General features: G+C 51.4%; 9 protein-coding genes across 33 annotated transcripts; 4 read left to right on the top strand and 5 right to left on the bottom strand.

The window, feature by feature from the left end:
- The first annotated feature begins 20,188 nt into the window (after window positions 1-20,188).
- On the top strand, window positions 20,189-41,454 carry PLA2G4D (phospholipase A2 group IVD). Its single transcript, XM_062206633.1, has 20 exons — window positions 20,189-20,251; window positions 22,666-22,738; window positions 22,929-23,065; window positions 23,678-23,809; window positions 24,736-24,776; window positions 25,131-25,173; window positions 26,188-26,251; window positions 26,520-26,656; window positions 27,327-27,437; window positions 27,563-27,600; window positions 27,754-27,889; window positions 28,176-28,312; window positions 32,048-32,270; window positions 38,007-38,124; window positions 38,446-38,583; window positions 38,804-38,911; window positions 39,056-39,253; window positions 39,524-39,690; window positions 40,191-40,377; window positions 41,228-41,454. The coding sequence occupies exons 1-20, from the start codon at window positions 20,207-20,209 to the stop codon at window positions 41,452-41,454; spliced, it is 2,460 nt and encodes an 819-aa protein (XP_062062617.1). The 5' UTR covers window positions 20,189-20,206.
- Window positions 41,455-88,888: 47,434 nt separating this feature from the next.
- PLA2G4E (phospholipase A2 group IVE) lies at window positions 88,889-126,175 on the top strand. Its single transcript, XM_062206631.1, has 20 exons — window positions 88,889-88,984; window positions 96,043-96,115; window positions 101,635-101,771; window positions 103,296-103,427; window positions 104,309-104,349; window positions 108,341-108,383; window positions 109,124-109,187; window positions 109,935-110,095; window positions 110,200-110,286; window positions 110,625-110,662; window positions 112,436-112,571; window positions 113,952-114,088; window positions 119,035-119,257; window positions 120,824-120,938; window positions 121,470-121,607; window positions 123,131-123,238; window positions 124,017-124,220; window positions 124,977-125,143; window positions 125,441-125,624; window positions 125,955-126,175. Exons 1-20 carry the CDS (start codon window positions 88,889-88,891, stop codon window positions 126,173-126,175), a joined length of 2,505 nt encoding a protein of 834 aa, XP_062062615.1.
- Window positions 126,176-135,243: 9,068 nt separating this feature from the next.
- EHD4 (EH domain containing 4) lies at window positions 135,244-212,167 on the top strand. The gene is made up of 6 exons (XM_062205708.1): window positions 135,244-135,494; window positions 158,977-159,153; window positions 165,030-165,127; window positions 194,742-195,154; window positions 203,962-204,126; window positions 209,362-212,167. The coding sequence occupies exons 1-6, from the start codon at window positions 135,259-135,261 to the stop codon at window positions 209,896-209,898; spliced, it is 1,626 nt and encodes a 541-aa protein (XP_062061692.1). The 5' UTR covers window positions 135,244-135,258; the 3' UTR covers window positions 209,899-212,167.
- A 3,261-nt stretch (window positions 212,168-215,428) lies between these two features.
- On the top strand, window positions 215,429-256,079 carry SPTBN5 (spectrin beta, non-erythrocytic 5). The gene is made up of 67 exons (XM_062205706.1): window positions 215,429-215,622; window positions 215,785-215,952; window positions 218,313-218,429; window positions 220,119-220,276; window positions 220,680-220,908; window positions 221,627-222,258; window positions 223,982-224,120; window positions 224,210-224,442; window positions 224,651-224,804; window positions 224,899-225,099; window positions 225,190-225,396; window positions 226,787-226,871; window positions 227,975-228,087; window positions 228,167-228,343; window positions 228,940-229,092; window positions 229,610-229,740; window positions 229,944-230,174; window positions 230,498-230,776; window positions 231,717-231,957; window positions 232,092-232,231; window positions 232,376-232,475; window positions 233,408-233,578; window positions 233,881-234,045; window positions 234,378-234,592; window positions 234,936-235,113; window positions 235,308-235,508; window positions 235,662-235,778; window positions 236,650-236,807; window positions 237,114-237,249; window positions 237,447-237,592; window positions 238,197-238,311; window positions 238,404-238,514; window positions 238,704-238,883; window positions 239,933-240,136; window positions 240,264-240,413; window positions 240,801-240,905; window positions 241,261-241,431; window positions 241,754-241,903; window positions 242,012-242,203; window positions 242,356-242,451; window positions 243,967-244,082; window positions 244,161-244,275; window positions 244,687-244,803; window positions 244,916-245,037; window positions 245,248-245,410; window positions 245,584-245,772; window positions 245,993-246,070; window positions 246,557-246,729; window positions 247,185-247,275; window positions 247,390-247,506; window positions 248,605-248,742; window positions 248,823-249,079; window positions 249,223-249,409; window positions 249,539-249,751; window positions 250,319-250,515; window positions 250,619-250,823; window positions 250,971-251,165; window positions 251,713-251,868; window positions 252,039-252,256; window positions 252,370-252,571; window positions 252,679-252,855; window positions 252,963-253,067; window positions 254,094-254,185; window positions 254,297-254,379; window positions 254,962-255,025; window positions 255,177-255,301; window positions 255,771-256,079. Exons 1-66 carry the CDS (start codon window positions 215,512-215,514, stop codon window positions 255,298-255,300), a joined length of 10,854 nt encoding a protein of 3,617 aa, XP_062061690.1. The 5' UTR covers window positions 215,429-215,511; the 3' UTR covers window position 255,301; window positions 255,771-256,079.
- A 185-nt stretch (window positions 256,080-256,264) lies between these two features.
- On the bottom strand, window positions 256,265-264,046 carry PLA2G4B (phospholipase A2 group IVB). Its single transcript, XM_062205707.1, has 20 exons — window positions 263,970-264,046; window positions 262,929-263,001; window positions 262,567-262,703; window positions 262,327-262,458; window positions 261,991-262,031; window positions 261,853-261,895; window positions 261,576-261,630; window positions 261,144-261,274; window positions 260,913-260,996; window positions 260,643-260,680; window positions 259,986-260,121; window positions 258,831-258,967; window positions 258,493-258,715; window positions 258,263-258,380; window positions 258,046-258,183; window positions 257,827-257,931; window positions 257,550-257,729; window positions 257,209-257,375; window positions 256,588-256,774; window positions 256,265-256,512 (listed from the first exon to the last, which is right to left on the bottom strand). The coding sequence occupies exons 1-20, from the start codon at window positions 263,976-263,978 to the stop codon at window positions 256,301-256,303; spliced, it is 2,346 nt and encodes a 781-aa protein (XP_062061691.1). The 5' UTR covers window positions 263,979-264,046; the 3' UTR covers window positions 256,265-256,300.
- Window positions 262,996-270,604, bottom strand: JMJD7 (jumonji domain containing 7). Its single transcript, XM_062205710.1, has 9 exons — window positions 270,536-270,604; window positions 267,280-267,433; window positions 266,939-267,192; window positions 266,638-266,694; window positions 266,112-266,207; window positions 265,806-265,882; window positions 265,452-265,611; window positions 265,225-265,349; window positions 262,996-264,046 (listed from the first exon to the last, which is right to left on the bottom strand). Exons 1-8 carry the CDS (start codon window positions 270,597-270,599, stop codon window positions 265,261-265,263), a joined length of 951 nt encoding a protein of 316 aa, XP_062061694.1. The 5' UTR covers window positions 270,600-270,604; the 3' UTR covers window positions 262,996-264,046; window positions 265,225-265,260.
- Window positions 270,605-270,676: 72 nt separating this feature from the next.
- MAPKBP1 (mitogen-activated protein kinase binding protein 1) lies at window positions 270,677-323,530 on the bottom strand. 3 transcript variants are annotated; one of them, XM_062205703.1, is made up of 31 exons: window positions 323,426-323,530; window positions 322,705-322,904; window positions 298,634-298,725; window positions 287,790-287,852; window positions 286,993-287,050; window positions 285,035-285,205; window positions 284,514-284,651; window positions 284,108-284,290; window positions 283,403-283,563; window positions 282,504-282,693; window positions 281,871-282,017; window positions 281,473-281,648; window positions 280,593-280,684; window positions 280,271-280,396; window positions 279,886-279,956; window positions 279,607-279,728; window positions 279,326-279,401; window positions 279,103-279,214; window positions 278,866-278,929; window positions 278,530-278,664; window positions 278,194-278,330; window positions 277,959-278,014; window positions 276,844-277,080; window positions 276,217-276,383; window positions 275,855-276,000; window positions 275,546-275,743; window positions 275,289-275,373; window positions 274,735-275,027; window positions 273,978-274,535; window positions 273,521-273,606; window positions 270,677-272,924 (listed from the first exon to the last, which is right to left on the bottom strand). In XM_062205703.1, the coding sequence occupies exons 2-31, from the start codon at window positions 322,819-322,821 to the stop codon at window positions 272,697-272,699; spliced, it is 4,485 nt and encodes a 1,494-aa protein (XP_062061687.1). In that variant the 5' UTR covers window positions 322,822-322,904; window positions 323,426-323,530; the 3' UTR covers window positions 270,677-272,696. The 3 variants fall into 3 exon arrangements, with proteins under 3 accessions (XP_062061687.1, XP_062061689.1, XP_062061688.1); XM_062205705.1 differs by having other exon boundaries at window positions 274,242-274,535; XM_062205704.1 differs by having other exon boundaries at window positions 275,546-275,698.
- Window positions 323,531-325,594: 2,064 nt separating this feature from the next.
- On the bottom strand, window positions 325,595-480,861 carry MGA (MAX dimerization protein MGA). 22 transcript variants are annotated; one of them, XM_062205682.1, is made up of 24 exons: window positions 480,823-480,861; window positions 411,134-412,259; window positions 391,839-392,784; window positions 389,990-390,068; window positions 389,780-389,875; window positions 380,931-381,062; window positions 380,626-380,730; window positions 377,769-378,436; window positions 376,675-377,020; window positions 365,015-365,241; window positions 363,777-363,959; window positions 363,059-363,125; window positions 360,466-360,983; window positions 356,324-356,621; window positions 354,212-354,838; window positions 349,954-350,244; window positions 348,352-349,775; window positions 342,968-343,098; window positions 339,452-339,503; window positions 336,853-337,059; window positions 335,215-335,326; window positions 334,706-334,939; window positions 332,814-332,990; window positions 325,595-330,962 (listed from the first exon to the last, which is right to left on the bottom strand). In XM_062205682.1, exons 2-24 carry the CDS (start codon window positions 412,192-412,194, stop codon window positions 329,686-329,688), a joined length of 9,258 nt encoding a protein of 3,085 aa, XP_062061666.1. In that variant the 5' UTR covers window positions 412,195-412,259; window positions 480,823-480,861; the 3' UTR covers window positions 325,595-329,685. The 22 variants fall into 22 exon arrangements, 21 of the variants coding, with proteins under 21 accessions (XP_062061666.1, XP_062061664.1, XP_062061667.1 ...); XM_062205680.1 differs by lacking the exon at window positions 480,823-480,861 and adding an exon at window positions 421,765-421,878; XM_062205683.1 differs by lacking the exon at window positions 480,823-480,861 and adding an exon at window positions 421,765-421,878 and having other exon boundaries at window positions 348,355-349,775.
- Window positions 480,862-533,503: 52,642 nt separating this feature from the next.
- TYRO3 (TYRO3 protein tyrosine kinase) lies at window positions 533,504-549,155 on the bottom strand. 2 transcript variants are annotated; one of them, XM_062205679.1, is made up of 19 exons: window positions 548,984-549,155; window positions 547,050-547,233; window positions 546,766-546,866; window positions 545,965-546,135; window positions 544,536-544,622; window positions 543,686-543,801; window positions 542,191-542,368; window positions 541,507-541,652; window positions 540,944-541,088; window positions 540,462-540,591; window positions 540,276-540,376; window positions 539,615-539,710; window positions 539,234-539,314; window positions 538,656-538,748; window positions 538,123-538,244; window positions 537,632-537,741; window positions 537,280-537,439; window positions 536,977-537,113; window positions 533,504-534,913 (listed from the first exon to the last, which is right to left on the bottom strand). In XM_062205679.1, the coding sequence occupies exons 1-19, from the start codon at window positions 549,114-549,116 to the stop codon at window positions 534,529-534,531; spliced, it is 2,676 nt and encodes an 891-aa protein (XP_062061663.1). In that variant the 5' UTR covers window positions 549,117-549,155; the 3' UTR covers window positions 533,504-534,528. The 2 variants fall into 2 exon arrangements, with proteins under 2 accessions (XP_062061663.1, XP_062061662.1); XM_062205678.1 differs by lacking the exons at window positions 541,507-541,652; window positions 542,191-542,368; window positions 548,984-549,155.
- Between the last annotated feature and the right edge of the window lie 4,730 nt (window positions 549,156-553,885).

Genomic DNA, 553,885 nt, shown 5'->3' with positions numbered 1-553,885 from the left:
CACATAATTTTTGGAAGTCATTTAAGGTTTTAAGTCCTGCGGTGGGTGTGACAAAATCTAAAGGAGCCACAGTAGTTGGTGTTAACCTTAGTCCTAGGTACTGGACCACAGTGCCCTTTTGAATCTTTTCTAGTGCAATTTGTAACCCCGCCGTCTGCAAGCATGAGGTTAGCATGGTAAACACTCTTTCTAGGGTGTCTTCTCTCGCAGCTGCCAACAACAGGTTTGCAAATGAAGTTGCTCTAAGACATCCTTCTCCCATAAAGTTATAAGGATAGCACACACGTAAGGTTGTACTTTGCCTGTGGTGCCTTCTTGATCTTTCCAGTCTAGCACTTGCACGCTTCGAGATGGGGCAACAGCGGTGCCTAATCCAAGGTGTTATCTCCTTCCTGGAGGGGCCATGAAGGAGGCCAGTCTTGGAGATAATACTAACATCTGTGCCCGTATCTAACAGCCCCTTGATTGCCTTTCTTTTGATAACAAGAGTCCATAGTGGGCGCTCGCCAAGAGTCATAGTGAGGGTTGCAAAATGCTTTCCTTGATTACCTCTAGTGTCCTTTACAGGGCTTATTAGCAGCTGAGCAATGGGCTGCAATGGCAACAGCTGCACTATCCCCTTCGTAGATTGGAACATTACTTTGAGCTGTGAGCAAGGCAACTGAATAAGCCCCGTTATAACCACTAACCCCTTTAATGAATTTGTAGGCCTTCCTATAGTAACGCCTAAACCGTGGCTATCATCCATGGGCTCCCGAGGTTCCACATTTATTGCCTGGATTCCCATTTGAGGGTGTTAATACTAAATAGTTGGTGGCTCGCAGCTCTGTGCAGTAAACGCTTGCTGGTCCTACTCCCATGGTTTGTCCTTTCACCCATTGAGTTTTTGGGCCCCTGGGTGTGGGGGCCCACCACTCGTTTTTGGAATGTACTATTCTGGTCACTTGATCTGGTGAGTGATAGAAGCAGATTGCCTGCTTTATCTTGCTTGGAATAGCACTCATTTGCCCAATGGTTGCCTTTACCGCATCGAGGACACAGTCCTAATTGGCGTCCCGATTGTCTGTTCTGTACATTCCCTTTTCACGTGACCTTTTCTACACTTAAAACATTTTCGTCCTAGCCCGTTCCTTGGTATGGCCTTCCATGCCCTCCGGGCTAGTTCTCTCACTTGCATCAAAACCTCATTAGGGCATCTAGCCTGGGCCTGTTCGTCATTAAAAGCTCCTTCCCCGTTTAGTATATCCTCATTCCAGGCTGGCTGACCGTTCCTAGCGTTTATCATGGGCCTGAGCCCTCGCGAGCTCTCTGTAAGCCACAGACCAGAGGAGGAAGTCTCCTCCACCTAGCACTGCCTTAGCTAGGTTCCTCCAGTCCTCTGGGACTAGTCCATTGGTGCCTATGTTATCTAGGACCGCTTTAGTAAAGTTAGCATATGGTCCATGTAGTTGTACTGATTGTTGTAACTCCTTCAATTTATGGTCCAGGGGGGTCCATCCCCGGTTGCCCTGCGTGTCCACTATCACAGGGAAAGCCTGATTTATGTGGTGATATTCTTCCCACTTAGGGGGAGTGCCTCGTCCTCCTGCCCGTTTTTCTTGAGGTTCTGGGGAGAAGCCCCCGCCTTTTGTCTCTCTCGTGGAGGAGTCCTACGGAGGGGGGAGAGTCTTGGTTTGAATAGGGGGGCGCAGAAGGAAAGGGTCTCTCATCCTCCCTCTGTCCCAACCCATGTTGGTCCTGTCTCTGTCCTCTTTGTCTCCGTCTAGGCTCCCAGATTGAGATTCTCTTTGCGTTTCCTCTAATAAATCAGCCCCTTCATCTAAGAGGGCTGCTGTTTCCTCCGAGTCATTACGGAGAGCTTCGTCGATCAGTTGCCATAACCTAAGGACTTCAGGCGATTTCTCTGCTGCCCTTGTCTTCCGACCCTACGCCATTGTTCCTGTTCTAACTCACCGCTTTACAGCGGCCGCTTTCATGGGCGTCCCCGCTTTTTTTTAAAAGACAACTTGGTTGTCAAGGAACTCCTTTTCTCTGCGGTACCAACCCTAGACTTTACCGCCTAGATTCCCGTGTTTCCCACACGTTCTAATTTCTTTTCCTGCTTCCAGTGACCGGTCCGACTATCCAAGTCACAGCACCATTTGTCAGACCCTCGCCAGCGAGGGTCCAACGCAGTCACGACACGGTCACTGTTCATCGGTTCTCAAGGAACTTTTACTTGTGGGGGCAGAAGGAAAGCAGGGAGAGGAGAAAAGAAGAGGAGGGGCTGCAGCCGCCCACCCAGATCCCAATGTCCCTTTATGCTGATATCGTCCAATCAGATGAAAGGGCGCGTACAGCCTCAGGTCAAAAGTTCATCTGCTTCACCTGGTTCTTCCTAGTTGTTTATGCAGAGTCCATTCTGTTTCATCTATTTCACCTGGCTGTTTTCGTAGGCCTTGTGGTCGACCTATTGCTGCAAACCATTTAGAGGAGGTTCCCACAGGTGGCCAGCCTGCGGTTCCCCACATGAGGGGTCTTGACACCTGAGAGTGACCCTTCCATCGTAACTCCAATTTCTTGATACTGAACTCGCCTTGTTCTCGGGTCCGACTCCGACTGCAGCTCTTTCCCTCTGCGGTCAGTCAGGATTTTGCTCATTTGATTAAAACAAGAACGTTTCTGGGAGATCCTGAGCCCCTCCCATCTCTCCCCCTTCAGATGGGCACCTGGCGCCTCTGCAAGGCGGAAACACCGCCATGGAAGAAAGCAGATTGCGAAGCCAGTCCCCCTACTGGGCTAGGGGATCGCAGGGAAACACCTCTCTGGGCACAGAAACCGGGGACGAGCCCTTTCTTCAGCTCTGACCCAGCCCCGAGCCCTAGCACCAGTTTAATGACTGGCGCAAGAAGCTTCCCTCACCCCCAGACTGGGTGCCTTGGAGCAGGGCACTGGCAGACGCATGCGACTGAAAGAGTGGGGAGAAGGGAGACTGGTAAGGAGCCAGGGCTAGGGCAGAGGTATGCCGGTGAAGCTATGGGAGTGGGTCCTCGGGACAAGGCCTACCAGTTGCAGAGGAGCAGGGGGCTCGTCCCGTTGTCAGTCAGCGCCTGTCCTCTGCCTTCCCAGTGCTGTGCAGGGTGCTCCTGCAGGGGACAGCAGTGGTGGCAGAGGTGGAAGCCATGCATGGTTTTGTGGGCATTTGGGGAGTAAACCAGTGGACAGAAGAGGAAGATTCCCCACCCCTCACAGCCGCCGCCCTTGCTCTGTCACTCTGCCTTTCAAATTAGTGAAAATATATTCAAACAAGCAGGCGAGAGCCCCCTCAGCAGACTGCTTGAAGACTATCCGTGAAGGGGCCGGCACTGTGGCTCAGTGGGTTAATGACCTGGCCTGAAGCATTGGCATCCCATAAGGGCACCGGTTCTAGTCCAGGCTGCTCCTCTTCTGATCCAGCTCTCTGCTATGGCCTGGGAAAGCAGTGGAAGATGGCCCAAGCCCTTGGGCCCCTGCACCCGCGTGGGAGACCCGGAAGAGGCTTCTGGCTCCTGGTTTTGGATCCGGCCATTGCAGCCATCTGGAGAGTGAACCATCGGATGAAAGACCTCTCTCTCTCTGCCTATCCTCTCTCTGTGTAACTCTATCTTTCAAATAAATAAATCTTAAAAAAATTAAAAGACTACCAGTGGCCCTGGCTCTCGGGGGTGCCCACAGGTGACGCACACTGCAGTGTCAGGGCCTCGTTACCGCACCAGCCGCCAGCGCTGCTGCGTGAGCCAGCTCCTCGCCGTCCTTCTCCGTGCGTGCACTGGCCCTGTTTCTCTGCAGAGCCCTAACACATACGGACACCAGCTGTTGACAGAGACCTGGGCTCGGGGAGGGGTCACAAGCATGGTTCCCCGAGCTCTCTCCACGCACATCCAAAGCACACAGGGCACTGCGGGGACCCTCAGCGGCTTCGGAAGGGGGCTCATCTCTGGGGTTCGCCAGTCCATCCGCCGCCCATGCTCCTCATCATTAACCCAGCCCAGGGAAGCACCTGCTACTCGACTCGTGGTTTTGGTGGTGACCTTGATCCTCTTCCTTGCACACCCTGACTGGGTCTCTGTGGCTCCTGGAATCCCGCCAGATGTTTTTGTGGCTTGGGACTGGTCTGCCTTTTCAAGTGGAGTCTCTTTTTGTTTTCCTCTTGCTGTTTTTTGGAAGCCATCCAAGAGGAGAAAGGAAATTGCCGAGTTTGCTCCACCGCTTTAAAATCGGAAATCTTGTGACACTTTTGAACCTTTGCAAATCTGATTGTCTGACTGTGTGGACTTCCTTCGTGAGGTGGAGCGGATGTTTTGTGCTTCGTGTCTGTGCTGCTTTGTTCGCTGGTGGAACGCCTGTCCGTGGACACTGCCATTGTTCTACTCAGTTATTTGTCTTTCTCCGACTGATTTGCAAACACTTGAAAATACTGTTTATTCTAACACATGTTGGCGAACTATTTTGCAAATAAATTCGTGCAGTCTGTAGCTTGTTTTTCCAACTTGAAAAGTCTTGTTACAAAGTTTTATATTTTCATGCAATTAAATGTATTATTTTGTTCCTTTTGTGCTTTGTGGCTTTTGTTTCTTGTTGAACATATCCTTCCTTATCCTGCTGTTACAGATACCATGCCTTTTCTTCTACAAGTTTTAACTTTCTGCTTTTGAAATATAGGACTTGGGGGCTGGTGCTGTGGCGCAGCAGGCTAAAGCCCTGGCCTGAAGCGCCAACATCCCATATGGGCACCGGTTCTGGTCCTGGATGCTCCTCTTCCAATCCAGCTCTCTGCTATGGCCTGGGAAGGCATTGAAGGATGGCCCAAGTGCTTGGGCCCCTGCACCCACATAGGAGACCAGGAGGAAGCACCTGGCTCCTGGCTTCAGATCAGGGCAGCTCTGGCCATTGCAGCCATCTGGGGAGTGAACCAGTGGATGGAAGACCTCTATCTCTGTCTCTCCCTCTCTCTGTAACTCTGTCTTTCAAATAAATAAAATAAAAGAAATATAGGACTTGGATTGATTTCGTGTTCCCCAGCACCACCACGTAATGACTGGTTTGTCTTTGCTCTTCTGGTCTACACCACCACTGTTATCATTATAACAAGTTCCAAATGTGTGTGATCCACCTCTGGATTTTGCTTTTGTCTAGTCCTGCACCAAGACACAGCCGCTTTAACCAATTTATAGGAAGACAAGCCCCCTTTCTTGCCAGTCATTTGGCAGTTTTCATTTTGGGGATCTTCCACACAAATTTTAGATTCTGCTTGCCAGGTTTCATTGAAAACCCTTGTGGTATTCCATTTGAAATTGCCTTAAATGTATAAATTATTTGTGGAGAGAATTGACATCTTTATACATGGAGTCTTTCTGTCTAAGGAACAGGGCATAGTTTTGCCGGTTTTAGATCCTTGTTGATGTTTTCATATGCACACTTACAATTGTGTCTGTTCCTCAATGCTTCGTAAAGCTTGTCTGTAAAACACACTGGCTTGGGGCCAGCACTGTGGCCCAGCAGGAAAGCTGCTGCCTGTGATGCTGGCGTCCCTTATGAGCACCAGTTTGAGTCCCGGATGTTCCGCTTCTGATCCAGCTCCCTGCTAATGTGCCTGGGAAAGCCGTGGAGGATGACCCAAGTCCTTCGGCCCCTGCATCCATGCAGAAGAATTGGATGGAGCTCCAGGCTTCAGCCTGGTCCAGCCCATTCCAGATTGTCACAGCCATTTGGGGAGTGAACCAGTGGATGGAAGACTTCTCTCTCTCTCTCCTCCCCTCTCTATGTAACTCTACCTTTCAAATAAATAAATCTTAAAAAAGAAGAGATGGGACCTTGATTGTGGCAACTTCTGGAGAGGAAAAATGCTGCATCCTCAGATGGTAGAAAAGATGGAGGGGCCGAGGGGACCTGGCTAGTTCTCTCCAGCCATTGCATATATTTGCAAGCCCCCTTCCTGAGGGCTCCACCCTCCTAACTTAATCATCTCCTAATGTTCCCACCTCTCAATACTGCTGCATGGGGATTAAGTTCCAGCATGAATTCTGGAGGGGATACAAACATTCAAACACTAGTAGAGGATCTTTTAACTTCTGGATTGGCCAGCTCCCTTTTTAAAACTTTATTATGAAAACACTCAAGCATATAGTAAATTAAAGTTACCTTTCTAATTGATGGCTTTGGCACCTTAATACTTATTGAGATTATTGACATAAAGGGTTCATTACTACCAGGTTATTTTGTTTTCTGTTCATCCTGCTTTTTGCAATCTCTTTCCCTGAATTCTTTTGCATTGTTTTTGTTTTCTGTCCCTCTTTGTTGTCTCGGGAATTATTTCTAATCTTTTTGGAAGCACCTCGACATTTTAATAAAATGTAAAGTAATCCATTTCTTTATCCTGCTGTAGAGCAGCAGGGCCTTTGGATGCTTTGCTCCGTGTGCCTTCCCATTTCACTTGTTGGTTGGGGCTTTCTTTCCTTCTTTCAGTTTTTATCCCTCATATTAGTCATGAGAGTGATGACTATTTGCAGAGTCAGTATTCCGGTTTAATAACTTACTGTCTATTGGGACATCTGACATTTCAACATTTGTTCTTAGTTCTATTTCCTTCTTCCTGGAGTAAATCTTTAGAAGGGCTTGGCGAGACCTGTGAGAGCCAAACCTTCAGTTGTCAATCTGCTAAACGCTTCATTTAAGGCTCAGCCCTAAACAAACGTTAGACTAGTCAGGAACTCCTCCGCTGACACGGTCTTTCATCTCATTATTTTGAAAACAGTCACTTTCTTCGGGCTTTGTGACTGCTGTTGAGACTTGCCCAGACTAATTGTCACTCCTTTGTATGCAACATAGCTCTTGATATTTGTTCTTCATGATTCGTGTCCTGCAGTTACATGCCAGCGTGTCCAGGGTAAATTCTATCCTCCAGATTTGTTTTGAATCCTGAATTATGCTTATAAAAACAATAGCTAATATCCATTGAGTGTTAGCTACGCACCAGGCACTGTTCTAAGTACTTGACGATGTTAACTCCTTTCATATTCACAACAACATTTCTGTCATCCTTGCTTATGGGCAATTTAATTAAGCTCCTTTTCCGAGTCACGTGGTTGAATGTTGAAGGTAGGATTTGAACTTTTCTTGTGGCTGCCCCTAGGCTTCATGAAATTCTGTTGCTTTCCTGCCTAAGCCAGTTTGAGTTTGGTTCCCGGTACTGCAGCTGAAAACTTGCTGGCTAAGCTACTGGGCACTGAGCATTTGTCGCTGCTGACTTACTGAAATCAGGAAGGAGAACAGCAGCTGCAGTGTGGCAGGTGGTCTTTACAGTCTCCTCCAGGAGCAGGCTGAGTGTCCCCTGCATATACAGAAGTCTCAGCACCGTCCCGAACTTGCTGTTGGCCTTCACCTGGTGATTCCTGCCCAGGGGCCTCTGTTGGAAGGGAGCATGGGAAGGGTGTGAGCTGCCTCTGAGCTGCACTTTGCAGCTGTGGGTCCTGCAACACTGGAGGATGGAAACTGGTTGTCATGTGTAAATGGTTTCTGCTTTTTTCCAAGATTAATTAATTTATTTAAAGGGCAGCATCACTCACACACACACACACACACACACAAACGGGTGGGAGGGAGAGAGGGAGAGAATATCTTCCATCTTTTGGTTCACTCCTCAGATGGCCATATCCACCAGGGTTAGGCCAAGCTAAAGCCAGGAGCCAGGAACTCCATCGGGGTCTCCCACATGAGTGACAGGGACCTGAGTCCTTGGATCATCATCTGCTGCCTTCCCAGGTGCATTAGCAGGGAGCTGGATCAGAAGCAGAGCAGCCAGGACTCAAACTGGCCCTGTGATATGGGATGGCAGCGGTGGCTTAAGCTGTTGTGCCACGGAGCCCTCCCAGTGGTTCCTTTCCACCATAGCAGGGAATCATGGCTGCATAATTATCTCCTCTCCAACCTCCAACCCCCACCCACCCCCACCCCACCCCCACACACTGAGCCTGGTTTCCTTTTCAGCAGAGGCCTGGGGCTTCCCGGCAGCACTGTTCTGGATACTCCCTTTAACTTGCTTTTGATGGATCCTGTTCTTTCCCCATTCTTGGCGCTGCCTCATCGTGGGAGGGCACATCCTCTCAGACCTCCCTTTTCAGTGTGGGCCATGCATCAGCAGTACCGGCATCAGCTGCGAGCTTGTTAGAACTACTGCGTGTGGGTCTCTCCACCCACCCAGACCCGCTGAATCAGAATCTTCAGGGTAACAGCGACCCATGGCACTTCAAAGTTTATAAAGCATTGCGTGGGTAGCTCATGGGAAAGGTCAAAACAATTTTTTTTTTGAGATTTTGCATTTCTGCATATGCTTAGTTTTGAGTGGGAATAAAATACTGAGTCAGAAGCCATTTTCCATCAGAATTTCCAAGACATTTTGCTACTGCCTTCTAACCTCCTGCATCGCTGTTGGCGACTTCAATCCCATTACGATTTCCAGTCCTCTGTGTGCTTTTTCCTCCAGATGCTCTTTTTTCTAGGCTTCTGGAATGCACGCCTCTGTGGAGGACCTTGGTTTGCTCTGTCCTCAGGCTTACACCTGGAGAGTCTCCTGTTAGGACTCTTTTGTACTACTTCTTTCATGATTTGCTCTAATTGTTTCCTCTGTTAACCACTCCTGGAACTCCTGATGGGAAAATATTGGGCTTCCAGGCACAATCCTTCACATTTTCCTATTTTAAAACTCCTATTTCCATTGCTTTGTCTTTGGGGTTTTGTTTCTCAGAGCTTTTCAACTTTATCATTCTTCTATCGATTTTTTCTCACTTCTACCCTCATGCTTCTAGTGTGCAGGGGTCCTTTATATTCCCCAAATGTTCCATTTCATGGCATTTCCCCTCCCTTTTTTCATAGGTACATTATCTTTATATCTCGAAGAGATTAATTACAGGTAATTAAACGTTTTCTCATGCTTCCTGCATCTCTGCTTTCTCAAAGTCTCTTTATTTGGTTTGTAGTGTTTTTTTTAAAGATTTATTTTATTTATTTGAATGGCAGAGTGACAGAGAGAGAAGGAGAGACACAGAGAGATCTTTCACCCACTGGTTCATTCCCCAAAGGGCTGCAACCATCAGCGCTGGGCCAGGCCGAAGACAAGAGGCAGGAACCCCATCTGGATCCCCCACGTGGTGGCAGGGACCCAAGTACTTGGGCTGTGTCTTGCTGCTTTCTCAGGTGCATTATCAGGGAGCTGGATCGGAAGCCAAGCGCCCGGGACTCAAACCAGTGCTCTGATGTGAGGTGTGCCACCACATCGCTGCACCTGCTGCGTGACCACACTGGCTCCTGGCTTGTAGCTTTACTGTTCCGTCACATTAGAGGATCTATGCAAGTGTGTGGTGACCCCCAGCTGCCGGCTCACGGTCACTAGTGGGGCACTGCAGCCATTGCTGAAGCCACGCACACAGCCGGAGCTTGCAGAATGGGGACTTCCTTCTAGGTTGATCAGACAAGAACCCGGGACTCTCCCGCACTGGTGTCTTTTCTGTTTGCTTTTTTCCTCTTGTGCTGGCCAGCTTCCTGGCAAGGGAGTCTTTGGTTCTCTTCCCGGTGGGGGCGGCAGTGCTGGTGCAAGGGGAGCTGAGAAGTTGGCTGAGTGGGGAAGGAGGTGGGGGATTCACATTTCAGCGTGAGGACTCTCGCCACAGGTGTCAGTTCACAGCTGTGCTCTGTGCCCTCCACCGACAGGAAACCTTTCATCTTCCGCTGGGGCTGGGCAGGTCAAGGTGGTCCATTAGTCTCCTATTTTCCCTTTCACCTGCACCTTTGCCTTTAAAGTTGTCTGAGTTTTTCTAGGGTTTGAACCAGAAGTCAGATGGCTTTTTAGCTCCCTGCCCCCAACTCCCAAGTATGGAATCCTAGTGTTTTTCTTGTAATTTTCTATTGAATGTAACATAGACAGTACCGTGTCACAGAGGTAGAGTTGGAAGCATGGTTACGGCTGTATATATCTGTATGCATCCGAGTCAGCAACACTCTAACCAAGACACAGAACATTTCCATCCTGCGTGAAGATCCCTGTGCCTCTTTCCAGAGAAGGCTCCCAGCCGAGGGGAGCAGCAGCTTTAACCTCTGTCACCGCAGATGAATTTTGTCTGTTCCGGGTCTTGGCATCCCGGGAATCGTGCACGGTGCACACTTCTTTGTCTTCTTCCGGGCCTCATTGCGTCTTGATGGCTGTTTTGCTTTGGTTGCTGCTCTCAGTTTCTGCTTCACCATCCTTTCTCTGCTTCCCCTACGCTCTCCAGCTGCCCCGCCCCCTGCCCACGACTCGGTGCCTTCTCTGATCAGCCTCCTCCTGGCTGCGGGCTGATGGGCCTGAGCTCCTTCTCCCCACTCAGCTCCTTGAACTTGGGCCAGGCATGTTAACTGCAAACAGGGCCCGTTACTCCTGGCAGCTGAGCCCCATGCAAGAGCTGGTGCCTGCAGGTGTGAGCCTGGTCTTTCACAAACCCGTCTTCTGATGACCAAGTCTGTTCCTCACTCCCAAACCCCTTGGATCCACCAAATAGTCCACACCTCTCCAGGGTCGACAGATTTTAGGTTGCTGACCAGGAGGCTCATTCTGACCTGGCCTGCTGGTCTCATCCCTCCTCCACCCTTTTAAACACAGCGGCAGCAGGGCTCAGGCTGAGCAGCCGCCTGGCTGTGGGGTGAGCGGTTGGGGAGGGATAAGCAGGGTGAGAAGCACCCTTGTGGGGTGCGGGGGAAGGGTGGTGTTCAAAATGTTCATGGAAAATGCATAGTATGAAAAAACGATACCAGGATTCCAATTGTGTGTGTGTGTGTGTGCAAAGACACACTTGTCTGTTAATCCCATTTTTCACAAATTATTTGGTATACCCTTGTGTTTGATAGTTTCAGAAACTCTGATCTCAATAAATTAAGTGTGGCCAAGATGTTATCCTGGAGTCAGGAGCCAATCATCACAGCCGCCGTAAAGCCCTCTGTACGAGCCGGGGGCGTGGTCAGGGGCTGTGCTTCCGGGTCCTTTGCCTCAGGTGAGGCACCTGCTTCTTACTTACTGACTTTGAGGCCATAACTTTCCTGAAACATGCCAGAGAAATGCGAGTGCAATTTCAAACTTGTCTAGTGTTTTTTTTTTTTTTTTTAAGTAGATGTAAGGGGCTGGTGCTGTGGCACAGCAGGTTAACGCCCTGACCTGCAGGGCTGGCATCCCATATGGGCACCGGTTCAAGACCTCGATGCTCCACTTCTGATGCAGCTCTCTGCTATGGCCTGGGAAAGCAGTGGAAGATGGCCCAAGTCCCCGGGCCCCTGCACCCATGTGGGAGACCTGGAAGAAGCTCCTGGCTCCTGGCTTCGGATCGGCGCAGCTCCGGCCGTTGCAGCCAGTTGGGGTGTGATCCATCAGATAGAAGACCTCTCTCTCTCTCTCTCTCTTTCTCTGCCTCTACTCTCTCTGTGTAACTCTGACTTTCAAATAAATAAATAAATCTTTAAAAAAAAGTAGATGTGAGAGGGATAATTTTTTTCAAGAAAAAAAAATTCAATTTATTTTTAATTGCCAAAAAAAGTCGTGTATATTTATGGGGTACAATGTTACGTTTTGATCTATGTCTACCTTATGGGACTATTTAATTAAACAGACATATCCATCACCTCACTTATTTATCATTTTTGTATATGTGTGATGAGAATACCGAAAATCTGCTTTAGCAATCTTGAACTATATAATGTCCCCTATTATTCTGACTGTGACACCTCTGAATTTAGTGCCCTCCTTCCCATGTCCTCATGGGGCAGCCCCTGAGGGAACCAGTCCCCTGCCTTCCATCCACGGCTTCCAGGAGTGGGCCATGCAGCATGATACCCACGAAAACTTATTCCTCCAGTCTAATGAGACTTTGTCCCTTTGATCAGCGATTATCTTCTTTTATCCCCATATTTGTTCATTTACTATTTTTTGAGACAACACTTGCAAAAATTTACATTATAGTGGAAAGCTTATTGGCTCCACTGAATAAAGAGTTGAACAGATAAAAATTCAAAAAGACCACAGTCCAGGAGAGGCCAGGCATGGGCTGCATGAGCTGTGTATAACAAAAGGAAAAAATGTTCAACTTCACTCATTTAAAGTAAATTTTAAAATAGTCACAGAATCAGTAAAACTATAGCAGTAAATGATTCTTACCAATTTGTTGGCCAAATATTTTAAACAAAGTTAGACAGAACACTGTGTTTGCAGCAAAACTCACACACTTGGCATTTGAGGACATCTTTTTCTTTTGAAAGATTTATTTATTTATTTATTTCAAAGAGTCACAGAGAGAGAGAGAGAGAGAGAGAGATTCCACTGGCTGGTTCACTCCCCAGATGGCCTCAATGACTGGAGCCGGGCTGATCTGAAGCCAGGAACATAGAACTCCATCCAGGTCACCCACGTAGGTGCAGGGGCCTAAGAACTTGGGCCATCTGCTGCTGCTTTCCCAGACCATAGCAGAGAGCTGGATGGGAAGGTATCCCAGGCGGTGCTGTATCTTAAAAGATTGCAACCTCTACAAAAAGATGCTAAATAGATCTCGTTAAGAAGATATCCTAGGGCTGGTGTTGTGGTGCAGCAGGTAAAGCCGCCACCTGCAACACCAGCACGTTCTATATAGGCACCTGTTCAAGTCCCAGGTGCTGCACTTCCACCCATGTGGGAGACCCAGAGGAAGCTCCTGGCTCCTGGCTCCTGGCTCCAGCCCGGCCCAGTTCCACCCTTTGCAGCCATTTGGGGAATGAGTCACTAGATAGGAGATATCTCTCTCTCTCTCTCTCTCCCTCTCTCTGTAACTCTGACTTTCAGATAAATAAATAAATCTTTAAAAAGAAAAATCTAGCTGTGTGTTTTTGGTTCAAAGAAAGCACTTGCTCTCTTGGACTGGAGAGTTATCTCATGCACATAGCACCTTCTGTTTGGGGTTGTCTTAACTAACTGCAGTACTGCTGCATTTATAGTCCAGGTATTCAAGAAAAAATAGAACTAGAGTATGCATTGTTCTTGCAATAGAAATGTTGCCTTGGTGATTATAACTATTCATTTCCTTAAAGATTAAGGAACTATAGAGAAGTGTTTTTTAGGTAGAATGTACCTTGGTGTGGTTGAAAATGTAGTATAGTGGCTGGCACTATGGCCTAGTGGGTTAAGTTGCCGCCTGGGACACTGGCATCCCATTTGGGCACAGGTTCAAGTCCCAGCTGCTCCAGTTCCTATACAGCTCCCTGCCAATGTGCCTGAGAAAGCAGCAGAAGATGGCCCAAGTACTTGGCCCCTGCACCCATGTGGGAGATATGGATGAAGGCTCCTGGCTCCTGGCTTCAGCCTGGCACAGCCCTGGCTATTGCAGTCATTTGGGGAGTGAACCAGTGGATAGAAAATCAATCAATCTGTGTAACTCTGCCTTTCAAATAGTCTTTTTTAAAAGTGCAGTTACATTGCTTCTCAGCCTTTATGCTAAGATCAAGTGTAAAAATGGAGTTACAGTGCCTGCCTCTGTGCAGGGAGGAGTTGTATTCAGTGGGTATTTTCAGTATAAACGGGATAATAGGGTCACTGACCTTGGCCTCATGATGCACTTGCTAGGGTTTCCTATTTTAAATGCTGGAAGGAAGGTTTATAGGGCTCTGCCCCCTATCATCCTGGCTGTGACACCTCTGATTGTAGTGCCCTCCTCCCCATATTCTCACGGGCCAGCCCTGAGGGAACCAGTCCCCTGCCTTCCATCCACGGCTTCCAGGAGTGGGCCTCCCAGGACTTCTGCTTCTGGACCACTCCTCTCCCTGGAGGGGTCCTGATAGGTGCCCAGCCCCCCACACCTCGGGGGACACCTGCTGGGGAGGGCTCCTCTGCTCAGCCTTTGTTTTTGGAAGCGTGGCAGTGGAATATGGGTAGAGACTGGCTGTGTAGGAGCTGAGTGCCAAAGACAGGATGGATTGTGGGAAGGGGCAGGGAAGCGGGGAGGCGTTCCCAGCAGCCACATGGGCTGAATTTGGGTGCCGAATGATGCCACAGCAGCATCTCACACAATACAAATGACAGTGCTCCTCTTTCTATTTCCATGTTTATTTATCTGCCTCATTTGAAAGGCAGAGGGAGAGAGAGACAGAAATCTTCCATCCATTGTTTTACTCCCCAAAACCTACAATAGCCAGGGCTGGGTCAAGCCGAAGCCAGGAGCCAGGAACTCAGTCTGGGTCTCCCACGTGGGTGGCAGGAGCCCAAGCTCTTGAGACGTCACCTGCTCCCTCCCAGGGTCTGGAATCAGGAGCAGAGCTGGGACTTGAACCCAGACACTCTGATATGGGAGGTGGGCATCAAAGGGGCATCAAAACTGCTGGGCCAAACGCCTCCCCCAGTACTGCATTTTTAAATAGCATGGAATACTGGAAATGTGTAGCAATACCCGGGAAGCACCGGCCCCTCGTCCAAGCCTCCCCTCTGAATCTTTCCCCACGTGCCATGTACCCTGTTTGGGTTTTCTTCTCTTCTGTAGGTCGAGGTGTCTTATTTCTCAGTGCCAGACCTTGGGATATTGTGTAAGGGTAGGATACAGAGGTCTGGGAAGTTTAGCTTTGAGTAAACTCCGCTTATTTCAGAGACGCCTGTTCCATGTAGCCAGGCTGGCCGCCAAGCACAGGGGACGCCTTGATGGCCTTGTGTCTGGTGGTGGGGTTGTGGTCTAGAACCTGCTTGTGGTCTTCTGAGATAGGCCTGCACTAGCCTCTGGCCTCCTGCTTGCACTCATGGCTGAAACCCCAGCCAGCGGGACCACTGTTCTGTTCTAAGCTGGCCAGGTCAGGGCTGGCCTTGGCTCAGGCTGGCCACTCCATAGCTTGACAACACCTACCCCTCTCTGTGGCAGCCCTGGGCAAGCCTCTGGTTCCCAGCTTAGCCATGGCTATACCCCAATGGGAGCTCAAGAAGACTTCTAGATCCTTCCATACCACAAGGGGCCTAGGGATATGAGGAGCACTGGTTCCTGCCCTACCTGGACCCTTTCTTTCTTTCCTTCCTTCTTTCTTTCTTTTTTCTTTCTCTCTTTCTCTCTTTCTTTCTCTCTTTCTCTTTTTCTCTTTCTTTCTCTCTTTCTCTTTTTCTCTTTCTTTCTCTCTTTCTCTCTTTTCTCTCTCTTTCTCTTTCTCTCTCTTTCTCTCTCTCTTTCCCTCCCTCCCTCCCTCCCTCCTTCCTTCCTTCCTTCTTTCCTTCCTTTTTTTAAAGATTGATTTATTTATTTGAAAGGCAGACTTACAGACAGGGAGAGAGAGACAGATCTTCCATTCGCTGGTTCACTCCCCAGATGGCCGTTAACAGCCAGGGCTGGGCCAGGCTGAAGCCAGGAGCTTCATCCAGGTCTCCATGAGGGTTCAGGGATCCTAACACTGGGCCATCCTCTGCTGCCCTCCCAGGTGCATCAGCTTGGAGCTAGAACAGAAGTGGAGCAGCCGGGGCCCAAACTGGCCCTCATACGGGATGTCAGGATGCCGGGATGCCGGCATCACAGGCTGGGTGCAACACCCTTAGCCTCTTCGGATGAGGGGCTCCTCCCAGGGACACGACTGTCCCCAGGGCATAGACCCAGCCCGCGCTTACAGGATTTCACCCAGATCTTTTGCTTGTGTGGAAATTGTGCTTGAGGTATGGGGCTGGGAGGAGGAGCTACTCGGACGCCTGGGATCCATGTCCTTCTCCCACTGTTCCCACACTGGGGCGTCCTCCTCTCCTCTCCTGCTGCGTGCGGCCTCCTGAGGTGCCCTGTATTCGCTGGACCCCCAGTTCAAAGCTTTGCTCAAACAGGTGCAAGGCAATGAGTGCGGCCTGGAAGGCCTTTCTTCTCCTCGGTGCTCAGGCCTCCTCTCTGGAGTGCTGGCTCTGAGCCTTGCAGCACAAGGGGCCTGAAGTGCCCTCCTCGCTCGCGCCTCTGGCTTCAGCCGCAGCTGCCATTTGCTTTAGGCAGGAATAGGACGTGGCAGGGCTCAAAACCGTGCAGGCACATTTACACTGGAACCCTGCGGCGGGAGGCGAGGCCAGCAGTTGCCGGGGGAATGTGATGACGAGGACTGGGCTCCACGCTGGCCCCAGTGTGGTGCCAGAGGAGGGAGGTCTCAGGCGCTGCTTCCTTGGGCACAGGAAAGGAGCAGGCTGGCTCGCAGGTGGCACAGGTGTGCCCACAGCCAGACTCCAGGCAAGCAGCTCGCTGGCCCCCAGACTGCCTCTGGGGTTGTTGCTTTGTTAGGAATATACAGGAAGTCTCTTTCACTTTTTGGTGAGTAGTAGGAGGAGAGTGCTGCTGACCCTCTGGATGTGGGGGCTGGCAAGGGGCTTCTGCCACGCCCATGGTGGGTAGAGGTCATTGCTGGAGTTGAGGTGGGGGTGAGGGTGAGGATCCCATTGAGATTTGCTGGCCACCAAAGTCAGGCTCGCAACAGCTCAGGTTTGGCTTATGTTTTCAGAGTGTATAAAAATCTCTGTCTTAAAATTAGAAGATCGAATACAAAAACACAAGACATTTAAATCACGTAAGTTTCCGGTGTATGGAAGGTTTGTGGAAAGATCAAGGAGAGAAAAACACTGGGGTGGAGCGAGGGTGGGGACAGCTCCCAGGGCTGGGAGAGCCACTGGGGAGAGGCGCGGGAGTCGGGGGCAGGCTGGTCCAGGCACGTCAGGAGCTCTTGAGACACGCTCTGGTTTCCTGACTCACCCGGAAGATCACGTACCTGCTGCTGTCGGCTCCACGCAGACATAATTAGCTGGGTGACGTTTGTTTACAGCTCCTCCACGCTGTTCCCTGAGATTCCAGGGGCTCTGCTCTGGAACGGATACCTGTCCCAGCACTCCAGAGCCTGCCGAGTGAGGTTCCAAAACACAGAAGGGCTCCATCAGCCAAGAAACATGGAGTGGAAGGAGGCTGGTACACGGGTCGGAGCTCCGCGAGTGGGCGTCAGGCCTGTTTCCACTGGGCTGGCTCTCCAGTGCCTGGTACGCTGGGTGAGCACTTGTCAGGTGAAGAGACAGATCGGCAGAGGGGTAGCCTGCCCCTCGCTTAGAGGGAGACTCATCCTTTCGACTGGCCCCAGAGTGTGGGGAGAAGCTTGAGGTCCCTTCCCAGCTTGGTCCTGAGCAGTCCTGGCCAGGAACTGGTCCTTTTTCACTCGTCAGCAGAGTGTCACCTCTCCCTCATGAGCCAAGTGCACAGACCCACCCATGCCTTGCTCTCGACAGGGTAATTGGTGCCCAGTGCTGGAGCGCACATCATCCCTACCCCACACCATACATCTTGCCAGCTGTGCCACTTCCTGCTTCGGGACTTTTGCTGGGGTTTGAGACTCGGCTGGGCATTAGCCCCGTGTCTTCCTCCACCCCTGTCAGCTGCCTCCTGCCTTCCACGGCACCGTCACTGAGTGCCATTCCAGGGGAGGGACGGGAGAGGAAGGGGCATGACTGAGTCTTTCCCAGAGTTAAAGGGAGGAGATGCTGAGACTCAACTGAAAAATCAAACCAGGCAGCTTCCCTCTAGTCAGGCAAGGCTTGATCCGGGGACTCTCTGGCTCTCTGCCTGCACTGCCTCTGGGGCAGACCATCATGCAGGTGGTCACGAGGACTGCCTCTGGGCTGCACTCCCAGGGTGACCGGCGGAACGTTCCCCAGCCAATTCCTGCCTCAGGTAACATGAGGATACCCAGGTACCTGCCTGTGCCTCCCAGGCCTTGGGGGACGGTGCCGTCTACAGACAGTGCTTTGGATGGTGTGACACAAGGGCTACGTCCTATGGAGCCTGAAGGTCTTACAAGTTGATTCAAAATTAGGAACAAAAGTGAATGTTTATGTAGAACAATAAAATAAGCTCTCAAAAATACAAATTTTGAAAAGCTGACAAATGTGAAGACATCACCAGCATTTTCATGATGTCATGATATTTGTCATAATCGCCTGCAAGGGGCACCTTCCCCACTGTTCCCTCCACTGTCTGGGTGCCTACTCCTAGACTCTCTCTCTAGTCAACCCCAGACGTATAATGTGTAATGTGATTTTCTTTAGTGCAAATGGGTGGTAATTTTTCCTCTAGTCTGGTTGGTTGAGTTAAAAAAAAATATTGGTAGTTTTTTTGCTTCTCAACTCTTCATTGATAATATCATGGAAAGCTTTTAGGATTGTAGATAATTTGCCAAAAGCTCTGATTTACTCAGTATGACGATGTAACAGAACATCCCAAATCTAATGACATAAAACAGAAACCATGGGGCCAACATAGTGGTGTAGCGAGTAAAGCCAGCATCCCATATGGGCACCAGTTCAAGTCCCGGCTGCTCCATTTCCAATCCAGTTTCCTGCTAATGCACCTGGGAAAGTATTGGAGGAAGGCCCAAGTGCTTGGGTCCCTGCACACATGTGGGAGACCCGGAAGAAGCTCCTGGCTCCTGGCTTCCACCTGGCCCAGCCCCAGCCGTTGTGGCCATTTGGGGAGTGGACCAGAAGATGGAAGATCTCTCTCTCCCTCTCTTTCATTCTCTCCCTCTCTCTCTGTAATTTTGACTTATAAATAAATCAATTAATTAAAAAAGTGGTTTAGTTTTTGCAAACTTTGCTAAAACATACCCTGAGAACCCATGCTGGGGCTCCTTTCAGAGCCTGGGAGGGGCAAGCCCCAGAGGGAGACCCGGCTTCTGTGTCGTCTGCGCCGCCGCCAACCCGCCTCTGCTAGCACGCAGTGAGAGCTGGCAGGGCCGGCCCAGGGTGGCAGCCTGCGTCATTCTTGGCTCCACTTTCTGGCACAATTTCCGCTTGTGGCAGGCAAGACGGCCACACTCTGCAGCTCCAGCTGCAGCTCCTCCTGGCTCCCAGCGCCGGAGTTCTGGAAGACACTTGGTCCTTCCAGCTGGACTTTGTCCATTGCGTCACCTATGACCTGCTTTGGGATAAAATATTCCTGCATTTTATATTTATGTCTCATTGGATTGTCCATCTTGCTCGTGCAAAGTAGAAGCACTTCCCTTTCAATGGATTTTCACTTGTTCATAAACCGTCCTTAATTTTCTGGTTCAGCTGATTCTGTAATAACAAACTTGTCAGAATTTACTGTTCATTCGGGTTCATTTACCTTGAAGGCCAAATCATTTCTATTCAGTTATAGGAGGCACTGCCACAAAGTGACCGAGTTGCCATTCCAAGAGAGCAGTAAGGTGGCTTCACCAAGTTTCCTTCTTCCTCCTCCTCCTCCTCCTCCCCCTCCCCCTCTTCTTCTTCTTCTTCTTCCTTTCTTCTTCTTTTTTTTTTTTTTAAAGATTTATTTATTTGAGAGGCAGAGTTACAGACAGAGAGAGGGAGGTCTTCCATCTGCTGGTTCACTCCCCCAATGGCCACAATGGCCAGAGCTGAGCTGATCCAAAGCCAGGAGCCAGGAGCTTCTTCTGGGTCTCCCACATGCGTGCAGGGACCCGAGCACTTGAGCTGTCTTCCACTGCTTTCCCAGGTGCATTAGCAGCGAGCTGGATTGGAAGAGGAGCAGCTGGGACATGAACTAGCGCCCATATGGGATGTCGGCGCTGCAGGTGGAAGCTTACCCTACTAAGCCACTGCACCAGCCCCACAAAATTTCCTTCTACAGTTTCCTGAACCTAGGAGTTTCCTGACTGGGCTTTTATCTTTGCTACAAAGTCTGCTGTTCGATTCCAATAAAAATACTACCAACTCCCAGGGCCAGCCTTACCAGAGGGTGTGAGGGCGGAGCTGAGCACACGTGGCCGTGATCAGGGGTCACTAGACCCTTCTGCAGCTGTCTAGGGTCTGCTGGGGTGGGGGCCAGGCAGGTGAGGAGGAGGCACTAGCGCAGGGCTGAACGGATGCCCAGGTGTCTGGCTGCCCGTTGGTCTCTGAGGCTGAGCCCAGCTCAGGCGGGGCTGGGCTGCCTGATGCTCCAGGTCTGGAAGGGGCACTTGCTGTGGAGCCTGGAGCCTTGCCAGGGTTTCTGCAGATGCTGCCTAACCCAGCTTCTTAGGGAACAGGGAAGGTGCTGGGCTGACAGAGCCAGCCGAGGGTGGAGTCCTGGCCTGTTTATAGGAGCCTCTCACATTCACAGCAGTCCCATCCCACTGGGACAGTCGCTGCCACCAGCCTAGGAGCCAGCACTTTGCCGGGGGCTAGGCCTGGAGTGGAGCCGGAAAGGTCGGCATGGAGAGCCTGTCCCCTGAGGGACCGCCTGGCCATCCTCAGCAGGTAACAGGGTCTGCTGGGCCCGTGGGCACTGTCAGGGCTGGGGGCTGGGTTGTCAGGAGCTGAAGTTCTGGAGGTTCTAGTCTCTGGAGAGGGCTGGGGTGCCACACCTGGGATCTCTGTGGAGACTAAGAGCAGAGGGAGCCTGTGCTTGGTAACATGGAGCGAGTGGTGTGGAAGAGCAGCAGGGGCTCGGGTCTGTGAGTCTGGGCAGCAGAGCCTCCCTGGCACCCACAGCGAGCAGGCAGCAGCACCCTTAGGGGCCCTCCCTCCTCCCCAAACTATGCCAACCCCCCATCAGAGAACATCACGGCTGCCTATCTGAGGGGAGATTGGGCAGGCCCGCAGTCCCCCACCACAGGCCAGGGGGCTCCCTGGCACTGGCTGGGTCCCAGGGCTCACCCCATGTACCTAAGTGCTCACCCTCTGCTAACTGGCGACTGGACCCAGGAGCTGAGGCTGCGCCCAGCCAGGGAGGCCAACAAGCTGCTGGCCCCACACCTGCCATGGGCTTCTCCTCAGCCCAGACCTCGTCTCCATTGCTGGAGACCAAGGCTAGAAGACTGGCCCCTGAGGTCTCCCCTGGTGCCCAGATGGTGGAGCTGAGACAGGCTCAGTGTGCTGGGGCTGCTGTCCCAAAGTCTTCAGCCTCGTTCTTAGCCTGTGCCAGCTTCCAGAGCTGCAGCCCAGGCACCCAGGCCTGAGCCTTGCCTGGGATGCACTGGACAGTGTAGGGGCAGTGGAGCCGTCCTCATCAACAGCCTGCACCTGCTACCCGAGCCTGAGCCAGCCTGGAGTTGAGAGGACCCACCCCCAAGGCAGACACCCATGGAAACATCCTGAGGTCTCCATCACTGCTCACATCAGGAGCTGGGGGCCTCGGAACAGCCAGCTGTGGTTGTTTCTGAAGTATCCCCCGTTCCAGCCCATCGGCATGGTCAGGGCTGCACGTCCTTCCCTTCCTCCATCTGCCTGCTCTGGGTCCCACACAGGCTCAGTACCTTGGGAGCCTGTGTCTGCCCCACGCCTGGGAAGCATCTCACCACCAGCTCGTGTCCCCAAGTGCAGGTGCCCAGGGCCAGGTTCTCAACTTGGCAAGTGAACCTGAGCACTTGCCTTCTGAGCCCAGCCTCCTGACTGCGGGGTCAGGGACTTGGAGCCTGCCCTGGTAGCAAGAGCCTGGCTGGCACAGCAGGCTGGGCACCCAGGGCTGTTTGGGATGTGTCCACTGTGTGGCTCCTGCACAGCAGCTCAGCCTGGTTCACGGAGGAGCAGGGCTCTAGGCGGCGCCCACAGCTTCCTCCCCTCTCCACCCACACCCCCACCGCGGGTCACTGGGGAAGGGGCAGGCTGCTCATTCTCTTTTCCTGCCAAAGACCCAGGATCTTGGTCACAGAGACTCAGGACCCTGGTCTGGGGCTCAGCCCAACCAAGATCCCTCGGGCCCCATCCCCTCCCCTGGGCTGGGGCTGGTATTGAGCCTTTCACAAAACTTCCTGGCAAATGCAAGCCCTGGGCCTCTCCACAGACAGGGTGCAGAGAGAGGTGCTCCCAGGACCCTGCAGGCTGCTGGGCTGCACACCTGGGGCAGACAGGAGGATCTTTCAAAAAGGGAGATGCAGTGCCGGCGCTCTTGGGAGAGAAGAGTCGCTGTATCAGTTAGCTCAGTGATCATGTTGGTCAAAACCAAATCCGGCCTAGGCTTTTCCTGCTAGGGCCACCCCTAAGGGCTCCCTTTCAAGGGGCCAGCCTCAGAAAAATCACCCCTTAGCCCTGCCGGACCCGGGGACATCTCAGGTCGCACCGACACAGTTTTAAGAAGCCGGTGCAGGGGTCCAGAAAATGCTGTACAGTTGCGCCCCAAGAAGAATGGTGACTTTCGGGCCCCCCGGAGCCCTGGGATATGCCCCCAGGCTGGACTCATGCTGTCTGTGGCCCCACCTGGCCTGGGCCACCTGGCCTCGCCAGCGTCCTAACCCACAGGGACCTTTCACCCACAGCACCCGCTGTGCCGGTCGAGCCTGACGCATTTGCTGTCACTCAGCTCACACCCCGGGCAGAACAGCAGGGCCAGGCCTGTGGGTACCACAGCGCCCTGGGCTCTGGGGCCCAGCCTCCCTGGGGACCTACGCCCACTTCCTCATTCTCCCTACTGTGCCTGAGGGAAAGGGGTCCCACTCATTTCACCCTGGATGGTTTGCCGGTACCTGATTGCTGCAGCCCGGAGCTGGGACCCGAAGGACAACAGTGAGCAAAAGCTGTGTGGCCCATGGGGGCCAGCCTGTCCCCAGGGGCCAGCCCCGAAGGCCTGGTGTCAGGAGACCATCAGGGTGCAGCCAGGGACCAGTGGAGTAAGCAGCCCGGATTTGGGTGAGGGACCGAGCAGGAGGGACCTGGAATTGGATGTTTCTTTCCAGGGGGAGACCTCTGCCTGCTGGCGGCTCACCGTGAAAGTGCTGAGGGCGCGGAGCCTGCGCCGGGCAGACCTGTGTGAGTCCCTGCTCCTGGGCTCCCGGGGTGGGGAGGAGCACTGGTCCCATGGGACAGGCCCAGATGAGTGCCTTGGGGCTGGTCTGGGCCACCCTGATGGCCACCAGGGTCTTGGCAGGAGTCTGGTGAGGCCCCTGGAGAGGCCTGGGAGTGGTTCTTTCCCAACAAAGGACTCTCTTGACTTTGGCAGTGAGTGAGGCTGACGCGTACGTGCTCCTGCAGCTGCCAACCGCACCTGGAATGAAGTTCAGGACCAGAACCGTCGCCAACTCCAGTCATCCTGTGTGGAATGAGACCTTCAGTTTCCCAGTCCAGAGACAGGTCAAGGTAAAGACCAGGCTGCCCCCAGCTGCTCACCTCTAGACAGGCTGTACCCCACAGTGAGGGCTTCCTGGGGCGCGCCCACTGCCTCCAGGGCTCAGCCGGAGAAATTGGGGAGGAGGGTGACTGCCCAGCCCGCACGTGCTGTGTGCACGAGGGAATGTGAGGTCCAGTGAACGCAGGCCTTGCACCAGCTGGCCACAGTGCCCCCACACGGCAAGCTGCCCAGGAATGGAGCCCATGAGTCCCCGCCTGGGTGGGCTGCTGCGGGGTCCCAGGGGGCAATACAGGGGCGAGTACTGACACCACACCCCACACAGCTCAGCTTTGCCTTAGGAACTGGCAAAGTTAGGGAGGGACACTGGGAGGGAGAGAGGGAGAGAATATTTAGTGAAATTCTATTTTTGATAAGCATAAAAATTAGGAGGGGGAAACTAGAACCTTTGCTGGATTTCCTTCTACTTGTTTGGTAAGTTTTGTAGTTACTTTTATGTTGAAGTAGATGAACAGGGGTCATCATTATCCTTTCTGACTTTGGCCGTCAAGCCAACATTCCTCAGAGCTGTGCTGCTGTGCTGTGGTAAGGTGATGTGCTCCGTTGCTGTCCTGGGTCCCTAGAATGTTCTAGAGCTGAGCATCTATGATGAGGACTCAGCGACGGAGGATGACATCTGCTTCAAGTGTCTCTACGATGTCTCAGAAGTCCTCCCTGGCCAGCGGCTCCAGAAGACCTTCTCCCAGAGTCCCCAGGTGCATGGGGGGCGTCCCTGGGCCTCACCTCTTCCTGCTGCTGGAGGAGGAAACTGCTCTCCCTTCGGCTGGGACGCTGCTAGGCTGAGCTGATTCACAGACAAATGGAAGCCCCTCCCGGAGATGCTTGCATTTCAGTAGGAAAGAAAAAGGGTTGTGTTTGCAGTTACCCAAGGACTCACCCACAGGAGGACCCTGGGTCACCTGTTGCGGGAAGATTTGGGAGATGGAGAACTAATGTCTATGAGTCCAGGAAGCCACAGTGTCCCTGGGAGTGCTATAGGGCAATGAAGGTGTTCTTGGCTCTTGTCTCACATCCAAGAATTTCCACACGGACAGGCAGCATTTATTGGAGAAACCTCCTCCCGCAACAGTTGGGAGCAGGGCTCCAAGAGTGGAGTTGTCCAAGAAGCCTGTGGGTACTGGCTCTTTTATGCACAAAAGTAGCTACCTGGATTTAACCAATAAGGGGAGATTTAACCAATCAGAAGGCTAGAATAACAACCAATCAGAGGGCTGGGATATCAACCAATCAGAGGCAGGGATAAAAACCCATCAGGTAGCTGGAATTTGTAATCCTGTCTAGCCTATTCTCACGATAAAACGAACTAAAGGCAGCCTGTGAGAAGCAGCAAGCACTTTGTCCACTCGTAAAGGGACCCTGCCCCTTTTCTCATTCCGTCAGAGGCTGACCTAGCAGCCTATGAGCCCATCCAGCTCCTCGGGCATCCCTTGCCTGTGTTCCTTGTCATCCCCGCCTTGCCCTGAGTTTGGGGGCCCAGGAGGAAGGCAGGTGCTCTCTGCACACTGCTGGTGCAGAGTAACCCTGTTCCCTGACACGCCGCTGAGGCTGGGGATGGTGAGACGCCATGGGAAAGGCCTGCGGCTGGACAAGCCCACCACCCACTCCTCCTCTTTCTTCTCAGGCCCAGGAAGAGCTGGACGTGGAGTTCCTGATGGAAAAAGCGTGAGTGACATCGTGCAGCACGGGGAGTGGCTGGGCCGGCAGGATTCGGTGAATGGCCCCGACCCAGGTGCCACGTGCATCTGTCCAGGCCGGAGTCGCTGCCCCAAGAGGCCTGGGAGGGTCCACCGGGAGAAGAGGGACATCCATGAGGGCTCCGCCCTGTGCCCTTCCTCTTCCTCCCTCCCCCCACCCCATCCTCCCCCTCTTCCTGGTGAATCTTCTTAAGGCCTCCGAGGGCCCTCGCGTTTTCCCGGGGAGACCACAGGTGGGCAGGAGCGTGGGTGTGTGGGGGCAGAGCCATGGCAGAAGCCTTTGCCTTGGCAGGGCGAGACTCAGGGGCTCTGCTGTTTCCAGGTTAGACCGTCCGGAAAACCTCGTCACCAACCAAGTGCTTGTGGTGAGTGCCTTCCCCGGGCTCACTCGGGCAAGAGGTCCCGGGCGCTCCCTGGGGCGGCTGTGGGGCTCCCAAGGGCCTGGAGCTAAAGGGCTGGGAGAGGGGACCCTGCGGGGAGGTCTAGGGGCTGCCTGCTGGTGTTGTCATGTGTGACAGACTGTTAGTTCTGAGTTCTTCTCTGGGAGCCATGGCAGAGCCCTGCCAGCCAGGCACACCTTCGGGGTGTTACTATTGAGGTCACGGAGGCTCGGAACGAGTTTGCAGTGGGATGTGCGGGTCCGGGAGACAGGGTTAGAGTCTGAAGGCGCATCCACAGGTTCAGGATGCTGCAGTGGACAGGGGCGGCCACAAGGTGGCGAGCGAGGCATAAAGTGTGGGCCTCGAACTGACCCGCAGCAGCTCAGGTGCACTTGGGAGCCAGCGGACCTGGGGTGGGAAGAGAAGGCACTGAGAGCTCAGATGGAAATGCGCACTGTTAGGGCCCTCCCGAGCCTGGTTGAGGGGCTGGTATTTTAAAAATCTGCATTACAATAAAGTCCTGCCCAGTGGCCTCTTCTGTGGGATTAGATAAATTCTTCAGCAAGGGCAGCGTGCATCAGCGGGCTGCTTTACAGAGGGCCGCCGGTAGGGGGCGTTCTACCATGCTGAGTGTTCCTGACACCCCAAGGGCTGAGATGTACATACACCATTTGAGTGTTGTACGGTAGAAAGACGTCCCCCAGCCACGGCTGCAGAGCCGTACGGAGAGGGAAGAACTGCCTTGGGGAGCTGGGGGCAGTTCAGCAGAGCGAGGAGAGCTGGAGTGGGGGCGGAGATGGGGCTCCCCGGGGCAGTCTGGAGGAGCAGGTGCAGCCGCCGCCGCAGATCAGAGGCGTGGTGAAGGTTTCTGCTTCCAAGCCTCATTTGGCACCCACACATCCTGTGGTGGTACGTCTGGTCCCGGAGGGGCTCAGAGGGATGAGGTTGGGGCCTCAGCATACCCCGCAGAGCCTCCTCCCACGATGCAGTCTGCCGCAGGCCCGGGAGCTGTCCTGCCTGGATGTGCGTCTGGACAGAGCAGGCAGCGCTTCAGCGGTGGCAGGTGAGGCCTCTGGAGGATAGACTGGGGTGGCTGGGAAACCTGTGCAGGGCGGTAGGTGAGCAGAGGGCAGACAGGAGGGGGTCACCTGATCTGGAGGAGAGCACATGCGCAGACGGGAATCCTGTGAGGGCTGTGGAGTGTGGCACACGGGGGAGGGTCCTGTCCAGCTTCCTGGGCCACCTCCATGTCCAGCAAGTACTGCTGGGTTCCAGGTCTGAGAGCGGCTTCCACGTGTTGGCCTCATGCAGCCCGACCCCTCTCTCCCCAGGTCAGGATCAGCTGGAGCTGGAGCTGGTGCTGCAGGGGTCCTATGAGGACACGCAGACGTCTGTCCTGGGCACAGCCTCTGCCGTCCGCTTCCACTACCTGGCGGCTCAAGAGACGGAGCTGAGTGGGCGCCTGAGGGTGGGTCTCGGCTCTGGAGCTCCGTCCGTGACCCACCTTCCCTGTGTGAGGCCGGGTCTCCTGTGGCCCCGTTGATCTCCCCCGGTCAGGCACTGACCCTCTGTGGGCTGGAGGCTACGGTGTCATGCCTGCCTTCCCATGTGCTGTCCAGGGGCTCCTCCAGGGGCGCTCTTGGCCTGACCTGCTGCCCGTGTCCACAAGGCCCTGCACAGCCACGCCACCTCTGCCTCCCCCTGGGTCACAATGCTCCAACCATCCTTGCCTTCTTTTGCTTTTTGCAACATGCCGAGTGCTTCCTGTCTTCTTCTTCCTCCTCAGCTCACATGACGCTGCTTCAGAGGAGCCCCCCTTGACTTTCCATACCCCATCTTGGTCACTCTATCACATTCCACTGCTTGTTTTCATCACAGCAATTTAACAGTCCATTAACTGTTCCTTTATACACTGAGACATGTGATTCTGTGAGAGCGATGCCTTTGCACTAAATAAGTATAGGCTATTATTATCTCCTGAGTATTAACAAGTACAATGACTGCTGTCCCCATTGCAGTAACTGTCATGGATGTATTTGGTTCTGTATTACCCAGGGAGGGTAATACAAATGGTCTTGTTTGCCGTCCAGAGACTTGGTAAACATTTGTTCCATGCATGAATGCAGAATTCCCTCCAGGGCTCCACGAGCAATGGCTGGAACTCCCACGGCTCAGCTGGACACCTCACTCTGCCCCTGAAGTCCCTGGCCACGGGGAAGGAGGTGACTGTGGATGTTCCTGCTACAAACGTGAGTGGCCCCCACTGGACAGGATGTGCCAGTGAGAGTGAGGCTGGGGGAACGCAAGGCCCTGGGGTACCACACTCCCTCAAGGTCTAGGACGTTCCAGGCAGGGTCTCTTGCTTTGATTTCAGGGCCCAGGAGTGAGGCTGCAGCTCAAGGCAGGGGCCTGGTAAGGAACATTCCTGTCTGATCGGGGGAGGGGAATGTCGGGAGAAGGGTGGTCTTGGGGTTGGAAAGAGGTTATAGGGCAGCTTGTCATGAGCTTCAGCCATGGCTGAGCCAGGGCTGGAACCCCCGACCCCCGGATTCTTCGTTGCTGCAGCCCCGAGGAGCTGGCCGTGCGGCTGGGCTTCGACCTCTGCGCGGAGGAGCAGGCCTTCCTGAGCAGGCGGAAGCAGGTGGTGGCCAAGGCCCTGAAGCAGGCCCTGCAGCTGGACAGAGACCTGCAGGAGGACGAGGTCTGGGCTCCAGGGGGGCGTGCGGACAGACACCCGGGGCTGACCTTACGGGAGCACGTGATTTCCACGCCCTCTGCAGCCGCCAGGGGACTTATGGGGCGTGGGTGGACTGCAGGTTGTTAGCCCCCTTTGGAGCACTGTCCTGGACTGAAGCTGTCACTTTATGGGGAGGGGCTGGGCCCTGGCGCTAACCTTGCCCTAGAGGCCCCTCCCCTGGAGGCAGGCCGTGGCACGAGGCTGCTTGTTCCTGTCCATGTGAGGCAGCCTGTGTCCGTATGCGGTGCAGGTTCCCGTCGTGGGCATTGCGGCCACAGGAGGTGGCGCCAGGGCCATGACCTCACTCTACGGCCACCTCTTGGGCCTGCAGAAGCTCGGCCTCCTGGACTGTGTGACCTACTTCAGTGGCGTTTCAGGCTCAACCTGGTGAGAGCAGAGACGACCAGAACTGGGGGAGGGGGCAGGAGTGCCAGAGGGACTGTTTATGCAGTGTGTGTGTATATACACGTGTGTGTGTGCATGTGTGTGTGTGAGCAGTGGGGTCTGATGGCTGCAAGTGGCCCACTCAAAGGGGAGCAGCCGCCTGGGGAGGGCCTGCCTCAGTGAGGTGGGGGTGAGTTCCCAGAAGTCCTTGAGGAGCTGCACCCCAGGGGGATGCAGAAGGAGCTGGGTCGGAGGCCCGGCAACACCACGTACAAGCCGGGGTGGCCTGGAACAGCCTATCCCTCAGGGCCTCAGTCAACACATCTCCAAAATGGGTGTAATGAGAGTCCACAGTCCACAGGACCCGAGTGGGCTCGCCCACAGAAGCCACTCGCACACACCAGGGACTCACGGGCTCATGCAAGGTGGAGCTAAGAGACTTGTGTATTTTCCTGAACTTCAGAACGTTCACCGGGAGTATGCATTACGAAGAATCTATACATGTTTTTTTGTTTTTGTTTTTTTTTTTGACAGGCAGAGTTAGACAGTGAGAGAGAGAGAGACAGATAGAAAGGTCTTCCTTCCGTTGGTTCACCCTCCAAATGGCTGCTACAGCTGGCGTGCTGTGCCGATCCGAAACCAGGAGCCAGGTGCTTCCTCCTGGTCTCCCACGCGGGTGCAGGGCCCAAGCACTTGGGCCATCCTCCACTGCTTTCCCAGACCATAACAGAGAGCTGGACTGGAAGAGGAGCAACCGGGACAGAATCTGGCACCCCAACCAGGACTAGAACCTGGTGTGCCGGCGCTGCAGGCAGAGAGTGAGCCGTGGTACCAGCCTACATGTTTTTTTTTTTTTTAATTGATTAATTTATTTGAAAGTCAGAGATTTTAAATATATATATATATATATATATATATATATATATATATATATATATATGGAGAGAGAGAAAGAGAGGTCTTCCATCCATTGCTTTACTGCCCAGATGGCCACAATGGCCGGAGCTGTGTTGATCCGAATCCAGGAGCCAGGAGATTCTTCCGGGTCTCTCACGCGGGTCCAGTGGCCCAAGGACTTGGGCCATCTTCTACTGCTTTCCCAGGCCACAGCAGAGAGCTGGATCAGAAGTGGAGCAGCCGGGACTAGAACTGGCAACTGGTGCTCACATGGGATACTGGCACTGCAGGTGGTGGCTTTACTTGTCACGCCACAGCGCTGGTCCCAATACATGAGTTTCAAGAAAGTGTTTTGGCCAAAAAGAGATGTCTCTTAATTCCATTTCCCATGAGCTGCCTGAAGTGTGTTTGTACCGGGAGCTCCACGTTGGAAGCTTTTTGTGTTTTCATTATTGTTACCTCCTTTAGTCTGGGGTCACAAGAGGGCATGTTACCTAAGGACAGCACTGCCTCCCCACACACCCGCCCAGCCCTGACGCTGTAAAACGCTTCACTGTTGGGGTTTCATTCCTTTGAGCCGCCTTGAGACATGACTGGAAGAGTACAAGAGGAGTCAGCCCCTCGGAAGGGTCTAGGCGCCAGCTGTTGACGAGCACAGCGGGCCCAGGAAGGTGGGAGTAGGGTCCAGCGCTGTCTCCAGTGGTGGCCACTAGCTGTGGGGGGTGACTAACCATTTGAAATGTGGCTCGTCCACACTGGGGTGTGCTCTCAACGTGAAATTCACAGTGCATTTGGAAGGCTTGGTTTGAAAAACAATACACGTTAGGTCAGTAACTTTTTATGCCAGTTCCCTGTTTAAAAAATAATTTTTAGATATATTTAAAATTAATTTTTAGTGGCTTGCCTATAGACTTTTTGTGAATATAATCCTTTTTTGAATATTTATTTATTTATTTGAGAGGCAGAGTTATAGACAGAGGGAAGGAGAGACAGAAAGAGATCTTCTGGTTCATTTCCCAGATGGCCACAACAGCCAGAGCTGGGCCTATCTGAAGCCAGGAACCAGGAGCTTCCTCCAATTCTCCCTGGTTGGTGCAGGGGCCCAAGCACCCGGGCCATCCTCTGCTGCTTTCCCAGGTCATTAGCAGGTAGCTGGATCAGAAGTGGAGCAGCTGGAACTCGAACCAGCACCCATACAGGATGCCGGCACCGCAGACGGAAGCTTAACCTTCTATGCCACAGCACCGGACCCTATAGACTTTTTGTTTTTTTTAAAGATTTATTTGTTTATTTGAAAGAGTTACACAGAGAGGTGGGGGGGAGAGATAGAGAGAGGGAGGAGAGGTCTTCCATCCGCTGGTTCACTCCCCAGTTGGCCACAACAGTCGGAGCTGTGCTGATCTGAAGCCAGGAGCCAGGAACTTCTTCCAGGTCTCCCACATGGGTGCAGGGGCCCAAGGACTTGGGCCATCTTCTACTGCTTTCCCAGGCCACAGCAGAGAGCTGGATTGGAAGTGGAGCAGCCAGGACTCGAACCAGCGCCCATATGGGATGCCAGCACTATAGGCAGGAGCCTTACCAGCTACACCACAGTGCCGGCCCCCCTATAGACTTTTAAAATATGACTAATAGGAAATTTGCAGGTGTACATGTGGCTCACATTCTACTAAAAGTGAATGGCACTGGAGCCAGCATTATAGCATAGTGGGTTAAGCCACTGCCTGTGTCACCCGCATCCCAAGTCCCGGTTGCTCCATTTCTGATCCAGCTCTCTGCTAATGCAGCTGAGAAAGCAGCAGAAGATGGCCTAGGTGCTTGGGCCCATGCATCCATGTGGAAAATCTAGAAGAAGCTCCTGGTTCCTGACTTTGGCCTGGCTCAACTTTGGCCATTGCAGCCATCTGTGAGGTGAACTGTCTCTACCTCTCTCTTTTTGCAACTCTGCCTTTCAAGTAAATAAATAAATATTAAATAATTTTTAAAGGTTTATTTATTTGAAAGTCAGAATTGGGGCAAGGTAGGAGAGAGAAAGAGAGGTCTTCCATTCACTGGTTCACACCCTAGATGGCTGCAACACTCAGGACTGGGCCGGCCAAAGCCAGAAGCCAGGAGCCAGGAGCTTCCTCCAGGTCTCCCATGTGGGTGGCAGAAGCCCAAGCACCTGGGCCATCCTCCGCTAAGTGAAACAGCCAGCACTTGAACCAGCGCCCATATGTGTGCTAGCATCAAAGGGTATATATATATATATATATATATATATATATACATATATATATCCCCGCTGTGCTACAATGCCAGCCCCAATAAATAAATTTTAAAAACAAACAAGCGGCCAGCGCCGTGGCTTAACAGGCTAATCCTCCGCCTTGCGGCGCCGGCACACCGGGTTCTAGTCCCAGTTGGGGCGGATTCTATCCCAGTTGCCCCTCTTCCAGGCCAGCTCTCTGTTGTGGCCCGGGAAGGCAGTGGAGGATGGCCCAAGTGCTTGGGCCCTGCACCCGCATGGGAGACCAGGAGAAGCACCTGGCTCCTGGCTTCGGATCAGCGAGATGCGCCAGCCGCAGCGGCCATTGGAGAGTGAACCAACGGCAAAAAGGAAGACCTTTCTCTTTGTCTCTCTCTCTCACTATCTACTCTGCCTGTCAAAAACAAACAAACAAACAAACAAACAAACAAGCGAGTAGCAGTGATATGGGAGAAGAGCCCTGTGGCTCATTTTCCAGACAGGCAGAGCCTCCGTGGCAGGAGCCTCATGCTGGGGGGAGCTGGAGGGCAGGAGGCAGGATTGCAATGCCCCAAGCTGGGCCTCGCATCCTACAAACCTGTCCCCTGTTCCCCCAGGGCAATGTCCCACCTGTACGGGGACCCTGAGTGGTCACAGAAGGACCTTAAGGGACCCATCAGCCACGCCCGGGAGCACCTGGCCAAGAGCAAGCTGGACGCCTTCTCCCTGGTGCGCCTGGCGAGCTACAAGCAGGAGCTGGAGCTGAGGGCTGAGCGGGGCCACCCCACAACCTTTGTGGACCTGTGGGCCCTGGTGCTGGAGTTCATGCTGCATGGTCAGGTAGGCCCCAGGGCATGCAGGACAGAGCAGGTAGTGTTTCTGGCAGGGTGCGAGACACTGGGCCCATTGTAAAAGGAGATGGGCAGCTCCATGGCTCAGGGTCTCCAGCCTGTCTGAGTCAGGCTGTTCAGAGTCTAGTTTCTGGATCTCCCAAGAGCCAGGGATCAGCCAGCACCAGTGAAGCAAGAGAGGCTCGGTGAGCTTCTGAGAGCTGCTTTGGGTTTATTCCCGCCGGATTCCCGTGGTTCTAATCCCAGAACCTCTTAGCTTGCATCCTCAGCTAAGTGACTTAAACTCTGTGCTTCAGCTGTCTCTCGTGTCCGATGGGGACAAGGATTGCACTTGCCTGAGAGGCTTGCTGTGAGAACTCAGTGGCGCCTTGGTATAGAGTGAGCACTACCCACTTCCCAGCTATTGTTTTTCCTTACTGTTATTCTGCCATCAAGAAAAAACTGGTATATTAATATTTTTCTGATGCTGGTGCTGGTTCAAGTCCTGGCTGCTCCACTTCTGATCTAGTCCCCTGCTAATGCACCTGAGAAAGCAATGGAAGATGGCCAAAGTGCTTGGGTCCCTGGCAACCATGTGGGAGACCTGGAAGAAGCTCCTGGCTCCTAGCTTTGTCATAGGATGGCCCTGGCCATTGGGGTCATTTGGGAAGTAAGTGAACCAACAATCTCTGTATTTCTCTTCCTCTCTCACTGTAACTTGCCTTTTGAATAAATAAATAAATCTTCTTAAAATTTTATTTATTTGAAAGGCAGAGAGACAGAGAAAGAGAGGAAAGAAATACCTTCCACTCTCTGGTTCACTCCCAAATGGCTACAACAGCCAGGTCTGGGCCAAGCTGAAACTAGAAGCCTAGAACCCCATTGGGGCTCCCACGTGGTTGGCAGGGATGAAGGCACTTCTGTGGCCCTCTCAGGTGCAGCAGCAGGGAGCTGGACCGGAAGCAAAGCAGACGGGACTCTGATATGGGACACTGGCTTTGTGGGTGGTGGCTTAACAGACTGTGCCACAAAGCCAGCCCCATGGCATATACATTTTTTTTTTTTATTACAGTGCTCCTTTAAGGAAGCTAAGAAAATTAACTGCTAACCCTTACACTAATGGAGATAATTATCAAAATGGTGATTTTTTTTTTCTCTATACTATTGTTTTGCCAGCAAGAATTATCTGAACAAAGTTTCAAAAGCATTTGAGGCCGGCACCGTGGCTCAATAGGCTAATCCTCCCCCTTGTGGCGCCGGCACACCGGGTTCTTGTCCCAGTCGGGGCACCGGATTCTGTCCCGATTGCCCCTCTTCCAGGCCAGCTCTCTGCTGTGGCCTGGGAGTGCAGTGGAGGATGGCCCAAGTCCTTGGGCCCTACACCCCATGGGAGACCAGGAGAAGCACCTGGCTCCTGGCTTCAGATCAGCACGATGCGCCGGCCGCGGCGGCCATTGGAGGGTGAACCAACGGCAAAGGAAGACCTTTCTCTCTCTCTCACTATCCACTCTGCCTGTCAAAAAAAAAAAAAAAAAAAAATTGAAACAAGTACAGGACAAGAAGTATCTAACACAGGTAACAAAAACAGTGGCCATGCGGTGTGTTAGTGCACAGGGCTTCTTGATCTTCAAGTACGAGGTGTTTGAGAATGATTATCGTGCAAGCTAACCAGAGAGAATTCCTCCATGAATGCTTTTCTTAGAATTTTTTCTTTAAATTTTATCTTCACTGGCAAGTGCAGTGCTGCTGAGAAACTACCAGCCATCCTTACTTTTTGTTTATTAGTTTGCAAATATTTATTATGCAAATCTCAACATTTATTGAACATTTTTTATGAAAATATTTACACCTAAGAAAATGAATAAATAATGAAGATGCATGACCTCACCAACGAGCCCAAGGAATGAAATGCTATGGGTGCCATTGAAGCCTCCTGTGCACCCCTCCCAGTCCCAGGGCCTGCCTACCCCCAGGGGTAACCAGCATCCCAAACTCAGGTTTATTACCTCAGGCATATCCAGAGCTGTTTTATTATATGATAAATAATATGTCATTGCATATAATATATATTTTATATAGCTTTATTATATATACCTTTGTTACACATCCTTAAGAAAAACATAATATTGTTTCTATAAACAATTTTATTTGAGAGGCACACAGAGAGCTCCCTTGTGCTGGTTCACTCACTCTCTTTCTCTTTTTTAAATATTTATTTGAGAGGCAGAGTTACAGACAGAGAGAGGGAGAGATAGAGAGGTCTTCCACCCACTGGTTCACTCCCTAAATGGCCACAACGGCCAGAGCTGGGCCAATCCAAAGCCAGGAGCCAGGAGCTTTTGCTGGGTCTCGCATGTGAGTACAGGGGCCCAAGCCCTTGGGCCATCTTCTCCTGCTTTTCCAGGCTCATTAGCAGGGAGCTGGATTGGAAGTAGAGCAGCAAGGACTCAAACCGGCACCCACATGGGATGCCAGCATTGCAGGCTTAACCTGCTATGTCACAACGCCAGTTCCCAGCCCCCACCTTACCCCCCTCCATATATTCTCATGAAAGTTTTAAAGACTTTTTTCTTGATGCATGCGTCTGGGTGCAGTAGTTAAGATGCTGCTCGGGATACCAGCATCTCCTATCAGAGGGCCTGGTTTGAGTCCTGATCCAGCTCACCCTGGGAGGCAGCAGTGATGTCCCAAGTGGTTGGATCCCTGCTACCCATGTGTGGACCCTGGGTTGAGTTCCCTCCTGCCTTCTGTCTTCAGCCTGGCCCAGGCCTGGCTGTGAGGGCATTTGGGGAGGGAACCAGCAGATGGGAGATATTTCTATCCGTCTCTCTCTGTCTCTTTGCCTTTCAAATAAATCATCATTTTTAAGAAGAATTATTTCTTACAAATAGGACTTTAATGCTTTCAGAATTTATCTCTATGTATAATGTAAATAGAGATAAATGATTGTTTTCTCCAATGGATACCAAAATCCCCCAGTTCACTTACTTTTTATTTTTATTTGAAGGTATTTATTTGAAAGGCAGAGTTAAGAGAGAGGGAAAGACAGATAAATTTTCCATGTACTGGCTTACTCCCCAAATGGCCACAACAGGTGAAGCTGGGCCAGACCAAAGCCAGGAGCCTGGAACTCCATCCTGGTCTCCCAAAGTGGGTGCAGGAGCCCAAAGACTTTGGGCCATCTTCTACTGCTTTCCCAGGCACATTCGTGGGGAACTGGATCAGAAGTGGAGCAGCTGGGACTTGAACCTGGAATCATTATGGGATGCCAGTGTTGTAGGCAGCACCAGTTCATGTGGTGAACCGGCGCCCACATGCGACCCATGGTGCCACAGGGCCAGCCCCTTCCCAGTTCATTTGGTGAAGATTCTCTCCAGGGATCTGCACTGCTACTTCTGTCCTGTATCAGGTTCCGTCCATGCCTGGGACTCTTCCTGAGCGCTCTCTGCTGTCCTAACAGGCCTGCTTCTCTACCCCTATGCCACAGCACACTGCCTGTGTAATAAATCTCCATTATCTGTGGGCGGGTTTGCCCCATTGCCACCTTGGTTCTTCCTGTGAATTCTCATGGCTCCTCTTGGCCCGTGGTCCTTCCCGTTCCATAGTAGTCAGCCAGTCCGTTTTCATGATCAGCAGTGGGATTTTGGTTGACATGGCGTTGAATTTATAAAACTAGCACAACCACTTGAAATATGTTATTTTTAAATAAGAATGCATTCCTTTTTTTTTAATAATTGGTTTATTTTATTTGAAAGGTAGAGTTACAGAGAGAGGGAGAGACACAGAGAGATCTTCCATCTGTCAATTGACTGTCCAGATGGCTGTAACCACTGGGGCTGTGCACCCTCCGCTGCTTTCCTGGGCACATTAGCAGGGAGCTGGATTGGAAGCAGAGTGGCCGGGACTTGAACCGGTGCTCTGATATTGGGTCCTGAGTCTCTGGCTTATGTATCTGTTGCATCTACTGTTTCAGTTCATGTTCAGTGGCTGAGTTTTCTGCCTGGAGGCAGCAACCACTTACTGTAGGTAGGAGAAGTGGTCTTAACAGTTCAGTTTACAAGGTGCTTGAAAGTGCGGTTTGAACCCGGGCTATAAAAATAAATTTTTACTTAATTACGTTTGATCCTCTAGTAATGAGTTAATGAATGATTTTATGTATTAGGTTTATAGTCATTTTTATTGATTGATTTTTTTTTTTAAGAAATTTCTTTGACAGTCCAAGGGAGGGAGAGAAGGAGGGAGAGAGGGAGAGAGAGGGAGAGAGGGAGAGAGAGAGGGAAAGAGGGAGAGAGGGAAAGAGGGAGAGAGAGAGAGGGAGAGGTTTTCCATTCTCTGGTTCACGCCCCAAATGCCCGAGATGCCCAGAACAAGGCCAGGCCAGAGCCAGGAGCTGGGCACTCTGTGCGGGTCTCTCACATGGACAGCAGGAGCCCAATTACTTGAGCCATTGCTGCTGCCTCAAGAATCTTCTTCATTAGCAAGAAGGTGGAATCAGGAGCCTAAGCCAGGAATGAAACTCATGCTCTCCAGTGTGGGGCACAGGCATCTTAACCAGTGTCTTACCTGCTTAGCTAAACACTTGCCCCTGTAGTCATTTTTTAGGTTTTTTTTTTGTTGTTTTTTTTGTTTTGTTTTGTTTTGTTTTTTTTGCCAGGCAGAGTGGATAGTGAGAGAGAGAGACAGAAAGGTATTCCTTTTTGCTGTTGGTTCACCCTCCAATGGCCACTGCGGCCGGCGCATTGTGCTGATCCGAAGCCAGGAGCCAGGTGCTTCTCCTGGTCTCCCATGCGGGTGCAGGACCCAAGTACTTGGGCCATCCTCCACTGCCTTCCCGGGCCATAGCAGAGAGTTGGACAGGAAGAGGAGCAACCGGGACAAAATCCGGTGCCCCGACCGGGACTAGAACCCGGTGTGCCGGCGCCGCAAGGTGGAGGATTAAAAGGCAAATTTCAAAGTGACTTCTGATAGGCTGATTCTCTGGAGAGACCCCAAATCTGTGGGTTTAACATGCTCTGGAAGTAAAGGGCTGACGATAGGGCTGGTTGGGAGCACTGTGACCAGACTCCTTTCCAGCTTGGAGAACCTGAGAGGGAGGTGCAGGTCCCTGACCCTGCAGGAGCTGGAGCTGAGCCTTCTTTGCACGCCTGACCCGGGACAGAAGACAGCCTTTCTGTGCCCCTAGGACCCAGGGGACCTGGGGAGGCTCCCTAAAAAGACAGGCCATTAAAGACAGCGTGGGGTTTTCTGAAGAGGCAATGGAGAAGAGAATGCAAGAAGAAACAACCGGTACAACCTCACAGTGTGTGAGACCCGGAAGGCAGGATGTCAGGAGAGCACTGGGGAGGGGCTGAGACTTGGACTGCATTGAGGGGAACCTGGAAGGGGCAGCCCCTCTGCTGGCATCGCTCACACTGTATCCTGGAGCGGCTCGCTGGTCCTTTGTGGAGAGCTGTGTGTGTGTGTGTGTGTGCACGTGCTTGTGTGCACACGCATGCCCTTTGTGTCTGTTGTGTCAGAATCCCTACCTGCTCCACCTGTAAACTCACAGATGGGGCCACTGGAAGCACAAGATGCAGGGGCAGGGGCTGGCAACAGGGTCAGGAGCAGGCACAGTCAGTGCCCACCCACCCAGGCCCTCCGATTCCCACTGGAGGAGCTGCCTCCCCTCCCCAGACCCTGTCCTTGCAGAGTTGTTGCCCCCGGGTGCCCCCAGCCTCCCTGAGGCCCTCACACCCTCCCACCCCAGGTGATGGACCAGAAGCTGTCAGGACAGAGAGCTGCACTGGAGCGGGGGCAGAACCCCCTGCCCCTCTACTTGAGCCTCAATGTCAAAGAGAACAATCTGGAGACCCTCGACTTCAAAGGTACAGCCCCGTCCACTCCACCCTCCAACACCCGAGCTCCCCAAATCCTCCACACCCAGGGCCCCCAAACTGGACACTTCCGCCCGTGCACAGTCTTCCACAGGGGTGTGGGTGTGATGGAGTTAGAGGCCAGCCAGGGGAGTGCCCTGTGCTCAGAGCGGGCACAGGGTACCAGGTGGAGGGCGGGGCACGGTCAGCCCAGGAGCGTGCCTTCCTCCCATGTGCAGAGTGGATGCCAGGCTGGAGGGAGGCTGAGGCCCTTGCCCGAGCTGGGCTCCCCAGGCCACTCCCCTCACGCCCAATCTCTGTCCACCCCATCAGAGTGGGTGGAGTTCTCCCCCTACGAGGCCGGGTTCCTCAAGTATGGCGCCTTCGTCCCCCCTGAGCTCTTCGGCTCCGAGTTCTTCATGGGGCGGCTGATGAGGAGGCTGCCTGAGCCCCGCGTCTGCTTTCTGGAAGGTGACGGCGGTGGGGGGGGTCCCCTGAGTCCTGTGGCTCAGATGTGGGAGAGCCCCAGGGCGAGGGGGCAGGGCTGGGCGGTGGGAAGAGCTGTTGCGGCACAGCCCTGTCTCCACCCCCATTGCCATCAGCACCCAAGGCTGGGACCTCTGGCCTCCGCGTGGGGGAGGCAGGGCACTGGGACCTCAGGGCTGACCTCTCTCGGGGGGTTGGCCTCCAGGTATCTGGAGCAACATTTTCTCCCTGAACTTGCTGGATGCTTGGTATGACCTCGGCAGCTCTGGCGAGGCCTGGACACACCACCTCAAGGACAAGATCAGGAACATGGGTAGGAGTGGAAGCACCAGCAGGACGCTGGCATGCATGAAGCTGTTTCCCTTTAGACGCCGGCTGGGGGGCGGAGCATCTGCGGGGAGGAAGGGCAGGCGTCTCCAGGCCCTCACTGGACCGACGTGTGTTTCTCGGGCTGTAGAGAAGGAGCGCCCCCCTGCCTCCCCACAGCCCTCCTCCTGGAGGGAGGCGTCGTGGCTGCAGCCTGGCACGGCCCTGGCCCAGGCATTTAAGGGCTTCCTGACGGGCAGGCCACTCCACCAGCACAGCACCAACTTCCTCCAGGGCCTGCAGCTGCACCAGGACTACTACAGCCAGAGGGACTTCTCCACCTGGGCAGGTAAGGGCCGTGGCCAGGAGTCGCCATGTTAGAACAAGCATGTATCCCTGGGTGGCAGTGGCCCATGGCTGCTGACTGACTGGGGCCTTGAGGGTCACGACATCTGCTTCTCGGGTGTGGCTTTGAGAAGATCCCACTGGAAGGTCTGGGGGAGGGTCTGGGATGTCCACGGGGAAGGAAGGGACCCGGAGCTGAATGTGGTCAGGAGGGGGCAGCTGGGCCACCTGTGGCAGGGTGGCCACCTCCAGCTGCCCCTGCCTGTCCTGCCAGACAGTCCGCTGGATTCCACCCCTGGCCAGCTGACTCCCCAGGAGCCCCAGCTCTGCCTGGTGGACGCCGGCTACTTCATCAACACCAGCTGCCCCTGCATGTTCCGACCAGGCCGCAAGCTGGACCTCATTCTCTCCTTTGACTACTCCCTGTCCTCGCACTTCGAGGTGCTGCTGGTCACCCCTAGCCAGGCCAAGCCCCAGGGGCGAGAAGCAGGATCACTGAGCCACTATCCCACACCTGCTGGGTCCTCATGGGCGGGAGGGGAGGCCCACGGCTCCGGCCAGGGTCCTGCATCGGGAAGGGCTGAGGTGGTCCGGGAGGAGCCTCACCACAGCCTGCCTGGAAGGGGCACAGGGGCACCGAGCTGGGAGGCAGGGCTGGGGTACAGATGGAGCTCCCCTACGCAGGCCCTCTAGGCTCTGGGCCTTGAATAATGTGGGAAGAGCAACCCAAAGTGGAAAGGAGGCCGCCGGGTCTGAACCCACCTAAAGATGTTAAGCCAGCAGCCGTGTACGCGCCCGAACCCTTGGCCTCCCTCTGAGGCACTGCACGACTGAGCAAGGCCAGGGATGGGCCAGACCTGCTTGTTGTCTTGAACCTGAGGGAGAAGCTGGGGCGTGCTGGTCTGGGGTGACCTGGCTCGTGTGGTCGCCCCTGCCAACAGGCGCTGCAGCAGATGGAGCTGTACTGCCGAGCCCGCGGGCTGCCCTTCCCCCGCGTGCAGCCCAGCCCCCAGGACCAGCGCCAGCCGGGCGAGTGCCACCTCTTCTCAGACCCCACCTGCCCCGAGGCCCCTGTCCTGCTGCACTTCCCGCTGGTCAACGCCTCCTTCAAGGACCACTCGGCCCCTGGTGAGGCGGCCCCTCCCCCTCCCCTGACAGCCAGGCAGCCTGGCCTCTCCCTGTCCTGGGCCCCTCACCTGCTGCCCCTTCAGAGGGAGGACGGTCTGCCCTGAGCATGGCCCAAGGCTCCCTCCACCCAGGCAGGGCCCTGCGTTTGCCACTTCGTTGGGCTGGCGTCCTCTGCATTACCACAGCAGGGCTCCTTTGGCCGCTTGGTTGCTCCTTGGCCACTTTGCTCACCTGCTCAGTGTGGGGTGTTCAGTGGCCTCTCCATCAACCAAATCAAGCTCAGGCCGGGCTCCTACTCTCTGCTCCAGGGATCCCGAAATTTGAACCCTCTCTACCTTCCTTCCTCTTCCCTCCTCTCACCAGCTTGTCAGAATTCTACCTGTTTTGGGTGGGAAAAACAAACCGCCTTGGAGCATGGATTCCCAGCTTCCTAGCTCTCACTAGAATTCTCCCTGCCTCACTCTTAACGTGCTTAGCCCACATCCTAGAATTCTAAAGAAGTCTTCACTCTCAACAAAGACTGGTTCTTGAACACTAAAAAGCCCCCTTGTTTCAACCATGAGCTGTAAGAATCCATTCACAACATAATTGACTTGCTTGTTCTGGCCGTTTATGCCTGACCCGGAAGTGATAGATATGTTGGGGTTGCCCCAGTAGTAGAACTGCTACAAGGAAATATGCAAGCAAGGGACCCTTCAGACCTCCAAACAGTGTCCTATTGCCTGCATTTGTATTTCTGGGCAAAGGACACAGAACTGGGAGAAAATGGGGACCTGAGTGGGGGGCAGCCCCTCCCTGCGCCCCATTGGGATGCTTGATCCTGCTCCTGACCCTCTCCCACCCTGGGCAGGTGTCCGGCGCAGCCCCGCAGAGCTCCAGGCTGGCCAAGTGGACCTCACTGGGCCTACCTCCCCCTATGCCCTCTTCAACATGACCTACAAGGAGGAAGACTTTGACCACCTGCTGCAGCTCAGTGACTACAACGTGCGCTACAGCCAGGATGCCATCCTGCAGGCCTTGAGGGCCGCTCTGAAGCACCGGGCCTCAGGGCTGCAGCCTCCAGGGACACAGCTCTGAGGCTGCCCAGGGACCCCAGAACTGTGAGGCCACACGCTGACCATTCAGAGGCTGGGGGCTGACCCCAGGTCTGTGCTGGGCACAGCCACTGTCCTCCTGGGCTGGAGTTCCCTGGCTCTCCCATGCCGGCGTCTGGTCTCTCAGACGAGCTTCTGCGGCACCACGTTGGTCCCCGAGCAGAATGGATCTGGGGTGGCTTCAGGCATGGAGAACCCCAGCACGTCCTGCTCACCCCCTTCCCTTTCTCCTCCTTCACCTTGCCCCTCCTCGTCTCAGGATATGAGACTTGCACTTGCGTAGGTTTATTTCCTAAGTATCTTACTCTTCTTGATGGTAATGTAAATGGAATTACTTTCTCAATCACATTGTCAGATTGTTCATTGCTATCTTATGGAAAAAATTGACTTTTGTATATTGATCACGTATTCTGCAATCATACTGAACTGCTTTATTAGCTCTGGTGCTTGGAATTGACTATACACAGATCACATTATCTGTAAGTCGAGATGGCTTGACTTCCTCCTTCTGATCTGAATGTCATTTTCTTGCCTAATCGCCTTGACTGGGACCTCCAGAACAACACTAAATAGATATGGCAAGTGCTGACAGTTTTGGTCTCATTCCTGGTATGGGGAGAAAGCATTAAGTATTTCACCATTCAGTGTTAACATTCCTTAAGTGTTCTTTATTAGTTTGAGGAAGTTCCCTTCTCTTCTTTGTTTGTTGATTGTTCTCTTATTTGAAAGGGAAGTATTTTTCTATGCTTACTGAGACAATGCTATAGGTTCTGTCCAATATTCTATGTGTTTTACCCTCGTTGATTTTGGATGTTAAACCACCCTTGCATTCCTGGGACAAATCCTTCTTGATCGTGGCACTGGAACCCTTTTCATATATTGCTGGCACACTTAGCTCCCACACCCAAAGGTGCACACTCTTATTTGAACACACACAATCTCACATACAAGGACGGCTGCCCTGGCCCAGGGCAGTCACAGTAGGAGCCTCAGGAGAGACCTGGGGTCCGGATGTCCTCTCTCAGCACTCCTCTTCCCTCCTGTTCCCTCTGCCTCTGTTGGATTTGGCCTTGACTCTCCACTTTCCCCATTTTATCCCAAGCTTACTTTTCCACCATGCTAAAGACGGTACTTACTGCTGTCATGTTTTATTTTGAGGTGGGCATTTGACATTGTTTCCCTAATCCGCACAGCGGCCTCGTGTGTTGGGCAGTGTCATTTTCTCCCTGTTGTTGATGATGAGACTCAAGGCTGAAGATGGACAAGGAGCAGCCCCTACTCTGTCTGCTGGAGCAGATCCAGCCCTGGCTGCAGGGCTGTGGTGAACACAAATCCCTGGCAGGGTGACCGCAGCTGGGAGGCCACAGGACAGGAACAAGATGACTCCACAAATGTGTCTAAATGTGGACGAAGACAAGTTCACTATGAAACTGCAAAAAAAAAAAAAAAAATGTGCAGGCCTTTCCCTCTCCTGAGTCGTGATTACCATTTCTTTACTAATTACCCGGTGTTTTTTCAGCCTTACCCTGTTCTCCCACCTCCTAGGTAAAAATGACAATGATGCCCAGTTGGGGGCATTCCATATGGGCACCAGTCCGTGTCCTGTGTCCCAGCTGCTCCTCTTCCCATCTAACTCCCTGCTAATGCACTGTTTTCCGGCTGGGAAAACAGTGAAAGATGGCCCACGTGCTTGGGCCCCTGCACCCACGTGGGAGACCCAAAAGAAGCTCCTGGCTCCTGGCTTCAGATCAGCCCAGCTCCAGCCATTGAAGCCATCTGGGGAGTGAACCAGCGAATGGAAGACCTCTTTCTCTGTCTCTCCTTCTCTCTGTACCTCTACCTCTCAAATAAAATCTTAAAAAAAAAAAAAGAGAGAGATGCTCAGTTGTAGAATTGTAGAATTGCCTCCACTTTCAGGGCCAGCGCCACGGCTCACTTGGCTAATCCTCCGCCTGTGGCGCCGGCACCCTGGGTTCTAGTCCGGGTTGGGACACCGGGTACTAGTCCTCGTTGCTCCTCTTCCAGTCCAGCTCTCTGCTGTGGCCCAGGAAGGCAGTGGAGGATGGCCCAAGTGCTTGGGTCCCTGCACCCGCATGGGAGACCAGGAGGAAGCACCTGGCTCCTGGCTTCGGATCAGCACAGCGCCAGCCGTGGCGGCCATTAGGGGAGTGAACGAACGGAAGGAAGACCTTTCTCTCTGTCTCTCTCTCATTAACTATAACTCTACCTGTCAAAAAAAAGAAAAAAAAAAATTGCCTCCACTTTCTGACAGTACCAAATCCAGCGCAAAATTTCATTTCCTTGAACATTCCCTAAAATCACCTCATAGAAGCCCCAAATCTGCAGTAAGGACTCCCCAACACACACACCCAAGTCACTGAAACACTCCACTGTTCTCCCATCACCTTGATCTTTGCTTTCTTTAAGAGTGACATAGAAGGGAAGAGGGAGAGTGATCTTCCAACTGCTGGTTCACTCCCCAGATGTATGCAGTGGCTGGGTACCCAGGTTGAAGGCAAGAATCTAGAACGCCATCTCATGTGGGGGACAAGGACCTAAACACTCAGACTATCTCTTTCTGCTTTCCCAGGTGCATTAGCCAGGAGCTGGATGGGAAGTAGAGCAACAGGGACTCGAATCGGTGCTTCTATACGGGATGCAAGCCGTGGCTTAACCTGCTGCGCCACATCACCTGCCCTAAGTGTGCAGTCTTTTCAGTTGCAGCAAGTACCAATAAGCCCACATCTGTCCAGCTCCTGGGATGTTCCTGATGGCCTTTGGCTGGGGAGCATCGACAGGACAAGCAAACTAGATCACTAATTTGCAAAGTGGGAAAGCCAGGACAGGGACCAGAGGCTTGTAAACTCAGTGCCCAGGCTTCTCACTGCTTCACTACTCTGCATTGTTGGATGCTGGCTTTGTAGCATGCCCTATTTGCAATGAGGAATTAACCTCACTGGAAAGAGTTCTGGCTGTTGCTCTTGGCCACTGGGGTGGGGGTGATCTCCAGGCCCTGGGCCGTCCTGCCTGATGGAAGTGTCACCATGTGCTGGGGGGCTCTGGCCATGTGGAGGAACCAGAGATCAGCAGTCAGCCACGTGGGCTCCCACAGTAACTGACACCAAAGGCTTGGGTAGCCGTCCAGTGAATGCTCTGTGAAGACCGTCACCCATTATGGTTGGAGCCAGGAGCACTGTCCACAACTCTCCAGGGAGAGGATGCCTGGATCACTGTGTTTGGACCCCTCCAGACTCTGCCCAAGGACATTCCTCCCTTGGCTGATGGTGATTCGTATCTTTCTGCTGGAATAAAACTGCACCTAAGCCTAGTACAACCTGATACAAACTATCTCTGATGGTCCATTTTATTGGGCCACAGGGCCCAATATTTGATTCTGCTATGGCATAGGCTTTTTTTTTTTTTTTAAGAGATTAGCATTTAATTTAGACCGAGGGCCAGGAGTGTGGTGTCACAGTTAAGATGCAGCTTGGCACCTGCATCCCATCCTGGGAGCCTGGGTTTGAGTTCCTGGCTGCACTCCTGCTTCCAGATTCCTAATAATGTCCATCGGGGGCGGGGGCAGCAGCTGATGGCTCAAATGGCTGGGTCCCTACCACCAATGTGGGAGACCTGGATTGAGTTCCCAGGCCCTGGCTGTGGTCTGGCCCAGTGCTGGCCATTTTGAGCTTTTGGGGAGTGAGCCAGGAGATGGGAGATCTCTCTCACACAAATAAGTAAATAAAAATCTTAAAAATAAACAGACTGAGTCATGTGGGTGGGCCTCGCCCCATCAGTTGAAGGCCTTCCTAGAATAAAGACCTACCCTTCCCCAAGCAAGAAGGCCCCCAAGCAAGATGGCGCTTGGCCTCTGGACTGGACGACAGCTCTTCCCAGATCTCTCTCACACAAATAAGTAAATAAAAATCTTAAAAATAGACAGACTGAGTCATGTGAGTGGGCCTCGCCCCATCTGTTGAAGGCCTTCCTAGAACAAAGACCGACCCTTCCCCAAGCAAGAAGGCGCTCGGCCATCAGACCGCCTCTGGACTGGACAACAGCTCTTCCCTGGGTCTCCAGCCCCACAGCCTACCCCATCAGATTTATTTTAGACTTGCAGGCTTCCAGAATTGTGTAAACCAATTTCTTAAATAAATCTCTCTCTCTTGATTAGATGGTTTCTCCGTAGAACACTGACTAATACAGTATCTGTTGTAAGAAAAAAGCTGTCACCCTGAACAGTGAAATCGGAGATTAATTTCCTTAAAGTTCAGGAACAAGGTCAGGACCGTCCCCCTTTCCTAACAGTGGCTTCCTGGAGCTCACGGTGTTTCTGTAGGTCAGGGACTGAGGTGCGAGCTCAACGCTGCTCTCCTAGCCTGGAGTTGGGGGGGCCGCAGGCATCTCGGGGTTCACACGCGGCGGGAGGGAGGCTGCCCGCAGGGTTCAGTTCCTCACCGGCTGCTGGTGTGCAGGAACCAGGGACCGGGTGAGTCTGTGAAGGGGCAATGACCCCCGTTCTGTGTCGGATCCGAGGAAGGTGAGGACCCACAGAGGCCTCTGAAGATGTCTCGGGCTGTGGGTGTGAGACGTCTGTCCCACGTGTGGTCCGCAAGAGGAGAGTGCTCACAGGGAGCGCACAATGGCGGGTTTTTGAGGATAAATTAGGGAAATGCAAAGCCCTCAGCTCCAGCTCTGAAAGTGAGAAAAGCCCAGGAGCGGCCAGGAGGAGAGCGTCTCGGCAGGCAGGGCCCGCGCAGTCAGAGTTCAAGGCGAGACCCTATCAGGCCCTCAGGGTCAGGACCTTCAGGTTGTCACTCGCAAACGGACGCCCGGGTGTGTGAGGTACCTCGCCCAGGGCGCAACGGCCCCGCGTGGTTTGGGGCTGAAGGTGGTTATCACCCTTCATCTGGAAACAGCGCCCCCATTGCCTATGAGGAGCCCCCAGCCCACCCCAGCCCCAACCCGGGGCTCCGGCTGACTCCATTCAAGAGGTGGGCTTGTGGCTCAGGCCTGACCAATCAGAGCAGTACGCTGCATGGCCCTGGCCACAGGGATTGGCTTAGGGATAAGCAGGTGACCAGGCACAGCCAATGAGATGCCAGGAGACTTTTTAAAACGGGTCCCCGAGGCCGGGCGTGGTTTGTGGCTGGCCTCGAACCTGGGCCCATGTGAACCTGAGGAGACTTCGGCCCTCTGGTTCTGAGGAGAGAGGAGCCTGTCTGAGGATGGAGGTAAGACAGAGAGGGCCAAGTCCAGAGAGACGGTGGCCGTGACAAAAGAACCAGTTCCCCAGCGGGCCGCTGGGATCTCCTGCGCCGCCCCCTTCCTCTCTCCTTTTTGGCCTAATCTCCTTTGTGCCAGACTTGTCTGTCACTCACAATCATAAAGCTGGTATAAAATACAGGAAGACAGAGTTTAAATGGAGAGGAGAGTGTTGGACTCAGAATTCCAAGGCGGAAGAAAAACCAAACCGGAGAGCAGGCTTTTCGCCATGGGGCCCTCAATAAGGATGTTGAGGTTAGACCAATGTTGAGGTTAGACCGACACCCTCCAGTAATTTGGGCACAAGTGCCCCGGGAGAGCTAAGTCTGTGGCAGCACTGTGTGTGTCAGCAAGACACTAGCAACCACCCAGTGTCCCGGCGTCGGGGAGTGGACGCTGAATCACAGTACATTCTAACGGTGGCATGCTGTACATCAAGGGACAGCAATGGACCAACCATGGCCTCACGCACGAATCTCAGAGTGAAAAGACAAAGTAAGAGTGATTGTGTTTGGATCGGCACCCCAGGAGCCAAATCTTAACACAGTATTATTTGGGGAGACGTGGAATCTGTAGTAAACATAGCAGAAGTGAGGAGGTGATAAACACAAAATTCGGATTAGCTAGGACCCGCACGGGACAGGTGATGACTGATAGGGGGCACACGGGAACTTCAAAAGCGTTGGTACTATCTTACTTTAAGCTGAGGCAGAGGGGCTGGTACATGTGGAGGACATGACTTGTTCCTCCTCATATTGTATGTGTGATGTATTTGCTTGTACCGGGAAGCATTTCCTACTAAGTTTAAAACTTAGAATACCCCGGAAGCGGTGTGACCACCCTGGGTACCAGGGTCAGAGGGAAATGCCAATGGCTGTCCTTTATTGCACTCCCCCTATGGACTGACCGCTTGTAAACTTTTGCATTTTCTCATTTAATTTCCACCACAGCCCAGAGAGATCAGTACTAACCCAAGAGTTAGGTTCTGAGGTTGGAGTCAGTGAAAGAGCTTGCCAAATGCCACAGAGCCAGTGAGAGGTGGAGCTGGGATCGCCGCCCGCCTGCGGAACACAAGGGATGCGCCACCCCACGTGCTGCCAGGCAAGGCAGGCCCCTGAGAACCCTGGGCCCAGTGCAGACTGGCAATGGCTGGATGGACCAGCAGGTCAGAGGCGCGGAGGCTGAAGGGATGTCTCGTGCTCTCTCGGGATCTGGGGCAGCTGGGGCCTGCGTGCCCAGGATTGGGAGGACATCAGCTTCCTGAGACGGAGGGGTTTCTGAGACAGGAGAATTTCAGTGCGAACGTGGAAAAGGTTCCTGTCGCCCTGGAGCCGCTCATCCTCCGGCCTCAGTGGTCCTGACGCTGGCCAGGTCAGGAAGATGGCGGAAACACCACGTGGCTCCTGGCCTTCAGGTGTATTAACCTCACCAACCAGTGCAGGACCCACCCAGTGTCTTGGGCTCCTACTCGTCAGAAAGCCAGCTCGTCCGCCTCTGGGAATGGATGTGGAGAGAAGGGCTACAGGGACTTGTCCCCAAGGGAAGACTCCGGGAGGGAGGGCAAGTTCTTGTTTGGCTCCAGCACTCCTTGGCGGGGATGGGGGTGGGGCTCCTGCCAGAAGGAACCTTGAGGGAGCACTGCAGAGCTGGGCACGTCCTGTCAGAGAGAGAATGACTGTGGGAGAGCTGAGTTCAAATCCTGCCTCTGTGTACCTGCAGGTGATCACTGAACTTGAAGCCTCTGTTTCTGCGTCTCTGAGAGCAGACAACACTAGAGGCTTCACAGCATTGCTGGAAGGATTACCCAGAATCCCTGATGGGAAGACTCTGGAATAACACCTGACACGGCATAGTTACTTGAAAAATGGTAGGCATCACTTTAAATTTTTAAAGATTTATTTATTTATTTGAAAGAGTTACACAGAGAGAGGAGAGGCGGGGAGGGGGGGAAGGGGTTTCATCCGCTGATTCACTCTCCAATTGGCTGCAATGGCCGAAACTGCGCTGATCCGAAGCCAGGAACCAGGAGCTTCTTCTGGGTCTCCCACGTGGGTGCAGGAGTCTAAGCACTTGGGCCATCTTCTACTGCTTTCCCAGGCCATAGCAGAGAGCTGGATCTGGAGTGGAGCAGCCAGGTCTCAAACCGGCACCCATATGGGATGCTGGCGCTTCAGGCCAGGGCGTTAACCCACTGCACCACAGCGCTGACCCCCATCACTTTAAATTTTTCATCTTAATTTTAGAGATGGATGTGTATCCTGAGTCAGTACAACTTCATGGAGATGGAACATTTTTATATTTAAACTTTTTAAAAAATTATTTGAGAGATAATCTGAGAGGGGAAGAGACAGACACACACACACAACACACAACACACACACACACACGAGAGCGAATGCTCCCATCCACCGGTTCACTGCCCAAATGGTCACAAGGGCTGAGGCTGGGCTGGTACTGAAGGCAGGAGCCAGAAGCTCAGTGCAGGTCTCCCGTGTGAGTGTTAGGAGCCCAGCTATTCGAACTCTCACCGCTGCCTCACAGGGTCTGCATTAGCAGGAATCTAGGTATCCAATCCAGGCACTCCGTTGTGGGAAGTGGGCTTCCTAGCTGGCCTCTTAACCACTAGGTCAGATGTCCTCCCTGAAGTGCAGCTCTTTTATTTGCACAAATGATTACTGGTTCAAATATAACAAGTTTTGCCCGTGACACTTGAAATGCCTTGTTTGAAAAGCCAGGAACATGCAATTCAGGTGGCTGCCACCAGGGGGCTGTGTTGCCTAGTGACTTGTCTGGCTGGCCCTGCGTGTAAAGGGTGGTGGGCCCCAAGAGCATGGAGCGCTTTATCACGATGTAAACCTCCTAATAAAATATACATTTCTTTAAAAAAGGATTCATTTATTTATTGCAAAGACAGAGTTACAGAGAGATTTCCGACCATTGGGTCACTGTCCAAATGGCTACAACAGCTAGGGCTGGGCCAGGCTGAAGCCTGAAACTCCATCTGGGTCTCCCATATGGATGCAGGGAGCACTTGGGCCATCCTCTGCTGCTTTCCCAGGAGCATTAGCAGGGAGCTGGATTAGAAGTGGAGCAGCTGGGACTCAAACTGGTGCCCATATGGGATGCCAATGTTACAGGTAGTGACAACTCACTGCGCCACCATGCTGGCCCCATCATAAAATCCATTTTTAAATTCATGTGACAGCTTTATATATTAATTATTAATATGAATTGACATGTGTATTCAAAGGAGGACATAATAAAGCATAAAATTCTAAGATTTAAATGCCTAGGATGGCTGGTGCCATGGCTCACCAGGCTAATCCTCCACCTGCGGCACCGGCACCCCGGGTTCTAGTCCTGGTTGGGGTGCCGGATTCTGTCCCGGTTGCTCCTCTTCCAGGCCAGCTCTCTGCTGTGGCCCAGGAAGGCAGTGGAGGATGGCCCAAGTGCTTGGGCCCTGCACCCGCATGGGAGACCAGGAGGAAGCACCTGGCTCCTGGCTTCGGATCAGTGCAGTGTGCCGCCCGTAGCGGCCATTTGTGGGGTGAACCAACGGAAGGAAGACCTTTCTCGCTGTCTCTCTCACTGTCTAATGCTGCCTGTAAAAAAAAAAAATGCCTAGGTAAGACATCGGTGTTGTGGTGTAGCAGGCTGAGCTGCTACTTTGACACCAGCATTCCATACCAGAGTGCCAGTTCGAGTCCCAGCTGCTCCGCTTCTGTCCTAGTTTCCTCCTAATGCATCTGGGAAAGTAGTGGAAGATGGCCCACGTGGGAGACCAGGATGGAGTTCCTGAATCCTGGCTTTGGCTTGGCCCAGACCGAGCTATTGCAGCCACTGGGGGAGTGAACCTGTGGATGGAAGATCTCTGACTCTCCATTGCTCTCTGTCACTCTACCTTTCAAATACATACATACATACATACATACATTTTTAAAAAAATGCCTAGGTTAAGTCTCATAGTACTAGCACACTTGGATTTTCCTCTTCATAGTAAGGATGTCCATCTACACTAAAACACTCTCAGTGTATTTGTGCATCAGAACGCTGACAGCAAACACTGCAGGACACAACGCAGATGAATCTCACAAACACGATGCTGCGTGTAAGAAGTCAGGTGTTAACAATACTGAATGGCTGCGCTTCTGTAAAGTACCAACATCGATCCAGCTGCCCGTGGCTTAGGCATCAGGCCAGTGTTTATGCTGGAGGGAGGAGTGCCAGGGACGCGGGGGAGTAGCACGATGGATTCTGGGGTGCTGGCCGCGTTCTGCTTCTCCATCAGGGTGCTGGCTGCGCAGGTGTGTTCAGCAGCATCTTAGGCTGTCTCCTGTGGTGATAACTGAGCACCTGAGACTGAGTCATTCGTAAAGGGAAGTTTATTTTGTACGGTTCTGAGGGGCAGAAGTCCAAGCTTGAGGGGCCGCGTGGTGAGAGCCTCCTTGCCAGCAGGGGATCTCTGCAGAGTCTCAGGCATCACAAGGTCACAAATGTCACTAATATGTGGCTTTGCATGTTAAATCTCCAACACGTGGACTCTGGGGAAGCAGTGTTGAAGCCACCGCAATTGGGGAGACTCTGTCCAGCCCCACGCTTAGGATTCGTCTACTTTCCTGTGTGTCTGAGAGTCCTCAAAAAAGTTGACAGCAAATACACATCGTGAAGTACCTATGCATGGATTTCAGAATTTTTTTGCACCAAAGTAAACTTGTCCTTTAATTCCACTTTTTAAAAAGTGTCCCTCAGGGCCGGTGCCGTGGCTCACTTGGCTAATCCTCTGCCTATGATGCCAGCACTCCGGGTTCTAGTCCCGGTTGGGGCGCCGGATTCTGTCCCGGTTGCTCCTCTTTCAGTCTAGCTCTCTGCTGTGGCCCGGGAGTGCAGTGGAGGATGGCCCAAGTGCTTGGACCCTGCACCCACATGGGAGACCAGGAGGAAGCACCTGGTTCCTGGCTTCAGATCGGTGCAGCGCCGGCCGTGGCGGGCATTTGGGGGGTGAACCAACTGAAGGAAGACCTTTCTCTGCCTCTGTCTATAACTCTACCTGTCAAATTAAAAAAAAAAAAAAGTGTCCTTCAATTAAGAGTTTACTAAAACAAAACAGAAACCGCCAGCACCTGCAGGATGGACTGTGGTAACCTTTAATGTGTTCCTGCCAAGTAAGCATCCCCTCCGTCTTGTCTCCTCAGCACTCCTGGCCAGCGGCCTCAGGGGCCAGGGTGTGACTGGCAGGGGCCTAGCTCAGGATGTCACCTCCCTGGCACCAGGCACCAGCCCAGGAGCACACACCCAGCTTGAGCAAGCTGGTCAGCACCCTTCCCCAGGATGGAGAAAACGGCTCCCCTGGCGTCGGGGATGCTGAGCGTGGGCTGCCAGACCGTAGCCCCTGCAGGTGGAGGATGAGGCCGCTGGGGATGAGACTAGAGCAGGACCATCCTGACTGGTTCACATCCCAGCTGGGCCCTTCCCCAGCTTGCCAGGATCTTCATTTCTGTAAGTTCGTTCGGCATCTTTCCAGCGAGGTGAGGCAATTGCTTCTTAGGCTTAAGCTTGCCTCGTTTGGCTCCTGACAGCCGTGACGGAGTCTTGACTAACCCATAGTGCAACAGGTGGATGGCAGGGCCACTTCCTGAACTGGCGTCACAGGGAGGTGAGGAGCCTTCCCTGCTCCAGCAAGCGTGAGCATCGTCCATCCACCCAGGAAGGGGTGTGCACTCTCGCGAGGTCTTTCCTGCGACTAGCCCCGAGGCAGTGCTGGGTCACCACTCCCTAGGCTGGAATTCAGACTAACAGGATACGTTTTTATATGATGGTATTGGCATCAAGCCTTCAACTGGCCTGGCTTGGAAATATTTATTTTCTCCCTGGATTTCTCTCATCAGTGATGATCACAAAGTCCCCAGGGAGGCTAACTTATTCCAAGGGGCAGGGCCTGGCCAGTAAAGACCTGAGAGAAGGGAACTGGACAACCTCCCCACGCATGAGCCAAGGTTGTCAGCGCACTTTCCGGCTGTTTTTGCTCTCTGTGCCACAAGGTGTCAGTGTTGGAACACAAACTATCGCCCTGGTGTTGCCCCTGCTGAGCGTGCAGCCTCCAGGAGGCCCACTTGGGTTGATCTGTCTGCTGCTGGCGCCCTGGACAGCCTGGCCCTGGTCCCCCGCCAGCACCTGATACCTGGCGTGCCCCCTGACCCCCTCTCAGGGAATGAAGCTGCCAGGGCTTTGCAGGGCTCACACCCACAGGACCTGGGGGCAGGTGGTCTCGCTGGCTAAGACCCACTGGATATTGGCACCAGCCTCACAGCTCTCCCCAGGGCCTGCCATGCCAGGGTGCCAGGGCCCAGAAGGGATTCCTGCACTGCCACTTGAACTACACTGCGCCTTGCGTCACCCTTCTTCCCTTGTTTCTCTATTCTGCCCCTGCAATGAAGGAAATTCTTGTGGAGGCCAGCCCTGTCCTTGTTCCCTACTCTGATGAAGAACCGGGGCGGGGGGAGGCAGGGAGGTGCCAATGCTGCTGCCTTTAAAAATGGTTCTTGAAGGAAAGTTAGAAAATGCCCACCCTGCCCTTCACGGGCTACAAAAATGACAATAAGTCTTGTTTTTGTAAAAATGATGGTTTCATTGCGATCACTTTAGGAGTTGCAGTATAGCTGTAACACTCACATGACTCAGCAGGGTCACTCAAGCCACACTTTCTGCAATGGGGATTGGGCAGAAGAGGAGGGCGCGGCCTGTGGCCTCCAGTTTGCCGGCAGTAGTCCTTGTCTTTCAACAAGGTCAGTGTCATCATTATGACCCCTGTTTACAAATAAGACTCCTGGGGGCCGGCACTGTGGCTCACTTGGTTAACCCTCCGCCTGCGGCACCGGCATCCCATATGGGTGCCGGGTTCTAGTCCTGGTTGTTCCTCTTCCAGTCCAGCTCTCTGTTGTGGCCTGGGAAGGCAGTGGAGGATGGCCCAGGTGCTTGGGCCCCTGCACCTGCATGGGAGACCAGGAAGAAGTACCTGGCTCCTGGCTTCAGATCAGCGTAGCTCCAGCCGTGGCAGCCATTTGGGGGTAAACCAATGGAAGGAAGACCTTTCTCTCTAACTCTGTCAAAAAAAAAGACTCCTAAGTTCAGGAGGACTGGCAGCTTGCTGAGCACATGCTGGAGAGCTGTTCATCCCCTTTCCACAGCCCTGCCCTCCCCGGGAGGCTGCGCACCCCTACTTTGGAGTCAGGGACCCTGGGAGAAGCGGGAGCCCAGCCTGACTCTCCTGGACCTGTAAGGAGATTACTGCCTCCCTGGATCGACGGCTGAAGATAAGTCAGCTCCTTTCCACACATCTGTTCCCTGTTTGGAGCAAATTAAGTGGGCTTTTGTTTGCTGAAACTGGAACGCCTTGGGCACAGCCAGCCTGATCCTAACCACAGTGGCAGCAGCTGCTGCCCCCTAGGGCTCTACTCCTGAGCCCTTTTCAAACTGAACCAGTGTATTGGACTCTCAGCCTACTCTGCGATAAACAAGAGCCGGTTTTATTTTTCCTAGTAATTGTCCCCAGCTGTATTCCATCAAATCTTCCTTTGCTGCCATATGCAGATATTTCAGAAAACAGGTTCTCCCAACACCGTGAGGCCACAAGCCCTGTTCATTTACACAACACACGATATCCTCATGTGTATTCTTTTTATATTTATGGACTTTTTTTTCACTTCCCTACAATTGAAGGTATGCTGGTGGAGGAAGGCTAATTAAGTCTTCAGCTTCCCAAACCTAGATACACACCGGTACCTGGTACCATTAATGAGCTCAATGGGCAGCAGCTGATTCCAGCAGCCGGCTATCACCAGTCTACCCGTCAGCCCCTTTACCATATTCTCCGCTTCTCAGCCCAGGCCTTTCTTTTTGGAGAACATTCTTCCTTAACCACTCAGTTCCTCCCCCACCTCCAGGAAGGATTTCCCACATTGTAACATTGTGTGTAATTATTTTAACCAGGCCATGGAAATTCCCTTTATTTATCATGTTTTTAAACGAATGCAAATTATTTGTCCTTTATCCAGTTTTTGGTGTTACTTTAAAAAAAATCTTATTTGAAAGGCAGAATGACAGAGAGGAGAGATCTTCCTTTGGTTGATTCACTCCCGAAGTGACTGCCACTGCTGGAGCTAGGGTAGGCCAGAGCCAGGCGTCCAGAACTCTGTCCGGCCTCCTGTGTGGGTGGCAGGGGTCCAAGAACTTGGGCCATCCTCCATTGCTTTCCTAGGTATGTCAGCAGGGAGCTGGATCAGAAGTGAAGCGGTGGGAACTCAAACCAGCACTCCAGTATGGGATGCTGGCATTGCAACTGTAGCTTAACCTGTTGTGCCTGAGCGAGTGCAAACAAAGGAGCACCACACATGGATAAAATCTGATGGTCCTTTATTGCTGGCCGTGGAGAGCGGGCTCATGCCCTAAAGAACTCTCAACCCCGAAACCCAAAGCAATAGGATTTATAAAGGCAAAAACCACAAAATTGGGAGGGGAATACATGGTTACCAAGGCCAAGGTGACCTAAAACCTATGCGAAACTAATATCAATTATAATATTGACAATACCAGTTACAATCTTAACAATTTCAATTATAATCTTGACATTAATCCAGGTATTAACTTAAATCATATGTAGGACATAGACAAACAACACTTTCATCGTTAGCCCAGGTGCAGCCTATCTGCTTCCAAGCTTGAGCAATTATACTAGGGGTTTCTTTTCTTTTTTCTTTTTTTTGACAGGCAGAGTGGACAGTGAGAGAGAGAGAGAGAGACAGAGAGAAAGGTCTTCCTTTTTGCCGTTGGTTCACCCTCCAATGGCCGCTGCGGCCGGCGCATCTCGCTGATCCGAAGGCAGGAGCCAGGTGCTTCTCCTGGTCTCCCATGTGGGTGCAGGGCCCAAGCACTTGGGCCATCCTCCACTGCCTTCCCGGGCCACAGCAGAGAGCTGGCCTGGAAGAGGGGCAACCTGGATAGAATCCGGCGCCCCAACCAGGACTAGAACCTGGTGTGCCGGCGCCGCAAGGCAGAGGATTAGCCTGTTAAGCCACGGCGCCGGCCTATACTAGGGGTTTCTATGCTCTGCCAAGAGTGAGGCAGGTGCCCAGGTGTGAGGTAGTGGACTGCCGTTGTATAAGTGTTTTAGATCATAGCTTCAGATCAGAGTCTTACGGTGGAGGGTGTGTGGTGCTTTCTCAAGATGGAGTCCCAGGTGCTCCAACATGGAGTCCCTACTGTCAAGGTGTTACTTCAAACCCACTGTGTCACAATGCCAGGCCCATGAGCGTTTAATGAATAACTGGTAGAAAATGAAACCAATGCAGCTAAAATTTCCCATGGTCAATTTTAGCAGAATCACATCTTTTTTTTTTTAATATTTATTTTTATTTATTTGAAAGACAGATTTACAGAGAAAGAGGTAGAGACAGAGAGGTCTTCCATCCGCTGGTTTACTCCGTAGGTGGCCACAACGGCCAGAGCTGTGCCGATCCGAAGCTGGGAGCCAGGAGCTTCTTCCAGGTCTCCCACACGAGTGCAGGGGCCCAAGGACTTGGGCCATCCTCTACTGCTATCCCAGGCCATAGCAGAGAGCTGGATCAGAAGAGGAGCAGCTGGGACTCGAAGCGGCGCCCATATGGGATGCTGGCTCCGCAGGCCAGGGCATTAACCCACTGTGCCACAGTGCCGGCCCCCAGAATCACATCTTGAGAATAAAATATTGACCTGGCAAAAACTAGACCTGTTAAGAAATAGTAACCACAGGAGAAAATTCACAAAAGTAAAGCTATGATGGGTAAAATTTCATGATATGTGAAAAAGACTTGATCCCAATGAAAATAATTGTAAAAACTGAGCAACCCTAATTACTCTATTAAAAACTGATCAAGAAATGAATTGGCTTAAATTTACTCCAGAAAATCATTTTCTACCTTTTGTTTTATTTAGAATGTTGTCCATTTAAAACTACTTCCTGGGTCTGGCGTTGTGGAGCAGTGGGTTAAGCCATCACCTGCAACACCATATGAGCAGGGGGTTGACAAGTCCCAGCTGCTCCGCTTTCAATCCAGCTCCCGGCTAATGCACCTGGGGAAGCAGTGCAAGCTGGCCAAAGTGCTTGGGCCCCTGCCACAGACCAGAGTGGAGTTCCTGCCCTCTGCCTTTGGCCTGACCCAGCCCGGAGTTGCTGCAGCCATTTGGGGAGTGACCCAGCACATGGACGATATCTCTCCCCCAACCCCCTCTCTGTCACTCTCTTTTGAATACATAAAACAAGTCTTTAAAGAGAAACCAAACAACTGCTTTCCTGGTAGGAACAATTTCAATGAAATAAGAACGTTGGTCTGCCTGTATCCAGCCGAGTCCCCACTCTCCTCCCCAGTGAACTTTAGGAATTTTTCACAAAGTATTTTCTAGATAAAAATTCATTAAATTGGGCTAATTCCCATGAAAATGTTTAAGGTAAACTTCCCCAAGGTTGAAAAAAGGGAGATGTTGGCCGGCGCCGTGGCTTAACAGGCTAATCCTCCGCCTTGCGGCACCGGCACACTGGGTCCTAGTCCTGGTTGGGGCGCCGGATTCTATCCCGGTTGCCCCTCTTCCAGGCCAGCTCTCTGCTGTGGCCCGGGAAGGCAGTGGAGGATGGCCCAAGTGCTTGGGCCCTGCACCCGCATGGGAGACCAGGAGAAGCACCTGGCTCCTGGCTTCAAATCAGCGCTATGCGCCGGCCGCAGCGGCCATTGGAGGGTGAACCAACGGCAAGGGAAGACCTTTCTCTCTGTCTCTCTCTCTCTCACTGTCCACTCTGCCTGTCAAAAAAAAAAAAAAAGGGGGGGGGGTAGATGTTAACACACACCAGGACCAGGACCAGTACCAGGGTGGCTCAGGGGCCCGGTCTCAGCTTGCTCTCTGTCACTTCTCACCATCAAGGGCTGCTGCCATCTCCACAGATCGTCCCTCACTCCCCCCGCCACCCCTCCATCCTTCCCTCATTGTCGGTGTTAGCCAAAGCTGCTGGCCGGTGTCAGGCACCTTCTCCACCATTTCCTGCCTCCCTCCGAGAGGCACAGGGCACCAGGACAGAAATGAGCAGGGCAGGAGGAGCACTCTCGTGGGGAGGGAGTCTCTCTTCTACATAGTTGATTGTGTAGATGCTTAACCTCAGAACTCACTTTCTGTTGGAACAATGCTGACTTAATCCATCCCGGGCCAGCACTGCCAAGAATCCTACGGAGTCACTTCTAGGAGTGACCACCTGTGCTGGCCCCCGAGCTCTGGCTGGGCCCAGTCATGCAGGGAATGGGGTCTTTGGCAAGACCAGTGGCCAGGTGCGCTGGGGGTGGGGGGCAGTTCCGGGCACATGGTGCTCCGTCTGAAGAACATTTGTTGGAGCTGCTGTCTGGCTGAGGTTGAAATCCTCATGCTTGGTTTTTAATATGTAGGAGAGGAATTGTACAGGGAACTAAGCTAGATGCAGCTTGGAGACGTCCCTTACAGACATTCCTAACGTGTGAACACAAGACCTGGAAAGGACACGAAGGCTCCTCTCTGCTCCTTCCACAGGTCGGGATGGGAACCCACCGCCCAGCTCCACGTCTCTGGGGGTCTGCAGGGAAGGGGCGCCTCTCACCCCCTTCTGCATCATCACTGCAGTTCCTGCCCTGGAGCAGCCCTGGGGTCTGGACCACGGTAGGAGAACTGACCCAAGCAATGAGAGGGCCTTCGGGGGCAGGAAGAAAGGAGGGAGGGACACCCCAAAAGGCAGGGGGAGGAAGCCTTGGCTCCCCGCTCCCTGGCACCACTCCTGGCCCATGGCAAAGCTGCTAACTCTGCAGTCTGCCCCAGCCTCTCTGCAGCCTCTCTCAGCTCTGGCTGCCGCCCACTGGCACCAGGTTAGATTCTTGACCAAGGATCTCTCTGGCCGGCTGTCCAGAACCAGCGCCATCTGGCTCTCACCTGGGTGGCCATGGGCAGGCCCTGAGTGCACTGGATGGGCAGAACGCACTGAGTGCTTTGTGCCAGAGCACCTGGCCCATCACACAGCTCGTCTCGACTAAGCCCCCAAAATATTTCCCAAAAGAAATCTTCATGTTCTCATCTCTATTATTATTATTATTATTATTATTATTATTTTTGACAGGCAGAGTGGACAGTGAGAGAGAGAGAGACAGAGAGAAAGGTCTTCCTTTGCCGTTGGTTCACCCTCCAATGGCTGCCGCGGCTGGTGCGCTGTGGCCGGCACACCGCGCTGATCCGAAGGCAGGAGCCAGGTGCTTCTCCTGGTCTCCCATGGGGTGCAGGGCCCAAGCACTTGGGCCATCCTCCACTGCACTCCCGGGCCACAGCAGAGAGCTGGCCTGGAAGAGGGGCAACCGGGACAGAATCCGGTGCCCTGACTGGGACTAGAACCCAGTGTGCCGGCGCCACAAGACGGAGGATTAGCCTATTGAGCCTTGGTGCCGGCCTCTATTTTTAAATTGTGATCAGGGTAAGATTTAGAGAAGGGAATGCCTCAGTACAAGTAGGTATTGAATTCTCCCAGGTTCAGCTGTCACCAGTCAACAGTTCTGGTGGCGGTCTCCCCTCGCATTCTGGAAGCTCACTTAGAATTAAGTTGCCCTGGGTCTTACACGTGACTTCCTTTCACTTCAAAGAAGCATGGTTGCAGATGCCCTCGTGGATTGGATGTCTCCATCCGCAGAACTTTTCTTCCAAGTTCAAGGTTCCTCTTTCCCTTGTGGCAAAATATTACAGCCAGCATCTGCACACTTACCCCCAAATCCCTGGCCAGCCTGGCGGCTTCTAAAGATCTCCAGAAACGAGGCCTCTAAAAGAGGGAAGATGTAAATGGTGGGCTTTGAAAACTGCTGAGAGTCACCCTGGGAAGAGAGCTGGCAGCGCAGGCGAGCCAGATCTCTTGCAGACCGCGTTTGCTTTCTAAGTGGGTGCCTGGAAGACCGTCGGCTCTCCTTACCGTAATGAATGCTGCCGTTCAAGTTATCAGTTCCCTCAAATCGACCAACCAAAAACTGACACCTCACCACACCTCCGACCCAAACATGTGAGAATGCTCAGTCTGAGGGTGGGCCGGACTCTTGCTCGTTTCTGAAGGTGCTGTGTAGGCCAGAGGCAGACCACCAAAACTCACAGCCTCAGGGAGTCTGGAAATGGGGTGCTAGCTGAGAGGCAGCACAGGGGAGGCAGAATGGTGTGTATTTGGTTTTTGTTTTGTTCTTAAAGATTTATCTATTTATTTGAAAATCAGAGTTACACAAAGAGAGAGGAGAGGCAGAGAGAGAGAGAGATGGTTCCATCCGATGGTTCACTCCCCTATTGACCGCAATGGCCGGAGCTGCGCCGATCCGAAGCCAGGAGCCAGGAGCTTCTTCCGGGTCTCCCATGTGGGTGCAGGGGCCCAAGGACTTGGGCCATCTTCTACTGCTTTCCCAGGCCATACCAGAGAGCTGGATCGGAAGTGGAGCAGCCAGGACTAGAACTGGCACCCATAGGGGATGCTGGCACTTCAGGCCAGGGCGTTAACCCACTGCACTACAGCGCCAGCCCCATGAAAGGTGTGTATTTTGAATGTACATTTAAAAACTTGTACACAGGGCTGGCGCCGCGGCTCACTAAGCTAATCCTCCGCTTGTGGCGCTGGCACTCTGGGTTCTAGTCCCAGTCGGGCCGCCGGATTCTGTCCCAGTTGCTCCTCTTCCAGGCCAGCTCTCTGCTGTGGCCCGGGAGTGCAGTGGAGGATGGTCCAAGTGCTTGGGCCCTGCACTCGCATGGGAGACCAGGAGGAGGCACCTGGCTCCTGGCTTCGGATCAGTGCAGCACTCTGGCTATAGCAGCCATTTTGGGAGTGAACCAACAGAAGGAAGACCTTTCTCTCTCTTTCTCACTGTCTAACTCTGCCTGTCAAAAAACAAACAAAAAAACAAAAACTTGTATACAGAACACAGGGGAGGTTTGCTTTTTGTGTTTATTTTTGTATTAAAAATTTTTTTAAGTTTTTAAATGTTTTATTTATTTGACAAAGTTACAGAGAGGGAGAGACAGAGACAGAGGTCTTCCACCCATTGGTCACTCCCCATAGACCATAATGGCAAAGCTGGGCCAGGCTAAAGCCAGGAGCCTGGAGCTCTGTCCAGGTCTCCCACATGGGTGGCAGGGGCCCAGGTACTTGGGTCATCTGCTGCTGCCTTCTCAGGCACTTTACCAGGGAACTGGATCAGAAGTGGAACAGCTGGGACTCGAACCAGAGCTCCAGTATGGGATACTGGCAGTGCTGTGCCACAACATTGGCCCCTATTTTTGTATTTTTTAATGTATTTATTTTTTGTTTAATTTAATTTATTTATTTATTTATTTGACAGGCAGAGTGGACAGTGAGAGAGAGAGAGACAGAGAGAAAGGTCTTCCTTTGCCATTGGTTCACCCTCCAATGGCCGCCGCGGCTGGCGCGCTGCGGCCAGCGCACCGCGCTGATCCGATGGCAGGAGCCAGGTGCTTCTCCTGGTCTCCCATGGGGTGCAGGGCCCAAGTACTTGGGCCATCCTCCACTGCACTCCGTGGCCACAGCAGAGAGCTGGCCTGGAAGAGGGGCAACCGGGACAGAATCCGGTGCCCCAATCGGGACTAGAACCCGGTGTGCCGGCGCTGCAAGGTGGAGGATTAGCCTAGTGAGCCGCAGCGCCAGCTTAATGTATTTATTTTTAACATGGAGTTGGGATGATGCAGTCTCCTTAAGCTGCCAGACACATCATTTAAGCCAAAGAAAGTGCTGGAATGACGGGTAGATTAGATCATTAAGTTCTGTTCTGGCCCTTGGGCTTCACCAGCAGCTTTGAACGCAAGGCCAGGTATTTACTTTCAGGACTCAACTAGAGATGTGGGGGTGTCAGGTAGGAGCCCAGGGAGTAGCTTCACCTCCCAGGAAAGTGGGTTCTTCTTCAGGGGCCTGCATGGCCTCAGCCACTCCGCCTCCAGCCCTCTTGGCTACCCTCCTACTGGCATATTGAGTTTCACACTTTAAAAACTAGCTTCTGTGCAGTGAGGAGCTGTGTCCGAGCCTGGATCCCAGCCCTGCTGGTGCAGGCCTCCCGCTGTGAGAGCAGCCCTGGCTCCCTGCTTGCCCTCCGCAATGCGCAGGAGCTGTCTGTCCAGCGAAGCAGACTGATTGGAATATTCGCAGAGAGGGAGATGGGGGCTCTGCTAGCTGTGCGCTGCCTTCTTTCCGTCCTTTAATAATTCATGTGGCTTCTCTTCAAGAGGAATCGATGGCCTCACTTCCACTCTCCTGTGAAACCCCCAGGGGATGGCCCCGCAACGACAGGGCCGCCCCGCTCTGAAGGACCAGCCCCAGCTCCACGCTGCGATGAGTCCTGGGAGCCGAGATGTTTGTCCCAGAGAGGCCACAGGGGACGCAGAGGACAGCGGATCAGGAGGGCAGTGTGGGAAGGCTGAGGATGCAGGGCGCCTGGATGCACCTCATCTCCCACCTCTACTTCCTGCGACCCCCCGGGGCTCCCAGGTAGGAGTGCTTCTCTGGCCATGGGGCATTCACCCCCACTTCCCTGACCAAGATCACTGTACGTAGTGCCCCACCCCCACACCGTCCCCTTCGGCCCTCACCTCCCTCCGTGTCCCTCACACTCTGCTAGGGAGGGGTTGTGTCTGATGTAGGAACCGGAAGCTCAGAGAGGTCGAGCGCTTTCCCCAGGGTGCCCGCCCGTCTCCATGGCAGTGTGACTGGAAGGTACTTCCTGAACAGGAGACTGAGAGGTGTGCCCCGACCCTGCGTGTGAGGGACCTCACAGCGCCCCGGCAGTGACAGATGCTCATCCGTGTGACCCAGCACAGCGTCATAGCAGGGACATGGATGTGACCGCGTGCAGCCCAGCAGGAGCTGCAGGGGATGTCCTGATTTGCCTGCCTCACAAACCCCTCCCACTGGGTAGTGACGATAGCAGATGCTATCTTCACTTCGCCCAACAGCGTCCCTAGGTGATTATCAGCTTACCCAGATCGGCCTCTCCCGGCTTCTCTGGATGGGTGTGTGAGCTCCTAGGAGCTTTTAGCAATTCGGGGGCAGGGTTGGGGGGACAGTGTTCTTACGCCTGTGTGTAGGCCTGACCTGAGGCCTTGCACACAGGGAACACTACCCGTGGTCCCTTTGCCTCCTTTGGACCCCACTGCTCTCGGCCTCCCTCTCTCTGGCCCCTGGCTTGGTGAGTCCATCCTGAGCTTCAGCCACAGGCTCATCTTGCCTGGCCCCAGAGGGTCCAGTGGCGTCCACCACACACGTAACTGAAGGGATGACCCAGTCCTCCAGAACACTGCTCCCCTTCCCCTTTTCCCCAAGATCTGTTTGTTTGAAAGATAGAATGTCAGAGGGAGAGGAAGAGACAAATCTTCCATCCACTGTTTCACTCCCATTTGGCCCACAACAGTCAGGGCTGGGCCAGGCCCAAGCCAGGAGCCAGGAACTCCATCTATGTTTCTGGCACAGGTGGCAGGAACCCAAGTACTTTGGCCATCACCTGCTGCCTCCCAGGTGCACCAGCAGGGAGCTGGATCAGAGGCACAGAGTAGCCAGGACTCACACACCATCACTCCGATAATGGGATGCAGGCGTCCCAAGTGGCACAGTGCCTGCCCTGCTCCCTGCCTTAGCCAGGCTGGCTGCCTCGTGTTGGAGCGGGGCCTGTGCGGTGACCCTCCCCAGAGTCCCACCCCATGGCGTTTCCCTAAGCTGTTGTGCCCCACGTCTATCCCACCCTTCCCAAAGAACAAAGATCAGCCTGCCGTCTGCCTGGTGCCCGTGAGCAGGCTCCGCTCCCCTTTCTCTGCCTCCACTGCCTCCTCTCCAGCGTGGCTCCTCAGCCCCACCTGCTGCTGGTACGCTGAAAGGGGAGATAGCCGTCGGGATGAGCTCTGTCCACGCTGCCTCGATGCCGAGGTCAAGGGGCTGCTCTTGCCCATCCAGGCATCCTCCGCTGCCTGACTCACACTGAGAAGTGGGAGCTGGCAGGTTAGGGGAGCAATTAGAACACAGTGGTTTGGATGTGTAAAAGTGCCGGCCTCGTTGGAGTGGTTAAGAGCATGGGCTCTGGAATCAGAGTTCATCCCAGGCTGTGTCATGTATGGGCCTGTTCCCACATACGCATTGCTTCCTCTCCGCACTCCTCCAGACCTCTCTGGGGAGAACTATGGGAGTGCTGCAGTGTGCCAGGGCACAGCCTGTGGGTCGTCGCCGTCGCTGTTTTTGTGGTTTCATTCCTCTTCCCTCTGCTCCTGTCATCGCCAGCCTGCTAGGGCACAGGAAGGAGGCAGCACCCTGCCGCCTTCATGCTTCCAGCTCCTCGAGGGGTGAGCAGAAAGGCCACACGGTGGGGATGTAGGCCCCCAACAACCACAAGATGTATTTGATGCGAATATTTTTCATTTTTATAGAAGTAAAAGTCATTCCTTTAAATGCTTGGACAGCACAAAGGGAGAATCCAATGTAATACCACTAACCCAATACTATAACTCTTCTCTTTCAGTCTGTCTTCTCCTTAGAGAATGTTGGTAGAGTTGTTGTGCTTTGATAATGTGATATGTTTGTTATTCCACATCCATATGCATAGCCATGACGGGATGGGTATTTTCTAGGTTGCTCCCTACAGTTCTGCACTAGCATGTTAGTGTGTGCTTGTAGGTCATTCATTAGGATTCGTGGTGAAATGTCACAGTCCGTCTAGGTGCTTTAGTTTTGTACATTTCTACGGGATTTCCCAGAGACTCACTGGTTGGTCATTGCCCAGTTCCTCTGTGAAATATCTGAATAAGCTAAAGAGTCACAGTTAGGTCTGCAGGAGTGGGTGCAGGAATGTGGGGGGGCGGGGGTGTAGGACTGGGGGACGTTTGTACATTCAGCCACAGTAGAGTCCTTGGTTACTGACATGGCGGGTTTCATTTTGTTTTATGAAAGTACCCATATCTTTTTTTTTTTTTTCATTTTATCTGAAAGAGAAACACACACACACACACATCCTCCATCCACCAGTTCACTGCACACATGCCTGCAGCAGCCAGGCTGGGCTAGGCCAAAGCCAGAAGCCCAGAATTCCATCTGGGTCTCTCCCATGGGTGGCAGGGACCCAGGTACTTGAGTCATCACCTACTGCCTCCAGCATGTGGGAAGCTGGAGCAGAAGTAGAGTAGCCAGGACTCAAACCAGGCACTCGGGTACAGGATTCAAGTGTCCCAAGTGACAACTTGACCGCTGTGCCAGCCGCCCGCCCCACTTGGCCGGTTTGAAAGAACCACAAAGAGCTCCGTGCCAGCTCTCCATCTCATCCTTGGGCTCTTCCCTCCAGGACGACCCCTGAGAAGCAGACTTTTTTGTCTTTGCAGCGTCTGCCAGAGGCTCCCTTTCCTGGGTAGTGCATTGTTGGCCAGCAACACTGGAGCAAATACCAGCCTGTCAGATGAGCTGTGAGTCACTTCTCGGAGTGACCACGTGCTGCCCTGTACTCTTAGGTAGTAGGTGTGGCTTCCCACACTGCCCCAGCGAGGCCTGCAGCCACACCTCAGTCATTTTTTCATTCACTGAACAAATATTTACTGAGCTCCCACCATGTGCCTAGCGTGGTTCTAGGAGTGGGAGACGGAACACTGAGCAGGTCGGGCAAGATCCAGCCCGCATGGAACTTACATTCTAAGGCAGGAGCTAGGCAATAAGTAAATATATGACTATTTCTGATGTCAAAAGAAAAATATGGGGCTGGGGCTGTGGTGTTGTAGGTTAAATCTCTGCCTCTGGTACTGGCATCCCATATGGGTGCTAGTTTGTGTCTTGGCTGCTCCTCTTCCAATCCACCTCTCTGGTTATGGCCTGGGAAAACAGTGGAAGATGGCTCAAGTGCTTGGGTCTCCACACCCACCTGGGAGACACAGAGGAAGCTCCTGGCTCCTGGCTTCGGATCGGCCCAGCTCTGGCCATTATGGCCATTTGGAGAGCGAACCAGCAGATGGAAGACCTCTCTCTGTGTCTCTCCCTGTCTATCTATAACTCTGCCTCTCAAATTAATAGATAAATCTTAAAAAAAAAAAAAAAGCAGATGATCATGAGAGCAGGGAGGGGCCCTCAGGCAGGGTGGAGACATTTAAACTAAGCTCTGAACCGTGAGAAGATGAGCCGAGAAGTGCTGCAGAGAGATCAGATCCTGAGTGCAAGGGCCCTGTGGTGAGAAACAGGGGAAACCACGGTGTCTGGAGTGCAGAGAGCAGGGGGAGCGGGGAGGAGGTCAGTGCAGAGATGGAGTCAGAGCCTTGGGCTGGGCCAGGTGCCGAACAAAGCAGCCTTGGCCTTGCACTGAAGGGAGCCAGTGAGCGTTTGAATCTAAGGATGGGCCTGATAGAGCCTGTGTTTTACACAGGTCACCTGGGCTGGTCTATGCTTGAAGTTGGGAGGGAGACAAGTGAGGCAGCTTTCACTATAGCCCAGAGAGAAATGGTGGTGGCTTGATTTGGAATGGTTGTAATGGAGGGTAGTAATAAACAGACTGTGTGGGCAGGTGTAGCCCAGCACTTAGGATGTCCACACCCCCATCAGAGTACCTGGTCGATTCCCAGCTCCAGCTTTGGCTGGGTGACCTGGATTGATCTGGCCAGCCCCATCCATTTTGGGATTTGTGGAGTGAACCAGGGAATGAGAGGGCTGGCGCTCTCTCGCTCGCTCTCTCTTCTCCCTCCCTCCCTCCCTCTCCCCTTCCCTCTCTCTCTGTCTCTCAAATAAATAAACATGTATTAATTTATTTTAAGAAGCAGTAGACTCTGGATTTTTCTGGAGGTAGAATTTGAAGGACTCGTGGATAGGTTGAATATGGGATGAGAAATCACAGATACCTCCTGGATTTTTTGTCTTAATAATTGGGAGTTACCCCTTTTACATCTGGGGAACACTAGGGTTAAAAAGGGGTTGGTTTGGAGGTTTCTATCTTGGACATTTTAAATTGGGGTTCCAAGTCCACATGGAGATGAAGACACGTGTCTGCAACCCAGGAGACAAATGGTTTGAATACAGAAAGCAGGATATAGATGGTTTCTAAAGTCATAGAGCCAACTTTTTAAAAGGCTAGGGTGAAGATACGGAAGGAAGGGGCCAACTCTACACTTTTCAGTCACCTGGCCAAGGAAGCAACATCCCAGGGGACTGAGAAGGAGTAGCCAGTGAGGAAGGAACCCAGTGTTATGTGTGTGACCCAGAGTAGGTGATCAGTAAATAATGTCAGAAGGCCCAAGCCCTGTGGCTGTTTGGCCGTGTCTTTTCATCCCCTGGCACACACCTGCTCAGGTCACAGGTGGCCATCTGGCTCGCTGGCTAGTGGTCTAAGCCTCCCACAATATCTGACAGCGAGGCTAAGGCCTCCCCCAGGCTCTCGAGGCCCCAGCCCAGGTCCAGCCCACCTGGTTTCACACCTTGGTCCACAGCTCACACCCAACCCAACCCAAGCCCTCTCTCTGTGTGACCACAGGCCATGAGGCAAACTCATTCCTCCTCTTCACTGGAAACCTGCTGCTTCCACCCCTGGAGCGCTCTCCCTGCCAGCGCCCTCCCTGCCAGCGCCCTGCTGCCGCCCAAACTTTGTCCCCATTTCAAGACCCAGCTCAAGGCCCAGCTCCCCAGAGTCATCTTATCTGCCTGCTTGTTGGTTCTTAACCATTTCCCTTCAGGGCCCACCTCTGGGTTATACCTTTGTCCACATATCCCTGAAGCTCTGCAGCCACTTGCCTCACCCTTCCACACAACCATCCCATCCTATGTGGGTTCTCACAGGAAACCCCTTTGGCATCTGGCACTTCTCTCTGTCTTTGGCCCAAGCCACTGTTTGCTTCCTGCCTGAGCTACTGCAACCCATCTTCCCACCTGTACTCCCCCTAAGTCCTGTCCTCACCCAGCAGCCAGAGTGCTCTTATCTACACCTCTTCTTTACTTCATACCCTTCAATGGCTTCCAGTCCCCTTAGAGAAAATGCTCAATCCGGAGACAGCCATTAGGCACTGTGATTAAAATGCCACTTTTAATGGAACAAAGACATAAGCCTCTGCCATTTTAGCTCCTTGCTGAAAGTAGATAAAATCCTATTTTACCCTTTACCCCTACCGCCTTTTTTTGTGTTGTTGTTGTTTGTTTAAAGATTTATTTATTTATTTGAAAGGCAGAGTTACGTAGAGACAGGAGCAGAGAGAGAAGCCCTCCACTGGTTCATTCCCCAAATAGGCACAAAGGCGACAGAGCTGGGCCAGTCCATGTGCAGCAAGCCCAGATGGATGCTGGCCCTGTAGGCCCAACCCCTCCCTCCTTCCCTTCCTCCCTCCCTCCCTTCCTTCCACTCTTTCTCTCCTTCTCTCTCTCTCTCTCTTTTTTAAATAGATTTATTTATTTGAAAGACAGAGTTACAGAGACAGAGAGAGAGGTCTTCCATCTGCTGGTTCACTCCCCAGATGGCCTCAACGGCTAGAGCTGTGCCAATCCAAAGCCAGGAGTCAGGAGCTTCTTCCAGGTCTCCCATGTGGGTGCAGGGGCCCAAGCACTTGGGCCATCTTCTGCTGCTATCCCAGTCCATAGCAGAGAGCTGGATCAGATGTGGAGCAACCAGGTCTCAAACCAGTGCCCATATGGGATGCCAGTGCTTCAGGCCAGGGCTTTAACCCACTGCGCCACACTGCCGGCCCTTCTTTCTTTATTTTTAAAATTTAAATGCACTTTTTATTCTTTCATAGTTTTTTTTTTTTTTTAACAATTATACACAACTTTTAACATAAAGAGTGAAATCTCAAGAATAAGCAGGCAATGCGTATATATCTTCTCTCCGTTCTTCAGGAAGGAAGGAAATTTCTGAAGGGTACAGTGTGTGAGATTTAACACTGGAAAAATACATATGAAACTTGTTTAACTGGCTCCTGTTTTGGACCAGGCACAGCACAATAAATATAAAACGACATCATCTTTTTAAAAGAGAGCTGTAATTTAACACATTCTTACTAAAGGAATATGATCAGCGACCAGTCTGGGATCCTACAACATACAGGTGAAGGGACACTTACAGTGAATATCTGAGCAGTTTCTCTGGCATCTTCACACTCTACATCAGCATTCTTAAAGGAGTGAGAATGGACATCTCAAATTAAGAACAACAAATAACAAACTTGGCAAACGTTCTTTGCATCGTTCACTACTATCATCATCCTAGTTTGTTGGTAAGTTTAAGGTAGCAGTGGAATGTTTTTGAAATCCTTTAAATTTCCACTAGTCCTAGGCCACATTGGAAGCGAACTGATTATGCAGAACCATTTAATCTGCATTTCAACAACACCATTGCATAATTTTTATCTGGAAATATTCTGAAAGGTTAGAAAAACACCTTTCCTGACTAGCAGGCCACTACAAAAATATGTGATCTGCAAGGATTTAAACAAAACTGTATCTGAATTCTTTACTGATTGTACCTTTCCTTAACAGACTAAAAGAAATGCATTATACCCCTGCCTTCTTTTAAGAGACCAGCTCAGCCCCACGCCCTGCATTATTTTCCAGGTTTGAAAGCCTGTGAGAAACCGGAAAAGCCTGCATGGAAAGATTCACCTCTGCCTACTGCCCCCCACCCCCTGCAGACCCTTAGGCACCCCGAGATATGTAAGGCCCGGCCCACTGAGGACTGTGCCCTCTGCCACGCGTTGGATCTTCCCGCCTCTGCGAATTTATTTTTCTTGAATAGATCCATTCTGGCTGTGAGGCCATAAGGTCATAAGGTCTTCTCTCTGTTCTGCTCCTTTTCCTTCCAGATGCCCATGTCCCATATTGCAGTTCTAGGCCTGACTCTGCTCTCAGATTCCAGCTTCCTGCTAATGTACACCCTGAGAGGCAGTAGGTGATGGCTCAAGTACTTGGGTCCCTGCCACCCACATGGGAGACCTGCATTGAGTTCCAGGCTTCTGGCTTCAGCCTGACCCAGTCCCAGCTGTTGAGGGCTTTGAGGAGTGAGCCAGTGGATTGGAGGTCCCTATCTGCCTGTCTGTCCCTGTATCTCTGCCTTTCAAAGAAGCAGACACATCCTTACTGTGGTTTTCATGGCCTCATGGGACTCAACTTCCCAGGCACTTCTCACCTCTTGCCTCATTTCTCAGCATGCCAGCCCTTCCCACCTGTCAGCCTTGCACCTGTTGGTCCCGGCAGCCCACGCGGAGCTAACTCCTAATCTTCCTTTAGGCTTTAGCTCAGAGGCTCCTTCCTCTGGGAGGTCATCCATGACTCCTCCCCCAGCCCAAATCAGGTCACTTCCATTGCTGTTTCCCATAGCACCCTGCTCTTTTCCTTATTCTCAGCACAGTTGGTAATTGATAGTTTTTCTTTGTTCATTATCTGTCAAATATTTTGGACTAGAAGCTCCACCACAGCAGGTACCACAGATATTTTTGTCCACAACCTCTCTGGTCTGTTTTTTGGTGTCCTCCACCACCACACTTCAGGGGCTCCCTAAATACCTGGCATTCATGAGGGTGTGTCACTCAGCAGGTGAGATCCACGCTGGACCCAAGGTTCCCTGTTTGCAAAGTCAAAGTTGCCTCAAGAGATGGGTTCCAGGGCTGGTTCTGAGAGAGGATAAGCACCCACAAACCCTGACTTACAGGGGCCCAAAGGCCTGCCTTCCCAAGTAGCTCCCTCGCCAGGCCAGGCTGACCCCGCCCTGCCCTCTGCACTGCCCAGTGTGATTCCCGCCATTAGAGTCACAGATGAAGCCACAAAGGTTGCCCCCGCCTCCTGGGGGCTCTCCCACAGGTGCTTTAGGCAGCTGACGGGCTTAGCAAGCTGTCCCCTGGATCCGGAGCATGGCGAGAGACAGGCAGGCAGGCAGGCTAGCAGAAGCTCAAGGCTGAGACAGGTCATCTGGAAACCAGAGTGACCCCCTTACCCAGCACAGCCATCTCCTCTGTCCCTCCCAGGTAGATAGCCCTTGCTTAATTCCAGGAAGGAAGATCATTATTTCCCAAGTGGCCGAGTTCTTCCTGGCACAGAGGTCAAACTTGCACACCCACAGAGGCCCTGTGTCCACTGGCAGGGGCGGCTCCCCAGTCTAGTCCTTCCCTATGTCCTTCTCCTATCTCAGGTGAGCTCCCAGGCTCCTGCGTCTGCTTCAGTCAAGTTTGCCATGAGCCATGGTTTGCCCTGCCTTGCCATGCTTGGTAGATATTGTTTCTGGGGGAAGAAGGAGGATCCAGACCATGGAGGGTGGGACAGCTGCTTGAGAAACAGTTCCTTCCCTGGGTGGACCTGCCTGCCCCCATCCTTGAGCAGTATCTCCTGCTGCTGTCAGAGCGAGGGCAAGGGAGAAATGCCTGCATGTGTGTTATAGAGTGGAAGCCCTCGGGTGCTTCAAATACTTCATGGGACAATGGAAACCAAAGCGAGTATGCTGGCAGGGATGTCTGGTAGAGAAGCTAAGACGCTGTTTAGGACATCTGCATCTCACAGCAGAGGGCCTGGTTCAGTTTCTAGCTCTGCTCAGATTTTTGCTTCCTGCTAATGTGCACTCTGGGAGGCATGGCTCACGTAGCTGAGTCCCTGTCCCCCACACAGGAGACTTGAAGAGTTGCTAGCTCCCGGCTGCAGGCCCCCGCTCAGCCACTGAGGGTACCTGGGGGAGTGAACCAGTAGATGGAAGTGCGCTCGCTCTCTCTCTCAAATAAAAAATTGTAAAAAGAAGGTGAACATTTTCCACAGACTTTAAAAACATTTTTAAAAAATATTTACTACACTTTATTTGAAAGGCAGAATGACTGAGAGAGCGAGCAACAGAGAGAAAGAGGTCTTTCGTCAGCTGGTTCACTCCCCAAATGGCCAAAATGGCCAGGACTGAGCCAGGCCAAAGCCTGGAGCCTAGAACTCCATCCTGGTCTCACACATAGGTGGCAGGGGCCCAAGTATTTGGACCATCTTCTGCTGCTTTCTCGGGCACATTAGCAGGGAGCTGAATTAAAAGTGGAGCTGCCAGGACTTGCACTGACACGCCACTGTGGGATGCTAAACTGCTGTGCCACAATGCTGGCCCCTCCACAAACTTTTGAAGACCGTGGATATATAAATATCTGGTGTGGTGGTCTGGAACATGATAGGCGTGAAAAAGTGACTTAAAATGTTACTTTTCTTTCTCTGTCTCTAAATTTGTTTTCCATTGTTTAACATATAATATTTTTAAAAAAGATTTTATTTATTTATTTGAGAGGTACAGTTACAGACAGTGAAAGGGAGAGACAGAGAGAAAGGTCTTCCATCTGCTGGTTCACTCCCCAGATGGCCGCAATGGCCAGAGCTGAGCTGATACAAATCCAGGAGCCAGGAGCTTCTTCTGGGTCTTCTACAGGGGTGCAGGGGCCCAAGAACTAGGGCCATCTTCCACTGCTATCCCAGGCCATTGCAGAGAGCTGGATTGGAAGAGGGGTAGCCGGGACTAGAACCAGCGCCCATATGGGATACCAGTGCCATAGGCAGAGGATTAACCTACTGAACTACAGAGCAGGCCCCCAACGTATAATAATTTAAAAAATTCTTTCTTGACTAGATAATATGTAGCATATATTCAGTACAAATATAAGAAAAATTAAAATTCAATAAACATTCCCAATATTCTCATCATCTAGAGATAATTTCTTTCTTTCTTTCTTTTTTTTTTTTGACAGGCAGAGTGGATAGTGAGAGAGAGAAAGACAGAGAGAAAGGTCTTCCTTTTTGCCGTTGGTTCACCCTCCAATGGCCGCTGCGGCCGGCGCATCGTGCTGATCCGAAGCCAGGAGCCAGGTGCTTCTCCTGGTCTCCCATGTGGGTGCAGGGCCCAAGGACTTGGACCATCCTCCACTGCCTTCCTGGGCCATAGCAGAGAGCTGGCCTGGAAGAGGGGCAACCGGGATAGAATCCGGCGCCCCAACCGGGACTAGAACCTGGTGTGCTGGCGCCGCAAGGCAGAGGATTAGCCTGTTAAGCCACGGCACCGGCCATAGAGATAATTTCTTGACCCCTTAATATGTTTCCTTCCAGTCTTTTTTCTAGCCACACATATACATATAAATTGACTTTGTGTGTATAGACACATATTTATATATGTAAAATGAAACTCATGTTGTAAGACTTGTCCTTTTTTAATAGCAAATAGTGATAATTTTTCTGTGCCATTAATTTTTTAAAAAAGATTATTTGAAAGGCAGAGTCACAGAGAGGGAGAGACGCTCATTCACTTCCACTCTTTTTTATTTTTTTAAAGATTTATTTTATTTATTTGAAAGACAGAGTTACAGAGAGAGGTCTTCCATCCACTGCTTCACTCCCCAGATGGCAGCAAAGGCTAGAGCTCTGTTGATCCAAATCCAGGAGCCAGGAGCTTCTTCTGGGCCTTCTGCAGGGGTGCAGGGGTCCAAGGACTTGGGCTATCTTCTACTACTTTCCCAGGCCATAGCAGAGATCTGGAGTGAAAGAGGAGCAGCCGGGACTCGAACTGGCGCTCATGTGGGATGCCAGCGTTTCAGGCCAGGGCTTTAAACCACTGCACCACAGTTCCGGCCCAACTTCCACTCTTTTGTAAACAAAAAAAGATAATATATCAGGTAATCCATTTTTCCCATATTATTTTTTTAAGATATGATTTTCTTTTTTAAAAATTTCTTTTTTTTTTTTTAAGATTTATTTATTTAAAAGTCACAGTTACAGAGAGAGCAGGAGAGATAGAGATCTTCCATCTGCTGGTTCATTTCCCAATGGCCACAATGGCCAGGGCTGGGCCAAGCCAAAGCCAGAAGCCAGGAGCTCACACACCCATCCCTAGGAGAGGCTGGGAGAGGCAGGTCTGGGTAAGCTGATAATCACTTAGGGACGCTGTTGGGCAAAGTGAAGATAGTATCTCCATTTACCCAATAGGTGGGGTTTATGAGGCAGGCAAATCAGGACATCCCCTCCGGCTCCCTCTGGGCTGCATGCGATCACTTTCATGACCCTGCTATGACACGGGATTGAGCATCTGTCACATGTCAGGGGCGCTGTGAGGTCCCTCACATGCAGGCTCATGGCCACACTTCTCATTCGATATTAAAGAAGTACTTTCCATCTCACACTGCCCTTCAAGACTGGCCACAATGTCAGCCCCCAGAATGATTTCTCTCTCTCTTTCTCGCTCTCTTTCTCTCTTTCTCGCTCTCTTTCTCTCTTTCTTGCTCTTTCTCGCTCTCTTTCTCTTTCTCGCTCGCTTTCTTTCTCTCTTTCTCACTTGCTTGCTTGCTTTCTCCTTCCTTCCTTCCTTCCTTCCATCTTTCAAGATTTTTTTATTCATTTATTTGAGAGGTAGAGTTATAGACAGTGAGAGGGAGACACAGAAAGAAAGCTCTTCCATCTACCGGTTTGCTCCCCAAATGGCCCCAATGGCTGGAGCTGAGCTGATCCAAAGCCAGGAGCCAGGAGCTTCTTCGAGTGCAGGGGCCAAGTGCTTGGGCCATCTTCCACTGCTTTTCCAGGCCACAGTAGAGAGCTGGATTTGAAGAGAAGCAGCCGGGACTAGAACTGGTGCCCACATGGGATGCCAGCTCTGCAGGTGGAGGATTAACCTACTGTGCCACAGCGTCAGCCCCTATTTATGTCTTTGAAAGGCAGAGTTACAGAGGTGGGGGGGGCTTCTCTCTCTACTACTGGTTCACTCCTCAAATGACTGCAACAGCAGACTGGACCAGGCCAAAGCCAGGAAATTCTTCCAGGTCTCCCACATGGGTGAAAGGGGCCCAAGCACTAGGTGCATCTTCTGCTTTCTCAGGCCATTATCAGGGAGCTGGATCAGAAGTGGAGCAGCAGCCCATCAAACTGGTGCCCATTTAGGACGCCAGCACTGAAAGCAGTGACTTAACCCACTCTACCACAATGCCAGCCCCTCCCTTGTGAAGTTTTAATGCCATCATTTTCACGTGTAAATTACCTGTGTGCACTTGGATTCACTTCTGGGTTCCAAGACTTTAAATACTGAGGTTTGAGAATACATTTACTGAATAGAACTGGTTTTTCTCCTTCATTGTATCTGTTTTATAAGTTCACTGAATATTTTTTTCATTATCATTCTGCATAGATTTTCAAAACTTTTGGTCAAATTCTCCAAAAATTTCTGATTGGAAACTTGGTTATTGTACTACATCTGTGGATTTATTTAGGAATAATTGATAGTTTTATTTTCCAGTTGAAGAACAAGGTGCTTCTCTCCATTTTTCAAGCTGTTTTATGTTTCACGGGATAGTTTTATGGCTTTCTATATATGACAATTTCTTATTTTCCCCTCAAGTGTATTCGTTTTATTTTTATTGCTATTGTTTTTTCTTATGTTTATGATTGTTATAGAAAAATTAATAGTTTTTGCAGGATTCTATTCAGAGAAATTAGTTCTGTTCCATTGATCAATCTGCTAATTTTTATGCCAATACCAATTATTTTCCATATTGATACATTCTCTTTGTAACTCAGCAAATGCATCGAATTCAGTCATAAGAATGTGCACGTAGATGATTTGCAATTCATCAGCATCAAAAATTTAGATGGAGTTCCTGTGTTTGTTCATGAGACACTTTCCTTCAGTGTAAGTTTCTGGGAGTGGAGTTACTTGAACATAACTGGCTCCATGGATTTGACAATGACCGGTGTGTGTTGGGGAGTATCAGTGGTGGTTAGACTTGACCGTGACAAAGGAAGACCAGAAGCTTGAGGCCAGGGGTTCATGGATTGGAGAAAGTGACAGATCTGAAAAGATGCACACGTCACTAATAATTAGGAAAAGGTGTTTAAACCCTTAGTGTACCCCACTGGAACTCTCTCACATTACAGTTTGTGTCACCAGTACACAGTGCTTTGGTGAACAACTTAGTGGTATTTAGTAAAATTGTCTATAAGATTCCTCATAACCCAGCAATTTCTACTCCCTGCAGCGTATTTGCTAAAGAAATCCAGCATGTATAAGGAAGTTGGCAGTAGCATTGTTTGTACCGTTTTTCATTGAATCAAATGACATAATTCATTGAGGGAAAGTGCTGCCAGTTATATCATTTAAAAATCTTTAATTTATTTTATGTGAAAGAGAAATCTTCCATCCTCTGGTTCACTCTCCAAATGCCCACAATAGCCAGAACTGGGCCAGACTGAAGCCAGGAGCCAGGAACTCCATGTGGATGGCAGGGACACAACTCCTTGAAACGTCACCTGCTGCCTCCCAGGTGCACGCTGGCAGGAAGCTAGAATGGAGGACAGAGTCAGCACTCTAACCCAGGCACACCGTTATGGGATGCAGGCATGCCAAACCGTGGTTGACCCACTGTACCAAATACCCACCCCTATATATCATTCCTTCAGAAATACTCCTGGGGGCCAACGCTGTGGAGTAGCGGGTAGAGCTGCCGCCTGCAGCACTGGTATCCCATATGGGCACTGGTTCCAATCCTGGCTGCTCCACTTTTGATCTGGCTCTCTGCTGTAGCCTGGGAAAGCAGTGGAAGATGACCCAAGTGCTTGGGCCCCTGCACCCACGTGGGAGACCTGGAGGAAGCTTCTGGCTCCTGGCTTCAGGTCAGCCCAGCTTCGGCCATTTAGGGAGTAGGCCAGCGGATAGAAGACCTCTCTCTCTCTCTCTCTCTCTCTCTCTCTCTCTCTCTCTCTCTGCCTCTCTGTAACTCTGCCTTTCAAATAAATAAATAAATCTTTAAAAGGAAGAAGTGTTTCTTATTTCAGATATTTTAAAATGAGGGGAAATGTGTATTTTAGAATTGACTTAATATAGCAATAGCAAAAACTTAGAAACAGCTTAAATGTCCATCACCCAAAGACAGATAAACAACTTATAGAATAGTTCATAGCTATGAAAATGAATGCACCAGATTTATACTTATTAACATAGGTGAATCTTACAAACATAATGTCAAGCGGAGAAAAAAACCTGTTTACAGCAGAATGCAAATTTGTTGTATGGTATAACCTGTATAAAGCTTTAAAACATATGCAATAATCCTGAATATAGTTGAGGAATACACACACATGTAGAGGAAGATTAAAGAAATGTGTGGAAATGATAGATGGAATTCAAGTTAGAGATTACCCCTAGGAAGAGGAAGAGGGAAAGTAATTGAGTGAGGGGCACACAGGGAAGGGTCTTCAGCTGTTACTAATGTGACTTTTTAAGTGTTCCTTTGATTATTCTCTGTATGTTTTGTACATCAACATTTTTTTAAAAATTATTTAATTGATTGAAAGGCAGGGTTATAGAGAGAGAAAGGGAAAGAAATAGAGATTTTCCATCTGCTGGTTCATTCCCCACACGGCCATAACGGCCTGGCCCAGCCAAAGCCAGGAACCAGGAGCTTTATCCGGGTCTCCCATATGGTTGCAGGGGCCCAAGCACCTGGGCCATCCTCTGCTGTCTTCCCAGGGACATCAGCAAGGAGCTGGGTGGGAAGTGGAGCAGCCAAGACTCAAACCAGCGCTCATATGAGATGCTGGCGGTGGCTTAACTGCTATGCCCCAACGCCAGCCCCTCTCTCATGTTTTTTACAGAGGAGAAATTCAGATTAGAAGATAGGTATGCTTATCTGGGAGGCTGCTTTATTTGTTGGGGCAATCTCTTTGCTCCTGAGTTGCCCCGCCCCCTTCCCTCCTCTGGCCTTTCTGTGGCCCCTCCCTGGTAGACGCCTTTGGATTGAGAGCCCATCCTGAAGCCCAGGTGCTGGGCTCATATGTGGATTCCTCTGACTTGCCTAGGACCCAATTTCCATTTCCTGTGGTTGCTCTGCCATCTGCTTCTTCCCGCGCCTCACCTCCTGGGCCTGCCCTGTCCTGCCTGCCTTTCCTTCCTCCAGCTCACCTTACCAGCCGGGAAACGGTGCTTGCCTCCCCCACCCCAGCAGGCGAGCAGCAGTGAGATTCCCTCTGGAGGCAGGGACAGCAACCAATGCTCTTGCTCCACCTCAGTGGCCGCATGTTGAAATGGAGTGATTCAAGCCTTGCTCAGCCCTCCCATGACCAGGAAGCCTTCCTGTACTTCCATGTACTGGGGATGTCACAAGGAGCAAGCTTGGTGTGAGGGTGGTGGGTGGGTATATGATTGTGCTGATTTCTAGAGTCAAGGACAAACCAGAGCCCAAGCAGATCCTCAGAAGAAGTGGAGCAGGGGAGAGAAGGGTCCTGGAAGAGTTCTTGCTCCATAATCCCCATGTACCTTCATTTAAAGGCACTAGAGGGGCCGGCACTATGGCGCAGTGGGTTAAAGCCCTGGCCTGAAGCACCGGCATCCCATATGGGCGCCAGTTTGAGTCCTGGCCGCTTCTCTTTCACTCCAGCTCTCTGCTATGGCCTGGGAAAGCAGTAGAGGATGGCCCAAGTCCTTGGGCCCCTGCACCCCACGTGGGAGACCCAGAAGGAGCTCCTGGCTCTTGGCTTTGAATCGGTGCAGCTCCGACTGTTGCAGCCATCTGGGGAGTGAACCAGCAGATGGAAGACCTCTCTCTGTCTCTACCTCTCTCCATAACTCTCTTTCAAATAAATTAAATAAATATTTAAAAAAATAAAGGTATTAGGGACCCAGTTCAAGGGAGTCCCCCTATCTGTAGAGCCCTGCCACAGATGTGGAGGCCAAGTGTATCAGAACTCCTACAGTGGCTAGGGGAATAGCTAAAGCCAAGTTCAAATACACTTTAGCAAACAAGTACCTTTGTTGTCTCATGGAACTGCAAAGTCCGAAGCACATGTGGGATTCAGGCATAGCTGAAGCTGAGTGGTCCATGGTCCAGACTGTAGCCTTTGAACTTCCTGTTTTTCTTTCTGTCTCTCCACTTTTTAAGGCTGAGATCTTCCACATGGGCAGAGATGACCCAGGTGCTCCATGTTTACCACTTCCTTAGAGTTCTCTTTTTCTCTCTTCCTCCCTCTCCTTTCCACCCCCCCTTCCAAAAAAAAAAAAAAAAAAGGTGTTCTATCAGAGGAAGGGAAAACATACTCCAGGGGTCCTGTGTACACTCTAATAGATCCCACCTTGACCTTGACCTCAGAGATGTTCTAAAGAGCTGTCCCATGTAGACTTTGCCCATATTCTCCAAAATAAAATCAGAAAACAATTAAATAATTACAAAGGCTAGGCATCCCCCAGGTCTAGCATCCAGGCATGCCTGTGCTTCCAGTAAATCCTCCAGGGGCAGGCGTTTGGCCTACAGTTCAGACACCTGCAGCCCATAGCAGAGCGCCCAGACTCAATAGCTGGCTCTGCCCCTGACTCCAGCTGCCTGCTAATGTGCACCCTGGGAGGCAGCAGGGCATGGCTCAGGTTCTCGGTCCCTGCCACCCGCATGGGGGATCTGGATTAAGTTCCTGGCTCCCAGCTTTGGCCGTGGCCCAGTCCAGGATAGTGCAGGGATTTGAGGATTGAATCAGAGGATGAAAGATGACTGTCTCTGTCTCTCTCTCTCTTTGTAGGTATGTGTATGTGTCTGCCTCTCAAATAAATGCACAGACAACTTTTAAAATAATCATTCAAGGAAAGGTAGAAACGAGGACTCTTCTCCCAGTTTGCTAGGTACCTTCTGGTTTTGGCACCAAAGTCCCAAGTCCCAGGGAGGCCAGATGCTCCAGGCAGAGCAGAGTGGTTGGTCACCCTCAGAGGAGGCTTGGCTGTTGCTTGCAGCAAACATTTGCTGGGGACTCCAGGCCGATACAATAGGGGGTTGGGCCACATTCTTGGAGTCCAGAGCCCCTCACTCTGAATTTCTACATCAACAGAAAGAGGACCTGAAATCCCTACTCTTACCCCCCCATCCCCTCCCCCACCACCAAACACAACCACCAGGGGAGACAGTGGCAGGAAGGAGTTGTGTCATGAGCATCTTGGCGAGGGAGCCCAGCAGTGCCACCGTTGCCCGTGCACAGGACACGAGGCCTGAGCTGGCTGGAGGGCCCAGCTAGTAGCCCACGGCAGGCAGAACGCTCCGAGCTGTGGCTCCTTTTCCTCTCCTGCTGCTCACAGATCCAAGCCACCCTCCTTCTAGGTGTTGTGCTTTAGCCTCACCCAGGTGCCGCCTACTTTACAACAACCTGTGCTGTAGAGTCTGTGAGAAGGACAGCCCCACCCACCACACCTGTCCCAGGATGCCCTCTGCCTCAGTGCCCTTTGCTTCCCATGGACGTGGGCATCTCGGCTTTGCAGGCCCTGGTTAGTCCCGGGCCTCAGAGCCCACAGTCACTGTGCTGGGGACAGGGAGGGCCCGGGCAGCCAGGTGGGGCACACCTTTTCCAGAAGCCCTCACTGTGTCATAAAAGCCAACTCAGCCACTCCTCCAGTTTCTGGTGAAATCCCTTTGGCCTAAATCCTAAAGCCAACTAAATATCATTTTTAAAAGTCCTTGGGGGAATTTTGCCAGGACCAGTTATGGGTTCATACATGTCTCAAGTCTGGCAGTGCAGGCAAGCAGGACTGGGGCTTGCTGGGCCATAGCAGTGGCCTGGGGGATACCAGGGATGGATGACTCCACGCAGTTTGGAGCAGCAGGAGTTTGTTCTGCAGTGGGGTCTTGGGATCAGTTCTCCTCCAAGAGGCCTGCGCTGCTGGGAGGAGCCCAAGCACCCCTCCCCCATACACACACAGCCTGTCTCCCTTAGGGAACAACAGCTGTTTGTGGTGACCAGTAGTCCTTTCGTGGCTGTGTCCTTGTGGCCATCTTTTCTGGCATGCAACATGCTACGTTTACAGTTCGGTGCCTTTGTCAGCTCTTATCCCCATGGACCCTGTGGATCTTTCCCCATCCCCAACTTGTTTTCATCCTGTGCTGCTGCATGGTGTGGCCTCACTGGGCAGCAAGGGACAAGCCAGACCCTGAAAGTCTGTGGTGAGGAAGGATTCTGCGGCCGCCCGGCTTGGTGGCCTGAGCCCTGGCTGTGTCCCAGATGCTCCTGAGATGATGAAAGTGCCCTCTGCCAATCAGTGTGCCCTGTTCCAGATTCCTGCCCTTCTCCACGTACCTGCAAAACCCCATGCCCTGGGGTTGCAGAGGCCCAGCTGGAGACCCCAAGCCAGGTGAGCCCTGCACTGGGAGCCTACAGTGCACCGAGACCTAGAGGAAAAGGCACGGACCAGGGGCCTTGTGTGGGCCATGGCTTGCCCTGGGGAGCCACACTGATGGATAGAAGGAGTCACACTTGCCTTGCAGCTCACTGACCCGCACACAGCTCATGGGCACCTGCCCTCCCTGTAGGAGCAGGATTTGCTCTCTTTCTTAAACACTCTCTACTCCGTGAGTCACTGCTGCCAACACAAAGAAAAAATCACAATTCCTTCACTTGCTGTCCATGAGTCGCTAACCTTTCCAAGCCTTCACGCCTTGGCTCATGCTACCACACCTCACAGACAGGCTCTTTCCCCTTCTCTGCATTCACTGGGTCCCTGCTCTTCCTTCAAGGGTGAGTTCAAGTTCTTCCTTCCTCTTCTGACCTTCCCAGTCACGGATGGCCATGCTGTCTGCACAGCTGGTTTTGCTTCCTCATATGTGATGTGACTGCCATGAGGCCACTTGCTTGGCCTTCTGTCTCATTCAGCCTAGTTTATGAGATCAGTGGGAAGGGACCAACATCTGAGTCCCTTGTGCACCACCGTCATCCATGCTGCACCATGAGCATCAAGTCCATCCCCAAGGACCAGCCCTGTGCTAAGTCTAATAGCATTTAGTCAATTATGCTTCCTCTGTTACTGATGGAGAAAATCGGCCTAGAGGGACAAACTTACCCAAGTTAGTGAGTCTAATGTGAGCATAACTGAGCTTCCAACTTGGGTCCATTAAATTTGAAAGTCTAGGCCTTTGAGACAATGCCAATGCCATCCTCAATGAGGTGACAGAGTAAACTCAGTGTACTAAAGGCTCTTAACAGTCTTACTATGGGAGCAGAAGAGTCAGGAGCAAAAAAATAGATCCTAGCATCTCGGTGAGACCAGAGGTCATGAGGAGCCTCACAAGGTTGAGAAATGTTGAGCTGTGGACACAGGTGCTCAGCTGGCTCTTCACATTTTGTTACAAAGGAGAAGCATGCAAATGCCAGTGCATTCTGACACTGAATATACACATCACCCACATGGGGGTGAAGGTCCCCTGGTCACAGTCATCCTTGTTTTGTTTCTTGTTATCAGGTAACAGAATGACATCGAGATTGTTGGCCAGAAGCTCTGAGACATCTCTGTGTGTTAACTTTAATGGTCAGTTTTCTTTTCTTTAATCTTCCATGACCTGGAGAGACTTTAATAGCATGTTTGACTTCATGTTGTGAAATTGCGTGTCTGTTTTAGGAAATCAAGGAACACAGGTGCATAGAAGGGGCCTTTAAAACACACAGCGCAGTTCCCCAGGAGAGTTGCTTTCTCCAGGATATCTGTGCGTCTTCCAAGAGGCAGCACTTGTGGGGGTTGAAGCCAGAAGTTCTGGGGACAGACTGACTCATGTCACAACTCTGTCACTTACCATGGTGACTGTGATCTCAGTCTGTGGTCTCAGTTCTCCTTTGACGTGAGATAATAGAAGTCTCTACTTCATAGGTAGTGTAAAATGCTTGAGCAGTCTCCACCAGTTGTAATCATCTGTGAGCGTGAGCCTCTCTGTCCTTGTTGACACCATGTGTGTCCCCGTGAGGAAATGTGCGATGAGTGTGAATCGGCCAAACCATTTCTGATGGGCTTTACATGCTTCCGGAAGGTGAACAGAACACGCAGTGTACGTGCCTTGCAAAGGGCTGCAGCCTTTGTGGTTTTGTTTGTTTGTTTGTTTAAGACCTACTTATTTAATTATTTATTTGAAAGGCAGAGTAACAGAGTGAGAGATGGATCTTCCATCCACTGGTTCATTCCCCAAATGGCCATAATAGCCGGGACTGGGCTAGGCTGAAGTCGGGGTCCCAGAACCCCATCCAGGTCTTCCACATGGATGGCAGGGGCCTAAGCACTTGAGCCAGCATTTGCTGCTGTCCCAGGCACATTAACAGGGAGCTGGATTGGAAGTGGAGCATCCAGGACTCAAACCAGTGTTTGAGGCACTCGGACATGATGGCAGGAATAAAATGATCCTGGGCAGCCAAACCATACAGGAGCTTACATAGCCATGGCAAGAAATCAGAGCAACCAGAAGCTCTGGACAGATTTTAATCAGGGCAGTCACATCATCCAGCATATGTTTTTAGGAGATCCTTCTTGCTCTTCTGTAGAGGATGGTTTATAGGGAGGCAAAGTAGAAACCGGCTGACTAGTTAGGCTAATGCAGGAGTTGAGATGAGTGAAGGTAATGGCTTGGACTAGAGCAGGAACATTGACAACTGGAAAACAGCTGGAGAAAGCAAGACTTCACCTAAGGCACAGAGGCCTGCACTGGCCTGACGCTGATGGCCCAGGACAGGGCCCATCAGCATCGTTGGTCCCTGGAGGCCTCAACTGGGTGTGAGGTCTTGACAGATGACTATGTCCCTGTATCCACATGACCGTCCCCATTCTCACCCTGCAGGAAGACAACTATTTTATTATGTTCAATACAGATTTTATTTGAAGAAATTATAAAACCACATTTTAATTTTGTCAATATATTTGATACGGATACCTCTGTTTCCTACCTTTTTCCTGTCTAGATCCATCCATGCACTGACAGGTGCATCTAATTTGTCACTGTGAACTACCATGTCATCCTCGGGCTTGCACATCCTTCACCTCTTCCTATTCACTCTTCCACTGATGGACACATGGTTTGCTTCAAGATTTCTGAAACCATAGCGATACGGTGTGTGTTAGTAAAATGGTGCCATCTTACCTGTGGCTCCATCTAAGCCCCAGACACCATTTAGGCTCTTTGCCCTGTTGCCATTTTGCACAATAAGCATCAATCCTAAGCCCAGCCTGGCTTGCTAGAAGTTAGGTGCCCAAATGTCCCAACCGCCAGCATCAGCTCCACCCCCACCCTAACAGGATTCATTGCTCCCACTTCCCTACCCCTGCAAGATTATAACAGGACCTGCTTCCCGCACACATGCTCTCCTGACCTCTCTCTCTCAACCCTTCTCCCCTTTGGCCCTCTGTTCACTCTCCCCCTCTTTTAACTACGGTGTTTGGTGGTGGCCTTCCAGTATGAGTGCCCTCACAATACCTCGCTGTAGGCTGTGGAAGAATTCCCCTGGAGTGTACATAGCTGACTCAGAATTGCTGTGTGCACTTCCTTCCTCTGGCTCAGCAGTGACAGAGGCCCGGAATGTCACTGCCCTCTCCCACAGCACAGCACGATGGTCCTCTGCTCCCACCTCCCTGCCAGCATCAGTCCTTCACTAGCTTTCTTCCAGCAAAATCCCACTGTTGCTTAAATTCACATTTGCCTGATTAATTTGTACTTCCTTGATGTTTGCCTATGTTGATTTCTTTCTTCTTTTTTTAAAGATTTTATTTATTTACTTGAGAGATACAGCTACAGACAGAGAGAGGGAGAGACAGAGACAGAGACAGAGAGAGGTCTTTATCTGCTGGTTCACTCCCCAAATGGCTGCAACAGCCAGACCTGGGCCAATCTGAAGCCAGGAGCCAGGAGCTTCTTCTGGGTCTCCCATGTGGGTGCAGGGGCCCAAGGATTTGGGTCATCTTCTACTGCTTTCCCAGCCCATAGCAGAGAGCTGGATATGAAAAGTAGCAGCCAGGACATGAACTGGCACCCATGTGGGATGCTAGTGCCACGGGCGGAGGCTTAGCCCACCACACCATAGTGCCGGCCCCTATGTGGATTTCTTTTATAGCCTATTTTTTTTAAAGATTTATTTGAAAGACAGAGTTACAGAGAGAGGTAGATACAGAGAGAGAGAGAGGTCTTTATCTGCTGGTTAACTCCCCAAATGGCTGCAACAGCCAGACCTGGGCCAATCTGAAGCCAGGAGCCAGGAGCTTCTTCCGGGTCTCCCACGTGGGTGCAGGGGCCCAAGGACTGGGGCCATCTTCTACTGTTATCCCATGCCATAGCAGAGAGCTGGAGTGGAAGAGGAGCAGCTGGGACTAGAACCAGCACCCATAGGGGATGCCAGTGCTTCAGGCCAGGACTTTAAACTGCTGTGCCACAGCACCGATATAGCCTATTTTTAAATATGGCATTAAGTGGGCATACACTGTTTTCTTTTACTCCATATATTATGTTGCCTTTGCCTGTGTCATCTGTTGAACAGTTTGGTATTTTTCTGTTGATTTGTGGTGCCTATTTTATCATAAAGTAAGCTCTCTTAAGTAGCAAGCTCTCTTAAGTAGCAGAAATCTATCTCTGATTCCTCTATTTTGTCCCTACTGGTACTATTATTCTTTTTTTATTATTATTATTTGGCATATAGAGTTAGACAGTGAGAGAAAGAGATGGAGAGAAAGGTCTTCTTTCCATTGGTTCAGCCCCCACAAATGGCCACTACGGCTGGAGCTACACCGATCTGAAGCCAGGAGCCAGGTGCTTCCTCCTGGTCTCCCATGCAGGTGCAGGACCCAAGCACTTGGGCCATCCTCCACTGCCTTCCTGGGCCACAGCAGAGAGCTGGACTGGAAGAGGAGCAACTGGGACTAGAACCCAGCGCCCATATGGGATGCTGGCACCCGCAGGTGGAGGATTAACCAAGTGAGCCATGGTGCATGGTCGTATTATTCTTGTGCTGTTTGAATTTGTATGGCTTTATAACATATCTTAACATCCGTAGGACAAGACTCTCTCCTTCACTGTATATTTTCAAGGTTTTGTTACTCATGGATGTTTGTTAAGAGGAGGAAAGTTTAAGTTTGTTTTGCAGGTGGGACTATGCTGGCCTCTTTGGCTTTACTGAGGTTTGAATTTCTACACCTTCCAATTTGGCAATTCTTCCCTAGGTTTTCAGGTCTTTGTACCTTGTCTAGGAAAATCCTCCTCACCCCAGTATTATGTAAAAATACTTCAATATTTTATTTTAAATCATACAGAGTTTAATGCTCAGATAATTGATCTGTTATTTATTTTTGTGTAGTGATGAAAGTGGCCTCCGACTTTATTTTATGCCAATGCCAGGTTAGTTTTTTCACTACTGGATAGCCTGTTCTTTCGCTGCTGATGGGAAATTCCTTACCACCTTTACCTACATTACATGTGGACACAGGGCTCTTCCTGGCTCTGCTTCCTCGGTGGAAGGCACTGGAACGCAGGGCCTGCAGGGCAAGACTGGAAACACTAGAGGCGTTTGAGCAGGTGAGGCGGAAGCTGCAGGCGGGCAGTTACAAAGCTCACGAGCTGCGTGAGTGGGTGTGAGTCCGGGACGAGGTGGATGCTGCTGAGAGGTGCAAAGGCAAAGAGGCACCAGGGGCGGTGTCCTTACAGGCCTGGCGGGGGAGCAGTGTTGTCCAGCTGCTGAGAGCTTGGGTCACCTAAGGCCAAGGGGCCGCTGGCCAGAGGCAGCTCTTGGTCACCCTATCAGTGGGAGTCAGAACAAGCCCTGAGGATATCAATGCAGACAGCAACCTCGGCCGGCCAGGCAGGATGGGGATCTCCAAGAAGATCCTGGGGCTCCCTGCCCATGAGGAAGGAGGGGTGATGGATTGGAGGGAACCCCGCCCTGCCATCATTTCCCAGAGACGACTCCAGAATTTCCACCCAGAAGGGAAGCTAGGGGACTTGCCTTTGCAAGCCCAGAGGGCTGACTTGGCTTCCCTGTGTGTCCACTTAGAGAGCTGGAATAGAGGAGGGGCCCAGGTACTCCTCACTGTGGCCTGATTTTTGCTTGGCATCCCTAAGTCACCTACCCAGCCCACTTCTGCCTTGCCCAGGGTCCTCTGTTGCCCTGCAGCCCCCTTAGTGCAACACTGGACAACTGACTGTCACCTTCAGCACTGTCTTCTCCCCTCCCAGGTTACATGGTCCTTATCTCTGCCTTCCAGACCCCACCCTGAGCAGTGGGCTTGGGGGCAGGTGTGCAGGAATACTTGCCAGCCGGTCGGCCTGTTTAGTCCCAGGTTGCGCCAGCTCTGAGAGGTGAGGAGGAAGCAGCCCACCTGACCTCCCTTAGCCGCCTATGCAGTGTGATTTCGTGGGACTACAGTGAGGGAGGCAAGGCCCTGAGGAGGGGGCAGATGTGAGGAACATGGGGGCTGGAGACCGAGATTTCCCGGAGGAGGGAAGGGGGACAGGGTATGTGCCCCTCCCTTGAGGAGAGCAAATGCCAGGCCCTGAGGAGCGCCCTGGTGTTTAGGGCTTGGTCTGGGCCTGCCTATAGGGAAAGGTGGAAGAGTGGAGGGAATGGGGGACAGCAGGATGCCACCATTTTGGAAAACATATAGTGCAGTGGGTTGTACGGCCACAGCGTTCGTGGACTCATTTCCTACCAATCTGGCCTTCTGTCCCCCTTCATTCCACATCTGTCCCCTGTCCCAGGTAGTCTGTCCCCCTCCTCCTAGCAAATCTCCTGCTTCAGCTGTGGCTTCTTAAAGTTCAGCTTTGATCTCGTTGCTGTCCAGCTCAGCAGCCATCAGTGGCTGCCCGTCACCTAGAGAAGTTAAAGCTCAGCCTTTGTGGGTCATGATGTCGGTCCCTAACCTGTCCTTCCAAGTCTGTTGCTTCCTGGTGCCTGCCTCTCTCAGGGTCTCACTCTACCCCACATCTCCCGCCATGTGACTCCCTGCCACTGAGTCTGGAGCATTTGCATGCCTAAGCGTCCCCACTCTCTGGCCTCCCCGTCCTTCTTCATGCTGTTCCTTCCTTCTAGGATGCGTTTCCCTCCTGAGTTGCTGAAATCCTATCCAGCCTCCAAGGCTCAATTCGGATGCCACCTCCTCCATGAAGCCTTCTCCAGCCCAGTCTTTCCCTCCCCAGCCAGAATCCACTTTCCATCTCCTGTGCTCCGCAGCCAGGGCTTAGCTGTGGGACGGAGCTCTGGGACCCAAGGATCTTTACTTGTGAAGGATTTGCATTGCTCCTTCCAGGGTGCTCCCTGTCATCACAGGGGCACTCGGACCCCAGAGCCTCCGAGGGTTGCATGCATGTGGCTCCCCGGCCTTGAGCCTGGAGTTTCCTCTCAGCAGCATGTATACAGTAGGTGCTTCCTAAGTACATGAGCTAAACTGAATCTCGTTTCTGCGCAGGGGTGTGGCCGTGGCAGTGGGTTGGATGCAGGGCCGGGAAGGAGACTGCAGGGCACCAGGCCCAGGCCCCAGCCTCTCTCTGGAGGGTGATGTGTGTGAAGCAGTCGCATTGGTAGCACCGCCGGGCTCCAGCCCCGTGCCCAGGCCCCGTCTGCCCTGCATCCAGAGCTCATCCTCAGTTTCGTGAAATCACTCCTATCTGCGGGCCAGAAGAGCCGGTTGTGGGGCCCCAGGCAAGAGCTGGAGCAGGAAACTCCCATGTACAGAGCCGGGCAGCCGAGCAGGCAAAGCCGCCCTTGCCAGGCCCCCAAGTGGGCCAAGGAGCAGAGCAGAGATAAGAATCATGTGGGCAGGGCCAGCACATCTCCCAGCTGCCCCGACACCGGCAGAGGCCGGCACACCCTCTTTGCACCTGTTCTTCCGGTGGGTGGTGTGCAGGGGCTGCTCGCCCTGGACTTTTCTCTCCAAGGATTTGCACAGTTATCTTCTTTCTGCACTTGTTGACTCTGGGAGCCTTGTCCATGGCTCATGCCTCCCTTGAGACCCCTGCCACAGCCCCCGGAGCACTGAGTGCTGGCACTGCAGTGGAGTCGGGAGGAGGGGCTCTGTCCCCCAGAGGGGCACCTGTGAGCCTTGACCTCTGTGAGTTTAAGAGCTGGGACTTTCCCAAATTGTGGCTGGGCCAATCCTAAAGTGGCGAGAGCCCTGCGTCCTCTTCTTAGACGACTCCCCTTGCCCGTGGATGACCTGGCTCCAGGGCCAAAGCCCCTGCTGCTCCCTGCACTTAAGAGCTGGAGACCTGCGAGGCCCTTGTTGCTGAGAGTCCCAGGCCGCAGCACCCACTCTGCCCACCTGAACCCCTCCCTGGGCAATCCCAGCCACTGCCGAGAGGCGGCCAGGAGGCGGGGCTCTGAGTCAGAGTATAAGTTGCTGAGCTTGCCAGCCTGCTGGAGAGCCACCACGATGCTCCAGAGGCAGATGCCCGCCTGGATCTCACACGACCTGCCGGACCCGTGCCAAGCAGAAGATGTCAGGCCCTGGGCCACCTGTGCATCGAAGGTGAGGGAGCCGTGCTGGTGGCTGGGCCAGAGGCTGAGGGCCAGGGAGATGTGGTCCAGGGGTGCAGGGCAGGGGCTGGGGTCTATGGGCAGGAGGAGGCCCCCAGGGAGGACCAGTGGACATCACACACTCCAGAGATTTCAGCTTTGGAACCTGTCCCAAGCACCCTGGGGGAAGTGGTTGAGCCCTGCTGAGGCCTGGGATGCTGGGTGGATGGTCCAGCCTAGAGCACCCACAAACTTTACAGCCCCGTGCAGCGACTCAGGGCCATCTGGGGCCAGCCAGCACCCAGGATAGATCATGCTGAGTACTGCTGGAGGAGCCACATTTGGCCTGTGCTTGTGCTGAGTGGGTATTGGCTATACATGTCCTAGAGGGCTTTGTTGTGAGTCTGGCACAGTGTGTGGCGAGACCAGTAGCATTGCCAGTCTCTGCGTCAGCCACAGTTCTGCCCACTTGGGTTTACAGTCAAGGCTCCTTGGTCCGTCCACCTCCTCACAACCCGGTGAGACCTCTGGGCTGGTGAATCAGGTTGCCTGTGCTCTGCCTTGGTTTTCCCATCTAGACAATGGGGAGGAGACCTGGAGCTTGCAGCTTCCCACAGACATGTGATGGCATTGTTAGTGGGGGAGGGTCGATAGCTCCCCCAGCCCACACTAAGTCACAGAAGGAACTCGGTAATGCCATGAGAGGGTCTTGGCTTTTGAGGTGAGAACTGGAGACCTTGTCCAAGGAGCCCAAGAAGGGGAGCTCCATACTGCTCGGCAACCGGAGCCCCTGCTGCCCTACGGGACACACGCTGCCCCCAGAGTGTGCCCAGGGACCCCCAGCACTCGGGTGGCTGAAAGGACCTCTGAAAAGTGCCTGTTCCTGCCTCTCCAATCTTATTAAGCTTCCGGCAGATCTACTGAGGGCACATTGCTGACCTTGGAGGGAACAGTGAAGCAACTGGGAACTGAGGGCCCAGAGTGCGGCTCCAGGAGCCCTCCTGGAGCTGCGCTTGTTCCTCGCAGGTCCTGGAGGGTGCTAGTCACTCAGTGCTGGAACTTCTTGCCCTAACCACTCACATAGCCTGAGAGTAAGAAGGAGAACAGCTGCGGGGGCATCCCCCTGGTACTGTCCTGGCTGGTTAGGACACGATCTGGGGTTCCATGTGTCCCTGTCCCAATGCCTCACTCGTGGGGAGGGCTCTTTCCTCCTGGAAGCTGTCACCGGGCTGATATGAGCTCTGACACAGGTGTTGCAAGGGCTGGATGACTACACCCAGCTCTGCCGGGAGGGGCAGGTGGTATCACCTGCTGGCCCGTCTTGACAAGTCCTGGGAAGGGAGCTGTCTTCCTCTCCCCAGGCACACTGGTTATGGTTTGGTGAAGTGGTCCAAGGATGAGGATCAGACCTGCCCCTCTGCACCCAGATTGTCTGACCTACCCGGCCCCCTTATCCCACCCAGGAGCCTGGCCCCAGGAGCCCGTCTGTAGCTAAGTATGCTTTTGACTTCCCTGTGTTAACAACTGGCCTCTTGAGGTATAGGGAGAGTCCCAGTTTGGGAGCTGAGGGTCTTACCCCTGCTTCTGCTATTGCCTAGTGGAGTGTGTGACCTAGGGCTGGCTGTGGGCTGGTCTGTGTTAATTCCTGGTGAGAGCCAGTCTCCCCTGGAAAAGTGCATCTGCAAGGCAGGCCACCCGGCACCTGAGCTGTGGTTCTGCCCCTTGTCTGCGTGAGGGTGTGTGAGATAGAATCTGCCAAAACCCCGTCCTCTCCAGTAGAAGGCAGGGCTGAAGACGCCTTCCTCAGTGGGCGGCTGCACGGCAGATCAGCACCTATGCAGAGCACCCAGTGCAGAGCCAGGGCCTGGCACGCCAGAGAGCGTTATCGGTTTTGTTCCCCAGCTCCACCAAAGGTCCTCTAAAACTAGATCCCTGTCTGAAAAATAGGGAAGCATTGCACTCATGATAGCCAGCCTCTTCTCCGTGTGAGCTGGGAAGCCCCCGCCTTCCAACACTGAATAGATCTTGAGGGGAAAGTGCAGTGCTGGCAAGACCAACCCCCAAGGCCGAGGCCAGGGCTGACTACGTGTGCAGCCTGAGCAGCAGCTCGCTCTCTCGCACGTGGCAGCCCAGAAGGCTGCTGCCCAGCCTTGCTCCCCGTGCAGCTGCACTGGGTGCAGAAGTGGCTGCATACAGCTCGGAAGTGCTGGCCAAATAGTTCCTGCCTTGACCCCCAAGTCCCTGGTCCCTGCCCAGGACCCTCCCAGCGCCCTCACAAACTGAAGGGTGAATCCTGTCCCTGCTCCAGGGCTGCAGCCCAGCAGGCACAGCATCTGGCCGTGCCCACTGCGAAGTATTCTGACTTTCCCTTGACTACCTGATCCCAGCCAGGACATCCTGCTCTCGGGATGGGCTTGTCCAAGTCCCTGAGGGTTTGACCCTTACCATAGCACAGGAGACTCCAGAAACTTGGATTCCACAGCCTCCCTGGACCCTCTTTTCCATTTGCCCATTATAGACACTGTGGTTTGTTCTACCAAAGATCAATGACCTTTGGGGCCATGAATTTTTGTGCCTCTCTAGCACCACTCCAAATGAGCTGTGACATCAGGAGCAATTTGTACATTTGTGTTAACCCCAGGTCATTTGTTCATAGACTGAGTCCCGGAACGCACCTGGGCCATAGACCAAAGCCCCGTCGCCCTGTGTCTTAGTCCATTTTCTGTTGCTATAACAGAATATCTGAAACTGGGACCTGTTTTAGCCTACAGTTCTGGAGGCTGGAAAGCCCTAGAGCATGGAGTTGACATCCTGCTCATCTTCTGGAACGGGCCTCTTTCAGTTTCAACTCATGGCAGAAGGCAAAAGGGCAAGCAGGTGTGTGTGAAAGAGGAAAAAAACAACAGGAGGGACAGCCTTATTCTATAAAACCCCCTCTCGCAGTGAATTATCCAGTCCCTGGAGAGCTGTGTTCCCTGAACAGTGCATCACCTCTTAGAGGGCTTGCCTTCCAGCCCTGCCCCAGCAGCAGTGAATTCCAACATGAGTTTCTGAGGGGACAAACCGTGTTCAAACCATAGCATCTACTTCCTTCTCCCAGCCTGGTCCGTCTGAGGTTTCTCTCAAACACCGTTCCAGGCTGTGTCTCTGCTGGCCAAATATAGGAGCGCTTTGTGGAGTACTTTGCAACTGGGTCACTCCTAAAAATTCCTGGTCCCTAAGAGGGGCCACAGCAGACCATGAAGGAGAACCCTTGTGCTTACTAGAAAAATGAGAACTTCTCCAAGGACCCTGGTGGCTGTGCTGTGGCCTGGATTTTTAGAAAACGAGAGCAATCATGGAGTGTGTCTGTAGAAACATAGCTGATAGGAGCACAGCCACAGAAGGACTGTCAATGCTTGGGGCGTGGTTTAGGCTTTGGGCGAATTCAAGGTGAAGGAAAGGACTCTGTCGGGAAATGGGGGTCCTAAGAGAAGAAGTCGAAGGAGGAAAAGCAAGAGTGGAGTCCAAGGAGAGCAGTGGTCACGAACACAGATTTGAGAATTAGGGTTGGATTCAGTTTTTGGGTTCCTCTGATTCCAGCTGAGAGCCCCACATCAAAGGATTTAGCCCCAAATTCCCCATCTGTAAATTGAAATAATAGCGACTGCTTCGTGGAGTGGTTACGGAGATTAAGCAAGAAGATACATGAAGCATGAGCACACAGTTTGTGGCATGTGGCCGGGCACTCAGTACATGGTAACTGATGTGGCCGCTGCTGCTCCCGAGTTAGAGCAGGAAGAACCAGGCACCCTCAGTGGAAGGCACTGGGGTTAGATGACAGGAGAGAACTTTTCCTGGAAGGCAGGGAAACCTTGAGTGAGGTCCTGGGGAAGCCAGGGAGGCTCCTTCCTGTACAGAGTGGGCCCTAAAGGAGCTGGGCTGGGCCTTGGCAAGCCCCACCCAGAAGCAGGAGAAAGGGCCGGGATGGCAGAGAGGCCCACAGCCCTGGGTTCAGAGCCCTGCTACTGTAGAGAACATGGATCTAGTTGCCCTCTGAGAAAGTGGCCTTTGTGGGGACTGCTCCCCTGGTACAAGTCAACTCCTGCTGCCTCACCAGGCCAGACCAGGAGTCACTCTGCCCAGTGCAGGTGGGAAATAAGGAGTCCACCATGCCCAGGGCGAGGACACAGCCATGGGTCCAGAACCGGAAACCCTGGATGTGGGCTTTGATCCAGCTCACCATGCTCACAACAGAATGCTGTGAGTTCAAGTTGTTGATTATGAAAATATTCAACACTTGAGAGTTAAAATCTCCTAAAAAGGGCCCTTCGACCTAGAATTGACTGTCAGCTTGACTTTGAGGCAGCTGTTGGGGAGACAGAGGAAGACTACCCTAAAATCTACTTACTTGTCTAGCTCAGGGAATAAATTACTTTGCCTTCTCAGAGTCTTTGTTCTATTGTTGCTGGTTAGGATTAAGCCCAGGAAGGTCCAAACAGACATCAAAATGGTAACTGACTGATTCTGAGTGTTAGATTATGGGGACTCTTTTTTGGGGGGTCATACTTTGTTTTCCCCCAAACCTCAATGTTATTTAAAGAGAGAAGAATTGCATTTTTTTAGATTTATATATTTTATTTGAAAGGCAGAGTTAGAGAGAGAGAGAGAAAGAGAGAGATCTTTCATCTGGTTCACTTCACAAATGGCTGTAACCACTGGGGCTAGGCCAAGACAAAGCCAGGAGCCAGCAGTTTTATCCAGGTCTCCCAGGTGGATGGCATGGGCCCAAGTACTTGAGCCATCCTTTACTGCCTTCCCAGGTACATCAGCAGGGAGCTGAATCAGAAACAGAGCAGCCAGGACTTGAACCAGCACCCACAGGGAATGCCAGTGTTGCAGGTGCAGCTTAATCTGCTATGCCACAAAGCTGGCCCCTGTATCATCTTAAGGCACTAAGTGGTCCTAGTGGCAGACCAGCACAGGTAGGGTGACGTGTCAAGTGTTCTAGTTCAGAAGCCTCTATTAACACAGGTATTTGGTTGGCATTTGCTATGGGCACAGGCTGGGGGTGGACAGTAACAGAAACTGCTGTAATCCTGGGTGAAACTTTGAGGGAAAGGACTTCAGGTCCTTTCAAACAGGAAGGGTATGAACTGCAAAGAACAGAGCCAGGACACCTGCAGATCAGGCACAAGGTGGCCCCCTTCTGTGGATTGCTGCCTCCACGAGGTACAGGAGGAAAACGCTTTGCTCAGCAGCCTTGGTCCCAAAGGAGCAGAAGAAGGGTCTTCCCAAGTCCAGAAACGTGATAGACTGTGGGGAGGCTTCTGGATCCAGGGAGAGGCCCCAAGCCCAGCCAGTGGGAGCCTGTGGCCGACTTGACCTGCTTCCCCCTCAAGACCACACACCATCCTTGCCTTCCACTCCCTCTTCTCTGCCTAATATTTACCCCTGACTCCTAAGCATCTGGCACAGGGCCTAGCAAGCCAGGCGGAAGAGAGCAGGATGGAACTGAGGCCCCCATGGACTGCTGGGTTGGGGCAAGATCAGTAGGCAGGGGAGGGACTGCAGAGAGAGAAGGGGGGAAAGGTGGGTCCTTGGTGGATAGGAAAGTTGGAGGGGAGGCTGGTAGAGATGGTTCAGGCTGTCTGGGAGGCTGAGCGTCTGTGGCGGACAAAAGCGGGCCAGTGGCTAATGTGTGATTCACAGAGTACAAGGGAGGGAGGTGGGCAGGGCCCCTCCCACTACCCCGGACACCATGGCCAAGGGACTTGAGATAATGCCAGGGCCCCCAAGAAATGGAAGATATCCAACAGGAGCTGGAAGAAGGAGAAACATCACAGCCAAACACACGGCCCCGGGCATGTGCACACGGGTAGGGGTCAGCAGGAGGGTCGCTGGCACAGGCAGAGGCCGCAGGGCTCCCTGGGGTTGCAGTTACCGACAGTGGCTTCTGGCAGGCACCAGTGGTGGGATCAAGGATGACTTGAGCTTTTGCCAGCATGAAACAGAAGTCATGGCAGCCCAGCTGAGATGCCACAGGTAGCTCTCACAAGAGCAGTGTAGGGGAGAGAGGCACACTGCCCACTGGCAAGGGCCAACAGAGTGACAGCAGAGACTTGGGGGACAATGCCCTGGGTAAGGAGGCTTGTAGACAGGGGAGAAACAGATGTCCCTGGGCTGGAGCTAAGCCACTCTGCCCAGGGGGAGAGCACCAGCCATGCCATCTCCTGGTGAGTATGTGTCCCTCCCTGATTGGTGTCTGTCACCACCACCTGCCCAAGCCATCCATGCCTGCCTCCCAAGCAAACTGCCACCTTGGGCCAGGAAGAGCAGTGTTTGTCTCTGCATGGGGTGGGAGGAGGGACGTGCCAGTGAGCAGCTACTTATGGAGATAAAAATGAGAACGGAAACATCGCCGCTAGCATTCATTCTGTGCTTGGGCAGAAACTCTCATCCATTGGTTCATTCAGTTTTTGTTTTAAGATTTATGTATGTATTTGAAAAGCAAAGTGACAGAGATAACATCCATCTACTGGTTTACTATCTAAATGACCTCAATGGCTGGGGCTGGGCCAGGCTGAAGCCGGGCCAGGCTGAAGCCAGGTCTCCCTCACGAGTGATAGGGTCCTAAGCACCTAGGCTATCTTCTGCTGCTTTCCCAGATGCCTTGGCAAAGAGCTGGATCAGAAGCAGAGCAGCTGAGATTCAAACTGATGTTCCCATATGGGATGCTGGCATCACAACTGGAGGCTTAACCCACTGCACCACAAAGCCAGCCCCGTGATTCACCTATTTAGCAAGCGTTTACTGAACACCTTCCATCCATCAGCATGCTGCTGGGACTAGAGGAACAACGATGAGAAACCAGGCAGGGCCCCAGGCTCTCTGCAGTGTCAGACCCTCCAGGCAGGAGAGAAGATAGATGCTCAAGCAATGACAAGCACTGAGGGGTGCTTGTATGTGACTGGACAGAACCCGGCGGGCCTGGTGGGAAAATCTGCACCCCCACTCCACCCCTCCCCCCACTGAGGGCCTGGGCCTTGTGATGATGCTTGCAGAGTGAGTCTGTGTCCTCTCAACCCACAGGAGGGGCTGTCTCCGTGCCACCTGTTGACAGTGAGGGTCATCCGGATGAAAAACGTGCGGCAGGCCGATGTAGGTGAGTGCCCTCCTCTGCTCGCGGGGCCTGCATGGACAGAGGGCCTGGCTGGGGAAGTGGGCAGGTGCATGTGTGTGGGTTCTGCTCTGCACTCCAGACTTGGAGATTTATGAGTTTTCCAGGCCCCTCTCAGCCGCACCAGCCGTTGTGCCTGCATCCATCCGAGAGCTCTGTTTGCCCACCCCCTCCCTCTCCCCCTCTCCCCCTCCTCCCCACTGTCTCCTGGAATCCATTTTCAGGAGCACTGGCCTCTCTCATGCGACACCTCGTGGATGTGGTTTGATAGCCAGGGCTGTTTGTGTAGTGTTTTCTTACATCCTAACCTCCCCTCTATCCCAGCTCTCGCTGAACTCCCAGCCCATGGGGCCCAGGGAAGCCCTCAGCTTCAGGAAGAAGTGAAGGCATCCTAGTGGGCACAGTACCAAAGACCTCTCCCCATGCTGGGCCTTGCCTTGTTCCCACCCAGAGAGGACACTTGTGTCCCCAAGAGGAGAAACTCCGTACCCACGCTCCACAGCTGTGGGCAGTGTGCATGCACTGGTGACCACGCAGGATTGGTTCAAAGGCCACAGGGTTCACCCAGGCTAGGGAAGTCATAAGAGGGCCTCATAGCCAGGTACTGAGTGTGCATTTTAGCAGGTGAGACATTTCTGTCTAAAGGAGTTGATAGACTAGAAGATAGCAGTCCAACCTTGTCACCCCAGGATTTAGGGCCAGAGGAAGACCCTGAGAGCTGGGAGGGCTCAGGAAGGCTGCACTGAGGGCCTGGTGTCTGAGAGAGACAAGATGTGAGCATCGGGGCCCACGTTGTGGTGTAGCAGGTAAAGCCTCCACGTGTGGCGCTGGCATCCCGTATGGGCATTGGTTCGAATCCCAGCTGCTCCACTTCCAGTCCAGCTCTCTGCTAATGCACCTGGGAAAGCAGTAGAAGATGACCCAAGTGCTTGGGCCCCTACAGCCATGTGGGAGGCCCAGAAAAAGATTCAGGTTTGGGTCTGGCCCAGCCTCAACCATTGTGACCATTTGGGGAGCAAACCAGCAGATAGAAGAACCCTTGTAAAAATAAATATTAAAAAAAAGAAGTAGTACAGTAGTTTAAAAAAAGAAAAGAAAATGCCAGGGAGCAGGAGCTGGGGACAGGCTAGCCTGAGAGTGGAGCAGCCAGCCTGGGCCACTCCCAACCCCATCTGACCCTGCCAACTACCTGAGGGCAGTCCTGGGAGGCCCGTTTTGCAGATGTGGGGTTAATGATGACCTAAGGTAGAGGCAGTGTTAGGTCTGGAGGAGCCTGGGCAGTCCCAGAACAGGGGGCGGAGCCAGAGGGTAGAGAGCCCGGAAGCTGGAGCCCGGAAGCCGGAATCTGGAAGCCTGGCAGAGAAGGCATCGGTGCATTCTAAGTGAGGGGTGCCTAAGCACTTGAGGAAGGGATTGAGTCACTTCCTGCAGGCTCAACGCAGGTTGTGCTGCAGCATAGTGTGGGAGAGGCTGGAAACTGGCAACGCAGGGATGAGTGTGGAGGGCAGAGGCAGGCGGGCCCTGCAACACAGAAATGGCAAAGGGACCCAGCAGGAGTGAGACGGAGTCTCGTTGCCAGTGGAAGCATTTCCAGCCGTCCTCGTGCTTGAGCTTGTGTCTGCTTGGTGACTGGCCGGAGGGCCCAGACCTCACCACTGGCTTCTTGGGGCTCCTGCAGCCCACCAATGAGTGACTTAAGGAGCTAGGACGCACCCCCGGGCCTGCATTGCAGCCGCTTCCTTTGCCCTTCTTGTCCCTGCTGTGGTGGGTCACTCAGACACTTCACCCCTTCTTGGGCAGAGGTCACCCCCTCCCCTCAGCGACCACCCCAGCTCCTGTAAGCCCACAGCAGTGCTCCCCTTCCTGCAATTCCTCTTGGGTTGTGTACGCGCCAGCCCTTGGAGTCACCCGTGCCATAGACTCTCACTCTACATGCCTGCATTACATACTTAGACCTCCTCATTGTCCAGGCCCTTTCTTCTGTCCTCTCCCTGCCACAGCTGTCACCCAGAGAAACATACAGGTTTGGTGTTACCAGGCTCCTCTCCCCCTCCTCCTTCCCCCGTGTAGCCCCCTGGCATGAAGGCTGCTGACGGGGGTACCTGGTCCTCTGTGAGAACCCACTGTCTAGCAAAGTGAAGGACATGTATGAGGGAGCCACGCCGGTCACGTCATGTCAACTCCTCGGTTGTCACAGCCCTGTTGTTGCTGAACTATCCCAATGCCTTTTGGGTCCTGGGTTACAAATGCTTGAAATTGTTCCCTTCTAGCTTGAATCCAAATGAACCGCTCTTGTTAGTTCTTCAAGCTGTGTCTGAATTTCCCAAGGCTTCAAAGAGGCCAAAACACACAGGAAACACTGGATAATACCCTTACCAAGAACTAAAACGGTGCTCCACCGAGACCTGGGCCAGGACCCAGAACCTCCCAGCCATCAGGAGTTTCTATTCCTCTTGGGAAAGTAAATTGAAACCCAAACCAGCACCCCAAGGGTTGTCAGGCAGGTGTCTCCAGAGGGAGACATGTTCTGAGCATCCGTGGAGACAATTGAGTCATCTCTCCCACCCACGATCCAGGAAAGGAAACTTGTCATTCAAATGACCAAGCCCTCTGTCACTGTGAGACGAACGGGGACTGGAGTCTTTGTGTGCTTAGGCAATCCCCTGTAGTCCACAAAGCTCTGTGAACTGCCTCAACACTGCTTAACCATTCTTCATGACCAATGTGACGGTCACTGTCCTCACTCAGCTTAAGGTGCCTGCCCCACTGTCGTCCGCCCTGGCTCACCTTCCCCACCCTCACCTTCCCCAGAGTCACCCTCTCCTTGGGCTGTACCCTCTTTCTTCCCGACACAGGGGTGTGGGTGGCAGGGGTGGGGACAGAGAGGAAACAGCTCTCTGCACAAGAACTGAAAAACAAATCACTTGGAATGTGGGTGTCTAATCGGTCTTCTTTTTTTTTTTCTTCCAGGAGTATCTTTAGCTTAACTAGACATGTAAACCTGAGTGCAAACATACTGAGATTTTGCTTAATGGGCTTAATGAGAGGATTCTAGGCATTGACAGTGGACAGAAAAATGATTTTAGAAGGAAAGAGACTTTTAAAGCATCCATCAAATCATGCATGCTAAGCAAAAGTTGTAAAGACAATGGATTTAGAGTGCTTTGTGCCTGCCTATGGGCTCCTACTGCGCAGACCCAAGGGGAATGTTCCAGACCTAGGAGGAGAAGCTGGTGTCAGGGAGAAGTCAGGGGAGGGGTCCACGTGGACTGAGCAGGTCCCTTGTGAGTCTCTCTATTGGCAGAGCAATTAGACATGCTAACTGGCTTACCTGTATCTGCAGTGACTCAGCCCAGAATTTCTTGGGGACTGATAGGGTCTTTAGCAGGAGGTTCTGTTTTTCCATTCAACTCATTCATTCAGTAAATATTTAGGCAGTGCCTGCTATGTTCCAAAACATGGTCTCCCAGCCCGTGCAGTGTTCACAGTGTAACAGAGACAGATGAGTCCACCTACCCTTGCAGCACTGTGTAGCAAGTGCTCTGCTGGGCAGGAACAAAGGACTCGGGGCTAGGGTGGCACCTGGCCCAGGCTTAGCTCAGGGACGTCTTCCAGAGGTGACTCTCTCCAAAAACTGCAGGGGCTAGCATGGAGAAGAAGGGGTGAAAGTAGAAGGGAAGGGTGTTCCAGGCAGAAGGAACAGCTTGTGCAAAGGCCTGGAGGCAAGACAGCATGGCACCTTTGAAGATACCTGAGTAGTCGGGTTTGGCAGTAGTCAGGAACATGTGTGGGAGTGTGCACCTAAGTGTGTGCTTGCATGCAGGGTCGGGGAGCGATTAGGGAGGTTGGGAGAGGAGACAGGGGCAGCCATGTTCAGTGGAAGCTGTTAAAGAATCTTCAACCAGGAAGGCTCCTATCTAAAAATCTCCCTCTGGCTTCTCTTGGGACAAAAGATTGGAGTAGGGCAGGACAGGGGACAGGAGCCCATTTGGGACGCGGCCCCAGAGATAATGGTGGCCTTCACCAAGGCCGTGGCAGTGCAGATGAGGAGAGGGTGAGCCTGAGAGACGGGAAGAGCTGAACCAATTCAGTGTGGAGGTCAAGAACGATGCTTGGTTTCTGGCCTGGACACCCAGGTGGATGGTGAGGAGGAGCAGGTTGGGCATGGAGAGATGGGCGGGGATGATGGAGTCATCATTTTCCATTGATTCTGTTTGGTTTTGGTTATTCTTTAGCCTGGATTAGATGATCATTATGCCTTCTAAAGGACAGTGTCATCTTGCCTTTTTTCTATGGGAGGAGGGCTGTGAATTCCAGTTCACTGAATGGTAAACCCTCTAAGATGAACCAGAAACCACAGGTGAAGTCAGAGGCCAGGAGCACTTGATTGCAAACCATGACACTGATAAAGCTTTCAGCCTGGTAACAATGCAGGACTAAGTCCCAGAGGGTAGCCCTGCTTCCTCTTTCATTAGCAATCATTAGTAATTACGAACCAGTTTGGATCAGTCCTACCAGTACAGAACTGCCATCCTCATACCAACGTTACCACCTCGAGGGCTCTGACACTAGAAGTGGTTTTGACTCTTCCCGCTTTCCAAGGATCTCGTGTGCATCCTGAAATTTATTTTTGTAGATTGCCAAGGGCGTGATACAGGCAATTGTGGCCCCTCCTCTTCCCTCCTCTGCTCCCCAGGAGCCAGCCTGGGCTACTGTTTTTCACCCTATCCCTCTTGCTTTTCCAACCAGAAGATGCAGAAGGTCTTCCTCCACCGTGGGAGAAACCTGGGGAGTCAAAGCCTTTGTCCCTTCTCCAGAACAAGTCCAGCAGCGTCACATTTGGGTCATTCATTTACAATGAAAAAGAACGTGTGAGCCCCGTATGTGAGGGTTTTGGGTCATAAACGTCATGCTGGAGGCCCAGGACAGGTCCAGAGGGCCTGGCTAGTAGCAGTTGAGGCATTAAGCCATGTGGAGACACCGGTCCCTGCTCATCCATCCTGCCAATACCTTGCTCCATCTAAGCCCTTCCTGGGCTGACTCATCCTGCTATGCTCCCTTCCAATCCTCACTTCTCCTCAGCTCAGAGGAGGAGCTTGACCCTACTTTCTGGCTAAGGCCAGAAGTAAGCTGGACCCTTTGGGGATGGCCTTCTAGATCTTTCCATGGCTGAGGGAAAGCTGTGTGGCCATACCTTGTCCTACACTGGCAGCTGTTTAAAGACCAAGGTACTTCTGATGAGAGCCAGAGGTTGTTTGTGTCCATGAGAATGGTCCGTGGGACCTGGGCCCTGCCCTGGGCCAGCCTGCTGTCTGTGATCTTCTCAGAATTCTAGGACAGAGGCCTCTGGAGGGTTAGATTCCTGGGTCAGAGGGGACTGGAGCCGAGAGGGGACCTTGCTCTGGAAGAGACTTGCCTGAGAGTCCCTTCTGTCACCACACTCTTTCTTCTTCAAACCTGAGCTGTTCCTCACCCTGCCGTCCACCCCTGTCTCCCTCGGACAGTGAGCCAGACTGACTGCTATGTGAGCCTCTGGCTTCCCACTGCCTCTCACGAGAAGCTGAGGACCAGGACCATCTCCAACTGCCCAAACCCAGAGTGGAATGAAGCCTTCAACTTCCAGATCCAGAGCCAAGTAAAGGTGAGACATGAGGCCTGCCCCTGTCCGCCCTGCCTGCGTTTCTAGTCCCCTCTTGCCTCCTCGTCCTTTGCTTGCTTGTGTGTCCTTTGGCCTGTTTCCTCTTCCTTCTGCCTACTTGTCCTACCCACTGTCTTCCCACTCATCCACTACTTCCTCCTGCCTGGCTCGTGCTTATCTCTCTCTGTCTACTCATCCTTCCACCTTCCTCCTGGTCTCAGTTGTCTTTCTATCCAATCGCTGCTGGTACTGGTGTCTTTTGCCCCCAAAACATGGTTTCTGGTACCTTCCAGAGCATGCTTTGGGTACAATACACAGAGGGAAAAAGCCATTCTATATACTAGCTCCAAGGCCAGTCAAGATTCCACCCAAAGGGTTCCGTCTTCCTTGAACCCTTTGTAGATTCATCTTCTTTCTATTTCTGTGGGTGTGTGTTCCTGGGCCTTCATTCGTTGAATTCTTGTTCCACGTGGGAAGCCTTTTTCAGATATATGGTGACCTAAGTCAAGTTCACATCTCTGCTGGGAGAATGGCCCCTCGAACATCCTGAGTTGTAACATCCTCTGCAGAAAACTTTTAAGACCAATGTGGCCTCACCGTGGAGACATCAACCCATTGTGAGGCCTTGGCTCAACAGCGCCAGCTTGCTGCTGTGTGGATGCTTTCCCGTTTCTAGGGCATGAAGTCCTTTTTGTTTTCCTTTTTGTATTTCTTATTTTAAAAACATCTTTTCTACCGTACGAATCAGTTTGGAGAAGGAGGAGGATTTCCATGTAGGCCTGTCTGCCACCTTGAATTCAGCATTGGGGCTTCCTTTTTCTGAAGGATTATGGGGCCGCTGTGTTGGCTCTGGGGCACCCTGGGTTTCTGTTCATTACGAGGTCGACAGAACTCATCTGGTTGGGAACCCCAGAACCACCTTAGGTTTGCTAGATAGGGAGCTAAGAAGCAAACCCAGCCGCAGCCCCGTATCTCCCAGGATCCTTGCAACAACTTGAGGCCACTGACCTCAGAGTTCAGCCAGATTGGGGGGTGGGGGTGGGGGGGAGAGGCTGCCTGCCTCGCTGCTTTGGAAACATTCATGAGGCCTTCTTAGGGGTGGATGAGCCAGTTGTCAGAAACTCCCGTCTTTCTGCCTCCCTCCCTGGAGTGTCGAGGTGTTAGCTTCCTGATCCGGGCTTTGCAGCTCCACAGGGCCCACGGCTGGATACCCTCTACATCTTGACGGGGGTCTTGCTTGCTCTCTCCTTCTGTCCTCTCCCAGGTGAAGTGAAATCCCTCCGCACTTCACTCTCTGCAGAATTCTCCAGCAGGGGGCCAGGGCAGAGGCGGAGGAAGGCTTCCGAGAGCTGGACAGGAGGGAGCAGAGGCTTCCTCCCCTTGGTTCCTTTCCCCTCCTGGGTCTCTCTCAGCTGAGCAGGGCCTCTGTGCTGGCTTCGCATCCCTGAGAGCCAGCTCCTTGCTGGGACGGAAGTCAGGGTCAGTGCAACCATGGCAACCAGACACACACTCTCCCTTCTCCCTTAGAATGTGCTAGAGCTGAACGTCTGCGATGAAGACAGGGTGACACCGGATGACCATCTCTTGACAGTTCTCTATGACCTTGGCAAACTCTGCTTCAGGAAGAAAACCCACGTGAAGTTCCCACTCAACCCAGAGGTAGGTGTGGGGGTCCAGGACCCCTGTCTCCTGCCTCACGGTCTGTGGGCCCCCTGCTGTGTACGCAGCCCAGCTGGGGGAAGGTGGTGCTGCTTGTGCAGGTCCCAGTGCTAACTGTGTGATTGCACAAAACTCACTGAATTGCTCTGCGTTCCTGTTTCCTGGTCAATACGCAGGCAGTAATAACACCTACCCACAGCGCTGCTGTGAGGCTCACCCGAGACAGCGTGGAAGACACCTAGTGTGTTCACAGTTCCAAAGGGAAAGGTAGTCAGTGTGGGCTCCCTTTGCTCCTTCCTCCATGTCCTCTCTCTAGGACAGCAGAGGGGAGGGGAGGGCAAATCCACCAGAGGAGGTCCGGGCTGAAGAGCACCAAGATGTTCTGGCATCAACCATCATACAAGTACTGGAGCACCTGCTGTGGGCCTAGGGAACCGTCAGGGAGCAGGCATTCCGGCCCTCACCTGGCTTCTATCCAGTGGGGAAACTGAGGCCGAGGGAGGCCAGAGGTGTGCAGGTAGTGCAGGAGGGAGTCCCACCTCTCAGCACTCAGGGCTTCCTTGCCCTAGGCCCCAGGCCCTGGGCCTCTGCTTGGGTAGGAGAGCAGTGGGATGCTGGGGCAGGGATGAAGAACAAGTTGTTTGGGCACTGAGGAATGTACACGTTAGGACTGGGGTTAGCTCCACACCCTGGGTTGTCGGCCATGCTCCTATATCAAAGACTTGGGGACAGAGAGAGGCAGAGGGAGCTGTCCGGAATGCCTGCCACGTGGCAGCAGGAAGTGCGTGGGACGGGCAGGCAGCTCCATGGCAGCTCCTTCTCAGCAGGCTTTGCAGACTTGCCTCACAGTTGTCTTACCTTTCCCTCTCCTCCCCACCCAGGGCATGGAAGAGCTGGAGGTGGAGTTCTTGCTGGAGGAGATGTGAGTAGGCCCAGCCCCTAGCGTCTGCCAAGGTCCTGGCCTTCTAGTGACTTCCAGAGCTGTCTGCCTCTGCCATCCTCTCTCTCCTTTCTCACTCCTGACACTCACCCTGCGCTCCTCACTGTGCATCAGAATCACTTGGAGCCTGGGCCCCAGCCCTATGCATTCAATTCCCCTGACGTCGTATTACTTTAAAGATTGGTTCTCGGACCACGTGACCTGTCTCGGTCGCCCAGCATTCGGGTGGCCTATGGAAAGAATTCCTACCACCAGGACCAGTATTGTGGTGCAGCAGGTTAAGCCATCTGTGCCTGTGGTTCTGGAAATCCCACATGAACACCAGCTCGAGTCCTGGCTGCTTCACTTCCGATCCAGCTCCTGCTAATGTGCCTGGGAAGGCAGCAGAAGATGGCCCAAGTACTTGGGCCCCAGTCACCCACCTAGGAGACCCAAATGAATGTCCAGGCTCCTGACTTTGGCTTGGCCCAGGCCTAGCCATTGCAGCCATTTGTAGAGTGAACCAGAGATGAAAAATCTCTCTCACTCCCTCTCTCTAACTGTGCCTTTTAAAGACATGAATGAATGAATGAATGAATGAGTGAATAAATAAAATGACTTCCTGCCACGTGGAGTGGAGGCTCTATTGAGGCCCAGCTGAGAAAGAGGGCAAGACCCAGGAGTCTCTTCCTTGAACCAGCACTGCTAGAGCAAACAGCTCAACCCTGGCACGAAGCAGAGGCCGTCCCCCTCTGCAGCCAACTCTGAAACTCTGTCAGGCAGTATGTGTGTGTTTGTGTGTGTGTCAGGGTGTGTGTGGCTTGAACCTAACATGCAGGGTTGATTCCAGTCATTTGCAATTAGGAAGACAACTCAGGGTCCTGTAGGTGTGACTGGGCCATGCGCCTGGAGCTAGAGGACAGGAAGGGAAGAGGCCCCTGGAGGGGCCAAGCCCCCACCTGAAGATGCAAGTGCCTTGGTGCCTTGTGACCAGGCAACCTGCTCCTTCCCTGTTTTAAGTTTTGTTTTTAAAATTTACTTACTTATGGCCGGTGCCGCGGCTCACTAGGCTAATCCTCTGCCTTGCGGCGCCGGCACACCGGGTTCTAGTCCCGGTCGGGGCACTGATCCTGTCCCGGTTGCCCCTCTTCCCAGGCCAGCTCTCTGCTGTGGCCAGGGAGTGCAGTGGAGGATGGCCCGAGTCCTTGGGCCCTGCACCCCATGGGAGACCAGGAGAAGCACCTGGCTCCTGCCATGGGATCAGCACAGTGCGCCGGCCGCAGCACGCCTACCGCAGCGGCCATTGGAGGGTGAACCAACGGCAAAAGGAAGACCTTTCTCTCTGTCTCTCTCTCACTGTCCACTCTGCCTGTCAAAAATTAAAGAAAAAAAAATTTACTTATTTGAAAGGCAAAGTTACAGAGAGAGAGAAGCAGGGCTTCTATCTGCTGCTTCTATCTCCTGTTTGCTATCTTCCCAAATAGCCACAACACCTGGGGCTGGGCCAGACTGAAGTCAGCAGCTTCTTCCGTGTCTCCCACATGGGTGCAGGGGCCCAAGCACTTGGTGCATCTTCCATTGCTTTCCCAGGCACATCAGCAGGGAGCTGGATGAGAAGTGGGACAGCGGGGACATGAACTAGTGCCCAAATGGCAGGTCAAACTGTTATGCCACATACTACCCCACCTCCCCTGTTTTTAACCTTGGTGGAGATGAGCCCCCTTTATTTAAGATCCACCCAAGGTCAGGAGAGGAAAAGAGGCATGAGAGAGGACAAGAGGACTTGTGAGTTACACGTGGAGGACCCTCTGCGGCGGGGGGTGGGGTGGGGGGTGGGGGGTTTGTGAAACTATTAGAGGCACTCCATTTCCCACCAACAGCTTGTTGACCAATAAAATCAACTTTGTCCATTTCACATGAAAGAAAATCTAGGCTCTTTTCTCCAATTCTTGGTTTTGTAGGACTTGTAGAGGGAAAAAGTCCTTGGTTCAATTAGAATGTGATTTGCCAAATGAGATATGTCAAAGTTGGTAATGAGTTGATCTGGATACTCATCTTTTTTTTTTTTTTTTTTTTATTAAACTTTTATTTAATGAATATAAATTTCCAAAGTATAGCTTGTGGGTTACAATGGCTTCCCCCCTCCCATAACTTCCCTCCCGCCCGCAACCCTCCCCCCTCCCGCTCCCTTTCCCCTTCGATTCATGTAAAGATTCATTTTCAATTCTCTTTGTATACAGAAGATCAATTTAGTATATACTAGGTAAAGGTTTCAACATTTTGCCCATATAGCAACATCGAGTGAAAAAACTACCATTGGATTACTAATTATAGCATTAAATAGCAATGTACAGCACATTAAAGACAGAGATCCTACATAATTTTTTTTTTCAAAATAATTAATTTTCTATGCCATTTCCATTTTTGACAGGCAGAGTGGACAGTGAGAGAGAGACAGAGAAAGGTCTTCCTTTTTGCCGTTGGTTCACCCTCCAATGGCTGCTGCGGCCGGCGCATTGTGCTGATCCAAAGCCAGGAGCCAGGTGTTTTCCCTGGTCTCCCATGCAAGTGCAGGGCCCAAGCACTTGGGCCATCCTCCACTGCCTTCCCGGGCCATAGCAGAGAGCTGGCCTGGAAGAGGGGCAACTGGGATAGAATCCGGCGCCCCAACCAGGACTAGAACCCGGTGTGCTGGTGCCACAGGCGGAGGATTAGCCTGTTAAGCCACGGCACCAGCCTGGATAGTCATCTTTAAAAAACATTTATTTATTTATTTATTTGCAAGTCAGTTATCAACAGAGAAAGAGAGACAGAGATCTTACATCTGCTGGTTCAGTCCCCAGATGGTCCCAAATGCCAAGACTAGGCCAGGCCAAAGCCAGGAGCTTCTTCCAGGTCTCCCATTTGAATGCAGGAGCCCAATCACTTGGACCATCCTCCATTGGTTTTTCCAGGCCATTAACAGGAAGCTGGATCAGAAGTGAACCAGCTGGGACATGAACTGGTGCCCAAATGGGATGCTGGCATCACAGGTGGTGGCTTTTACCTGCTACACCACAATGCCGGTGCCAGCAATCATCTTTTTAATTTTTTAAAATTTATTTGAAGTGCCAAGTTACAGAGAGTGTGAGAGAGAGAGAGGGAGAGAGAGAGAGAGAGAGAGGGAGAGAGAGATCGAGCTTCCATCCACTAGTTCACTTCCCAAATGGCCACAACAGCTAGGGCTGGGCCAGGCCAAAGCCAGGAGCTAGGAACTCCATTTGGGCCTCCCACCTGAATGCCAGGGCCCAAGGCCTGGGGCCCATGCTCCACTGCTTTCCCAGGTGCATTAGCAGTGAGGTTGGTCATAAGTGGAGCAGCCAGGACTCAAATGGGTGCCCATATGGGATGCCAGCTTCACAGGTGGCAGTTCAGCCTGCACAGTGCCAGCCCCTGAAGACAGTCACCTTATATTTAATTTTGGACTTATATTTAAAAAGTGGACTGCCCTAAACCAAGTGTCACCTTCAAGGCTCAAGTTCGGAACCTTGTGACACAGGAACACTCGACAGTCACCAGAACCCTCTGTGACTGGCTCAGCATGCTCTGTGAAATGCACCTGTCGAGTGAGGCACAGAATGGGGAATGGTCCATGCCGGCTCAAGTTAGTGGGCTGCAGCCCCTTCTTGCAACCTCTTTCTAGCCGCACACACTTGCACCTGGCTGGACAAAAAAAAAAAAAAAAACTACAACAGCAACAGTTGTCCTTTTGGTTAAAAAGAAGAACTCCTAGCCCTTCTGTGCTATCCCTCTGTTTCTCTCTGGACATTTTGTTCAAAGTGGATCCTGGTCTCCTCCTTGGCAAGTTCCCTGTCTCGGGTTACGGCTGAGCTTTCCCTGGGGACGGAGGAGGCCCTGCCGCTTTGCTGCTGGCCCCAGCTGTATCTGTGTCACAGTCGCGAGCTATTGCTCACAAATGACGCCGCTTATCTCCGGTTCTCATTTTGTTTTCCAGTCCCTCTCCACCTGAGACTCTCATCACCAATGGCGTGCTGGTGGTAATTGTCCTTCTGGGTTCCCTAGCCACCCTGGGCTGCTGTAGTTCTCAAAGGAGAGAGCCTTGGGCCCAGCGTGGATCTTTGTCCCATCCAGGGCCCAGCAGAATCAGACTGAAGCCAGCCAGATAGGGTACAGGCAGGCGTGGGGCACAGCCAGAGCTCCTGCATCCGGGGAAGTGGTAGCTGGGATGTCACGTAGGCCCAATGCCTCATATCCCACCGAGACAAGCCCTACTCTTAGCAACCTTGCACCTAAAGGAAGCTGCTGGAGTTAGCTTCTGTTCCTCCCATCCCTAATCCCTCCGCAAGCACAATGTCAGTTCTAGAGTTATTTCATAATCCAGCTGTTGGCACAGCTGTTTTGCTTCAATGCATCTGATGGTCCTGGGGGTTCAAGGAGACCCCTCCCTCAGTGGCTCAGAACTCCGGCCTGCCCTCTCCTCTCGGGGCTGTTCTGTTGGAAGCTCTCATTTTCCGACCCCAGAGCGGAACATTCTGTCAGGTTGGGCCCCTCCCCAGCTTCCAAAACTGTGACCTGGTAACTGTGTGTGTGGGTCCCAGGGCTCGGGGAGCAGCTCCGTTCTCAGGCAGCCTGTCTCTTAGCCAGGTGGCAGGCCGTGATGAGGTTCAGAGAGCGGGCTCAGCATGCGGTTGCCTCAACCTGCTTGGCCCCTGAGGCCTCGGGGAGGGAGGAGAGGGCTTTGCTCAGCGTCTCGGTGACGCCCCTGACTCTGTTACAGTCTCGGCAAGTCTCCTGCCTGGAGGTCCACGCGGAGTCCAGGAGGCGGAGGAAGAGAAAGAAAAGTGAGCCTTGGACCTGCTCTGCCTGCTGTGGGGACAGAGCGCAGCTTCAGGCACAGCCTGGGCCAGGACTTGCCTGGAACCCATGGCTTGGCCGAATGGCCTCCGGATCGTCTCTCCCAGGAGGCTGTGACTGCCTGTCCTCCCCAGCCTGCTCCATCAAGGACGTGTTCTTCTAGGCCCCTCACGTGACCCTGTCAGTTCCCCAGGCTTGGCCAGCGTCCTGAGCCTGGGTCCCAGGGCTGCCTACGCCAGTGTGCTACATCCCTGCCAGGCCCTTCGGTTTCCTGCAGTGGGGGAGGCCAACAACCCTCGGGGGCCCCTCCAGCTGTGCCCCTTCTAGGCACAAACCCTGAGTTTCCACCCCCTTCCCACCATTCAAGGCTTCCATCCTTGTCCTATAGATATGAGGGAAGGAGACAGGAAGAGGCCCCTGCTCCCACACTGACAATAAGTTAAGCATCTGTGTTCTGTGCGGTGAGCAAGTGACCTGGGGAACCAAGGAGGCCTGTGGGTGTCTCAGAAGAGCTTTCTGAGGAGCACAAGGGCCAGCGTCCCTCACCAACCTTGTTACAGTGCGGTTTCCTGGGCCAGCCCTGCATACAGAGTGGGGACCTCTGGGGCATTGTACCGGTGCCCAGGTGACTCCAGACCCCACCTGGGCCCCTCCAGAGAGCTTTACGCTGGGCTAGGTGGGGGTGGGGAGCAAGAGGCTTCCCTGGGACCTCACCCTCATGTCTTGTCTCCCAGTGAAGGACCTCTGGGTGATGGTGAGCGAATCCTTCGAGAACACCCAGCGCATCTCACCCTGCCGGGAACCCTGCAGCCCGAACCCTGCCTGCTTCCACTACCCCAAGTACTTCCAGCCACAGTTGCATGTGGAGGTGCCCAAGAGTCACTGGAGCTGTGGGGTACAAGGCGGCTGCTGTGGGGGGAGGCCTAGGGGAGGAGGCAAGGTCGGGGCTCCCAGAGGGGTCCCTGACCTCTCACAGAGCCCACCCACCTTTCCTTCTAGCTTTGCTGCTGCAACACGTGCAACAATGGCCCTGTGTGCCAGCCCCTCGACTGCCTTTGCGACGGCCAGGCGGTGACCCTACCCGTGGTGAGGCCTGGGCCTGGGAAGCATCCTGACCATTTAGCCTGGAACTCCCGAGGCAGGGAGATGGGGAGCTGCTGGGGGCATGGGGGGCAGGTGACTGTGGGGGGCTCAGGCAGGACAGAGGGGTCCTGCGGGCTAGCAGCCAGAGAGGAGCTGAGGCTGAGATGAAGACGGAGGGGAGGGTCACATCCAGAAGAGGGGCACGGGCCGGAGTGTGTGGCCGCGCATGTGCGTTCGTACTGAGTCACGCCGGGGCGGGGACAGGCTTACCACGTCTGTGATTAGCAGCTCTGGGCCCTGCCTCGTCTTCTCTGACAAGTTTTTCATCTTGCGCTTCCCAGGGTGAGAATTACGAGTTACACATGAAGACCACGCCCTGGTAAAGTACCCTCTTTCGGTCCTCCCTCTGGCGAGTTCGTGCCAGCGGCGGGGAGGTGTCGTCTCGCCCTGGCTTTGACTTGCGCCTCGCTGATGGCTGAGGGTGCTGAGCTCCTTCCGTAGCTTGCTGGCCGCTGTGTTTCCTCTTTGCCTCTGGGTCTGTTCACATCCCTCACCCGCTGCCTCGTTACTGTTAAGGTGTAAGCAAGCCTTTGTATATCCCAGAGACATCCCTGCCTGATACCCAATTTGAAAACACCTCCTGGTCTGTGGCTTGGCTTTTCATGTTCTTGGTGCTGTCCATTGAGAAGCAAAGATTTTTAACTTTGTCACTTGTGCTTTTGGTGTTGTATCTAAGAAACTGTCGCCTAATGCAGGGTCGTGATGTTTTCTCCCAAGACTTTCCTAGTTTTAGGTCTCACTTTGAAGTTTATGGTTGATTTTGAATTAATTTGTGGATGCAGTGCGTGAAATCAGGGAGCCACCATCACTCTCTCGCATGTGGGGACCCAGTCGTCCCAGCACCATTTGTTGAAAACACTGTTCTTTCTCCATTGAGTTATCTGGACAGCTTCACCGAAAATCAGTATTTATTTATAAATAAATAAATTTATCAGTATTCTATTTATAGCCTGATTAGCTGTTTGGCCTTGGACAAGTGGTTTAATCTTGTTGAGTTTGTTTACCTCATCTCTAAATTGGGAGGAATAACAAAAGCCCCACACATCAGTGGGCTGTGTTGCTGATCCAGTGAGATAGCACAGGAGAAATACTCGGTCCCTAGTCAATTAAAGACCCAGCAGTGCTATTGTTACTCGCACTGTATTATTATTCGTTATTTGTGGAGGCCCAGGAAAGAAGTATTTCCTTACAGCTGTGCCTACAGTCTTGTGCTAGCTGTGAAGGAGATGAAACGGCCCTGCCTTCCAAGAGATGGGGCATTGTTAGTGAGCCAAGTCTCAGGTCCGCTCACCTGGGCTCCCTGGGGAGCTGTGGTGGTGCTTCTGGGGAAGGCAAGGGTCTGGACAAAGGCTCAGAACTCTCACTGCTCCTGGGGAGCCGGGGAGCCTGATTGGTGGCTTGAAATGAGGTTGGACAGGGCAGGTGGGGTCGTGGTGCCAGGCCAGGAGGTGGGGCTTGTTCAGGACAGGGATCAGAAGAGGACAGGCCCTGGGCGTATCCTGGAGGCCCCTGGGGCGGACTCTGTGGGATGAGGCGTATGCAGTTTGTATCAGCTGCACAGACATTCAGCAAGGTGATTATTCTGTGAGCAGGAAGAGCTCAGTGAGGGATGTGAGCTCGGAGGGACGGGCGCTTGGTTGCCTCAATCAGAAGAGTCTACACTCCTGGCCCTTGTCCGGAAGGACGTGCCCAGCAGCTCTCAGGGCCCCTTGGCACCCACGTCTGGCTGCTGTGGGTAGGAAGGGCACCTGCGGAAGCCTCTGTGGGCTTCGCAGCCCTTGCCAAGGAGGCAGGGAGTTCGAAGAGTCGCTAAACTGAGAACCAGCAGTGGTCTTTGCCCAAGGACTGGCTTAAAGCATCTTGCTAAGGCTCTAAGTGTTTGACATTGGTCACCTCATTGATTGCCGAAGATAATGCTGAAGTTAAGCATCATCCAGCCCATTTCATAGATGAGAACATGGAGGCCCAAGGTCGCAGAGGTGGTACATGGCAGAACTGGGCTTCAAACCTAGGTTCTACTGACCCTAAAGCCATGTCTGCTCCTTCACCTGGAGATGACAGGCCCGCTCTGCCCTGCCTTCTCTCCTCACAGCCCCGAGACCTTGGACGTGAGGCTGGGCTTCAGCTTGTGCCCAGAGGAGCAGGAGTTCGTGCAGAAGCGGAAGGTGGTGGTGGCCGAGGCGCTGAAGCAGGTGCTGCAGCTGGAGGAGGACCTGCAGGCGGATGAGGTAGGTGTGGCCAGGCCCGGGGCCGCTGGGGGCCGAGCTGCTCCTTCCGCTGCCAAGGCTCATCCCTATGCGGGCACCGCCCAGCCCTGCGGCAGCCTGGCCCCAGCTCTGCTCCGTGGTTGCTCCTACGTGGGGGTGCAGGGGTGAGGGCCGTGGGTGCCGTGACTCATGCCCCCACCAGGGGAAGTAGAGCAGGGTGGAGAGGGAGGAAGGGGCTCCCTGCTTGTCCGGGTGCTAGCAGAGGCTGGCTGGGTGCTTCGCTTATGCACACGTGGGGTGACTGCCTCACCCCAGCCAGGAAGCATTTTCAGCTCCACCACCTCCAGCAGCTGACACCTCCACCCAAAAGGCCATAGGTCCTCCCACCTGCAGTTCTCTTGAATATGCACACACAGACACACCCCCAGAAATCACAGCAGCAGCCGGCAGCTGGGGGTGGGGGAGGCAGCATCCCCCAGTGCCTCCCCCAGGCCCAGTCGCTCCTTCCCAGGGAGCGGACACCAGGCCCTCATCAGAGCCCTCGCTGTCCCCTGGCGTGTGCCTGGGCAGCAGCTAAGCCCTCGGAGCGCCCACCTTCCCGGCTGGCCTTAGCAGGCTGTGTCTGCCTGAGGAGGCCTTGTGACTGGGCTTCAGCTGAGAGAAGGATCTTCCAGTGCCTACCCCCAGGAAAACAGCGCTCCTTCTCCCTACCACCTGTGGGAAGCTTACCCAGGGCATCGTAAACTTGTGGCAGCCCGGCGGTAACCACTGTTTGGGCCTCTCATCCAAACATTCATCTACTCCTGTTCTCACAAATACAGTATGTAGGGCGAGGGTGGGCTGCAGGGGCCAAGATGCTACCCGGGGCTCCACCTCCCATATCTGAGTGCTTCTGGCTCCTCCCTCCAACCTCCTGCTAATACTCACCATGGGAGGCAGTAGCTGATGGCTCAAGTACATGGAAGACCTGGATGGAGTTCCAGGCTCCTGGCTGCTGCCTGACCCAGCTCTGGCTGTTGTGGGCATTTGGGGAGTGAACCAGCACATGGAAGATCTCTCTCTGTCTGCCTCTGTCTCTGTCTCTCTGCTTTTCAACCACGGGGTGTACTGAGCACATCCCACGTGCCAGGCCTGGGCCTGGGCCCTAGTACAGTTCCATCCACAGAAGACGCGGCATTAGGGAATCACACATGAGCTGGGTCCTTGAGTGAGCCTCCCACACCCTGGGCCCAGGTGGATCATCTGTTAGCCGAGGGCTGCACTAAGAGTACTGAGAGCTTTTCGGGTCACTTAGCACCCCCCTCCCCTTTACTGCTCTCCACAGCCAACTCTCCCTCCTCCCCCATCCTCCCTGAGCTGCCATCCCAAGTAGTCCCTGACATTCTGCCTCTGTGCCGCCAGGTACCGCTGATAGCCATCATGGCCACTGGGGGCGGAGCAAGATCCATGACCTCCATGTACGGCCACCTGCTGGGGCTGCAGAAGCTAAACCTCCTGAACTGTGCCACCTACATCACCGGCCTGTCAGGGGCCACCTGGTAAGGCACTGGGAGCCCAGAGCAAGGACTGCACGGGCCGGCCTGGGTCCCTGGTGATGCCCGTCCCCTGCCACCCCAGGCTGAAGTGGGCGCTCTTCCACAAAGGCACAGCTGTGTGGCTTTGTGCTTACAGCCGGATTCCGTGGGGACTCGGGTTCTGGATCTGTAAAGTAGGGGTAACAAAAGTGCTGGGCTCGGGCTGGTGTGTGAGACCGGCCCAGTACCAGGCACATGACAGGCACTGTGCATGCTGGCCATCGCCAGTGCTGCCATTTCCCTGAGGCTTTGGCAGGGACCCGGAGTGTGACAGCCAACAGAGAGTGAACCCCTGGCGCCACCTTGCTGGGAGGGGCAGCCTCCTCTCTCTGTGCTGTGCCAAGTCTCCTGGTGCAGTGCCCTGGTTTCCCTGTGTTGGGACTCACCACCCTTACCCTGCCAAGCCACCTCCTGCCAGGCTTCCTCAGGCAGCCTGGAGAACGGCAGGCCCCGCCCTGGGCTCTCACCTCCTCACTGTGCCCTGAGCATTGGACTCCCCACAGGTGCCCAGTGCACCTGCAGGAGCCATAGTGCTTGGGATAGAGGCACAAAAAATGGGTTCATTTCTTCAGTCAGCAGAGAGCAAAGGGGCTTCTGGGCTAAAGGAAATGCTTTACTAGATAACCTAGATATAGTTGCCTTTCTACAACACAGTCGGAAATTTAATGTTTCACTTTTTTTTACGATGAAAGAGGCCCACCAGAGTCGTCATGTGGCCCTCTGACCACCCAAGGCCCATCAGCCAGAGCTGCATCTTATTCCATCTATGACGGTGGGCCTGCGGGTCCCACATGGGCCATCTCGTTTGAGTGGAGGAGGACTGATCCTAGGAACACTAAGAGCTCCTGTGTCCCTGCTCCTTGTTGGGGCCCAGAGATACCAGGCCAGATGGTTCAGAAGGGACAACCAACAGTAGGTGGCTTTGGCTCCCCACCAAGCCCTGGGCCACTGCGTCCTGTAGAGCCTCTCATTTCTCCCTCACAACAAAACCAGGAGGAAGGTGCTGTCATTATTTCACAAGGGAGGAACAAAGTATTTGCTATCTGCGGATGCTCCAGTTGCATCACTTGGATAAATCAGTATAGTCTTTTATATAACCTATGCACACTGCCCCACAGAGCTGAAATCATCTCCAGATTACATTTAATATCCAACCCAATGCAAATGCAATAGAAACAGTCCTTATGCTGTTCTTTGTGGGGGGAATAATAGCAAGAAAAAAAGTCTGCATGTTCAGTAGGGACAGAATCTATTTTCAACAATTTTTTCAAAAAGCAGTTTTAAGTATATTTTTAAAAAAAATACGTTTACTGTATTTGAAAAGCTGAGTTACAGAGAGAGAGAGAGAGAGAGAGAGAGAGATCTTCCATCTGCTGGCTCTCTTCCCAAATGGCCACAATGGCCAGGGCTGGGCCAGGCCAAAGATTGGAACTCCATCTGGGCCACCCCTGAGGGTGGCAGGGACTCAAGTATTTGAGCCATCATCTACTGCCTCTCAGGCACATTAGTAGGGAGCTGGATCAGAAATGGAGTAGCCAGGACTCGAACCAGGTACTCTGGCATGGGATGTGAGCTCCCAAGTGGTGGCTTAACCCACCGCACCACAACATCCACCCCTATTTTCAAATATGTTTGCAGCTAATTGAATCCATGAGTGCAGCACCCATGGATATGGAGGACAACTGACAGCTGGAGAAACAGATTTGCCCAGGGTCACTCAGCTAATGAATGGTAGAGCTGGAATTTCAACCCAGTCCAGGGTCCAGATTCTTTTTTTTCTTTTCTTTTTAAGATTTATTTATTTATTTATTTGAAAGGCAGAGTTACACAGAGAGAGAGGCAGAGGCAGAGAGAGGTCTTCCATTCTGCTGGTTCACTCTTCAGATGGCTGCAATAGCCAGAGCTGACCCTTTCTGAAGCCAGGAACTAACTTCTTCCGGGTCTCCCACATGTGTGCCAGGGCTCAAGCTCTTGGTCCATCTTCTACTGCTTTCCCAGGCCATAGCAGAGAGCTGGATGGGAAATGGAGCAGCCAGGACTTGAACTGGCACCCATATGGAATACTGGCACTGTAGGTGGTGGCTTTACCTGCTATGCCACCAGGCTGGCCCCAAGACCCAGATTCTTTTTATTTTATTTTTTTAATTTTTTGACAGGCAGAGTGGACAGTGAGAGAGAGAGACAGAGAGAAAGGTCTTCCTTTGCCGTTGATTCACCCTCCAATGGCTGCCATTGCCGGCGTGCTGCGGCCGGCGCACCGCGCTGATCCGAAGGCAGGAGCCAGGTGCTTCTCCTGGTCTCCCATGGGGTGCAGGGCCCAAGCACTTGGGCCATCCTCCACTGCACTCCCGGGCCATAGCAGAGAGCTGGCCTGGAAGAGGGGCAACCGGGACAGAATCTGGCACCCCGACTGGGACTAGAACCCGGTGTGCTGGCGCCGCTAGGCGGAGGATTAGCCTGTTGAGCCACGGCACTGGCCAAGACCCAGATTCTTAACCACCACATTAAACGGATGCCCACGTCTAGTGGGTTAAGAAGGCAACTGGCTTCCAGCATGGTCAAGGGGCATCTGTGTCTGCCTGGACTTCCATGGGCCAGGCAGGAAGCAGGGAGGACCAGGGAGGGTACAGGGGGGAGGCTGGATGATCCATGGCCTAGGAAAAACACTGAAAAAATTCTTTAAAAAAAAAATTTGCAATTTTTTTTTGACAGGTAGAGTTATAGACAGTGAGAGAGAAAGAGAGACAGAGAGAAAGGTCTTCCTTCCGTTGGTTCACTCCCCAAGTGGCTGCCACAGCCGGCGCTGCAGTGATCTGAAGCCAGGAGCAGGTGCTTCTCCTGGTCTCCCATGCGGGTGCAGGGCCCAAGCACTTGGGCCATCCTCCACTGCCCTCCTGGGCCATAGCAGAGAACTGGACTGGAAGAGGAGCAACCGGGACTAGAACCGGGCGCCCACACGGGATGCTGGTGCCACAGGCAGAGGATTAACCAAGTGAGCCATGGCGCCAGCCCCTGCAATTTTTTAAACCTTTTTAAAACTAGAAAAGTTTGGGAGGCGAGGTGCTTTCTGTTGAAGAAATCTGACCTACACCACCTTGCCTGTAGCCAGGTGCGTGAGGGAAGAGGCTGCTGATGTCCTCCCTGCAAGGGGACCCTGCCCTGCCCCGCCCTGTCCTGGATCCAGGGCAAGAAGAGAGAAAGGCGGGGGCCAGAGGCAGGGCTGGGGACATCCTCCTTTCCCTCCCTCTGCCCTCTGACCACTTTTTTTTTTTTTTTTTTGACAGGCAGAGTGGACAGTGAGAGAGAGAGAGACAGAGAGAAAGGTCTTCCTTTTGCCGTTGGTTCACCCTCCAATGGCCGCCGCGGTAGGCGCGCTGCGGCCGGCGCACCGCGCTGATCCGATGGCAGGAGCCAGGTGCTTCTCCTGGTCTCCCATGGGGTGCAGGGCCCAAGCACTTGGGGCATCCTCCACTGCACTCCCTGGCCACAGCAGAGAGCTGGCCTGGAAGAGGGGCAACCGGGACAGGATCGGTGCCCCGACCGGGACTAGAACCCGGTGTGCCAGCGCCGCAAGGCGGAGGATTAGCCTAGTGAGCCGCGGCGCCGGCCTCTGACCACTTTTAAGTTAAGAAGAAGGAGATACAACCTTCAGCCTGCATCACAACAATGGGAACGAATGTGGCAAAGTAGAAACAGCCAGGGTCTGGAATCAGCAGGCCTGGGTTCAGAGGTCGGCTCCAGCCCTTTGTGCTTTGTGGCAGGCACTGTCCCAACCTCTGTGGCTCACATTAGCTCCTGTAATCTTCCAGTACCCCCAGGAGGTAGATGCAGTGAGCACAGATCTCCCCATTCCACAGGTGGAAAACGGGGAATATGCAGGTGAACAGCATTCACACTGCTAGTGAGTGGAAGAGCCTGCTCTAAAAAAAAAATAAAAGATTTTTTTACGAGTGACAGAGAGCAGAGAGAGAGAATATCTCCCATTGGTTCACTCCCCAAATGTCCACAACAGCCAGGGCTAGGCGAGGCCAAAGCCAGGAGCCAGGAACTCCATCCAGGTCTTCCGTGTGGGTGACAGGAACCCAAGTACTTGGGCCATCATCTGCTGCCTCCTAGGCACATTAGCAGGGAGGTGGATCAGAAGCACAGAGTAGCCAGGATTTGATGTGGGTTGTAGGAATCTGATACAGGAGGCAGGCATCACAAGTGGCTGCTTAACCTGCTGTGCCACAGTGCCCACCCCCAGAGCCTGGTTTTGAACTCAGAGAGATCAAGTCCAGATTCCTAAGCAGCACACTACATCTGGCACATAGTAGACATTTAAGACATGGGTGATAGGGTTTGCACTGTGGCATAGTGGATTAAGCCTTGTCCTGTAGTCCTGGCATCTCATATGGGCACTAGTTTGATTCCTGGCTGCTCCACTTCTGATCTAGCTCCCTGCTAACGTACCTGGGAAGGCAGCGGAAGATGACCCAAGTGCTTGGGGCCTTGACACACAAGTGGGAGATCTGGAAGAAGCTCCTGGCTCCTGGCTTTGATCTGGCTGAGCCTCAGCCATTGTGGCCATTTAGGGGATGAACTAGCAGATGGAAGATTCTCTCTTTCTCTCTCTCCCTCTCTCTCTCTCCCTCTCTCTCTCTCCCTCTCTCTTTTTCTCTCCCTCCCTCCCTCTCTCTCTGTAAGTCTGCTTTTCAAATAAATAAATCTAGAAAAAAAAATGGGTGATCACACACACACACACACACACCAGCCAGGCCTCTGCCCCATTCCCTTCCCTCCAGGCTGCTCTTCTGGCAGCTTTAGGGTTCAAAAGACCTTTAGGGTTCACCTCCTCTGCTGCCCCGATAGGTGGAGTTGGTCAGAGCAGGGCTGGGTCCACTCTGATAGCTACGCTCTTCTCTCTCCAGGACCATGGCTACCTTGTACCGTGACCCTGAGTGGTCCTCCAAAAACCTGGAGACTGCCATCTTCGAGGCCCGGAGACACGTGGTCAAAGACAAGATGCCCTCCCTGTTCCCGGAGCAGCTCTTCAAATTCCGGGAGGAGCTCCGGCAGCGGAGCCAGCAGGGCTACAAGGTCACCTTCACAGACTTCTGGGGCCTGCTGGTAGAGTCGTGTCTGGGGGACGAGGTAGGCGCACAGGCATCCAGCTCTCTTGCTTCATGGGTGTGTGTGTGTGGGTTTGGGGGGAGCCTGGACATCTATCATGGCAGAGGGAGTCCCAGGGGACCTGCAGGTACATCCTGGCTGGAAGAACCATGGGTGCTGACATGCACCGTGGAGGAAGACAGAGGGATTGGCTTCCCACATAGCATCTGGAGGACGACGCAGACTCTCACGCTGAGAGCAGCTTGGGTGGAACCCAGCGTAGGGCAGCGAGTCCTCTGAGAGCCACGCCAGGACACCTGTGAGACAAAGGGGCGGCAGCGGGGAAGCTGGGGAAGCACCGACTGGGAGTGCATCTCACCCTGAGCGGGGTGAGAGGAAGAAAAGTGGAGTGGAAGCTTCCTCGACAGCTGTCATCCTGGAGGTGTGGGAAGACCGCCGGCGGGGCCCTCTCACTGAAGCTGGCTGTGCCCCGGGAGGGGGCTGCCTCAGTATCCCCAACACACTCAGCCGTGGACATGACAGCACGGTGGCTCTCTGCAGGCTCACTCTCATGGCCACTGTCCAGGGACCGGCCCAGAGTGCTGCTTCCCGCTCTGAGACCCCACGATCCGAGCCATAGTGCCAAAAAGAGAACAGCCTGTGTTGGGACGCAGCTGCTGCGAGGGCTCCCCAGGGCATGGAATGGTCCTGAACGCGGGGGGGGGGGGGGGGGCTCAGTGAACACCTCAGCCCTTCAGGCTGCACAGCCCCAGAGACGAACCAGCGGCGGCTGTGTGTCCGCCCAGACGCATGGCCCTGTGCCTCCCTCCCAACCATATCTGGGAGGTTCTGAGTGCAAATCAGGAGGACTGGCAACAAATTATTATCCAGTAGGCCCCCACTTCCAGAAAGCCCGCAACTGAGGACGATCTGCACTTGACCTTGAGTGTTCACGCAGCCCTCCTTTGTCCTTTCAACTGAGCGCCTCCTGCAGGAACCATGTCAGCCAGCGAGGACTCAGAAAGGAGTCAGACGGGGCTCCAGACTCGCCATCCCACCTGCCACCACGAACCCACCCTCGTGATGGGCGGGGCAGGCGGAGCCAAGGGCGCTGGCTTTTGGCTTCCGGCAGGATGGGGTTGGGATGCCTGCTCTGCTGTTCCTGAGGTGGGGATGACCTCAGTTAGTGGCAGCTGATACTTTTTGACAGCGTTTTCACGACAGTTGGTGCCCATGTGATGAGGAGGAAAGCACCTCAGCGTTTGAGGGTTGTGATGAGTGGGAGGGGCTGGGGTTCTCAGGAAAGCCAAGCTGAGAGGGATGGCAGGAGGAGGCCCTCCAACAGTGAGCTCGGCCTGAGCTGCCCTCCCCCGGCCTGCAGAAGCAGCCCCCTCTGTCTGCCGTCTGTGGTGTGATGGCCCAAGCAGGCCGTGCCCATTCTGCAGGTGCATTGTAAGAGCAGGTTTGCTCCTGTCCACTCTGGTCTCACAGCAGCCTGGTGGCTCAGCAGCTGGGGGTGGTGCTGGCGGCCCAGGGTGTCCTCCTACCCTAGGCTGTCCCCAGGGGTTCCTGTTGGTGGCTTCTCCTTACGCATTTACTTCCCTGCAGAAAAATGAGTGCAAACTGTCAGAGCAGCGTGCTGCTTTGTGCCGGGGCCAGAACCCCCTGCCCATCTACCTCACCATCAATGTCAAGGACGATGTAAGCAACCAGGACTTCCGAGGTAACACTGGTGGCTGGCCACTGAGGACGGGGTCCCTTCTTGGGGGCAGAGGCACCCAGCACCTCCAGGTCTCCCCACCCCAACCCCTTTGCCAACCTCCACGTCAAATGAGGGTGCCCACAGCTGAACCAATCAGCTATGCCCCCCAGTCTTCCTGGCACACGAGTAGGGCTGGTGGCATGGTCCTTGGCTTCCCTGGGTGCACACTTGATGTATGGGGACCGTGTAAAAGCCCTAAAAGGAAGCTGCCCAGAGGGAAGGACCTTAGAGACCTGCCCTGTGTCCAGGTCCACTTCAGTCCCCATTTATGTAGCTTTGAGGTGCCCCTGAGCCATGCAGCTTGCAAAGTTCAGGCTTTCCCAACCTGTAGAAGCCGGCCAAGGGCGTCCCCATGTGCCGTGTGGGGGAACTGCAGCCTCCCTGTCCCAGACTCCACACTGCCCGGGAGGCCAGTGCAGGAGGGCGGGCAGGCAGGCAGGGCTGGGCTCCTGGGCCTGAGTCCGACGCCCCACCCTGCTGCTTCCTGTGCAGAGTGGTGCGAGTTCTCCCCCTACGAGGTGGGCCTGCAGAAGTACGGCGCCTACGTCCCCAGCGAGCTCTTCGGCTCCAAGTTCTTCATGGGACGGCTGATGAAGAGGCTCCCTGAGTCCCCGATGTGCTACATGCTAGGTGACTCCGGGCAGGGCTCCCCTTGGTACCCCTGCCCGACCCAGTGGGCCCCACCTTGGGATTTGAGGAATGATGGGGTGGCTCTTCCCCGTGCCTTGGGTCAGCCCTGAGCAGGGAACCTACTGGCACTTGCCAGCATCACCTTCCCCAGAGGAGGCTCGTGAACCCACCCCAGACCTCCAGAACTGCCCTGATCTTCGGGCCCCGAAGGACCTGACTGCGGACCAGAGGGGACTCCCCTCCATGTCCGGATCTCCAGTGGGCTCCCTGGGATCTGCTCAGAACCAGACTGGGAGTGGAGTTTGGGATGGAAACTTCTGTAACTCCCTCTCCCTCCCTCTGTGGTTTCCAGGCAGCAGTGTGCCGGCTTATGGGGGCGGGAGGGAGGGCTCAGCCCTGAGGATCCAAGAGGCCAGAGAAAATGGTCGGGTGAAGGACAGAGGACAGAGACCAAGGCCGGGCCCAGCTCCCCACCCTCAGCTCCCTGATCTGTCAGAGGCCAGGTCCCCTGCAAGCAAGGCTCTGACTGTGTCATCCACTCTTACAGCCACCCATCCAAGGTGACCTCAAAACAGACTTATCTTTACAGCACCTAGGAGTGAGGTCCTTCATCTAGACTGTGTCTCTGCTCCTTCCATCTGTCCAAGGCCACTTCAGAGAGTCCCCCCTCTTCTTAGAAGCCCGCCCAGAAGCCCCGCGCCCACGGTGGCCTCTCCTTCCCCTGACCTGTGCCTGGGGGTACATGAGTCACAGGGATATAGTTAAAGACACTTGGGCTTGGCCGGTGCCGGGGCTCAATAGGCTAATCCTCCACCTGCAGCACCGGCACACCGGGTTCTAGTCCTGGTCGGGGCCCCAGGTTCTGTCCTGGTTGCTCCTCTTCCAGGCAAGCTCTCTGCTGTGGCCCAGGAAGGCAGTGGAGGATGGCCCAAGTGCTTGGGCCCTGCACCTGCATGGGAGAACAGGAGAAGCACCTGGCTTCTGGCTTCGGATTGGCACGGTGCGCTGGCTGCAGCTTGCCGGCCGCAGTGGCCATTAGGGGGTGAACCAATGAAAAAAGAAGACCTTTCTCTCCATCTCTCTCTCTCACTGTCCACTCTGCCTGTCCAAAAAAAAAAAAAAAAAAAAAGACACTTGGGCTTTAGCTGTACAAAGCTGGCTAAGTTAGCTAACCTCTGTGAGCCTTCGTTTTCTCACTGTAAATTGGGCTGAAGAGTAAACCCTACCTGGTGGAGGATCCCAGTGGTTCAATGTATGTGAAAGATTTAGTGTTACACTTTCAGACTTGAATGTTACACTTTTAAAATCATCATAGTAAGATGTAAGAGGGAGTTTTACATCGTCCGAGCGAGCGCCGGGCGCTGTCCTCACCTTTAGGTGTATGCACTGAGGCGAGGCATAGCACCTGGACTTGAACTCAAGGTTCACACCTGTCAGCACTGTGTCCCGGCTGGGGCTGCGCACGCGGGTCTGGGTGGGCCCAGGAGTCTGCACAGCTGCTCACGGTGGCCCTGAATCCCTAGGTCTGTGGAGCAGCATCTTCTCCCTGAACCTGCTTGACGCCTGGAATCTGTCCCACACCTCGGAGGAGTTTTTCCACAAGTGGACAAGGAGGACAGTGCAGGACATCGGTGGGTCCTCCTGGCTTCCCTTATGGTGGGTGGGGGGGGGGGTGGAGCAGGAATCCTGAGCTGAGGGCCAATCCGCCTGCCATGTGTTTCCACGGTGTCCCCGGGGCCCACAGACACAGAAGGCAGCCAGGGCTGGAGCACCCCCTTGAAGGCAGGTGATTGTAGGTGACACCTGTGCCAAGGTCCTCGGCCTCCCAGCGCCCAGGAGAACTGATGAGGGAGGCATCAGTGAGCGCAGTTACAGGTCACTCCTCCAGACTCCCTGGCCTCTCGGGGACCCTTAACTTTTTTTCTTTGTTAATTTAATTGAAAGGCCGACAGAGAGCTCCCATCCACCGGTTCACTCCCCCCAATGCCCTTGGCTGGACCAAGCCAAAGCCAGCAGCCAGAAGCCAACCCAGGTTTCATTCATGGGTGGCAGGACTCAACCACTTGAGCCATCACCTGCTGCCTCCCGGCGTGCATGCTAGCAGGACACTGGAGTTGAGCGTGGAGTTGGGATTCAAGCCTAGGTACTCCAGAATGAGATGAAGGGTCTGAACCTCTGTGCCAAATGCCACCCCTCTGGGACCCCTCTCACCCATCACCCTCTGTCTCCTTCTCCACTCCCCCACCCCCTTCAGTGTCTCTTACCTGAGTGCTCCTGGCACCAGTGACAAGGGAGGCTGTACTGCTGTCACAGCGGCTCACCCGCAGGGCAAGGCAAGCAGACAGCGCCTCACCTGGGCAGTCTGGGGACCCCAAGTTTTGTGACCCGCCCCCTCACCCTCCCCTGCAGAGGATGAGCCGCTCCTGCCTGACATCCCCAAATGTGACCCCCACGTGCTGGAGACTGCGGTGGTGGTCCCGGGGTCGTGGCTGTCCAACACTTTCCGAGACATCCTCACCTATCGGGCCTTCGTGTCTGAGTTCAACAACTTCCTGTCTGGCCTGCAGCTGCACACCAGCTACCTCCAAAACGAGGAGTTCTCCAAGTGGAAAGGTATAACCCTGCCTGGACACTGCTGGGAGGAGGGAGAAGCGGGTGTGGAGGAAGAATGAGAAAACCCCTTCACTGGGTAGAAGGTGGCCAATTTCCGCCCCCCAACCCCCACCTAGGGGGATTCCTCCTTCTGCAGTGTGGACTTGAACAGTGCATAGCTCTGCCAGCAGGGGGCGGTGTGGGCATTTAGTTAATTGTACAACTCTACACTGACCGCACAGCAGCCCTGCAGAGTGGGCTTCCCTGCACAGCCAGGGAACCGTGGGCCCTTACTGCTGGGCTCTAGGGGTGCCCCCTTGGAGTTGGGCAGGGGCAGCCCAGTCTAGAACCCCCCCAAAGGTAAGGAGCAGGGTCAGCCTTCAACTGTGGTCTTGCAGCTTCAGCTCAGCGCCTCCCCGCACCCAAGGTGCCAAGGTTGACTTTCCAGTTTGTTTGATACTTTATTTGGCCACACCCTGCTATTGGCTGCTTGAGCCTGGCCTTTACCACCTGGGGCAGAAGGGGCAGCTGGCTTGGGCCCAGGGTTGGCACTAATTTATAGGATGATCTCAAGCTGCAGCTGGGTTATAGCAGACTTCCTGTGCGTAGCCCATGCAAGGTGTGCTGAAACCCCAAGGTCATGCTGTTGCTCGTGAGCCCACCCCGAGGAGCTGGGGTGCTCGGCCCGCTCCTCCAACGTGGGGCCTGGGGCAGGAAGCTGCCAGCCGTACGGCCACCGCCCGAGATGTGTCGCTAACTGGAAGCCTCGGCTTTCAGACACCGTGCTGGATGGTTTCCCAAACCAGCTGACGACATCTGCAAATCACCTGTGCCTCCTGGACACCGCCTTCTTCGTCAACTCCAGCTACCCGCCCCTGCTCAGGCCCGAGAGAAAGGCCGACCTCATCATCCACCTCAACTACTGCGCCGGCTCCCAGACAAAGGCAAGTGCGGCAGCCCCGGGTCCGCACAGTGAGCCTGGGAGGAAGCCCGACGCTTGGCGTCCTCTCGCTCAGACATTGCTCACACCTGCCGGGGCCTGTGTGCCAGCGAAGCGAGGGCACCTGGGCAGCGCACTTGGGGAAGGAGCCTGCCGCTGGCCATGCACCTTGGGTTCAGCCTAGCACGTGGGGGCGGGGGTCGCTAGCCGGGGAGGTGGGGAAGCGGCTCCTGAGCAGTGTGTGTTTCTCAGCCTGCCTCGCCTTCCCCACACTCACGCGCGCCTTCCTGCGCTGTTGCAGCCCCTGAGACAAACCTGTGAGTACTGCAGCACGCAGGGCATCCCCTTCCCCAGCTACGAGATCCAAGAGGCTGACGACGGGCTCAAGGAGTGCTACCTGCTGGAGAGCCCCCAGGACACCGACGCCCCCACCGTGGTCTTCTTTCCGCTCATCAACGACACCTTCCAGAAGTACAAGGCGCCAGGTGAGGGCCCGGCAGCCCCTGGCCTCGGCACCCACGAAGCAGCCTGGCCTGGCCACAGTTTGAGCTGCCTGGGCTTTTGCAAGGCAGTGCCGAGCCCCCCGCTGCCAGCTGCCAGTGTCACCCTGCTCTTCCAGTCCACAGCATGTCCTGCCTCCCACCACGGGCCCAGCTTAGAGGAGTGTGTGTGTGCACGCGCGCGTGTGAGGGCGCAGGCGTAGTGTGTGTGTGTGTGTGTGTGTGCGAGCAGGGGAGCCGCAGGGAGGGATGCGGGAACAAGCCCCCCGCAGTCTTGTCTGAAGTGTCTTGAGCGGTGCCCTCTGCCGCCCCCAGGTGTGGAGCGGAGCCCTGAGGAGCTAGAGCTGGGCCAGGTTGACATCTACGGCCCCGACACGCCCTATGCCACCAAGGAGCTCACCTACACGGAGGAGGCCTTCGACAAGCTGGTGAAGCTCTCCGAGTACAACATCCTGAACAACCAGGACAAGCTCCTGCAGGCGCTGCGGCTGGCGGTGCAGAAGAAGAGGCGGCTGAAGGGCCGGTGTCCCTGCTAAGCCCCAGTGGGCTGGCCGCCCACGCAGCCATCCGGCCCTGCTCTCTGGCAAAGGGTGCAGCAGGCCGGCCTGGGCCATCTACCAAAAACTTACCAGAAAAGGAGACAGAAAAGAAGCCGACGAGGAGCCGTGTTGTTTTACACTCTTGGGGGTTTCCTTCAGCGCATCCTCGCAGGAACGTTGCTTCAAGCGCAGGGTGCTAAAGCCGAGCTGAGACCCGGGAAAGCAAGGGTGGAGCTTGTGTCCCCACCTCCCACCCCAAGCCTCCAGTGGTGGCCCAGGGAAAGTGCAGGAGGTCTGACAGGCACTCCGGTTTCTCCAGAAAAGCACTTTTTCAATTCTGAGTCCATTGTGCTCCTACGATTTTCCTGGGCAGTTATGTTCTCTGACTCAGGGTATCACAGGGAAGCACGTGCGGGGAGATCCAGGTGTAGCACCAGAGTCCCCCGGGCTCTGCCACATAGGTGACCAGCATCAGCGGCACTCAGAGCCCCAGGGCTGGTGGCTCACGTGGCCCTTCCCGGCAGCCACGGCTAGGCATGCGGCTCCAGTGAAACGCAAGGCAGAGCTCACAGACCAGGGCCCCAGGCTGCAGGCAGGGAGGGCTGGGAGAAGGAGCCAGGCGCCAGGTTGGGGGAGCCCAAGGGCTCTCTCAGCACCCTATCTCTGGTTTCTGGAAGGGACTATTTATATCTAAACGGGACCCCAGCTCTTGGAGAGCCCCTCAGACAGTGAAAGCAGGAGGCAGCAGCACAGAGGCCGAGGACAGCCCCGCGACAAAGGAGCTGCCGCTGGCCGCCGGTTTTCCAGGCCGTGCGCGAGGCAGCCGGCAGCGCCAGCAGGTCTCCCTTCCGGCTGGGGACTTGCAGAATTGTTCTTCCAGATGTCCCAGTTGCCAGTGAAGCCAGAAAGGCAGAACGGTACATGACCCTCTTGAGCTCGGCCAGCCATGTTTTGGGGTCACCAGGCCCCCTAAGCAGCCCTCCGCTTGTAGGGGGCTAACAGCGATGAGTCCGAAAGTTGGGCAAAATCGGCTTCCAACTACGTCCTGGCCGCTCTGGCTGGGGGCGGGGGACTGGCCACACCCACGCAAGGTCTGCACCCCTCTCCCCACCCACCCCAGCCCAGGTGGCTCCTGTTCTCACTGAAGTTGGAGGGGTGGTTTGTGGAGAGCTCGGGTGAATTGGCTTCCTGGAGCCACCCATCACTGGGCTTCTTCGGTCTCTGCCAGCTAGCGCTAACCTGGGTGTCACCTGTCCTGTGACTCCTGTCCAAGTGCAGCCGGCGGCCTCGGCCTTCATTTTACTTTCTAACAACACGAGCTCTCCTGCAATTACCCGAGAGAGAGCCCAGCAGCAGGAGCTGGGGCCCCTCAGTCACGCAAAGTGCAGCTTATAAAAGCAGTGGATCTTGGAGCCCAGAATAAAGCAGCCACGTGGGTAACTGTGGTCAACTCCTCTGCTTTCATTACCTGAAGCCGCCTCCCCGCGCCGGCTCCCATTCTCCCTCCTCCCCCAGGCTTCCCATGGCCACCTGCCGCCCCTCCCTCCTCTCCTGGCAGCTTCTGTGGTGAGACCACCTCTGTTTCCAAGATTTAGTGCCCTGGCCCATCCGGGTCCCTGCTGGGCCGAGCTCGGATGTTTTTCAGGAAACGTGGACTGGGAGGACGGGAAGGCACTCAGCACCCATGGAGCGTGTGCTTTGGGCCAAGAAGGCGCTCCTGCTGTGGCTGGGGGCGGCGGGGCGTGCAGAGAGCCTGGGACATGCTTGAGAGGCTACGTAGTGAGTGCAGCTGCTGAACTGGTGGAGTGTCCCCAGCTTGGCAGGGCGAGGGCTGCCACCTCCCCGTCCCCTGCCCCCTGCTCTCTGCTATCGGCCTGCTCAGACAGGAAAGGTAAAGGCCTGTGTCCCTCCATCTTGGTCCCCACCTTTCCTTCCCAAGGCAGCAGCCCACACAAAAGCCACTGCCATCCAGCCCAGCTACTCCATCTCATGGCCAATGTTTCCTGCCCCTACCTCCCCATGAGAACGCCCTGCCCAAGGTCACGGCGTACCAGCCGCCAGGTGCACAGAGCCAAAGGCCCCCAGCCCTTTCCCGGCCTTCTATTACTTGATTGTTCCCAACATTCAGCACTTCAGACCACTCCCTGCTTCCTGACCCCCTCCCTTCCCGTGGAAGCCTTGCCAGCCGCAGTGCAGTGTGGTTCAGCTTGCAAACACCCGCCGCCGGCCCACTGCATGCCAGTCACTGTGGCAGTGCTGATCCGGGGCTGCAGACTGCTCACAGGAGCCCACGTGGAGCCGGGGGAGCACCAGGGCCACACAGGAGGGCACCCAGCCCAGCCACACAGGGGAGGGCCTGCTTCTGCCCACACCTTCCTCCCGGATTTCTTCCACCACAGTGTGGGAGCCCTCCAGGCGCCTCCCCTCTGCTGCTCTAACTGCTGGTGTTCCTCGAGGTGCCTCAGTTCTCCCCTCTTCTCAATATTTTCTCCTGCGCGTCTCTACCCAGGACTTCAGCTACTACTTCCGTTTTGAATACTCTCAAACTCTTCTGTCCAAGGTCTATAGCTGAGAGCATTATTTTCTCAATATAACCTGAAGACCTAAAGTTACGATGGCTTAAACAAGCAGGAATGTACTTTTTTTTTTTTAAATCAGAGAAGTTCAGGCTTTTTTCAGCTGTCTTCTGCCTTGTAGTCCAGCATTGCTGCTGGAGCTCCACCCATCATGTCCACATTCCAGGTTAAACTTCTACCTTAAAAAGGAAGATAGCCCCTTCAGGTATCTTTTGTTGGGTAACAAAATACCTTAATGAGTAATGCACAAAACAGCCGTCATTGTACCGGGCCTGGACAATAGGGTTCAGGAGTTTGGAACAAGCACAGCAAGGACAGCTTTTTCCTTTGTGAGTTTGGGGCCTCGGCTCTGTCCCCTGTGCTGCCCAGGAGAGTGGAGGGGCTACGGCTAGAACAGCTGCGGTGGGCCGAAGGCACAACCCCCTGTGCCTCCTCGCTCCAGCCGTGGGTGGAGGAGCAGCTGCCCATGGCCTCTCCATCGTGGAGGGCCTGCGGTAGTTGGCCTTCCTCAGTGGCCCTCAGGGCTCCCGGAGCAAGCGGTACACTGCACGATGCAGGGCCCATTGAGCCTAGCCTCGGGCCTCACCCAGCTCCACTTCCGTGGCAGTCTGTTGGGGCCACAAGGCCACCCAGGGTCCAGGACAGAGGGCAACAACCCCTACCTCTGGATGGGAGGCCTTGCTTTTGCCTTTTTTTTTTTTTAATGATGTATTTATTTGAAAGAGTGATAGGGAGAGACAGAGACAGAAAGATCTTCGATCCGCTGGTTCTCTCCCCAATGGCCAGGGCTGGGCCAGGCCAAAGCCAAGAGCTTCATCCAGGTCTCTCACGTGGGTGCAGGGGCCCACTTGGCTATCTTCCACTGCTTTCCCAGGCATGTAGCAGGGAGCTGGATCGGAAGTGGAGCAGCTGGGACTGAACCAGCGCCCATATGGAATGCCGGGTAGCAGGTGGCAGCTTAACTTGCTGTGCTACAGTGCCGACCCTGCAGCCATGCTTTAAGCCCCAGCTTGCAACACTAAGTGCTGCCCCTCACCCACATCCTCTCAGCGAGGGTCATGTTTTAGGCTCTGTTATGGGCAGACTCCATTTCTGCTAACAAATCAGTTGCTGCTTAGGAGTTGCTTTCTCGTCTCTGAGAAATCGTGGCTTAACCACACTTATGTGAAACCAGACCACAGGCGGGGGTCCTAGGCCCCTCTGGGGCTCTCGGGGGCCCCACTACTCCTGACTCCCCGCTTTCCCACGTCTTGTGCGGTCCTTGGCCTCGTGCTCTGGGGTGGGCCCCCGAGCGCCAGCTGTCACACCGCATGCCAGGCCACAGGAAGGAAGGAGGAGAAGAGACAGAAGGAGACTTCAGCTGATGCAGCGCCAGCCAAACACGGCCTCGTGATGGCGCCAGCAAGGAGGCCGGGGAATGTCCGCCCTCACCGCGGGCGCGGGGTGCCCAGCTGCACACGGGGGCTCTGCCAGTGCAGGGGGCCGGCTCGGAAGCAGCGGGCAGTCTCACTGCCAGGACCCACTGCCATCTCAGCCGCGCGTCTGCTCCTGCCTGCTCATGGGTGCGGGGACCTGGTAAGTAGCCATGGAGGAGGGAGCCAGTGGCAGGGGGCTCCTGTAGGGCTGGATGTTTGGCGGAGCGGTTAGGATGAGCCACTTGGGGCACCTGCATCACCTTGGGAAGAAGCAGCCCTGGCACCGCTGTGGGAGACCCAGGTTGAGTTTCTGGCTCCTGGCTTCAGCCTGGATCAGGTCTGGTGCTTGCAGCCACGCGGGGACTGAACCAATGGATGGAAAAATCTCCTCTGTCTCTGTGTTTCAACTAAAATGAAAATAAATGAGTAGGTGTGTTAAACGAAAATAGCAAAGAACTTCCTCAACATGGGTAGCCGTTGGCTTGGCTGGTATCTGGAGCCAATCCGTGACATAATCTAGAATGAACCTTGTGACCAGCAAGTTATCAAGAGGAAAAAATCTTCCTTACAATAAAAATCCCCATACAGCGAAGAGACGCCCGAGTCTGCGTGCCCAGATACTTACTGTCAAGATTATTAAATGCATTGGGACTTGGGTCAGCTGGTGGCGTTCCCTGCAGTTCTGTCTGGGTTAGGAGCTACCCTGGAAAATGACTGGATTCGATGAAAAAGTGACTGAAATTCTATCAGCTGAGGCTGGGCCAGGCAGAAGCCCGGAGCCCAGGGCTCAGTAGGGGTCTCCCATGTGGGCAGCAGGGTGCCAACCACCTGAGCCATCGCTGCTGCCTCCCGGGGTGCACATTAGTAGGAAGCTGGAATCAGGAGTGGAGCCCGGGCTCAAGCCGCGTCCTGTGCGCTGCCAAATGCCCGCCCCTGACTTCTGTTCTTTTTTGTAAGGATCAAAGGCAATGCATTTTTTTCCTTCCTTAAAATCTTTTTCTGCTTACAAAAAAAGGATTATGTGTAAAACTTGAAAAATGCCAAAGCACATCAAGAGGAAGCTGAAGCTTCTCATAGCACTCAGGGACTGAGACTGTTACTATTCGCGGCTTTATCCTTCCCATCTTGTTCTTGGATACTTTACTTTTTTTAAAAAATGAAAGTACAAACATCTCTTACATTCACTTTTTTAAAAGTTGTGGTTAAGGGTGGCATTCAGCCTCGTGGTTGAGATGCCACGTCCCACAACAGAACACCTGCTTGGATACCCAGCGTCAACTCCCGTCTCCACCTTCCTGCCAAAGCAGCTGGGGATGGCGCAGGGACTTGGGTCTCTTCCTGCCTCCCACGTGGGAGACCCAGATGGAGTTCCCAAATCCCAGCTCTGGCTGGAGAGTGAGCCAGGGGGTGGGAGCTGTCTCTGTATCTGTCTGCCTCTCTCTTTCCATGTCTCTCTGCCTCTCAGATTAAAAAAGAAAATTAACCGTGGTTACAAAAGTGTACATACAGCTCAGCCATGTTAAGCTTGTTCACAACGGTGTGCGGCAGATCTCCATAACTTTCTCGTTTTGCAAAACTGAAACTGCACCAGTAGGCCAACAGCGCCCTACTTCCTCCTCCCTGCAGTTCCTCGTAATTCCCTCTCTGCTTTCTGTTTCTTCCAGTTTTACTGCCGCAGAGACTTTGTATGGCTGAAATCATGCAGGAGTCATCATTTTATGACTGCTTGATTTCACTTAGCACGACGTCCCCAGAGTTCGCCCATGCTGTAGCGTGTGCCAGGCTCCTTCCTTTCCAAGCTGGATACCCACAGCTAACATTTTGCTCCTATCTGGCATTAGATTGTCCATACCCATCGCTAACGTTTTGGTCATCCGTTTCCCCGGGGGTGGATGTTCAAACACTTCCTTTGTGACCCTGCTTTCCATTCTGTTGGATATTTGCTCAGAAGTGGAATTACTGGATCATATGGTAATTCTACTTTTAATTTTTTGAGGAATCACGATTCTATTTACCTTAGCAATTGCATATACATTCACTCTTGTAATCTAGTCTTTTTCTGCTTAAAAATATGTTCTGAACATTTTTTCGCAGGTTATTCATATTCTCAGATGACAATTTTTGGTGACTATGTAGGAATCCATCATTTGCTTAACTAATCCTCCACAAGGAGACATCTGGTTAAGTTTTCCGTGGTTATAAATGATGTGCTGATAAATAACATTAGATAGAGCTTTAACATTTATTATTTTTTCAGAATGAAATTCCTGAGTCAGTGGGGCTGGCACTGTGATGCAGCAGGTTAAAGCCCCAGTCAGCAGTGCCAGCATCCCATATGAGTGCCAGTTCAAGTCCCAGCTGTTCCACTTCTGATCCAGCTCCCTGCTAATGTGCCTGAGAAAGCAGCAGAAGATGGCCCAAGTCCTTGGCCCCTGCACCCACGTGGGAGACCCGGAAGAAGCTCCTGGCTCCTGGCTTCAGATCGGCTCAGTTCCTTCTTCTTTTTTTTTTTTTTTTTGACAGGCAGAGTGGATAGTGAGAGAGAGAGAGACAGAGAGAAAGGTCTTCCTTTTTGCCGTTGGTTCACCCTCCAATGGCCGCTGCGGTCAGCGCATCTTGCTGATCCGAAGCCAGGAGCCAGGTGCTTCTCCTGGTCTCCCATGTGGTGCAGGGCCATCCTCCACTGCCTTCCTGGGCCATAGCAGAGAGCTGGCCTGGAAGAGGGGCAACCAGGATAGAATCCGGTGCCCCAACCGGGACTAGAACCCGATGTGCCGGCACCGCAAGGCAGAGGATTAGCCTGTTAAGCCACGGCGCCGGCCAATATTTTTTAATGTATTTATTATTTATGACCCTCAATATCTTTTGCAAATTTCTTTACCTTTATTATAGGTTTGCTTGGTTTTTATATAATTGCTTTAAAAATATACTTGATTTTTGTTTAGCACAGTCTTAGGTTCACAGTAAAATGGGCACACATTAGAGTCCCCATCTATACTCTTCTTCCCCCCTCCACGCAGGCCCTCCCCAGTACAGCATCCCACACCAGCTGTAGGCTTGTTGCAGCTGATGAGCCTACCCTACAGAGACACATCATGATCACCCAAAGCCCACAGCTCCCATTCAGGTTCACGGCTGGTGGTGTACATCCTACTGGTTTGGACAAAGGACATGTGTCCATCATGACGTCATTAGACAGTGTCGGTTCACTACCGTACAAATCCTGTCCTCTGCTCGTTCATCACTTCCTCTCCTCAAACACTGGGCGACTGCTGGTCTTTTTTTTTTTTTTTTCGTTGCTTCCACAGTTCTGCCTTTCCCAGAACCACATGAAGCTGAAATCCCACGGCGTGTTCCCTCTCACGTTGACTTCTTTCACTTAGCAATGTGCATGTAAAGCTCCTCTGGATCCTGTCTTTAGTGCGGACAATCTCCTGTTGCCTGGGTATGCCACAACTTGCAGATCCATTCACCTACTGGAGGGCACCTTGGTTGCTTCCAAGGTTGGGCAGTTCTGCGTGAAGCTGCTATCCACACCCACGTGCAGGTTTTTGTGTAGATGTGAATTTTCAGTTCATTCAGTAAGTGCTGAGGAAAGAGCTCACCGTTTGGTGAGAGTATATTTATGTAGGGTTTGCTTTATCTGTGTTTTTAAAAACACTTAGAAACTTTCTGCTTTTTTGTTGTCCAATCCATTGGCCTTTTCTTCCATAATTCTCGTCTTTGGCATTGAGTAGAAAGGCTTTTCCTGCCCCAGGTTTTATAAATCTTCTCGTGTATCTTCTATAGTTCTCTGGTTTCATTTTATTTTTACATTTCCATCTTTGTTCTGACATCAGACAAATGTGTAACTTCATTTCCCCTTCCCTCGTTACACACAGCTCTCTCTGAAAATCTGACCCACAAAATAACTCCACAGGCGTTCTCTTGTAAAAGGAACTCTCCTCCTTGTAACCGGGAGGGGAGAGGACTCATTGCATTTAAAGCCACACAACCATGCATTTACGCGGCCAGCATTCAAATTCAGCTCTTTTGATGCCACGCCCTGAACTCTTGCCTACAGAGGTGACACTCAGTGTCCGGACCACGGACAGCAGCACTGGCGACACCCGGGCTTGTTAAAAATGCAGCCTTCCCTGCCGGTCTCTCCTCTGCAGGCCCGGCATGAGCACCAGGGCTCTGCACTGTGCCAGCACCCCAGGTGGCCCGGAACACACCTGAGACACGTCTAATGCAACTGGGAAATATTCTAAAGCTAGCCCATCGCAGGCCGCGGCCGAACTCTCTCCCGTATCCCTGACCATACATGCGTTTAGTCTGGAGAAGGGACAGGCGGTGACGAAGCTCCCCTGAGTGTCAACAGGTGGGAACTCGGCTGTGACGACGGGAATACGGATGTCAGGAGGCTGATGACCAAACTTTCAGTTCTACCGAAAACCAAGTAGAGAAAAGCCAGGCGAAAGGGCTGACCCAGAAGTGAGTGGAGGCGGCGTGGAGAAGGGGTTTTGTCACTTATGTCCGCGACTCCAGCTCTCCACGCCACCCGTTCCCTGGGAAAAGGAACCTGTCTGTCCGCTTTCTCAAGTTTTCCTCCCTAGCATCGCCGTCCATAGGCAGGGAGTGAGTAAACGTTCCGGGAGGCTGGTTCTTGCCAGCCCAGATTTGCCCGGAAGCCGACGCCACCTGGCCAGAGAGGGCGCCCGGGTGACCACAGCAGGGCCCCGGGGAGCCTGGGCCACGCCGCCCCGCCGGGACACACCCGCTCCGCGCCCAGCCTTCCAGAAGCACTCCGTCATCAATAATTCATTAAGAGCCTCCTCCCCATTGGCTGACACCGCCCCCTCTCGCCGGCAGAGGCCCAATAAGGAAGGACCCGAGAGAGCCCTCCTGAATAGTGAACGAGCGCCCGTGACGTGGCGGCCAGGGGTTGGCTGCAGCCGCGCGAGGCGGGACCGGGCACGGGCGGCGGCGAGCGGGGCAGCAGTGCCCGCCGGGGAGGGTCGAGCCCGGAGCGGGGTCGGAGCGCGGAGCGCGGAGCGCGGAGCGGCGAGCGGCGAGCGGCGAGCGGCGAGCGGCGAGCGGCGCCAGGATGTTCAGCTGGATGGGGCGGCAGGCGGGCGGGCGCGAGCGCACGGGCGGCGCGGACGCCGTGCAGACGGTGACCGGCGGCCTGCGCTCGCTCTACCTGCGCAAGGTGCTGCCGCTGGAGGAGGCGTACCGCTTCCACGAGTTCCACTCGCCGGCGCTGGAGGACGCCGACTTCGAGAACAAGCCCATGATCCTGCTGGTGGGCCAGTACAGCACGGGCAAGACCACCTTCATCAGGTACCCCCGGCGCCTGGGCGGGTCCTCCCCACGTTTGCGCCTGCGATCCCCGCAGCCTCCCGTCTTCCTCCACGACGCGCGGCGCGGCTTCCCCTCCAGTTTCGACGTGGCCTTCGGGCCCCCTCCGAGGCCGGGCAGGGGTCCCTGAACCCTGCGCCCTCGGAGCCCCGCTCGCCGCTGAGCGCGTGAATGGCAGCCGTGGAGGGCATTGGCCGTGCCGCTTCCCTCGGGGTCCTGACCTGCGCGCCGGGGAAGGGCCAGGAGGCCGCCGGGGGTCCGCCGGGGGTCCGCCGTGGCTCAGCCTGGCCGAGCCCGGTGCTGGGGGTTCCTGTGCGCTGCGGCGCTCCAGCCCGCGGACCAGGGAGTGTCGCGTTACCGTTTGTTAGTTTCCGTCTCTTAGGTGGGTCCTTCCCTCCTCCCTCGCCCTTGACAACTGAAAATATTTGTCCTGCTCGCCGGGTCTCTGGGCATGCCCCGTGCTTCCAATCGGAGGGCGTCCTCCGAAAATGACTTCGGAGGAGCAGGAACTTGCGGGGAGGCAGGCTGCTGGATTGCCAAAGCAGTCCGCAGTGCAGGCCCCCTTTTCTTTCGGGGGAGGAGACCGGCTTTTCTGGGTTACAATTAAAACAAAGTGATCATTTACGAGCTTGTGAGCCAGGGCTTGGCAACTGTAGCAGCGCCTCCCGCGTGGATGTTCAACAGGTGTTAAGAAGACTGCGTCTATATTTGGATACATGCCATTTCTGTTAAGTAGCGACCTCTTTTTCCCCACTCCAGTGACCTAAATAGTTCCTGCAGATCGAGAGTTGGCACTACAGGAAATATGTGAACGCCAGGCCTCAGATATGCGGTGAATGAGCCCAGCAAAGCAAGGGCACTGTGTATTCAGAAGTAGTCCTAGACGGGAGACTGCAGAACTTTTAAATTGCTTTATTTGGTGTTTATTTCAGACACCAAAAATAGTATTACATATATCACCCCAGGTGCTCAGGATGAACCGTAGATGTGTTAAGGTAGCTGGCACTTTGAAAGATGACAAATAGACGGTGTTTCCGGTCTCAGTATTACTGACCAATTGCTAAGAACTTGGGGTGAGCAAGTATTGTGACCTGGTGGTGTAGGAAGGGTCATAGCACTGTTGCAATGTAGTGGTGGCATGTTCACATTTCCGCCGGCATTTCTTCCTGTCTGTGACACGAGGGCCTTGCTGTGCCCCTGTATAATTAGGGACCAACCTGGAGAGAATGGGACCCTCTCTCTGCTCCCATAGCCTGGATAACAACCAGTCCTGAGTAGGAGAACTCAACTCACAGCCACAGGAATCAGTCTTTTTTTCCCTCCAGATCACTATTTCCTATATTCCCCTCTCTCTCACTGTAGGGGAGGCTTTGTGGAAGAGCTAAGCCTGGTTTGCCAGAAGGGTGCTGAGACTTGATGCTGGTCCCCGCGTCCACTGGGGCCATGAGTAATCCGGGGGTGGGGGTGGGGATCATCCTAGCAGGAACTTGCTTGTTCTGGAGGCCTCCCTGGAGCTAAGTGGCTTTGTGCTAGGCACGAGGTGAACCTGTGAGGTTAGAAGAAAATGAGTGTGATGGGAGGCTTGGGGAAGCCCCGGGAGACCTGGATTTCAAAGAGGAGCTAGGAGGAAGTCAAAGCCCCAGATGGAGAGCAGTTCCCCAGGAGACTGCCGCCCTTGGGATGCTGGGCAGAAGGGCTGGGCCAGGACGCTCCCCATGCCTTAGCCCAATCCTGCCAAGTACTGGGTGTTTGTGTCCAGCCACTGAACACGGGAAGCTCAGACTTCGCTATGGGGGGACTGATCTATCTAGTCACAGATCCTTTTTAACTTTTATTTATTTGCTTGTTTGAAAGGCAGAGAGACAGAAAGAGACAGAGATCTCACACCTGCTGGTTCACTCCTCATATGCCCACAGGAGCCAGTCCTGGGCCAGGTCAAAGCCAGGAGCTGAGAACTCAGTCTGGGTTTCCCATGTGAGTGGTAGGGCCCAAGTACATGAGCCGTCACCTGCTGCACGTTAGCAGGAAGCAGGAATTATGAGTGGAGCTGGGACTTGAACCCAGCACTCTGATACGGGATGTGGGCATCCCATGTAGTGTCTTAACCACTGCGCCAGAAGCCTGCCCCAGTGGTCATAGATGCCTATCCACTGGGCTTCCTGTACTTCCCAGGAGGTGGTGTCACGAATCTGCTGACATGGGGGGACCTTCTGTCCTCATCGGAAAGCCTCTGGCAGAGCGCTTGGCATGCACGCCACCCCGCTAATAGAACTGTGTTCCTCCCTCCTTTCACCCCGTGGCTCGGAGGAACCAGGAGCTCCACCAACACACAGGGCTGGGACGTTCGTCACAAGCTAAGCAGTTAAGCGTGCAGCTGACTGGAATGAGAAGGTCTCCGAGGGGCAGAATGAAAAGCCTGTTTGCTGAGAAAATATGTTCACTCCTGTGTGGACGGCCTCCACAAGGGGCCCGAGAGCGAGGACGAGGGTGGCTTCGAAGTGGGAGCCGGTGACTTTGCTGCAGCTCCCAAACAGGCCCTGAAGCCAGCTCAGCTGTGTTGAAGATCTGTGTTCTAGTCTCTGTCCTAACAGCAGACACCTGATGAACCCATCGTCTCACTGATCCGTCTTTTCTTTGTAGGCTTGTTTATTTGACAGGCAGAGCAACAGAGAGAGGGGGACACACACACACACACAGCACGCTTTCCTCCACTGGTTCATTCCCACATGGCTACAACAGCCAGACCAAAGCTAGGAGCTGAGAATTCCATCCAAGTCTCCCACTTGGGTGGTAGGGTCCCAAGCACTTGGACCATCTTCTACTGCTTTCCCAAGCACATTAGCGGGAAGCTGGATCGGAAGTGGAGCAGTCAGAACTTGAACCTGTGCTCTGATATGGGATGCTGGTGTTGTAAGGGACAGCCTAGCCTGCCGCCTCATCATCGCCTGTGGGCCCCATCACTGACAGTCTGTTGTCTCAGAAGACAGGGTGTGATGGTAGGAACCACTGGCTGCTCCATCTCGCTGGCCTGGAGGAACTGGCCTGAGAAGGAGCAGAGAGCGGCACTGCGGAAAGTGGCTGCATCGTTTAGACTGCACCAGCTAAGGAAGGCTGGGCGCTGGGCTCGGCCAGGCTCGTGCCCAGACATGAGGGAAACAGACGGCAGGTTCCTCCAGAAAATTCCAGGGCCCAGGTGCTGTGAAGGAAGGGTGCGAGGCCCCCGGAAGTCAGTGCCCAATGCACAGGGCAACTTCCTGCTTTTAAGTGCTCCACTTCTCTGTCTTCCTCCTATTCCCTGTCCCCTTCCCCCAGAACACGTTTTCCAATGAGGAGAAAAGGGGCAAGTCACCCAGGAAACTGTGTAAGCTTCAAAGGGCAGGGACCGGGAAATTAGCAAGTATGGAAGTAAAAGATTGAGAAGAAAGAAAGAAAACTATTTTTTAAAAGATTTTATTTATTTATATATTTATTTGAGAGGTAGAGTTACAGAGAGAGAGAGACAGAGAGAGAAGTCTTCTATCCACTGGTTCATTCCCCAAATGGCCACAATGGCCGGAGCTGGGCTGATCCAAAGCCAGGAGCCAGGAGCCTCTTCTGTTCTCCCACGTGGGTGCAGGGACCCAAGCACCTGGACCATCCTCCACTGCTTCCCCAGGCCATAGCAGAGAGCTGACTTGAAAAAGGAGCAGCTGGGATATGAACTGACGCCCATGTGGGATGCTGGCACACAGGCGGAGGCTTAGTCTACTACACCTTGGTGTCTACCCAGAAAAAAACTATTTGTAGATGACATCTTATATATAGGAAATCCTAAGGAACCCACTAAAAAACTGTAGAACCAAGCCCGTACTGTGGTGTAGTGAGTAAAGCCGCCACCTGCAGTGTTACTGGATCAAAACCTGGCTGCTCCACTTCCGATCTAGCTCTCTGCTAATGGCCTGGGAAAGCAGTAGAAGATGGCCAAAGTGGTTGGACCCTTGTATCGCGTGGAGACCCAGAAGAAGCTCCTGGCTCCTGACTTTGGATTGGCACAGCTCCGGCCATTGCAGCCATCTAGGCAGTGAACCAGTGGATGGAAGACCCCTCTCTCTCTCTCTCTCTCTCTCTCTCTCTCTCTCTCTCTCTCACACACACACACACACACACACACTTGCTTCTTTCTCTAACTCTGCCTCTCCGTAACTCTGGCTTTCAAATGAATAAATCTTTAAAAAAAAAAAAAAAAAGGAATTCTGTTTACAAATGCATCCAAAAGAGTAAAAATACCTAGGAATAAACTTAACAAAAAAAGTGCAAGGGGCGGGCGCTCAATAGGCTAATCCTCCGCCTGCGGCGCTGGATTCTGGTTGCTCCTCTTCCAGTCCAGCTCTCGCCGTGGCCCAGGAAGGCAGTGGAGGATGCCCCAAGTGCTTGGGCCCTGCACCTGCATGGGAGACCAGGAGAAGCACCTAGCTCCTGGCTTCGGATCAGCGCGGTGTGTCAGACGCAGCGGCCACTTGGGGGTGAACCAACGGAAAAGGAAGACCTTTCTCTCTGTTTCTCTCCCTCTCACTGTCCACTCCGCCTGTCAAAAAAAAAAAAAAAAAAAAAGTGCAAGGGGCAAGTGTTTTGCATAGTGGTTAAGAGACCTGTGTCCCACATTGGCATACTTGGGTTTGAAACCTGGCTCTGGCTCCTGACAGCTTCCAGCTAATATGCACCCTGAAAGGCTGGCAGAATGGATCAAATAATTGGGTTCAGGCCACCCATGTGGGGACTTGGATTGAGTTCCCAGATCCCAGCTGCAGCATGGTCAGGGACTGTGGCAGGCATTTGGGTAGGGAACCAGCAGGTGGATGTGATTTCTGTGTCTTATCAGTCTGTCTGTCTCTCAAATTAAAAATAAGGTGCAAGCCTTCTACATTGAAAACTACATTAATATGAAATATTCTTGCAAGTAATTCAGGCAAACCTAAATAAGTGGAAAACCTTCTGTGTCTAGGGTTTGGAGACGACATTCTATTAAGAGGCTAACACTCTCCAAATTGATTTATAGATGGAAAAATCCCTGTCAAAATCAAAAATTGCATTTTTGTTTTTTAAATGTATGTTTATTTATTTATTTGAAAGCCAGAGTTACAGGGGCCAGCACTGTAGCTCAGTGGGTTAAAGCCCCAGCCTGCATTGCCAGTAACCCATACGGGTACCAATTCGAGTCCTGGCTGCTCCACTTCTGATCCAGCCTGCTGCTGGTGTGCCTAGGAGAGCAGTAGAAGATGGCCCAAGTCCTTGAGTCCCTGCACCCACGCAGGTGAACAGAAAGAAGCTCCTGGCTCCTAGCTTTGAAGTGGTCCAGCTCTGGCCATTGTGGCCATTTAGGGAGTAAACCAGCGGATGGAAGACCTCTCTTTCCATCCCTCTCTCTCTGTAACTCTGTCTTTCAAATAAATCTTTAAAAAAAAAAAAAGTCACAGAGAGAGGCAGACACGCACATACACACACACACACACACAGAGAAATCTCCCGTCTGCTGGTTCACTTCTCAGAGGGCCATAACAGCAGGGGCTGGACCAGGGGCTTCATCCGGGTCTCCCACATGGGTGGCAGGACCCCAGTCCTTGGACCATTCTTCACTGCTCTTCCAGGCCATTTGCAGGGAGCTGGATTGCAAGTAGACCAGCCAGGACTCAAACCGGTGCCCATGTGGGATGCCAGTATTGAAGGCCGTGGCTTTACCTACTACGCCACAATGCTGGCTCCTGTTTTGTTTGTGAAGTGATAAAAATCTGAAATGGGATTGTGGTATTGGTGACACACAACCACAGATTATACCCTTTAAAGGGATGAATTTTCTTTCTCTTTTTTTCTTTTGTTATAAGTTTATGTATTTGAAAGGCAGAGTTAAAGAGAGGCAGAGGCAGAGAAAGAGAAAAAGGCCTTCCGGCTTCTGGTTTGCTCCCCAGGTGGCTGCAACAGCCAAGGCTGTGCCAGGCAGAAGCCAGGAACTCCAACCAGGTCTCCCACGTGGGTGCAGGGGCCCAAACACTTGGGCCACCTCTGCTATGTTCCCAGGCCATAGCAGGGAGCTGGGATCGGAAGTGGAGCAGCCAGATATCGAACCAGCACCCATATGGGATGCCGGCTTCAGAGGTGGCAGCTTTAACCTGCTACACCACAATACAGGCCCCAAAGGGGTGAATTTTTTAGCATGTGAATTATATTCCAGTAAGAAATAAACAATCCAGGCTTCCACCACTAAGCATCCTATGATTTATTTAATTTCCAGAACTCTGTGATGAGTTCGTTATTCTGCAACTGTGTGCAATAACAGAAGAAAAACAGACGCCTGCAAGGAGACAAAGTGGAAAAAGCTGAAGGAAGAGGCCTGAGCAGTCAGGAGGGACAAGAGTCCCAACAGGCGTGTGGGGAGGGAACCAGTGGATAGGATCTCCCCCCCCCCCCCCCCCATGTGTCTGTCTGGCTTTGAAATAACTAAAATGGTCAGAACAGAAATTACGACCTTGCAGATGCAGGTGTTCACAGTGCAGAAGGGGCGGCTTGAAGGGTCAGGAGCTTGGCACACGCAGAATGCCTCTTGACAGGTGGCCAGGACAAGAAGGACCAGGAAGTGACAGGCCCCCTGCCTGAGGCCTTCCTGCCATCGTAGCAGAAAGCAGAACTACTCCGCCATGCCTTGCTTCCTCCTTGCTTCTCAAAGAAAACGACCCATTGTGGCGGTGGGGAGCCCGGCTGGGTTTCAGAGGGGATCTCAACCCCAGGGCCGGCGAGCTCTCTGGGGCCTCTGCAGGCCAGGCTCTCGCAGATCTGGGCGTCGCATGGATGGGAGGATTGCAGAGAAAGAAGCTGCAGCTGTGCTCAGAGAGCCGGCGGCGAATTTTGAGACACTATGAAAAGAAATTGCACAGGGTATTGGAAAACTAGAAGTGGACAAATATTCTAGTTTGTAAAAAAGGCCAGGAAATGGATTTTGAATGGGAACAAAGGCCCACTAGATTCTCTCTGAGCCTCCAGATCAGTGATTAAAGAGCTGGCCCCGGAGGCTTTCCAGCAGGCAGCCCAGCTCAGGCATTGAAAAAAGGGATACAGGATGGCCTGGCAGCGGAGCCGCCACTGCCACTAGGGAGGCCCACACCCCTCGCTGCAGGGCCTGGTTCCGTCCGTAGTCCCAGCTTCCTGCTGTCCTACTCCCTGTGAGACACCAGGTGAGGGCTCAAGTCCCTGGGGCCCTACCAGCTATGGGGGAAACGCACAGAGTTCCCAGCTCCTGACTTCCACCTGGCCCAGCCCTGGCTGTTGCAATGTTGCAAGCATTTGCGGGAGTGAACCAGCAGATGGGAGATCTCTGTCTCTGCTCATCTGCCTTTCAAATAAATCAATAGCTAGGTAAATGTTTTTAAAGAAGAAATCCTGGGGCTGATGCTGTGGCGTAGCGGGTAAAGCCACTGCCTGCAGTGCCAGGATCCCATATGGGTGCCAGTTCGAGATCCGGATTCTCCACTTCCGATCCAGCTCTCTGGTATGGCCTGGGAAAGCAGTAGAAGATGGCCCAAGCCCTTGGGCCCCTGCACCCCCGTCAGGGACCCGGAAGAAGCTCCTGGCTCCTGGCTTCAGGTTGGCACAGCTCCGGCCGTTATGGCCAATTGGGGAGTGAACCAGTGGATGGAAGACCCTCCCACCCCACCTCTCCTGCTATCTCTGTGTAACTCTACCTTACTCTACCTTTCTTTTCTTTTCTTTTCTTTTTTTAAAGCTGTATTTACTTATTCAAAAGTCAGAGTTACACAGAGAGAGGAGAGGCGGGGGGGGGGGGGGGGGGGTCTTGATCACTCCCCTATTAGCCGCAATAGCCAGAGCTGCACCGATTCGAAGCCAGGAACCAGGAGCTTCTTCTGGATCTCCCATGCGGGTGCAGGGGCACAAGGACCTGGGTCACCTTCTACTGCTTTCCCAGGCCATAGCAGAGAGCTGGATTGGAAGTGGAGCAGCTGGGTCTCGAACCGGAACCCATATGGGATGCCGGAGCCTCAGGCCAGGGTGTTAACCTGCTGCGACACAGTGCCAACCCCTCTACCTTTCAAATAAATAAATAAATCTTAAAAAAAAGAAGAAGAAATCCTTTTCTGGAAGCCCTGGGGCCAGGTTGGTTGTTCTCGCACTTATTGAGGTGCCAGAGCCCTGAAAATCGTTGCCTTCTGTGCAAATGCCGTGTCTGACCGCTGTCTGGGAAGGGGTGAGCTCTGAGCTTAGTGGAAGAATGGACTGTGTTTACGATGCACGACACAAGGTCCCACCTGCAGGCCCTGCAGGTCATCTATTCAAGTAAGATTGGTTCTGGGCTGGACCCAGCCTTCCCGGAACTCAGATTCGGGGGAATGGGAGGGAATCCACAGGCCACCATGGCAGTGGTGACAACAGAAGCCTGGAGGGGTCCCGAGGACGCCCAAGCCTGAGCTCTGAGGGATGGGCCGGAATTAGCTGCCCGAAGAGGGCCACGAGGGAGGTGGGCAGTTGTGAATGCCCAGGCCCAGGATTCTGGGGGAACCGGGCGCAGCCATTCCCTGAGGTGGGGACCCGAGAAGAGGAAGAATGGGCCCAGTTGTGAGTTTGGATTTAAAGCTGTCACATTTAAGCAGCACTCAGTGGGGCGTCTGGGCTGACACAAGGATTTACCGATGCCTCCACTGGCCAACATCTGGTGAACAGACATTCTCAAACGGGACTCGAGGGAACAGCAGCGTTTGAGAGGGGGGTGTGTGAAGGCCTGGGTGCGAGTCACCAGAGCTGTGGAGGTGGCTCAGGGCTGTCTGAGGCCCTCCAGGTCACAGGTGACAGTCACCAGCTGAAAGTGGCCTACGTAAAAAGATGGAATCTGGAGCCAGTGTTGTGGCGCTGCCGGTTAAGCTGTGCTGACGCCAGCATGCCATATCAGAGTGCCGGTTCCAGTCCCAGCCGCCCTGCTTCCGGTCCGGCTCCCTGCTGACGTGCCTGGGAAGGCACTGGATGATGGCCCAAGAGCTTGGGACCTCATTACCCATGTGGCAGACCCAGGTGGAGCTCCAGGCTCCTGGCTTCAGCTTGGCCCAGCCCTGGCTGTTGCAGCCATCTGGGGAGTGAACCAGCCAATGGAAGATCTGTCTCTCCCTTCCCTCTCTGTCACTCTGTCTTTCAAATAAATAATAAATCTCTTTTAAAAGAAATAAGTAAATAAATTACTGTGACTGCTGAAACAGGCCTAGGCTAGCTTCCGGCATAGCCTGGGACTCTGGCCGTGGGCTCTGCTGCTGCGTGGTGCTGTCCCCCGTGGGGCGGGGGCGGGTGCACAGCCCTCTCCCCTTCCACACTCACATTCCACAAACCTAGGCCCCCAGCTGCCCAGCCTGAGTCGCTGGTCAGCCCCAAAGCACAGGGCCCTGGCACCCCAGAAGGGGGCCGAGATGCCAGACAGGTGACACGGCGACCCCTCGCGAAGCCAGGGGCAGTCAGCCGCATCAGCCGCTTCTGGGAAAAGCATGGGAACAGGAGCAGTGGATTAGCCCCTGGCAGGAGCCGCGTCACTAAGTGGCCGCGATGGAAGCCAGATGGCCGTGTGCTGAGGAGTGGGTGGGAGGTGAGGCGTCAGAGAAACCTCGAAGCAGCTGGGCAGTGACGGGGAGGAGCTGTGCCCGGGTCCAGGTGAGGATGAGGCTGCCCTTGCGAGAGGTAGACGTGGCAGGCAGGGGTGCCTCAGAGAGGGGGCAGCTGGTGTCTTCAGAAGCTGGGGGGCCTGCAGGGCGGGCTGGGGGTGGCAGCAGCCGCAGTGGGCACACAGGGGGACCTGCGAGTCGGCCGCTTGTGGCTCATGACGTCATCTGCCTGACAGCCAGCCGTGCCAGAGCGTTAGGAGAAACAGGTCTGGAGAGTGGAGTGTTTTTTTGTTTTTTGTTTTTTTTTCCAGTTGAAGGTTTTCTTCCTTAACTCATATCTTTAGTTCTCTCGCTGACGTACTTCCCAGAGGCATGCAGTGTCCTTGTCGGTCCTGGGAAGTTCCGGCCAGGGGAGCCAGGGGAGCCAGGGGAGCCAGGGTCGCTGGGTCTGGCTGCGCATGCGTCCCTGGCGCCGCCCCCTCCGCGGTCCGAGCCCCACCTCAGAACTCCTCAGTCGGAATCTCCTGGGAGGCACCGGCTCCAAAATCTGTTTCCGTTTCTCTCTTTCTAAACAGAACAGATTTTTTGTTTTGTTTTTACAAAAGTTTGTTCTTTTTTTAAAATTCACTTATTTTTAGATGTATTTATTTGAAAGGCAGAGTTATAGAGAGAGAAGGAAAGAGAGATCTTCCATCTGCTGGTTCAGTCCCGAGATGGCCACCATGACCAGGGCTAGGCCAGGCTGAAACCAGAAGCCAGGAGCTTTTTCGGGGTCTCATGTGGGAAGCAGGGGCCCAAACACTTGGGCCATCCTCCGCTGCTCTTCTAGGTGCATTAGCAGGGAGCTGTATAGGAAGTGGAGCAGCCCAGACTCGAACTGGCATCCATATGGGATGCTGGTGCTGCGGATGGCAGCTCAACCCACTACCCACAGAGTCAGCCCCACAGAAGTTTACTCTTGAATGTACAACAGTCTCCGAGATAAGGCTTTCTTCTAGCTATGTGGGTGGTGATGATTTACAGCCAGAAATACAGGTGTTTCCAGGCTGGCACTGAGGTATAGCAGGAAAGGTGCCACCTGCAGTGCCAGCATCCCATGTGGGCGCTGGTTCAAGACCCGGCTGTTCCACTTCTGATCCAGCTCTCTGCTATGGTCTGGGAAAGCAGTGGAGGATGGCCCAAGTCCTTGGGCCCCTGCACCCGCATGGGAGACCTGGAAGAAGCTCTTGTTTGCCTCTGCCTTTCTGTAACTCTACCTTTCAAATAGGTGAATGAATCTTTAAAAAAATAAATTAATTAAAATATGAGGGCTGGCATTGTGGCATAGTGGGTAAAGCCACCACCTGCAGTGCTGACATCCCATATGGGTGCCAGTTCTACTCCTGGCTGCTCCACTTCTGATCAAGCTCTCCGCTATGGCCTGCGAAAGCAGTAGAAGATGGCCCAAGTCCTTGGGCCCCTGCACCCACATGGGAGACCCAGAAGAAGCTCCTGGCTCCTGGCTTCAGATTGGCGCAGCTCTGGCCGTTGCAGCCATGTGGGGAGTGAGCCAGCAGATGGAAGACCTCTCTCTCTCTCTCTCTCTCTCTCTCTCTGCCTCTCCTTCTCTCTCTGTGTAACTCTTGACTTTGAAATAAATAAATAAATCTTTAAAAAAAATACGGATGTTTCAGCAGGAAGGCAGGCAAAGGATGAGCCTGATCTCAGGCACGAGAACAGCTGATTTTTTGCCAGATGTCTTCATTGCCCTGGTGGCCATGGGCACCGTCCCTGGGTATGTCCTTCCAGCTGCGGGAGGTTTTTTTTGCTCCTTTTCCTGTTTCTGCCTGAACTGCCTCTCTTCTTCTTCTTCTTCCTCCTCCCTGGCCTGCTTCCTGGGCAGCTGCAGGGTCTCCTTTTTGCTGTCTTTGCTGCTGGACGAGCTGTCCATGTCCCCGTGCCCGCCATCAGAATCCTAAGGCAGCAGTAGCAGGAGGCAGCTGGCTCCAGGATGTTCTGCTTGCCTTGAATCTGTGCTGGTGGGCGACAGTGACCACGTGCACACAGACAGCACATTGGGCGGGGTGTGGCCTGGAGATTCAGTCTGAGATGAGGTGGCCCCCGGGGTTTGGCTCCTGGAGGGAGTGATGGGTGGCAGTGGCAGTGGCAGAGCCACGCCCAGAGGAGGGAGCCCGTGGCAAGCACGCAGGATTCCAGAGCTCGGAGTGATTCTTACACAGCTTCCCCAGGAAACTTTTGGGAACCATTGATAGATGAAGGCTGAGTGACTGGAATAAAGACAACCAAATCAGCCTGCACCCGGGAGAGGGAGGCTAACGTGGGTGAACCTTCCACCTGTCCCAAGCGCCATCTGTTCGCACTGCAGCGGGGGCTGAGAGGTAGGCGTAGAAGTCAGGCCCACAAAGCTGGGGATTATATGATACATACAGTTTAGTAATGTGGCTTTTCCACTCAAACAATGAGCGTCATTCATCTTCAAAAATAACTTAATGACTGCTTCATATTCTCTAGTACAGCTTGGAGTGGTTATGTTTTTCTAATTTTATGCAATTACGCATAATGTTGCAACGAACATTTTTGGTCATGTCTTTATTTATTTTTCTTAGAATAGCCTGAGCATAAATTACTGCATAAAAATTATAAATTATTTTCAGGCTTACATGTTTTCCTAAACCTGTGTATCCACCTATCCTTTTTAAAAAAGTTACTCTGAGTAACTTTTTTATGTGAGTCATTATTTGACCAAACTGTCAATAAAACCAAGTATTAATGTACAAAATAAATTTTAGAGGGAAGCATTATTTAGCTTGCTCTTTTTTTAGTAGTGAAGTTGGATTTATAAACTATGTACTCATCATCTGTATTGCTTTGTGAATTATCTGTGAGCTTTGCCCAATTTTTACTTGAAATAGTAATCTTTTTCTTATAGATAAATTTGACTATTAAGCTAAATGTTCTTTTCTTTTTAAGATAGGTTTAATTTTGTGTATGTTCAGCTGTCTTATTCACCCTGGTAAAATCTGTCTCAATGGCATTAGTATTTTTGACTTTTGCCAATTTTGAAGAATTTTAAAGATTTTTTTAAAGATTTATTTATTTATTTGAAAGTCAAAGTTACACAGAGAGAGAGGAGAGGCAGAGAGAGAGAGAGGTCTTCCATCCAACGGTTCACTCCCCAAATTGGCCACAACGGCCAGAGCTGCACCCATCCGAAGCCAGGATCCAGGAGCTTCTTCCGGGTCTCCCACATGGGTGCAGGGGCCCAAGGACCCGAACTGTCACCTGCCACCTTGCAGGGAGCACATTGGCAAGGAGCTGGGATCTGGAGTGGCGGGGCCAGGGCCAAAGGCAGCACCCTGGCTGCACTGGGGTGTGGGCATGAGTGGCATCTCAGCCACCTTGCCAAAGGCCTGCCCTTGCTCGCTGTTTTTTGACAACTATATTGAATAATCCTGTCTGTTCCCACTGTCACATGAGGCTTCCTCACAGGCTGTTACTGAATACCGGCTCTGTGCGCACCTTTCCCTGCTGTTACTCAGTTTGTAGATTCTTACACTGCACCACACTGTCTGAACTAGCATCGTTCTGCAACCCCTTTTACAAAATGGCAGCTGCATCTCTTCGGAGCCTTAACAGGCTCTTTGTTTTCCAAATGCTATCAATCAGCATTTTCCATTATCCTTGGAGAAGAACTTTAAAATTACTTTTTTAGGTGCTTAAAAAAAAAAAAAAAAAGAACAACTTCCCACCGGAGCCCCTTACCTTGGAATCAGCATGTCTCTACATTACATTTCATATTGGCCGTCCCAGCAGGAACTCCGCGTTGCTCTGGCTCAGACCTGTCGGCAGACGTCAGGAAGGGGACTGATTTACTGATCCCATCTATCTCTTGTTCATGTCGTCCTCGGGGATTTTGCACTCTGTGCTCTTGTAAATGAGATCTTGTTTTCTTCATAGGTTTTGGCTGAGTATGGCTAGCATGTGAGGCACTAGTGAGCTTTGCATTCTTGTTTTGTATCTAGTCATTTGACTCATAAGTTACTCTGACAGCCTGTCAATGTTTCTGTCGGGTTTTCTTTTTTTCTCTTGTTCTTAAATTGTTCATATTTATTTATATTAAGGCCAGAGGCCCCATCCTGGGCCTTTCCTTTCAGTTGCTAGAGTTTCTGCTCCATAAATATAAAGATTTATTTATTTGAAAGGCGGGGTTATAGAGGCGGGGGAACAGGAGAGAGAAAGAGATCTTCTATCTATTGGTCCGTTCCCCAGATGACCACAATGGCCAGGGCTCCAGGCACATCAGCAAGGAGCTGGAGCCGAAGTGGTGCAGCAAGTGTCCGAACCAGCGTCTCTGATACAGGATGTCGGCATCACCAGCCTTGCTTAAAGCTCAGAGGTTTCTAAAGAGAGTGTGTTTGGTGGTTTGTATTCCACTTTAGTGGGGAGCGGGCACCACGTCCAGCAGCCTTTGTTATTTCACCCTAAGACACCCTATTAGAATTTGTACAATGTTTTATAAATTTATCACATGAAGAAATGATTGTTCTGCTGCTAATTGTAAAGGATTTCATTTAAGTTCTTCTATTTGACAAAAAGAGAGTGGATGTTGAGTTGGATGCCTTTTCTTGTTTTCCTTGGCCCTGTGTACTGTGGACTGGAGGCGTAGGGGATTATCTGTACGTATTCAAAGGGAAAAAGGGGGTTCCACGGTCAGGGACCTTGGAAAATGCTGTCTCTCTCTCCTTGCCAAGGCCTCCAGGGCTCCCCGATCATGGGCTCACCCCTAGGGCTGTGTCACAGTCCTGAGTTACAAGTTGCAGTGTTGAAGATGGTAACTATTCATTGGGTGGATGCAGGAAAGACTGGGGACCACAAACAGGACTGAAAGAAGGGGATTTGATTCCAGGAGGCTTCCTCTCCCTTTCTCCCTCCCAAGCAGCCTGGAAGGTGGAGCAACCCAGGCAGTGGCAGGAAGCTGGCAGGCAGTGGGCTTTGAGCACTGTCCACTCTGAGCAGCGTACAGTCCATCGGCGCTGGGAAAGAGAGGCGAAGACGTCGCCCGCCACGTTCCGGGTTTGGGCTCCACAGGCCCGTGTCCCTTCCCCGAGTGGCGCAGCAGCTTCACCTGCACGGCAGTTCTGCGATGCTGTCAGGTCTTCTCTAGATGAAAAGGAAAACTTAGGGGTCACTCTTAAGGAAGACAAAGATTTTAAATGAAAAAAAAAAAAAAAGCAATAAATAAAATGGATATGAATATAAAACTTATTTTTTCAGTAATTCAAAGATTTTTTAAAGATTTATGTATTTATTTGAAATGCAGAGTTACAGAGATCTTCCATTCACTGGTTCACTCCCCAAATGGCTGCAACGTCCAGGACTTGGCCAGGTCAAAACCAGGAGCCAGGAGCTTCTTCCTGGTCTCCCACGTGGGTGCTGGGGCCCAAGCACTTGGGCCATCTTCCACTGCTTTCCTAGGCACACCAGCAGGGAGCTGGATTGGAAGTGGAGCAGCTGGGACTCCAGCTGGCACTCATATGGGATGCCAGTGCTGCAGGCCATGGCTCCAACCTGGTGAGCTCCAGTGCCAGCCCCTAACCTGGCTCTGCCTTGGGATCAGCGCAGTACGCCGGCCGCAGCGCGCCTACCGCGGCAGCCATTGGAGGGTGAACCAAGGGCAAAAAGGAAGACCTTTCTCTCTATCTCTCTCTCTCACTGTCCACTCTGCCTGTCAAAAATTAAAAAAAAAAAAAAAAGATTATTTATTTGAAGGTCAGAGTTAGAGAGAGGGAGAGAAAGAGAGAGAGATTTCCATCTGCTGGTTCACTCCCCAGATGGCCACAGCAGCCAGGGCTGGGCAAGGCTGAAGCCAAGAGCCAGAAGCTTCATCCAGGTCTCCCACGTGGTGGCAGAGACCCAACACTTGGGCCATCTTCCACTGCTTTCCCAGGCACATTAATAAGGAGCTGGATTGGAAATGGAGCAGCCGGGACACAAATGGATACCCATATGAGATGCTAGCATTGCAGGCGACAGCTTTACCAGCTACGCCACAGCGCCAGCCCCCAAAGATAAAACTTTAAAACAGAGGAGATGTTTGTCTCAGCATTATCTATAATAGCAAGAAACGGAAGCTGTTTAAGTAGCTGACAGGAAATAGCAACCTCAATGCTATTCACCATAGAATAGTGTGCAGCTACTAAAAATTATGTTTTCAAATAATTTTTAATTGCTTAAGGAAAAGTGAAAAATTTAGATGCAAAATTGTTTAAATACATTGAATCCAATTTTACAAAGAAAACAATCCACTGAAGAACAACAGGATGGGTATATAGCACGATGTTATTAGTAGGAGTTACCCTGTCTCCGATGGGGACTGTCCAGCCCACGGGCTATCCAAGGCCCATGAAAGCACTCGGTCTGGCCCCACCAAGGCAAGTGCGGGAGGCACTCAGCGTTCAGTCAGTCTGTAGCAGGCCAGTTTTTAAACTGATCATTTTGTGTGGCCCGCAGGTGATGTTGGAAATATCCTCATGGCCCTGGGCAGAAAAGCTCTCCCACCCCTGCCCTGTACCAGTGTCTGTACCCGTGTGGCCGCATGGAAGCTACTTAACTTGCCCAGAGCATTTCTGTTCCCTGTGAGCTAGTGACGGAGAGAATGGCATGAGGTGCCTGCGTGCAGTGTGCGAAAGTGTGAGGGATGGTTTCTGTTTGGTGGCATCCAGAAGTGACAGTGACAGAGACGGTAGTAGTTGTGGGAAACAGCTACGTGTCCTGGACCATCTCCCAAGACTTGCATAAGAATGCTGTTCGGCTCTTCTCCCACTTCCGTAAGGAGGAACCCTTTCTGTTCAGTGCCTCTCCTGATAAGACCATGGAGTAGGTATTATCAATACAAAAGTTAGGTCAAAGTTGCAGACACTTCTTTTTTTAAAAAAAAAAAAAGATTATTTGAAAAGCAGAGAGAGAGAGAGAGATCTTCTATCTGCTGGTTCACTCCCCAAACTGCTGTAACAGCCAGAGCTGGGCCAATCTGAAACCAGGAGCTTTTTCCTGGTCTCCCACATGGGTGCAGGGGCCCAAGTACTTGGGCCATCTTCTACTGTTCTTGCAAGTGCATTAATAGGGAGCTGGATTGGAAGTGGAGCAACCAGGAATTGAACCAGCACTCATATGGGATGCCAGCGCTGCACACTGTGGCTTAACCCACTGCACCACAGCGCTGGCCCCTAGCACACACTTACAAACTGAAGTGTGTGTTTAAACTCATGGGCCTGATAGTAAAATAAAGAAATAAGAGTACTTTCCCCTGAATTCAAAAGTTGTATTTCTGTTACATTTCTTCCCTGTATATATGACTTAAAACCTTGGAAATATTCAAGGAAATAAGGCAGTGTGGGGGTTGGTTTAATGCTCTCTCAATGTTTCAGGCCGTAGCAGTGACCCGAGCCCTGCAGCTGCAGGCAGGGGAGCCCTGCATGCACAGGCCTGCTTTTAACATCCCGTCTGTGTCCCATGGGTGACTTCTCTACATTTGGGTTTACGTCTAAGAATAGCATCCAAACATATGTACACTGTATTACATTTATATTCATTACAGAATTCCTACTAAAATATCTGGGCCAGCACTGGGGGGCAGCGGGGAAAGCCGCCGCCTACAGTGCCAGCAGCCCGTGTGGGCACCGGTTTGGGTCCTAACTGCTCCAGTTCTGATGTTCCTCCCTGCTAATGCTCCTGGGAAAACAGCAGAAGAGAGCCCAACGTGGGAGACCCGGAAGAAGCTCCTGGCTCCTGGCTCCTGGCTCCTGGCTTCCAGCCGTGTGGCCATCTGGGGAGTGAACCAGTAGATGGACGATCTCTCTGTCTTTTCTTCTCTCTGTCTGTAACTCTGCCTTTCAAGTAAATAAAGTAAATCTTTTTTTAAAAAAATCCTATGTTTGTGTACATGTTCTGATTCCTGGAATGAGGCCCTGTAAACGCTGCCCCCGGAGGCTGGCTCTGAGTCGGGGCAGGCAGCGTCCTCCCAGGATGTGTGAGAGATCCCGCTGTTAATCTTTTAAAAATCTTATTTTCATTTTTTATTTGAAAGAGGAAGAGAGAAAGAGAGAGCAGGATCTCCCCAAATGCCCACAATAGCCAGGGCTGGGCCAGGCCAAAGCTGAGAGTCTGGAGCTCAGTCCGGGTCTCCCATGCAGGTAGTAAGTACCTGAGCCGTCACCTGTTGCCTTCCTGGTGTGCATTCGCAGGAAGCTGGAGCCAGACTGGACCTGGGCACTCTGATGCGGGGTGCAGGCGGCCTGACCGGTGTCCCTCCCTAGTGCCCAACATTCACCCCTGTTGGTCATTCTGAAGCCCATCTTTGGCGTGTTGAGGGGCTTCTCACAGTCTTGAGCTTTTCTCTTTCCCTTGTCCTAAGACCTGGTCTGTGCGAAGTTGAAGATCATTTTTCCTAGTCTAAGCAGTGAAGGAAAGAGACACCGTGCACCTGTCCCCGTGTGTTGCGGCAGCTCCTTGAGCCAGGCCACCTGCAGCTGCCTGCGTGCCCAGGAGGAGAGAGGCCTCCGATGCCGCCCCCACCCCTTCCGCCCGGCTGTTTGGAAGCCAAATGTCTGTACCTTTCTCTGTCACTGGATTGGCTCGAGAGCCTTGGAGCAGTCCCGCTGGACTTGGCGGGCCCCTCTGAGAACACAGGAAGGGGTGCGAGGGGGAGCCAAGGACAGCCATCACGCTTGTCACCCAGCACAGGATGCCTGCGGGGCAGGCTGTGGGTGTGGGATCACGGCGGGTAGTTTTCTGGCGACTTCCCGTGGCCTCTTGTTACTGCAGAGAGCCGCAGCGTCCTCGGGACTCCTTGCTCTGGGGAAACCTCCAAGGGGTCCAGAAAGAAAGTTCCACACGGTTGACCAGGCTCGTCCAGCGGCTGCGCAGTTCATCGGCTGTGCGCGTCACACTCCGGAATCCGCCTGCACCCTCCCCTCCCAGGCTGCTCATCACGTCCTTCTATCTTGTTCCACGTCAGAAGCTCAGCGTCCTGGTTCCTGTTAGTTCCACTGAGTTGCCCTGTGCCTGCCCGCCTGGCGGTGTGGCATCAATGTCCACTCAGCTCCCTGTCCACGGGGGGATGCATCCCAAGACCCAGCGTGTGCCCAAAACCATAGGTGATGCCCACGGAGTCTCCGTATCTGCCGTGTTCTTTCCTGTATGCACATACCTGCGATATGGTTCCACTTAAATTAGGCACAGTAAGAGATTACCAACAATAACCAGTAATCAGATTGAGCAACTATAACAATACATCATAGTGGACCTTATTTACAACGTATGAATCGTTTCTGGAATTTTCCATGTACTGTTTCCAGACCATGTTGACCCTGCAGAGCTGGACCATAGCTGAGGGAGGACTGGTATATCTCATTTTGACCAGCAACTGGCTACTTTTCTGCTCTCCTCCAGAGAGATGGCCCTGGGGCTCTGAAGTTCTGAGTTTATAGACCGAGCCCTGCGGGCACAGACCACCTCAGGAAAGGAGAGAACAGGCGAGAAAGGACCCTAGTGCTAGGTGTGAATGTGCAGGCTCCGCACGAGCCTGGACCTGGAAGACTGTGATGCCCGGAGTTGGGAGCCTGTGCCCGCTCGCTCTGCCCCACACGGAGGGCGTTCCATCCGCAGCACTGAGCGGGATTGGGCGCTGTGACTCAGCTGACCTGCTGTGTCTGTACTTGGCATTACTTTGACCGTGAAATTGAACATTGATATTTGACTTTGTATCATCCATGGGAGAAAGTGCCACGGAACAAATTCCACCGTACCTTAATTCTTCCCAGTGCTCGCTCTGTCCCTGGGACTGTCTGAATGACTTCCTGAGGTCAGAGGTGAAGAGGCACCTTTTATTTCAGATGGCTTCACATTTTGGCATACTTTTAAAAATAGCCAGTGGTTAGAAGTTCTCCCTGGCACAGCCGCTGCTGAGGAAATTCTTGCTTCTGCTTGCAGTACAAAGTTGAACGGAGGAAACACCTGCTCTTCAACTTTGTAATTTATGATTTTTCTCAAAACCCCTGTTACTCCAAAATTAGTGGGATTTGCCATGTGTTTATATAAATGAAACATCAGAAAGTAATTCAGGCGCTCACGGCAGTGTATCCAACTTAGCCCCTCTATGTACGTGTAGGCTGCCATCCATCTGGGGACTTCCTTCTTTTATATGGCTGAGTAGTAGTCCATCGTGTATATGTACCACATTTTCTTTATCCAGTCATCAGTTGATTGATTCCATATGTCAGCTGTTGTGAATTGAGCTGCTGTACACGTGGGGGTACAGATAACTCGTCTATATACTGATTTTATTTCCTTTGGGAATATTTCCAGGAGGGGTTGGCTGGATCGGGTGATAGGTCTGTTTTCACATCTGAGGACTGTCCACGCTGTCTTCACGATGGCCGTCGTAGTTCACAGTCCACCAACAGTGGATTAGGGTTCCTTCTTTCATCTACTTCCTGGATCCATTTGGCTTCCACTAGGTCATCTCAGCCGGCCATTGCTGTTAACACGGGTTCTATGGAAAAGTGAAAAGTGTCTATCAAGTTGTCCACCAGCACTTGGCCTTGGCCTATTTGTGAGTTGAGAACTATGTGTGCCATGGGGAACCTACAACACTGCCTACTGCCCTTCTGCCGAATCCCGGCCCCTCACCCTGGTGGTCTCCCCTTCCTCAGTCTCCCCTACAAGCTTCCTGGCATAGCTCAACAAGCCGCAGCTCAGGGAAATCAAGCAGCACATGCTCGCACGGAGGGCAGGCGTGTGACCCGGCTCCGAGCTCTAGCCGTGCTGCTGAGGGCCTGCAGACTTGACACCCTAGAGTGCTGTAAACCCAGCATCCAGTCCTGGGAGTATAGGAAACCCACACACACTAGACACACGGTAACTTTGATAAGTTTGTAAAACTGGAATTAAGATGTAAGGAAAGTGGCTTTTTTTTGTTGTTGTTCTTTAAGATTATTTTTACCTATTTTAAAGATAAAGTTACAGAGAGAGATAGAGCCAGAGGTCTTCCATCCACTGGTTCACTCCCCAAATGACCACAACAGCTTGAGCTGAGCTGATCCAAAGCCAGGAGCCAGGAGCTTCTTCTGGGTCTCCCACGCAGGTGCAGGGGCCCAAGGATTTGGGCCATCTTCTACTGCTTCCCCAAGCCATAGCAGAGAACTGGATCAGAAGTGGAGCAGCGGGACTCAAACTGGTGCCCAAATGGGATGCTGGTGCTGCAGGCTGGGGCTTTAACCCACTGTGCCATAGCACCAGCCCCGCAAAGCATTTTAAAATCCATGCATAAATGTGCCTTCAGAAGGTTCACATAAATACATATTATTAAAAAGCAATACATGAATTTCAAAAATTTCCTGCACCAAAATAAACATGTTTTATTTCCATTTTCCATGAACTTCCTGAACTCCCCCCCAGCCGGGGGGGGGGGGGGATTACTCTATAAATGCTGGTGTTTCACAAAATGTGAGATGGTCTTACCATAACTTATTGCAGTATTTCTAGGATTTGGATAGAATTTCCTAAGAACAGATACATATGAACATTTCTGTTTGAGGGCTATTTCCTAAGCTATTCAGTACACTAGGTTTAGATGGAAAAAGTTTTGAGAAAAATTTTAAAACAAAAAGTGCATGCATTGTGATCTCACCCTGTCTGGGGAGGTTGGGGAGCGCTGGTCCCTGAGGGCTGGAGTGCTGTGTGGGAGGATGGTCTACAGACGGGTGCTGAGGCACCTGATGTCCAGCCACACACCCTGCAGCCAGGGCCCTGAACGCCCTCCTCGCCATCTCTGATCAAGGCCAAGTTTAAACATCCGGAGACGGCGCCAGCTCTGAGTCTGTCTGCCTGCCTTCTGTTTCCACGCCAGTCCTTCATTGTGACCCTGGCCAAGTTGCCAGGCCTCCCCAATGCCTCAGTTTCCCCACCTGTACAATGGGGAAGATGTTGTCTCCTAGCTTGGAATCTTGTGGGGGTCAAATGCGGTGTCGTAGAAGGCTTTGTGCCTTACCAGGCAGCGAGCAGGCACTAGGTGGTACCAGGCTGTTTTCACACTCTGATTTAGGAGCTCTGTTTAAGTGATGTGTCCCTTTGGAGCCCCACAACTCCACAGAAATGCAGGAACTTTGGAAGGAGTTAATTGAAGGTTTACCTAAGATTGCAAAATAATTTCAGTTTATTTACATAGAAAACATAAGTTTATTTATTTTTTGAGAGATTTCTTTACTTATTTGGAAAGCAGAGAGAGAAAAGAGAGAGTGTTATCTTCCATCCACTGGTTCATTCCCCAAATGGCTGCAATGGCTGAGGCTGGTCCAGGCTGAACCTCCATCCAGGTCTCTAACGTGGTGTTCTTGGCCATCATCCTCCTTCTTCCCAGGTGCATTAGCAGGAAGCTGTATTGAACACAGAGCAGCAGGGACTCAACTGGCACTCTGATACGTGATGTAGGCATTGCAGACAGTGGCTTTACCCACTGTGCCACAATGCCAGCCCCAGAAAGCGTGGGTTTAAAAGTCAACTTCTGCCGGCGCCGTGGCTTAACAGGCTAATCCTCCGCCTTGCAGCGCCAGCACACCGGGTTCTAGTCCTGGTTGGGGCGCCGGATTCTATCCCGGTTGCCCCTCTTCCAGTCCAGCTCTCTGCTGTGGCCCGGGAGTGCAGTGGAGGATGGTCCAGGTCCTTGGATCCTGCACCCGCATGGGAGACCAGGAGAAGCACCTGGCTCCTGGCTTCGGATCAGTGAGATGCGCTGGCCGCAGTGGCCATTGGAGGGTGAACCAACGGCAAAAGGAAGACCTTTCTCTCTGTCTCTCTCTCTCACTATCCACTCTGCCAGTCCAAAAAAAAAAAAAAGTCAACTTCTTGGGGCTAACATTGTTGTGTAGTGGGTTAAGCCACTATCTGTGATGCCAACATCCCATATGGGTGCTGGTTTAAGACTGGCTGTTCCACTTCCAATCCAGCTCCCTGCTATGGCCTGGGAAAGCAATGGAAAATGACCCAAGTGTTTGAGCCTCTGTACCCACGTGGGAGACCTGAATGAAGCTCCTGGCTTCTGGCTTTAGCCTGGCCCAGCCCCGGCCATTGTGGGGAGTCAACCAAAGGATGGAAGATCTCTCTGTCTCTCCCTCTCTCTGTAACTTTGATTTTCAAAACAAATAAGTAAATCTTCTTTTAAAAAATGTTGATTTCTCATAAAGAAGGCAAAATTGTATTTCACCTTTGCTAGCTCAGTTCTTTCCTTCTACTCCTGGAAATGGAGGCATGGGTTCTGCGCTTACCTTTGGTCAGAAACAAACAGTTCAGGAGCAAATAGATGAGTCGCTGTGCAAGTCAGGAGCCGGAGGTTTCTTCCCCTGCAGGGTCATTCCCATGGCAGGGTTGGGACGTGAGACACTAGGTAGGGCCCACGGACAGGAAGGGACAGTAAGCACTGAGATGGTTGCAGGCTCAGGGCGCCCGGGGACCGCCGAGGAGGTGTCAGGGCAGCTTCCCTAGGAGGGGAGCCTGGGCGGGGCGGCCAGGGTGGACAGGGGCTCGTGGAGTTCCGTTCTCAAGGGAACCGCGGATGAGAACCTCCGTGCTGAGCTGGCGTTGCTTCCAGGGGGCCCAGCGACTGTCCCGCTGCCACCTTCTCACCCTTAGAGCCTCGGGTGCTCTTTACCAGCGGGAGTCAGCGGCCAGCTGTTCTGCCTTTGCCTGTGGTTGTATTTCTGAGACGTTACAGGACTGTGTAAAACAGGGTGACGCAGCGGCTCCGTGACGGTGTGCTAAGCCTCCTTTCCCTCTCCTCCTCCCAGGTACCTACTGGAGCAGGATTTCCCTGGCATGAGGATTGGCCCGGAGCCCACCACTGACTCCTTCATCGCCGTGATGTACGGGGACACCGAGGGCAGCACCCCTGGAAATGCCTTGGTCGTGGACCCCAAAAAGCCGTTTCGAAAGCTCAGTCGTTTCGGAAACGCTTTCCTGAATCGGTAAGGCCCGGCGACCCCGCGTCCCCGGTCGTGGTGTTTAGACCCTGTCTTTGGGTTGTTGCCAATCCTTTGTGAAGGTTCAAACCAGAACAGACGGCGACTGGGTCAGGCTAGCACGGATGTGATCTGTTGGCTTCAGAGGGCAGGGCCGAGGCCCTAGACTGGGCCTTAGAAGGCTGCGCAGTGGAAGGAATGAATTTCCACTACTTGGAGCTGCACACAAATGACTCAGGGTGCCCTGTGAGGTAGTGAGCGCCCCGTCACTGTCACCGGAGACAGCTGCCGCACGGTTCTTGTCTTCCCATAAAAGCAGAATTTTGGACGTGAGGCAGAGATGGGCAGTAACCAAGCTAGTGAGGTTTGATGACAAGGACACATCGGGCAGGCCAGGCGGGTGTCTCACAGAGCGGGGGGAGGGGCAAGCCACACCCAGACTAGGCCACTGGCTCCACCACCCCCATCCCCACTCCCTCTTCTTCTGGGCTCTCACTGGTCCCTCTGGGCGTGGAACTTGTGAAATTCCTCCCGGAGCTTTATCAGCAGGATTCTCTGGGATGAGGTGTCCAGACCGGGTGGGGACCACCCACGAGCTGATGGGACATGGGCAGGACTTCATGTGTAAATTCTCGGCAGCTTCCACATTTCCTCCCTCATCAACTACACCAACTTCCCGTTTCTGTCCTGTGGCTGGTCTCACACACAGAGGCCAGCGTCTCCTTGACATCGCCAGCCACTTTAAGTGGCCCCTGGATGGCCACTATCCAGGCATGCTGTGCCCGGGCCGCCTGCAGTCAGGGAGCTCAGCCCGGAGGTGGCACCCAGTGCGGGCTGTGGACTGTGGGCTGTGGACTCAATGTACTGGCCATCCTTTTTTTTTTTTTTAATATTTATTTATTTATTTGAAAATAAAAGTTACACAGAGAGAGGAGAGGCAGAGCCAGAGAGAGGTCTATCATCCACTGGTTCACTCCCCAATTGGGTGCGATGGCCGGAGCTGCGCTGATCTGAAGCCAGGAGCCAGGAGCCTCCTCCAGGAGGAGGACTTGGGCCATCTTCCACTGCTTTCCCAGGCCTCAGCAGAGAGCTGGCCCAGAAGTGGAGCAGCCGGGACTCAAATCGGCACTCACATGGGATGCCAGCACTGCAGGTGGTGCCGTACCCACCACACCACGGTGCCAGCCCCCCAGACCATCCTTTCTGCTTCTCATTGCCATGCCCTGAGCCACTTGCTTCTTCATCAGGGCATAGAGCCCAAACCCAGAAAGCTCGTTGGTTACCTGGCCACGTTTTATGCAGGCTTCGCTGGGTGTGTGCTTCGTTTGTGTTGCCTGGGTGTGTGGGAGTTGGGGGAATGAGCCGGCCCCTTCCACGGCTGCACTCTGCGGCCTGCTGCTCCCCCGCCCCCGCCTCCTCCCCATCCTCTCTGCTACTCCTGGCTGCTTTTCTTTCCAAGAACCTTTTCTCTTCCTTCTTCCGGTCACCCTGCTCTTGTGAGCCTGGCTTTAGAATGGTTGCTTGGGGGAGGGGGTGCGGGGTGGCAGTGGCAGGGGGAGGGGAGGCAGTGAGAGCGCTGAGGCAGGTGTCCTGGGCTGCACTTCACCCTTCTAGATGTTTTCAGACACAGTCGTCCTTCCTGGCCGAACGTAGCGGCTCTGTGAGGGGTTGGCACCCTCCACGGGCGCCTTCTGTGGAAGTCTGCCCTCTGTGGAGGCCCGAGATTTCCCTTAAGGACGTTTAGTGCCCCACTGCAAATCCCAGCAGGCACCCAAGGGTAGCAGGGAGCTTGGCTGGGGACCGGGGCGATGGAGGCCAGGAGGCCAGCCCTTGTCTGCCACTTGTTTGCAGCACACTGTCTAGATTCTGTACGACCCCCAGGATTCTCTTCCCCGTGGGGAGTTTGCCCCTCAGCTCGAGGAGGGGGCGCCTGGGCTGGCCCCACGTGAGAGGGGGAGGCAGGGCTGAGCCAGCTCCCTGCATCCCTCAGGGTGGGGCACGAAGCTGTGAGCCGCACAGGCAGGGCAGACCAGAGCCAGAATTCCTGTCCCAGGACTGGCCTGCAGGGTCCACGTGGACTGCACTGGAGTCCTGGCTCGTGCTCTTGGTGCCAGCAAGGCTCCGTGGAGAAGGAGCTGCCATGTCTGTCAGTCGCATTGTGTGAGTCCACGCTCGCAGGGAGCTCCAGAAAAGTGTGGGGTGGAATCTTTGATTTGGGTAAATGATTCGCTTTCCTGGCAATTTTTTTTTTCCTCAAATCCCAAACACACAGCAGGTGGGTATAGAAAAGAGGTATTCAGTAGAGAGTCTGAATTGCAAGGCTCGGTATAGTAGATTTTTTTTTAAGATTTATTTATTTATTTGAAAGGCAGAGTTTCAGAGAGGCAGAAGCAGAGAGAGAGGTCTTCCCTCCACTGGCATTCCCCAGATGGCCACAATAGGCTAATCCGAAGCCAGGAGCCAGGAGCTTCTTCCAGGTCTCCCACACAGGTGCAGGGGCCCAAAGACTTGGACCATCTTCTACTGGTTTCCCAGGCCATAGCAGAGAGCTGGATCAGAAGTGGAACAGCAGAACTTGAACCGGCACCCATATGGGATACTGGCAATGCAGGCGGCAGCTTTACCTGCTACACCACAGCGCTGGCCCCAGTGTATTAGAATTTAAAACTTGCCAAAAATAATCCATGCAATATATAGTCAGGTTCATTGAATTCCAAGTAATAACACAGGAAATGACAGCAAATAATGACAGAGTATTTCCTGCGTGCCGGGGACCGCGCCACACTTTACTTGGGGATTAACTCTAAATTCAGCCCGCAGGGGAAGGATTGAGGTGTGGAGCAGTTAATTTATCTTCTTCCAGATCATACAGCCCACAGGCAGTCGTGCTGGGATCAGAACCCATGCCCACTGGCCACAGAGTCCTGCTGGTGACTGCTACACTGCCCTGCCAGATGGTGTGGCGTTTGGGCTAAGAATCCTTGCCCGTTGCCCCCAGGGTAACTTCTTTTTTTTTTTTTTTTAAGATTTATTTATTATTTATTTGAAAGAGTTACACAGAGAGAGGAGAGGCACTGGTTCATCCCCAGTTGGCTGCAATGGCCAGAGCTGCGCTGATCCGAAGCCAGGAGCCAGGAGCTTCTTTGGGTCTCCCACGTGGGTGCAGGGCCCGAGGACTTGGGCCATCCTCCACCACTTTCCCAGGCCACAGCAGAGAGCTGGATGGGAAGTGGAGCAGCCAGTTCTCGAACCAGCGCCCATATGGGATGCCGGCACTTCAGGCCAGGGCATTAACCCGCTGCGCCACAGCGCCGGCCCCAGACACCCAGAGTTTGTTGGCAGTCCCGAGCTGAGCAGGAGATGGGCAAGGCAGACGGGCGGGCCAAGCGTCAGTCACTCCAGGAGGGAGTGGGAACCCCACCCTGGGGCACAGGCTGTGGTCGAAGACAGCTCAGCAGAAGCAGTTGACCTGAGGCTACTGCAGTGCACCCAGCGACACCAGGGCTTTCTCTGACTGTGTGCTCGTGGCCACACCTGTAGGGGCTCTGGCCTAACGGTGTGAGGGGTGAGGCCTGGCGGGGTCTGAGGGCCCTGCCCGCCTTGACCCCCATCTGCCCTAGGGAGAGTCTGGCTCTGCACACACACTCCAGCCACCCTCGGCCCTCTCCTCCCCTCTCCCTCGCAGTCATCCCTGGGTGGGGTGACGTCAGCTCGTTCACCCAGCCAGCTCCTCTGCTGTGGGGGGGTCGGAGCTGGCGACCCCGGGGAGCAAGCCGTGCGCCCACTGTGAAGGCCTCTGCTGGCCTTGCGCTGGAGTCCAGGGCTTGAGGCTGGAGGAAAGTCGCTGTGGATGGTGAGTTCGTGGGTGAGGTTGTTCCTGCGGGTTCGACCTGCTCCGTGCCACCACCTGACAGAGAGGACGAGCCTGGACTGAGGGCTGAGGAGAAACATGGTCCCGCCGACACCCTCGGAACTCCATTCCACCCTGTTCTAGGACCTCAATCGTGGTGTTTCTCTGTGAACTTGGCAAGAGCCTCGGGGACGTGGGACGGGGCTACAGGAAGGGCAGGAGAGGGGCAGAAATGAGGGTCCCACCTAAATTAACTCAACCTTTTTTCCCCCCCAAAGATGTATTAATTTATTTGAAAGGCAGAAATACAGAGAGTGGGAGAGACAGAGAGAGAGCTTCCACCCACTGGTTCAGTGCCCCAAATACCTACAATGACCAAGGCTGGACCAGGCTGAAGCCAAGAGCCTAGAACTCCATCCGGGTCTCCCACACGGGTGCAGGGACCCAAGCGCTTGGTCCATCCTTCACTGCTATCCCAGGCACATTAGCAGGGAGCTGGATTGGGAGTAGGGCAGCCAGGATTCGGCGAACTGCTGCCCATGTGTGATACTGGTGTCGCTTAACCAGCTGAGCCACAACATAGACCTGGACCCTTCATTTTCAGCGTTAGGGGTGTGCCAGCCATGCTTTAGGGGCGTGGCCTCGGGGTGTCGCAAGTGCTTTGTGTTCTGCTTCTCCACCTGCACAAGGACCATGATAGTGTTCTCTGGGCCGATGGAACTGCAGGCTAGAGTGTGTGAAAAACTTGTCCTAGCTCCCAGAGAAAGTTGCCTGGAAATGTCGGTGATGGCTCCTTGGGCTGAGGGCCGCTGGCGCCTGCCGGGGGCTGTGCCGTGCCGCGGCACCAAGTAGGCTGGGCAGCCTCCCTGCCCCTCGGTACTGGCACGCTTGCTTTCTGGCTGATCCTACCACGTCCACCAGAGGGGAGGACCGAGCTGGCACCATACGTCTTCAAGCTTTCTGCCCACGCAGATACTGAAGGCAGCCGCTGTCAGGACGGGAAAAGGAGAGGCACCCACAGTATCCGCAGCCTTCAGCTGTACATGGAGCCTCAGAGAGACCCAAGCCAGGCTCTGTTCCCCAACGGGGTGGGCGGGGTGACAAAGCGCTCGCTCCTGCCACTCAGAGACTACAGAGGATGACGCCTATCTCCGTCCAGAACCTCCATTTATACACGAGAAGGCCCCGAGGGGGAGGCCCTTGTCCAGAGTTCCATGGAAAATTCCTGGGCCAGGCCGAGCTGAACTCCAGCCCAGGCCCACTGACCCCCAGGCCAGAGTTTTCCTCCCACCCTGCTTGGCTTCCGGGACCGAGGCAGCGAGCTGGGACTGTTGTGGGCAGGAGGGGGTAGGCGGGGGTGGGGTCAGAAGGGGATGGAGTCCAAAGGGGATGGCACCAGGTGAGCAGGAAGTGAGGAAGGAGGCTTGGGATGCTCGGCCAGGGCCTTCTCCAGCCTGGCCCATCACTCGCTCTCCGGGCACCCCTGGGGGACTTGGGGTGTTGCCCACAGGTGCCCGCTCTTCCCTGGGTCTGAGGCTGCATGCCAGGTCCCCAGGGCATCAGATAGAAACAGGGCCTGGGACCTCCTTCAGCTGTCAGGCTGGTGAGTGGGCAGGAAGCTCAGGTGCCATGGTGCAATGTGGCCATGGGCCCTGGTGGTGTGTGGGATTCCCGGGCAGTGACAGGTGCGGATGCTTGGGCGTGGAGGAGGGGAGGGGAGGCTCATGGACTTTGGGGTCAGACTGACCCAGGTTTCACCAGCCCAGGTGACCATGAGCAAGTTACCTGACCTCCATGAGCTTGCTGGTAAATTCTTCCTCGTTGGTTAATATAAGAATCATATTGCATGAGATAGCTTTTGTACATTAGCTAAGATACAAATGAACAGCACGGGGTCGGCTGGCAGCCAGCAGAGGTGCTGCGCGCCCAGGTCACCTCTCTAAGCCTCTGCTTTGCAGATGGCATCGGGGGCCCCAGTTAGAGCCCTCTGCTGGGCCCGGTTCTGACCCCGTCTCCAACCCGTCTCTTCCAGATTCATGTGCTCCCAGCTGCCCAACCAGGTCCTGAAGAGCATCAGCATCATTGACAGCCCTGGCATCCTGTCTGGGGAGAAGCAGCGCATCAGCCGAGGTCAGTGCCCGCCCTGCCTGGTCCCGGGCCCGCTCGTGCACTGAGCACTGCAGACCCCCAGCGTCCCTGGGTGGCAGCGGCGGCAGGGGCCCCAGGGAGGCACCAGGAGGTCACACACCATAGGTTCTGCCACTCAACCACACACCCTGCTGGAATCTCAGCCATGACCCCTGAGTGCCTTTCGACGCTGTCATCCGCTGCCTGTACCCAGCTCAGATGACTCTGACGTGCTTAAGGGAGGGGGAGCCTTGGGCGCTGGGGTCGATGCACAGGAGGAAGCTGTTCAGAGGAGGGGAGAGGCCCTCACAGCCCCCGCTCACGTCCCTCCCATGCAGTAAGCCTTCACAGGGCACCTGCCTGGGGCAGGACGGCTGGGCAGCCCCTGCCTGGGAGGAGCTGCTGTTCTAGTGAGGAAGGCAGGCACTGACCAGGGAACCACAAAGGAGGGGCGGGCCTCGGGGCAGGGCTGCCTGAAGGAAGCGACACTGAGCCGGGCTCTGGAGGGTGAGTGGGAATTGCCCAAGGGAAGCTCTGACTGGGGGAGGAGAGACTGGACAGCCCTCCCAAGGGATCTGTGAAGAGTAGAAAATGCTGGAACCATGCAGCCTAGGCTGCTTCAGCCGTCAGAAGACAAGGCTTCGAGCAGCAGGTGGTCCCAGAACTGCGCCTTCAGATGGGGTCACAGGGCAGGGGCCAGGACACAGGACAGGGGCCAGGACAGAGCTGGCTTCCAGAGGAAAAGCCTGGCCTGGCCTGGCCTGTGGGGTGTGAGGATGGAGCCAGTGGTCACAGTCAGGGAGGGCTATTGCCCCCACCCTGGGCCTTCAAACACAGCCTGGTTCTGGAAGGCTTTGGTGGGAGGGAGGCGATGGGGCAGAGGGGTGGCTGCTGTCACTCCTGCCAGTTACCCTCCCAGCGCCTTGAACAGCAAGTCAGGGTTCTGTTGGGACACACTGCATGCCAAGGCTGCGCAGCACCTGTCTGGGGTCACAGTGGCCCCGTCCTCAGCTCACAGAGCAGAAGTGCAGTTAGAGCAGGTGAGGGGCTCTGAGCCCCGGGAGCCCTGCTTTCTTGGGCGTTGCAGAAATGGCCACCCTGCGGCCCGCGTGCAGTCTCGGAGAGCTCGGGGCCGCCCTGAGCAGAGGCCCCCCCTGACTCCGTCGGGGTCTCAGCCGTCAGGCCACGCCGGGGCCTCCGAGCACCTGGCAGTGAGTGACAGCCGTCCCTCAGGACCCATGGGGTCCGGATCCAGGCCCTTGTCAGGTACCAATCTCTGCAGGTGCTCAGAGTCCTCGATAAAACAGTGTGGTGTTTGCGCCTAAGGTTCGCACGTCCTCCGTGTTCCTTAAATCGTTGCTCGCGGCACGTGAGACCCTGTGTCGACGCCATGTACATAGATGTCGAACGGTGTTGCGTGGGGAATGATGCCAAGAAGACAGTTCTGGGCGTGTGCAGCACACAGTTTGTTCCCAGATGTTTTCTATCCGTGCTTGGTTGGGTCTGCAGAAGGGGCCCCCGCAGCTGTGGAGGACCAGCTGAACAGAAAAGGCCAGGCTCTTACGATTCTTCTCTCACAAATACCTTTGTTGGCTCCATGCTCCGTTGCAAAAGCAATAGATGTTGTTATCAAGGACCCTAACGTGAAGGACGGTGTAAGAAAGTCTCGCTGTCATGAACAATAGCTCATGGATTTCCCCCGGCTCCTTAGAGACTCCTGCGCACACGCAAATGCACCATTTTCACCAGAAGTGGGGTTGACTTGGGTGTTTGTTTGTTTTTTAATTTTTACCACACATATTTTATGCAACTTGACTTTTTACCACTGCAATCTATCTCTGACATCATTCCGTGCCAATGTATTCAGGTCTTTCCATTTCATTTTTTTTTAAAGATTTATTTATTTATTTGAAAGGCAGAGTTACAGAGAGGCAGAGAGACAGAGAGAGAGGTCTTCCATCTGCTGGTTCATTCCCCAAATGGCCCTGATGGCCGGAGCTGGGCCTATCCGAAGCCAGGAGCCAGGAGCTTCTTCCAGGTCTCCCACACGGGTACAGGGGCCCAAACACTTGGGCCATCTTCTACTGCTTTCCCAGGCCATAGCAGAGAGCTGGATCGGAAGTGGAGCAGCCAGGACTTGAACTGGCACCCATATGGAATGCTGGCGCTGCAGGCGGTGGCTTTACCCGCTACGCCACAGCACCGGCCTTCCCATTGTTGTTTTTAAGGACCAGGTTAAGATGCTTAATTTGGCCCCAAAAAAGTTGTTCTTCAGGTTAAAAAAACCAAACAAACAAAAAAACAGGACAATAAAGCAAAGCCCGTTGCACAGCTTTTCTGAGCTGTCTGTATTATTTCCTTCCTTCTGCCTCATCTGACCAAAGAGAGCTCTGTGGTCCTGGTCAATCTTTCTTTTCATCTCCAGAGTTTAAGGCCTCTGGCATCTGGACTCCGCGGTGTCTGTTTCTCTTGTTGAGGGGCTCTGGCCACGCTCACCGTCCGTGTTCAGCGCCGCTCCTGTGCTTGGTCGTCTCAGTGTCCTTTAACCCACAGCTCCTGCTCAATCGGTCGGTCGTGCTGCGGCGTGGCATAATGCCTTCAGAATGCTTTGAAGATGGGCTCCTTTCAACGCTTTCTAATGTAATCTGACTCACATCCTGCAGTGACTGACTGTGGCGGGGGCTTGCTCACATCCTATGCACAGAAATAGCACATGTAGCTCGAGCCAGTCCGCTGGTCCCTGCTGCTCTGACGGACACAGCAACTGCTGGGGGAGGGGCGACGCCGCAGGTCATGCCAGCTCTGTAGACCACAGCCGGTTCCCCGGCCTGGTGGCCACACAGCACTGAAGCAGACTCGGCGGCTGGAGTCAGCTGACCCGCTCTGCTCCAGCAGATGAGCCGTGTTTCAGAGCTGCTGCTGCCCCAGCCCCCGCACATGGCGCCACCTGCTCTCACACGCTTGCCCCTCCATCCTCGCCAGTGTCACCGCTGCACAGGAGACTAGGTACACGGTGGCCCCATGGGCATGGAGGATGCCCCCGAGAACTTGGCGGGTGTTGTGCAGTCCTCCCCGCCTGTCCCTGTGCAGCCGATGGATGACCCCCCACCCCCCGCACCAAGTCCTTCTCAGCAAGTGCGTGCCTCCTCCAAGTGGAGGTGTGGGTTGATAGCAGTGTAACAGCCCCCAGGTACTGGGCATCCCTCCTCTGTGTCTACACTGCTAGTTGTTGGACATGTAATATCTCATTTAAAGCTGAACTCATTCATGAGCCTACAGAAGCCAGCGCTGGCCAATCATGCCTCCGGAAAAGCAGGGTCTGGTGGCGGTGGTAAGAATTTTCCGCCACCCCTGGGCACATGGGTGGCCAGGTTCGACACCTGGGGAGTGGACACGGTGGACTTTTTGACGAGGTGCTACATGTGGAGAACGGGCAGCTTCCCAGGGGTAGCTGCCGGCTGAAGCCTCTAGTCCTCAGGAAGACCGAGCAGATCCTGGCCTCTGAGCCGGCAGGGGAGAGGCGTCGCTGTGGGAGGAGGTGGCTGCCGAGCGCCTGCCAAACTCTCCAGATGGCCGCTACGGCTGGAGCTGGAGCTGGGCCGATCTGAAGCCAGGAGCTAGGAGCTTCTTCCGGGTCTCCCACGTTGGTGCAGAGGCCCAAGCACTTGGGCCATCTTCTACTGCTTTCCCGGGCCATAGCAGAGAGCGGGATTGGAAGTGGAGCAGCTGGGTCTTGAACCAGCACCTGTTTAGGATACCAAAAGTGCAGACGGCAGACTTACCTGCTATGCCACACTGCCGGCCTCACCCTTTTTTTTTTTTAAGATTTATTTATTTATTTGAAAGTCAAGAGTTGGAGATCTTCCATCAGCTGGTTCACTCCTCAGATGGCTGCAATGGCTGAGGCTAAGCCAGACTCAAGCCAGGAGCCAGGAGCTTCATCCAAGTCTCTCACACAGGTGGCAGAGGCCCAAGCACTTGGGCCATCTTTCACTGCTTTCCCAGGCTGTAGCAGAGAGCTGGATCAGAAGTGGAGCAGCCGGGACTTGAACCAGCGCCCACATGGGATGCTGGCACTGCAGGCTGGGGCTTTAACCTGCTATGTCACAGCGCCAGCCCCCCCCCCCCTTTTTCCCTGTTAAAAGTGTAAGTAACTCTAGAAGAAAACAAACAAACAAACCTGGATTTGAACTTTTCACCAGATCTACTCGCTCTCCCTGCAAGACAGCTTGTCAGATGAAAATCTGAGAGAGTGTGTTCCTGAGGTCTGAGCCCTGTCTCTGTTAGTCCCGGCCTATCCATCACAAGTCAGTGAAGAGAACTGGCAAGATGGTGAAAATGAAAAGGCAGAGACTGTGCCGCTAATAAAAGCAATAAACGACAGTCTGTGAAGCCAGGAAGACCTAGCACATCTCACGGATAACAGACAATAACAGAAGAATCCGAATCACTGGTGAACCTTCCCACCGCTGCATACACACATCCCCAAGTCTCCTAGGCTTGGCAGTGCCAAGGAAAGGCCTGGGAATGCGGGAATGTGACCGAGCTGTGTGGACAGGCTGCTGGCAGATCTGCTGGCAATCACCAGACCTCAGAAGAGCTGGCCGAGGGGGAAGTGGGGCCTGGAACCCATGCTCTGATGAATGCGGGAGCTGTCGCCAGGGAAGTGCCGACACATCGACTCGACAGGCTTGATGAGCTGTAGAGACAAAAGACCGGATTTTAAAGCCCGGGCAGGAAGGAAGAGAGGACGTTTAGAGATGTCCAGATAAGACTGACTTCCCCTCTCGGGCCTTAGGAACGTCAGACGGATTTGAGAGGAAAACACTCACATACACGGTGTGTGTTTGCTCCTGCAGGTCGAGGCCTGAAGCAAGCTGCCAGCCAGGCTCCAACCAGTGGAGACCCTTTGGAAAGCCCAGGGAGAGCTGCAGGCAGCCAGGGGTCCCGGCTCCTGGGCGGGGCTGTGGTGGGAGGCAGGTGCAGCCCAGGGCTGTAGGTGCAGGCACTGAGTTTCTCTGAGTTGCTGAGAGGGGCCTGCCCCGTACCCCCGGGGAACAAGGATGTCCGTAACTTCCTCTGGCAGTATTACCCGTAAGAGTAGGAAATAATACTAAAATTAAAGCCAGGGCCAAGGGCTTGGATCGCAAAGCAGCACTGTCCACACCCTCATTCTGCTCGCCCCGCAGTTACCGCTGCGGCACAGGGCCTGCCCAGCTCCTCCACAGCACTGCACACTGTGGTCGCCTGAGTTCACCGGACCCCGGCCCTCATCACAGGTGCTGCCGCTACCTCTGGCTCCCAGCCTGTGGTTGGGCCGGGGCTTCCTGATCTTCTGTTTTATGTCTTGGTCTTTTGACCTGACAGCAGTTACGACTCTCTTGGCTCCTCCCCCTGTCCACTGGCTCCTCCCAGCTTCAAGGCATCGCTGGGCTTCATCCTTGTGTCTTCTCTCTGGGATGCAGCAGTTGAGCAAGCTGGGCCAAAGGCAGAGCCTGGAGGCACACCTGTAGGAACTACTCTCCAGGTTGTTTGTGGTCATGAACAAGTGCAGTCAAGGAGTGATGAGCTCCTGGGAGCCAGGTCCCAAGGCAGGAACTGGGAGCGTGCAGGTGAGCACGGGACTGTCCCTGTCCTGGGCTTGCTGCAGCCAGTGTGGCATCCAGGCCGTCACCGCCACACCCGTAGTTCCACAGGGAAGCTCTTGCCTACACAGACACGGACTCAGTCAGCAGTTACTGAGCCCACGAGGTGGACACAGCCAAGCCACCGCCGGCATTGCCAGCATGCCGGATCAGAGCACTTGTTCCGGGCCTGGCTGCTCAGCTTCCCATCCAGCTCCTCGCTAAGGAGCCTAGCAGAGCAGCCCAAGTACTTGGGCTCCTGCACCCACATGGGACACCCAGATGGAGTTCCCAGCTCCTGGCTCCAGCCTGGCTCAGCCCAGGCTGTTGTAGCCATTTGGATAATGAACCAACAGACAGATGATCTCTTCTGTCTCTCCCTCTCTATCCCTCTGCCTTTCAAATAAAGAAAATAAATCTGGAAAAAAACCCACATTTAGAAAATGCAAAATAGTACCCAGCTTAAAACGTAGTAAGTTCTCAATTAAGCTTAGCTGTTTCTACCTTCAGCGCCGTTGTGTTGTTGTTGCTGAAGGTCAGAGAGTTTTCGAGGGCTCAGTTTTGTGTTCATAATATGAAATTAAAGTTCTCTCTGGAAGTAGAAAAGAGCTAAATCTTTAATTGACCGGTTTTTAAAATATATGATTGGCAAGCATTTTTGACATATCAGGTAGACATGTGTGTGAGAGAGAACTTGGCATCCCTTCATTTTCGCAGTTTGCTATAAAAAGATGTGGGCACTCTTAGGGACGTGGTGGAGGTGACCCGTTCAACACACATGTACGCCATTTGCCTGGTGCCAGGCATGGTTCTGGACGCCAGGATTTAAAATGAGTGAGGGGGCCGGTGTTGTGGCTCAGAGTAAGGTTAAGCAGCGGCTTGCAATGCTAGCATCCTTTCCTATCCAGCTTCCTGCTACTGACCCTGAGAAGCAGCAGATGATGGTCCAAGTACTTGGGCTCCTGCCATCCATGTGAGAGACCAGCATGGAGTTTGGATTCCTGGCTTTGGCTTCCCCCAGACCTGGCTTTTGTGGCCAGTTGGGGAGTGAACCAGCAGATGGAAAAGCTCTCTCTCCTTCTCTCACTCTTTCTGTCACTCTGCCTTTCAAATAAAATAAAAGTGAGTGATGGCCGGCGCCACAGCTCACTAGGCTAATCCTCTGCCTGCGGTGCCAGCACACCAGGTTCTAGTCCCGGTCAGGGTGCCGGATTCTGTCCCGGTTGCCCCTCTTCCAGGCCAGCTCTCTGCTATGGCCCGGGAGTGCAGTAGAGGATGGCCCAAGTGCTTGGGCCCTGCACCCGCATGGGAGACCAGGAGAAGCACCTGGCTCCTGGCTTCGGATCAGCACGATATGCTGGCCACAGCGCGCCGGCTGCAGCGGCCATTGGAGGGTGAACCAACGGTAAAGGAAGACTTTTCTCTCTGTCTCTCTCTCTCTCTCAATGTCCACTCTGCCTGTCAAAAAATAAAAATAAAAAAAAAAAGTGAGTGAGACACACAGACCGTGCACAGGGTGCTCACGCTCAGGTGCCGTGGATGCACGGCACAGATAAACCGCTCCACACCCAGTGCATCCTGAGAGCCCGCCCACCACGTGTAGGGGCCAGAGAAGCCAAGCCCATCAGCTCCCCACAGGGGCATGAAGTGAGCTGCTAAGGGCTCTTTGTTCTTTTTTTTTTTTTTTTCAACTTTGCATTCTCTCTCTTTAAACATTCTCAGAACTTTGCAGCACCTGAATCACAGTTAATGTTAGAACGTTTCCTCACCCAGAAAGAAGCCCTAGACACATTAGCAGCCACTCCCCCTTCTCTCACCCCAGCCCTAGGCGGCCACTTGTCTGCTCTCTGTGTCGGGATTTGCCGATCCTGGACGTTTCACATAAACAGACCCAGACAGTGTGTGGCCTTTGGTGTCTGGCCTTCTTCACGTGACACCACGTGCTCAAGGTTTGCCTGCGTTGTAGTGGCAAAGCTTCTTTCTCTTTTCTGGCTGGATAATAATATTCCACTAAACGCACGTAACGGATTTTATCTGCTCGCTAGCTGATGGTTTTGGTTGTTTCGACTTCGTTTGACTATTATGAATACTACAGTAGGAACATTTGTAAGTTTTTGTATATATATACATTTCCATCTCGCTAGGAGTGCGATTGCCAAGTCAGAACGTGACTCATTGTTTAACCCTTGGAGCAGCCGCCGGGCTGTTCTCCATGGTGGCTGCCCCAATTTACCTTCTTAGCAGCAGTGTGTGAGGGTTCCAGTTTTTCCACACCCTCATCCAGACTTGTTCTTTCTGTCTTTTTTATTCTAGCCACTGTTACTGGTATCTCAGTGTGCATGTGCATGTTTTAAGATCAATTTATTTATTTGAAAGGCAGAGTTACAGTAAGAAGAGAGAGAGGCATCATCCATCCACTGGTTCACTTCCCAAATGGCTGCAATAGCTGGGATTGGGCCAGGCAGAGGCCAGGAGCCAGGAACTCCACCTGTCTCCCATGTGGGCAGTAGTGGTTCCAGTGCTGGGTCCATTCTCTGCTGCCTTTCCCAGGCACACTAGCAGGGAGCTGGGTCAGAAGGGGAGCAGCAGGGACTCAGACTGGCACCCATATGGGATGCTGGCATCACAGGTGGTGGCCCGACCTGCTCTGCCACAGTGCTGACCCTCATCAGGGTGGTTTGATTTGCATTTCCCTGAGGTCTAAAGGTGCAGAGTTTCTTGTCATGTACTGCGGCCTCTGTTTATCTTCTTTGGAGATGTATCTTTGCAGCTCTTTTGCCCATTTTTAAAATAGGTTGTCTTTTTTATTTTGGGTTGTACCAGGTCTTTGTATATTCTGTATACTACTCAGATACCTGATTTGCAAATATTTCCTTCCTTTTGTAGGTTTTTTTCTCTCACTTTCTTGATGATGTCCTCTGAAGTACAATTTTTTTATGAAATTCAGATTATTTTTTTCTGTTGTCACTTTTTTACTTTAAAGACTTTTTAAAAAAGATTTATTTATTTACTTGAGAGGCAGTTACAGAGAGGCAGAGAGAGAGAGAGACCTTCTATCCGTTGGTTCATTCCCCAGATGGCCACAACAGCCAGGGCTGGACCAGGCCAAAGCCAGGAGCTTATTCCAGGTCTCCCACGTGGGTAGCAGGGATCCAAGTACTTGTGCTATCTCCTGCTGCTTTTCCAGGCGCATTTGCAGGCAGTTGGATTGGAAGTAGAGCAGCCAGGACTGGAATAGGTGCCCACATGGAAGACTTTGCCTAACCCAAGGTCATGAAGATTTCCTCATTTTTTTTTCTGAAGAGGTTTCATGGTTTTAGTTCTTCCTTCTTAAGTCAGCTTTTGTATATGGTGTGAGAGAGGGGTCCAGCTTAATTCTTTTGCACGTGGAATTCCAGGTCCCAATACCATTGGTTGGAAAGACAAGTCTTTGCCCATTGGATTGTCTCGGCACCTTTTCTCAACACTGAGTGGGGCTATAAATGTGAGGGTTGATTTCTGAACTCTGAGTTCTAGCCCACTGATGTGTCATTCTGTCCTTATAAAGGCTTCCTCGTGCTCGGAGGTGGGCAGGAGGACCGGGCGAGCTCACAGAGCAGCAGAGCTGGGGTGTCACGGGCCAGCGTGGGGAGGAAGGGAGAAGGTGACGTGAGGCTCTTACCGCGGTGTCTGCCTGACACCTAGCATGGGAGAGGCAACCATGACTGTCCTCCCCGTTCTCTCTGCTGGACACCGGACTGCGTGCAAGAACCAGAAGGATGCAGGACACGTTAGAGGGATGAGATGTACCTGCGGGGCTGGGATGTGGGTGCACGTGCAGGAGGCTGGCTGTCATCAGGAAGATTGTGTGGAATACTAAGGGGCCAGAGGGGGGCTGTGGAGCTGTTTCCATACTGAGAGATTAACCTCAGTGATGGTCACTGTGCCTTGTTTGGAGCTGGCAACAACAGGAAAGCCATGGCGGGGGTCCCTGGTGATTCGGTGGCTGGATAATAATATTCCACTAAATGCACATAACCGATTTTATCTGCTCGCTAGCTGATGGGCATTTTGGTTGTTTCTAACTTTGTTTGACTGTTATGAATGCTACCGTAGGAACATTTGCTAGCCAGCGCTAAGCCGGGCTGAGGCGGGGCTGGGAGGCGCTGGCCGCCACCCGCTGCTTGAGCCTCTGGCAGGAAATCCTGGTCTCAGGGAAGTTTGCTGACTCCGTTCCCGCCGGTGCCACGGGAAATTCCACACCATGAGCGTCGCTGCGTCTCCCCGAATGTGCGCGCCTCACAGCCGGGACGCAGGCGGCGCTCGCCGGGCCCTGTTTTCAGTTTCTGTTCATCTTTCAAAGGCATGAATGATCATGAGGAATGCACACTTAAGATCTAGACTTCTAAATGAAAAACAGAACTAGAATGGGCAGCGGGGGGTCTGCCCACAGAGCAGCGTGACCGGCCGGCGTTCCCAGGCCTCAGGAAGCCCAGACAGAGCCCAGAGAGGACATTCGCTGCTTACCCTGCCGAGTACTAGTCGTAGCTGATGCTTGCCTGTGTGTTGTTCCATGCTTTCCATATATTGTTGACTCATTTGCTCGTCCCCAAAACTCTGTGAGCTAGGAACAGTTATCCCGTTTTATAGAAAAGACCTGCACAGCGGGGTTAAGTAATTCACCCACAGTCACGTAGCAAGGCCGGTAGCTAGTCCCAGAATATGCCACTGGGGACGTCCTTTCCCGTATTGGAGTGCCAGAGTGCAAGTCCGGGCTCCGCTCCCTATTCCAGCTTCCTGCTGGAGGCAGCAAAGATGGCTCAAGGGCTTGGATCCCTGCCACCTACATGGGACACTTAGATGGAATTCCTGGCTTCTGGCTTCAGCCTGGCCCAGCCCTGGCTGTGACAGTCATTTAGGGAATGAACCAGTGGGAGCAAGATCAATCAATCCCTCTCTCTCTCTCTCTCTCTCTCTCTCTACCTTTCAAAGAAGTTTTTAAGAAACGACCCATGGGGGCCAGCGCTGTGGCACAGTAGGTTAATCCTCTATCTGCAGTGCTGGCATCCCATGTGGTTTGATTCCCAGCTGCTCCTCTTCCAATCCAGCTCCCTGCTATGGCCCGGGAAAGCAGCAGGAGATGGCCTAAATGCTAGGGCCCCTGCACCCACATGGGAGACCAGAAGAAGCACCTGGCTCCTGGCTTCAGATCAGCGCAGCTTCAGCCGTTGCAGCCATTTGGGAGTGAACCAGAAGCAGGTGGAAGACCTTTCTCTGTCTCTCCCTCCCACTGTCTGTAACTCTACCTCTCAAAAAAAGAAAGAAATGACCCATGTTGCTCTGTACTCATGCCCTTTTGCAAACATTTTCCTCCTCAGTTTGCATTGATCCTATAACTTAGTTTCAAAAAAAAAGGTTTATTTATTTGAAAGGCAGAGCTACACAGAGAGAGAGAGGGAGAAACAGGGAGAGAAAGAGATCTTCCAGCTGCTGGTTCACTCCCCAAATAGCTGCAACAGCTGACGCTGGGCCGTACCAAAGCCAGGATCCCCAAACTCTGTCCAGGTCTCCCAGGTGAGTGGTAGGGGCCCAAGTACTTAGGCCATAATCTGCCACTTTCCTAGGTGCATTAGCAGGGAGCTGGATCAGAAGTGGAGCAGCCAGGACTCCAACCAGTGCTCACATGGGACGCCGGTGTTGCAGGCGGTAGCTTACCCTGCTGCACCACAACTCCAGCCCACCTAACTTACTTTTTGATTCTGATTCGACAGTCAGGTCCTAAGAAAATTTTTTTGAGACATCCCTACTGAAGGAAGCCAACTGCCACCTAAAAAGCCCAGTGACCCTGAAGCCACCACATGGTGAGGGCAGCCTGGGCGAGCCACCTGGAGAGGCCGTGAGTCCTGGGCAGCCTTTAGCTTTGGGGTGTTCTGGCTGAGACCTGAATGAAGGAGGCGCCGTGGGCGGCCTGCACGGTTGAGCCATCTGACGACTTCAGCCTCCATTGCTGTGTGACTCTTACCTCATAACCTCAAGCAAGAACGGCCTGGCTGAGCCCGGTCAACCCTCAAAACTGCTGGAGAAAATACAAGCCATTGCTAGCACCACTGAGATTTAGCGTGGCTAATAAGCAAAACCGCCAATATGTGGCTGTGGCACAAACCAAGGCCAGGCAGCCGGCCAGCCACGCTCCCCGAGAAGGCGGCTCTGGGGAAGGACCCACACGCAGCAGCGTGTGATAGACCCTCCCCTACGGACCCAGCCCTCCTGGGTTCTCTGCTTTGGCAGTTATTGAAGGTGATCTCTTGGGGAGACACTGCACGCCACCCGGCACTCTTGTCCAGAGGACAGTGGAAAGGGGGAGTTTCTGATGCTGAATGGCGGCCGTGCGCCTCGCTCCGCTGGGAGCTGCCGGGCGACTTCTTAAGCACCGGCTGGCAGCACCTGTGCCCCACGCCTTACCCTCATGGGGCATACAGGACAAATGCACCTGCAACAGACTTACGGGCCACTGTGGCCACGCCCTACAGCCAGGGGTGTCCCTGCACTCGGTGGCTCATCGGGGAGGGCCCCCTGAGGGGGTGGCACTTGGGCTGGACGTAAACGCTGGCAGGTTCTCCTGGCAGAGAGCTGGAGGAGGGTCCCCCTGGAGAAGGAGCTCCTAGGCAAGGCCAGAGGGTGCCTCAGAGCTGGCCAGCTGGGGGAGGCTCGGGGCTGGCGAGAAGCCAGGGAGCGGCGGGTGCTGAGGTCTGGGGCTTGCAGGTGGCGCTGTGGGCCCTGAGGTGGTACGGCAGCTGGGTTCCGAGCAGAGCAGGAAGCCATCGAAGGTCGTCATTGTTAACCTCCTGATTACCCGGGTTCCACTATGAACCTCCGGGGGTCCTTGAACTGGGCAGGAGCAGAGCCGCCCCGGGCCAGCCGCTCTCTGCGGGTCCGTGTGGTTGGTTTTCTCTTCCCTCAGCGTGGGACTATCGGCGTCATTTTCTTGTTTGGTACCAGCTCCCTCTGCTCAGGAGCCCATGCGCAGGGACCCCCGGGGAGCTTGTTGAAGCTGCCTCCTGCCCCGGGTTGGGTGCCAGGCCAGAGCCCAGAGCTGCCTGTGCAGGGTCCTGCTGTAGGAGCCCCTTGAGGAGATGGGGCAGTGCCGAGCCTCTGTTCCTGGTGGACTCCAACACAGCCTGACCCCCAGGCCAAGTGACAGGAGATGATGGCAGGCTGGGAGACCCAGCACAGCAGAGGTGACTGCCCCGCAGGCGTCCCCGGGTGCCCGCTGTCATGAACCTCGGAGCCCTTGGTGGGCAGGGAGCCATGGCTGGGGCTGCTGCCCACCATAACCCAGATACACGGGCCAGCTGGAGTTTTCGGGACCACTAGTGCAAATAAGAAGGGGTTGTCTATAAAGTTCCTCCTTTGCACTTTCATACGTTCAACCTCACTCACCTTGTGTGAGGTAAACTCCTCACTGCCAGCCCTTCCCACGGGCTGAAGGGCAGAGTGTCTGTGCAGAGAGGAATGGCATAGGCAGAGAGGAGCTGCACAGGGAGAGAGGGGAGCTGCACAGGACCTGGAGTCAGAACGCCACTGGGAATGTGGAACACTTAGAGAGACATGGTTGTGGGTGAGAGAGGGGGTGGGGGAGATCGTCTATAAGCTGATTTCTCCCGAAATGGCCACAACAGCCAGGTCTGGGCCAGGCTGACGTCAGGAGCCAGGAGCTCCGTCCTGGTCTGCCACACGGTGGTAGGAGCCCGAGGACCGGGGCTGTAACTGGTCACCCTAATAGGCAGGAAGTGTCCTCAGCACTAAACACACACACATGTGCAGTCATGCATGTGTGAATTAGCTTGACAGAGGCATGCTGACACAACATATACGGTTTTTATTTTGGTAATTTTTTAAAAAACAGACGAAACAGGAGCCAGTAAAAATACGTGCCACTGTCAGGGCAGGTCTTGGGCCGGGCGAGTAAGACTGTGCAGTATTGGAGCGACTGGGTTCTTGTCCAGTTCTTCCAGTTCCAGCTCCGTGCTCTGGTGCACCCTGAGAGGCAGTGGTGATGGTGCAAGTCCTTGAGTCCCTGCCACCCAAGGGGGAGACCAGGATTGAGTTCCAGGCTCCCAGCTCATTGGCCCGGCCCAGCCTCAGCAGTTGTGGACATCTGGGGAGTGATCTGGCGGATGGAGCTGACTGTTCTGGAAGCGGAATTGCTGGTGCTAAAACTCCCTCTGGAAAGTGCAGTATCCACACCCCTTGGCGGTGCGCAGCCTGTCTGTCCCCATACAGCCGCCCCGGCCCAGGCATCCCCAGCTGCTTTCTTCTTCACAAATCTGAGAGGTGGCATCTCACTGTCGTTCTAGTTTTCATCTCTCACTCTCAGTGGTGGAGCGCCTTTCCACGTTCACAAGCCTTTTAAAAGGATTGCCTTTCCGGGGCTGGCGCTGTGGCATAGCAGGTAAAGCTGCCACCTGCAGTGCCGGCATCCCATATGGGTGCTGGTTTGAGTCCTGGCTGCTACACTTCCAATCCAGCTCTCTGCTATGGACTGGGAAAGCAGTAGAAGATGGCCCAAGTCCTTGGGCCCCTGTACCCGCATGGGAGACCAGCAAGAGGCTCCTGGCTTCAGATTGGCACAGCTCTGGCCATTGTGGCCATCTGGGGAGTGAACCAGTGGAGGAAGAGAGGAAGAGACCTCTCTCTCTCTCTCTCTCTCTCTCTCTCTTTGCCTCTCTGTAACTCTGCCTTTTAAATAAATAAATCTTAAAAAAAAATGCCTTTCCAAGTCGCCTGACCATTTTGAAACTCGGTTGGTAGCTACGTGGCCTTTGGGAGCTCGGAGTGGACTCCCACAGTCCCCACTGACTTGATCTGTCTGTCCATCTGTGAGGGATGGTCTGGCTGCAGGAGCGCGGGAGCTGCTGGCGCTGACTTCACAGCCAGCTGTCGTCCAGATGCTCGGCTGGGGTGCTGAAGAGGAGGGCCAGGCCAGGGCGGGGCGGCCGGGGTCCGAAGTGCTGATCCCACGGCTGTCACTCTGGATGACTTCCTGCCCTCCTGAACCGCAGGCTGACAAGATGCATGGTCAGGGTCGAAGCCTCGCCTGGCCTCGCGCTCGGGTGGAGTCCGATTGTCGCTGGCAGCCTGCCTCAAACAACTGCAGTCCGGGCGGTGCTCGCCAAGCTCACTCTGCCTGATTTATGGACGCATTGTGTGATGTTCTCGCCTGACGTACACAAAGCCCTCTCGGAAAGTGAGGAATGGGCAGTTTCCCTGTGCGTGACACAGGTTCCGTTCATTCTAATGCAGCAGGAGGTTGAATTTGATGTCGTCTTAAACATCTTGAGAGTCTGGAATTCTGTCTTTCCTCTAGTATTTTCTTTCAGTATAGAATTGTTTGGAATTAAACGACCAGAAAATTAAACTTTCAGGGCAACTAGTTACTCTCGTGAAGACATCCAAGGACCTTGGAATTGGCCTCAGTGCTGTAGCACGTGAATCCAGGGCACAGAATATCAAGACTCACTTGATAATTCTATCATTTGGAGCTAGCCAGTCTGTGTTCCTGTGGCCATCTGAAGGTTTTTACATTCTTTTTTTAAAAGATATTTATTTTTATATATTTGAAAGATAGCGAGATCTTCCACTTGCTGGTTCTCTCCCCCAAATGCCCACAACATCTGAGGCTGGGCCAGGGCCATTGGCCAGGAACTCCACCCTGGTCTCCCACAGGGAGTGGCAGCGACTCAACACTTAAGACATCACCTGCTGCCTTCCCAGGACGCACGTTAGTAGAAAGCCAGAATCAGGAGTGGAGCGGGGACCGCAGCCGGCCCCCCAGTGAGGGACGCGGACATGCCGAGCGGCATCGTGAGCGTGGTGCCGACTGCCGGCCCCTGGAGGCTTTCCACTCTCCCCCGGCCCGGTCATCAGTTACAGCTTGACTATCCAGGTGCTCAGCTGAACTGACTTCCCTGAGAAACTGACTTTTGCTCTCAGAAACTTATGTTCAGACCCACCGTCTATGGCTGCCACAGCTTAAGATCTGGAAAGACTTCTTAGGACCTGATGCGTGTTGCAGGTGCAGAAGCGAGGCCCGGTGAGGTGAGGAGTGAGGCCAGGCTCTGGGCTTGCAGGTTGTTCTTGGGGGATTGTCCCCCACCTCGCCCACCCGTGGTATTGGGCCCAGTCCTCCTTAAACAGGCCTCTTCTTAACCTCCTTAATCTGAGATGGAAAATAAGATCTGACTGTGAGAGCCGACTTCACTGGGCTGAATATTCACGGGGAGCCTCACCCTGTCCCTCGAGTGTGTGAGGCTGGGGGGGAGGGGGGCGGCTCTCTTGGAGGGGCCCCGGGGACATGTGGCCCAGCCACCAGCCGGGCGTGCTGGTCACAGCGTCCCCCGCAGGAAAGGAGGGACAGACGGTGAGGGTGCCTTGTTTATGTAATGAGGAAACAGGCACAGAGACATTGATTTACAGGATCTTGCACGAAACCCCAAAGGGGGAGGGGTGGGAAAAGGAGACATAGGGAGAAGCACAGGAAGCCCACTGTGGGGCCAGCGGGTGGCTCCGGGAGTTAAGGGGCTGCTTGTGACGCTGGATCCCACAGCAGGGTGCTGGGCAGGGTCCCGGCTGCTCCACTTCAGTCCCGCTCCCTGCTGATACACCCAGGTGCCGCCCACGTAGGAGACCTGGGTGGAGCTCCTCACGCTTGTCTTTGAGTGGCCCAGACTGACTTTTTTTTTTTTTATTTGAAAGGCAGAGTTACAGAGAGAGGGAAAGACAGAGAGAGGTCTTCCATCTGCTAATTCATTCCCCAAATGGTTGCAACAGCTGGAGCTGGGCCAATCCGAAGCCAGGAGCCAGGATCCTCTGGGTCTCCCACACAGGTGCAGGGGCCCAAGCACTTGGGCCATCCTCCACTGCTTTCCCAGGTGCATTAGCAGGGAGCTGGATCGGAACTGGAGCAGTCGGGACTCGAACTGGCACCCATATGGATTGCAGGCACTGCAGGTGGAGGCTTAGCCCACTACACCACAGCACCAGCCCTTCAGACTGACTCTTCTGGCCTTTTGGGGAGTGAACCAGTGGATGGAAGATATCCCTGTCTCTGTCTCTATCTCTTCTCTCTTAAATAGATCTTTAAAACAAAACAACAACAACAAAAGAGGCATGGGGTACTTGGCTTGCCTTTTTCTTTTTTTTTTTTTTTTTTTTTTACAGGCAGAGTGGATAGTGAGAGAGGAGAGAGACAGAGAGAAAGGTCTTCCTTTTTGCCGTTGGTTCACCCTCCAATGGCCGCTGCGGCCGGCGCATCTGCCTGATTTGAAGCCAGGAGCCAGGTGCTTCTCCTGGTCTCCCATGCGGGTGCAGGGCCCAAGCACTTGGGCCATCCTCCACTGCACTCCCTGGCCACAGCAGAGAGCTGGCCTGGAAGAGGGGCAACCGGGATAGAATCCGGTGCCCCGACCGGGACTAGAACCCGGTGTGCCGGCGCCGCAAGGCGGAGGATTAGCCTGTTAAGCCACGGCGCTGGCCGGTACTTGGCTTTTTAAAATTTTTATTTAAATGTTTGTATGTTCAGAGGCCACACCCTGGGATTGGGAACACCAGCCACGTTGGGTTTGATCATAGCAGTGACATCCGCTCAGAGGTGGCCACCATCAGCTGGAGACCTTGGGGCCAACTCACACTGGACCTCTACTAAAGGGAACACTCTCAGGGGGCCTCCTGGGCAGAGTGTGGACCACAGCATCGTGTGCTCCCCGGGCAGACTCGCTGGCTCTCCCCGCGGCCAGGGGCGGCTCCATGTCCAGCAGGGGGGGAGGGCTTCAGCTACAGGAGCGTGGGAGCAGAGAGGGCAGTAAAGGTGATCCACTCTGACTTGTGTTCTCATCAGCTTGTTCCCATTGCTCGGGGAAATGGAGCTGACCGGAGGCCACCTCTCCCCAGGGAGGAAGGCTGTGCACAGCCTCTGGGTGGAAAGTGCCGGGAATCCATTGGCATCACCCCCCCCACACACACACACACACACACACACACTGCTGAAAACACCATTTTATGTATATTAAGATTTATTAGAGAGGTCTCCCATCCTCTGGTTCACTCCCCAAATGCCTGCAACAACCAGGGCTGGGCCAAGCCAAAGCTGGGAGCCCAGAACTCAGTCCAGGTCTCCTGTGCTGGGGGCAGGGACTGCCGCCTCCAAGGACCTGCATAGCAGAAAGCTGCACCCAGGAGCTGGAGCTGGGACTCAGGCACGGGATGTGGGCATCTTGACCACGAGGCCAAACGCCTGTCCCCTGAGAACACCATCATCGAAGAGGAGTAATCACCTCTTCAGTGTTAGCCCAGTGGCATATTGTCAGAATATTACATCCTGCCTATTTTTTATTATCAATATAACCATATATTCATTGTGGAATGCTTCCAAAGCCACAAATTGAAAAAAAGAAAATAGAAAGCACCTCTGTCCGTCCCCCCCCCCACCCCCACCCCGCTGTAGCCATGGTGCAGTGCGGTGGGTAAGGATGCAGGCTCTGGAATCACAGCCCCTGGGCCTGAGTCCCAGCCCCGCCCCCCCCGCCCAGCAATGGCTCCGTCCCTGAGTTCTTCCACCTCTTGGAGTCTCTGAAACGTGGGGGAATATAGTGCTACATGGTGTGCGTGTCCCGGAATCGCCGGAGATGCACCCACGTATCGCTAGAAAGCTCTCGGGCAGGCCAGGAACGCAGCGAGACCCGAGGCAGCATTTGCTGTGGATCTTCGTTTAGAGCCATCCTGCTCTCCACCACAGTGACCGCCTCAGAGGCCGCCTTTTCCAGCTGCTGGGTAAACAGCCTGGAAGCAATGCAGGCTCCTTGCACATGCCTGACTGGAGTGAGTGCCTCCGAAAGTGGCGCGAAGGGTGAGCCCAAGCATCTGATATTTGCAATGATTCACACATCCTATGGTCAGTGACACCTGGTTTAGAACCGCATCTCACTGCTTAAGCAACTAAACTCTCCGATTGCTAAGTATCAGTTACACGTGTTGTTCAGATCAATTCACTCAAAAGAACCATTTTATCGTACTGTTTTATCCTGGTGAGAACACTTCAGGGTCAGCTTTGGGGCACAGAGGTTAAGTGGCTGCTCGCTACGCTGGCATCCAGTACTGCAATGCCCGTTCAGACCCCAGCTGCTGGGCTTCAGATCCAGCTCCCTGCTGACCCACCTGGGAAGGCAGCACCTAATGGCCGAGCACTTGAGCCCCTGCCACCCACAGGGGAGACCAGGATGGAGTTCCAGGCTCCTGGCTTCCTATTGGCCCAGGCTCAGCTGTTGCAGCCATTTGGGGAGTGAACCAGCAGACGGAAGTGTGTGTGTGTCTGTCTGTCTGTCTCTCCCACTCTCCTTCTTTCCCACTCTGTTGATCTCTCCCTCTCTCACTGATGCTCTGCCTTTCAAAAAAATTAATTTTTTTAAAAAGTTGACATGAAGTCTATCCTCTTAACAAGTTTTTATTTTTTATTTACGTATTTGAGAGAGGGCAGGCAAGAGCTCCCATCTGCAGGTTCAGTCCCCACATGCCCACAACAACTGAAGCCGGTTGGGGGCTGACACTGGAAGCTGGGAGCACGGTCCAGGTTCCTGGTGGCAGGAACCCAGTTCCCTGCGCCGTCGCTGCTGCCACCCGGGGGCTGGAGTCAGGAGCCAGAGCTGGGAATTGACCTAAGAAGTCCGACTGGGGACGTGAGCCTCTTGACTGCCAGGCTAAATCCACTCTGCTTAGCGGGTCTTCAGGTGTCGGCTGCAGGGGTCTCTGCCGGCGAGCACGCCTGTGGTTCGGCAGATCATGCGCGTCACTGCAGCTATGCCCATTGTCACAACTGCCCGCTGTTCCCTTTCAGGGCTGAACAGGGTGCGGAGCCACAGTCTCTCCCTCCTCCGGCAGCCCCCGGGCTGTTTCCATGTCATGGCTGCTGTCAGTGTTGCTGCAGTGAGCGTGGTGCAGGTCTCCTGTGGGGCGCCTGATTGCGATCTTTGGGCTGAATGCCAGAAGCAGGGCAGCTCCTTTGTAACTTTTGCAGGAGTAAAGCCAGCCTGTTGAGCACCGCTGTTCAGTCCGGGGTAGCCACGGGGCATGGGGGGCAAGCAGACTGAGGGCTGGAGTCTGCTGTCCTGGCATTTCGGTCTTAGGCTCCCCAAACGAACCTGCAAGTCGGAACTGACTGGGACAGCGCAAAGCCTCTGCTGTGGGGTTGCAAACATGATGAAGGCCTGGCCCTGCTCCCAGGCCACCAGTGGGATGTGGCAGACAGCAGCGGGGAGGGAGGCACCATTCCTGGGATGGAGAAGGAGGAGGGGTGCTCCCGGCTGGAAGATGTGGGCACAGGGAAGCGCAGGGTACTTTGGGGAACAGCCAAGAGCCCAGTGTGCTCCAAGGAGTGGGCAGGGAGGGGCCGGCTTTGGCACAGCAGGTTAAGCCTCCACCTGTGATGCCACTGTCCCATATCAGCACCAGTTCAAGTCCCAGCTGTTCCACTTCCCATCCTACTCCCTGTTAATGCACCAGAGAGAGCAGCGGAGGAGGGCCCAAGAGCTTAGGCCCCTGTCACCCACATAGGAGACCCAGATGGAGTTCCAGATTCTTGGATTCGGTCTGACTGAGCCCTGGCTGTTGCAGCCATTTGGGGAGTGAACCAGAGGATAGGAGATTTCTCTCTCTCTCTTTCCTTGTCTCTGCCATTTAAATGAATGACTTAATAAATAAACACATAAATCTTTTTTAAAAGCAAGAGAGGCTGGCGCTGTGGTGCAGCGGGTCAAGGCCCCTGTTTGCAGTGCTGGCAACCCATATGGGAGCTGGTTCAAGTTCCAGCTGCTCCACTTTCCATCCAGCTCTCTGCTATGGCCTGGAAAAGCAGAAGAAGATGGCCCAAGTCCTTGGGCCCTTGTACCCGTGTGGGAGACCCGGAAGAAGCTCCTGGCTCCTGGCTTCAGATCAGCTCAGCTCTGGCTGTTGTGGTCACTTGGGGAGTGAACAGCGAAATGGAAGACCTTTCTGGCTCTCCCTCTCTCTGTAACTCTATCTTTCAAATAAATAAAATAATTCTTTAAAAAAAAAAAAAAAAAGCGAGAGAGAGACTATGAGAAAAGGCCAAAGAGGTGAGGCAGAAGCCTGTCGTGTGTCGTGGAGAATTTGTTCTGTAAACATTTATTCTAGAAGGGACTGGGGCACTCACGGTGTGGGAGATTAGCTCTGTGCAACCCGGGGTGAGTCGTCCGAGGGCTGCATTGGAGAGGAGCAAGCCTGGGGCAGGAAGGGCACTCACCATGGACAGGGTCCGCACTCTCCTTGTGCCTGCCTCTGCTGGACACCATCAGGTGTGGAGGGCACCAGTGTGGACAGGCAGCCTGGGACCGTGGGGTCAAGGCCGCAGGGCAGCCCAGGCAGTGCTGGGCAGGGACGTGGCCGCCTAGCCTGGACCAGGGGCTGCTCGCTCCAGGAGGGGCAGGGAGAGCCCTGGCTGAGAGGAGAGGTTTGGGCAGAGTCTGGCTGTGCTCAGCCAGGCTGGCGGCCTGCCCACCCCAAAGGTGCAGGGAGTGACATGGGCTGGGGGACCTTGGCCGCAGTTCTGGCTTCTTCCATTGTCCTGCATTCTTTTGTTGACACATGCCTTATTTAGTGTGATTAGGAACTTGGCTCTGGGAAGAACTTGAGGCACTTTCTTCCTCCTCTTGTTCTATTAAAAATAGAACGCCACTGTGACTGCTCAGGGCCTCGCGCCGGCACTTACCTGCTCCCTCCTGCAGGGATGGAGGACCAAGGACCCCGATTTCCACAGTGGGCGGGAAGCGCCTGATTGGGTGGAAGGGGCCCCTTCCTTCCTGCCCCCTCCCTTTGTTCCCAGAATGTGGAGCCAGGAATGCCAGGCTGTGATCTTCCCCAGGACAAAGTGTCTCTTCCAGCTCCCAAAGCTTTGGGGTCCTTTTGCAAAGATAGAAATAGTATTTTTAAACAACCGGACTGATTGCATCTGTTTTGCTCCAGACTAACGTAAGATCTGTTTGAAGGTCTTAAAGAATTGAAACTTCTATAATTGAATGAATAAATGTTAAAAATATATTGAGCAGGGCCGGTGCTGTGGCATAGCGAGTAAAGCCACTGCCTGCAGTGCAGGCATCAATATGTGCACAGGTTCAAGTCCTGGCTGCTAGTCTTCTGATCCAGCTCTCTGCAGTGGCCTGGGAAAACAGTGGAAGATGACCCAAGTGCTTGGGCCCCTGCACCCACGTGGGGAACCTGGAAGAAGCTCTTGGCTCCTGGCTTCGGATTGTTTCAGTTCCAGCCATTGCAGCCATTTAGGGAGTGAACCAACTGATGGGAGTCCCCCTCCCCCCCGCCTCTGCCTCTCTGTAACTCTGCCTTTCAAATAAATAAACCAATCTTTTAAAAAATATATTGAGCACCATGGGAATGGTCCTGTAACGTGTGGGTTTCTGCACACACATGTTCTCCCACATGCATGTTCACACACACACAGACACAGGTGTGTGCACTCCCAGGCTGTGTTGCATTCTGCCTCAGTAGAACTGTCAGAAACTGAGCCTTCTCACTCCTCTTCTGCCCCCGTGAGAGCCACCTTGGCCAGAAGGCGGGATACTTGTGAAATCACACAGCCCCCAGAGTTCCAGCCAGGAGCCAAGTTTTACATGAGGCTCTTAGAGCGGCTCTAAAGGGTAGGGCTCCTGCCTCAGCCACCTTCGTCTTCCTGTGCGGCCAGATGAGTTGCATGGGCCTCTGGATAAACATGGCTGGGCTCCCTGGGCCGTCCTGCAGCCAGGGAAATGGGTCTCGTTAAGCAAGCTGAGCACACCTGGAGCTTTCCTTTCCTTATTTGTTTTTACTTCGTAAGTCCGTTGTACTCAAGTAGTGGGGCATCTCAGAAAGTTTGTCTCAGGTTAAGTTGATTTTGATGCAGAAGTGTTTTTTTAAAGATTTATTTATTTATTTGAGAGTCAGAGTTACACAGAGAGAGAAGGAGAGGCAGAGAGAGAGAGGTCTTCCATCCACTGGTTCACTCCCCATTTGGCAGCAATGGCCGGAGCTACACAGATCCGAAGCCAGGATCCAGGAGCTTCTTCCTGGTCTCCCACGCAGGTGCAGAGGCCCAAGGACTTGGGGCATTTTCCACTGCTTTCCCAGGCCACTGCAGAGAGCTGGATCGGAAGTGGAGCAGCCAAGGCTTGAACAGGTGCCCATATGGGATGTCGGCACTGCAGGCAGCAGCTTTACCTGCTATGCCACAGCGTCGGTCCTGCTCAATATATCTTAACATTTATTCATTCAATGATAGAAGTTTCAATTCTTTAAGACCTTCAAGTAGATCTTTCATTAGTCTGGAGCAAAACAGATGCAATCAGTCCAGTTCTTTAAAAATACTATTTTTATCTTTGCAAAAGGACCCCAAAGCTTTGGGAGCTTTTTGTCCTGGGGAAGATCACAGCCTGGTCCCTGATGCAGAAGATGTAAAGCCATGCGCAGAGGGGTATTCACAGAGTTCATGGAAAAGGCATCTCATGAGGAAGCTGTGTATGGATTTAAAAAAGTCTTTGCACTGAAATACACTTTTCTTCTTTTTTATAAATTTTTTAATCATTTATTTGGGAGGTAGAGTTACAGACAGAGAGAGACAGAGAAAGGTCTTCCATCTGCTGGTTCACTCCCCAAATGGCCACAGTGGCTGGAGCTGGGCTGATCCAAAGCCAGGAGCCCAGAGCCTAACCCACATGGGTGCAGGGGCCCAAGGACTTGGGTCATCCTCTACTGATTTCCCAGGCTATAACAGAGAACTGAATCAGAAGTGGAGCAGCCAGGACATGAACCCGGCGCCTATGTGGGATGCCGGTTCTGCAGGCAGAGACTTAGCCTACTATCCCACAGCACCAGCCCCAAAATACACTTTAAAAAAAAAAAAAGATTTATTTATTTGAAAGTCAGAGTTACAGAGAGGGAGGAAGAGACACACAGAGAGGTCTTGCATCTGCTGGTTCACTCCCCAAATGGTCTCAATGGTTGGGCCATCCAAAGACAGAAGCCATGGCCAGTGCCACGGCTCAATAGACTAATCCTATGCCTGCAGCGCTGGCATTCCAGGTTCCAGTCCTGGTCGGGGCGCCGGATTCTGTCCCGGTTGCTCCTCTTCCAGTCCAGCTCTCTGCTATGGCCCGGGAGTACAGTGGAAGATGGCCCAAGTGCTTGGGCCCTGCACCCCCATGGGAGACCAGGAGAAGCACCTGGCTTCTGGCTTCGGATCAGCGCAGTGCACTGGCTACAGTGGCCATTGGGGGGTGAACCAACAGAAAAGGAAGACCTTTCTCTCTGTCTCTCTCTCTCTTTCTCACTGTCCACTCTGCCTGTCAAAAAAATAAATAAATAAAAATAAAATAAAATAAAAAAACAAAGACAGGAGCCATGAGCTTCTTCTGAGTGTCTCACGTGGGTGCAGGAGCCTAGGTGCAATTGGGCCATCCCCTGCTGCTTTCCCATACACATTAGCAGGGAGTTGGATAGAAAGCAGAGCAGCCAGGACTCGAACCAGTGCCCTTATAAGTTGCTGGCGCTGCAGATGGCATCTTAACCTACTATGCCACAATGCAACCCTAAAATAAACTTTTAATTCCATCTTTCCATAAACTTTTTGAAGTTCCCTGAAATAACTTATATAATAAAATACACTAATTTTAATTGTACAGTTTGATGAGTTGTGAAAAGTGTATAAACTTGGATAACCAGCACCATCACCCAGGCAGGCACTTGGCCTGGTGATTAAGATACTTTGCATGCCCGCATCCCATATTTGGCTGCCTGAGGAAATGAAAAAGCCAGGACTTGAACCAGCACTCAGATGGGATGCTGGCTTCCCAGGCAGTGGCTTAACCCACTGCACTACAACCCAGCCCCACTTTGTGGATTTTCAAATCCATCTTTACTGGCTTCTTTTTTTTTTGCCCTGAGATTAGAGCTTTTTTTTTTTTTTTTTTTTTTTTTTTACAGGCAGAGTGGATAGTGAGAGAGAGAGAGACAGAGAGAAAGGTCTTCCTTTTGGCTGTTGGTTCACCCTCCAATGGTTGCTGCAGCCGGCGCATCTCGCTGATCCAAAGCCAGGAGCCAGGTGCTTCTCCTGGTCTCCCATGCAGGTGCAGGGCCCAAGCACTTGGGCCATCCTCCACTGCCTTCCCGGGCCATAGCAGAGAGCTGGCCTGGAAGAGGGGCAACCGGGATAGAATCCAGCGCCCCAACCGGGACTAGAACCCAGTGTGCCAGCGCCTCAAGGCGGAGGATTAGCCTGTTAAGCCACGGCGCCGGCCCAAATCCATCTTTAAATGAGCATAATTCTGGGTTTCCTCAATTCTGTGATACCCCATCTAACCAACTTTTGGGAACTTTTTGGAATCACTTTAAATGCATTTGTTTTGTTTGCTAACCAGCTAGAACACAAACATCTGTGCAATTCCATGCCCGCCAAGTGTTCACTCTCCACGGTGGTCCTCAAACTTCATCACGCGTCGCAGTCAGCTGGGAAGCTTAAAATGCAGATCAAGCCCAGCCCCTGTGGTTCTGGGAAGGGGCCTGGGAGTCTAAACTGCAGCCAGCCCCTTTGCCTGGTTCGAGCACCACCATGCTTTGAGAGTCGGCGGTCCCTAGGTCTTTCTGAGCCACTGTTCCCCTGTGGGAGGCAGACTAAAGAGCTGATTACTGAAAGGTAGCGCAGCCGGAACGTCTGGCACTAGGGGTTGGTGCCTGACTCCTTCCTGATGTCAGAACCCAGAAGACCTAGTCAGCCTTAAAGAGAAAGGACATTCTGCCGCATGCTGTACCGTGGGTGAGCCTTGAGGACGTCACGCGGAGTGAAGTAAGCAGTCCCAGGAGAACAAACATTGCGTGACTCCCGATTCCACTCCTGCACACTACCGAGGTCGTGGGGAGAGGAGGCACTGGAGAGTTACTGTTTGTTTTAAAGATTTTATCTATCTATTTATTTATTTGTTTGAAAGTCAGAGCTGTGGGGCTGGGTGGGGTGGGGAGGGTGGAGATCTCCTATCTGCTGGTTCACTCCCCAGATGGCTACAGTGGTCAGGGCTAGGTCAGGCCAAAGCCAGGAGCTTCCTCCTGGTCTCCCACATGGGTGCAGGGCCCAAGCACTTGAGCCATCTTCCGCTGCTTTCCCAGGCCACAGCAGAGAGCTGGATCGGAAGTGGAGCAGCCGAGACACAAACTGGCGCCCATATGGGTTGCCGGCGTCACAGACAGCAGCAGCTTTACCCACTATGGCTACACCACTGCGCTGGCCCCAGGGGAGTTAGCTTAATGGGTTAGCAGTTGGGTGGTAGCGATGGTTTGGCAGCACTATGAGTGTAGTGAATGCCGCTGAACTAAACACTTAAAATGATTAAAAATGGTAAAATCACAGTTGTAACTTGGAAAGATCTGCGCGGCCCCGGCTCTCTTCCCAGCCCCTGGATGGTTTCTGCTCCCTGACGTGTGACCAGCATTCCTCCTCCGCCCTCCACCTGCTGGGTGACGGAGCTCTGCCTTCTGTGCCCTGCATAGTGACTGAAACAGGAGATCGTGGCCCCGAGGCTCACCTGCACGTGTGGCAAACTCACATCTGGCAGCCGTTCCCAGTAAGCTCTCATTCCGTCCCCACATGGGGAGGGAATCTTTAAAAGGCATTTAAATTCACTATGAGAAACCAAATCGAAGCTAAGGTGGGAGCACATGTGCTGTTGAAGGGACCCCTGGCGGGAGCAGTGCCCTGGCTGAGTGGGCACCAGCACAGGTGCTGACAGCTGCATTGCGTTTCTCTGCCCTGCAGGAGGAGTTTCTTTTGGCACTGAGGGAGGTGTTGGGAATCTCAGATTGCTCACAGATTCAGTGGGAAGAAGCGAGAACTAGGCTCAGGAGAGGGCTGGGGGGGAAGCCTCCACCATCAGACTCTCAGCTTAGCCACCACTACCGTGAATACCTTCCTTTAAGTTTTTAGTTATTTATTTGAAAAGCAGAGAAATTTCCCCTGCACTGATTCACTCCCTAAAGGCCTACAACAACAGGGGCTGGATCATGCAAAGCCAGGAGCCAGGAACTCCATCCAGGTCTCCCAGGTGGAGTGGCAGGGACCCAACCAGTGGAGCCAATCAGCTGCTCCCTCCCAGGGTGTAAGATAGCAGGAGACTGGAGTAAGGAGCAGAATGGGGGCTCAAACCCAGACACTCAGATGTGGTAGCCAGGCGACCCGAGGGACGTCCTAACCGCTCCCCTGAACCACCTTCCCCATGACTGCATTGTTCTCTCCCAGTGGCTTTGCAGCATCCCTTCGGGGTGCAGCATCCCACGCTGGTGGAAGGAAATGGATGGATGTCTAATTCTACATCTCCCACCTGGCCCCTCACCTGCTAAGGGGCAGGGCAGGCGACTATGTCACACCTTCAGGTTCTGTGGCCCACAAGGGACACCCCCCCCGCCAACAGGAGGGTTCCGGCAAAAAGCAACTCACATCCACTCCAGTGTGCACCTGGGTGGGCCATCTGCTTTCTCCTGTTTCCCAGCCCCCGGGGACCTGATTCCAACCCCCAGTGAGACTGAGGGAGGGAATGGTTGGGCGAAGTGATGAGCGGATCAACTCCATGCAGGGCCTCCTGGGGCGGCTCCTGGGCAGCCACCCAGCACCAGGGGACCATGTGTCACTTCCTCTGCTGAGAATCTCCCTGCTGTGGCCCAGGCCACCTGCACCCAAGTCAGTGTCCGGCGACAGCAGCACTTAGGTTTCCCAGGAGGCCATTTGTCACAGCTTTGCTGGGACGGAACTCAGGGTGAAATCTTGACTCTGAGCTCTGGCGTCCCACTGTGTGTGCCGTTCCCCTCTGGCTGCTGGAGGAGGTAAAGGCACCCTCAGCCCGAGCACTGCCCAGTGGCCAGGGCGTGCCGCCGGGCAGCAGAGTGGGAAGTGAACATGTGGACGACCCGGGCCAGACGTGCCACCCTCCGGGGAGTGCACATGGCGGCTCAGCATTTCTGTATGTCACGTTCTTACTTAAAAAACCTCTGAACCTGATTTGCATGTCCAACTGCTCCCCTTACACGTGTTCGCCAGGTGCGAGCAAGCTTCAGTCTGCCGACTGCTTTGTGCCTCATGCGTTGTTCTCCTCCAGACACCGCGGGCAGTCTGCCTTGCGTCCCACACTCCCTACACCCCCAGAGGCCGCGCGGCTCCTCGACTGATGCTCCGTGTTGGAGCTGTGTTGTAGTACGTATCCATGGGCTACTGAGTTTGGCTTTGTGTTTTAACATTCTGCAGGAGTGAGGTCATACTGCTCTTCCCCTGTGCAATGCATTTTTTCTGGGGGAGACTTGCCTGTGTGGACAGTGGAGATGTGAAGATTGGTTCCTCTCCCCTGCTCCATAGTGTTTTGTTATCTAAGTAAACCAGAGTTGCTTTGATCTTTATTCTTAATTTTTATTTATTTGAGAGGAAAAGAGAGAGAGGAAGAGTTCCCATCCACTGGTCACTGCGTAGATGACCACAGTGGCTGGTGCTGGACCCAGGCCGAAGCTGGGAACCAGGTGTTCCACCCGGCTTTCACATGCGAGTGGCAGGAATCTGACTACCTGAGCCAGCACCACTGCCTCCCAAGGTCTGCATTAGTGGGAAGTGGAGTCAGGAACCAGAGGTGGCTGTCAGACTCGGGCATTCAGATATGGGACACTGGCATTGAAACACCAAAAGTATCTGAGTGGCACCACAGGTTAAGCCATCGCCTGCAACACCAACCTCCCGTATTAGAACACCAGTTCAAGTCCCAGCTGCTCCTCTTCCAATCCAGCTTGCCGCTAATGCACCTGGGAAAGCAGGGGAAGATGGCCCAGGTCCTTGGGTCCAAGTGCTTGGGCCCCCGCACCCACATGGGGGACTCAGAAGAAGCTCCTGGCTCCTGGCTTCAGTCTCGGCTGTTGCAGCCATTTGGGGAGTGAACCAGCAGATGGAAGACTTCTCTCTCTGTCTTCCCTCTCCCTCTCTCTCTCTGTAACTGTACCTCTCGAGTAAATAAAAAAAATCTTTAAAAGAGAAAAAACTGTGGATGGATTTCAAAATGTTGTGCACTAAAACAAATCTACCTTTTAATTCTGTTTTCCACAAACTTCATGTACTCGAGACTTTGTAAAGCTGAAAAGAAAGAGGGACAGCAGTAGCTTGGGAGTCGGGGCAGGCGGTCTTGGCGCAGGCCGGGCTGGACTGGGGCTCTGGTCCTCCTGCCCATCACCTCGAGATTAAAAATAAATGGGGTGGGATTGGCCTCCGCTTGTTTGCTTTCCATGGGAATCTGTCTCCCTGGGGACATGCCTGAGTGTCTTGACCTCAGGCTGAAGAGTGTTTATTTAGCTGCATGATTTGGATCAAATTGGTTCATGGCCAGTGTGAGCTAAACAGAATTTGTTGTGGACCTGGCCATTTATAAAAAGAAATTGGCAGGGGACTATTTCACAGAATGGCTGAGAGACATCATAATTTTTCAAAATATTTATAAAACACTTAAGCTAGAAATAGTGCGAGTGCTGTGGCCGGACAGGCCTTGACCTCAGACCCTGCCGGCCCGGGTCCTACCAGGGCCACTCTTCCCTCGTGCCTGCTGCACCCCTGTGACTCCGCGCAGCCTCCGGTCTCTCCCTTCTCCTTCCTGAGTGAGACTGGGCAGAAATAAGAGCTTTGGACCCGTCGTCCTGGGTGGGACAGAGCCCTGGTCCCACCGCTATGCGGGTAAATGAGGGATGCATGGGAAGCTCCTGGACTCACGTATGTGGACGGAAGCAAAGCTGACCCCCGTGACCAGGAGCCACAGGCCCCAGCTCTAACCACATGCACCCAGCCCGGGGCCCCGGGGGAAATGATTTTCAGGTTGTGAGGCCCTCCCTGCCTCCAGCTTGAAGACAGGGCCCTGGGAGCCCCGTAACCGTGTGCCCTCCTCTCCCTGCAGGCTATGACTTCTGCCAGGTCCTGCAGTGGTTCGCCGAGCGGGTCGACAGGATCATCCTGCTCTTCGACGCTCATAAGCTGGACATCTCGGACGAGTTCTCGGAAGCCATCAAGGCCTTCCGGGGCCAGGACGACAAGATCCGCGTGGTGCTCAACAAGGCCGACCAGGTGGACACGCAGCAGCTGATGCGGGTCTACGGGGCCCTCATGTGGTCCCTGGGCAAGGTCATCAACACGCCCGAGGTGCTGCGCGTGTACATAGGCTCCTTCTGGGCACAGCCCCTGCAGAACACCGACAACCGCCGGCTCTTCGAGGCCGAGGCCCAAGACCTCTTCAGAGACATCCAGAGCCTTCCCCAGAAGGCAGCCGTGCGCAAACTCAACGACCTCATCAAGCGAGCGAGGCTGGCCAAGGTGAGCCAGGGGATGCCCCGTGGTGCAGGAGGCCCCAAGCCAGGAGCCTGGCGGGCTGGAGTGTGAGATAGGTTGGGAACAGAGCCCCCAGACCAGTCCCTGGCCCTGTGGCCTTGGCGGGTGACATAAGCTGTACAGACCTGGAGCTGATAAAGACACTCTTAGGACCCTTAGGAGGGTGCAGTGTAGCTGAGTGCTTGGCATAGCACCTGTGTACAGGAAACGCAGTCAGCGTGCTCGCCACGCGGAGGACCTGAGAGAGGGACGCTCGTGGGGCCAGCGGGGTGCTAAGAGGCCACGCTTGCACCATGCACCTGCGGCTGGAACCCCATGTCGCCCCTCCCTCCCCACCCCCAGCCCCAGCGGCGAGGCTGGCTCAGGCTGACCCGCAGAGGGTGCTGGTTGGGAGTCGCAGCCCATCCCTACCTGGGCCATGGCCTGTGAGCGCGCAGGCTGTGGCTCCCGGCTCCCCGGCCTCATGACTAAGCCTCGCAGCAGCTCCAGGAGTGTGTGGTGTGCACAGCTGCATGGAAGAGCGGCAGTCCACTGAGCCCCGTCCAGGATGGAGGCAGTTCTGGCGCAGCTCTGAGGGAGAAGAGCGCACAGGAAACAAGGGCGTTTTGTAAAATTGCTGTCCTGGTGCTCCTGGTGCTGTCCATGCCTGCAGCTCCGTCCCAGCGCAGTCCGAACCAGGCTGTGGATCAGAAGCACCGGGGGCCTAAGCAGTGCCGTTCCCAAGCCCTGCCCCAGAGCTCCTGATGTAAGGGGACCCCGTGTGTGAAAGCTCCCCTGGTGACCCTGGTGAGCAGCCGGGTTTGGGACCCGGAGGTCCATGCTGACTCCCTGAACTTATCCAAGGGCAAGGTAGGATAAAGTGATTTCCCCAGGGCCACCGTGCCCACGACGACAAAGCCAGGACTAAAAGTCAGGCCTCGTGGTTTCCAGTCCACCTTCCACTTCAGGCCCCTCCCTTCAGCGAGCACCAGTCTCCAGATGGGCCGGTGCATGGTCAGGAAGCGAAGTCAGCTCCCCCGCCCTCCACCTGCTGGGGGCAGAGGACCCAGGAGGCCCCTGGCCCAGCCCGGGGCACAGCAGGTCAGCCTCTGTAGCCCTCACTGCCCTGCGCCGTTGGGTCAGTGCTCATTCAGCACCGGGGGCCTGCCTGGTGGAGGAGGGCGGCCGAGGCCCTGTGCTGCAGATGTGCTGACGGAGGGCGGGCACTGCTGTGGGTCTCTGAGCAGGGTGCCCGAGTGCCTATGGCCAAGCCCTCCGACCTCTCCTCACTGCCCTCTGCTCATGACCTCTGCTGCAGGGCAGTGCCCAGCCCCACTGCCTGGAGAAAAACAGCCCCGGCTGCCAGCGCCCCCACCAGCACCTCGCTCTCCATGCCCCTCCACGGACCTCAGGTCCCGGGGCACGTCCATGCCAGGCTCCCGTACCACTGGGCAAAGTGTGAGTCCCTGGGTTCCTCCTGCCTTCCTGGCCAGGCTGCTGCCGTCCCGGACCACAGACCACTTCTGCGCCCGTGCCCAGGGCTGTTCTTCGGGCTCACGAGGTTGCAGACCCACTTACTTGCAGCTCTCCCAAAATGACTTCTCCCTGGCACCCCTCCTGGGCTGTGGCTTGGCGGCAGGAGGTCTGTTTTGCCAGCTCTCTGACCCGGCCCTGTAAGGCCTGTAAAGTCATCTGGTGTGGCCCTGCCAATGCAGCCACAGGGGCCCCGGAATTCAGCAACTCCACAGCAGGCTCACGTGGGAGCGGATAAGTTTGTGCGGCCTGCGAATGACGGCCTAAGTGTCTCTGCTTAGCGTGTGGTTTCTCCACTAGCAGGTACAGCTTCAGGGCGGGTGACACCCACACCGGTTTAGACCCAAAGCAGGTAGCTCATGTCATGGCCTTTTCAGATTTCAATACATTTTTAATCTACATTTCAATCCGCATGGACATTTTTATTGATGAGAAGAGAGAGACAGAGCTCCTGTCTGCCAGTCCACTCCCAGATGCCTACAGCAGCTGGGGCTGAGCGTGGGCCAGAGCTGGGAGCTAGGACCTCAGTCCCGGTCACCCCTGTGAGTGGCAAGACCCTAACCATTTGAGCTGTCAGCGCTGCCTGCCAGTGTCCGCAGTGATGGGAAGCTGGAGCTCAGGAGCTGTGGGCTGTGGGCGTCCTAACCACTAGGCTAACTGCCCACCCCTGACATTTTTAATTGACCAGTCTTTGCTGAGGGCCCAGTGGCTGCAGCTGTGTTCAGTCATATGAATGAATGAATGAGTGGATGAATGAATGTCGGGCCTCCTGCAGGGGCCGCCCGGGCCCGGGTTTGGAGACAGTGCTGCTGTGTGCCCGCACGCCATGGAGAGTGGGGCCCTTGTGCCCACGGGGGGTGGCTGGTGGAGCTTGCTGAGCTTACGTATAGTAAGAAAGCTTGGACTTTTTTTTCCTTGCTAAGAATAGCTTCTGGCTTGTTCCTCTTCACAAAGGAAAACGTTTACAGTGCAGATGTGTGCAGCCAGAGCGCTCAGTGCCAGTGGCTCACAGGACAGTGCCACATTGAGAACGGACGGGAAACAGAAGCAGAAGTCGGCACTGACCAACGGCGCCCGTCCATGGCTCCTGCACTTGCGCGCTCCGTTTGTGAACTTGTGTTGGCTTCGGTGGACAAGGGGGCACGTGGGTCTTCCCTTGGCAGTGTTTATTTTTCCTAAAAGCGATTTTATTTTGGTATAGTAATCTTTCTTTTGATCCAGTTTTCCTTTATTTTGTAATGTTTACAAATGTTCATTTTTTTATTTGTTTTTTTGAGAGACAGGGAGGCATCTTCCATCTACTGGTCTACTCCTCAGGGCTGGGCCAAGCTGGAGCCAGGAGCCAGGAACTCCATCTAGAGCTCCCACCCGGGTGGGGGGGCTCAAGTCCTGGAGCCATCCACACTGTCTCCCAGGGTGCACGTCCCCAGGAAGCTGGGACTGGAGGCAGAACCAGGACCAAGTCCGGCACTCTGATGAGGGCTGCAGGTGTTCCAGCCGAAGTCTGAGTCACTGTGCCACTTGCCCATCTCATCCAGGTTTTCTCTGGTATTTATTTACTTGAAAGGCAGGATGAGAGAGAGACAGGCAGAGAGATGGTGAGAGAGATCTGCTGGTTCACTCCCCAGATGGCCTTAATAGCCAGGGCTAGTCTAGACCAAAGCCAGCAGCCTGGAACTCCAACCTGGTCTCGCACTTGAGTGGCAGGAGCCCAAGCACTTGGGCTGTCTTCGGATGCCTGCCCAGGTACATTAGCAGGGAGCTGGATCAGAAGCAGTGCAGTTGCAGCATGTGGCTCTAACCAGCACTTTTTTTTTTTTTTTTAATTTTGACAGGTAGAGTCATAGACAGAGAGAGAGAGAGACAGAGAGAAAGGTTGGTTCTTTCCCCCAAGTGGCCACCACGGCCGGCACTGCACTGATCCAAAGCCAGGAGCCAGGTGCTTCCTCCTGGTCTCCCAAGCTGCAGGCGCCCAAGCACTTGGGCCATCCTCCACTGCTTTCCCAGACCACAGCAGAGAGCTGGACTGGAAGAGGAGCAACCGGGACAGAACCCGGTGCCCATATGGGATGCCGGCGCCACAAGCGGAGGATTAACCAAGTGAAGCACAGTGCCGGCCTCTCTAACCAGCACTCTGATTTGGGATGCGGGGTCCCAGGCAGCAGCTTACCCCGCTCCTCTCCAGTTTTGCTCAGATGGGGTTCCAGAAACTGCATGGTGTGCATGGCCTGTGACGTTTTGCTGGAGCCTGTCCATCACCACACATGGCGCAGCTTTAGCACGCTCATCTCACACATGGGCAGTCTGGGAAATCTGAGCCCTCATAGCCTGGAAGTTCCACAATAGAGATGCAGACCCCGCCAGTCCGCCTGCCGGGCCGGAAGCACGCACCTGGAATCCGAGTGGACAGCACGTGCGGTAGCTCCTTTCCGACACCCTTGCTTCTGTGTCTGTCAGTGTGTTTGGTCCACAGAGCGCTCCATCCCCAGAAACCCAAGTACGAGTGAAGGTTTAGGGGTTGACCTAAGCGGTGTCAGCCCTGGGGTGCAGCATGGAGTGTGTCTATTCATAGGACATCATAAGTGGTGGCGCTGGGGCCCGTCAGCTGCAGCAAGTACCTGCTTATCTTCATCAAACTCCAAGTGTTGTGACATTTGGACAACATGAGAAACAGATGCACTTCACCAGAGAGCTCTCGCAGTTTAATGATTTCCCTGCTTTTCCTACTTAAATGTGTGTGTGTGTGTGTGTATGTCTAACAACTCTCTATTCCGAGGAACAAGAAACTTTGCTGAGTGTTTCTGGTTAACCTCAAGATCACATCGAGGACTATGGGTGGGGGGCGCCCTTCTTTGAAGGCTGCTCGTACTCTGAGACGCCAGTCAGGGCTCCCTGAATGATTCTTGAGAGTGAGCTATTTTGGGAAGGCCCAAACAAGGATTTGGAAAACATCGTTTCAGTTTATTCAACTGTAGTTAAAACAGACAGGTGAAAGCAAGCCGAGCCCTCCTGCGACTCTTCCACAGCAGCGGGTACGGGACAAGTGCATGGACGCAGAACGAGCCAAGTTCACGGTCAGCCCTCACCCGTTCTGAATGCCTTGCCCAAGAACAGGAAAGGGGCCCACCCCTGTGGAAATCTTTGCTCAACAAAAAATGAGGCAGCATTTACGGAAGGAGGCAGTAGGAATGAGACGGCAGGGGAGGGCTCAGGGGTGGCTCGGGACTCCGTCACTCTGTGGGCTTCAGTCCTCAAAACGCATTCCCCACTCGGTCACGCATGGGTTGTGGGCAGAGCCTGGATTTCCTGGCTGCTTGTGGAGAAATCAGCGTTTTCTGTTCCCGGCTGGATCCAGCTCAGGGCTGAGAGTCTGTGTCAGCGGCTGATGAGATTGTTCTAATGCCTGGTCCCCTGCAGCCCTTTAAAAATAGCACCGGCGCCAGCGGCCCTGAGCCGGGTGGAGCCGGGTGGATGTCAGCACTTGGGCCCACGCATGGACGCCTCTTGGCAGGCTGGCCCACGTCAGGCCAGCCCGCAGCCCACGTGCCTCCGGATCCCTTTCGATCTGAACAGAGTAACAAATCCCTCCTCGGCAGGAATGACCCAGCCGCGTTTCTCTGCCTGGCACCGCCTGGAGCTTTTGTCTCCCCGTGGGTTCTCTCGGGAGGCTCTGGCTCGTTAACTGAAGGTGTACATATCATCCTAAACCCACTTTCAGATGTGCTAACCATCTGAGTCTCCATGCTCACTGCGCGTCTCCAGCTGGGCTTACACACACACACAGGCCTCCAGCAGAGCCCGGAGTGGGGCCTCCCTCCCTCTCCCTGTCCTCCTCCTCCTCCTCCCCTCCCTTCTCTTCCCTCCCTCCCTCCCTCCCTCTCCTCTTGGTCCCCACTCTTCTCTTTCCCACTTCTCCATTCTCCGTTCGTGTTTTCTCATTGCAGAGAACAACAGCTCGCAGGCTGTTTCCACTTCCTTCCGTGACCAGGGCTGGCCCTCTGTCCAGTGCTCAGTTGGAGAAATCTTTGGCCCTTTAGGGCAGGAGGGAGCCTTTGAAACCGGCCGTGGCCTTGAGCCCCTCTGTCGGCCGAGGGTCTGGAGGGTGCGGGGTCCAGGTCTGTGTGCAGTGACATACCTGCTTCTAGTGCACTGGGAAAGGGAGAGCAGGCGACCCGCAGAGCCCCCTAGGGGACTGGGGGTGAGCAGACGTCACGCTGGGGATCACTGCCTTCCGAACGCTTGTTCTGCAGGACACGGCTCGTCTTGAACCCCAGATTTTCAGCAGCATCAGTACAATTTTAATTCATACCCACAGAACATAATGAATCCCATTAGGACAGGAATGAGGCCGTCAGATGCTAATGCCAACTCCGCATCTCCCGATGAGCTGTGTGACCTTGTCTGAATTTCCCAGAACCGGGAGTTAAATTCAATACAGGGATCCCTTCCAGATTCAATCTTTGCATTTCCCAGAATTGCCATTTACCGTGTGACTCAATCAACTTCCTCACCTCGGGCCCCGTGTACAGACTCTGAGCCTGGCTTATTGTCTGGGGACGCTCCAGGAAGGACATGAGTAGGGCAGCCATGCAAAGGCTTTGGCAGAGCAGGCCAGTGGAACTTTCTAGAAGTGGAAGGTAGGCCAGAGAGCAGCCTGCAGCATGAGCAGGTCACCTGAGGGCTGTGACTCAGGTGACACCAGGCAGGTGGGAGGAGGCAGGGGTTAAGACCTGGCAAGCTCCGGGCACCGGAGACCTGGTGTCTGTTACCCAGCAGCCTTGGTCCTCAGCCAGTACACAGCACAGGTCTGAGATGACAGCGCAGGCGCGTCAGTGGGTGGAGAGGTGTGGCAGGTGCACAGCGCCTGAGTTGAGCCCAGGCAAAGCAGTCTGCAGGCGCCGGCAGTGTTCAGGAACAGGGTGCCCGCTGCAAGGGGCGAGGGCTGGGAGGCAGGCCGCTGGACACAGGAGCAGGGATTAGGCCTTCCCTGGTCAGGGGCTGGCAGCTCAGAGGCACCCGTGTGCTAGGCTCTGGGCCAGGGCGTGTCAGTAAGAAGCCCCTGGGGGTGGGAAGCCCAGTGCTTCCTGCTTCAGGTGGGGCCTGGCTCTGGAGCCGCAGCAGGAACAGAGGTTTCCAGGGAGGCCGAGGCCAAGGTGGTGATGCAAGGGGACAGAGCGTGGCAGCGCCAGCACGTGCTTCGTGGCTGCCCGGCCCCACCCACACAGCGCAGGGCATTCGCTGTCCGAGGCTGAGAATGCTGGTCTCCCCACTTAGTGCGGTCAAAGCCCCGAGTTCTGAGTGAAGGGCTCCCAGACTTCAGCTGTCTCGTGTCTCTGAAAATATTGTGCTTCAAGTTGTCCTCACTTGAAAACTCAGGAAATGAGCCAGTTTGCCGGAGACAGGACGCTTCAGAGTCATCACTCCAAAGCTGGACCCGTGGAGGCTGGCAGCAGGTGTGCTCATGGTCACATGAGCCCTGCACAGGGTGGGGTCGGGCGTGGGGAGGGGAACACACGTGAGCCCCAGTGCCCGTCCAGCACAGGGCCGCGCTCCCGCTGAGCCCCTCAGCTGAGCTGCAGAATGCCTGCCCCCCCCCCTTTTTTTTAAGATTTATTTTATTTATTAGAAAGAGTTATAGAGAAAGGTAGAGACAGAGAGAGGTCTTCCATCCACGGCTCACTCCCCAGATGGCTGCAACAACCGGAGATGCGCCAGGAGCCAGGAGCTTCCTCTGGGTCTCCCACGTGGGTGCAGGGGCCCAAGGACTTGAGCCATCTTCTAATGCCCTCCCAGGCCAAAGCAGAAAGCTGGGCCGGAAGAGGAGCAGCCGGGACTAGAACCGGCGCCCACATGGGATGCTGGCGCTTCAGGCCAGAGCCTTAACCCGCTGTGCCACAGTGCCAGCCCCTGCCCCTTTCTTTAATGCCCACTCTTCCCGAGGTTACAGTACACGTCTGTTCTCCTTAACAGGATTTTCCATAGCTGCATCGTCATTTTCCTTTTGTAATCACTGTTCTTTTGGCCGGCCTCTCATCTTAGTTACTTGACTTCTAAATCACCCTGCAGAATTCAGGCTGCACACAGGGGGCTTTGTAAGGAGCATGTCTCGCTGTCCTGGAATCGGCTCCGCGCAAGGGGCAGGGGGAAACTTGAGGAAGGGCACGGAAGGGCCACAGAGCTCCCCCTGCAGGAACCCCCACTCCAGCCCCCAGGGTCAGGGGTTCCAGGCCTCCAGGGCTCCCTCTCCTAGAGCCAGTGTCTGCCATCCAGCTGGCAGGCAGCTGGCCTTGCAGAAATGGCTTGGGTGGCGCTGTGGGTTAAGCTGCCGCTTGGGATGTCCGCATCCCACGTCAGAGTTCAAGCCCAGCTGCTCCGCTTCTGGTCCAGCTTCCTGATAATGCACCTAGGAAGGCAGCTGGTGGTGGCCCAAGCGCTTGGGCCCCTGCCACCCACGTGGGAGACCCTCGCTTTGGCCTGGCCCCACCCCGCGGCCGTGGGCATTTAGGGAGTAAGCCACAAGATGGAAGATCTCAATCTCTCTCTCTCTCTGCCTTTCAAATAAATAAATAAACCTTTTTTATTGAAAAAAAAAACAAACCAGGAATGACTGGTGTGCCGGTCTGTAGGGATCTCGGCGCCTGCAGACCGCCTGGGAGGCTGTGGCGTTCTGATCGCATCACTCACCAGGCGCCATCTCTGTGCAGATCAGCCGTTTACATCACCTCCAGTTTCATTTCCTGGTGCTTCCCGGCACCAGGTGAAAGGTTCTCTTAGCTCTGCTGGTCACTCGCCAGACTAAGTTCTGTGCCCTCCTGCTCGCTTCCTGCACCGACACTGGCCCGGCCCCACAGAGACCCCACTCACCCGTGGCCATGGTGGCTCTTCCTCGGAGGTGTATTTCAGCACAGCAAACTGAGAGGACTCTTCTGTGCAGCCCCACCCCCCCCCCCGGCCCAGCTCTGCCCCTGTCGAATGTCCCCAGCCCACCTGGAAAGCGGGAGGCGCACAGCTGGTACCACCTCTTCCCTTGCTCTGTCACATTCCACCTCCCCGTGTCTTTTCTGGTTCCTCCTCTACTGCCCGGCCCCCAGTGGTGGGGTTTTCTCCACTTACTCTCCCTGGGTGGTCTAAGCCCCTGCCCCTGGGGCCTTTCCCTCCTTGAGCATGGTTCTACAGTGGGTACCCATTAGGGGCCAAGACGCAAAGGAGATGCAGTCCTGTCTGTCCCATTCCCGGTGCACTCTAAATGGCACGCCCTCACCAGATCTGTGCCCCTGCAGGTGCACGCCTACATCATCAGCTACCTGAAGAAGGAGATGCCAAACATGTTTGGAAAGGAAAACAAGAAGCGGGAACTCATCAGCAGACTGCCCGAAATCTACATTCAGCTGCAGCGGGAATACCAGGTCTCCGCGGGGGACTTCCCTGAGGTCAAGGCCATGCAGGTACAGGGGAGCGAGGGCTGGAGGTGCAGTGCCGTGTCTTCTGGCTGCCTCCTGAGGACATCTGGGGGTGGCTTAGGAGCGAGGAGCATGCAATGAATTGGTCTTCCGAGTGCTGATCCATGATCACAGGTGCCTAAAATAAGGCAGAAATTGCCTTTCAGCAGGAATCGACATGTGGAAAAATTAGAGGAACAACATCTGTGTGCACGAGGTTGTTTGGCTGTGGAGGTAGCACCTGGTCTTGGAATCTCAGAACCTAAGGGAATCAGAGCTGGAGTGGCTCTGAAGGTCACCTTGCCTGGGCTTCCCAAGCCCTGCCCCGCCTGTGGGATTATGTGCTCAGGCGGCTTGTCAGGTGCACGGGGCTCTGCGGCCATGGCTGGGCTGCACGGGATGCGGGGAGGATTTTGTTGCGAGGCTGGTGTCCGGCAGCCCCCACCCCCTGATGCCAGAGCCTCTCTGGACTGGTCTGGGCCTGCATGGGGGCTGGGTTTAGCCACCCCAGTGTGACGTGCGTGTGCTAGTCATGGCCTCCTGAGCCAGCCCCTCTTCCTGTCTGTCTCCCAGCCTTTCACATTAAAAAAAAAAAAAAATGGTAGAAAGTGAATTAAAATATGTTTGTTTAAAAGGGTGCTGGGGGAAGCACCTTGTTTTCAGGTTTGGGCCACACAAAGCTGTGCGCTGACTGCCCTGGGCCACGGGGAGTTCCGGCGCTGAAGGCGGAGTGCAGGTCACAAGGGCAGGCGGCTGCGGCTGGGAGCTGCTGGCCTCGGGACTGGGGTAGGACAACGGGAGCAGCAGAGGCAGGCGGGGTCAGCGGGTTAGGAGAGAGGGGGGTTCTGGCACTGAGAGGGATGTCAGCGTCAGCCTTGATAAATCGCTCCTGCCGGGCTGGGTGACACCGAGCGACTGGTGCCTCGCTGTGCCTGGGCTCGGGGCCATGCATCAGATGCCCAGGAGTTGGTCATAGCAATGCAACAGTGTTTATTCAAAATAAACATAGAGATGTCTTTCCTCCCAGCAGTGAAATAGGTATTCCCGCACTCAGGGAGTGAAGAGGCCTTGTTCTGGTCAGCAGGTGGCGAGGCTGAGGGCTGCTGTGGCCTCCTGCACCCCACGACCAAGTCGTCGGACAGCCGTCCCCTGGTGTCCTTAGGACATTTCAGGAGGTGACTCGGCGTTCTGACGTTAGGGAAAGTTAGGGAGACACTCCCAGCAGTGCCGCACCCTCGAGGAGACACTGCTCCCAGACCCAGGGCCGTCTCCCGCTGGCCCCCCGGCAGAGCCCCAACTGCACGGGGAATGCACTCTGGGACCAGAGCTGCTCCGGACCAGTTAGCCAGGGCCAGGCTGGGGCAGGGGACACCCAGGCCTCTCAGAGCAGGGACAGAGGAGCGGTCTCCGGGGAAGAGGACAAGGAAGTCGTGGTCCCAGGAACAGCTGGAGGACACAGCAGGGGCCTGAACGGTCGTTGCTCCCGCGTGGGCCTGGCCCACCCCAGGCACCTGAGGGCTGAGGGCTTGAGTGAGGTGTCCCGCCTGACTCAGGGCCGGTTCGCCTCAGTTTCTTCTGTCATCCCAGAAACTGAACCCTGTTCTCAGCCCCAGAATAAAGCAGTGAACAGCTGCGTGGGCTTGTACAGCACGGGCGCTCCGTTTGGGGCAGAGGCATGAGCTCGGAGACGTCTCGTGATCTTGGCACACATCAGGGTCACGAGAGAGCACCCTGTCCTCGTGGACTGAGCTGGTCAGGGTGACCCAAGCCAAGGGCATACTGTGAGGGTGTCTTCCGAGCGCCAGGGCAGGGGCCAGGGCCCCCGTGCGGGGAGGATGCTGACTCCGGGCACAGATGCGTCAGCACTGCGGAATGGGAGGAATGCGGGCTCGCCTCCTTTCCTGCTGACTCGGTGCCCTCCCACTGCACGGAGAATGTGCTGCCCGCTGCTGAGGACTGGCCTGGCCACGCGGAGGCCGCAGAGCCTCCTCCCCCAGGGCCGGAAGCTGCTGTGGTCAGTGCCGGAACGAGTAGGCATGGGATGGCGGCTCCCCAGCCCGGGCTGGGGGCTGACCTTTGTCTTCTGGGCAGCGGCAGCTGGACCCCAGGTCCTGGCACGGGTGAATCTTTCGATTCCCCAGCGTTCTCCGGTGCTCATCCTGGTAGGAAGCCTCCTGTTGGGGACGCACCCTGGTGGAAGGCAGGGTTGACGAGGGTTTATCCTGGAGCCCGCACTCCCCAGTCAGGCCGGTGGGGGCCACAGGGATGAGAGTGCAGGGTTTGTTTCCTGTGTGCCCCTCGGGACAGGAAGAGCGGCTGCTTCCTGTCCACCCCCGCCAGTGTGTGGCTGTTTCCCCTCTCCAGTTTTCCGGAGCTTTGTTGAAGGAATCTGTGCCCCCTGCGGGCTGTAGCGAGCCTGGGTGGGCATTGCCCTCGTGCGTCAGCCTGGCCAGACCCTGAAGCCGTGTGTCTGCCCAGCACCCAGGCTCAGCCGTGGTGCGGTCCTGCGGGAGTCCGTGCCCCAGGGGACTCCAGGCAGCACTGGGATGTTTGTGTAGGACGCCTGCTCCCCTCCTCCAGGGCATTCTACTTTCAGGCCCCTTGGCAGGGTTAACGGCAGGAGCCCACAGTGCTGGCAGCGTTGTGTGTGCTCATGGCGGGGTGGGCCTGATCTGCTGGGCGGATGAGGGGCACCCACACCAGAACCCATTTTTGAGACCCCTCCGCTCTGGGTGAGCGCAGCCCTGCACGGATGGCGCCGAGCTTGCTGCCTGTGGAGGGCCTCGGAGACCCTGCCCCGCGGAAGTGTCAGCTCTGGCCCTCCACTGTCGGCTGCTCGGGGCTGCGCTGCAAACGCCAGCCCTGTGCCCTCGTGCTGTAATGTTGATTCTCCACTGGGGACCACCTGCGGGCACAGGCTACCTGAAAAATGACCCGGTCATCAGGCTCACTGCTACATAGCTATGAAGAACAAGGGTAAAGCACCTGTGTTTGGCACAGCCGTTGAGACATCGCTTGGGACACCTGCGTCCCGTGTTGGAGTCCTAGGTTCCACTACCAACTCCGGCTTCCTGCTAGTGCACACCCTGGGAGGCAGCAGGGGAGGGCTCAAGTGGTTGGGTCACTCATGTGGGAGACCTGGATTGAGTTCCAGATCCCTAGCTTTGGCCTGTCCCAGCCCCAGCTATTGTGAGCATTTGGGGAGTGAACCAGTAGACGGAAGATCGATCTCTCCATCTATCTTTCAAATAAAATTTTAAAAACAATAAAATTATATAAAAATGAATATGGCAAATATGACACATTATCTCTTAAAAATACAATCGTGTGATGTTATCTCAATGAACACATGAGTGTGCATGTGTGTTAAAAGTGACTAGGAATGCACTCCCAAACATGTTTAGCGATGATTCTTGCTGGGTGGGGGTTATACATTTTTTGAAATTTTTATATTGGCTCACCGTTTTTCTCAGCGTCTTGGAATAAAAGTAGGATGTTCACGATGATGCCACTTCCCCCGCAACAGCCCATCACAAAAGAGCTGCGAGTGACAGCTGCACCCCTCACGGCCTCTCCCCGGCCCCCTCTGGAACTGTCCGTGGAGGAATTCTGCCCGGAGAGTGTGGAGAAGCTGCCATGCCGGGAGCGTTTGTACCTTTGTGAATGCGCCCTGGACGCCGTTTTCCGTTAGGTCCCAGGGCCCCTCTTTACAGCCTTGCGCGAGTCAGGTGCAAGCCGCGGACTGCTTCTCCTGCAGCGAGCGGGGGCTGTCTCTCCCCAGGCAGTGGGGTCCCCGGGGGCCCAGGCGGCTGAGGAGCCCGGAGCTGCGCACGGGGCGGACTTGCCTTGACCTCTGCCGTCCTCTCCCTCTCTGCCTCCCTACCTTGGCTTGTCCCTCCCCATGGCTTCCGTACTCGGTAATGCTCCCTTTTCCCCTTTCAGTTTGTTCAAGGCCGTCTTGAAAGCAGACCAGAGGCAAACAACCGCAGTGTCCTTCCGCCTGGACCGCACGTGCGCCTTCAGAGCCGAGGCCGCGGCTGTCTGGGTTTCTGTCCCCCGGCCTTAGGACCGGGCCAGTAAACGTGGGGCGGGAAGATGCGTGGACAAGGGACAGAGGGGTGGGTCAGGATAGTTAGGTGGATGAATGGACGGATGGGTGGGTGACGGGTGAACAGATAGATCAATGACTAAAAGGATGGACAAAGCGGGGATGGATGAGAGGCGGGTGAAGGAGCGGCAGGTGGATAATTGAATGGATGGATGAGGGGGGTGCAGGCGTGCAGGTGCAACCCAGCAGAGCCGAGCTAGGAAAGGCTGTTTCTGTGGTACCAGCGTGGGCGGAGGGGGTTCCAGTGCTGAGTTGCACAGGAGGAGTAACACACCGTGTGTTTCAAAGTAGCTAGATTTTTGGGCCAGCGCCGTGGCTCAACAGGCTAATCCTCTACCTTGCGGCACCGGCACACCGGGTTCTAGTCCCAGTCCGGGCACCAGACTCTGTCCCGCAACCCTCTTCCAGGCCAGCTCTCTGCTGTGGCCCGGGAGTGCAGTGGAGGATGGCCTGAGTGCTTGGGCCCCGCACCCCATGGGAGACCAGGAGAAGCACCTGGCTCCTGGCTTCGGATCAGCGCAGTGCGCCTGCCACAGCGGCCATTGGAGGGTGAACCAACGGCAAAGGAAGACCTTTCTCTCTCTCTCTCTTACTGTACACTCTGCCTGTCAAAAAAAAAAAAAAAAAAAGCTAGATTTTAACGTTCTTGTCACAAAGGAATGATAAATGTTTGAAGTGACAGATGGCCTAATTAATCTGATCATTACAAATACACACTTGAATTAAAACATCACGTTGCACCGCATACGTGTAAAGATGTGGGTCACTAATCCTAACCCCTCCCTCCTAGGATGGCTGTGCCCATCTACTGAAGTGTGTCCTAAACTCACTTTGAGAAATAAAACAGTAATTTTCTAGCGTGGAGTGAAAGAGGCTTTTCTCAAAGCCCTAGGTGGTTGCCGTCACTCGTGGGGCCACCAGCAGAAATTGGCTACTGTAGATTAAAAACATCGCATCCTACGCACCTTGCCTCTGGTTCCGAAACCCTCGCCTGAGATTGGATAGGGAGCTCTGGGAGAGCACAGGGGGTGGTGGGGGAATCCGCCACCCCCCACCTCCCGCCCGCGGCCCCTGCCTGCTTCCTCCCGGAGAGAGAGCGCCAGGTCACCTGGTCTGTGCTCTGTCCCCTGCAGGAGCAGCTGGAGAACTACGACTTCTCCAAGTTCCACTCGCTCAAGCCCAAGCTGATCGAGGCCGTGGACAACATGCTGAGCACCAAGATCGCGTCCCTGATGAGCCTCATCAGCCAGGAGGAGAGCAGCGCGCCCACGCAGCTCGTGCAGGGCGGCGCCTTCGACGGCACTGCCGAGGGCCCCTTCAACCAGGGCTACGGCGAGGGTGCCAAGGAGGGCGCCGACGAGGAGGACTGGGTGGTGGCCAAGGACAAGCCCGTCTACGACGAGCTCTTCTACACCCTGTCACCCATCAACGGCAAGATCTCGGGCGTCAACGCCAAGAAGGAGATGGTGACCTCCAAGCTGCCCAACAGCGTGCTGGGCAAGATCTGGAAGCTGGCCGACTGCGACTGCGACGGCATGTTGGACGAGGAGGAGTTCGCGCTGGCCAAGCACCTCATCAAGATCAAGCTGGACGGCTACGAGCTGCCCAGCACCCTGCCCCCCCACCTCGTGCCCCCCTCTCACAGGAAGTCCCTGCCGAAGGCCGACTGATGGGCGGCGGGGCCGCTGACGCACCAGTGACCTCGGGCTGGACACTGCCTTCTCTGTGTCTCAGTCTCCCAGTCTGTGGAACGGGGAGGCCAGACACTGGACACCAGGAAGATGAGGTCCTTCCACCTCTCAAATCCCCTGACTTTCTGTTACAATCCGAGGGGCTGCAGGACAGGCATGGAGACCGGGGGGCTGCAGAGAAAGGCAGATTTCCAGGGAACACCCAGGAGCCTGGGGGCGCAGCGGGAAGGGAGATGGGGCTCGCAGGGGCGGCTCGCGAGTCGGGACCTCCATGGGGCCTGTCTCCCTCAGAGGGCCTCCGGCCAGTAGCCGTAACCTTATTTATTAATTATTGCGTTTCCAACTGTACTGAGAGCAGCGAGAGACAGAGCTCTCTCCAGACCATCTACCAAAGAGAAGAAGACCGAGGCCCAGGTGGGAGACAGGCTGCCCCCCGGCCACATGAGCCCCAGCCCCTTGTCCCCGCCCTCCCGGGCCTCCCATCCCAGCAGTGTTTGGTCAGGGCTTAGGGACTCCCTGGCACGAGTTTGGGATTGCACCTCGGGTCACGCTAAGGTCTGGGGTTAGCTTGCCTTGCTGGTGGGTCTGGGAAGCACAGCCCAGTCCGGTGAGGGCAGGGTGGCGTCCCTAGTGCCCCCAGCATCCAGCATCCCCAAGGCAAGCTGTCTGGCTGCCAGCAGTGTCCGAGGCCCCGGGCCAGCCCTGCCTGGGCTGTTGAGGAGAGGTAGGTCTGCGGAGTTCCATGTCGCTTTTGTAGAAAACAGGCATTTTTAGTATATCCAGGGTGGTGGTTTGTTTCTTACGAGATGAAAGCCTTTATACGGGAACAAAATGGCATCTTATACAGCCTCCTGGTCAACAGCTGTCGAGTCATGAATGCCCGCCTCAGGCAGGAGATGGGCGCCCCCTGCACGCTGCCCGGGGGCAGGGGGGCTTCCGCCGAGTCCCCCACAGACCCCGGCCCTGCTGGCCTGTCGCCTGTGTCCGGGAGGTGCTGATTCCTGCAGCCACACTCCCTGCTCTGTGGGCAGCAGGTGCCTTGCACACTATTTCTGCAGCCCCGGAAACGGAGGACATGCCCACAGCCCCTCTAAGCCTTCCCCAGGTTCCTGCCACTGATGCGGGTGGAAGAGGAGAGTGACTGGAGGCAAGCACTCCTGCCAGTGCCAGCCCTCAGCTGCCTAGCTCACCTTCCACAGTTGTAAGAGAAGCAAGTGCCTCGTGTGGTTTTTAGTCTTTATGCGCACTCTTCATTAGGTTCATAGAAAAACACCTGTAATGCCAGCCCTGTCAGATGAGCAGCTAGCTCCGGGCAAGTTCCTCCACAGGGGCCTCCTGAGATGTGAGCCCCGGCGGCCGCCAGGGCGGGTTGGGGGTCGCTTTGTCCAGGGCGCAGGGCTGCCCCGGAGCTGCCTTCCTGTTCAGAATGCTCTTCCTTAGCTCAGCGCAGCTGGCACGGAGAAGCCCAGGTAGACACGTGCGCCTGGTCCCGTGGGAGTGCGCATGGGCGGGGGGCTCCGTGCGTGTCTGTCCGGAGATGCGGATGCGGTGGCGGGGCTGCCGTCCCCGTGGAAACAAGGACATGATGCGGCGCTTAACGTCCCGGCTTCCGAAATGCTGGGGACAGCCGGGCTGAGCGAGCCTACAGGCAAACCCAGCCATGCCGCCCGCTGCCGCCTCTGCCGCGCACACCACACCCCTAACACCCGCTCCCCAGAGGGCGGCCCAGCGCCCGGGCCAGGGCGCCTGGACTCTGAACCGTACAGCTCTCTCCCAGACTCCACCGAGGGACCTCGCCCGGCGCCTGCCTCTACAACGCTAGGTTCCAGGGAAGGGAAGGCTCCAGCCTGTTCCCCCTTCCCGGCGGGCAGCCTCCAAGCTATGAGACCGCTGAGCCTGCGGGTAAAGAAACCTCTCAGGGGGCCCGCCGCGGGTGTACTGAGGCAGCCGTCATGCCCAGAGCCAGGCCCGGGGCCAAACCCTGAGGATGGGAAGGCGTTTTACTGTCCCCTCCCGTGGAAGGTAGCGGAAGGGCAACTCCAGGATGGAGAGCGGCTGAGTCAACCAGGACACGTGGCCTAATTTAAGAGTGTGTCAGATTGTGTGGCAAATTAACCCGTGCAATTAACACACGTGCTTCTGTATATTTTTTTCTATTTTGTAATCCTATTTAGAAGTATCAAAAAAAGACACAGTTGACTGATCAATAAACTTACTCAGAAACCCCTACCTGCCTCCTGTTGGCTCTGGCGTTCCAGGGACCAAGTCCCTCTGTGTCTCGGGGCAGCTGTGGCCCCCATGTGTGCATTGTGGAGTGAGGTGGAAGAGCTAGGAGGCAGTGTGCTGCCTCGGGATCCCGACTCGTCCTGCGTCCTCTCTGGCGGGCACGGACTCCCACCGTGTGGCTGCTGCTGCAGCGAAGCCGCTCCATTCCAGGCCCCAAACAGCCCCCTGGGGTGGCTGGAGCCCCAGCTGGGAGGGGCTCACCTGCGCACACTCAGAGCCGGGCGGCCGGCATCGCTGTGCACGCTGGGGAGACGCGGGCCCCTGAGGCATGCTGAGGAGGCGGGGCCCTGCAGCCGCAGGTGCAGCTGTGCCAGGGTGGCACCCAGGTGCCCAGTGTCGCCCCTGCTTGTCCCCTCACAGGTGTGCACCCCTGGAGCAGACACCTGGGCTCTTCCTGCTGACACCCATCCATCCTCTGAGTGGTCCACTCCCCTCTTCCCACCCCTACTCCGAGCCGTGATGGACCTCACCCCGCTTCCCAGGGTGGGGGCTGACTGGCTTGAGCCCTACCCTCACCGCCAGTCCCATATATGGGTTCAAAAATGGCTGAGAGCCAGGCCCCACAGGCTTCTGTTCCAACTCCTGTGGCGCCTTGGCATGAGGAAGGGAGCCTGCTGGGGCAGCAGGGCAGGTGGCATTGAAAGGGATGTCCATAGCTTTTGGGGGCGGGGGAGGGAGGTCCAGCTGGAGTAGCTGCTGTGTGGGGCATGAAGATACAGCAGACATGGGAAAAGCAGAGGGGCCCAGACCCGGGGTGACGTCACTTAGCTGCTGGGCCAGACCTCGCCTGAGGTCCCCTCACTGCTGGACTTGTTCATGGGAGCCAATTCATTTCCTTTATAGCAAGCAAGCCGGTTCAACGTGGGGTGTCCCTTACTTGCAACACAAGGTGCAGTGGCCATCAGGATCACATTTCAGGGCTGCGTTCAGTCACGGCCAAGGAGGAGCAGTCCTTGCCACGCGTGCCGTGGCTTTCGTTGAGGTTGAGCTAGGGAAGAGGAAAAGCGGTGGCCCCAGCCAGCCCAGCCACTGCATAAACCAGTGCTCTGCTGAGATCCATGTGCAGAGCTCGGTGTGACTCAGTCTGCCCCCTGGTGCTCACAGCCAAGGGCCAAGGGTGTCAGGACAGAGGAAGCTTTATTGAGAATAAAGCCCGGGAGGGCTCACTCCCAGGTGAACGCACAGCGGAGGGTGGCCAGCGAACACCTAGCGGAGAGAGAGCCCCCTCCCTTACCGACGAGTGTTGATATAGCACAAAGTGGCGGGAAGGGGTCTGGGTCTGCCGAGACGCAGGGAGAGGCTGGGCTCATTCGAAAGGTCCTGCGAGGTTACAGTGTGAGCTGGGCGGGCTTTGGGCTGGGGCTGAGGCTGGACTCTGGGGCCAAGCTGCTGAGCTGGGGAAGAGAGCTTGGGAGGAGCGGGGACAGCTCAGGCTGCTGCCTGCACTCCCCAGAGAGTGCTGCGTCCAGCGGTCCAGGCAGGGTGGGGCTGTGCTAGCAGGGCAGAGAAAGGGGTTCTGCTGGCTGTATGTAGGTGAGAGGTCAACACGCATCTAAGCTCCACGAAGGGAACACAGCTCAGTCTTCCCCGGGTTAAGGAGGTCGGGAGGACTTCCTGGAGGCGGCAGGGTTTTAACCGAATGCAGATGACGGGGAACAGGAAGGGGCACCCTATGCTGGGAGAACAGCCCGCGGAGCCTGGTTAGAAAGCTGGAGGGCTCCCGAGATCCCGGCCCGAGCAACTCCGATGGGCAAGTTCCTCTCAGCAGGCGAGGGGGACTCCACAGGTGTGCAGACACCGGTGGTGGCACACAGGCAGGCGAGGTATCGAAACGGGAAAAATCAGCCCGGGCTGCTCCACCCTGGGCAGCCACGACTCACCAGAGAGGAGCGTGGACGCAAGGCAAAGGGGTACTCAAGAGCCCGGCAGTCCTGGGGCGGTGGGGCATCTTCCGGCTCAGCAGCGCTTCTCCCGCCTTGCTAGCTAGCCAGATCGTTTGGAGGGGTGGGGGGTGAAGGGGGGAATTGGGAGGAGGTGGGGGGAGCGATCGACTCCGGCAGACTTTGAAAGTGGGCTTGGAACCGTGGGGCGGGCGGTGGTCCCTTGGGCTGGAGCTTGGTGGTTGCAGGTTGCTTCCTCGCCTGAGGTCCTGTGCTTGCAGCCGGGTCCCTGTTGTCAGTCTCTGGAATTCTTAAGCCAGCACTGCCTGCTGAATTAAAAAAAAAAAAAACCCTTTAGTCATAAGATCAGCCGGCCATTAGCCCTTGTCAATCAGAATGAAAAGGCAAGGCAGCCATGTTGTGAGCCACAGGACTCACCACAGTCACGGTAGGAGACCAGGAGGAGCACATGTCCCGGCCACAGCCAGCTCCTGGGAGCCTCTCCGTGGAGGAGACTGGCATGTCAGTCCTGGGCACCACTTCCTAGGGGCAGCGCCAGGGAAGCCTTGCCCACCAGGCCAGGACGGCCAGGGCCTGGGTCCAATGAGCACCTATGTGTGGACTGCTCCCAGGGGCCAGTGCTCCCTCCTACCCCCAGCCTCAGGGCTCTCAAGAAGAGGACCCTGGAGGTGCATAGTTTGACCCAGACCAGCGGGCAGCCCACAGGCCACCAGCCAGGCTGCGGTGCCCCCACCATGCTCCCACCAGAGCCTGTGAGCCTCATGTGCCACTGTGGAGGCTGCAGAGGCCGAGGGTGGGGGATGGAGGAGGAGACCCTCCAGCCAAGGGCCCGGAGCATTCTTGAGCCACCCCCTCCATGTCTGGGCCACGCCCTGCAGCAGGTGGGAGGACAATGCTGCCTGTGTGCCGTCGCCCAGACCCGCTCGCTCCGGGGAGGGCCACGGTGTGGCCCCAGCACTGGCTGCAGCCGCTCCTCACGCCTGCTCCCTGCACAGCCCCTGCTGTGTGCTCTCCAGCCAGCAGGGCCTCCTCCCCAGGACCCGACATCCCCCAGGTGAGCCATTCCACCTGCCCTGCTCAGCCCAAGCCCAGGGCCTGGCAGCAGGAGCTCGGCGTAGAATACGGGGGGAAGGGCAGAGCATGGGGGCTCTGGGGTACTCACGTGCAGCGCATCCTGGCTAGGCACGCTCCAAACCACAACCCTTACCCAATGGGGGGCAGGCTGGCCGGTGGGGCCCCCAGGCCTTAGGCAGAGCGGTTGTCTGGGTCCCTACTCCTTCCCCACCTTCCATGTCCCCAACAGATCCAGGCTTAAGGAAATGCCCAGGAGTCCCTTGGCCCCAGAGCCCTTGTAGCAGGAGGCCCAGCCACTGAGCTCCGGTCCCCGGGCAGTGCAGGTACGGCCATGGCCTCAGAGTACGAGACGGGCCACATCCGCCAGCTGCAGGCACGGCACACGCAGATGCAGGAGAAGACCTTTACCAAGTGGATCAATAACGTCTTCCGGCATGCCCGGGTGAGTGCGGCCCCCGTCGTGACCCCCCACCCCCACCCCGGCTTTGGCCAGCAGAGCTCCTCCCTCCGAGGCAGCTGCTCCGGGCCTGTACCTCCCAGGTCCCAGGATGGGGTGGGCAGGCGAGGCTGGCTGGACTCGGAACCACCCCTGTCCCCTCCCCAGGTGGGCATCCAGATCCAGAACCTGTACACAGACCTGGCCAACGGCGCCCACCTCCTGCGGCTGCTGGAGCTCATCTCCGGGGAGGCCCTGCCACCGCCCAGCCCGGGCCGCATGCGCGTGCACTTCCTGGAGAACAACAGCCGGGCTCTGGCCTTCCTCAGGGCCAAGGTGGGCTGCGGGCCATGGGGTGGGCAGCCAGGACAGGCCGGATGGCTAGAGCATCTTTCCTGGGCTGTACTACAGGGGGAGCAGCCAGGAAGCAGAGGCACGGGAAGCGAAGCCCTTGTTGCACTGCGCTCCTGGCTTGCACAACGCACAGCTGGCCCATGCAGGGACAGTCACACCTAGGCGGGTGGTCAGTGCTGTTGTCTGTGACAAGAGAGACCGCGGGTTCCAGGCTGAGAGAGACCCAGTGATCTCCCGGCCTTCTCATTCCATCAACGAGAGCACGGAGGTCTGGAATCACCTGCTAGGCGAGACCCCTGGTGGGCCAGGCTGCCAAGCCTGGAGGGAGGGCAGGAAACCAGGAGGAACTGGACTCGGAGCCCAGCAGCAGGGGAGGGGCAGGCCAGAGGGACAGTCACTAAGAGGAGGCAGGCTCATGGTCAGGGTCAGAGAGCCGTGCTGGGTCACCGAGACTGGGAACGGGAATGAGGAAGACCAAGGGCCCCCAGTCTCAGGTGCTGACGCTGGGCGGGGGCTGTCCCTGGGGGCTGGAGCAGAAGGCCGTGAGCTGTGGAATACCAGGCCCTCTTGGGTCTCGGGGACAGCAAGCCAGCCATCTCCCCTCCAGACACCTGGGGAGGTCAGGGGCCCTGTGACCCTTGTCAGAGGCTGTGCAACTGTCCCCCAGCCTGATGTCAGTGTGCCACTGCCACCTGTGACAGTGACACCCTTGACCCCACGTGCACACGAGGTCGCCATGGCCAAGGCAGGACAAGGGCACAGCTAATGAGTGGCAGAATGTGGAAGGCATCAGTTTGTGATGCAGACTTGGCATGCACTGGGCATTCTGTGCCAGGTGCCGGGGGCGCCCCAGCCAAGCCCGGAGCCTGACCTGCAGAGCCTGGGCTTCAACGGGGGGCACGATGGGACCCAGGGCAGCATTATGCTGGTCACGTCCGACAACCGCCTCTCTGGGAAGTGACAGGTCTAGTGTGTAAAACTGGCTGACTGCCACAGCACTGACTGTCGTGGCCGAGTTCAAGCCAGCAGCGTGAGGTCATGAAACATGAGGTCACTAGGAGCAGACTGGAGCCCCCACCGGCCAGACGCCCAGGTCCACGCTGAGGAGGCAGAGGCAGGGACAGGGGGAAGAACACGGGGTGGAGGCCTGAAGAGACCACCCAGATACAACCGCACACCCAAGGGAGGCGACACCCTGGCTGCCGCACCTCCCATGGGGCTGGCGGGCAGCCCAAGCAGACGCCTGCAGGTCTCGTGGGGCGCCTCTCTCCCTTCCCCTCGTCAGTCAACGCCCCTATACTGATTAGCCGCTGTGGCCAGACATCTACGAGGCGCCTGAGATGCAGCAGAGAACAAAACCAAGGTCTCCAGCAGAGCAGGCAGAGGGGACAGTCCTTGTGTTCCAGTTTGTTTTTCTAAGATTTTATTTATTTGAAAGGCAGACAGAGAGAGGGAGACTCCTATCCATCTGCTGGTTCATTTGCCAAATAGCTGCAACAGCTGGGGCTGGGCCAGGCCAAAGACAGGAGCCAGGAGCTTCATCCTGGTCTCCCTCTTTGGGTGCAGAGGCCCAAGGACCGGGGCCGTCTTCCGCTGCTTACACAAGTGGATCGGAAGTGGAGCAGCCAGGACACACCCTGCACTTCAACACCAGCCCCTCTGGTTCCCGTTTTAACAGTGATTGGTGGAGGCCTCACTGAGACAGCAACATTTGAGTAAAGCCAAGATGGAAGAGCCACAGTGTTCTCACACAGCCATGACGGCTGGGCTTAGGATCCAGATCAAGACTCTCACGGCCTTCGAGTTGGTGGCTGGGGAGCGTGGAAGACAGAGCAGAGCACCAGGGGCTTGCTGTCCATCCTCCCGCCCAAGGGGCAAGATCTAGGCAGAGGTTCCCAGCTTCCAGGCTGCGAGAACACCCCAGGTGTTTGTTCGCACCTCAGTTTCTGGGCCCTGGCCTAGGGCCAGCTGCTGGGCCAAGCTTGGGGGCCTGGACTTTGAGCAGGCTCTGTAGGAGATGAGTACTGGGGGCAGGACTGAGATCTGGGTGTGAGCAGGGCCCAGCACCCCCCAGGTCCCGAGACGCACATTTACAATCCTCTGTTTCACACACATGGACAGCTGTGACCCCGCATTTCCAGCCACTGGGGCTGACCCACTGAGCGTGGCCAGGTTATCTGCCACCCATGTTCCCCAGCTGGGCTTGGGCCCAGCCTTGTGCCCTGCATGATTCTCCCTAGGGGACCTCCTGGCCAGGGGACCATCCCACCCCGGACTTTCGGTCCCTCTGAGCCCTCCCTGGCACAAGGGCCCTTGCCCAGCCCAGCCTGCTGTCCCCACAGGTGTCGGTACCCCTCGTCGGGCCAGAGAACATCGTGGACGGAGATCAGACGCTCGTCCTGGGACTCATCTGGGTCATCATTCTGCGTTTCCAGCTTTCGCACATCTCCCTGGACAGGGTGTGTCTCCACCCCAGCACCCCGTGGCCCCCGCAGCCCTGGCCTCACCTGTGCCCCCTGGGGACAGAGTGGCAGAGCCTGTGCATCTGCAAAATCCATATTGGGGCTTCAGCCATGGTAAAGAACCGTGAACGTTAGAGAAACGTCACGTGGACTAGACGGGGGCTCAGACATGGCTGGAGCCCCAGGTCGCGCCCCAGGGAGGGGTGGGCTGACTGTCCAGCACCACTTCGCCCCCATTTGTGAAACCCCGCCACTTTCTTTACTGGTTCTGCTACCTACGGACGCCAGAAGTCCCGCCTCTGGAGGCTTACAAAGCTGCCAGGGCCCAGTGCATGGGACGGACAGTGTTTCCCTCCCACTCCCCGTCTATATCCGAGAGAGTGTAAACATGGAGCCCCAACACTGGCCAACTTTCACGGTTCCTAAAACGCCAGCTAAAAACCCATCCCAGAGGCCGGCGCCGTGGCTCAACAGGCTAATCCTCCGCCTTGCAGCGCTGGCACACCAGGTTCTAGTCCCGGTCAGGGCACCGGATTCTGTCCCAGTTGCCCCTCTTCCAGGCCAGCTCTCTGCTGTGGCCAGGGAGTACAGTGGAGGATGGCCCAAGTGCTTGGGCCCTGTACCCCATGGGAGACCAGGAGAAGCACCTGGCTCCTGCCTTCGGATTGGCGCAGCGCGCCAGCCACGGCAGCCATTGGAGGGTGAACCAACGGCAAAAGGAAGACCTTTCTCTCTGTCTCTCTCTCTCTCACTGTCCACTCTGCCTGTCAAAAAAAAAAAAAAAAAAAAAATCCCAGCAGAATGGAGGGGAGCCACAAACTGGGCGCCAACTGCACAGGATCCCTTGAAGCATCAGAGTGTGATGGGAGCTCCTGAGGGCAGGGCCTTGTCCGCCGGCACCCCCAGGGCATCTCTTTTGGGGAAGGAAATAGAGGGAGGGAGAGAGGAAGGAAGAATTTCTCACTGGCTTCGAGCCTTTTCAGGGGCTGCCGTAGGCTCCCCAGGCCCCTGAGCCAGTGTCAGGGGCTCCCAGCAGCCCTCCCACTTGGGAGCAGCAGGTGCTCCTCGCTGGCTCTGATTGTCTGCAGCTTCCGCAGGGAGGAGAGGCTGGAGGAGAGACCGGCCCCAGGAACTCCTCACTGTGGGAAGGGTAGCAGGGACTGAACCCAGAGCTGGCTGTGCCGCCTCCCAGCCCAAGGCAGTCCCAGAGGCTGAACGTGGGAGGCAGGGGGCTCTCCGTCTGAGGTCGCTGGGTCCAGGCCAGCCCCTCTGCTTATTGGCCAGGGGGCTGGGCAGCTTCCCAAGCTCTCACTGCATCTGGTCCATCACCTGTGGACAGTAAATACTAATAGCACCCACCTGTCAGGGCCACGAGGGGCTGTGGGCCTGGCAGCGACAGATGCTGAGTCTGATGGGGTCACAAATGGGAGCTGTGGCTGTCAAGGTCACCAGCGTGACACAGAGACAGTGGACGCAATGGGACCAGCAACCAATTTCCATTGGGGTGCTGCCTTCTCACCCTGATCCTCACCCATCACAGATGAAACGGGGTAAAATCAGAGGCACTGGGGAGAGGGGGCCAGCACCGCCTCCAGGGGGCCTCCCCCTCCCCCTCTGCCTGCAGGCTCCGCTGGCCACCCACAGTCCCTGCTCCCGCATGGTGACCCTGCTGCCCTGTCCTTCCAGGAAGAGTTTGGGGCCAGCGCAGCCCTGCTGTCCGCTAAGGAGGCTCTGTTGGTCTGGTGCCAGCGGAAGACGGCTCCCTACGCCAACGTGCGCATCACTGACTTCTCCCGCAGCTGGAGCGACGGGCTGGGCTTTAACGCCCTCATCCATGCCCACCTGTGAGCAGCAGCGGCTGGCTCTGCCCTCCCCTCCCCCAGCCACTGCTCCAGGGCCTGGGTCTTCCACCTGACCAGTCTCCCACATCCTGTCTGGACCCTGGAGGAGGAGGACAAGTGCCACAGAGTCCTCAGTTTCGGTTGGCCCCGCCCTCTTCCCTAGGAGACCCCATGGAATCGGCCACGTTTGCCTTTGCCCCCTGCCCCTCCACATCCTGGGCCCTGGTTGTCTTCACAGTCCTCTCCCCGGAAGGGCCTGCTCCCTGGGAGTCCTCTCCCCTCTCCCTGCGCAGGACTAACCTCCTCTCCCTCGGGGTCCTGTCCTTCAGCTAACCACTAACTCAAGTCCACCTAACCCAACGCCATAAGCCCCGCTGCTGAAGAGCCCGCCCTGCCGTCTGTCTAGGCCGGGCCTGCTGGACTACCGCGCCCTGCGTCCAGACCGCCCACTGCACAACCTCACCCTTGCTTTCCACGTGGCCGAGCGTGAGCTGGGCATTGCTCAGCTGCTGGACGCCGAGGACGTGGCCGGCCTGCAGCCGGACGAGCGCTCCATCATGACCTACGTGTCCCTCTACTACCACCACTTCTCCCGCCTGCGCCGGGGCCGCACTGTCCACAGGAGACTCGCCAAGGTTGGTGGCCAAGTGAGGCCTGCCAGCTGTGGGGAGCTCCACCCCGGGGACAGGCAAGATGAGCCGGGGCCCCCCACATCAGACAAGCCTGGGACAGACCCTGCCCCCCGCCCCCGCCCCATGCCGCTGCGGCCTCAGCACCTCACTTCTCTGTGCTGGGAGCAGGGCACCTCCTGTCCCTCCCCTGCCCGCCCCCCTCGAAGGCTGCCAAGCACCTGATGGGATTAGCAGGCTTACGGGGCCAGCAACTTACAAGGGCAGGCACGGATGCGGCTCTGTGGGGTTGGGGCTCTGCATACTCCATGCTTTTGGGGGGCTCCCTTGCTCTCTGGGCTCGATGGCAGAGGCTGCGGCCTGGGAAGGCAGTGGGCAGGGTGGGTGTTGCAGCCAGCGACGGTGAGGGCCACGGGGGATGGGAGAAAGGTCCAGAAACATGCAGCCTGGCGGGGCCCCAGCCCAAGGGAGAGGCCAAATGGGGTGACATAGGCAGGACTCAATCTCACCCCCGATCAGGGTCAAGGGGCCCCGTACTCCCAATTCTGAGTGAGCCATGTAGGCAAATCCACTTCTCTGGGGACTGATGGGAGCCATCCCCCTCTATCGTACATCCACTGAGCGACAGGACTACTGCCCACCTGGGCAACTCTGGCGGGCACCCAGCAACCAAAGGGACCTGCCTTGAGCCACCACCCTGAACCGTGCCCACGCCCTCCCCCAGGTCCTGCTCCAGCTCCGGGAGACAGAGGCGCTGCAGACCCAGTACGAGCAGCTGGCGGCGGACCTGCTACGCTGGATCGCAGAGAAGCAGGTGCAGCTGGAGGCGTCCGGGCTGCCAGACTCGCTGCCTGCTGTACGGCAGCTGCTGGCGGCCTTTGCCTCCTTCCGCACCCGGGAGAAGCCCCCTCGGCTCCAGCAGCGAGGGAGCCTCGAGGCCCTGCTCTTCCAGCTGCAGACAGCACTTCGAGCCCAGCACCGCCGGCCCTTCCTGCCTCCTGAGGGCCTGGGCACTGCAGAGTTGGCGCAGCGCTGGGCAGGCCTGGAGCGGGCGGAGGCTGCTCGGAGCCAGGCCCTGCAGCAGAGGCTGCTGCAGCTGGAGCGCCTGGAAACGCTGGCCCGGCGCTTCCAGCACAAGGCGGCCCTCCGGGAGAGTTTTCTAAAGGACGCGGAGCAGGAGCTGGACCGGGCCGCATCCCCACTGGCCAGCCTGGCCACAGCGGAGGTGGCCACCCAGAGGCTGGGCATGCTGGAGGCTGGCATCCTGGCCCAGGAGGGGCGCTTCCGGGCCCTGGCTGAGCTCACGGACATCCTCCGGCAGGAGCGCTACCACAGCTGGGCAGATGTGGCCCACAGGTGAGCCCCAGGCCTGTAAGCCATCCTCACGACAGGGTCAGGCCTTCCTCCCGCACCCCTCTTCTGGCCACAGAGGACACGGATGATTTATGGTTTCGGGGCTTTCTTTGTGAAGAGACCAATCTCCCACTGAGGCATGGAATTCCCTCCTCCTCCCTGTGGATCAAGCACCGCTCTTTGTGGGGAGCCGCTTGGTCATTCCTTCACCACACAGGCATTTACTGAGTTGTCTGCTGTGTCCCCTGTGCTGTCCTTGGAGCTGGAGACTTAGCAGGGAAAAGGACACACAGAGCTTCCTTCACGAAGCTGGCATACTACCCAGACACTTGAGAAAAGCTGTGTGAGGGAGTGACAAGACATATTAACAGGAGAGGCGGGCATTGCTGCCAGCTGGGATGTCTGCTTCCCCTCTCCCAGTGCCGGTTCAAGTCCTGGCCCCGGCTGTTCCACTTCCCATCCAGCTTTGTGCCTGAGAGGCAAGAGATGATGGCTCAGGTGCTAGGGCCCTGTCACCCATATGGGAGACCAGGATGCAGCTGGCTCCTGGCTTCAGCCTCGGGCAGCTCTGGCTGTTGTGGGCACTTGGGGGAGTGGACCAGCATCTGGAAGATCTCTGTCTATCTGTCTCTGTCTCTCTCTATTGCTGTGGGGACTGTGAGGGTTCAAGCTGGGGGAGAGGAGCAGGGTAAGCCTGGGAACCAGAAGAGACTCACTGGGAAGTTGACTTTTGCGTGAAAACCAGAGAGAAGCGAGGGGCCGGCCATGCAGATGTTGGGGGAGGGGAGGGCTCTCACTGGGGCAGTGGATGACCAGGACAGTGCTCCATGGCAGGCACCTGCCTGGCAATTTGAAAAAATGACAGAGAGGCCAGTACAGGCCAAAGCAGACAGCCAGCATGGAGTAGAGCCCAGGGGTGGGGGTGGAGGTCATGCTGGGCCTTACAGAGTGCAGGAAAGAGGTGGCTGGTTTTGTTTTAATTTGTGAGGCAGAGAGCTCCCATCTGCTGGTGCACTTCCCCAAATGCCTGCATTAGCTGGGGTTGGGCCAGGCCAAAGCAAAGAGCTGAAGATCAATCCGTGTCCCCGAGGTGGGTGGTAGGAACCCCACCACTGGAGCTACCATTGCTGCCTCCCGGGGCATGTTTAGGCACTCTGGGAGACACAGGCATCCCAACCAGTGGCTGAACAACCAGGCCGAACTCCCACCCCAGGCTTGGTGTTCACTCACAGAAAGATGGGGCACCACCGGGAGGCGTGGCAGAGGAGTGACAAGATCTGACTTTGGTTTTGTGGCGATCACCAGGTTGCCTTGTAGGGAACAGACCGAGGGTGGAGGAGGCAGAGAGACCAACACCAACGTCATGGCAATACTCCAGGAGGGGAAGCAGTGGGATTCGAGTTAGCACCATGAAAGTAGCCAGCTAGGATCTGCAGACGGATCAGAACTGGGGCTGAGGAACTGCACTGTGGCGATTTCAGTCTGGGCCCCTGGAAGGCACTGGAGAGGAGGGTGGGGGCCCCCGACGGCCTGAACCTTCTAGGCCGTCCTTCCGGCTTGCCTGCCTGGGCCCATGCACAGGACACACAGGGAGGCTCACGTCCACAGACACTGCCCCCCGACGGAGGTCAGAGCCCTCCATGCAGACAAGCCCAGTAGGAACCAGCCAGGAACCCCAAGGTGATTCCCAGGGCAGCAGAAGCCACCCTTATCCTGTGTCTTCCAGGCAAGAGGAGCTCAGCAGGCGCTGGCAGAGACTCCTCCAGGGCCTGCAGGGGCAGAGGAAGCAGGTGGCGGGCCTGCCCGCCGTGCTGGGCCTGCTGCGGGAGGCGGAGGCTGCCTCGGACCAGCTCGAGGAGTTGCAGGTGGGCACTGCAGCAGCTGGCCTCGGGGGAACGCGGCAGGGTGGGGGACGTCACGCACAGGCACCACAGCGACCCTCATCTCCGGCTAGGTGCCAGCCAGCTCCCAGGCCTGCGGGCAGCAGCTGGCAGAGGTGGTGGAGCTGCTGCAGAGGCACGAGCTGCTGGAGGCCCAGGTCTCCGCCCTCGGAGCCCACGTGAGCCACCTTGCCCACCAGACCTCCGGGCTGGCCCGCTCCCTAGGCACCAGCGTGGAGAAGCTGCAGGCCAAGGCCAGGGCCCTGGGCCAGCGGCACCAGCACGTGGTGTCTCTCATCAGGGCCCGGTAAGACACCCATCTCCACCTTCTCCAGAACCTTTGTCACCCAAAGCATCTCCTGCCCAGGTGGCCTGGCAACTCCCTCGCCCCCAGGCTTCTGTCTTCCCCGTTGAGTCAGCCATGGAAGAGACCTCCTGACTGCGGGCAGGTCTGACCCTGCTGGGGAAGGCCCCGCCCCCGGCCCCAAGCCCCTGTGGCCCTTGCTGTCCCTCAGGCGGGCCCTGCTGAAGCGGGCCCTGCAGCGGGCCGAGTTCCTGCGCGACTGTGAGGAGGAGGAGGCCTGGCTGGCGGAGCGAAGGCAGCAGGTGGAGACTGAGGCCCCGGGCCGGGATCCCCGCCGCATCGCGGGCGCCCTGCAGAAACACAAGGTGCCCGCCCCGCTCGCGCCCCCCGCCCGCCTCAGGGCCCCAGCCGCTCCCCTTTCCTTTCCCTCACTGAGCCCCTCGCTCTGCCCTCCACTAGGCCCTGGAAGCCGACCTCCGCCGCCACCAGGCGGTGTGCTCCGACCTCGTGCGGAGGGGGCGCGATCTCAGCGCCCGCGGGCCGCCTACGCAGCCGGAGCCCCGGGAGCGGGCGGAGGCCGTGCAGGGCGCGTCGCAGCAGCTCCGGGCCTGGTCTGCGAGGCGGGGCGCGCGGCTGCAGGCGACCCTGCTAGTGGCACAGGTAGCTCTCTGCGGGGCGGGGCTGCGGGGCGGGGCTGCGGGTGAGGCTGTGGCTCCTGTGCGCTCAGCACCGCCCCGCCCCGCCCCGCAGTACCTGGCGGACGCCGCAGACGCTGCGTCCTGGCTCCGCGAGCAGCGGTCGTCACTGGAGCACGAGTTGTGCGGAGAGGACCCGGCGGCTGCCGAGGGCTTGCTGCTGCGCCACGTGCGGCTGGAGCGCTCCGTGCGCGCCTTCGCGGCCGAGCTACAGCGGCTGGACGAGCAGGCGCGGATGGCCGCGGCCCGGGCGCCGCTCACGGTGCGAGCCGGGACAGGGAAGGGACCCAGGCTTCCAGCTCCTGACGCCTCTAGGTCCCAGAGAGGGCATAAATGGGAGGGTCTCCATGCCCCCTGTCTCTCCCATCCACAGCCCCGAGGTGGGGGACCCTGCTTACCCACGCGAGTCAAGGTCATCCAGGAGTGGCAGGTTCCTCCAGGAATGTCCCCTCACCTTCCCCGTGAGATCTCGGTGATGTTTCTCTACCGCCTTTAGCTCCCGCCTGACTTAACCCTTGTGGGTTTAGGGAGGCAGAAGCATGACCCCCAAAAGCCCCTCTTTCGGTTTTGAGTCCCAGTTTATTTTTAATTTTCAAATATTTATTTAAGTTAGAGTGATAGAAGGGGAGACAGAGATCTTCCAACTACTGTTTGACTCCCCTAATGCCTGCAACAACAAGGGCTGGGCCAGGCTGGAGCCAGGGGCCAGAACCTCCATCTGTGTCTCCCACGTGGGTGGCAGGGGCCCAAGCACCTGCCCATCACCTGCTGCCTCCCAGGTGCTTTTGCACGAGGCTGGATGGGAAGTGTGAAGTAGCCAAGACTGAAGCCAGGCAGTGTAGATGGGGACGCAGGGGTGACAAGCTGGGACTTAACCTGCTGACGCGCCCGCCAGCCCCTGAGCCCCCAGTTTGTAAGAGCACGTGTGCCGTAGGCGGCTGGGTGCTGCTGCCTCTCACACAGCTGTGTAAGTGGCCCAGATGTGGAAACCAAGGCCCTGTGACCCGTCACTCACATGGGCTCCTCCATGTCCGGGGTCTTCCTCTCCCCAACCATGGCCAGACACCACCTAAGCTGAGCTCGGGGCCTCCAGATCTTAGAGGTACCCTGGCCGGTAGCTGTAGCTTGCTGCGGCCTGGACGGCTGCATTCTGCCCCCAGCCAGCGCTGACCAGCCAGGTCCGGGTTGGAAAGGTCTAGGGGGTCACTTGGTCCAGAGCCATCTCTCCCTTTTCCTCTGTATTTATTCTGGGGCCCATGTAATTAACAACTTAGCAACCCCCTCGCTTTACAGATGAAATAAGCAAGGCTCAGAGTGGCCTGGGCACTGCCCGAGGATGTGCAGTTATGGCTGCCGGGGAGACCCCCAACTCCCGGCCCCACCCCACCCTGCACCCCTTGACATGCACAGCCCCTTCCACCACACTGACACATGACGCCTGCAGTGGGACCGAGACAGTGCCCCGTGCATTCTGCATCTCCAGCTGGAGTTTGTTCTTTCAGGGAGGGAAGGGAAGGTGCCTCGTCCTCCTCTGCTGTCCTCTACATCCCAGCTGGCACTGGCAATGATGGAGGGGTGCAGAGGAGTGCACTCCTTGCTGGGGGTGGGGAGCCACTTTGTCAGCTAAGCAGGGTCTCTCCTCCTCCAAACAGGAGGAGCCCTCTGAAGGCTGGAGTAGCGCTGTTGGGGATGCAACTGGGACACCCCAGGATGTCCCCCAAATCATCACAGAGCCAGGTAACCAGCACTCATGTCCCCAGGTCTGCATGCCGAGGGACAAGGTCAGGACCCCAAGCAGGAGCCTTAATGACCTGTGCTGAATGTGCGGGTCTCCAGGGGATCCAGTGACTGAAGGGAAAAAATTAAGGAGAGCGCAAATTGTGCTCTGCAGAAAAGGGGCCTGAGAGCCACCCAGAGGGAGCCTGGGCTGCTCTGGGGACGGAGTCGCTGTTAGCAGACAGCCATGGGGGAAAGCGTAGATGAGAGGGTCGCATGGGCCTTGCTCTCCTAGCCGTCCTCCGGCCCCTGTTCCCCCGCTTCCCCGTTTTCCCCTCTGCCTTTTCTTTGTCCTGTCCCCTCCACTCAAGCCTGAGCAGGCAGGGCTGACGCTGCTACCGCTTTCTGAGCCCTGCCCGGGAGAGCCGGTGCCTTCTCAGCCCCTCTCTGCCCCAGCCCCTGCAGCCACGGCCTCTGGCCCCTCCCCTCTGCAGATGCTACCCCTCTGGCAGGGACCCTGGGGCCCTGCCTTGTCCCTATAAGTTTTTTTTTTTTTTTAAGATTTATTTATTTATTCGAAAGTCAGAGTTACAGTGAGAGAGAACCAGAGAGAGAGAGGGAGAGGTCTTCCACCCACTGGTTCACTCCCAAATGGCCTCAATGGCCAAAGCTGGGCCGATCTGAAGCCAGGAGCTTCTTCCAGGTCTCCCACATAGGTGCAGGCCCCAGGTGCTTGGGCCATCTTCCCTGCTTTCCCAGGCTCATTAGCAGAGAACTGGATGGGAAGTGGAGCAGCAGGGACTTGAACCGGCACCCACACGGGATGCCAACACTGCAGGAGGCAGCTTTAGCCGCTACACCGCAGCGCCAGCCCCCGCCATGACGTTCGGCAGCAGCTGCAGACCACCTGGGCCTGTTGGTCCCCTGGACACCTGTGCTATTGACGTCACCGTGCCTCTGTCCCCCTTGTCCATGGACAGCCCTGGGTGCCGTCCTGCCTGCCCTGCGTCTCGGAGCCTCGTGGTCCTCAGAGGACCGGAAGCTAGCCCTGGTCCTTCTAGCACGCCTAGGGCTGGGCATGGGGAAGCACTTGTGATAAAGGAGCCCCCTCCCTGTCCCCACAGGGACTCACTTCACCTGGCTCCCAGGGTGGGCCCTGGACACCTGGGAGCTGAAGGACCAGGCAGGCGGCCAGGATAAGGAGCCCGTGGGCCGCATGGTGGAGCAGGAGCCACAGGTACAGCCGCCAGCCCCTCCCTGCTAAGGCCTCCACTGTGGGTGGGAGCCCTTACAGACACCCTGCCCTGTCTGCACAGGTGCTGTCTGCCCTGAACCCACTGGGAGAAGGCCCCAGGGGTTCCCTCTCTGGCCCTCGCACCACCTGGAAGACAGCCCCCCCAGCTGAGCCAGACCTCTACTTTGACCCCACCACCATACTCCAGACACAGGAGCGCTTGAGCCAAGACTACGAGGACCTGCGGGCCCTGGCAGAGGTGACATCCCTTGCTAGGGAAATGTTCATCAGGCACCCACCCTGGACCCCCCTCAATCCCAGGGGACAGAGCAACGCCTGGCCTGCTCCCTGCACTCGGGGGGCTTCTGACATGGCCAACAGATGTCAAACATTAAGTGGTGCAGGTGTGATTGGAGCCCGGGGGATGGTAGCACAGGTGAGGCCTGCACGGGGTGGGGGAGGAGCAGGGAAGGCCCCAGGAGTCGGCTGAGGCTTGAACAAGAAGCAGTGAGCAGGCAGAGCCAGGGGAGCAGCCAGGGGCAGGAAAGAGCCCACGGGAGGAGTCGGAGGCCTGGCTGCCCAGAGCACAGGGGCTGGAGGCCGTGGCAGAAGAGAGCCCGAGGGGAGGTGCCAGGGCCCCCAGAGGTGCGTGCACTTCCCCTGCTCTCTGGGCTGGGGAGAACAGACTCTGCCTCTGACAGAAAGCAGAGATGCCCCTCGGGCCCTGGCCCATGCGCTGCTGCTGGGGTGGGGTGGGGTGGGAAGGATGCCCCCCACCCCCGAGCGGGACCTGCCCTCATCGTCCTGTGAGGGGCCCCCCTGACCTTCAGCTCCACCCTGTCCACCTCTGCTCAGCGCCACAGGGCCCGGCTGGAGGAGGCGGTGGCCCTGTTTGGCTTCTACAGCTCCTGCAGGGAGCACCGGGCTTGGCTGCAGGAGCAGGTGGCGCTGTTCTCCACGCTGCAGCCCGGGGCCCACGACATGGAGGCCACACAGCTCAGATATGAGGTACAGCCCCAGAGCCAGGCGGTCCTGGGCACCTGGCCCCTGCTCCCCTCGCTCCCGCCTCCTTATCGCTCCCTGCAGTGCCTCATTCCTCCCTGTTGTCTGCAGCCTGTCGGGAGGGAAACAGGGCAGCTGGCTTCAATTCTATCTGAGAGATAGAGAGCTCCCACCTGCTGCTTCACTCCCCGCACGCTTGCAACAGCTGCGACTGGGCCAGGCTGAGCCAGGAACCCAGGCAGGGTCTCCCTCATGGGTGGCAGGGACCCAGTCACTTGACATCACCCTTGCTTCCCAGGGTCACCTTAGCTGGAGCTGGGGTATGGAACCCAGGCGCTTGGTTATGAGACACGGACGTCCTCACCACTAGGCTACCTGGCCTGGATGTTGAGGCTCTCCTGGTGCTTTGAGGCCCCGAGCGCCTGTCCTTGCAGCAGCTGGCATGTTCAGGGCCCTCACAGTCCCAAGGGGCGTGAGGAAGAGAAAAACCCCCCACCAAGCGCTGGGTCCTCCTTCTCCCCAGACCCTCCTCGCTGCCCTGGCTATGAGGAAGGGCTCCTGGGCTGAGCTCAGCCGCCTGGCTCAACACCTGATGCAGAGATGTCCGGGGAACTCCCCCCAGATCCAGCGACGGCAGGAGGACCTGAGCCAGAGGTGAGAGAGAGCGGGAAGGGCCTGGCTGGGCCTGCGGTGCCAGGTGCACAGGCTGGACACGACAGAGCCCGGGGGAGGGGGCGGGGCGGGCCAGTGCAGCAGCTTCCGTCATGTGAGGCTCTGGCCCAGGCCCCAGGACACGGTGGGGGTGGGGGTGGGGGACGTGACCCTGTCATAGAGACACCCCTGTGCCCTCTGCCCAGGTGGGGGCAGCTGGAGGCCCTGAAGAAAGAGAAGGGCTGGGAGCTGGCACACGGCCTGGAGGTGCACAGCTTCCTGCAGGAGCACGGGCCCCTCCAGGTGCAGCTGCAGGACCTGATGCACCAGCTGGAGCCAGGGAGCCCCGAGGACAGCCGCCGTGCTCTGCAGCTAGCCCTGCAGAGCCTCCCAGGGCTGGAGAGGAGGATCCGCTCCCTCCAAAGGATGGCCCGCAGGTCCGGCCCGAGTTCAGCCTGGTGACGGTGCCCTGGGGGGCAGTGAAGGCAATGGGGAGGCCTGAGCGGAGACGTGGTGGGGAGGAGGACAGATCTGAGATGCACTCAGGGTGGGTCGACAAGGACCTGGGCAGGGGTGGGACAGTAAGCGTGAGAAAACGCTTGTGGGGAGAGGGGCCACGTGCCCAGGCTCCCCCTGGGTCAAGAGTGAGTGACATCTGGGGTCACCGTCACCTTCCTTGGAAACCCAGGCCTACCAGAGAACACACACCTGGGAGCTGGCCCAGGGAGGGTGCTGACTGTGCGTGGGGCCTGTCTTGCAGGCTGGAGGACTCGGGCCCCGTGGAGAACCAGGAGCTGCTGGAGTCGCTGCAGGGGCTGCTGGAGCGAGTGCAGGCGCAGGTGGCCCAGCAGGTGCAGGGCCAGGCCGAGGCTCGGGTCCGGCAGAGCTTCCTGCAGGAGAGCCGGCAGCTGCTGCGGTGGGCAGAGAGCATCCAGGCCCAGCTGTGCCCTGCGGAGGAGCTGGCGGACGAGGCGTCGGCCCAGCGGCTGCTGGGGCAGCACCGAGCCCTGCTGGAGGAGATCCGCCTGTGGCAAGAGAGGTCGGGACAGGAGGGCAGGCAGGGTTTACTCGGGGCTGGGCCTGGGCTGAGGGGTTCAGGTCGAGAGGGAGTGGCAGGAAGCAGTATGGCCCAGGCCGGGGTGTCCTGCATGGTACTTAAGGCTGGACACAGAAGGGGTATGGTCTAAGCCTGGACCAGGCAGCACTTAACACCTTGGGGAGAGTCTCGGGGTACTGAGCTTCCTGGGAAGTTCTACTTAGTGCAGGCCTGGCTGTACCCCACTGTAAGCCTGAAGACTGCTTCCGGGCAGCCCCCGCCCCTGGCTAACACAGACCCCACAGTCCCTGGAATGAGTGGCTCAGGATTCGCCCCCGGCACTAAGGTGCCCACCTCCCCAGTGTTCTGCACACGGCCCCATGGAGGGAGCTGCCAGCTGGCCCAGCGGGCACTGGACCCCAGCCCGTCCTCGGCTTTCGGGTCTCTCCTGCCCGGCTTGGGGCTCGAGCAGCTCCGAGGAAGCAGGGGCTTCTCTCTCACACGGCGGCGCAGCTGTGCGGGCTGCGCCTGGCTGAATGGCTCACCTTTTCTAACGGTTCAAAGACTCCGAGTGAGCTGGCGGTGGCCCTGGAGCAGGATGGTGCCTGCTGCTTGCGCGACACTGCCCTGTTGAGCCCTGCTGCCCGTGCATCCCCCTGCCCGTGCACCCCCCTGCCCGTGCACTGCCAGTCCATGCTGACAGGAAGGCCAGCCGGAGCAAGAGTGTGACTTGGTGGGGAGCATGGGAACTCTTGGGTCCTAAGTACTGTGCTGTGCCTGTCACATTCCATGTCTCATCCGTGGTCCCGTGGGACAAGGGAACCAACTGGACTAACCAGCCCCCACCCCTCCTGCCAGCTGCCCTCACGTAGCGCTCCAAGGTGAATGAACCCTGGCCAGGGGAGCCCCGTGGGCTTGACCCTCTGCTTGTCACCCTGCACAGGCTGCAGCGGCTGGAGGCTCAGGGCCAGCCTCTGGCAGCCTGGGACTCCCCCGACTCCCAGGAGGTAGCCAGTGCCCTGAGGCTCCTGCGCCAGCACAGCCCAGAGCTGGAGGCCGCGTGGGAGCAGAGACAGCAGCGGCTGCAGGAAGGGCTGGAACTGCAGAGGTTTGGCCATGAACTGAGTGGTTTTGCTGCTACCTGCACCAACCACGAGGCCTTCCTGAGCCTGGAAAACCTTGGGGTATGGAGGCGGGGACGTGAGGCTGGAGGGCGCTCATCCTCTTGGGTGCAGAAGCCAGGCTGGCACAGTGGCGGGTGAGAGGGTGCTGCCCCCCCCATCCTGCCAGGCGCGACCTCGGGCCTCTGCTCCCGCAGGGGGACGTGAGGGCGGCCCAGAGCCTCCTGCAGCAGCACCGGCAGTTTGAGTGGCTCCTTGGCACCCTGGGCCTTCGGGTGGAGGCCCTGACAGCCCATGGCAGGAAGCTGGTTCAGAGCCCGCAGCCTGCTGCACACAAGTGAGTGCCAGTCCACAGCGCTGCAGCCAGCCCTGTCCTCAGCCTGCACAGAGTCTGCCCTGAGAGCGTAGGGGGCTGGGGAGGTGCAGGGGTGCTCCTGGGCCTGGGCCTGCTCCCTCCTCCGTCTTCCCTCCTCCCAACCAGGGTCAGAGAGCAGCTGCAGATGGTGCAGGCCCAGTGGGCCAGGATCCAGGAGAGGAGTGAGCAGAGGCGGCAGCAGCTGCTGGCTTCCCTCCAGCTCCAGGTGAGGTGCTGGCCCCGAACGGGGAGGGGGTCAAGATGGGAGGAGCACCTGTCAGCGCGGCGAGACTCAGGGATGTGGTCCCGTTCCACCCACCCCTGATGGTGTTGGCCCTTGCCACTCCTCTAGTGAGGCAGATGTGACTGTTCCGGTCTTTCCTGGTAAGGAAAAGGGGCTGTGGCTACACCATTTATAAGAACCAGGCCTAGGCCAGCGCCGCGGCTCAATAGGCTAATCCTCTGCCTTGCGGCACCGGCACACCGGGTTCTAGTCCCGGTAGGGGTGCCGGATTCTATCCCGGTTGCCCCTCTTTCAGGCCAGCTCTCTGCTATGGCCCGGGAAGGCAGTGGAGGATGGCCCAAGTGCTTGGGCCCTGCACCCGCATGGGAGACTAGGAGAAGCACCTGGCTCCTGGCTTCGGATCAGCGAGATGCGCTGGCCGCAGCGGCCATTGGAGGGTGAACCAACAGCAAAAAGGAAGACCCTTCTCTCTGTCTCTCTCACTATCCACTCTGCCTGTCAAAAAAAAAAAAAGAAAAGAAAAGAAAAAAAAAAGAACCAGGCCTGTCCATCCACCAGCCCTACGCTTTCTGCCCCCCTGCCTGGCTTCCAGCCTCACTTGAGGACACGGCATGGTGCTGGGCACCAGCCACAGTCCTCAGATCCTTGTGTGTTTGCTGAGCCCAGAGCAGCCCTGGGCCAGGCCGCCCCAGGCCCTGCAGAGAGCTGCCCACAGGCAACCTGCTTTAGGCTGGAGGAGCTGGGGCTGGCAGGTGCTCCTCCTCGCTGGACAGTGTCCCTGTCCCCATTTGGCGAACGGGAACCTCAGCATCCCAGGCTTGGCTCTGGCTCCTCCTCTTCCCCTCTCCCTGGAAGGGGTCCTTGCCCCAGCCCTGTTCCTTGGGCCAGGAGACCCACTCTGTGGTGCTTGGCAGGAGTGGAAGCGGGACATGGCGGAGCTGGCGCTGTGGATGGAGGAGAAGGAGCTGACGGTGGCAGAGGGGCCCTGTTCAGGCCCCGGGAACATCCTGCGTAAACTCATGCGGCACGCAGTGGCTGAGAGCGAGCTGAGGGCCTCCCACGGGCACGTGGAACACCTGCAGCAGGTGTGGGGGGCAGGGGGAGGGGCCTGCTCACCTTCAGATTCCCAACCCTCATCGTACCAGATGGCACAGGCGCGCTGAGGGGAGAACCAACTCCAGTTCCCATGGCATCAGGGGTGGCAGCCAGAAAGCTCCGGCGTGCCTGCCCCTCAGGCCACGAGCACAGCTCAGCACAGAGCTCTTCCCTGCCATCCACCTACCCAGTGCCTGCCCGTGGGGACATCCTCCTGCCCTGCCCACCTCTGCCACATGTGCGTGGCCCCCACAGCCCAGCCAAGTGCCCTGGGCCTCTGTCTGCATTGCAGGTCGGGAGGGAGCTGTTGGGCAGCCAGCCCCAGGCCCAGGAGGACATCCAGGCCAGGCTCCGGGGCCTGAGCAGCCGGTGGGAAGAGCTGAATCACAAGATGGCGGAGCGCTGGGACCAGCTCCAGCAGGCTAGATGGCAGGACCAGCTCCTCAGGCTGTTGCAGGTCCCCTGGGGAGTGGGTGGGGCCCAGGAGGGAGCGGGAGGCTGAGCTGGGAGAGGGGAGGGCGGGGTTCCAGATGTCTGCTGCCACTGGAGCGGCCTGCAGCCTTCAGGGGCCCCTGGCCTGCCGCAAGTCAGGCAGGGCTCTGCCCACCCCCTCCCCCGCCATGGCCAGCCCAGGCTATCTCCTGTGTGCCCAGCATGTGGACAGCACGATCTGCACCCCCTGGGCAGGAAGACGCATGAGGGGCCCTGAGAAGATTGGGGGTTGGCAGCAGTGGGTGAACCTGCTGCTACCCTGCAGTGCAGAGTGCTGTCCCCTCTGCCCTTCCCCAGGAGGCCAAGGAGAAGATGGAGCAGCTAGAGGGGGCCCAGCAGGACACAGAAGCCAGGCAGGACCCGGGCTCGAGCCGGCGGCTGCAGATACGGCTCTGCCAACTGGAGGCCGAGGGCCAGGTGCTGGCTGGAAAGATGGCTGCCCTCTGCTCCCAGACACACGGCGTGGGCACTTCCCAGAGCATCCTGGACGAGACCCAGCGATGCCTGCAGAGGTGGGGCCCTGGCCACGCTCACCTGTTTGTTCCCTCTTCACCCTGCTGGGTGGACTGCGGGCCAGCAGGGAGATACCAACAGCCCCTGGGGTGCCCGGCCCTCCTCCCCTGTGCGCAGGGCCATCCCCGGGGCAGGAGGGCCAGGTGCCGGCTGCCTCCTGGGCAGGGCCCCACCACCTGAAGACAGGTAGGGTCCCAGTACCTGCAGCTGCCTCCCCCTAGCCTATCAGGGCTCCCTGTGTGCTCCCGCCTTGTTCCTCGCGGATTCCTGGCTGGGCCAGGAAGGGACCACCTGCCTTGTTCTCCCCATCCCCAGCTCTCCCACTCTTCTCCCCCGACCCAGGTTCCAGGGACACCTGGCTGCCCGGCGCCTGCAGCTGCAGGCCTCGGTTGAGCTGTGCCAGTTCTACCAGCTGAGCCAGGCAGAGCTCTCGTGGATGGCTGAGCGCATGCCCAGTGCCGGCCCCAGCAGCCCCACCAAGTGCTGGGACAGTGTCCAGAGCCTTTACCACAAGCACAAGGTAGTGCCCCTTCCTCTCCGAGCATCCCTGACGTCACATTCCCAGGCCCTGGGCACCCTCTGCTGCCATTCAGGGTGTCCTGGTTTCCAAATCTCTGCCCCTGGGGCCTGGAGTTCTGTCAGCAGCTTTGGTCTGGACGCCCCATGGTTAAGGGACCCCCCCGGGGGCAGCAGCTGCCCTACTGCTCTGTGCAGGAGCTGCAGGCCGAGCTGAAAGTTCACCAGGGACAGATGCAGCGGGTGCTGGGCTCCGGACAGAGCCTGGCAGCCTCGGGGCACCCCAGCGCCCAGCACTTCGCAGAGCAGTGCCGGAAGCTGGAAGGCCGCTGGGCGGAGCTGCAACAGGTGTGCGCGGCACAGGCGTGGAGGCTGCAGCAGGCCGTGGCCGTCCAGCAGGTGGGCTGCAGGGAGCGCAGGCTCTGCGAGGGGAGCTGTGGACCCCACTGGTCCCCGTGTGGGCACACAAGCCTCCTGTGTGGGGAGCAACGTTGGGCTGCGGAGAGGGTCCGGTCAGAGATGGCCGAGGCGAGTCGGCCCCGTTCTCGGCAGTACTTTCTGGAAGTGTCGGAGCTGGAGGCGTGGCTGGAAGAGAAGCGGCCGCTGGTGAGCGGCGAGGACTGCGGTGCAGAGGACGCCACGACCTTGAGGCTCATTAGGAAGCACCAGGTACTGCGTCCTGAGCATCGCCACGCGGGGTGGACTTGGGTCACAGGGGGCGACAACCAGAGGGTCAGTCACACTCCCAAGAGCATGTCCTGCTTCTCAGCAGCCAGCGCCCCGAGGTCACGGCCAGCTACGTCCCCACAGCCACCGGGTCCTGCGGTGCCCTCCTCTGTCCCAGCCGCCCCTGGCTTTCTCTCCCCCAGTCACCTGCCCCGGCCCCTCCCTGCCTCCCAGCCTGGCATGGCATCCTCTGAGCCAGCCAAGTGCCCCTGAAACCTCCCTCCCCTGATGAGGGTTCCCTGCTACAGCAGGGCCCGGGGGCCCCTTCCTCGTGCCTGGGACTGGTATCAGGGCCGCACAGGCTCATGCAGGACCCTGCAGTGTCCTGGTTCTGCTGTCACTGACGTAACCTCCTGTTGGGGCATGTGTTGGGCAAAGCCCTGGTGGTCTGTGTTCCTGCTTGCCCTGCAGGGAGCCACTCGCCTTATGGAGCCTCCCTGTCCCAGCCCACTGGGCAGCTTACTTCACTCTGTCCATCTTTTGCACTTTGGTGTTGGGGTTCAATCTAATGTGCTCTGTAAACCCCCTTCCATGGCCCAGACTCCTCCATTCGGTGTTCCCTGCTGAACAGCAGGTGATCCGAGGGCACAGATGAGTGCCTGGGTGGGTGGGTGGATTGGGGACAGGTAGATGGATGTGTGAATTGATGAGTGGACTGGAGGATGCATGGCTGGGTGGGTGGGTGGATGAGTTGGGCAGTTGGATGGGTGAGTGGATGATGGGTGGAGAAGAGATGGGGGTGGAGAGGCGGGAGATGGATGGATGGGTGAAGGAGCCACTGGTCTGTGCCTGGCCCGGTGCCCTGTGCCTGCAGGTGCTACAGCAGGACCTAGCCCTTCGCTGGCGCTCCATGGAGGAGCTCGGCCAGAGGGCCCAAACCCTCACTGGCCCTGGGGCCCCTGAGCAGCTGCGCGGGGTGCAGGAGCGGCTCCAGGAGCAGCTGCAGGCACTGCAGGCGGCGGCAGCCACACGGTGAGGGGTGTTGCGTTCCCATACCTTGGCCTAAGTTGGGAGGAATCCATGGCTCCGGCCAAGCCCGTGGGGCTGGGTCAGGAGAGGGCTGAGGGCTTCTCTCCAAGGCCCTTCAGGGAGGCCCTGCTCCCAGGCCTCATCTCCCCATCTGCTCTCTCCCCTCCCCATGTCCACTTCTCCCTGAGTGCTGAGCCACAGGCTTGGGCAAAGACCTGAATGACCCCATCCTTTAGGTGAGCCCTGTGATGGCCAGGCTGTCCTGGCAGGGTTGGCACGCTAACTTCTGGGGATGGGCGGTCACTGCAGGAGCCGGGAGCTAGAGAGGACGCTGAGGCTGCACGAGTACACGCGGGAGGCCGGGGACCTGCACAGCTGGCTGGCCGACCGGAAGCAGGCGATCCTGGCAGAGGCGAGCCCGGGAGAGGACGAGGAGGAGGTCACGGTGAGAAGAGGCCGGGGTGGGGGATGTGCTGGGGCCGCCCTGCCAGGCCATGTGAAGCTGGCGGTGGCTGGGGGCACCCCACTGCATAGAGGGGCGGGCACCGTGGCAGCCCCCACCCCACGCAGTCCCGTGAGCCCCTGGGGTGTCTTGCTTCCCAGCCGGGGTCACCCTGTCACCCGGGCCGCTCTTCTTCACAGCACCTCCGCACCAGGTTTGTGACATTTCAGCACCAGGTGGAGATGGCCGGCCGGCAGGTGGCCGCCTGCCAGCAGTGGGCCGAGAGCCTGCTGCAGCAGGGGCCCCGCGCTGCGCCCTGGGCCCGGCAAAAGCAGCAGGATCTGCAGTGAGTATGGGGCCTGGCCAGTGGGTGGCTCTGGGGGAGGAAGCTGGTCAGGTGGGGCTAGCCTGTGAGGACAAGGTGACAGCTCCAAGCACCCTGGGCAGGGCTAGGGCCTCCCGTGAGTCCCCCCCAACTCCCACATTGGATGCAGCCCTTGCACCATTCCCAGCTGCCCCCCTTGGCCAGTGTGGACCCACAGTCCGGCCCATGAGCCTGGGGCACGGTCACGACTTGTCCGTAACCCCTAGCACAGGCACAGGTTGGCGGAAGTCTTAGCAGCTGGGTGAGTTTGCTGTGTAAAGGAAAGAGAGGTGGCCTCCACCCTGAGGCTCTGTCGCCGGCTGAGACCGAGAATCCGCCGTGCCAGGCGCCAGCAGCGTCACAGAGCAGAGAGGCCGTGCGGGGCCGAGCATCACAGGCGCAAAAGAGCAAGTCCCTAGGGAGGGGCAGGCAGGGCCCCGGCTGGCAGAGACTGTGGAGGGGCAGACTCCTGCGGAGTCTGGGACCCAGGGACAATGCCGAGCGGAGGAGGCCCACCCAGACCTGGCAAAGGGGTACGAGAGGCTGGGGGGCTGATCCCCACTCGCCCTCCACGTGCTGCTGTCAGGGCCTCCTGGTCCGAGCTGTGGGAGCTGACCCAGGCCCGAGGCCGCCTGCTCCGAGACGCTGAAGCCGCCGTGCAGGTTTACAGAGCCCTGCTCGAAGCCCTCACCCAGGTCCAGGTAGGTGCCTAGGCTGGGGAGGGGATCCCCTGCGGAAGTCGATCAGGCTCTGTGGTCACCCTGCACTCCTGACCCCTGGACCCTCTCCTCAGGAGAGAGCCACCAGCCTCCCCAGTGATGTGGCCCAGGACCCGCGCAGGGTAGAGGTGCAGCTGAAGCGACATGAGACACTGGAGCGTGAACTAGAGGCCACTGAGCAGCAGGTGCGCCTCCTGGCTGCCCCGACTCAGGCCCCTCTGGCTGGGCTCAGCTCTTCCTCTGCATTTCCCACCGGCCCTCGGCCCCCAGTCAGGGCTGAGTCCCAGGCATCGGGGTCGGTGATGGGGTGTGGGCTGGCCCTCTGCCTCTACAGTGGGACATAGGCCTTCACACCCCAACCCTCTCTGACCCAGCTGCAGGAACTGCTGGAGACCGGATACAAGGTGCAGAGGCTGTGTGCAGGGCCTCAGGCCCAGGCTGTGCAGCGGGGACAGCGAGCAGTGACCCAGGCCTGGGAGGCCCTGCGGCTGCGCGTGGAGCAGCGCAGGGCCCGACTGGAGTGGGCGTACCTCCTGGCCCGCTTCCAGGCAGCGGTGAGGGCTCCTTCCCCTGGCTGGGGTCCATATGCACGCCCGTGTGCGCATGTGCGTATGCTCGTGTGTGAGGTCCTGCAGGGAAAATCGGGCATGGCCACATGGTGAAGAGCAGGGGCACAGCCGGCTGTAAGTCCGGCTGGCCGGAGGCCGAGCACAGGGCGAGCCAGTGACTACCTGGCTTTGGGTCACCAGTCCAGGTGAGTGACAGGGCAGTCCCGGGGGATGCCAGGCAGGGCTCGGGAACATGGGCAGCCCACGAAAGTCCACAGCTGGAGACACAGATGTTCGAGGCATCCACTTGACCTCTCTGCTAGGAGCTGTGGGTGGAACGAGGGGTGACCCTGAAACCGTGGAAGACGCAGCCACTGCCTCCATGGAGCCTACCTCTCTGGGCAGATGAGCCAACACCCCAGAGTCAGACGGGGACACTGGGTCTTGGCCATGGGCTGTCCCAGGAGTCACCACGTCCCAGTGCCTGCTGGACCAGGAGGCCCAAACTCTGACTCTGCCAAAAGGCTTGAGGTTAGGGACCTTCTGTGCAGGGTGCTTAATCCTCAGCTCGGTTCGCACTCGAGAGTACAGCACCTTTCCTGTACGTGCTGCCACTCACCTCGTCCCTCTGGCGATGCCGGGCTTGGGCACTGTGTGACCATGGGGGGCCACTGGCTGGTTCTGAAGCTGAGTTCAGGGGACGGGGCGGGCAGTGAGGGGTCCAGGACGGGCAAGTCTTCCTGAGGCAGAGGCGGCCTCGGCCCTCCGAGAGCAGGGGAGCCTTTCCCAGCCCTCAGGGACTGCTCAGCTGCTCTCGCTGCTGCTGCTGCTGCTGGCGCAGGCCCTCGGGTGAGCTGGGAGGAGGGGAGAGGGAGGCAGAGGAAGAAGGGCCTGGCAGGGAGGGTGCGCGGGCCCTGGAGGATTGGCTTGGAAGAGAACAGAGAAGCCAGAAGAACCAGGGCCTGGCTGGCCTCTTCCAGGGCTGTGAGTGGAGTCAGGTGGGCTGTGGCTCCGCCTCCAGCTCCCATTAGGCTCTCGCCTGCCTCCTGGCTCAGGTGCAGGACTACGCCTCCTGGGCAGCCAGGGTGCGGCAGGAACTGCAGAGGGAGGAGAGCGCCCTGGAGCACGGCAGTGGCGCCCTCCAGCTCAGCGCCCACCACCAACTCTGGACACAGCTGCAGGCCCAGGAGGAGGTGTGGCAGCAGGCTGCTCAGCTGGGCCAACAGGCACTGTTGACCGCGGGGACACCTGCTGAGGAGGTGAGTCCCTCTTCCAGTGTCCCCAGCCTGGCCTCCCTGGCCACCTGCTGCCCTTGCCCCGCTGCGCCCTGCTGGCCTGACTGCCTTTGGGATCTTCTTCCCGCCCTCCCCATGTGCCCACCTGCAGGTCCAGGAAGGGCTGCAAGCCCTCCAGAATGCGCGGGACCAGGTGTTCCAGGTCTGGGCGTGGAAGCAAGAGAGGCTGCAGGCCGCGCAGGCGGAACAGCGCTTCCTCGGAGCCTGCAGCCACCTGGAGAAGGCCCTCACCGCCCAGGAGGCAGGTGCTCTCGCCCCAGCACGCACATGCGCACGCGCGCCTCCCATTCTCCTTCCACTCTCTGCACTCGTCCCCTCCCTCACTGGCTCTCTGATGTTCTCTGATCTGGAACACCAGGCATTAGGTGGGGTCTCCTCCCTAACCCCAGCCCAGAGCGAGCCCAGAGGGAGTGGGCCAAGGCTTCGGTGTGCTCCTCTTTGTGCAAGCCCCCACCTCGGTTCCTGTGCACCGCACAGCCTCGTCAATGCCCCTGCACCAGTTAGGCCCCATCCCGCCACAGGCCCCTTGCTCCACCCAGGGGCCCTGCCCCAGTGCAGCCCACTGTGGACAAAGGGACTGGCTGGCTGCAGTCCTTGACAGGTCTGCCTCTCCTGTGGGCGGGTCCAGGCCTCCCTGCGAACCAGTGCCCTGGGGGGCTCCGTGGAAGAAGTAGAGCAATTGATCCGCAGGCACGAGGTCTTCCAGAAGGTGCTGAGTGCCCAGGATGCAAAGGTAAGTGGCTGGGAGGGAGGCCTGGGTGTGCTGGGGTGCTGGGGGCAGCACAGTCCCAAGCGGGGGCATGTGGGTGCTTGGTGCCCACCCAGAATCAGTGCTGATACGGCTCAGGAAGAAGGCCCGGGGCTGTGGGCCACACTGCAGGACCACAGCAGGCAGCTGGCTGTCGGCTTCACGTGGCCCCTGGGGAGCAGCCTGGCTCCGGTGTTGCTGGGGCAGTGAGCCGGCCCTAGGCTTACAGGGGCTGAGGGAGGGACTTCAGGCTCCTGGGAGAAGGGGCTGTGCGTGCCGGGGGGCCACCCCTGCTGCAGCCCGCAGGGTGGGAGGAGAGCAGGCTGCGCCCTCCCCACAGGAGGCAGCACTCCGGGAGCAGCTGAGCCAGCTCGGCGGGAGCGGCAGGGCACGGGACTGGCTTCACGCAGTGCTGGAGCGGCGTGCCCGAGTGCAGGGCCTGGCGGAGAGCCGGGGCCACACCCTGCACACCTCGCTGCGGCTCGCCCACTTGGCCGGGGCCATCACCCAGGTCAGAGGCCAGTGGGCCATGCCCTTTACTGCCTGCCCTTCCCCACGCCCCGAGGCCAGGAAGCCAGCCTGCAGGGGTCAGTGGCTCTCCTGCCACGGGCTGGAGCCCAGAGCTTGGATTCTGAGCCACGCGTGTGCTGACTGCCAGTGGGGCCAGGCCCGAGGAAGGCGAGGAAGCTGTCAAGGCAGTCGAGGGCCCCAGGGGCAAGAGGGCCCCAGCTCCAAAATTAGTTCCCACCCCCAGCCCCTAGCCAGCAGCCCTGGGCACATCTCTGGTGGGCAAGGCGTAAAGACTGTGGGCGTCACGCTGCGGTGCCCACCAGGCCGAGGGCTGGATCCAGGAGCGGGCCCAGCGGCTGGCAGAGCCCATCCCTCCCGGGGAGCTGAGAGCCCAGCTGAAGCTCCTGCAGAGACACCAGGCCTTCCAGGCCGAGGTCCAGGCCCAGGAGGAGGTCCTCACCTCCATTGCCAAGGTACCAGCAGGCGCTTGGCCCCATACTGGCCGCAGGGTGGTCAAGAGGCAAGGTGATGGGCAGGAGAGGGGCAGCGGGTGAGCACTGCCCACTCCCCTGTCTTCCCAGGAGGGCAAGGCCCTGCTAGGCCAGGGCCACCCCCTGGCAGGAGAGGTCTCCCAGCAGCTGCAGGCGCTGCAGGAGCACTGGGAGAAGCTGCGGCAGGCGGTGGCCCTCCGGGGCCAGGCCCTGGAGGACAGAAGGGACTTCCTGGAGTTCCTGCAGAGAGTGGACCTTGCAGAGACCTGGATCCAGGGGCAGGTGAGGCCCAGCCAGGTGGGGTATGGGGATCCAGACAGGACCCAGGAGGAAGTCCCTAAAGCCCGCCTCTGCCCAGCAGTGGAGGCTGGGGCAACTGAGGTCAGTGCTCAGGGCACCACCCTCTCTGCCCTCCTTGACCCACTGCTCTGCAGGAGGCGATGGTGAGCTTCGGGGACCTGGGCCAGGATCTGGAGCACTGTCTGCAGCTCCGCCGCCAGCTCCGCCAGTTCCAAGGCGCCTTGGCCAGGGTAAGGGGACCCTGCCCAGGGAGGAACTGGCACAATGCCCCTGCCCGCCCCAGACACTGGGAAACCCGGATCCGGGGGCTCAGGCATCGCATCCATATACTTAAGAGGTTTCCTCATTGTTAAATGGGGATAAGGCCTGCCTGGGTGGTGGGAGCCCACCTGCTCACTGTGTCCCATGAGCCCAAACCTGTAGTAAAAGAACCGCACCAGCCAATGTGCGCTGCCCCCACCCCTGGGCCCACCCCCACGTGGATGTGCACTGGAGAGAGCCCCGTTAACAGTGCAGGGACTGTTCCGCGTCAGCCCCCTGCTGAAAGGTGGTCATGCTCTACGAGGTGTCACTGGGAAGCTGGGGTGGGAATGGGGGGCCCCTCTGGGCTTTTTATTTTTAAGAATTAGAAAGGAGGAGAAAAGGAGGTCTTCCATCACTGGCTCACTTCCCAAATGGCCACAGTGGCCAGAGCTGGGCCGATCTGAAGCCAGGAGCTTCTTCCGGGTCTCCTACGTGAGTGCAGGGTACCCAAGCACAGGGGCCATCTTCCACTGTTTTCCCAGGCCACAAGGAGGGAGATGGGTCTGCCGGGACTTGAACCAGTGTACCACAGGCGGGGGCTTAGCCTACTATACCACAGTGCCGCCCCCCCCCCCCCCCATAATTGCAGTTTTTAGTGAAAGCTAGTGCGTGCTCCTGGATGGAGACATTGTCCATGTCCCCTTTAGTGTGACTCTCAGCACCTCCTCCTCACCCCCGCGCCCCCTGCACACACCTCCCGAACTCCATTTCCCTTAGGTAGGATAGAGGAAGGAAATGGGCAAATGCACTCACGAGCAGACCTTAGAGACCAGATGAGCTGACCTCACCCCCCTGGTGCAAGTAAGGAGGAGTTTTTTTTAAGGCTGCAGAGCTTAACCCCAAGACACCGCTGCTTACGGTGCAGACACAGGCCCAGTGCCGCGTGCGCTAGGCCTCAGCCAGCAGGGCTTGGATCCTGGCTCTGCCACAGACAACCCCAGTGGCCTCTCTAGAAGGAACAAAGCACCAGACCCTGCCTCCCTGGGTGAGCTGCTGCAGGGAGAGCTGTGGGAACGTGAGCAAGCTCTAAATGCCAGCCAGCGGCTGGAAGCCTGCGGGCCCCTCCCCACGCACCTGTGAGCCTGCTTGGGTCGGAGCCTCTGCCACACAAGTCCTCCGCCTGGAACAGCGTGACCCCTGGGGGCTGAGCTCCCACGTGGCCCCACCCCTCCCTCGCCTCCTCTCTCCCGGAAGCTGTGTTTTAACTTGAAAGCTCCTGGTAGGGAGCCATGCCCACTCTCCTGCCCTCCCCAGTCTGGGTGCATTTCCTGGCCTTCAACGTGATTCTGGGGCTCCGGCTCCACGCCGATGCTGCTCAGTGCACCTGCCTCACGCCACAGGCGAGCTGCACCTCATGTTCCCGGGAGCCCCAGAAGACCCCCAGTGCTGAAGAAGGGGCTCTGAGGGGGTGGTGCCAGTGTCCTCACCTGCTCTCCCCGTAGGACACAGGGGCTGACGCCTACCTCAGGAGCATCGATGCCTCGTCGCTGCAGCTCAAGAACCAGGCCCCCGAGGAAGTCCAGAGCATCTGCCGGCGGCAAAGCCAGCTCCATGGCAGGCCAGTCCCACGCTGCGAGGCAGTGGGCGGGGCGGGGAGGGCCAGCCCCCAGGCTGACTGTCCATCGACCCTTGCCAGGTGGGCGAGTTTCCATGGCAACCTGCTCAAGTACCAGCAGCAGCTCGAAGCAGCCCTGGAGGTCCACACGTTGTCCCAAGAGCTGGACGTCGTCACTGAGCGGATTGGGGAGAAGGTGAGCAGTCAAACACAGGGAAGTGGGCACTGCCTGGCATCTCCCAGGCGTCCGGCCCCTCGTCCGCCTCTCCTTCACCAGGTGCTCGGTAGCTGGTTCCACCAGCCGTCTGCCAGGACACCCGGCCGAGCCTGTGTCCTTGGGGTCAACATCAAACGCAGACACAGTAGCCCCATGGCGGGCTCGGGGGTCCCTCCGCTCGGCTCCCCTCCGCAGACACGCTGTGGGTGCGGAGGCCAGAGCGGCCCCACTCTGTCTGCTGCAGCCCCTGAGCAAGCCCAGAACACAAGAGGGTTCGCCCCAGGACCGGGTCAGCAGGCACAGACCTGTGGGCTGGCTGCTGCCGAGATGGTGCTGAGCAGCAGAGCAGCCCCGAGCCCGGCCCAGCACGCCCCGCCCCTCTCCCCGCAGGACGCCCTGATCCAGGCCCTGGGCGAAGGCGGGAGGAGCCTGGAGCACACGCAGAGGCTGCTGTGGAATCTCAAAGTGCTGGAGCGGGAAGTAGGCCTCATACAGGAGCAGGTGGAGGTGTGTGGCTGGGTGCAGAGGCTGCCTCTGTGGGACCCTGGTGGACACAAGGCACAGTGGGGCTGCACGCTGGGGGCCTCCTGCCCAGCCTCTGACCTTGGCTGCCCTACAGTCCCTGGAGCGCAAGGCAAGCTGCCTTTGCCAGGCCAGCCCCGAGGCGGCCCTCAGCCTCAGCTCCAAGCAGCAAGCCATGATGGACAGCTGGCGGCAATTCCGGAGCAGGGCCCAGAAGCGGTAGGCACCCATGGCCTTCAGCCCCAGCATCTCCACCCCACGCTTTCCCTGGGCTCCCGTTTTCCCCTAAGAGTGTGTTGTCACTGCCCTGTGTTCCAGCCCCCTAGTCTATGAGCTTTTCGGGGGTTGAATGACAGGAGAAGGTGCTGGTGGGCACAGGGGGTGAGGGGCCCGGGACCCCTGGTCCTAGCTGCTGAGCCCTCTGGGCAGGAGGGAGGCGCTGGAAGCCTTGCACCAAGCACAGAAGCTCCAGGCGGCGCTGCAGGATTTGCTGGTCTGGGCCCAGGGGTTACGGGCCGAGATGGCCATACCCAGCACCCCCTGCAGCCCAGAGGAAGCCCAGAGCATGGTGGAAAGGCACCAGGCACTCAAGGTAAGTGGGCAGGTGGGCCCCGGCTTCCTCTCCTCATTGCCCACCTCTCTGTGCCCCCCACCTGTTCCTGGGTCCTCTCTCTTCTGCCCGTACCTCAGCTGTCTTCCTGCCTCGCCTGTCCCCTCTGGGTGTCCTCCAGCTCTGGCTGGGGTCTGAGCCCAACCCCATTCTAGGCCGAGCTGGAGTCCCGGGCAGACAGCATCAGCCTGGCCCGGAGCACTGGGCAGCAGCTGCTCACCGCTGGGCACCCGTCCGGCCCTGACATTCGCCAGGCCTTGGCTGCCTTGGAGCAGGAGCTGAGCAGCCTGGAGGGGGCCTGGCAGGAGCGGCAGCGGCAGCTGCAGCAGGCCCTGGAGCTCCAGGTAAGCAATGCCCCTTCCCCAGCCCCCAGCAGCCCCAGCCTCGGTCAAAGCTCGGGCCGAGGCTTTCCCACCACTCCGGGCTCAGCTTGCCCACAGCGAGTCTGGCCTGCCAGGGACACGTCCTGTGGAACCGAGGACCCCGGCTCTCCTACCCAGTTCCCTCCACCTTCAGGGACTGGACCCTCTGTCCACTCTCTCCTGCCTTTTCCTTTCTTACCAGCTGTTTCTGAGCTCGCTGGAGCGGGTGGAACGTTGGCTCTGCAGCAAGGAGGCCTGCCTGGCCAGCGAGGGGCTGGGGGTAGGTGCCTGGCAGCACTGGGGGCGGACTCCCAGGAGCCCTCCCGCCCCCCGCCCCGACACACCAGTCCCCAAGCAGTCCCTTGTTCTCTGGCCCTGGGAGCCGGAGTGGGAGCGTGTGGCCTTGCCTCACTCTTGCCTCCTTCCCGCTGCCCCCCTCACATCTGCCGCTGTCCTGATCCCCATGGAGAACCCCCGGGGGTCCCCTGGGAATAATCGGAGTCCGGGTGGTCCTGGTGCAGGTGCAGTGGGGAGAGCGCTGGGAGGGAAGGCTTTGCCTGTTCTGGAAATGCTGATCCCTGCCCCTCGCCTCCTGGACGTCTGCCGGTTCAGGATCCCTGACCTGAAGCCAGAAGCAGCCCTGGGGCTGAGAGGTGGCTGCACTGGGCAGTGGCTTTGTGGAGGGCGTGGTAGGATGGCTGTCGGGAGGAGAGCTTGGGCTGAGAGGGGCAGCCCCATGGGCAGCGCAACCTCCCTGACCCCCCAGGACCCCCTGGCCCCCGTGGAGACCCTCCTGTGGAAACACGAGATGCTTGAACAGGGCCTGGAGGCACAGGCGGAGAACCTCAGCGCCCTGGAAGCTGCAGCCCATGGCCTGCTGCAGCGTGGACACCCCGAGGCCCAGAGCGCCCTGGGCAGGTGCCGGGCTGTGCTGCGGAGGTACCTCTGGCTCTGGGGCACTGGGGCCCACAGCGGGGTGGGGTGGTGGGCCCCAGGCAGCCCAGCCCTCCCATTGCTGCCCTTCCGCCTCCTGGCCCGGGCTCACCAGCCTTTTCTGCGTCATCAAGCAGTACACGGGCAGCCCCCTTCCCCCTTCCCCCTGCTGAGATGAAGGGGAGTTCACAAAGAAGTTGCTGCCGGGAAACAGGTGACCTGGACGGTGCTGGAGCACCGTGGGCCCTGCGGACTGAGACCGGCTCACTTCACCCGGCATGAGCACGGGGGCCACAGTTCAGCCCGTAACAGACACCGATACTAGGGAGCGGGGCACAGCGTGCCTTCGCGTAAAGGAAGGCCCGGGCTGAGGCTGGGAGGACCGGCAGGCGGCCTTGGCACGCACTACACACAGCCCTGTGCCACCCAGGCCCTGGGCCCACGCGACCCTCCCCCGGCAGGAAGGAGGCGCTCTTGGAGCGAGCAGGCGCCCGCCGTTGCCAGCTGGAGGAGCTCGGGCAGCTGCACACGTTCCTGCAGGAGACCCACGAGGTTCCCTTTGCGTGGGGGAGCGGCTGTGGGGGAGGGGCTCACCCCGGGGTCCCTCAGAGGTTAAGGGCAGGGAGAGCCCTCGGCAGCAGACCTCGACCCTCTCCTTGTGCCCAGATGGCCACGTGGCTGCGCGAGAAGAACCTCGAGGCCCTGGAAGAGGGCGGGCGGGACCCCGCTGAGCTGCAGGCGGAGCTGGACGCAGGCGCACAGCACCAGCGGGCGCTGCAGGCGGTGAGGCCCGGAGGGAGAGCGTGGGACGGGCAGCTGGGTCTGGGGCGGAACCCCGGATGCGGCAGTCCTCGCGTGCTCACCCTGCCAGTCAGTCAGTCACACAGGGAGAAGCAGTTGCCTCCCTGGGATACCCACACCAAAAACGGGGACTTTTTTTTAGTCCTTTTAAAGATAAAAATTTTCAACTTTATCTGAAAGGCATAGAGATAAGCAGAGAGATCTTCCATCTGTTGATTCACTTCCCAAATGCCCACAACAGCTGCAGCTGGGCCAGGCCAAAGCCAGCCACCAGGAGCTCCATTCAGGTCTTCCATGTAGGAGGCAGGGTCCCACGTGGGCTGTCACCTGCTGCCTCCCACGTGTGCATTAGCAGGAAGCTGGAAGTGGAAGTGGAGCTGGGTCTCTGGCTAGGCACTGTGACACGGGATGTGGGTGTCTTAAGAGGCAGTTTAGGGACCAGTGTTGTGGCACAGCAGGTTAAGCTGCTACCTGCTGTGCCGGCATCCCATATAGGCACTGGTTCGGGTCTCGGCTGCTCCAATTCTGATCCAGCTCCCTGCCGATGGCCTGGGAAAGCAGTGGAAGATGGCCCAAGTCCCTGGGCACCTGCACCCATGTGGGAGATTGGGATAAAGCTCCTGGCTTTAGCCTGGACCAGCCCTGGTCATTGCAGCCATTTGGGGAGTGAACCATGGAATGAAGATTCTCTCTCTCTCTCTCTCTCTCTCCATCTTTCTCTAACTGCCTTTCAAATAAATGAAAAGAAGCTTAACCACTGGGCCAAGTGCCTGCCCTGAAGGTTACATTTTGAGGTGATCAGGGGTGGCACCCAGCAGCCCCGGGGGTGAGAGGAGTCGGAGCAGCACCCTGTAGCATTCCCTTCCCTACCTGCAAAGGCAGGCCCTGACCCCACCCAGCCCCCTCTGCTACAAAGGATTATAAACAAGACAGCGGTCTCATCTCCTTTATGTGGATGGAGAAGGCCAAGTTCAGGGAGGGTAATGCACTTGCGGAAGATCGCACAGCCAGCACACAGAGCCGCTGGTGCGTGGAGCAGGCGCAGGTGCCCATGGGGTATGTGCTGCGCTGTGGCTGCAGGAGGGGCAGAGGCTGCTGCAGGGGGGCTCCTCGGCCTCGGAGACTGTCCCGGAGCGGCTGCAGGAGCTGGGGCAGCTCTGGCGTGAGCTGCAGACCAACAGCCAGAGGAAGGCGGCCAGGCTTCGCGCAGCCTGCGAGGTGAGCCTGTGCGGACCACGGAGCGGCCGGATGGGGCTCTGGGTCTCCTCCCCGGCTGCCCACTGTGTTTTCTGCTGCAGGCCGTGCGTCTCCGACAGAGCGTGGAGGACCTGCAGAGCTGGCTGGAGCCCGTGGAGGCTGAGCTGAGAGGCCCCGTTGGGGGCCAGGACCTGCCTGGGGTGGATGAGCTGCTGGGCACCCAGGGGGAACTGGAGGCAACGGTGGAGAGGCAAGCCGCACGGGCGCAGGCCCTGCTGGGCCAGGCCCGGGCCTTCGAGCGGGACGGACACTGCCTTGGCCCTGACTTGGAGGAGCAGATCCAGCGGCTGCTGCAGAGGTCCCCGCCCTGCCCTGCCCAGAGGACGGTGCCCCGGCCTTCAGCTTGTGTCTGCTCGGCTTTGCCCCTGCCACAGCAAGGGGCACAGGGTGAGCTAGTGTGCAGGTCCCAATACTGACCGCCATGCCCCTGCCTCCGTGTAGGTTCGAGAACCTGAGGGAGCCCCTGCAGGAGCGTAGGGCAGCCCTGGAGGCCCGGAGCCTCCTCATGCGGTTCTTCAGGGATGTCGAGGAGGAGATGGCCTGGGTGCAAGAGAAGCTGCCTCTGGCCACTGCCCAGGACTGTGGCCAGAGCCTGAGCGCCGTGCAGCACCTGCAGGAGAAGCATCAGGTAGGGGCCTCCCGCAGAGATTCTGGGTCCTCCAGGAGGGAGGATGGCGAGAGGCAACTCCTTGGGAGCAGGTCCTGGGGTGCCCACGTGTCCTATAGCATCCCCAGTCCCCTTACTCTTCTGCCACAGAACCTGGAGAACGAGTTGAGCAGCCACGAGGCTCTGACCCGGGTGGTGCTGGGCACTGGGCACAAGCTGGTGCGGGCTGGCCACTTTGCTGCCCGCGAGGTGGCTGCCCGGGTGCAGGAGCTGGAGGCGGCCATGGAGCACCTGGGGGCGGAGGTGGCGCGGAGGCGGCTGCGGCTGCGCCAGGCTCAGGAGGCCCAGCAGTTTGTGACGGAGGTGAGAGGGTGCTGCAGGTGCACAGGGCCCAGCCCTGGTGTCAGACACCCAGAGTGTGCGGGGCTGGCAGAACTCGCAGGGAGCTCGGTCTCCTGCCCCCGTGGCCTCCCAGCTGCCCATTTCCCAGAACACAGACCCCGGGCCTCTGCTGCAGTTCCTTCTAACCCAGTGGTTCTCGAGCGGCGCTTTGCGTCAGCATCACCTGCAGCCCTCTCCCTGCTGCTAGGCCAAGGCACCCTGCAGCGCTGAAGGCAGTGGTAGAGGAAGAATGAAAGGGACAAAATGTGGCGCTGCTGAGTGACAAAAACGGAGAATTCGGTGTCTTTATCATTCGTGGGCTGGGGGGGGGGGGAGATCGCCCCGCCCCCTGGAGAAGCGTTGCAGTCAGGCCTCTGCTCCAGACCCCAGGACGACATAGGGGTAGGGCCCAGGCAGGGAGGTCTCAGACCCCTCAGTGACCCCCATGTGGGTACAGCCGGGCTGAATGCCTCTGCTCTAAAGCCCTCATGCCCTAGGCCGGGACCCTCCACGGCAGCTCCCAGGGGAACCTCTGCTATGTCACCCTAGCTCCTGGAGGCAGCATCCTGGCTGGCCGAGCGGGGCTGTGTTGTGGACAGCGAGGACATGGGCCAGTGTGCCGAGGCCACACAGGCCCTTCTGCGGCGACTGGAGGCCACCCGGAGAGACCTGGAGGCCTTTGGGCCACGCTTGGAACGGCTGCAGCACGCAGCGGCACTGCTAGAGAGCAGGCAGAGCCCGGAAAGGTGGGGGCGGGGGGTGGAGAGCAGGAGGTGGCCCAGGCTGCCAACCTGTGGTGGGGGGTGGTCAGCGGAGGGGGCTCTGGCCCAGGCTGCCTTCCTGCCCCAGTCCCCAGGTCCTGGCCCAGATGCAGGTAGTGACGGAGGCCCACACACAGCTGCTGCAGAGAGCGGAGGCCAGGCGCCGAGGCCTGCAGGAACAGCTGCAGGTGCACCAGCTGGAGCACGAGACCCTGCTGCTGGACACCTGGCTGAGTACCCAGGTGGCCACCGCTGAGTCCCAGGACCACGGGCAGGACCTGGAGGGTGTCACGGTGAGTCTCCGGGCTGAGCCTGAGTAGGCAAGGAGACTGGGGCGTGGAGCAGGGAGGGAGCTGCCGCGGTGGCTCTGGGCCAATCCCCGTGGTTCTGGCACCAGCTCCCCCCTGCAGAGTGACCCTCCCTGCCGCACCCCCTCATAGGCGCTGGAGGAGAAGTTCGATGCTTTCAGCAAGGAAGTGCAGAGCCTGGGCCAGGCCCGGGTGCAGGCCCTGGGCGAGCTGGCAGACAGCCTGGACCAGGCAGCCCCCCACTGCTCTCTCCACGCTCAAGCCCAGAAGAGCCGCATCCAGGCTGCCTGGGAGAGGCTGGACAAGGCCATGAAAGTCCGCAGAGAGGTAGGGCCCACCTGCCTGGCTTCAGCCAAAGCCAAAGCCACGGTGACCTGGGGGCAGGGGCGGGGCCTCTGAGCACCTCACATGTCTAAGGAGAGACAGAAGCTCCCAGAAGGCACACACTTGGTGGCTCCAGGTCAGCACAGCGGCCCCTGCCTCCATGCCCCCTCTGAGTGCGGTCAGTGCCTCTGCACGGGAGTGCAGCCTTCGGCTTCCTGCCGCCTTGGTTCTCAGCCTCAGCTGGTAGCTTCTTATCAGAGCAGCCCCTGGCAGACTTAGGGCGTCCAGCAGATGCCCCTCTGTCCTTTCCTGGCCCAGCCTGGGCCCTCCTGCTGCCCTCAGGCTCCAGGGCCCTGCCCTGCCATCGGGTGCACACCGGAGGCCGCCCCCAAGAGCCCAGTGCGTCATTCACATGTCCCAGCCAGATGGGGCTGCACCTGGGGGTCCCCACGGTCCCTTGCTCAGAGGAGGTGGCCACAGGCTGTCTCCAGGAAGAAGGCAGGGGAGCAGAGCTCGGCCCCAGCAGCCTCGTCCACCCCCCACCTCCCAGAGCCTGGCCGCGGTCCGGGAGCTCCGCAGCTTTGAGCGGGCAGCAGCTGGGCTGCGGGGCTGGATGCAGAAGCAGGTGGCCCTGGTGCAGGGAGCCCTGCGTGGCCACCACCCGTCCTGCGTGAAGACACTGCAGCAGCAGCACGGGCGCCTGGAGGTGAGAGCCCTCGCCCACCCGAAGGCCTGCCCCCTGCGCAGCCCTCTCTGGGGAGGGCAGGGCCCCCAGCTGTCTCCAGCTGCCCCCCAGAAGGGGCACGTGGGGACCCTTCCCTAGACTACAGCCTGAGCCTGTCCCTGGGGGAGACACGCCTGCTCTTGTGGTTGTAGAGGGAACTGGCAGCCATGGAGAAGGCGGCGGCCCGGCTGCATTCGGAGGCCCGGTATCTAGGCCAGCACCACCCTGAGGCTCAGGAGGGCCTGGCCGAAGAGCTGGCCAAGGTGCAGGAGGCCTGGGCCACCCTGAAGGCTAAGGCCCAGGAGCAGGGCCAGCAGCTGGCACAGGCCGCCCATGGCCATAGCTTCCTTGCGCGCTGTCGGGAATTGCTGTAGGTGGCGTCTTCCCTTGGCCCCTGGCTGGGTCCTGCCCTGTGGGGTGGGGGCATGACGGCTCTCCAGGCTGCCCCGCCCTGACAGAAGCTGCTTTCCCCCGGCTCTGCAGAGCGTGGGCTCAGGAGCAGAGGGCGCTGGTGGCGCCAGAGGAGCTGGCTCGGGACGTGGCGGAGGCAGAGCGGCTCCTGGGGCAGCACGAGGAGCGGGGGCAGGACATCGAGGAACACGGCCTGCAGGCCCGGGCCCTGCAGCAGGAGGGGCAGCAGCTGCTGGACCACAGCCCTTTCCTGACCCCAGAGCTGCAAGCGCAGGTGCGCCTGGGGGCAGTCGGACGGCCCAGGGCCTCCCCTCTGCTCCCTACTGGCCCCAGGTGGGAGCGCTGGCTGCGCACTCACCCGCGGCAGCCCCTCCCCACCAGGTGGCAGAGAGCCTGCAGGAACTGGAAGGGCGGCTGCAGGAGCTCCAGGAGGCCTGGGCCCTGGGCCTGCGGCGCTGCCAGGAGCGCTGGGGTCGGCAGAAGCTGCGGCAGCAACTGGAGCAGGCTGAGGCCTGGCTGGCCTCCCGGGAAGGCCTCCTGCTCGAGCCCGACTGTGGGGTGCGTCTGGCAGCCCCTGCCTAGGGGGCCCCTGGCTGCACTGGTGTGGGGGGAGGGGTGCTCCAGGTGCCCAGGAGCCAGGCCTCACCCGCCTTGCTTTTCCCCAGGGTTCGGTGTCGGAGGTGGCGTTGCTGCTCCACAGACACCAGGACTTGGAGAAGCTGCTGGCCGTGCAGGAGGAGCATGTCGCCCGCCTACAGGAGCCCGTGGAGGTGGGCCCCCCGCCTTGGCCTGCAAGTCCACCCTCCCCAGGGTCCCCCTCGGGGTGTTCCCTTCAGGGAAGCTCCATCCATACCTGTGGTACCAACACCCCAAAATGCAGGTGGGGTAGGGTGCCACCTGGACAAGGGGGGTGGGTCTCCGGACCTTAGGCAGGCAATAGCCACTGAGGAGACGGCGTCTCTCTGATGGGGTGGGCAGCCCAGCATTACCTGCTCTGTGACCTGCCTCACCTTGCCCCTGCCCCAAGATGGAATGGGCTGGTGCAGGTGCCAGGTGCCAGCTACCAGGAGAGCTGACAGCTGTCCAGGGTGGGCCCGCCAGATGCGGGGCCCCAGGAGCACAGCTCGGCCCTGCAGCCCTGGCCCCTGCAGGGAGCCCAGTGGAACAGGGGCCATGGGGACAAGACCCACACCCTGAAGCTGGCCCTGAGGTTCCGGGAAGCGGGCTGCTGGGTGTGGGAGCGAGGGTCACCAGGAGGGGACAAGGCCGGGAGAAGTGGGGTTGAGCCCACCTTCCGGAGGGGCCTGTGCTGAGCTGGGGACGAGCCCGGGCCCCAGCCTGCGTTGCCAGGAGACAAAGGCTGCCAGGGAGGGACACTGGGTTTAAGCAGCAGTTCCAGCTCTACAGCCCCTCCCCGGGGCAGACCCCATGAGCAGCAGGGGCCCGGGTGAACTGCCCTCCACTCTGGGCCCTTCATAGAATCTGCCCGCCCGGAGGGGAAGGGGCTCTTCCTGCTCCTCTCCTTGCTTTCCCTAGCAGAGCCCCTCACGGTCTCCCTCCTCCCTAGGGGGGACCTCGCTCCTAGGCCGTGCTTTGCCTAGGTGGCCCTGGACACACACGGCCAGGCTGTGACAAGGCCCGGCAGTAGCTGCCCACTGGCCTTCTGGCCCTCTGTCCACAGCCCAGCCCCAGCCCCTGAGCCGCCCCCGGAATGAAAGGTAGGAAAGGGCCCCAGGCAGCAGAGGCCACACGGGAAAGCAGAGGTGGCCACAATGATCTGTTCCTGGTCTCTGCAGACAGCGGCTTTCACGCGCCCCCTCACCTTCATGGAAGCCCACTGCGAGCAGCTGAGGGACCAACGCGCCAGGAGCCAGTCTTTGTCCGTGAGGTGAGGTGTGGACTCAGGCCTGGCCTCCCAAGCGGCCACCAGGCTGAGGGGCTGGGGGCAGGGGCCCGGAGGGGAGGAGGTGGGTGTGACCCCCAGCTGACCTTGTGCCAGACCCAGCAGTGAGGACAGCCTGCAGGCAGCACCAATCGAAGAGCAGGCCGAGAGCTGGCAGCCGGCCCTGGGCAGCACAGCAGGTATGTGGGGCTCGGTGGTGGGGGAAAGGACAGGGGAGGGACGCCGACCCATGATCCCCAGGATCCTGAAGTGGCTGGCATTCTATGCACCCCCAGAGTTGCACATTCGCCTGTTTCTCCCCAAGAAATGAGGGTCTCAGCCAATTTAAGGCCCAGAGGCGTTAAATAACTTGCCTGGGGCCATGCATCTCAGGTCAACAGAGCTGGGGCCCCTGTTCCTCCAGGGGCTGCCCGGGCTGCGTGCCCCCTCGCTGGGGGGCTCTGCAGTGGCCCGGCTGGGTTCTACCAGCAGCACTGCTACAGCTCACGCTCCCTTCACGGTCCCATGTACCAGGGCTGCAGGGGGGTGCCCGGGACATGTGCTGGGAGTCTCACAGGCCTTCGTCCTCTCTGCACTCCTGGCTCCATGCCTCACGGCGTCCACTTCTACAGGCTCCTTCCCAGACTGGAGAATCCCAAAGGGATGCCGGGTCATTTGCTTTCACAGCTCCCCCTCCTGAGGGCCAGGCCCCAGCGCGGGAGCCCTGGAGCAGGGAGGGCTGGGGCCACCTGGGCTGCTGTAGCTCTCTCCTTGCTCTGCAGCTCCCACAGCCAGTCCTGTCGGCGGCATGGTGGCAGCGCAGTCCAGCGTGGGCACTCGGCTCAGGTAGGACATGGGGAGGGGGGAGCCTGTGCCCAGGCTCAGGGCTTTGTGACTTAGGGCGGGGTCTCCCTGCACCCCAGTAGTCTGAGGGCAAACCTGCTGCCTCCCACCTGGGACGGCAAAGGCCAGGCCACAAGGCTCTCTCTCCCCACAGCTCGGACAGCACTCTCCTCCCAGGGGCTCACCCCACCTCGGCCTTGCCCTCTGCGCTGGAGGAACCCCCGCGGGTCACAGGGCCTGCCCCGGAAGCTGCCCCTGGCTCCCCACGCCAGCCCTGAGGTGAGGCCTCCCAGTTCCTGGCCCATGCTGAAATGCCTGCCCGCATGTCCACAAGGCTTGGATCTTGGCTGTGGATCGTGGGGCTAAGAAGAGATTACTGACACCCCCCACCCGTCTTTCCCAGCTCCAAGCAGGGGGATTTGAAGCTGTCTGGGAGAAGACCCTGAGGGCCCCTCCTCCAGGACGCAGCCCCCACCCCACAGAGGCACAGTGTGGGCCCTGGCCTACCCACCCCCTCCCACAAGGCCCCCAGGGTGCCAGTCTGTCCTGCAGATGCTGTTACTGAAGGGACCGTTCCTGTGCTGGGCAGAGCTGGCGCGAGCCGGGGTGAGAGCGCACCTAGCTCCTGTGTGCCACCCCTCACTGGCAGCTCCCATCAGCCTAGAAGGAAGCAGGTGTCCGGGGAGGCTGCAAGAAGATCCAAAGGTGGCCCAGGCCCTAAGCCGTCGTCTGCCTGTTCTCTCATCAGGTCGGGGCCCTGCAGTGAAGCCTCCAGGTCACCTCCCACCCCTGGGCACAACAGGAGGGGACCAGAGTGAGACCTGGCCCAGGGCCCAGCCCCTGCCTCTGGCTGAAGTTCCCTGTTGGACAAGGGGCCTCTCCTGAAGCTATGCTGCTGCTCTGATGCATCTGGTCCCGCGTCTGCCATGCCCAGTCGTGGCAGGAGAGCCCTGGACCACACCCTGAGGGCGCTGTACATGGACGTGAGCAGGTGTCCTGATCGTTGGGGGCCACCCACGCTGACAAACTCGCTCTGCAAGGTACAAGGCAGACGCTTCCTTTTGTTTTTAAACCAGTCCTTGTGCTGTGCATCCCTGAACACCCACCCCTCCTTCCTGACAGCAGAGACCCTCAGCCAGCGTCTCGGTCGCTGTCATGTCCAAAGCTCCCCTGGAGGCAGTGACCCAAGCCCCTCTGCTCACAGCCTCCAGTCTAGACAGCCCCTGGCAAGCATGGCGGCAAGAGACGCCGGCAGGGCCGCGCCTGCGCAGTCCGCCCTCACGGGCGCCGGCGCCGCTGCCTGCGCTGCACGGCCTGGCGCAGGGCCTCCAGCAGCCGCTCCCGGTTGTTGCAGATGTTGTAGCGTGTCAGGCGCAGCAGCTTCTCCGTGTCCTCCGGGCTGTAGGTCACCTTGGTGTAGTGGTAAGGCGAGTCTGAAGGAGACAGGTTCACGGTCCCCGCTGCCTTGTCCTCGGCTGTCCGCCGCACCCCTGCGGAAAGAGGGCCACCAAGGTCACCGGCGAGGTGGGGGCAGGGGAGCGGGGCGGGGGGCGGCCGTGGCTCACCGGGGGCCGAGTGCTCCCTGAAGGAGGTGTTGACCAGCGGGAAGTGCAGCACCACCGGGGCCTCGGGCTGGGCGGGGGCGGCGAAGACGTGGCACTCCTGCGGCTGCCGCTGCTCCTCCGGGCTGGGCACGATGGGTGGGAAGGGGATGCCCTGCTCTTGGCAGAAGCGGCCCAGGAGCTGCAGCTGCTGCAGGGGCACAGCACAGGGGTCAGCGGGCGGCCGTAGCGTCCCCCGGGAGCTCCACAGGGGGCTGGCTGACCGCAGAGGTTTGCTGGGACACAGGACCCGGTGCCGGACCCCCTCGAACACTAGAGGCGCGCCTCCCCCCTGCAGTCAGGCGAGACCCTGAATAAAGGCTCTAACCCTCACCATCCTGGGCTGCTGTACCTAGGGGAGACATGGTGCCCTGAAATGGGGGGAGGGATCACACAACCCCATAGCAGGTGCATCCCCAACAGCCAGGCCCTAAAAGGGTACGGATGCAGCCATAGGGGCCCGAAACAAAAGCGACTCTGCACAGGGAGTGGGGGGAGTTGATCCGTTCCCCAGAGTGACTGGCAGCCCCTGAGAGAAGCTGGACCTCCCCGGGGGCACGGGAGGCCAGGCCGGGGTTACCCCACCTGGAAGGCACCGTGGAGGTTGTAGTCCAGCGACAGGATGAGGTCCACCTCCCGGGTGGGCTGCAGGAGGGGCAGGCAGCTGGTGTTGATGAGGTACCCGACGTCCAGAAGGCAAAGGTGGGCCTCTGCAGGGGTCAGCTGGTTGGGGAGCCCGTCCAGCTTCGTGGCTGCAGGGGTTTCGGGGGTGGGTGTCAGACTCCTCAGGGTAATGACGGTGGCACAGGTCTCGGACCCCTGCTATTTTTCTGCTGAGGTAGCAGCACCCCCACCCCCCACACAGGAGAGAGAAGGAGCCCGGCTTGGGATAGGAGGGGCCAGGACCAGGAGTGACAGGCAGGTACCTTTCCAGGTGGAGAAGTGAGGGTGCTGGAAATAGTCCTTGTGGAAATGGAGGCCGCGCAGGAAGTTGTGGGTGGCCTGGGCCAGGGGGCGCCTGGTCAGGAGGTCGGTGAAGAACCCAGCGATCTTGCCTGCTGTGCTGGGCGGCTCCTCTATCTTCAGGTGGGGGACTTGCTCTTTGTCTGCACAGGCAGGAAAGTGAGCACCGGGGGACCCACAGGCGCCTAGGCCCCGCCCCTGGCCGCCCCCCTGCCTGAGTGAAGAGCCCCAGCCACCTACCTAGGCTGGCCCGATTCTGGGCCCAGCGGTCCCAGAACTCGCCGGGCTCCGAGGCCCAGTACAAGCTGTCCTGGAGGCTGGCCGCATACAGGTTGCTCCAGATACCTTGAGGGGTAGAGAGAGGGGAGAGGGGCCCCACTGTCACAGCCCATCCTGCACCCGGAAGCTTCGCTGTGAGCAGGGCGGGGACCCCCTCGCCCTGCCTTCCAGACCCCTTACCTTCCAAGAAGCAGATGCGGGACTCGGGGAGCTGCTTCACCAGGCGCCCCATGAAGAACTCGGAGCCGAAGAGCTCAGCGGGGACGAAGGCGCCGTACTTGGGGAAGCCGACCTCGTACGGGGAGAACTCGCACCACTCTGCAGGGAGGCCACGGGCTTCACTGCAGGGCAGCCCAAGGCCCAGGAGGCAGGGAGGACCCGCCCCTCACCCACTTACCCCCAAATTCAAAAGTGGTCAGGCCCTGCTCCTTGGTGTTGAGGGCACAGTAGATGGGCAGAGGGTTCTGGCCCTGACTCACGGCCTCCCGTTGATCAGAGAGTTTGTGGTCACGGGGCTGGGGAAAGACAGAGGAAGCCTAGACCCATGGCTGCTGGGTGCCTGGAGCCCTCCCGCCCCTGCCACCCAGTGCTGCTCCCCTGGGGCTCCAGCCCCCACCCCTGCCCCACCTGGCCGTGCAGCAGCGCCTCATTGACGAGGGCCCACAGGTTGGTGAAGCAGGGCGGGTGGCCCAGGTGGGCGCGCTCGGCCAGCTCCTGCCGGTACCGCTGTAGCTGGCTGGGGGCCAGCACGCCCAGCTTGCTTTTGGTCACCCGGGTCTTCAGCAAGTCAGTGGGCCCTGCCAGGTCCTTCTGGGACCACTCTGGGTCCTCGTAGAGGCTGGCCAAGGCCCTGAGAAAAGCCAAGGTCAGGGAGGCTGTCACCGAAGGCCCCCATCCAGAGCAGCAGCTGCTCTGAGGTCTCAGGGGCCTGGCACCCCCTCACACCCCACAGGCACCCAGCTCACCAGGTGGAGCCGGAGGCCCCCGTGATGTAGGAGACGCAATCCAGGAGGCCCAGCTCCTGCAGGCCGGCCAGCTGCCCATACAGGGAGGTCATCGCCCGAATCCCACCTCCTGTGGCCATGACAGCTACCACTGGGACCTGGAAGAGAGAACAGCCACGCTCAGGGACGGCCCAGGGAGGGGGGGAGCAGCAGGTCAAGGGGCTGCTCAGCTCACCCAACAGGTCTGGTCGGGGGCAGTGGCTGGCGTACCAGCTGAGACACTGCTGGGGATGCCTACATCCCACACTGGTGCCTGGACCCAAGTCCCAGCTCCGCTAGGCCCAGCTGCCTGCTAATGAGCACCCTGGGAGGCGGCAGACAATGGCTCAAGTACTTGGGTCCCTGCCACCCACAGGGGACACCCAGATGGAATTCCCGGCTCCTGGCTTAGGTCTGGCTCAGCTCCAGCTGCTGCAAGTATTTGGGGAGTGAAGCAGTGAGTGGGAGATTTCTTTCTGCCTTTCAAATAAATAATAATAAAAGACCTGGTCAGTGGTCTCGGGATTAGTGCTGAGCCGGCCACGCCAAGGGGATCAGCCACAGACTCCCCAGGTTCAGGCTGCTCAAGCTAAGAGAACTTCAGGGCAAACAGCCCAGTGGAGGGCCAGGCCTCATCTCCTTACCCCTGGCCCCCAAGGAGGCTGCAGATCACTTAAAGTCCTGAAGCCACCTCAGCAGTCTCCCCCACAGCCTCTCTCTCCTTACAAGAAGTCATTCCCCTGGGAGATAGCCCAGTCTGACCTGAAGCTCCTGGGACAACGAGGGACCAGCAAGCCACTTCAGACCAGGGGACTGTCGCACTCATTCAGAGCGGGCCCAGTCTCAAAACCTAGACAGGCTCAGGCCCAGGCCCAGGCCCAGGCCCAGCAGACAGAGGAAGGCCGGCCCCACAGGGCAGCTCCCATCTGCAAGCTCCAGGTGCCTCCCACACTGCACTGCTCAGCACCTACCACACTCCTGACCACACTGAGAGAGGGAAGCAGAGCAGGAATGGGCAGATGGGAGGCAGCTGCAAGCCAGGCTGGCACCAGCTTGGGTTGAGTTATAGCACAACAGGTTCCAGTTTTAGCACAGGGCCTGGAGATGACCCCACCCAATCCAGCACAGCCCCCAGACCTCGTCCTCCTGCAGGTCTCTGTCCAGCTGCAGGGCCTGCTTCAGGGCCTTGGCCACCACCTGCTTCCGCCTGCTCAGGAAGGCCTGCTCCTCCGCACAGAGCCCACAGCCCAGGCGCACCGCCAGCTCCCTTGGCCTGGGGGAGGAAGAGCCCAGGGGGCAGCTGTCAGCCCTTCCAGGGAAGGCAGGGGAAGCTGGGCCTGCAGGACCTGCACAGCCCAGGGCCCTCCAGCCTCTCCCCTCGGACCATGAAGCCCACTGCCACCAACTCCAAGGAGGACTACAAAGGGGCAGGGAAGTGGAAGCGATGGCCCCAGCCCATGGCCGGGGAAGGGGTGGATTCCCTAGGGAAGCGGTCCAAGGTCCACCCACAGCAGCAGTCGCCTAAGGGGCGCCCCTTCCCCTCCCTAGACCAGCGCCCCCTCCCCATTCTTCTATCTAAATATCTACTAGGCGCTCCCCGAGTGCTGGGTGGGCACACGGGTTTCCCACCAAAGCACAATCCCAGAAAAGCCCTTAGGAAGCCCACCTGGGCGCACGGAGCTCCCTCCCAGCACTTCCTGTGCCACCCACGATAGCGGACAGGGCGCCTGGGCTGGGAGCTGGGCCAGCTGGCCTGTGCCACCCCTCCCCGTCACCCTCACCCGCACCTCTCACCCTGCTTCCTTCTTCAGCTCCACCCTCATCAGGGGCTCCTGAAACCACAAACGCCCCTGTCACAAAGGTTGCCCCCCCACACACACACCCCAAACCGTGTTCCTTTAGCCCAGCCTCAGGTACCCTTGGGCTCCAACCAGCTGCACAGGGCCCTTCCTGCCACACAGCTGGCTCTGGCACTTATCCACGCGTGGCCCAAGCAGAAGGGTGGCCCCTGAAGCTGGGCCCAGCCCGCCCGCACTCCCAGCTTCCGCAGCGCACAGCAGCTACCTGGGACGTGGGGAAGACGAGCCGCACCAACTGGCCAGAGGGCAGCGCCTTCAGAGGCACCTTCAGCTGCTCCTGGGGCGCATCCTGCAGAGGCCAAAAGCAGGAGCCCCCAGTCTCTGTCCCTCTCCTGGCACAGACCACCCCACCTCCCTCAGGCTCCTCCCGCCGGCGGGGGGGCGGGGGGAGCCAGGCAGACTCTAGGGCCCTGCCTCAGGGGAGCGAGGCCCCTACCTGCAGGTGAATACCCAGCTCCTGCTCCCAGCAGGCTGGGTAATGGAAGCGGAAGGGGCCGGAGCCCACCGAGGCCTCCTGTGGACTCTCACAGGCTCCAGGAACCACCAGCCGAACTCTGCCCCCCGACTCTGGGAACAGGAACCAGAGCTGAGAGGCCGGGAGTGGGCTCTTTGCCCAAGGGTCCCTCGTCGGGTCTGAGGGGCCCGGGGCTGTGCCCAGGCTGAGGCCGGAGGAGCGTCCCCACGCCCCAGCCTCTGCAGAGGACTTCGGGAAAACGCTCAGGCCCTGAGGAGGCTGGAGCTGATTCACCCCGACCCCTGTTCTGCTGTGGGCCGCTCAGGGCAGCTTGTGTGAGGTCCCTGCAGGGCCTGTCGGAAAGGGGCATGGGGGCTGGGGATCGCGGGCCGTCACAGTAGGTTGGGGACTCACCTTTCTGGTCCCCCATGTCTGTCAGGTGCACATGCAGGCAGGAGAGCTCCCGGGCCTGAGCCATGAACAAAGCCCTCGGTCAGCGGCCGCCCCAGGCCGCGCTGTGCCCTCTTCCTGTCCAGCACCTCCTTACCCCAGTCCTCAGTTATCAAGCACTCGCTCGAGGTGGTGTTTCCCTGAGGACCGGAAACCCCAAACTCTCCCCAGCCCAAAGCAGCGAGGGGGTCCCAGCCCCCCCCACCCCCCGACCCCCCCAGGGAGCGCAAGCCCAACTCACCACCAAGATGCCATTGCTGGCCAGTTGCTCAGCTCCGTCTGTCCTGGAAGAGGCACCATGACCTCAGCAGGAGCCCTGGCTCCCTCTCACGGGAGGCAGCCCCCCACTCCCACCCAGCTCCGCGCGTGGCTCACTCACAGACTCTGCAGCCGAAACTCAACTTCCAGCCGCTCGTCACCCTGCAGAGGGAAGCCAGTGAGGAGAGATGAGGTGCGCGTGCACGTATGCATGCGCAGACCCCACCCCGGACGCCAGAGAGGGCTGCTGGGGAGGGGCCTCGTGCTGCTCCAGCAGTCGGCTGCCCTTTGGCTTGCAGGCCAGGGAAGCAGCTCAGGGTCAGGACTGCTCCGAGGTGGACAACAGTCCCTGTGGGCCGAGGCCTCTGGGATGCTGGGAAGGCTGGACCAGTCACTGTAGAGCAGGGCTGTGCCCCCACCCTGCCAGGCACGCCCACTGCCCTGGAAGCAGCCTTGCCTGGGCGCGCAGTGAGAAGCTCTCCCGCCGGAACTCGCCCACCCGCAGGGTCCCCACATCAAACAGCACTGACAACACGGCGTCATCTCTGGTCAACAGGTCCTGGTCAAAGACTCTCAGTTCCACAACATTCTGCAAAGGGGCAGGAGAGAGGGATCAGGGGAGAAGGTGAGCTGGGACGGGAACGAGGGGCTGGGAGAGGCTGGGGCCGGGGGACAGGGCTGTCCCTGCCCAGCCCACCTTCAGCTGGCTGTGGATTCGGAAGTGAAAGCTCTGATTCCAGATGGGGCTTCTGCTGTTTTTCACTGTGCGTGTCTGTAGCCTCTGGCTAGAGGCCGTGGGCAGCCAGAGAGTCACATAGCAGTCAGAGGGGGTCACTGCAGGAAGCAGGAAGAGGGTCCAGCGACGGCCGACACCTGCCAGCCGCCTCCCACTTCCCCCCATGACCCCAAGACTCATGTACAATGGGGCTGGGCCCCAGCTGCCTGCTTCCTCCCAGAATCCCCTCCCATGAACTCCCCCCTGGGCCTGCCCCACGGGGAACCCAGCTGCAGCGCCCTCCTCCTCCCTCAGCTGGCATCGGCCCAGGGAAGTGCACTCACCGAGGTCCTTGGAGGGCAGCCCGTGGGCCTGCAGGACACGGATGGTGAGCAGGCAGCTCCCGGGCACCTTGGCCTATAGGGGAGGGAGGGGGCAGGTCGGAGGCAGGCGGACAGGGTCCAAGGTGACAGGGGCCACAGGGTGGGGTGCGGGCTTGTACTGAGGCCCTCTACCCTAAATCCCAATCCACAGGGGTCAGGCTGAGTGCTCAGCCTGCCCTCTGCCCCAGCGGGATCGCCACCAACAGGAGCTACGGCATCTCCGGGATGCCTGCCAGCACCTACACACGCCCTGGGCCAACTCTGGGCCAAGTGTGTCACATCCATGAGCCCATGCATCACCCGCCTGACCTGCGCGGGGGCACTGTTCCTGATGACCAAGCCCAGGAGGAAACTGAGGCACGCAAGTTAAGCAGACCCGTGCCCAAGTGGGGACCGGACCCTGGAGCAGGCTGGCTCCACACATAGGCCCCCCAGCTCCTTCTCCCCAGAGGCTGCTGGGGGACACAGGCTATGGGGTAGGGGAAGAGGCACCTCAGGGCCCTCGGCTGCTCCCTGTAGCGCTCCGCAGGGCAGGGGCAGTAGCTACAGCTCCAACTGCCCACAGACTGGCAAGTCCCGCGGGTCCTAGAGTCCAGCTAGGGCTGGTCCCCACACAGCTGCCTCCAGACCTCCGCTCCAGCAGATGGGTCAGGCCGGGGAGGCCTGTGCCAGTGGTCTTACCTTGTGCTCTTCAGCCATGCCCCTGAGAGGGCCATGAGGGCTACACCCAGGGAGCTCCCTGGCTCAGGGGCAGAGCTGGGGACGCTCACCCACCTGGGTCAACCCCAGGGCTCTCATACCCCAAGCAACTGAGACAGGCGCAGCAAGCAGCCACCTCCCTCTGGGCCCCAGGACGCGCCGGGGAGCCTCAGTTCCCAGGACACTCTCAGGGCAGCCCTGTCCCCAGGCTTCTGCTCACTGCCCTGGCCATCCGTACACCCAAACAGCACAGGTTCTCTACCACACCGGAGCCACTAGGCCCAGCGTCCCGCGGGGTCCTACCAGAGCCATGATGCCGGGTCCTCAGGAGCAGCTGGGATGGGCAGTGGCCACAGGACCTCGACTGTCAACTCTTCAACCTGGAGCCAGGGGTGTCCCAGCTGGCACTGAGCTCCTCCCTGGTCCCTCCCACCACCTCCTCCTCTCTACCCAAGCCCCACACCAACCCTGAACCAGACACCCGTCCAGGAAGTGAGGCAACCAAAACCTACACTCAACCTGCTGACACCCCTGTGGCGTCAGCTCGGCTCCCTGGAGCACCTGCTCTCTCCCCGCCCGGCCTTGAAGAGGAAGAGAGGGCCCAGGAGAGCCTGAGTCAGGGGCCTGCACATAGAAAACCAGAGTGGGCCCCACGGCAGCCATGGACCAAGGAGCCTCGGGCCTGAAGCTGGGCCTTTCGCAACCTCCTGGTGCCGGCAGGACAGGAATTCCCAGTCCAGGCTCAAGGGCTTGGCTAATCAAGGGGAGCGCTCCGAGCCCCATCACACCCCAGCAGGGGTGGGGGTGTGGCTCTGCCCTAGAAAGCAGCCTTCCGGAGCCGTGTCCAGGCGGCCAGGGATGAGGCCTACGGGTTGTGTGCAGGGGCTGCATGGGCTGAGGGTAGGGCATGACCAATCCTTCCTCAGAGGGCCGGCCTCAGTGGGGAGGGAACCTGGCTTGTGGTGGGAGAAGCCAGGATTCCCCCTGGGGCACCAGACCCCACCAGCTGCCCTGAGACTGAGGGAGGAAACCAAACCAGAGTGAGGAGTGGTCTCAGCAGCCCTGCGCCAATGGGGTCTAGGCAGCAGAGCTGCAGAACAGGCCTGCTTGGTTGCCCTGGGGAGGGGCTTGGGGAGTGGCCCCAGGCCCAAACCTGCCCTCCTCCCCCCTGAGTCACCCCAAGGGAGCATCAGAATGTGTGCATCACAGCAACTTTTATTGAGCGCTTCCTCAGAGCCACCATGCTGGGCCCTTAAATGCCACCTCCACGCCCACAACAGCCCCGGGAGCTACAGCCATCATTAGCCACGCGTACACCCTGACGGGACACGGAAGCCGAGGGCAGTGACTCAGCCAGGGCCGGCACTGGTGAGCGCACGATTCCTCTGCGTGCTAACTTCCTGGGAACCCTCGCCCGGACCTGCCAGAGCCTCCCCGTCTCCCTGACCCCATCCCGAGTGAGCCCCTCCAAGGCCGAACTCAACCCAGGCTGGGTGCTGGGCGCTGGGCCTGTAGCCAGCACACCCTGAACTCCAGGTCGTCTCCACACTGACCCCACCTGGGAGGGCCTCGCGCAGCGCGGGGCAGGGCGCCCTCAGCTGAGGCCCGACACCCGCGTGAGGGAGTCGAGCAGCTGGAAGTAGCTGTACCTGAGGTCGTACTCCATGTCGTACCAGAAATTCACTGTGGGGAGAAGGGGGCCGAGCATGAGCACACCCTGCCCTGCTCCAGAGTGCCCAGGGGCCCTGGCGGGGCGTGTCCCCCCGCAGCCTGCGCCCTCCTCACCAGCAATGCAGCCGTGGGACTGCCGGACGTGGTGGAACCAAAGGGCCGGCAGGTAGAGCATCTCGCCAGCCCGCACCGTGCAGCGAAGGGCCTGTGCCTGGCTGTACCCGGGGAACCGGGCCAGGTCTGGAGCCAAGGGGTCCAGCGGGATCCAGGGCACCTGGGGACACAGGGGATGCCAGGGGGAAGCCCTCCAGCCCAGGCCCTCTAAGGTGAACAGCAGGGGCGCTGCTCAGCTCAGCCTGAGGCCCCCACTGCTTCAGAGCTGAGTGCCACCTCCCCAGATCTCCTGGGGGGGGGGGGCAGACTCTTGCCCTTCCCCCTACCCTGGAGCCCCGGGGCCAGGACACACACCTTCTCCATGGCCTCTTCGTCCACCACCTTGAAGGTGCCTTCTTCAGTCAGCTGGTAGGTAGCCGGCATGTACAGCTCTGGGGCCCGAGAGCAGGTGTAGGGAGCCTCAGTGGCAGGGGGCTTACCAGCCCTCACCCACCCCAGCCAGCCCACGTTCTCGGGCACAGGGGCAACAGGATCAGGGGTCCTGGTGTAGCGGAGACCCGTGGCAATACCTAGGGCGGGGCCCAGCCCCTCAGGGCTCTTGCCGCCCTCCTCACTCGCTGCGCACACCCCCCGCCCCCCCTCCTCCACCACCACCCCTACCATAGGGGATGAAGGGCCGGTCGGTGGGCGGATGGAGCAGGAAGTGCTTCTCGCCCGAGAGCACGCAGTAGAGGTTCTCGTAGTGGTCCTTGTGCACTGCCGAACAAGGCAGGCCCCATGAGCAGGGCCAGGAGGGCTGACCGGCGTGCTCAGCACTGCCCCTGGCAGCTTGGGGGATGCCAGCGAGCCTGGGAGACTCAGAGCTTGCCCCCGACCCGAGGGGGTCACCTGACTCATCCCTAGGAGGGGAAAAGGAGCCAACCGTGTGCTCTGAACTTCACCCCTGACCTTGCTGGCATTCACAGAACCTTCAGGGGACCTTGACAATACAGTGTACCGCCCCGGGGACCCTCAGTGTACCCCCTCCTCGTCTCAGCTGCAGGGGAGAGCTGGGACCCAAAAGCCCCCCCGGAGAACAGCTCATCAACTGTCCTCCGGGCCCAACCTCCCTGCCTCCACGCCTCTCCCTCTGCCCCCACTGCACCTCCCCACCATTGGGTACCCCCCCCCCCGCCCCTGTACCTACAAGAGGTCACTGCAGCTGCCTCCCCCAGCCAGAAGTTCACAGCATCAGGCATCTTTCCTGGGGGGCAGAGGGCAAGTTAGGAAGGCCAGGCAGGGGACAGCCACCAGAGAGGCTGGGACAGGAGCGGCACGGCCACCTTCCGGAGCACGCCCGTTGCTGAGTCAAGCCCGGGGGATCTGCACACTGAGGGAGCAGCACCTGAGCCACAGCCGGCCGTGTGGACCCAGGCATCTCCGAGGGGAGAGAACAGGCAGGCAGGCTGGCCCTCCTTCCCACAGCGTCCCCGGCTGCTGGCACTCACCCAGGGCCTCAGAGGCCCAGGGCACGTGGGGCTCCAGGTCGGGCAGCAGCTGGGGCAGCTCGGTGGGCAGGTTGGAGCACTGCTTCTGCACGTAGAGGACTCCTGGGTGCTGCGCCCGGCCCTCCAGCACGTCCAGCACGCAGCTGAGCGGCAGGCGGCGTTCGGCCGGCATCACGAAGCGGTCCCCTCGCACGGCGTCCGCGTAACCATCCGGGGTCACAGCCACACTCACCTCCGTGGAGCCCACCGTGGCCCTGGAGGAGGGGACACTCAGCTCCTGCCCAGCTGCCAAGAACGCTGCCTGCCCCACCCAGCCCGCCCACCCCCAGGGCCGCACCCACCTCAGGTAGGGGAGGGACCACTTGTGCAGGGCCGGCCAGTGCCGCAGGGCATTGCGGATGATGCACGGTCTGTTGGGGCAGACCCAGTCCCGGTAGAAGTGGAGTGGGCTCGGGGGCTCGTCCAGGTATGGCACAGCAGAGGGCACGCTGAGCTCTGAGAGGAGAGGGGGCGGGCAGCTGAGGCGGCACTGTCTCATCCTGCTGTCTGCGTAAGGGGGGGCCTCCCTGGGAGGGCCCCACTGTCACTCAGCACTGCCCCTGGGGACCCAGGCACCTGGACAAGCAGGAATATGAGGAAGGAAGCTCACGGGAGAAATGATGCACACACATCAGGGGCCCCGAGAGCTCGCAGCTCGACCCCCGGGCACCATGGGCTTCCCTGCCTGATGGGGCCCACTGCCCAGCAGCTACCGGGAAACGCAGCCCCTGAGCCGGGCTTAGGCGCTCCAGAATGAGTAGGGCCACAGCCCCAAGAGTGGTGTGCACTGAGCACTTGGGTTATGTGGAGGTACCACGAGAAGATGCAACCATCCCAAGAAGCCTACAGCCTCCCTGCGGAGGCTCAGCTATGCTGCTGGTCCTAGTGGGCAGCACCACCACCCTCATGCCGCCAGGTGGCACCTGTGTACATGCCCACAGCCACCCCGAGTCTCCCTTCATCAAGACTGACTCCTCCTTCTGCCTTACTCCAGCCCACCTACCGCCGGTTCCACCTCCTATGGCTCTCAAACCTCCCCTTCCTTTTCTCTGCCGCGGCCCTTGCTCACGCCACCGCCTCTGGGTTCCCACTCAAAAGTCACACTGATGAGGCTTCACGTTTTTATTGACTTATTTCCATTTCATTTGAAAGGCAGAAAGACAGGGAGTGAGACAGCGAGAGAGAGAGATCTCCCATCCGCTGGTTCACTCCCCAAATGCCCGCAATGGCCAAGGCTGGGCCAGGCCAAAGCCAGGAGGTTCGCCCAGGTCTCCCAGGTGGGTGGCAGGGACCTACGCACGTGAGCCTCTCAGGAAGCTGCAGTGGAAGTGGAAAGGCCGGGACTTGAACCTGGCCCCTGATAATGGGTACTGAGAGTCCCAAGTGGGGGCCTTAACCACCGCACCATTCCCCTGTCCCGCCAAACAGCCGGCCCAGACCCTGGCTCCAACCATCCTCACATGGCTTCCCTCGCTTATTTTTCTCCTTGGCACACACCGCCATCTAACACCCTACATGTCCCACAGGGGTGGCCGGGCTCGTCCTGCTCACGGACACGACCCCGGCACACGAAAGGTGCTCAGCAGCCATCTGCTTAGCGGCTGAATGAAAGCCTTCCACACCCTGGCTGGCGGCTGCTCCGGGAGGGCCCCTCCCTCCGAGGCCCAGCCCCACCCCCGGTGAACCCCTCCGATGCTCACCACTGCCAGGGTGCTCACCACTGCCAGGGCGCTCACCACTGCCAGGGCGCACGCTCAGGCTGCTCCACGCCAGGCCGGAGCAACGTCCCAGCCTGATGCCCTCCCGTGCAGTGCTGCACCTCCCCTCAGCGCGCGCTCTACTCCGGGGTTGCTAGACGCTGGTCCTGCTGCTCCCTCACGCTGGGTGCCTTTCTCCCAGCAGTGGCGTTCATACAGTGCCCAGGGCTTCATTTGTTACTGTCTTTGTTACTTTGTTCATTTGTTACTGTCCTTGAGGTCTGGCCAAACACCTTGACCCCCCGTTCAGCAGTTACTGCGTCCTGCTCCCATCAGCCACGTCCTGCTCCCATCAGCCACGGCACTCCCTTCACCCTGGGGCCCTGCTCTGTGTCTTCACGTAACTGGTCCAGAAACTGGAACTGAGTGGGAAGACCCCACTGGACACAGGAATACCAAAAAGGAACGAGCTGGCTCTCGTGCTTGCTTACTCCTCTGGCCATGGGCAAGATGGTGCCGGCTCAGCAGACACGGGAGGAAGTGGGGAGCAGAGAGGCACGTGCTTTCTCAGCCACTCCAGCCCTCAAAGCCAGGAGGTGACCTGGGGCCTTTGTGCACAAAGACTGCTCCCTGGAGACACCTGGCACACTCCCCCTGGGGTCCACGGCCCTCCACCTCCCTTCTCACCTACTTCTGTGTCACTCGCTAACGAGGCGTGGCCACGGCTGTCTGCCTCTCCACCTAGACCGTGAGCTCTACAGGGCAGAGAGTGGGTTCTTCAGTGACGGATCCAGAGCCTGTTAATACATACTGGCCAAAAGAATACTTAAAGGATCCACTGTGGAGCGAGGAAATGACCCAAAAACGCCCGGGGTAGATGGGTGTGGAATGGTCTCCACAACACAGGGCAGCACAGAGTCCTATCAAAGCCAGCTCATGCGAGCACGGACTCAAACACACACTCTGGGAGCCGGCGCTGTGGCGTGGTGGGCTAAGCCCCGGTCTGCGGCACCAGCATCCCATAGGAGCACTGATTCTCCTCTACTTCCTCCACCCCTCCACTTCCAATCCAGCTCTTTCCTATGGCCTGGGACAGCAGAAGATGGCCCAAGTCCTTTGGGCCCCTACAACGACATGGGAGACCCAGAGAAAGCTCCTGGCTTCTGATTGGCTTAGCTCCAGCCGCTGCAGCCATTTGAGGAGTGAACCAAGGGATGGGAGACCCGCTCGCCCTCTGTCTGTAACTCTCTAATAATAATAATAATAATAATAATAAAAAATATCTAAAAACGAACAAAACTTTCTGGAGGGCCGCAAACTGGGCCAGGGACGGGAGAGAAGCGGACTTCATTCACATCACACACCCGTGATACACACCTGTGCCTGTGTTGCCGTGGTAAACCATGAAAAACAGAAATCGGAGGAGAGAGGGAGGGAGGAAATCAAGGAAGGAGAAGGGAAAGGAAAAGCCGCAGGCAGGCGAAGCGGCAGGGCTGGCTCGGGCAAGGGGCTCCGGCTATTCCCCCCACACCACCACCGCGGTAAGCGCCAGGCTTCAGAGGCCCGCGCTGGGTGCGGCCGTTAAGGCTCCCGCATCCCTCAGGAGGCACCCAGGAGCGGAGCGGTTCTCGCCCTCTCTCTCCGCCGTTCAACAAAGGCCACATCTTTACAAGAGGAGGTCTTCAGGTCGGTAAGGACAACTCAGAAACACACCCCACACGCCCGGGCCTCGGGACCACGTGACTGAGGTCGCCCCGCGGCGGCCCCGGCGGTGAGCGCACAGGCAGGTCACGTGCCCGCGGCGGCCCGCGTCCCCGGCCCCTCAGGGGCCCTCCCGCAGCCTCCGAGCGAACCCACTCACCGCGGGCCGCGGCCGGGAATCCTCGCAACTCGCTCCGCACGGCGTCCAGGGCCGCGTCCGCCATGACGCCGCCGGCGGCCCGCCCCCTCGCCGGCCCCGCCCCGCGCCTTTTCACCTGCCACGCTTGCCGGCATGCCAGGCTTAACAAATGACTGTGTTTATTGACAAGTTCATACATCAGTACAAACGGACACGTTAAAATCAGCCCCCGCCCCGTGCAGCCGGGGTGGGAGGAAGCGCCACGGCCTGGGCAAGGTATAAAAGTTATAAATAAAGGGGCTTTCAAAACGGGGGCAGGGCAAATCTGGACGGGGTGGCGGCTGCCAGTGGCCTCAGACATGCAGGAGGGGACTGAGCGCCGGCCCGGCCACAGACCCCTGCCACGCTGGGCAAAGGGTAGGGAAAGGCGGCCACCTTCTCACGCACGTTAGCAGGAATGTTAACACCCTCCTCGCGATGGACAGGCCGGCTGCAGATGGCCCAGAGGGTCAAGCCTGAGCCCTATTTGCGGTGGGCTGTGGCAGGTGCACGGAGTGAGTGCGCAGCTGCAAAGAGTTCCTGGGGCCTGGGTTTCACTTCGGCTTGGCCATGCAGGTGGTGGTGTAGAGTGGGGGTGGACAGGCTGGGATCTACTCAAGTGCGCGCTGGCTGATGGGGCACCGACGGGTACTCTTCAGAACCCAATTTCATCATAAGCCTCTGCCAACGAAGCCAGCACGTGGAGGAACGAGCTTTAATGGCCTGCAGCTGTGGTAAGGGTGCCCCGACTCACCTGGGGGTAGAGGGAAGCAGGAGGGCCCAGAGACACGAGTGCTTTGCCCAACTCTTCAACAACCGCCTGTTTGGTCCTACCCTTCCTACCTACTATAACCAATCTCCTCCCCCTTACCGCTAACACCTGCCCTTTTAATTCTAATCTACCCTCTCACCCCTGCCACTTACCTGTCCCTTCTACCACCTTTCTAGTGTCTCTTGGCCTCTGCGTTTCCCTCCCCTCAACCTCCAGTATCCAGGGGCACCTAGCACTCTTTGAGGAGACTCTTTCTACCTGAACCAGATGCCCCATGGCCATCTCCCATCAGCTGGGCTGTGGACGTCAGAAATCCAGAATTAGGGTTTAGTGTGTTCCATTCCTTCTCGTGCTCCTTGACAAGAGTTCCACATTAAGCCAGGCTGGTGAAGCTGGGGGCAGGAGTGAGAGGAAGCCAGGCACACTTCAGCCAGCCACATACCCAGGCGACAAAAACCCAACTCTGTTTATGTGTGTGACCTCATCTGTGGCCAAGGTACTCAGAAGGTGGGCTGGCGCCCTGTAAACCATGAGGGAGGTTCCAACACAGGCTTCTGATTGAGCATCACTCAGGATGCAGGGGCTAGGTGGCCGCTGGGGACCAGGGGGAAGACCAAGAGGCTGAGGAAAGGAGGCCAGGCCTTCAGGCTTGCCCAGCAGAGGGCTTTACTGTCCTGCAGCAATGTCCCACAGCTGGATCCCCAAGTTCCGGCCAGGAGAGAAGGGGAGCGGGGAGGGACACAGGGGTAGAGACACTGGGGCCCTCTTGGAGGGAAGAATGGGAGTGGAATGTGGAGGCTCAGGTCCTGATGCCAACTCAAGTCTCCTGATGGCTGGGGACAGCCTGGAGGGCCAGACGGCTCTGCTTTTCTGAGTGCCAGGAGTTGGGGAAAACAACCCCTGCTCCGGCAGCCAGGGGAGTGCAGCTGGTGTGGGAGGGGAAGGCAAGGTAGAGGTGAGGTACTGAATACCACATCGCCTCTCACCTCTACCCCACGGAGTACCCTGTGTCTGCTGATCCCTGAAGTAATTTCAAATGGCTTCGAAGAGGAGGGTGGCCCTTCCCGGTGGTCCCAGATGGGGCAGGCTGCCCTCCTAGCCCTCACAGCACCAAGGTGACAAAGACCTAAGATCTACCCCTGCCATGAGCCCCTGGGCAGGCTGTGGAGGCAGGAGTTCCATGGAGGTGAGGCAACAGTCAGGGAAATAAATTAATAAATACGGCGCCCCATCATGAGCAGCTGGGAGAACTGCCATGCCTCTGAGCACTGACCCCTGCCACCATCGCAGCATCCCCACAGGTCTGGGGAGTGGACGAGGGGCTACAGTTCAGAGCAGGGGCAGCGTTCTCTGGGGACAGGCTGCCAGAGCTCAGAGTTTGCGTTCCATGCGCCGCTCCACGGCTCGAAGCAACAGCTCTGAGTACTGCTCCAGCAGGGCCTGCGTCTGCTCAGCTCCCACAGCCCCGGGGCTCCCGCCTGGGCTGGGCAGTGCTGCCCCGGCCAGGGCCTCCAGCTCCTGCCGCACAGAAGAGAAGGTGTCTCTGAGGAGCTGAGTGATGCGACTTTGCTCTGCTGAGGGCGTCTTGCAGCCGGCCACCTGCAACAGGACCCCGGGAAACACGTTAGAGGGCCAGGAGAGGGGCCCCACCCGAGTCTCCCACGCCCCGCAAGAGAGTGGCGGGAGTTCTGTGCTCCAAGGTCAGCAAGTAGGAGCAGAGGATGCGGGACCCAGGCAGACCTTGAAGGGTAACCTCGAAGGAGGACCCTATCAGATTACAAAACCATCTACATCTCCTCAGCAACTCCTTACAGCTCACATAGAACCCACTTTCTCCGCCAAAGCTCGAGCCCTGCTGGACGAGCCGCTATATCTAGGACAGCCAAACCAATTTGGATATGAAAAGGGGTCCTACTGATAATTACACTGGAACAACAGGCATACACTAGGATTGTCCTGAGCAAACCAGGCCTGCAGTCCCTATGTCCCACCTTCCTGTCCTAGGGAAGTCACCAGGTTTTACCCAGCAATGACCCCCAGGTGCCTGGCTCAAGAGGCCTGGCCCAACCTTTAACACGCTCTTCTCCCCTTCTCCACGCTAACGCTGGAGCAGCCTTCGTGACTGCTCTGGACACCGGGCGACCTAGCGCTGCTGACCCGCTCTGAGTTCCCACCAGCGGGTGCCCAACACTCACCGAGTGGTAGAGCCGCACAGCCTGGCGCACACTGGCACGGAGCTCTGCCACAAGCCGCTCACACTCCTGCAGGCTCACCGTGGGTTCTGAGAGAGACGGCTGGAGCTCAGGGAGGCCCAGCAAGCTGCCCTCGCGCCACCCCCCACTGGCCTCGGTCCCTCCCTCCTGCCTCCTTCCCTTCTAGTGCCCTCCCCAACACCACTGAGACAGCAAGGTCCAGAAAGGAGGGCCTACCCAGCCCCAGAAGGCACTGAAGGCTGAGTGGGACACAGGGAGATCATGAAGGTGGGCAGGACTTGTCTCACCATCAGGGGTGTGACTCATGATCGAGACAGGAGCAGACAGGACGAAAAACACCAGGTGCTAGACACACAGAAATGGGATGGAGCCAGAGAGTGGCCAACAGTGACGGAGAGAAAGGATGAGGCAAGAATGAGAACTGGGGAGCTGTGCACACCTGAGTCCTGGCTCAGGGCTGCCCCTGGTCTGGTGCATTCCATGGGGTTGGGAGTCTTCTCAGGGGTTGGGGACTGCAAGTTCTCAGGGCCTCGGAGGAGAATGCTGACCGGCAGCTGCTGGGCACGGGGGCTGCTGGGCCCAGAACGAGCCTGGCACTCTGTCCTGGGCTTGGGAGTAGCAGCCTCCCCCAAACAGGCCCGCCTCTCAGATGCACTGGGAGCCTTTCCTACGCCAGCTGAGGAGTCAGGCTGCTCTGTCTCACCAGGGGCCCGGCCCTTGGATACAGGTGAGAATGCAGCCAGGGTAGGACGGTCCGGCAGCGGTTTGGGGATGTCCAGGACCAGGTGAGCCCGGCTTGGCAGGGCCAGCTTGCTGAGTGGTGAGACTCGGCTGGGAGTGGGGGCTTGAGGTTCGGCCACCAGGCCCAAGTTTTCCCCAACAGAGACACTGCGGGATATCTTGGCCACGGAACTGGTGGTAGGGTTCTGGTAGGAGTAGGGCCGAGATGGATGGCCATCAGCATGGGGCAGCAAGCCCAGGCCACTTTGGGCCTCATCTGCAGAAGAAACAGGGGTATGTGCAGGTCAGGTAGTGAGGGAGGCATCCAGGTACTTAGGCTCAAGCCCTGGGAGCTGCTCCTCCCCTGTACATGTCCATTAGGCAACACCCAGGGCCACATCAGGGCCACCACAGCCCCTCCCTCCTCCATCATGTCCATGAAGCCCACAATGCCCACGCCCTGGAGCTGAGCCCACCTGGCTCTTCACCCTGCGGCACCAGACTCTGCACAGACTGGGCTTTCTGCAGTCCAGGTAAGGAGCCGGCTGCAGCTACTCTCCTGGGGGCCCGGCTGCTGTCAGGGTTGTGACGGCGTCGTGGCAACATCACAGGGCCTGCCTGCTCAGGGCGAGGGTTGCCAGGGGAGGGCTCCATTTCTGGAGGTGCTCCAGGGGGGTTGGCAGCACTGCCTCTCAGCTGCTCACTAGGCGCCTGTGCCATCTGGACTGGTCTGGACATCAGTGGCAGACTTGAGGAGGACGACGGTCCCCTACAGGGTGGGAATGTGCAAGAAGGCCCGAAGAAGGCTCTGTGTTTCTCCCTGCCAAGACGGTGAGCAGCTCTCTCAGCAACAGAGAGACGCCAGGACAGAACATGCACAAAGCAAACAGGGTTGGGGCAAGGCCAGTTTCCCAGGACCAGGGGTGAAAAACACCTGAACCTTTAAGGAAGGAGGGCTGCCTGCTGCCCCGGAGACAGGAGCACTGGGGGGTCAGGACAGCGGAGCTGCTGTGGGGCCAGGTCTCTGTACCTGAGTGGGGGAGTCTGCACTTGTAACAGGAATCGGGACGAGATGCTCCGAGACTCTGTCCTCTCTGGCACCCGAACTGGGCCCCCTGCCAGGGTTGTAGGAATCATGAATGAAGGCAAGAGCCAAGCCCTTGCCCTAGATTCTGCCTCCCCGGAAGGAAACCCCAAGGCATTGCCTGCCTTGGGCCCTCCCTCTCAACTAGGCAAGGAGGGAGAAAAGGAGGCTGCAGGCCCCGAATGCTGGCCCTCTGACCACACCTGGAGCAGCCCCACTGGCCAGAGTCTCAAAGTGCTGTTTCAGAAACTGCTCCTGGTCCGGGGTATGGGGGCTGCCTTCCTGCAGCCCGTAGGGGCCAGTGCCTCCCTCCTCTTCCTCCTCTTCTTCGTCACCCTCAGCTGGCTCTTCAAGGTCTGAGGAGATGCCATCCACACTCAGGGGCTCTGTGCTCTCGGAGTCTGGATGTGGGGATGGGGAGAGGCATCATGCTGCACCTGCTTGTTGCAAGGGCCTCCACCGCTCTACCCCTGCCCTCACCACTGGTCTCTCCCATGGGGCTGCAGCCTCACCTTCATTGGGGTGCTCGGGGCTGGAAAGGCGGCTGCTGCTATAATCCACCGAGCAGGCGCTGTCAGGGCTGTGCTTCTCGGAGCCCCTGCTGCCTGAGTAGACTCTTCCCAGGGTTCCTCGGGCTGGAGCCTGCACCTGGAACTCACTGCCAGGGGGTCAGCGGGGGAAAGAAAAGGTGGTGAGCAGCAGCACACTGGACTCTGGACTGTGAGCAGCGCTACGGATGAGATAGTAGTGAGGTGGCAGCCAAGCCCTGAGTATCTTGGAGGCCAGCCCCCCTGCCCCAAATTAAAAAACATTCAGAGGGAAGGGAAGACTGGGGCTGCAGGTCCACGAGTTCTGGCCAGGGCAGGACCCTTGCCTGGTATCCATGGTGGGGCCGTCACTTGGCTCTGGGTAGACAATACCATCTTCAATGGGTGCAGGCTCCAGATCTTGAGCAAAGACCCCTTCCTCTTGTGACAACAATCGGATAATGTGGGGGCACGAACAGGGTTGGGAAGCCTGAGGCCGGGGGGCCTTTTCAACCTGGGAATACACAAAGGGGTGTTACTGGGGTTGCTGATATGAGGGGAAAGCCTCGGAGAAGAAATCAAGGCAAGCAAGGATTTGGGGTGTGCCAATTCTGGGGAAGCTGAACACTCCAGCTCTGAGGACAGACACCAAGAAGCCAGGCTGGGCTCCAGCTGACGCTATGTGCTTCTGCAAGAACCGTATCAGCACTCGGCTGCCAACCTCCAGCCACCGCCTGACACCAAGAGTCCTCCAAGGAACCCAGCCTAGATCCATGGCCACCTTTGCTTCTCCACCCCAACCCCTTCCCTGTCCACCTCAATCACACCACACAGCCTTGCCAGATCCAGTCTGAAACTGTATTTGTTGAGGGGCAGAGCAACCAGAGCGGGAGCTGTGCTCAGGCCCCAGCTGTTGCCCCTAGGCTGGCCAAGGCTCCTTGGGGGTCTCTGCAGCTGGGAGGAAGCTGGCTTACCTGGCTAGCATGTGCGATCTCAGAGTCCTTCTGATCGTGCCTCCCAGGACCAGCTGGGCTCGTGGCCAGCGAATCCTGGCTGGGGGCCCGAGGGCTTGGGGCCAGTGTCTCCAGCTGCCGTAAGTCCAGCATGGAGTGGACACTCAGCTCCACACCTGGCTGAGCCCAGCGCCCCCTTCTCCTGGGTCCAGGGTTGGCTGCGGGAGCTGGGTCCAGAAACTCCACTGGCTCCTGTGCCTGGTGGGGGTAGGGGCAGGAGAGGAGAAACAGTAACAGTTACATAATCCCTTGCTGGGTGCCAGGCACTTCACATAAGTTAGCTCACTGCATCCCCATAGCCACCTGACAAAGCAGCTACTACTACTACTCCATTTTACAGAAGGGAAACGAACTGTCCAAGACCCACAGGCAGTAAGGGGTTGCAGGCTAGGCTGGCTTCAGAGTTCCTGCTCCTAGCTGCACTCCCCGTCCTCTCGTGCAGGAACTCCTAGGCTCCACCTTCATCTGGTGACACAGACACCTCAGAGCTAGAAGTCTCTGAAAGTCCCCTACTCTAAGGACAACCCCAACAGGAACCTAAGTCCCTGCGAAGCACCGAGGACAAACCAGTGGCCCAGGCCTGAAGCCCCTGGCCTGGTCAGAATGTACCACAGACACCACACCACACCACACCACACTGGGGCTGATGATGAAAGGGGCTGGCGCTTGCAATCCCCACACAGGACAAGTGAGGGCTGCACGGCTCTAGGCTTGCGCTTGCCACACCTGGGCTGCACGTCCTCTAATAACTACAATTTCTCCAGATTGCTGCTCCTTGACCCCCTGATTTTCTTCAGGTTATTCTCTATGGTTATTTCCTCCCAGGCCCCAGGCAGCTGAACCAGTGGAGCACTTCCCCTGGTGGGGATTCACCTCAGCTGGCCACACAGAAGAAATACTGGGCTTCCCTCATCCCTAATCCAGGACCAGTGAGCTCATCAAGACCTTCCTTAGACCCCGGAAGGAAGCACATGGGCAGACCCAATGCCCAAATGCCTCAGCAGCCCAAGAGAGCCCTGCTTTCACCTCCCTTCACCTCCTGTAACCTCAAAGGACATGGGTCTACTGTAACTCACCCGACTCATCTCCCAGTGGGACAGGCTTCGGGGCAGCACTGGACTGGGGACCGCAGCTAGACAGAAACAGGCAGTCAGAGGGAGGGCCTCCTACACACCCATCCCCAAAGTCAGGCCCCACAGTGAGGCCCCAGTTCCCTCAGCTCATACTGCTCTCACCCCACAGTCCCAGAGAGCACACATTTAGCCATTATGCCAACTGGTGGGTGCCTGTCTGATGGGAGCCACCACAGACCTGGCTCCTTCTTGGTAATCTTGGAAAGCACGGGCAGAGCTGGGAGTTCTTCTTCCTCATTACCATCATCTTCTCCATCCTTGTCACTGTCTGATGAGAGAGCAGGCCCAGCAGACAGCATCGATGGGGCCTGACACCTGAGGCCAAGACAAGGCAGGTCATGGGGAGAGAGGAGTTTGGGGGAAAGAGACTAACACCTGGGTCTCTGTGACAGAGGCAAGGTCCTGGGAGGTTCAGAGTGACTGAACAGCAGGTCCAGAGTGTGGGAGAAGGCAGTGGGGTCCCAGCCAGTCATCTAGACCAGCCCCCAGCACTTGCCCAAGTCTCTGTCCTCACCGCTTGGATCCAGAATCCCTCTGGGGAGAAGAGGGTCCCTGCTGCTTGCCCCCTCGCTGACGCTGCCGCAGCTCAGCCAGACGCTGCCTCATGCTGATGGTCATCTCCGAGCTCAGGCGCCAAACAAATATGCAGCTGCAGGAGCACAGAGCTGGGTGAGGAGGGGCGGGCCGGGGCCTCTGCAGTTCAGTTCCCCTTCTCTGTGGGCTGGCAAGGGGGCCACAGGCACCCTCCTCCTCCCAGCTCAGGCCCACTTCCCAGAGACATCCCCGAGACTGAGAGGGGAGGAGGCAAGGTGTGCTGGTGGCACAGAGGGAGAAGCTGGCTTCTGCTCACCTGTCCCCTGACACAGAGATGAGGTGTTTGCAGTCATTGCTAAATTTCATGCCAGTGACAATCTCTGTGAAGAACAAAGGCCATGGCCCATGAGCCACCCTGAATGCCCAGTGAACTATCTGTCCCAGCAGTGGAGATGAGGGTTGGAGGGCTGAGACAGGTAGCTCTGCTGAGACCTGAGAAGCTAAGGGAAGAAAGAACAAAGTTCCAGGGGCACAGTACTGGGGCTACACTCACCTGAGTGGCCAAACATGGTGGCCACACACTCGCCTGAGGAGAAGTCAAAAATGGAAAGGTTCTTGTCAGAACAGCTAGTGGCAATGTAGATCCCCGAGGGGTCCGTCTGCACCTGAGGGGTGGGACACACAGCTGAAGAACACAGGAAGCACCAGCCCCTCCCCAGGCAGGGCCCCCATCCCTGAATCCCTGGGTCCAGTGCCTACCCCTACCAGGCCCTTACCTTAATGAGAGTGCCATCCTCACCCTGGGACCCTTTAAACAGCTTCTTCTGCTTCCCACTGCTGATGTTAAAGATCCTGTAAAGAAACACACTCCCATTCACCTAGGATTCCATGACACTAGCATCCACTCCCAGCCCATCCTCTCTAAGATCTACTCCCCAACCCCAAAGGGGCTACCACCTCTTAGGGGAGGCAAAGGACTCATTCTGTAGACTCAAGGGAATACAAAGTCCTGGGCAAAAAGACCCTTGGGCATGAGGGTCAGGAAGCAGATATCCACCGAATATTTCGGTCCTGGCAGCCAATGGCCGTGTACTTCCAGCTGGGCTCCACGTCCATGTCATACAGGGTGGTCTTCCGTACCACATGGTGTGTCCGTGTAAACTGCACACCGTCTCCAGACTGCAGGGAGGAGCACATGGGTAGACTCATGCCATACACCTCAGCAGGCCCAGAGAGCTCTGCTTTCACTTCCCTTCACTGCTTGCAATCCCAGGCAGAGGAATGGCAGAGACTCCAGCCTCACCCCGGCCCCTGCAGGGAAGCCCGGGCCCCTTACCTTCTGTGCGGTGCGGAAGTAGATGCTCTTGTCTGCTCCACAGCTGATCATGCGGACTTGCCCATCGCTGGCTGAGGAGGTAGCCACACTGTCACCACACAGGGGCAATAGCCTTGCCTCTGCCTCCCCTCCCTATACCTCTCATTGTGCTCCTCGGTGTAGCTGGGATAACCAATCAAATTGGAATGCTTCCCTCTAACCCCAGGTTTACCTGACTGATTGGTTCAGGGCCCCCTAGACTGAGTCTACACCGGTCTTCCCACCCAAGCCCAGGCTCCCAGCTGCTGTTCAACACTCCCCCGCAGATGACAGAGCCTTCTCATGGAAGGAGACAGGAGGTAGCGTGGGTGGGGTGGCAGGATGTGTCTCAATCTCCCCACCCCACCTGCAAACTTGACAGCAGTGATGGAGGAAGAGTGCTCATCCAGCGTCTGCTGTAGGCTATACTCCCGCCCAGCGTCCAGCACGTGGATCAGCCGGTCCCGGCTCGCCGACGCTAGCAGCTTCAGACCTGGGGTTGGAAGAACTCCATCAGCCCACAAATGCCCTGAGTGGATCCATAGCTGAGGCCAACAAAGAGCACCAAGGGAACTGAGCCTCATGTCCCTAAGCCACATGAACCACAGAGCAGGGGTGCAAAGACACCCAAGTGCCAAGATGGAAGTAAGTGGCCCTGGCAGGACTGGAGGAGCTCTGGGCACCCTCACCTGTGTCTGGCTTAGAGTACTCCAGGCACAGAATCTCTGAGTCATGGGCTTCCACCTTCAGCATCTCACTCAGCGACTGAAGCTCATGCACCCTGCAAAGAGGAGACGATGAGGGGAGATCACCATTACCCCACAGGAGGAGGGGCTCACAGCCTTCCTCTCCCCCCACCTTTTTTTTTCTAAACTGTGTTTGAACTTCACAGCCCAGAGAAAAGTTGCAAAATGGGTATAATTTCTATACTCCCATTACCCAGCTTCCCATAATGTTAACATCTTTCATAACTTCATATCCAAATCAGAAAATCTATGTTAGCACAAGATTATTAATTAAAGACCTGATGATTCAAATGTCACCAGTTTTTGTTTTGTTTTGTTTTGACTATGTCTTCTTTCTTGATTCAGGATCCTATTCAGAGTCCACACTACGTTTAGCTACTACTTCTTCTTAATCTCCTATAATCTATAACAGTTCCTCAGCCTTTCCTTACCTCTTACAACCTTAACAGTTTTGAAGAATATTGGCCAGTTACTCTGTTGTACACACCTCAATTTGGGTTTGTCCAATGCTTTCTCGGTTTGGATTGGGTTTATATATTTTTGGCAAGTTTACCACAGAAACCATGTTCTAAACTTCTTAGGACACTGTGTTACGGGCTTCACGTTGTTGATATGAGGATGTTAACTTTGCTCACTTACTTGGTCAGGATGCTTTCTGTCAAGGTTCTTCACAGCAAAATGACTACCTTTCCCTTGTAGATTACAAACATATTGTTCCCCAGCCTTTTTGAGACAAGCTTCCATAAAGCTTTGCTCTCGAGGACCTGACTAGCCCAGCCTGCACCCGGGAGGCAGGCAGCACCCACTTCGGGCCTGGCATTACCTGAGTGTGCCCATTCGATCCCCTGAAGCCAGATGCTGTCCATTGGGGCTGATGCACACAGAGCGGATGCCCACACGGGGATCCATGAGGGAGCCATCAGCTTTGTCTCCTCCAGGCAGCTCAGTGTCCAGCAGGGCCTGCGTGTTCCCGTCCACATAGATGATCTTAATGAGGTCCTAGTGGAACAGGTCAGAAGAGGTGGATAAGGCATACTCCACATGGTACAGCTGCAAGGGGGAAGCGAATGCTGGGCAAGACAAATCCTTGGCTCACAGAGCCCAGCAGAGTAAGGGCTGGGAGATCAGGTCTGGGGAGCCAGGGCCTGGAATCGAGGTACAAAAGCTATGGGGGCTGGAGGTACTAAGTATGGAGTAGGGATCCAGGGCCTGCACGCTCACATTGCTGAGGATGTTTCGGTGCAGCGTGGAGCCATGCACCCCGGAGCTCTCTGTGTTCCACAAGCGGATGGTGTTGTCTGAGGAACAGGTAATAAAGGAACTGGGAGGCAGGCAGGCCTGGTTACTGTCCTTCACCTCAGGGTAGACCTGCAGGGGCACAGGTATACATGTAAGGAGGAGGAAGGGAATTCAAGAAAAGAGAGACTGGAGCCATAACTGCTACACACTCATCATAAGTGCTAAGGGAAAGCATGCTAACCAGGCATCCACTGTGCCCCAGGCACTCTTCTATGTCTCCCACTTTATTTTACTTTATTCTTAGAACAGTTAGGTGAATCAGATCATCATTTTACAGCTGAAGGAACTGAGGCTCAGTCAAGTTCAATGACTTGTGCAAGATCACCAAGCCCAGAGAAGGCAAAACTAAAGACAGGGCACACTGGAAAATGCCTGAGATGCAGCAGCACTACAATTCATGCTCAATCCCCAGGGCCCATCACAGAGATGTTGCCAGTCAAAGTGAGAGGCAGCAGGAACATAGTGACGCCTGGGATCCCCACTTCCTGTCATCATAACAGTTATCCCAGCAGAACTGATCAATCTCCACCTGGCCCGCCAGCCCAGCCCACATACCTCCACACTCCACACGCAGGAGGAGTGATACAGGGCTGAGTACACCTTGCCCACTTTCTTGGGGTCCCTCACATCCCAAACATAAATGCTGTGGTCGTTGTACACACAAGACAGCCACTGATTTGTAGGATCAAAGGTCAAGGCAATGGTGTCTGGATACCTGGCATTGGCCACTCCAGAGAAGAGGCGACTGTGGGAGAAAGGACAGGGCAAACTGGTGAGACTCAAGGGAATGAAAAGAGAAACCAACCCACAAAGCGATGAGCAGGGTGTGGGGAGCCCTGACTAGAGCTGTAGCTTTGGAAGCAGACGCCTGAAAAAAGGATTTCAACTTCCAGGAGCAGGGAGCTGGCCGAACACTGGCCATGGGGGCCAAGTGTTCTTGTGATGAATGCAAACACCCACAGAACATCAGCAGCAGACAAGGTAATTCTGCAGTCAGCATGGGGCAAAACAAAAACTAGACTGTTCTGCAAGCATGTCTGCACACAGATGAAAGCCAGATCCCCACACAAACCACAAAAATGACCGAACAGCGCCCTTCCTCATCTAACATGACTGATGGCTGTTTCTTGACAGCATGACAGCCTTCCTTCCACTTCTTAGGCAAGCTCTATCAAGACACCCAGCTGGGGAAGTGTGTCTCCTTCCTGACAGCAGCCAACCAGAACACAATTTCAGTCCTTTGAAGCACTCCTAACATCATCTCCTGCAAACCCCAAACCCACTAAATCCCTCTGGACCCACTTCCTGACACTCCCGGTCCTCCGCCATAGGCAGTCTCCTTGGTTGCACTAAGTATACGTGTTTGCCTACAGAGGTGTTCCTGGTGAAGCGCTGCCAAGGAGGCTGGGCACTGGGCAAGGCTGTGAATGGAGACAGGGGCCCCCATAGCTCACCTGGCCTCAGTGACGCTGGCAATGTCTGTCCCCAGGGCATGTGGCCGGGGTAGGGTGCTGAGGAAGTGCAGGTTTGAGGGGTTGAATAGGCGCACGGTGCCATCAGCACAGCCACAGAAGATGTAGTCTTGGCTCACGGAGATACAGTGGGCCACTGTGGTCTGTGGGCAGAGCAGCTGAGCTCAGCAGGGGCCACCGGCCCACTCAGGCTTCTCTTTCCTCCCCAGCCCCCCACCAACAGTCGGCGACCAAGAGGAAAGAGCAGCCAAGGCAGGGCTGAGGGGAAAGCAGCCCAGCTGCTCTGCTCTGAGCCCTGCGTTCTCATCTAGAGATGCCCTCCCTCCTGTGCAGTTGGGGGATGGGAATCAGGGGCCCTTCTCAGGCACCAGCAAAAAGGATGGAGGAGGAAAAGCCCAGCAAAGAGAAAGCAGGAGCATGAGAAAGAGAGGAAGATGCAGGCAGCACTTACTGTGAAGCTGTCTGTGTTCTGAGCAGAAGAGGAAAGCAGGGAGAAGAGACAGGGAGAGAGCAGAGAGGAGGCAGTTACACCAATCACCAGGGGTGGCAGCTGGGCTAAGCTCGAGCTCCCCCCAAGCTTCTTTCTCCTAGAGCCCCCTCCTGCACGCATGGCCTGGAGACCCCAGCCCCAGCTCTCCCCTGAGCTGAGACTGGGAAATCCCTACCTGCTGAGAGAGAGGTACTTACTCTCAGCTCCACCCACTTGTCCAAAAGCCTCCGGTCACTGAACTCGCACAGCAGCCCCGAGGAAGTGATGCAGAAGGTGCTGTCCGCCTTCTTCCCTCGGCCACAGGCCACGTCGGTGAACAGGTTGTTCCGGAGCTCCCCCAGCAGCCCTGAGCGGCCCAGCAGGGGCACAGTGGCATTCACCTGTGGAGACAAACCACTGTTTTCCACAGAACAAGGCCTAAGAGAGGGGGGGAGGGGCAGTAAGCCTCCCTGGCCCCCCGCCCTGCTCCCGAGAACACTCTGCAGCCTCGAAAAAATCGGGCTCATCTGAAATTCCTGCATGCCTGCTACGCAAGAAGAGGCCCAAGAGGAGCAGGCTCCGGGGACCTGGCTCTGGTGGCTGCTCTGAGCCTCAGCACCTCACCTTTGAGGTCTTGCTGTCATCAAGGTACCAGAATTTGATGTGCCGGTTGCCTGCAGTGACAAAGTAGCTGCAATCTTCAGAGAAGGACACTGCTGTCACCCGACTGGACACCTTGTTAGAAGCCACCACAATGTTTTTCTGGAGAGAATGGCAAAGAAACAATCAAGGCTCTGGGGCTAAGATGAAAGAGGCTCAGAGAATGGAGGAGGGTTAGGAAGAACCTGTGCTTGAGAATCGGTTTCTTTCCAGGATTTACTGGTCAGAGAGAGAGCTGGGGGAGACTTCTTTGAGAGAAGTTGAGAAAGATTCATTTCCTCTGGCGGCAGGTGAAGGCATAGAGCTAGCCCTTGCCAGCAACAGGCTTGGCTAGGCAGCTGCTCTTTTCTGCTTCAAGTGGTTTTATAGAATGAGACTGAGGGCAGCAGGGTAGAGGGAAGCAGCTCAGCCTGGCAGCCTCCCGAGTCCCCAGCTGACAACAGGACGCCCGTGAGGCCCCAGGCCTTCCCACCCAGCCCACTCACCTTCCAGGCCCAAACATTGACGATCATGTCGTGCTGGTAGCCCACGGAGACAATGTACTTGGCGCTAGGGGAGAAGGCCACACAAGCCACCCCATACTTATGCTCCTGCAGCTCTGCCACCTGGCTGTGCTCAGCCACGTCCCAAACACGCACAGCGGGCATGTGCCCACTCTGAAGGAAAGCAAGAACTAGACGTGAGGACCAGGCAAATGCAGCCTGCCTTACCCTTCCGGGGTGAGGGGAGGGGGCCCCACCTCCTCAGCTGCTGGGCACCGGCTCTCTACTGAGCCCTGTGAGAAGTAAGGAGTAGGGTGCTGCACAGGCAAAGGTATGCAGAGAACAGAACAAGCAGCTGAGGACAGCAATCACCACTAGGTAGAAAGCAGCCCCAGGTTACAGTCAGAATCCTGGGGTGAGGCTCTTCACCTCAGGATACGTTCAAAGCTTCTGAGATGATTCTGATGGGCAGCCAGGGTTGAGAATCCCTACCGTTCTTTCTCCCCCTACTGTCTCCCTGGAAGAGACTGAGGGCAGAGGTGTTCCTCATGTGCCCAGCAGGTGGCCTCCAGGGACAAGGAATATTGTAAGGCAGTGGTTTTTCAATTGCTACCCTAACCATCAGCATTACCAGGGAACTTGACAGAAATGCAAATCTGGGGCCCGTCGGAGACTTACAAGAACTCAGGGTTGGGGGAGGCAGTTTAACAAGCCTTCCAAGTGACTCGGATGCACCCTGAGCTTAAGAACTGTTTTAGGGCCCTACGGTTTGGCCTAGCGGGTAAAGTCACTGCCTGCAGTGCCGGCATCCCATATGGGCACTGGTTCGAGTCCCAGCTGCTCCATTTCTAATCCAGCTCTCTGTTATGGCCTGGGAAAGCAGTAGAAAATAGCCCAAGTCCTTGGGTTCCTGCACCTGCCTGGGAGACTCAGAAGAAGTTCTTGGTTCCCAGCTTCAGATTAGCTCAGCTCTAGCCGTTGTGGCCAATTGGGGAGCGAACCATTAGATGGAAGACCTCTCTCTCTCTGCCTCTCCGTCTCTATCTGTGTAACTCTTTCAAATAAATAAATAAATCTTGGGGAAAAAAAAAAAAAACGTTTTAAGATGGAGCCAGCACTGTAGAGCAGCAGGTTAAAGCCCCAGCTTGAAGCACTGGCATCCTGTATAGGCGCTGGTTCAAGGCCCAGATGCTCCATTTCCAATCCAACTCCCTGCTAATGTGCTTGGGAAAGCAGCGGAGGATGGCCTAAGCACTTGGGCCCCGGCACCCACGTGGGAGACCCGGAAGAAGCTCCTGGCTCCTGGCTTCGGATCGGCTCAGCTCTGGCCGTTGCAGCATTTGTGGAATGAACCAGTGGATGGAGGACCCCCCTTTTCCCTGTCCCTACCTTGCTCTGTAACTCTTTCTAATAAATAAAATAAATCTTCTTAAAAAGGGGGAAAGAGGCTGGCGCTGTGGCTTAACAGGCTAATCCTCCGCCTTGCGGCACTGGCACCCCGGGTTCTATTCCCGGTTGGGGCGCTGGATTCTATCCCGGTTGCCCCTCTTCCAGGCCAGCTCTCTGCTATGGCCCGGGAAGGCAGTGGAGGATGGCCCAAGTGCTTGGGCCCTGCACCCGCATGGGAGACCAGGAGAAGCACCTGGCTCCTGGCTTCGGATCAGCACGATGCGCCGGCCGCGGCGGCCATTGGAGGGTGAACCAACGGCAAAAAGGAAGACCTTTCTCTCTGTCTCTCTCTCTCACTATCCACTCTGCCTGTCAAAAACAAACAAAAAAAAAAAAAAAGGGGGGGGGGAGAAAAGAAAAAGAAGTGTTTTAAGGCACAGCAAAAACCAGGATTTGGCATCTGCTCAGGAAGGGAGAGTGACAGTGGCCCTGATCAGGCCTGGACTGCAGCCCATGCCAAGGCCAGGCTGCCACTGTTCCGCACAGCACTGCTGCTCCCCTTCCCTACTCACCTCTCCAGTGACCAGGTACTTGCCATCAGGGGAGAAGGCAAGAGCAGTGATGGTTTTCCTGCAAGAGATGGGGCAGGCTCAGAGGGGTACTGGCCCCTCACTGCCTTTCCAAAGGCAAGACCAGCCAACACCAATGGCACATGTGGCATTTCCTGATCTGGCCCTGAGGCCTCATCAAGGGAGTGGTGAGCCTTTTTCTGCCATGGGACATATTTATAACATCATTCAGAGGCCATACAAAATTATCAACTTAAAAACCGGCCTGCTGGCCGGCGCCGTGGCTCAACAGGCTAATCCTCCGCCTTGCGGCGCCGGCAAACCGGGTTCTAGTCCCGGTCGGGGCACCGATCCTGTCCCGGTTGCCCCTCTTCCAGGCCAGCTCTCTGCTGTGGCCAGGGAGTGCAGTGGAGGATGGCCCAAGTGCTTGGGCCCTGCACCCCATGGGAGACCAGGATAAGCACCTGGCTCCTGCCATCGGAACAGCGCGGTGCGCCGGCCGCAGCGCGCTACCGCGGCGGCCATTGGAGGGTGAACCAACGGCAAAAGGAAGACCTTTCTCTCTGTCTCTCTCTCACTGTCCACTCTGCCTGTCAAAAAAAAAAAAAAAAAAAAAAAACGGCCTGCTACAGGTTGATTGAGTTTCCAGTCCCACCTGTGGTTGCCTCAGGAGGGCCGGACCACATGATTCTGCAGCCTCTCTATAGCACATGGGCCAGACATTCCGCACTGCTGCCCAAACTGTGCCCTGCTCACACCCCAGGAGGAACAGGTGCTCTCTGAGGGCCAAGCCTACTTACCTGGAACTGTTGAGGATGTGGTGCTGCTTGTGTTTGCGGGGATTGAACAACACGACCACACACCTTGGGAAGGAAGTCAGACAACAGGCTTAGCAGCACACCATGGCTCCCTTAGGATCCCTTGGTCACCTGGGACTTCCAGTCACCCAGCAGACAGGAAGGTCAATTAAGGTCAGAGGGATTCCACTGCTTTCTCCTGGCACCCCCACCCCCATCTCTCTGCAGACCCAGAAGGGCAAAAGGGGTCCTTGGAAGCCTATCCCACCAGGTCCCTCAGTACCAGCCCCATCTCTAGTCATACCCACAAAGGGCATGGGGACACAGGCCTTCCCACAACTCTTGCACATACCCGAGGAGGGTACAGGAGAGGAGAATAATCGTGATTCAGGTAAAGTAGACCTCAAGGATACCTCAAGCAGCAGGCTTGGGGCCACATGTGTGTCAAGCATTTGTGCTCCAAGGAGGGGTGACTGCTCATGTGTGCACCCATGTGTGTACGTGGCAGGGCCAGCACTCATACCCTCTACCTGTTGGCTGAGGAAGGCAGTGGGAGACCAGGAAGAGTCCAGAACTGCAAGGAGGCTCAGTGAGACACAGGGTTAGGGGAGCAGGCCTGGGAGCTGGGAGGGTCATGCAGCTGCCGGTCTCAGCCCTGAGAAACCCTAGCCCCAGTGAGCCTGAGAGGAGCTCTCCTAGCACAGAAGGAGACTATCAGAGGTCCCACTTGCCTGGCAAAGAAGGCTGTGGGTGAGTCCTCCAGCCAGGGTGCTGGATGGAATCGGGCCCAGACTGACTTTCTACACGTAGCTCCAGAGAGGAAGGCTGGGTGGAAAGAGTCAGAGGCAAGACGCCGGAGGCCAAGAGCCAGGCAGCGTTCTCAGTAGGCTCCCTGGCTGTCAGCAGGCCCTGGCCTACTGCCCCTCAGCCTCACGTCTTCATTAGCACCGGAACTGGCTGACCGGAATGAACCAGGAAAGGGGAGGAGAGGAGTGGGAACAGACAGGACCCCACCCCATCCTAACCTTCTGTAGTAGGCACTTGCCTCAGACCTCCATCTGAACCCCACCGCTGGCTGGAAACTTGAAGGAGGGCAAGCATAACAAGCCACTAGTGAGTGTTTGGCATCTGAGGCTCAGGCAATCACTTCAAAATGTAAATTCCCCAGGTAATCTTGCCCGGGGACACTGGGACCTCGGCTGTGACCCGACAGCCCAGAACTGCCATACTGCCCAACAGACTTGGCATGCTTGAGGCCCACAATCCCTTCCTCCCTATTCTCTTTCTTCTCTCCCCAGCTCCTACACTTTCCTCATTCCCTTTTCCTTATCCCTTTCTCCTTTCTTTTTTATGCCAATTTCCACTCTCTTGCTTCCTCTTCTAGAATGCCACAATCCAGAGGGTCTTAAAAAATATGATATGCCGGCGCCGCGGCTCACTAGGCTAATCCTCCGCCTTGCGGCGCCGGCACACCGGGTTCTAGTCCCGGTCGGGGCACCGATCCTGTCCCGGTTGCCCCTCTTCCAGGCCAGCTCTCTGCTGTGGCCAGGGAGTGCAGTGGAGGATGGCTCAAGTGCTTGGGCCCTGCACCCCATGGGAGACCAGGAGAAGCACCTGGCTCCTGTCATCGGATCAGCACGGTGCGCCGGCCGCAGCGCGCTACCGCGGCGGCCATTGGAGGGTGAACCAACGGCAAAAGGAAGACCTTTCTCTCTGTCTCTCTCTCTCACTGTCCACTCTGCCTGTCAAAAATAAAAAAAAATTAAAAAAAAATATGGAGCTGGCGTTGTGGCATAGTGGTAAAGCCACTGCCTGCAGTGCTGGCATCCCATATGGGTGCCGGTCCTAGTCCTGGCTGCTCCACTTCTGATCCAGCTGCCTGCTATGGCCTGGGAAAGCAGTATAAGATGGCCAAAGTCCTTGGGCCCCTGCACCTGCATGGGAGACTTGGAAGAAGCTCCTGGCTTCTGGCTTCAGATCAGCTCATCTCCAGATGTTGTGGCCAACGGGGGAGTGAATCAGCAGATGGAAGACCCCTCTCTCCCTCTCTCCATCCCTCCCTCCCTCTCTCTCTCTCTTTCTCTCTCTGCCTCTCCTCCTCTCTCTGTGTAACTCTTTCAAATAAATAAATAAATCTTTAAAATACAATATGACGAAAACAAGATGGACTGAGAACTCTGTGGCCCACTGCTCCTGAAAAGGCACATGAAAATCAGACCAGCTACAGGTCAAAGTCCCTAGATGTAGACATTCACATACTTTCAGTGAAAAATAATACCCACAGGCCTGCTGCCATCACAAATCTGGAGCCCAGCAAGCTCTCACCTGCTGAGGGGCCCTCTACCAGCTCACCTCTCCAGCAAATGCTTCCAGCCTACCTGATTTGGAGTTCCCTAGCTTTCTGCCTATTACAGATGGACTATGACAGAGGGCTTGGGCTGAGAGTCAACCTAACACAGCAAAGGACATTCCAAATCCAGAAAAAGTGCCCACTGAGGGCTCCATGGCAAGCTTATGGGATTTGCCTTAAACCAATCAACCTAAAGCATTCTCCAAGGTGCTGCCCGGACTGCTCACAACACTTTCCAAGTCACCACTCATCAGTCCTGAGTCTTAGAGTCACATCTCTGTTTCCTCTTTCTAAATTCAACTCTACAATGGAAGGAAGAGAGCTCTTTCCCTCCCTCTGTGTGTGTGTGTGTGTGTGTGTGAGCGCGCACGCATGTGTAAACACCCAACGTGGACAGAAAGGTGATTAAGGCCACAGGCAGATGAGGCAACCCTTTTTCTAACACCCTCAATGCCTGAGAAACCCTCGGTGGGGCACAGCAGTTAGGCAAGGGAGGAAAACACAGAGATAAGTCCTTAAACTGGAATTTTTCCTCCTAATTACTCAGATCTGGAAACCATCCAAGACAGAGAGACCAATGTGTGGTCACAGCTCTACTCACGGGGCAGTAATGTAAACGCTGAGTGAGAGCAGAACATCCAAGGCTCCCTAGGTGCCTGGCTTGTCTGCAAAACAGTCAAGGGGCAGATGATGGTGCAGCAGGTCACGTCACCATCTGCAACATCCACATCCAGTATCGGAGCCAAGGCTGAGTCCTGGCTGCTCTGTGCTTCTGATCCAGCTTCCTGCTAATGAAAATGGGAAGCAGGAGCCGGCGCCGCAGCTCAATAGGCTAATCCTCCACCTTGTGGCGCCAGCACACCGGGTTCTAGTCCCGGTCGGGGCGCCGGATTCTATCCCGGTTGCCCCTCTTCCAGGCCAGCTCTCTGCTGTGGCCCAGGAAGGCAGTGGAGGATGGCCCAAGTGCTTGGGCCCTGCACCCCATGGGAGACCAGGAGAAGCACCTGGCTCCTGGCTTCGGATCAGCGAGATGCGCTGGCTGCAGCGGCCATTGGAGGGTGAACCAACAGAAAAGGAAGACCTTTCTCTCTGTCTCTCTCTCTCTCTGTCTCTCTCACTATCCACTCTGCCTGTTAAAAAAAAAAAAAGAAAAAAGAAAAAGAAAAAGAAAAGAAAAGAAAATGGGAAGCAGGGTATGATGACTCAAGCTCTTGGGCCCCTACCACCTATATGGAGGACCTGGATGGAATTCCTGGCTCCTAGCTTAGGCCTGACCCAGCTCTGGCCACTGCATCCAATTGGGAAGTGAAACAGAGGATGGGAGCTATCATTCTCTTTCTGTGTCTCTTTCTCTATCACTCTGCCTTTCAAATAAATAAAATAAGTCTTAAAAAAAAAAAAAAAGCAGTGAAGAACCTCCTTGTTCTTTCCTGTAAAGTCTGAACAAGCTCTCTAGTTAGCTAGGGAGAAGAGGGCAGCCGTCCACCTCCTGTCCCTTATACCTACCCTGTAGGTCAGGCCTTCATAGTAGTGCTGACTGAAATCCTCCCAATGACAGAGGCAGGGCTCGGCTTGCCCCACAGGTTGAATCCCAAACTCACACCTGGAGGGTGCAGAGTGATGGCTCATTGCACAGGCACAAGGTGAGGCTTAGTCACGCTGGGCTTGCCCATCAGAATCACACTGTGGAGCTGTGCCTGCTGCCCAGGAAGGGTCAAAGCCTGGGCATCCCCCTTCCCTGGTAGGTGCAGGCCTTCTGCCACCACAGACAGCCCACCTTCCTGAGAGGACCCACCTCCTACCATCCTCCATCCTTCAGAAGGCACAGCCAAAAGAGCCCTGGATGTACCATGAATGGAATGGCAGACAAGCGAGCAGGACATGCAAGATTCAACTAGACCCTGTGCCTCAAAACGTCCTCTTTCAGACCCGGTAAATACAGAGGGTAACTCTCAGAGCACATAGAGGACTCTACAAGTCCTGCTCACATGTCCCCCTCTAGCTCCATTCATCACGACAACCCTAGAGTCCCACGTTCCTGACTTTTTCCAAAGTACGCACCAACTTATACTACTCCATTCAATTTACTTTGGAGGCAGAGGGTCTATCTTCACAACAAAATCGCCAGCTCTGTGAAGGTGGTATTTTTGTCTCTTTGTTGTCCCCAAGGCCTAGAAGATAGGCACTCAACAAATATTTGTGAATGAGTGACTAATCTTTAAGTCACCAGCCGTAAGATCTCAAAGCCCTGGCTGCTAGGTAGAAGACCTCTGAGCTAGGGCCTTAGGGGCAAGCCCATTACTCTCCCAAACCTTAAGTATGCAGGATGCATGAACGCTCAAGGGCAGTACAGTGGTAGAAAGACCAGGAACACTGGAGTCAGACAGATCTGTCTGCTAACATCTCATGAGATCTTGGCCAAATCCCTTCACTCCTCTGAACCTCAGTTCTCTCATGTATAAAATAGAAATAGTATCTGCTCCACAGAACTGTGTGAACTGAAGATGATAATGTGCAAAGGTAACGCAGCCATCTTCTTGATGCGGATCCTAGTGCACCAATGACAAGGAAGGTTACGTGGGGGGCAGCAGTTACAACAGGGAAGCCCCACCACGTGCCCCATGCAGGACTGGCTGGAGACTACTGACTTGTTAGGGTTCTCACCCAGGTGCAGAACTGCAAACTAGTTTTCCAGTTTCACTTACAAAGCGGGAAATCTTACAGCTTTAATTACTCTAAAAGACACTGTGTCTAGGATGTTTCCTAAGGCATCCTTGATTTTAGCTCTCTTTAAATACCTAGAATCCAATGCCTTTTGCTTGGGCGAGGCCCTGAGATCCACTGGCATCTCTGTTCCTGGAATACTAAAAGCCCCTGGTCAAAGGCATAAGACTGGTGCCTAAGACCAAGTGAATCACATGGCCACTGGTAGACAGTCTCTTCATACCCAGAGGACTCTAAACATGTGCCTTTCTCAGATAAGTGATGAATCTTTGTGAGCTACAAGACTTAGAAGCCAAGTAAAAATGATAGTGTCTCTTCCCACCCAAATAGGAGATCTCTCTCTCTCTCTCTCAGTTGTGGAGGGTGTGGGGTGCAGAGTGAACCAGTAGATGGGAATACTGTCTCCTCAAATAAACCATAACGTGTAAGGTCCCGCGTTCTGGCGTAGCCCCTATGGCTGCTGGCTAACTTCTCAAACAAGTGACATTGATTCCTCCTTTCCTTTGCACCTCACATTTCCTCCACATGGAACTCTGGTGTCAAATCACCACAGGCTGATCCCTACTGCCTGTCATTCAGCTCAAATGTTCCCTCTCTCTGAGCCCTAAGCACCCAAGCAGTAACCTCACTGCTGACCCAGTCACTCTCTAACTGTCCTTTCCACCGGCTGTGAGGCGTTTTGTAATACTACTCCCCTCTAGCATCACCCTGCTCAAGCTTCATTGTCTGCTGGCCCGTCCTGAGCCCAAGCCCGCAAAAGCCGGCACCCTGGCTGTCATATTCACTGCTGTATTCCCAGCGTCTCACCAGGGCAGATTTTCAACAAATAACTGCTGAGGAAAGGAATGAATATATTGACGAGCAAACTGGGAAGGACCAAGGGGCCCTGGTTGCAGGAGTGAGATATGCAGGGAAACCAGGGGAAAGGCAGTGAGGGCACTGATGCTTGTGTGCACCCCTGGGTGTGATTCCATCAGGGCACCAAGTCCGAGCATCCCCTTCCCTCAGGCCACTCATTTCTCCACTATCCCACACACTACCTGGCAACCACCACACAGCACACAGGGTTTTCCTCAGAGAATAAGAAGGGCAGCAGGGGCAGGGACTCTGTGGTATAGTGGGCTAAGCCTCCGCCTGTGGCGCCGGCATCCCATATGTGCACCGGTTCGAGTCCCGGCTGCTCTACTTCCAATCCAGTTCTGTGCTTATGGCCTGGGAAAGCAGTGGAGGATGGCCCAAGTGCTTGGGCCCCTGTACCTGTGTAGGAGACCTGGAAGAAGCTCCTGGCTCCAGATCAGCACAGCTCTGGCTGTTGCAGCTATTTGGGGAGTAAACCAGGGGATAGAAGACCCCTCTCTCTCTGTCTCTCTTTCTAACTCTGCCTCTCAAATAGAGAGTAAGAAGGCAGCTTTGTGTTCCTTCATCTCAAATGTCACTAGAACACAGGTCAGGAGGACCTTCCTGTCCTTCCCAGTCCTTTGAAGCCTTTGATCGCAACCAAAATTCCAGCAGGGGCTGAGCAGAGGAGGGCCTTCTCAGGAGAACCAGGTTTCCCTTTCCACCTCACACTTAAGGCAACCAAGAAGTCTTTTTTTTTTTTTTTTTTTCCCAAGTGTTTTTTTTTTCTTTTTTTTTTTTAAGTGTTTTTTTTTTTTCCCTTTTTTTTTTTTTTCTTTTTTTTTTGACAGGCAGAGCGGATAGTGAGAGAGACAGAGAGAAAGGTCTTCCTTTTTGCTGTTGGTTCACCCTCCAATGGCCGCTGTGGCTGGCGCATCTCGCTGATCCGAAGCCAGGAGCCAGGTGCTTCTCCTGGTCTCCCGTGGGGTGCAGGGCCCAAGGACCTGGGCCATCCTCCATTGCCTTCCTGGGCCATAGCAGAGAGCTGGCCTGGAAGAGGGGCAACCGGGATATAATCCGGCGCCCCGACCGGGACTAGAACCCGGTGTGCCGGCGCAGCAAGGCGGAGGATTAGCCTGTTGAGCCACGGCGCCGGCCAGAGGTCTCCTGTTAGCTCCTGAACAGATCCCATCAGCTTGCTGGGACACGTCCCACTTCAGCAAGCAAGGAACTGCTCCGTGCAAAGCACTCACCCAGGCCACTCCGGCAATGGGAGTCTAGAGGAACCCACTCTCAGGACTGGCTGCACACTGACAACAGGGGCTGCGAATCCAGCCAGGGAAGGGGCTCAACACCAGTTAGGCTGTTCACACAAAGTCCCTCAAAGAGGTTGCCTGGGGATCAGCCTGGCATGATCACACTGTAGGCTCCCCAGAGCAGGGGGCTTACAGTGTGACAGATGAGAGGAGAGACTCTGGAAATGAGGCAGGAACCAGTAAAACAGAAGGACCTCTGCCCAGAGACTCCTCACGCTTAGCCAACCACCTCTGCCTGACCCACACTGCCACCCCCTTCCCTGTGCTGTTTCATTTCCTTTCAGAAAACTTTGTTTTGGTTTGATACTTGCCTCTAGGCCTCTGGGAGAATTTTCTGAGTTTTGTTTCTCTTCTTGTTTCTAGGCTACCTGAGCTGGCTCCTACAGCAATAGCGCAGTGGGAACTAGAGAGCTGGGGGTTGGGAGTGGTGTTAGGATTCCAGACAGCAAGAGGAGGGAGGGGAAGAGCTTGTTTGGGTTCAGACAGACTTTGGTGGCCTCCAGACACCCAGAAGGATATTAGGGGGCTCCAGCACAGAAGAAAACCAAAAGACCCAGAGGGAAGCCATTTGCAAAGAAAAAACTTGAAATTCTAAGAAATCAAAAGGTCAGATCAGGGGCTCTGCCCAAGGCCAGTCCAAGGCAAGCACCCTCAGGAAACCAACTAGAGGTTCTAGCAGGAAAGCCTCCACCCATCACCTGGAAGGATGATGACTCTGGGCACTCGTGCTGGGCTGGGACCTACCCAACAACACAAGCACACACCCTAAACGGCACCAGGCCTGAAGTGTGGGGTGGAGGTGGGAAAGGGTGGAGAGACAGGGAGGGTTCCACGCTCCCCAGGGCAGGGACACAGGGCTCAGCATGCATGGAGAAGCATCCCAGCCTCTCTTGCCTATCCTACATCAAGGCCCAAATCCGGCCCCACCTCCAACAAGAAGGAACCTGGCTTTCCCAGGCTGAGACAGGAGGCAGTGGAATTCCCCTGAGGCGAGCTACACAAGGCCTTGGCCTCAGCCAGCTTCAGTGCAGCTTCCACAGCACCTCCCATAGACAATAAACCCTGCAAGGCCATTCAGGAGAGACACCAACCCCAGGACCCAGGGGGAGAAGTCTCCCTGGCACAGACTGAGTTACCCCCAAACTGGGCTCTTCTCATTCGAATGACAAGCCAATAGCTTAGCGAGAAAGCAGTTTTTAAAAAGAAGCAGAGAACCTTGTGTTCTCCTACCCCAGGCCATCTTTAGGGCTCTGTGGTCTGACTCCGTGGACTGGAACCCAGTGCAGTCCTAGCTATGTGTCCTCGAGCATACTGCTCAATCTTGCTGTAGCTCAGTTCCTCCCCTAAAATATGGGGTGGGCCGGCACTGTGGCACAGCAGGTTAAAGCCCTGGCCTGAAGCACTGGCATCCCATATGGGGCGCTGGTTCTAGTCCCAGCTGCCCCTCTTCTGATCCAGCTCTCTGCTACGGCCTGGGATAACAGTAGCAGATGGCCCAAATCCTTGGGCCCCTGCACCCACGTGGGAGACCTGGAAGAAACTTCTGGATCCTGGCTTCAGATCAGCACAGCTCTGGCCGTTGTGGCCATCTGGGGAGTGAACCAGCGGATGGAAGACCTCTCTCTGTCTCTACCTCTAACTGTAACTCTGTCTTTCAAATAAATAAATCTTTAAAAATAAATAAATAAAATAAAATAAAATATGGTGGTGACAGTACCAACTCCAGAGGCTAGCTCTGAGTATTAAAGGATCTGTGGAAACGGCTTCCAAAGGGCCTGGTGCAGAAGCACCTGCTGACTGCAGCTTTTCTGATGGGAGGACAAAACTGAGCAATCATGTATCTGTGGACAAAAACTATCAAAGTTGCTATGGTAACCATACAGGGAACCAGGCATTCCCCAAGTGGATGGTCGGGTAGAAAGATAGAGAAGCCACCCTTCTCATTTTTGTCTTCCTGGGCCTGTCAACAAGCAACAGAGGCAAGAGAGGCCCCCACACCTCCCCAAAAGAAATACTTCTGCAGAGGCCTCAGAAACTGTGGGTGAGGAACAGGGGAGTGAAGACACAGCAAGAGAAAGACCACTGCCAGCCCCAGGCTTCTGCTTCTCTTCCATGGCACTGGCATCTCTCACAGTGACTACAGCAGATGAACATTTGCTGCAGCATTATTCTAAAATAGCTAGACAGTGCAAACAACTCAAATGCCCACCAACTGACAGATAAAACAAAATGCATCCATACACCACACAACATAGAATATTATCCAGCCATAAAAAAGAAAAGCACTAGCCGGCGCCGCGGCTCAGTAGGCTAATCCTCCGCCTTGCGGTGCCGGCACACCGGGTTCTAGTCCCGGTCGGGGCACTGATCCTGTCCCGGTTGCCCCTCTTCCAGGCCAGCTCTCTGCTGTGGCCAGGGAGTGCAGTGGAGGATGGCCCAAGTTCTTGGGCCCTGCACCCCATGGGAGACCAGGATAAGCACCTGGCTCCTGCCATCAGAACAGCGCGGTGCGCTGGCCGCAGTGCACCTACCGCGGTGGCCATTGGAGGGTGAACCAACGGCAAAAAGGAAGACCTTTCTCTCTGTCTCCCTCTACTGTCCACTCTGCCAGTCAAAAATAAAAAAAATAGGCCGGCGCCGTGGCTCAACAGGCTAATCCTCCGCCTTGCGGCGCCGGCACACCGGGTTCTAGTCCTGGTTGGGGCACTGATCCTGTCCCGGTTGCCCCTCTTCCAGGCCAGCTCTCTGCTGTGGCCAGGGAGTGCAGTGGAGGATGGCCCAAGTGCTTGGGCCCTGCACCCCATGGGAGACCAGGAGAAGCACCTGGCTCCTGCCACCGGAATAGCGCGGTGCGCCGGCCGCAGCGCGCTACCGCGGCGGCCATTGGAGGGTGAACCAACGGCAAAAGGAAGACCTTTCTCTCTCTCTCTCTCACTGTCTACTCTGCCTGTCAAAAAAAAAATTAAAAAAAAAATAAATAATAAATAAAAATAAAAAAAAAATAAAAATAAATTAAAAAGAGAGAAAAGCACTAATACATGCTACAATACAGAGGAACTTGGAAATCATTATGTTAAGCTGCTCACAAGAGACCAAACATTGTGTGATTCCATTTACACGGAGTAGGTGAACAGGTCAATTTATGAAGACAGAAAGTGGATTAGTGGCCACCCAGGGGTGGGGGCTTGACGGCCAGAAAGTGGCAACTGATAGGTATGGAATTTGGTTTTGGGTGCTGAAGGTGTTCTAAAATTGATTGTGGTGATGGCTGCACCACTTAGTGGATATACTAAAAAACACTGATTTGGATATTTTTAAAGTGTATGGTATCACACCTCAATGCAGCTGTTTTTAAAAGTTAGAAGATAGTCATGACAGAAGGGCTGGGAACTTCCGAAACAGAAAGTAACAATCTGTACATAAAGACGGGTGGCCAAAAGGCAACCAGGGCAACGCCCAACAGTGAGTTTTTACCTGGCCCCGACATCTCCTTCAAGACATCGGCACCATGTCAACCCAGATACCTCTCCCAGAAGATAAGCAAGAAACCACCCACCCATCTCAATGACCCAGCATGGCTATAAACTCCCATGCACCAAGGTCTCTTCCAAGGCACTTACCCAGCAGGATAGGCAACTAAACCTGATCGGGGGTCACAGGCAAGTCCTCTGCCTCCAGACACTGTTATTCCCAGCACCTTCTCCAAGGTCACCTGTTAGAGCAAGACAGAGGAGTAACATGTTATAGACAGAGTTGGTGTGGAAAGGAGGTGCTGCCTCACCCTACAGTGCTGCTTCCCTGATGCCCCTGTCTTCAGGAGCATGGGGTCATGACTTCTGCAGCCTTGGTTATGGACACAGGCCCTCAATCCCATGGGAAAAAGACAGGGTGCATCACCTGCATTTATCAGGGCTCAGTGAGCCAGAACCACGGGAAAGAAAATCAATTGTTTCAAGCACAGACCATGCTACAGAGGAACAAGCATTCTCCCAATCCAGCAAGGCCTTGGGTCCTCAGCTGGACTTTTGGGTCTGAGAGACTTAGGGGAAGTCACTGATCTTCCTGTAGTGGCAGGAATGAAGGAAAAGCCAGTCTGATCTACCGGAGCCTAAAGAATGTTAGGTATCAATTAGTGACTCATAATATCCCTGACCTTTGCATTCCATCATGCTCTTCCCTCCACCAGAGGACTCCACCTCCCATATATGTGCCAGTTTATACAGATTACAAGCCTAGGAGGCAGAAACACGGCTTGATGCTGTGTTTTGCAAAGTACAGATGTGCAGAGTACTCTAAGTACTATTATTAAGCCACAACTCCCACAGAGATGAAAGGGAAACTTGTGTAAAGAGCTAGAAGACACGGCCACAGGAGGCATCCACCTCTCTCATCATCAGTAGTGTTATTACCCCATGCTGTCAGTTGTCCCCAGGACTCAAAAGGACTAACCTCAAATCAGTGCCCTAACCTTTCTGCTAGATGATGCTATATGAGAGTCACTCCCCTATAACCTCTGGCTTGTCACCTCTGCTCCACGCCATCCTAGTGGTCACTCCAGGTCAAGAACTGTGTGCACTCCTTGGCTCTGAGGGAGATGCTTCTAAACGCAGAATGGCAGTGAACTCAGGCTACTCTGTACTCTGCCAAGAAGACTCTGACTCTGAGGAGAATCTTGGGTGCCTTAGGAGGGCGAGATGAACCAGAGACACTTAAGAGGTGATCATTCTTGTGGCACGGTGATCTACTCCTAGTCCAGGCCAGATTCTATAGAGAGGGGAAGTGCAGAACAAATTTGGATAGCTTTAGGATCTCCCCTTTCTCACCATCCCACTGGGAGAACTGGAGGTGCTCCTAGAGGGCCAGTTTAAATTATCATCTCTGAGGACCATTTTAGTTCAGGTTGGAAAGAAATGTTGACAAAAGTGAGTCTTGGCCGGCGCCACGGCTCAATAGGCTAATCCTCCACCTGCGGCGCCAGCACACCAGGTTCTAGTCCCGGTCGGGGTGCCGGATTCTATCCCAGTTGCTCCTCTTCCGGGCCACTCCACTGCTGCAGTGGAGGATGGCCCAGGTCCTTGGGCCCTGCACCCGCATGGGAGACCAGGAGAAGCACCTGGCTCCTGGCTTCGGATCAGCGCGGTGCGTCGGCTGCAGCGCGCTGGCCGCAGCGGCCATTGGGGGGGTGAACCAACAGAAAAGGAAGACCTTCCTCTCTGTCTCTCTCTCTCTCTCACTGTCCACTGCCTGTCAGAAAAATTAGCCAAGAGGCTTCTTTCCTTCTTGGGCTGTAGACCAGGACTCCCAACACGTGTCTGCTCACTGGTAGAAGTGATACAGGTACTGAGCACCAATCCACAGCCACCTGTAAGCACCCTTGAGTCTGACATGCTAAACCTATCAGTGAGTACACTAACTTCAGCCTTCCTTATACATTTTTGATGATTTGCCTCAACTTATGCCTCCTTCATACCCAGTCATCACGACACTAACTGAAGACCCCAAGATCATCCTGCTGAAGTCCAGGGGATCCTCAGTTCAGGTCACTATGCCCTCCTCCCAGCACTGTGCCTGTAGCTATCCCAGAGGGAAGGGCACTCAGGACAAAATTCCTGCTGCATCTACTACCTGGTGCAGAGAAGAGGCAAAGAAACCCAAGGACAGCATTTACCCCACGGATGGAAGATGTCACAAAACCAAGTGTAGTGTGCTTAAAATGAAGCTCAACTCCTGTTCTCTGCAGGCCAATCTGACCGAAGGCAAATTCTTTGGAATCACATTTGCTCCCACCTCTTCCCTCCTCATGCTTCAGTGTTGCTCCCGAAGAATCAGACCAAGTGTGTTGGGTCTCAGCTGCCCTCCCCTCTGCCAGGAATGTGGGTAGTAGGTGTTCTGTGGGCAGATGATCCAGTTCCACAGAGAACTGATTCTGCAACTAGCTTGGACTTTTCAATGGCAATTTAAGGCAGCAGGGAGACTTGGGTTACTCAGACACTAAAGTCCAGTGTTTTTCACTCTTTTGACCACGACCCATAGTAAGAAACACATTTTGTATCACCACCCAATGCATACATACAAAAACGTATGTATGTGCATAAAACTGAGAAAAAAGTTTTGCAAAACAATACTTCATTGCATGTGACATACTCTAGTATATGTCATTTATTTATTTATTTATTTATTTTTTGACAGGCAGAGTGGATAGTGAGAGAGACAGAGAGAGAAAGGTCTTCCTTTTTGCTGTTGGTTCACCCTCCAATGGCCACTGCGGCCAGCACATTGTGCTGATCCGAAGCCAGGAGCCAGGTGCTTCTCCTGGTCTCCCATGCGGGTGCAGGGCCCAAGGACTTGGGCCATCCTCCACTGCCTTCCTGGGCCATAGCAGAGAGCTGGCCTGGAAGAGGGGCAACCGGGATAGAATCCGGCGCCCTGACCGGGACTAGAACCCGGTGTGCCGACGCCGCAAGGAGGAGGATTAGCCTGTTAAGCCACGGCGCCGGCCTAGTATATATCATTTTATTTAAAAACAAACAGCTCAGGACATGGCCCACTTTATCAAATCCATGACCTGCCAATGGGCTAGGAGCTCCAGTTTGGGACACACACTGGCTCTGCTCACTGGCATCTCTCTGTCCCTCAGTCACTCTCCTCCTAGGGCTCTGTGCAGTGGAGCACACTTCTGGACTAGGAAAACCCATGGCCAGGAGCTTGCCTGGGCTCAAAGCTTGGCTTATTTTCAAAGGATTTATGGGTTTTGGCCTTTTCTGGCTTTCTAAGCAGCCATCCAAGGGGAAAAAAGCAGTTTCCTTCGGCTCTGTGGAGGGGGAGGAGCACGGAAAACATTCAGGGGCATCAGCTGGTTTTTATTTTATGTTCTTAACTCAAACCAGTTTCCTGTTTGCAGGGAGGTTCAGGGCACAGCTCCACTTTCAAAGGATTTGAGAGTTCAGAGATCCTGTGAGGCCTCCAGCATCCAGGCTTATTTTGCAGAGCTGCAACACAATGGACTTTCTCCCTCTGCTAACCTTCCCTCCCTCCCCTCTCTTTCCAAAAACATGGCAAAGCTTCCACCTGCCCTAGAAAATGGAGACAATTCTGGAGGCCCCTGCAAACACAGGCAGGCTAACTGTGCCCAGGTTTCATCAGCAGTGTGCTACTGCTGGCTCAACACCAGCTCGGGACGCCGACTGTGCTCGACCGGTCCGTGTATCAGGAATAGCACATCGGCAGCCTGGAAATCACCACGAGACAACTTACAACCACGGAAAGGAGCATAGGTCTGCAAGCCATAGCTCTTCCTCCCGCCTCAGAGACTGTAAACCTTTAGTGGTGCACCGCTGAGCTCCAGTCACTCTGACCTCTGAATGAGATCAAGTGTCCTCCTTCCTCCCTGATTCTCTGGGTCTTTCCCTCTATGGCAGGTCACGTTCTTTGTTTTTTTGGTTTTTTTTCTTAAAGATTTTATTTATCTGAGAGGTAGTGTTACAGACAGTGAGAGAGACAGAGAGAAAGGTCTTCCTTCCGTTGGTTCACTCCCCAAATGGCTGCTATGGCTGGAGCTGCGCCGATCCGAAGCCAGGAGCCAGGAGCTTCTTCTTGGTCTCCCATGTGGGTGCAGGGGCCCAAGGACTTGGGCCATCTTCTATTGCTTTCCCAGGCCACAGCAGAGAGCTGGATTGGAAGAGGAGCAGCCAAGACTGGAACCAGCACCCATATGGGATGCTGGTGCCGCAGGAGGATTAACCTACTGCGCCACGGAGCCGGCCCCTCTTCTTTTTTTTTTTTAAAGATTTATTTATTTGAAAGGGAGAGTGAAATAGGAATTATCAAGGACCCTAAAGAGCTTTTATTTATGCAAGTTATACCCACCCATAATTATTATACTTAACATTACAGTGGAAAATATGTTAAGTATTTATTAATTTATTTTAAAATATCAGTAACAAACCCACTACACACTAATACTTTTATTGAAGGTAATGATTTTCAAACAAACTAGTAGGAAGAGTGGCACTGTTTCTTTTTTTTAAACAAGGTTGTGTTTTTTTTTAAGATTTTATTTATTTATTTGAGAGGTAGAGTTACAGACAGTGAGCGGAAGAGACAGAGAGAAAGGTCTTCCTTCCGTTGGTTCACTCCCCAGATGGTCGCAACGGCTGGAGCTGTGCCAATCCAAAGCCAGGAGCCAGGAGCTTCTTCCGGGTCTCCTACGTGGGTGCAGGGACCTGAGGACTTGGGCCATCTTCTACTGCTTTCCCAGGCCACAGCAGAGAGCTGGATCGGAAGTGAAGCAGCCGGGACTCAAACCAGTGCCCATATGCGATGCCTGCAGTGCAGGCAGCGCCTTTACCCACTATGTCACAGCACCGGCCCCGGCACTGTTTTGTTGTTTTTTTTCCCCAAATCTTTTTCATGTCTGGCTTAACAGATGACCTAGAGTGTCCTATCTGCGCCTGCATTCAATCTGCTGTGATGTTATTCTAGCTTCAGTATAGTAAGAAAATCTAGCCTCATTTGGATATACAGTGAGGAAAGGGAGAATGTCCTGGAACCCCTAAAAAGGTTCTGGGGATCCCAGATGTCCTTAGACCACACTCAGAGATGCAAGGACTAAGTCTCTCTGCAATACTGCAGCGTCTTTCCATATAAAGAAGGGAGCCCATTGCTGTAAGAATTCTGGCCTCAAGCATCATTTGAGGAAATGGAGGCAGGGAAGAGGCCCTCTAAGAAAACAGCTGTGCTCAGCATCTGGGATGTGGCCTTAAGGTCTGGTAAGAACTTCAGCTCCAAACCCTTAAGACCTAAACAGTACTGAAACACGGTCCAAAAGACATATCGGCCCAGGCAGTGCAGTTTGGGACACAACTGCTCCAGGCATCCGACACCCTGACATACCCACAGCTCTAGGGACACCGCTTTATATGCACGTGAAAACACAGAACGAAGAGCACTCATTTCGCACGCCGCATCTCCTTCACATCCCGAATGCAGCAGAGCAGTGGGAAAACATCCAGCCTGTGACCCTGCTTCGCTTTGGCAGGTGAAGACTACTGGGCTACAGGAGAACCTACCCTAACTGAAAAGAGGTGTCGCCTTTCCCCTGAAGCGAGGCTGCAGGGGGGCAGGGTTACCACAGGTGTACTGAGGGAAGGCTGGAATACCCACCACTCCATGATGACCTAGGCAGGGCAAGATTACATTCTCCTGAGGGAAAGGAAGCAGGCAAAATCATCCCCCACTTTAATGAGATAAAGGGTAACCTCATAATGGCCTGGTCCCAAGAGAGAAGGAAAGAATAAAGCCATGTGTTTAAGTGCTCTTCTGGCTCTCATTAAAGTAGATGGAAAAAACAGGTGGTACAGAGGCGCGAGACGGAACTACTCATTCATACTAAAAAGAAGAGTATTTTCCAACCTGCAGATTACAACCCATTAATGAAACTTGACATCCGTTTACTTGGTAATGAATAAGTAGAATAAAAAAAAATATCATATGGCATGTAGTAAGACCAGGCACTGAAGGTGAAATTTTGGGTTCAGGGGCACACATGTGTCCTCAGGCACAATGCAAAATGCATTTCTTAATGTAGATTGTTCTCAAAAAAAATTTTTTTTAAGATTTATTTATTTTACTTTAAAGTCACAGTTACACAGAGAGAGAAGGAAAGGGAGAGAGAGCGAGAGAACGAGAGAGAGGTCTTCCATCCGTTGGTTCACTCCCCAGATGGCTGCAATGACCGGAGCTGCACCAATCTGAAAGCCAAGAGCCAGGAACTCCTTCCAGGTCTCCCACGCGGGTGCAGGGGCCCAAGGAATTGGGCCATCTTCCACTGCTTTCTCAGGCCATAGCAGAGAGCTGAATCAGAAGTGGAGTAGTGGGGTCTCGAACCGGCACCCATATGGAATGCCAGCACTGTAGGCGGCAGCTTTACCTGCTACGCCACAGCACCAGCCCCTCAAAAACGCTTGAAAGCCACTGGGATGCATCCAGGATCCTAGGGTAAAGGATGAGCAAACTATTCTCTATCCTCAAAATCCATCACAGAAGATAAAAGATTTACAACAAACAATAATATGTAACAAGGGTCATAAAAAAAATCTACAAAGTGCTCAAAGAGAAAGAGATGAGTTCTGAACTGGGCCAGGGAGGGACTCAGAAAGCTTTCTTAGAGAGTGAGATGGTGAAGCGCTCTGGGGCCTCAACATGTACAAGGATTCCAACAGGTGGAAATAAAGAAAAAAGGAATTCTCAGTAGAGGAAGCTGCGTGAGCAAAAGTTTGGTACCAGAAAACTGCAGCACAGGGGAGCAATAGCAAAAGCAAAGATTGTCCAGAGGAGTACCTGTATTAGGTCAGGGGAGGTAGAATGCAGCCAGACCAGGAAGGGACTTGAATGCCAAATTAAGTGGCATAACGGCAGGTTCTGGGAAGTCACGGCAGGATTTCAAGCTGAGGACATGACCAAAGCTATGTTTTGGTGATGAGTATGTTAAGACATACATAGGCAGGGAAGGCAAAGGCAGAGGGAGAGGAGAAACCTTGGGGAATACCTACTTACAGAGAAGAGAAGATGAAGTGCCAAGCAGTTAGAAAGGGAAGAGAACCAGGAAATCAGTGAAGGGAAAATTCCCAGAAGGGAGGAACAACTGATGCAAGTACTACAAGAAGTGAGGGAGGCAAGAAAAGGGCTCTTCAGAGTCCAGAGCCATCTGCAACATATGTGGCACAGCACAGGGTCCCAAGCAGTCTCTCTTTCTCAAGCTCATGGTCCTGATAAGTCCACAAGCTAGAGGGAGGCACCAGTCAACGGAAGAGCCCATCTATAGAGCCAAGACCAAGGTACTGCTGGGCAAGGATCTCTGGCTTGTGCCATAGTAGAAGTTGTTAGGATCTGCTCTCCCTTTCTGTGTACAGGGAGTCTGTAATGGCATGGGAGTGGTTGGTCCCTTGAGACAGAGAACTAAGAGGTCACAGTCACAAAAGGCCAGGGGCACCTAGGATTTGGCTGCCCTCAAACTGGTAAGGAAACCCCAGCAACTGGGAGAAAACGGATCTCTGTTTTTGTTGCCACCAGCTTCTTTTTTCTACTATCTTCCCCCACTCCTCCATCTCTGAGTTGTAAGATACATTCCAGCCAAACCACTGGCTTGCTGTTTCTATAAACAAGCATGTCAGAGACCTGTCCAAGGCAGAGCACTCTCTGCTTAACCCTCCCTTCCTGCAGGTTAAGAATAACTATGTTTGTCTCTTGCCCACACACTTCTCTCTAATCTCACAAAGCAGATTCTCCATCAGATTCTGAAAATTGCCACTTACGAAAAACCCACAGAGGAGCCCCAAGGCCAGCAGCCTTTGTGCAGAGGATCAGGCAGCTGGGCAGAGACCCAGTGACTGGACCTGGGAGGAAGGAGCAGTGTGGTATCAGGCCACGCTCATTCACTTCTGCTCCTTCAGAGTCCCATGTGCCATCTGGGCAGAGGTAGGTGGGGCTGCACTGGCCACTCCAAGATGAGAGCAGACCCAATGTGGCCGATGTACACTGCTACTATCTATACCACAAAGATTCCCAGAAGCAACACCAATATGACAGAAAATCCAGGATCTCCTGCTTAACAGTTTAGAATTAGTGAGAGTTGAGTCAATTCTCCTGTGCTGGGATTAAAATAGCCTCAGCTTCTAAGGACGTAAATCTGCCACTGCTTGGGAGGAGGTAACCTTAGAGATCCTCTAGCCATAAGCCCTTGGAGACAAGGAAAGTAGAACACAGACTCTAAACCTGGCTGATCAACAGAATTATGCAAAGGATTTCAGATTTTTTTCAGATAGTAGTCCCCATCCCAAACCTTTCCCCAGACTCCTTTGAGATTCTGAATCAATAGATAACAGAGCAGGGCTTAAGAATCTGCATATCGGCCAGCACCGTGGCTTAACAGGCTAATCCTCCGCCTTGCGGCGCCGACACACAGGGTTCTAGTCCCGGTTGGGGTGCCGGATTCTATCCTGGTTGCCCCTCTTCCAGGCCAGCTCTCTGCTATGGCCCGGGAAGGCAGTGGAGGATGGCCCAAGTCCTTGGGCCCTGCACCCGCATGGGAGACCAGGAGAAGCACCTGGCTCCTGGCTTCGGATCAGTGAGATGCGCTGGCCGCAGCAGCCATTGGAGGGTGAACCAACAGCAAAAAGGAAGACCTTCCTCTCTCTCTCTCACTATCCACTCTGCCTGTCCAAAAAAAAAAAAAAAAAAAAAAGAATCTGCATATTAAAAGTTCTCCAGGTGGTTCTAATGATCACCTAGCTGGGAACTAGTAAACTAAAGCACTTTTGCCCTTTTATTGCTAAACCTTAGCCCCTCCTGGGACTAAGAGGAAACAATGTTCCAAGTATTCTGACAAGAATACCCAGGGTGAGAAGGAGCTTGTGCAGAGGAACTGCAGCTCTCACAGCTCCCCTTTACTGAATGTAAACTCTGTGCAAGAACTGTTCTAGGGGCCGGTGCTTTGGTGTAGCAGATAAAGCTGCCGCCTGCAGTGCCGGCATCCCATATGGACACTGGTTCGAGTCTCAGCTGCTCCACTTCTGATCCAGCTCTCTGCTATGGCCTGGGAAAGCAGTGGAAGACGGCCCAAATCCTTGGGCCCCTGCACCCAGGGAGACCTGGAAGAAGCTTCTGGCTCCTGGTGTTAGTAAAATGGCACAGTCTTATCTATGGCACAGTCTAGACCCTGACACCATCCTAGGTTCTAGCCTCCGTTGCCCTTGCTGGAAGCCAGGTAGCCACATGGCCCAACCACCAGGGTCAAGCTCCACCCCCATCCTAATGGGATTCGCTGCTCCTAGTTCCCTGCCCGCCCTTCCTCCCCCTCCTGCAAAGTTTTAAAAGGACCTGTTCCTGAACATGTGTCTCTCCTCTCTCTCTTCCTCCCACCCTCCCTCCCTCCCCCTCTCTCTCTCCCCCTCCATACCCCCCCTCCCTTTCTCCTTCTTTCTCTTTCTCCTGACCTCTGTCTCTCTCTCTCTTACACTCTCCTCCCTCCTTCTCCTTCACCCCTTCCCTCCAGTTGGTTTCCCCCAATAAACCCTTTGGTGTGTTTTGTGGCGGCCTTACACCTGGCTTCAGATAGATGCAGCTTCAGCTGTTGCAGCCAAATGGGGGAGTGAACCAGCGGATAGAAGACTTCTCTCTCTCTCTCTGCCTCACTTTCTCTCTGTGTAACGCTGACTTTCAAATAAATAAGTAAATCTTAAAAAAAAAAAAAAAAACTGTTCTAAGCACTTCATGCAGATTATCTCGCTCTTAACCTCATGAGTGACTACTGTCATCTCCACTTTACGGATGAAGGATACAGGGAGTTAGGTTCTCCAACACCACCAGAATGTTACAGTTTCTAGAAGGGCACATAGGGAAGTCACCATGCCTTTGTGCGGGCCTCAGGGACAGGTTTGAGAACCAAGACAGAACGCAGAGGGCAACAGGATGAAGTAGGAGGATAATAGGGACCTCTCATATTAGCTTTAATGTTTTCTTAAAAACAAAAACAAAAAAACACCAAAGCTATCAGTAGCGGAAACAGGTCTCTGAAATGGGTTCTGACCTCTGTTCACTGAGACAGTTGCAGAGAAAAAGGAAGGGAGAGTCTTCCTAATGCCAGAGTATCTCATGCACTCACCCTTGTCCAGGCTGTGCTACAGCTTACAGTCAACAGGACAGCTGATACCTGTTTCCAAGGCAACTGGCACTGCAGTGTCAGAAGCAAGAGAATCTGATTTCGTAAGCCCAGTGGGGAAAGGAAGGCCATCAGACTAGAAAGGGGAGGGAATGAGGAACTATAGGTAAAGGGCTCAGAGCACAGTCATCAGCACGTGTTGAAGTTCAGAGAGCAGATTTAAGAGCACATTCCTAGAAGAGCAGGCAATTCTACCCTCCCTTCCTCTCCCACAGTTTAAGAAAAGCTAGGATAGGTGATACTTCAATTTAACAAACAGAATAGGGGTGGATGATGTTTGGTGGGGAGTAGAGGGGCATGGAGAATCCAGTTCTCTCTACAGCAAGATCAGAACCACAAACAGCTTTATGAGCTAAGAGTTTGATCACCAAAAGGGCCCAATTCCTCCATATCCACAACTCTACATACCCCTGTTTTCTTAATCTCTTAGTCTACAATTTTGTAACCACATAGAATACTCGCTACCCCTTATCTGGACTAAGTACACAGAGTGAATGTGTGTCCTGGAACAAAAGGGGCAGTGGAAAGGCTCTCAGTGCCCCTGCAATCACGCCAACTTGTGCCATAAGACTCTCATGGAAACAAAGATTTCTTCAACTCATTATTCTCTATAAAATGCTCAATTTCCTTCCACTCTCAATCCCAATACCCCAGTTCAGGCCTTCAGCACCACATTCCTGGATTTAACAATGGGGTTTTTTGTTTGTTTGCTTGCTTCAAGATTAGTATTTATTTGAAAGTCAGAGTTGCAGAGATAAAAGGAGAGACACACAGAGAGCTCTCCCACCTTTTGGTTCACTTCCTATATGGCCACAATGGCTAGGGCTGAGCCAGGCCGAAACCAGGAGCTTCATCCAGTTCTCCTATGGCCGTGGCAGTGGTCCCAGTACTTGAGCCATCTTCCACTGTTTTTCCCAAGCCACTGGCAGGGAGCTGAATTGGAAGTGGAGCAGCCTGGACCTGAATTGGCATCCATACTGGATACCACCGTTGCAAGCCAGCCCCAACAATAGTTGTCTAATCAATCTCCTTATTGGTAGATGCTGTCCATCCCCAACCTACCAGAATAATCTTTCCATGGCAAAGCTTTGATCATATTCCTTCCCTTACTCAAAAACTTTCAATGGCTCCTTACTTCCAACTAAAGTATAACTGTCTCAGTCTGGCATCCACAGGCCCTACCTTTCTTCTATTTCCTACTACTCATTGACTATATGAATCATATGCATTTGTCAATCTGGATTATTCATTATTCTGGGAAGGAGCCTCAGGGCTTTAGTATTCTTCTACCTGAAATGCCCTCCCCTTCTACCACGCCAAACTGAAATCTTACCTTTCCTTCAAGGACCCGCTCAAATATCACATAGCCCGATTCTCTCTGTGATCAACTGGCCACAAATGATTCTTCCCCTCCTAATGCTCTTATACCAGCACTTAATTTGCATCATCCACATGGCTTGTACTACTTAGTACCTTATGAAGAATTTCATGGATTGTCATTCTAGGGATTTGTCTTTTCTCTCCTATTTATAATGTCCTGGAGGGCAGAAGTCACATCTGGTACAATTCTATAGCACAGGGCACAGTGTTTAATATTGATTTATGGACTCCATTTTTTAAAAAAAGATTGATTTATAAGTCAGAATTAGAGGGAGAGAGAGAGAGATGAAGAAAGAGATCTTCCATCTACTGGTTCACCCCCTCCAAATGGTCACAACTGCTGGAGGTGGGCCAGGCCAAAGCCAGGAGCTTCTTCCAGGTCTCCCATGTGAGGGCAAGGACCCAAGCACCTGGACGATCCTCCGCTGCCCTCCCAGGTACATTAGCAGGGAGCTACATCAGAAGTGGAGCATCCAGGACTCAAGTAAGTGTCCAAATGGGATGCTGAGGTTGCAGAAGGCAGCTTAACCTGCTGTGCCACAGTGCCGGCCCCAATGGACCCCATTTTTTAAATACTCAAAAGTAGGAATTGGCAGTTGGTGCAGCAGTTAAAACACCCATATCTCACATTTGAATGCCCAGGATTTGAGTTGCTGCTGCAATTCCAATACCAATTCCTGGTAATGTGTACCCTGGGAGGTAGCAGGTTATGGCTCAAGTCGTTGAGTCCCTGTCACCCATGTGGGAGACCCAGATAGAATTCAGGACTCCTGACTCCAGAAGGCCCAGCTGTTACAGTATCTGGGGAGTTAACCAGTGGATGGAAGATCCCCTCTCTTGCTCTGCCTTTCAAATAAATTAATAACTTTTAAAAATAAGTATGAATACTCTTTAGTCAATCTTAATTCTTTCACTTCCTAGTGAATTCTCCAACTATCTATCACTGCCAGCTCTTGAAGCTGGAAGAGAAGGCAAGATTTTGATGATTTTTAGAAAGACTGAGGGAGGCCTAAATGGAGTAATCCACGTGCCTTAAATGATCACAAACACTGACCTTAGGAAAGATACGCACAGCACAGCTCTTCACAAATCTTACTGAAATTATCATCAGTGATGAAAGTGACAGTGTTGCTGTTTTAAAAAAAATCTTTAAACATGCTTTATAATCAGAAATAGATGTAGAATATTGACAGTGTTAACTGTGGGTGTTGAAATCATGGATGGAATATTTCCTTTATGATACTTCTCTGTTTTATTTGTGTAAGATCTTTTCGGAAAGCACATGTACCAAAGCTAACCAAGGAAATATTTTTGAAGATATCAGGAATGAATTATTTCAAATTCAAGAAGCTAATCATATATTTGCAAGAAAATATTTTTATGTTCAATGACTACCAAAAAAATTCAAAAACAAGTGCGCTTATTATACCAGATATATTTTTCAATAACATTTATGCATAACTGCTTTAATGAGTATACAGATTTTAAATTTTAAACATATTAGATTTAAATATCAAATACACATGTTTAAATTGGAGAGACTCTCATCTTTTTTCCTAATTACAAAAATAATAGAGGCTCACTGTGAAAAATTTAAACATCACAGAAATATATAATGTAGATGGTCAAAGTCCACCGTGATCTACTATGCCTCCCTGAGATAACGAATATTGACAACAGTTTGGTATTTATAGTCTTGTTTTTTATATACATGTATTAACACACATAAATATATATATTTTAACAAAAAGAAATATTCATTAACACAAACTGTTACAAAATTTGCTTTGTTGTCCCACCTGTGTCTTGCATACCTTTCCATGTCAGTACATATAGACTGACTCCATTCTCTTTAGCAGGAAATTCATTTTATGCATGTATAGTAAATGTATTCATAGCTACTTGGATTACTTCAAAGATTTCACCAATATGAATAACACCAAAAAAATTCAGCTATATATACCTTTGTGCAGCCTGTGTGTTTGCATAGGATAAGATGCCAGTATTTTAACCTTTGGATCCAAAGGTAAGGATATATACATTTTTCTTTGAATGGATATTACCATTGGACTAATGCATGCTTTCACCAACATTACAAGGGTGCAACAGCAGCAAGATCCCATCTTCATGTTTTTCTTAGGCAAAAATTATTGAGAAAGAATATTTCACTCCGGTCACAACATTGGAAACTTAAAACAATAAATTACAAAATTAACACATTTTTGCTCTTCCTGTAAATTCTTACACTAAAAGGAAGCTACTAGACTAATCCACTTCTCCAACTACTTCTCAATATAAATTAATTAGCCTCTACAGAAAAAAAAAAAAAAAACAACTCTTTATCTAGAGAAGCTACTGCTGTTAAAAAGTATGTTAATCATCCTAGTAGTTCCTACTCAGACACAGAAAATTAAGATTCTCCTATTGCTGGATTCAACTGCTTTGACTTGTTTTTTAAATTTCCCCCCAAATCAGAGCCATAGCCTGAAATAAATTATGCAGTAATTACTATCAAAAAGAATGTTTGCTAAGCCTTCCTTTTGGTCAATATTGCTGATACTAGTTAGAATACTGGCAAGAAAAAAGTGCTGAAGATAGGTTCCAGTGAAAAACCCTGCAGAGAGGTTATTAAATGTTGGAACAGACGAGGCTGAACATGCAAAAAAACACTACCCAAACAGAAACTTGAAGAAAAAAAATCTTGCCAGCAAATTAGAAGACAATTCCTTGGTATTCTAGAAATCTATAGACCCTGATAATATCAGCTAGACCTTAAAATGTGTTTTTTACATCCATTAAATCTTACTGCCTGACAGCAGCCCTAGAAAGAAAGCATTAGTATTTCAACTTTACAGTCAGAAGCAGTTTCTTCAGATGTGAGGGAGCTGCCCCGTTGCCCCACCCCCACCACACACACACACACACACACAACCCACACAAATAGCCTGGCTACTCATAGTGTGACTCAAGGGAGAGTAGCCACAACACTCAGGAGCTTGGGAGTCAGGCAAAGCCTCAGGGTGGGCCTGCTTCTCAATTGTAACAAGCACTCTGTCCTCTTCTCAACCCTGATCTGATGGTCTGCTGACTAGCCAGTTCTGGGTCTGTTTTGGGGTGAAGAGAGACCAAAGCAGCCTGGAGAAGGAAAAGCATCATAAGCAGAAAGGACATGTTTAGAAAAGTCAACAGCAGGTTATTATGTCATACGAAAACAATCATAAAGTGCAGAACTGTGCTCTCTCTTGGAGAAGCAGCCAATGAGCATGAGGGTAACACAGGCAGGCCGGCCAGCTGCAAGTTCAGTCCTGACAAGCAGCTGCTCTCTATTTTTCAAGGCTGTGGCTTAGCGGAGGCAAGGGTCAGGATTTCTGAGTATGCTGTGAGCTCGGGGCTCCTCCCTCCTCACCAGCAATGGCAAGCTGCCTGCGGGCTGCCTTCCACCCAACCCCTCTGGCTTGGTGCTCCCTTTGCTCAGGACCAACTGGGTAGGTGCAGGGAAGCAGACTCTGCTTTTGTGCCTGTAATGTAATCACAGTTGCCTATGTGAAAAAAGAAACCAAAATAATACAAAGAAGATCCAGTGAAGCCAAGGCACTTGTTCAAGAAACTTTGCAACCCCGAGGACCACATGGCTGAATGGAGTCAGGTGGACGAGTAACCTCTCTTCCACTCTTGTTCAAATTCACTGAACCTTAACTGTCACCATCCAGGTCAACTTTGGCACAGGGCATTTTAGATACAGTATTTCCCCAGAGAAAAAGGTATTTTGACTCAGCCACTCCACACAGCTTCAAAAACAAGTCAGTTGTGGACTATGGAGCTAACCAAAGTGAAGTTCAGAGGAAGAGATCTGGGGTAGCACTAGGAACTAGCCAAGAGCCTAAGCTGCACTATCAGCTTGCCAATCAAGAGCACAACAGTTTTAACCCCATGGTGCTCACACACACAAAAAAAAAAACAACTGCAACATCTGTCAGTCTCCACTTAGCTCCTCCACCAATCCCAAGAGAGGCAGCAAATGGCCATCTGGAACCACGCAGTTGCACTTTGTCAACCTAACATTCAAATACCCACAGAACCACAAGCTGCATAGTTCCTGGCAGTAGCACAGGGGAAGAAGTAGGAATGAAAGTTCAGGCAATCTGGAATTGGAGGGGAAGAGGAGCAAAGATGTGGAGAGACAAGGGTTACTGAACGATAGATCTAAAACAGCCTGAGAAATTCAATGCGTTGACTTAAATAAATATAACTTTTTTAAGGAACTGCCTTTTCCCAAACTGAATGCAGAATATGATTCTTTGTTATAGCAGTACTAGCCATACATCCATGCTCAATGTCATGTGTCACTCAGCAAGACTCTCTGGAACAGTACAGAATAAAGATTAAGGGTGGGCCTTGGGGTTAGAAAGCCTGCTTTTGCATTCCAGCTCAGCCGCCTACTGGCTATCTAACCACCAGCTACTCACCTGACCTCTCTTACCAAGAGTTTCCTAATCCACAAAATGAGAGTAACAGTATTAATGTTAGAATTGTGCAGAACTTAAGTAAGATAATACAGGTAAAACAAAACGCTCAGCATTGTGTCTAGTATACAGCAAAAGTTCAATACATGTTAGTTATTATTATCAGTATAAAGACTATTCTTCGCATCATTATTGGGAGAGTATGACGAGGACAGGAATCACTGCCAGTCGCCAACAAAGGTTGGAAAAGGATGGTTCTGGCAAGTACACTTCCTGAAACTGCTAAAGGTAGAAATCTCCAAGGGCTGAGAAAAGAAGACCTGAAAATCAAAAGGTCAAGATAAGTCCTTAGGTATTTTAATTAAGAAAAAAAAATCCTGATGACATAAAACAAAAACCTCATCTCCATCCTCATGCCCTTGGTGACATCACTAGCATCATACTCTTTGGAAGCAGCCAACAACTTGATATTAATATACTTTCTGACTTGGGCTATAGTTGTGTGAGGGAATCATTTTGTAATTATTCATGACAGTATTGTACTTCATAAACTTTCCGATGTATTATAAAATTTTGTTATGTTAAGTAGCAGCATTAAAATGGAATGAGCTGGGGGCTGGCACTGTGGTACAGCGGGTTAAAGCCCTGGCCTGAAGCACTGGCATCCCATATGGGCACTGGTTTGAGACCCAGTTGCTCCACTACTGATCCAGCTCTCTGCTATGGTCTGGGAAAGCAGTAGAAGACGGCCCAAGTCCTTGGGCCCCTGCACCAGCATGGGAGACCCTGGCTTCAGATCAGCGCAGCTCTGGCCATTGGCAGTCAATTGGGGAGTGAATCAGCAGATGTAAGACCTCTCTCTCTCTCTGCCTCTCCTCTCTCTGTGTAACTCTGACTTTCAAATAAATAAATAAATAAATCTTTACCAAAACAAATGGGATGAGCTGAAGAAATGACCAGAAGCACCACTATGGGAAGGCAGAGCTCAAAGATGGATGAGATGTTGGATGAAAAGTTAGAAACCATGGTAAGCTCAACAGGAAAGAAGAGCTATGTTCAAATCCTGAAGAACCAAATAAACTCCTTTCTCAGGATTCCTCCAAAAGAGCATTTGACAGAGTGAGAAAAAAAAAAAAATCAGCCATATGGTTTCACAAGGGGTTGTTCCAAGATCCTGAAGTGAATTTAAATCTCAAATGTGAATGAAGGGGCAGGAAAAGGAAGACATCTTTAGCCTCATTTCAGTTGTAGGGGGCGAGATGAGGTATGTAAACTTAGAAATACACTCTCAAAAATGTTGTCTTATAGACTAGGGAAGCAACAAAAACATTGCAAATATTCTCTGTGATAAAATGAGCAAGTGGCATTTACTCCCTAGAAGTCTAAGCAGAGATGTCCATACTGTGAATTCATTCTTCTCTAAGTGTCCTTTAAAAGAGGAAGCACATATTGTGGTCAATTAAAGAGCACCACGGACTTGCTGCCGTAACTGCTCCGAGGAAGGAAAGATTTGGAAAATCTGAACAATCGAAACACAACCTAAAAACCTGCACTGTTCAGTCTGGCTGCCAGACCTTTACTTCTTGCCCTTCCCCTCTCTGCTGACCTCCGCCCCGCCACTCTCCCCCCACCCCCTATTTTAAAAGGTAGTAGAAGTTAAGATTAAATCCATAAATGGGGTCATAAACAGCCAAAAAAGGTGGGCAGCTCTCATTCTACACTCTGCTGAGAACTGCAGTGGAAAGGAATTGACAGAAAACCCGGGCTTGTTCTACACTAAACGATGGAGCCCAGAGAAGATGCTGAACTTGGAGCAGTGGGAATGTGATATATAATATGACAAATCCTACTGAAAACACTTAGCTTTTTTTTCCTTATCAACACTGAACATAAAAAGTAAAACCAACAGTTACTTTGAGAACAACAATGGAACAGACTACTGTTCTCACAAAAGCTTCCAAATCTCAAGCCTTGGACCATTCTCCAAACAAAAGGGCAGTGATAACACCCACAAGCCCAACTTTGGACTCTGGCCGGGGTGGAGGTGAGGGGCGGTCAGGCTGAAGGCACACTTCCACCAGCGTTTTTAATCAATCAAGAAACAACACACAGGTGACAAGTGGAGGAGAGAAGTAAAGTCAGAGAAATACCAGTGGCCCAAAGACACTGAAAATACTAGCAGGAAATAAGATAGTGATTCAAACTGATCTAACAGGGGAGCTGCAAACTGAAAAAGAGGGAAAGGCTTGGAAAGCAGCAGCACTGTTAGACTCTGCAACCAGTGAGGCCAAGTAGGGGAGGGAAGGCTTCCCAAGACAACTCAGCCTGAAGAGGCTGGGCTATTTTTAGACAGCAAAGGAAGAGGTGTTGTTGGGTCCAGAGAGTCTCCTGGGAGAATCACTTTGAAGGCTGAGGGCAGCTGCAAGCACCGGAAGAAGAAATGAAATGGAGATCAAAGAAACAAAACCAGGAGAACACCTGTTCTGAGGAGCTCAAGACACTTCACAAGCCTTAATTTCAAGAGCACATGAGAGACAGAAAACTCAATGAGAACCTGAGCAAGATCACTCACAAACACCGAGGGGGACAGAGATAATGACACAGGGCCCTCTACCCTAGGCGGGGAGCCCAGATGGTGTTGTATCAAACACTGAGAAGCTATTGGTTCCTGTGAATCCAAAGGGAAGAGGGCAGTGGACGGCGACATAAAAGACTGTCTTGGACTCAGAGATATTATCATAAGGTTTCCTATTTCTGCCCACAAGGGAAATTCCTTAGGAAGGCAATAATCAGCTACTCAGATCTAACCCCTAACAGTGCAGTTCAGGCAAATCTATCCCTGAAAGGGCATTCCACAGAGCAATCAGTCTGGAAGATACAGAAGAGATAACATCTACTCCAGGAGAAAAGTACACTTACTGGTCTGGCTGTGTGTCAGTACTTCCCAGGAGCCTCAGTGAGGACTTGGGATGAAGCCAACAGGTTTCAGGGTCCTACCACAGGGGCCAAGGGTTTGTAACCCTGAAGCACTGGGCTTCTGGTGTAACTCAATAAATACTCTACTACCAAACTCTACCCACAGAGGTTCTGAGTCCATAAAGCAAGGATGGAGCCCAAGAGTGTGTATTTTTAAAATGCTGCATAAATATTCTGACACCTCACTGCCCTCCTAACCTATCTCCCATGTTGAGAACCATCAACTTGGAGCTAACAGTCCGTAAGTGCTTTCAAAGTGTTTCCCACTGCCAAGTAGGCAGATTAGAGACTTCCAACCCTGATATCTGGCTCAAACACTAGCAAAACCTGAAATTAGATGACTGCCAGCTTTCATTCCTTCATGAAACCCACCCACACAAACTCTTCTGAGAGCCACATATATAACTCATAATCATACAAGAAAGAAACCTGGGGAAAAAGAATTACATTTGCAATTATAAAAAAAGAACTAGAAATGACCTTGCCTATCTTTTCCAGAAGGAATAACATTTAACCAGATTGGATTAACAGACTAATATCTGATTTCAAAACCACCTTCACTTATTTTTCACAATTTTTTTAAAGATTTTTTTTTTTTTTACTAGAAAGCAGAGTTAGAGGAAAAAGAAAGCCAAAGAGGAGAAAGAGAGAGATCTTCCATCTGCTGGTTCACTCCCCAAATGGCCACAATGGCCAGGCGCTTCACCCAGGTCTCCCATGTGGGTGGCAGGGGCCCAAGCAATTGGGCCATCTTCTGCTGTTTTCCCAAGTGCATTAGCAGGGAGATGAATCAGAAGTGGAACAGCTGGGATTCAAACCAGCATCCATATAGGACGCTGGTGCAACAGCACTGATCCCAACTTTTTCACAATTTAAGAACCCTCTAGCACAATCTTATATATCTCTAACTTAAATCTTGCCTGCTCGCCTTTGGTTCATTTCTGTCCTTTGTTAAAATAGGAAAGCAACCTAGTTCCCTCCCCATAAAAATCTTTTAGAAACTTTAATACAGGGAGAGGGGCTGGTGCTGTGGCGCAGTGGGCTAAGTCTCCACCTGCAGTGCCGGCATCCCATATGGGCACCAGTTTGTGTCCCAGCTGCTTCTATTCTGATCCAGCTTTCTGCTTATAGCCTGGAAAAGCAACAGAGGATGACCCAAGTGCTTGGGGCCCTGCACCCACGTGGGAGACCTGTTAGAAGCTCCTGGCTCCTGATCGGCTAAGCTCCAGCTGTTGCGGCCACTGGAGAGTGAACCAGCAGATGGAAGACTTTTCTCTCTGTCTCTCCCTCTCTGTCTTTAACTCTACCTCTCAAATAAATAAATACATCTTTTAAAAAAAGAAAGAAAATCACACAGCCATTGTTAGCATTAAAAAAAAGGGAAAATGGGCAAAAAAGAATATATATATTTGCTTCTTTAAGAAAACACAGCTTCAGAGCCAGTGCTGTGGTGTAGCACATAAAGCCGCCGCTTTGCAGTGCCAGCATCCCATATGGGTGCCGGTTTGAGTCACAGTTGCTCCACTTCCGATCCAGCTCTCTGCTACGGCCTGGGAAAGCAGTAGAAGATGGCCCAAGTCCTTGGGCCCCTGCACCCGTGTGGGAGACCCAGAGGAAGCTCCTGGCTCCTGGCTTCAGATCAGCACAGTTTCAGCTGTTGTGGTCAACTGGGGAATGAACCAGAGGATGGAGGACCTCTCTCTCTCTCTCTCTTTCTCTCTCTCTGCCTCTCCTCTCTCTGTTTAACTCTGACTTTCATATAAATAAATAAATCTTTAAAAAAAAAAAAAGGAAAAACACATCTTCAACTGCAATGAGAGGCAGGAATTGACAAATGTACAGCATTTGATCCTGAAGGTTGTGTACAGCTGATAACTCAGAACTGGATTTCCTCAAGACTCAACAGATATGGCATAAAACATCACTCTTTCCAATTTACTCCAATGCAGACACTCCCCTCGCTTCGAAAAAGCTTAATAAAACTCCTAGGTCTCGTCTATTTGCTAATAAATCCCCACCTCTCCTGGCTCTCTCATTTCAGTTTGAAACCCTACTTCAACCATATTTTTAACCATGTCTCTAGTAAAAAGAACTTAATGAGCTCCACTCTGCATCTGTGTACCTCCCCCCTCTCTCTGGCACTTCACACCTAAACAGTCAACATCGTCACTCCTTTTTCGCCATTTGATTATTCCTAGTTTTGATTTCTCTTCTAAACAGATCACAAACTCTTCCTAAGCATTTCTAATTCTTCTGGACTTCCAAGTTTATCCCCACTATATTTGACTAAAGAAACTGTTCTCATTCCACTTATTCCTTTAGTACTTATTGCCTAGCTTCTTACACTGTCCTAAATACCGTGATGTAGAGGAAATAAAAACAAGTCCCTGAGCTACATGAGAAATGAAGACATACATAAGAACAGAGACTGGTTTCAAGGTCGTGGGGACAGTCAGGGAAGGCCCTGCGGCTCTGCAAAGTATGGAGTCGGATCTAAAAATGGAGGATTTTACCAAAAGGAGGAGGAAGACTACTTTAGATGGCTAGAATGATATGATTCAAAGCAGTAGGCCATGTGAGGCAAGAGCTGCATAAATGACTCCTGACACTTCCTTCTTTGCTCTCCAAACGAGACACACATCTTTTTCATCTTCAAATTTTACTTCAGAATTACCTATCTATAAATCACAAGCTTTCTGACTGTTAGCATGATTGCCACAGCCATGACGCCAGGCCTGTGTGCTGTTCCCACCAGGCAGGCTTTCAGAATAATGATAGACAGCCCTAACCAATGGGCACTGGGGAGTCGGCATGTCCAGGGTCCTGGGTACACACAGACAGCTACTATTCTTGAAGGGTGCTAAAGATCTGCATCAGCGCTCTTGCTCCATCGAGCATTTAAGGGCCATTCAGCTTCAGCTGACTATTTCCTTCAGACACAGCTTTAGGACAGACATGCCATTTAAAGCAGTCTGAATCACTGAACTCCTAGCTGAAACAGTGCTGTTTAGCGGTGATGCCAGAGACACCCTTTCTTTTTGTTGTTTTTTTCACCTTCTTCCCAGGGAGTTCTCCTTTTGCCTCAGGATTTGGTTCAAACACCCCTTCCTCCGTGAAGTCTTCCTTAATTCCCCTAAACTGACTTAGAGCCCCTCCCCTGTGCTTCCACTAACAATCTGTAGAGGGGCCAGTGAGTGGCACAGCAGGTTGGGTTAAAGCCCCGGCCTGCAGTGCTGGCATCCCATATGGGTACGGGTTCAAGTCCTGGCTGCTCCACTTTGGATCCAGCTCTTTGCTGTGGCCTGGGAAAGCAGTGGAAGATGGCTCAAGTCCTTGGGCCCCTGCACCCATGTGGGAGACCTGGAGGAAGCCCTGGCTCCTGGCTTTGGATCGGCGCAGCTCTGGCCGTTGCGGCCATTTGGGGAGTGAACCAACGGAAGGAAGACCTTTCTGTTTCTCCCTCTCACTGTCTGTATCTTAACTCTACCTCTCAAATAAATAAAATCTTAAAAAAAAAAAAATCTGTGGAACAGCACTGACCACACCATGTTGTAATTATATTTTTTTACATGTCTGACTAGCCACAAGCTCCTTGATGGCAAGGAAACTGTTTTATTCATCACCGATTGCACACCTAATAGGCATTCAATAGACATCTGTTGAGTGCAATAGTGATGAATGACATGGGAAGTCTTAAAGATTGGTGACTATCTTCTAGGTCCCATATCAAAATTATAGGAAGTACCAATAGTTTAGACTACACTTCCATTACATGTTCCTACCACATATACCATTCCTGCTCAGAAAAAAGAGGCCCAAGATGAGACTGCTCTAATAGAGCTGGTCACTGCCAACTCATCCATTAAAAACATGAGGATACTTTGAAACATTCATGGAAAATGCAATTAAAAGACAAGTTTATGTGGGCACACACAAAAAAACCCTGAAAAATCCATGCAGAGTTTGCTCATAACACTCATTTCCCACGGACTTTGTGAAGCGTCCTCATAAGAGCACTCTCAGGATGGAGAATGAGCACAGTCTTATCTACGAGTGATTAACAAGAGTCCCCGCAAGGGTCACCATCCACCATCACGACGACAGCACAGGAAACCTAGTCACCCTCTTCCCAAATCCAGTTAAGATTCCCTTAAGGAACAGGGATCTGAACTAAGTCCTCCCAGAACCCTGCCACGTTATACGTTAACACTCTAAATCATTCCACACTGGGTTTACTCCTCTCTGAAGAGATACAGGCGAGGTAATAAAATGCTGCGGTCTCAAAGGACTCTTCCCCACAGCACTGCTGTACCAAGCACAGCTACTGTGTGTACAGGTCACTTACAGGACACAAAATCTAATCTGATCCTGTGCCAACAAAGCCCTAGATTCCCTCAAGGGATTAAATAAATTTAGTCTATTTTTGTAAGCCCAAAGTTGTGGGGCTCCACAAAGTTGAACAAAGCATAAGAACCCAAACCTAGACAAGTGAAGGAAAGGAGGGGGATTTTGCCTCCAAGGAATTTCTGCAGCCAGTAGGGATGTGGCTCTCAGCTTACTGTGAATCGGACAGGCGGCCATTCAAGGGCAAATCACGTATCTGGTTCTTTGCATGTTATCATTCTAAGAAGCCAAGAAGCTCCAGTTAAATTAATCGAGGCCTCTCAAACAGACAAATCTGTTTCAATCCCAAGCAGGGCAATCATCAATTCCTCGGATAAGGTGCTTCAACTTCTTTCTGCTACTACAATCTGATATGACATAAGCTTTAACAGTAACATCTCTAATTGCATTAGTCACAACTTAGTTTTTCACAGAGCACGTGGCCCCACTATCCTCTTTCAAGAAGGGAAACTGAGTCACAGCACATCAACTGGCTTCCCCAAGCACGCGCCTCGCTTGGAGTGAGGTCACGTTTGAACCCCGGTCACCTTCCTCCTATTCACCATTTCATGGATGAATCTCAGGATGCCCGCCCACCCCTGCTGCTTTTTCCTTCTACCTAAAGCCAAATCCTGGCCTGCATGAGGGGCAGAGAGGAGCACATTTGATCTTTTAGAGCCAACAGGGGCTTCTAGTTCTCCCTGCCCAAGGAAGAGGAACACGGAGGAGGGCGTAGGGCTGGAAGGAGGTTGCTCCTAATACTAGGACTCACCTTGGAGCTGAGGTCCTCTCGCCGGTTTCCTGCCTTACTCCTGCGTAGTTTGATGGATGGGGATCGCAGCAGATTCTTGATCCGGCTGGTAATGGTTGATCCTTCCACAGCCATCATGGTGAGGGCCCCTTTGGGACTTGTCTCAACAGTGGCACTGCCTTCTCACTCCACAGGACCCTCCAGCATGCTCTCTCACTGGCCTGAGATGACAGCCGCTGCCTTAGCATCACAGTAGGTGTCTCACCTTCTGCCTGGCTCAGCGGCTGGGACCTCTAGCTCTCCTTTCCCTTCATCCCTACTTTCATGCCCTGCGCTGTTTCTCACTACGTCGGCAGGGAAAATCTATGAAAAAAGGGGCGGGGGAATCCTGAGCCCCAAAGAAATGTCAGGCCCACGCCCGCCAGGGGCGTTTAACTGCAGAGCGGCCGGTCGGCTCCCCGTTAATGCCCCAGTGTTCCCATGGCAACTGCGGCTCTAAGCCAGGAAGCCGCCAGGACCACGGGAGAGTTCCGCGAAGGGCCCGAGCACCTGGGCTGGCGGCCGCGGGGTCTCGGGGCGGCTCGTAGTGGCCCAACCACCGGTGCTGCCCGGGAGCCTCCCTCCCCCACCTCCGACCCTCGGGAGCTCGCTCTCCGCCTTCCACGCGGGCCCTGGGCTTTTTTTTTACCCGCCTCAGAAACCCCTGCTACTCGTCAGCGCCCCCGCTCGGGCCCAGCCTCACCAGCCCCTGGGCGCGAGGGCCGCCCCGCTCACGGCGCCCTCAGGCATCGCGTTCGGCGATTTCAGCTCCGCCGCGGTAGCGGCAGCAGCAGCTATGGTGGCACGAGCGGCTCAAAACGCGAACTACCGCCAGGGCCAAACCAGGGGCTGGGGAGGCGGGGCCGAGCGAGGGGGCGAGGCCTGCAGCCAGGAGGGCGTTCCCACAGCGGACGGGCAGGGCTCAGGGGGCGGAGCCAACGAACGGCTGCGGGGAGGCAGAGGACCTCGGATGGAGAACCGCGGAATCCACACAACACAGTTGTGAGTATCGTTCTTATAGGAAGATCCACAGAACATGGCTCCAGAACTAGGAGAATCAAGCCTTTTATGGTATTATCAGGACTGCGGTCCCAGAGAACCGCACTTCCGCGTCCCACGGCGGTAACCACGCCCTCAAACGCAAGGTCGGCACTTGATAGGCCCGCGAGACCATAGTTCTGGCTGATTGACAAAAAGCTGAGACGAGCCAAGCAGCTCTGCTCCCGTCCACTTGAAGCGGCGAGCAGACGGCCCAGGTGGGAAGGGTTCTGAGTAGCAGCCAGGTTAAACGCTAGGCTATCTGATCGGTCCAACAGAAGGAAAGGGCGGGGGAGCGGGCAGTGAGGGAAGTGAACGCGCCTACGCGGTGTTATTTGTTCCATGGGTTCTTCAGCATCCAACGTCCCTCCAGTTAATCAGGATTTGTTGCTCAGATGTTTTCATTGCTTACGCCAAAATTTACTTGTGAGTTCTCTGCCCTGGGCCTGCTGGCACTAGATTTAGTGGTATACTTTTTCGAACTGCTGGTAGGGGAAACATCTTTACCTACTGATATTTATTTTCTAGAAACCCCAGGAGTCCACCTGGTTATTAAGATTAAACTGGAAGATTCGGGCCGCAGAATAGAACATCACATCTCTTGCCTAACCCAAACCGTTGGAATCCCAGAGGAAGATGACATATTTGTAAGCTGGCATTGCGGTAGATGGACCTTGTACAGCCAGCTAACCAGGGATGTGCTTGTTATCTACTGCAGCCACATGATAAAATGAGATTTGTAAAAGCTTACAGGTTGGCACAGAGATCAACGCTGTTATCAAGGGCCCTACACCAACTGACAATAGCTACCGGAGACACAAGCCCTCCTTTCCCCTTAAGCCACGATGAGCTGCAGATATAATGGAACATCAAATAAGATTTCCAAATTTATTTCTCAAACGTGGGCAGGAGGCAACAGCCTTTATTAGCACACTATTCACCAGGTGATTGGTTTGACCTCTCCTTGGGAGAATGTTAACACTGCTAATAAATGGTGCCACCTGGTGGCTTGCATGTGGCAGACCCTAGTAACACTGCCAACTTCACCCATAAAGCAAAATGTGCTCACATTGAGTTGTCCCTAATCTACTCCAGATCATTTCTGTGTGCACCAACAGTTTTCTCACTTAGTTTTTTTCTAACTTAGGTAACCACTCAAGGTAAATGGGTTTACAAAGTATCGTTGGTCATTTCCTGTCCCAAGCTACTCTGGCTTAGCCCTTTAGAGAAATGTTCCCCCAGCACAGGCAAATCCCAGCTCCTCCTTTCCTTGTCTATGATACCGTAGATGACAACAGCTGAGAACACTGTAATAAGTGGCTTTATGTCTGGAATCTGGATACTTGTAGTCCAAGACCAAAACTACACATTCTTAATTCTTCACAATCCATTACAACTTTTCTAGTCTGGGTACCATGCTGCCTTTGAGGTGCCAGTATTAGAAAAGGCTGTGCACTGTTTCCAGGCTTCATGAATTCATTCATCACAGAATCCAAGTCCTAGGTCCAGTGTGAATGTAAATGTTAACTTCTTTTTCTACACTAAAATTAAATACTTGCCATCCTACCTTCCAAATGCAGTTGGACTTTACGTAAGTATTTTCATCATCCATATGCTACTTCACTTTTTATTCTTTGTGTATGTCCTAAACATTTATACATGGTGTTTGTCAGATTGAAAAATTTTAGATGTCTGAGAGGGAAGAAATAGATGATATACAGTTGTTTAGCATTATGCTAAATCAAATTCTTTCATTCACCCTACGTTTAACATGCAAATAAGGTGCAACTGTAGGATTCTGGGACACTAACAGGCTAGAGTAAACATTTACTCGTCGATTCAAATATTTATTGAGCACCTTTCCATGCAAGGCACTGTGAGACAGCTGAGACCGGTGAATGCAATTGGAAACAGGATGGGTCGAAAACAATGCTCCCAAGGCTGCTTTCCTATTTAACAGAATCTCTTCTACCAGCAGAGTTTACAGTAACACAATTTAATAGTCTAGATTTGTCCCAAAATTTCCAGTTCCCATGGTGTGCCTCCCCACCCTCCAACACACCTCTACTACTAGTACTCAACACTTAGATGCCTTTGTGGAGCAGTTCAAATTTAATGTACTACAGGTATACCTCAGTCTAAAAGTACATATCAATTATTTCCATTATGCAAAAATGCATTTTAACTAATAACTTTCTTGAACTGGCAGTGAGTCTGAATTCTTTAGCTTTAGTTTTCTGGGCACTCAGCCACTTGTGAAATTTCAGTATCAAGAATACAATGACATCAAAGTATTGATGCCCTTACAGCACTTCCTCCAAAATGAACAATTCTGTGCAAGAAACATATTCTGATTCTTGGTTATCTCTATTAAAGTACCTGAAAATGTGCTGCCTACACTGCATGTTTTTTGGGTTTTGTTTATAAAATTTCTAGGAGTGAGGAACATGAACTATCACTATTCTCTAGATCAGTCTTCAAATTACATTTGATTCTCATTTTGCTTCATCCCATCCCATTTCAAAAATTTTAGCCAGTAAGAAAAAAAAATTTATATTGCTAAACCCTGCCCAAAATAATATATTGATTGTTTCATTTTCTTCTGTGTTCAAAACATTTCCATAATTCTGGAGAAAAACTTCATGAACTTCAACTTCATGAACTATAAAATTACACAAAGTGAACAAATTTGTAAGAAGCTTACATAAAGGAGCTTGATCTGTTAGTGACCTTAAATAGATTAAGAGTAGTTCAATGTCTAAATTTAATAAAATCTCTTTGTAAATTATGAAAATAATTAACATGTAAGAGGGTCTTCAAAAAAGTTCACGGTAAATGAAGATTATGAAGAAATTATGTACCCATCTCAAAGTTTTCTCCACCAAAATAAACCTCTCAATCTCATTTTCCACAAACTTGTTAAAGTCCCCTCCCCTATCCTGACTTAACACTTACTGTCTAGCCACTAAGACTGTGTTCACGTCTCATTATTTTCCAAGGTAACAGACTGGAGGATGACTTCTGAAACATACTTGCCATCGAGTTGTACAAAATTTCAGAGCTTTCACATAAAAACAAGCTTTAAGGATTAGAACACCGAAAACCTCCCCCAAATGGCATGTCAGAAACTTCTGAGAACAGGAAGGAATTCCTTTAATAAAACTACTTCAGTGGCACCTCTCTCAAATATACCTCAGGGCATTAGAATTCTTTATTTCCAACTCGGCACAGACCTCCCAACACCAAGTCCTGCTTTAAGTAGTATAACTGATTTACTTCAGGTTTATATTCTGCCTTTCAGTCACCAAACTTCTTCTGTCTTCGGTTTCTAAAAAAATAGTCACTTTTCAAAAGCAGAAAAGGAAAGATATATATATATATATATATATATTTAATATATAAAAGGAAATGCTAAATCTGGCATAATTATATTCTTAAAAACATTCCATTTATTTACAGATGTATATAAAAAGGCGAATTATTGGTGTAGTGAGATCATGCTTCTTCTTAAAAGAGTCGGTAAGAGCTCACTGTCTTTCAGGTTCCTCAACTCCTCTCACTCTACATCTCAAAACCACATTTGTAATTTTCATAATCAGTTTCTCCTGGGTCAACATTAAAGGGGAGGGGTTTTTGGAGACTTCAGATTTTTGTCAAAGACTACAGCCTGTTCTAAAGACTAAGCCCTTCTCAAATTAGCCCTGGCAATTCCTAGTTCTAAGAGGTCTTAAGAACACCGTATGTTGGGAGTTTGCAATGACATCCGCAGCCTTCCCTGAACATCCAGAATCACCCCTCATTTCCACCTTTGTACATCTCTTATAAACAGTCAAACATCCTCCAATCGAGAATTATGACTGGTTTGCTTATTTTCTTCTTTTTATAAAAAGGAAAGCTCAGAAGCTAAAATGTTCAGAAGCTCAGAAGCTAAAATGGTCCTTTTCCTGAGGATTACTCACTTGCCTGCTCTTTGACCTTCAAAAGCCTTAAGAGCCTTGGGAAGTCAGGAGGAAATGGGAAGAGACAAGCAAGGAAACAGTGGGAAACTGCCATTACCTGGGTTAAAGTACTAGTATCTCCAAGGACAATTATTAGCAGGGAAGACAGGTGCTGGATTCCTTGGCTAAGGCATTGAAAGAAATCTGCTGGGTAAAGAATGAAAGGGACAATGAGAAGCTGAGGAGCACTCTTTACCTACTTCATGTTTCTACAGCAACCCTCAGTGGAGGAAAGGTTAATAAGTATTGATGAGCAAGCCTAGAAAGGTAAGCAGCATAAAACCAACAAAGAATGTGCTCTCACTTCAATTTGCAGAAGTTTCCCCACCCTTTTCAGAGTTAACAGAAAGGGAATCAAATATGGAAGTTAACAATTCACTGGCTAGATACACTCCTCAGTTGGTCTGACAACCCAGGTCTTAAGATACGCTGAGCGGGATTTGGGATACAGAGACAAGGGATGCAGAACAAACAGAATCACCTAGGCACAGCCCAGGCACTGGAAGCTCTTGTGTTAGTGTTTTACAACACAAGCAAATCCTGTCAGTGAAGACAGAACAGGGGTTACATTCCAAAATATAATTATTTAAGAAAGGCAAAATGCAGCAGCTAATTCCCAGTCTATACATTTTCAGAATAGTGATTCTTGCCCCTAGGAGTTTCCAAGAGACCCCTCAAGTGCACCATGATTATTTACAAACTAGATAGGAAACATTTCTATACTCAATACAAATCTCATCTTCTAGGTTGAAAACTTCAGCCTTTGAGAAATCTATGAAAACAACTATACAAAAATATAAATATCTTTATCTTTACAGGCTGTCAGTCCTTCATACCTTGACAGCTAATGAGTGAAAAATCTCTACATATCACTGAATCCATGGTTGCAGATAAAAAATATATCTTGTGATTCAAATACTGCCTTATTTCCCTGGTAAAGAGTGCCTACTGTGACTTTTCTTTACATCCTGTGCAGGTAATAGTGAATGAAACCTTCAAGCACCAGGAGACTGGTTTGACTCAGGAAATATCCAGCCCCACAATTTTTTTTTTTTTTTTTAATTTTGGCCACTGTCGCTGATCTAGGGAGAAAATGCTTTTCATTTTAGCTATCTCTTGAGTGACATGATTTGTGAAAGGCAGAGGGCCCCCTTCTTTGCCTACGTCCAAAACCAATATTCCCCAGTAGAAATGCCTGGCATGGTGCAATGTCCTTTTCCAACATCCACAAAGACAACAGGGAAAACTTTTTTTTAACACCTCGAAGTAATTACCTTAATAGTAAAAGTTAAAAGTAACCCTACTTTACGAAAAGGCTTGAATTTATAATTCCAATAGAAAAAGTGACGGAATGGAAGCTACTTGGGAGACCAAAGAGAAAATTTTGCTAAATGATACTAACTCCTTCACTTTGGTATTCCATGATAATCATTTCCCCCTATTTTTGAAACACCTAAAAGCTATCTGTTCTGGATCCCTTTTACACAAGTGCATCATATTCCTTAGATTTCAGACTTAACAGGACAGCTATCAGCTACAGTTCAGTCCATAAGAGCCCCAAAGTCTCAAGCAGCTTTTTCTCTTGGGGTGGGGTGGGTGCTGGGAGATAACTAGGAATCACTACAGAGCCAGTCTTGTTATGAATTCCTTGGGCAAGGGGGCACCTCAAGTTCAGTAAATGGATCATGTCTTCTTAGGATGAGGGGACCCAGCACCACAATTGAGGTAACACATTTAACATGATCAGAATTCCTTAATATTTCTTGTACCAGCATCAGCACCCTACCCTCTTTCTCTATCATTATTCGCTGCATCATCTAAGTCAAAGATCACTGTTCTATGACACAAATACACAGATGCCTGCAGAGAAAGAAGGTGAGATCCAATTTTCCCTCACAATCTGGCTTCTGCCTGAAGACAAATACTTTCATTTCCCTGCAGAACCTGATGAGGCTCCAGAGTTGCCCAATTTAGCCATAACAGGTGCCAACGTAGGCATCACCTTGCTCTCCCGGCCTTCCTGGTCACTCCCTGTTAAGTTCATTTTATTTCCAACTGACCCAACTTTGGCAGGTACAGGTGCCAAGCAAGGCATCACCTTAAGACTCTGACCATCTGTATCATTAGAAAGATTAGCTACTTTTAAACCTAAAGGTGCCAACTTTGGCATAGGCCTCCACAAAGTATCAGTACTGCTGTTCTCCACGCCAGTTTTCATCTGTAGGATGGGGGGTGAGGACATATTTTCAGGCTCTGTAGTGAGGCCAGAAGTACTCTTCTCTCCATCACTAGCTTTCCTATGGGAAAGGAGAGAGTCCTTTATTTCAGAGTCAATAACAATCTTAAGGACATCTGGCTCAGAAGCTGGTTCTGCAAGTTGTTTTTCATTCTCAGAAAAGTCATCATCTTCCAAATGTAAGAGGAGGGGACTTATGGAGTCACTCTCCCCTTGAACATCAGGTAAATCTTTCAAACCAGGTCCCAAGTGGCCAACCTGGAAAGTTGCTCTGTTCCCAGAAGGAAGTTTACGGATAAAAGCACGCCGAGCATCCCCTGGGAACTCTGTATCCATAGAGCTGGGCAGTTCAGCCATACTAACAGAGTCCTCATTCAGCTGTTGATTAAGGAAGGCAATCTCATTGAGCAGTGATGTCAGTGTCTCGTCAGTGTCATCCTCGTCTTCCAGGTTTGTGAGCAATTCACCGGAATCCAGTTCTGCCTCCTCGATAGCTGATGCTACTTTCCTCAGTTCCATCTCTATGCTGGAGTCCTTTAGATCTTTCATCTTTAATTTATGAAATGGAGAATCTTTTGACTTCAGCCTCTCCCCTCTTGACTCACTCTCTTTCCATTTATAGTGAACTCCTCTCACATCACTAGTATTCTTTTTAGGTAAGAACTCCTGTACTTCCTGTACATTGGAAACGTCAACTATCTGTGGAAAACCAGAATCTTTATTTGCCAGAAAAACCTGTGTTGGACTCAACACCATTCTGCCATCTCTATGATTTCCTTTGGAAGAGATTCTACTCAAATCCTCTAAGGGATTGTCTTCATTCCTGATGGTATCTTTCTGGTGGTCAAGTGGCTTGCCATCAGTAACTTCACGGGGATATTTACAGCCATCCATATCTACCAGATCTCCCTCTGTGGCCAGTGACGTCACATTAACGATCCGTGGCATCATAAATAAGTCATCATTTTCTGAAAAATAAAGAAAAATTTCATTTAGATCTAAAACGGTGGGCACTCCCACCTTTAATACAATCATATCAAATGACCATCTTCACTAGTTTTCTTTTCTTTCTTTCTTTTTTTTTTTTTTTTTAATTTATTTGACAGGCAGAGTTATAGACAGTGAGAAAGAGACAGAGAGAAAGGTCTTCCCTCTATTGGTTCACTCCCCAAATGGCCGCTACGGATAGCATTGCACCGACCCAAAGCCAGGAGCCAGGTGCTTCCTCCTGGTCTCCCATGCGGGTGCAGGGGCCCAAGCACTTGGGCCATACTCCACTGCCCTCCCAGGCCACAGCAGAGAGCTGGACTGGAAGAGGAGCAATCAGGACTAGAACCCAGCACCCATATGGGATGCCGTTGCTGCAGGCAGAGGATTAACCAAGTGAGGCATGGCGCTGGCCCCACCAGTCTACTTTCATCAAGATGAAAGAAGTACCAAAGATCCAGTAAAATCCAACCAAAATTCTTTGATATTCTACCATTAATAAAGTGCTATTTATTTTTTATAGAAATCCTCCCCAAATTAATTCTTGTGCTGAGACAGAAATGTATCTTGATTCCGTTCAATAAATTGTTACTTTGAGTGGAAAATAAAAGATGGCATAGTAAGAGAAAAGGAAGAGTCCTCCAGAGAGCAGGTACAGACAAAGAACTGTTAGGCTGTCAACAAAGGAAGGAAGACTTTAACATACCCTTTTTACCTTAAGCAGAGATTTAAGGACCTAGAACCTACATCATCAAAATGATCTTTCCAACTTTACCCCAAAAGAGAATGACACTCAAAATGAATCAGGGGGTAACTGTGGAGTGTACCATTTCTCAGTACAACACAAAATTTATAAAATATTCATCAATACCAAGAAATAAAACAATGACTGAACATTTTTTCACTTTGACATCTTTTTGATTCTTCTCTTACTTAGAATTAACAACAATACACAAAACAGTTCCCAATCCCAGGTAAAACATATCAATCAACACCACAGATTCAGACAAATATCTTTAAAAAAAAAAAAAAAAAAAGATTGATTTATTTATTTGAAAGTCAGAGTTACACAGAGAGAGAAGGAGAGGCAGAGAGAGAGAGAGAGAGGTCTTCCATCCACTGGTTCATTCCCCAACTGGCTGCAACGGCTGGAGCTGCGCCGATCTGAAGCCAAGAGCCAGAAGCCTCCTCTGGATCTCCCACGCAGGTGCATCCTCTACTGCTCTTCCAGGCCATATCAGAGAGCTGGGGATCGGAAGTGGAGCAACCAGGACTCAAACCAGTGCCCATAGGGGATGCCGGCACTGCAGGCAGCAGCTTTACCCACTACGCTACAGGGCCGGCCCCACAAACATCTTCTTAAAAAAGGCCCTGGGGCCAGCACTGTGGCATAGTGGGTAAAGCTGCTGCCTGTGGCACCAGCATCCCATATGGGTGCTGGTTCGAATCCTGGCTGTTCCACTTCCCATCCAGCTCCCTGCTAATGTGCCTGGGAAAGCAACAGAACATGGCCCAAGTGCATGGGCCCTTGCAACCCACATGGGAAACTCGGAATAAGTTCTTGGCTCCAGGCTTTGAACCAGTCCAGCTCTGGACATTGAGGCCATTTGGGGAGTGAACCAGCATATGGAAAATCTTTCTCTGTCATTCTGCCTTTCAAACAAACAAATAAATCTTTAAAAAAAAGAAAAAAAAAAAAGCTTATCTATTACAAGGCAAATGCCAACCTAACAGCTCTGTATCACCACAGTATATGTTCAAAGGCTTTTTTTGTCACTGTGAGAAACCAGGGATAACTTTCGCAACCTAAGAATACAACACTAACAACATACCTGACTGAGCCATAGCACTACTGGCAACTTGAGGCTTTAGATCAGGTTCCAAGAGAGCAGGAGAAACAGTCACCACTGGTCCTGAGAGCATGGGACCTTTCAACGTGAGCAATTGCCCCTGTGGAGTCATCACGAGGTTTGCAGAGGTGTGTGGAGAGTTAGAAGGTGAGGTATTTTCTGTAAGGGAGATTAAAAATTAGTTATGGAATTTAAAGACCTTTAATTAATTTGGAATGAAACCCTGGAGCCCAAGAGTGTCTCTAAAATCACACTCTTAAAAAGGAAAGAATTTCAATGTCTGGTGTTGTAGCAGAGCAGGTAAAGTGGCTATCTGCTGTGCTGGCATCCCATAAAGTTGCCAGTTCGAGTCCAAGCTGCTCCACTATCAATCCAGCTCTCTGCTATGGCCTGGGAAAGCAGTAGAAGGTGGCCGAAATGCTTAGGCCCCAGCAGCCATGTGGGAAACCCAGAAGAAGCTCCTGGCTTCAGACTGGCTCAGCTCTGGCCGTTGTAGCCACTTGGGGAGTGAACCAGCAGATGGAAGACCCCCCTCTCTCTCTCTCTCTCTGCCTCTATGTAACTCAGCTTTTCAAATAAATAAATACATAAATCAAATTTTAAAAAAAAGTAAATTTCAAATTCAGTTAGGAAAACAAAATTCAAAATTTACTTTCCTGGACCACTTTTCAGTGAGTCATGGTTATCTGTCTATTGATTCTCCTAAAGAAAAGAATTAATTTTTTGAGGAATGGAGCTGTGGAACCACGTTTTCAATGGAATGCTTGCAAAAGTCTTGATAGTGAGAAAGGAAGTATACAGAATTCCATCCCTGGGCTTCCCTTCCTATCTATGTACCTCTAGCAAATTAAGTTGCTAGGCTTCAGGTTCTCTTATCTGTGAAATGAGGTGAAAGAAGAAACGGTCATTCAACTTCTTTTGATTTTTGCAATGTTAAACTATCTCAAGTTTTAGTATCCATCACTATATCACTATCTTAATTTCATATAATACACCAGATTTCCTAATTTACATACTGTATTACCCTAAGAGTAAAAAAGGGATATGTTCTTCCCTAAGGATATAAGTAATATAAAATCGATACAGCCTCACCTTCAAAATCAAGAGGAGAAAGAACTTAAAACCAATTTACTTTATTCCTTAACAGCACTGATAGGTGATCTGATGAAAAATAGAATCTGATGCAAAAACATTTTTTAATTTCCAATTTATTTGCCTTAGCTACACCTACACTTCCTCAACCAATCAGCAGAATCATACAAAGTAAAAAAAAAAAAAAAAAAAAAAAGGCAACTTAAAAAAAAAAAACACTAAAAATATGTGACTGTAGACTGCTATCAGAAATAGGACTTGCATGTTATCATGATCTATAACTTCTCAGGATTTGTATAAAGCAATAAACTAAAATATAGGGGCTGGCACTGTGGTGCAGCGGATTAAGTCGCTGCCTGCAGTGTCAGTCAGTATCCAATATTGGCGCTGGGACTTCCCGACTGCTCTCTTTCTGATCCAGCTCCCTGCTATGGCCTGGGAAAGCAGCAGAAGATGGCCCCACGTGCTTGGGCTCCTGCGCCCAAGTGAGACCTGGAAGAAGCTCCTGGCTTTAGCCCGGCCCAGCCACAGCTATTGAGGCCATTTGGGAAGTGAACCAGTGGATGGAAGATCTCTCTCTCTCTGTCCCTCCTCCTTTCTAATTCTGCCTCTCAAATAAATAAAATACAAATCTTTTTTAAAAAAAATCCCAAAATAGTTAATTTTTTAATAGAACCTTTAATTTATTTAATTAAAACTAAACTTTTGGCCAAGAGAAGTGCAGTCCCTAAACTAAACTGATGCTCATCTACATCAAGAAAAGCAAAGAATGTCCCTCCTACCTGTGGCCTGGTCTCTTTTTCTGGAAAGAATCAAAGGTTTCCCCCTCCTGTTATTTATAAACATCTGTCCGAGATCTACAGACGATGTACAAGATGCTTCCTGCTGCTTGTTAGTTCTGGGAGACACATCAAACTCATCTGATCCCATCTTCTTTTTTCTTTTTTGTGTCTCTAATGCTTGTTGTTTTGCATAAATATATTCTAGCTTCTTCAGGACCACTTCTTCTGTCTTACCTACAGGTTGATAATGAATAAATGATCACTCTTTGTGTGATTCCACGTAATAATGAGAAATACAGTCAACTTGAGTCCAGCTGACTTAACTATACTGCCCAATATTATGAAAAAGGCAAGAGTGACTGCAATGCAAAGGAAATGTCCCACCCAGTCATAATTCTGCTGCAAACTCTGAGAGCAAAGTCTTACACTAAGTGTATCTGAAAAGTCTACTAAGGATTCCTTTTACTAAACTTACTATTAATTTACTGCAAGTAATTTACATTTCTTACCTGAAAGAGATGATACTTTCCGTATCAGAATATTCCGTTTTCGAGTCAGGAGATTTTTCTGTCCTATCAATTTGTCTGCCTGATCTGTTAGTCCCTGAATTTCACTGAACGCCTAGAATAGAAATAATCAGGTCAGTTAACCTACTTTTTCCTCAAAACAGGCAAAGCCTACATAATTTAATAAAAAAGTTTAAATATTTTAGAAGACTCCATAGTACCATTAAAATAATTATTGATGTTTCAGAAACTACTTTGTTACAATTCTCCAACTTAGACTTTGGTAATCAACTTTAAAGTGCCAGCATTCCATATGGGTGCCGGTTCGAGTCCCAGCTACCCCACTTCCAATCAGCTCTCTGCTATATGGCCTGGGATAGCAGTGGAAAAGGGCCTAAATCCTTGGGCCCCTGCACCCATGTGGGAGACCCAGAGGAAGCTCCTGGCTCCTGCCTTTGGATCGGCGCAGCTCCAGCTGTTGTGGCCATCTGGGGAGTAAACCACTGGATGGAAGACCCTGCCCCCCCCCCCCCGCCTCTGCTTCTTTGTAACTCTGCCTTTCAAATAAATAATCTTAAAAAAAAAACTTAGACAATTTATGTACATAGTTTGAACTTTTGCTAGCCTATTACAAATTTTCTTTTATGACTGTCAACTGGGGTTGGTGTTTTGGTGCAGTGGGATAAGTGGTCACTGGCATCCCATATCAGAGTGCTGGCTACTCTGTTTCTGATCCAACTTCCTGCTAATGCCCCAAGGAAGGCAGCAGGAGATGATCCAAGTACTTGTACCCCTGCCACCCATGTAGGAGATCCAGAATGAGGTCCTAGCTTCTGGCTTTGGCAAGGCCCAGACCCAGCTGTTACAGCCATTTGGAGGAGAACCAGCAAAAGAGAGATCTCTCTCTTTAAATCTTAAAAAAAAAAAAAAAAAAAAAAAAAAAACCCTGTTAGGTATGTTAAAATACCATTTATACTTTGCTTTACAATGTGGTAAGCTGTTCTAAATGCTTACAATAACAATGTAAATGGTACCAGCATTGTGGCACAGAGGGTTAAGTCATGGCCTGCAAAGCCAGCACCCCATTTACAAGTGCCAATCCAGTTCCTACTGCATCACTCTGATCCAACTCCCTGCTAATGCACCTGGGAAAGCAGCAGAAGATGGCCCAAATATTTAGGGCCTCGCAACTCATGAGGGAGACCTGGATGGAGTTCCAGGCTCCTGGCTTCAGCCAGGCCCAGCCTTGGCCTATATAGCCATCTAGGAAATGAACCAGTGCATAAAGATCGCCCTGTCGCTCCCTCTCTCTTTGTAATTCTGCCTTTCAAATAAATAAATAAATCTTAAAAAGAAAAAAAATGTAGAGACCATGGAAACAGTCTAATCAGAATTTTTGATGATACTTGAGGAAACAAGAGCTCTACCAATTAAAGAACATGACTTCCAATGAAAAGCTATTCTGACCAGACATAATCATTTTTCCTGAGATTCATTGCGCATTTATTAGTCCACACTCAACTACTATACGTAAGTAGCTCTAGTTCAATCTCCTTGGTATAGCAATGGAATCCCTTACTTACCATCTCTGTAAGATTCTCTTAGTCAAGCTATTACCTCTCATTTACACAAAATACTTACCCTAGTAAGAATGAGACTTTTGGAAACCTTTGAAGAATGAAGTAATCCCAAAGTGATCTTCAGTTTCTCAAAGAGATCCCTCATTTCTCCACGCCGACGCCGCTCATTGGCAGTATGTGTCCGGCGATAATAAGCAAAAGCTTCTGCTTCTTTCTGTAGTTTGTCACTCCAGTAATCAGGCTTCAGTTTAAGTGGAACTGGTGGAGCCTGTCCAAAAAAGATTGCCTCTTAAACATCTTTCACATCAACCTGACTTCTTGCACTTCAGGCACCCATCATCTTCTGTCTGGACTGTTATAAGAGCCTCTCAATTGGTCACTTTACTTCCAGTCTATCCTTCCTCTAAATCAAATTTCAACAATGTCCAACAGTATAAATCCTAAGACATGCTGACACAGCAACATTGTTTTCCAGCTCAAATTTCAGTGGTTTTCAAATGAAGAATTACAGAGGGAGGGGTAAGTGGGAGTATAGAGGAGCAGAGTTATGTTAGAGATCTGGAAAAGCTTATAATTTAGTATTGTAATTTCTATAATTTGTTTCCATGACACAAATTACATGAAAAAAAAAAAAATTCAGTAAAATCTTGGCTAGTGGAAAAGACAGATCATAAATTTTTTTTTTAAATATTATACGATCCTTCCATAAATTGGTAAAGGATCAAATGCACACTTCTAAATCATCCCTCTTTCCAACCATTACCAACTGCTACAAATTCCCAAAGCATACAAGTAATCCCACCCCTCCCTGCCAATGCACATAGGCTTTTCCCTCCACCTGAATTACTCATTTCTCCTCCTACCCAATCCTCCACAGCAGTTAAAATTTAGCAGTTAAAATTTATATTTTGCACTTTTCCAGGAAAGTGACCCTCAAATGCCTTGGGCTTCTCTCCTACCTATTTCTTATAACAAAGCTAAAGATGCATAGCTTATAGGGTTTAAAATATATAGAAAGAGCTTAATATAATCCAACTACATCCTGTACCTGTAACCAAATCCCTAGAAACAACCACCTTTTGAATCTTCTTGTAGTATCTTGGTTTTTAAATCTATAATCTAAATAAAAAATGGTAATATATGCTAATTCTTTTCTCTTCAATGCTATCTAGTGACTTCTTGCTATGAGAAGGATGAAAGACATGGCTCACATCTTACCATGGCATCTTCTTAATAACATCACTAATTTTAGTTCTACTGATCTCTTAGCAACTGAATATAATTCCATCTTAATTTCTTATTCCATCAATAACATACATTTTATCTTACCTTTTCAACTTGCAAAATGAGGTTATCAACACAGGCATCCTTTCCTTTATTTATTCTTCCCTCTTTCACCTGACAATCTGTCATTTGCATTTACTCATTTTTTAAAACTAAGTCTTCTGTATTTATTCATAGCTTATTAAAACTTAAAAAATCATTAACAGTGGTTACACTATCGTAAGTTGTAAACACTAATCAGACAAGTGAGTAATTAGTTTCCTGACTTGTAAAACTTCTTGGTCTTATGTTTTTTCCCTCTTCTGTTTCCAGTTGTCTCTTATGACACTGTTTGCCTTTGTAACTGACACTATGCAAAAACTCCTATGTAAAGCCATCATCTTTCTAAAGTTGTGTACATTAATATAGTGTGACAGAATAAAAGAATCAACAAGATAGAAAATCAGTATCAAGTCTAAATACAGCAAAACATCACAAGTATCTGCATGTTAATAATTTCTGCACATAGACAGGTATTTGGCCTACTGGTAAAGACATCACTAGGGACATCAGTATTCCATACTGGAAGTTCCTGAGTTTTAGCCCCAGCTTTGCTCCTGATTCCAGCTTCCTGCTAATGTATACTCTGAAAGGCATCAGGTGATGCTTAATGGTTGAGTCCCTGCACGCCTGGCCCACCACCAGCTGTTGTGGGCATTTGGGGAGTAAACCAGCAGATGGGAGATCTCTGCTTATCTGTCTCTCAAGTAAAATAAAACTTTTTTTATTTAAAAAAAGAGACGTTTGCTTTATTACACTATCATGGTAATATATACTGAATACATTAAGAAGAATAAAGGAAGTTATAATTTCATGGCTAGTTGAACTGCTAACCACCAGTATAGTGAATAAAAATTTTAGGGCACTGAAAACCATGAGCCTAGACAAGAATGTGTTTGTTTTATATTCATTCATTCATTACACTGCAGGATTAGGTTTCAAGTGAGCATGTCAATTTTCATAATCTCCATCTCCATTTAAGTTCTCTTGCACCCACGTGGGAGATCCAAATGAGACTCCCAGCTCCTGGCTTTGGAACGGCCCAGCTCCAGCTGTTGTGGCCATCTGGGGAGTGAATCAGCAGATGGAGGATATCTACACTTTTCTCTCTCACTCTGCCTTTAAAATAAATAAATCTTAAAAACAAAAACAAAAACAAAAACATAGTAATAGAATAATCTCCTATGGGAAATGATTGATTCAATTTACTCATTGGTAGGAGTGGCTGGGGTGCAAGTGGAGATGATCAGTTAATATAGTTAATGTTGTTTTAACCCTAAGACAAATGCTGTCCATTTTATTAAATGAATAATTATCATTAAATATATTCTAAATACCTTTCGACTCCGTTCACCAGCTTTTTCATCTGCAGGGATATGGGTACGGCACCTAGATAAAGACAATATTTTCCAATATCTTACTGAAATCCAATCATCTATGACCTATTTCACAACTGTATTAAGTCAATCTATTCCAAAACGTGTGAACAGCTTCTTTTCCTCCAAGATGTAATATATGGCCACATTATTCATTCAACAGTATACTTTCTTCCTCTAAGGAAAATACCCAGTCTATGGCCATACAATCGTGAACATGCTCAATCTCATCAGTAAAGTATCCAAATAACTGCTAAAACTGCAAAATACTTCTCAAATCATGAAATATTTCAGAAATACAAAACTATATAAAAACACATGATGAACATCCAGGTGTGTGCTATCCAGCCTGAGAAATAATGTACCTGAAAACAGAGAACCTACATGCAGTCTACTCAATAGCATTCCTTTTCCCCCTTGCCATAGGTAAACACTCCTGAACTGAATCTGCCACATATACAGTTACCGTTTTACTAGGAAAATATATTTTTAAATAAAAAAAATTTATGTGCATTTTTAAAAAATTTATTTGACAAGTAGAGTTATAGACAGTGAGAGAGAGACAGAGAGAAAGGTCTTCCTTCTGTTGGTTCACCCCCCCAAATGGCTGTGCCGATCCGATGACAGGAGCCAGGTGCTTCCTCTGGTCTCCCATGCAGGTGCAGGGGCCCAAGCACTTGGGCCATCCTCCACTGCCTTCCCGGGCCACAGCAGAGAGCTGGACTGGAAGAGGAGCAACCGGGACTAGAACCCGGCACCCATATGGGATGCCGGTGCTGCAGGCAGAGGATTAACCAAGTGAGCCACAGTGCTGGCCCCTGTGCATTTTAAATATCATATTATATTCTATATTTCTGCAGTTTAAATATTATATTGCATCTTTCCACAATTGATTTATTTCACTCAACATTACACTCGAGGGCCCAGCACTGTGGTGTAGTAGAATAAGTCTCTATCTGTGGTGGCTGCATCCCTTATGGGCGCAGGTTCGTGTCCCAGCTGCTGTCTCCTGATCCAGCTCTCTGCTTTTGGCCAGGGAAAGCAGTAGAGGATGGCCCAACTGCTTGGGCCTCTGCACTCGTGTTGGCCATCTGGAGGAAGCTCCTGGCTCCTGGCTTCAGATTGGCCCAGCTCTGGCCATTGCAGTGAACGAACAGATGAAGACCTTTCTCTCTTTCTCCCTCTCTCTGTACCTCTGCCTCTCAAGTAAATAAATAAAAACCTTTTAAAAAAATTAAAATTGAGATATTCTGGTAACATAGCTCTAATTTACTCATTTAACTGCTATACAAGGGTACTTTAGAAAGCTTGTGAAACAGGGAATTAAAATAATTTTGGGGGTCACCCTGTGGTGCAGCAGGTTAAGCTGTGGTATGCAATGCCAGTATCCAATGCTGGCACAGGTTTGAGTCTTGGCTGTTCTACTTCCGATCTAGCTCCCTACAAATGTACCTGGGAAAGCAGTGAGGATGGCCCAAGTACTTGGGCCCCTGCACCCACGTGGGAGACCCAGATGAAGATCCTGGCTCCTGGCTTCAGCTTGGCCCAGCCTTTGCCATTTTGGCCATTTGGGGAGTGAACCAGTGAATGCAAGATCTCTCCTCTCTCTGTAACTGACTTCCAAATTTAAAAAAATCAATCTTTTTATTTAAAAAAAGAGATGTTTGTTTCAACAGAAAGATATTTTGACATCCATACATAAAAAAGGTCTTCAAAAAATTCATGGAAGTGCTGGGTATTTTGACAGTGGGTTTAAATCTCTGCTTCTGATGCCAGCATCCCATATTGGACTCCTGGTTGAGAATTGGCTGCTCCATTTCTGATCAAGCTTTCTGCTAATGAGCCTGGGAAAGCAGTCGAAGACAGTCCAAGTTCTTCAGGCTTGACACCCATGTGGGAGAGCAGAATGGAGTTCCTGACTCCTGGCTTCTGCCCAGCCCAGCCCTGACAATCACAGCCACTTGGGGACTGAACCAGTGGATGGAAAACCCCTTTCTCTGTCAATCCCACCTCTCTTTCAAGTAAACAAAAATAATAATACTAATCATTTAAATAAATTTGTCTTTAATTTCAATGTGTTCCTTTTACAATGTGTTGTGTTTATTTATCCCAACCCATTAACATGTTATTCTCTCCATTTAGCAATTTTTTTCAGTCTTTCAACATAATTTTGTAAGTCTTACACAGTTTTTGTTGTATTTCTATATAATTTCTTTTCCCTGTTACTATTGTAAATGGTAGCTTTTACATTAGTTAGTTGCTATTGTTTAGGAACTCAATTTGAACTTAGTAAGTTCAACAGTATTGTTGGATTATAATCTGATTAGTTTTTAAGAGATTTAAATTCACTCAGGTTTAATCAGTAGATAACTGAAGTAACTTATACATAGTTTTAGAATTAGTCCTATTCCCTAATCCTTAGATTACTCAGCAACAGTAGAGATGCTTTCTCAATTCATTACTATTTCACATTATAGTTGAGATACAAGGAAAAGTAAGGTGTCTGGCACAAAATAAGTCATGTCTTTCTTCCCTTCTCTCACTGACACCCGAAGTCCTAAATAAATACAAGATTTACTAAAACAGAAAGTCAGTCCTCATGCTCTCCATATTTTCATCTCGTCTGCAGGACAGTAAAATCTTCCCACCTATATCTCACCTGCTCAACTAGTAAAGTAACAATTTAATGCCTTGGGGCCAGCGCTGTGGCGTAACAGGTAGAGCCACTGCCTGCAGGTCAGCATTCCGTATGGATGCCGGTTCGAGTCCCAGCTACCCCACTTCTGATCAGCTCTCTCGCTATGGCCTGGCAGGGCAGTAGAAGATGGCCCAAGTCCTTGGACCCCCACACCCTTGTGGGAGGCCTGGAGGAAGCTCCTGGCTTGGGATTGGCACAGCTCTGGCCATTGCGGCCAATTGGAGAGAGAACCAGAGGATGGAAGACCTCTCTCCCTCTCTCTCTCTGCCTCTCCTTCTCTCTGTGTGTAATTCTTTCAAATAAATAAATCTTTAAAAAAGTAAAAAAAAAAAAATTTAAAAAAATTTGATGTCTGTTTGTTTAAAAAGACAAAGAAACTGACCTTTGTTGAGTAAGGTGCTTATGTTAATTATTATGCTAGCTGCATATATCACTGAATATTTCAAATGGAGGTATTTTCCTCATTTCATCAGTAAAGAATCTGAGGTATAGAGAGAACAGACTTGCCCAAGGTTAAATACCTAAAAATAGCAAATTACTATTTTAACACCAGTGTATCAGGCTCCAAAAACATATGTTATTCATATTTACACAGTGCCTAATATCAATGACAACACCAAGTTAATTACCTTAGAATTCCAATTCTTCCTCTCATCGATACTAGTCAGAAAAAAGAGTAATTAAGAAAACAAGTGAGCTAACCCACGCTCCTAAACAGAATACTTTAGTTTCTGATTAGAAAGCACAAAAACAATAATCCTCAAAGAAATAAGACTTACAGCTGTTTGGATGACTGCGTGTGAGCAGCTGTGGTCTTCTTGTGGACAATATTAATTTCCTCTGACAGCTCTTCTATAGTCTCAATGTCCACCTGCTCCTCATCTTCCTCAATGTATTCTACACAATTATTCTGAAATATATCATTAAAACAGTAAATAATTTACTGGGAGGCAAGCATACCTGAACTGTTCAACTATATTCTCCCCTTTATAAAAAAACCAACTAGTGTAAACACTGAGTGTACCATCAGTACTGATAACCTATGCTTAATGATCCAAAAAGGAATTAGATCAGAAAGACAAAATATAATTAGTACTAACAACCAAGAACTACACTGTAAGTCACAGTATACATTAAATAGACATCATTAATCATTAGCCTAATCAGAGTCCCCTGAGGGGCTGCATGGATGCTTCAGTGTTCTTTCTAGAGGACAGTGCTCTTTCTAGAGACAGGTATGGCTATACTAAGGCTTCATAAAACAACAGTAAAATAAAATTCGGTGAGGGGAAGGTGGAAAGGAGAAAAATTCAGGCTCTATTTTAAGGGGGCTTTATGAGTAACACCATATTGGACCGCAACAAATCAACATACATTAACGTATACAAAGAAGATATGAAAACAGTCTCTATTTCTTTCTTGGCTCTGACAGTCTCTCAGCATAACAGAATGAGAGCTTTTGAGCTACTGTGGGCTTCAAAAGAAGCCCAGGCTGGTGCCATGGCTTAACAGGCTAATCCTCCGCTTTGCGGCACCAGCACACCGGGTACTAGTCCCGGTCGGGGCGCCGGATTCTATCCTGGTTGCCCCTCTTCCAGGCCAGCTCTCTGCTATGGCCCGGGAAGGCAGTGGAGGATGGCCCAAGTGCTTGGGCCCTGCACCCGCATGGAGACCAGAAGAAGCACCTGGCTCCTGGCTTTGGATCGGCGAGATGCGCCGGCCACAGCGGCCATTGGAGGTTGAACCAATGGCAAAAAGGAAGACCTTTCTCTCTGTCTCTCTCTCTCTCTCACACTATCCACTCTGCCTGTCAAAAAAAAAAAAAAAAAGAAGAAGAAGAAGCCCAGAATTGCTGAATTGGTAATTATACCAAAAGGGAGTCAATCAAGTAAGCACTCATTGAGTACCTGTCAAGAAACTCAGAGGATCTTTTATAAAACAATAGAATTATATAGATAAGAGAGAAGCAGAGAATAAGTACACTGAAACAGGGGTCACAGTATCTATAATTGCACTGTATGCACTGTGCCAAGAGGTGAAACTCAAAATGAAGCATCCAAATCACCTTATTAATTCTATGCTTAAATTTGTTGGAAAAATTACTTACCCCCAAATTATAGGCTCCACAAGGCTGAGACACTAAATGCAAACTAACATTTAGTTTCCCACCCCAATTTAAGCACATTTTAAACAGTGTACATTAAGTTTAAACAATGTATGTCAAAATTAACTCTAGGAAGCAAAATCAATACAGACTCCCAAAAGAACCTAAAGAATCAGTAATGTAAGCAGAAGCTTTACAATGTTTAAACTGAAGAGTACCTGCCTACTCCAACATTTTTTACTACCATCTTTGTAAATTATATCCAATAACCTTCACAATGGAAGATTTAAATTGGAACAGCTGTTCATAACTTTCCTCACACTGTTTCAATATTAATGTTAATCACAAGCATCAACAAAACATAGGCACGGGACATGTACATAAATGCAATGTAGAATTTAAATTTTAGAAATCACTTAATATAAGCAATGCCACACTCTAAGGTTCTATTAAGTCAGTTCTACTGATATCAATAGTTTTCAGTGGTTTTAAACAGCGAACTGTTTTTTCAGACGTTTACCTGGATTGACTTATAATGAGAGGTGCTGCAAAGGCATAATAATCTGCAATATGTTATTCTCAAACTCAATGAATTCAGATTTTTGGCTCCTACAGGTATCTGTCCTTGAAAAATACTAGGCTACTGAGAGAGTGTAAGGCAAATACATATGGAATCATTCAATTTTAGAGCTAGATCCTTATAAATAAGTGAGACAACTGAGGTACAGAAATAACTAATACAGGAAATTGAAACATTTAAATATTAGAGTTTAAAAATACTCATCAGGGCTGGCGCTGTGGTGTAGTGGGTAAAGCTGCAGCCTGCAGTGCCAGCATCCCATTTGGGTGCCAGTTCGAGTACCGCCTGCTCCACTTGCAATCCAGCTCTCTGCTATGGCCTGGGAAAGCAGTGGAAGATGGCCCAAGTCTGGGTCCCTACACCCACATGGGACACCCAAAAGAAGCTCCTGGCTCTTGGCTTCAGATCGGCAAAGCTCCAGCCAATGCAGCCAACTGGGGAGTAAACCAGCAGATGGAAGTCCTCTGTCTCTGTCTGCTTTTCCTTTTCTGTTTAACTGTTTCAAATAAAGAAATAAATCTTAAAAAAAAAAAAAATATATATATATATATATATATACTCATCTTTGTTACAGTTATCTGCATCAAAAGCATTAACAATGGCCAGCTAACACAGGGGCTGAGTAAATCTCAAGGAACCAAGATTCTTTCTTTTTTTTTTTTTTTTTTGACAGGCAGAGTGGACAGTGAGAGAGAAAGGTCTTCCTTTTCCATTGGTTCACCCTCCAATGGCCACTGCGGCTGGCGCACCGCGCTGATCCAAAGCCAGGAGCCAGGTGCTTCTCCTGGTCTCCCATGTAGGTGCATCCTCCACTGCACTCCCGGGCCACAGCATAGAGCTGGACAGGAAGAGGAGAAACCGGGACAGAATCCGGCGCCCCGACCGGGACTAGAACCCGGTGTGCCGGGGCCGCAGGCGGAGGATTAGCCTATTGAGCCGCGGTGCCGACCAAGGAACCAAGATTCTAAAACAATCAGTTGCATGACAATCAGTGCAGACAGCTGCTACTGCTCCTGAAGGAGAGGGACACAGGGTAGCCCCGAGCTGGCTATGACGGCCTTATGTTTACATCCGATATTATGTCAGGAGTCAGCAGACCACAGGCTGCCATCTCTTTTACAAATCAATTTGTACTGGAACTCAGCCATATTCACTCATTTAGGTATAACTTATGGCTGCTTTACACTTCAACAGCAACTAAGCCGTCTAGCCTGAAAAAGTCTAGAATATTTGGCCCTTTACAGAAAAAGTTTCTCCAATTTCTGTACTTGTGCCACACCTGACTCCCAGTTACTTAATTCAGTCAATGCAACCCTAAATATGAAGCCTATAAAAATACTTCAGGGAGGCTGCCACTGTGGGCAACGAGTTAAAGCCCTGGCCGGCAGTGTCACCATCCTTTATGGGGGCTGGTTTGAGTCCCCGCTGTTCTACTTCCAATTCAGCTCCTTGCTAATGCAATTAAGAAAGCAGCAAAGGATGGCCCAAGCCCTTGGGCCCCTGCACTCACATAGGGGACTCAGAAGAAGCTCTAGGCTCCCGGCTTTGGATCGGCTCAGCTCTAGCCATGTGGCCATTTGAGTAGTGAACCAGGAAGACCTCTCTTTCTCTCTCTGCCTCTACCTCTCTGTTAACTCTTTCAAAGAAACAGAAAATAAATCTTAAAAAAATACTTCAGGATACTTAAAATATTAATTATAAAGGCCATATTACAAAGGATGATGGATGACGGCCAAAGTCTAGATAGGAGGGAATTTTTCAAAGTTCATGGAAAAGGCATATTATAAAAAACTATGCATGCCTTTTTTTTTGCACCAAAATAACTTATTTTTAATTCCATTTTTCCATAAACTTTTTTTAAAGATTTATTTTTTATTTATTTGAAAGTCAGAGTTAGAGAGGTAGAGCCAGAGAGAGAGAGAGAGAGAGAGAGAGAGAGAGGGAGGGAGGGAGGGAGGGGGAGGGAAGGAGGGAGGGGTCTTCCATCCACTGGTTCACTCCCCAAATGACTGCAACGGCCAGAGCTGAGCTGATCCGAAGCCAGGAGCCAGGAGTTTCTTCCAGGTCTCCTACGCAGGTGCAGGGGCCCAAGGACTTGGGCCATCTTCTACTGCTTTCTCAGACCATAGCAGAAAGCTGAATTGGAAATGGAGTAGCTGGGACTCGAACCGGCGCCCATAAGGGATGCCAGCGCTGCCATGGTGCCGACTCCTCCATAAACTTCTTCAAATACCCTTGTATAAATTCTAGAGACTATTTAATACTCAAGGTTCACTTTAAAAGCAATTTAATGGGGGCCGGCGCTGTGGCACAGCACGTTAAGCTGTGGCCTGTGGTGCCGGCATCCCATATGGACATCAGTTTGAGTTCTGGCTGCTCAGCTTCTGACCCAGCTCCCTGTTATGCACCTGGGAAGGCAGCAGAAGATGGTCCAAGTCCCTGGGCTTCTGCACTCACTTGAGAGACCCTGAAGAAGCTCATGGCTTCAGTCTGGCACAACTATGGCCACTGAGGCCATCTGGGGAGTGAGCCAGCAGAAGGACGGTCTCTCTCTGTCTCTGTAACTCAATCTTTCAAACAAATAAGGAAATTTAAAGTAAATAAAAAGCAACTTATGGCAGTAATGTAATAAAATATTAGATAGTATTTTCTAGTTTTTCTTCAAAAGAAAAACACCTTTCTAACTGCAGGCAGCTGAGTTCTCTTTCACATCTAAGGTCACCCATTCAGTTTCTAACTTCTTTTTTTTTTTTTTTTTGACAGGCAGAGTGGATAGTGAGAGAGAGAGAGAGAGAGAGAGACAGAGAGACAGAGAGAGACAGAGAGAAAGGTCTTCCTTTTTTGCCGTTGGTTCACCCTCCAATGGCCGCTGCGGCCGGCACATCTCGCTGATCCGAAGCCAGGAGCCAGGTGCTTCTCCTGGTCTCCCATGCGGGTGCAGGGCCCAAGCACTTGGGCCATCCTCCACTGCCTTCCAGGGCCATAGCAGAGAGCTGGCCTGGAAGAGGGGCAACCGGGACAGAATCCAGTGCCCCAACCGGGACTAGAACCCGGTGTGCCGGCACTGCAAGGCGGAGGATTAGCCTGTTAAGCCACGGCGCCGGCCTCCGTTTCTAACTTCTATCATATCAGCCACAATCAGTTGATGCAGACACAGCCACAGGAACTGACTGAGATAAAAATGGGAATAGTGGTTTCAGGATGCATAAAAAATCCAACATGATAGGAACTCTCCAACACCTATTTCCCCCACTAAGGACTCAAGCCAGCCTTCTCTTAATTATTAAACAAGTCTCAAAGAGTAACGTAAGCTGAATAAATGTCGCCTGACAGAGCCTAAAGACTTAATTATTTAATCATGACCTAAATCTAGGTATCCAACTTAATGCATTGGGTCCTAGTGATCTTTCAAAAAAACTACTGTTTCTAATACACCATTTAAATCCTTGAGGTTTCAGTCACAACAAAAATGAGCTCACCACCTTTTCTACATCATCAACCTCCTCACTCTGGTAGTCAGAAACAACATCCACAATTTCATCAACAGAATCATCGGTTTTCTCATTTTCATCTTCCTCATCCTCCTCTTCCAAATTCAAAACAGTGAAGTCAGCACTGCTTCTCCCACCCTTCTTCTCTTGCTTTGGTTGTATCTGTTCTCGTAGCAGTAAGTGACCCTTGACACGTCCATTCCCTCTGCTGCCTTTTGCAGCTCTCCTAGGAACAATGGAGAAGGCTGCAGGATTAGAAATCCTACTCCAAGAATCACCTTCAGTTTTTAAACCTCTGGCATTCTCAGCAGTTTCACTTCTTGCAAGTAAGTCAGAGATGCCTTGTGCTTGTTGAAACACATCTGAATTTCCTTGACATGTCTTCGTTTCTTTAATTAATTGTTCCTCTGCCTCTTTCTTACATTCTCGTGAAGTTTCAATGCTCTTTCGGGTAAAGGGGCCCTTCAGGTGTTTTCGCCATCTCTCTTTACTACTGTCCTTCTCCAGGGTGTCTCCACATCCCTTCGCCTTGGCCTCTGGCTGTGTGTTAGATGGCTGCTCCACAATTCTACTCCCTGATAATTCACATTTACTTCCTTCCTTAGAGATGACTGGAAATGCACTGGATTTTCTCTCTGGATCGTCAAATCCTTTCTGCTGTTCCACCTTCACATCTTCTTTGGAACTGTTATGATTCCTAGTTCCATACTCTTCATTAGCATTTTCAGAGTCTTCTCCTGTGTGTGACCCAGTGTTACAGGAGCGCTCAGAAGATTTCACAATTGCAGGACCTTCTTCTGTGAAGGATTCTTCAGCCAAATGATCACCTCCATCTCCCAAGGAATCATGTGGGGTTTCTTCTGAGGCAGCAGCAGTTCCTGAGTTTTGCTTAATCGTATTAGCCTCAAAGTCTACAGCTCCCCCTTCTGACTGCTGAGCTTTCTTAGTCTCTGGCTCTCTTTTTACAGAATTTGTTTCATCTTTCTGGTCTGCATTCTGGGGTTCTTTCTTCATCTGAAGGGAAGCAACATGTTGAAGAATGGAGCTAGGGACAGGCTTTTGTCCTGGAAGCTGCAACAAGGCAAAACTACCAGATGGGAGAGGAATAAGACTGGCTGTACCAACAGGTTGTCCTCCTGAGCTATAGGTTATTTTGGTTTCAGATGCTGTTTTACTTGCAAAGCTTTGTGGTTCAGGAGGAGAAATCCTCAGGGTCAAGGTACCAGCCTGAGACACAAAATTAGTTCCAGAGGAAAGCAGTGATGGTGCCTGAGTGATAACATTCACTGCTGGAGAAGACCCAACAGCCTGAATAACAGGATTCATGACAGAGAAAGTAGAGGATGAAGCAGAAGATGGTGGAGTCTCAGAAGGTTTGGAAGGAGCAGGTAACCGGATTCCCATCACAGACCCTGGTAAGAAAAAGAAAATTTTAAATCAATACTGCTCATATCAAGACTCTAAGGTACGCTTTTCTTTTTGGACATGTGTCTCTAAGAGACTAAGCATAATAAACTAGAAGTATTAACATAGCATATGGCTAACTTATTTAACATAGAAAAGCTTATTAGAAAGATCTCCACTTTATACCTGGGTTCCGAAACATAACAGGCTGCAAGCTGGGCTGGATATTAGATCCTCGAAGTTGATGTAAAGGTAGGAGCTGGACAATCTGCCCATTAGGGTGCCTGAAAAGATTCATTCCACTTGGACTCCTTACAGGCTGTAAGACCATCCGTTGCCCCTGAAGCTGTGTGTTTGGAACAGGTCTCACAGGAGGAGAGCCCTGCTGCACTGGAATCAACAACAGTCGAGGTCCAGTTCGTTTCACTGTGTTGGGAGAGACCTGTGGAGTAGCCACTGGAATCTGAGGGGCATTCTCTGGAAAACAGGAAATGGAAACCTACTATCAGAATTTCCCTGTAACACCTACAGGAAAAACACTATTATGACATAGGATTTTACAATACTGCAAATAACTTTAATGTGAATTATAAAACTGGTGAAACCCAGTACCACTATAATACCTACTTATGGCTGAGAAAACTTACTTTCAAAACAAGTAATTTGACAGACCCTGTGGAGTTTCACATTTAAAATGGTTAAAAAAAGGAAAGCATCAATTGCCAAAAGGTACATTTAAAGAGACAATGCTTTTTATCTAATGAAAATGACGACCAGGCCTCTAAATCTGGATTCTCATTAAAGATACAGATAATTTATGATAAATACTCCCTTCTTCAACTTCAAAAATGAAGGCTGGTAACACATACTATACTCACGATTTCATTTCAGTTTTATACTCAAGGAAGGCAAATCAAGAACTAAAAACCACAAGGTGTATAAAAAGCTTCTTGGCTTTTAAATTTACTAACAAATAAACAAAACTGAAGGATCTGTGGAAATTATTTTTCAGAAGAGAAAAAATACATACCCCCAAAAAATGGAATGAAATTAAGAGACATCAAGAAGCAGGGAAATAAAGCCTGGTTAGGAAGAGGCAAAACATAAGTTTTAAACAGAAAAGCAGAAATTTAATGCAGAAGAAGTGCATTAAAAGAGATTTCAAAACATTAATAGTACTAAAGATGCATTTTAATGTTTGAAAGAAACATTAGAAATACTAACAATATGGAAAAATAGAGTATTATATAGGTAGGATTTTTGGGGTTACAGGGATAAAGAGGTAGGAATAATAACAAGCATAAAAGAAACTGGTTTACCATTATCATTCAATTTGGTAAACTTATTAACATTGTTAATAAATAATATTTTTCAATAATTTTGTCACTAAATAGAAAAAAATTACATTCATAACATTTGGATGGTAGATTATATGTATATAAGCTAGCTACAGACTACTCTTAAAAATTAAGTAAAACAGACCAAACTGTTCATGAAAATAAATATGCAATTTAAACAAAAAACCATTTATTTTATGTGAACCAAGAAACATTAACAAATTCTTAATTTCTTGAACCTTTCTGTTGGAATTAAGTTTTAGAAAGTGATTCAAAATCTAAATTACAACAATTCAAATAAAAATATTTTTTTAACACGCCAAGTATGTACTAAGTATGTGATTGTTTCAATATGGGTGTGAAAAGGAGAAAGAGAAAAAAAAGGGAGTGGTGCTGTGGCACAGTGGGTTAAAGCTACCACATGCAGTGCCAGCATCCCATATGGGCTCCGGTTCATGTCCCGGCTGCTCCACTTCCGATCCAGCTCTCTGCTGTGGCCTGGGAAGGCAGTAGAAGATGGCCCAAGTCCTTGGGCCCCTGCAACTGCGTAGGAGACCTGGAAGAAGCTCCTAGCTCCTGGCTTCAGATTGGCTCAGCTCTGACCGTTGTGGCCAATTGGAGAGTGAACCAGCGGATGGAAAACCTCTCTCTCTCTCTCTCTCTCTGCCTCTCCTTCTGTGTAACTCTGACTTTAAAATAAATAATCTTCAAAAAAAAAAGGAAAGTCAAATAAAAAAGCCACAAAGTGTCCCAGGTAGGATCCTCTTTATCAACTAAGAACAAAACTAAGGCCGGCACTGTGGCTTAACAGGTTAATCCTCCGCCTTGCGGCGCCGGCACACCGGGTTCTAGTCCCAGTTGGGGCGCCGGATTCTATCCTGGTTGCCTCTCTTCCAGGCCAGCTCTCTGCTATGGCCCGGGAAGGCAGTGGAGGATGGCCCAAGTGCTTGGGCCCTGCACCCGCATGGGAGACCAGGAGAAGCACCTGGCTCCTGGCTTCGGATCAGCGAGATGCGCCGGCCACAGCGGCCATTGGAGGGTGAACCAACAGCAAAAAGGAAGACCTTTCTCTCTGTCTCTCTCTCTCTCACTATCCACTCTGTCAAAAAAAAAAAAAAAAAAAAAAACTATGCACACAACCCTAGAATTAGTAGTTGTCTGAGCTAGCTCTACTTTGTAAAAGACAGATAAGTAAACGCACTAACATTAAAATTTCTTCAAGAGGTATTATGGAGGATATTTTAAGTGACATGGATAGAATAAAATCCTATCACACATCATAGAAAAGTAATTTTCTTTTCAAATTTAAACTTCTGATTATATACCAGAGTACCAGTCTTTGATAGAATATATTCATTATTGTTCCATTACTTTATTTTTTCATTAACAGAAAGAGAGTACATCACATGTTCAGAACATTAAGTAACTAACTGGAATTTAATAAATTTTTTATTGTTACTGTTTCAAGTCTATGTGGTTAAACCTCTATTTTGGCAAGTAATGCAGTCTTCTAACTGATGCTGCTTCTTTTTCAAGTACATGTAAATAAAAAGTAGTTGATTTTAATATTCATAAATAACAATAGAGAGAAGACTCAGAGAAAAACACTTAAATGTATTTCCTGAATAACTGAAGTCTGAGAAACAATGGAACCAAAAACCTAAATTACTTCATAGTCTAATGACAGATTAAAAGTATATAGAAGATTGGACTCTTCAATGATTTAGAAGATAAAATCTGTTAAAATATAGAATAGGAACATTGAGTTTCAATAGGAAATCAGTATTGCCAACAGTGACCCCACACACAAACACACAAAACCATATAAAACTAATCTTAGTTTGCGGGGTTTTTTATGGGAAGAAGCAGAAGACAAATTCAGCACTGTGATTCCTTTCCTTTAATAGAATTGTAAACTACAAACTAACTTCCAATCACTCCTCTCCTAAAAGATCAATAGGGAATTGGACTGTATCAGTAACTGCAGATATAATCAACAGAAAATATCAATAACAAAGAACTGAGATGCAGGGTATTTATTTTCCCTCCAATCCTGCAAAGTTTCACTTTTCCACATTAATTCCTCTTTGAGTGGACCAAAAGAACCACTTCAGCTGGATGCATCTGGATATTAAAATCATACAAGTATAGGATGTTCCTAAGCCAACATGATAAAAAATTTAGCTAAAAAACTGATTAATATATTAGAGTCCTAAGCAAAGAAATATGCCTTTTTATTCCTATTAGTTCATATATAATGATTAATCGGGGGCTGATTCATAAATGACTTTTACTAGGCAGGAGGAGCTAGAATAGCAGGAATGAATGTTAATCTTCAGCATGAACGATAAAGAGCCCTCAGTTTGACTGCAACATAGGCAGAAGCCTTCTCATCTCTCTTTGTCTCTCATAACAAAGCAATACACAGGGACAGGTGTTGGACACAGTGAGTAAGACACTACTTGTGATGCCCCACACTCCATAAAGGAGTGGCTGGGTTCAAGCCCCATCTTTACTTCCAGTTCTGGTTTCCTGCTAATGTGAACCCTGAAGGGCAGCAAGTGATGGATCCAATGGTTAGGCCCCTGCAACTCACATCAGAGACCAAGACTGAGTGAAAAGGCTCCTAGCTTCAGGTTGGCCTAGTTTCAGGTATTGGGCAAGTGTACCAGCAGGTGGAAGAGTTCTCTCTCTCTCTCTGTCTTTCAAAGCTGCTCTAATGGCTCAGAGCTGCACTCTCATTTGTATCATTTCAGTACCCTTCAGCCAGCATTTTCATTCTAATATTTGGGAGTCTTTTTATCACATCCTGAAACAACCTCCAGCTACTAAATCATCTGTTAAGGGTATTCAAGTTATTTTCCAAGGTATCAATTATTGGTTTTATTAGTGTTCCGACTACAAAGTCAGTAGATTTTCAATGCTTTGTCCTAGCCCTAACCATGGGCTCTGTTATTTTTAGTGTTCAGTTTTACAGAATGCAAAAGTTTTCAGTATTTATACATATTGGGTGACAGCAGAAACATCTACAGTGTTATCTTAAGATATCTATAATTACATATGTGAAGAGCTTCAGAGTAAAGCAACTATTAACAGGTAGGCCTTACCTGGTCTCTGGCTCACTGGTGGACTCCCGTTAATTCCCGAGAGTAAAATTGGAACAGAGCCCAGAGATGAAGTTGGTGTGGTCACCATGGAGGAAGATGCAGCTGTGGTCACCATGACTATGGAGGTGGAGGCAGTGGAAGCAACAGGAAGAGTTATGGTTGGAGGAGATGCTACCAAAGAGTTAGGAAAAGCAACTGAAGCCACAGGGGTAGTTATCCCAGTAGTTTTGGTAAGGTTCACAGTGGCTGCAGACTGGGTAGATGTTACAGGGGTGCTGGTATTAGTTTCAGAGACCTCAACAACACCTGCAGTGGTGGCACCGGAAGAATAAGTAGTTTCTTTAGTTCCCACGTCAGAAATAGCAGTCATAGGTGTCACAGCAGTAACATTTTCTAAAAACACTTGAGGGGTGGTAGTAGTGACAGCAGCAGTCACAGGGCTGCACACCTGAACTGGCTCAGAAGAAACCACAGGTGTGACGACCATTACTGGAGAAGGTCTGATACTGAACTTCTGTGGGCCTGTCAGGGGTTGGGGTGTGCTAACTCCAGGTATCTTCTGCTGCAAGGCTCCAACTTTACTCATCACAAACTGTGTGAACACACCACCAGGAGAGGGTCGAGCCGCTGCAAATAAAAATTTGCAGGTCAAAAACCTTCAGTTCTCTTATTTTATCCTCATAGTGACTGTGCTTATCAATATTTACTGGGCACCACTGAGTCAGTTTCTTATAGGTTCTACCTACCTGCAATACATGTACCAATTTTCACCCACAGAAATCAAACACTTCCCTCAACAAAGCAAACCCTGATAATTCTAACAAGAACAGGATTAAAATTGGGTGTCTTCACAAAAGTTCTTTTCGCTATGCAATATATTCAAAATTTCAGGAAACTTAAGAGATAATGCAGAAGGAAACAATTTCAACTAAAATAGATAAAAGTAAGGAGAGACAAGGGCGTGTGTTGTGGTTCAACAGGTTAAACTGCCACTTGCAATGTCTGCATCCTGTATCACAGTGCTAGTTTGAGTCCCAGCTATTCTGCTTCCAGTCCAGTTTCCTGCTAATGCACCTGGGAAGTAATGCACGATGGCTCAAGTATTTGAGCCCCTGCCTTCCATGTGGGAAGCCAAGATGGAGTTCCTTGCTCCTGGCTTTGGCTTGGCCCAGCACTGGCTGCTGGAGGCATTTGGGGAATGAACTAGTAGATGGAATCTCTTTCTGCCTTTCAAATAAATAATCTTTTTATAAAAAAAGAAGAGGATTTTAACCTCAACTCTAATTTTAAAACTGGTTTCCACCATTTCCACCTGTCCCAGCACCTCTACCTCTTTATGAGCGTCCTCTTATGAGTATCACGTATTCATAAAATATATAAAGATATTTTTCAAAAGACAGCAGGATTGGACTCTTTTTAAAAGCCACAATTAAAGCTGCTTTTTAAAAGCAATAAAATAGGTTCTTTTTAAGGCATACAATGCCCATCCTCTATCTTCACACAATTCCAGCCTTCAGCCAGAGATTTTAATTTCCTGTTAGAGAAATAAGAATACACAATTGACACTTTTACTTTACATTCCTAAATAGGCTTGAAACAACAAAAAGAGGAATTCAATAAAGAAACTGTAGATACTCTGAATGCTAAAACAAAAATGCTTCAAAGGTGAATACTAGCACTGCAATATTAAGCAATAGAAAGAGGTTTTCATTCAGAGAACAGGGATGAATAGAATAATGCATTATTCTCAAAATTATGTTTTACAAGAGCCTTCAATTTTAATTTTATACTAACCTACCCCACCAGCTTTTGCTGGCTTCTTGGTTTCCGAAATTCTAAGGACTTACATAGGATTGGTATTAAAAAAACACCAGTCTTCACTAGAAAATACTTGAGAAGATATTTTAAAGCATTCCCCCTTTTCAAAAACAAAATTAAAATCCTAAGTCTTTTCTACATTAATAATACCATTTTAATAGCCTAAAAAAGCTAAGATCCCCTTCCTCCCAATTCTGGGTTTCACTAACTTTTACAATCTCCATATCTAAAATCACTGGCCTACTACCAAGTCACAGGCTCTTTAAAACCATATATATGTAAACTCAAACTTACCAATTGGCCTTTTTGCTGGGACAAACGCCTTCGGATTCTTCCCAGGGCGATTTGTTGTTGTGCCGGAGGAGGATGCCGTTTTGGAATTGTATGTTGAAGGCAACAGGGTACGTGGTTTCCTGGATGCAGCCACCTTGGCATTGGATGCTACCTTGGAGATGACAGTACTGAGGGTTGAGAGGTCCAGGACTGAGGGTCGCAACCTGCCTGTGATATAAGCAGCTAGCCTATTGGCTGGATGCAATGCCCCCATCTGTCCCAATAGCAACTTAGCCTGCGGGTAACTCTTACCATTAACCTGAAACAAGTGGCAAAGAGAAATTCTGTAAAGATAAAATTCTCTTGCTAACTCCTCTCCCTTGACAGGGGTTTTCTATTTTAACAAGGTTTTAAAAGTCTATTTTTTTTTTTTTCCAGATTTAAAGAGGGGGAAAGAAGCAGACTATTTTATTCAGGATAATCTGAGTAACACGGAGGTAAAAAAAATGCTCTGATTTTATATTTTCAACTAACTTCATCCCCCTCATTTTCCTTAGAAACTCATTTCTATATCTTAGATATATGAAAGATATAGTCAAATTTAAAGAATTATACACCATTTTACCTGTCAATAAGCAATTCTGGTTGTTATTAACAATCATTAGCAAGACCAGGGAGGTATAACAAAACCCTCATACAAGGTCCTCTATATTTGAAAAATACACAGTGACCCTACTGTACATTATATAAGATATAAGATAATCATTGTTATAATAACCTAAGCCACAAATTCATCAGTTTTTAGTTTTCAAAAGGCTGGATTATTATCTCTTATCTTGGACAAAACATTGGCTCAAAAATAAATGCTAGTAAAAACTCACTGTAATTCTAGATACAGTTACTCAACTGTTAGAAAAAAGCAAACCAACAAATGAAGATCTCTGCTGCCTGAGTTGATCGGCCTGCCCATCTACAGCTGTGACATCATGCTTTTTCTTTTTTTTAAAATAAAATATAAAACCCTGCCAACTGTCTGTCTTCTCATGTTCTTTCTCTAAGTCATATGCTGTGTGACTCTATTATAATAGATAATCTCATCTATGCCTCCCTTCCATCACTTAAAGGTGGAGGGATGAGAGGTATAGTCCACTCTCTGGCGAACTGTTGAGAATAGCTACCTAGACACAAAACAAAATTACTCTTTGCTACCTAAGCAACATTGTGATCAAACCCAGAGGTAAGATATATCTTTGGCTCAAGTTTGATATAAAGAACATGATTTTTCATCCAAAAATAAAATCTACTATAGTTTCTAAGATTATATAAAGTCTAGATCAGATACCCCCACCTATTTCTTTGTGAGAGGTCCTAAAGACTACTCAGCAGCTTTCCCTAAGTATTACAGGGTGAACATCCATGATCTGAATTCCTTGAGTACACCAGTGTTTCAGATTTCAGAGTATTTGCATTTATATAATCAATTATTTGGGGGATGGGATTCTAGTCTAAACACAAATTTCACTTATGCTTGATATATATCTTATCTACATAATCTAAAGGTAATTTTTTTTAATTTTTTTTTTTATTTTATTTTTGACAGGCAGAGTGGACAGTGAGACAGAGAGAGACAGAGAGAAAGGTCTTCCTTTGCCGTTGGTTCACCCTACAATGGCTGCCGCGCTGCGACCAGCGCACCGCGCTGATCCGATGGCAGGAGCCAGGTGCTTCTCCTGGTCTCCCATGGGGTGCAGGACCCAAGCACTTGGGCCATCCTCCACTGCACTCCCTGGCCACAGCAGAGAGCTAGCCTGGAAGGGGGGCAACCAGGACAGAATCCAGCGCCCCGACCGGGACTAGAACACAGTGTGCCTGCGCCACAAGGTGGAGGATTAGCCTACTGAGCCGCGGCGCCGGCCCTAAAGGTAATTTTACATAATATATAATATTTTTAGTACACCTGTGTATTGACTAATGGAAACAGGCATGGAATTTTCCAGTTGTGTCATGTCACTGCTCACAAGTTACAGATTGTGAAATATTTCAGCTTTTGGTTTAGGTTGCCTAAATAAGTTAACATTCTATGCTGACTTCGTGAGTTCTGCAGGAGAGAACACAAAATCTTGATGCCTATATTTCAGTGAGTTTAATCTCACTAAAAATATCTTAATTGATGGGGCCAGTGTCAGGTTAAGCCACAGCATCTTACACTGGCATCCCATATGGGTGCCAGTTTGATTCCTGGTTGCTCCACTTCCAATCCAGCTCCCTGCTAAATATGCCTGGAGAGTCCTGCACCTATATGGGAGATTCGAATGTGCCTCCTACCTCCTGGCTTCAGCGTGGCCCAGCCCTAGCCATTACAGCCAATTAGGGAGTGAACTAACTAATGGAATGCCTCTCTCTGTAACTCTGCCTTTCAAATAAATAAATCTTAAAATGAACAAACAAACAAAAACAGTCAAGTCTCTTTCAAAATAATTAATAAACAAGGTAAAGAGAAAACACTGTTCTAAACACTATTAGGAGTTTAAGAAATTGGCCGGCGCCATGGCTTAACAGGCTAATCCTCTGCCTTGTGGCGCTGGCACACCGGGTTCTAGTCCCGACTAGGGCGCCAGATTCTATCCCGGTTGCCCCTCTTCCAGGCCAGCTCTCTGCTGTGGCCAGGGAAGGCAGTGGAGGATGGCCCGAGTGCTTGGGCCCTGCACCCGCATGGAAGACCAGGAGAAGCACCTGGCTCCTGGCTTCGGATCAGTGCGATGAGCCGGCCATAGCGGCCATTAGAGGGTGAACCAACGGCAAAAAGGAAGACCTTTCTCTCTGCCTCTCTCTCTATCCACTCCGCCTGTCCAAAAAAAAAAAAAAGAGTTTAAGAAATAGGGGCCAGCACTGTGGTGCAGCAAGTAAAGCCGTGGCCTGCAGTGTCAGCACCCCATATGAGCACCGGTTAAAATCCCAGCTGCTCCACTTCCTATCCAGCTCTCTGCTATGGCCTGGGAAAAGCAGAAGATGGCCCAAGTGCTTGGGACCCTTCTAGCCAAGTGGGAGACCTGAAACAAACTCCTGGCTACTGGCTTTGGATCAGCCAAGCTCCTCCTGTTGCAGCTATTTGGGAAGTGAATTAGCAGGTGGAAGACCTCTCTCTGCCTCTGCCTCTCTGTAGCTCTGCCCTTCAAATATATAAATAAATAAATCTTTAAAAAAAAAAAAACTTAAATATCAACAAACAGAATTACGAAGCATTAGCAAGAGTGAATTTAATTAAAAAGTCTTTTAAATAAGTGCACCTGCCATCTGTAACATTACTAATGGAAAAGTCCTTAATCCAGCAAAGCAGTCAATCTGTACGAATCTAGTAACCTGGGCAATAACTGCCCTGAAACTGATATAAAAGTGTACTTAATGTCACTGAGGAAGAAGACCAAATCCTTTTACCTAAGACTTACACTTTCACTCAGAATTTCTCTTTCCAAAATATTTCCTAGATGTCAGAGTAATTTTAACTATTATAACTGGCCTGAATTACTAAAAAGTAAGTATGAAGTATTTGTCCAATAACAATGGTTACATTGGCAAAAACTCTTAAGAATCAAAGGAAAAAAATAACTAAGTAAATAGGTCTTAATTGTTAAAAATGTTACATATTTGAGTAACACCTTACTAAATTAAGCAATGTCCAAGTTTCTAAAGACACATGGGGAATTTTCTATCAGTTTGTGGAAAATGTACATTATCAAACTTTCCATATCAAAGCCAATTTCATCTTCTTACTATCCCTAACATTTTTAACATGGTTTGGTTTTGAAAATTGTCTGCCAATAATAAATTCCCAGAGGTACACTGAATCGCTGACTACCTCCACTTGAACATCAAAGTATCACACTCCGCCTAGACAATATAGTTTAAGAGGAGTAACTTTCTGGAATGACCAAGAAGAAAATTATAAGCTACTACAAGTCTCTATATTTTTGTTCACATGTTTCAAAAATTCACTCTAGGTATGCACCTAACAAAGGCCTATTACAAAAATGGATAATGATTTATTCCAGATCCTAGAAAATGTAAAGATAAATTATATTAATGGCCGCCTTAAGGGCTCTGATAACTCAGGATGTTACCTAAGTATAAAAAGGTGCTATACCCAGATTAAAGGTAATTCTCACCTGGATAAGCCCAGATGTGCTTGAACTGGGTTTACGTTTATAGGCCACAAGCTTCCCCGCAGGAGAAAGCCCTGCATAAAATGGCAGGCCTTTGCCTCCATGTAATCTCTCCCTCACTGAATCCAGAGCATCTGTCTGCACAGAAGAGACATCATCCATTTTCCCAGGGGACAATGGACCATCAGGAGTCTCTGATCCAGATTTCTCAGCCATATCATCTTGGTCTTGACATGATGGCATAGATATTTTCACACGGGAAGAATAAACAGGAGGGTTCTTCTCACCCCGGTTCTTTCGCTGAGAAGCCAACTCAATGATGAAGCTGCCCACCTTAAGTGACTGTGGCATGTTGCTATTGATGTGCTGGGATAAGATGCTCAAAATCTTGTTCCGATCCTCTTCCCAGTTGCAGTCTGAGATGATTTCTATCAGTTTGGTGGGACCACCAGGTGACCTCTGATGCACGTAAGAGGTAGAAGAGGATTCCCCTTCATTGCAGGAAGACTTCTGACTCTTTTCTGATTAAGAAAAAAACATCAAGACATTTCTGTATCATAGCATTCTGTACTGAACTCTGAATGAATTTCAACGGTTTCTCAGTGTCCCATTGCTATGTATCTTCCAGTGGTAACCTAATATCCAAGTTTAACATTCATAATTTGAGAATTTCCCAGAAAGATCCCAGTAAATCTGACTATAGCAGAACACTCTTTACTATCCAGATGATTGAGCTCTCCAATAAAAAGAACATCCCTTAAACACTGCTCTGAAAAAGCTGTAACATTTATGTAAAAAAGTGTTAGCTTACAAAGCATTACCTAAAATCAAAGTTAAGTTTATCTGGTATAGGTTACTATTCTGTTATCTATGTAAGCAGACACTTGCAAGATGCTCTGAAACATGAACGTTAGTATTAAATAGCAAGGGAAGGGACGCGGTCTGCCTTTATTTTATTTATTTATTTAGCAATTTATTTATTTATTTGAGAGGTAGAGTTATAGACAGAGAGGAGGAGAGACAGAAAGGTCTTCCATCAGCAGCTGGTACACAAACTGGCACCCATACAGGATGCTGGCACCACAGACAAAGGCTCAGCCTATTATGCCACAGCACCAGTCCCGCTACTCCAATTTTCATCCACCTCCCTGCAAAGGCACCTGGGAAAGTAGCAGAATATGGTCTAAGTACTTGGGCCAGGAACCCATGTGGGAGACCTGAAAGAAGCCGCTGGCTCCTTATTGGCCCAGCTCCGGCCACTACAGCCATTTGAGGAGTGAACCAGTAGATGGAAGACCTCTCTCTAACTCTTCCTTTTAAATAAATAAATAAATAATAAAAAACAAAACAAAACAAGGGAGATACTATTCTGGTTTTAATTATGCACTCTACCTTTGTCTCTAGTTTCTACTGCAAATACTTTTGATTTACGTCTATACCCCAATATGTGATTCCTCTAGTTCTACATTTTCTGCAGACTGGGCAACTTCTCAGGGTATTTCAGTGTATTTCTATCTAGGGCAACATGTTGACTAGATACATATTTCACTAGACACCTAGGTTTCTATAGCACAGATTCCCAGCCAATGTGTTGTAATTATAGGTATGTTAAAGACACAGATCCCTGAGACCCTTACGGTACTCATGCTCTCAGGCAGGTTCCCTCTAGCCAAGTAGCCTCCTTTATTTACCTGAATGCACTATAAAATCATTATCATTTTTTGTGGCTACCCTGACATTAAAAAAAAATTAGAAAGTGATGTTGCTTAACTGTCAGAAGTTTTAAGAACAACCAAAAACAAGTAAGTAACTCACTGGTTGCCAACTGCCATCATAGTAATTCAGGCAGTAGCCTCTACTAGATAAACTGGCAATATTTCTTCCATTCTCCTTTCACATTTCACCAGTGGTGGAACTGAGAACGGGCTGGCACTGTGGCCTAGTGGCTAAAGTTGCTGCATGCAACACAGGTATCTCGTATGGGCACCATATGGGCAGCTCCCTGCTAATGGCCTGGGAAAACCAGCAGAAGATGGCCCAAGTCCTTGTGCCTCTGCCATCCATGTGAGAGAAGTTCCTGGTTCGTGCCTTTGGGCTGGGCCAGCCCAGGCTTACAGCCACTTAGGGAGTGAACCAGCAAATGGAATATTTCTCTCTCTCTCCCTGTTCCAAACCCCCTGCAATTACTGCCTTTCAAATAAATAAATAAAAACCCTCAAAAAAAAAAAAAAAAAAAAAAAAAGAAAAGAAAAGAAAAAGAAAAAGAAAAAAAGACCTGAGAGAAATTTTCAATAGTTTATGAAGCCAATATTGCTGGGGTTTGGAAAGAAGTTAGTGAAAACATCACTGACCTCATCCTGAAATTCTCTCATAACAACATACATGAATCAACATGAATGAGTCTTATTTTTAATAACAGGAGTATTAAATATATCAAATGGGCACAGAATTTAAATTCTTGTCTCTTTTTTTCAGAAGCTAGAAACAAGGTAGACGGACATTTTCTGGATTGGTAGCTTGGGTTCTTCCCCTTAATTACTATAAACCAGACATATATAATTACTATCAAGTCCTAAGAACTAGTTTTCATTCTGACCTTGTGATTTATCATCCTCCAAGTCACAAGAGAGTTGTTTTAAGGACTGCTGTTCATAATCAGGTTCCTAAAGAAGAGAGTAACACAGGAAATAGTTCAACATGTATTTACTATCTATAAAGATCACGACATAAACATCAGGTCTGTCACAGAAGCTGCATCAGCAGGATTAAAATGTCAAGTTTCATACCTGCACACTCAGGTAAATTATTATCACATTATACAACTCTGGGCAAAAATAGTAGTCTTGCTCTCTGTCCTTGAAACTAGAAGTGGTTAAATTATTAAAAAATTACTCCAGAGGATGGCCCAACTGCTTGGGCCCCTTCACCTGCATGGGGGGGACCAGGAGGAACCACCTGGCTCCTGGCTTCGGATCAGCGTAGTTCTGGCCGTAGTGGCCATTTGGGGGGTGAATCAACAGAAGGAAGATATTTCGCTCTCTCTCTCACTGCCTAACTCTATCTGTCAAATAAAAATAAATAAATAAATTACTTACTCCAGAGTCATAGAGAATTATATTTTTAATAACCTTAAGGGGCACATCATCAGAGTGAGTAACTCAAGAGAAATAAATTGATATTAGTAAATCAATTATATGTCATGTAAGCTTTCTCCTCCTTACAAGTAGAGCACATTATTCTGATATAAATTTAAGCGTTAACATCAGCCATAAAGAATTGGAAGTTAAAAAGAAATTATGCAACAAGTAATTCACCTTTGCACTATGGTTCTCAGGACTAGAATGACATGAGCTCTGCTGCTGAAATGATGGGGGTGGGGATGGGGCTGGGGATGGTTGTCTCTGTTCCTCTTTTTTTCGCTCATATACTCGAACTCGGGCACAAGTCATCATACTTTCAAAGTACAAGTAGACTGGATCTTTGTCTTCTTCCCGAATCTGTAAATTTCATACAACAAAACATTCCATACAATGGGGATAAAAAGTCTTCTGAACTCCAAAGAAAAAGGATGCTTAATCTTTTTTATTACAACATTGGAATTCTTAAATATAAATTTAAAAACTAAATAGTACATGTATGGTACATAAAATGATGAATTTTGGAGCAGCTAAAAATAGGATCCAATTCTCTGCCAGGAAATTACAGATTATACCAGAGCAATGCTTCTAAAATAATCTGTGGTAACAGATGGATTTATTAATTACCAGTACATCAGACTGATACTTTGGTAAAATACACTAAAATAAATAACTAGAAAGACAAAAGACATGTAACATTCAAGCCTAAGGTTTTTGTGTTGGATTTAACAGACTTACACTAATCACTTTGTTGTAGGAATTTCTAATTATCTACACTTCTTTTCTATACTTTCATTACAGATCTGTAACAAATAGTTCTAGACCAGCATGGTACAAGACTACATTGTGTTGCACTGTAGTAACAAATCCTTCTTCAAAGTAATGGACTAGGAAGACTGCAATGGATTTAATCATGAGAACTACTTAAGCTATTAACACAACTGATGAATCAGCCCTTACTTTCACTTATCAGTATTCATATAGTCATATAACAACTCTTATTTTAAACCTTGAACTTTACTACTGCTTTTACTATATATTAAAAATTACTTTAAAAAGCTTTTTAAAAGCTTTAACTGTTAATGATACAAACATTTCAATTACTTAATATTCTGCACCATAAAAATAGTATCTTCAAAAAAAATTTTACAAGTCATGTAAAAACACCCATCTTTCTATGATCATCTTCAAAATGATCAGCTATATTAAGAATTATTACTACTTACACCTCTCCTTTTATGACATTTTTAAACTGCTAGCAAGTACATTCACTAAACCAGAAAGGAAGCAGTCTTAAAGACATATTAGTTGAAAGCAGAATGATTCACAGAATAGCAACCAAAAATATGGCTGAAAATCATCATCCTTACAGATCAATTTTGGAACTTGCAATGAAAGATAAAACTCAGGCTTACCACAGGATTGGGTTTTGGAGTATATGCCCGCGCAGGTTTAATTCCAGTGAGCAGTTTGCCCTTCACAGTAGGTGGTAAAACTTCTGGCTGAGGCAATAACAATGGTTTCATAGGCTCGATAACAGAAGGTGTGGGGATATAGACCGGCTCTGGATCTACTTCACCTTCTACTTTCACCCATAATGGGTAATGTCGAACAGGCTGTTCAGGCTCTGTTTCACATACAGCTTTACAAAAAGAAGGATAAGATTTTAGGTGCTTTTAGCAACTCAAGTTTAGCAATGATACATTGCAAGAGCTCATTAAAACAAGCAAATCTGGGGGTCTAGCATCGTGGTACAGTGGGTTAAGCCACTGCTTCCAACACTGACATCCCAAATCAGGGCAGCAGTTTAAATCCCAGCTGTTCTGCTTCCAATCCAGCTTGAGAGAAAGGTCTTCCTTTGCCATTGGTTCACGCTCCAATGGCCGCCGCGGCTGGCGCGCTGCGACCGGCGCACCGCGCTGATCCGATGGCAGGAGCCAGGTACTTATCCTTTTCTCCCATGGGGTGCAGGGCCCAAGCACTTGGGCCATCCTCCACTGCACTCCCTGGCCACAGCAGAGAGCTAGCCTGGAAGAGGGGCAACCGGGATAGAATCCGGCACCCCCGACCGAGACTAGAACCCGGTGTGCCGGCGCCGCAAGGCGGAGGATTAGCCTAGTGAGCCACAGCGCCGGCCCAATCCAGCTTCTTGCTAACATGCCTGGGAAAGCAGTGGAAGATAGCCTAAGTGTCTGGACCACCACAACCTATGGGAGACCTGAATGGAGTACCTGGCTCCTGGTTTTAGCCTAGATCAGGCTGGGCCATTTCAGGCATTTGGAGAGTAAACCAGTGAATGGAAGATATCCCTTTTCTCTTTCCTCTCTCTCTCTCTCTCTCTCTTTTTTTTTTTTTTTTGACAAGCAGAGCAGACAGTGAGAGAGATAGAGAGAAAGGTCTTCCTTTGCCGTTGGTTCACCCTCTAATGCCTGTTGTGGCCGGCGCACTGCAGCCAGTGCACCACGCTGATCCGAAGCCAGGAGCCAGGTGCTTCACCTGGTCACCCATGCAGGTGCAGGGCCCAAGGACCTGGGCCATCCTCCACTGCACTCCTGGGCCTCAGCAGAGAGCTGGACTGGAAGAGGGGCATCCAGGACAGAATCCGGCACCCACCGGGACTAGAACCGGGGGTGCCGGGGCCGCAGGAGGAGGATTAGCCTATTGAGCTGCAGCGCCAGCCTCCTCTCTCTCTTTGCCTTTTAAATAAGTAAACAAATATTTTTAGAGAAGAGTTAAAAGATGGCAGAAAAGGAAACTGGTAGTATATGAAGAAGCAAGTGTGCATGAGTCTGTATTGTACACAAGGGCTGCAATTTTTAAAAGAGGCAGAGATGTAAGGTTTCTTCACTTCTTTGAATCATCTTTTAAGGATAGGTATAAAATACATAGCACAATATTTCAGAATAAAAGTTCTCAAGGTATCAGCAATGTTAGTCACATTTCTCTTAACCGGTCATATGAATCAAAAACAACTCACACACCAGTTTCAAAAAATAGGTCTCTTATTTGTATTCAAGAAGCTCCTAAAATATATTATTATCTTCCCCAAGTCCTGTAGCATTATTACTCCATCTTGTGGATTCTCAATAAGCACTTTGTGTATGACACTTAAAACATTATGGGACCTTGGTTACCATGGCATTTAAAATGACAACAAATGGCATGGGCGTTTGGTGTAGCAGTTAAGATGCTGCTTGGGACACCCACATCCCCTATCAGAGTGGTTATATTAAAATGACACCTGAACCCCCAATTCCAGCTTCATGCTAATAATGTGCATCCTGAGAGGCTGAAGGTGATGGCTCAAGTACTTGGGTCCCTGAACCCACATGGGAGACACGGACTGAGTCCTAGCTCTTGGCCCAGCCCTGGCTGTTGTAGACATTTGAGAATTGGCAGATAGGAAATCTCTTTTTTCCCCTCCCCATCCCAAGTAAATAAAATTATTAAAATACAATATGATCATTCTACCTTATCACACACCTATTTCATCAAATATACAGTAATCTTTTAGAAAGAGACTGTTTTAATTGTCTATATTCTACCTTCTCTCATCCTAGCATGTTTACTGCAGCTGTACCATAAACAAACAATATCTGAAAACCCCCAGAACTGCTTCTTATTTTTGTAGGTGTTTTAAATCCTTTCATAGTGAACTACCGATAAATAAAAATGCAGAAGCATTAAGCAGAAGCTTAATACATTATTTAAAATTCTATTTGAAAGGCAGAGAAATACCCTCCATCCCTAGTTCACTCCCCAAATGCCCTCAATAGCTAGGGATGAAGTAGGCTAAAGCCAGGAGCATAAAACTCAGTATGGTCTCCTACATGGTGGCAGGAAACGAAGTACTTGAGTCATCATCTGCTTCCTCCCAGGGTCTGAATTAGCAGGAAGCTACATATCAGAAGCAGAGGAGTTGGTACTGGAACCCAAACACTCCAATACAGGAAGCATCCCAAACGTTGTTTTAACTGGTACACCAAATGCCTGCCCAGCTTAATACATAATTAACAAATAATACCTCATGTAAACATTATACAGGTCAAAATTAGAATACTACTATCAATTCCAAGCTCTTTTTAAATCAATATTCCACTCCTTTCCACATGAGAGGCATTATGCACTAAGACCAAAGAATAAATCATAGGTTAATTTCTTTTTCTTTTTTTTTTAAAGATTGCACTCAACAGTGGCATTTTTATTTATTTATTTACTCATTTGACAGGTAGAGTTACAAACAGTGAGAGAGAGACAGAGAGAAAGGTCTTCCATCCACTGGTTCACTCCCCAAATGGCCGCAACCACGAGAGCTATGCCAATCCAAAGCCAGGAGCTTCTTCCTGGTCTCCCATGCAGGTGCAGGGGCCCAAGGACTTGGGCCATCCTCCACTGCCCTCCCAGGCCACAGTAGAGAGCTGGACTGAAAGAGGAGCAACCAGGACTAGAATTGGCGCCCACATGGGATGCCAGTGCCACAGGCAGAGGATTAATCTAGTGTGCCACAGCACCGGCCCCCATAGGTTAACTTCATCTAACCTAACGATAAGCTAATCTCACCTGCTTTTGAAACCTATATAAATGGGATCAAAACTTTTTTTTCTTTAAAGATTTACTTCATTTATCTTTAAAATTTATCTATAAAATTCTTTTATCTATTTTTTTCATTCAACATTACATTTGTAAAATTCATCTATGCTGTGTAATGTAGCTCTAACTCATTCATTTTCACTTCAGTATATGTTTTCACCAATTATCTGTATTACTGTTTCTTCATTCTACTGTTATTAGATACCTGGGGCTATTTTAAGGCTTTAGTTACTGTAAATCATGGTAACATACATATTTTTATACAATGAAGTTTTACTGATTACTTTGGAGTCAAACTGCTAAATCAAGGGCATGAAAATCTTTAACACTAGCAGATACTACCACACTATTTTCCAAACTGGTTATACCAGTTTACATCCTCATCAGCAGTTTGAGATTTCCTGACTATTCACTGCTTACCAACAATTGGTAATATCCAAGACTTTTAATAATAACCATTCCAACAGGCATCTCACTGTGGCTGTGCTTTGCATATCCTTGATGGTGAATGAAATGTTCAACATTCCCCTTTATGGAGTACCTCTAAATGTCTTACCCATTTTTTTCCCTACAGGACTATATAACTGTTATTAATTTATATGTATCTTGGTGTGTTTTTTTATTTTTTTTTAATTTTTATTATTTTTTTATTTTTATTTATTTATTTATTTTTTTATTTTTTTATTTTTGACAGGCAGAGTGGACAGTGAGAGAGAGACAGAGAGAAAGGTCTTCCTTTTGCCGTTGATTCACCCTCCAATGGCCGCCGCGGTAGCGCGCTGCGGCCGGCGCACTGCGCTGTTCCGATGGCAGGAGCCAGGTGCTTCTCCTGGTCTCCCATGGGGTGCAGGGCCCAAGCACTTGGGCCATCCTCCACTGCACTCCCTGGCCACAGCAGAGAGCTGGCCTGGAAGAGGGGCAACCGGGACAGGATCGGTGCCCCGACCGGGACTAGAACCCGGTGTGCCGGTTTTTTTTTTTTTATCAATACAGACCCTTTCTCAATGCAGCTGATACTATAACTCAATGTCTAAAATATATATATACATATACATATATATATATATTTTAAAGATGTATTATCTGAACGGTGGTATGATAGAAAGAGAAAAAGATCTTTCATCCACTAGTTCACTTCTCAAATAGCTAAAACAGCCAGAGAGCTAGGCTAGGCCAAAGCGAGGAGCCTGAAATTCCATCTAGGACTCCCATGTGCGTGGCAAGAGTACCAAGCTCTTGGGCCATCTTTTAATTTCACTTTTCAAGAAGCTTCTTGAAACTTTATGAATATAATTTATGAACATAAATTCTTCTCCTTTAATGTTACTATGGCAATTATATTCATATTTAAATAAAACTCATCACTGATCATTATCCTTTATATATACATATATATATATATTTTTTTTTTTTTGACAGGCAGAGTTAGTGAGAGAGAGAGAGACAGAGAGAAAGGTCTTCCTTTTTCCATTGGTTCACTCCCCAAATGGCCGCAATGGCTGGAGCTGAGCCATTCTGAAGCCAGGAGCCAGGTGCTTTCTCTCTTGTCTCTCCCTCTCACTGTCTATAAATCTCTCAAATAAAAATAAATAGAAATAAAAATAAAAATGAAGACATGAACCAACTTACATATATTCCAATAGTTGGCCAGTACAAATTTTTCTATACATGTAATATTTTGTACTTTTAAAAATATTTTAAAGTTATGTTAAAAATGATAAGCAAAAATTGGTTTATCTTAGGGCAAGAGTTGTGGCACAGCAGGTAAAGTTGCTGCCTGCAATGCCAGCATCCCATGGGGGCCCTGGAACTCGATTCAGCTTCCTTCTAATGGCCTGGGAAAAGCAGAGGAAGATGGCCCAAGGAGCAGAAGATGGCCCACCCACTGGTCCACTCCCTAAAAGCTTGCAGTAGCCAGGAGACTAAAGCCAGGAGTTTGGAATTCCATCCAGGTCTTCCATGTTGGTGACAGGTTCCCAAATATTGGGACCATCATTGTTGCCTCAGGGTCTGATGGGTAGGAAACCAGAATCAGGAGTTTGTATCCAGGCACTCTGACGTCAAGAGCTGAACATCCTAATGAGCAACTTAATGCCTAGACCATGTTCCTGCAGTTTTCCAGTTTTTATTTTTATTTTCGTTGGTCCATTTCTGATCTAGACAAAAGTTTTCCCTCCCAAGAATTCTTCCCTATTTCTATTCTCTTTACATAGCCCTTATTAAAACAAAACAAAACACAATACCCTTCCTTCCTGTCTTCATTCTTCCCTAACAATATATAAAAAAAAAGATATATGGTTTTTCTAACTTCTTGCTTTAAAATGAAAATATATAGCTTTAGGTATGAAATGGGAGTAAACTAAGGGTATGTGGATAGAAATAAATAATTCTGTATTATGTTTATTTTTATTTGAGAGAGAGATTTCCTTCTGCTGGCTCATTCTCTAAAAACCCACAAAAGCCAGGGCTGAGTCAGGCTGAAGCCATGAGCCCCAAAGTCATTCTGGGTCTCCTTTGCGGATGGTAGTGATCCAAGTACTTGGGCCATTGCCTGTTGCTTCCCAGGGTGCACATTAGCAGGAAGTTAGATCAGAAATGGAGGATCCAGTACTAGAATATGGGCTGCAGGTATCCCAAGTAGAGTCTTAAGCACTGAACAAATACCTACCGCAGTTTTGCCCTTCAAAGTAGTTTATATTGGAGATAGTGCAGTGGTGCAGGAGGTTAAGACACTGCACCAACGACCATCTAACATGGGTATCAGTTTGAGTCCTGGCTGCTCCACTTCCCACCCAGCTCCCTGCTAATGCACCTGGGAAAGCAACGGAAGAAGGCCCAAGTGCTTGGGCACAGGCCACCCACATAGGAGACCTAGATGGGGTTCTAGGCTCCTGAACACTGGGACCAATTAGGGAGTGAACCTGCAGATGGAAGAGCTCTTTCTGTCTCTGCCTCTTTTCCATAATATTCCATCTTTCAAACAAATAAAAAATTTAAAAAACTCAGAGCTGAAAGACATGAAATTTCAGATTAAAAGAGCCACTGACCATCAGACAACAATAATTATTTTAAAAAGCCTCTACACAGACACATATCCGAATAAACAACATATCCTGAATGCCTTAATTTTTTTTTTTATTTTTTTTTTTTTTGACAGGCAGAGTGGACAGTGAGGGAGAGAGAGACAGAGAGAAAGGTCTTCATTTTGCCGTTGGTTCACCCTCCAATGGCCGCCGCGGTTGGCGCGCTGCGGCCGGCGCACCGCGCTGATCCGATGGCAGGAGCCAGGTGCTTCTCCTGGTCTCCCGTGGGGTGCAGGACCCAAGGACTTGGGCCATCCTCCACTGCACTCCCTGGCCACAGCAGAGAGCTGGCCTGGAAGAGGGGCAACCGGGACAGGATCGGTGCCCCGACCGGGACTAGAACCCGGTGTGCCGGCGCCGCAAGGCGGAGGATTAACCTAGTGAGCCGCGGCGCCGGCCAGAATGCCTTAATTTTTAAAGATTCATTTATTTGAAAGATAGAGTTGGCCGGCGCCGTGGCTCAATAGGGTCAGGGCACCGGATTCTGTCCCGGTTGCCCCTCTTTCAGGCCAACTACCTGCTGTGGCCAGGGAGTGCAGTGGAGGATGGCCCAAGTGCTTGGGCCCTGCACCCCATGGGAGACCAGGAGAAGCACCTGGCTCCTGCCTTCGGATCAGCGCAGTGCGCCGGCCGGAGCACACCGGCCGTGGCGGCCACTGGAGGGTGAACCAACGGCAAAGGAAGACCTTTCTCTGTCTCTCTCTCACTGTCCACTCTGCCTGTCAAAAAAAAAAAAAAAAGAAAGAAAGAAAGAAAGAGAGAGTTAAAGAGAGACAAAGAGATCGTCCATCTGCTGGTTTACTCCCCAAATGGCTAGGTCTCCCATGTGGGTAGCAGGGGCCCAGATACTTAGGCCATTTTCTGTTGTCTTCCCAGGCACATTAGCTGGTTTTTGATGCAAAACCAGTGCCCATATGGGATGCCAGTGTCGCGGGTGGAGGCTTAACCTGCTCACAACAATGCCAGCCTCTGCTGAATACTTTAAGACAGAAAGTATTCTGCATAAAAGGATTTAGAATCAGTTTAATGTTAAAGAGAACATTAAGAACACTGAGCATTTGAGTTGATCATAAAATCAGGGTGCGGCTTGGGTGTTTAACTTAGCAATTAAGACAGCCATATATCCCTGGATAACCTGTATTTAATACCTAGTTCTGGCTCCAGCTTCCTGCTAATGCAGACCCTTGGAGGTTATGATGATAGCTCAATAATTGGAACTCACCATCCATATGAGAGATGTGGACTGAGTTCTCAGCTCCTGGCTTCAGTCCAGCCCAGTCACAGCTCTTGCTTGTATTTAAGAAGTGAACCAGGGCCCAGCGCTGTGGCGCAGCGGGTTAAAGCTCTGGTATGCAGAACCCACATGGGCGACGGTTCTAGTCCTGGCTGCTCCTCTTCTGATCCAGCTCTCTGCTATGGCCTGGGAAAGCAGTAAAAGATGGCCCAAGTCCTTGGCCCCTGCACCCATGTGGGAGACCCGGAAAAAGCTCCTGAATACTGACTTTGGATCGGCACAGCTCTGGCCATTGCAGCCATCTGGCGAGTGAACCAGTGGATGGAAGACCTTTCCCTCTGTCTCTACCTCTCTCTGTAACTCTTTCAAATAAATAAATAAAAATCTTTAAAAAAAAAAAAAAAAGTGAACCAAAGGTTAGAAGTACTTTATTTTATGGGTCCCCCACTGCAGCACATGGGTCAAGCCATCACTACAACAGCGGGATCTCATGTAGGCACTGGTTCGAGTCTCAGCTGTTCCACTTCTGATCCAGCTCCCTGCTAACATACCTGGAAAAGCAGCAGAAGATGGCCCAAGTGCTTGGGTCCCTGCACCCACATGGGAGATCCAGAAGAAACTCCTGGCTTCGGTCTGGCCCAGCCCCGGCTGTTGCGGCCCTTTAGGGAGTGAACCAGTAGATGGAAGATCTGTCTTTCTGTCTCTCTCTAACTGCACCTTTCTTAAAAAAAAAAAAAAAAAATTCTCATTTTATATCAGTCTCTCAAAAAAATCCTTTTAAAATTAAATAGAGGGGGCTGGTGCTGTGCCACAGTGGGTTAACACCCTGGCCTGAAGCGCCAGCATCCCATATGGGCGCCGGTTCGAGTCCCAGCTGCTCCACTTCCGATCCAGCTCTTTGCTATGGCCTGGGAAAACAGTACAAGATGGACCAAGTCTTTAGGCCCCTGCACCTGCATGGGAGATCTGGAAGAAGCTCCTGGCTCCTGGCTTTGGATCAGCATAGCTCTAGCCACTGCGTCCAATTGGAGAGTGAACCAGCAGATATAAGACCTCTCTTGTATAACTCTTTCAAATAAATAAATAAATCTTAAAAAATAAAAAAAAGAAGATGCAAAAGATTTCACAGAGTAAAAGGTAGACCCAACCCACGGAAAGCAAAATCTTATGATAACAACTATATACCGAGACTAGAAACCAAGATCTAACTAGAAATTGAAAATCAGAAGATGCTGATAATATCTTTAAGTTATTAAAGAAACAATGTGATTAGGAACTTGGATGTTATGACAGGACAAAAAAGCACCTAAGAACACTAGGAAAGCAAATATTTGTAAAAGAAAGTTATGGTTTAACTATTAAATCAAAAACCTTTGGCAATTAAAGTAATGAGAATCCATCTGATTTGAACTGGAACAAACCTAGTGATAGAGAATTACATTTCTTCCTTTAAAGGGTCATGTATTCTGATTCTACAAGTTTTAATCACACGAAGGTATTTCAAAAACTTAATGGAAAATAGATTAAAAGTCAAGTTTATTTTGTTGCAAAAGAACTTTTAATCATATGTAGGCAGGGTCTTCAAAAATTCATCAAAAATGTGTAGTTTAAAAAACTGCATTACTGGCGCTATGGCATAGTGGGTAAAGCTGCCACCTCCGGCGCTGGTACCCCATATGTGCACCGGCTCGAGTCCCAGCTGCTCCAGTTCCTATCCAGCTCTCTGCTGTGGCCTGGGAAAGCAGTAGAGGATGGCCCAAGTCCTTGGACTCTTACACCCAGGTGGGAGACTCGGAAGAAGCTCCTGGCTCCGGATTGGCTCAGTTCCGGCCGTTGTAGCCCTCTGGGGTATGAACCAGCGAATGGAAGATCTCCCTCTCCTTCCCTCCCTCTCCCCCACCCCCGTGCCTCTCCTTCTCTTTCTGTGTAACTCTTTCAAGTAAATGAATAAATCTTAAAAAAAAAAAAAAAAAAAAAAACTGCATTACATTCTAACATTTGGCACTAAAGTAAACATCTTTTAATTTTCCAAAAACTTTTCGAAAAAAAGATTTTTGTTTGAAAGGCAGAGAAGAAAGAGAAGAGACAGAAAGAGAGAGAGGAACCGGCACTGTGGCGCAGCAGGTTAAAGCCCTGGCCTGAAGCGCCAGCATCCCATATGGGCGCCAATTCTAGTCCCAGTTGCTTCTCTTCCAGTCCAGCTTTCTGCTATGGCCTGGGATTACAGCAGAAGATGCCCCAAGTCCTTAGGCCTCTGCACCCACATGGGAGACCCAGAAGAAGCTCCTGGCTCCTGGCTTCAGATCAGCAGCTCCGGCCATTGCAGATGGAAGACCTCTGTCTCTACCTCTTTGTAACTGTGTCTTTCAAGCAATTAAAATAAATCTTAAAAAAAAAAAAAAAAAAAGAGAGAGAGAGAGAGCCAGACAGACAGACAGACAGAGAGACAAACAGAGAAGCAAAGAAAGCATGCTTTCACCCACTAATGCACTCCCCAAATGGGAATAGTAACTGCAGGGGCTAGTTCAGGCCGAAGCCAACTCAACTACTTGAGCCATCATTTGCTGCTTCCCAGACACGTTAGCAAGGAGTTGGATCAGAAACAGAGTATATAAAGGCCAGCGCTGTGAAATGGTGGGTAAAGCCAACACCTGCAGTACTTCCATCTCATATGGGCGCTGGTTTGAGTCCTGGCTTCTCCACTTCTGACCCAACTCCCTGCTAATATACCTGAGAAAGCAGTAGATGATGGCCAAGTCTTTGGGGCCCTGCACCCGTGTGGGAGACCGAGAAGACGACGACCCTGGCTCTTGGCTTCAGTATGGCACAGCCCAGCCATTGCAGCCATTTGGGGAGTGAACAAGTGGATGGAAGATCTCTCTGTTTCTCCTTCTCTATGTAACTCTACCTTTCAAATAAATAAATAGATAAATCTTTAAAAAAAAAAAAAGAAAGAAAGAAACTAATCCAACAGGAAATATAAATTCATTCATTCAAGAATGAAGTAATACAAAACTCGGACCTATATCTATACCATATTTTATCCAAATGGAAAAATAAGCTTTTCAAAATAATACTCAATACTCAGCTCTGTTCTGCCCTTCAACTACTTGGTGAATGGCTTCAACTGCGACCAAAGGGTCTCTTACTGAAAATTTCTTTCACATTCTCTTATTTACTTTTTATTTTACTTATAATGATTTGACAGAGACAGAATAAGACAGCTCCCATTCACAAGTTCATCTCTTTTTTTGTGTGTGTGACAGGCAGAATGTATAGTAAGAGAGAGAGACAGAGAGAAAGGTCTTCCTTTTTGCTGTTGGTTCACCCTCTAATGGCTGCCGCGGCCGGCATACCGCACTGATCCAAAGCCAGGAGCCAGGTGCTTCCTCCTGGTCTCCCATGCGGGTGCAGGACCCAAGCACTTGGGCCATCCTCCACTGCACTCCCGGGCCATAGCAGAAGGCTGGCCTGGAAGAGGGGCAACCGGGACAGAATCCGGCACCCCAAGCGGGACTAGAACCTGGTGTGCCGGCACCACAAGGCGGAGGATTAGCCTATTGAGCCACGGCGCTGGCTACAAGTTCATCTCTTAATAACCATAGCAACCAGGGCTAGGCCAACCAAAGTTGGAAGCCAGGAGTTCAATCCCAGTCTCCCATGTGGGTGGCAGGAATTCAATCACTTGAGCCATCTGCTGCCTCCCCAAGGTATGCATTAGCAGAAAGCTGTAAGTGGGAACAGAGCTAGGACTTGAACTTTGGCTCTCTGACATGAGATGTGGGCACCCCAGTTGGCAGCTTAACCATTAGGGCAAATGCTCAACCCACCAATTTCTCCTTTCAGAACATTCGACAAATTAATATATAGGTCATCTTATTCTATCCAAGTAACATACGTGGGAGGAAGGGGAGAGAAAAGATACAGAAAGTGGATGAAACTCATACAAAAGTCCAAGTACTTCAAATCAAGCACAAAAAAAAGCCATTCTTAGTAAAACTGTATGTTAAATAGGTGTGTTACATATCACACATGCAGTACAGAAAGACCAAGTGAGGGTAAAAAAGAATTCTCAAAGCTCTTAATAGATCATTGGTCAGGATTAAAGTAGGTAATATTATTTTAAAATAAAAGTAAGATGATATATCTTTTAATTCTCAATACTCACTGTATTCCAGCTTCTTTCTCTTCTTTTTCTCTTTCAATTGTTCTTCTTCCTCCCTCAATCCTTCTTCTTCTTCCCTTGTGTCCTCTCCTACAGTATCATAAAATACTGGATCTCGAGGAACAGCTTTCCTCTGGAAAGGTTTAGTTTTGGATCCCCCTTTAACAAGTACAACTTTTCTTTTCAAACAAGTGCAGCCAAACATACAGTCTGGTCGGCGGCAATGAGCAGGCTGGCGCTTCTCCAAAGCTAAACTGGAACATACACAACCCAGTCGACAGAAGTCATTGTTGCATGGAGGGGCTCGTTTCCTTATGATTGTATGGATGGGCTTAGTTTTCAGAGATGCCTGAAGTTAAAGCACAAAGTCATAATTCCACTAATCATCCCCCTACAGCATGACCAACTTACAATCACATACTGGTCTGCTGCCTTCTCTAACTCTGAGTACCAATAACAAAGATTAATGTAGACTCACAGAACATAGCCAGGGCTCAGTGCAATACCCCATTCCAATGCAGAGTAAATATTCTAATTATATATTCTAATATCAAGAATGGATTTATTATCAATAAAAATCATACATAATGTTCTTTGTCAGGAACATGGGTCAAACCTAGTCTGTTTTATCAAGTTTCACTGGCACACAGTCAGGCTCATTCATTTACAAAGTATCCCATATGAGCGCAGGTTGGTGTCCCAGGTGCTACACTTCTGATCAGCTCCCTGCTAATGTGCCTGGTAAAGTAGTGAAACATGGCTAAGTGCAGAATTTTCAGTTGTTTAACAAGATTAGCAAATTCACTTATCCACATGTTGGAAAAGAGATTTTCAGAATGGCCAACTGCCTTTATGTAGAAGAGAAACTTTATTCGAAAGCCCAATCATACTGTCTCCCTTTGCTAGTAGGGAGGGACCCATATTTGTGTGTCTAAGTGGCAAAGAACAAATGGGAAAAGACAGTTCCTGAATTGTCAGCATTAATTAGCTGCTGAAAACAATCTTATCTTTCTGCCAAAAATCCCATTCCCATTTCCCTGCACTAATCTTATTCTAGCCAAGTACTAAAATGCTTCCAAAAAACACCAGATACTTACCTGAGCAGTTAGCAGAGTTGTTAAGGATACATCTGCTCGCTCTTCGGTGATATAGGTCCTTGGTTTTCCTTCCCAAAGTGCACAGTCTTCCAGATCCATTAGCTTCACCTGAGATTTAGACAAGCCTGGAGGACGAGTTCCCTGTTGCTGCTGCTGCTGCTGCTGCTGCTGCTGTGCTTGCCTCAAACTAATCTGTTTTGGAAATCCATTTTCATCTAAAGTTGGCCCAACAAAGTTATTCACCTGATTTTCTGAAACTGTGCTTGAACAGTTCTTGGCAACCTTATCTCCCGGAATCATATGAGAGTGTTTCTGCCTTGGAGACACAGGGTATGGTAAAATGGATTTATAGGATGATTTAGTTCGGCCACTGAAACTTGCCTGTTTGCTTTGAGACTTTGCCTTTCGAGAGGCAGGGGGAACAGAATGAGGCTTCAAAGAGTAAGAGGTAGAAGGGGAAATTATAGATTGCTTCTTTAATACACTATCAAGTGTTCGCACATAACTAGTACTCTTGGTGGGAAGCTGGTATACTACAGGAGATGTAGGAGCATTGGCAGAGAAACCCATGCTTGTTTCCATCAGTTTGCCTTCATTTTCCAAGTATTCATCTAGCTTATCACTGCAGAAAGCAGAACGGTTTTTCAACGAACCTTCTGAATTTCCACCTAGAAAAGAGATACAAGATACTTAAAATCTAGGACAAATCTTTAGATCACTAGGAAAACACACCGAAATTTAAAAAAAAAGTATTAAAGGATAAGCTGTTGAACCTTCCAACATGCCCCTCATCAGAAGGAAGGAAAAAACATAAAATCAAGTGAAATGATTTGAGTCTCATAAACTAATTCTAATAAAAGCCAGCCTCCAAAATTATCTTATCTTAAAATTATGAAATTACTGTTGAGTTCTGATTTTTGCAAACTGCTAATTATAAATGTAAGCCATCAACCTCTCTGACAGCTTTGGACTGAACTACAGAAACCATAAACAAGTAAAAACATAACTGTAAAAAACAGAATTAAAACAGACCTCAACAGGACGTCAAGGGATTATTTAAGAGACTGGGATATCTAGAACTCATACAAAATGCTAGGAACAAGGTAAAGCTACAACACGAAAAGTGTAACATTTAGGTTTCTTTTGTTTGTTTTATTTATTTGGGAGGCAAAGACACAGACACACACAGAGAGAGTGCCCATCTACTGGTTCATTCCCCAAACTGCCATAACGGCAAGAGGGCCAAAGCTGGGAACTGAGAACACAATCCAGGTCCCCTCTGTAGGTGGCTGGAATCAAGAGCTGGACAGAGAAACAGCTTCCATGTGCACCAATGTGGGAACAGGTTAGCAGAGATCTAAACCACTAGGCTAAATACCTCCTCTAAACATTTTGGATTTTGGTTGTTTGTTTTTATTTATTTGAGAAGCAGAGAAAGAGAGCTCCCATTTGTTGGTTTACTTTCAAAATGCCTGCAATGACAGCTGCAGCTGAGAATTCAGTCCAGCTCTCTCCCATGGGAGGCAGGTACTCAATGACTTGAGACCTCACCACTGCCTCCCTGGGGTGTGTATTAGTAGCAGGTTAGAATTAGGAGCCAGAGCTAGGCACAGAATGCATACAGTCTGATGCAGGATATAGGCATCCTCACTGCCAAGCCAAATGTCTACTCCCAAACATTTACTTTTAAGGAACCAAAAATTAGTAAAGAGATAAGCATTACACTATTTTAACACTGTACAAAGATTCAAAGGTGAAAAAAAAACCTGATTAAAGTGAAAACAACAAACAAGTGCAATGATAAAGGAAGAGCACTAAGAAAGGAGACCAGTTAGCATACACACAGTCAAAATGCTTGAATTAGAAAATAGGAAGTAAAACTCAGCAAGGCAATGATTTCCAGTTCATTTTAAACAATGAAAAAGAAAACAACCAAAACTTAATACCTCCCTTAGGATATACCCCATGTGAAGAGATAGATAGGTCTGGGCCTCTTAACTTACAAGGCCTAAAGCCCAACAGATTATTATCAAGCCCCTTCTGTGAGGTTCTATTTGCCTCTCAGTCAGAAAACTCAGTTGTAGCTTAGACAGCACCTTTCTTAGCTCCTCTAATAATGACTCTGTCCTTTGTTCTAGACCCTGTCTAGCGTACTTGGGCCTCATTCCTTTGTAATCATAACCTCTACCACCAATGGCTCTACCCCCAACCTGTGTGTACTGATGGTCCTCTTCCCCACTTAATGCTGTATAATTGTTCAAACCTGGTAAATGCCACTCTTAGGATCATTGGTTACTATCCTCACTCTGTCTTTTATGACCTTGTCTAAATATGATCAGTCGGCAAACTTGGAAGGCTTCCATAGCCTTGGCAACTCATGACGACAGCCTAGGGTGGTTACTGGCACCATAAACTAGAGTGTCAATTTGTTGGGTCAACAACAGGAGCCACTGTGCACTTGCTCCTCATGTGGGATCTCTGTCCTTAATGTGCTGTACATTTTGATTTAATGCTATAACTAGTACTCCAACAGTATGTTTCACTTTGTGTTTCTATGTGGGTGCAAACTGTTGAAATCTTTATACTAAATTGATATTCTGTATATAAAGAGAATTGAAAAGGAATCTTGATGCAAATGGAAGGGGAGAGGGAGCGGGAGAGGGGAGGGTTGCGGGTGGGAGGGAAGTTATGGGAGAGGGAAGCCATTGTAATCTATAAGCTGTACACTGGAAATTTATATTCATTAAATAAAATTAAAAAAAAAAAACAATGAAAAACAAAACAACCAAAACTTACTTTTAACAAAAAATTTTGGCTAAATGATTCAGAATATAGTTACAATTTAAAAAAAAATTACCTTCATTCCTAGATGCAGAAGCACTATGAAACTTCCCCCTCCATCCTTTGATCTTGGTAAAGTCATTGGTCTTCCCTGTCCTAGAAACAAAGGGAAACCCAGTATCTACAAAGAAAAAGTGAAACCAATGACCAAAATGCTAGCAAGCCAATATCTAAAGTGTATAAATCACTTATTAATACTATGTCAACAGACAAAACATCTGCCTTAAAATAGTCCAAATGTCTCCAACAAAGGTAGCTTTTTATTTATATTATAGATAACCTAAACTTTAAGAAAGAAATTTACAAATACTACATACTTACCAGGAGAGGCAGGGTTGGTTCCTGTAAGGTTCCAAAATGGAAAGCTAGTGGCTGGAGCCAAAGGTAGCTGTACTCCCAAGTATTTAAGATCAATGCTCATTGTTGGATCCACTGAATTCAATTTTAAGCCCACTACAAAAAAAAAGGACCACAAATCAAATCTCTCTCTATTTTCATATTATTTAACCTTTGGCAGAGGGTTCAGAATGAATTAACAGAGCCAGCATTTCAGCACAGTTCAGCTGCTACTTGGGACATCAGCATCCCATATCTTCACTTCTGATCCAATTTCCTGCTTAAGCACACCCTGGGAGACAATAGGTAATAGCTTAAGTACTTGGGTCCCTGCCAGCAACATGGAGACCCAGACTGATTTCTTGGCTGCTGTTCCTGGCTTCAGTCTAGCCCAGCACCAAGTGTTGTGACATTTGGGAAATAAAATGTCCTAGGAAAGCACTCTCTCTCTCTGCATTTCAAATTTTTTTAAAAAGCAGCAAAAAAAAAAAAAAAAAACCTCATTGTTTTTTTAGAAACTACCACGACCAACAAAAACACTTCAGGTGTAATCAACATTTCTTCTACGAGTTCAAAGCAAATGTGGAAAGCTTTTTAAGCTTTTTATGAACTCAAGATATTTAAATGCTATTTTCCAAAGAATAATGAAGCTACACAGTTAATAAAGGATAAAGAAATGACATTATTGAAGTAAAATTTAACAAATTATTCCAAGCATTAATTTTTAGAGATAAACGTAGAATATTTTCAAAGAAATGGAGTTGGCCATGGGAAGTGGGATACACAGCAGACTCACAGAATGACAAATGCCCTAAATAGCACTCTGGCCTCAGAATCAGCCCTTAAGGCATTTGGATCTGGCTAAAAAGCTCATGAGAGTTTCTCAGGCATGGAAAGCCAAGACACTGTGGCAATAAATGACCTAAAAGAAAGATCTCTATGAGTGAGATCCTAGTGGTAAGAACGGGCCATCAAGGAAGGAGGTACCTTTCTCTGAAGGGAGGAGAGAACTTCCACTTTGATTATGGCCTTGCCTAATAAGGTTGGGATTTCTGAACTCAAGAGGCTTCCATAGCCTTGGCAGCTCTTGACAAGAGCCTCAGGTGATTACTTATGTCACAAATAAGAGTGTTAATTGTTAAATCAACAACAGGAGACACTGTGCACTTATTCTCTATGTAGGATCTCTGTCCTTAATGTGTTGTACTAAGTGAATTAATGGTAAAAATAGTCTTCAAGCAGGTCTTTATGCTTTGTGTGTCTGTGTGGGTGCAAACTGTTAAAATTTTTACTTAGTATATACTAAGTGCATCTTCTGTATATACTATATTATAAAGATAATTTAAAATGAATCTTAATGAAGAACAGGATGGGAGAGAGAGTAGGAGATGGGAGGGTTTGTGGGTAGGAGGGTGGTTGGGGGGGGGGGCACTATAATCCAAAAGTTGTACTTTTGAGATTTATATATTAAAAAAAGTTCTCTAAAAAAAAAAAAAAAATGGAGTCAGCATCACTCAATTACTAAAAATATTTAGTCAAACTAAGTTACTTTCAAAATTTTGTCTTGCTATTTAAAGGGGGCACAAGGGAGGTGGGGAGAGGAAATAAAATAAAATGGAAAAAAAGGAAAGCAAAGAATTCAGTATTAGACCTTGAAAAGTAAGTAGCACAAGGATTACAAATTTAACTGCTTAATAAAACTGAAGGGACTGGCACTGTGGCTTAGTAGGTTAAGCCTGCGCCTGCAGCACCAGCATCCCATATCCAGCTCTCTGCTATGGCCTGGGAAAGTAGGAGAGGACAGCCCAAATGCACAGGCCCTTTGCACCCACATGGGAGACCTGTTAGAGGCTTCTGGATCCTGGCTTTCAACAGTCCAGCTTTGGCCATTTCAGCCACCTGGAGAGGGAACCAGCAAATGGAAAACACCTCTCTCTCTCTGCCTCTGTCTCTCTGTAACTCTGCCTTTCAAATAAATGAATAAATCTTTTTTTGTTTGTTTGTTTTGACAGGCAGAGTGGACAGTGAGAGAGACAGAGAGAAAGGTCTTCCTTTGCCGTTGGTTCACCCTCCAATGGCCGCTGCGGCCGGCGCACCACGCTGATCTGAAGGCAGGAGCCAGGTGCTTCTCCTGGTCTCCCATGGGGTGCAGGGCCCAAGGACTTGGGCCATCCTCCACTGCGCTCCCGGGCCACAGCAGAGAGCTGGCCTGGAAGAGGGGCAACCAAGACAGAATCCAGCGCCCCGACCGGAACTAGAACCTGGTGTGCCGGCGCTGTAAGGCAGAGGATTAGCCTGTTGAGCCATGGCGCCGGCCATAAATGAATAAATCTTAAAAAAAAAAAAAAGAAAAAGAAAGAAAAGAATGCAGCTGAATACAATTTAACAGGTGCCAAAAAAGTGCTACAGCCCACTAAGCTGTCTCTTGCAGCACTAACATTCCATATGAGCTCAGGCATAAGTCCTAACTACCCTACTTCCAATCCAGCTCCCCACTAGTATGCCTGGGAAAGCAAAAGATGGCCCAAATACTTAGTCCTCTAGGTTCCTGGCCTCAGTCTGGCTAGCCCCAGCAGTTGAGGCCATTTGGGGAATGAACCAGCAGATGGAAGGTGTCTCTCTCTCTCTCTCCCTCTCTTATAAAGAAAAAATTTTAAACAAAATAAATACATTTTAACAACCTTAGGATTAAGTAAAAACTTAAGCTTAAGGGAGAATCTAAAAGCAAGTAAAAAGTGATGGCTCACAGAAACATTTTGTTTGGCTTTGATTTCATTTTAATTAATTTATTTGGAAGGCAGACAGAAGGAGCACAAGCATGGATGTGTGTACAACTCCTATCCATTGCTTCACTCACCAAATGTCCACCAAGTCTGGAACTAGGCCAGAATGAAACCAGGAGCCAAAACTAAATCCAAGTCTCCCACAAGTTAACTGGGCTGGAAACTCAACTACCTGAGCCATCACTCCCTCCCAAGGGTCTACACTAGTGGGCAGCTTCAATCAGGAGCCGGAGAGGCAGCCATCATATCCAGGCACTCTGATATAAGATATGGACATCTTAACCACTAGGCTAAATACCTGCTCCTGGCTTTTTTTAAAGGACTTTTAGGGGCTGGCGCTGTGGTATAGCAGTAATGCTGTTTGCCTGCAGTGCCAGCATCCCACGTGGATGTCAGTTTTGAGTCCTGGCTGCTCCTCTTCTGATTCAGCTCTCTGCTATGACCCGGAAAAGCAGTGGAAGATGGCCCAAGCCCTTGGGTCCCTTCACCCACATGGAAGACCCAGAAGAAGCTCCAGACGTCTAGCTTCAGATTGGCCCAGCTCTGGCTGCTGTGGCTATCTGGGGAGTGAACCAGTGGATGGAAGGCCTCCCTCCCTCCCTTCCTCCTTCTTCTTCTCTCTCTCTCTCCCCCCTCTCCCTCTCTCTCTTCTCTGCCTCTCTGTAACTCTACCTTTCAAATAAATCAATAAATCTTAAGTCTTTTTTTTTTTTTGGACAGGCAGAGTGGACAGTGAGAGAGAGAGAGAGAGACAGAGAGAAAGGTCTTCCTTTTTGCCGTTGGTTCACCCTCCAATGGCCGCTGCGCTGGTGCGCTGCAGCTGGTGCACCGTGCTAATCCAAAGCCAGGAGCCAGGTGCTTCTCCTGTCTCCCATGTGGGTGCAGGGCCCAAGCACTTGGGCCATCCTCCACTGCACTCCCAGGCCACTGTAGAGAGCTGGACTAGAAGAGGGGCAACCAGGACAGAATCCGGCGCCCCAACCGGGACTAGAACACACTGTGCCGGTGCCGCAGGCGTAGGATTAGCCTATTGAGCCGCGGCACCACCCACAAACCTGGTATTATCTGCTACTACTACTTAAAAAGGGATATATATATATAACTGACACCAGCTACAAAGGAAAATATGGGAAGAACAGAAAATATCAGACCCACATTCCCATATGACAACAATCCACTGTCTCTTTAGAAGAGGTGCCGTATGGGGCCCGTGTTTTGTCACAGCAAGCTAAGCTGCTGCCTGCAATACTAGCATACCATATCAGGGTGCCAGACCCCAACCTAGCTCTCTGCTAACATGTATAAGACAGCCCTAGCGCTTGGACCCATGCCACCCATATGGAAAACCCAGATGGAGTTGCTGGTTCCTAGCATCAGCATGGCCCAGGCTCCAGGTGTTATAGCCATTTGGGGAGTGATCAAGCAGGGTGGAAGATATCTCTCTCTCCCTGTCACTCTTTCAAATAAATTTAAAAAAAAGAGAGGCCGGCGCCGTGGCTCACTTGGTTAATCCTCCGCCTGTGGTGCCGGCATCCCATATGGGCACTGGGTTCTAGTCCCAGTTGCCCCTCTTCCAGTCCAGCACTCTGCTGTGGCCCAGGAAGGCAGTGGAGGATGGCCCAAGTCCTTGGGCCCTGCACCTGCATGGGAGACCATGAAGAAGCACCTGGCTCCTGGCTTCGGATCGGCACAGTACGACGGCCACAGCGGCCATTTGGGGGGTGAACCAATGGAAGGAAGACCTTTCTCTCTGTCTCACTGTCTAACTCTGTCTAATTTAAAAAAAAAAAAAAGAAGAAGAAGAAGAAGAAGAGGTTTATGTGCTCCAACCCACCAGAGCACTCAACTTTACCTCACAAATATGAGCTAATTTCACTTTATTTTACCCACTTAGTTTCCAAAGAATTTGACTTGACATCCATTCCTTAAAGGAAAAGATTACAGTTTTGCCTAAAGTATCTGTAAGAAAAAGCAAAAAAAGCTGGCGCCGTGGCTTAACAGGCTAATCCTCCGTCTTGTGGCGCTGGCACACCAGGTTCTAGTCCCGGTTGGGGCGCCAGATTCTATCCCGGTTGCCCCTCTTCCAGGCCAGCTCTCTGCTATGGCCCAGGAAGGCAGTGGAGGATGGCCCAAGTGCTTGGGCCCTGCACCCGCATGGAAGACCAGGAGAAGTGCCTGGCTCCTGGCTTCGGATCAGCGAGATGCGCCGACCGCAGCGGCCATTGGAGGGTGAACCAACGGCAAAAAGGAAGACCTTTCTCTCTGTCTCTCTCTCACTATCCACTGTCAAAAATAAATAAATAAATAGCAAAAAAAATGAAACTATAGCCAACCAGGAAATAACAGGCAAATAAACCAGAAAAAAATGCTGCCTGCAAGCATAGAATATATTTACCTCTAGAACTAAGACTAAAACAAATGAGGAAATAAAGAGACTACAACATAAATATCATAATTCTGCATTATTAAAGTACTGTATATAACGAACAAAACATGGAAGTAGGAAGGAGAAAAAGAATATGAACTGATATTATTTAAATAAAATAGCAAATATTGTAAATAGCAAGACTACTATAATGTAATTGTGACTGCCTATAACAATTTACATTACCCAGTCTAGACCACTTGGATTGAGATTGGAACTTGTATACATTTTTTTCAAAAGATTTATTATATTTAACTTGAAAGGCAGAGTTACACAAAGAAAAAGACAGAGATTGGTATTCCATCCACTGGTTCACTTTCCAAATGGCCACAATGGCCATGGCTAAGACAAGTGAAACCAGAAGCCATGAGTCTTCTGGATCTCCCACGTTGGGTGCAAGAGCCCAAGCACTTGGGCCATCTTCCATTGCTTTTTCCAGGTACATTAACAGGGAGCTAGGTAAGAAGTGGAGCAGCTGGGACTCAAATGGTCCCCATATGGGATGCCAGCAGCATTGCAGGCAGCGAAGCAATATCAGACCCACATTGATTGAGCAGGCACTGTGGCAAAGCAGATAAAGCTGCCGCCTGCACTGCTGGCTCTAATCTCAGCCAGAGCTGAACCGATCTGAAGCCAAAGAGCCAGGAGCTTCCTCCAGGTCTCCCACATGGGTGCACAGGTGCAGGGGCCAAGGACTTGGGACATCTTTTACTGCTTTCCCAGGTCACAGCAGAGAACTAGATCAGAAGACAAACAGCTGGGACTCGAACCAGCACCCATATGGGATACTGGCCCTGCAGACCAGGGCTTTAACCCACTGCGCCACAGCGCTGGCCCCTACTCCACTTCTTATCCAGCTCTTTGCGTTGGCCTGGGAAACCAGAAGAGAATGGTCCAAGTACTTGCACCCCTACACCTGCATGGGAGACCTGGAAGAAGCTCCTGGTTCCTGGCTTCAGGTTGGCCCAGCTCCAGCCGTTGAGACCATTTGGGCAGTGAACCAGCAGATGGAAGACCACTCTCTCTCGTGACCTCTCTCTCTCCCCACCTCTGCCTCTCTGTAACTCTGCCTTTAAAAAAAAAAAAAAAAAAAAAAACTTTAAAAAAATCATTCTGTCACACAAAGCTGTCTCTCATTAAAACAAAAGTTCTTCTATAAAACCATTTGATTTATAAAAATTGGGGGCAATGGGGCCTGTGTTGTGACATAGCAAGTAAAGCCACCACCTGCAACATCAACATCCCATATGGATGCCTATGCAAGTTCTGGCTGCTCCACTTCCAATCCAGCTCCCTGCTAATGCACCTGGGAAAGTAACAGAGGACAGCCCAAGTGCTTGAGCTCCTGCACCCACATGGGAGACCCTAAAGAAGCTCTTGACTCCTGCTTCAGCCTGGCCCAGCCAAGGCCACTATGGCCATTTGGAGAACGAACCACTGGATGAACAACTTCTCTCTGCTCTGTCTCTATATTTTATTAACTCTGCTTTTCTTTTTTTTTTTTTGAAAGATTTATTTATTTATTTGACAGAGTTATAGACAGTGAGAGAGACAGAGAGAGGTCTTCCTTTTTCCGTTGGTTCACCCCCCAAATGGCCACTACAGCTGGCGCTGCGCCAATCCAAAGCCAGGAGCCAGGTGCTTCTTCCTGGTCTCCCATGCAGGTGCAGGGCCCAAGGACTTGGGCCATCCTCCACTGCCTTCCCGGGCCACAGCAGAGAGCTGGACTGGAAGAGGGGCAACTGGGACTAGAACCCAGTGCCCATATGAGTGCCGGTGCCGCAGGTGGAGGATTAACCAAGCGAGCCATGGCGCCAGTCCCCCAACTCTGCTTTTCAAATAAAATAAATCTTAAAAAAACAAAACTGGGCATAGAAATTTGACACAACAGTTAAAAATGTCTCTGGGACATCCACCTCCCAAATCAGAATGCCTGCGTCTGGGTCCTAGCTCCACCTCCAATTTAGCTTTCTGGTAACAGGCACCCTGGGGTCAACAGTTTTGCCTCAAGTGGCTGGATCTCTGTCACCTATGTTGGAGACCCAGACTTGGTTCTCAGCTCTGTCTTCAGCCTTGCCTATTCAGCCTGTCATAGGCTGTTGAGGGTGAACCAGCAGATGGAGACAGCTCTCTCTTTCAAAGAAATTTTTTTAAAAAAATGAATGATCATTTTATAAAGTAAACTTTTGTCTGACATTTTGTAATTTTTTGACTCTTAGAATCTTACATACACAGTCCTTTGAAGAGAAACCTGGTTCAGAGTCAAAAACTCCATAAATTACTCCATGAAACACAATGAAAATCAAAGATATTAAAAATGGAAATGTGGCCCAAAATCTTTCACTACAATTTACTTTCATGGTAATAACTATAGATATCATTACGTAAAAAAAGAAAAGAATAAGCAACATTACAGTGAAATAAAAATAATCATGAAAAATTTAAATTCTTGACAGGACATCAATTATATAAAGTATATTTCTGCCACATAAGGAATACAAATATATTTATTTATTTATGTTTATTTTTTTATTTTTTTGACAGGCAGAGTGGATAGTGAGAGAGAAAGGTCTTCCTTTTTGCCGTTGGTTCACCCTCCAATGGCCGCTGCGGTCGGCGCATCTCGCTGATCCAAAGCCAGGAGCCAGGTGCTTCTCCTGGTCTTCCATGCGGGTGCAGGGCCCAAGCACTTGGGCCATCCTCCACTGCCTTCCCGGGCCATAGCAGAGAGCTGGCCTGGAAGAGGGGCAACCGGGATAGAATCCGGCGCCACAACCGGGACTAGAACCCGGTGTGCCGGCGCCGCAAGGCGGAGGATTAGCCTGTTAAGCCACGGCGACGGCAAAGAATACACATATATTTAAATACATAAACATACTACTAAGTATTTAAGTTCAAGGAGAAACATTCTCCTTCAGAAGAAAAGCAAAAACACAGAGAAACCAAAGTCAAAAAGATGGGGAAGAGGCGCCGCGGCTCACTAGGCTAATCCTCCGCCTTGCAGCACCGGCACACCGGGTTCTAGTCCCGGTTGGGGTGCCGGATTCTGTCCCAGTTGCCCCTCTTCCAGGCCAGCTCTCTGCTATGGCCCGGGAGTGCAGTGGAGGATGGCCCAAGTGCTTGGGCCCTGCACCCCATGGGAGACCAGGAGAAGCACCTGGCTCCTGCCATCGGATCAGCGCAGTGCGCCGGTCGCAGCGTGCCAGCCGCGGCAGCCATTGGAGGGTGAACCAACGGCAAAGGAAGACCTTTCTCTCTGTCTCTCTCTCTCTCTCACTGTCCACTCTGCCTGTCAAAAATAAAAATTTAAATTTAAATTAAAAAAAAAAAAAAAAAGATGGGGAAGAGCAAACCTGGGCTATAAGAATAAACAGAGAAAATACTACTTCTTACCATGATACATTTTTTTCTATATAAATCAAGATAAAGAATATGTAAACATGTTTTTAAGTTAAAGAGAAGAATTATAGAAACAGGAAAGAGAAAAATGGAGATAGACATGTTGAAAGAAATGAATCCAGGGTAGAAGGGATCTCTGGAGGAAAAAACAGAAAAGGAAGGAAAGAGCAAGAGGATAAAAAGAAAGTCAAAGAAAACCTTGGCTTGTATCTTTTAGAGAACATTACCCTCTTGAAGACCAGGATGTATCACTTGCTTGTGCCTCAAGGACTTCAAATCTTCTATTAAATCCTTTTCTAACTGAGAAATTCGTGCTCTGCAACCTAGTCACGAAACAGGCAATGATTAAGATATTACATACCACATAAGAGTGAACACTGTGTATTTTACCATTAGAGCCCAACCATACAGATATCTCGTTTTAAATTATATGATACCTGGGTCATTTGTGGTTGATGCCTGTAGACTAGAGGGTTCTTCTGCTGTTCCATCAACAGTGTGAATGTCCAGTGCTTCCTATAGATTTTAAAGAAAAAATGTAGGGTATTATCACTTTAAAAAGTATATCAAAATTTAAAAAGAAAAATTAAAAACAAGGTGGAAAATGCCACCATCCTAACAGTGTTGACTCCAAATTCACAAAACAGTGACAATTTTTTTCTTATTTTTTGCTATTTTCTAAATGTTCTATATTGATGTTACTGTACTAATCAGAAGGAAAAAAGAGAGCAAAAAAGTCAATATAATATCAGTTAATAGACCTCAAACTGGACTTAAACCCGTTTGCACACTGATTTATCAGAAACTACATAAAGACAGGTTACTGAGGGGGCCGGCGCTGTGGTGCAGTGGCGGTAAAGCCTCTGCCTGAAGTGCCAACATCCCATATGGGTGCCAGTTCGAAATCTGGCTGCTCTACTTCCAATCCAGCTCTTTGCTGTGGCCTGAAAAAGCAGTAGAAGATGGGCCCCTGCACCCATGTGGGAGACCCAGAAGAAGCTCCTGGCTCCTGCCTTCAAATCAGCGCAGCTCCAGCCACTGTGGCCATCTGGGGAGCAAACCAGTGAATGAAGACCTCTCTCCCTCTCTGTAACTCTGCCTTTCAAATAAATAAATAAATCTTTAAAAAAAAGTTCTAAAGATAGGTCACTAAGTAATCAACAAAAATTGTAAACAGGTAGAAAGAATTAAACAGTAGAACATCGAACATTAATGTAGCCAATTTAGAAAGGCTTCTATAAAAATCTAAAAGAATAACCTGGTTAAAGAGTCCACAGAGAATAAACAAAGCAATTATTGGTGTATCAGAGAACAGAGCTACTACTACTGATTAAAACTATGGGGAGGAACGGCTGGGATCTCAACAGAGTTAATAAACTTTTCAAGTATTTTTATTCCTTTTCGAGTTAAAAATTCCAGTAAGACTCAAATATTAAAAAACAGAACAGAGGCCAGCACTGTGGTACAGTGGGCTAAAGCCTCCACCTGTGGCGCCAGCATCCCATATGGGCACCAATTTTTGTGTCTGGCTGCTCCTCTTCTGATCCAGCTCTCTACTATGGCCTGAGAAAGCAGATGCTTGGGCCCCTGCACCCTCGTGGGAGACCCAGAGAAAATTCCTGGCTCCTGGCTCCAGATCAGCCCAGCTCCTGTTATTGCAGCCATTTGGCATTTGGGGAGTGGACCAGCAAATGGAAGACTGTTCTGTCCCCCTCTCTGTCTGTAACTTTACCTTTCATATAAATAAAATCTTAAAAAAAAAAAAAAAAAGCTAAATGGGTGAGCATATGACCTCACAGGTAAGCCTCTAGCTGGGACATCCCCAAACAGGAATGGCTAGATTTCATATCAGCCTCTGGCTTCTGACTCCAGTTTCCTGATAATGCAGACCCTGGGAGGCAGCAGTAAGGACGCAAGTAATCAGGTTCATAGCACTCATGTCAGATACTTGGACATTATTTCCACCACCCAGCCACTGCAGCCATTAGGGGACTGAACCAGCTAACAGGAGCTCTCTGTCTCACTATCTCTAATTAAAAAAATTCTTAAACCACATAGCTAAATACAGTGCAATCACAAACTGAGATCTAAATAGATATAATTTTATGTCTATTCAAACAAACTATCTCAAATTGGTCACTGTCAACCAAATCAAACACTCTGAAGACATATTCTCCTTTTCACAAATCAATGCATTCATAAAACTGGATTCTAAGTTATTGCCAGTATACAAATCAAGAATAACTAATTAGCTTTAAAAAGAATGCAGAAAATCAATAATCTTACCTTTGATTCAAAGGAAACAAAAAGAACACCATCCACATCTTCCAAATCAGGCTTTACATCTGGAAAGGTACTCCCAGAGCCCACAGGGATGTTCTTTGTAGAACTTAGAGACCTTCCTGTGTTTTTGGGTGGTCTCCCTGCTTTAGAGAATTTCAATTTCCGTGGCCTTCCTCTTTTTCCAGGAGTATTTGGAGGGACATTCTGATGAGTGCCTAGAGCCTTTGGAGTAGTTGTGATCTTAAACATAGTTGTTCTCTTTCTGCCCAAATCCTCTTTTACTGAAAATAAGTTCCCAGCAGAATCCTTTGAACTCTCAAGTATTCCTTCTGTGCTGATGCCATCAAACATTTCCGGGTATTTCCACTGAGGCTCTTTAAATAAGGGATATTTTTGTACCACTCTGAGATCTGGTGAAAGCTTCCTAAGACCATTTTCTGATTCCTTGCCTAAACAGAAGCCAGTACCACTGGAATTTTCAATGTATGCAGGCAAATATTCGAATTCTGACAACCCAGATTTATCTTTCCGCGACATGGAAAGCATATTATCCGGCAGCTCAGAAATCTTCACTGTACTTTTGGTGACAGCACATGGCTCCAGATAGACTACTGGCATCTTCCCAGCATCTAAATTGAACATTTTTGCTTTTGCAACACCTGATGGGCTACTTGGTAGCCATTTAGAAGACTGATGGTCAGCTTCGAGGTTACCAACTTTATTGTGCCTCTTTAGTTGTTTCTCTAGTATAGGGTCATCATCGCTGTTTGAGTAGACATCTGTTTCTTCATCTGTCTCTTCCTGTTTCACAGTGATCCCTTCTGGGCACTCACCAAGCTCATAGTCATAATCATCTAGAGGTTCCTCTTTAATAACAACCTTGAAGTTTCCATTTGGATCTAATGGTGAGGCAACATGGGAGCCATCATCAAAACTGTTGGCAACAAGACTGAAGAGATAGGGAAGAAGAGATAAAAAGTACGAAACTATACATAAATAAGTTAAAGAGGAGGGGGAAAAGTTTTTCTGAAACCAAGTAACATATCAGATTTCATGAATAATTTTTCAAAAACATTCTCCATATCTTAGAGTCTCAAAAGCAGTTAATATTACATTTTCATATTTTTGCTATTTTTCACTTAAAAATATATAAAATAAAGAGTAAAGTTCCCTTTTACCATTCAAAATGCACTATGTTTCTTTATTTTTCATATGAACTCAATTTTACAAGTCAGCCAGCACTGACCTAAAACACAAACTCTAAATTCCACAGTAAACACATGTCCATCACAATAAGGAATCAGGAAAGGGCTTTCAAGCTGACAGATGATTTTTCTCTTTTGCGTCTGAGATAAAATTAATGTAACATAAAACATATTAACCATTTAAAGTACACATTTCAATGGTTTTCAGTATATTTACAATGCTGTTACCATTTTTAAAACTGAAAAACTGACTTTCAATGTAAGAACCCACTGATAATACTTCCAAATTAAAAGGGTAGGGTAGTTGCATGATTCATATAGATTATGTACAATTTATCAAAAAATACTATAAACATCTGGTTCCCTACTCATTCTAGTCATTAAAAACATAAGAACTGTATTGATGCACCTTGAGAACAGAAATAAAGAATGAATTATCATCGATTCCATATAAAGTGATACAGCTAGAATTCTCAGATACACAAATGCTATTACAATCTCTGCATCCCTCAAAGTACCAACACACAAAAAAATGTTAGCAATACAGAAAAAGTGTGAAAACTGCTTTTAGGAAAACTACACACATTCACAACACATATTCATTAACAAATAATATGCAATGAACTAGATCTTTTCCATCTGCTGGTTTACTTTCTAAATGTCTGCAACAGCTAGGGCAGGGCCAGGCTGAAGCCAGGAGCAGGGAGCTCAATCCAGGTCTCCCATGTGCATGACAAAGACCCAAGTACTTGAATCGTCACTTGCTGCCTATCAGAATGCAGAACAGCAGAAAGCTGATCAGAAGTGATGGTAAAACTGGAACCTACACTCCAATACAGGATGCCAGGGTCCCAAATGTCATTTAAACCACTACACCAAACACTGTTGTCCCAAAATACACTTTTCAATTTACTCAAAGACATGAAAAAGCCAGAAAAAGTGAGGATCTGAGGAGCTACAATAAAAACAGGGGCAATTTAATTTGGTATCCAATAAAAGAGGCAATTCTGCATCCATTGCCTTTATTACTTAAGTTGCCTTCCTAAAATATTGAACTGTAGGGAGCCAGTGCTGTGGCACAGTGGGTAAAGCTGCCACCTGCAGTGCCGGCATCCCGTATGAGCATAGGTTCAAGACCCGGCTGCTCCACTTCCAATCCAGCTCTCTGCTATGGCCTGGAAAAGCAGTAGAAGATGGCGACCGGGAGAAGCTCCTGACTCCTGGCTTTGGATCGGTCCAGCTCTAGCCATTGCAGCCATTTGGGGAGTGAACCGGTGGATGGAAGATTCTCTCTGACTCTGCCTCTGCCCAACTCTGCCTTTCAAATAAATACATAAAAAAATATTTAAAAAAAGATATTGACCTGTATAAATGTTATTTCCCTGTTCAAAAGAATTTCAGGGACAGGTATTTGGTCTAGCGACTAAGCCACAGATTGGAACACTCATATCTCATTTGTAAGTGTCTGGATTCAGGTTTTTCCCTGGCCCAACTTCAGTTTTCTGGTAATAGGCGCCATAGGTGGCAGCACGTGATGGTTCAACTAGTTGGGTCCTGGCCACCCTCATGTGAATTGAGCTTCAGGCTTTGGCCTGGTCATTGCTTACATGAGTGAGCCAGTGGATAGGAGCTCTCTCTGTCTCTTTCTCTCTGTTCTCCTTCTCTGTCTCTTGAATAAAGGAGGAAAAAGTCCAAAAGACATTTGAAAGTCTTCTGAAACTAAAGAAAAAACAGAAACATACTAGGGTACTTTCCCAAACCCGACATAATTTATGCTCAGTCCTTTCAGTTTAATCTTAACCAATATGTCCCATTGTCTTATATATAGGACATCTATAAAGATTTAAATTGTGCAATATATATACCACATGTGGCTAACTTTGAAATGTATGTAACAGGGCCAGCACTGTGGCACAGCAGGTTAAAGCCACCACCTATAATGCCAGCATCCCATATTGGAGTGCTGGTTTAAATCCCCCAGTTGTTCCACTTCCGATCCAGCTCCTTGCTAATGTGCCTGGGAAAGCAGCAGAAGTTGGCCCAAGTTCTTGGGCCCCTGATACCTATGTGGGAAACCCGAAGAAGCTCCTGGCTCCTGGCTTCAGTCTGGCCCACCCCTGGCGATTTGGGAAGTGAACCAGAAGAAAGAACATCTCTCTCTCTCTCTCTCTCTTTCTGCCTTTCCAATAAATCTTAAAAAAAAAAAAAAAAAAAAAAAAAAAAACCCTGTGTCACTGAAATATTCATAGAATGGAAAACTTTGGACTTAATGGGTTAAATAATATAATCCAATCACCCAATTCTTCACTTTTCTTTCTCAGTCCAATAGAATACATTTCCAACATCAAATCATCAATAGAGCATTTTTTTCAGCATTTGCCAACTCAAAGTCATTGTCTTATAAAACTTAATCTCACATATGCATAAGCAACATAAATGTCATTACCTAGCCCTTATACAACTTACTTACATAAGACCTTGACCTTACTGGAAAATCCTTCAACACAGGACTTCTACTTCAGTTAGAATGTGCAACATCCTCCCCCCCACCGAAAAAAAAAAAAAATCACTTCTGCCGTTTTCCTAAAAGTCATAGAAGACAAGATACAAGTCTAATAAATGAACTGAATTTCAAAGGGTCCAACCCTCTCTAGGTGACCAAAGATTGCTACTGCTTTCAGTCCTCAGAACTATTCATACTGCCCGAAGACACAGTGAGCAAATAAAAAATGGAGCTAAAGGCAAAGGACCATTGCTGGAACACAGAAACCTGTCAAACTGTGAATGTCTTGGCATAGGCAGACTGGAATCTGGAAGACTTCAAAGAGAAGATTACTCCTCCTACCATCTAAATATCATCCCAGAGAACTTCAAGAGAATAAGTGGCAGTGATGCAGAAGCTTGGCCTAAAAAGAGAGAGAGAACTTTGTACTTTCCCAGTGCTTCGATCCTAAGGTCTTGGCCAAGAGAAGAGCCAAATCACACACTTAAATGAAGTCAAAAATAAGGTGAAATTTACTCAAGTGGTAATCCATTTCAAATCACTTAGTCTGAAGGATAGAGCAATGAAAAAATCACTTTAAAAAGAAGTGGAGAAATATTTCAAGAGAAAATGAACAAAAATGTCGAAAAACTCAAAGACTTAACCGATAGATTCAAGTAGCTCAGGAAACATCAAAAAGGATAAACACACACACACACACAAATCATACCCACACACATCAAGCCCAGGGTGATGAAAACTGAGGCTCAAAAGAAAAACCTTTTTAGCCGGCGCCGTGGCTCACTAGGCTAATCCTCCGCCTTGTGGCACCGGCACACCAGGTTCTAGTCCCGGTCAGGGCGCCGGTTCTGTCCCGGCTGCCCCTCTTCCAGGCCAGCTCTCTGCTGTGGCCAGGGAGTACAGTGGAGGATGGCCCAAGTGCTTGGGCCCTGCACCCCATGGGAGACCAGGAGAAGCACCTGGTTCCTGCCATCGGATCAGCGCGGTGCGCCGGCCGCAGCGCGCCAGCCGCGGCGGCCATTGGAGGGTGAACCAACGGCAAAAGGAAGACCTTTCTCTCTGTCTCTCTCTCTCACGGTCCACTCTGCCTGTCAAAAAAAAAAAAAAAAAAAAAAAAAAAAAAAGCATGAGAGGAAAAATAGCACAGTCACTGGAGAAACAAGAGCAACAGAACCACTAGACTGTCTCACCATAGCTATGTAAGTCAGAAGACAATGGAGTATACCCACCATAAAATGCTGCAATAAAATACAATGTGAACCTAACATTCTACAGATAACAAAAGAAGCCTTTAAAATTAAAGACATCTTCAGAGAGCTGAAAGAATTCAGACTGCACAAAAATAATACTTCCTGTGATCAGATGTAAGACAAAAGCTCTCATCACTTGTACTTAACAATATATAGGTAAATCAATGGCAGGCAGATTATGAAGAACAAATTCCACTATCTCTAGCCATAGGCAACATGATCTAAAATAGAAAATACTGAGGCATACACTAAAAATTACTAGAACTACAAGTGATTTTTCAAGATTGTAGTATCCAATAACAATACACATACCAAAGATGTTTTCTTATTCCAGCAGTGAATGTAAAAAGTGAAACTGAGAAAACAATTCCATTTAAAATAGTAAGAGCAAGAACAAAACATTCAGTAGTAAATTTAGATCTACACAACATATCAGAAAACTACAAAATACAGGTGAAACAAATTAAAGATGACCTAAATAAGTGGGAAAATATTCCATATTTATGGGTTAGAATACTTAACATTGGTTAAACAGAAGTAATCCCTAAAGTCATCTATGGATTCAATACAATTCATGTCAACACGCCAGCTGAAAATATTCATAGAAAGTTAACAAGCTGATCCTAAAATTCACATGAAAATGCAAGAGAACCACCCCCACTACCACCAGTTTCAAAACAATCTTCAAAGATAATTAACTTCTGAGAGGGCTCAACACTTCGAAATTACCAAACATACTACAGTGCTACAATAATTAAGCGTGTGAAGTTAGCATAAGACCAGATATACACATCAACTAAACCAGGGGTGGGGAATGTTTGTTCTGCCAAGGCCATTTAGATATTTATCAAACCATTCACAGGCCATACAAAACTATCAATTTAAAAATTAGCCTGTTTTGATTTACTGAATTTTGAGTCCCACCTTCGGCTGTCTTAGAAGGGCAAATGATTCTGCCGGCTGGAACAAAATTGACAGTCCAGAAATAAAAGCCCACATTTTTGTCAACTGATTTTCAACTGTCAAAGGTGACAAGACAATTAACAGAGAAAGAATGGTCATTGCAGCAACAAAACTCTGTCCACACAATAATCTATACACACACATTCAGGCTAACACTATTCAAAATACTGAAAAAGTAGAAACCTTACTGCGCAACAACTGATAAATTAATAAATAAAATCTGGCAAAATCCACAAAAAAAGATTATTTTCCAATAAAACCATGATGAAGTAGATTCATGCTACAACACAGACAGATCTTGAAAAAAAGCCATGCACAGAAGACCATCTACTACTACATGATTCTTTTTACACAAAATGTTCTGAACAGGCAATCTAGAAACAGATGGTTATACAAGGTTGTGTGGGGCTGGGGACTGGTTAAAGGAAATGAGGAGTGACCGATTAGCAGAAGGGTTTCTTTCCAGAATAATAAAATGGGTTGTGTTAAGTCTGCACAACGCTCTGAATTTACTAAAAACCACTCAACTGTATACTTCTGAAGGGTAGATTTTATGGTATGTGAATTCTATGTCAGTTGTTTAAAAGCTAGAAAACCAGAAATACTAAAGGAAGTTCTTCAGACCAACAGGAAATGAACCAATAAAAAAACAGGTGCAGAAGTGAATACAAGGCTGAGAAAAAAAAATATCTGAGAAATATAAGATCTTTGTTTCAAATATTTATTTCTCTGATAGGCAGAATGACAAAGAGGGAAACAGAGGTTCCGTCTGCAGGTTCACTCCCCAAATGCCTACAACAGTCAGGGTTGGGCCAGAACAAAGCCAGAAGCCCAATACTCAATCTAGGTCTCCCTCACTGGTATCACAGACTCAAACATTTGAGTCATCACCCAGTGCCTCATGCCTCCCTGGGTGCACATTAGCAGGAAGCTGGATCAGAAGCAGAGGAGCCAGATGCAAACTAGGCACTCCAATATAAGATGCAGGTGTACCAAGCAGCGTCTTAATCATCTTTGACTTCTAATTGGACTGTTTTATTTACATTTAGTGTTATTACTGAAGTGGCTGTTTTTTAAAAGGGGGTTTTTTTGGGGGGGGGGGTTTGGTTTCTTTTTGTTGTTGTTAAGATAAATTCATCTGAGAGAGTTACAGAGAAAGAGGGAAAGAGAGGTATTTTTAATCTGCTGGTTCACTCCTCAGATGGTTACAACAGCCCAGGCGGGGCCAAGCAGAAGCCAGGACCCAGGAGCTTCACCTGTGTCTCCAACATGGCTGGAAAGGGGCCCAAGTACCTGGGCCATCCTCTGCTGCTTTTCCCAGGCCACTAGCAAGGAGACAGACTGGAAGTGGAGCAGCCAGGACTCAAACTGGCACCCATATGGGATGCTGGCAACGCAGGCGGCAGCTTTACTAGCTACGCCAAAACAGCAACCCTTGAAGTGGCTGGGTTTTAAACATGTTTTCTTGCTATTTTCTATTTGTCCTATCTGTTCTGTTCATCTTTCCCAGTTTTCTCATTTTGTTTCTCAAATTGCAGTATTAACTGTCCATTTTACTTATTAATTCATCCATTTATTTTTACAAAGAGGACAGTCACACGGACCCAGACAAGAGAAAGGGCTTCCATCGGCAGGTTCACACTCCTAAAATGCGGTAGGTCAACTAGAAGTTGGGAGCCAGGAACTTAATCCAGGTCTCACACATGGGTGGCAAGGACACAAGTATTTGGGCCTGCCTCCAAGAAAATAATTTGATGAAACTCCACACTCATTTTTAAAAACGCTCAGGAAACTGGAGAATGGAAAAAAAAAAGTTCTCAATATGATAAGGGGCACTACCACAAAACTATTCCCAGGGGTGGGCATTTGGCACAGTGGTTAGATCATAGCTTGAGATGGCCATATCCCAAATCAGAGTGCCTAGTTCAAGTGCCCATTCCATCACTTCTAATCCAGTTTACCACTAATGTGCACCCCAGAAAACAGCAGATGATGGCTTAGTACTTAGGTCCCTGCCACCTACAAGGGAGACCCAGATTAAGCTATGGGCTATTGGCTTCAGCCTGGCTCAGCCCTAGATATTGCACATAGTTGGGGAGTGAACCAGTAGAGACCAATGTGTGGCGCAGCGTGCTAAGCCACCACCTGCAAGGCTGATATTTCCTATCAGAGCACGGGTTTCATTCCCAGCTTTTCCACTTCCAATCCAGCTCCCTGCTAATGCACCTGAGAAAGCAGTACAAATGACCCAAGAACTTGGGTCCCTGCCACTCATGTGGGATAACTGGATGGAATTCTGGGGTTCCTGGCTTTGGCCTGGACCAGCCCTGGTTATTGTAGCCATCTGCAGAGTGAACCAGCAGCTCAAAGATATCTCTCTGTCATTCTGCCTTTCAAATAAATACAATATTTTTTTAGGAGTCCAAATTCTAAGTTTTAGAAGTTATATCCAATATAAAAACCTGATGAGACATATTGACTCATTCTAACTTCAAGATCCATGAATGGTCACTTTGAAAAAAAATTTCTTTTAAAGATTTCTTTCTTTATTTGAAAGGCAGAGGCAGAGAGGTCTTCCATCTGCTGGTTCACTCCTCAGATGGCCACAACAGCCAGAGCTGCGGCAATCTAAAGCTATGAGTTTCTTCTGGTCTTCCACGTGCGTACAGGGGCCCAAGGATTAGGGCCATCCTCTACTGCTTTCCCAGGCCACAGCAGAGAGCTGGATCGGAAGTGGAGCAGCCAGGACTAGAACCAGCGCCCATATGGAATGCTGAAGGCGGTAGCTTTCCACTGCCTTCCTGGGCACATCAGCAGAAAAGTGGACTGAAACTCATGGTGTTGGTGCTATGGTATAGCAGCTACCTGCAGGGCTGGCATCTCATATAGCCACTGGTTCAAGTCTCAGCTACTCCACTTCTGATCCAACTCTCTGCTATGGCCTGGGAAAGAAGCAGAAAATGGCCCAAGTACTTCGGCCTGAACCCGTGTAGGAGACCCAGAAGAAGCTCCTAGATCCTGGCTTCGGATCGGCCCACATCCAGCTGCTGTAGCCATTTGGGGAGTGAACCACCAGAAGAAAGATTTCTGTCTCTGCCTCTCTAATAATATAAATAAATCTTAAAAAAAAAAAAAAAAAAAGAACCAGCACTCATATGGGATGCTGGCATGGCTGTGCCACAATGTTGGTACCCAAAATGATTTTTAATTCCATTTTTCCATGAATGTTCTTAAAGTTTCCCTATACACCACGTTCATGCTATTAAAATGTCAACTACGCCAGTGCTATGGCGTAGCAGGTAAAACCACCGCCTGCAGTGCCAGCATCCCATATATGGGCGCCGGATCGAATCCTGGCTGCTCCATTTTTTTTTTTTTTAAAGGTTTATTTATTTATATGAAAGTCAGAGTTACAGAGATAGAGACAGAGGGGTCTTCCATCCGCTGGTTCACTCCCCAAATGGCTGCAACCGCCAGAGCTACGCCTATCCGAAGCTGGGAGTCAGAAGCTTCTTCTGGGTCTCCCACGCGGGTGTAGGGGCCCAAGGATTTGGGCTATCTTCTACTGCTATCCCAGGCCATAGCAGAGAGCTGCACTGGAAGAGGAACAGCCAGGACTAGAACCAGCAACCATATGGAATGCCAGCGCTTCAGGCCAGGTTGTTAACCCACTGCACCACAGCGCAGGCCCCTGCTCCACTTCCGATCCAGCTCTCTGCTATGGCCTGGGAAAGCAGTGGAAGAAGGCCCAAGTCCTTCGGCCCCTGCACCCGTGTGGGAGACCTGGAAGCTCCTGGCTTCGGATCAGAGCAGCTCTGGCTGTTGCAGCCATTTGGGGCGTGAACCAGTGGATGGAAGACTCTCTCTGCCTCTCAATCTCTCTGTGTAACTCTGACTTTCAAATAAATAAATCTTTAAAAAAAAAAAAAAGTCAACTCTTCCCAATTACATCTATAACACAAGGCAATCTCAATGCTACTTTTTGTGAAAAGTGGCAAGTTGATCCCTTTTGCTTCATTTATTTATTTAAAAGGCAGGGAGACAGAGATTTCTTATCTGTTTGTTCACTCCTCCAAAACACATCCAACAACCAGGCTAGGTCAGCCCAAAGCCAGGAGCCATGAACCAAATTCAGGTCTCCCGTGTGGGTGGCAAGCATCCAAATGCTTGAGCCATCAGATGGTGTTCCCAGAGTGCGCTTTAGCAGGAAGCTAGACTCAGGGATGGGAGCAACAGTTGGAACCCAGGATCTCTGATACGGATAGAGATGTCCTGTGCCAAATGTTCACCCTGACAAGTTGATTCTAAACAATACACGGAGATACAAAGAAGCAGAACCAAAATAATCTTGGAGTGAAGGAAGAGTTGGAAGCTTACAGTACCTGACTTTTAATATCTGACAGTATCAGCAACAAGATAGACAAATACAAAGAAAATAGAATTTTGTACAGAAACAGACCAACCTGATTTTCCAAAGCACCAATGTAATTTAATAGAAGTGTTTTCAATAAATGACACTAGAGTACCTAGATATCTGCATAGAAAAAAATGAACCTTGGCCCTTCTCACCAAATATAAAAATTAATTTGAGATGGATCACAGACTTAACAGTAAAAGCTAAAACAACTTCCACCTTTCAAAAATTCTATGTAACTGCTGAAAATAGCTATTTATCATTCTTAACAGCACTACAGTATAAATTTCATACTATAAAAGCCACCCATTTTAAGTGGTTTTTATGCTATAGTTTTATGCTAGGTGGTTTTTATGCTATAGTTATTTAGCCATTAGCATAACCCACTTTCCTTTTTTCTGTTTTTGAGAGTTAAGCTATCAGGGACTGGCATGGTGGCAAGCAGCTTATTAAGAAGCTGCTTGCAATGCATGAGTACCGTATCAGAGAGCCTGTTCTGAGTCTCAGCTGCTCCACTTCTGATCCAGCTCCCTGCTAATGTGCTGGGAAAAGCAGCAAATGATGATCCTACTTCTTGGGACCCTACCAACCATGTGAGACCTAGATGGAATTTTAGGCACCTAGCTTTGGTCTGGCCCAGCCCTGAGAAGTTGCAGGCATCTGGGGAATGAATTTATTACATAGACTATCTCTCTACCACACTCTGTCTCTGTCTTCCTCTCTGTCATTTTGCCTTTCAAATAAAATAAATCCATAAAAAAAAGGTAACCTAGCAAAAATTAAAGCCACAAGTCCATTTCCATCTTCAAGCCCTCTGTCGCTTTCCCAATCATCTGTTTTTACATATATCACCTATAAATGCCAGTCTCTATCAAGTAATTTAGAAATGATGCGTCTAATCATTCTCTAATCGTCTCCACATTTCAAGAATAACTTCCAGACCGGCACCGCGGCTCACTAGGCTAATCCTCTGCCTTGCGGCGCCAGCACACTGGGTTCTAGTCCCGGTCAGGGCGCCGGATTCTGTCCCGGTTGCCTCTCTTCCAGGCCAGCTCTCTGCTGTGGCCAGGGAGTGCAGTGGAGGATGGCCCAAATGCTTGGGTCCTGCACCCCATGGGAGACCAGGAGAAGCACCTGGCTCCTGCCATCAGATCAGCGCAGTGCGCCGGCCGCGGCAGCCATTGGAGGGTGAACCAACGGCAAAGGAAGACCTTTCTCTCTGTCTCTCTCTCTCACTGTCCACTCTGTCAAAAAAAAAAAAAAAGAACTTCCAAAATATAGAAAAAGAATTTTATCTTTTAATTGAGCATAAGACCTGAATCATGTTTGCAATAGCAGAGAACCTGATGAATAAGATCTTAGCTGCTATTGCAATAATTGCTTTTACATAATAATTGGTGCAGCTCCGGCCATTGTGGCCAACTGGGGAGTGAACCAGTGGATGGAAGACCTCTCTCTCTCTATCTCTGCCTCTCCTCTCTGTAACTCTGCCTTTCAAATAAATAAATAAATCTCTCTTTTTTTTTTTTTGACAGCAGAGTGGATAGTGAGAGAGAGAGACAGGATGAAAAGTCTTCCCTTGGCCGGTGCCGCAGCTCACTAGGCTAATCCTCCGCCTTGCGGCACCGGCACACCGGGTTCTAGTCCCGGTCGGGGCACCGGATTCTGTCCCGGTTGCCCCTCTTCTAGTCCAGCTCTCTGCTGTGGCCAGGGAGTGCAGTGGAGGATGGCCCAAGTGCTTGGGCCCTGCACCCCATGGGAGACCAGGAGAAGCACCTGGCTCCTGCCATCGGATCAGCGCGGTGCGCCAGCCGCAGCGCACCAACAGCGGCAGCCATTGGAGGGTGAACCAACGCCAAAGGAAGACCTTTCTCTCTGTCTCTCTCTCTCACGGTCCACTCTGCCTGTCAAAAATTTAAAAAAAAAAAAAATTTTTTTTAAAAGTCTTCCCTTACCATTGGTTCACCCTCCAATGGCCACTGCGCCAGCGCGCTGATCCAAAGCCAGGAGCCAGGAGCTTCTCCCGGTCTCCCATGCGGGTGCAGGGCCCAAGCACTTGGGCCATCCTCCACTGCCTTCCCGGGCCACAGCAGAGAGCTGGACTGGAAGAGGGGCAACCGGAACAGAATCCGGCACTCCGACCGGGACTAGAACCCAGAGTGCCAGCACCACAGGCGGAGGGTTAGCCTGTTGAGCCGCGGTACCGGCCAATAAATAAATCTTAAAAAAGAAAGAACTTAGAATCCCTGAGGAATTTAACTTACTAAATTCTCAAGTTTTCTCTTATCTCCATTAAAAACTATCTGTTAATGCATTAATATTGTCTTTATAAGAAAATTTTACAAATAATTCTTGCTTCATTCTTCTAAATAGTCTTCTCTATCCAAAATATTTGGTGAAAGATTACTTAAGCAATATGGATGTAACCAATGAATTATATACCATTAATTTAAATAAAAGAATTTTTTTGTTGGCAGTAGGTAATCATTGCAACCAAAAAACTCTACAAATTAATGTGACAATAGTAGCCAATTTGAAGCACACTAAGAAAGAGGTGCTACTGATATTCATCAGCTCAATATCGAGTACCCAGTGGTGCTAGACATTTTGTTGGGCACAGGACTACCAAAATAAATATGCAGTCTCTACACAGGAATTTATAAGTCAGCACAGGAGCAAACAAATAGAAAATACAATGTAGTTTAATAGTCACTATGATAAAGACAGGTACAGGTACTAAGGCTGCACATTAGAAGAACTCATGCATGGGGCCTGCGCTGTGGCAGAGGTCAAAGCTGCCACCTGCAGTGCTGGCATCGCATATGGGTGCCGGTTCATGTCCCGGCTGCTCCACTTCCCATCCAGTTTTCCACTATGGCCTGGGAAAACAGTAGAAGATGGCCCAAGTCCTTGAAACTCCTGGCTTCAGATTGGTGCAGCTCTGGCCATTGTGGCCAATTGGGGAGTGAACCAGTGGATGGAAGACCTCTCTCTCTGCCTCTCAATCTCTCTCTGTGTAACTCTGACTTTCAAATAAATAAATAAGTCTTTAAAAAGAAAGAAAGAACTCATAATCCCTGACATGAAATTCGTGCTTCAATAACAAAAAAAAAAAAAAAAAAGGAAAGAAATCTACTCGAAAAAGGGAATGTAGAGTGCAAAAGAATTAAAATCTTGGAAATAAAATTCAACAGCTACAATAAAAATGTTTATAGTAAGTCAGAAACAAAATCAGGAGCATCCCACATAAAGTAAAACAAAAAATATAGCAAAAAAAAAAATTTTTTTTTAATTAGAAAGGCAGAGTTAGAGAAAGGATGGGAAACAGAGAAAGACAGCTCTTCCATCTGCTGGTTCACTCTCTAAATGTCCAGAACAGCCAGGGCTGATCCAGGCTGAAGCTAGGAACCTAGAACTATCTGGGACTCCCACGTGGACAACAGGAGCCCAAATACTTGGACCATCATCTGTTGCTTTCTCAGGCACATAAGCAGGGAGCTGGATTGAAAGTGGAGCAGCTGAGGCTCATATGGGATGCTAGCAATGCAGCAGGATATTTAACCTGCTGATTTACACCACTAGCCCAGAAAATAAAACTTACAAAATCAAAAATTAATCTAAAATAGAGAATTAATAGAAATTCAACATCCAACTATCAGAAGTTTCAAATAAAACAGAAAAATGAGAGGCCAGCACTGGAGCACAGTGGGTAAAGCCACCATCTCCAACAAAAGCATCCCATATCAGCACCAATTGATGTTCTGGATGCTATACTTCCGATTCAGCTCTTGGCTAATGGCCTCGGAAAAGCCACAGAAGATGGCCCAAGTACTTGGGTCCCTAAGACCCACATGAGAGACACAGAAAAAGCTACTGGAACCTGGCTTTGGCCTTGCTCAGCCATCTGAGAAGTGAACCAGTGGATGGAAGATGCTCATTCTCTCTCTCTCTCTCTCTCTCTTGCTGTCTCTCCCTCTAACTCTCTCAAATCTAAACAAACAAAAAAACGAAAAGTGAAAAAACTATCAGAGAAGTAACACTAAAAAATTTTCCTGGAACCAAAGAATATGAAATTTCTTTACTGAGAAAGCACAGTACAGTGATGAGACTCTCACCACATCAGACTCATCATTGTGAAATCACAATACAAGGGAGCAACAAAATAAGTTGCCTTCAAGAGAGAAGGGAGAGGTTATATTCAAATAACCTGGAAATAGGAAACTGGAGAATGACAACACATTTTGAGCAGAGAAGCATAGACCAAATCAAGTAACTTACATGGTATGGAGCAGAATAAAGCCACTTTCCAACATACAAGGGGAAAATTAGAAATGCAGCAGGGAACTACTATCATGAGAATTTTTGTCTTACTTTAAAGCTTCACTTATTATTTGAAGAGCAAAGTGACATAGAGATTTCCCATCTGCTAGTTCATTCTCAAAATGCTGCCAAATAGTAAGAACTGAGCCAAACCAAAGTCAGGATCTGGGAAAACCATCCAGCTCTTTCATGTAAGTGACAGGAACCCAAGTACTTGAACCATCATCTGCTGCCTCCCAGGTACATTAGCAGGATGCTAGCTCAGAAGCAGAGAAGCCTGGAACTCAATCGCAGGCACTGATATATGGGATGCGGCATCCCAGGAGGCACCTAAACCCACTGTGCCACAACGCCCATTTGTTTTATTCTGAACATTTTAAAATCCTTTGTCACATACAGTCTTTGGAAGAAAATTGCTGAAAGATAAACTTCAGCTGTCACTTCCTGAAAGAAAGAAAAGAAAAGGGAAGAAAAGAAGAGAAAAGAAAAGAAAAGAAATCCCCCAAACCAAGAAAGCTTAAGATGTAGGAAACACAAGGACCTACATGAAAAGGTTAAATGTGGGGCTGATGCTGTGGCACAGCAGGTTAAAGCCCTGGCCTGAAACGCTGGCATCCCAAATGGGTGCCGGTTCAAGACCTGGCTGCTCCACTTCCAACGCAGCTCTCTGCTGTGGCCTGAGAAAGCAGTGGAAGATGGCCCAAGTCCCTGGGCCCCTGCACCTGCGTGGGAGACCTGGAGGAAGCTCCTGGCTCCTGGCTCCTGGCTTCAGATCAGCACAGCTCTGGCCATTGCAGCCATATGGGAAGTGAACCAGCAGATGGAAGACCTCTCTCTCTCTGTAACTCTTTCAAATAAATAAAATAAATCTTAAAAAAAAAAAAAAAAAGTGCGAAGGGTAAATGTGAAGTTAGCAGGATGACAGCAAAGGGAAATCTCAAGATGGCAGCTTAGTAGGGGTCTAGAAAACAACTTGCTCATACAAGTATGAAAAATTCCTGAAGAAAGTACACAAAGGAAGCAAAATTTTTTTTACTTTTGATAGATGAGAGAGAGAGAGTGTGTGTGTGTGTGAATGAACTGATTTCAGTGCCCACTAAAGAATCTGGGAAGAATTAGCACCACATGTGTAGAAGATTACCAGACATAAAAACTAAAGTTGGGCCAGTGCTGTGGTATAGTGAGCCTCCACCTGCAGGGCCAAAATCCCATATGGGTGCCGGTTTGAGTTCTGGCTGCACCACTTCCAATCCAGCTCTCTGCTACTGCCTGAGAAAGCAGTAGAAGGTGGCTCAAGTACTTGGGGCCCTGCACCCATGTGGGAGACATGGAAGAAGCACATGGTTCCCGGCTTCTGATCAGCGCTGCTCCAGCCATTGAGGCCATCTGGAAAGTAAACCAGTGGATGGAAGACCTCTCTCTCTCTGCCTCTCTCTAATTCTTTCAAATAAATAAATAAATCTTTAAAAAAATAAATAAAAGGGGCCAGCACTGTGGCATAGTGGGTAAAGCCACTACCTGCAGTGCAGGCATCTAATATGGGCGCCAGTTTGAGTCCCAGGCTGCTCTCTGCTATGGCCTGGGAAAGCAGTAGAAGATGACCCAAGTCCTTGGGCCCCTGCACCCATGTGGGAGACCCAGAAGAAGCTCTTGGCCCCTGGCTTTGGATCCACCCAGCTCCGGCTGTTGTGGCCATCTGGGGAGTGAACCAGCAGATGGAAGATATCTCTCTCTCTCTCTCTCTGCCTCTGTAACTATGCCTTTCAAATAAATAAGCAAATCTTTAAAAAATAAAATGAAATAAAAGTATGTCTATCCTGATGTAGCAATTCTACCAGATATATAACAAAGAGAAATTATTGCATAGTAGGTACAACAAAGTCCTATGTAAGAACATGCATAATAGTTCCATCTGAGGGCTGGTATTGTGGCACTGTGGGTTAAGCCACCACCTGCACACTAGCATCCCATATATGAGCACGGGTTCTACTACTGACTGCCCTGCTTCCAATCCTACTTCTTACTTCCTACTGATGTGCCTGGGAAAGCAAAAGATGATGATGGTTCATGCATTTGGATCCCTGACACTCATGTGCAAGACCAAGATGGAGTTCTAGAACCCCAGCTTCCTCCTGGCCCAATCTTGGCCATCACAGTCATTTGGGGAGTGAACCAGAAGATATAAGATCTCTCTGTCTCTCTCCCTCTCTCTCTGTAACTATGACTTTCAAAGAAACAAATCTTTATTTTAAAAATTAGTTTCATTTGTTAAAAAAAAAAAAAAGAAAATCTCAATGGACATCAATAGCAGAATGACTTACTGGATTTGTGGACAGGGGCAAAACCAATGTAGACATTTCCAATTCAAATGATTGGTAGCTGCAGCTCAATTCACAATAGCTAAAATATGGAATTAACCCAAATGCCCATTCAACTGAAGACTGGATAAAGAAATTATGGGATATGTTTACCATGGACTACTATACAGAGGTAAGGAAAAATTAAATCCTGTCGTTTCCAACAAAATGGGTCAAACTGGAAAACATCATACTTAGTGAAATAAGCCACTCCCACAAGGAAAAATAACGTATGTTCTCTCTGACCTGTGATAACTAACAGAGTACCTAAAAAGTAATCTATATAAGTGAAATTAACACTTTGAGAAGCAATGACTTGAACAGCCCTTGTCTCAACTGTTGAGGAACAAGTTTTTTTCCCCACACAATTTGTTGAAATCTTTACTTAGTATAGAGTTAATTGTATGTGTATAAAGTTAATTGCAAATAGATCTTGAGCACTGGCATTTAGTCTAGCAATTAAGATATCAATTAAGACACCAGCATCCTACATTAAGAGTGCCCAGGTTCAATAGCCAGCTTTGGCTCCAGATTGAAGCTTCCTGCTAATGCACCTACATGGGAGATCTAGACTGAGTTCCCAGCTCTAGCTTTGGTGGGCATCTGGGGAGTGAACCAACAGATGGGGATGCATTCTTACACCCTCTCCCCCCTCTTCCTCTGACTCTCAAATAATTTTTTTAAAAAAAGATTAGAGTAGATAGTTGCCAGGAGATAGGGGAAATGGGACTGTTGGTCAAAGGTTCAAAAAGGGTCAGTTATGCGGAATATATTTAAAAGGAAGGAAGGAGAGGGAAAGGGAGGAGTACATCTTGTTTCAATAGGTAGTGATCTTGCACTGGAGAGCAGCTGGTTTAAGCTGAAGCCTGTGACACCAGCATCCCATGTCAGCACTGGTTCAAGCACTGGCTGCTCCACTTCAGACCCAGCTTCCTGCTAACACACCTGCAAAAGCAGCAGAAGACAGCCCAAGTGCCTGGACCCCTACCATCCACCTGGGAGACCTGGATGGAATTCCAGGCTCCTGGCTTCATTCAGCCTGAATCAGGCCATTTGGGGAGTGATCCAGCTGATGAAAGATCTCTCTCAATGTCTATGTCTCTTGATCTCTCTCTTCCCCCAACTCCTGCTAACTCTGCCTTTCATATAAATAAACAAATCCTTTTTAAAAAGCGTAATAATCTGCAGCTTGCTTTCCAGTTGGGCAGTAAATTCATAAATGGTATATTTAAGTAAGTTTACTCTGAATCCATTTTGTGGCTCCTCTGGATAAGTTTTGTTTCAGACTGGGGTTATTTTTCTTTCCCTTCTCAATCATGTGTGGTCTGCGTAAGTTACAAAGAAACATTTTAAATATAAATTAATAAAACATCTCCATTCTGGCAGGCATTCAGCCTAGCAGTTAAAAGCACTCATGCCCCAAACTGGAGTAACTGAGGAACTGCAGTTCCAACTCTTGATTCCACCTTACTGCTAATGCAAACCCTGGAAGGCAGCAGTGATGGCTCAAGCAGTAAATGGCTCAAGTAATATGGGAGACCTGGACTGAGTTCCCAGCCTTTAGCTTTAACCACAGGCTACTGTGGGCCTCTGGGGAGTGAACCAATGGATGGGAGTGCACTTTCATTCTCATTCTCTCATTCTTCATTCATTCATTCATAAGCTCTCCCCCTGCCCCACCCCCACCCCGGTCCTCTACCTCTCAAACAAATAAATTTAGGGGAGGCATTTGGAGCAGTGGTTAAGATGCCACTTGGGAGACCCATATGCTATTTCTGAGTGACAGGGTTTGAATCTCAGTCTCACTTCTAATCCAATTTCAAGGCAAGAGATGATGCACCAGAGCTGCAGTGTGGCGGGTAAAAGCCAGCGCCTACAGTGCCAGCATCCCACATGGGTGCCGGTTTGAGGCCCTCCTGCTCCACTTCCAATCCAGCTCTCTGCTGTGGCCTGGGAGAGCAGTAGAGGATGGCCCAGGTCCTTGGGCCCCAGTACCTGCTTGGGAGACCCGGAGGAGGATTCAGATCAGCCCAGCTCCGGCCACTGCGGCCATTTGGGGAGTAAGCTGGTGGATGGAAGAGCTCTCTCTCTGCCTCTGCCTGTATAACTCTGCCCTTCAAATAAATGAAAAAATCTTTTTTTTTTTTTAAAGTAACTGTGATATATTTTATAGTGGCTTACATTTATCAGTATCTATACCATTCCAAAGAATCAATGTGTTAAATCTCAAACTCAACCCATCTCAATCTTCCTTTCCTATCTCAGAATAGAAAAACTATTACCTACCTTTCAGAAACCTCTTGCTTCAATTGAGAAACTTCAAGTGCTGAATCGGTTTCCATGAAACCAACAAAGTCTTGTTTTATATTAAGGGAAGGCTTTTCCAAACTTTTGCCTGATGTTTCATGACTCCTTGACAAAGGATCCAAATCACTTGGCTGTACCTCTGGAACCTCACCTTCCGTAAGACGGGCCCGATGACCAGGAGAACTGGAAACACTATTCCCTTCCTGGTCAGAACTGTTCTTTTGTTTTCCATCTCTCTGGGGTTTACTATTCAGCCCATCATCGCGAAAGCCTTTGGCAAACGGATTGTAATCTATTTTCAACTGGGTAATCTGAATGTTCTGATATGCTGTTACTGCGAAGAATTCAGTCTGTGGGAAGGTAAAAGTGTGGACACCAGGACCATTCAGTTGTATCACCTCTGTAGCCTTTTCTGCAGGTACCAGATGAAGTCTTGGCAAGTAGCGATGCATAGAGTGCAAGATGATATGCCCTTCTTGGTCCAGTGTATTGTTGGTAAGTTTGAGTTTATAAAAAGATACAGGTTGATGCATCCAATAATGACCTGTGGAGGGAGATTCTGGATGAATAAAAACCCTCCCCAAAACATGGGGTTCAGCCTTTCCACTAGGTTCCCACCAACGACCATTCCACTTATAACGATGGTTATCCACAGGAGATATATCCATGACAAGGATATACTTCAAATTTGAATCTAAACCCGTTATCCAGTAACGACAGTAAGGAAACATGCGTCTTCCCTGCTTGGTCAGAATCATCTCTGTGCTTCGATTATGGAACTCATTCCACATACTATTGTTGTCAAGAGTGACAGTGATTCTTCCCACAGTACAATCAGCTGGAAGGCAAATCTTCCCTTTAGATTTTCCTGGTGATGACACCCTACTAGCCAAAGCACAGGCATCCCGATTAGTAACCAAAATTCCTTGATCAGTCTTGCCATTTCCTGGCTGTTTCAGGATGACAAAAAAGGTAGGTGCTGCTCCTGCTACTGTCCCACCATCTTGATTAGCCAATATAATCTGCTGTTTCTCCTCCATGATTGCAATGAGAAACTCAGTAGTAAGTAAACTGCAATCAACACAGTTACAACAGCCTTTGCATCCTAAAAAACAAACAAAAAATAAAAAAAAATTCTTTAATCAAGTGAACATTTATTTTGTGAACAAAAATACACACTGATTATGTCAACCCCAAAATATTACTAAATTTTTCTAGACTGCTTATTTGCTTATACCCTTCATTTTAATCATTGTAAGGATATTCATTCTGAAGTATCTTTTTAAATGATCATTTTAATTAAAGTTATTTATATGTCCCAGCTTTCCAAGAATTCACTATAAATCCCATAATCTGACTAAAAATAAACAAAAATATTCACTTCCGAAAAGCTAGACAAGGGGCTGGAGCTGTGGTGTAGCAGGTAAAGCTGCTGCCTGCAGTACCAGCATCCCATATGAGTGAGTACCAGTTTAGAGTCCTGGCTACTCCACTTCTGATCCAGCTCTCTGATCCAGCCTAGAAAAGCAATAGAAGATGGCTCAAGTCCTTGGGTCCCTGCAACTGAGTGGGAGACCCAGAAGAAGCTCTGAACTCCTGGTTTTGGATCGACCCAGCTCCAGCCGTTGCAGCCATTTGTTGAGTGAACCAGCAAACAGAAGACCTCTCTCTCTCTCCCCCAACCCCCGCCTCTGCCTCTCTGTAACTTTCAAATAAATAAATCTTTTAAAAAAATAGATAAGAAAAGTTAGACAAAAATCATACATAAGGGAATAAATTACAATACTCTTTGCATTTTCAAAAGATCCCAACACTTTATAAATTGATTTGCCAGGAGATTGCTTCACACAGCAAGTTCTAAAATGAGCAAGTAAATTTCCTTTGCCATTCCAAAGAGACAAATGTACAGAATTAGCTGTTTATATAGCTTTATAAATACATAAAAAACTGTATTAACTTGGCACCAGCACTGTGGCTTAGCAGGTAAAGCCACCACCTGCAGTGCCAACATCCCATATGGGCACCAGTTTCCATCCCAGCTGCTGCACTTCTGATCCAGCTCCCTGCTAATGCTCCTGGGAAACCAGCGGAGAATGGTCCAAGTCCTTGGGCCCCTGCACCCACATGGGAGACCCAGAAGAAGCTCCTGGCTTCTGGCTTTGGATCGGCCTAGCTCCAGCAGGCGCAACCATTTGGGGAGTGAACTAGTAGATCAAAGATCGATCTATCTCTCTCTCTCTGTAATCTTGTCTTTCAAATAAACAAATAAATCTCAAAACCAAAATAAACTATATTAACTTGTTCCACAACAAATCACTGTAACATACTGTAAAAAAAATGGACTTTACATTTTTAAAAAAATTCCAGATAGATTTAATTCTTAAAAAAATCCTGACAAAAGCTGTTTGATTAGACATAAAACCTTAAGTCAATAAGACAACAATTTTTTATAAATTCAACATCATACAAATGTTTTAAGTCTGGCAAAAAATTTAAAAATCTATCCAAGCAAAACAAGAAGAGCAAATTACTAACAAAAGGTATTTTCCAGCTCATAAAGAACTCCTTGTGTATCATAAAAAAGGTTCCTACGAATCAATGTGATCAAATAACAGAAAAATGGGCAAAGAATAAGAAGAGTAAATGGGTATCAAAATGGACAGAATTTCATAATAGAAATGCAAATTAAAACTATCAGGGGTCAGCATTGTGGCACAGCGGGTTAAGCCATTGCCTGCAACACTGGCATCCCATTTGGGTGCTAGTTCAAGTTCCTGCAGTGCCAGCATCCCATATGGCCACCAGTTTGAGTCCTAGTTGCTCCACTTCAGATCCAGCTGCTTGCTAGTGCATCTGGGAAAGCAGAAGAAAATGGCCCAAATATTTAGGCCCCTGCACCCATGTGGGAGACCATCACTGATTTCCCAACTCCCAGCATCAGCCTTGCCCAGCCACAGTTGTCGCGTACGTTTGGGGAGTAAACCAGCAGACAGGAGATTTTCTCTCTGCCTTTTAAATACAATAAATTTTTTAAAAATTTAAAAGCATTCTGGAACACTAATTTTTACTTGGGCTGGCAAAAGCCAAAGCTTGGCAGGTATTGAAAAGGGTATAAGTCAAGGAGCATCCTCACCAAATCAGCTGATGGGAACACAAAATGCCAGGCTCTGTAATAGAAAACAACTTAAAAATACCAAAAGTAAAAAGGCATATATCCTATGACACAGCAGTTATTCTAGGACTTTATTCTAAATACACATATACCTACAATGTATAATGTATGTAAGCCCATCCCCTATATTCTCATTTACAAGCAAAACACCCCATCAATAGAAACTGATGAAACAAATGATGGTATATCCATAGAGTGCAATACTTTGCAGCCATAAAAGAGACTGATCAACTTAGGGATGCATACAAATACTATCTGTAAGACCCATTAAGGATAAAATAATCAAGAGTTGTAGATCTTATCAACCATACCTTTTAACTTTTTAAGCCAAAGGAAGAAAAGAATAAGTACATATTTGTACAATATGAACTAGTGCTGTAAAGACAGAAAAGGAATCATCAGTATTGATTATATCCATGAAAAACTGAGTGGCCTGGAAAACTTACATAACCTTTGACAATTTCTAACTTATGTGCCCTACCAACATACAGCCTATTCACAAAGTTAAAATAAACTAGTTAATTCTTAAAGGCTATAAAGACAAAGGCTGTAAATAGTATAATTCCATTTACATAAAATACCCAAGACAGGCAAATCAACAGAGACAGAAAGATTACTGGTTGCCAGGAAAGGACAGGGATAATTGCAACTAAGTGCTAATGGCTATGGGATTTCTCTTTAGTGTATGCTTTAAGTCATTAATTTTATATTTTATGTTATATGAATTGTATCTCAAAAGTTATAAAGAGGCCGGCGCCGTGGCTCAACAGGCTAATCCTCCGCCTTGCGGCGCCGGCACACCGGGTTCTAGTCCCGGTTGGGGCACCGATCCTGTCCCGGTTGCCCCTCTTCCAGGCCAGCTCTCTGCTGTGGCCAGGGAGTGCAGTGGAGGATGGCCCAAGTCCTTGGGCCCTGCACCCCATGGGAGACCAGGAGAAGCACCTGGCTCCTGCCATCGGAACAGCGCGGTGCGCCGGCCGCAGCGCGCTACCGCGGCGGCCATTGGAGGGTGAACCAACGGCAAAAGGAAGACCTTTCTCTCTGTCTCTCTCTCACTGTCCACTCTGCCTGTCAAAAAAAAAAAAAGTTATAAAGAAACCTCAGAGTGTTCATTTTTTTTTTTTTAAGATTTTATTTATTTGAGAGGTAGAATTACAGAGTGAGTGAGTCACAGAAAGGTCTTCCATCTGCTGGTTTACTCCCCAAATGGCCACAACAGCTGGAGCTAGATTGAGCCAAAGCCAGGAGCCAGGAGCTTCTTCCAGCTCTCCCAGACGGGTGCAGAAGCCAACCACTTGGGCCATCTTCTACTGCTTTCCCAGGCCCCAAGCAGAGAGCTGGATCAGAAGAGGAGCACCCGGGACAGGAACCGGTGTCCATATGCGATGCTGGTGCCACAAGTGGAGGCTTAGCCTACTATGCCACAGCACCAGCCCCAGACTATTAAATTTAACTTAACTGATTATGATAAACTAAAGCTATCACCTCTAATTATTTCCACATAAAGATGATGTTACATCACTACTTCTGTTTAAGTAGGTGGGTAATTTTATAATCAGGCAAATACAGCCACTTACTAGTCTTCTTCATTTTAATTGAAAACTCTAATTTTACAATCCATCAAAGCTACTAACAAGCAACAAAAAAAGCTGCTATTTCTGACTTGTACCTCTTTTTTTTAAAGATTTATTTATTTGAAAGGTGAAGTTGCAGAGGCAGAGAGAGAAGGAGAGAGAGAGAGAGAAAGTTTTCGATTCACTGGCTCACTCTCCAAATGGTAACAACGACCAGAGCTGGGCTGATCCAAAACCAGGAGCCTCTCCAGGGTCTCCCAACATGGGTACAAGGGCCTAAGGACCTGAACCATCCTCCACTGCTTTTCCAGGATAGAGCAGAGAGCTGTATCAGAAGTGGAGCAGCTGGGACTTGAACTAGGGCCCATATGGGCTGCCGGCACTGCAGGTGACAGCTTTACCTACTACACGACAGCACAGGCCCCTGATTTTTGCCTCTTCTTACAGGATTTGCCGCACCACCAAAAAACATCCAAAACTAAAATATTTGTTAGTCTGAGGCTATTTGGACATTTAAAAGTCAAATAATTCAGAGATAGAGCTTTGGTGCAGTGATTAGGATGTGGAGACATCTGCATTCCATATAGGAGTGGCTGGGTTCATGTCACAGCTCCATACCAAACTCCACCTTCCTACTAGGATGCACCCTGGAAGAGGATAGGTAATGGTTCAAGTGGTTAGATCCCTGCTATCCACACAGGTGAACAGGACTGAGTAAATGCTCCAGCTGTGGTCAGTGAACCAGGATAAGAGATTTCTGTCTATTTCTATGTCTGACTTTCAAATACATTTTTTAAAAGTTTTTCCTAAGTCAAGACTTCAAAAAGCTTTGAGTATTGCTTCCCATTATGAACAGAGAAAAATAAAAACCTAACAGTAGGCACTAATATCCAGAAAAGTTGGGGGAAAATTCTCTCTTCTGATCTGGAGTTTATTTTTAAAAGATAGCCAAGATTCAGGGTGATTATTTTCAAAAGCTGTCTCCAGCTTTTATCCATAAAGTTGGTTGGTTGGTTTTTCTAAAATTCACTTGCTTAGGCAACATCTATCAGAGATTGACAAAACAAAATGAAACTTAGAGAAGTCACATATAAAGTGACTTTATAAAATAACAAAGAATACAGAACTCACAAAAGAGTATGCCTTTACAATAGGATATAATTCAAACAATTCAAATTGTTATATTTCTTTTATCCATAAAGTTTAAAGTTGTGTCACAAATCACCATTTAGAGGCCAGCATTGTGGCTCAGTGGGTTAAGCCGGCAATGCCACCATCCCAAATGAATTCATGACCTGGCTGCTCCACTTCTGACCCAACTCCCTGCTAATACTCCTGGGAAAGCAGCAGCAGATACCCAAAGTATCTGGGACTTTGCCATCTACGTGTGTGAAAGACCTGGGTGGGAGTTCTAGGAATTAGCTTCAGTATACCACAGTCCCAGCTGTTGCAGCCATTAGGGGAATGAACCAGCAGATGAAAGGTCTGTCTATCCCGCTCCTTGTAATGCTGCCTTTCAAACAAATAAGTAAATATTTAAAGAAAAATATCCCATCTATTTTTGTGAGCTGGTACACAAAACACTCTTAAAGGCACTTAAATACAACTAAGAATTGGCAAATTAAGAGGAATTAGACCCAGGGTCAGTGCTGTCACATAGCCAGTAAAGCCGCTGCCTGCAGTGCCAGCATCACATATGGGCACCGGTTCAAATCCCAGTTGCTCCATTTCTGAATTCACTCTTCACTATGGCCTGGGAAAGCAGCAGAAGACAGCCCAAGTGCTTGGGCCCCTGCACCCACACGCAAGACCTGGAAGAAGTCCCTGGCTCCTGACTTCGGAACTGCCCAGCTCCGGCTGTTGGGGCTATTTGGACAGTGACCCAGCAGATGGAAGACCTCTCTCCCTCTCTCTAACTCTGCCTTTCGAATAAATAAACAAATCTTAAAAAAAAAAAAATTAGACCCTTCTGATGATAAACTTTTGCATGAAAATTTTTAGTTATCCCAAACCTATAAAATATATGAAAAGGCTCAGAATTTTTTGAACATTATCTTCTATAATCATTATAGGTAAACTAGGACAGAAAAGTTTTTAGTCAATTTTTTTTAAATCACTATCTTTTAAAAATTAATCTATAAAATATCAAAGGTCCAACTGTCAGAAATTCAGTTTGGCAAACAATTATACACTGCATTTGAAGTGATTTTTTTTTTTTTTTTAATTTTTGACAGGCAGAGTGGACAGTGAGAGAGAGAGAGAAAGGTCTTCCTTTTGCCGTTGGTTCACCCTCCAATGGCCGCCGTGGTAGGTGCGCTGCGGCCAGCACACTGCGCTGATCCGATGGCAGGAGCCAGGTGCTTCTCCTGGTCTCCCATGGGGTGCAGGGCCCAAGCACTTGGGCCATCCTCCACTGCACTCCCTGGCCACAGCAGAGAGCTGGCCTGGAAGAGGGGCAACCGGGACAGGATCGGTGCCCCGACCGGGACTAGAACCCGGTGTGCAGGCGCCGCAAGGCGGAGGATTAGCCTAGTGAGCCGCGGCGCCGGCTGAAGTGAATTTTACATTAACTTCATATCTACATATTTCAATTATTCCTTTTGCCTAAAAAAAATTTAATGCAGGAAAGTCAAATCTGCAGAAGGGTCAACTTTGTACACCGTTATCTAATAAAAAGTTAAAATTTATGTGAAGATATGAAAAACAACTTTCAGACATGATTTGTATAAGGTCTTTTAAAACTGAACCAATCAAGTTACTCTTTGAGTAGATCAAAATGCATAAAATCACAAGATCTAATGTAAGATCAAAATCATCTCTATCTTGAGTCATAACTCAAGATAGAACAAGAAATTGAGTTCTTATTCCACACCAATCTAAACACAGATTCCACTTCACCAAAAGCATATGCCTATGCCTTGGGGCTTGTGTACTGGATCTTCTACTCAAAGAGTGGCTAACTGAGGATATTCATTTGTTTCAGACACAAAGACCCACTAAATCATTAAGCCAACTGCAAAAATCAAACATACTATAATGATAGACATCCATGAAGAAATATATCTCCTTCCAGCAAGATTCTAAAAATACTCTGTATCTGGCTGTCTAAAAGCTTTAATGAAGAACACAGTTGGGTACATATACAAATGAGCATTCAAAAAATTTCTGTTCAACTTTACAACACCAAACATTTATCTAAATAAAATATAATACACAGTAGAGACAGTAAGTTTAGCTGTGGAAGAAAAAATACTCTTGGTAACAGCCAGATGTGTTATATCAGAATAGACACACAAACAAGTTTTCACAGAAAATATTCTCAAGTAAGTAATGTGTTAACTTCCATGGACAGTCTACATTTGGGAGTCTCTATTCCAAATGTATTCCTCAGTGAGACCCTCCCTCTTTAAGAAATCTTTAACTGCTAAACTTATGACCTCGTTCAACTGACAAACTATATACTAAAATAACTTACATACTGTGTCAAAAAAAATTTTCAGCTGTACAAGCAGTCAAAATTCCAAATCAGTAACATTACTTTAAAAACACAAATATCCAAATGCTGGTCAACACACTCTAAATGTTTCTCAATTTGCTAAAAATAACCACAAACTTTCACATAATATAATACTGCATGACAGGCACAAAGATTTTCCTTCCTCAACACAAAAATTCTTCACTACAGGAAATTACGTTTTTGAAACACAACTTTTAAAAGAGTAGGTTAACTTGAATTTCAGCATTTACCAATATGCTCTCAGTCTAGAAATTTTAAATTTTACTGAATTTAAAGAGAGCAGGAATAAGCAATCAGAAAGTATGACAACAAATGGCGCCAAAACCAGGAAAATAGCCATTTACTGTCTTTACTCTCTCTTAATCTCTTAACCATAGTTAATTTTACTAACTAAACAAATGATATCTGCACATTAACAACCATTTTTTTTTTTTTGGACCCAACAATATCGTGGGCATTTTACTGTCCCAAGTTACGGAGGAAATTTAAAATATCTGAAACATTTGAGGTCTCAAGGCACAGAACTGCACTTGCCTAAGATGCTGCTGCCCCCCTTTTCCCAGATACCATGCGTCGTTACTGCTGGCTTCAGGGGCATTTTCTGTTTGTAGGAATGAACCTGTAACTACAACTCTGGGCAAGCAAGCTCTAATATCCCTAACAGTTGTTTGAGAATTTGAAAAACTAAAATTTGGAGAAAGTATGCCAAGATAACCAGGGCACTCAATTTTCTAAAGTCTTTGGCTCCTGTTTTAAGTGGACTCCACCCCACTAAACCACACAACTCCCGGAAAAAGAACCCTAGTGGGTGTCAGGAGCACTGAATGTCGACCCTATACCCCCCAGGAGTGAAAGGGCCTCCAGGCAGTAGTCGCCGTCGACCTCCTTGGGCCTACAATCGCCGCTTTTCAACTGCAGAGGCCCGCTAGCCAACAGCCACGTGAAACAACGCCGCAAGGAAAGCTCTTCCGGGGAAGAGGAGCCCCGACAGGTCACGTGCGGCCGGCCGGAACCCGGCGACCACACGGCGGGACGCCGCCGCATTCCGTTACCGTGGAGACAAGAGCCCGCCGCCAGGCCCGCCCCGGCCAGTTTTCCCGGCAGCCGTCACGTCGCCCCGAGGCACCTTCCCCGCAGCCCAGCCGCAGCGTCGTGCCCCGAAGGAACGGAGCAGGCAGCGTACCCGCGACTCCGCAGCGCAAACCTGTCGAGCTCTGGAACACAAACGGGCAGCGCGCGGGTGGGCTAGGGACGCCTGGCGATCCACGTGTCTGCTTCGGCGACGCGAGCGCCAGCAGCGTGGTCTTCCCACGGGAGAGCACTTAGACTTCTCGGGCTCGGCCATCAGTAACCCCTCCCTCCACCCTCTTTCACCGCTCCCAGTTAACACCCCTGCCAGAAGACAGACGCAACCTCAGGGCTCCAGGGACAAGGCAAAAATCCGAAACAAAACACGACATTTTCTACTCTCGACCCCGTTTGGAATAAACCCTAACTTCTCCGTCCACACACATAAGATTTCTCAACTTCGGGTGCTGGGGCTCAGGGAAGTTAGATTAAATTCGCAGACCTACTCCACAATTTAACAGAAACGGGACGCCCCATAAACAAAACTAGCGAAAGAATGCTCCACAAGGAAAAAAAAAAAAATAACACCTGCTCTTCCCACCTGTTTTCCCCGCCCCCGCTTCTGCACTTACGAATCACAGGTCCTTTGTTTACAAAGTTCCCACTCCTAACCAGCTCACTCCCTCGCCCTCCCGTATTAAAACTGGTGGTCTCGCCTCGATTTGACTGGAAATTACATGCTAGAAGAGATGTGGGTACAGGTGTCAAAACGCTGCAGTCAGCTCCTCAGAAAAGCGACGTCGGCACTGTTTCCCTCTGAGTTTTGGAACCGCGAGACCCGACCTTTGAAATGCAAAGCGCACACGCATGGCTCTCAACCCGGAGCCTGGCGCTACGGCGCTGGGTCACAAAGAGTCACGCGGACCGCGCCATGCGGTGCGGCACCCCACGCACGCGAGGGCAGGGCCGCGCCATGAGCGCTTCTCACCCCGCCCGCCTCGTGGCCGCTCTCACTGGCGTCGATGTTCCCAGTTAGTTGGCTGCGCGACGCGGAAGTAAACCCGGGGACGCGCGCGAGGTGACATGCGCAGCCTAGCTCGGGGGACCATAGGCGCGCGCCAAAGGCAGCCCAGCGCAAGGCCTGGCCTGGCCGGGCGTGCGAAGATCTCTCAGCGGAACGCGGCTCACGCCGTTCAAACACACAAGAGCTTCAAACTCTCGAAAAACTCCAATCGGGCCAGTACTAAAGCGACGCCCTCCACCCAGGCCCGAGAGTTACCGTGCGGGGCGTGGCCGGCCTCACCCGGAGTCCTTCACATCCCGCTGGGGGCGGGTTATTCCGTTCGGTTCGCACACCGTGTGTCCGCTCCAGCTGAAGAGCCTGCGCGCGCACCGGACGTCCACGTCACCGCGCACGCGCTGCCACCCGCTCGGAGCCCGCCGCGCAGGCGCAAAAGGAGGCGCGAGCGGCACCTCCCCCGCCCCTCCCCCAACACCAGGAGGCCGAACGGCCCCGGAGCAGCGGCGAGACCCTTGGGACCCGCCCCCGGAGCTGAAGCCGCTGCCTTTCCGGGTCCTTGCAACACAGAACAGTCTACTGAAGCCTCCAGAGTCTAGAAAGGAGAGGCAGGAGGAAGGCACCCAGTTTCCTCAAGCCTCGCACTCGAAGCCTTCGAGAAAACTGTGACACCACTGCCCGCCGGGCCTTTCTCAGCAGTGTGTTCTAAGCTTTCCCTCGCGCTGCTCACCGGCCCCGCCCCGGCCGCGCCCAGCCCCACCCACAAGGAGCTCCGTAGACCCCCTGGCTTCACAAACCCAGCGAAGGAAGCCGAGGTCATCCTCTCCCAAAATGCCGTGGGCTTGGACAGCGCCAGAGCTTCGGGAAGCCTTGCAGCAAAGACCTTGTTTGAGAGAAGGGTGGTCGAGTTTGCAGTATCCACGACCGAACAACACTAGGAAAGCCTCACTGCAGCGTTGCAAAGGAAGAAGAGTTGCCACTAAATTTCCTGACATAAAGACGAAAGATGTCCTGATAAGAGTAAAACAAGACGACAAATTTGCACAGAGCTTTAGTGTGTGATCCTGTTTCTCATTTTTGTTTCTTCAAGACATTTAGCATGTACAAAGAAAATACTACTATCTACCATGTGTCTGGCAGTTGCTGAACTAAGTCAACAAAATATTTCTCTCAACCAAACATCAAAATTTAGTTATCTTTCTCCTTCTCTACTCCTTACCAGCTGTTCTTCTATGCAGCTAACGTGCCAGGAAAAAATGAGACAGAAAAAAGGCCAAAAAAAAGAGTAGAGAACAGGAGAGCACAAGTTCTGGGCAGTGTTCGGCAACTGCTTTGTTTTACTCCCTTTGAAGAATTAGCAAGTACTGAGAACTACCAGGCGCTAAGTGACAAGACAAAACACCATGAAGGGGAATGAGGAGACTGAAGGAAGGAGCCAGAAGGTGGCTTATCCAACAGGACTAATCTGACCTGCTCTTCATTTAGCAAGGACCATCTTTTCGTGTGGTTTATTTTTTTAAAAGGCTTATTTATTTGAAAGGCAGAGTTAAAGAGAGGCATAGGCAGAGACAGTCTTCCATCCACTAGTTCACTCTCCACATGGCCACAACGGCCACAGCTACGCCGATCTGAAGCCAGGAGCCAGGAGCTTCTTCCAGGTCTCCCACACAGGTGCAGGGGTCAAGAACTTGGGCCATCTTCTACTGATATCCCAGGCCACAGCAGAGAGCTGGATCAGAAGTGGAGCAGCCGGGACTTGAACCCATATGGGATGCCAGCACTACACACAGTGGCTTTACCCGCTAAGCCACAGCTCCGGCCCCATAGACCATCTTTTCGTTTTGTTCTTCCTGGGGATATACACAACAAAATGGAGACAAACTGTGATGGAATAATCTGGACTAGAAAATGTGAAGCTAAAATTAAATTTGTAGATTTCTGAAATCGTTCTGCGGCCCCTCCAATTCAAGCATTGTTAGGAAGAACATCCTAGGATCCTAGGCAAATTTGAAAACAGCTTCTTTTAACATTCTTCTCTTCCTTGACCCCAAGAAGCTGTTTCTCAGAAGCTGCCCCATTCAGAATTTCCCACCTCATACAAGAATGCCTTCCTGCAAGCGTCTAGGGGTTTCTTCACACAAACTTTTCTGCTGCGGAAATACAGTGTGAATTTAGCATTAAAACATCTGATGCAAAGGTATGAATGGTTACAACCACCCATCCCAAAAGAGGCCATTTAACCCACATGGTATCTCTAATTGAGGAATCTGAGGACCATAAATAGGACAGACTGTAGAGTGAAGATTCCCTTTTGGTACTCTTTCTCTCTGCATTTGTCTTTCTCCAGACAAATGTAGGAAATGCAAGGCTGGCGCCGCGGCTCAATAGGCTAATCCTCCGCCTAGCGGCGCCGGCACACCGGGTTCTAGTCCTGGTCGGGGCACTGATCCTGTCCCGGTTGCCCCTCTTCCAGGCCAGCTCTCTGCTGTGGCCCAGGAGTGCAGTGGAGGATGGCCCAAGTCCTTGGGCCCTGCACCCCATGGGAGACCAGGAGAAGCACCTGGCTCCTGCCATCGGATCAGTGCGGTGTGCCGGCTGCAGCGCGCCTACCGCGGCAGCCATTGGAGGGTGAACCAACGGCAAAGGAAGACCCTTCTCTCTGTCTCTCTCTCTCACTGTCCACTCTGCCTGTCAAAAATAAAAAAAAAAAATTTAAAAAAATGTAGGAAATGCAGATACTGTAAACAACACTATGCTTATTTCAAGATTCAGCACATGATCTGGTAGGAGAAACTGCCCATAGTTCTAGTAAAGTGGAATCTGTTTAACTTACAAAGGTTGTGAGATGTATTCTCCGAGAGTCCTCTGAAAACTTAAGTGGTTGATAGGTGAAAATCCAAAAATAATACTGCACACAATTCATTGATCCAGTTTTCGTTTAATCATCATGCTGGTGCCAAGTAACCAATTTTTAAATTTTGTTTGCTTTTTCAAGTAACTGCTGAAGTGGTTACATTCTACTTTTAATGAATGGGATGTTTCTCAAAATCCTGGCTGTATTTTTTGAATATGTAAGAAAAAAGACACCTTCTCATAAATCAAGGTTTAAAACCTGCCAGGCTTACTGCTAAGGCTGACCTCACTAATTTAATCTGGCTACTGGAATTCCCTCATTTCACTGTTGGTCCAACCTAACAATCTTTACCTTCAGGGGCCGGTGCCATGGTTCACTTGGTTAATCCTCTGCCTGCAGCGCCGGCATCCCATATAGACACTGGTTCTAGTTCCGGTTGCTCCTCTCCCAGTCCAGCTCTCTGCTGTGGCCTGGGAAGGCAGTGGAGGATGGCCCAAGTGCTTGGGCCCTGCATCCCCATGGGAGACCAGGAGGAAGCACCTGGCTCCTGGCTTTGGATTGGCACAGCACCAGCTGTAGCGGCCATTTGGGGGGGTGAATCAATGAAAGGAAGACCTTTCTCTCTCTCTCTCTCTTGCACTGTCTAACTCTATCTGTCAAATAAAAATAACTCTTTCAAGTAAATAAATTTTAAAAAGTAAATATATTTTTAAAAAATAGAAGGAAAAAACCACAATCTAGTATGCAATGTACAAAACTTTGGTCCTAGGTTGTTTTATAAACAGATACTGCACCATTTATATGTGTTTTTCCTATTCAACAAATATTTGAGTGCCTTTCACAGGCCATGAGGATAGGAAAAATATTGCACCTAATGCACAGTTCAGATGTCTACATTAGAACCCGAAAGAGTTGGCATATTTAAGTGACAGAATCCACCAAATTATATCCCTTACCCAGTCTATTCAGATGCCAACTTTGTAGTTTTGATTTCTACGAAGACATAACTCTCTCAAATGACTGAAAGAAAACAATATCTTCAGATGAGAATAAAATTCCTGGATTTAAAATTCTGTGTTTTTAATAATAGAATAAGGGACATTCATAAAATAAGAGCCACATACAGAATGAGTTACAAGAAGCTGGTTTTTACAAAATTCCATCACTAGACAACCTGAAAAATGCAGTCCTATCCAAGGGGGTGGGGAGGAGAGGGAATTATACTAGCTTCTATACAATTCCATCAATCAATACCATTTATTACGGCAGCTAAAACAAAGTCATGCTAAGAGATAACAATGGCTCCCGTATCTATAACTTGGACTATGGAATTAAAAATAAGAGTCGAGGCTGGCGCCACAGCTCAATAGGCTAATCCTCCGCCTTGCGGCGCTGGCACACCGGGTTCTATTCCCAGTCAGGGCACTGATCCTGTCCTGGTTGCCCCTCTTCCAGGCCAGCTCTCTGCTGTGGCCAGGGAGTGCAGTGGAGGATGGCCCAAGTGCTTGGGCCCTGCACCCCATGGGAGACCAGGAGAAGCACCTGGCTCCTGCCATCGGATCAGCGCGGTGCGCCGGCCGCAGTGCGCCAGCCGTGGCAGCCATTGGAGGGTGAACCAATGGCAAAAGGAAAACCTTTCTGTCTCTCTCTCTCACTGTCCACTCTGCCTGTCAAAAAATTAAAAAATAATAATAATAATAAGAGTCGAGGCCGGCGTTATGGCACAGCGGGTTAACGCCCAGGCCTGAAGTGCCTGCATCCCGTATGGCGATGGCTCGAGACCTGGCTGCTCCACTTCCTATCCAGCTCTTTGCTATGGCCTGGGAAAGCAGTAGAAGATGGCCTAAGTCCTTGGGCCCCTGCATCCACGTGGGAGACCTGGAAGAAGCTCCTGCCTCCTGGCTTCGGATCGGCACAGCTCTGGCCGTTGCTGCCAATTGGGGAGTAAACCAGAGGATGGAAATCCTCTCTTTCTCTCTCTCTCTCTCTGCCTCTCCTCTCTCTGTGTAACTCTTTCAAAAAATAAACAAATCTTAAAAAAAAAAAAAAAAAGTCTTGCTGTCCAGAGCTAAACCCAATAAAGAGCTTTAAAAGTTTTCTAATCAGCATAGTAATGTTATTAAAGGCATGTTTTAGAAAATGTTAAGAGGATGGGCAGGGAGGTAGAAACATGATGAGCTGTAATCAGTGTTAAGAAAGCACCATTTACCTGAAAGGATGCCAAGTGTTGGTTTTCGGATTTGGGGAATGCATTGAGCTTTCTGATTCACTGTTTCTGGAAGCCATGAGAACTGAGTTCTGGATTTGGATCTGGGAAGGAGCAGAGAGGAGGAAGGAGGAAAGGGAGGAAGGGGACAGGGGAGAGGAGGACTTTGGGGCTGAAGCCGTGAAGCTCTCAGGGAAAAAAAAAAAGAAAACACCATTTATTCTCCACATCCTATGTCTCAAGCCCACACAATCATATTCTTTACCTTTTGCCTAAGATCTTTCTGGATGCCTCAAGCCTAACTCCTATTCACACTTCATGCTCAAGATTAAATATTCATCCCAAGATCAGATACGGTCACCCTGTTATATGCTTTCATAGTACCCTATGATATAATTTACTACAACTAATTATTTTCAAGACTATGTACTACTGAATGTCTTCACCTGTTAGTTCCACTCTATTGGAGTACTTCTTTAGTATGATGCCTGGAACTTAGCAGACATAACACTTCATGAATAAAGGAGTATAAGTCCCAGGTTTTCAGGTAAGTCCAAATACCAAGTGTTCATTTAATATCCAACAACGTGGAGTTTGGAAAATAGGATCATAATATGAGGGATGTCAAAAAGTTTGTGGAGGAGCTGGCATTGTGGAATAGCAAGTAAAGCCACCACTGGCATCCCTGAAGGACACTGTTTTGTGTCCCGGCTGCTCCACTTCCAATCCAGCTCCCTGCTGATGGCCTGGGAAAAGCAGCAAGAAGATGTCCCAAGTGTTTGTGCCCATGCTACCCACATGGGAGACCTAGATGAAGCTCTTCCCCCTGGCCCAGCCCTGACCATTGTGGCCATTTGGGGAGTGAACCAGCAGATCACTCTCTCCTCCTCCCTATATATAACTCTAACTTTCAAATAAATAAGTCTTTAAAAGTTTGCAGAAAAATGAAATTAAAAGAGGATAAGCTTAAGGGCAGACATTCAGTATAGTTGTTAACCTGCTTATTAGGATGCCAGCATCTCACACGGAACTGCCTAGGTTTAAGAACTGATTCTACTCTTTTTTTTTTTTTTACAGGCAGAGTAGACAGTGAGAGAGAGAGACAGAGAGAAAGGTCTTCCTTTTGCCGTTGGTTCACCCTCCAATGGCCGCCGCGGTAGGCGCGCTGCGGCCGGCGCACCGCGCTGATCCGATGGCAGGAGCCAGGGGCTTCTCCTGGTCTCCCATGGGGTGCAGGACCCAAGTACTTGGGCCATCCTTCACTGCACTCCCTGGCCACAGCAGAGAGCTGGCCTGGAAGAGGGGCAACCAGGACAGGATCGGTACCCCGACCAGGACTAGAACCCGGTGTGCCGGCGCCGCAAGGCGGAGGATTATCCTAGTGAGCCGCGGCGCCGGCTTGATTCTACTCTTAATTTCACTTTCCCGTTAATGCAGTCCTGGGAGACAGCAAATGATGGCCCAAGTACTTGAGTCCCTGCCACCTACATGAGAGACTCAGATTGAGTCCTGGCTCCTGGCTTTGGTTTGGCCCAGAACTCAACTGTTACAGGCACTTGGGAACACACCAGCAAATAGGAAATTTCAGAAATTTCTCTCCCTCTCTTTCTCTCTACCTCTCACTCTCTCCCCTTTCCCTCCTAAATACAATAAATTTTTAAAAATATAACTTTAGAGGTAGGGATTTAGATGAGCAGATGCTGGTTAAGATGCCCATAGGGGCTTGGTGCTGTGGCACAGAAGCTTAGCCTACTATGCCACAGCACCAACCCCACAGGTCCAGTATTTTTCATCCAGAATTAGTTTCACACAACATTCTCTGAATTATCCTTATAAAGTAAAATAAATATCAAATAGCTAACTGATTATATCCTTTAACATCAGCCATGTGCTTGTCACTAAAACCAAGGACAAATGAATAAATGAGGTTCATGGAGCTCAAATTCTAGATGAAAAAACAGAACAATCATATTACAAAACCATAGTGAGCAATGAATAATCCTTTTGGGAACACTGTAGAAATGCACAGTGCCTAAGGGATCCAGAAAGGCTACAAAAAAAGATTTCTCAACTGGCTGGTTTTTTTTGTTTGTTGTTGTTGTTGTTGTTGTTGTTGTTTTTCATTGGTTCTTGAAGGAATTGTAGGCAGGGACTACGTCAAAGAACTTCAAAAAACTACCCAGAATTTGGAGATAGTGCTACTTTTGTGAAACTAAAGATCAATACAACACCAGGGATAACATTAGTAAACCCATTTCATAGGTAAGTAACCCAGGTTCTCTATAAAATGGGGTTAGGCACTTGTACAAATCCACTGTACAAATCCATGATGATATACATTTACTCACTCATTTAAAGCCCTAATCTTTCCATCAAATATAGAGATATAGAAAAAAAAAGTATGGAAGGAAAAACTCTGAGATATCAATTAAAGCTTAGCATTAAAGAATATCTAGAAGTTGACAATTCAAGGCAGAGAGTATCGTTTTAAGCAAAAGGCACAGATTGTTTAAAAGCATGATATAAAGATATAATATTCATTAATTCCTCAAGTCAAATATCTATTTAGTATTTACCATTTATAGATATTGGAAAACAAGACAGGATTCCTGCCATCAGGAGAATGCAATCAATAATGAGACAGCCCACTATTAAGATAACCAATAATTAATGATGACAGCAAATAATAAAGAAGGTTATTGACTTTGTCTAGAGTGCAATGAAAACACAAATAAGAGGCAGCTAAATCAGACTGAAGGGCCACAGAAGAATTCCCAGAGAAAGTGAAGAATTACTTCTGGTAACTGGCTAAGATGACAGGAAGATGACAAGACTAGAAGTCAGTAAGACTTCTCTACATATCCACCTAAAAACAATTACTTAAATCAAAAAGTGAAGTTATTCTCAACACTTTCATCTTCCTCCACTGCCCTCCACACCTATTCAATCATCAAACCTTGCTGTAAATTCTATATTCCTGACCTCTTCCCTGGGCATGATATGCTCTCTAAGGACCACAAACCTGTACTTCCAGAAATTGCTAGATGTCTAATTGTCTAATTTTTATATTTATTTATATAATTGTCTTATCTCTTCCCTTCATCCCACCTCTATACACTAGATTGTAAATTAGGAATTCTATCCTATTTTTTTAAAAAAAAAGATTTATTTATTTATTTATTTGAAAGGCAGAATTACAGAGAGGCAAAGGCGGGGGGGGGGGAGGGAGAGGGAAAGGGAGAAGGAGAGAGGGAGAGAGGGAAAAAGGGAGAGAGGGAGAAGACAGAGAGGTCTTCCATCCACTGGTTCACTCCCCAAATGGCCTTAATGGCCAGAGCTAGGCCAATCCAAAGCCAGGAGCCAGGAGCTTCTTTCAGGTCTCCCACATGGATATAGGGACCCCAGGACTTGGGTCATCTTCTACTGCTTTCCCAGGTCACAGTAGAGAGCAGGATCAGAAGTAGAGCAGCCGGGACTCAAACAGGAGTCCATATGTGATGCTGGCACTGCAGGCGGCAGTTTTACCCACTATACCTCAGCACCAGACCCCAGTATTCTATCCTCTTTAACCTGTAAAATGTACTCTCAGCTTCTACCCATATTACTGGCACTTATAAGCACTCAATTTAAAACATTTGTATGAGCACTCTGGCCTCAGAATCAGCCCTTAAGGCATTTGGATCTGGCTAAAAAGCTCATTAGAGTTTCTCAGGCATGGAAAGCCAAGACACTGTGGCAATAAATGAATTAAATGAAAGAGCTCTGTGAGCAAAATCCCAGTGGAAAGAACAGGCCATCAAAGAAGGAGGCACCTTTCTCTGAAGGGAGAAGAGAACTTCCACTTTGATTATGGCCTTGTCCAAATAAGGACAGAGTTTGTGAACTCAAGAGGCTTCCATAGCCTTGACAGCTCATGACAAGAGTTTCAGGTGATTACTTATGTCATAAATAAGAGTGTTGATTGTTAAATCAACAGGAGTCACTGTACACTTACTACCCATATAGAATCTCTGTCCTTCATGTGTTGCACTATGTGAATTAACAGTAAAAATAGTCTTCAAACAGTACTTTATACTTTGTGTGTCTGTGTGGGTGCAATTTGTTGAAATCTTTACTTAGTATATAATACATTGATCTTCTGTATATAAAAGATAATTAAAAATGAATCTTAATGAAGAATGGGATGGGAGAAGGAGTAGGAGATGGGATGGTTTGCAAGTGGGAGGATGGTTGGGGAGGGGGAAACCACTATAATCCAAAAGTTGTTAAATAAAAGTTTTCTAAAAAATAAAATAAATAAATAAAACATGTGTAGGGCAGCTGTTTGTTCTAGTGGTTAAGATACCACTTGGGATACCTACATCCCATATTGGAGATGCCTATGTTTGAGTCCTGGCCTCTACTCTCAAATTCAGTTTCCTGCTAATGTGCATCCTAGGAGGCAGAAGATGATGACTTAGTGGTTGACTCCCTGCACCCGACATGGGAGGTCTGGACTGAGTTCTTTGATCCTGGCTTCAGTCTAACACAGACCTGGATGCTGAGGGTATTTCAGGAGTGAACTAGCAGATGGGAGTGCAATCTCTCTCTTTTCCCTCCCTCTCCCTCTCTCTCTCCTCAAAAAATTAAGGTTTTAAATATTTAACAATTATTTATTGGGGCCAGCACTGTGGTGTAGCGGGTAAAGTGCTATATGGGTGCCGGTTTGAGTCCTTGCTGCTCCACTTCCAATCCAGCTCTCTGCTATGGCCTGGGAAAGCAGTAGAAGATGGCCCAAGTCCTTAGGCCCCTGCACCCACGTGGGAGACCTGGAAGGGAAGCTCCTGTCTTTGGGTCAGCGCAGCTCCGGCCACTGTGGCCAATTGGAAAGTGAACCAGCAGATGGAAGAACTCTCTCTCTCTGCCTCTCCTTCTCTCTCTGTGTAATTCTGACTTTCAAATAAACAAACTTAAAAAATATTTATTTGAAAGGCAGTTACAGAGAGAGAGGGAGAAACAGATAAATCGATCTTCCATCCACAGATTCATTCCCCAAATAGCTGAAGAGATCAGGGGCTGGGCCATGCCAAAGCCAGAGGCCTGGAATACCATCTGGGTCTCCCACATGGGTAGTAGGGGGCCAAGCACTTGGGCCATCTTCCACAGCTTTCCCAGGCACATTAGCTGGAGCTAGATCAGAAGTGGAGCAGCCAGGATTTGAACCAGCACTCAAATGAGATGCTGTACCACAATGCTGGGCTCTAAAATACTTTTTTTTATTTACATATTTCACTACCACTCCAAGTTACAACCCTAGTGTAAACCATCAATAGCTCTTACTCAGACTACTGCAATAGATTTTTTTTTTTAATTCAACAGACTCTTAAACTTGATCTCTAGGCTTTTATTCTGGCTCTCCTCTGATCCATTCTCCACACAAGGCAACCCTCTACACCTTTTTTTTTAAATATTTATTTAGCTGGCACTGTGGCTCAACAGGCTAATCCTACGCCTGCGGCGCCAGCACACAGGGTTCTAGTCCCGGTCGGGGTGCCGGATTCTGTCCCGGTTGCTCCTCTTCCTGTCCAGCTCTCTGCTGTAGCCCAGTAGTGCAGTGGAGGATGGTCCTTGGGCCCTGCACCTGCATGGGAGACCAGGAGAAGCACCTGGCTCCTGGCTTCAGATCAGCACGGTGTGCCGGCCGCAGCGGCCATTGAGGGATGAACCAACAGAAAAGAAAGACCTTTCTCTCTGTCTCTCTCTCTCACTGTCCACTCTGCCTGTCAAAAAAAAATTTTTTTTATTTATTTATTCGAAAGGCAGAGATACAGAGAAAAGAAGGAGAGCGGTATCTTCCATCTGCTGGTACACTCCCCTAAATGGCCGCAACGGCCAAGGCTGGACCAGGCCAAAGCTAGGAACTTCTACTGAGTCTCTCACATGGGTGCAGGGGCCCAAGTACTTGGGCCATCCTTGGTTGTTTTCCAGGCACATTAGCAGGCAGCTGGATCAGAAGTGGAACAGCTGGGACACAAACTGGTGCCTATATGGGATACCAGCAGTGCAGGTGACTTAACCTTCTAGGCCAGTGTCATCCCTCAAGGCACCCTTCCTAAATATAAATCACTTCATGCTGAAACTTATAATCTCCAATTGGTTTCCCTTTTCATTCAGAATAAAATCCAGACTCCTTACTGTGGTCTACAGCTGTCTGCATTCACAGCATTCTCCCATTGACTAACCATACTCTAGGCACAAGTATCTTCTGTATCTCTAATGTGCCAAACCCTTTCCTACCTCAGGGAATTTCCACTGCCTTTTCTCTTTAACAGTCCCCAAAATCTTTACCTAATTAACACCTATTCATCCCACCAGTCTAAATGCCACTTCATCAGCAATGCCATCCCTACCCCCTAATCTAAAGTCTGAGAGTACCCTGTTTTGTTCCTTCATAATACTTATCAAAATGTATAATTATTTATGACTATTCAATGCCTGTCTCCCTCACTGATAAAAGCTCACATTTACTGAGAAACTTTTATATAATAACTCATTTAATCATAAAAAAACAGTGAATGGGGCAAGCATTTGGCTCTGCAGTTAAGCTACCACTTGAGATGCCTGTATCCCATATCAGAGTCCCTGGGTTCAAGTCCTGACTCCACTTCCAATCCAGCATCCTGCTAATGCACTCTGGGAGGCAGGAGATGATGACAGAAGTAGGTAAGCCCTTGCCACCCATGTGGGAGACCCAGATTGAGCTCCAGGTTTCTAGTTTTGACCTGGCCCAGCCCAGTCTATTGTGGCCTTTTGGGGAGTGTACCAGAAGATGGAAGATAATCTCTGTGTCTGTATTTCTCTCTCTCTCTTTCAGATAAATAAAACAAACAATTTTTTTAACAATAACATTTTCTCAAGGTCACAAAGCAGTAAAGGGTCAAAATAGGAAACCAGATAGTGTGGCTCCAAAGATCATACTTCTTGTAATCACTACATTATAAACTTTAAGAGAACAGAATAACTGTGTCTACGTTTTGTGTTTGTGTGTGTATTTTTTTTTTTTTTAAGATTTATTGATTTGAAAGGCAGAGCAACAGAGAGAGAGAGAGGAGAGACACGGAGAGATCTTCCATCTTTTGTTTTACCCCCTAAATGGCCATAACAGCCAGGGCTTGGCTAGGCCAAACCCGGAACTCCATCCTGTTCTCCCATGTGGGTGGCAGGGGCCCAAGCACTCAGATCATCTTCCACTGCTAAGCAGAACAGCAGGGACTCAAACTGGCATTCACATGGGATTCACCACAAAGCCATCCCAAACCATGTCTATTTTGTACAACACTATATACTTGGGCCTAATGCTATATATATATGTGTGTGTGTGTGTGTGTGTATACATATAGATATACACACATATATATAGCACTATATATATAATATGTTATTATATATATATATAAAGCACTCACATATTTGCAGAATCAATTTATTAGTAAAAAATTAAGAGGGAGGGAAATGGTTAGATTTAGAGGCATAAAGGAGATGGAAAGAAATAAAACGGGTTACAGGCAATGATGACAGGATCAATTTTGAACATACAGAATAAAGGCAGCTTAGGAATATTTTAAACCACATCTAGGGGCCGGCACTGTAGCATAGTGGGTAAAGCCACCACCTGCAGTGCTGGCAACCCATATGGGTGCCAGTTGGAGTCCCAGCTGCTCCACTTCCAATCCAGCTCTCTGCTATGGCCTGGGAAGTCCTTGGGCCCCTGTATCCACAAGGAAAACTCAGAAGAAACTCGTGACTCCTAGATTCAGATCAGTCCAGCTCTGGCCATTGCAGCCATTTGGGGAGTGAACCACCCTTTCCTTTTGCCTCTCTGTAACTCTGCCTTTCAAATAAATAAATAACCAAAAAATAAAATAAAATAAAATAAACCACATCTACTAAAATGAAAGAACATGAAATTTTTTTCTTTTTTAATTTGAGAGGTAGAGTTATAGACAGTGAGAGAGAGAGACAGGGAGAAAGATCTTCCTTCCATTGGTTCACTCCCCAAACAGCCACCACGTCTGGCGCTGTGCTGATCCGAAGCCAGGAGCCAGGTGCTTCCTCCTGGTCTCCCATGCAGGTGCAGGGGCCCAAGCACTTGGACCATCCTCCACTGCCTTCCCAGGCCACAGCAGAGAGCTGGACTGGAAGAGGAGCAACCGGGACTGGAACTGGTGCCCATATGGGATGCCGGTGCTGCAGGCGGAAGGTTAACCAAGTGAGCCACAGCGCCAGCCAAGACCACGAATTTCTAAGGAGCCCATGGGGGACTCTAAGGGCCCAACAACATTATGCTAAATATAACATGCTTCTGTACTTTTCTGGGGAGATATACCTTCATCCCCCCCCCCCCAAATATTTAAGAAATGTTCATTTTTCCATCTTTCTTTGTCAGTCAGCTTTTCAACAAAATAAATAATTCTTTAAAAAATGGAGAAGAGGATGGCACAAGAGATGTCATGTTGTGGCTCAGCAGTTTAAGCATTCTTTGGGACCCCAGCATCCCATTCTGGAGAGCCAGTTCAAGTTCTGGCTACTCCACTTCAAACCCAGCTGCCTGCTGGGAAGGCAGCAGAAGGTGGTCCTAACTACTTGGGCCCCTGTCACCCACATGAGAGATCAGCGTGGAGTTCCATGCTCTTGGCTTCAGCCTAGTCCAGCCTTGGCTGTTGCAGCTATTTGGGAAGTGAAACAGATGTAAGATTTTTCTCTTTTTCTCTATCTCCCCATCTCTCCCTCTCTCTCATTTTCAAATAAATATATAAATCTTTAACAAAGATAAAAAAACTTTTTGCTAAAGATTTATATATTTATTTGAAAGTCAAGAGTTAAGGAGAAAGAGGGAGAAACAGAGAGAAATCGATTTTTCTTCTGCTGGTTCATTCCCCAACTGGCTACAATGACCAGCACTGGGCCAGGTGGAAACCAGGTGTTTTATCCAGGTCTCTCATGCGGCTGGCAGAGGCCCAGACATTTGGGCCATCTTCTGCTTTTCTCAGGCCATTAGCAGGGAGCTGCCCCACTTCCAAGTGGGCCCCTGCGCCCACATGGGAGACCTTAAAGAAGCTCCTGGCTCCTGGCTTCGGATGAGCTCGGCTCCAGCCATTGCGTCCATTTGGGGAGTGAACCGGCAGATGGAAGACTTTCTCTCTCTCTCTCTCTGCCTCTCTATAACTCTTTCAAGTAAATAAATAAAATATTTTTTAAAAAAGAACCATTGGGGCCGGCACCATGGCTCACTTGGTTAATCCTCCGCCTGTGGCGCCAGCATCCCATATGAGCGCCGGGTTCTGGTCACAGTTGCTCCTCTTCCAGTCCAGCTCTCTGCTGTGGCCTGGGAGGACAGTGGAGGATGGCCCAAGTGCTTGGGCCCCTGCCCCCTCATGGGAGACCAGGAAGAAGCACCTGGCTCCTGGCTTCAGATCAGTGTAGCGCCAGCCACAGCGGTCATTTGGGGAGTGAACCAATGGAAGGAAGACCTTTCTCAATGTCTCTCTCTCTCTCGTGGTCTATAACTCTACCTGTCAAATAAAATATATATTTACATATATATATATATATATATATATATATATGTCCTTGGGCCCTGCACCCACATGGGAGACCAGGAGAAGCACCTGGCTCCTGGCTTTGGATCAGCGAGATGCGCCGGCCGCAGTGGCCATTGGAGGGTGAACCAACGGCAAAAAGGAAGACCTTTCTCTCTGTCTCTCTCTCGCGCTATCCACTCTGTCAAAAAAAAAAAAAAAAAAAAAATCTCAGAAGGTTATCGTCAGAACCCTCGGAGTCACTCGGAAGATAAGCGATGAGTGAAGAATCTAGGAAAGAGGAAGAGAAGATGTAGTCCCAAAGTCAGGAGAAAAGTGGGTCAAAGCAGCATCACAGAAACTGAGGGACAACATCTCCAAGAACTCTGCCAGCAAAGCTAGTAACCAAGGAGTCGAGGATTTAACAACAGAAAAACATGATCCAGGAACTACACATAGTGTCATAAGTTTGAAATATAAAGTAGAGGGTCGGCACTCTAGCATACAGGGCTAACATCAAAGCAAATGATTTTGAGTGATTTTCCTCATAGACACACACATAGAATTATTCCAACTGCTGGTTCACTGCCCAAATGCCCACAGCAGCCAGGGCAGGGCCAGAATGCTGAAGCCAGGAGTACAGAACTCAACCTGGATCTCTAACAAGGCTGGTCTGATCCAAGTACTTGAGCCATCACCTACTACCTCTTGGGGTATGCATTAGGAGGAAGCTGGAATCAGAAAAGGAGCCAAGGCTCAAATCCAGGCACTCTAATATAGGAAGCAGGCACTCCAACCAAATATCTTCTCCACCATACCAAATGTCTGTCCCTGGCAGTGGTTTATTTAGACAGCAAAAGTATGAATACCAAGTTTAAAAACTAGATAAATTAGACTTCATCAAAATTAACTTTTGGGGGCTGGGGTTGTAGTGTAGCATGTAAAGCTGCCACCAGTAACACCAGCATCCCATATGGGTACTGGTTCCCATCCAGCTCCCTGCTAATGGCCTGGAAAAGCAGCAGAAGATGGTCCAAGTCCTTGGGCTGCTGCACCCAAGAGGGAGATCCAGATGAAGCTCCTGGTTTCTGGCTTCAGCCTGGCTTAGCTCTGGACACTGTGGTTATCTGGGGAGTAAATCAGCAGATGGAAGATTCTCTTTCTTTCTCTTTCTCTCTCTGTCTCATCATCTCTCTGTAACTCTATCAAATAAATAAATAAATCTTAAAAGAAAAAGAAAAAAAACTAAAAACATTTGTACCACAAAGGATACCATTAAGACAGTGACAAGGGGCCAATGCTGTGGCACAGTGGGTTAACACCCTGCCCTGAAGTGCCGGCAACCCATATGGATGCCAATTCAAGTCCCCGCTGCTCCACTTCCGATCCAGCTTTCTGCTATGGCCTGGGAAAGCAGTGGAAGATGGCCCAAGTGCTTGGGCCCCTGCACCCACATGGGAGACCTGGAAGAAGCTCCTGGCTCCTGGCTTCACATCGGTGCAGCTCCAGCCGTTGCGGCCAACTGGGGAGTGAATCAGCAGATAGAGGACCTCTCTCTCATGCCTCTCCTTCTCTCTGTGTGTAACTCTGACTTTCAAATAAATAAATAAATCTTAAAAAAAAAAAATGACAGTGACAAGGCAATCCATTTGACAGGAGAAAATATCTGCAAATCATACATCTGATAATGAATTAATATCCAGCATATAAAAAGAACTATAACTTGACAACAAAAAAATTCAATAAAAAATAGCAAAAGATGAGTAGACATTTCTCCAAAGAAGATATACATATGGCCAATAAAAACACATGAAAATATGCTCCATGTCATTAGTCATTAGGGAAATGCAAATCAAAATCACAATTAAATATCAAAAAAACAAATGATAAATGCTGTCAAGGATGTACAGCAACTGCTCTGACAATGTGTTGGTAGGAATGTAACATGGTACAGATGCTTTGGAAAAGCATCTGGCAGGTCCTCAAAAGGCTAAGCTTAGGATACTGCAAGCCCAAGTAACTTCACTATAAGATATAAACCCAAGAAAAATGAAAACATACATTTGTACCAGAAAAGTACATGAATGCTCACAGTGGCAAAAGTGGAAACAACTCAAGCATCCTTCATCTAAAGAACAGATAAATAAAATGTTCTGTATCTATCAGAGTATTATTCAGCCATAAAAAAGAATTAAGTACAGATGCATGCTATAACATGGATGAACCTTATGCTAAGTGAAAGTGGCCAGTAACAAGGAACTCATTCTGTATCATCTCACTTACATTAAATGTTCCAGAATAGGTAAATCTACAGAGACAGAAAGTAGATTGCTGGTCACTTAAACCTGAGACGATTTAGTAGGGACAGGAGATAGGAGATAATTGCTAATAGATATGGGGCTTCTTTCCAGGATGCTGAAAATGTTCTAAAATCCACTGTGGTGATGGTTGTGCAACTGTGACTATATTAAAACCATTGAATTACATATTTTAAATAGGTAAATGTTATTATATATGAATTATATCTCAATACAACTTACTTTTTGGGCTTAATGTGGCACAGCAAGTTAAACTACTGCTTGCAATGCTAGGCTCCTATATCAGAGAACCAGTTCAAGTTCTGGCAGCTCCAATTCTGAACCAGCTCCCTGTTAACGTACTTGGGAAAACAGCAGGAGAGAGCCCAAGTACCTGAGTTCCTGGTAACCATGTGGCAGATCTGGATGGAGTTCTGGGCTCCTGGCTTCAACCTGGCATCTGGGGAGTGAACCTCTCTGTCTCCCTCTCTCTAATTCTGACTTAGAAATAAATAAATAAAATTTTTAAAAAAACAATATAAACTTATTTATTTTTATTTACTTATTTATTTATTTGTGGACAGAGAGAGGACAGAGAGAAAGGTCTTCCTTTGCTGTTGGTTCACCCTCCAATGGCTGCCATGGCTGGCGTGCTGCAGCCGGCGCACCGCGCTGATCTGAAGCCAGGAGCCAGGTGCTTCTCCTGGTCTCCCATGGGGTGCAGGGCCCAAACACTTGGGCCATCCTCCACTGCACTCACAGCAAGGCCATACATGAGCTGAGCTGAAGCCATAAGGTGAGGCAAAGCATAGACAGTTGGGCCCCCATGAGCATGGGTTACAGATATGTAAATTCCAATAACTATAGATAAAAAATACTTCTAGGGGCCGGCATTGTGGCATAGCAGGTAAAGCCATCACCTGCAGTGTTGGCATCCCACATGGGCGCCGGTTCAAGTCCTGGCTGCTCCACTTCCCATCCAGCTCTCTGCTATGGCCTGGGAAAGCAGTAGAAGATGGCCCAAGTCCTTGGGCCCCTGCACCTGTGTGGGAGGCCCAAAGGAAGCTCCTGGCTCCTGGCTTCGGATCAGTGCAGCTCTGGCCATTGCGGTCATTTGGGGAGTGAACCAGAGGATGGAAGACCTCCCTCTCTCTCTCTCTCTCTCTCTGCCTCTCCATCTCTTTGTGTAACTTACTCCAACTTTGAAATAAATAAATCTTAAAAAAAATACTTATAGCATTTGGAAAAGAAACTGCATTAGTAATGAATATGTACAGACTTTTTTCTTGTCATTATTCCCTAAACAATATAATAAAACAAGTATTTATGTAGCATTTACATTGTATCAGAAATTATATATAACCCAGGGATGATTTTTTTTTAAGATTTATTTTATTTATTGAAAGACAAAGTTACAGAGAGAGGTAGAGCTAGAAAGAGAGGTCTTCCAACCCCTGGTTCACTCCCCAAATGACCGCAATGGCCAGAGCTGAGCTGATCTGAAGCCAGGAGCCAGGAGCTTCTTCCAGGTCTCCCTCATGAGCGCAGGGGCCCAAGGACTTGGGCCTTCCTCCACTGCTTTCCCAGGCCATAGCAGAGAGCTGGATCGAAAGTGGAGCAGCAGGCCAGCACCGTGGCTCACTTGGCAAATCCTCCGCCTGCGGCGCCGGCATCCTGGGTTCTAGTCCCGGTTGGGGCGCCGGATTCTGTCCCAGATGCTCCTCTTCCAGTCCAGCTCTCTGCTGTGGCCCGGGAGGGCAGTGGAGGATGGCCCAAGTACTTGGGCCCTGCACCCACATGGGAGACCAGGAGGAAGCACCTGGCTCCTGGCTTCGGATCGGTGCAGCGCTGGCTGTAGCAGACATTTGGGGAGTGAACCAACGGAACGGAAGACCTTTCTCTCTGTCTGTCTCTCTCTCACCAATTCTGCCTGTCAAATAAATAAAAATTTAAAAAAAGACTCATGGGAGGAAGTGTATATGTTAATGCAAATACTATGCCATTTTCATGAGTAACTTGAGCATGCACAGATTTTGCTATTTCCAGGAGTCCCAAATGGTATACCTAATGTCCAAAAAATACCAAGGAATGATTGTACTAACTGCACTTGGAGTATATGTTTTGAATGAATAAAGCTTCAAATACATAGACTGTCGTAAGAAACAACCTAAACACAGAGGGAATTTCAGAAATATAAGACTATTCCTCTGTACGTAGAGGCCCAAAACAGCTGCAGCGATTCTGATTCCACCTGTAACTGTAATTGATCATGAGGTAAGTCAACAAGGTATTCCGTTCTGGCTACAAGTGGATCAAAGACAAACACCTGGCTCATTTCTATTTTCATTCTTGGGGGAAGAAAAGTTCTCCTTTCTATTGTACATGAAGTACAAGGGCACTGACTAGATCTGATTCAACCATGTTGCCATCACCTGAAATCCAAAGATCAAACCAACTTACAGTAGAAAGCACATTTGAGTTCAGAGAAGGACACTAGGTTCTGGTGACAATATCCAAACTACAAAAGCCATACCTGAAGCCAGTGCTTTCCCTGAACTTTTCCAGTAACACAAGGCAAAATATTTTCTTCTGAAGCCAGTTTGGTTTTGATTCCTATCACTTGCAACCAAGAGTCACATTTTTCAGGCTGGCGCTGTGGAATAGCAGATAACACCACTGCCTGTGGCACCAACATCCCACACAGGCACCCTTTCGGGTTCTGGCTGCTCCACTTCTGATCCAGCTCCCTGTTAACGTGCCTGGGAAAGCAGCAGAATATGGCCCAAGTGCTTGAACCCTTGCACCCATGCAGGAGACCCGGAGGAAGCTCCTGGCTTTCAACTTCAGATCGGCCAGTTCCAGCCATTGCGGCCATTTAGCGAGGGAACTAACGAACGGAAGATGGATTGATCACTCTCTCCCCTACTTTTTCTGCTTAAAAAAAAAAAGGAAAAAAATCATACTTTTTTTAAATTCTTATAAGAATCCCAGCCTTTTTTTTTTTTTGAAAGATTTATTTATTTGAAAGTCAGAGCTACACAGATACAAGAGAGAGAATGAGAGAGAGAGAGAGAGAGAAAGAGGGAGGTCTTCCATCCACTGGTTCACTCCCCAGATGGCCACAATGGCTGGAGCTGCACCAATCCGAAGCCAGGAGCTTCTTCCAGGTCTCCCACGTAAGTGCAGGGCCCGAGGACTTGGGCCATCTTCTACTGCTTTCCCAGGCCATAGCGGAGAGCTGGATTGGAAGTGGAGCAGCTGGGTCTCCAAATGGTGCCCATATGGGATGCTGGCGCTTCAGGCCACAGCACTGGCCCCACCCAGCATGTTTTTGCCAACAAAAAATTAAGCTATATTCCAATATGCTAACACAATAGTTAATTCTTTCTGTTTGCTCCTGGTATATATCCACAAACCATTCAATTTTCTATAGTCACACTGTCCTAAAATTATCTCTACCACCACAACCCCCAACCTGGTACTTACAGCCCTTCTACAAGCAACATGGGAGTTGCAACCAGCCTTGAGACATTCCTCCTGGGAATCTGTGTCTTAACAAGGGACTTCAAGTCTGCTCATCAGTTCCTCACCCAGAATACAGCCTTTGGGGCCAGCGCTCTGGCTGGCGCAGCAGGTTAACACTCTGGCCTGAAGCGCCTGCATCCCATACGGGCACCGGTTCGAGACCTGGCAGCTCCACTTCCTATCCAGCTCTCTGCTATGGCCTGGGATAGCAGTGGAAGATGGCCTAAGTCCTTGGGCCCCTGCACCCGCTTGCGAGACCCGGAAAAATCTTCTGGCTCCTGGCTTCGGATCGGCGCAGTTCCGGCCGTTGCAGCCATCTGAGGAGTGAACCAGCAGATCGAAGACGTCTCTCTCTCTGCCTCTCAATCTCTCTGTGTAACTCTGACTTTCAAATAAATAAAGAAATCTTAAAAAAAAAAAATACAGCCTTTGTTGTCCTTACCACTAACTTTCTAGAAAATCTTTACCGCCTCCATGAGATCCAGTCACATACTATCTGGGACTTTAAATGAATTTCAGTACCAGAATAATCTGTGCAACAATCAACACCTTTCAGCACCCCCTATGACCTCTGTTATTCCGGTCACTGTATACAAAGGCAACATAATCCTCACCTGGTTTCTTCCATACTGCCCAACAGAATACTCATTCTCTTCTTACCAAGTCCAGGGCGTCCTCAATCTTTCTGAACAACAGTTTCTATTTACTTACACATGGCTGTCCTCCAAAATATTTTCTCACAATTCTCTCTTTACTGCAACCATTTGCCTACAGAAGAAACTGCCATTCTCTTGCCTTTCACTGCAGCTTCCACATCATGATCATCCTCCGTTGTGGCCTCACCTTCAAAATGCACCATCTCCTCATCACAGGCATCTTCTGAATGCCTCAGTCACAACTTCTCATTCCCAGCTCACAGTCTTCTCTACTAAATCTCCTATCATAATCTTGGGAGATTTCAACACGCATGAAGAGGACACACCCAACTACTGTACATTAGAATTCAAAGACCCTTTTAGTTCCAGAGATCTTTTGCTCAAGACCATTTCAGAAAGCTTTCTTTTCTATTCTTCCCTTTTTAAACTCTGGATTTTGTCATTATTTCACAGGAATCCCCCTTGGGAAATAAACTTAAAGTCTGGTTGTTCAAAAGTTAAGCGGACCAGCAAAAAACACAAATGAGAATGCAGAATGCCTAGTTTCATGCCAAATTTAAACTACTGAAAATTCACTCTACTTTTTTTAGCCCAATTTCTTCCCATGTATTCCCTTAATTATTCTCACCTTCAATATTTTAAATTTTTTCAGTTGCCAATGTTGGCAGCAATACTTACAAAAACACATTTATGACTTGTAAAGAAACCTTTCCAGATACAAGTTAAAAACTCAGAGACCCAAGACTCACAAATATTTTAGTCCAAAAACATCAGAATCTTGCTATCTGGAGCACTCTGACTTATATATCCTACACAAAGCAAATGACTTTCTCAAACTATTGACTACTAACAGGCTACATATTTTTAAAGCACTTTAAGTGACTAAACCACTAACACTTTAACATATACTTGTTTCATTTTAATTCACACTAAGCCTATAAAGCAAGGAAGACAGAATCAATATTTTTCTTTTTTAAAGATTTATTTATTTGAGAGGTACAGTTACAGACAGAAAGGAGGAGAGACAACAGGGAGGTCTTCCATCTACTGGTTCACTCCCCAAATGGCCACAACAGCTGGAGCTGATCCAATCCAAAACCAGGAGCTTCTTCCGGATCTCCCATGTGTGCAAGGGCCCAACCACTTGGGCCACCCTCCACTGCTTTCCCAGGCCATAGCAGAAAGCTGGATCAGAAGAGGAGCAGCCAAGACACAAACCAGCACCCATAGGAGATGCCGGCACCACAGGCAGAGGCTTAGCCTACTACGCCACAGTGCCGGCCCCTTTTTCATTTTTTAAAAATATTTAATATTTATTTGAAAGGCAGAATTACAGAGAGAGGGGCAGAGAGGAAAACAATTTTCTATCTGCTGGTTCACTTCCCAAATGGCCACAACAGCCAGGGCTGGGACAGAAGGAAACCAGGAGCCAGAGACCCTTTCTTGGTCTCCAACATGAGTGGCTGGGGCAGGTATCCAAGCATTTCGGTCACTTTCAACTGTCTTCCCAGGCACATTAACAAGCAACTGAATCAGAAACAGAGTAGCCAGGACTTGAACTGGCACTCAATATGGGATGCCAGTGTTGCGAGCAATGGCTTAAACTGCTGTGCCATACGGCCAGTCCTCTGATATTATTTTACAAGAAGACTAAAGCCTAAGCTGTTAAATGATGACAAACACATAACTAAAAAGTGGCAACCAGGTATTGACCATATCCAAATTGTCTTTTTTTTTTTTTTTTTTGGACAGGTAGAGTGGACAGTGAGAGAGAGAGAGAGACAGAGAGAAATGTCTTCCTTTTCCGCTGGTTCACCCCTCAATGGCTGCTGTGGCCGGCGCACTACACTGATCCAAAGCCAGGAACCAGGAGCTTCCTCCTGGTCTCCCATGCAGGTGCAGGGCCCAAGGACTTGGGCCATCCTCCACTGCACTCCCGGGCTACAGCAGAGAGCTGGACTGGAAGAGGAGCAACCGGGACAGAATCCGGCGCCCCAACAGGGACTAGAACCCAGTAGGCGGAGGATTAGCCTACTAAGCCACGGCCCAAATTGTCTCTCTTATGCCCTCAATCATTCTTACCTCCTTCCAATACATCTTAAAGGAAAAGCTCTCTCTTTTTTTAACTTTGTCCTTTGCCAATTACTTACATGTTGGTTCTCTGTTCCCCCTCTCTTCTCTTCCTCTCCCATGCCTTCAGTTAACAACTTGACAAACCTATGATTATGAAACTCTATTGTCCCTATACAACTTTTCATTATTTATGGAAGAAGTCAGAACAAAATAAAAGTGAATACTTAGGGACTGGCACTGTGGCATAGCAGGTTAAGCTGCTGCCTGCAGTTCTGGCATCCCATATGGGTGCCAGTTCAAGTCCTGGCTGCTCCACTTCCGATCCAGCTCTCTGCTATGGCCTCGGAAAACAGAAGATGGCCCAACTCCTTGGGCCCCTGCACCCATGTGGGAGACCCAGAAGCTCCCAGCTCCTGGCTTTGGATTGGTACAGCTCCAGTCATTGCAGCCAATTGGGGAGTGAACCAGTGGATGAAAGACTTTCTCTTTCTCTCTCTCTCTCTCTCTCTCTCTCTCTCTCTGTCTCCCTGCCCCTCCTTCTCTCTTTCTGTATAACTCTCTTCTCTGTATAACTCTGACTTTCAAATAAATAAATAAACCTTTTTTAAAAAAGTGTATATTTATCAAATCTCTGGGACACAAGCAGGAAGAAAGGAGGTTGAGACAATTTTCTAAGCTTAGACTCAAAGAAACCATGATAAAATCACAGCTCTGAATGCATGAAAATGTGTTCTGTAAATTAAATTACCATGGAAAGTGGAGAAAATATACACATTCTTATATTAATTATACATACTCATATTTATACAAATACATAGCATAACAAAAAGATGTGAAAGTCAGAAGATGTCCAGAAGAAAGCATTGTTTTTTAAACCATTGAAAGCATTCAACTTAACTAGTACTGGGGCTTGGAAAAGAGCAGCCCAAAGTGAAAGGTTCAGAAGTCAAGTCTCCAGTGACCTTCCCCTTCCTGTCCTACCGTCTCTAGCCCCACATTCTCCCCTGAGGCAAGTCACAGAAACTAAAATTCCTCTTCACCAAGGAGAGTCACAGAAATTAAAGCCCCATCCCTCAAAGCCACCCATAAAGTGTATAACTATTACTCTTACCTTCTACCACCTTTCTGTGCTAACAGTGAAATTAAGACCCTCATTCCAGAGGACCCTGCCCCATAGCCAGGAGGAAGAAATGCTGCAGCTGAGAGGACAGAAGAATCCGAACAGACAGGCCTTGCTGGGTTTCTTCAGTCTACTTCCAATAGCTCATACATTTTTTTGTTCAGTCACACTTCTGTGCAGTTGTCCCTGCTTCACTGAACCTAAAGGGAAAAAAAGTCACATAGCTTCCCCTGCATCTTTGAGTCTTTAACATAAAAGCTCCCATATCAAATAAAATTTTGATTAAATAAATTTGTTATACTGTTCTCTTGTTAACCTATTTTTTGCTATAAGAGTGTTGGTTGCTGGGCCTGCGCTGTGGGGCAGCAGATAAAGCTGCCCCCTGCGGTGCTGGCATCCCATATGGACACCAGTTTGAGTCCTGGCTGTTTCACTTCCAATCCAGCTTCCTGCTAATGGGCTTGGAAAGCAGCAGAAGATGGCCCAAATCTTTGGGTTCCTGCACTTATGTGGGAGACCCAGATGAAGTTCTTAGATTTGGCGTGGCCCAGCCCCAGCTGTTGCAACATTTTGGGGAATGAAACAGTGGACAAAGACATCTTTCTTTCTCTGTCTCCCCCCTCCCTGCATCTTCTCCTCCCAACCCTGCCACAACTCTGCTTTTCAAATAAATAAATCTTAAAAAATTAAAATTTAGGCTGGTGCCGTGGCTCAATAGGCTAATCCTCTGCCTGCAGCACCAGCACCCCGGGTTCTAGTCCTGGTTGGGGCGCCGGATTCTATCCCGGTTGCTCCTCTTCCAGTCCAGCTCTCTGCTGTGGTCCGGGAGTGTAGTGGAGGATGGCCCAAGTCCTTGGGCCCTGCACCCCATGGGAGACCAGGAGAAGCACCTGGCTCCTGGCTTCGGATCAGCGCGGTGCGACAGCTGCAGCAGCCATTGGGGGGTGAACCAACAGAAAAGGAAGATCTCTCTCTCTCTCACTGTCCACTCTGCCTGTCAAAAAAATTTTTTTTAATTTAAAAGGCAAGGACTCAACTGCTTGACTCATCACCTGCTGCTTCCCAGAGTGCATATTAGCAGGAAGCTGGAATCAGAAGCAGAGCTGGGACTCAATCTAGGCACTCCAATACGAGATGCAGGCATCCCAACTGCTGCACCAGCCATCCCAGAATCCCTTCGAATTAAGAATTACTTTTACTGTTATTTCTATTTACATGATCTATGACTGCACTAGCTTTTTATGATAGTATATGGGGTTTTCCTTCCATTTTTATTTATTAATAATTAGAGAGGCAGGGAGACCAGGGTAGGAGAGGGAAAGTATTCCCATTCACTGGTTCATTCCCTACATGTCAGCAGTGCCCAGGGCTGTACTGGAACTAAACCTGGGAACATGAAATTCAGTCCAGGTCTCCCACTTGGGTGGCAGGAATCCAACTACTATAAGCCATCAGCATTACCTTCCAGGGTCTGCGTTAGCAGGAAGCTGGTATCAGAAGCTAAAGCCAGGCACCCAACCCAGCCACTCTGAATGGGGCTGCAGTGTCCATTACAACTATCATCTTAACAACTAGGCCGAACTCCATCCTTATGCTCTTTAACACTAGAATCATCCAACCACAAGGCAGGCACTATTCTAGATGCTGGAGGATACATCAGTGAACAAAACTGATAAAAATCACTGTCATCATGAAGCTTATACAATATTGGGATGAGGCAATGAACAAAATTAAATAATTAAAATATGTCATATGGCAGTAAATACTGTTGAAATTCAGGAAAGGAATTCAGTGTTGGAAAGGACTGCAAGTTTAAACAGCACTAGTAATCTAGGTCTCATTGAAAAGGTGTCACTTAAATAAAAACAAAAGGTGAAGGAAGAAGCCATATCTGGGAGAAGAAATCCCAGGGAGAGAACCCAAGACATGCAAAAGTCTTCAAGTGGAAGTTATCCCAGAGTGTTTGAAGAAAAACAAGGCGGCTACTAGGGCTGAAAAGAAGTGATAGAGCGGAACAGTAAGAGAAAAATGAGATCGGAGAGGCAAGCACAGGAGGGGAAAGCAGATCACATAATGTCCTCCAGGTCCCCTATCTCTGCATACCCTTACAGACAGGCAATCTGGAATGAGAAATGCTCACTGGATTCAGCAATGTAGAGACCGATGATCATGAAGCATAATCCTGGAGGAGGAGTAGGGACAGAAGTCTAATTGAATATAAGAGAGGATAGAGGGAACAGTGCTTGTGGCATAGGGTAAAGCCGCCACCTGCATCGCCAGCATCCCATATGGGTGTAGTTTGAGGCTTGGCTGCTCTACTTCTGATCCAGCTCTCTGCTATGGCCTGGGAAAGCAGCAGAAGATAGCCCAAGTGCTTGGGCCCCTGTACCCATGTGGGAGACCTCAAAAAACTCCTAGCTCCTGGCTTCAGATCAGCACAGCTCTGGCCGTTGCAGCCATCTGGGGAATGAACCAGTAGATGGAAGACCTTTCTCTCTGTCTCTCCCTGTCTGTGTCTCTTAACTCTGCCTCTCGAATAAATGGATAAATCCTTAAAAAAAAAAAAAAAAAAAAAAAAAAGATGAAGAAGTTAAGTTGCAGACACTGAGACAAGAGTTTCACTCTAAACATTTATTTACTGTACAAATGAAAGAATGAATGAATGACACCAAACACTATCAAGAATGGGATCAATATTATTTCATTCAGTGTAATACTTTTGGAAAGGAGTCCAAAAGTACAGCCCAACTGGTTTTTTAATTGTTAAGTTACAGAAAGAGATAATATGTATATCCAAATGTTAAAGCAGTAATTACCACAGCATTTTAAATCTTAAAGAAAAAGTAAAAACTTCGAGGTCAGCGCTGTGGCGCAGCAGGTTAACGCTCTGTTCTGAAGCACCAGCTTCCCATATGGGCGCCAGTTCGAGACCCAGCTGCTCCATTTCCAATCCAGCTCTCTGCTGTGGCCTGAAATTGCAGTAGAAAATGGCCCAAGTCCTTGGGCCCCTGCACCCACATGGGAGACCCAAAAGAAGCTCCTGGCTCCTAGCACAGCTCTGGCCGTTGCGGCCAACTAGGGAGTAAACCATCATATGGAAGACCTCTCTCTGTCTTTCTGCCTCTCCTCTCTCTGTGTAACTCTTTCAAATAAATAAATAAATCTTTAAAGAAAAGAAAAAGAAAACTTCAATATTCCAATCTATGCAAACAAATTGTTTATTTTATTCCATCTTTTTATCAGGTGAATCATATGCAAAGTATTTCCTTCTGGAATTATCATGAGGTTACAGGATTGCTGAAGTAAGTAAGTGAGGGGTTTCCCTCATAATATTAAAGTTCATCTATATAAATGAATTAGAGAAAGTGGGTAGAGAGGCCGGTGCCGCGGCTCACTAGGCTAATCCTCTGCCTGCGGCGCTGGCACACCAGGTTCTAGTCCTGGTCGGGGCGCTGGATTCTGTCCCGGTTGCTCCTCTTCCAGGCCAGCTCTCTGCTATGGCCCAGGAGTGCAGTGGAGAGGATGGCCCAAGTGCTTGGGCCCTGCACCGCATGAGAGACCAGAAGCACCTGGCTCCTGCCTTCGAATCAGCGCAATGCGCCCAGCCGCGGCGGCCATTGGAGGGTGAACCAATGGCAAAAGGAAGACCTTTCTCTCTTTCTCACTGTCCACTCTGCCTGTTGGGAAAAAAAAAAAGTGGGTAGAGGCCAAAAGTTAATGAAAGGGAACCATTCTAAAGCACACCCCCAGTGAAAACTAGAACTCAAACAGGAATGGTTCCTGGCTACAGAAAAACCAAGGGACAGAAAAAACTATCACGGTTTTCACAAAGAGATGGCAGCAGTTATGCTGCTGCCTGCGTTTAGCGGCATCCCATATCAGAGTGCATGGTTTCAATCCCAGCTACTCCACTCCTGATCCAGCTTTCTGCTGACACACACCCTGGGAAGCAGCAGGTAACAGCTCAAGTCCTTTGGTCCCTGCCTTTCATGTGGGAGACATGAATCAAGTTCGGGGCTCCTGGCTTTGGCCTAGTCCAGCCCTGGCTGTGGTGGGCATTTGGAGGGTAAAAAGTAGATTGAAGATCTTTGTCCCTCTATCCATCTCTCTTCAAAAAAAAATGAGAATAAATAAAAACAGGTGGAGATCATGCAACATTTCAGCACTGGTAGTCACATCATAGAAATATAGCTCCAGGGGCAAGCACTCAGCTCAGTGGTTAAGACGCTTAGGAGACCCACAGCCCACACTGGAGAACCTGGTTTGAGTGCCAGTTCCACTTCCTGCTAATGCAATCAAGGGAGTTAGCTGTCTGCCACTCTCACGAGAGACCTGGATTTACCTTCCAAGTAAAGTGAATGAATAAGTGAATAAATAAATAGATAATTTTAAAAAAGGAAAAAATATGCTGTCTCATCTGAATTGAAAATATAGATATTTATAAGGAAAAACAGGAGATCACCAATGTTACTCAGTTATTTATTTGAAAGGCAGAGACAGAAATTTCCCATGTACTAGTTGACTTCACCATTACCTGTAACAGATGGGACCAGGCCTGGCCAAAGCCAACCCAGAAATCAAGCGAGCTTACAGCCTTGTGACTTACCTGTCTTTCAGAAGGGTTATTCAGCATCAGCTGATCCAAGTAATAATGTCAGATTCTGAGGCCTATGCTGTGGTACAGTGGGTTAAGCCACCATCTTTGATGCCTACAAACCATACTGGAGCACAGGTTTGACTCCTCCTACTCTGCTTCCAATTTAGTTCCCTAAAGTACCCAGGAAAACAAAGGATTATGGCTCAAATACTTGAATCCCATAGAACCAGTGCTGCTGTGCTGACATCCATTTCAGAGCACTGACTCAAGTCCTAGCTATTCTACTTCTGATCCAGCTTCCTACTAAGCACCTAGGAAATCAGCCGAGGATGGCCTGGGTACTTGGGCCTCTGACACCCAGATAGGAGACCAGGATGGAATTCCCAGCTCCTGGCTTCAGCCTGGCCCAGTCCTGGATGTTGTGGCCATTTGGGGAGTGAAGCTACAGGTGTAAGCACTCTCTCCATCTCTCTGCCTTTCAAATAAACAAATATATTTTTTCAAAATTAAGATTCCTAGGGCCAGCACTGCCATGTAGTGGGCTGAGCCTCTGCCTGCAGTGCCAGCATTCCATGTGGGCAACAGTTTGTGTCCCAGCTGCTCCTCTTCTGATCCAGCTCTCTGCTTTGGCCTGGGTGCTTGGGTCCTTGCACTCACATGGGAGAACTGGAAGAAGCTCCTGGCTTCTGATCAGTCCAGCTCCAGCCGTTGCGGCCATTTGGGGAATAGGCCAGTGGTTGGAAGACCTCTCTCTCACTCTCTCTGTAGCTCCTCCTTGTAAATAAACAGATGAAGTCTTTTTTTTTTTTTTTTTTTTTGGACAGGCAGAGTGGACAGTGAGAAAGAGAGAAAGGTCTTCCTTTTGCCGTTGGTTTACCCTCCATTGGCCGCTGCGGCCAGCGCATCGTGCTGATCCGAAGCCAGGAGCCAGGTTCTCATCCTGGTCTCCCATGGGGTGCAGGGCCCAAGCATTTGGGCCATCCTCCACTGCACTCCCGGCCACAGCAGAGAGCTGGCCTGGAAGAGGAGCAACCGGGACAGAATCCGGCACCCCAATCGGGACTAGAACCCGGTGTGCCGGCGCCGCAAGGATTAGCCTGTTAAGCCATGGTGCTGGCCAGGATGAAGTCTTTTAAAAAAAAAAAAAAAGTCAGGTTCTTTTCCCTTTTTTTGAAGAAGAATTTTTTAAAAATTTATTTATTTATTTGAAAGACAGAATTACAGACAGGCAGAGGCAGAGAGAACAAGAGAGGTCTTCCACCCACTGGTTCATTCCCCAAATGGCTGCAATGGCCAGACCTAGGCAGATCCAAAGTCAGGAACCAGGAGCAAGGAGCTTCTTCCAGGTCTTCCATGTGGGTGCAGGGGCCCAAGCACTTGGGCCATCTTCTAGTGCTTTCCCAGGCACACTAGCAGGGAGCTGGATGTCCTTGGAGCAGCAAGGACTCGAACTGGCACCCATATGGGATGCTTGTACTGCAAGCAGCAGCTTTACCTGCTTTACCACAGTGCCGGCCCCAAGTCAGATTCTTTCCAAGGGAAGGATAAAGTTCTGTCTTAGCAATTCTACTCAAATTTTACTTAAGATACATCTCTGAGAATGTTACTGTAACTTTTTAAAAAATATATTTATTAGGGCCGGTGCTGTGGTACATTGGGTAAAGCCGCATCCTGCGGTGCTGGTATCTCATATGGGCGCCAGTTCTAGTCCCGGCTGCTCCCACTTCCAATCCAGCTCTCTGCTATGGCCTGGGAAAGCAGTGGAGGATGGCCCAAGTCCCTGGGCCCCTGCACCCACATAGGAGACCTGGAAGAAGCTCCTGACTCCTGGCTTCAGATCATCACAGCTCCAGCGTTGCAGCCATTTGGGGAGTGAACCAGCAGATGGAAGACCTGTCTGTCTTTCTCCCTCTCTCTCTCTGCCTCTGCCTCTCTGTAAATCTACCTTTCAAACAAATACATCTATCAAATTTTATTTGAGTGTCATGGAGATAGCCAGACTGAAATCTCCTATATGCTGATTCACTCTCCAAATGCCTGAGAAAGTTGGGGCTGGACCAGGCTGAAGCCAGGAACTTAGAACCGCCAGGGATCCAGCTACTTGAGCCATCACCTGCATTAGGATGTGCATTAGGAAAGCTAGAATAGGAAGTGAAACCGAGATTCAAACTCAGGCACTCCAACATGGGATGCAAGCTTCCCAAGCAGCGTCTCAACCACTAGGCCCAACACTTGCTCTCCCTGCCATCACTGTCTTCATTGTGATGAAATATAACATAAAATTTAACATTTTAATAATTAAAAAAATTTGAGAGACATAAAGAGGGAAACAGACAGCTCTCCCATTCATTGGTTCACTACCTCAAATGCCCACAACAGCCTGGGGTGGGCTAGGTTGAAGCGAGGAACCTGGAACACCAACCAGGTCTCCCATATTTGAGCCAGTAACATTTGAGCCACCCAAGCATTTAAGCCATCACCTGCTGCCTCCTAGGGTTCGAATTAGTAGGAAGCTGGTTTCAGGAGCAGAATGGGAACTCAAACCCAGGCCCTCTGAGTTGGGATCTCGGCATCATAAGAAGCATCTTAACTGCTGCACCAAACTCCTATCCCCCATTTCAATAACTTTAATCATGTAGCTATTGCATTAAGTACATTCACAGTGTTATACCATCATTACCGCCCATCACCTCCATCTGTCTCCAGGACTCCTTAAGATCTATGTATTTGAAAGGCAGGGGGAGGGGGTACAGACAGAGCAAGAAAGTAATCTATCCACTGGTTCACTCTCCAAATGGTCTCAGTGTATGGGAGATATCTGTCTCTGTCAGTCAAATAAATAACCGAGTAACACTTGTGATCTCCTGTTTTTTTCACATAAAAAATATCTGGGCCTTCAATTCAGTAAGACAATCCTTGTGTTGTTTTGCAAACAGATCTCTGTTCTTTTCTAAAATCTTTAGTTACTAAAACTTCCTTTCTCATATTAGTTCAAAAACATTTTTTCTTTTCTATATTTATTTCCTTTTAAATACACCTTCTCTAAACAATAACAAAAGCCTCCTTTTGACTTTCAAATCCAAAATCTTAGTGCCCTCCCCACATAGGTAATCATATTTCAAAAATGGTTTTCAGATTTATGTGGACCCACTGAAAATACACACTCCAAGTGCAAGTTTCTTCATCTTTTGTATAGGATTTTTTTTATTTGAAAGGCAGAGTTACAGGGGGTGGAGTAGGGGAGAGACAAAGAGAGAGAAAGAGATCTTCTATCCACTGGTTCACTCCTTAGATGGCTATAACGGCCAGAGCTGAGCCAGGCAGAAACCAGGAGCCAGGATCGTCTTCCAGGTCTTCCACGTAGGTGCAAGGGCCCAAGCACTTGAGCCATTTTCTATTGCTTTCCCAGGCTTGCATTAGCAGGGAGCTGGATTGGAACCAATAGCCATATGGGATGCCAGCATTGCAGGTGGTGGCTTAGCCAGCAAGGCAACAATGCCAGTCCCTTGTATAGGAAACTTAATTATAACAATTTCACAAAGATTTTGTGAAGATTAGATGACAAAAATTCATATAAGGTGCTATGTACATAGTGCTTAATACAAAGAAAATTCCATCCATTTTTCAATATCCAGCTCAAATCACATCTTCTCTACCAACTTTACCAAGATCAAACTGCAGGAAATTCCTTTCTTCATCCGTGCAATTTCTCCAACACTCATAGAACATATCACATAGTATCCTCTATTACAGAAAAATATTACAGAGTATTATTTAATACTTTTTTACAGCTGGTAAATCGCTGGAAGAATCAAATATCCTCCAGAACACATGGCACAAGGGTTTACACAAAGTTGGCATCGGTAAACTAAAATGCTGGAAATTTCTTATAAGACATCTTAGATATAGTGTGACTTTCTTCCTACTACACTAGTAAAATTCAAAAGTTCTTAGTTTAGCCACATAAATGGAGCTGTGTTAAGTTATGAAAACTAGTTTTTATTCAGATACAAAATCACCCTAATAAAGCTATCTATATTTCTCTACTTTTTCCCCCATTTAGGGTTTAAATCCCTGGATGACAGGTAAATCTAAGAACTTTATTGATGGAAGCCATGTAAAAATGCTATTACATTAAAAAAAAAAAAGAAAAGAAAGAAAAAAATGCTATTACATAAGCAGAACTATGTTAACATAATAAAATATTCCTTGAAAGTCATACTTATTTCGTTAAAAACCCACTGGAGGGGGTAGAGGTTTGACTCCAGTTAAGACACCCATATCCACTATCACAGTGCCTGGTTCAATGCCTAGCCTTTTCTAGAATCTGGGAGTTCTCTCTATATGTACATTTCTCTCTCCCTCTGCCTCTCAAATAAATAAAAATTTGAGAATTAAAAAAAATTTCAACAGAGTGTTATCTGAAATTTTATAGTCTGATTCTAAAACAACTAGAATTCAAAAGTAGAATACCCTACAAAATTTTAGAACAGAGGAAACAGTAGGGGAGCTATCTTTTTCTGTTCTCAAAACTACAAAGTTACAGGGATTTCAAATGGTCAATGATATTGATACACACATAAACAACTAATAAACAAAGACTCCAAAAACTGACTAAATATATGAACTGAATATATCAAAAAAGAGGCATTTCAAATCACTGAAAAAGAATTTAATAAATTCAGTTCAATGGACTGGGCAAAACTGGCTAACTACTCAGGAACAAAAATCCCTATCTTACGTCATACAAAAAGATATACTGAGGGGCCTGCTTTGTGGTGCAACAGGTTAAGATGCCGCCTACAATGCCTAGATCCTATATGAGTGCTGGTTTGGGTTCTGACTGCCCTACCTCCGATACAACTCCCTGCTAATGCACCTGGGAAAGCAGCAGAAGATGGCCCAAGTACTTGGACCCCAGCCACCAACATGGGAGACCTGAATGGAGTTCCAGGCTCCTGGCTTTGGACTGGCCCCCAGGGTGGGCCATTGCAGCCTTTAGGGAGTGGATGAGCAGACAGAAAATCAATCTCAATATCTCTTTCTCTATATATAACTCTACTGTTCAAATGAATAAATAAACCATATTTTTAAAAACGACACATTGACAAATTTAAAAAATGCTACTTTAGGGGCAGCGCTGTGATGTAGCGGATAAAGCCATGGCCTTCAGTGCTGGCATCTCAAAGGGGCACCGGTTTAAGTCCCGGCTGCTCTACGTCCGATCCAGCTCTCTGCTATGGCCTGGGAAAGCAGTAGAAGAAGGCCCAAGTGCTAGGGCTCCTGCACTTGTGTGGGAGACCTGGAGGAAGCTTCTGACTCCTGGCTTCAGATCAGCACAGCTCTGGCCATTGCAGCCATCTTGAGGGTGAACCAGCGGATTTTGGACCTCTCTCTCTCTGCCTCTCCTTCTCTCTCTGTGTAACTCTGACTTTCAAATGAATATATAAATCTTAAAAAAAAAAAAAAAGGAGCAAATACATTCAATAGAGCAATTTCACTACTTAGTATCCATCAGGCCCAAATATGTGAATATTTATACAAAGAAAAATAAAAAAGGAATATTAACAATGATAAATTTAGAAAATATTCTATCTGGGGCCGCGGCCTGCAGTGCTGGTATCCCATATGGGTACCAGTTCGAGACCCAGCTGCTCCACTTCCGATCCAGCTCTCTGCTATGGCCTGGGAAAGCAGTAGAGGATGGCCCAAGTCCTTGGGTCCCTGCACCCACATGGGAAGACCCAGAGGATGCTCCTGGCTCCTGGCTTCAGATCGGCACAGCTCTGGCCATTGTGGCCAATTGGGGAGTGAACCAGTAAATGGAAGACCTCTCTCTCTCTCTCTCTCTCTCTCTCTCTCTCTGCCTCTTCTCTGTGTAACTTGAATTTCAAATAAATAATAAATCATAAAAAAAAAAAAAGGCTTAGGGACTGGCACTGTGGCACAGCAGGTAAAGCCAACGCTTGCAGTGCCGGCATCCCATATGGACACTGGTTCTAGTCCCAGCTGCTCTACTTCCAATCCAGCTCTCTGCTATGGCCTGGGAAAGCAGTACAAGATGGTCCAAGTGCTAGGGCTCCTGCACTTGCATGGAAGACCCAGAGGAAGCTCCTGGCTCCTGGCTTCAGATCAGCATAACTCTGGCCTTTGTGCCATCTGGGGAGCGAACCAGCAGATGGAAGACCTCTCTCTGCCTCTGCCTCTCTGTAACTCTGACTTTTAAATAAATGAATAAATCTTAAAAAAAAAAATTAAGGGTTAGCATTGGGAAGTATGAAGAATTAAGTAATACTATAATAATTTTCTGAAACAGTCTTGCCTGATGAAGAATTTTCAAAAGAAAATGTAAAGTGAAAAACCTCACAAAATAATAAAAGCTAAATTGCATTTAATTATACATTTGACAAATCACCTTTACTGAAAAGAACAACAATCACTGAAATTAGATACCTAGGGCATTGTATTTGCTTCTCCATGGCTATGATACTTCTTACATGTGGCTACCTCGTGGGAGGTGGGTACCCCGTGACCCAAGGAAAAGGACAGAAAATGGAATTTTAGCTTCAGGTACATACATAGTTATTTAAACTTCAATTGAACTCAGCAATCTTACAACCCACTCTCAAGGGCTCCAACTGTGCTACTTCCAAGTCACGCATAAAGACAAAATCAACATAATATATTTCTTCATTATATTTGCACATTTGATATTGAATTTAAAAGATGTTCAGGGGTGGGTCTTCAGTCCAGCAGTTAAGACTCCAGTTAGAAAGCCCCATGTCCTGGGGCCAGAGTTGTGGTGTGGTGGGTAAAGTCACTGCCTGTGACGGTGGCATCATACATGGGCACCGGTTTGAGTCCTGGCTGCTCCATTTCTGATCTAGCTCCCTAATAATGTTCCTGGGAAAGCAGTGAAGGAAGGCTTTAGTGCAGGGCACCCACGTGGGAGACCCATGAGAAGCTCCTGGCTTCAGCATGGCACAGCCCTGGCCAATGCAGCCAAATGGAAAGTGAAACAGCATATGGAATATCTCTCTCTCTCTCTCTCTCTCTCTCTCTCTCTCTGTCTCTCCCTCTCTAACTCTGCCTTTCAATAAATAAAATAAACAAACAACCTTTTAAATAAACCCCATGTCCTAAAAAAAAGAAAGTCCATGTCCTACTTTAGAGGGCGTGAATTTGACTAAGGGCTTAGGCTCCTAATTGCAATTTCTTAGTGCAAACCCTGGGAAGCAGCAGTGACAGCTCAAGTGATTGGATTCCTGTCACCCACAGGGGAGATCAGGATTGTGTTCCCAGCTCCTGGCCTCAGTCCCACCAGTTCCAGCCACTGCAGTCATTTGGAGAGTGAACCAACAAATGGCAGTCCACTTTCTTCCTCTCTCCTTCTTTCCTGTCATTCTGTCTCTCAAACAAATAAAACTTAAAAGAAAATTGGAGAAACAGCCAATGTAGTTAAAGCATAGACAGTGAGAGGAAAGATGATAGGCAGTAAGGCTATATAGGTAGGCAAAAGTCATCCTGTAGCACAGGCAGGCACCTGGCCTAGCAGTTAAGACATGAGTTAAAACACCCATGGCCCGTTCTGAAATGCCTGGGTCTGAACCAGGCCTTGGTCAGCTCAGCCTAGGCATTACAGGCTGAATAAACCAGGAGACAAGGAGCTCTCTTGTGTGTTTCTCACTTACTCCATCTTTCCCCTTCGTGCTTTCTGCCTCTCAAGTATGTTTTAAAAGTCATCACTTGGGGCCAGCGCTGTGGCACAGCGGGTTAAAGCCCTGGCCTGAAGCTCTGGCATCCCATATGGGCGCCAGTTCTAGTCCTGGCTGCTCCTCTTCCGATCCAGCTCTCTGCTGTGGCCTGGAACAGCAGTAGAGGATGGGATGGCCCAAGTCCTTGGGCCCCTGCATGCACGTGGGAGACCCAGAAGCAGCTTCTGGCTCCTGGCTTTGGATCGGCGCAGCTCCAGCTGTTGCGGCCATCTGGGGAGTGAACCAGGGGATGGAAGACCTCTCTCTCTCTCTGTCTCTAACTCTCTCTGTAACTCTTTCAAATAAATAAAATAAATATTTTTTTAAAAAAATCATTATCTTTCAATATCATTCTTCTGCTCAAATATCTTCAAAGGGCAACAAGAGAAATCCATGAGATTCTGGGGCCTGCATTATGGCACAGTAGGTTAATCCTTCACTTGTGATGTTAAGCTTCAGGATCCAAGCTCCTTGCCAATGTATATGGAAAAGCAAAAGATGGCTCAAGTACTTGGGTTCCTGCCATTCACATGGGAGACCAAGATGAAGCTCTAGACTCCGGGCTTTGGCCTGGTCTAGCCCCAGCTGTTGCAGGCATCTGGAGAGTGTACCAGTGGCTAGAAGATTTTTCTATCTCTCCCTTCTCTCTATCACTCTTTAAAATAAATAAATCCTAAAGTGCTGGCTTTGTGGCATAGCAGGTAAAAACCCCTGCCTACAATGCTGGCATTCCATGTGGGTGCTGGTTCAAGTCCCTGCTAATGGCCTAGGAAAAGTAGCAGAAAATGGCCCAAATATCTGGGCCCCTGCCACCCCCATGGGGGACCCAGAAGAAGCTCCTGGTTCCTGGAAGATTTTGAGCAGAGACATGACCTTAGGTTAATAGCATCAGTCTCTCTGATTTAACAGCCTTTCTGTCTGGCATATTAAGAAAGACTAGGGGGCCAGCACTGTGGCGTAGCAGGTAAAGCCTCTACCTGCAGTGTCGACATCTGATATGTGTTCTAGTCCCAGCTGCCCCACTTCCCATGTAGCTCTCTGCTATGGCCTGAGAAAGCAGTAGAAGATGGCTCATCTTTGGGTCCCTGCACTCATGTATGTGGTAGACCTGGAAGAAGCTCCTGGCTCCTGGCTTTGGATGGGTGCAACTCCGGCCACTGTGGCCATCTGGAGAGTGAACCAGTGGATGGAAGCCCTCTCTTTGCTTCTGTTTCTCTGTTAACTCTGTCTTCAAATGAATAAATGGGAAGGCGGGGGGAGGAGAAAAGAAAAAAATGGTTCAAGTCCTTGGGCCTCTGCACCTGCATGGGAAACCCAGAAGAAGCTCCTGGCTCCCGGCTTTAGCCTAGCCCAGCCCCAGCTATTGTGGCTATTTGGAGGGTGAACCAGCAGATGGAAGATCTCTCTCTCTCTCTCTCTCTCTGTCTCTGTCTCTTCCTCTCTCTGCAACTCTGCCTTTCAAATAAATAAATACCTCTTTTTATTTATTTATTATTTATTTGACAGGTAGAGTTATAGACAGTGAGAGATAGAGACAAAGAGAAAGGTCTTCCTTCTGTTGGTTCACTCCCCAAATGGCCGCTACAGCCAGTGCTGCACCAATCCAAAGCCAGGTGCTTCTTCCTGGTCTCCCATGCAGGTGCAGGGCCCAAATACTTGGGCCATCCTCCACTGCCCTCCCAGACCACAGCAGAGAGCTGGACTGGAAGAGGAGCAACCGGGACTAGAACCCGGCGCCCATATGGGATACTGGCACGGCAGGAGGAAGATTAACCAAGTGAGGAACCACGCTGGCCCCCTAAATACATATTTTTTTAAAAATCTTTAAAAAAAGAAATACTGTAAGAGGATAAGGTCAGGAGGAAGAAACCACTTAAGAGATTAACTCAGATAAGGATGCTTAAGACAGTGCACTTAAATACAATACCTGACAGACAGACGGTAAGCTTCCATTAAAAGGTGGCTTGGGCCTGTCTCATGCAGATTAAGCCATGGTTGCAAAAGCACCCAGCTCTTTGGCCAGCTATGGGGCAACAAGAATGGAATTACAGAAATTTACCATTTCTGCCTCTTCCTGGAGACATGGCCGCTCCCTAAAGACATGGATGCACAGCTAAAAGAGCTCCATCCATAGTGTAGAGGACCTGGGGCAGTGAAACTCCTGGAACACAGCCTTCAGTGCCTCCCGCACTCCAGAGTTCCCCAACCATGTTCCCTGCATACAGGCAAGCCAGGTCCCAAAAATTTCTGAGACTGCTGATGCCCCAAACCTGGAACCTGCCCAGGTCAGCTCAGAAAAGGCTCTCCTTGGGCAGCTATTCTCAGTGAGAAAGACGGCTGGTTTCATGTATCAGAGAGGGCTGTGTCCGTATGTGGGGAGCAGCCTGGGATACATATTGGAAGAAACTTCTGTGTTGTCTCTGAGGCTCTGGCATCCTGTTTCTGGCCCCCGCATCCCCAGAAGTCCAAGGGTCATCTGGTGCTAGAGGAGTGGGGTTAACAAATGGCTTGTCCTTTTCCAAAAACAAAAAAGAGGCTACTATATTCTCAGCCTTCCCTAGTCTTACAGCAAACCTAAATGGCAGTGATTCTTTTTTTCATATGATTTTTTTTAAAAGATTAATTTTATTTATTTGAAAGAGTTACGGAGAGAGGTAGAGACAGAGAGAGAGGTATTCCATCCACTGGTTCACTCCCCAATTGGCCACATTGGCTGGAGCTGCACTATCTGAAGCCAGAAGCCAGGAGCTTCTTCCCAGGTCTCCCATGCGAGTATGAGAGCCCAAGGACTTGGGCCATCTTCTACTGCTTTCCCAGGCCATAGCAGAGAGCTGGATGGGAAGTGGAGCAGCTAGGACTAGAACCGGTGCTCATATGGGATGCCAGAATCTCAGGCGGTGGCTTTACCCGCTAAGCCACAGTGCCGGCCCCAAAATATCTTTATTTTTAAAAAAGCTTGGGGCCTAGGAAAGCAGTAGAAGATGGCCCAAGCCCTTGGGCCCCTGCACCCATGTTGAAGACCTGGAAGAAGTTCCTGGCTCCTGGCTTCAGATCAACCCAGCTCTGGCCGTTGCAGCCATTTGGTGAGTGAACCAGTGGATGGAAGACCTCTCTGCCTCTGCCTCTGCCTCTCTGTAATTCTGACTTTCAAGTAAAATAAACAAATCTATATAAAAAAAAAAAAAGCTAATGGGGGGAGGGGCTGGCACTACAGCGTAGCGGGCTAAAGCCTCTGCCTGTAGCGCCAGCATCCTCTACGGGTGTCAATTTGAGTCGATCCAGCTCTCTGCTATGGCCTGGGAAAGCAGTAGAAGATAGCCCAAGTGCTTGAGTACCCAAACCCATGTGGGAGACCCAGAAGCAGCTCCTAGCTCCTAGCTTCAGGTCAGCCTAGCTTGGGCCACTGAGGCCATTTGCGGAGGGAACCAGCAGATGGAAGACCTCCCTCTCTATAACTCTACCTCTCAAAATAAATAGATAAAATATTAAAAAAAAAAAAAAACTAATGTAGGAGATGTGCTTAGTATGACTAAAAACAAAACCCGAAAATACAACTTAAGAATTGAGTTCTTGGAAAATGTGTTTGGTACAGCAGTTAGGATTTCACTTAGATGGGGCCGGCGCTGTGGCGCAGCGGGTTAACGCCCTGGCCTGAAGTGCTGGCATCCCACATGGGCGCCTGTTCTAGTCCTGGCTGCTCCTCTTCTGATCTAGCTCTCTGCTATGGCCTGGGAAAGCAGTGGAAGATGGCCCCTGCACTCGCTTGGGAGACCCAGAAGAAGCTCCTGGCTCCTGGCTTTGGATTGGCGCAGCTCCGGCCATTGCGGCTATCTGGGGAGTGAACCATCAGACAGAAGACCTCCCTCTCTCTGCCTCTCCTCTCTCTGTGTAACTCTGACTTTCAAATAAATAAATAAATCTTTAAAAAAAAAAAAAAAAAAAGATGTCACTCAGAGGGGCCAGTGTGTAATGTAGTAGGTAGAGCCACCACCTGAGATGCTGGCATTCAATATGCACACTTGTTCAAGTTCCAGCTGTTCCACTTCAGATTCAGCTCCCTACTCATGGCCTGAGAAAAGCAGAAGATGGCCCAAGTGTTTGGGACCCTGCCACCCAGATGAAGCTCCTGGCTCCTGGATTTGGCCTGGCCCAGTCCCTACCATTGAGGCCATCTGGAAGTGAATCAGCAGATGGAAACTCTGTGTCTCTCCCTCTCTTTCTGCAATTCTTCCAAAATTAATTAATTAATTAGTTAATTATGTCATTTGGGAGACCCACTTAAGTGCCTGGTTTGAGTCTCTACTCTGCTTATGATCCATCTTGTTCATACACACCCTATGAGGCCAAAGGCAACAGCTCAAAGTACTTATATTCATGTATCTTACGTAGAAGACCAGGACTGAGTTCCCACCTCCTAGCTTCAGCCTGACTCAGCCCCCCACTTTAGGCAAGTAAACCATCAGACAGATCTCTTCTCTACTTTTCAAACAAACAAAAAAAATTTAATTTTTTAAAAAGAATTGAGTTCTTATTTTGTCACTAACATATTAGACTACATTGGAAAAAGGGCTTATATTATATCCCCAGAACTTGTTCCCTGTCGTGTAGAAAGTGAGTCACAGAACTTGCCTTAGGCAGCTTAAGAATAACTTCTAGGGAAAAAATGCATTATATAATCCACTTCTCTCCACAAATGTCCCACAATTCATTTATCTAAGGCAAAGTTTGTCATATGCTCTCCAACTTCCTTACTGACAGCTGCTACTTCTTCCTCACCTCAAGAAAGAAAAAATAGTTACCTTAGTTTCCATTGTTCCAAACATAGCCACATTATGACTTGTGTGGGCCCAAGGAATTTTTGCTTTCTTGGACTCCTTCTTTCATAAAAATATAAAACTAAAAATTGTATTTTAATTAAGATTAAAAATTCTATTTTATAATTGTATTAACATAAAAATCCCACGAGAGGCAACAGTGATGACTCAAGTAGTTGGATTTCTGTCACCCATATGGGAGACCTGATTGAGTTCCTGGCTCCTCACTTCACCACCCCATCCCTCCAGGCCATTGTGGGCATTTGGGAAGTGAACTAGTGAGAAGCACTCTCTTTCTGTATCTTTCTTTCCTTCCTCACTACCCTCCTCCCAAGTCTCTCAAATTCCCTTAAAAATGAAACAAATCGCTATTCCTACCCACATTTTTACTAACATGCCATTCAGAATACAATATCCTCAAAAAAACAAAATTTAGGAGAATTTGAGGAAATTTTTCTTCTAAACTAAATCATAATCTGTAAAAGTCAACTCTTTTCAAATCTGCTATTTCATATGGCACCAACATTGATCTAATTATCTTAAATTCTTAGTGAAAAAATTAAATATTGGCCTTAATAATGTACTATTTAAAAAGGAAGCTGTAACACTTTAATAGAACTGAAAAGTAACCTGCAGTGTTGAAAAGCTTTCATTTTGAAAATATAAATACAGGCCGGCAGCTCAACAAGCTAATCCTCAGCCTTGTGGCGCCGGCACACCGGGTTCTAGTCCCTGTTAGGGCACCGGATTCTATCCCGGTTGCCCCTCTTCCAGGCCAGCTCTCTGCTATGGCCAGGGAAGGCAGTGGAGGATGGCCCAAGTGCTTGGGCCCTGCACCCGCATGGGAGACCAGGAGAAGCACCTGGCTCCTGGCTTTGGATCAGCACGATGCGCCGGCCGCAGTGGCCATCGGAGGGTGAACCAACAGCAAAAAGGAAGACCTTTCTCTCTGTCTCTCTCTCTCTCTCACTATCCACTCTGCCTGTCAAAAAAAAAAAAAAGAAAAGAAAAGAAAAAGAAAATATAAATACAGTTAACATCTTGGAAAACTTCATGATTGGCACCAACACACGCATAATCCCAAGGAAGTGACAAGTGCATAGAGGAAGATAGTGTACTCTTTTTTTTATAAGATTTATTTATTATTTATTTGAAAGTCAGAGTTACACAGAGAGAGGAGAGGCAGAGAGAGAGAGAGAGAGATCTTCCATCCGATGGTTCACTCCCCAGATGGCCGCAACAGCTGCAGAAGCACCGATCCGAAGCCAGGAGCTTCTTCCGGGTCTCCTACGTGGGTGCAGGGGCCCAAGGACTTGGCCAATCTTCTACGGCTTTCCCGAGCCATAGCAGAGAGCTGGACAGGAACCGGCGCCCATATAGGATGCTGGCATTTCAGGCCAGGGCATCAACCCACTCCACCACAGCGCCAGCCCTGAAGGTAGGGTATTCTAACCTCTCCCTCCAAGCCTGGTGAGTGCAGCTGGGAACCCAATTCTTATATGCCTATTTTAGGCTCATCCTTTAATCCTAAAGCCCTCAAGTATCACTTCAAACTATCCCAGATTTTGTCTCTGAAATCAAGATTTCATACCAGAGGAACCCCACAGTCTCAAGAGGTGGTCAGAGACCGTCAAAACTCACTAAAGCATTTTAGTGAAATGCCTCAGACAGACCATGTTGATGATGGTATTATAGCAACAGCTATTTACTGAGGGCTCACTATATGCAAACCATTGTTTTCAGTACTTTACCTTCTTTATCTTATTAATTCTTAAAGGTAGATATTATTATTTTATTAATTCTCGAGGTTGACACTATTATTCCTATTATATTGATAAGGAAAAGTGAAGAGGGGGCCGGGGCTGTGGCACAGTGGGTTAAGTCACTGTCTGCAGTGCTGGTATTCCATATGGGCACCGGTTCGAGTCCAAGAAGCTCTGCTTCCCATGCAGCTCCCTGCTAATGGCCTGGAAAAGCGGTAGAAGATAGCACAAGTCCTTGGGGCCCTGGATCTATGTGGGAAACCTGGAAGAAGCTTCTGGCTCCTGGCTTTGACCTGGCCTGGCCTGGCCCCAGCCGTTGCAGCCATTTGGAGAGTTAACCAGTGGATGGAATATTTCTCTGTCTCTCCTCTCTCCTCTCTCTGTAACTCTTTCAAATAAATAAATAAAATCTTTAAAAAAAAAAAAAAAGTGATGAGAATTTAAGTAACCTGAAAGAGGTACACAAAAAGTGCTAGGAACCCAGGAGAAATCTCTAGAGAAACAAAGCAGAAAAGACTGGCTTAAACAACCAATCAAGAAACAGAACAGCAAAGGATCACTCAAAAGGAACATTGAAAAGCTAGACTTTAAGACCTTTAAAAATTCTGGAAGAAAGGGCTGGCAATGTGGCTTTGTAGGCTAAGACTCCGCCTGCGGTGCTGGCAACCATATGGGTGCCGGTTCTGGTTCTGTGCTCTTCTGATCCAGCTCTCTGATTATGGCCTGGGAAAGCAGTAGAAGACGGCCCAAGTGTTTGGGACCCTGCACCCGTGTGGGAGACCCAGAAGCTTTTCTTTTTTTTGACAAGCAGAGTAGACAGTGAGAGAGAGAGACGCTGGTTCACCCCACAATGGCCGCTGTGGCCGGCGCACTGCGGCTGGCACACCGCACTGATCCAAAAAGAGCCAGGTGCTTTTCCTGGTCTCCCATGTGGGTGCAGGGCCCAAGGACTTGGGCCATCCTCCACTGCACTCCCGGGCCACAGCAGAGAGCTGGACTGGAAGAGGAGCAACCGGGACAGAATCTGGTGCCCCGACTGGAACTAGAATCCAGTGTGCCAGAGCCGCAGGCAGAGGATTAGCCTAGTGAGCTGCGGCGCCGGCCCCAAGAATTCTTGGCTCCTGGCTTTGCATAGGAACAACTCTGGCCGTTGTGGCCATTTAGGGAATGAACCAGCCGATGGAAGACCTTTCCCTCTGTCTTTCCTTCTCTCTCTAACTCTACCTCTCAAGTAAATAAATAAAATCTTTTAAAAAAAATTCTGAAGGAAAGATTTCCAGTCTAGAGTTTACCATATTCTATCTTCATGGATGGCGAAGGTGATGGGTCTATGACAGGGGTCATAACCACTAGACCTGCTGGTTTTTTAAAGTGGTTTCATTGGAACACAACAAATCCATTCATTTATAAATTATCTGTGACTGCTTTTACAATACACAACATGGTTGAGTTGTTGAGACAGACACCTCCTGGCCCACAAAGCCTAAAGTATTTACAATCTTTTTTTTTTTTTTTTTTTTTTTTTTTTTGACAGGCAGAGTGGACAGTAAGAGAGACAGAGAGAAAGGTCTTCCTTTTTGCCGTTGGTTCACCCTCCAATGGCCGCTGCAGCCGGTGCACTGCGGCCGGCGCACCGCACTGATCCGAAGCCAGGAGCCAGGTGCTTCTCCTAGTCTCCCATGCGGGTGCAGGGCCCAAGCACTTGGGCCACCCTCCACCGCACTCCCTGGCCACAGCAGAGAGCTGGCCTGGAAGAGGGGCAACCGGGACAGAATCCGGCGCCCCGACCAGGACTAGAACCCAGGGTGCCAGCGCCGCAGGTGGAGGATTAGCCTAGTGAGCCGCGGCGCCGGCCCAGTTTCTGAATTTTAACCAAGAACAAATTTATCTCCTGCCATTTCACAAATTCTGAGAAAGCACCTAGAAACTGTACTATCATCAGTAAATTATTTGGGGAAGACTACAAAATGTATAAACTTTCCAGAGGTTTTGCTTCATTTATTCCCTCCTATCCATCTTGTGAACGTTTTGCCATGTAATAGTATCTCCAATGAAGGTGGGCAGGGAAAAACAAAAATACATAAAAGGCAAGCCAGCCAGTTCTGTTATATCAGCAGGCATTTACTGGAAAAAGAGCTAGAAAGTCATAATGGCAAAAAAAGTTTCAAATACCTCCTGTGACACTGTGATATATTAAGAAATACATACTTGTTCTCTACCCCAGTTCCTGAGACAGAGCTCCTAAGACCTTTGTAATTTCTTAGGTGACAGGAGCATCTTGTGTTTTAATGAGAGAACTCTCTTGGTGGGCTCCCTGATCATCTCAGGATGAGGGCTGGTTGCCAGTGCAAACAACTCCATGATTAGAGGGTTGGATCCTTCAGTCCTACACTGACACCTCAACCCCTAAGCTCAGGGGAGTGGAGAAGGGCTCAAGGCTAATGTAACCACCAACAGCCAATGATTTGATCATCTGTGCCTACATAATGCAGCCTCCACAAATACTCAAAAGGATAGGGGTTTAGAGAGCTTCTAGAAGGTTGCACACCTGGAGAAGGCATGGAAATTCTTCAGTCTGGCTTCATCTAAATTCTTTATAACAAATGGGTAAATATCAGGAGTTTCCCTGAATTCCAGGAGTCACTCCTGCAAATTAACTGAACCCAAGGAGGCAGCTGTGGGAACCCCCAATTTACAGGAGGCTAGTCAGAGAATTCAGCCCCAAACAGGAAGGACTGCTAGGTAAATGTGTGGTGTGTGGCTGAATCTCCACTTAGGACACCCACACCGGCACCTGAGTAGCTGGTTAGAGTTCCAGCTTCAGTCCCAACTCCAGCTCCCTCTTAACGTGCACTCTGGGAGGCAGAAGGTGATGGTTCAAGTACTTGAGACTCTGCCACTCATATATGAGACCGGGACTGAGTAACAGGCTCCTGCTTTCTTTTTTTTTTTTTTTTCTTTTTTTTTTTTAAGATTTTATTTATTTATTTGAAAGGTAGAGTTACAGACAGTGAGAGGGAGAGACAGAAAGGTCTTCCTTCTGTTGGTTCACTCCCCAGATGGCCACAACAGCAGGCGCTGTGCTGATCTGAAGCCAGAAGCCAGGTGCTTCTTCCTGGTCTCCCACATGGGTGGGACTTGGGCCATCTTCTACTGCTTTCCCAGGTCACAGCAGAGAGCGGGATTGGAAGAGGAGCAGCCGGGACTCGAACCTGTGCCCATATGGGATTCTGGCGCCGCAGGTGGAAGATTAGCCGAGTAAGCCACGGCGCCAGCCTGCTATCAATTCTAACAAATGTACTAGTCTGGTGGGGGATGTTAATAATGGGAGAATCTTTGCACATATGAAAGATAGGGTATGTGGGAAATCTGTAACTTCCTCTTATTTTAAAAGATTTATTTATTTATTTGAAAGTCAGTGTTACAAAGACAGAGGAGAGGGAGGGAGAGGGAGACAACAAGAGAGGGAGAGAGGGAGGGAATGAGGGAGGGAGGAAGGTCTTCCATCCGCTGGTTCACTCCCCAATTGGCCACAATGGCCAGAGCTGTGCCAATCCCAAGCCAGGAGCCAGGAGCTTCTTCCAGGTCTCCCACGCAGGTGCAGGGGCCCAAGGACTTGGGCTATCTTCCACTGCTTTCCCAAGCCATAGCAGAGAGCTAAACTGGAAGTGGAGCAGCCAGGTCTCAAACTGGTGCCCATATGGGATGCCGACACTTCAGGCCAGAGCGTTAACCCACTGCACCACAGTGCCAGCTCCTGCAACTTCCTCTTTTGTTCTGAATCTGCCATAAAAATAATAATAATAGTCTTAAACTTTAAAAAGTAAAAAAGAAGGCAATTCTAACATGATACAGACAAACCTTGAAGACAAAGGCCAGTGATGTAGTGCATAGATAAAGCTGCCATTTGCAACATCGGCATCCCATACTGGAACACCAGTTTCAGTCCTGGCTGTTCTGTTTCCCATCCATCTCGCTGCTAGTGCACCTGGGAAAACAGACGAAAATGGTCCAATTTGCTTGGGCCCTTGTCATCCATGTGGGAGACCTGGATAGAGTTCTGGACTCCTGGCTTTGGCCTGGCCCAGCCCCAGCTGTTGAGGTAATTTGGGAAGTGACCCAGTGGATGGAAGATCTCTGTGTCTCCTCTCTTCTCCAGCAGATGGAGGATACCTAAGTCTCTCCTCTCCTCTCCCCCTCTCTTCCTCTTCTCTCTGCTTCTCCCTGTAATTCTGCTTTTCAAATAAATATATTTTTAAAAAATTAAAGACATTACCAGAATGAAAAAAGCCATATATACAAGAACAATTTTTTTTTCTCTTGCACTTTCAGGAGAGTCAAATTAGAGACAGAAAGTAGAATGGTGGCTGCTAGGGGCAGCGGGGAGAGGAACACAGGCAGTTAGTGTTAAATGGGCAGAGCTGCTGTTCAGAAACATGAAAACTCTGGAGCTAGATGATGGTTGTGGTTGCACAACAATGTAAATGTCCTGGGCACCAAAAAAAAAAAAAAAATACCCTTGCACTGAATTATCACACTAGACATTGACAAATATGTACAGTTATTATATGTCAATTACAGCAAAAGAAAAATAGAACTTAAAAATTGCTAAACAAATTTTCTATTATATGTTTCATCACACACACAATTAGTCATATGAGCACAGTGACAGAGGTTTGATTAGAGCACTTCCATCACCAGAATAAGATCTAAACAAACTCTGACTTCCCAGAGACTAAGATGGGGATGTAGCTTTAAACGAGACACCACACCAGGGAACGAACTGGTGGGGCTGCTTGTGTAGCGAGCATGTCTAGACAGCAGGGGTCAGCAACCACAGCTTTGTGGGCCACATCCTGTCATCTGTTTTAAGATTTCATTGGGGGCTCAATAGGCTAATCCTCCACCTGCGGCGCCGGCACACCGGGTTCTAGTCCTGGTTGGGGCGCTAGATTCTGTCCCGGTTGCTCTTCTTCCAGGCCAGCTCTCTGCTGTGGCCAGGGAGTGCAGTGGAGGATGGCCCAAGTGCTTGGGCCCTGCACCCGCATGGGAGACCAAGAGAAGCACCTGGCTCCTGGCTTCAGATCAGCACAGTGCGCCGGCCGCAGTGGCCATTAGAGAGTGAACCAACAGCAAAAAGGAAGACCTTTCTCTCTATCTCTCTCTCTCACTGTCCACTCTGCCTGTCAAAAAAAAAATTAAAAAAAGATTTCATTGGGGCCGATGCTGTGGCATAGTGGTTAAAGCCGCAGCCTGCAGCACAGGCATCCCATATGCGCGCCAGATCGAGTCTCAGCTGCTCCACTTCCCATCCAGCTCTCTGCTATGGCCTGGGGCAGCAGTGGAGAATGGCCCAAGTTCTTGGGCCCCTGCATCCGTGTGGGAGACCTGGAAGAAGCTCCTGGCTCCTGATCAGAGCAGCTCTAGCCGTTGTGGCCAGTTGGGGAGTGAACCAGCAGGATCTCTCTCTCTCTCTCTCTCTCTGCCTCTCCTTTTTAAAGATTTTATTTATTTGAAAGGCAGATTTACAAACAGAGAGCAAGAGACAGAGAAAGAGACAGAGTGACCTTCCATCTGCTGGTTCACTCCCCTAGATGCCTCCAACACCCAGGATTGAGTCAGGCCAAAGCCAGGAGCCTCAAACTTCCATCTGGGTCTCCCACATGGGTAACAGGGGCCCAAGCACTTGGACCGTCTTCCACTGCTTTCACAGGCATATTAGCAGGGAGCTGGATTTGAAGTAGAGCAGCCAGGACTTGAACTGGCGCCTAACATGGGGTGCTAGTTTTGTAGGCGGTAGCTTAACTCAGTGCGCCACATTTGTTTTTGGATGGTCCATAAGCTAAGAATGCTTTTTATATTTTTAAATGGCTAAAAGAGAGGGCCAGCAGCTTCTTCCAGCAGGAAGCTAGAACTGGGAGCTAGAGCCAGAACTCGAACCGAGACACTGCAACACAGAACACAGGAATCTCAACCAGCATCTAAACACGGTCTCTATATAGTTTTATTTCCTTCTTAATGCTGATCTATGTTTTCCATATCATCTCAATAGTGCTTTTATAATTCAAATACAAAAATAAATACTTTCCATATACATAAAATTGATCTCCAAGTTTTATACCTTGTTCCCTACTTCCCTGTCCCCTTAGATAGAACAAGAAATAATGCCCAAGAATCCGTACAGCAAAAAATATGAACTATGCCTTTTTTTCACTTATAAAGGATTAATGACATTATATCTCTTCAAATTATGTATTTCCTTTACAGGGGTAAAAGAATAAAGTATTTGTATGGAACTCATATCTACTAAAACTAGAAATGAGAAAGGATAGGGGCCGGTGCTGTGGCGCAGTGGGTTAAAGCCGCAGCCTGCAGTGCTGACATCCCATATGGGCATTGGTTGGAGTCCCAGCTGCTCCACTTCCAATCCTGTTCTCTGCTACTGCCAGGGAAAACAGCAGAAGATGGCCCATATCCTTGGGCCGCTGCGCCCGCATGGGAGACCTGGAAGAAGCTCCTGGCTCCTGGCTTCAGATCAGCTCAGCTTTGCCCATTACAGTCATTCAGGGAGTGAATGGAAGACCTCTCTTTCTGTCTCTATCTCTCTCTGTAACTCTTTCAAATAAATAAAATAAATCTTAAAGAGAGAGAGAGAGAGAGAGAAAGGATAAGAGGAAATGCAGTACTTGAAAGTCAAGTTAAAATGTTGAAAACTAATGTAAGATTGCACATAACCCTGAGAATACAGCTAAGGGCTTAAGAAATACAAAGTACTGGGGGCCTGACGTTCTGGCATTACAGGTTAAGGTGCTGCCTGCAATTCTGGCATCCCAGATGGCCACTGATTCATGTCTCCATTGCTGCACTTCCCATCAAGCTCCTTGCTAATGTGCCTGGGAAAGCAGCAGAAAATGGCCCACGTGCTTGGGCCTCTGTACCCAGAAGGGAGACCCAGATGAAGCTCTTGGCTCCTAGGTCATGGCTTCAACCTGGCTCAACCCCAGCCGTTGCGGCCATTTGGGGAATGAACAAGCAGATTTAAGATCTCTCTGTCTCTCCCTCTCTCTAATTCTGCCTTTCAAATAAACAAATTAAATCTTTCAAAAATAAAAAGCAATTAACACTTACTGATCACTTCTTGTTAAGATAAATTTCCTTTTTAATCTTGCTTAAGTTCCTCAACTGAATTATAAGGGCCTCCTGTGCAGGAAAGCATGTCTTTTGTTTCTTTTGTAAGTCCATCACAGCACCTCATACAGTGCCCATATATGGTAGGTGCTCCATACATGCTTATGATTGAATGACAAAATAATGAACTCTACTTTGGGCTCTTACACTGAAACTCTCACACCAACAATTCACATCATTAAGCCTCCCTCCATGCAACAATCTAAAGGACATTCCTGGGGCGAGTACTGCTGATTCTACCAGATGTATTACATTAGGTCCCTTCCTTCTCCAGCAAAGACCTTCAAATACACGTGTCATATTAAAATAGAAATCCTGACTACTGAGAAGGTGGGTGGCAAATGAGCAAGTGAAGGAAAAATCTTTTATAAAAACTTGCCTCCAAAGAATAAGCACCATTCAGCCTCAGAAATTAAAACATTCCTTACATGTCTCTGAACCAAGATTGCTAACTCACATAATTTCAGCAAACTATGTACTGGCTAAATTACATCACAATTGAGTATCGTTAAAAGAAAAAACTCACCATAATTAAAAAAAACTCAATTAACAGTCCATATAATCATGTATTACAATATCTAGTTTCAATTATTTACCATCTTTTGCCAAAACAAAACTTTTTAAGCATTATCATTAAGCATCTACCACATGTCAAGCACTGGATAAACAAATGAATATAAGAGTCAGTTAAAGGGCCAGCACTGTGGGAGACCTAGAAAAAGCTTTTGGCTCCTGGCTTTGGATCGGCTCAGCTCTGGCCATCGCAGCCATTTAGGGAATAAACCAGTGGATAGAAGACTTCTCTCTCTCTCTCTCTCTCTCTCTCTCTCTCTTTCTCTCCCTCCCTCCCTCCCTCCCTCTGCTTCTCTGTAACTCTGCCTTTCAAATAAATAAATAAATATTTTTTTTTGTCTTTTTTTTTTTTTTTTTTTTGACAGGCAGAGTGGACAGTGAGAGAGAGACAGAGAGAAAGGTCTTCCTTTGCCGTTGGTTCACCCTCCAATGGCCGCCGCGGTAGCGCACTGCGGCCGGCGCACCACGCTGATCCGATGGCAGGAGCCAGGTGCTTCTCCTGGTCTCCCATGGGGTGCAGGGCCCAAGGACTTGGGCCATCCTCCACTGCACTCCCTGGCCACAGCAGAGAGCTGGCCTGGAAGAGGGGCAACCGGGACAGGATCGGTGCCCCAACCGGGACTAGAACCCGGTGTGCCGGCGCCGCAAGGCGGAGGATTAGCCTAGTGAGCCGCGGCGCCGGCCAAATAAATATTTTTTTTAAAAAGTCAGTTACAATACCAACTGATTTTGTATTTAGCTACAAATTACAGTACAACAAAACCTTTGAGGAAGTACCACTCAGTGAGGCATCAACTTCTATCTGCTGAAATTACAGGAAATTATATAGAAAATTTAAGGTGGGCACTAAGACTGAATAAGAGTTTGAGGCAAAAAACAGTAAGAGGAGGAGGGAAATTATTCCAGGCACATAGAGGGCTACAAAAGAGCAGGACATATTAGGCATGGCAGAAGTGAGAAAGAAAGGCTAGAGGAGACCTAAGATAGTCCAACAGTGATGGGTCTGGTATGATTAACTATGAAGATTGGAGTTTATTTCCTCAGAAGACAGAGAAAGTGGAAATTCTCAGGCAGGAAAATGACAGAAATCTGAGGATTCATCTAACAGGAAGCACCTAGTTACAATATAATTATCTCAAAGACATTGTTTACATTATATCATTTAGGGTAGGCACTGTTGCACAGTGGGCTAGGCTGCTGCCTGGGATACCTACATCTCATATTAAAGTGCCTGGACCAAGTCCCAGCTACTTCACTTCTGATCCAGCTTCCTGCTAGTGCATCTAAGAGGCAGTAGAAGATGGCCCAAGTACCTAAGCCACTGCCACCCACACAGGAGTTCTGGATGTTGTTCCAGACTTCTGGCTTCAGCCTGGCCTAATCTTGGCTGTTGCAAGCATTTGGGGAGTAAACCAACAAATAAAAGATTTCTGTTACTCGCCTTCCAAATAAAAAATAAACAAAGGAATAAAAATTTAAAAAAAAACACTTTAAAGTATATTACACCATTTACATATTGCTCAGAAAATAAAGTGTTGATGCCAACATAAAGGAAATAATGTAATCTATTCCCCTTCATGAATTCCAAGAAGTCTCAAGGCACAGTCATTGACTCTCCTCTTCATGTTCTTAAACAACATCTACACACGGACAGCTTCCCCAGTGTATATTCACAGCCCTAGTCTGATAAAAAATGTCAGAACAATCAACTCCCTACTCAATGTCTATTTCTGGATATCAAGTACACATCTCAAGAGGCTTGCACCATGGCACAGGGTGTCAAAGCCTTGGGCTGCAGTGCCGGCATCCCATATGGGTGCCGGTTCCAGTCCTAGCTGCTCTATTTCCAATCCCCCTCCCTGCTAATGCGCCTGGGAAAGCAGCAGAGGATGGCCCAAGTCCTCAGCCCCTACACCCATGTAGAAAACCCAGAAGAAGCTCCTGGCTCCTGGCTTCAGATTGGCTCAGCTCCAGCCACTGAGGCCATCTGGGGAATGAACCAGCAGATGGAATACCTCTCTCTCTCTCTCTCTCTCTCTCTCTAATTCTCTCTGTAACTCTTCAAAATAAATCTTTTAAAAATAAACAAAAAAAAGTACCCATCTCAAGCCCAACAGACAACTAAACTCTTCATCCAAACTTGCTCCTTCCAGTTTTTCATCTCTGTAAATCACACAAGTTGTTCAAGCTAAAAACCTTGGAATCGTCTTTTTAAAATTTTTTTTATATATTTATTTATTTGAAAGGCAGAAACACAGGGAGGGAGAGACCGAGAGAAAGCTTCCATCCACTGGTTCACTACTTAAATGGCCACAACAGCCAGGTCAGGGCCAGGCCAATGCCAGGAGCCAGGAGCTCCATTCTGGTCTCCCAATAGTGGCAAAGGCCCAAATACTTAGGCCATCTTCCACTGCCCTCTCAGGCACATTAGCAAGAAGCTAGATCTAAAGCAGAGTAGTGGGGCCGGCACCATGGCTCATTTAGTTAATCTGCCTCCGGCACCAGCAACTCATATGGGCGCCTGTTCTAGTCCCGGTTGCTCCTCTTCCAGTCTGGCTCTCTGCTGTGGCCCGGGAGGGCAGTAGAGGATGGCCCAAGTGTTTGGGCCCCCGTACCCACATGGGAGACTGGGAGGAGGCACCTGGCTCCTGGCTTCGGATCAGCGCAGCTCTGGCCGTAGCAGCCATTTGGGGAGTGAACCAAAGGAGGGAAGACCTTTCTCTCTGTCTCTCTCACGGTCTATAACTCTACCTGTCAAAAAAAAAAAAAAAAAAAAATGGTAAAGCAGAGTATTGGGGCCAGGGGTGGGAGGGCAATGAGACACAGCTGGTTAAGACACTGCTTGTGAGCAGGAATCCCATTTCAGGGCACAAGGCTGATGCCCAGCTGCTCCGCTTCCAATCCAACTCCCTGCTATGTGCCTGAGAAAGCAGCAGCAGATTTGTGCCACCCAAGAGGGAGACCCAGAAGAAGTTCTAGGCTCCCAGCCCTAGCACAGCAGATTAAGATCCTTCTCCCTTCTCTGTCTCCCCCTCTCTATCACTTTGCCCTCAAAAATAAATCGTTTAGAAGCAGCAAAGTAGCCAGGATTTGAATTGCCAATCTGCTATGGGATGCTCGTGTTGCAACCAATGGCTTTAACCACTGTACCACAGTGCCGGCCCCTGGAATCATCTTTAATTTCTCCTCTCACCTCCCACAACTAATAGATAAGCAAATCCTATAGGTTCTACCTTCAATCATCTCTCACTGCCTCTATCACTATCTCCCTGGTCCAAACTATCATATACCTCATCAGACCATTCCAATAACTTCTCGAGGGGTCTGCTGCACCTCTTGCCACTGCAACAAAGATATATTCTTAAAACATAAATTAGATTGTATCACTGACCACACAAAACTGCCTAATGGGACTCCATAAGAGTAAGAATAAAATCCAAAAGTCTTTTGGTCTACAAGGCTCCACAGTCTGAGCCCTGCCAACTTTCTAATCTCATTTCCTCCCACTGTGCACCATCACCACCATCACTTAATACCCCTAGCACACTAGCCATCCTGCACTTCTTTGAAAATGCCAAACTGATGCTAACTACAGAGTCTTTGCTTTAGTCCCACTACTTGAAACGGTCAATATTCTGGCAACGTCTACTTCCAATCAGTCAGGTCTCTCTGCAAATGTTACTGCAGAGAAGTCTTACCTGTCAACCCATCTACAAGAACCACCATACCCACCACCATCATTCTCTATCTCTTATTCTATTTTCTTCATATTATTTATTAGCTTACTGTCTATCCACTAACATGAATTCCAGGAGAAGAGGGACTTTATTTTGACCACTGTTCAATCCCTAGCACCTGATACAACACCTGCCATACAGTTGGGCTTTTTCAATTTTGTTCAATGAATGGATTTACCTAATTGGCCTGAACTATCCTATTTATGTTTTCTTCCTAGTATGCATAATTGATAATTCCTTTCCAATCCTTTAATTAAGATCTAATTCTTGATCACCAGAATGTTCTTCCTAGAACAGAGATCTGAAACAGTTTAAAGACAGCTAAAACAAGCTTTCCAGTACTACTGCCTTTAATTCCTTTCTTAATTAGCCCTCAGGCAACTTTGCTAGTGATTTTTTACTATAATTTCCAATGTTCTCTTTCTATATTAGGCTTATCACTGGATTACTGACTATAAACTCTACTGATAAGGATGGAAAGACATGTAGACTACAAAGGTCTTCAACAAGCTCATCAAATTGTCTATTATCCAAAAATTATGAATGCATTTCACCAAAATAGACTTTTTTTTTTTTTTGACAAAGAGAGAGAGGAACTGAGAGAGTCCCCCATCCACTGGTTCACTTCCCAAATGCCTGCTATGACTAGAACTGGGCCAGGCTGAGGTCAGAAGCCAGAAACTCAATGTAGGTCTCTCATCTAGGTGGCAGAAACCCAACTACTTGAGCTATCACCACTGCCACCCAGGGTCTGCATTAGCAAACCTGGAGTCAGGAGGTAGGGCCAAGTATAAAACTCAGGTATGTGGGGGCCAGCACTGTGGTATGGCATATTATATGAACAGGACTGCCAGTCTGAGTCTCAGCGGCCCCACTTCTGATCTGGCTTCCTGCTAATATGCCTGGGAGAGCATCATAAGATGACCCAAATGCTTGGGTTCCTGCCACTCACATGGGAGACCTGGATGGAGTTCCAGCTTTGGCTCCTGGCTTTGGCCTGGACCAGCCCTGGGCTGTTGCAGCCATTTGGAGAGTGAGTCAGTGGTTGGAAGACTGCTCGTGTAAGTACTTTCAAATAAATAAATAAATATTTTAAAAATTAATAATAAAATTTTAAAAATTCAAGGGCAGGCATTTGGCACAACAGTGGCCGCTTGGGACACTGGCATCCTGTATCAAACTGTTGACTCAAATCCCTGCTCTTCCGCTTCTGATCCAACTTCCTACTAAAGCACACCCTGAGAGGAAATGGATAATTGCTAAAGAACTTGGGTCTCTGTCATCCAGATGGAGTTCCGGATTCCTAGCTTCAGCCTGGCCCAGTCCCAGCTGTTGCAGGCATATAGGGAGCACAGAAGCTCTCTCTTACTCACTCTCTCTCTCTGTCCCTCTGCCTTTCAAAAAAAAAATTTAGTAAAATTTTAAAACAATTCAATTCTGGGGAATGGCGCTGGTATACTGTGTAGAGCCACCACCACATGGGCGCTGTCTCAGCTGCTCCACTTCTGATCCAGCTCTCTGTTATGGCCTGGGAAAGCAGCAGAAGATGGCCCAAGTCCTTGGGCCCTGCACCCACATGGGAGACCAGGAGAAGCACCTGGCTCCTGGCTGTGGATCAGCACGATACGCCGGCCACAGCGGCCATTGGAGGGTGAACCAACGGCAAAAAGGAAGACCTTTCTCTCTGTCTCTCTCTCTCTCACTATCCACTCTGCCTATCAAAGAAAAAAAAAAAAAAAAAAAAACCTCTCTTTAAAAAAAAAAAAAAAAGAAGAAGATGACCCAAGTCCTTGAGTCCCTGTACCCACATGGGAGACCCAGAAGAAGCTTCTGGCTTCAAATCAGACCAGCTCTGCCATTGCAACCACTTGGAGAATGAACCAGCAGATGGAAGATTTTTCTCTGCCTCTCAAATAAATCTTTAAAAATAATTTAAAAAGAGACAGAAAAATCTTCCATCCGCTAGGTTACTTCTCAAATGGCTGCAAAGGCCGGGCTGGGCCAGACAGAAGCCAGGAACATGGAACTCCATCTGGGTCTCCCACATGGGTGGCAGAAGCCTAATTACTTGGACCATCTTCTGTTGCCTTCCGAGGGGCATTAGCAGGGAGCTGGATCAGAAGTAGAGCAGATGGGATTTGAACCGGTGCTCAAATGGAATGTTGGCATCACAGGCAGCAGCTTAATCTGCTGTGCCACAACACTCGCCCCCCACATATAGGTTTTTAATGCTTTCAATAAGTATAGCCAAAATATCCTTCAGAAAATTATAAGTATTCCAACAGCAGGGTATGCAAGTGCCAATTTCCCAGCTCTGATGCCAACACCAAATGTTATCATTTGATTATACCTATGGCAATCTGCTAGACTAGGGGGGGAAGTGCTGTTTTGAACTGTTTATAAGTGAAAAATAACAAAATATTTTCTTTTTATAGGTTATTTTTTGTATATGATTACCTAGTCACATCTTTTGCTCATATAATAAAGTTATCCAACACATGATTCCATTTTTTTCCCCATAATTTTGCCTGGATTTGCTCATGACTAGATCCTAAACCTAAAAAACTAATTAGCACATAGTAAACAGTATGTATGTTGAAAGAATACCAAATGAATAAATTTCTCTGAACTTTATGTCTCTCCAAAGTAGAAGCCATTTTACATAATAACTCTATTCATCTTTGCCTTTATAGATTCTGTTTAGCCAGGCCTAGAAAAGCTATCTCATTTCAAGGTTGAAATATTGTTTACCCATTTTTTCATAGTAGTTGACTCATTTTACATTTTATATTTAATTAACTCATCTGGATATTATTTAAATTTTAAGGTAAGGATTCCTTTTTCCCCCACTTAACCAATTGTTCCAACATAATTCTAGAATCCTTTTCCCTCTAATAAGAAATGTCACCATTAAAATACTAAATTTTCTTAGACATTCCAGACTTACTATTCTGTTCCGCTACTCTATGCCATGGCTACTATTTATCACTTTACCATATATTTAGCTGTAGCTCCATTAGTACAGGTCCCTCTTCGTTTTTCTCATTCAAAAATCTCACCAGAATCTTCCTAATGAATGTTAGTTTCATTTATGTAAAACTAGCAGGCACATGACCTTGGGCAAGTTACTCCATCTCTCTATTGCTATTTTCTTCATTGGTAAAGCGGAGGTAATAGTAGTCACCTCACAGGTTTGTTATGAGCACTAATGAATTAAGAAACACTTAGAATACTATGCGAGGAAGATTTTAACTACTACTATAATTGTTCTATAATTGCTCAAAATGATAGATACCGATTATTATGATTGCTTAATAAACGTTTTTCCAGATTGTGTTCTCACAAAATTTGAAGGCTCCTAAAGATAAAGCAAAGGGGACCATAAAACATGAACAGTGACATGGAAAACATCTAATCCACGCTTGCTTCCTTTCACCAAGGCCTTCCCCCCACCCCTGGTGCAATGAGAGTGGAACTGGGAGCAGAGATCACAAAGGACGCCCTAGGCTGGCACCAGGAAGCCTCCAAATCTTGACACAGACCGGCCCACCAAGTGGAAAGATTTCTAATCAGCCTCACGCCGCCTAGCAGGCCCTGGGTAACAACTTCCGCTTCCTATCTCCTGAGGTAACAGATACCTCTGGACTTCCAGAAACACATAGGGACTAGATGTCTAAAAGATGGCATTTTTCAAATGAGGCGGTGGGTAAGCATAAAGTATAAACGGAATCGGTGAAGACGGGCAAACCTAGAGTATTGCAAATTACCTCCACCAGGCTTCCCACACCACTGAGGTAAAGACTGGGACAGGTTTGCTGTTGTTCTTGTTGATCACTTTTGTTGTTGTTGTTACCTGCACGAAATCGGGGTTAGGCCCTCACGGACCATGAGGAACCCTAAAACACAATCTTCTCTACAGACTAAAAGATAAACGCGAAAGTAGGGGCAACATGACTTGCTAACCACAAAACTAGCCAGAAGCCAGGAACCCGGCCGCCTCCACCACACCACTCGTCTTCTCGCCGAGGCGCGCCAAGCTTCGAGGTGGGAGGAGTCAGCGCCGACCGTCTGGCCGCCGCAGAGGCGCGGGCAAAGCGCGGCCGGCGCGGGCGAGGCACGTGACCCGCCGCGCCAGTGCCCTCCCATCCCCCAGTCCCCGCGCCAGCAGCACGCGCTGCCAACCGCGTCATGTGACCTTCACGCGGCCCCAGCGCTCCCCCTGCTAGGCGGCTCTCTCCAGCAGCCATTTTGCCGGGAACTAGTCGTCCGTGCTCACGGTGGAGCTGGACGCCGCGAAAGCCCGGGACCAGATTTTATAGGCCACACACGCGCTTCGAAAGAACGCTGCGGCCGTCAGGGCTGGGGCGAACCTCACAGAACACGTCGCACCCCGGGGCGCCGGGGAAGGCGGTGGGTGCGCCTCGGCCTGCGATTGGCTGTGGCGTGCACGTGATGCCACAGTACCCCCCCCCCGCCGCCACCGTCTCCCTGCCCACCCTCCCCACCAGAGCACCCAGACGGGCTCTTAACGCCTCGCGCCAACTACACGCCACCGAGCGCGTGGGGAAAGACGGAGCGCGTGGCGAGCAAGGCGCCTGCGCGTACCTGCCGGGGCCGACCGCGGCCGGCCCACGCGCCGCTCGGCTCGCGGGTCCGGGAATCCTCGCGCTGCTGGACCACCCGGCAAGTCATTGGCCGCCAGGTCTGGTCACGTGCTGGCTCCAGGCCCGCCCCTAACCGCTAATCACCTGGCACCGTGCTCGAAGCGGCTCCGAAAGTCGTTTGCACGCGGAAAGGGAGAGTGGTTAGAGGACGTCCTTTTCCGCCTTTATAGGGTTGCAGCCGTAGAGGGGAAGCGGGAAACCGGGATCTCAAAACTCAGGAAGCTCACCCCTGCCGGTTTAACTTCGCGTGCCCCTCCAGGAGCCGGGAACCATCGCCCTTGGGCGCTCCCCGGTGCACGCCGGGATACGTCTGGCGCCCCTCGGTGTGCTGCAGAGCATGCCGGGAAAGCACCTCTCCTGATTTCCTGGCTCTCACCTCTCGGGCGTTCCCTGCGCGTCCCCTGGATAGCCGGGTCCTTGGGCTCCCGGTGAGACGGTTGGGTAATTATGGGAGGGTGACTGGGTATACCAGGCACTTCCAGTCGCTCCTTCCCTGTTTTTTTGAGCTGTATGGTCTTGGAGAAACGGCTTAACTTTTCTTCATGGAGCTGTTTACAGAGTGCCTGCGGAGTGACTATGTGAATATTGCAAAAAAAAAAAAAAAAAAGGCAAAGGTATTTGCCCACAGGTAAACTAGCAAGCAACCTTTCCTGGCCAGTGGAAAAGAATGCTAACTTAAATACGACTTAATACAAAACCCCTTTGAGAGAGAGTGTAAATAACTCTAGAGAGAGAGAGAAAACCAGACCTTTCTTGATCACCTTATTGTCACTGCTGGGGAAAGGGGAGTGAGAGGGACAGGGGGCTTTTTAAAGGAGCCAGGGAAGTGTGTCTGTCCGAGATTCTGGTTACAGCAACTCCCAGCTGTGGTATTTTGGAGCGGAAGATAACACCATGTGCTAACAAGTGCTAACAGGTGGTCTTACCAGTTAGTTGTATAACAAGTCACAAACTGACTTTCCAGCCCAAACCTAATACTCTACCCCCAGGAAGCCCCCACCTAACACAATTCACACCTTTTGTCCCTTGAACTTCATTCCTCATCTTTACGATGTCAAACTGTTTTGTAAGTTCTCAAAGGGATGATCAAGCTTGAAGAATGTGATTAGTACGGATCAGACTCATAAGAGCTTTTACTGATAGATTATAAATTAAATGTATTCATGTACAATGTGGTTTCCATGCCAAAACATACAGTGCTGGGCATCCTTTTCTGAATTCCCGGTTCTTCTTAAGCCTAATTAGTTATCAGAAAATTATTTCCTGACTAGAAACTCAGATATGAGATAAATAATTTTTAAAACAAATTATAAGCATATCTGTGCTAAACATGTTTATAAAGCATTCCAAATAGTCTTCACTACATTTAATCATATCAACAACCTTGAAAGAAAAGCACTGTGCTGATATTACTGTCTTCTTAACCAGTCTTGACTAGGAATCTAGAAAAATGTATTTTAATGTGTTCTCCAGGCAAAACTCAGTCTGAGATCTGGTGGCTGTAGCAGAACCAAAGCTTTGAAGTCAGACAGACCTGGTGAACCTGAAGCTCTTTCACGTTCTGGGCTGTGACTGTGAACAGGGTTTTGAACTTTGTGATTCTGAGTTCTGCTGACTGTACATTGGAGTCAGTCATTCCTAGTCTTTGGAGTGTCATGACTGTGATAAAAATACACTATGCACCTGTCATACTGCCCAATGAATAGAAGGCACCCTCGTGAGAGGTAAGGTTGCCTTGGAACAAGCATCCTGTACTGTGTCCAGCACAGCAACTCTTAAATTGCTTTTCTCTCTAAGCTCTTTCTCCCCTAGACAGTGCTAGAGGCACACTGACAGTTTCTTACACTGCAGATCTTTATTTTAGACTCCTTGGTGACTATTGCCCATCTGTTGGTACATATCATTACGTTATCTCCCGCCTTCATTTCAAGGTGTGTTTTTTTTTCTTAACACGTTGAAATGTTGAACTATAGAGATGATTGCAGTCAAATAATGATGGCACAGAGGGTAGAAGCATCTGTGCCCGCCCTTCAAGGTGGTTAAAATTGTACTTAAATACCTCGGAGGAGAGACACCCTCAGAACTCACGCTGGCCTCCACTTACATAACAGTGCAGATGCTCCCTTTCCAGTCCCCTGCCAGTGCCTTGTTTTCCTCTCCTAGCTTCTTCAGTCACACTTAACAAAGGGAGCCTTCAGCTTGGGCACAACTTCCCCCTGACATGCAGAACTCAGATGTTTCCAAAGCCAATCTGTCTCCTCACCCCACACACCAGCGACTACTGCTTCTCCTTACAAGGGCACTGGCAGCACCATTGCAGTAAGTCTCCCAGGCTGGAACACCCACGATGTCCTCAAGTGCTCCTCCTCATTGTCACCCACATTCGATTGGTCACAACACTTAAACTTTACCTTCTCAGTTCACTCCCTACTTTGAATTTCCTCCACCCTGAAGTAGTTCAAACCTTATTATCTCTTGTTAGACCCTACAGATATATAAGTACCTGTACTGTGTTATGAAAATAGCAAGTTAAGGTTTATTTCAGGATACTAAACATATACATATTACTCAATCATTAAAAAAAAAAAAAAAAGAGGCCGGCGCCGTGGCTTAACAGGCTAATCCTCCTCCTTGCGGCGCAGGCACGCACACCGGGTTCTAGTCCCGGTTGGGGCACTGGATTCTATCCCAGTTGCCCCTCTTCCAGGCCAGCTCTCTGCTGTGGCCCGGGAAGGCAGTGGAGGATGGCCCAAGTGCTTGGGCCCTGCACCTGCATGGGAGACCAAGAGAAGCACCTGGCTCCTGGCTTCGGATCAGCGAGATGCGCCGGCCGCAGCGGCCATTGGAGGGTGAACCAACGGCAAAAAGGAAGACCTTTCTCTCTGTCTCTCTCTCACTATCCACTCTGCCTGTCAAAAAAAAAAAAGAAGAAGAAGAAGAAGAAGAAGAAGAAGGAAGTGGTGGCATTTGCAGTAACAGATAAGCCTAGGTAGAGGACCTGGTGCTAAGTGAAGTCAGTCAAACAGAGCAAGAGAAATACTGTGTGATATCACTTACATGTGGAATCTTGAAAAGTCAGACTCACAGAAGCAGAGCAAAATGTTCGTTGCCAGGGAACAAGGTTGGAAGTTGGGGAGCAATGAGAAGATGCTGGCCAAAGGATACAAACCTTCACTGGTAAAGCGACACCACATCTGGAGATCTAACCTACCGTGTAGTGAAGATGGTTAATAATGGTGTATTTGGTGCTAGAAATTTGCTGAGTAGATCTTAAGTGTTCTCACCACATCCATGGCTGGGATGACACAGAGCAGATACATCCAGCAACCAGCAGTGCATGGGTAGCATGAGCAAGAAATAATTTGTCTTAAGACTCTGAGGTTTAGGTTTATCATTTACCACAGAGAACCTGGGACACACCCGTTGATTGAGAAATGAAGTTGCTACAGTTGACCAAAATCCAGTCTGTTAAGGAAGGCCCCAACTGGCAGTGTCCAGGATATGATAAAAATTTAGAAACAAGTCATCGTTGTGGTGCAGCAGGTTAAACCCCCTCCTGCAATGCCAGCAGCCCATAGAACCATAGAGTTTGAGTCCCAGCTGCTCCACTTCCAATTCAGCACCCTGTTAATGCATCTGGGAAAACAGCAGAAGATGGATCAAGTGCCTGGGCCCCTGCCACCCACGTGGGAGACCAGGATGGAGTTCCAGGCTCCTGGCTTTGACCTGGCCCAGTCCAGGCCATTGTGGCCATTAGGGGAGTAAACCAGAAGATGAGAGATACCTCTTTCTTTCTCTTTTTCTGTAACTCTGCCTTTCAAATAAATTAATCTTAGAATCTGGAAGCAGAGGGGAGTAGGAAACAGGAGCAGCATGAAGGACAACTGTTTGCAGGTGGTGCAAAAGCAAAGCCTGGAGAAAGAACCACTGGGACTCTGTTTTCATCTCCTCCCCCAACATCGTCTATTTTTCACAGAGAAGCCAGAGTAATCCTTGCTAACTAGCGTAGGGTGGGCATTTGGCACAGCCGTGAAGACTCCACTGAAGACATTCGCGTCCCATTTCTCAAGGGCCTGATTTGAGTCCCAGCTCCAGCTTCCTGCTGATGCACACCGTGGGAGGCAGGAGGTGAAGGCTCAAGTATTGGGGTCCCTAACACCCAGAGACCCTGATGGAGTTCCAGGCTCCTGACTTTGGCCTGGCCCATCCTGCCTGTTGCAGGCATTTGAGGGAGTGAGCCAGCAGATGGAAGAGTTCTCTGTTTCTCTGTCTTTCAAATAAAATGAAAGTAAATCAAATAATAAGTATCAGTGAGATCTTATGATCCCTCTGCTGAAACCAGCCTATCTTTCATACCACTTTACAGTAAAATCCATGCTGTTTCTTGGCTTGTGACAGCTAACTGGCCCCTTTTGTGGTTTGTGTACCCTCAGTTGCAATTATCATTCCCATGGCTGCCTCACTGGTTTTGCCCTGAGCTTGGGCAATCGTTCTTATAGCCTGAAGATCCCTTTTTTTTTTAAATTATTTTTTATTTGACAGAGTTATAGACAGTGAGAGGGAGAGACAGAGAGAAAGGTCTTCTTTCCGCTGGTTCACTCCCCAGATGTCAGCGAAGGCCAGAACTGCGCCTATGAAGATTCCTTTCTAAGACAAAGGTCTTATCTGACAATCCATACCTCCATACCGGCAGCCTCCTTCCACCCCCCAGCCATTTCCTGTTAACACTCTTGTTTTCTGTATGGCATTTCTCACTATGTTTTATTGTTTCCTTTTTTTAAAGATTGATTTATTTGAAAGGCAGATTACAGAGAGGCAGAGAGAGAACGCCTACATCCACTGGTTCATTCCTCAAATGGCAGTATCACCTGAAGCTGAGTCAATCTGAAGCCAGGAGCCAGGCGCTTCTTCAGGGTCTCCCACGTGGGTTCAGGGGCCCAAGCACTTGGGCCATCTTCCATTGCTTTCCCAGGCCATAGCAGAGAGCTGGATTGGAAGTGGAGCAGCCGGGACTCACACTGGTGGCTACATAGGATGCCAGCACTGCAGGTGGCGGCTTTACCCACTACGCCACAGCACGGGCCACTTGTTTCCTTTCTACCTGCATCCAAGAGAATTTAAGTTCCATAAAAGTAAGGGCCTTTATATTCTCAACATCTTCAAGAGTGCCTGGCATATGAAACAGAGATGCGGGCAGCATTTGATCTAGCATTGTGGTACAGTGGGCTAAACCACTGCTCGCAACAACTGCATTCCATATCTGGGTGCCGGTTTGTGTCCCGGCTGCTCTACTTCCCCTACAGCTGCCTGATAATCTACCTTGGAAGGCAGCAGAGGATGGCCTGGGTACTTCCGCCCCTACAATCCATGTGGGAGACCAGGATGGGGTTCCAGCTTTCTGGCTTCAGCATGGGCCAGCTGGCCATTTGGGGAGTGAACCAGAGATGGAAGATACCTCTCTGTCACTCTGCCTTTTAGAGGACAGAGGAAGAAATGATAGAGAGAGAGGTCTTCTATCTGCTGGTTCACTCCCCAAATGGCAGCATCAGCCAAAGCTGAGCCAACCGAAACCAGGAGCCAGGAGCTTCTTCCAGGGCTCCCAAGTAGGTGCAGGGACCCAAACACTTGGGCCATCTTCCACTGCTTTCCCAGGCCACAGCAAAGAGCTGGATCGGAAGTGGGGCAGCCAGGACTCAAACTGGCACCCATATAGGATGCCAGCACTGCAGGCGGTGGCTTTACTGGCTATGCCACAGCGCCAGCCCCAACAAATCTTTAAAAAAGAAAAAAAAGAAACTGTTTGAAGCAGGTTAACAAATTCAGAAGCAAAGATTAGAAGACTTAACAAACTATGGTAGGGGCCGATGCTTTGGCTGCTCTACTTCCAATCCAGCTCTCTGCTGTGGCCTGGGAAAGCAGTAGAAGATGGCCCAAGTCCTTGGGCCCCTGCACCCATGTGGGAGACCCAAAAGAAGCTCCTGGCTCCTGGCTTTGGATCGGAGCAGCACTGGCCGTTGCGGCCAATTGGGGAGTGAACCATCAGATGGAAGACCTCTCTCTCTCTCTCTCTCTGCCTCTCCTCTGTCTGTGTAACTCTGACTTTCAAATAAATAAATCTTTAAAAAAGAAAGAAAGAAAGAGAGAGAGAGAAAGAGAGAGAGAAACTGTGGTAAAGAAAAGTGAGATAAAGAAAAGAGCACCAGAATGAACTGGACTTGATGGAGAACGACTTTAAGGATCAGTTTTCATTATGGGCAGAAGCCATATCACAGGAACATCAGGAGCTCAAACCAGAGAGAAATCCTAGGCCCGGACAGTACAGATGGTGAAGAGGGAACCGAGAGCTAAGATGGAGAAATGCAGCAGCTGCAGCACATGGTAGCACAGAACGAGGACGTCACCTTCTTCCGGATCGCAGCTGCAGCTGGCCTCCCTTCAGTGCAGTGAGGGTCCCTACCCATGAGACCAGACTTCACAGGGGAAGCTTCTGGAGACCTTAACCAGGACAGAGCTAGAACCGAGCCAGCAAGCATTGTAAGCCAGAGAATCGTTTTTAAATGCTTTATCTATGTATTCATTCCAATACTTTTTATGAAAATTTTTAAATAAAAATTGTTTTAAGAAGAAATAAAATAATCTGGCCGGCGCCATGGCTCAACAGGCTAATCCTCCACCTAGCGGCGCCAGCACACTGGGTTCTAGTCCCGGTTGCCCCTCTTCCAGGCCAGCTCTCTGCTATGGCCTGGGAATGCAGTGGAGGATGGCCCAAGTGCTTGGGCCCTGCACCCCATGGGAGACCAGGAGAAGCACCTGGCTCCTGCCTTCAGATCAGTGCAGTGTGCCGGCTGCAGCGTACAGGCCGCGGTGGCCATTGGAGGGTGAACCAACGGCAAAGGAAGACCTTTCTCTCTGTCTCTCTCTCTCTCACTGTCCACTCTGCCTGTCAAAATTAAAAAAATAAATAAATAAAATAATCTTTTCTTTTTTAAAGCAATGGTTAGAACATCCGTGTCCAACATCAGGGTACCTGGGATTAACTGCTGGCTGCAACTCCCGACCCCAGCTTCCGGCTCGCGCAGAACCTTGGTTTCAGCAGTGACGATGACTCAAGTAGTTGGATTCAGGCCACAGAAGGGGGACCCCGGGGCTGACCCAGCTTTGCCTCCAACACACCTCCTGAGCATCGCCTCTCTGGTTGTTGTAGCCATCTTAGGAGTGAAGCAGTGGGTGGGAGCTCATTCTCTTATTCTGTCAGCCTCTCTCTATATATATAAGAAATAGAAATTAAAATTATTCAAGATATTTACAAGCCATATATCTCATGAGGGATTAATACCCAGAATATATAAAGAACTCCTACAATCTAACAGTTTAAAAAGTGATTAGATATTTCTTTTAAAAAAGATATACAAATGGCGAATAAGCACATGAAAAAAATTCTTAACACTGGGCCGGCGCTTCGGCTCAATAGGCTAATCCTCTGCCTGCGGCACCAGCACCCAGGGTTCTAGTCCCGGTCGGATTCTGTCCCGGTTGCTCCTCTTCCAGTCCAGCTCTCTGCTGTGGCCCGGGAAGGCAGTGGAGGATGGCCCTGCACCCCATGAGAGACCAGGAGAAGCACCTGGCTCCTGGCTTCGGATCAGTGCAGTGCACCGGCTGCAACACACCAGCCATAGCGGCCACTTGGGGGTGAACCAACAGAAAAAGGAAGCGCTTTCACTCTCTCTCTCTCTCTCTCTCTCTCTAACTCTGCCTGTCAAAAAAATAAAATAATAAAATAAAATTAAAATTAAAAAAGTTCTTAACACCACAAACATTAGGAAAATGCAAGTGAAAACCACAGTGAGATACTGTAACATTCCTATTATCAAAACAAACAAAAAGTAAGTATTATGAGAATGTGGAGAATGAACTCTTGTGCACTGCTGGTAGGAGTATGAAATAATACACCTGCTAAGGAAAACATGGAAATTCTTCTAAAAGTAATTTACCATATGATATGGGAATTCTACTTATTTGTATATTCCCAAAGGGATTGAGAACAGGGTCTTAAAGAGATACCTATATACCCAGGAGCATAGCAGCATTATTCACAATAGCCACAAGGTGGAAGCAATATGAGTGCCTATCAACAGCTGAACACATAAACACAGTGGTAGATACATATAGTGAAATATTCAGCCTTAAAAAGGAAAGAAATACTGGGGATGGGTGTTGTGGTACAGCGGGTTAAGCTACTGCTTGGGACACCCCCATTCCTTATGAGACTGGCTGTTTCAAGTCCCTGCTACTCCATGCTTCCAACCCAGCTTCTTGCCAATGCACCTGGGAGGCAGCAGAAGATGGCCCAAGTACTTGGGTTCCTGTGACCCTTGTGGGAGACCCAGATGGAGTTCCCGGCTCCTGTCTGGACTGGCCAAGCCACAGCTGTTGCAGGCATTTGAGAACCAGCAGATGGAAGACTCCTCTGTCTGTCTGTCTGTCTCTCTCTCTCTCTCTCCCTCCTCTCCCTCTCCTCTTACTGTCTTGCTCACTCTCTGCCTTCCAAATAACTTTATAAAAAATCAGGGGCCAGCGCCGCGGCTCAATGGGCTAATCCTCCGCCTTGCAGCGCAGGCACATCGGGTTCTAGTCCCGGTTGGGGCGCCGGATTCTGTCCTGGTTGCCCCTCTTCCAGGCCAGCTCTCTGCTGTGGCCCGGGAAGGCAGTGGAGGATGGCCCAAGTGCTTGGGCCCTGCACCCGCATGGGAGACCGGGAGAAGCTCCTGGCTCCTGGCTGTGGATCAGCGTGGTGCGCCGGCCACAGCGCGCCGGCCGCGGCGGCCATTGGAGGGTGAACCAATGGCAAAAAGGAAGACCTTTCTCTCTGTCTCTCTCTCACTGTCCACTCTGCCTGTAAAAAAAAAAAAAAAAAAAAAAAATCAGGGCCGGCACTTTGGCACGGTGGGTTAAAGCCCCAGTATGTGGCGCCAGCATCCCATGTGGGCGCCAGTTCGAGTCCTAGCTGCTCCTCTTCCGATCCATCTCTCCGCTGTGGCCTGGGAAAGCATTAAGAAGATGGCCCACATCCTTGGGCCCCTATACCCGCATGGGAGACCTGGAGAAGGCTCCTGGCTCCTGGCTTCAGATCAGCTCAGCTCTAGCCATTGCAGTCATTTGGGGACTGAACCAGTGGAATGGAAGACCTCTCTCTCTCTGGCTCTACCTCTCTCTGCAACTCTGTCTTTCAAAGAAATAAAATAATTTAAAAAAAAAAAAAAGCATAGAGACAACAGAATGGTAGCTAGTTGCCAAGTACCGGGAGGCGGGATGGGGAGTTGTTGCTTCAAGAGTGTGGACTTTCAGTTTTCCAGATGAAGAGTTCCAGAGGGGGATGATGATGATGGCTGCACAACATTATGAATTCCCTTAATACCACCGAACTGCACACCAAAATAATTACATTGGCATATTTCACATTATATGTATTTTACCACGAAAAAATTAGGAAAAAAAAAAAAGGGTACCTCTATGTGGTGGAATGAGAAGGCCATGCCAAGGTGGCCACTGGCAAGCTAGCATCAGTTACTCAGGAATGGCTTTGGAAACCGCCTGGGAACAGGCTGTGATTGGATGGCTTTGGAAACTGCCTGGCAACAGGCTGTGATTGGATGGCTTTGGAAACTGCCTGGGAACAGGCTGTGATTGGATGGCTTTGGAAACCGCCTGGCAACAGGCTGTGATTGGATGGCTTTGGAAACCGCCTGGCAACAGGCTGTGATTGGATGGCTTTGGAAACTGCCTGGGAACAGGCTGTGATTGGATGGCTTTGGAAACTGCCTGCCAAACTGTGATTGGTTGGGGCATAGACCACCCCTTGACAGGATTGGCTGGTCTTGGCTATATAAGCTGTTGTACCACCTGAAATAAACAAGTCTGCTGGCTGCTCGCCTCAAGCCTGCTTTCACCCGACTCCCGGGGTCTGTGGGTCTGTGTGGTGACTCCCCGCATCTTGCCCCCACCACGCTGCTCCTCTCAGAAAGGAATCCACTGCAACATTGTTGAGAAATCAACGGCAACACCTCTGCATTCCTTTAGAATGGCTAAAATCCAAAACACTGACAATACCAAATGCTGGTGAGGATGTGGAGGAAGAAGAATTGTCATTCAATGCAGGTAGGAATGGTACAGACATTTTGGAAGATAGTTTGGCTTTTTTTTTTTTTTTTTTTTAAGATTTGTTTATTTGAATGACAGAGTTACAGAGGAAGAGAAGGTGAAACAGAGAGGGAGAGAGAGATCTTCTAATCACTGGTTTACTCCTCAAATGGCCATAATGGCCAGGACTGGGCCAGACCTAAGTCAGGAGCCAGGAGCTTTTTCCAGGTCTCCCACATCGGGACAGGGGCCCAAGCACTTGGGCCATCCTCCTCTACTGCTTTCCCAGGTGCATTAGCAGGGATCTGGATTCAAAGTGGAGCAGTGAGGACTAGAACTGGTGCCCATATAGGATGCCCACACTGCAGGCATGGCTTAACCTACTGTTCCACAGCATCAGCCCTAGTTTGGCATTTCTCACTAACCTAACATAGTCGTAACATACAACCCAGCAATCACATTCCTAGATATCTACCTAAATGAGCTTGGAACCAGGTCCACACAAAGACCTGTACATGAATGTTTATGAAAACTTTACTCATAATTGCCAACAATTGGAAGCAACCAAGCCCTTCAATAGGTGAATGGATAAACAAAGTAAAGTACAGTGATATTTTATTCAGTGATATAAAGAAATAAGCAATCAAGCCATGAAAAGATATGGAGGAAGCTTAAAGCCATATTGCTCGAGGCTGGCTTTGTGGCGCAGCAAGTTAAGCCATGACCTGTGATGCCCATGCCCCATATGAACACCAATTCACCATCTGCTCCACTTTTGATCCAACTCTCTGCTAATGTACCTGGGAAAGCAATAGAAGATGGCCCAAGTACTTGGCCCCTGCCACCCATGTGGGAGACCCAAATGGACTTATAGGCTTCTAGCTTTGGCCTGGCTTGGCCCTGGTCATCACGGCTGTTGGGGAGTGAACCAGTGGATGGAAGATTCTCTCTCTCTCTCTCTCTCTCTCTCTCTCTCTCTCTCCTCTCTGTCACTCTGCCTTTCAGATAAATAAATCTTTTTTTTTTTTTAATTGCTAAGTATAAGGCCAGCACCGTGGCTTAACAGGCTAATCCTCCGCCTTGCGGCACCAGCACACCGGGTTCTAGTCCTGGTTGGGGCACTGGATTCTATCCCGGTTGCCCCTCTTCCAGGCCAGCTCTCTGCTATGGCCCGGGAAGGCAGTGGAGGATGGCCCAAGTCCTTGGGCCCTGCACCGCATGGGAGACCAGGAGAAGCACCTGGCTCCAAGCTTCAGATCAGCACAATGCGCCGGCCGCAGTGGCCATTGGAGGGTGAACCAACAGCAAAAAGGAAGACCTTTCTCTCTGTCTCTCTCTCTCTCACTATCCACTCTGCCTGTCCAAAAAAAAAAAAAAAAAAAAAAGCTAAGTATATAAAATCAATCTGAAAAGACTACATTCGAAGTATGTTTCTAAATATATGACTTAGATTTTTAAGTATATGATTCTAAGTATATGACATTCTACAAAAGTCAAAAACTACCGATACAGTCAAAAGATCCATAGTTGCAAGAGAAAAAGTAAATACATGGAGCATAGGAGATTTTTTTTTTTTTTTGGACAGGCAGAGTGGACAGTGAGAGAGAGAGACAGAGAGAAAGGTCTTCCTTTTTCCATTGGTTCACCCCCCAAAGTGGCCGCTACGGCTGCGATCCGAAGCCAGGAGCCAGGCACTTCCCCCTGGTCTCCCATGCGGGTACAGGGGCCTAAGCACCTGGGCCATCCTCCACTGCCTTCCCCGGGCCACAGCAGAGAGCTGGACTGGAAGAGGGGCAACCGGGACTAGAACCCGGCGCTCATATGGGATGCCGGCACCGCAGGCGGAGGACCAACTCAGTGAGCCACGGCGCTGGCCCCGAGTGTAGGAGATTTTTAGGGTAGCAGAACTTTCTGTGTGATACTGTAATATTGGATAAATGCATTCATGTTTAGAACGATACAACAAGGGGCTGGCGCTGTAGTGCAGCAGGTTAAAGTCCTGGCCTGAAGTGCCAGCATCCCACATGGGTGGCAGTTCAAGTCCCGGCTGTTCCACTTCCGATCTAGCTCTCTGCTATTGCCTGGGAAAGCAGTAGAACATGGCCCAAGTCCTTGGGCCCCTGCACCCACATGGGAGACCCGGAAGAAGCTCCTGGCTCCTGGCTTCAGGCTTCAGCCTGACCTAGTCATGGCTATTATGAGCATTTGGGAGATGGACCAGCAGATGGCAGCTCCTTCTCTGTCTAGCTCTATCTCTTTGCCTCTGAAATAAATACATTCTTTAAAAAATAAGTTCACTTTGGTAGAAAAAATTTGAAATCCAGGAATTTTTTCATAATATGTACTTCTCTGAACTTTTTTTAAGGATTTATTTATTAGAAAGGCAGAGCTATAGAGAGGCAGAGGCTGGGGCAGAGGCAGAGAGAAAGCGTTCTTCCATCTGCTGGATCACTCCCCAAATCACCACATCGGCCAGAACTGGGCTGATCCGAAGCCAGGAGCTTCTTCTGGGTCTCCCACATGAGTATAGGGGCCAAAGCTCTTGGGCCATCTTCTACTGCTATGCCAGGCAATAGCAGAGCTGGATTGGAAATGGAGCAGCCAGGACTCGGACCAGTGCCCATATGGGATGTTAACGCTGCAGGTAGCAGCTTTACCAGCTATGCCACAGCACCGGCTCCACTTCTCTGAACTTCTTGAAGACCCATGTTATATAAGTTTCTCAACTGTATCTTTTTCAAAATTGTTTTAGCTAGTCTAAATTTGCATGTAAATTTTCGAATTGACTCATCAATCTCTATGAAAAACTTGCTGGAATTTGTATTAGAATTGCATTAAATCTATAGATCAATTTTTGAATACTAACTTCGTAATGATAGTCTTCTGATTCACTAACATGTAATCACAATAAATATATTTAATAAAGGACAAAATGCAGGCTATATTAAAAATCCTCATAACTCAAAAATCGTTAGACAAAAATTGGGCATTTTTTCCATACCTAGAAACATGAACATTTTACAAAAGAGAGCAAAAAGTGGCTAAAAAGCATAGGAAAATATATATAACACTACTAACTGTCAGGGAAATATAAATTAAAACCACTTCACATCCTCCAGAATATCTAAAACAAAAAGGCTGACAATAGGAAGTGTTGGCTAAGATTTGGAGTAACTAAAAAACTTTGATACTGTAGGCAGCCCATAAACAAGTCATAGACAAGTCAAGGTCAGTCTTGGCTTGTGGAATTCCTGGGAGGAAAAGAAGTCACCTATTCCCATGCTCTAGGAGAATGATCAAACAAGAACACTCCGCTAAAATTAACTATGTTATGATTGTGTTGCAGAAAGCCTGATAACTTGCTTGCCTGTGTTGTTCACTTCTGTGTTGCCTTGAGCTGCAGCTGGTTATGTATAAAATATCACTGAGACGCTGGAATAAACGAGCCTTGATCAGACTTTTGTCTTGGCTCCATTCTCTGCGCCCTTGTCCCTCTTTTCATTCCCACTCCCTCCTTCAGGTTCTGTTCGACAGGTGCGGCTGGCCCGCATCAGGTGGCGCCCGAACAGGGACCTGAATACGAGGGAGAGAAGTGAGGAACCCCGCCAGAAAGGCTGCAGCGACAACACAATAATGAGAGGAAGACGGTAAGGACCCAATACCGCTCGCCTCCGGATAGGTGTGAAAGGGGCAATTATGGGACAAGCACAAGGTAAGCAGGCCGTGATAAAGGCTATAAAGACTCCATTACAGACGCAGGGAATAGGGTTAAAAAAAGGTGAGCCATATAACAGTTCATTAATGCTATAGGAATAGTCAGTCCTTGGTTCGCAGAAGGAGTCGTGGATGAGCAACATTGGGATTTGCTCGGAAAAGATTTAAATGTGCATTTAAAGAAACAAAGCAAGCCGTGACAAAGGCTGGAAAAACTTTATTGCAGATGTAGAGAATAGGGTTAAAGAAACAAACCCATAGAGTAATTTATCAGTGCTGTTGAAAAAATTAGTCCTTGGTTTGTTGAAGAGGGTGTTGTGGATAAGAAACACTGGGAGTAAAAAATATAGATCAGTGTACACTGGACACCCCCCACCCTGCATTTGAATAGTTCATTTGAAGTAAATGTTATCTGTTATAAAGTTAATATTACTATGTGAAATGAGGAATTGTGGTGACAAAGTGTCCGGACTACCCATTCTGTTTTTGTATTATTACTAACTCTACCCTATTATTGATAGGAATGCTTGGACCGATTATGCTTGGTTTGCTTTATAAAATAATGTAAATCAAAATATGCCGCAAATAGTCAAGATTACACAAACTTGCAAAAATGCAACAATTACAGATAATAAGAGGCTAATTCCCTTAGATATGTTTCAATTTATCCTTAAAACACATTAAATATTATTGTGTTTGATTGCTGGATGTATGCTTGTATGAAAAATTTGTATTGTATTCTTATGATGTGTTAATTATGTCTACCTCTCAATGCAACCCTAGGGCCAAATGTAAGGACAGATTTTTGGGATGGAGAGGCTTGTATCTAGGTTCGGCTCTGGTAGACAAGTAACTTTGCTGCCGGATGACCTTCTCCTGCTCCTTGGGAGCCTGGCCAGTTCCCGAGGAGGGGGATAAAGGAATGTTTCTAATAAACAGGTGGGCATGCTTCATGTCTCGGCTCTCTGGCCAAGATCCGGGACCGGACGCACTGCTTGCCTAAAAACTCAGCAATGAGCCACCCTTGTTCTTGGGGGCTTTAAGAGGGAGCCGGAGCAAGCCTCTGCTGCTGCTGTTTCATCCTGGGGGAACACGCAGTCAAGCTGAACGTTAAACGTGCCCGTGATGATTACTTTGCTGTCACAAATTGGCAAAGTTGGCAGGATCTGCAAGTATACAAAGCAATGCCTTTCTTTAAAAAGAAAACTGAAGTTACATGTGTAACCTGTGATGTTCCTGGCTGGAAAGACCCTCAGTTGGCCTCTTTGGCAAAGGAATGGGCTCTCTGCTCAGGATTGAGTGAGAATTGGAATAGCAAGTTACGGAATGCACAGCCTCCACAAGTTATTGAGGTTTGCAATCGGTACCAGTAGCAAAGGGGAATAAACTATAGGCTTTGGGGAGGTGAGGATGGATTTTGTTATCTGCATACTGATGCATGTGCAAACAATTAAAAAAGCAGTACAGGATAAATGTAAATTGGGAAAAAAAAAAAAATACTGCCCTTTGGAGTCAAACCGCTAGGTAGTGGTAGAAAAATTATATCAAGCCCCTGTACTGCTGCCAGGGCCAACTAAGGTTATTCAGTGTAAACAATACAAAATTCCAGGTGGACATAAGAAAATATCTAAAACAATAAAAAATTATATTAATGCTGGAGTGATGATTCCCATAATCACTAAAAAAAATTATCTAATTTGGCATGTTAAGAAATCAGGTAAAACCTGGAAAATGACTGTGGATTACAGAAGGTTTGAGTAAGTTACAAAAGGTTTGAGTAAGTTACAGAAGGTATAAAAAAGTTACAAAATATTATAAAAAGAAGACATTTTTGGTTATAAAACTATTAGTCTATTTTCTTTGACATGAAATCAAAATCTAATCCTCTGTTAAAGCAGTGAGTTAAAGTAATCTATTATGTTTTCTTAATGTCTCTGTTAAATTCTAACTGTTTAAAAATAGCTACAAAAAGAGCAATGGTAAAATGGAGGGATCCTATTACCAATCAATGGAATGGACCTGATCCGGTACTGGAATGGGACGCGGGCTCCTAAGGAATGGATTTTTTTTATGTAGAAAATATGCCTTCACATCGTTAGCCTCTGATAACTTCTGCAATTGCTCCCTGGGCTGTGTGGCCCCGATGCTGACATCTGTATTTACAGCGGCGGACAGAGTGCGTCGGCGGCATGCTTCACCTGAAGACTGTAATGGCAACATCATCCTGATAGGAGAGGACACTGCCCTTGCCATGGCTATACCAGTAGTAAGTGTTCCTGGACTGGCCTTTGGAAATAACCGTGGACTGTGAAGGCTTGCATGCCTAGTGACTAGAACAATTAATCTTACTGCTACTGCACTGTCCAATATAGCTAAAAAATTGGATCAAGTTCGTTCAAGAGTGCTTTTAAACCGCGCAGCTATCGATTACTTACTGTTAAAAGATCATATAAGCTGTAAATCTGTACTTGGGGGATGTTGTTTTAACATTACTAACAATGTGCCATATATAGAGTCTGTCATTGATAAACTTAAGAGTGAAATGCAACATATGTTTATTACTAACCCCCTAACATTTGGAGGGTTTCAATGAATTCATTGGTTATTAATGCTGACTGGACCACTACTGCTTTTCCTACTTTGTATGGGATGTTTTCTGTGTGTTCTGCATTTTATGCTGACTTCGCTACAGTCTGTATGGACTGACATTCATTACTTAAAACTTCATACCAAACCTCCTTTGTAATCAAAAATAATTGATATTTGGCTGTATGTTTCATCTCTCACCTAATGTCAAGCTGAAATGGTACTCAGAAACGGGTAAAACGCTCAGCATCCTGTACCAACCTAAGACAGGGCTCTAGGCCAAGCTGCCAGAGTTACCGATGACGGGTAAGAACAAAGATAACTGAGGACAACCTAAGACAGAGGCCATTCTCAATTAAATAAAAAAGGGGGAGATGTAGGCAGCCCATAAACAAGTCATAGACAAGTCAAGGTCAGTCTTGGCTTGTGGAATTCCTGGGAGGAAAAGAAGTCACCTATTCCCATGCTCTAGGAGAATGATCAAACAAGAACACTCCGCTAAAATTAACTATGTTATGATTGTGTTGCAGAAAGCCTGATAACTTGCTTGCCTGTGTTGTTCACTTCTGTGTTGCCTTGAGCTGCAGCTGGTTATGTATAAAATATCACTGAGACGCTGGAATAAACGAGCCTTGATCAGACTTTTGTCTTGGCTCCATTCTCTGCGCCCTTGTCCCTCTTTTCATTCCCACTCCCTCCTTCAGGTTCTGTTCGACAGGTGCGGCTGGCCCGCATCAGATACATTGCTGCTGAGAGTGTAAAATGGTGCACTCCTTGAAAAATAGTCTGACAATTTCTTTTTATTATTATTTATGCATTTCAGAGGCAGAGGGACAGAGAACCCCATCTGTTGGTTCATCCTTCAAATGGCCTCAAAAGCCAAGGCTGGGCAGGTCCAAAGCTGGAAGCCAAGGATACATTATAGGTCCCCAATCAGCTGAGCCACTACCATTGCCTCCTAGGATCCACATCAGCAGGAAGTTGGAGTAAGAGCCAGATTTTTGGGTTTTTTAGGATTTATTTCATTTTACTTTGTTTTACTTTATGTGAAAGGCAAAGTGATAGAGAGGGAGAGATGGGGAGAGATCTTTCGTCCTCTGATTCACTCCCCAAATGACTGCGAAAGCCAGGGCTGGGCAGACTCTGGGGTCTCAACCAGCATCTCAACTCCTAGGCGGAACACCTGCCTCTGACACTTTCTTCGGAAGTTTAGCAAATATTTACCCTATAACCCAGCAATTCAAACCTTAAGTATTTGGTTGGGAGAAATGAACCTATCACACACACACAAGCTATCATATAGAAGTTTTTATAACAGTTGTACTTGTAATAGCCAAAATCAGGAAATAAACAAGTATGGACCAATAAATGGATTTAAAAAAAAAAAAATGAGCCATCAGGGAACTGTTACTCAGCAGCAAAAGGAGTGAACTACTGACATATTAGCAACATGGCTGAACCTGAAGCACGTACAGAGGGGAGCAGCCAGGCGGACAATGCTGCTCACAAGGATTCCATTCTGTGTGATATTCCAGGACAAACTGGTCTGTGGTGTGGTAGAATGAGGAAGGCTCATCTTTTTACGCTCCTCACTGGATGGTGGGATTCATTTCTCCACACCCTTGAATGTCCTCAAGGCTAATGGCTGCTTTGGCCAGTGGAGTACAGCAGAGGTGATGCTGTGTATCATTTTGGGTCTAGTCTTTCAAAGGACTGGCCGCTTCCACTGCCTCCTTCTTGGTACCCACCCAACACTGTGAGGGAGCTCAGAGGGCCACATGGAAGACAGCCCTAGCTGAGGTCCCAGCCAAGAGCTGATCCCAATTTGCCTAACAGGAAAGTGAACCACCGTGGAAGTGGATCTTCCAGCCCCACTCGAGCTACTCCAGCTGATTCCACAGAGAGCACAGATGGATTCTACTAAACCATAACCAAACTGCACATAACATGAGCAAATAAGTAATTTTTGTTGTCTTAAGCCACTACATGTTGGGAGTGGTGATTTTACATATCAATAGTAAAAGATGTTAAGGCTAATTAGCAAATAGATTACCAAAACACTCAGCTACTATTCACTGGGAAGGAGTAGGATCAATTGAAAAAGGGCATGGGGACTTCCAGGAGTGAGTAAACATTCTTTTGATTAGGGTAGCAGTTATGAGGATGTATGAATTTATCAAAATTCCATAGACTTAAAATCAGCATAATATATGTAAATTAATTATAATGAATGTAAATGAGCATTAATAGAATCCTTTTTTTTTTTTTAAACAGCTCTGATGACTCTCCATTAGCTACAGAATAAAGACTAAGCTCCTTTGTTTGGTGGGCAACTTTTCACAAAATAGCCCCAGCCCTGAATCCCTTTTTCACACTAAAACAAAAGGAAATGATTTGCAGCTCCAAATAGGCGCAGGTTTCTTGAGGTTGTTCTGTCTTGCTGGCTGGCAAGTTACTCCCTCCCAGCTCAGGCTGCTGACGTCCCAGTCATCCTGTGACGCCTACCTTTCAACCCCCCGCCCCCCCCCCCCATGCTGACAGCGACTTAGTCACCACCTCCTCTGGCTCGCAGAGCACATCGTGAATACTTCCATGATAACACTCATGGCACGTTGCATTGTAAGTTTTGTTTATATTTCTCTCCTTCCCTACACCCTGACAGCCTTCAGGAAAGAGACAACTTCTGATTCATCTTTGTATCATTATCATCTAAGTACTGGGCAGATAACAGGTACTCGGTAAACAGTGAGTGGATTACGGCCCCTTCCCCAGGCTCTCCCTTGGCTTCTCTCATTACTATGCTGAGAAGTGCTCTCCAGCCCCTGTTGCATGGCTAGCTCTTGGGTCTCCACACATCTACACACTGCCATCCTCTGCCATATGCAAAAAGTTGGTGGAAAATGCATATTATGAAAAACTATGCATAAATTTCAAATCTTCTTGCACTAAAATGAATGTATTTATTTGTGAGATGGAGACACAAGAGTACCCATCCATTTGTTCACCTCCCAGATTCCCATAACGGCCCAGGGTTAGGTCAGGTCAAAGCTGAAAACTTTCTCTGGGCCTCCCATGTACATGGCAAGAACCCAAAAGTACTTGAGATGACGCTGCTGCCTCCTGGGGTCTGCATCAGGAGGAAAGTGAAGTCAGGAGTCAGAGTCGGGTATCCAACTCACAGACGCTGACCTGCGTATCCAACTCACAGACGCTGACCTGGCTGTGAGCTGCTGCTGCAGCTGCTTTTCTTTTCTTTCTTTCTTTCTTTTTTTTTTTTTTTTTTAAGATTTATGCATTTTTATAAATGAAAGGCAGAGTGGCAGAGTGGCAGGGAGAGGGAGGGAAAGACAGAGATCTTCCATCCTCTGGTTCATTCCTCAAATGCCTATAACACAACCTCCATCTGGGTCTCTCCCACATGGGTGGCAGGAACCCAAGTCCTTATCTGCTGCCTCCCAGGTGCATTAGCAGGAAGTTGGAGTAAAAGCAAGCCAAGAAAGAACTCAATCCCAGGCACTCCAATGTGGAATGTGTGTATCCCAAGAAGTGGGCTTTACCCACAGCACTACATGGGCATCTTAACCACCAGACCAAACACCTGCCCCTAAACTTACCTTTTGATTCCATTTCCACAAACTTTTTTTTAATTTTTATTTATTTATTTGAAAGGCAGAGTTACAGAGAGACAGAGGCAGAGAAAGAGAGAGAGAGAGGTTTTCCAACTGCTGGTTCACTCCCCAGATGGCTGCAACGGCCAGAGCTGTGCCAATCCAAAGCCAAGATCCAGGGGCTTCTTCCAGGTCTCCCATGTAGGTGCAGGGGCCCAAGGATTTGGGCCATCTTCTACTGCTTTCCCAGGCAATAACAGAGAGCTGGATCAGAAGTGGAGCAGCTGGGACTTGAACCAGTGCCATATGGGATGCCGGCTCTGTAGGCAGCAGCTTTATCCACTAAGCCACAGCGCTGGCCCTTCAATGAGCTTTTTAAAAGTACCCTTGTTGAGATCACATACCTAAATCAAATAACTCCAAGTTGTAATTTATAGTAAATGGTGCAAGGAAGGAAAGCACGTATAATAGGGGAAATCGACCTGCTCAAGGAAGGTGACATTGAGAACTGAAGGTAAGGATAAACGCTGACTAGGATACGTGAAGGCAAAAGTTCCAGGAAGAAAGAACAGCATGTGCACAAGCTTGCAACACAGAGTAAAAAAAAAATAGATTAGTGGTTGTGAGGGACTGGTGGGGGACGGGGAAGACGAGGAGGAGAATTTTCCAGAATGAGATAGTGCTTATAATTGCCCAGCTTTGTGAATGTATTAAGATTCACATAACTGTTTCATTTAAAAATTCATTTTGGCCAGCACCGCGGCTCACTAGGCTAATCCTCTGCCTGCGGCGCCAGCACCCTGGGTTCTAGTCCCCGTTGGGGCACCGGATTCTGTCCCGGTTGCTCCTCTTCCAGTCCAGCTCTCTGCTGTGGCCCGGGAGTGCAGTGGAGGATGGCCCAAGTCCTTGGGCCCTGTACCTGCATGGGAGACCAGGAGAAGCACCTGGCTCCTGGCTTCGGATCAGCGTGGTGCGCCGGCCGCAGTGGCCATTGGGAGGTGAACCAACGGCAAAGGAAGACCTTTCTCTCTGTCTCTCTCTCTCACTGTCTAACTCTGCCTGTCAAAAAAAAAAAAAAAAAAAAAAAAAGGCTCATTTTGTGGTAGGTGAATACTTATCAATTTTTAAGATAAAAATAATTACAAACGCATATATTCTGGCACAGCCAGTTGAGCCACTGCTTGAAATACCCACATCCCACGCCGGCACACCGGGTTCTAGTCCCGGTCGGGGCACCGATCCTGTCCCAGTTGCCCCTCTTCCAGGCCAGCTCTCTGCTGTAGCCAGGGAGTGCAGTGGAGGATGGCCCAAGTGCTTGGGCCCTGCACCCCATGGGAGACCAGGAGGAAGCACCTGGCTCCTGCCATTGGATCAGTGCGGTGCGCTGGCCGCAGCGCGCCTACCGCGGCGGCCATTGGAGGTTGAACCAACGGCAAAAAGGAAGACCTTTCTCTCTGTCTCTCTCTCACTGTCCACTCTGCCTGTCAAAAATAAATAAATAAATAAATAAAAGAAATACCCACATCCCATATCAGCATGCCTAGGATCAAGTCCTGCCTCGGCTTCCTATCCAGCTTCCTGCCACTGTGCACCCCGAGAGGCAGCTAGTGATAGCTCAAGTGCTTGGGTCCCTGCCCCACAAGTGGGAGACCTGAATGGAATCCCTGGCTCCTGGTGCTGACCTGGCTCAGCCCTGACTGTTAAAGGCATGGGAGGGGGGTGCCAGCAGATGTAAAACCCCAGTCTCTCTGTCACTCTGCCTTTCAAATACATAAAAATAAATAAGTAAACCTTTTAAAAACTATAATAAAGGTGAAGATGAAAACAACAACAACCAGGAAAAAAGCCTGTGTCAGACATGCCACAGCATCTTCAAGAAACTGAAAGATGGGGGCCAGCAGTGGGTTTAGCCAATGCTTGTGACACCTACACCATACCACAGTGCCAGTTCAAGTCCCAGCTGCTCTGCTGCTTTTCCAGATCCCTGCTAATACTCCGCGAATGCAGCAGAGGATGACCCAAGTGCTTGGGCCCCTGCCATCCACGTGGGTGACCTGGATGGAGTTCCTGGCTCCTGGCTTGAGCCTGGCCCAGCCTTGACCACTGTGAACATTTAGGAAGTGAACCCTCTTCTTCTCTGGCTCCCTCTCCCCCTCCCCCTCCCCTCCCCTTTCCTCTCCCCTCCCCTCTCTTCCTTTGCCTTTTAAATAAATAAATAAATCTTTTAAAAAGAAGAGGAAAAGGAGGCCATGGAGGTGACAGAGGAGAAGAAAGGATAGGGCTGGAGGAGAACAGGGATCAGAGAGCCGAGGTCAAGGGGTGGGTCCAGAGGGTGCCGCAGCTGAGGAGTGGGAAGAAAGGGAGACGGGAGGCTCAGGGTGGAGGAGCAGCACAGCCCACACGGTGCTGACTGCAGCCGGAGGCTAACAGGGAAAAGCCCTCCACACCCTCCTCACCCTCCTCACCCTCCTCACCCTCCACACCCTCCACACCGGGCAATAGGTGACCACAAACACAGCGCCAGGAGAGCAGTGGCTGGCAGGAAGAAGCAGATGGCAGAGGAATAATGAGAGAGTGAGTCACAAGGCCATGAAGGCACACAGCGTTCGGCAGCGAAAGGAGGAGGAAAAGGAGACAAGGAGACGGTGGCTGCAAGTGGGTGGGGTCACATAGAGGCCTTTTCCAGATAGGAGGGACCTGAACACGTTGAGGGAGGGAAAAGAGCTAAGGGAAAGGAACTCATTTGAAATGTGAGGGAGAAAAGAATGCATGCAACAGATTCACTGGGGGAGATACGAGAAGCTGGACTTAAGACACAGGTGGAAGAAACAGACTTAGAAAATAAGGCAGGGGCTGGCATTGTGGTGAGCTGCTTGCAAGGCTCATCCTGTATCTGAGTGCTGGCCGAGTCCCCGCTGCTCCACTTCCAATCCAGCTTCCTGCAATGCACCTGGGAAAGCAGCAGAAGCTGGCCCAAGAGCCTGGGCCTCTGCCACCAGTGTGAGACACCAGGATGCAGTTCCTGGCTCCTGGCCTTGGCCTGCCCCAGACCTGGCTGTTGCAGCCATTTGGGGAATGAACCAGTGGTTGAAAGGTCGTTCTCTCTCTGTCTCTCTTTCTGTGTTGTTCTGCCTTTCAAATAAATAAATCTTAAAAGAAAAAAGAAGAAAAAGGGAGAGAAGTAATGGAGGTATTTTTAGGTGGAGAAGAGTTTGGATAATGGAGTCTATTGCCCTCAGCCTCTATCTTCTCAATAATAATGACAGCTAACATTTGCTAAGACATCACCATGAGCTCTTTAATTAATTTATTTTTTATTTACTTGAAAGACAGAGTGACAGAAATACAAAGACAGACACACACACAGACACAGAGAAAGGGACAAAGAAAGACTTTCCACCTCTGGTTTATTCTCCAAATGGCTACAATGGTCTGAGCTGGGCCAGGCCAAAGCCAGGAGCTGGGAACTCTGTGCAGTTCAACCACATGGGTGGCAGGGACCCAAACACTTGAACCACCACCTGCTGCCTGCTAGGCACATTAGCAGGAAACTGGATTGGAAGCAGAGGAGCCCTACTCAAACCACACGCTCTGAAATACCACGCAGGCATTCCAAGCAGTGGCTTATCCTGCTGTACGACTCCGATGCTACAATTTTTTCACTATATTAACTCAGTTAATCCTCACAATCACCTCATAAAGGAGCACTGTTGTTGTCCCCACTGTTTTTTTTTTTTTCTTTCATAAGAAGGGCAAAATGTTGGTAATTATTTTTATTTTATTTGAAAGGAAAAGAGACATAGGGCCATTGCTATGGTGTAGCAGGTAAAGATGCTACCTGCCATCCCAGCATTCCATATGGGCACGGGTTTGAGTCCCAGCTGTTCCACTTCTGATCCAGCTTTTTGCTATGGCCTGGAAAAGTAGTAGAAGATGGCCCAAGTCCTTGGCCCCCTGCACCCACATGGGAGACTTAGCAGAAGCTCCTGAATCCTGGCTTTGGATCAGCTCAGCTCCAACTGTTGCAGCCATTTGGGGAGTGAACCAGCAGATGGAAGACCTCTCTCCCTCTGCCTCTGCCTCTCTGTACCCCTGCCTTTGTAAATCAATCTCTCTTTTTTTTTTTTTTAAGATTTATTTATTTATTTTGAAAGAGTTACACAGAGAGGGGAGAGGCAGAGAGAGAGAGAGAGAGAGAGGTCTTCCATCCGCTGGTTCACTCCCCAGTTGGCTGCAACAGCCAGAGCTATGCCAATCTGAAGACAGGAACCAGGAGCCAGGAGCTTCTTTTGGGTCTCCCAGTGGGTTCAGGGGCCCAAGGACCTGGGCCATCTTCTACTGCTTTCCCAGGCCATAGCAGAGAGCTGGACTGGAAGAGGAGCAGCCGGGACTAGAACGTGTGCCCATATGGGATGCCAGTGCTTTAGGCCAGGGCATTAACCCGCTGTGCCTCAGCGTCAGCCCCTGTAAATAAATCCTAAGAGAGAGAGAGAGAGAGAGAGAGAGAGAGAGAGAAGGGAGGGAGGGAGGGAGGGAGGGAGGAAGGGAGGAAGGAAGGAAGGAAGGAATAGAGAGAAACAGAGACAGATTTTCCATCTGCTGTTTTCCTGCCCAAATGCCTGCAACTGCCAGGCTGGAGCAGACTGAAACCAAGAGCCCAGTACTCCATCCAGGTCTCCGTGTGGGTGGCAGGGGCCCAGTAATCTGAGGCAACATCTGCTGCTCCCAGGAGGCACATCAGCGGGAACGCAGAGCAGAAGTGGAATTGCCAGGACTTGCATCAAGCACTCCGACGCAGGGTGCTGGTCCCCCACACACAGACTCAGCCACTGAACCAGTGCCCACCCCAGTCCCCACTCCACAGTTCAGGCGACAGTCACTGAGAAGTGAAGTAACTTCAACGCGGCCCATACAGCGGACAAACGTCAGAGTCCCCATTTCTCCCTGTGCGGCAGGAAGCGGTAAGCTGATCTGCCAGGAGTAAGGGAGGAACTGGGGGGACAGAAGGAGAGGGGAGTCTGGTTCACAACAGCCAGAGAGACCGCACCTGCTAAGTCCCGCGCCATCCCCTGCTGATACAGCTCTCCCTCCAAGAGGCCACAATCAGTCCCTGTAACTCCTCATTCACCTTTCTCAGGCTGTCGTGGGGGGAGTCAGGCTTCCTGTCAAATTCCTGGGCTCTGGGTCTGCCCAAGACGGCGGAGAGCGATTCTGTCGTTCAGAGACCCGGCCTGACACCACCCACACCCGCAGCGGTCTCAAGTAAGTATGCTCCATGGAACAGCTTCAGGAGGGGGTCTTGGTAGGCCCTGAATCTCAGGGAAGATTCTCGAACTTAAAGAGTTAAAGAGTAACAGCCTTTCTCACTTCTCTGACTGTTCCTGTAGCCCTTTCCACAGGTAACAAAAATCTGGGTTTTTTAAAACCAAATCTGAACTTGCTCGAAACTTTTTATATATTCCATAATTATTTACATCACCAAGGAAACAGGAGAATTTACAAGTAAGACGGCAAACTGCTCTATTCTCTTCCTCAAATGTCAGTGGCATGTTGGCAAAGATTTTTGGAGGAGTGAGAACAGAAAATCAGCAACACTAAAAAGCCAAAAGCTCCTCATATAGAGACGTCAATCAAAAAATGCCACAATCCAAATTTCACTTCACAGAAAGGAAAAATGGATTCTAAACAGCTTCCAGGCTAATTTGCATCATTGGTTATTACTTCCTCCGGCAGTACTTATTAGCACATTTTTCCCCCACATCAAAACACTGCCAAGGGAGTTTGGCTCAGTGGTTAAATTACTTGGGGCGGGCCGCTCGCCTGCGGTGCCAGCATCCCACATGAGCACCAGTTCGAGTCCTGGCTACTCCATTTCCGATCTAGCTCTCTGCTATGGCTTGGGAAAGCAGTGGAAGATGGCCCAAGTCCTTGGGCCCCTGCACCCGTGTGGGAGACCTGGAAGAAGCTCCTGGCTCCTGGCTTCGGATGGGCACAGCTCTGGCCATCGAAGCCAATTGGGGAGTGAACCAGTGGTTGGACGACCTACCTACCTCCCTCTCCTTCTCTCTCTGTGCAACTCTGACTTTAAAAAATAAATAAATCTTTAAAAAAAAATCACTGCTTGGGACACCCACATCCCAGGTCAGAGTGCCTGGGTCAAGCCCCAGCTCTGCTTCCATTCTGGCTTCCTGCTACTATGCGTCCTGGAAGTCGGCAGATGATGGGTCAAGTAGTTGAGTCCCTGCCACCATCAGAATTCAGTTGGAATTCTGAACTTCTGGTTTCAGTGTGGCCCAGCTCTGACCGTTGAAGGGGATGGAAGATCTCTGTCTGTCTCTCTCCTTTTCAAAAAAAAAAATTAAGAAAAATAAAAAGATATCAACAAACAAAAAAAGACCATGAAGAACATACAGCTTCATAAGAATTCCTTTTTTAAAGATTTATTTATTTAGTTGAGAGGCAGAGTTACAGATAGAGAGAAGGAGAGACAGGAAGAACCTCCACTGGTTCACTCCCCAGATGGCTGCAACAGCCAAAGCTGGGCCGATCCGAAGCCAGGAGGCAGGAGCTTCTTCCAGGTCTCCCACGTGGGTGCAGGAGCCCAAGTGCCCAGGCCATCTTCCACTGCTGAATTGGAAGTGGAGCAGCCAGGACTCAAACCAGTGCCATACGCAGGCCCAGTAATGAGTCTCTTAAAGGACTCCAGTTCCTGTGCACATGTAGAGCTGGGCTAATGAGGTTTCAAGACCGGAAGGGATAAACAGAGGCACAGACACATCACGAGTAGGGCAGTGGGCTATCGAGCAAGACAGCCAACTGGGACCCAACTTAGACACCAAGATGTGAGGCTCCACGGTGCCTGAGGTGCAAAGGAGCAAGCAGCACAGAACGGAGCTGGGTTGAAGGCTGCATCATGTGAAGCCGCCCACAGACAACTCTGGGAACTCTTCCTGAACGGGAGGAGGCCGGCGTCGCCTCTCCCGCAGCAGCACCGTGTGCCACAGAAATCATTTTCACTTTGCAAGTGCGTTGGACACGCTGTCGGCCTTCCCTCAGCTCCTCCGCCCCGCCCTGGGAGACCACCCTGGTCCTCGCTAACCTCTGTTATTTGCCACCTCAAGATGGAAGTGAGGGAGCCTTACAAACCCCTGGGACCCAAGGCTGCCTGTGGAGCCGCTCAGGCAGGCACTCCGTGTGGCTCGTGCTGGGGGACGTACACACACACACACACACGGGCCCACACATCTGGGTCCAGCAGGCCCGTTCCACATGGGCGCGCAGAGCCTGGATCCACAGCCACTGGGGAACTGAGAACACGCCCCGTGGGGCACTGTCCACAGAGGGAAGACCAGAGCCCTGTGAGGAAAGCTCTTACGTCAGCCCCAGTGCCGCCGCCACTTCTCATTGCTGTTTCCTGCTGGCCCAGGAGAGAGCAAGTCCTGACAACACAGTGACAGCATGGGGGAAGGGAAAGCTTGTGGCTTGCAGAAAACAGTCTACTCTGAGGTTATGGTCATTGTAATTAACAATTTCATTTAAGCTTTATTTTGTAGAGATTTATTTGTTTGAAAAGCAGGACAACAGAGAGAGAGAGAGAGAGAGAGAGAGAGAGAGGCAGAGAGAGAGAAAGATCTTCCATCCACTGGTTCACTCCCCAAATGGCCATAACAGGCTGAAGCCCAGAGCTTGGAACTCCACCTGGTCTTCCATACAGGTGGCGGGGACCCAAATATTTGGACCATCTTCTGCTGGCTCTCCAGGCACATTAGCAGAAAGCTGGATTGGAAGTGCAGCAGCCAGGATTCGAACCGGTATTCTGATATGGGATGCTGGCGTGACAAGCAGGGGCTGAACCCTGTTGCACCACAGCACTGGCCCCCACCCCTGTACCTTGCAGCATGCGGGTTGCACTTTTATGGATGAGAGCCAATGTGACCTTTGCATCACTCCTGTAAAAGGTCCGAGATGTAGTCTGAGCCTACTTCACAGAGGCAGAGGGTTCAGAAAGGCTTGGTGACACAGACAGAGCTAACTGGGCCAAAACAGGGCACAGGGCAGACACAAAAGAGGGAGAAACCCAAGAAAGCAAGTGGCAAAAACAAACAGACAGACAAAAAAAAAAAGAACTGCCCTCAGAGAAGCCCTTGGCGTCTCAGCAGCCACGATGGATGGGCTCCTCTGCCACTATGGGGGCCGAGGGAGGACAGAGCAGAGCCACAGAGTTCCCAACTCTGCACCTGCGGGCGTGCTGCAGAGGCAAAGGAAAGCCGGAGAGGGGCCCACGGTTCTTCCCTGGGATAAGAACCACAGACACACGAGGCTTTCTCGTTAACTAAGCGTGCGCGCCTCCTTTCTTACTCCTTCCGCACATTTGATGGGTTACTGGGAAATAATAACCGGGAACCCAGGGCGGCAGGATCACGTGCAGACCCCGGCTTGCCGCTTTCCGCCCACCCTGCTCCTGTTGCTGCGGCACTGCCTGTTCGCCTCTTCTCCTCCCTAGCATCACTCACTTCCTCTCCCCTATCTGCACGAGCCTTTCCCCACTCCTCCTCCTCACTGCTTCCTCCCGTGCTGCTGGAGGAACCGAACAGCTCCACGGAAGGCTTCCGGGCTCAGCTGGCCTGTCGAGGGGTACACATCACAGGAAACCACGCTCAGCTCCCCGGGGCGCTCAACTGGTCTGGCCTCGAGCTGCTTGTGTCCTACTGGCAGCAACTCCAGGGAGTCCAGATGGTCCCAGAAAAATCTCTGGCCCGAGACACAAAAAAAACAGAATTGATTCTAAGCCCCTGGAAATGTTGAACCACTCTTTATGGTCTCTGAAATAGGGTTGAACCTGGGACTCCCTGTATAACCTCAGTGTGACTTCACCCTCGGGGTCCCAGTGGTATCACCCAAGGGTCAATAAGGGGCTGGGCACGGTCAGGAGCGGCCAGGGGCTAACAATGGTGGAAGCAACACAGTGGTGGGACTGAAGACTGGCAGAAGCACAGGCTACCCCATGGGTGTGGGAGGGCCGCAGCCTGGAAACTTCTTGCCTAAAAAGCAGAATATGGTTTGGGGCCACTCTTCTACTCTCCAGGATTCAGGAGGGGACAGCCCTGGGTGATCACATCATCCACACATTTTTGCTCCTCTGTGGTGCCAGTTGCTGTCCAGGGTCCAGTATGATGGCGGCGAGCACGTGCACATGTCTCCCCCTCATGAAGAAAGACGCGTCTCCTGATGCCGGGAGTTGACTGTGTTCTGGTTTAACATCCGTCCTGCAGCATCGTAAGAGGTGATAACAATAGGACCTCCTGGGGCCCATTGTTCCCTTGCTCACCCCAGTCTACAGCTAAGGAGAGAGGCTGCAGCAGGCAATGTGCGGAACCAGGGGCTGCGAGCCAGACCTGAGTCACGTGAGCTGCCGGCCTTGGCACTGCAGCAGAGGCACCACCAAGGGCAGCTGAGAGGAGGAGAATCTAAGGGACAGAGAGGGAGGACAGGTTTCCCCCACAACCTACCATGAGAGTAGAAACATCAGGTATCCCCCAAGGCAAGCCACGGAGCAGAAGCAGGACCAGTGGGTGACAGCCAAAGGTACTGAACTAGGGGTGAGCATTGGCACAGCTGTTAGAGGCCACTTGGGGTACCGATGTCGTCTACTGGAGTGCCTGGGTTCAAGTCCTGGCTCTGTTTCTGATCAAGATTCGAGCCCACCCTGGGAGGCAGCAGGTGATGGCTCACCTACCTGGGTCCCTGCCACCCATGTGGGAGGCCCGGACTGCATTCCAGGATCCTGACTTCAGCCTGGTCTAGCCCGGCTGTTGTGACCATCTAGGGAGTGAGCAAGTTAATGGGAGATCTTTCTCTCTCATACTCTCTCTGCCTTTCAAACAAATTTTAAAAGAAAGTACTTAGCTTGTTCCTGTACATAAATTATACCTCAACAAAGCTTTACAAAAGTTAATATTGGGGCCGGTGCTGTGGTGCAGTGGGTTAATTCTCTGCCTGCAGTGTTGGCAGCATCCCATATGGGCACTGGTTCTAGTCTCGGCTGTTCTTCTTCCGATGCAGCTCTCTGCTATGGCCTGGGAAAACAGTAGAAGATGGCCCAAGTGCTTGGGCCCCTGCACCCATGTGGGAGACCTAGAAGAAGCTCCTGGCTCCTGACTTCAGATCAGCTCAGCTCCAGCTATTGTGGCCAATTGAGGAGTGAACTAGCAGATGGAAGTCCCTTCTCTCTCTCTCCCTCTCACTGTCTGCAACTCTACCTCTCAAATAAATAAAATCTTTTTTTAAAAAAAAGTTAATAATGTGATACTCAGGGCCGTTGATAACCCTAATAAGTTATGATTACCACTTGCCGACAATTTCCCATGGCCCCATATATTATCATGAATGACCTTGCTCAGGCTCGTCCCTCTAGTCGGCGGCAGAGTCTGGACTGGAACTCCACAGTCCGTGCGGCAATCCTCAGGCACCTGCTCCACCCTGCTCCAAGGCAGCTTGGTTCCATGTCCAAGGTCCTAGGTGGGTGACCCTGGCCCAACACACACAACATCCATGCCCTCCGAGAAGCCCTCCCTGCCCTCCTCACCTGCCAGTTCCTGCTGCTTCTTGTGGTCCCATGGATCCAGGCCTATCACTTCTCACACAGCAGTTCTCACCCTGACTCACTGGGGTGTCAGAGGCCACCTTCTCTCACTAGATTCTACTCTTCAGAGTAGGAGCTAAAGCTTACTCGCTTTCTTTTCTTAGAACTTTTGTCTATTTCTTTGATTTATTTGCAAGACAGAGACAGATACAGAGTTCCCATCTGCGATCCACTCCCCAGTTGCCTGCCACAGCCAGGGCTGGGCCAGCTCAGGCCAAAGCCAGGAACCAGGAAGTCAATCCAAGTCTCCCACATGGACAGCCAGGACCCAAGCACTTGAGCCATCAGCTGCCACCTACCCGGGTGCACATGAGCACAGGCCAGAATGGAGAGCAGAGCTGGGCCTCAACCCCAGACATCCCAAGCAACAACCAAGCCACTGCTCCAAACACCTGCCTCTCTTCATTTCCACATCCTGACAGGGCCTTATCCGTTCCTGGTGCATTGTGCATTCAAAAATGTTTTTTTGAGATAATTTGAGTCATGATAGCTCTGTGAGTTCACTCTTTAGGCACTCCCACTGCTCTGAATACACAGAGTGAAGAGATAGAAACATCAAAAGAAAACACTAAAATGATAGGGCTGGGCTCAAAAACAAGATCATCAATCTCTGTGGCCTTGAACTAAACAGAAACTTGGAGTCGTGAGCAGGACTGAAGCCTCAAGGCTGCAAGGCTTCCAGTGGAGACGCAGGGAGGCAGCCAGGCACGGGGCGACACTAAGGACCCCCGTCTAGCTGTGGAGTTTTAGGATCAGCCCAGCACTCAGGACTGGGATGTGGCTCCTCCACTAGAGAAGATGCCCACAAAGAAAGTGACCGACAGCTCATTTGGGCTAAAAAGGGAAACTTTATTCCATTATAAAGGATTTAGAATTGAATGATGATGAAAATAACGTTATGTCAGAATTGTTGGAGTATGGGAAGATGACGATGTCAGCAAAGTGCAACCGGGACAGCAAACCAGAGACCCTGTCCACAGGCCTGCAGAGCAGAGCATCCCTCTGAGTCCACAAATACAAGCAGGTGAAGAAGATGCACCCCATCAGGCCGCAGGCTCAGGTGGGATCAGAAGGCGAGCACCAGGAGGTAAAAGGAGAGGCTTCTTCATGTGACAACCCTGAAGGCAAGAGACCTGGCCAGTCCCCAGGGAAGGCTGGGAAGGGATCCGGCCCAGTGCAGCTGGCCAGGGAGTGCCAGGGCAACGCCTGGGCCCTATACACACTCCGACCTACAAGCTCCTACTGAGACAAAGCCTTGCAAGGAAGAGAAACTGCTAGGAATCAGATCCCAGGGATGGGGGTGGGGGTGGAGGTGGGCATTGGCTGCAGCAGTCGAGACTGCACCCCCTGGGAGGCAGCAAGTGCTGGATCAAGTACTTGGGGCTCCTGGCTTCCACCTGGCCCAGCCCTGGCTATTGCAGGCATTTAGGGAGCGAACCAGTCGATGGGAGATCACGCTCTGTCTCTCTCTGCCTTTCTGGTAAATATAAACAAAATTTGTGGGGGCCGGCGCCATGACCTAGCAGGTAAAGCTGCCACCGCTTGCAATGCCAACATCCCATATGGGCGCCAGTTCGAGTCGCAGCTTCTCCTCTTCTTTTTTTTTTTTTTTGACAGGCAGAGTGGACAGTGAGAGAGAGAGAGACAGAGAGAAAGGTCTTCCTTTGCCGTTGGTTCACCCTCTAATGGCCGCCGCGGTAGTGCGCTGCGGCCGGCGCACCGCGCTGTTCCGATGGCAGGAACCAGGTGCTTATCCTGGTCTCCCATGGGGTGCAGAGCCCAAACACTTGGGCCATCCTCCACTGCACTCCCTGGCCACAGCAGAGAGCTGGCCTGGAAGAGGGGCAACCGGGACTGGATCGGTGCCCCGACCGGGACTAGAACCCGGTGTGCCGGCGCCACAAGGCGGAGGATTAGCCTGTTGAGCCACGGCGCCGGCCTGCAGCTTCTCCTCTTCTGATCCAGCTCTCTGCTGTGGCCTGGGAAAGCAGTGAAGATGGCCCAAGTCCTTGGGCCCCTGCATTCACGTGGGAGACCCAGAGGAAGCTCCTGGCTCCTGGCTTCGGATCGGCGCATTGTGGTCCTGGGGAGTGAACCAGCAGATGGAAGACCTCTCTCTCTCTCTCTCTCTCTCTCTCTCTCTCTCTCTCTCTCTCTCTCTCTGCCTCTCCTTCTTTCTCTGTGCAACTCTGACTTTCAAATGAATAAAAATAAATCTTAAAAATTTGTGTAAAAGTCCCAGGGGCATTGGGACCAGCATTGTGGCATAGCAGGTTAAGTCACTGCCTGCAACACAAATATCCCATATAGTGCTGGTTCGAGCTCTGCTGCTCCACTTCCGACACAGCTCCCTTGGGAAGGCAGTGGAAGATGACCCAATTGCTTGGGCCCCTGCACCCACGTGAGAGACCCAAATGGAGTTTGAGGCTCCTGGTTTTGGCCTGGCCCAGCCCTGGCCGTTGCAGGCCTTTTGGGGAATGAACTAGTGGATGGGAGATTGATCAATCTTTCATCTTTTTCTTTTTTTTTTTTTTTTTTTTTGACAGGCAGAGTTAGTGAGAGAGAGAGACAGAGAGAAAGGTCTTCCTTTTTCCGTTGGTTCACCACCCAAGTGACTGCTACAGCCAGTGCGCTGCGCTGATCCAAAGCCAGGAGCCAGGTGCTTCCTCCTGGTCTCCCATGCGGGTGCAGGGCCCAAGGACTTGGGCCATCCTCCACTGCCTTCCCGGGCCACAGCAGAGAGCTGGCCTGGAAGAGGGGCAACCGGGACAGAATCCGGCGCCCCGACTGGGACTAGAACCTGGAGTGCTGGCACCACAGGCGGAGGATTAGCCTAGTGAGCCGCGGCACCAGCCTGATCAATCTTTCTCTCTCCCTTTCTCTCTGCAACTCTGCCTTTCAAATAAATAAATCTTAGGGGAAAAAAAACTTATTAAAAAAACCTCAGGGTCAGAGACAAATAGGAACAAGGTCCAAATAAAAGTGAGGGACAGAAGTATTTATACTAAATTGATCTTCTGTATATAAATAGAATTGAAAATGAATCTTGATGTGAATGGAAGGGGAGAGGGGGGCGGGAGAGGGGAGGGTTGCGGGTGGGAGGGAAATTATGGGAAGGGGAAGCCATTGTAATCCATAAGCTGTATACTGGAAATTTATATTCATTAAATAAAAGTTAAAAAAAAAAAAGTGAGGGACAGAGCGCAGGGAAAACATGAGGCCATTTTTAAAATCACTATGTGAATACAGTTGCAGAACGTGAAGCTGTGTATGGGAAGAGCTCGCCATGTGTCTGGGAAAACTGATTCAGAATGGTCAGTGCAGAGACATGATCTACTGAAACTACTGGACTTGGAAAGAAATGTTTGTCTGAATTCATGGGAGAAAAAAAGTCACTTAGAACAGGCAAAAATCATCATTATCATATTTTGTTAACCAGAAAGCAATAGAGTAACATTTTAAAAAATATTTATTTATTTGAAAGACAAAGTGACAGAGATTTTCCACCCACTGGTTCACTCTCCAAATGGTCCCAAAAGCCAGGTCTGGGCCAGGCCAAAGCCAGGAGTCAGAAACTCCACCCTCATCTCCTATGTGGGTGGCAGGGGCCCAAACACTTGAGCCATCTTTCACTGCCTTCCTAGGTACATTAGCAGGAGGCCAGATCTGAAATGGAGCCACTGGGACTCAAACCAGCACTCCAGTGCGGGCTGCTGGCGTCGCAGGAGACAGCTTAACCCACTGCGTCACAACGGCCCCCAGAATGACATATTTAAGATATTCAATGAAAGAAAATGTGGATTTTCTATCCAGCCAAACTGATCTCCAAGTAAAAACCCTGCAGAGAAACTGTTGGGAAGATTGCAAAAACTCAGAGACTACTGTTTCAACGAGTCCTCACAGAGAAATCAACTAAAGAAATAATTTCAGTTGACCACAAAAACTAGATAGATGTAGACATAAAGAATGGCAAGCTAAAATGTGCTTGTATGAGTAACTCAGATTTTAAAAAACTACTTAATTTGAAAGGCAGAGTGACCGAGAGAAAAAGAATCTTCCAGGCACTGATTCACTCCCTAAATGCTCACAACAGCCTGGGCTCAGCCAGGCTGAAACCAGGAGACTGGAACTCCACCCAGGCCTCCCATGTGAGTGGCAGGAACCCAAGTCCTAGATCATTATCTGCTGCTTCCCAGAAGCTAGATCGGAAATAGAGGTAGGACTCAATCCCGGGTGCTCCAATATGGAATGCAGGCATTCCAAGTGGTGGCTTAACCTGCTATGCCACACCACCCACCCCAGTAACCATACTTTTTTTTTTTTTAAGATTTATTTCAAAGTCAGAGTTACACAGAGAAAGGAGAGGCAGAGAGAGAGAGAGAGAGAGAGAGAGAGAGAGGTCTTCCATCTGATGGTTCACTCCCCAGTTGGCCGCGACAGCCAGAGCTGCGCCGATCTAAAGCCAGGAGCCTGGAGCCTGGAGCCAGGAGCCAGGAGCCAGGAGCTTCTTCCAGGTCTCCCACGTGGGTGCAGGGGCCCAAGGACTCGAGCCATCTTCTACTGCTTTCCCAGGCCATAGCAGAGAGCTGGATCGGAAGTGGAACAGCCGGGTCTCAAACCGGCGCCCATATGGGATGCTGGCACTGCAGGCCAGGCCGTTATCCTGCTGTGCCACAGTGCTGGTCCCAAGAGAGGGATCTTTTAACCACTAGTTTACTCCCCAAATGGCCAAAACAGTGGGGCCTGGGCCAGGCTGAAGCCAGAAGTCTGGAACTCCATCCAGGTTTCCCACATGAGTGGCAGGAGCCCAAACCCTTGGGCCATCTTCCACTGCTTTCCCACATGCATCAACAGGGTGCTGGATTGGAAGTAAAACAACCAGGATAGGAACTGGCACCCATAGGGGATGCTGGCATTACAGGTGGTGGCTTAACCTGTTATGCTACAACACCAGCCCATGTAACCCAGCATTGACCTGGGGCAATGAGATGGCAGGAACTTGGGTCCCCAAATACAGTGCAGTACTGCCTGCCAGCCTCAGTTGTCCACTTCCAGCTAGTTGGGTGAGAATAAAAGAAACTCCCATATTGTTAGACAGATTGTATTTATTATTATTATTATTATTATTATTATTATTATTTTTGACAGGCAGAGTGGACAGTGAGAGAGAGAGACAGAGAGAAAGGTCTTCCTTTTGCTGTTGGTTCACCCTCCAATGGCCGCCGCGGCTGGCACGCTGCCTGGTCTCCCATGCGGGTGCAGGGCCCAAGCACTTGGGCCATCCTCCACTGCACTCCCTGGCCACAGCAGAGAGCTGGACAAGAAGAGGAGCAACCGGGATAGAATCCGGCGCCCCAACCGGGACTAGAACCTGGTGTGCCGGCGCCGCAAGGCGGAGGATTAGCCTAGTGAGCCGCGGCGCCGGCAGACAGATTGTATTTTGTAATCCCTTTGTGGTAACAACTTACTCTATAATCTGATACTACAGAAATTAGTACATCAAAATGGGGTGGCTATTGTAATGATAACCTAAAATACACAGTTCTGGTTTAGTGTATGGTAGCTTATGGCAAACAGAACAGATGCTATAGGTTGGATTTTTGGTGACACATCCGAATTTCTGGAAAAAATATTTCCTGTAGAAAAATACTTGGGCAGACATACGTATGGAGCTATTGCTTTAGGGAATATGGTTGAGAAAGGCCATCACCTTTCTCAGTACTGCCCTTCAACCTCCAAGTCAGCTTCCTGTCCCGGGCCGTGGGCCTCAGGAAGCCCTCTTTTTTTTTTTTTTTTTTTTTTAAGATTTTATTCATTTATTTGATAGGCAGAGTTATAGTGAGAGGGAGACAGAGAGAAAGGTCTTCCATCTGCTGGTTCACTCCCCAAAAAGCCATAACCAACGGAGCTGAGCCAATCTGAAGCCAGGAGCTTCTTTGAGGTCTCCCACGCAGGTGCAGAGGCCCAAGGCATTGGGCCATCTTCTACTGCTTTCACAGGTCACAACAGAGAGCTGAATTGGAAGTGGAGCAGCCGGGACTCGAACCGGCGCCCATATGGGATGCCGGCACTGCAGGCAGCAACTTCGCCTGCTATGTTCTGGCCCCAAGCTCTCTTCCTTGATGTGCTTTCCTCAAGTGGCTGGGCACTGAGCTAGGTCAGACAGGAAACTGCAGGCTGGACCCAGCTCCCATGGTGTCCAGACATGCCTTCTTCCGGGTTGCCTAAATTCCTCTCTGATGCCTGGCATAGATCAGAGCCAGCTGTACCATCTAAGTAGAGTACCTGGGTGCAGGCTGGACCTGTGTGGCCTCTGTCACTGTTCCCCTTCATGCTTCTCACCCATTCTCTACAGCCACCCCCTCCCGGGGCTATAGTTATGGTTTGTCTCTCATCTTTTTATTGAGCTGACCTCATCTGGCTTGGATGATTAGAGATATGCACAGGAAAAACAATGAGATGACCTCACACTGTAAACAGACATTCCAGATAAAGACCTTGACTTGAAAAGAAGACTTGAAAACTTTAAAGAGAGTATTTAGAAGAGAACCTAACTGACCTTGAAGTAAGATAGAATTTCTTAATAATTTCTTAAACAAATCAGAAAAAGCTAGAGAGTAAAATATTAATACACATGACTACATGAAAATTAAAAAAAAAAGGCAAGGTGAAAAGCCAAGTCACAAGCAGAAGTTTCTCCTACGTTATTAACATGCAGATATATAAAGGATTTCTACAAAAAAAAAAAATCAGTAAGAAAATAACAGGCAAAGGAAGTAGGGAAATCCAAGGAAGAAAAACTCCAGTGTCCCATAAACATTTGAATAGATGCTCAAACTCACTAACAGGGAAGGAAATCATGTCACACCCATCAGATGGTTAAAAATTAAAACCTCTGACAATAGAAAGTACTATGAAGAATGCAGAGCAGCAAGAACCTCAATCACAGCCGGAGATAATGTCACCTGTACCAAGTCCCCCTTGGAGCGCGGGCCAGGATCTAGCAGAGCCGGGCACATGCAGTCCCAAGGTCCAGGGCGAGACTCTACTGTGTGTGTCCGACAAGTGTCCACTGGAGCATTGCTCAAACTACAGAAGCCTAGAAACTGAATGTCCATCCAGAGGCAAGGTCGCCTTGTGCTCACACAATGGAATACAGAGCAGCCTAAATGAATGGGACCAGGGAGTCACACAATGGAGGGCCTCCACTGTAGCTATGCTTTAGTTCTTTCAAATAAAAAAACAGTCACCGGGGCCGGCACTGTGGTGCAGTGGGTTAACGCCCTGGCCTGAAGCGCCAGCATCCCATATGGGTGCCAGTTCAAGACCTGGCTGTTCCACTTTCAATCCAGCTCTCTGCTGTGGCCTGGGAAAGCAGTGGAGGATGGCCCAAGTCCCTGGGCCCCTGAACCCACATGGGAGACCAGGGAGAAGCTCCTGGCCCCTGGCTTCGGATCGGCGCAGCTCTGGCCATTGCAGCCATCTAGGGAGTGAACCATCCAACGGAGGACCTCTCTCTCTCTCTCTCTCTCTCTCTCTCTCTGCCTCTCCTCTCTCAGTGTAACTTTGACTTTCAAATAAGTAAATAAATCTTTAAAAAAAAAAACAAAACAAAACAGTCACCACAGGGACAAGATTACCTGGGTGTCTTCATCCACAGGGGAGTTCTTGAGTTAGGGTCCCCGATGCACACCCAATTCCAGCTGCCTGCTGCTGCACACCCTGGGAGGCAGAAGTGACGGCTCCAGCACTTGGGTCCCCGCCACTGACCAGGGATATCTAGATTGAATTTTGGGCTCCTGGCTTCAACCTGGTCCAGCCCCAGCTGTGGCAAGCATTTGGAGAGTGAACCAGTGGATGGAAGATCTCTCTCTGCTTTTTGAATAAAATGAAAATAGAGAAATAATTTTTAAAATCATCACACTGTACCATGTAAATACATAAAATTAATATCATTGTTTGAGTATCAAAAACAACAAAGCTTCCAGGAGAGTTCCTATTATGTAGTTATGGTTGAACAGTCTTCGAACAATGATCGTGCCATCAAATCTTTCCATGATCTGATTAAAAGAAAGAACAGCAGAATTGGAAAGGAGCTGAACAGTTCTGACACCATTCAATATACTGCATGGTATTTCTAAAGACATTCCCAAGGCATCCAGAACTCTTTCCACCAGGCCGAACACTTTCCTTGAAATCCAGGAGAGTAGAGTTCGTGCTGGTAGAAACACCCACCACATTTTACAATGGGAGTTTGAGCCAGCTACAGTCCACTCTGGTTCTGGCTTTTTCTCTCTTCTCATTTGTAAGTTTCAGGTACCCAGGATCCAACTTCCTGCCAGTGCAGACCCTGGGGACAGCAGGTGGTAACTCTGGAAGACCTCTATGGGAGACCTGGAGTGAGCTCCTGGCTCCTGGCTCCAGCTCCTTTGTTGTGGGCATTTGGGGAGTGAAGCAGCAGATGGAAGTTTGTTCTCGCTGGCTCTCTATGTATCTCTGGTTCTTGAATAAATAAATAAATGATTTTAAATTTTTTTAGTTTTAGGAGTTGGACCAAGGCACCTCAAGGTCACAAACAGGTGCAGTAATTCCTAACAATTTAGATTTAAATGTTTTGAGGATGGCATTTACTATTTTCATCCACCTTACATGTTGATGTAATACATATTTCATTTTGATAGGATTACTGCTACCAACCTTAGGAAAACACTCACCAAGTCTCCAGCTAGCAAGAACCAGCTGCCCTGGCTGCACCGCGGCCCCGCCCTCTGAGCTCTCCGCTCCTCTACCCTCCCCAGCTCACTCACTAATGCCGCCACCGCTCCTTAGCTGCCTGGAGAGGTGCAGCCAGAGTGGGGATCCTTGGGTGCACGGCCCTGAGCTCAAGGTCCATTCCTTCTCCACCTGGCCAAGTCGGTACTTGCAGAATTAAATTTTACCTCCATAGAAGGCAAACGCAAAGACGGGGCATTCGGTGCTGATGGAACGGACCCCGCCAGGGTGACCTGGAAATAACGGGCGCGGCCCGGGGCGCTTCTCTCACGGCCCCGCGCGGGTTGAGCTTGCGGGGCAGCGGCAGCAGGGCCTGCAGCCCGCGGCGCTCCCCGTCTCTGGCACGCGGCTCGGCCTGCAGCTGGGGCGGCTCCAAGCCGCTGCTCACAATGGGGCCGGTGTCCCGCCGCCCAGGCAGAGCCATTCGCTGCCAAGGCCGGGGCGGGGCGAAGCTCCCCACGCGCCGGAGGGTTTGTCCCGCGCCCAGCGCCCCCCACCACCAGCAGCTGCCCTGCCTGGGCCCCTCAGCAGGACAGAACGAGAGACAGAAAGGTTCCACGGGCACTGCCCTCCTGCTCTGCTGCAGCAAAGTTCAAAGGCACCTTTGTGCGGCCTTTGTGTTCCAAAGGTCAAAATGTAATCGGGAGGCTCCAGGGGGAGCTGGAGCTGTGGGGAGAGGGGAAGAGTGGTGCCTAGCGGTGCCCGCAGCCAGCCTGGGACTCCTGCTGGCCTGCCCTTTGTTTCCATGAATCCCAGGGCCTCCAGAGATAACTACTACTAGTGTTTTCCCTAAGCACTGCTTCATACCCTCACCATCCACCAAAGGCTCCCGCTGCAAATAAATGAATAAAAATTTAAAATATTCATTTTTAAAATGCTATGTATTTTCATTTTATCTGAAAGGCAGAGAGAGAGAGAGAGAATGCTCTTCCATCTGCTGGTTCACCATGAATGCAGACAGCAGTCAAGGCCGGGCCAGGTCCAAGCCAGGAGCCCAGAACTCAGTCTCCCAGGGTCTGCATTAGCAGTGAGCGGGACCGGACGCAGAGCCCAGCCTGCACCTAAGAACCCCTCTTTGGGATGGGGGCTCCCAAACACTGTTAGGGCCCCTGCACCAAATGCCAGCTCTGTCCTGTTGTCTACTTATGGAGACTTCCTTTCTCTAACTCTCACATCCATTTAATGAACATTTATTGAGTGCCTACTGTGTGCAAAGTGCTGCGGATACTGCAATAAAGGAAACAGTGTGGTCCCTGTGCTCCCACAACTTAAACCAAGAGGAGGGAGGAGATGATTATTCTAATGGCAAGAGAGGAATGAGAACTCTGCCGCCCAAGTCCACAGGCGCTGGGGGAGGGGAGGGCCCTTGATATCCTGGTCCCTTACCGGGTGTTGTTGCAGTCCTGGGAAGAGGGAGGGCTGAGGGTGCTGCTGGTGGAGGACTCACTGTAAACAGACTGGGGGGTCTTAGAGACCTGTGAGCTGTGGACCGTGGCAGAAGAGTCTACCCAGCCTGTTCCTTCCACTCCTCTGTTACCCAAAGCCTCTCCCCCATCACCACTGTCCCACCCTAGGGCAGGGGAAAGCTGGTGGGACCAGGTAGATCCCTGGGTTCTGCCGCCGCTCGTGGTGGTACCACACACAAGTCATTCTTCCGGGAAGCCATGGGAGAACTTCCTTCCCTCCCGTGGCTGCAGGCCTGCCGTACCCTGCAATGGTGTGTCTTACTCAGGGGATAATTGCCAAAAAGGGAAGAGAAACACACAGAAACTCTACATCGTACTTATACAGTAATTAAAATGGTGTAGGAGGGACCTGGCATGTAGACATGGAGTAGAGTATATAAATGGGGCTGGCACTCTAGTGTAGTGGGTAAAACATCCCATATGGGTGACGGTACCTGGCTGCTCCACTTCCAATCCAGCTCCCTGATAATGTGCCTGGGAAAGCAGCTGAAGATGGCCCAAGTACTTGGGCCCCTGCACATACGTGGGAGACCTGGAAGAAGCTCCAGACTTCTGGCTTTGGCCTGGCCCAGCACTGGCTGTTGCAACCACATGGGTAGTGAATCAACAGATGGAAGACCTCTCTCTCTCTCTCTCTCTCTCTCTCTCTCTCTCTCTGTAACTCAAATAAATAAATAAAATCTTAAAGTGTTAAAGTAAGTCCAAATACACATGGGAATTTAGATATGGTACAGGGGATTATCTACAGAAATAGATTATGCAAGAAACATTCAGAACATATTGTTCAACAAATGGTGTCGAAACATGGAGAACCATCAGGATAAAAATAAATTTGAATCCACATCACACTACTTATTCCAAAATACATTTCAGATGAATACAAATGAAACAATGAAAAATAAATTTTAGAAGCACTAGAAGAAAACATAGGTGTCTTAAAATAATTTTGAAGGGGCCAGCGATGTGGTGTAGTGGGTAAAGCTGCTGCCTGCAGTGCCAGCATTCCATATGGACACCAGTTCAAGTCCCGGCTGCTCCACTTCCATTCGTGCCATGGCCTGGGAAAGCAGTAGAAGATGGGCCAAGTCTTTGGGCCCCTGCACCCACATGGGAGACCCAGAAGAAGCTCCTGGCTTTAGATCAGGTACAGCTCCAGCCATTGTGGCCAACTGGGAAGTGAACCAGCAGATGGAAGACTTCTTTCTCTCTGCCTCTTTTTCTCTCTCTGTGTAACTCTTTCAAATAAATAAATAAATAAATCTTTTAAAAAATAATTTTGAAGTGGGGAAGTCTTTTCTAAGTATGACATGAAACCCAGAAGACACAGATATAGACACAAACACACATACAGGGGATCAGTGACCATCACAACAAAAACAACACCATATACAAAGAAATAATTTCCTAAATATAAAAATGAACCCTCAGAAATTAATAACAGAACATGAGGGAGGTGTTTCATGCAGCAGGTAAGCTACCCACATCAGAGTACCTGGGTTTCAGTTCCAGCTCTGCTTTTTTTTTTTTTTTTTTAAGAGATGTATTTATTTATTTGAAAGAGTTACAGAGAGGCAGAGGCAGCGAGAGTAAGAGAGATAAAGAGCTTCCATCCACTGGTTCACACCCCAGATGACCACCAACAGCCAGAGCTGAGCCAATCCGAAGCCAAGAGCCAAGAGCTTCTTTCGGGTCTCCCATGTGGGTGTAAGGGCCCAAGAACTTGGGCCATCTTCTACTGCTTTCCCAGGCAGTAGTAGAGAGCTGGATGGGAAGTGGAGCAGCCGGGACTTGAACTGGCATTCATATGGGATGCTGGCACTGCAGGCAGCGGCTTTACCCACTACACCACAACACCTCTGTTTTCTATTCCAGTTTCTGCAGACCCTGGGAGACAGCAAATGATGGCTCAAGTACATGGGTCCCTGCCACCCATGTGGGAGACCCAGACTGAGTTCTAGGCTCCTGGCTTCGGCCTGGCCCAGCCTCCACTGTTACAGGCATTTGGGAAGTGAACCAGCAGATGAAAATCTGTTTGTCTCTTTCTTTCTATCTCACTGCTTTCACATACATAAAAAATAAATAAAAATTTTTAAAGTAGTAATAATGGCCAGTGTCTGTGGTGTAATGGGTTAAGCTACTATTTGAAACACTGGCTTCAGTGCCCATTTGAGTCTTGGCTAAACCACTTGCCATCCAGCTTCCTGGTACTACTCCTGGGAAAGCAGCAGAAGACAACCCAAGCGCTTGGGCCTTTGCCACCCATGAGAGAGACATGAATGGAATTCCTGGCTCTTGGCTTCAGACTGGTGCAGCCCTGGCCATTGCAGCCATTTGGGAGAATGAACCAGCAGATGGGAGATTAATCTCTCTGCCTTTCAAGTAAACAAATAAGTAAATATTTTTTTTAAAATGGCTCTTGGGGTCAGCATTTTGGCACAGCAGGTTAAGCAGCCATCTGCCATGCTGGCATCCAATATGGGTACCAGTTCATGTCCTGGTTGCTCCACTTGTGATCCAGCTCCCTGCTAGTGGCCTGGAAAAAGCAGCAGAAGATGACCCAAGTGCTTGGGCCCCTGACACCCATGTGGGAAACCCAGATGAGGCTCCTGGCTTCAGCATGGCCCCACACTGGCGGTTGCGGCCATCTGGAGAGTGAACCAGCAGGTGGAAGATTCTTTCTATCTTTGTCTCACTCTGTGTGTGTAACTCTGATTTTCAAGATAAATAAATAAATCTTTTTTTAAAAAAAGATTTTACTTATTTATTTGAGAGATAGAGTTATAGACAGGGAGAGGGAGAAAGAGAGAAAGGTCTTCAATCTGCTGCTTCATTTACCAAATGGCCTCAACAGCCAGAACTGGGCAGATCTGAAGCCAGGAGCCAGGAGTTTCTTCTGGGTCTCCCACATGGGTGCAGGGGCCCAAGCACTTGGGTCATCTTCTGCTGCTTTCCCAGGCCATAGCAGAGAGCTGGATTGGAAGTAGAGCAGCTGGGACTAGATTCAGCACCTATATGGGATGCCGGCACTGCAGGCAGAGGCTACATCACTATATCACAGCACCAGCCCCTAAATAAATCTTTTTAAAGATTGCTCTTAGGCCGGTGCCACGGCTCAATAGGCTAATCCTCCGCCTTGTGGCGCCGGCACACCGGGTTCTAGTCCCGGCCGGGGAGCTGGATTCTATCCCGGTTGCCCCTCTTCCAGTCCAGCTCTCTGCTGTGGCCAGGGAGTGCAGTGGAGGATGGCCCTACACCCGCATGGGAGACCGGGAGAAGCACCTGGCTCCTGCCTTTGGATCAGTGCGGTGCGCCGGCCACAGCGTGCTAGCCGCAGCAGCCATTGGGAAGTGAACCAACGGAAAAGGAAGAGCTTTCTCCCTCTCTCTCCCTTGCTCACTGTGCACTCTGCTTGTCAAAAAAAAAAAAAAAAAAAAGATTGCTCTTAAACATATGAAATGAGATCAAACTCTGTAAAAGAAATGCAAGTTGAAACAACAAAGAAATATACCTTTTTCACCTATCAGATAAAATCTCATCGATGGAGGGCAACAGCTAAATAAATTTATAATTTAACAAACATCTAAAGCACTTACAACAATGTCCAGAATATATAGCATTAGGTGTTTACTTACATAAATTGTTAATAAAAAGAGCAAGGGCAGAGCAACATGTATAATAACCTACCATTTGTTCAAAAGAAAGTAAATGTGTGAATAAAATGTTTCTTGAAAAATATACAATAATTCAGTCACAGTGGTTGCCTGTAGAGAGAGGAGCTGAGAGGCCAAGGGCAAAGTGGCTTACTTTTGCTGTCCACTCTTCTATACCTTTTGAACTTTTTTAAGATAGGTATTTGACATCCATTTAAAAATGATAAATTAACTTTTTTTAAAGCTTTATTTTATTTATTTGAAAGACAGAGTTACAGAGAGAGGTAGAGACAGAGAGAGAGAGAGTCTTCCGTCCACTGTTTCACTCCCCAGATGGCCACAGTGGCTGGAGCTGCGCCAATCCGAAGCCAGGAGCCAGGAACTTCTTCCGGGTCTCCCATGCAGACGCAGGGGCTCAGGGACTTGGGCCATCTTCTACTGCTTTCCCAGGCCATAGCAGAGAGCTGGATCGGAAGTGGAGCAGCCGGGACTAGAACCGGTGCCCACATGGGATGCCAGCACTCCAGGCCAGGGCTTTAACCTGCTGAGTCACAGTGCTGGCCCCAATAAATTAACTTTTTAAAAAGATTTATTTTACTTATTTGAAAGAGTTAGAGAGAGAGGGAGAGAGAGGGGTAGAGAGAGAGAGAGAGAGAGAGAGAGAGAGAGAGAATCTTCCATCTGCTAATTCATTCCCCTAGTGGCCGCAACGGCTATAGCTGAGCCGATCCAAAGCCAGTAGCCAGGAGCTTCTTCCAGGTCCCCGCCACAGGTGCAGTGGCCTAAGGCCTTGAGTCATCTTCTACTGCTTTCCCAGGCGCATTAGCAGGGAGCTGGATTGGAGCAGCCAGGACTTGAACCACCACCCATATGGGATGCCAGCACTGCAGGCCAGGGCTCTAACTCGCTACACAACACCGTTGGCCCCGATAAATTAATTTTTAAAGCAGAGAAATACCATTCAGAAACACATACAGAAGGATATGGAATTAAATTATGCTCCAATCTTTTCCATTAGTGTTATTTTGTTAAAATGATTGTATTTATATTCATGTTTGCAATGTTGGCTTTCCAAATGTTCACTCAACACTTCCAAATTCTTTTTTAAAGATTTATTGGGGTTGGTGCTGTGGTGTAGTAGGTAAAACCACCACCTGCTGCGTCGGCATCCCACATGGGCACCAGTTCGAGTCCCGGATACTTCTCTTCTGATCCAGCTCTCTGCTATGGCCTGGGAAAGCAGTAAAAGATGGCCCAAGTCTTTGGGCCCCTGCTCCTGCATGAGAGACCTGGAAGAAGCTCCTGGCTCCTGGCTTTGGATCAGCGCAGCTCCAGCTGTTGCGGCCAGTTGGGGAGTAAACCAGTGGATGGAAGACCTCTCTCTCTGCCTCTCCTTCTCTCTGTGTGTAACTCTTTCAAATAAATAAATAAATATTTTAAAATAATTCATTTATTTATTTGAAAAGCAGAGTGACACAGAATCTTCTGTCCACTGGTTCACTCCGCAAATTCCCACAGCAGCCAGGCTGGCCCAGCCCAAAGCCAGGACCCAGGAACTCCACCTTGCAGATGGGTGGCACAGACTGAAATACTTGGGGAGGGTAGGGCTCATGTTGTGTTGTGGTTCCAGTCCCAGCTACTCCACTTGGGATCCACTTTTCCTGTTAATGTACCTGGGAAGGCACCTGACTTTCTAAGAGCTTGGGCTCCTACCACCCTCGTGGAAGACCAGGATGGAGTTCCTGGCTCCTAGCTTTGGCCTGGCCCAGATCTGCTTGGTAGAGCCATTTAAGGAGTAAACCAACAGCTAGAAAATCTCTGTGTATATGTGTGTGTGTGTGTGTGTCTGCTGCTCTGCCTTTGGTAAGTAAGTAAATAAATAACTAAATATTAAAAAAAAAAAAAAAAGAGGATGAACTTGAGCCATCATCTGCTGTTTCCCAGGCACGTTGGCAAGGAGCTGGATCCGAGGGACTCAGACTGGCACAGCAGCACAGGATGTGGGCGTCCTAAGCAGTGGCTTCCCTGCTGCACCACGATGCCCACTGAAACTTTCCAGTTCTTCGTGGTGCCTAGTGCGGCTGCCTCAACACGTGCTCCTCGGACCTGCAGCGCTGGCATCACCGGGGACCTCGTTAGCAAAGCAGAAATTCAGGCCCACCCTGATGCGCTGAATCCGAATTTTGCCAAGACTTTCGGATGATTTGCCCTGGGGACCTTGTTTGGGAAGGATGAGCAGCTCTGAGCTAAAGGACGTGATTTGAAAAGCAAAACAAAGCAAAAACACTGTTGTGCTCTTGCTTCTTCTCTTTGATCCTCACCTCTCAAAATTGCTGTGGTTAGATGATTCTCACAAACATTGCTGAGTGAAAGAAGCCAAACGCGAAGTAATCCACCCTCTGTGATCCTGTTTCTGTGAGTTCAAAAGGAGCTACATTGATCTCCCGTATGAGAAGTCTAGAACAGGACGGGTGTGAGCTGTGACTCAGCAGGTTAAATCCCACTGGGAGTGCCCGGTTTGAGTCCCACCCCACTTCTGATCCAGCTTCCTTTTCTTTTAAAGATTTATTTTATTCATGTGAAAGATAGAGTTACACAGAGAGAGGGAGAAAGATATCTTCCATCCTCTGGGTCACTCCCCAAATGGCCCCAATAGACAGGGCTGGGCCAGACCAAAGCCAGGAGCTTCTGCTGGTCTCCCATGTGGCTACAGGGGCCCAAGCACTTGTCCCATCTTCCTCTGCTTTCCCAGGTGCATTAGCAGGGAGCTGGATCTGAAGTGAAGCAGCCAGGACTCAAACCGACCATATGGGATGCTGGTTCAGCAGGCAGTGGTTTAACTCATGCGCCAAACACTGGCCCCTAGCTTCCTCTTAATGTGCGCCCTGGGAGGCAGCAGGTGATGGCTCAAGTATTTGGGTCTCTGTCACCCATGTGGGAGACCCAGACTAAGTTCCAGGCTCCTGGTCTTGGTCTAGCCCAGCCCTGGCTGTTGTGGGCATTTGGGGAGTAAACCAATGGATGGAAGATTGCTCTCGCTCTCTTCTGTCCTGCCTTTGCAATAAAGAAATGAATGGAGGCCGGCACCGTGGCTCTACAGGCTAATCCTCCGCCTTGCGGCGCCGGCACACCAGGTTCTAGTCCCGGTTGGGGCGCCGTATTCTATCCCGGTTGCCCCTCTTCCAGGCCAGCTCTCTGCTATGGCCCAAGTGCTTGGGCCCTGCACCTGCATGGGAGACCAGGAGAAGCACCTGGCTCCTGGCTTCGGATCAGCTAGATGCGCCGGCCGCAGCAGCCATTGGAGGGTGAACCAACAGCAAAAGGAAGACCTTTCTCTTTGTCTCTCTCTCACTATCCACTCTGCCTGTCAAAAAAAAAAAAAAAAAAAAAAATGAATGGAACCAGCATTCTGACAGCAGGTTTAGCTGCCGTCTACAGTGCCGGCATCCCATACAGATGCCAGTTCGAGTTCCAGCTGCTCCATTTCCCATCCAACTCCCTGCTAATGCACCTGGAAAAGCAGCAGAAGATGGACCAAGTGCCTGAGCTCCTGCACCCATGTGAGAGACCTGGATGGTGTTTCAAGCTACTGGTTTTGACTTGGCCTAGCCCTGGTCATTGTAGCTACTTGGAGAGTGAACCAGCAGATGGTAAATCTCTCTTGGTCTCTCCTTCTCTATAACTCTACCTTCCAAATAAATAAATCGTTGGAAGGAAGGGAGGGAGGGAGTTACAGAGTTACAAAGAGGTAGAGACAGAGAGGTTTTCCATCGCTGGTTCACTCCCTAGATGGCCACAACGGCCAGAGCTGGGCAGATCCGAAGCCAGGAGCCAGGAGCTTCTTCCAGGTCTCCCACGCAGGTGCAGGGGCCCAAAGACTTGGGCCATCTTCTACTGCTTTCCCAGGCCATAGCAGGGAGCTGGATCAGAAGTGGAACAGCCAGGATTAGAACCGGTGCCCATGTGGGATGCCGGCGCTTCAGGCCAGGGTGTTAACCTGCTGCGCCACAGTGCTGGCCCCAAGCCGCTGGTTTTGACACCACCATCCCATATGAACACCAGGTCAAGTCCCAGCTGCTCCACTTCCAATGTCTCGCCCTGCTAATGCCCCTGGGCAGCAGTGGAGGATGGCCCAAGTACTTGCACCCCTGCCACCCACAGGGGAGAGCCGGATGGAGTTCTAGGTCCCTGGCTTCAGCCTGGCCCAGCTCTGGCCATCGTTGCCATTTGGCGAGTGAATCAGAAGACAACTTTCTCTGTCTCTCCCACTCTCCCTGTAACTCTGCCCTTCAAATAAATAAATAAAACTTTATTTATTTATTTATTTATTTATTTAGACAGGCAGAGTGGATAGTGAGAGAGACAGAGAGAAAGGTCTTCCTTTTTGCCGTTGGTTCACTCTCCAATGGCCGCTGCAGCCGGCGCATCGTGCTGATCCGAAGCCAGGAGCCAGGTGCTTCTCCTGGTTTCCCATGCGGGTACAGGGCCCAAGCACTTGGGCCATCCTCCACTGCCTTCCCGGGCCATAGCAGAGAGCTGGCCTGGAAGAGGGGTAACCAGGATAGAATCTGGCACCCCAACTGGGACTAGAACCCAGTGTGCCGGCGCCACAAGGTGGAGGATTAGCCTGTTAAGCCACGGCGCCGGCCAATAAATAAAACTTTTAAAAACATGTCAGAAATAACTTTCTTTGCTTTAGATTTAAAAATAAATTATACCTTATAGAAAATAATTTTTTTTTAAATTTTCCATTATTTTCACCTACCTCAAACCTGCTGGAGGGGGGTCTGATGTTGTGGTGTAAAAGGTTAAGCCACCACTTGCAGCACTGTTATCCCATATCCCAGGGCCGGTTCAAGTCCTGGCTGAGTCCCAGGTGCTCCACTGCTGACCCAGCTCCCTGCTAATGCACCTGGGAAAGCACCCACGTGGGAGACTAGACGGAGTTCCTGGCTCCTGGCTTTCACCTGGCCCAGCCCTGGCTGTTGTGGGCATTCGGGCAGTGAACCAGTGGATGGAAGATCTCTTTCTCTATGTTCCCCTCTTTCTCTATCACTCTTTCGGATAAATAAATATTTATCATTATTATTATTATTTATTTATTGACAGGCAGAGTTAGACAGTGAGAGAGAGACAGGGAGAGTTATAGACAGTGAGAGACAGAGAGAAAAGTCTTCCTTTCATTGGGTCACTCCCCTAATGGCCGCCACAGCCGGCGCTACACCCATCCGAAGCCAGGAGCCGGGTGCTTCCTCCTGGTCTCCCATGTGGGTGCAGGGGCCAAGCACTTGGGCCATCCTCCACTGCCTTCCCGGGCCACAGCAGAGAGCTGGCCTGGAAGAGAAGCAACCAGGTCTAGTATCCAGCACTCCAACCGGGATGAACCCCGGGGTGCCAGCGCCGCAGGTGGAGGATCAGCCAAATGAGCCACAGCGCCGGCTCAAATAAATAAATCTTAAAAAAAAAAAAAAAAAGGTGGGAAAGGGACTGACGTGGTAAAATTTGTACTAATTTGATAGATTAGACTTTCCTCCAAAACCTTTGCTATTTTAAAAGGTGCCTGCAATCGATCTGCTTTCACGCCAAACACTAAATGATCACGATGGAGCTTCCAGGTGTTTCTAGAGCGTTGGGAGAGTGGTGTTGCTTGGGCTCCAGTCACTGACCTGGCAGCACGTCTCACGCCTGAATCTACCACTCAGCAGCTACAAGCCATGCAACTCAGCCAAGTAACTCTGTCCTATCTACTAGGGGATGGTAATCAAATTCCTGCTTACAGGAATGCTGCGGTACATGAGACCTATGAGGGCTTAGCAAAGGTCCCAAGAAGTGTATATTATGAAAAAAACTATGAAGGAATTTCAGAAGTTCACTGAACCAAAATAAATTTTGTCTTTTCATTCCATTCTTTAGCCCCCCCCCCTTTTTTTAAAGATTTCATTTTTTTAAGATTTTTTTTTATTTATTAGACAGGTAGAGTTACAGACAGTGAGAGAGAAAGGTCTTCCTTCCATTGGTTCACCCCCCAAATGGCTGCTACGGCTGGCACGCTGTGCCGATCCGAAGCCAGGAGTCAGGTACTTCTTCCTGGTCTCCCATGCGGGTACAGGGCCCAAGCACCTGGGCCATCCTCCACTGCCCTCCGGGGCCACAGCAGAGAGCTGGACTGGAAGAGCAACCAGGGCTAGAACCGGTGCCCATATGGGATGCCGGCGCTGCAGGCAGAGGATTAGCCAAGTGAGCCATGGCGCCGGCCAGGCCCTTTTTGAAATACCGACACATGTGAAGCCCCAGACACAGTGCCTGCTGCATCAAAGTGACCATTAATGGTAGACAATTCTACTCAAGTTATCGCTCAGATAATCACCAACTACACTCACAGCTGATCCCTGCAGGAAAAATTCTGAAAGCTACTTGCCGGGGCCGGGGCCGCGGCTCACTAGGCTAATCTTCTGACCCTACAGATATATAAGTACCTGTACTGTATTATGAAAATAGCAAGTTAAGGTTTATTTCAGGATACTAAACATATATATATATTACTCAATCATTTAAAAAAAAAAAAAAAAAAAAGAGGCCGGCGCCGTGGCTTAACAGGCTAATCCTCCTCCTTGCGGCGCAGGCACGCACACCAGGTTCTAGTCCCGGTTGGAGCACCGGATTCTATCCCGGTTGCCCCTCTTCCAGGCCAGCTCTCTGCTATGGCCCGGGAGTACAGTGGAGGATGGCCCAAGAGCTTGGGCCCTGCACCCGCATGGGAGACCAGGAGAAGCACCTGGCTCCTGGCTTCGGATCAGCACGATGCGCCGGCCGCAGCGGCCATTGGAAGGTGAACCAATGGCAAAAAGGAAGACCTTTCTCTCTGTCTCTCTCTCTCTCACTATCCACTCTGCCTGTCAAAAAAAATAAAAAATAAAAAAATAAAGCAAGCAAGCTACTTGCCGGGAAGTCAGGTTTCATGATCTACGTGGGAACTAGCACGTGGAGCCACAGCAACAGGTTTTTCAGGATATTTGCTTTCACAAGTGCCAGCCCATTTGATTGCACTTGATTGCTCTCAGCCGGCAGACAAGGCTGCGCCCTTCCTGGCCCCCCCAGCCCGCCCCAAAGCAGACAGGATTCCCATGTCTGCTGCTCCAGGCTCCCACGAGCTTGTTCTCAAAACTTCTAAATTTTCAGGTGGAAGTATTTGGGAGTAAACTCCATGTTCCTATTTCTTTTTTAAACTGCTTATTTCCACATACTTGAAAGGCAAAATGACAAAGAGATCTTCTGGCTGGTTCATTCCCTAAACGCCCACAGAAGCCAGGCCTGGGTCACATTGAAGCCAGGAGTTCGGAATTCCATCTGGGTCTCCCACATGGGTGGCAGGGGCCCAAGCACTTGGGCCACCATCTGCTGCCTCCCAGGGTGTGCATTAGCAGGAAAAGGAGTAGCAGGGACTCCAACCAGGACTCCAGTATAGGGTTCAGGCATCCCAAACGGTGGCTTAACCCGCCGGCTGTGCCACAACGCCCACTGCCGAGCTCTTATTTCTGGTCTTCAGACGGCTCCGTTATTCCCAGAGAGGTCTTCCTGGCCCAGGCAAGAGAGTAAAGGTGAGACTAAAGACTCTATACCCAGTGGTAGGCTGATTCAGGGAGGGAGGGAGACAGCAATGACTGCCTCTTTGTTCCAAGATGAAGAACTTCCTGAAAATATTTGCAGTTTCAAAACATAAATGATGGTTATCTCTGGGTGGCAGGAATATAGGTAACTGGCATTTCTCTAGGATTTTTTTTTGCATTTTCCTAATCGGCTACCATGACTGTGAATTATCTTTAATGTATGAAGATTCACTGGGGTCTTATGTAATTACAAAGCATTCTGCGCTCAATGCAGAAGACTTGGAAAACCCAGAGGAAGAAAGTCTCCTTAATAACATCCTATAAAGGTAACAGCTGTTAACATTTTGGCATATGTCTTTCCAGACTTTTCCCTACGCAGAGATGCTTCATTTTTGTGATCTGGAAAAAAAAAGTAAACATTTTAAGAGAAAAAGCCTTGGTTCTTTAGTCTTCAATTTTATTTCTGTTTTTAAACAGCAACTAACAGCTTGGAAATGCCCCTAACAGCAAGGACCCGCCCCATGCACTCCAGCAGGCTCCCCCAGCCTGGCCTGGAGCCAGACTCCAGTCTCTCCCCCTCACCCACACCAGCTATAGGCCTATTTCCTCTCCAGAGACAGGGACAAAAGAGGGTCTCCCGTTGTTTGGGAAGCTGGGGCTGAGGGTCACTGCACGGAAGGGCTGGGCTCACACACAGCTGCCTTTGTTAGTCGTGAGACGTGTGGGGATGGGTAGCATGCTCAGACTGGGGCAGGGCACGGAGGAGCGCCCAGACGCCTCTCTGGCCTCCATCATGGCCGGCAAGCCCCACGGCAGCGCTTCCCTTGCTGGGCTCGGGGCACTGTCTTCAGAAGACCCTCCCCCCACGGCCCCTGGCCTAGGCAGAGTGGGGAATCAGAAACTCCACGAGGACGCGGCCCTCAGAGCCTCCCACTGCCTACCACAGGACTTGGGACATGGCTGTCGTCGCCCCTTACCAACTCTCCCCTAAAAGGGAACGATACAGGGCATCTCCTTCCGAGTCCGAGGGGTGAGCCTGGCCATTGAAGGCTGGAGTGTGGGCACAGCTGGGCCCCAGGCTGCAGGCGGCTCAGAGCATGCACTACAGCAGCAGGGACAGCTCAGCTGGGAGGGCAGGACCCTCCCTCATGGCCAGCCACACCCATGGTAGCCATGGAAACATCACCACCACCACCCCTCCTGCCAGCTGCCTGGGTTCAGACCACCAGGCCTGGCCCACCTCCGTGAAGCCAAAGCCCGAACCGATGCCAGGCCAGCCCCGAATGGCCGCAGGAAGAACTGGGATTGGGCAATTTGGTCAGTCCAGGCTTCCAGCCCAGCTCGGAGGACTTCCACAGGAGCCCCCACACCTTGCTGCCTGGGCTGGGGTCAGACAGGGCTTAGCCAGCCAGCACAGCAGCTGGCAGCGCCAGCCAGATGGCCCCAGGTGCCCTCTGCCTGTGGGCTAACAGCTACTGTGGGGCAGCAGCCCTTGCTGCAGAAGCCTCTGGGCCTCATTGACGGGGCTCTCCGGCTGCTGCTCCGCCTGCCCAGATGGCTCAGCGAGCCCTCCGGGGCTGAGGATGTACCGATAGTCACTGGGGGTGCCCTCTGCTGCCCTCATGCCACTGCCATCCCCAGCCCCGCCACTGGGCTGATCCCCGCCGGGCAGCTCCCCGCTGCACCCCTCGGCAGGCTCCTGGGCTCTCCCAATGTTGATATACAAGGGGTCCTGGCTGGTGGACAGCACGGAGAGGTGGCCCAGGATGGTCTCCAGTTCCATTCGCAGGCATGTGAAGCTTGGGCGCTGCTTGGGGTCGGCGCTCCAGCACTGGTACATGAGCTCATACCTGGGGGACAGAGACATGTGAGGGGAGGTGGCGGCCCTTCCCTCAAAAGCTGGGGCCCCTTAACCCCATGGCGTCTAACGTACTTGTGCAAGGGGCTTACGATGCAGTAGGCACTCTTCGAAGCATTCGCACCACCCTATGAAATCACCAGTCCCTATTTCACAAAGCTGGAAGCTGAAGCACAGAGGCTCAGCTCCCGGATGGAGGCCACACAGGTAGAAAGTGACACCACGACTTGAAGCCAGGTGAGCTGGCTCCGAGGTCCCTCCTGTGCCGTCTTGATGGGGGAGGGTCCTTGGGGTGTTCCTGTCTTATAGAACCCAGCCTGAGCCACGGTGCCACTGTCACCCTCACAGGTTGGGCTGGAGCCCCGACTCTAAGGCTCAGATCCGCACGAGGCGGCACCCGCTCAGGCCGTCTGCAGTCCTCACTGTTCTTGGACACCTTTGAGAATCTGAGAAAAGCTTCCAGCTCTCTTTCCCTGGCAAAAACGCCTTTTTTTACATCCTATTTCAGGAGCCTTACAGATTCCCTGAAGCCTATCACAGCTCCCAAGGAATGACTCAGAGCAAGAAAAAGCAAACCAAAACCCAATAGGAAGGGGCTGAGACGAGTCCAGCCCGTGACAAGAGCCCCACAGCAGCCCTCCTGACAGGGCCCCAGTGATGGGAGCAATCATGCCAGACCCCAAGCAGGCCGTGGGAATGGCCGGGGGCCACGGGGACATGCCAGGCCAGGACACATTCCCAGGGCTGTGCTAGGAGCCAACTGGCACCTGTCCACCAGGCAGCCTGGTAGGAGGCCAGCCCGCCCGCCCTCCATTGACAACACCAGGTCCAGGCTGGGAGGAGGCTGAGCCGAGGCCTGGCCCCCACCGCCTGTTGGAGCCTCCGAAGCTGCAGCCACTACCACGCAGGTTGAGCTTCCTGTCCCACAGCCCTTCATGCCTGCTGAGCAACGGGGGGTGGGGGGGTGGGGGGGCACTGGTTCGCCTCCCAGCAAGTTCCCTCTTGGAGGCAGGTGAGTCACCCACAGCCCAGGCTTAGGACACTTCAAATCCACTGTGCTGGAGGGGAACCCCAGCATTCTCCTGCTTGTCTGTGGCCCTCTGTAGCTCAGACCCCACAGCAACAGAGCAGGCTCTTTCTGGGGCCCCTGTGGGCTCCCTCTGTGGGGCTAGCAAAAGGTCCTCTGGGGGCCACGAGAGCCTGGCTGGGACAGAGTGGAGAAGAAGCGCCACTAAACAGGCGGGCTCAGTTGGCGTCAAGGTTAATAAGAGCGCATACTCTAAAATCACAGGGCTCTGGGTTCAAATCCCAGCTCATCCACTCAACAGCAGGTGACTGGGCAGCTCACTCAGCCTCTTTAATCCTATCCCCTCCTCCACACTAAGTCTTCCTCACACTTAGAGGAAGAGGGCATGAAAGGGTGCCCCAAGCGCCCAGCTCAGGTTACCATGGCTTCACTGGGGTCTGGTGACACTTTTCTACAAGGAGCCACACCTTGCTCCACCCCCAAGGGCGGGCTCTAGGCTTGCAGGGAAAAAAAAAAAAAGGAGGCAGTGCCCCTCCTCCCAGGGCTGCCATGTTTCATCTTTGCTCCCCCACTCCCTCAAAAGGAGGCGGAAACCAAGAAAGGAACCCAACCCCAGCCTCCCACGCCCTCCTCCACCCGACGCTTGGCAAGCAGGAGAGTGGCGGAGCCGCCTGTCGTCCTCCTGTCCCACCACCTGCAGCCCTCCATGCAGGGAGGGAAACTCGACCTCGGTTCTCTTAGAGTAACCAGGGTCTTGAGGAGGAAGGAGGTCGGGATGCGGCGAGAGGGCTGTTGGCTCAGCCCCTGTGCCTCTGGCCCTTGGGCTTCGCATTTCTCCCCAGAAAAAGGCTGGACAAGAAATGAGAAGGCAAAGGGACAACAGAGGAAACAAGGGGACAGCCGCAGGACGGGGCGGACGGGGTGGAGGTCTGGCTCCTTCCAACGCCAAGCACATTCCTGCCCAAACGAGATGGTGCAGAGGCGCCCCCTGGCCGAGCCAGGACCCCAGAGCCCCTCCCGGCACTCACACGTCCTCCGTGCACTCCGGAGGCTGCTTCAGGCGGTTGCCGCCGATGAGGTAGTTGTAGATCTCAGCGTTTTCGATGCCAGCATAAGGCGTCTGCCCACGAGTCATGATCTCCCACATGGTCACTCCGAAGGCCCACTGCGACAACGTGGAGGTGAGGAAGGAGGATGTCAAAGCCAAGGCCCGACAGCAAAGACATTCAGGGTCCTCATCACTGGCCATTCAGAGCACAGAGAACAGACCTGGCTAGGCCCTTGGGGAACCACCCCCGTCACATGCATCAGCAACCAGCCACGCTGCTCACCACGTCGCTGTACACGGTATACAGGTTGTCAGCCAGGCTCTCCAGGGCCAGCCACTTGACAGGCAACTTGGAGGCGCAGCCCTGACGATAGTAGTCCCCGCTATAGATCTTCCGGGAGAGTCCAAAGTCAGCCACGCACACGGTCATGTCCTCGGCCAGCCTGCGAGGGGTTTGGAGGATGGGGTCGGCCTCCCCGCTCAGGCCCACAGCCCCCCTACAGCTGGTGTATCTTTGCTCCCAGGCTGGCCCCATGCACAGCAGATATCGTCCGAGGAAGGAGCTGACTGCCAGTGAGCCCGCTCCTCCTGGCACTAGCCGCTGGCTCCCACCCTGAGCCCACCAGAATTCCTACATGCAATTCCGAGCGGCCAGGTCTCGGTGGATGAAGTTCCGGGAGCTCAGGTATTCCATGCCACAGGCAATGTCCACCATGAACCGGATCAGGGTCTGGAGGGGCAGGTTCTGGCGGGCAGACAGGGCAAACTCAGGCTGGAGCAGGATGAATGGGGTACCTGGCCAGAAGGCCTGAACACCATCCTCAGAATCGCTAAAGGCAGGGAAAGGGAGACAAGCCTTGTGCAAGGCAAGGAAGCTGTGGCAGCACAGAGCAAGGCCGTGGGGCCAAGACCCTCTGAGCCTGGGGTTCCATAAATTCCTTCTCCCAGAAATGGCCCTGGCCTCGCCTCTGATTCCCAGCTGGGCTTTGTGAGGGAAAAGGAAGCCTGCCAGCTTAAAAGGGGTCAAACCCAGAACCCTCCTACTCCCAACCACTCCACGGGCCTCAGGCCTGTCTCTCCAGGCTCTGTCCCTCTCTGGCCTTGCTCCTGCACCCCAGGCACTCACAAAGGGGTTCTCCCCAACCCGGGAGGCGAGCAGGAAGGCGTGCAGGTCCCCGTGCTTCATGAAGGGCAGGATGACCATGGGGATGGGGAGGCGGCCTTTAGCCCTGCTCCGGAGGCTCACCCCTGGGGACAAGGGAACGTTAGAACCTGGGCACACAAAGCCCCCACCCAAGACCCCACCTGCTGTGTCACCTCTAGCCCAGGCTCTGCCACCTGTTCCCCACTGGTTCCGCAATGGCCTACCACTGTGGGACTACGCAGGACGGCTCTGGCTGCCCCGCCACCCCTGGAGCACCTTCTCTGTGCCCTCCTTCCCCTCCTCTGTCCACAGAAGCAATCTTCTTGTGCAGCCCTTTGGGACAGGGTCTGCAAAGCCAACCCCACAGCTGGAACATGGCCAGATTTCAGCCAGGACCCTGCTAGCTGTTTCGCCATCTGCTGACTCACCAGGGAAGCCCAAGCTTCTCTCCCTCACCTTGGCGGAGCCTACACTTGGCTCCGTTCCCTGTCTGCCTTCCCCAGAAAGGGGCTCACCAACAAGCTTGGCCACGTGTGGATGGTCAAACTCCTTCATGCAAGCTGCTTCTTTGAGGAATTCTTCGATGTCACTTGAGGCAATGATGTCAGCTAGGAGAAGAGGGTGTGCGAGGGAGGAGAGAAGTGAGAAGTGCCCCCACCTCTGCCCAAGACTCCTAAGTCTTGCGCTTTAGATGTCCGGGGCTTCCTAGGGCGCCTGGGAAGCAGTCCAGCCATGAGCAGGAATGGCGCCAGCCAACAATTTCTCCACCTGTCAATGACGCCTTCCCTTTGGTTTGGACAGCACCTCGAGCAACCGCAGCCATAAGCACCCCAAAGCCAAGCTCAGCGGATGGTCACTGCTGACGGCAGAGAGCAAGGGCTAGGGCACAGGAGTGTGTGGGGGCTGCTGCCCATGAATTATTCACATGGCACACACGCACCCCAGAGAGTGCTGACAAGCTCTTCTTTGAAATGCTGGAGGCAGAGCAGAGCCTGCTCAGTCAGTCACCTGACTGACTTCACGCCACACCCTCCACTCCCCACCCCACACCCCCAGGGATGCCTTCACACCACGATGGCTGCGGTGTGCTCACCTTTCAGCATCTTCACAGCCACTTTCACGAAGGAGCCGTCCTCCTGCTTCAGCTGGGCCTCCCGCACCGAACCAAACTCTCCTAGGAAAGGGTCCACATGAAGGGGGTCTCCTTGGCTTCCGGCAGTGCCCCCCCAACCTCCTTCCCAGGTGACCTTCCGTGGGCCACGGAAGGAAGCTCCCTTGGCCCTCACCAAAGCAGAGCATGCTGGGAGTGGCTCCTCAGCCCTCCCTGTCCCCAGTGCCCTCCTCCTAAAACATTCCAGACTCAGGAATCTACACGCAAATGTGGCTTACAGGAGCTGACCCAAACCCACGTCGTCAAAGTGCCAGGAGCCACCAGCCCCCTCGGCCACGGCAAGCCCCCCCGGCCCCCACACACCTTTGCCCAGCATGCGGCCCAGGGTGAACTGCTGCTCGGGGATGAGCACGTCCTCCAGTCTGTCCTTCAGTTCATCGCTGATGCCCAAGCTGTCCACTGGTCGAGGGGTTGAGAGGAAATGGGGGCCTGTAGTTCTGATCCAAACCCTAGCCTGCCCTCCCCCTTTAACGCTCATTTACTATTTTCATCTACTTGAAAGAGCAATAGAAGGAGAGATCTTCCATCCACTGGTTTACTCCCCAAATACCCGCAACAGACAGGGGTGAGCAAAAGCCTGGAACTCCATCCTGGTCTCCCACATGGGCAGCAGATCCCAAGCACCTGAGCCATCTGCTGCCTTCCCCGGAAGCTGGATCAGAGGTAGAACTGCCAGGACTTGACCCAGCGCTCAAATATGGGATGTGGTTGTCCCATGTGGCAGCAGAACCTGCTGCATCACAGTGCCCACGCCAGGCACAACCCTCCGAGAACAGAGATGAGCTCGGATGCTCAGAGCTGGGGGTGGCGAACTCCACGAGTGCGGGTCTGTGTGTCTTTCACTGCTATGTGCCTGGGACTTCTCTAGGTTCATACATACTCATCCAATTAACGAACTGGTAAAGGGACGACAATGGGGACACAGGATAGCACGTTTCCCTTTCCCATGATGCCCACCACTCACGTGTGGCCTCAATGCGCTCTGGCCTTTCTCGATTGAAGGACCGGGCTGCCCGGAAGTGAATGGCGGGCTCCCCTCCAGCTACGACGCTGTCAAAGGCTTGCCTGAAAGGAAAGCCAGCACACGAGGTTAGCTGCAAGGACTCAGGGGCTCCCACCTGCCTCTCCCTCCGCGGCTCCACCCGCTTACCCAAACCGTGTCTCCTTCCGCCTCTTCCGAAGCAGGATGAGAGCCAGGGCAGCAGCCGTCACCAGAGCCGTGAGCACGCCCAAGACCACAGGCACCCAGGATGTGCGGCTGTGGGGAGGGCCCTGGCGGCCTAGGGAGGGAGGGACAGGAGCATGAGCCAGGCCGATGCCAAAGGATCCCTTCAGAACGTTCCCAGCACGGACATCTGGCCTGGTCAAGGGGTTCCCTTGTCAGGAAGTTCCCAAGGAAGACCCAGAGTCCCCGCCGGGCAGTGACGACGGGCCCTCACCATCTGCACTTGACAGTGTGGCCAAGGATCTCTATGCTGGCTCTGAGACACAGTTTAAATACCGACCCCTGGCCTCAACTGCTTAATTCTGGAGTCTGTGGGCCTATGAGGAAGGAGGGTGCTAGCAACTTTCTCTCACCAGTCTAGGCTGCCCTGGAGAGCTCCGATCTCCTGCCTCACCCCCAAGTCTCACCTGCATGGTCACGGGAGGAGACCACCAGTGACCGACTCCAGGGCCCGTAGCCTATTGCGTTGGATGCGCACACGCGAGCGATCAGGTCCTTCTGAGGATCCCAGCTGGTCAAATTGGCCCGGGTCCCCTCCACCATCAGCTCCTCCTGCAGCCAGGAAAAGCCCCCACCCCACACTGAGCCCAGGAAGTTCAGCCAGAAACATGGGAGTCTAGGGGCACTGTGGGTTCAGGGGCTTCTAGGAACACAACCTTGCAGGAGTCCTCACTTCCAGATCGCTGCAGAGGCTTCTCCAGAACACAAACAAGACTAGCCACAGGTTGGGGATGGGGTGGGGGGAGGGGACTGGCCTGGGGATAGAGCCTTATCTGTGCCCTCCCCCAGCTAGTGCAGGAATGTACTTCCTGCTTCCCACACAAAGACAGCTGGCCACAGGAAAGGCAATCCCCAAGGTAATCCAATGGGGGAGGGAACTTGCAGGGGAGGGGCAGCGGGAGACCCAGGCCTCAGAGCCCAATGGGCTGGAGCTCCAGAAGAGAGAAAGTGGAGGGGTTTTAACCCTTACCTGGGTCCCATTGTCTTGGACCCAGAACAGTTTATAGGGTCCCAGGGGGGCTTCGGAAGGCCCCTTGAGGATCACTTCTTCCCACTCCAGGATGAGGCCCGAGTCCGTGCGAATGGCATGGAGGTTCTGGGGGGCGCTGGATGGGGCTGTTCCCAAAGAGAGAAAGTTGCTGAGAGCCCTCCCCTTCCTGTCACTCCATCTACCCCTAAGAACCAAACAGCTCCGAGAGCCCCCCCCGGGGGGGGGGGCAGAGTTCACACCCCAGCTGCTCATCACCATGGTTACTGCCTCTGCCTCATCCCTGGCCATGCCCCTTTCACAGCAGTGCCAGCCTCCCTGCAACTGCCAGAACCCCAAGTAAGCTCTGGCCACGGTGCCTTTGCACCCACTGTGCCTCTCCCCGCAGTGCTGTCCCCCACACATTTCCATGCCTTCTTACTTATCCCCTAGACCTCAATCAGCTCTCTTTGGGAGGGGCTTCCTTCATCACCACATTATCCCATCTTCTCTGGTTCCCTTCTCCAGCAGCAGGAAGCAGTGTGGGATGGTATGCAACAGGCAGCTCGGTCAATGTTGTGATGCCTGAACCTCCCTCCCTCAGGTAGCTGCTCGCAATGCACTCTGGGCAGAACTCCAGCTCCACCCCCACCCCCCCACCCAGCTCCTCTGCTCTGAGTCCCTTACCTAACCCTCTTGTCTGAAAGGGCACCCAGTCGGCATAGGGAGAGGGTCCCAAGGCGTTGGCACAGCGCACCCTGAGGCTGTAGTTAGTGGCAGGCGCCAGGTCCCGGAGCAGGCAGGTAAAGGGTGGCACGGGCACCACGACAGCCAGGACCTCCCAGTCCCCCGGGGCCTGTGTCACCTACAGAAAAGTCAGAAAAGGAACGCTGTAGGGGAAGGAGCTTCCTGGGACTGTGAGATGAGATGAAGGAAGGCGAGGCAGGGGCTTGGGAGCCTCAATGTGTGCCTGCCCCCCACCCCCACCCCCAGCTCCGCCCCAGCAGCACATTCCCACACCTCCAGGCCTTTGCACGCGCTTTCCTGGTCTGCACTGGAGAACTCCCCAGCCCCACTGCACTTGGTGCAGAACTACGAAAGCACTGGATTCCGGGCATTGTTGACACACAGACTCACATTCCTGGACTGCTCAAGCCACCATGAACCAGTCTCTCATCATACAGTTTGGGGCCCAGAGGAAGAATACAAATAGAGACCCTACATACTACTGCATGGCTAAATACTGAAATCAGCTTATCCAACTATTCACTAGTTTCTATCTTGATACCTTGACAAATACACAGAAGATCAGGTTTGCATTTATAATTCTCCAAATCCTTGGAGTTCCAAGTCAGAATGTGGTGGCACTGCAAGAGCCAGCCCCACCCAAGGGCCTACAACCCCGGGGGCCTCATGTACACAGGTGTGGGCAATGCTGCCTGCAAGCTCAAGCCTGGTGCCCGTGCCCCCAGCAAAAGGCTGCCCCTCAGAAGTACACGTCCTTGGGAGGATGGGCCAGGGGAACGGCCCCTACAGGCCTTAGTGCAGCTGGGCAAGAGGTCCTGTACAGCTGGATGCCGTAGTGGTAGTGAGAGTCCTCCTCACCTGCACAGCTTGTCCCCTGGGTCCTGAAGACTCTTTGCCTAGGATCAAGAGGTGTGGCCAAAGGAGAGGGGTGGGGTCTTCTAAAAAGGTAGCCCAGAGCAGGGACCCAGGGAAACTGCCTAGAATAGTTTTGAAAGGTGTTCACTAAACGCCTTTGAATACACAGGTGAAAATGAGCAAGGCTGCACTACCTCCTGTTCTTAGGGTCACCTTTCCCAGCTTTGCCACCCTCCAGAGCTGAGGATGCTTCTGGGCCTCCTGTTCCCTTTGGCTTGGGTTGGGGGTTATGAGAATGTGAGTATCAGGTTCGAAATTTCACCCACACAAGAAAGCCTCTTCCAGGGACCCCCAATCTGCTCCGGTGATCTGCTTTGCAGCCTGAAGAATGCAAGGGTTTGAGCCAATCTGCCAGAGCACCTTATGACAGAGAGACAGTGGCCTGGGTTCTTCCCTCTAACGTGCAGCACCTGAATAGAGCTCCAGCGCAAGCCTCACAGGCAGACCTAGTCAACGTGACATCACTGTCAACCAAGTGCTGGCCAGGCCAGGAGAGCCCGTGGGGCCCGTCTCCGCCTACCTGGACTGTACAGGACTGGATGAGGGCTCGGCCATCAGCCCCTGGCATCCAGGCCACGCTGGCATTGCTGCTGGAGAGCTTTGTCACTGTGACGTTGAAAGGAGCTGCAGGCAGTGCTGTGAGTGCGAACTCAGAGTCAGTGGCAGGAACAGGAGACGCGGGAGCCAAGCCCTGACTCCCTCCCCACCCCCTGGGGCCTGGGACACTATCAACCTAAAGATGGCTACTTAGCATGCCCAGGACCACACAAGCCAAGCAACCAGCAGGGAACAGCTGCTGAGCGCTGAGAGTACCTAGGCTGTGAAGAGGGGTCACCTCTCCCTGAATCAGGGGCCCTGTATGACCGAGGAATAAGCTAAGAGTGTACGGGGGTGGCACCTGGGGCCTTGGGAGACACAAACAAAATAGGCAGCTGCCCTTGCAGCCACAGCCAAGCTCCTGCTGCAATGGCTCGCTGCTTCCTCTCCCCCCCCCTCTCTGTGCACCCGCCCTTTGGGGCTCCTCTATCTTCTACAAAGCGGCTCCCCCCTCCCCCCGCACCCCCACTCCGTTCCCTCCACAGGGAGTGAAGCAACAAGGTTGGGCATAAGCCTTGACCATCTCCTTCTGCCTGCTTCCCTCCCTGCCTCCCAAGGACTGTGCTTCGTGATGGGAAATCTGCTGTGACGTCAGGATTCTATTCTCATCTCAGCCACGGCAGGGTCTCAGGTGCTCCCACTAGGAACGGGAGCTGAGCCAATTAACCCCTCGTCCTGACAGCCCAGCAGGACCGCGGGGGGCAGGGCCACCAAATCATTCCACATGGAAAATGCCCCTGGCCCCACCCCCCTCCTCCCACCGGACTTCCTACCTTGAATGAAAATAGTGGCAGGGCGAGAAAAGGCCAGGCCCTTTATGTTGCGGGCTTCGCAGGAAAACTCGGTGCTCTGGGTCACCCCTGGGGCCAGAAAATCTCAGTGAGCCACGAAGCCCTCTCAGCAACTCCCACTCACTGTGCAGCTGGGAAGGGGGACCCCTGGAAGTTCCTTTAACCAAAGGAAGGAAGGGGCTGGGGGGGTGCAGTATGGGGAGATGAAGAGGGGCTCTGGAATCTAAGGAGCCTGGCTAGGACGCTATATTCCCATCTCTCAAATGGGAGTGCTGTGGGAACAGGCACGTGAGTAAAGCACAAGGCAGGCGGCAGGCACGTGAGCAATGCCACACCTCTCCCACCTCCACCCGGTCTCCCACTGGCAGGGCCAGCTCCCTCCTCTCCTGCTCAGTTTGCTCTGTGCCCTGCCACTGGCGGGTCTGCTCGGTTCTGTACTCCTTAGGCGTGTGTCTTCCTGTCCTGTTACATACTCAGCTCTTTCCGGGGTGGGAAAGGCGGCTTCTCTCTGTTCTTGCCTCCCCTGCGGTGCCTAGCACAGTGTGGCGTGTGGAGTGGGAGTTCGGTGAGTGCTTATTAACGGGCGGGCTGCACATCTGGAGAGATGTGAACCCGAGCTCCTGAACAGGACCCTCCCTCCGCCCCAACCGCCCACCTCTTCTCCAGATTCTAATTGCAGGAGGACTCCACAGAGCACAGCCTCTTCCCCCCACCCCCCTCCAGCACCAGGTTTGCACTCCCATCTTTCTCGCCCAGAAAATGGTAAACAAACTTCGCAGGGAGGTCAGCGAGGCTCACCAGCACACACCAGCACGTGACCTGAGCATCTGGGGGCCCAATGGGTGTGCAGGTGTGGCTGCTTGGGGTTTAACTGTGCCAAGGGACAGACAGGTACTGTTGTTTGGGAAGATGTCTGGAGATTTCTGGAAAGGGCCATGAGGGGGGAGGTCGCTGTATCTTTCTGCTGGCCTCCCCCTCCCTCCCGTTCCCCACTCTGCAGCCTGAGAATCTCAGTGCCTGCCAGACACTCCTCCCCAGCTCTGCGTGGGCTGGTTTCTGGCTCCTTCCCTTGGGAGGGGCTGGGGGATGGGTGCCCCTGGCCTCACACGATTCATCTCCCAGGGCCAGCTGCGCAGGGCCCAGACTGCTGGGAACAGAGGAAGGCGGCCCCAGCACCCTCCCTCTCCCCTCTCAGAGCACATACACACACATCGGGACACTAATCAGCCCACCCAGGCAACCCAGCACACCTGGTTAACCAGCTCAGTAACGTGCAGATCACGCACCCAGGCACCGAGCTTTGCTCTGGCACCTCACCACAGCCAACTCCGCGATTTAAAGGCAATTTGATCCATGCCAGTCTCACCACACTCCGGGACCCTGCTCAAAGCCTTCTCCTGAGGCTGCTCACCTGTCACATTTAAAATGGAGGGAGAGGGAACGGGGCCCCCAACTTTCGTGTGTTCTCTCCACCAGAAAATGGTGACGGGTTCGGGGGGACCCACGGCCTCGCAGAACAGCTGGAAGGAGGCATTGGGCGGCACTGCCAGATCTTTGGGCTCCACCGTGAAAAATGGCACACCTGGAGAGAGAGGGCAGTGCGCGGTGGGCATCCAGCTGCCCACCTGAAGTCCTCCGTGCGGACGGGGTGACGGCACCACGGCATCCATCTAGCTTGGGGGAGGGGGTTGCCAGCACTTTTCTTCCTCAGCCTCCACTCCCTTCCCAGACCTGCCCCGACAGCTCTTCAAAGAGTAAGGGGGTGGGGGCTGCAGGAGGGGAGTGGGTGGGCGCTTTAGCAGGGTTCTGCAGGCTCTGGGTCAGGGCCCTTTGTTACTTTCTTAGTCACTTTGTTTTCCTGGGCTGAACAGCTCTGAGCTCCCACAGCTGCGGAGCTTTCCTCCCCTCCCCCACCCCTCGCCCTGCTGGCCAGGCGGAACAGAGTCCAGCCCCAGATGGGTGCTAGAGGCTTGTTGCTCTGACAACTGAAACAGGCTGCATCCCCCAGCCCCTATCTCCCTGGGCTGTGGGTCCTAGTTATCTCCCTGGTTCTCAGATTGGATGTCTGGGGTGGGCCCAGAGCCTGGTACAAGCTGGTCCCCAGAGGGCGGTGGGGTAAACTAACTTCCATGGAATTCTCCTCCACGGATACGGCTGGCAGCAGGCAGCACCTGCTCCAGGCCAGCGCATCCGTGTGGCCCTGCCTCCTCACCTTCGACAGTGAGCCACACCTGCTGGGACATCTCCGTTTCTCTCCCATCATACGTTTGGCACCAGTAGTGGCCCGCATCCGAGCGCTCCACTGACTTCAGGCTGCAGAAACAGGACACTAGGCTCGCCTCCCACGGTCCAGGGGCAACAGGACATGGAGCACTCAGCCTGCCCCCACTTCAGAAGGGTCCCACAGGCTGTCCAACACAAAAACCCTGCAGAGCCCCGGCCCTCGGCACAGCCTGGCCCCGGCCGGCACCCGCACCGTGCCCCCTGGTCCTGCACCTGAGGAAGCTGACCCAGTGCCGATCGTCCAGCTGGATGAACACCTCGTCCAGGGTCTCGATCACAGCCCCGTCCTTCATCCAGTGGATGTCAGGGCTGTCCAGCCCCTCCACGGTGCAGTTGAGCCTCACGGGCAGCCCCTGAGACACGGTCATCTTCACCGGGGCTCCCCAGAGCTTCAGGTCTGGGGGAGGCAGGGGGAGACAGTGTCACCGACTGGGTCAGACCGAGAGCGAGTCGGTGTCAGAGAGAGAGAGAGAGAGAGAGAGAGAGAGAGAGACCCTGTCCTTGGAAATCTCTCCTACTCCCTCCCAGAACACAGCTTCTGGGAGGGCTGATTCTCCACCAGTGCCAAGGCAGCAGGGGCAGGCCAGCGTGGGAGGGAAGGTGGCCAGGACCTGGACTGGGCAGGGAGACACAGGATAGCTCAGGCCTCACTTCTGTTCTACCAAGTCCCTCCAATACCACCTCTGAGGCCCTTTTCCCCAAGCCTTCCTGCTGGGCAATGCAAATCCAGGCCCAATCACCAAGGGGAAAGCCAAAAAAAGAGGGGGAGAAGGCTGAAACAGGGGAAAGCCCTCAGCCCCTGGGGCAGGCACTGCCCTAAAATTGGCTACTACACCCAACCGGTGCAACAGGCTGCCAGCTCTCCACCCAAGGAGTCAGCGTAGCCCCTGCGATGGCACCAGCACCCCCTCCGCCCTTTCTGCCAAAGAAGGGAGGCTGCGGAAGGGAAGGGGGGTGCTCTCTCGAAGTAGGGAACATATGGCTACAAAACCACGTCAGATCAAACACATGGCAGCCTTCCTGGCAGCCACCGGCTCTATTAATACCTGAATGTGTGCAGGGGCGGAGGCTAGGAGGGTGGGAGGCAGAAGAGAGGGGTGGGGCCCTGAGCAGCTAGCCCAAGACTGCAGAGCCATTGTCACATCAGCAAGGGCCACCCTCTGGAACCCTGCCCCTCTCCTGTGTGCACGCATGCACACGCACACACCACACACACACACACACACCTCCTGGCTCTCTGGCAGAGGTGCAGGGGAAGTATCCACATAGCTGAAATCCAGTCCTGCTTCCTCCTGTCCTTGGCTGTGTGACTCTAGGTAAATTCCTGGGCTCTCTGAGCATCAGATGCACACCGCTTAGCTGCTAAAGCCCTTCCCTTCCTTGAGAGACTGCTGTCTCAAGAGGAGGTGCCAGCCCAGTGCCTGCTGCCCTGGCCTCTGTCTCTTCTCCACCTCCTCATGGTCTGGGGCTCAGCCGCAGGACACGGCAGGGCAGCCTCACACCCCCTCGTCCTCTAGCAGTCCCGGAGGTGTGCAGTGTGCACTTGGGAGAGCCAGGAGCTGCATGGAGCACTCTTGCCCCAGCGGCTCCATGGGACATCAGGCTACCCCGGCAGGGGCCCCAGCCCCTGCCCTCCGACACACCCGGTTCCAGGAAGCTCTGCGGACCCAGGAACTTGAGTGTGCCCAGATGTTTGTGACAGGGCACCCTCCCAGCCCCTGTTTCTAAATGGTACGGGGTGCCCCTTGGGTTCTCGGCCCCAGCCCCTGCTTTCCGAGTGGGACCTCTGCGTGCGAGGTGGGCAGACGAGAGCAAACAGCCAGGAACATCACGGCGGGAAAAGCCAGTCCCCACCGCCCCCCGCTGACCGCACAGCCCACACCCCACTCGCCTCCCTTCTCCCTGCCTCGGGAGCTCCAGTCGCGAGAAAGTTGGGGGTGGGGGGCCCGGCCGCAGACCCCGCAGCCAACACTCCGCAGCGCGCCCTCCGCCGCCCCCACCTCGGCCTTCCAGCCTGCGACCCCCCCAACCCAAACCTCCGGCCCGCCCAGGCCCGGGTCTCGCTCGGCTGCCGCCCCTGGGCTCCGAGCGCCGGCCGCGCCCCTCCGCAGCCCCCACTTCCCGCCGCCTCCCGGGCCAGCCCCTACCTACGGCCGCGGACTCCGGGAGCAGCAAAGAGACCAGCCCCGCCAGCAGCAGCAGCAGCGGCGGCGGCGGCGGCGGTGGCGGCGGCGGCGGCGGCGGGAGCCCCGGCCGCCCCATGCTCCGCCTCAGCGCCATCGGCGGCGACGGCGCACCATGCCGGGCCCGGCCCGCGAGCGAGGAAGAAGAAGGGAAGACAGAGGGGGAGGAGGAGAGGGAGGGCCGGGGGAGGGGCTGCAGCCGGCCCGGGGGGCGGCGCCGGGACCCGAGCCTCGGAGACCCGCGCCGCGGCCGCCACCGTCAGGCGCGGGGGCTCCCCGGGGCCGTTCCTGGGCCACCGCGCGCCTTCCCCAGCCGCCGCCGCCGCTGATTCATGTTCTTCGCGGAGCCGCCGCCTCCTCCCGGCCTGCCCGCAGCCCGAACTCGCACCGCCCCCCCGCGGAGCCCCGGGGCCGCGCTCGGGCGCCGACCCCCGCCCCGGCCGCCCGCAGCCCTGCGCAGCCGGCCCAGCGCTCGGACTGCGGCCCCCGGAGGGCCCCCGGCCACGCCCCCCTCCCCAAATACTCCGGAGCCTCGGAACTCCGCCGGAGCCCCTGCGCAGCCCAACTTCTGCGCTGACTCTTGGTGCCAGAATCCAGCACTCCCCCTCGGGACGGGACGCTCCCAGCCCCGGGCCCCGACGTGGCTGGGACGCAGGCTGCCCCCGCAGGACCGGCTCCCCCTGGCGTGCCTTTCGCGCCTCTCTCCTCTCTCTTTCACCTCGCGTCTGCACGTTCCTGCTCCAGGTCCCGCCTCTGACTCCCAAGTATCCTCCTACCCGAAAATAACCACGTTCGCCTCCCCACCTTAGCGGCGGTGTTTTCCAACTTGGGTCTGGGGTCTTGGGTTTTCCAAGACCCCCCAGGTGCTACCTTGAGACTCACTGGTCCCCACGCTAGGCTACACGGCCAAACAGCCCGCCTTTGGAGCTGTCCCTTCTGCCTAGTGCTTCCCTGCCCCCCCTCCCCCAATCTGGTGTGAAAGATGGCCACGTCCCCACCCTGCCCAGTTATGCGTTAGCCGTTATTTCTATGCCACCCTGCACACAGTAGGCAATCCTTAAATAAATAGGCAGATGTCAGTTAAGTGAATGAATAGCTGCCTCACAGCCTGCCTGGAAACCAGCAGTCGCGGGGGTGGCCTTGCCCACAGACATCCTGTCAAGCAGATGCAGAGCTGGTTGCCAACCAAGCCCACCAAGTGTTCCCCTCCCCGTGTCCTTGCCACTGCCTGTACCACCCCGCCTCCGCCGGGAGACCAACCCAGACAACCCTTCCCAGAGGCCCTGGGTGGGCAGGGGGAACCTGCCATTCAACCTCCCCACAACCGCCCTGGATCTTCCCAGGGACTCTTCTGGGCAGCAGGGGCCCGCCTCTTCCTCCACTTGGCCCCGACAGTGCTTGTTTATTAATTACACTAATGATAACAGCCTTGCTGGCGGCGGCTTCAGCCCCAGGTGGGGGCGCCCCCCGGCGGCAGCACAGGGAAAGACTCAGGGCGCCCTAGCAGAGTTGGATGGCAGGGGCCTGCTGTCCTGCGCGGAGCTCTGCGCCAGTTTTCTTGGGGACTGTCGGTCGGCTCTAGGATCTTTTCCTAAAGGAGAAAGACTTACTCCTTTCCAGAATTCAAAACTTCCGAGTTGGGGCCGACTTGGATCAGGGCAGGCAGACAACAGTCTGGGGCTGAAGCCAGAATGACTGGGGCTGCTGCTAGCCGGCTTCCCAGCACTTGTCACTGCTCGAAGCCCTCTCTCCCATCTTGCTTCACAGGAGGGGACTTCCAAGTTTCCAGTGGCGGGGGGCCTCCTCCTCCTGATTCTAGCTGACATGAGAAAGACTCCTCCGACAGGATGTTGGACCCAGAGCTCAAGGCCAGTCTTCCACTTCCATTTCTCAATCCATTCCCTCCCTGTCAATTCCTGAGCTGCCAGGGAATCCCAGCCCAAGGGCCATCCTTTGCCATCAATCACAAGGGCTTGGAGATGTCACAGAGGCAGTGGCATTCTTTACATACAGCCTTGAGAAACTTACCAGCTCAGCTACAGGCCCGTGACCTGTCACTATCGGCCCAGGGTAGCGAGGCAGGGAGCCCTGAGTTCCTGCTCCTCCACCCCTGACTCCTTCACAACTCTTAGCGTTTTGACTTGCAGGGTGGGGGAGTGGGGACTGTGAGGTCCTGGTCTTCTGACTTTTCTGCACAGTTTTGGCTTCCTGAGCTCTCACAACCTACTCTCCTTGCCTATCTCCCCCATCTTGCTCTCTCTTGGGGGTACAGTATAGCAATGTGCTTCCAAGGGTATGTGAGCAGGTGTGATTTTGTGGAACGCGTGAGTAGGTGGGTGAGAGGGTGTGCATTGTGAGGTATGAGGGAGGGTGTGCATTTGTGCAAATTCTAAATGTGACTGACACTTTGTGGGTGGATGAGGAGAAAATGTTCATGCGTGTGTGTGTGTGTGTGTGTACGACTGGAGGAGGCTGGCTGCCTGTGCAAATGCATGCCTGCAAAAGCTCCCTTCCTTCCAGAAATGCATTGCTTGGAAGGAAACTAATCCAATCAACAGGAAATGTATTTGACCTAATGCAGGAGCAGCTGTTCCAGGAGTTCCTGTCCTCAGAACAGAAGCAGAGCCAGCCATGGTCTGGCCCATGGGAGTGAGAGGGTACAAGGTGGCATGAGTGCTGAGTGAGAGGAAAGACCCCGGGCAGTCCCTTATCATGGACAGGGCTAGGCTGAACTGTGGTGCTCCCTACTCTGATGAGGTAAGTCTCTTCCCATTCTCTGCTTTTTATGGCCTACCCAGAGCTGCCCCAAGGATCCCACAGTAGTGGGACTCCTGAGGCCAAGTCCAGCAGTCTCAGGAAGCAGCTACTGCAGCTTTTTCAGAGTTAAGGCGTCCTCCCCAGCCCTCATAGGAGGAAGCAAGACAGAACTAAGGTGACCTGTGGAGTAATGACACACTGACCCTGTGACCAGCAACCTGGCTAAGAGGGGAGAGTTGGCAAGTTCCACTCAAAGGCTGGAGCAGGGTGGTAACTATTCCTTATCACCTTGGAGAAGGCAGAAAATCTCTACCTTTGGAGCTTGTAGGAAGGGTGCTTATAGGTGTGAACCTGGGGCGGCAGGGCGGGGGGATACTGGAGGCGATTGCTCTCTGCATCAGACAACCCCAGCCTGAAATCCCTGAGCCAGAAACGAGGCCACTTCCTGCCCCGCTGACCATGACAGAGGGTGAAATCCTCTTGACTTACTTCCATGGGGATGATTTCAGAGTCGGGAAATGAGAAGAGAGCATCAGGCTGGATTTCCAAAAGGGCTGGTGAGCCCTGGCACGTGGACGCGTCTTCTTCAACACCTCACCCGAGGATCACGCCGACAGGAAGAGTTTCGTGAGCGAGGCTGAGTGTGTGTTAACACCTTTCATCTGGCTGACTGCATCTCTCTATTTCGCCCTCCCTATGGACTGTTTCACCCAAACACACATACAGAGAGGAGTATAATGAGTCCCAACACACCCATCACACTGCTTCCATGTCTGTCTTAGCCACCATGCGGCCCATTGTGCTCTTGTCATTGAAATTTTTTTTTCTAAGATGTACTTATTTGAAAGGCAGAATATGAGAGAGAGAGAGAGAGAGAGAGAGAGAGAGATCTTCTATCAGCCATCTGTTGTTTCACTCCCTAGATGGTTGCAACAACTAGAGCTGGGCCAGAGAAAGCCAGCAGCCAGGAACTCCATTCAGGTGTCCCTCGTGGGTGGCAGGAACCCAAGTACTTGGACCATTGTCTGCTGCCTCTCGGGCCCTTAGCCAGATGCTGGATCAGAAACTAAGGTGGCTGGCACCGCGGCTCAATAGGCTAATCCTCCACCTGCGGCGCCAGCACCCCGGGTTCTAGTCCCGGTCGGATTCTGTCCCAATTGCTCCTCTTCCAGTCCAGCTCTCTGCTGTGGCCCGGGAAGGCAGTGGAGGATGGCCCAAGTGCTTGGGCCCTGCACCCACATGGGAGACCAGAAGCGCCTGGCTCCTGGCTTCGGATCCGCACAGCGCGCTGGCCATGGCAGCCATTTGGGGGGTGAACCAATGAAAGGAAGACTTTTCTCTCTTTCTCTCACTGTCTATAACTCTCTCTCTGTCTCTCTCTCTCTCTCTCTCTCACTGTCTAACTCTGCTTGGCAAAAAAGAAAAAAAAAAAGGAAGGAAGAAAGAGAGAGAGAGAGAGAGAAACTAAGGCAGGACTTGATCCCAAACACTCCGATACAGGCTGTGGATATCCAGATATCCCAAGTGATGACTTAACTCACACTGCCACAACACAGAGAGAAGTCTTCCATCCACTGGTTCACTCCCCAAATAGCCACAAGAGCTGGAAATGGGCAGATCCAAAGCTAGGAGCCTGGAGCTTCTTCAGGGTCTCCCACATGGGTTCAGGGGTCCAAGGACTTGGGCCATCCTCTATTGCTTTCCCAGGAAATAGCAGAGAGCTGGATCGGAAGTGGAGCAGCTGGGACTCCAATTGGTGCCCATATGGGATGCCAGCACTGTAGGTGGCCGCTTTACCTGCTATGCCATAGCACCAACCCCCTCCCTTTTTTTTTTTTTTTTTAAGATTCATTTATGTATTTGAAAGTCAGAGAGACACACAGAGAGATCTTCCATTCACTGGTTCACTCCCCAAATGGCCACAATGGCCAGGGCTGGGCCAGGAGCTTCATCCAGGTCTCCCATGTAGGTGCTGGGGCCCAAACACTTGGGTCATCTTCCGCTGCTTTTCCCAGGCCATTAGAGGGAGCTGGATCAGATAGAAGTGGAGCATCCAGGACTCAAATTGGCACTCATGTGGGGTGTTGGCATCACAGGCAGTGGATTTAC

Source organism: Lepus europaeus, chromosome 11 (genome assembly GCF_033115175.1).
Source record: "Lepus europaeus isolate LE1 chromosome 11, mLepTim1.pri, whole genome shotgun sequence".
NCBI classification, from domain to species: Eukaryota; Metazoa; Chordata; class Mammalia; order Lagomorpha; family Leporidae; genus Lepus; species Lepus europaeus.
This window is presented reverse-complemented; position numbering and strand designations above follow the sequence as displayed.

What these genes read in the sequence shown, in the direction of transcription:
- PLA2G4B (XM_062205707.1), bottom strand. An exon ending in GAATCCACAGCCAGCTGAAG is followed by an intron (nt 262,459 to 262,566) that starts GTGGGCTGGGCA and finishes GCCCCTTTGCAG; the next exon opens with AATGTTGTGGAACTGAGAGT. An exon ending in ACCTCCACGGTGCCTTCCAG is followed by an intron (nt 256,775 to 257,208) that starts GTGGGGTAACCC and finishes GTGCCCCTGCAG; the next exon opens with CAGCTGCAGCTCCTGGGCCG.
- MGA (XM_062205682.1), bottom strand. Translation starts at nt 412,194, where the DNA reads ATGGAGGAGAAACAGCAGATTATATTGGCTAATCAAGATGGTGGGACA. An exon ending in AAAGTCTCATTCTTACTAGG is followed by an intron (nt 335,327 to 336,852) that starts GTAAGTATTTTG and finishes TTTCTATTCTAG; the next exon opens with GCGTTCAGTGAAATTCAGGG. An exon ending in AAAAAGAGACCAGGCCACAG is followed by an intron (nt 332,991 to 334,705) that starts GTAGGAGGGACA and finishes TCTCCCTTACAG; the next exon opens with AAAATACCTCACCTTCTAAC.
- MAPKBP1 (XM_062205703.1), bottom strand. Translation starts at nt 322,821, where the DNA reads ATGATGGCTGTGGAAGGATCAACCATTACCAGCCGGATCAAGAATCTG. An exon ending in GCCAGCGTCACTGAGGCCAG is followed by an intron (nt 282,694 to 283,402) that starts GTGAGCTATGGG and finishes TTTCTCCCACAG; the next exon opens with TCGCCTCTTCTCTGGAGTGG. An exon ending in GGCCCCACCATGGATACCAG is followed by an intron (nt 276,001 to 276,216) that starts GCAAGGGTCCTG and finishes ACCCCCTGGCAG; the next exon opens with TGAGTTCCAGGTGCAGGCTC.
- JMJD7 (XM_062205710.1), bottom strand. Translation starts at nt 270,599, where the DNA reads ATGGCGGACGCGGCCCTGGACGCCGTGCGGAGCGAGTTGCGAGGATTC. An exon ending in TGGTCCCTCCCCTACCTGAG is followed by an intron (nt 267,193 to 267,279) that starts GTGGGTGCGGCC and finishes CCCCTCCTCCAG; the next exon opens with GGCCACGGTGGGCTCCACGG. An exon ending in ACGAAGAGGCCATGGAGAAG is followed by an intron (nt 265,612 to 265,805) that starts GTGTGTGTCCTG and finishes CTGTGTCCCCAG; the next exon opens with GTGCCCTGGATCCCGCTGGA.
- PLA2G4D (XM_062206633.1), top strand. Translation starts at nt 20,207, where the DNA reads ATGGAGAGCCTGTCCCCTGAGGGACCGCCTGGCCATCCTCAGCAG. An exon ending in GGACTTCTCCACCTGGGCAG is followed by an intron (nt 39,254 to 39,523) that starts GTAAGGGCCGTG and finishes CTGTCCTGCCAG; the next exon opens with ACAGTCCGCTGGATTCCACC. An exon ending in CCCTGTCCTCGCACTTCGAG is followed by an intron (nt 39,691 to 40,190) that starts GTGCTGCTGGTC and finishes CCCTGCCAACAG; the next exon opens with GCGCTGCAGCAGATGGAGCT.
- EHD4 (XM_062205708.1), top strand. Translation starts at nt 135,259, where the DNA reads ATGTTCAGCTGGATGGGGCGGCAGGCGGGCGGGCGCGAGCGCACGGGC. An exon ending in GGCAAGACCACCTTCATCAG is followed by an intron (nt 135,495 to 158,976) that starts GTACCCCCGGCG and finishes TCCTCCTCCCAG; the next exon opens with GTACCTACTGGAGCAGGATT. An exon ending in AGCGAGCGAGGCTGGCCAAG is followed by an intron (nt 195,155 to 203,961) that starts GTGAGCCAGGGG and finishes GTGCCCCTGCAG; the next exon opens with GTGCACGCCTACATCATCAG.
- TYRO3 (XM_062205679.1), bottom strand. Translation starts at nt 549,116, where the DNA reads ATGGCGCTGAGGCGGAGCATGGGGCGGCCGGGGCTCCCGCCGCCGCCG. An exon ending in TCCAAGACAATGGGACCCAG is followed by an intron (nt 541,089 to 541,506) that starts GTAAGGGTTAAA and finishes TCCTGGCTGCAG; the next exon opens with GAGGAGCTGATGGTGGAGGG. An exon ending in ACACGTGGCCAAGCTTGTTG is followed by an intron (nt 538,245 to 538,655) that starts GTGAGCCCCTTT and finishes CCTTGTCCCCAG; the next exon opens with GGGTGAGCCTCCGGAGCAGG.
- PLA2G4E (XM_062206631.1), top strand. Translation starts at nt 88,889, where the DNA reads ATGCTCCAGAGGCAGATGCCCGCCTGGATCTCACACGACCTGCCGGAC. An exon ending in CACATGAAGACCACGCCCTG is followed by an intron (nt 110,663 to 112,435) that starts GTAAAGTACCCT and finishes CTCTCCTCACAG; the next exon opens with CCCCGAGACCTTGGACGTGA. An exon ending in GGCCTGTCAGGGGCCACCTG is followed by an intron (nt 114,089 to 119,034) that starts GTAAGGCACTGG and finishes TTCTCTCTCCAG; the next exon opens with GACCATGGCTACCTTGTACC.
- SPTBN5 (XM_062205706.1), top strand. Translation starts at nt 215,512, where the DNA reads ATGGCCTCAGAGTACGAGACGGGCCACATCCGCCAGCTGCAGGCACGG. An exon ending in ATCCGCCTGTGGCAAGAGAG is followed by an intron (nt 230,777 to 231,716) that starts GTCGGGACAGGA and finishes CACCCTGCACAG; the next exon opens with GCTGCAGCGGCTGGAGGCTC. An exon ending in TCCAAGGCGCCTTGGCCAGG is followed by an intron (nt 242,452 to 243,966) that starts GTAAGGGGACCC and finishes CTCTCCCCGTAG; the next exon opens with GACACAGGGGCTGACGCCTA.